General features: G+C 49.9%; 13 protein-coding genes across 53 annotated transcripts in view; 4 read left to right on the top strand and 9 right to left on the bottom strand.

Annotated features, from left to right (window-relative positions):
* The window catches only part of SLC4A1 (solute carrier family 4 member 1 (Diego blood group)), a 27,055-nt gene extending 9,967 nt beyond the window's left edge, over positions 1-17,088 (bottom strand). Inside the window, exon 1 of one of the 2 annotated variants that reach the window (XM_058675564.1) lies at positions 17,073-17,088. The gene's annotated coding sequence lies outside the window, so the exon portion shown is untranslated. Of the gene's footprint in view, positions 1-3,655; positions 3,773-17,072 lie in introns of those variants that run through there. The other variant, XM_058675563.1, reaches the window with a different exon arrangement.
* Positions 17,089-22,737: 5,649 nt separating this feature from the next.
* Positions 22,738-30,991, top strand: RUNDC3A (RUN domain containing 3A). 6 transcript variants are annotated; one of them, XM_004597303.2, is made up of 11 exons: positions 22,738-23,112; positions 26,092-26,207; positions 26,522-26,670; positions 26,878-26,963; positions 27,874-27,963; positions 28,076-28,156; positions 28,240-28,405; positions 28,515-28,672; positions 29,263-29,400; positions 29,492-29,598; positions 30,471-30,991. In XM_004597303.2, the coding sequence occupies exons 1-11, from the start codon at positions 23,006-23,008 to the stop codon at positions 30,611-30,613; spliced, it is 1,341 nt and encodes a 446-aa protein (XP_004597360.2). In that variant the 5' UTR covers positions 22,738-23,005; the 3' UTR covers positions 30,614-30,991. The 6 variants fall into 6 exon arrangements, with proteins under 6 accessions (XP_004597360.2, XP_004597363.2, XP_004597362.2 ...); XM_004597306.3 differs by lacking the exon at positions 30,471-30,991 and adding an exon at positions 29,863-30,252 and having other exon boundaries at positions 22,759-23,112; positions 26,537-26,670; XM_004597305.3 differs by lacking the exon at positions 30,471-30,991 and adding an exon at positions 29,863-30,252 and having other exon boundaries at positions 22,777-23,112.
* A 479-nt stretch (positions 30,992-31,470) lies between these two features.
* On the bottom strand, positions 31,471-35,145 carry SLC25A39 (solute carrier family 25 member 39). Of its 2 annotated transcripts, none has more exons than XM_058675295.1 (12): positions 35,054-35,145; positions 34,107-34,206; positions 33,915-33,974; positions 33,774-33,818; positions 33,493-33,602; positions 33,210-33,277; positions 32,978-33,102; positions 32,674-32,847; positions 32,383-32,492; positions 32,146-32,227; positions 31,984-32,064; positions 31,471-31,909 (listed from the first exon to the last, which is right to left on the bottom strand). In XM_058675295.1, the coding sequence occupies exons 2-12, from the start codon at positions 34,189-34,191 to the stop codon at positions 31,794-31,796; spliced, it is 1,056 nt and encodes a 351-aa protein (XP_058531278.1). In that variant the 5' UTR covers positions 34,192-34,206; positions 35,054-35,145; the 3' UTR covers positions 31,471-31,793. The 2 variants fall into 2 exon arrangements, with proteins under 2 accessions (XP_058531278.1, XP_058531277.1); XM_058675294.1 differs by lacking the exon at positions 35,054-35,145 and adding an exon at positions 34,730-34,862.
* Positions 35,146-47,502: 12,357 nt separating this feature from the next.
* On the top strand, positions 47,503-53,787 carry GRN (granulin precursor). The gene is made up of 13 exons (XM_004597302.3): positions 47,503-47,605; positions 50,081-50,228; positions 50,307-50,432; positions 50,554-50,638; positions 50,928-51,040; positions 51,128-51,263; positions 51,345-51,463; positions 51,702-51,825; positions 52,055-52,152; positions 52,243-52,494; positions 52,678-52,917; positions 53,006-53,236; positions 53,327-53,787. The coding sequence occupies exons 1-13, from the start codon at positions 47,517-47,519 to the stop codon at positions 53,462-53,464; spliced, it is 1,899 nt and encodes a 632-aa protein (XP_004597359.3). The 5' UTR covers positions 47,503-47,516; the 3' UTR covers positions 53,465-53,787.
* A 502-nt stretch (positions 53,788-54,289) lies between these two features.
* Positions 54,290-63,027, bottom strand: FAM171A2 (family with sequence similarity 171 member A2). Its single transcript, XM_058675801.1, has 8 exons — positions 62,774-63,027; positions 59,609-59,836; positions 59,296-59,388; positions 57,038-57,196; positions 56,765-56,944; positions 56,561-56,677; positions 56,343-56,469; positions 54,290-55,790 (listed from the first exon to the last, which is right to left on the bottom strand). Exons 1-8 carry the CDS (start codon positions 62,889-62,891, stop codon positions 54,320-54,322), a joined length of 2,493 nt encoding a protein of 830 aa, XP_058531784.1. The 5' UTR covers positions 62,892-63,027; the 3' UTR covers positions 54,290-54,319.
* A 2,488-nt stretch (positions 63,028-65,515) lies between these two features.
* ITGA2B (integrin subunit alpha 2b) lies at positions 65,516-79,779 on the bottom strand. Its single transcript, XM_004597384.4, has 30 exons — positions 79,237-79,779; positions 76,794-76,915; positions 76,606-76,703; positions 76,327-76,492; positions 76,084-76,133; positions 75,951-75,996; positions 75,722-75,850; positions 75,561-75,608; positions 75,404-75,447; positions 75,229-75,282; positions 75,072-75,124; positions 74,736-74,947; positions 72,048-72,230; positions 71,750-71,795; positions 71,552-71,656; positions 71,410-71,465; positions 71,155-71,306; positions 70,835-70,960; positions 69,738-69,805; positions 69,478-69,625; positions 68,383-68,475; positions 68,104-68,183; positions 67,659-67,739; positions 67,479-67,566; positions 67,226-67,378; positions 67,022-67,138; positions 66,814-66,927; positions 66,588-66,689; positions 66,358-66,474; positions 65,516-65,727 (listed from the first exon to the last, which is right to left on the bottom strand). The coding sequence occupies exons 1-30, from the start codon at positions 79,422-79,424 to the stop codon at positions 65,674-65,676; spliced, it is 3,093 nt and encodes a 1,030-aa protein (XP_004597441.4). The 5' UTR covers positions 79,425-79,779; the 3' UTR covers positions 65,516-65,673.
* A 6,279-nt stretch (positions 79,780-86,058) lies between these two features.
* Positions 86,059-162,181, bottom strand: GPATCH8 (G-patch domain containing 8). Of its 5 annotated transcripts, XM_058676662.1 has the most exons (10): positions 162,038-162,092; positions 149,201-149,275; positions 141,892-141,909; positions 139,508-139,580; positions 116,377-116,421; positions 114,297-114,364; positions 113,621-113,707; positions 106,903-107,046; positions 95,529-95,659; positions 86,060-91,135 (listed from the first exon to the last, which is right to left on the bottom strand). In XM_058676662.1, exons 6-10 carry the CDS (start codon positions 114,321-114,323, stop codon positions 87,253-87,255), a joined length of 4,272 nt encoding a protein of 1,423 aa, XP_058532645.1. In that variant the 5' UTR covers positions 114,324-114,364; positions 116,377-116,421; positions 139,508-139,580; positions 141,892-141,909; positions 149,201-149,275; positions 162,038-162,092; the 3' UTR covers positions 86,060-87,252. The 5 variants fall into 5 exon arrangements, with proteins under 5 accessions (XP_058532646.1, XP_058532645.1, XP_058532643.1 ...); XM_058676660.1 differs by lacking the exon at positions 116,377-116,421; XM_058676661.1 differs by lacking the exons at positions 116,377-116,421; positions 162,038-162,092 and adding an exon at positions 148,114-148,148 and having other exon boundaries at positions 149,201-149,264.
* Positions 162,182-162,788: 607 nt separating this feature from the next.
* On the bottom strand, positions 162,789-163,519 carry LOC101521589 (procathepsin L-like). The gene is given in 2 exon segments (XM_058675891.1): positions 162,789-163,014; positions 163,016-163,519. Coding segments are annotated over 2 exon segments (474 nt in total). The 5' UTR covers positions 163,459-163,519; the 3' UTR covers positions 162,789-162,983.
* Positions 163,520-193,495: 29,976 nt separating this feature from the next.
* FZD2 (frizzled class receptor 2) lies at positions 193,496-195,867 on the top strand. Its single transcript, XM_004597383.3, has one exon. The coding sequence runs from the start codon at positions 193,727-193,729 to the stop codon at positions 195,458-195,460; it is 1,734 nt and encodes a 577-aa protein (XP_004597440.2). The 5' UTR covers positions 193,496-193,726; the 3' UTR covers positions 195,461-195,867.
* Positions 195,868-252,285: 56,418 nt separating this feature from the next.
* KANSL1 (KAT8 regulatory NSL complex subunit 1) lies at positions 252,286-429,160 on the top strand. 8 transcript variants are annotated; one of them, XM_058675336.1, is made up of 16 exons: positions 252,286-252,297; positions 270,295-270,331; positions 321,121-322,492; positions 380,179-380,320; positions 390,666-390,764; positions 400,973-401,085; positions 401,835-402,030; positions 412,134-412,305; positions 421,809-421,991; positions 422,392-422,580; positions 422,917-423,065; positions 426,578-426,699; positions 427,195-427,252; positions 427,464-427,576; positions 428,322-428,574; positions 428,873-429,160. In XM_058675336.1, the coding sequence occupies exons 3-16, from the start codon at positions 321,204-321,206 to the stop codon at positions 429,098-429,100; spliced, it is 3,306 nt and encodes a 1,101-aa protein (XP_058531319.1). In that variant the 5' UTR covers positions 252,286-252,297; positions 270,295-270,331; positions 321,121-321,203; the 3' UTR covers positions 429,101-429,160. The 8 variants fall into 8 exon arrangements, with proteins under 8 accessions (XP_058531319.1, XP_058531321.1, XP_058531315.1 ...); XM_058675338.1 differs by lacking the exon at positions 252,286-252,297 and adding an exon at positions 268,655-268,673 and having other exon boundaries at positions 270,214-270,331; positions 426,581-426,699; XM_058675332.1 differs by lacking the exon at positions 252,286-252,297 and adding an exon at positions 268,656-268,673 and having other exon boundaries at positions 270,214-270,331.
* Positions 429,161-434,343: 5,183 nt separating this feature from the next.
* On the bottom strand, positions 434,344-507,376 carry MAPT (microtubule associated protein tau). Of its 23 annotated transcripts, none has more exons than XM_058675621.1 (15): positions 507,177-507,375; positions 469,354-469,470; positions 463,801-463,887; positions 461,964-462,050; positions 459,597-459,662; positions 455,287-456,282; positions 453,391-453,446; positions 451,112-451,309; positions 450,137-450,269; positions 449,152-449,208; positions 447,417-447,682; positions 441,192-441,284; positions 438,668-438,749; positions 437,450-437,562; positions 434,344-434,954 (listed from the first exon to the last, which is right to left on the bottom strand). In XM_058675621.1, the coding sequence occupies exons 2-15, from the start codon at positions 469,451-469,453 to the stop codon at positions 434,739-434,741; spliced, it is 2,550 nt and encodes an 849-aa protein (XP_058531604.1). In that variant the 5' UTR covers positions 469,454-469,470; positions 507,177-507,375; the 3' UTR covers positions 434,344-434,738. The 23 variants fall into 23 exon arrangements, with proteins under 23 accessions (XP_058531604.1, XP_058531609.1, XP_058531607.1 ...); XM_058675626.1 differs by having other exon boundaries at positions 455,287-456,090; positions 507,177-507,374; XM_058675624.1 differs by lacking the exon at positions 441,192-441,284 and having other exon boundaries at positions 507,177-507,376.
* Positions 507,377-526,787: 19,411 nt separating this feature from the next.
* SPPL2C (signal peptide peptidase like 2C) lies at positions 526,788-528,987 on the bottom strand. Its single transcript, XM_004597295.3, has one exon. It carries the CDS (start codon positions 528,900-528,902, stop codon positions 526,833-526,835), a length of 2,070 nt encoding a protein of 689 aa, XP_004597352.2. The 5' UTR covers positions 528,903-528,987; the 3' UTR covers positions 526,788-526,832.
* A 5,850-nt stretch (positions 528,988-534,837) lies between these two features.
* On the bottom strand, positions 534,838-565,214 carry CRHR1 (corticotropin releasing hormone receptor 1). The gene is made up of 13 exons (XM_004597292.4): positions 565,076-565,214; positions 549,035-549,122; positions 545,344-545,463; positions 543,244-543,329; positions 539,263-539,369; positions 538,512-538,632; positions 538,277-538,430; positions 538,083-538,143; positions 536,186-536,258; positions 535,856-535,941; positions 535,637-535,772; positions 535,494-535,535; positions 534,838-535,191 (listed from the first exon to the last, which is right to left on the bottom strand). Exons 1-13 carry the CDS (start codon positions 565,106-565,108, stop codon positions 535,051-535,053), a joined length of 1,248 nt encoding a protein of 415 aa, XP_004597349.1. The 5' UTR covers positions 565,109-565,214; the 3' UTR covers positions 534,838-535,050.
* Positions 565,215-565,422: the final 208 nt, after the last annotated feature.

Raw genomic sequence — 565,422 nt, 5'->3', positions numbered from 1 at the left:
AGGGTGTCTGGTGGAGGGACCCCAGGAGCAGGACCTGTCCCCTCTTCAGATCCCCCAAGGATGGCCACAACTCTCCTTCACTCTGAGATGGTGGCTTCCCTTGGGAGTGGCCCCAGGCCCAGGAGGATGTAACCCACTCCTCTCCTCAACTCATCCTGAACCTTGCCTCCTTCATTCTCTCCTCCCCAGCTACAGCCTCCTTGGGGTTCCTGGAGCTCACCAAGCCCTTTCCTGCCCCAGAGCGTTTGCACATCTTGCTGTCCCTACCCCAAAGAACTGCCCATAGCACCTCAGCCTGTTTCAAGTCTCAGCTCGAACACCTTAAGGGCAGAGGCCTTCCCTGACTGCCTTGATGCACAGCAACCCCATCTGTCAGCTTCTGGATTGAGCCGAGTAAAGTCTGGCAGTGCCTCTGGGAGGGAAGCCACATGGGCACAAAGACCCCGTGTGTCTCCATCCCCAGGAAACACCCTCCTCTGGTAAGGTGGTAGCCATGCAGTAGGTGTTGGGCAAGCATTTCTTCAGTGGCAATAGCCTGGGGCTCAGAGGCTGAGGTGTCAGCTGAGCAGGACCCTGGCTGGAAGCCTCTGAGCCCTGAGCCTCCCTTTGCTTGGGCAGATCACTAACAGCAAGGTGGGTGTGTCCATCTCGGGAAAACATGGACAGGATCAAGGAAGAGTGCGTATGGAGGGGCTCTCTCCCCCTTCTCCCCAACAGGGGCAACAGGAGGCTGTGCTGGCATCCTGTTGAGAGCTGGGAGAGGCACCAGTCCACCCGTTATCTCCGCAGCGCCCAGCTCTGCCAGGATAACAGAAATGCAGGCAGCCTATGCGGTTCCTGAGACATCCCCCCAGAGAGCTGGGCCAGAGCAATGGGCTCTGAGGAATAACAGAATCTGGAGAGTGAGGGGGTGGCACTGCTGGGTGGGGTGACCCTAAAGCAAGGGGCCCCAAAGCTAGGCTGGCAGCTCGGGTGGGACTGGGAGAGTTGAGGTGGGTGCAGGTATAGGAATGGCAGAGCCAAGCTGAGCCAAAGGAGTCGCAATGAGAACTTTCTTTCTAAGAAATGGAAATTCCTGGACCCAGTATGGTAGCCTAGTGGCTAAAGTCCTTGCCTGGCATGCACCAGGATCCCAAATGGGCACTGATCCATATCCTGGCTTCTCCACTTCTCATCCAGCTCCCTGGTTGTAGCCTAGGAAAGCAGTTGAGGATGGCCCAAGGCCTTGGGACTTTGCACCCACATGGGAGACCTGGAAAAGCTCCTAGCTCCTGACTTCAGATCAGATCAGCGGTTACTTAGGGAGTGAACCAGCAAATGGAAGATCTTTCTCTCTGTCTCTCCTTCTCCCTATAAACCTGACTTCCCAATAAATACTAAATAAGTCTTTAAAAAAAGAGAAAGAAAAAGAAGTGGGAGCTCCTATGTCTTGAGAGAGGGAGCAGAGCTGACTGTGTGCCTCCCCCTAAACTGAGACAAGGGGGGAACCCTGCCTGGTGAGGTGGAGGGGGGTCAGTAGCAGCCCGGGGAAGGGTGAGGCTGACGATGGCACAGCCCCTCCCCCGAGGACCCCCCGCCACACATCTGCTTCCCTCCCTACCTTCCCTCTTCTCCCATCATTTTTTTTCCTTTTCATTTGTTCCAAAGGCAGCAAGACACAGAGAGTGCACATTAGTCACTCCATGTCCCAGTGGCCAGAAATGAGCCCCACTGAACTTGGCTGGAACTAAGGGACAGAAGCCGAGGACCAACCGACTGATGCGTCATCACTTGCCACCTCTCATGAGCAGGAGTTGGGACTCAGACCCCGCCCTCCTTAGTGGGACGTCCTAACCCAGGGCTTATCCAATGCGGCAGATACCTGTCCTTGCTTCTGCTACCTTTATTTTCCTTCCTTCTCAGGGCCATCCTGTGCACCCTGCCAGGGCTCAGGACTGCCATCTTGGTGCCCCATCCAGAGGGTGGGAAGCTCAGAGCCAGAGAATCCGGAGAACTAGGCTGCCTCTCCATCTCTGGAGAGCTGCTCTCCACCTCTGTCTGGCCTCAGGCTTCTCCCTCTGGGCTCAGTGCCCCCATCTGTGCAGGGGGAGAGTCTTCCCACTGGGTTACTGAGAATTCAGCGAAAGAGGAGGGGAGGATAGCAGAGGGGCTTCAGAGAAGGTGCCCAAACCCAGATTGCTGGCCCAGCCTGGCCCAGCTGCTCCTAGCTTGTTCTGCATGGCACTGATAAAGTCAGGTCCCCAGTCACCACCTGCATGTAGAAGCCACCCAACAGCTGGCTGGCCAGCATAGGGCCAGGCCAGATAAGGGCGGGTGGGGCAGCTGGCACCCAGGAGACAGACAAGGGCTGGGAGGAGGCAGGAGTGACAGGCTCCCAATGACATCGGGCATTGGTGAAGTGGACTGTCACCAGCTTGTCTCCTGGATAAGAACATTAAGGTTTGAAGAAGCATGCCTCCTTGTGTGGCTCTGTGGGCAGATGGCAGAGGTAGGATGGCAGCCTCTGCCTTCCAGCCCTGTCTCCAACCATGATGCTGAGAAATGCCATGCAGGAGGCTTACGTCTCCCGCTCAAGTGCCTTCCAGTCCCAACTCTGTTTCCTGCACACACACATGCTGGGAGACATCAGGTGATGGCTTGGGCAGGGGATGACTCCCTGCCATGTGGGAGACTTGGACGGAGTTCTGGGGCCCTGTATTCAACCTGGCCCAGTCCCAGCTATTGCAGGCATTTGGGGAGTGAACTAGTGGATGGAAGAGTACACATGCTCACTCTCTCTCTCTCTCTCTCTGCTTTTCAAATAAATGAAAATAAATTCAAGGAAAAAAATAGAACATGAACTCTACATTTAGAAGAGCTGGGTTGGAATCCCAGCCCTGCCATTTGCTAACTGTGTTACCCAGGATAAAAGCTTCACTGCTCTGTGCCTGAGACCTCTCGTGTGTCAGATGGGGCTGAGGATCATGGCACCTGCTGTAAGCACTGAGTCAGAGCCGACACAGGAAAGCTTAGAACCCTGCCTGACACATGAAGAGCTCTGTGTGCATGCTTGCCCTCCTCACCCTTGCCACTGGGATCAAGTTCAGACTTTGCCATCTCTATCCTCCTCCAATTTGCCTTCAGTTCCCAGGGATTAACTGCCCTAAGTGTTTTCAGCTTGTTAGGGTGGTGGTGGTGGTAGGGTCCTCCTTTCCCTCCAGACCAGGGACAGCATCAGGTACCCCCAGGTAGACTTCTGGAAGTGTCTCAGATGAGGAGCAGGGTCAGCTGCCATTTTGCCTCCTGGGTGGGAGATGGCATGGGGAGGAGAGGGGATGAGTGATTTGAGGCTGGGTGTGCCAGGGGGGCTGGGCAGTAGGAGCCTGACACAGACCCACATCTGAAGGGCTCAGGGTTATCCCCCCATACACACACATGCCAGCCCCACACCCGTCTTTCACCTGAGCCACCTGCTGCCCCACTCCCTTGGCTGCAGATGCCATGGGCCTGTGCCTGGAGCCAACGCTCACATGGTCACATTCTCACCCCACCCACCTGCACCCCCGGCGAGCTCAGGGGCCTGTGCCTATCCTGGCACAGATTCAGTCTGACCACCTGCAAAAGCCCTCAGAGCAGGTGCTGAAGGCCCCCTCCAGCCCCTCCCTGTGCCACTCACCTGCTTCCAACCTCGGGGTCTCTCAGCAAGCTCCTGCAGCCGTCCTTGCCCTCTGCGACCAGCTGAGCTCACGCTGGCACTGACAGCATCAGGTCCTGGCTCCCGCGCCCGGGGGCAACTTGCAAACCCCTGACTCATGCTCCCGCCTCCTAATCTGCCCGCCCCGTGGACCTGGGAGCCCCTTCCAAGCCCCCGCCCCGATCCTGCCTGTGTGCCTCATAAACAGAGCTATCTCTTACCCACATCTGGACAGCTGTGACCCACCCCACCCCAGCCTGGCCAGCCCCCACAGCCTCCCGAATCTTCCTGCCCAGCCTCCCCATGGCAGGCTCTGTCCTGCCTCCATTCATCCTCTGTGGGACTACCACCTGCCATGGTGTGCCTTCTTCACTCCCCTGGCTTGGGGTCCTGGCCAGGACCTGCTGTTCCTCCACAGCCTTCACACTGGAACCTGCACAGTGTGCTCCCAGGGCCCAGGCTAGGGAGCCCTGGCCACTCTCTCCCCAAGACCCTGGCTGCCTCTGAGAGCCGATCCCTGGGCACTCAGGTGCTGACAGTCAACTTGAAACAATGTCAGGTCAACGAAACAGCCCAAGCTGGAAACTGACAAAGCCCCAATGTCTGGGCACACTGGCTCCTCTGTGGCAGCTGGCCCCAGGCCCCTGGGCCAGAGCAGCTGCATTCTCAGCCTCCTCTTACCCCCCGCCCCCCCAGTGGGCCCATCTCTCTGCTCCTGGGGGGTGGCCAGGGCCTGGGCTGTTAGTGAAACCAAGGCTGAAAAGACAAGTTCAAGCAAGTCAGCAAGAAAGAAGAGTTTTATTTATTTGCTTGTTTGTTTTTAACTTATTTACTTTATTTTAATGACTTATTTTATTCATTTATTTTATTTATTTATTTACAGGGCTACAGAGACAGAAGGAGAGACAGAGAAAGATCTTCCATCTGCTGGTTCACTCCCCAAATGGCCGCCACAGCCAAGGGACCAGGCCAGAAGGAAGCCAGGAGCCAAGAGCTTTTTCCAGGGCTCCCACATGAGCGCAGGAGCCCAAGCACTTAGTCTGTCCACCACTGCTTTTTGCAGGTACATTAGCAGGAAGCTGGCTGGGAAGTGGAGCAGAAGGGATTTGAACTGGTGCTCGTATGGAATGTTGATGTTGCAGGTATGGCTTTACTTGCTATGTAAAGCCACTAACCCCTGAAGAGAGGTGGGAGTCTGTGGATAGGGGTCCCAATCCAGCCCAGCCCATCCCAGCCCAGCCGGGGCACTGGCTAGCTGCCCCTCATCTTCCCTGGGCTCCATTTGCTCCTTTATCAAGTGAGACTGTGGGGTTTTGTGATCACCAGCCTGAAGATAGCAACTTGAGGAGGGACAAAGGTGGGTCTGGCTGGCCAGGCCACACACCTGCAGAAGGCTTGCTCTCAGCTTGCATCGGGCTGGGTCCTGGCAGAGAGGAAAGGGCAGAGGTTTGTCCCCCGAGTCAGAGCCCTGCAAGTGGGGAACCAGGGTTTCCTCTTGACTGTGTGTCATTCCCTCCTCTTGACAAGAGGAGGGAATGACAGTGCTGAAGCAGCTTCCCCTTGAGGCCTCAGGCTGTGGACCGTACCTATGCACATGGCATCCCGTGGGTCTTCCCAGGTGGTCCCTCTGCACTCTCCCAGCCTGCAGAGGCTGCCTGTTTACCACTGCCCCCCTGTCTGTTGCACATAAGAACAGTGACAGTGGAGAGGTGGGTGAGCGAGCCTAGTGCTCAGGAGCTTCCCACCACAGGCCTTCACACCACCCAGGAGTGGGGCAGGCTTGGGCAAAGGGGGACCGGGCCATGCCATGTCCCTTCCTGTACTGGCGCACATCCTCTCTGCTGTGGACCTGTCTCAAGCCCTGGGCACCCACTGGGTGATTTCCTGTGATCAGAGGAATTGAATGCCAAGGGAAGATCCCTCTGCCTGCCCCAGGAGCCCACAGGGCAGGGGGGTCAAGTGCAACGTTGGGGAGTCAGAAAGCACTGAGGGGCCCGGCGGTGTGGCCTAGCGACTAAAGTCCTCGCCTTGAAAGCCCCGGGATCCCATATGGGCGCCAGTTCTAATCCCGGCAGCTCCACTTCCCATCCAGCTCCCTGCTTGTGGCCTGGGAAAGCAGTCAAGGATGGCCCAATGCATTGGGACCCTGCACCCGTGTGGGAGGCCTGGAAGAGGTTCCAGGTTCCCGGCTTCAGATCGGCGCGCAACGGCCTGCTGCGGCTCACTTGGGGAGTGAATCATGGGACGGAAGATCTTCCTCTCTGTCTCTCCTCCTCTCTGTATATCTGACTGTAATAAAGTGAATAAATCTTTAGAAAAAAAAAAAAGAAAGCACTGAGGGCTGGCTGGGGGTGACAGTAAGCACGGCAGCTAGCCAAGCATGAGGCAGTGGCCTAGCTGTGCTGGGGGCAGTCCTCGGCAGCTGTCCTCTGTGCTCACACCACGTGCCCCTGCATATCATCAGGGATGGCTATCCCTGTCTGACCACCATCCCACTCACATCTGGCTTATGCTTTTCCAACAGGAAGAGGTGGCTCCTGGTTCTCATTTTGCTCCCATCTGGAGTTGACTCAGGACACTTGCAGGTCCAGCACAGGCTGGGCACTGGAGAAGCAGCACTAAGATTCCCTGGAGCCATGCCCCAGGCTGGATGGACAGGTCCGACACCCATCATTTGGGGGCCCTTCTGGGTCACCTGCTCTATACCCATCACCCTGGCCCTTAGTGCCTCTCCTGCCCTCCTCCCCTCACCCCTCCTGTAGCACTGGGAAGAAGCCTACCAGGTTCCTCTGTCACATCCACATTCATGATCCAGGAGGCCAGAAGCCAGGCATAATGTCAGCAGCAATGATGTAGGTCAAGGAGGAGCCCCCATATGATGTGGCCCGGGAGGTGCGAGGAGGGCATTGGGGGGTGTTCTTCCATGCTTCTTGTGTGCAGAATATCATCAGCCCTGGAGTGGGAGCAAAACTCAGCATGGGTGGTGGAAGGGTTCCCCCCAACTACGGCCTGTGGGTCAGAAGCTGACTCGGCAGGAGAGGGCCTGGACTACAGGTTAGCCAAGTTGCCTGGTGCAGTGGACTTGACACTCAGGTGCCCACAAGGGCCTGTGACTGCCGAGGGCAGACCCAGCTGGTGACCTCACACCTGCTTCTGGACAGCCCTGGGCGGTCTTCAGCTGCTATCCTCAGGCCCCTTATGGAGCCTCACTGGCCAGGACAATGGCCTCAGGAGGGCAGGAGCCCTGCTCAGTGAGCCCTGGCTTGCAGGGGCGGCTATGACGAGTGGGGTGGGGGACCCACTGAAAGTGGAGTCCAGGTCAACAGGGGTAGGGCTTGGTCAGGGTGGTGCCGGGGGAGTCATGGCCATTCCTAGGGCTAGGATATTGGGCTCCTGTGGGATTGCTGGGGCTGTGTGAACTAGAGCTGGTCACATCCTCTCTCCGGTCTTCCCTTTCCTCCTTGGGCTGTTGTGACCCAACAAGAAGACAAAGTGGGAAGGAGCCAAGATGCATTCTCCTCCCTGGATGTAGATAAGGGCCAACTTGTGAACAATGAGAAGGAGCCACAGGGACAGGTGTCTCCCATGTGCCTGGCAGCTCAGCCTAGGACCAGTACAGAGTCCATCTTCAAAGAGTTCATGGCCAGAGAGAACAGGCAGTACTCCCTCACTGCCGTGTGCAGTGCTGAGCTGCAAGTGACTTGGGAGGTGAGAACAGATGCCAAGCTGAGTCTTGAGCTCCTGAGGGGCAGGGGAAGTAAGGCCTGCAGTGGGGGTACCGGGGAGGAGATGCAGCTGCAGAGCCGTCTTGGGCTGACCAGAAGGAGGACTGGGACCATCACAGCCCTGTGGAGGCAGTAGGTGGCAAGGGAGGTGGAGTGCCAAGGAGAAGGAGGAAGGAGGGCAGGACTGGAAGGGCCAGCAGGGCTCACTCCTCTAAGCCTCCTCTTCGGAAACCTGCACCCCATAGCCTGCAGCACCAGCCTTTTCCTCCGGGAGGAAGTGGGTGTTCCCTGACCTACCAGGGACTCTGCACTTGAGGGGAGGAAAAGAGAACGGGAGGGGTCCCAAGAGGGCGCAGAGGGGCTGGGGAAGCAGAAGGGACGTCCAAGGACAGGTCTGGGGAGGCAGGAGGTCAGGCGGCTCCCTGGAGACCTTGGCCTGGGATGCAGGACTGTTCCAGCGTTCAGGCAGGGCTGTGGTACTGCCTTTGCCTGAATGTCGGCTGTTCTCTTGGCTTTCCGAGTTTTCCAGGTGACACTCTTCCTCTCCCAGCCTGCCCCACAGAAGCTTTGACCTCTGACCTCAGCGCTGGCATTTCCCCTCCCCCAACCCTGCCCCTACAGATCTGGGGACTGCTCAGCCAGGAGTCTGTTTGTCTCACTGCCTGGGTTCCCTGCCCTGCTGTCCTCTCTCTGCCCCTCGTGTGGCATTTCCCAAGGCCAGGCTCCATGGCTCCCAGCCCTTGAATTTGACCCAGGGCTTAGCCTCAGTGAATGGTTCCTACGTGCTTGTTGACTCAAATGGAATCAACCTAAAACTTGGTCCTCATCCCTACTGCCTAAGCAGCAAGCAACCCTGAGAACAGCCATGGGAACAGATCAATTCGAATGTCCCTCACACAAAGTGGCAGAGAACCAAGCCATAGTCCCTGCACCCCACACCCAGCTGCCTCATTGGTCCTACCCTCTCCCTTGCCTTGCATCTGGTCAAGGCCCACACTGTCCAGTCTACTGCTGTGCGGCTGTTATCTCTCTGCTCTTCCATTGATCAGAAGCAGAGTAGCCTGGACTTGAACCAGACACTAAAATGAGATGTGAGCTCCCAAATGACAGTTTCACCCATGGCAGCACATGCCTACCCCTGGGCAATGCAATGTTTATTCTGCAAAGTCGTGGATCCAGAGTTCTATTTCCATAGAGTGAGAGGAGGAGAGTATGAAATTGGACAACCAGGCTCAGTGTGGTAACCTAGCAGCTAAAGTCCTTACCTTGAATGCGCCAGGATCCCATATGGGCCCCGCTTCCCATCCAGCTCCCTGTTTGTAGCCTGGGAAAGCAGTCGAGGATGGCCCAAGGCTTTGGGATCCTGTACCTGTGTGGGAGACCTGGAAGAGGCTCCTGGCTTCAGACTGGCGCAGTTCTGGCCATTGTGGTCACTTGGGGAGTGAATCATCGGACTGAAGATCTTCCTCTCTGTCTCTCCTCCTCTCTGTGTTAAAGAAAGAAAGAAAGACAAGAAATTGGACAACCAACAGTCTCAGCCAGCATTTCTTCCCTACCCCGCCCTTGGCCCGCTGGCTGTGTGATAGTTCTTGCTGAATTGTTCGTTGATTGCATCTGGGCCCTGAGCCCCACAAGGTCAGGTCCTCAGCACTGGTGGCCATTGTACCTACAGCCCCTGGCAAAAGGCAGACTCCGAATGTTCACAGCATGAAAGAGTGGATGTTGCCCTGTCCTGATGAGAGAGGCATTCTCATTCCATTCTAGGAAGGGGTAAACTGAGGCTCAGGGAGAGCACTGAGGTAGAGAGTCCTCAGCGATGAAACTTCTAAGGTCACACAGTTGGCAGCAGGGTCAGACTGCAGCCCTGCTGGACCTCTACCCCAGCCCACTTCACAGGCTGGCTCCTTGGACCTCTCAGCCGCACCCTGCCCAGAGTCAGAGGCCAGGGGTCATGCTGGGGTATCTGTGAACACCACCTCCTCCGGGAAGTTCAGTCCTGGTTCTCACTGCATTGTGCCACAGCCTCTAATGGGATCCAAAGAATACCCAGTTGTCTGGGGAAAGTTTCTGTAGTCTTCTTATTCACTGATGGGTGAGGATGTCACACAGAATCCATGAATTCTTCCTGGAACCAAGTTCTACACAAGGGCTGGAATGCCACAGGACTCAGAGGCAACCTTGTCTCATGACGGAGAACCGCCCAACTAGCTTTCCTTCTTCACCGTGGCTATTAGGAAACTGACTTTAAAAATGTTTCATTTATTTGAAAGACAGAGTTACAGATCTAGAAAGAGAGGGAGAGACACCAGGGGCTGGGCCAGGAGCCATGAGTTTCTTCCAAGTCTTCCAGATTGGTACGGTGGTCTCAGGCACATTAACAGGAAGCTGGATCAGAAATGGAGCGCTGGGAAACCCAACCGGTGCCCATATGGAACACCAGCATTGTAAGCCACAGCTTAACCAGCTGGACCATAGCCCTGACTCCGTCTTTAAAAAAAAAAAAAAAAGATTATTTATTTGAAAGGCAGAGTTAGGACCTGGCACAATGGCTTAATTGGCTAATCCTCCCCCTTGTAAGCACCAGGATCCCACATGGGTGTTGGTTTGGGTCCCAGATGCTCTAGTTCCCATACAGCTCTCTGCTTGTGGCCAGGGAAAGCAGTAGGTCATGGGCCAAAGCCTTGGGACCCTCCACTAGTGCTGGAAACCAGGAAGAAGCTTCTGGCTCCTGGCTTTGGATTGGCTCAGCTCTGGCCATTGTGGGCACTTGGAAACTGAACTAGTGGACGGAAGATCTTTCTCTCTGTCTTTCTCTATATAAATCTGTCTTTCCAATAAGAATAAATAAACCTTGAAAAAAAAATAAGGCTTGTTCATGTGGCTACAGAGCCGGAGCAGAGCCAGGAGTTTCATTCAAGTCTCCCACATGAGTGGCATAAGCCCAAGCACTTGGCCATCCTTCAGAGCCTTCCTCAGGCCATTGGTGAAGAGATGGACGGGAAGCTGAGCAGCCAAAACTGGAACCCGTATCCAGACGGGATGCTAGCAAAATTGGCAGCAGCCTTCCCAGCTGCCCCAGAGCCCCAGCCCCAGGACACTGGCTCTGGATTAAGCACCCACAGACAGCGCCACCCAGGGGAATGTATGTGATTTGGAACCAGAGTGCCTGGGATTGAGCCAATGATCAGACATCCCCAACCTCCAAGTTGCGGGGAGCCTAGCATGCTGCCCTGCCGGGGCTGTCAAGAGGATTAACTTGCTGAAAACCTGCACACACAGGCCGCCCTCGTCTCCTGCAGGAGCAGGCATGGCTGAGTGGCAGCTTTTCCTCCCTCAGGAATTCTCACATAAGCCAGGAAAGTGGTCAGGGTAGGCCTCTAGGAAGAGGCATTTGGAAGGGCTGATGGGCACTGTGGTGTGCAGAACATGTGTGGCAACCCTGCCGAGCCCTGAGGTCACCTTCACTTTGCAGCTGGGCCTCTTCTCCCCATTCTTTTTGTACCATCTCATCCTCCCCTCATCCAACAAGGTCATCTTTGTACCCAGGGGAGTGGCACCTGTCCACAATGCTAGCATGGCTCCCAAGTCCCCAAGGACCACAAAATGACCGGTCAGCCAGTGCTCAGCTGCTCAGTCCCCACTGGGTGCAGGGTGCATTGAAATAACCCTCTCTGGGCCTGGTGCAGTAGCCTAGCAGCTAAAATCCTTGCCTGGCATGCACCGGGATCCCATGTGGGTGCCGGTTCTAATCCTGGCAGCCCCGTGTCTCATCCAGCTCCCTGCTTGTGGCCTGGGAAAGCAGTCGAGGACGGCCCAAAGCCTTGGGACCCTGCACCCGCATGGGAGACCCGGAAGAGGTTCCTGGCTTCAGATCAGCTCAGCTCTGACCATTGCGGCTGCTTGGGGAGTGAATCAGTGGGCAGAAGATTTTTCTGTCTCTCCTCTTCTCTATATATCTGACTTTCCAACAAAACAAAACAAAAAAAGAAATAATCCTCCCTTTGTGAACTCACACTGGGATGTTGGAAGGGACTTAGCTCTTAGAAACAGCCCCTGCCCAGGGCAAGAAGCCAAAATCTAGCTCCCTCCTTGCCAAAGACCCTCCTTGGGGCCTCAGTTTCCTCATCTGTACCAAAAGCTTCATCATGGGGTGGTGAACAGACCCATCTCATAGGACGAGTTGTCCTGGTTTAGGCAGCCCAGCTGTTTGGGATACCCACCTGCCCCCACAGAGGGGAACTGGCCCCTCTCAGGCTGTGGCTCCACTCCTGTGAATGCACACCCTTGGGGCCCCAGGTCATGGCCTCAGTGCTAGGGCCAGGGCCACCCATATGGGAGATTCGGCTGCGATTTGGGCTCCTGGCTTCTTGGGATCATCTGGAAAGTGAATCAGAATGGAAGATCTCTCTGTCACTCCTTCAAATAAGTAAATCAATCTAAAAAGAAAAACATGGTTTGTCTTCCCTTGTAAACTTGTTCTCCATTCATCCTTACAATATGTGAAAGTGGACGACCAGAGGCAAGGCCACTTCCCCCGGGGCCACACAGCTCTCCAGCACTGGTGGCCGCAGCTGAATGTACTCTCAGGCAGCGCCAGGAGATCAAAGTGGGTGTGGGAACAGCAAGCACAAACCCTCCAGGACATGGTTCCGCTCTCTGCAGTCCCCGGAGGTCAAGGTTAAGCTGATCCAATGGAGTCAGGCACTCTGGGACACCCAGCTCGGGCGGGGCTGCAGCTGCTCGGAAACCACAGCCCACTGCACTGACCTTGGCTCTCAAGGTTGGCTGGGCAGGAAGGGGACTGCCTCTTGGCTCCCAGCACAGATTTGCTGAGGCCAAGCCCAGACACTGAGGAGCTAGGTGGTACTAGGGGATCCTGAACCAGGGTTGGGGACTTAGGCAGGTACAGGGAGGAGGCACCTTGGGGAGGGCAGCTCCTAGGGACCACACAAGGGGCCCCACACAGCTAGCTTCCCTGTCCCTAACGCACCCTGCGGTCCCTGCCAGACTCATTCCAGGTTGGCCCCTGCTTCCTGGCGATGAACTTGCTCTTGGTCCCTGCCCTGTCAGCCCTTTTCTCTTTGCTCACCATTCTGCTGGTTCATTTTTTATGATTTTTTAAAATGTATTTGAAAGACACAGGGGGTTGGGGGAGAGAGAGAAGAAAGAATTGTCCACCCACTGGTTTGCTCCTTCAATGGCCACAACGGCCGAGACTGGGCTGGAAGCCAGGAGATTCTTGCAGATTTCCCATGCAGGTACAGGGGCCCGAGCAGCCGTGCTGTCCGTTGCTGGTTTCCCAGTCCATTGTCAGGAAGCCAAATGGGAAGTGGAGGAGCCGGGACATGAATCGATGCCCATACGGAATGGCAATGTTTCAGGTGATAACTTGCTGTACCACAACACTGGCACCACCTGGTTCATTTTAAAACTGAGTTCAGGACTGGTGTTTGGCACACCGGCTAAAATACCCCTGGGATGCCCGCATCCCGCCTGGGAGGGCCTGGGTTTGCGTGCTATCTCAACCCCACCCCTATTCCAGCTTCCTACGCACGTGCTTGTTGGGAAAGAACAGCAATGGCTCAAGGACTTGGGTTCCTGCCCCCTAAAGCCTGTGGAGTCCCATAAGCATATTCTTCCCTTCTTGAGGATCCAGTTGCCTGCCACTCAGCCACCTGAGGTGCACATGGTAGGAGCTCAGGACTAGTATGTGTGGGGATGCTGGGTTACCCAGGTGGCTGGCCTAGCCGCCTCATGCTGGGTGACTGGGGCTCCTCCTCACAGTCCCCCTTTGAAACAATGGGAGTCCCCTCCTCTGCTGGGGCAGCGTGAGCCTTAGGGCAGCATCGTCCTTCAATGTCTGCAGCCAGAGGTTAGAAGGACTGGGATCACACAGGCACACCCCGGCCCCTGGGCAACACCTGCTGTGTGTCGGGACCCCTGGCATTGAAGGGAGCCCCGCCACTGTGCTGAGCTCTTCACTAGCAGTGTGCTCAGTGTAGCTGTGACTGCGCGAGGCCAGGCCACCCTCACACCCTGACCAGGCCTTAGTTGGGCTGTGTGCAGGGTACAGGGAGGGGGTGATGGTGGCGGTGAAGGGATGATCTACGGAGGATTTGTGCCCACTTGGCTGTGTGTCCTCGTGGGCCAACAGGAAGGCCCTGCAGCCCATACCTGCCCTGCCCCTCTCACCAGGGCCCTGGGTCCTCTCTCTGTGACTGACTCACACCTTTCCCCCCACCCCTGCCTCCTCACCACCCCTGCTGCCTGTCGCACAAGAGGAGAAGGAGGGTTCCCCTATAAAGGAACATTTTGGCTTGGTGAGACAGCCCTCCTGGGCCCTTCCTATCTGCTGAACCAGATGTTGGAGCTCTGCCTGACAGCTGATGGCAGGGGCCAAGGCTGGTGGGTGTGGTTCCCACTGCGTGTGTGTGTGTGTGTGTGTGTGTTTACGGGGCGCGGGGGTCGGGCAGGGGCTCAGCTAATGGTGCGGAAGTTCAGCCTGCCATCAACTGTGTGCCCTAGAGGAAGTCCCCAGAGGACCCCCGAAGAATCCAGTTCTCCATCAGGAGGGGCTGCTTGGGCAGAGCAAGGCAGCACAATGAGCCAGGGCGCAGCTCAGCAGAGGGGCAAGAGGAAGGGAGGCTGAGAAAGAAAAGTTTTGGGGGCCGGGACGGTGGCTCAACACGGTAATCTTCTGCCTGCATGTGCCAGTATCCCCACAAGGTCACTGGTTCATGTCCCGGCTGCTCCACTTCCCATCCAGCTTTCTGCTTGTGGCCTGGGAATGCAGTAGAGGATGGCCTAAAGCCTTCAGCCCCTGTGCCTGTGTGGGAGATCTGGAAGAAGCTCCTGGCTTCAGATCTGGCTGTTACCCTTTGGGGAGTGAACCAGCAGATAGAAAATTTTTCTCTGTCTCTCCTCTCGTATAATCTGCTTTTGCTGGATCTGGGGCAGTAGTCTAGTGGCTAAAGTCCTTGCCTTGCATGTGCCAGGATCCCATATGGGTGCCGTTTCATATCCCAGCTACTCCACTTCCCATTCAGCTTCCTGCTTGTGGCCTGAGAAAGCAGTTGAGAACTGCCCAAAGCCTTGGGACCCTTCACCTGCATGGAAAACCTGGAAGAGGCTCCTGGCTCCTGGCTTCAGATCAGTTCAGCTAAAGTCATTGCAGCCACCTGGGGGTGAACCAGCAGACAGAAGATTTTCCTCTCTGTCTCTCCTCTCTGTAAATCTGATTTTCCTATAAGTAAGTAAGTAAATAAATAAATAAATAAATGATTTTTTAAAACCTGCCTTTCCGAAACAACAACAAAAAAGCAGCTCTGGGTGGTGGTGGAGAAGAGAGGGGAGAGGGTGAGTGAACCCTGATCCCAGCTTTAGTACCTTTGCAGACTTGAGCAGACTGGGGACCTTAAGCAGCGACAGCCACTTGTCAGTCCCCTGCAGGCCTTGGTCTCCTTGTGGGAGACGGTGGCCCAGCAAACTCAGCCAGGGCCTCTCCAAATGCCTGGTGGAGGGCAGGGACCTCTAACAGACCTCAGCTCCATCTTTTCATGCCAGCTCGTGTTTCTTTTTAAACAGAACTTGAGGCAGCCATTCAGGACGCAGAGCATCAGTCTGTCTGTGCACTGGTTAATTTCAGCTGGCTCCTGCCCAACATTGCTGAAGGGGCCTGGATGGGGTGGGGTGGGGTGGGGTGCAGTGGGGTGGGGTGCAGTGAGTAGGACCGTGGGGTGTTTGCACAAGCCTGGGCCCCTATCTTGGGACCCAGAGCTGTCAGCTGGGAGCCGTGGGAGGGGGTGGCGTTAACCTGTCCTGCCTTGAAGAAAAATGACTGGATCTGCTGTCAGTCTGGGGAGGGGCTGCAGTCTGTGCTTCAGTTTGTCTTTTGAAAACAGGAAAAATGGACTTTGTAGCCTACCCTTTAAGATGATGGGGGTTGGCCTGTGTGCTGTCGTCCCTGCCACCCACAGTGAAAGACCCAAATGGAGTTTCAGGTTCCTGGCTTCCTCCTGGCCCAGCTCCGGCCTTTGTGGCCATCTGGGGAGTGAAGCAGTGGTAGAAGAGCTTGCTCTGTCTCTCTTCTGTGTGTTTTTCCTTATGACCAGCCAACACCAGGGCTGAACGGGGATTCTCTCCTTGGCACCAGAAGCTGTTGCAGCCACTTGGGGAGTGAACCAGTGGATGAAAGATCTTTCTGTCTTCCCCATAAATCTGCCTTTAAAAATATTTTTAAAAATAAATAAATCTGGGCCCAGTGCGGTGGCCTAGCAACTAAAATCCTTACCTTGAATGCACCGGGATCCCATATGGATGTCAGTTCTAATCCTGGCAGCTCCACTTCCCATCCAGCTCCCTGCTTGTGGCCTGGAAAAGCAGTCGAGGACGGCCCAAACCCTTGAGACCCTGCACCCGCATGGGAGACCTGGAGGAAGTTCCTGGCTCCTGGCTTCGGATCAGCTCAGCATCGGCCGTTGCGATCACTTGGGGGGTGAATCATTGGACAGAAGATCTTCCTCTCTCTCCGTCTCTCCTCATCTCTGTATATCTGCCTTTACAATAAAAATAAAATAAATCTTAAAACACACACACAAGCACAGCAGCCAAGTATGAAACAAAGACAAAAAATGGACTAGGACAAAATGGCTGTCACCCATGGGGGCTTCCAGGTCCCCACCGTGGCCTGTACTTCCCAAGGAACTTGATGTCATCAGAAATCAGACAGCCTTCTGGGGGCCAGGAGCATCCCCTGTCACAGGGTCGGGGTCAATCCCACCATACCCTGGGAGGCAGGAGGTGACGACTCAGCCTCTGGGTCCCTGCCGCCCAAGGTGGAGCTCAGGGTTGAGAGAGCCTGGGCCAGCCTGGCCAGCTGCAGGCACTGAGGGCACTTGAACAGGGAATCAAGGATAGGTGATTTCTGCGTCTCCTCTCTCTCTGCCTCTCCCTCTCCCTCTCTCTGCCTTTGAAATAAATAAATAAGTAGGTAAAATTTGGAAAGGAAATTAGCCACCCCAGGGGAGGGATCCGTTTACCTGATCACGGGAAATAATGTTTCCCCACAGAATGCCCCAAGTGTGTTGCCAGCTGTGCCGCCACAATTTCATTACAGGGTCTAATTGTGGCCGCCTCCAGGGCCTTAGAACCCAGCTCCCTCCAGCACCCACCAGGCAAGCCATCTGAGGCAAGGCTCCATTCCTCCCAAGCCCGAGCCTCAGGCTGCACAGCTGCAGGCTGGGACGTGGGTAGTCCCGGCAAACACAGTATGCCCAGGTGGCTGTCTTCATTGTTGGCTGGTGGGGAGTCGGAGGGGGGACGGTTTGTGTTGAAAACGCTTGGTCATTTTTAACTGGCCGAGTTCTTGCGTGTTAGCCTGTACTTGGGTGAACAAGAGAGCGATGTGGAATGTTTAGGGAGACATCAGTTGTTCAATCCCAGCACCAAGTTCATTACCTGGGGGACTTCCTGCCCCTCCCCCAGATCCTGTTGCCGTGGCTGTAGTAGCACCCCCTGTCCTGCAGGGGGCTCCTGACAGAGCGACTTCTTGGCTCCTCTGAACTGACCCCAACGCCCACCTGCTCCTGTGTTTCCTCCCTGCTGCATCTCCTCCTCCTTCAGAACCACCCACCCTGCTTCCTCCTTCCCACAACCTACCGAGAGCCCACATCCACCCCATTCCAACCTTGGCGTGTTGTGATGGCTCAGTTGGCTAATCCTCCCTTTGTGAGAGCCAGGATCCCATGTGGGCGCAGGTTAGTGTCTTGGTTGCTCCACTTCCCATTCAGCTCCCTGTTTATGGAGGATGGCCCTAGTCCTTGGGCACGTGTACCCAGGTGGGAGATCCAGAAGAACCTCTTGGCTCCTGGCTTATGATTGACTCAGCTCTGGCCATTGTGGCCACTCTGTATCTGCTTCTCTCTCTATAAATCTGCCTTTCCAATAAAAATAAATAAACCTTAAAAACAAAACAAAACAAAAACTCGAATCTTCCCTGGACCCCAGAGCCATTGCCTCACCCTTTCCCCTCCCACCCACCCGTCTTCCTTTCCCACGGACACCCTGGGCAATGGCTCCTTCTCAGCCTTGTTGGCCTGGGACAAACCCGCTCTCCAGTCCCTGCCTGTCAACCTGGTGGTTCCTCTCTCCTCTTCCTTCTTTTTAAAATTTTTTTATTTTATATCATTTTATGACACAGTTTCATCGGCTCTGGGATTCCCCCAGCCCCTCCCCAAATCCTCCCCCCTTATTGAATTCCTCCATATTGTTACAGTAATATCCTCTTCCTTCTAACTCCTCCTGCGCTGGCGGTGCTCCTCAGCTTGCCTGCCTGAGCTAGCTTTGCATCTGCTTGCACACTCCCTTGGCCCTCTGCGAAGGCGCCCTGTCTCTAAGACCAACACTCTGCAGTTCAGCGCTGCCTCAAGCCAGCAACCAGAAGTCTCTGCAAAACCTGTGCCTCACCTGGCCAGTGAACCAGAAGCCCTCCTCTGGCTGCCCCATCCCCAGCTAGGAGCCCTCCTCTGTCTGTCCCATCCCCAACTGGCCTACAGAAGCCGCAGCTTCCTGCCAAGGTTCTGATCCCAGAGCATCTGGGTTTCCTCCCTTCGCCTCCATTTCTTTTCTGCATCAAACTCCCAGGAGACCCTGGTGGTCCCTTCAGGTGTGCAACAGGTGATGGATGAGTGTTGGAGACAAAGTGCAAGGGAGAAGACAAATTCTCCGTACAGCTCTCAAAAGTCATAGCTATGGGCCCGGCACAGTGGCCTAGCAGCTAAAGTCCTCACCTTGAATGCACTGGGATCCCATGTGGGTACCAGTTCTAATCTCGGAGGCCCCGCGTCCCATCCAGCTCCCTGCTAGTGACCTGAGAAATCAGTCGAGGACAGCCTGGGGCCTTGGGTTCCTGCACTTGTATGAGGGAGACCTGGATGAAGCTGCTGGCTCCTGGTTTCAGATCAATTGCTCCAGCCATTGCAGTCATTGGGGAATGAATCATCAGACAGAGGATCTTCCTCTCTGTATATCTGACTTTGTATAAAAAATAAAAAATCTTGGGGCCCGGCACGATGGCCTAGCGGCTAAAGTCCTCGCCTTGAATGCACAGGGATCCCATATGGGTGCCGGTTCTAGTCCTGCCAGCCCTGCTTCACATCCAGCTCCCTGCTTGTGGCCTGGGAAAGCAGTTGAGGATGGCCTAAAGCTTTGGGACCCTGCATCCGCATGGGAGACCTGGAAGAGGTTCCTGGTTCCCGGCTTCAGATCAACTCAGCACTGGCCATTGTGGTCACTTGGGGAGTGAATCATTGGGCAGAAGATCTTCCTCTCTGTCTCTCCTCCTCTCTGTATATCTGACTTTGTAATAAAAATAAATAAATCTTGAAACTGTCACATAATGCAAAATAATCAATAAAATATATATATAAAATATATATAAATAAATCTTTAAAAACAAAAAAATAAATAAATCTTAAAAAAAAAATAAAAAATCTTAAAAAAAAAAAGTCACAGCCATGGCACTGTGTCCAGCTGAAGCCCAGGACTGTCCAAGGTCACAGTTACAATGAAGTTTGAAGATCTCAGTGGGTTCTGTTGCTAGGACGTTCTTGTCTTCAATCATGAGACCGAGTCGTGCCAAGTGAGGCAGCAAAGTTTAACAAACAGACACACAGCTGAGAGGCCAGGCAGGCAGCTCAGAAAGGACCTGAGCGTGCAGTCGGCATCCAGATTGTAGGCTTTTTGGATGAGTGTGGGTCTCCTTGCACTCTGCCCTGTGTTTCTCTTCCCTCTCTTCTTCAGGGACACTATGGGGTGGAGAGCTTTCTTGGTGCAGAATTCCCCCAAATCTTCCCAGCACCATATCAGTACACATCCCTGGACCAAGATGCCAGGCAGGGGAGCCTCTCCCAAACTGCCCTGAAGGTAAAGGCCGGAACCCACCTAAAAGCATCGCCTGCAGTGCCCACATCCCACATGGACATCAGATCAATTTCCCAGCAACTCCACTTTTTTCTTTTTAGATTTATTTATTTTTATTGGAAAGTCAAATAATACAGAAAGAAGGAGAGATAAAGATCTTCTATCTACTGATTGATTCCCTAAGTGGCCACAATGGCTGGAGCTGAGCTGATCCAAAGCCAAGAGCCAGGAGTTTCTTCCAGGTGTCTTACACAGGTGCAGGATCCCATGGCTTTGAGCCATTCTTCCACGCCTTTCCAGGCCATAAGCAGGGAGCTGGATGGGAACTGAAGCAGCCAGTACACAAACCAGCACTCATCGGGAGTGCCAGCACAAACAAGGTGAAGATTTGGCCACTACGCTACCATGCCAGGCCCCTACAGTTCCACTTCTGATCCAGTTCCCTGTTAAGACAGAGGATGGCATGCGAGAACAGCGTAGTACGGCCCAAGTGTTTTGGCCTATGCATCCATGTGGGAAGCCAGACTCAGCTTCTGGTTCCTGGCTTTAGTTTCTGGTCATGGCTGCCATTCGGAGAGTGAACCAATGGATAGAAGATATATCTCTCTTTCAAATAAAATAAGTATATCTTTTTAAAGGTGTGATTGAACAAGGACAGTTTTCTACCTAACCATTTTATATCTTCAATTCCAGAAGCAAGCAACACTATTCCATGGACTACAGTGACTGTCCCAATGGGGTGAGCCCAGGAGGTTGGTTTAGGGTGGAGCAAAGCTGAAGGTAGCAGGGAGAACCAAAGCTGATTTGGGTGTCTGTGTTACTTCGTAAGCAGGAGACAGAGCAATAGAAGAATTTATTCATTAACAGATCACTTCTGGTTCCTTTTTTACATTATTATCTAAAAGGCAGGGAGACATAAAGAGTGTTAGGGACTCGTGACCCACTGTTAACCTCAGGGTACCTGGAGGAAAGCCATATCACGCAGCCAAAGATCTCCAGCCACAAGCTCAATCCCCAGCACTTCACTGAAGGGAGTACTGCTGACCTTACAGTTAATATGCCTATATTGGGGTCAGTGCTGTAGTGTAGGTTAAGCCACTGCCTGCAATGCCATTATTCCAGATGGGTGCTGGTTCATAACAATTCCACTTTCATCCAGCTCCCTGCTTGTGGACTGAGAGAGCAGTTTAGGGTAGTCCAAATTCTTGGGATCCTGCACTCATGTGGGAGACCCAGAAGAAGCTCCTGGTTCCTGGCTTCAGATCAACTCAATTCTGGCTATTGTGGCCATTTGGCAAGTGAACCTGTAGATGGAAGATATTTTTGTCCTAAGAATCTGACTTTCCAATGAAAATAAATAAATCGGGCCCAGCGGCATGGCCTAGCGGCTAAAGTCCTCGCCTTGAACACGCCAGGATCCCATATGGGTGCCGGTTCTAATCCCGGCAGCTCCACTTCCCATCCAGCTCCCTGCTTGTGGCCTGGGAAAGCGGTGAACTGTGGTCCAGAACCTTGGGACCCTGCATCCATGTGGGAGACCCAGAAGAAGCTCCCGGCTCCTGGCTTCAGATTGGCTCAGCTCAGGCTGTTGCAGGCACTTGGGGAATAAACCAGTGGGTGGAAGATCTTTGTCTCTCCTTCTCTCTGTAAATCTGCCTTTCCAATTAAAAAAGAGAGAGAGAGAGAAAGCTTGGAAATAGACTCTGCTTTCAAAGTTAGGGTGGGGGAATATATTGTGCACAAACCATGTATGGTTGTCAAAATGCTTGCATGAAAACCAACTGATCTTCTAACTCCATTTTGCATGACTGTTCTGAAGAATCCTGGCATTATCCAGCGAGCTTTACTGAGCATGCCAAGTTCATGCTCCACAGAAAGGACTGCATTTTGAGCAAGTGGTACTGGGGACACTGACAGTCCTCCTGCAACAAGATGAAACTGGGTGCCCTGGTCACTTTCTAGGAGCTATGCCAACTCACCCTGCCCAGCCCAAGCCATGGTGTGACCCTGGCCCAGCCCTAGCCATGTGTGACTTTGGCTCAGTCCTAGTCATGACCAGTGGACATGGCCCAGGCCACTTGCCAGCTGGCAGCCGTCTTTCACAAGGACTCCTGCAGGCAGCATGACAGAGCATCCTTGGGAAGAAAAAGCTGGGGGAGCTAGTCCAGCAGGAGCTGACCACTGGCTGCAGCATGCTGAGAGCACCAGGCTGGTGGCAACCTGACCACAGTGCAGAGCAAGTAACTTCCTAAAGTACAGCATTGCCTTCTGGGGTCCTTTGGGCTGGTGAATGGGTGTATGGTGCCCTCAGGAGGGACACACCTTCCTGAGAGGCTGTCTGAGTCAGACCCAGTGATAGGCAATTGTAACATAAATGTGTAACTTTTTGTAAATAAATTTTAAAAAGAAACTGGACCCTTATCTGATACTGTCCAAAAACTAACTCCAAATGGATCAAGGGCTTTACAAGGATTCTATAATTGCATGCATCTCAAGAGGAAAGCAACAGAGTAAAAGACAATCCACAGACTAAGAGAGAATATTTACAATAAGGGATTGGAATCCAGAATATGTAGAGAACTTATGCTCAACAACAACCAAAAGTAACACTCCACTCCAGCCTGGGCCGGGGCTGGACCCTGGAGCAGGTTGAACAACAACAGCAGGTTGGAGCAGGTAGGAGCCTGGAGGAGAGAGGCCAAGGGCGGCAGGGAAGCCAGTTCAGGCCTTCTCTGCCCATCCCCCAGGACTTGCCTGGCCTCTGGACAGATGATCCATGCAGAAGGGGTTAATGGCATCATGCAGCAGTGCTGGCAGCCAAGGAGTTAACTCTCAGGCCGGTTGGGGCCATGAGGGCTTGACTGCCAGCCCCTCCAGTCACCCTGGTGCTAGCAGCTGGGGCCTTGGGCTCCCAGTCTTTCCGTCTCTGTCCCTGGTGGCTTCCAGGCGCTGGGTTGCTGGCTGTTAATCGGTATGCCCATCCTCCACTCCACGGGAAGTTGGCTGTGCGGGGCCCTGCAGTCAGGTCCAGCCTGGGTACAGACAGGCCGGGAGAAGCGCGTTCCCTCGGGCTCCGTGGCCTTCAAGCTAGCAACGTCGGGTCATTCGCGTTCTCAGAACGCAGCCCAGCCGCGTTGAGGGCAGCCAGTGGGGTCGGGATGGGGGACCCGGGAAGGAACTGGGAAGGAACTGGGGATCACGGATGGACATCAACACCAGTCACAGGCCCCAGAGGGCCGAGCCGAGGAGCGTGGGGGTGCAGGACAGGACCCCCATCCCGCCCTCGGACCCCGCCTCTCCTAGGCACCCCTTCCGCCCTCCCTGGGGCTCCGGACCTTCCCCCGCCCCTCAAACCCTGCACCCTCTGCAGATTGGTCTGCGACCTGCTGGGGGGCGGGGCCCGAGGGCCCTGACGTCAGCGGCCGAGGGGGGCGGGCTGCTGGGGGAGGGGGTGACCGGCCCGGCTCAGCACCTCGGAGAGCTCCCTCCCCGGCCTTGTTTTGCTTCGGCGTCGCCGCCGGGGGAGGGAGCGAGGGGGCCGGGCACTTGGCGCAGGGGCCGAGGGATGGCCCTGGAGGGGTCGCGGGGCTCCGGCGGGCAGAGTGCCCAGCCGTGATCCGGCGAGGGGGCCGGGGCCCCGGGAGGGGTGGAGGGCAGCGGGCAGCGGCATCAGCGGCCGCACATCTGGATGGAAGCAAGCTTTGTCCAGGCCACCATGGCTCTGGGGCTGTCCTCCAAGAAAGCATCTTCTCGTAACGTGGCCGTGGAACGCCGGAACCTGATCACCGTGTGCAGGTGGGCTCCGCCGGTCGGGGCAGGGGCCAGGCGGGTTGCGGAGCCTGAGCTGAGCAGGGCCGCCGCAGAAGGGAGGGGACAAGGGGTAGGAGGAGCGCGTGCATGGCCTCCCCCACACCCTCAGGGTCAGAACCGGGAGGGGATGGTAGTCTGTCCTTTTTCTTCCCGGCCAAGCCAGGCCTTTGCCTGGTCCAGGGCCTGGGGGTGAGGGGCTTAATTGGCACTGCAGCTTCCTGTGAGCACCAGGAAGTGACATTGCGCCTAGGGGAAGGCGTGGGGATGGCCGGCTCCCTTGCTGGGGGCGAGGGCGGATGGGCACAGAGACTTACTGGCTGGGAAGGAGTGCCCTCACCGCCATCCCCAGCTCGCCTGACCTCGCCCCAATGGGGCTTCCGGGGGAGAAGGCCTGGCAAATGCTGCAGCACTGGTCAGTGTCACCTCTGTGGTCAGGCAGTAACCTGAGGTGAGGTCACCCTGGGCATGCGGGCAAAGCCCCCAGACCCAGTCGGTGAAGGGTGAAGGGCATTCCCCACGCTGGCTACAGATGCCTGGGTCTCCAGGTGCCAGGTGAGGAGAATGCCAGGGCAGGGCCCCAGCCCCTGAGGGTGGGGCTGTGGCAGGATTGGGAGATTTGGCCCCTTTCTAAGGGCCTGGGAAGTGGTCCTTCCTATAGCAGCTGTGACTCACACTGCTGTCTGAGGGAGGCCAGGACATGGCCAGGCTCGCAGCTGCTCTTCAGCAGCGCAGCCCCACCCCACAGCCCTCTCCCTTTGGGACCCTCGTCCAGGAGGCCTTCTTCACCTGTCATTCAGCTGCTATTCTACCAGAGCAGGGCACTCATTTGTCTCCCTTTGCTAGCACCTCCAGCCTGCACCTCCGGGGAACCTGTGCCCACCTGGTGCCCCAGCTCCTGGCTTCCACGTCTCCTTCCAGGCTCCTGGGCACAAACCCAAGCGTACTGTGTCTGCTTCTCACCCAGTGCCTGGCATACAGCTGTATGCAGCAGGCCTCTGGGAAAATGCCTGGGCTGTGATGGGAGGAGTGAGAGCAGCCGTGGCTGCCACCTTCAGCCCCACAGACCGTGGCAGGGTGCGGCCAGGCTGTCCTCAGTTCAAGCTCTTTCCTGTTGGCTGTGTGGCCTTGGGTGGTCTCTTAGCCTTTCTGGGCCTTGGGGACCTCATCGTCCCCCTTGAATATAGAAGAGGCACCCCAGAGGGCAGCGGCAGTGGCACACAGCAGAGGAGCCTCCCAGTACCCTGCCCCAGCCCTGTCCTGGTGATGTCTCTCCTGTCTCCCCTTTGCTCTTGATCCCTCAGCTTTCCTTCCTTTCTCTTGCTTGCCTGGAGGACTGGGCCTCTTGATTGTGTGGGGGAAGGAGGGTGTTCTGGGCCCAGGCTGGAGGGCGAGAAGCACTGAGCCGCGGAGGGGCATATAATTGGGGGAAAAAGGATAGAGTTTTGGGGGAATGAGACCCTGACAAAGGTTCAGAACCCCCCTCAGGCCCCACTGCCTCATTGCTGTCACACAGTTTGCCTCCAGCTCCCAGTGCAGTTCCCTGTAGCAGGCCACAGCCTCCCCTGGGCCCTGGCCTCCTCGTCTCCATGGTAACCCGCAGCCACCACTGCACCTCCTACCAGGGCACACACCGCACAACACTGTGGGACTCCCAGGTGGTGACCCACTCTGCAGTAACCCTCAGGAGCTGTGGCCGCCAGCAGCCATGCCAAACCCAGCATGGGGTTGGGGGGCTAACCCAGATGGCCAGAAGGAATCAACAAGAAGAGGTGCCCAATGAAGCCCAGAAAATGCCCTAAGCACTGGCAGCCTTCTGGCAAGGCCAGCCTTCCCATTGTGGTCTAGTTCCCTGCCCACCCCCAGGACACCTGCGCCCAGCCATGCCTGGGCTCCAAACTGATACCTAGCATCTAGCAAGGCAAACCGAGCATTCTCAGCTGCACCCAAGGACACAGAGTACAATAGGCTCCCTCCCCCAGTGCAGCCTAACCCTGACCTCAGAGAGCCCACAGCTCAGCTGTGCCTCGGGAGCCAGTGTTCACGGGCTGGCACCTTGCCGAGCAGAGGATGGAGGAAAGCAGGAGTGATGGCAGCAGGCGGCAGGAGGCCACAAGATGTGGTGGCAGGTGCACAGGTTTTGGTATCAGGCCTGCCACCTGACTGCCTATAAGCTGCCCTCCGTTTCCTTATTTGTAAAATGGGGGTGAAGGGGATCAGAGGGTGGGCACAAGGGAGGATGAGGCAATGTATGCACCGTGCAGCGCTTGGCGTATTCCACAGCTCCCCTATTCTTGGCCCTGCTATCCCTGGCCCTGCTCTGCCACCCACAACAGGGAAACGGGGGTGGGGCAGACAAAGCATGGTGTTCCCCCTCCCGGAACCCCTTCAGCATTTACTGCCCATGCCCCTCCCACCCAGCCAGTGTGTCAGGCTCACACCCATACCTCCCCCCTCCCCACCCAGCCTTGTGATATCTGGTTCTGGGCAGCTGGTGTGTGGGTGGCTGAGCCAGGAAGAGAAAGGGGGAAGGGGGTAACCGGGTGCTGAGGGCCCACCTGGCCACCCGTGCATGCCCACGTACCATGTGCTGTGTGCCAACTCACATGCCTGGGCACAGGGGACCCCCATTTGCCCAGGAAGGACTGAAAATTGATTCCAATTTAGGCATCGAACTCCTGGCTGAGCCCGGCTCTCACACACATAGTTGGTGCCACTCAGAAAGGGCTCTGGCACCTCCTCTTTCGACCCACTGTTTTGTCCTCACTCCTGATGCGTTCTTGCTCTGGCTGTCACTTTCCCTGCCATCCACTTTGTCAGCCAGCTCCCCCCCTGGAACCGCCCTCCCCACCTGGCATCTCTGCAGTCATTGTGGTGTTGCCTGTTCCCCACATTTCCCCCGTGTCTGACCCCCTTCCTCTGCCTTCTCACTTGACATCCACTACCCTCCTCCCAACCCTTCTGCAGGTTCTCAGTGAAAACCCTGCTGGAGAAGTACACGGCGGAGCCCATCGACGACTCCTCGGAGGAGTTTGTGAACTTCGCGGCCATTTTGGAGCAGATCCTCAGCCACCGCTTCAAGGGTGCGTCCTCATCCCCACCCCGCCCCAGCACTCAACCTCAGGCTACCCCTCTCCGATGGACACTGTGGGCCTCTGAACCCTAGCTCTGCGCCATGCAGAGAAGCACATGGGGAAGATGGCCGGGGGGCTTCTGCCACAAACCTCACCAATGTGTATGCGGCTCTAGCTGGTGTGTCCTTTGCACACATGTGGGTGTGGCACATGGGTTTTGGGGGGAGATACCATGTATGTGCTTGGCTGCTCCTATCTATGCATGTGGGTGCCCCTTGACCTGGACCCTGGCTTTGCTGAGCCCCCTCCCTGCCCTGGCTCAGCCTGTGCCCCAGCAGGTCCAGTGAGCTGGTTTAGCTCCGATGGGCAGCGGGGCTTCTGGGACTACATCCGGCTGGCCTGCAGCAAAGTGCCCAACAACTGCGTGAGCAGCATCGAGAACATGGAGAACATCAGTACGGCCCGAGCCAAGGTGAGGACCTGCAGAGCAAGGGACGGGGCAGCTGCTTCAGGCACACAGCACGGGGCGCGGGGTGGGAGGGGGCTCCTGCACATGCAGGAGCATAGTGTGGGGTGGGCAGGGGTGAGGGCTGCCTGCTCCTTGGCTCTCGCCTCCTGTCCTGGCCACAGGAAGGCCACACCCAGGCTGGGGCAGCAGATGCAGCGCCTGTGCTTCCAGGGTCGCGCATGGATCCGGGTGGCACTGATGGAGAAGCGTATGTCGGAATACATCACCACAGCGCTGCGGGACACCCGGACCACCAGGTCAGGCTTCTCACAGCTCGGACCACAGGTCCCAATGTGTATGATAGCAGCCCAGACACACCCCAGGCTCAAGTTGCTGCAGTAACCTCAGACCCTGGACTACAAGTCCCAGAATACACGGCCAGCCTCCTGGTTCCCTGCTGTCCACTGGGCAACCTGACGCATCACTTCCATGCCAAATCCTAGGGCCTAAACCCTCATTGTCCATTGTCCACTACTCATTGTCCACTACTGTTCCCAGCAGGCACAGCTATACTCAGGGACATATCTCTGGACAAGCCTCAGCCTCATGTTATTTGACTTGCTGGCCTTGAGTCACGGCTGCCTGTAGGGCACAGCCCCACAGACTCCCAAAACAGTGGTAGGAGTTGCATATGCAGCGTCCCCAGCTGAGGTCATGTGCAGTCCCGTTGGGGAGGTGGGTCTGATGCTGTCTAGGCAGGCATCTCCCAATCCGAGTGGCCATACCCAGCCTGACACTTCCACTGCACTCATTAACTGGTCCCTCTATTTCAAAGCTCACCTCAGCATAGCTTTTCAGTATCTACCATGCAAAGGCACTTTTATTTTGATGTAAAACATTTTGAAATCCATGTGCCATTTTTCATGATACTCATTTTACATAAGTTTTTGCAAGACCCCAGGCACTGATAATTAAGACTTGTTGACAGACTTGAAGGAACTGGCTGACCCTGAATTTGGGGGGCAGGGGACATGCAGAGGAGGGACACCCAGTCCACTGGGAGGGAGAAGAGGAGCCCCAGGGGGAGCTGGGGTCCACAGCTGAGTGACCAGCAGGCCAACCCCGTCCTCTAGAACACAGTAGGTCCGCCAAGTCCTGCTGGGGGTGGGGCGGAGGCTCCTGAGGGAAGCTGCACATCCGCAGCCAGGCCCCTCCGGCTGCCTGCAGGCGGTTCTACGACTCCGGCGCCATCATGCTGCGGGAGGAAGCCACTGTCCTCACCGGGATGCTGATCGGCTTGAGCGCCATAGACTTCAGGTGGGGTCGGTTCCCTGCAGGCGGCTGTCCCCGCCCCCACCCCTTTGCCCCGCAATGTCCTCACGCCCGACCCCCTCAAACTGGCCCGCAACCTGTGGCTCCTTTGCCCCAGTTTCTGTCTGAAGGGTGAAGTCCTGGACGGGAAGACGCCCGTGGTCATCGACTACACACCCTACCTAAAGTTCACCCAGAGGTGAGCAGCCCCAGCGGGACGGTGGGGGCGGCCACGGAAGAGCCGGGGGCACGGCCACCATGCTCACGGCATCCTCCCGCCAGCTACGACTACCTGACAGACGAGGAGGAGCGCCACAGTGCCGAGAGCAGCACGAGCGAGGACAACTCGCCCGAGCACCCCTACCTGCCGCTCGTCACCGACGAGGACAGCTGGTACAGCAAGTGGCACAAAATGGAGCAGAAATTCCGCATCGTCTATGCGCAGAAGGTGCGCGGCACAGCGGGGAACCCAGGAGGGCTGGGCGAGGGGTGGGGACCGGGGTCAGGCTGCAGCGGCGCCCCCTTCCTCCGGCCCAGCTGAGCTGGTGCGCCTGCAGGGCTACCTGGAAGAGCTGGTGCGCCTGCGTGAGTCGCAGCTGAAGGACCTGGAGGCGGAGAACCGGCGGCTGCAGCTGCAGCTGGAGGAAGCAGCAGCGCAGAACCAGCGCGAGAAGCGGGAGCTGGAAGGCGTGATCCTGGAGCTACAGGAGCAGCTGTGAGTGCGCCATCTGCCCGGACCCGCAGCCGCCCCAGCTTCCATCTCCTCCCATTGTTCCCCCCCCCCTCCCGCGCAAGACCCAGAGGCTTCCTCCAACAGGCTCCCCGGTTCCCACGGTGACTCCACAGCAGCTGGTAGCAAGCACCGGCAGGCATCTCTCCCACAGGGTCCCCCACATTGCGTCCGAAGTCTCGGGTGTTACTCCTCACCCTCCCACACTACCGCCCTGCTTCTGCTGTCTCAAGCTTCTCTGGTCTGAACCGCAGACGCTCCAGCTCCACCGTCTTCCACGGTGACCCCGCCACTCACCACCAGGGGTTCCTGGAGCACTTCCTCCCTAAACGCTTCATACCCAGATCTTCCAGAACAATCCCCCAGGCCTCCCCATTGCTCTTCAGAGCACCCCTCCAGAGGACTTCAGGGTCCCCACCCCCTCTACTGCCAGCAATCGCCTGCTTCTCCATCTGGACATCTTGCCCCAACAATGCGCCCCCTCCCGCTGCTCAGGCCTCACCCCCAGTTCCCCTCAGCTGCACCTGCTGAGTCCCCCTCCTCCCAGCCAGGCCTGATCCCTCTCCCCCTCCCAGGACAGGTCTTATCCCTGGTGACCACGCCCCCCTGGCCCAAGGGTCCAAGGAGCTCACCATGCCCCTGGTCAACCAGTGGCCCTCGCTGGGAACGCTCAGCAGGGCTGAGGGCACCAGCAACTCCAAGCTATATCGAAGGTAAGGCCCCCCGCCAGGCTTAGCCCTGGTGGGGGGAGGGTGGCCGGGTTGCAGACCCCTGTCCAAACCCCAGCTCCTCACTCTGCCTCAGGCACAGCTTCATGAGCACGGAGCCGCTGTCGGCCGAAGCCAGCCTGAGCTCCGACTCACAGCGCCTGGGAGAGGGCAAGCGCGATGAGGAACCCTGGGGCCCCATGGGTGAGCTCTCCTCACCCCCACACCCAGCATTCCCCCAGGAAGGGCCTTGCCTTGCTTTACCCTTCCCTCCTCAGCAACTTCCTGGGAGCTTGGTTTGGAGTTGCCCAACGCCCACCACCTTGCCCAGGCTGTGAGCTGGGTTCCCTGGGATCACAATGCCCTCCAGGGGTACACAGACCCGGGGAGTCCTTCAGGTTCATTTATCTCCTGCGCACTGTGAACAGCTTGCCTGACCACTGTTCCCCCTTTTTCTTTGGCTGCCAGGAAGCTCAGAGCCAAATTAGTGGCTCCCTTCGAGTGAATGCCCAGGACTTCAACGCATGCATTTTGTGTTGACCTCACTCACCCCTGGCTTCAGCTTGTTTTTTCCTATCCTAGTGCCCGCCCCTCCCCCGTGCCTGGATACCCTGCCTTTTTCCTTTCTTTCTTCTTTTTTTAAATAACCACACTGTATTGGACAGCCACAGGTCTTGAGACAAGGCAGGCTTATGGACTTGTGACCCCACCAACGCTGTGTGTGGTTGTCTGTGTCCCCCACCCCCAGACTGTGAGCTCCATGCGGGCAGGGACCGTGTCTCGTCCGTTCTCTGTACCCCCACTGCTTGGAACAGAACAAGCGCTCCCTGCGTGATTAATAAACAGGCAGAGGATGAACCTCGGGGGGAGACCAAGCTGAGCTGACAGTTCCAACACAGTGTCCCGGGCACTGTGGGGGCCACTGGCATGTGTCTCATCAAGCTTTAGTGAACAGGGTGCCTGCCCAGTAGACTGAACCCCCTGGGGGGTGCCCACAGGCTGCCTTCAGCGCCCTCCCGGCTCCCACGCAAGCAGGCTGCTCACTCAGCCACGCCTCATCCACGCTCTCTCCCCAGGGAAGGACCCCACGCCCTCCATGCTGGGTCTCTGCGGCTCCCTGGCCTCCATTCCCAGCTGCAAGTCCCTGGCGAGCTTCAAATCCAGCGAGTGCCTGGTGAGCGACAGTCCTGAGGGCAGCCCCACCCTGAGCCCCAGCTGAGGAGCAGTGTGGGCAGGGCTACGGCCACCTGTCACCTTTCCTCAAGTCCCCTCACCTGGACACCCAGACAGTGCTGCCACCCGGTTAAGGGCCCTGCACCTGTTTTGGCTTCCTGCAAGGGAAGCTGGCTGGGCCCAGGCGCAGTGGCACAGAAGCCCCAGGGAGCCCCTCAGTCACTCATTTGGCCACTCAGTCACTCACTTGGGTGACCCTGCCACCTGGCCAGCTCCCTGCTGGACTCTCATCACTCAGAACCCCACCTCAGCACCCCCGCCCCTGTGCCCCACCTAACCCTGTTTGTGCTCTGGAGTTGCGCCCTCCTCAGCCCACAAGGCAGGGCTCTGAGGTGAAGCAGGCAAATAAAAAGCCGAGGACCGAGGGTGACCCCATCTGTGTGGTGTGGCAGGAGACGTGGGGGGGGCACAGGGCTGTGTGCCCTGGCAGCAGTCCAGCTGCAGCCTGTCATGTCAGAGAGGGGTGCCTTCAGAATTCATATGGTGAGGCCTCCTCAGATGGGGCGCTCTACAACCTGCTGGTCTTGAGCCTGCCCAGGCCAGGCAAGGGTTGGTTCTGTGAAATCAGACCTTGCTCTTGAAACAGAAGCTCCTGCTTTGGGCAGGACTCCATGGCCTGGCAGTAATACAGCAGGCTCACCCAGAACGGCCCACACCCCGCTGCCGGGGCTCATTTCCCTCTTGCACAAGGTCCCGTGGCTGAGTGGGGAGGTCCCCTCGTGGGTGCTGCCCTGGGCAGCCAAAACTAGTTCCAGGGGCCCCAGGCCCTCTCAAATACTTTCTTCAACATTCACCTTCCCTACCCCACCCCCCAACTCCTGGTCCCCAGTCACAGACACTGAGTGTGAGTTCATCATCTTTACACTTCAGGGGTTCACAGGGGCAAGGCTGGGCTGGGGCAGGGCTCCCTAGCTCCAAGAGGCAGCCCAGCACCGGAGAACACAAAGGCAAACATGGCAGGGGAGTGGATTTGGTCTTGAACTTGGGGTGAAGGGAAGGGATGATCTTTGGGGCAGGAGAAGGGCTGTGACTGACAAAGGCCTTGGAGGCCCAGAGGGGCAGCCTACCCTGGGGGCTCGTGTTGGGAGGACAGGGGAGCATGCCCTGCCCCACCCACCCCTGGGAGCTAAGAAAAGGCACTTGGCTAGCTGCCTCTTGCCCAGTCCTCAGGGGTGTTGAGGCCGGTCCTGGTTGAGCCTCTGGAAGAAGCTTTTGCCAAACTCGTAAGTGCTGATCATGATGGCGCAAGATGGGGCGGCCTTGATGATCCTGGGGAGGAAGCCTGCAGGGTAGGGAGGCTGGGTCAGGAGTCAGGGGTCAGGGGCTGGGCACTGCCCCTAACACCAGCCAACTCACCTGCAAAGAGGCCCCGGGTGCCAGACTCGGCCTGGATCTTCCGCAGCAGCAGCCACGTGGAGATGGTGTGCCGGGGCGACACTACAAGTGCAAGGCCACTCAGTTGGACACCTAAGGTCCCTGGTTGGCCCCCGGGCCGCCCCATGTCACCCGGCCCCTGACCTCGCATGGCTCCCACGGTTCCCAATGCCACCTGGCGTTGAGTCTTCACCACGTCGAAGGGGAGGGTCAGAGTGGCAGCTACCTGGGGATAGAGAGAGTGCCCAGCCCTGAGTCCCCCAGCCCAGCAGCCACAGACCCCCTCTAGGAGGGAAGAGGGCAGCACAGGATGGACCAGCAACTGGCAACCGGCCTGTGGCAACTGGGGCACCTCTCAGCCCCCTGGCCCAGCCAACTCACCATCCCCGAGACACCGCCAGCCACAAAGCTGATACCCACAGATGTCTGGTCCTTTGGCCGGAGACCGCTCAGCCAGTCCTTCAACAGCTCATAGTTGAACCAGTATAGGGCTGGGACGGGGAGGGACACCATCAGAGACAGGCAGGCCCAAGACGGGATTCCAGACCCCCTGACAATGACGCCCACTGTGCCAAGCTCAATGACAGGATCCCGGCAGGGCTCAGCTCCTGAAGGCCTGGCACACTCCTCCCAGCTAGACAGACCCCACCTGTGGTATGCCAGGCACCCTACCTGAGAAGGGCACGTCTCGAAGGGCTGTGGGTCCCCAGCCCAGCCACAGGGAGCGCCAGCCACCCTGAGCCACGGCAGAGCGCACACAGGTGCCCAGCTCCCGGTAAGACACGTGCCGCGCCTGCAGCTTGGTCCGCACCAGCTCAAGGGGGCTGAGCACAGTCACGGTGCCCACTGCAGGGAGGCAGGGATAGGCCCATCAGAAATGCAGCTGGGGCTGCCTCAGGGGACCAGGAAGGGCTCTCCACCCCTGGCTGGCAGACACTCGGGCACCCGTAGGGACAGAGGGACAGGCTGTGCTCACGGCGAGCCAGTGCGCCGGCCACCATGGGCACATAGAGGTCTGAAGTCAGGGTTCGGGTACACAGGAAAGCCTTGAGCTGGTCATAGGCGGTGAAGTAGATGGCAGTCGCTGGCACGGTCATCACCCTAGGTGTGGACACAGCTCAGCATCCCCCACAACCTTCCAAGAGCCCCTCCCCTCTCCTGCCCACACAGACAGCAAGGGCCAGCAGCCACGGCAGCCAGCTACTCACAGCGTGGCTGGGAGGCCGCTCCACAGCCTTCGGGTGCCCTCATGCCTCACAATCTTCACGAAGGCATCCTGGCAGAGCGGGCACAGCCCGGGACAGAAGGGTGGACCTGAGCCTGGCCGCTGCCCAGCTCCAACACACGCCATGTCCCTCATTCCCTCAAAGTGGATTCCTATTCGTGGGGACACCACTTCCCCTTGCTAAGCCGCCTCCCCCAACTTGCCCTGTACCTATGCAAGTGCCACCCCCCACCTGGATTGCTCAGAATGGCCTTGCCATCCCTCACCATGGTGCCAGTAAAACGGGTAGGATCCTGAAACCAGGTGGCACAGCGGGCGCCATTCGGGCACAAGTACAGCGGCTCCAGGACACCACTGCAGTACAGCAGGCACTTCCCTGCAGTCGGGAGCAAAGGGGACTCTGGGGAAGCGGTCCCCCATCCCTGGAGGGCCAGTGAAGCCCACCTGGAGTCCCCGCTTGGACCACTAAGGGTTGGCTAGCAGTTCGTGGAGGACACTCCCTCCCCAGGTGCACCACACACACACACACACACACACACACACTCACAGTTGGCATAGGAGAGGCTCCAGAGTCGTGAGGGAGGCGCCAGCCCTGAAACACAGGGGTCCCCCTGCCGCGTGAGGAGAGCCCCTCTGGTGAAGAGAGCCCCTGGCCTCCTTCCCCCACCGGGCAGGCGCAGGGCCTCACCTCCGGCCACCGAAGGGCGCTGCGCCTGCAGGCGGACCTTCACCACATCCAGTGGCGTCACTGCGGGAGGGACAGGTCCGAAGGCACCTCAGGACTCACCCTGCCCCTCCCCAGGGCCTAGGCCAGCGTGCCCCATCCCCTCCGTGCCCCCATCCCCTCCCGCTGCTCGGGTCCCACCTCCCCAGGTCTTACTGAAGAGGGAGGTGACCACAGCGCCAGCGCCGGAGGCCATCATCTGCTGAAGGGGGCTAATGCCCCCGGGGTCCTGCTCAGCCATCTTGCACCTTCAGTCCTAAGAAGGAAACTCGAGTTAGCAGAACTCCCACTCCCACGAGGGATCCTCCTGGGGGGGATGCACCTGATCCGCCCCTCGGGCCCCAGCACTGCAATTTCCTCAGCCACCCGCAGGGCAACCTTGTAAAACAGCTCCTGTCGGTGCCCTTGGCGCCACCGGGGAAACCGAGGCCCAAGGTCGCTCCAACGACGGCGTCGAAGGAGGCTGGAACGGTCGGCCCTTCGGTCCCCACAATACCGGCCAGTGCCATGTCCTGCGCCACGCCACGCGCGCCCAAGCCGTCTGGACTCCCGGGTCCCAAACACCTGCGCCCCGCGAGGCCGGAGTCGGCCAGCGAGGGCAAACGGCGAGCGGCGCTCCCGGGCCCGCAAGGGCCAGGCCCGGGGCCTCGGAAGCAAGCAGCCTTCGTGCTCGCGCCCACGACACGGGCCGGGACACCGGTTCCACGCGCCCGGGGCCGCAATCCCCTCCAAGCCGACTCGGTCGCCCTCCCTCCCGTTCCGGGCCCCGGCCCGCCCACCTAGCTCCAACCCGGCTCTCGTGCGGCGCGGCGGCCCGGGCCCGGCGGGCCCATAGCGGATCCGCGGCCGGTGCAGGCTCAGCGAACCCTCGCCAAGCGCCCGCGGCCGACCGGGAGGGCGGCGGAGCCGGCCCCGCCCCCTGCGGGCCGACCGACTGCGAACCCGGCGTACCGTCGGCCCCGCCCACGCTCCCCACCCCGCGCTCCCGGAAGCTTTCGGGGCGCGTTCTCTCGGCCCCACCGCTGCCACACCCCGAGGCTCCCGACGCTGGCAGAGCTTCCCCAGCGGCGTGGGTTGCGCGCCGTCCGCTCGGGTGTTCCCACCTTCCACTGCCTTCCCAAGCCATGAGCAGTGCGCTGGAAGTGCAGCGGCCGGGCCTCCAACCGGCGACTTCCGGCACCGAGGACCACCCCGTCCACCTTGCCTTTAACATTCGTTATTATTTGTCCTAACACAGAAAACCCACATGGGCGACGAGCTTTGCGTCTTTAAGAGAGTGGGCGGTGACCTTGACGTCACTACCTTCCCCGCCCTTTAGGTTCCCATTGGCCGTCGCCGGCGCTGGAGCCGCCCCGCCAGCCGGTTGCTGCCGGCTTCTGCACGTGGATGCCGAGAGGCCGACCGTTTGCCTTCCCTGGGAAAGAAGCCTAGGGGCTTCCCGGGGCCTTCCCTAGCCAGTCCGGAGTTCACCAGCGTGTCCGAGAGCGTCCGCGACCGCGAGAGCGTGGCTCACCCGAAAGGCCCTTTGCCACCTCAGAAGTTAGGGTCTGCCAGTGAGACCCCGGCGTCACGCCCACCCTGTCCGACTGACCCCTGCATCCGAAACCGGGCTCCACGTGCAGCCGCAGCACCCCTCCTCGGAGCCCGGGAAGCTTCACCGGCCGCCTGAGACTCAGTTTCCCCGTTTATAAACCGAGCCGCGGTGTCGCCGTCTAAGCTGTGACATGCTGAGGGCCCGAGCTGGCGGTCACCAGCCCCTGGGGGCTCCTGCAGCAAGCTGCCATGGTCATTATCGCTTGTTCCCCCACTCCTACATGCCTCCCCCCCAGATCTGGTCCATGGATAACAAAACTTCCACCCAGGGCAAAGGGCACGATCTTTCTGCTTGCCCGTCTGAAAATGAAGGCTCTTGCGGCACCTGCTCCCCCTGGCACAGACTCTGAGCTGCATCAGGGACCTGGGGTCGGGGGAGAGAGAGTGGCCCTGGCACAGGGAGGGCCCCTGGGCGGGGCAAGTCCTTTCCTTGCAGGGGTGTGGGTGTGTGTGTGAGAGCCTGGCAGCTGCAGGGTGGCTCTGAGGAGGTGGCCACTGACTCCGCTGAACACCAGTGGTCTCACGGTCAGCATGTGGCCATCGCAGACTCCTGGTACACGTGGGAAAACAGACACTCCTTTCAACTGTAATGTTTTTGATATTTTGAAGGGTAGACACAAGAAGAGAGACACACACTCCCATCCAATGATTTACCCTCCAAATGTCCACAACAGCTAGGGCTGAGCCAGGCTGTGGCCAACAGGCCTGTAGCTCCGATGGGTCTCTGGGATTGAGGGATGGGGGGCAATAGCCCCGCTCCTGAGCGTCGCCTGTCGCTTCCCCAGGATGTGTTGGCAGCAGCTAGGATAGGAAGCAGAGCTGGCGCCTGAACCCAGGCCCTCTGACACGGGATGTGGGCACTGTGAGCAGGACTGAGACCTCGTCTCCCCCGCCCCCGGGGTCTAGGAAGACAGGCATGGGGCAGAAGGAGGGATTCAGGGGAAAGAGGGGAGAGAACTCAGCAGTGTCTGTGAGCCTAGAGCAAGACTCCCAGGCCCAGGCTACTCTGTGGTCGGGGCGTGAGGATGAGAAGGGGGTCACAGAGGACAAGTGGGGCACCTGGCAGGAGCTCTGGGTGGTAGATGTTGCCTTCCCCAAGGGGGGGGTTTCCTGCTGTTGGACCTTGTCCCCTCTCGGGCAGTGGAGCAGCACGCTGCAGGCCCTGAGGATGCATGAAGCTGGAGGCAGGACCAGGCCAAAACCTGGAATCCATTCAGGTCCTCGAAGTGGGTGCAGTGCCCAAGAACTCGGGCCATCTTCCACTGCTTTCTCAGGCACATGAGCAGGGGGCTGGTCGGAAAGGGGAGCTGCCTGGACAGGAACTGGTGCTCATAAGGGATACCACGTAAGCTGCTGAACCTGTTTGTTGCACCACAATGCCAGAATGGAAGAATGAAATAGCGATGACCTTCCCAGCTGGGGAAGGGCCTCCCTGCCTCCTCCCTGCCCCTCAGAAGGCCAGCTGGAAGGTTCTGGACACCCAAGGGGGCCTGGCTGAGGTCTCCAGAGCAAGGGGCCTGGCTCAGACACCTAGGCAGGGGCATGTTGACCGGGTTTCCTTTGCAGCAGTCTGTAGGAGCAGCAAATCCCTCCAAGGGCCCTGCAAAGTGCGCGGCAGGATCCTGCAGCCCTAGGGAACCCCTCTTCAGGCAGAGGTCCCTGGCGGCTCCCTCAGGTCTGCCAGCGCCCCCTAGGGGGCGTTCTTGACACCGGCATGCCTGAGGATGGCAGGTGGCCCCGCGCTGTGTCCCTGGAGGGCAGTGGGATGAGGCAAGGACACCTGGGCCAGCACTCGTCTGTCTTTCCCCAAGTCACACGCACGAGAAACCAGCAAGCTGGCGCTGCTTCACCCACATTTGTTGGGAACAGTTGTAATCAAATTCCACCATGCAATACGGCTGAGAGGGTTTTGTTCCTATTAAAACTAACAAGTTTTGGGCCCGGTGGCGTGGCCTAGCAGCTAAAGTCCTCGCCTTGAACACGCTGAGATCCCATATGGGCACCGGTTCTAATCCTGGCAGCTCCACTTCCCATCAAGCTCCCTGCTTGTGGCCTGGGAAAGCAGTCGAGGACGGCCCAATGCATTGGGACCCTGCACCCGCGTGGGAGATCCGGAAGAGGTTCCTGGTTCCCGGCATCGGATCGGCGCGCACCAGCCGTTGCGGCTCACTTGGGGAGTGAATCATCGGACAGAAGATCTTCCTCTCTGTCTCTCCTCCTCTCTGTATATCTGACTTTGTAATAAAATAAATAAACCTTTAACAAAAAAAAAAACCTCAAAGTTTTAAATAAGATTATCTTGAGAATTTATTTGAAAGGCAGAATGAGAGAGAGAGAGATCCTATATCCGCTGGTTCACTCCCCGCCATTGCAGCTGGGGCCATGCCAAGCAGATGCCAGGAACCTGGGATTCCATCTGGGTCCCCACACTGGTACAGGGGGGCCCAATGACTTGAACCACCTTCAGCTGCTTTTCTCAGGTGCATTAGCAGGGGGCTGAATCATCAGAGAGCAGCGGGACCTTGAACTGGCTCGTGAACTGGCACTTATATGTATGAGATGCCAGTGTTGAAGGTGATGGCTTAACTCAAAGCACCACAACACAGGCATCTACAATTCAATTTTTAAAAAGATTCATTAATTTTTATTGGAAAGGCAGATATACAGAAAGGAGGAGAGACAGAAAGGAAGATCTTCCATCCAATGGTTCACTCCCCAAGCGGCTGCAATGACTGGAGCTGAGCCAATCCGAAACCAAGAAGCCAGGAACTTCTTCCATGTGTCCCACACGGGTGCAGGATCCCAAAGCATTGGGCCATCCTCGACTGCTTTCCCAGGCCACAAGCAGGGAGCTGGATGGGAAGCAGGGTTGTCAGGATTAGAACCGGTGCCCATATGGGATCCCAGCACTTGCAAAGGGGGGATTTAGCCATGGAGCCATCATGCCAGGCCCTACAGTTCAAACTTTATATATATATGTATATGTGTGTGTGTATATATATGTATATATATATGTATGTATATATATGTATATATCTGTATGTATGTATATATATATACATATTTAATATATATATATACATATTTAATTTTCCCAGCTGTAAGCAAGTGCCCTGGTTGCCTTGTAGCTAGGCAAGTGTTACACTGCTGGGGGAAAAGCAGCTAGTGGTTAATGCAAAATTTGTGTTAACTGTATCAGTATGCTAGCATAGTTGCCTATTTTATTTTTTTAAAAAGATATTAGGGGCAAATGCTGGCACAGCAGCAGACAGGATCAGGGGACCCAACCCACATATGAGCATAAATGGGCCCTTTGCAGGTGGGCAAGGCCTCAGACTGGCATGCCACACTGCCAGAAGATTGGGCTTGGGGTCCCATGTGCTTGAGCACATAGAAGTTGTTGGTTGCTCGGGGAAGGGAATATGGGCATATGTGAGATGGAGGACTGCTGGAGAATGGTACAGGTGAGGAGTGACTCCTGGGGAACTTCTGCTCAACAGGCTACCATACTTGCAGGTAAAGGAGGCAGCCGAGGCCAGGTGGTTTGGAGGAGGGACCTGGAGGACCTTTCTGGGTCAGATCAATGCACCTGTTCACAGGGGAGACCGTACCTGGGCTAGTTGGTACTGACCACCACCCACCAGAGCTGGGGGCCTGCCTGGCAAAGTTAAACCACAGTGCCTGCAAGTGTTGGGGCAGGGGGTGGGCCTGGACACTAACTGACATCCAAGAGAACTGGGTCTGAGTGCAGGCTCTGTGGGCGATTTGTGTACTTAGCCCTATGGAACTCAATACCCACTGGTTTGCTCGTGAGCTAGGGGTGACGATGGGCTGAACTAGGCATGACCACAGCACTCACCAAAACTCATGGAAACTAAGGTTGGAACAGGCCAAACTGCTCCAGGCTACAGCATCATCCATGGGCGCACCCAGAAATTGAGTGTGAGGCAGGCTGGGCCACAACATCCACCAGCACACATAAAGGCCGAGACTGGAGGGCCAGACTATACTGGGTAGGGGCCTGGCACTACTGACATGTGTGAGCTCCAGGCCTGAATCTGGTAGAGGAATTTGGAGAACTCCCCTCCTAGGCCGTAGCTTCCACTGGTGAGTACGAGAGTCAGGGCTGGGTGTAGGCAGGCGTGAGGGGTGGACCAGGCAGGACCAGGCCAAACCATAGCATATACTGGCATATACAGGAGCCAGGAAGGGGTATGGGACATGTCAGGCCAGGCTATCACACCCACCATTTTGCCTGAGAGCCAGGGATGGGGGCAGGCCGGGCGGGACCAGGCTGTAGCACCCAATGGCAAGGACCGAGGGTGTTTAGGCCATGCCTGGCTGGGTCAGAACAGCCATTGGCATTTACAAATTCTGTGGCTGGAGTGGGTCTGGCAGGGGAGCTAAGGGCATGTGACTACTGAGTTCCTGTTCCCACTGGTGAACATGAGAGCAGGAAAGGGGGTGGGGCTGGGCTGAAAATGGCTATGACATTCATCAGCATGTGTGGGCTAGGCCTGGGCATGTGCCAGGCTGGGATAAGGTCCAAAATTCACTGGCACTCGCGAGAGCAGTGAGTGTGGGACAGACTGAGTTAGGTTGCAGCACCTGCTGATCTACATGAGAGGCCAGGTCTGGGGACGGGCCAGGCTGTAGCACCCAGCAATGCAAGCCAGAGAAGGTGTGGGTTGATCTTACAAGGCTGTAGTACCCACTGGTGAAGATCAAGACTGGAGGTGGGCCAAGTTAGATCGAGCCAAACACCCACGTGTGTGCAAGACCCACAACTGGGAGTTGGTCTGATAGGGGAGCTTATTAAGACACAGCCCTGGGGCTCGGCAGCGTGGCCTAGTGGCTAAGGTCCTCGCCTTGATCCCATATGGTTGCTGGTTCTTATCCCGGCAGCTCCACTTCCTCTCTATCTCTCATCCTCTCAGTATATCTGACTTTGTAGTAAAAATAAAATAAATCTTAAAAAAAAAAAAAAAGACACAGCCCTGCCTAGTGAGTATGAGAACCAAGGCTGAGGGCAGGCCATGCCAGGCTACAGTACCCAGTCAGCATACACATGGGTCAGGTCTGTGGGCAGGCCAGGCTGGCCTAGTCTGCAACACCCATTGGCAGGTGTGGGAATCAAGATGAGGTTCAGGCCAGGCCAGGTTGGGATGCAACACTTGTCAGTTCACATTAGGGACAGAACTGGTGGTTGGCTGGGCTGGGCTAGGCTGCAGCACCCACCAGCATGAGCTGGGACTGGGGGCAGGCCAAGTGGAGTTAGCCTAAGCACCTGCTGGCAAATGCTGAGGTAAAATGGGCCATGCTAGACTGGGCCATAGCATCCACCAGCATGTTGGACCCCCAAGCCAGGAGCAAACCTGGTGAGGTTGGCTAAGATGATATCAAGTGGACATTCCCATCCCTGGGTACTAATGTAAGTTTGGCAGCTGGAGCAGACTCCTCCCCGTCCCTCCTCCCCCCACTCAGGTACAGGAGAAAATGGGGAAAAAATTAGAAGCATTTGCCCAACACACCTTCCCCTATGCCTTGACCCTCCCCACCTTATTTGATGGTCCTCCTGGGCCTGCATTCTTGTCAACCATGGAAACAACAGCAAAAATTTAAAAAAGATAATAAAAAAAGATTTGTTTATTTTACTTGAAAGGCAGAGTTACACAGAGAGAAAGAGAGATATCTTCTACCCACTGGGTCACTCCCCAGATGGTTGCATTGGCCAGAGGCCAGAGCTGGGCCAGTCCAAAGCTAGGAGCTTCCTCCTGGTCTCCCACATGGGATGCCAGTATGGCAGATGGTGTTTTTATCCCCTACCTCACAATGACAGTCCAGCATAACAGATTTCTAAGAACGCTTTGTGTAGGAAAATTGGATCATGTCAGAATTTTACTCCTGACTGTAAAAGGAGAGCTACAAAGCATCCATTACCAGAAGCAGATTTGGGGTTGGTTTTTGGTAAGAGCCCCATAAAGGAACATGGTTCACCAAACCCCACCCAGTCCCACACAGCCACATCCCTGCCAGACACCAGATGGTGGCTGCAATGGCTGACCAGCTTGGCCAGACCCTGTTCAACCCCTGTGTCAAAAGAGGAAGGAGCTGTGCCAAAAGAGGATGGAGCCTTTCTGTCTTGTTCTTCTGAACTGTTCTGAGGGCTTGCTGCTATAACCCATTGCAGGCAAATACTAAACCTCACTGCTCACAATCGTACTGCGGGAGGCAATGAGACAGGGTCATGTGGGAGGGTTCCTGGGATGGGCTGGAGTCAACCTCAGGTTCCCCTCCCCCGCGCCTTCAGCCCTCTGATCTCAGAAAGGCTGCTGGCCATGCCTGACTCACCCTCTCATTGTAAAATGGATCTAACAATGGTCCTGACCTCAAAGATGAAAGCAGAGGGGTAGGTGCTTGGCCTGGTGTCTGAGATGCCCCTGACCCCAGCCTCCTGCCAGCATGTTGCCCAGAAGGCAGCAGGTGACCACTCAAGGTCTTGGGTCTTGGCCACTCATGAGGGAGAGCTGCATGGAGTTCCTGGCTGCAGGCATCTGAAGAATGACCCAGCAATACTGCTCCTCCCTGCCCCCACCCCGTCCTGTCCCAGCTACAGCAGCTGACTCCTGGACCTGCCCGTCAGTCAGCCTGCCCCAGGAGGTGGTTTCCTCCCCTCGGCCTGGGCAGGTTGCTGCAGAGCCAGGTCACAAGCTTGACCACAGGAGTGCCTTTGATGTCCTCAGTGGAGTTTCCCAGCGTTCTGTGTGCCAGTTTACAGGATTGCTTCACACCCAGCATCCCATCTGGGCCTCATGTGACTGCGTATGGTGGTGGAAGGTGGGTTGGCACCCAAGCTAAGGGGTGCCCATTCTTTAAAGCACAGAAAAGGAAATGACAGTTTCCTGAGAAACAATGTACCTGGCTTTTAAAAAAAGCAGATCTATCTATCTATCTATCTATCTATCTATCTATCTATCTATCATCTACCTATCTAATTATGTATTTCTTTGAAAGGCAGAGTGACTGAGAGAATGAGAGAGAGATCTCCCATCATCACCTAGTTCACTCCCCGGTTAGCTGCTGCAGGGTTGGGCCAGACCAAGAGCAGAGGCCAAGACCTCCATCTGGATCTCCATGTGGACAGCAGGGGCCCAGGTACTTGGGCCACCTCATGCCTTGCCAGGCATGTGGGCAGGAAGCTGGGTCAGAAGCGGAGGAGCTGGGACTCCTGGCTCTCAGATGTGGCATGCCAGCAGGGCTGCCCCATGAGTTTTTCTTCTGTAATTATCCTATGGCACCAGTGTCAGCCAATGGGAGAGCCCCTGGTGTGGCCAGAGGCCGCGGCAGCTACTGGGCAATTTGTTCCCCAGGAAGGTCAGTACTGCCAACTCTAATCTCACCCAAACCACCAACCCAGCACATGCCTCAAGGCAGCCCTCTGGCTTCCCTTCACTAGTTTTCCTCCTGTGTGTGTTTGCTTATTGAACCCTCAGGGCAGTTTATATATTGTGGTCACTGTGTACACCGCAAATACTTCGACCCTGCCTGTCTCGTGTGGGGTTGTTAAAGTCGTGGAAAAGCTATGGCTCAATCTTGCCTTAGTGGTTTCTGCTGTTGTTTCCTTTTCCCTTGCTTCAGACATTGTCAATACATCCTTCCTGCTCTGGTTCTATTCCTGCTGAGCCTCAGCAGGGCTGGGTCCCTGATAGCCACCCTGGATTGAGCTGCCAGGAATGCCAGCAGATGCAGTCCAGAGCTTGGCTGGGGAGGCCCTTGGGCTCTATTCCACCCCACAGGAGGCCACAGCTTCCCCGCAGCAGGCACATGCATCCCTAGGAGCTTGAGTCACCAGATAAAATACAGAATACCCAATTATACTTGAACGTCAAGTGAAAGACAGATTTGGAGGGACAAACGTTTAGCTTAGTGGTTTAAACACCAGCATCCCACATCAGATAAACCTGGGTTTGAATCTCAGCTTGGTTACTGAACCCAGCATTCCTGCTAATGTAACCCTGGGAGGCAGCAGGAGGGACAGGGTGCCGGCCACTGCTGTGGGAGTCCTGGATGGAGTTCCCAGCTGCAGGCCCAGGTCGCCGCAGGCATCTGAGGAGTGAGCAGCAGGTGGGTGCTCTCTGTTTCTGTGTGCCTTGCAAATAAATATATTTTTCAAGTGAAAAATTTTTTAGCAAAAACATTATCCTTGGAGCAGAATTTCCCTGTGGGCTACACAGTGAGCAAAGCAAGGTTTGCATAAGGCAGAGGCCTTCTGTCACAGCCGCCAGAAGGGCTCCCAGAGAGGCAGAAACAGGGATGGGGCCAAGGGAGGTGGTTTTTGTTTTTTGTTTTTTGTTTTTTTTTTTTTTTGTCCAGTATGGCAGACACAAGGGGAAAGAATCCCAGCTTGGTGGTGGGGAGAAGGGCACAAAGGTGTGGTGGGGTGGAAGGGCCAAGGGAGTCTTTTAAGAACAATGTTAGGGAAGGGAAAAAAAAGAACAGCAGGGCCTGGCGCGGTAGCCCAGCGACTTAAGTCCTCAGCTTTAGTCACTGTGGCTACTTGGGGAGTGAACCAGCAGATGAAAGATCTTTCTGTCTCTCCTTCTCTCCATAAATATGACCTGCCTTCCCAATAAAAATAAATCTTAAAAAAAAAAAAATGGGGGCCTGGCATGGTAGCCTAGTGGCCAAAGTCCTTGCCTTGAACGCACCAGGATCCCATATACATACCAGTTCTAATTCTGGCACCCCACTTCCCATCCAGTTCCCTGCTATGGCCTAGGAAAGCAGCTGAGGCTAGCCCAAAGCCTTGGGACCCTGCACATGGGAGACCCCAAGGAGGCTCCTGGCTTCCTGGCTTCAAATTGGTTCAGCTCCAGCCATTGTGGCCACTTGAGAATGGTGGAGATAAAACTCATCCTAGGATGAGGATTACAATCGAAACAAAAAGCCATTAGAAGGGTGGCCTTCCTTCCTTCCTCAAAAAAAAAAAAAAAAAATTTTTTTTTAAATTGAAAAGGCAAATTTACAGAGTAGGAGAAACAGAGTTTCCATTTGCTGGTTTTCTTCTCAAATGGCAGTAATGACCAGAGCTGAGCCAATATGAAACCAGATGTCAGTAGCTTCTTCCAGGTCTCCCACACAGGTGCAGCGTCCCAAGGCTTTGGGCCGTCCTATACTGCTTTCCCAGGCCACGAGCAGGGAGCTGGATCAGAAGTAGAGCAGCCAGGATATGAACCAGCACCTGGTGCTTATCACCGGAGGATTAGCCTATGGAGCCACTGCCATGGCCCCTGGTCACTTCTTTTATCCTCATGATAACTGCAAACTTTGAAGGGTGGAATCGCTGCCCACTTGTTATTCTCATGACACAACCAGAAACTCGGGAGTGAGTTCTAAAGGCAGCTTCGCAGCGCAGCATCTTGTACACTTCTGATAGGGTCCTGACTCTGCCCATCTGTGAGCCCGGTGCCCTGTCACATAAAAGGCCCTTATAGTATCTGACATACTTGCATGTTTCAACTGTTCATCCTGTGAAGTTCAGCCGAAACAGTGCATCTTGTTATTTGCTAAATCCTGGCAATCCTGGAAGGCAGGGGCTGCAGAGCGGACACAAACACAGCTGCCTGCCCTGCCCCCACCTCCTCCTGCCCCTTCCTGCCTGAGTCAGCTCGTGGTGAGCCATTGTTGCCACAGTTCCCGAGGCGCCTGCCCTGGTCACCAGGTGCTGGACGGCTGTGGCTGGGCTGGCCAAGGAAGCATAAGGGGTTGGGTGAGTCACACGGATGGAGAGGCCCTGGTTTGGGAGAGATCTGAGCCCATGGCTGGAGCCAGCGTGCCCAGGCACCACCCTTCTTACACTTCCGGAAGTCAGGAGGATAGGGGCTCAGACCCAGTGGCCAGGCTAGGAGCAGGGTTTGAAAGGAGGGTCCTGAGGTGGAATGGGAACTTTTTGCTACTCTACAGCAGGCCCCAGAACCCAAGACCAGACTGGCATTCAGGGCCCTACACTGCCCAACCCTGCTTTTATTATTGGGGCTAAAGTGCCCTTGAGGGTCATGGGCACAGGGCCCACCTTGGAGTCAGGCTGAAGGCCAGGACATCCAGGGAAGAGGATGAGGCTGCATCCTAGGCAGAGGTGCCTCATGGGCTGCAGAAAGCATCAGGTGGCGGGTAGGCAGCACTGGCTTGGCTGGGCACCACAGACACTGGGGAGCAGAGGTGGGGATGTGAGAAAACAGATCTCTGGGGATTTCAGGCAGTGTTTAATGTCCTTGTAAGCATGTCTGAAAGGGACAGAGGTCAGGGAAGTTCCTGCCAGGTGGGACTGGGTGAGGATCTCACAGGTCTGGCGGGGGGGGGGGGGGCGGCGCTGGAAGCCTTGGGGAGGGGGCACATTGTCCTGATCTCCTGGTGACAAATGTCTCTCTGACCGCAGACATGTACCCGTGTTGTCTTCCAATTCCCGATGGGATGTTCCATCCGGGAAAAGCAAGGGCGGTGGAACAGCCCCCGGAGTTGGAGGCTCCCAGTATGCCGGGAAGATCAGGCCAAACATAGCAGGTGTGGGCCTGACCTGCAGGCCGAGGTGCCACAAGCTCCCTGCCACCACAGGGCAAGCTTCAGCTCTTGGTAAACCAATTGCACATTTCCTACCCCAGCAATCACAGTGAGCTCATGGCTTAGACCTTGCGATTGCTCAGCCTCACCGCTGCTCTTGCTAAATTCCCAGCCTTGCACAGTGACGCCTTAGGGCACCGAGCACCTTTGGCCTCTACCACCGATGCTCACCCATGCACGCATGCACGCACGCTGCTCTTCTATGTTCTGGGAAAAGCCTGCTCTTTGCCATTTTTCCTATGGAATGTTTTTAATCTTTGCTAAACCCAAAACGGCTGCTTCTAAAAACTTTCACGTACACAGCCCCAGGTCTTTTTCAAATTTTTCTCATTACTGGGAAATGAGGTAACATTTACCAAAAGTGTGTGTGGAATAAGACAAGAGTTCGCTGTGAGGCCAGCATCAACAAGGCTGTTTCCCCAGGATGCTGACTCTATGCCCCAGGTGCAGATGTCAAGTTGTGACACCCAGAATGTCTCCCAGACACTGTCATAAATAGTCCTCATGGGCAACACGACCACTTTCCTGCGGCCCAGCCTCACCTCCCACCCCTGGCTGCCCACTTAGGCTGGGAGGGCGACCAGAACCCTTCTGCCAGGGCCCAGCGCCAGGCTCCCCATTCCCCAGCTCCATCTGCCATGCCCCTTTGGCAGGCAGCGGCCTGTCCCTGGAAGGCAGGACTGAGCAGCTTGCCCTGGCCGGGCCTCCCAAGTTCTGACCCTCACCCCTGCTTCTCCAGCTTCTCCCCGCCGGCCCCTCCCCCTGCCAGTGAAGGTGGCCAGCGCTTCCAGGGAAGGTTTCAATCACTCCTGCCCGGGCTTGAGCCAGCCCAGCGTATCTTCCTCACGCATCTGGCGCCCCCGCCAAAGTACAAGTAGCCTCGACTTCTCTCCCCAGCTCACAAACCCCAGCAACTCGGGGAGGATCTAGGGTCTGCTCATTTTTGTTTCCCTCATCTTACGTTGGGGCTTGGATGCTTGGCGTTTAATTCGAGGTCGCTTCAAGAACAGAATGGCGAAGGGCAACCCGCGGAGGGCCGCAACCCCGCGTCCGCGGACGCCCTTGAACCCGCCGCCGAGGGTCACTAGTCCCCGGTCTCTCGGGCTCCGCCTTCAGCCAACTCCCTCAGGCGCCTGCTGCACGGGGCCCAGGGCGAGGTTAGCAGCGGCCTCCCGGGCCCGAGGCGTCATATGATTCCCCAATCACATGATCCCGAGAAAATGGGGTGTGGGGAGAAAGAGAAGCAGGGGAGGAGGAGACGAAACCGAGTAGGAAAGAAACACAGCCTTCCAGGCTAGCCCCGCCTTTACGTCGACAAGTAACCAATAGGACTGCGGCACCTCGCCCCCCTGGCCAATGGAAACCGAGGTGGGCGGGCCGGCGTGCAGAAGGGTCGTAGTCCGCGAGCCGACCTGCGGCTGCTACCCCGAGGAGCGCGGACGCAGGTAGGAGGACGGCGGTGCAAACTTCTCTCCCTTCTTAAAGGCCCTGCCGGGGATGTAGGCTGAAGGCTCCTCAGGCGTCTCAGCCCCGGGACGGGAGAGGACCCGCTTGTAGAAACTCCTGTAGGGGTTTCCCATGCAGGGGAGGGGATGCGGGGTTGGGGGAGGTGCAAGCAATCGCTGCGGACGTCCCCGCTTCTAGAAGGGGTTTGTCTGCCTCCTCAGAATCCCGGGAAGCTGCAGCCCTCGTTCTTCTCCCAGGCCCGATTCTCGAGGCTGCCCCACCCTCTGTTGGCAGGTGTCGGCTCTTGCCCCCTGTGGTGGCGGTGATAGCTGGTCCCTGCGGCGACCTGGTGGGTAGAACACCTGTCTGCCCCTGGTCCCGGAGCCCAGAGGGATTGGGAACGGGACTGGGTACAGGTGACTGAGCCCCTAGCCCTTCCTTAACTTCCGCTTCTGGGGGCTTGGGCACCAGCCAACTTCTGCCACTCCCCACCACTTTGTCCTGCGCCTTCTGTGCTAAGGGTACTCATCTTTTTGGGGGGGGGGGATTTTCTGCCCCCTTGACACTCGGAGTTGGAGGTGCCACCTAGCGGAAGATGTTAGGGGCTTGTGGAGGCTCCTGTCTTGTAGAGCTGTTGGGCAGTGTAGGGCGAGGTGAAACGCCACCCCCGGGGCCGTCTGGCATTTCTGGGGCTTTGCCAGTGTGCACTAGGTATGTACCCTGCGCCCCCCCACCTTGGGCTAGGCAGCGAGGACGATGCAGCAGACACTTCTCAGCTGCAAGGAACCTTTCCTAGAAGCCTGCGCAGCACTGTGGTTGGAGGGGAAGAAGCAGGTGCAGGGGGTGGGGGCGCAGGGATTGGGCCTCCGAGCTCCAGGGTGGGGGCCAAGTGCAGGGGCATGGGCTAGGGGATGGCCTCTGGGGGTGTCCTAGGTATATGTGAGGGGCAGGGAAGCATTGAGGAGAGGCTTATAGAATTGGAGTGACTGGGCCCTGGGATTTCCTGCCCCCCCCCCATTATGGCCACCCAGACGGGCAGGGACATCTGAGGCCTTCACAGTGGGTGCAAATATAGGCATAGGAGCCACATACAAGTGCAAGTTCCACCTCTGTCCATCCTGGCCAGAAATACTTTGGGTCCCTGCCTTTGCCTGGACCTCAGGCCTCTGCGTGCCTGCAGCTTGAGGTCTGCTCCTGGGCAGGGCCGGCCCACCCTTAGGCCCACCTGACACAGGACATGCATGCTAGGCTTTGTGTCTCAGAGCTTCAGTGTGCTCCTGAGGCTAAAGGTCATTATCACCAATTGGGAAGATTATCACAAAGGAATATGCCAGGGAGAATGAAGTCCCTGGCTTCTGGCAGACAGGAAGGCAAGCTGACGGGCAGTCAGCTTGGGGCAGGGCAGCACCTGTGGGGTTGACCCACTCGGACTGAACAGGGTGGGTAAGCAAGAGGTGACTTCCCCCCATGGGCTCATCTTGGGGTTGGGAGGGGGAACTGATCAGGGTGGGCTGTGAGAGTGACTTCCCCCCAGGGGCTTGCCCGAGGGTACTGGAGCAGGGTGGGCAATGAGAGGTGGCTTTCCCCAGGGGCTCCCCTGGTGTGTGTGTGTGGGGACTGCTGGGGTGGGCTGTGAGAGGCAGCTTCCCCTGGGGGCTCAAGGCTCAGTTCCTCCTGCTGACTCAGGCAGTGCTGGATGCACGCACAAGGCTTGTGGCTGTTTCATTTTCAAGAGAGAAGGCGAGGTGGGGTGTCAGCTGGCGTGTTTGGGGAGCCTGCAGGTGTCCTTGGTGGTGTTGGAGGGGGTTGTGCTCAGAGCACAGGGTTCTCAAAGGCTGACCCAGGGGTGTCTGTGGCTCATCTGGGATGGGGGAGGGCGAGTCTCTGTTGTGGGTGGGATGTGGTGGACCCCTGGGGCAGACACCCTAATCTCAACAGGTTACTACTTCCTTTTACACCACTTTCTCAACCCTGTGTGGTTTCCTTGGGGGGCGGTGACCACTCCCTCCCTACAGGACCTTAGCAGGGTGCAAGTGTGGTTCTGGGATTGAACCAAGAGGTACAGGGGTGGGGGATAAAAAGGGGGAACCCTGGCTCTTCCCAGAGGAGAACTGCTTCCTGTAACCCAGGCCTGTCTTCCTCTCCAGCTCTTGAACTTCCCCAAATCGCGAGGTGGCCCATGTCCCCCCAACCCCTGTCAGACCCACAAAACTCACACTGAATCTCATGAACCACAGAGATGCACCTCGTGCTCATGTCCAGGGGTTATCATACTTGGCACATGTGTGATACATACGTGTTGGATACATGCAAGAAGTGGACTCTCCACCACCAATTTGCCTCTGTGGACAGAGTTACTAGGGAGGCTTAAGGTGTCCCAGGCCTGGACTCTGACCTGGGGCTGATCGAGTGAGTTGCAGGAGAAACATCACGGACTTCAACCAGCTGACAACTGCCCCCTTGGTGTTTCACAGGCATATCATGTGGGCCCTGGTGAGTTGGGTGGCCTTGTTGGCAGGGCTGGTAGCTGGAACCCGGTGCCCAGATGGTCAGCACTGTCCTGTGGCCTGCTGTCTGGACCCAGGAGGAAGAGCCAACTACAGCTGCTGCAGCCCCGTGCCTGTGAGTAAGAATGGGCGGCCCGGGCTTTCCTGAGGCAAGCAGGAGTTCTCTGGCTTACATGCTTCTCGCCTTTCCCAGGACACATCAGCCAGGATGCTGAGTGAGCGTCTGGGCAGACATTGCCAGATTGGTGCCCACTGTGCCTACGGCCACTCCTGTGTCCTCACTATCTCAGGCACTTCCAGTTGCTGCCCGTTCCCAGAGGTGAGGGGGACGTGAACTTAGTGGAGGGGCTTTGAGCTGCATGTCCACTTGCCCATGTGGCCTCTCCTTCCCCTGGGTCCATCCAAGGGCTGGACCAACGCGGGATCTCTGTTCCATACAGGCTGTGTCATGTGGGGATGGCCGCCACTGCTGTCCCCGGGGCTTCCACTGCAGTGCTGACGGGCAGGCTTGCTTCCAACAGTCAGGTACGGCCGGGGAGGGGCGGGTGAGGCAAGGGCAGGTGAGCAGGTGGGCTGGCAGCATGCAGAGCCCAAGGTGCCCTCACAATATGGCATCTGTGCTAGGCAGGCCTTGGGCTCTGGGCAGCAGATCATGGGGCTCCTGGCAGGGTGGGGAGAGGCAGAGCTGTGGCAGCTGCTCTCAGTAGATGCCCCCACCCCATGTCATTTTGCTGGTGATCACTGGGCCTGCACCTGCTTGTCACTGATGGGGAGGCCCCTTTACTGACGGGCCTGGTGGAATCCCCGCCCACAGAGACCACCTCCGTGGGTGCCGTCCAGTGCCCTGGGAGCCAGTTCGAATGTCCCGACTCCTCCACGTGCTGCGTCATGGTGGACGGGTCCTGGGGGTGCTGCCCCATGCCAGAGGTACAGGGCTGGGAGGTGGGGGCGGGTGCAGGTGGTGGTGGGCGGGGGGGCAGACACAAATCAGGACACCGTCCCTCCCCCCCGCAGGCTTCTTGCTGCGAGGACAGAGTGCACTGCTGTCCCCATGGTGCCATCTGCGACCTGGTCCACACCCGCTGCATCATGGCCACCGGCACCCAGCCTCTGGCCAAGAAGATACCTGCGCGGAGGACTAACAGGCCAGGTGAGAGGCAGTGGGAGCACAGCGTGGGGCCCTGCTGGAACAGGCACCCCTCCCTCACACCTCCTCCTTCTCTTTCTCCAGTGGCATTAATGGCTCTGCCCACCTCTGTCACATGCCCTGATGGGCACTCCCTATGCCCTGATAACTCCACCTGCTGTGAGCTGCCCAGTGGAAAGTACGGCTGCTGCCCAATGCCCAATGTGAGTGAGGGGCTGGGGCCTGCGTGCTGGCTTTGTGTGCCCACAGCCACCTGGCTGCACAGGCAACCTACTGGGGTCTCTACCACAGCTGGAGCTGGGCTGGCTGGTTCCAAGGGATGCAGGACTCGTGCTGCCTCCTAGTGGGGGACTGAGGGCAGTGCCAGCCCTCAGCTTGGCAGCTCGCTGTGCTCAGTTCCAGCTGGCAGCCTTGAAGTCACACCCCCCCATCTCCACCCAGGCCATCTGCTGCTCCGATCACCAGCACTGCTGTCCCCAGGACACCACTTGCGACCTGATCCGGAGTAAGTGCATTTCCAAGGAGAACACTACAGACCTCCTCACCAAGCTGCCAGCACACACAGGTACCAGAGGCCCACCCAGGCCCCAGGCCCCAGGCCCCTGCACTTGGGAGCAGAGAAGGGGGTGGGATGCTGTGGTGGCACAGAGGCCAGGCAGGTGTAATCCCCTTAGCTCCACACCGGGCTTTGCCTGAGGACCACTGTGGGATGATGTTATCTGTGCTGCTGGCAAGGGTGGGCACTGTAAGGGTCCCCAGAGTCACTGCTAACCTGCCCTGGGCCTGCTACACAGTGCAGGACGTGAAGTGTGATATGGAGGTGAGCTGCCCAGATGGCTACACCTGCTGCCGTCTAGCCTCAGGAGCCTGGGGCTGCTGTCCTTTCTCGCAGGTACCTGGGTGTGCCCGAGGGGCTGGACTGGGCTGGGGGGCACAGTCACCTCGGTGCCCGTCATTGCTGGCCCTTCCCCATTCACTACAGGCGGTGTGCTGTGAGGACCACATACACTGCTGCCCGGAGGGGTTTAAGTGTCATACAGAGAAGGGCACCTGTGAACTGGGGCTCCAGCAGGTGCCATGGATGGAGAAGGTGCCAGCTTCCTTGAGCCTGCCAGCCCCACGAGCCCTGAGCAGTGAAGTCAAAGTCACCTGTGACCCCCTCACCAGCTGCCCCACCTCCAGCACCTGCTGCCCACGTGCATCTGGGCAGTGGGGCTGCTGTCCTGTCCCAGAGGTAACATGATCTCCCAGCATGGGCATAGGGCAGGGCCAGGGAAGGGACAAGCTCTTGGCCTGGGCGAGGCGGTGACACCCAGCTCTGCGAGTGTCCCCCAACTGGACGGGCTGTGAGTGGCACAGGAGGGCTGGGGGTAGACAGGGAAGCAACCCTGGATTACCCTTTCTGCCCACTCTGCAGGCAGTTTGCTGCCAGGACCAGCACCACTGCTGCCCGCGGGGCCACACGTGCACGGCCGATGGGCGGTGTCAGTGGCAGAATGCCACTACAGCAGCCACCCTGCCAAAAACACCTGCCCGCCAGGCTCCCCCAGCCCACCGGCCCAGGGACATTGGCTGTGACCAGCACACCAGCTGCCCGGTGGGCCAGACCTGCTGCCCAAGCCTTGGTGGAGGCTGGGCCTGCTGTCAGCTGCCCCATGTGAGTGTCCACCTGCCCATCCCAGGATGGGGAAGCCATGGTGCCTGGAGGAGGGGGACAGGAATGTTAATGCCACTGTTGCGACCAGGCCGTTTGCTGTGAGGACCACCAGCACTGTTGCCCTGCTGGCTACACGTGCAACGTGAAGGCCCGCTCCTGTGAGAAGGAAGTGGACTCCATCCAACCAGCGGCCCACCTGTTGGCCGGTCCCCGTGAGGGTGCCGGGGATGTGGAGTGTGGTGCAGGACGCTACTGCCACAATAACCAGACCTGCTGCCGAGACAGCCTAGGGGGCTGGGCCTGCTGCCCCTACCGCCAGGTCAGTGCCACGTCCACGCTGGGGCTGGCTGTGTGGGCACCAGCCAGCTCCAGCTGCCTCTAACCCTCTCACTCTCCTCCACCCATCCAGGGCTCCTGCTGTGCAGACCGGCGCCACTGCTGTCCTGCCGGCTACCGCTGCTCAAGCAAGGGCACCAAGTGTTTGCGCAGGGAGTCCCCACGCTGGGACATGCACCTGAGGGACCCGACTCCCAAGCAGCTGCTGTGAAGTGGGGCCGAAGTCAGGAAAGACACAGCATTCCCCAGGGCCCTTCCAGAGGGTGCCCACCGCTCAGGCTCCCCTCCCCACCATCCAGTGCCCATCACCCTGGCACTGGAGAGAGACCTCTAGCTCAGACCTTCCCCAGCAGAAGGGGTATAGGGAGGAAAGGGGCTGGGGCAGAAGCCACCTTACAAGCTGCCATGCTCCCCACTCCCAGTTTCTGTCCACCCTGTGGTCAGGTGCTGTCCCTTATCCACAGGGGTGTGTGTGCGTGTGTGTGTGTGTAGATGTGTGTGCTTCAATAAAGTTTGTACACTTTCTTACCAGCATCCGAATGGGTCACCCTGCCTAGCTCCTTGGCAAGGGTCTTGTCAGCCCCCACCCTCCTTTCCCTCCTCCCCCACCTGGCAGAGAGAGACACGAGCTAACCTCACCAGTTTTGTATTTGCGGTCCCCTGTGGCGGCCCCATCAACATTAACCCCAAGTCCCCAGAGCTCACCCACACAGCAGCCCTGGGGGCAGCCAAGCCCAGAGGTGGGCTGGTCTTGAGCGAGCAGCACCCTCCCCTCCCAGGGGTCCACAGAGGACGCCCCCTCCCTTCCTAGCCCTCACAAGAGCAGCTGAGGCCCAGGCCGCCCCACCTGCTGTTCCCCACAGAGCCTGCTATGTACAGCCCCCAGTGGAGAGGCACTGCACCCCCACCCAGCCCTCCGCCCACACCTCCAGTGCAGGTGTCAGCCCTCCCACCTCCCTGGGGCTCCTGGAAGCCGCCCCGGGCCCCATCCCGAGACACATACCACAGAACAGCTCCACCGGCTGGGGAGGCAGCTACCCCGGTGGCGGTGGGGGTGGGCCCGGCGCTACTTGACGTTGAACACCATGAGCGGCCGCTCCTCGCGCCGCTGCCACGGGCTCTTCTTGTCGCCCGCTTCGTCACCCGCCTCGGCCCCCAGCTCGTCCTCCGGGCTGGTGAGCGAGTCACGCCGCAGTTCGCTGGCGCTGCTGCGGGAACTGTCCCCACGGCTGCGGCCCCGGCCCCGCGGCACGGTGGCCGCGCGACCCTCGGGCGCCGCCACCTCGTCCAGCAGCGGCGTCAGGGAGTTGTCCTCCGGGGAGCAGAGGCCCGTGCGGCTCTCGCTGCTGCTCGGCTCCGTGTCCTCACTGAGCGCCAGGCGCGGAGGCGCGGGCGGCAGGGACGGCGGTGGCGCGGCAGCGGCCTGCCCACGCTCCCGCTCCTCCCGCGGGGCTCGCCGGCGCGCGGGCCGGGCTTCGTGCACATCGACGCCCGAGTCCAGGCTGGCGTCGGTGCTGCGGCCGCCGCCACCGCCCGCCTGCAGGTCGATGTAGGAGTGGCGCACTTGTGAATTGGAGCGCCCGTCCAGGGACACGAACCAGGCGCGCGGATGCGGCTTCACGCCCAATTCCAGCAGCTTCTTCTCGGTCAGCGCTTGCAGCTCGCCGTTGAGCTGCGCCATGGTGGACTCGTTGAACAGCACCGGGATGGTGACAGAGCCACTGACGGGCGCTGAGCGCCCGCCCCCCCAGCCCTCGCCGCCGCCCGCCCCGCTGCCCTCGGCCCCCGCGCCCACGTGGCCTTGCAGTGGAGGGCGCTGCGGGTCGGGCTGAGGAAAGGGGCGCGCGGGGCCCGGAACCGTGCCCTCGGGTGGCGCGGCCTCGTCGCCCACCCCCGCGGCGCCCGCTTCGGCGCCGAGGCGCACATAGTGCGCGGGGATCACCAGCGTGGGCATAACGTTGCGGTAGACGTTGTCCTTGAGGTGGTCGATGGAACCGCAGAAAATGAGCTGCCCAGCCTGGCTGAGCGACGGCGGCCGCGCCAGCTGGTCTACCGACTGGGACAGCAGGAAGTCGGGCGTCTTGCTCTCCGCCGCTCCCTTGTGGCTCAGGTAGTGATCAAAGGGAGGTGGCGGTGGCGAGGGCGGCTCGTGCAGGAAGGCGGCGGCTCCCGCCGGCCCGCGCCGGTACTCCTCCAGCCCTGGAGGCTCCAGCCCCTCGACTGAGCGGGCGCCCTTAAGGCCTGCGCCCTCGGCCCCACGTGCCCCCGCGGGCTCGGCGGCTGGGCGGCTGGCCGAGCGCGGCTTGGCGCGGAAGAAGTCGTCCCGAGAAGCGGTCAGGTCCCGGGAGCTGGAGAAGGCCGAGTGGAGGGGCCCCGGGGGCGGAGCCTCGGGATCCCCCGAAGAGGCGGGCTCTAGGGGTCCCCCACAGATGAGATGTAGCTGGGACATCGAGGTGGCCTGGTCTCGTTTGTTAGCGTCGGAGGGCCCGGACAGCTGCAGCTTGCGGTGCTGCTGCCTGGGCTTCAGGCAGCGCCTCCTGGGGAGCAGGGAACAGAAGGGGTCACCCCCAGAAGAATGAGGGCTGGAGTGGCTCATCCCGCAGCTGCAGGGAGAGGTCAGACAGCAGGAGAAGAGGCAGGGAAGGGCAGGAGCCTGGGCTGGGGAGTTGGGAGGGGTGAGGAGAGAGCAGCTAGGGGAGCCTCTCCTGCTAAGAGTTTGGGCGTTGTGGGACCCTCCACCCACAGCTTCCCTGTGGTATACTCCGCCGTTCTTTGCACTTGGATGGAAACCTGGAAGGGGCCCCCAAGTGCCCAGAGGTGTGAATGGCTTGGGGGCACCTGGAGTGGGAGCTGACTTGGTGATCTTGGTTGGGAGGATTGGGACCTAGCTAGCAGGTGCTGCTTCCTGCACCCCGCCCCCTCAATCTCAGACCATGTACATCAATGCCCTAAAGACTAGCCTGGTGTCTTGGGTACATTTGGGTCCGGGGACAACCTGGGAGTGGACTGTGATGTTTAAGAGGACATATGTCTGTCAGAGGCGGGGGGGGCGGGCTCAGGGGGCAGGCCGGTGGGCAGGGCACACTCACCGGCAGTAGTAGATGAGAAGACATAGCAGAATAAGCACCAGCAGGGCCAGGGCCGCCAGGATGGTGAGCAGGAAGATGGTGTGGTAGGTGCCAATGTCCTGGATGCCTGACGTAATGGTGACCAGGCCTGTGCCAGGCAAAGGCTTAGTGTTCACTTGCAGGTATCCCTCCCGCCTGCCCTTGCCCCACTGGCCCCTAGCCCAGTCCACTACTCTCACCCGCCGTAGGGGAGGCCATGGCAGCCACCCAGTACCCCAGCTGGGGGGAGACAAAAGTCCAGTAGAGCTGCCGGCCTTCCTTCCGGATCACCCCAGTGCCGTTGCGCACCCACAGACCTGTGAGAAGGAGGGATTTCATCCAACTAAGTGCCACTTCCTTTTCCCCACCTCAAGCACTGCAACCACTCCCAACCCGATACTTACCACTCTTGGGATCGAACCTCCAGGCTGGAATGCTGGTGCCCACGGTGAGGGTACGTGTCTCTGAGGGCACAGGCAGAGACAGGTGAATGGGGCCTGACAGTGGCACCTCCGTCCCATTGCCTGTCAGCAGGTGCACACTCACAGCAGCCAAGGGCATCAGCTCCAGCCAGGAGCCATTGCCTGATAGGAGAGGACACATGAGCTGAGGGCTAAATCCTAGGGAGGGGACCCACACTGTGCCCAGAGTCCCCCTACCCCACCCCATCACCGTACCTGAACCGGAGGCCTCTGTGCCCAGGAAGGCAGGGAAAGCGCGCATTTCCTGCGGGGTGATGGCAGGTGTCAGTGAGGCCCAGAGCTGGCTGTAGGTGGAGCTGACAGGCAGACGGGCAGCCCGGCGCTGGAACTGCACCCAGGGCTGGGAGCGGGCACCTGGGTAGAGAGAGGGGGACTGCAGTGGCCTGGCTGAGGGTGAGGGTTGCTGGGGAACACAGCAGAAGGCAAGTGTGTGAAGAAGCAGAGCACCGGGTCAGGAAGGAGGGGCGGTGACTTGGCCAGAGAACTGGGCAGTACACAGGATGCTGACTCGAACAGTCTTGACAGTGTGACGCTCGGAACACGGTTTCCTTACAAGCCATTCCAACAAGAAGGCACAGGGCCTGCAGTCATCAGCGAGGGTTGCTGGGTGAGGCTCTGGGGGTGCAGAGGTCAGTAAGACCTGAGCCCCTTCCTTCAAAGTCACAGTCTAGTACGCTGTTGTCCTTTATAGTCCGCATTCCAACTCTCCATGGTGACAGAAATGTCCCTTGCCTGCACTGTCCGCTAGGCTAACCGGCTGGTTGTCATGGGAGAGGCAGTGAGTGTGATTGGGGAACTGGATGTGTATTTAATAACTAAGAACTTGATGGATTTTGAATAATTCAAAGTTCTGTGTGTGTGTATGTGTGTAGGAGGGGACAGACATATAAACAGAATTCCAGTACAGTATGGTCATAGCTGACATTTAAGAAGCTTTAAATACGCTGGGCATTATCAGGGTATTAAGCTCTATCGTTGGCAGGCCAGCCCTGAAGCAGATGTCTAGACATCAACCCCATTTTACAGATGCACAATGGGATGCAGGAACAATTTAGTACATTTGCCAAGGTCACCATTCTTAAGCCAGGGTTGGCATCCAGGCCTTCTGGCTCTAGACCCCTGCTCTCACACTGCATCCCCCATTCTGACCATAACATCTGGCCAGAAGTGCACCGTGGTGTCACACGGGCTGCGCACAATGCAGCCAGCACAGATACTGGAAGGGGACTCCAGAAGGACTGGCAGGGGAGAACCTGAGGCTTGAGGCCGTAATGCCTTTGCCCTTGGGAAGGGCTTGCAGCTCTGCCTGGGGCCTGGGCTTTCCATGGCAAGCAGGGGAGATCCATTGGAGGGGGGCCGGGGCTCTAAGCTAGGGGCCAACAGAGACTACCTGGTCTTTTAGAGACCGCCAGGGACTTTCAGGAGCCTTTCTTCACAGTGGGTTGCATTCCCACTTGGGACATCACCATCCTACATCAGTACAGGGTCAACTCTCGGATACTCTGTTAAGGCACCAGGTAAAGTGAAGGATGGTGGCTCAAGAGGGAAACCTGGATGGAGCTCCTGGCTCCTGTGGCCTGGCTCATCCCTGACAGCTGTGGCTGTTTACACAGTGAGCCAGTGGATGGAAGAATCTTTCTCCCTTGGTTCAGGATCAGAGTGAGGGAGACCACAAGGGCTCCGTCTGAGAATGTAAACTGAAGGGTCTCCCTCACCTCACTTCGACCTGTGACCCTTGAGAATTAGCACATGGTGTTTATCTGCCCTTCTCTCCAATAAAGGTGGCATTGCTCCCCGTTAGCTGCTAGGGCTCTGGGATCCTACTGCTGTCTTCTCAAGTCCTCTGCCCAGGCGGGCTGTGCTCGCACACTGCAGATGCCCACGCCCTGGCAGCAGCAACCCTCTACTCTCTGCCTGTGGCAGCATCTGCAGTGAGCTGTTTGTCTTCCTGCTTGTCCATGGATGCCACCAGGCAGGCTGTTGGTCTGCTTCTCCCCTACTGCCCAGCATCTGTCACACTGCCTGGCGCAGCGCAGGTGCTGAAGAGTGTGAGCAGTGGGACTGGGAGTTTGTGGGTGGACAAGAGCCACTGTGGGCTGCTCTGGGCCTCGCAGTTGACAGGTGGAAAGATCTGCTCATGGCCTTCCAACAAACAGCCAGGCACCTAGTGGGTGCACGCACAGACTCGCAGATCCACAGAGGAGAACAGGTGGCAGGAGTTCAGAACACACAGCACGGAAAGCCCCAAGGATGATACACCTTAACCTGAACACCTGCTAGGGAATCCTCACTTTGACATGATGACGTAGCTCCTATCCTTCCACATCTTACGGATGTGCACAGAGAGGTCAAGTGATTTGGCCAAGGGCACCCAACTGAAGAGCAAAGGTCTCCAGAACCAGGGAGGGGCGAGGGCCTGGCATGGGGTGGTGGGGTGAGGCGGGGTGTCTTACCAGGTGAGCCCAGGAGGATGTGCACGAGGTCCTCATAGAGGATGAGGGTGGCCGGCCGCTCCGGGAGCAGGTAGAGGCTGACGGCGGCATATACTGCAGAAGGGGTGGCTGCTCAGCCCCACAGAAGCAGAAGCACTACCCACGCCTACCCTGCCCCCTGCCTCAGAATCCCAGTGTCTTCCCCTCCCTCTGCATACCCCAGCCCAGGCAGCAGCTGCTGGAAGGCCTGCCCCCTCCACCCCCAAGACCTATTTTGGGAAGGGGCTGGTGGAAGGTCAGCTGCTATCCCCTCTCCCCCCGTCCCTGCACTCACAAGGCAACTTGTCCACACGCCAGGGCACAGAGTTGGTAAGGAAGCCGGGACGGGCAGCGGTGACCAGCACCCAGGTCCCCAAGCGGTAACTGAGCGGCAGTGTGGCCACGCCCTCAGAGTCCGTGGTACCAGCAGCTAGCAGGGTCCGGTTCCCAAACACGTCCACTGAGGCCCGGGCCAGGGGTACCAGCTCTCCGCTCACATACACCTGCACTTTGATCAGGATCTCTATGGGCAAGACAGGAGGGGAAGGGGTAAGAAGGGAAAGAGGGAGGGGGCAATGGGTGGGGAACCCGAGGTCGGAAGACACGCTGTTGGCTGGGAAAGGTTTTGGGGCTAAGACTAGAGTTATGCAGGGCAGCCTGTGGGATGTGGTACCAGCACTGTACATCCAGTCTGACCCATGTGCATGCTCCCACTTGAACGCTTGTGAATGCAGACCACTTCTATGATGGATGAAGTTGCAATTACAACTGGTAACATTTCTTCTACTCTTAGTGGTGCATGAAACAATGGTGTGTCTAACAGTGATTGGTGCCCTACATGTTCAGCCAGCCCACTTGACAGACAAGGAAACGGAGGTGCAAAGGCATTTTGATGCCTGCAGACCGGAGGGCTGAGATCCAAACCTTGTAATTTGCTGCTAGAACATCAGTTCTTCACCAGGTGACCAGGACAGGACAGGGGTGGAGGGCTGGGGAGGAGGCCTGCAGGTGCAGTGGAGAGATTTGGGAGGATGGAGGCAGGGCTCGAACTTGAGCTCTCAGAGGGACGTGCAGAGAAGGACGCTGGAATGTGGCCTCTGTCATCATCCAAGCTCTTCCCAGGAGCACTGGCACAAGCCTGTACCCCTGCAAGCTGAGACTGCCCCAGCCCCTATCCCGTGACCCTCCCCTCCCCTTGCCTGCCAGCCCCCTCCCAGCTGGTCAGCTCTGGTCACCATGGCAACGCCCTCATTCCTCCCAGGAGGCCTAGGAGCTGGGGCCCTGACAAGGGGAAGGAGATGGGGGGCGGGGGCAACCCAGGCCCAAGGCAAACCAGGATGGGAAGCCCCAAGTCTGTCTTTGGCCAGGGCTACCTCTGGCCACAAGCCCTGAGGATAGTCCAGCCAGCCTGGGTTGTGGTGTTCTGGTATGGAATGGAGTGGTGAGGGGAGGGACAAACCTTCAGCTGTTCCCAGGCTTCCCCAGTAGCCTCTGACCCATGGCGCTGTTGACCCCTGCCCACGTACTCTACTGCCTGGCCGCCAGTTGTGGGTGTCACGCCTGGCAGAGTACTGAGGCCCCGGGTGTGCAGCCCAGGAGGCAAGCAGGGGGAGAAGGTTGACAAGGTGTTGGATGCCAGCCAAGTAGTAGGGCACTAACAGTGGGGCAGAGGGACCACAGGGACCTTAGGGTGGCCTTTCTGGGAGTGGAGGCGGATGTTCAGCTGTGACAGGTGCCTCAGCTCGGGTTTCCCATGTCAAGGCCAGTGCCATGCCTGTCCCTGGCATCTCCTCCAGCTGTTGGCCAGGGCGCACCCTGCAGGTGGGCGCACACCCTGGACCAGCTCTGACATGGGTTCTCCACAGCCCTGCCCCTCCCCCACCCAGCAGGAATTCTGAGAAGCGGCATGGGCCTGGCCGCACCCCAGCTCCACTCAGGGCTAGAGCAGCTGGATAGAGCAGCTGGCATGGGGGCCCCCGGGAAGGGTCTGAATGTGCTCCTCTGAGGAAATGCCTTAGGTTCAAGCCCCAGAACAGGGGCTGGGTGAGCCCAGCAGGTGAATCCCAGAGCAGTCTCAGGCCCCTGCCCCAGGCGACATGGGTGCCCACAGGCAGCATGGGTGCCTAGTGAACTCCCTTCCTCATTGCCCAAAGCCTGGGCTCTCAGCCAGCTGCCTGAGGAAGCCCCTTGGCGCTGTGCCAGCCAATTCCCTGGGCGCCCCCTCCTTCCTGGGGTGCAGGGCCTCTTCCTCCAGAGAGGGAAGGAGACTGAGACAGAGGGACCCGTCCTTTGTCAATCAGCTGAACCCTGCCCCATTCCAGGGGGCAACCCTTCCTTCATCCAGACCCCACCTCCCCAGCCAGACCCGACCCCCCAGCCTTTCCTGCCAGCTCTTTGGAAGTGGTTGTGATGTTTCCTGTCACAGGCAGGAGAGGGGACAGCGGCGTGGGCTGAGAGGTTGGTGCAGGGTTGTGGTGTGCAGAGGAGCCGTGGGTGCCGGGCTTGGGGGGCAGTGCTGTCAGGGGCTCCCTCAGTCACCCTCTCTGGCTGCAGCAGCCAGCCCCACCCCCATCTCACACACCCACCTGGACCCAAGGAGGTACTGGGAGGTGAGAGAGGCTGGGATGATCTGGAGGCCCGGCAGGGGACAGGAGTGGCTGGCTGTGGACCCAGGCACCAGCCCTGAGAGCTGGCACTGCCCTCAGCCTGCCAGCAGTTCCGCATGGCTCTGCGACCACAGCCCTGCCCCAGCACCCTGAGCTGAGAAACACAATGAACCCCTTTTCCCGGAGTCTTCCCGGCTGTACCCCCTCCTCCATCACCAGTCAGTTAGCCTTGATTTGCGTGCACCCCAATTCTCCACCTGGGGGGCGGGCTGGGAACTGTCGGGCTCCAGGGCTAAGAACCCCGTTAGAGCGAGCAGTCAATCCCGCCCACTGCCTCACCCACTCCCCTTCTCCCCTCCCCCCTGCACATCCAGCTCGAGGCGCCCAGCCCCCGATCGGGCCCAGGGTGGCAGCCGATGCTTGCGCCCCCACCCAGCCGGGGGTCCAGAGTGAGGGCCCCGTGGGGCGCTGCGAACCCGGCGCCCGCCCCAGCAGGCACCTGGGCGGGTGTCTTCGGTAGACAATGGCTCAGACTGCAGCGCCTCGCGGACCAGGAGGGAGAAAAACAAGTCGCGAGGGGGCGGCGGCGCGGAGCCTGGAGACCCCCGCCCTCCCCATTGTGTCTCCCTGAGACCCCCGCCCTTGGCTGTTTCCCTCTCTCCCCTCCCCACCTCCGCGTCTTCCCCCGCCCCCCGCACCGGCAGCAGCGACCCCAGGTCGCCTGGCTCCCCTCACCCACATCCAGGCAACCCTCGATTCATCAGCTCCGCGAAAAGAGGCTGGCGGGTGGGGGGGTCCGATCGAGGGCGGGGGACGCAGGCCCGCGATCGCGGCCCCTCCGGACCGACACTCACCCTGCGGGCTGGGGGGCTCCGGCGGTGACTTGCCGGGCGCCCGGGAGGCGCCGCCGAGCAGCAGCCCCAGCAGCGGCAGCAGCCGCGCGAGGACGCTGGGGCCACTCGGCGGCGGCATCGCGGGGCTCGGGCGGGCTCTAGCGGTCCATAGCTCCCGCACGGCCCCGCTCGGCCGGCCCCGCGCGCAGCCCCAGCTCTGCGCGGTGCGGCTCGGGCTCCCGCTCCGGCTGCGGCGCCTGCTCCGCGCGATTGTCTCCGCCCGGAGCCGGCCGCCAGCGCCCCCTGCAGGCGACGCCCCCACACCGCGGACCCGCGGCGCCGCCCCCTCCTCCGGCCCCCTGGGCTCTGCCCGCCCTCTGCCCACCCTGTAGCCGCCCATCCCCCGTTCCCAGACTCCTTGTTGCCAAACGGTGTGGCTGTCGCGGGGGTCCCTGGGGCTCGAAACGAACCCTGAAATTTGGTGCAGAAATTGGGAGGGGGCAAGGAAAGACTTGCTTACAACATAACTTGGGAAGTGTCAAAAGTTCCAGACACCCTGCTCGCCTGTTGCGGTGGGCGCAGTCCTCATGCAGCCGGAAGGGAGCGGGCAGCTCCTTGGCCGTCAGTGGGATCTAGGCTCGGCTCTAGCTTCTGCCTCTCCCAACCCGGGAAGAGTTACTTAGCCTCTGGTGCTCAACTTACCTCTAAAGGGGTGTGGGGTGGCAGTCGGAGTATGATCAGGGTAAAGAGGTGTGATGACTCACAGGTGCAGGGGCACAAACCACGGCCACACATGTTGGGGGCCACTGGTCTGGCTTCAGAATTTACACACTGGGTCTTTTCTCGCGCGCCCTCCCTTACATTGGAAGACCACCATTGGCTGCTGCTGACCCCAGCCCAGCTGTCTCCCTTTCAGTCTGATAATCTCATCATTCAGTTTCTGGGTGACCAAATTCTCTTCTAAACTGGTGGTGTGTTCCTTTTTGGGTTCCCTTGGTTTGCCCTCCTCCACATCCTTTTCTCATAGCCACAATGGCTGGAGCTGAGCTGATCCAAAACCAGGAACCAGAAGCGTCTTCTAGGTCTCCCACATAAGTGCAATGTCTCAAGGCATTGGGCCATCCTCCCCTGCTTTCCCAGGCCACAAGCAAGGAATTGGCTGGGAAGTGGAGCAGCCGGGGCTTGAACTGGCACCCACATGGAATGCTGTCGTTGCAGGTAGAGGATTAGCTTGCTACATCACTGCACCAGGCCCCATCAGCTCTCTTTGTCACTATGCCCAGGAGGGGACTGCCTACCTGGAGTAAACACAGCCCCAGAGGGCAGCACATACTGACAAAGAGAGGTTGGACGCCCTGGTTGGGTCTTCTGATTTAAGGTGACCTCATGTGTGATCTTGTGGACAAAATCAAGATTATTTCTTCCTTACCTTGATTTCCTCTCTTCTTCCCTCTCTTTCTGTCCTTGCTTCCATATTTTTTTCCTTCCTTCTACCTTTCTCTTGCTTTTTTTTAAACAGAAAATTTTCCTTTAACCAGACTTCTTAGCCCTGCCCCTTACATCATCACCAAGTTTTTGTAAGTTCAGCACAGGATTTAGCACTCGTGCCTGGTGAGTTTTGCCTTCTTGGTTTCAACCCAACTTTTACAATCTGTTGTGTCGGCTTCAGCCGGCCCTGGCATCCAGCTCCCCACCAGCCAGCTGCTGTCTGCCGAGAAGAGTGACTTCCGCTGCCAGTTCACGGGACTCGGACAGTGCCGGCCAGCCGTGGGCTGGAAGGGACTCAGGCCTGCACCCTGGCCTCAGGGGGTTGGCTCACCCTTCGGTCTCATCTCCACGGGCAAATGCCAAGTGCTCTACTGGCTGAAGATAAGTTGTCTGGGGCCATCCAGTGGTGATGACGGTGCAAGAGAGGGAATTTGGCTGGCATTCAAAGATCACAGTCGAATCTTCTTACAATTAGCTGTTCTGGAACTTGCCATGTATGATACCAAATTGTTTGGTCCATTCACCAAGCCCTTTAGCTAAAACCCTAGTAGCTCTTTGGAGGGAGGAGCACTGTGTTCACCAATGACATCCCCCAACTCTACAGTTAGCATTTCTTTTTAAAGATTATCTTACTTATTTGAAAGGTGATAGGGAGGGAGGGTGGGAGAGAGAGGAAAAGAAAAAGAAAGAGATGTCTTCCACCTGCTGGTTCTTTCCTCAGATGCCTACAACAGCCAAGCAGGCTGAGCCAGGCTCATGCTAGGAGCTAGGGACTCCATTCTAAGTCCCGCGCGTGACGAGACTCCGGGTTGTTGAGACCTGCTGACCCCAGGGTGTGTGGACATCAGCAGGGAGCTGCAGCAGGTGCTTTGTTACAGGGTGTGGCTGTCCCAGTAGCAGCTTAGGAGCTGTGCCACAGTGCCCACCCCAGCACTCCTCTGCTAAAGGCTGGGGCAGGAGGCAGGGAGGCTTCCTGTTTCCCTGGGCCCCAGGGCACTTGGAGATGTATCCCTCCTAGAGCAGCCAAGACACTGTGTTTAAAGTTCCCCCCCCGCACCCCATAGGGGGCCTGCCTTTTCTACCACGCAGCCCACTGCCTTGCTCAGGCACCTGTCAGTGCTGCCAAGCCACTGCTTTTCCATCCTTTCTCTCCCACCTGCCACCCACGGGCTCAATACTACGCCTCAATGCTCCCCACAATGAGCTGTTGCCAGTACCCAAACAAGAGCCCTTGCGCCCAGCCCATCTGCTTGGGTTCCTTCTCCTTGTCTGGGCTCATGAGAAGGTAGCACGTTCATGACTCTTTATTAGGCAGCAGGGGCCCTTACAGAACCATTCCAGCCAGTGGGCATCAGGGCCAGCAGCAGGAGTTGGGGATGGAGCACAGTTGGCAGGCCCCACCTTCCCGCAGGCACTAAGTGTGGATTGTCCAGTCATTCCTCATCTTCATCATCCAGGGGTGGCCGATTCCGCTTGAAGAAGCCAGCCTGAGGGTGAGAGCATCAGTGGGGAAGGACGTTGCTGCAGCATCCTCTGCCTGCACCTGCTCGGGACGCAGAGCCCATGGGGCATCTCCATGCAGCCCTGGTCCCATTTGGGCTCCTGGCTCGGGACACATGGTGGGCTTGACCATCATTTCTGTTTTTTCTTACACACACTGAAGTTTGTGTCTCTCTTTGACTCAAGAAGAGGACAACATTGCTCTAATCCTTGTGAGCCCAGCCTGGAGCTGCCATCTCCTTCTTTTCGGGATTTGGCCCGTGCTCTCCTCTCCGGGCAGGGGCAGAGAAACTGGCAGGAGGTTCTAGATCTGCCCCTGGCTCTCCTGTCTCACTCAGCGGGAAGGACAGAGCCAAGGTAGGGGACAGTTGTGCTACCAGCAAATCCAGAAATCAGGACTCATACCCTGTGGTCCCTTGCAGGTTCATTGGGGGCGGGGGGGGGGGGGGAGACAGTGTCCTTAAGGCCTTAGGAATCCAGGCGGGGCCGCTTGGAGGGGCACACTGGGACAGTGACCAGGTGGATCTCTCGCCCTTTAGGGTCTCTCTACCTCCCTGTGAGGTAGAACCTAGTCCAGACTGTGCCCAGCAGAGACTCTGCCAATGCACACCCCTCACCTTCCACATGGCCAGGACCAGGAGGGTGAACAGCAGGAGGCCGCCCAGCACGCCCAGCAGTACCCACCAGATTGGGACAGCCCGCTCCTCCAGGATGCGCTGCAGTTGAGTTTGCACCTGTTGGCAAATGTGGAGTCTCCTGCCTGCAGGCCACAGCTCAGCCCCAGGAGGTCCCAGTACACACACACACACACACACACACACACGCGCGCGCGCGCGCACACACTGACCAGAGCTTCCCCACTGGGCAGGCTGAGCGCAGGCACCGCGTAGGGGAGGGAGGAGACGTTGAACCAAGCATGCGACTGCAGCACGAACTGATCCAGCGGCCTCTGGAGAGGGAAGGAGCGAGGGTCACACACACTAGGACCCGCCATAGCCGGCCTGCGCCCCTAGTCAGTGGCTCCCTCGCTCCGGTCCCGCCCAAAGCCCCGCCCCCAGAGGCCCTGCCCCTACCTCGCGGAGGCGGGGCAGCCCCAGCAAGGCCAGCACGGTGACCATGGCTCGCTGGCCGCGCTCCATCTCCTGCAGCTCACATTGGACCACGGTGCAGGGCCCGGAATCACAGCTCTGGGTGGGGAGGGGGGCATTTGAGCGGTCCCCACCTCTCCTGGCCCCGCACTCTCCACTCCTTCCCTGCGAGCGCCCCCCCCCCTCCTCTCACCACTAGGACAGGATCCTGAGGCTGCAGGGGCTCGGGCAGCAGGGCGTGCCTGCGCTCTCGTTTGTGCTGGATCGGGAGCGAGGGAGAAGGGCTGGCAGTGGGCAGCTTCCAGCTCAGCTGCGGAGGTCAAAGAGCAGTCAGGGCTCCCAGAGGTGCCCCGACTGTGGGGCTGGGGACCGCCCTCCTCCCCTAGTGTCCTCTTACCATGAGAGGGTTGGGGGAGGGCTGTGAGGAGCACTGGAGGCCCCCCTGCGGCTCTATGCCCAGGATATAGAGCAGGTCGGAGGGCTGGGAATGGCCTGGCAGATGGATGCTTAGGTGGAGACCCTGCACGGTGCCTGGTCCATTGTTGTGGAGCTGGGGGGGGGGGGGGGCGGGGGTGAGGGACAGGCAGCAAGTGGCTCAGCAGCAGCATGGGCCTTCTGGCCTCAGCCAGCACCCTGGGGCTCCTGCCTACCTCGTAGGTGTGCTCCACTTTGAGGTCCAAGTTGTTCTGTTCCTGGTCACCTTCCTCTGCCACCACCAGGGAGGCTGGGAAGGAGTTCCTGCAAATGCCCAAGGTGCACCAGGTGGATGAGCGCGGAACTCGAATCCCAGAGACCCCTGACCTCTCCCCTTACCACCTTTGCCCTCTCACCCCCGCAGCTCCACTTGGGCCTCTGCCCGGACAGGCACATCCAGTGGTAGGACCTCACTGTTGGGATTCTGGCTGTTCTTGCTGGGAGAGTGGGGGGATAAAGGGGGAGGAGAAGTGGGTTGCATACACCAACTCCAGCCCCAATCCCTAGGCACTAGACCCAGCCCTTAGCCCCCAGCCCTAATCCCTAGCCCCCAGCCCCTAGTCTCTAGCTTCCAGCCCCAATCCCCAGCCTCAGCCCCAGGCCCTGGCTCCTCCCCACTCCTTCCCAGGGAGGGCTACATGCAGGCTGCATTGACAACTGGGAAAGAACTCCTTGGAGTCATAAATGAGTGCCTAATGTGAGGAAGGCTCTTGGAGGACCCATCTGCAGGCAGTGAGGGTCCCGGCCTCTGGGCCCCATAGGGGGGGCCATGGCTAGGGTGCTCCCAAGCCAGCTCAGTACCTCCTGATCTGGAGCAGGAAGGACACGCTGTTCCCGGCCTCTTCCAGCTGCCCCACACTCACCAGCACCGTTATCCCTATCTGCGAGCCAGACAGGGCCAAAGTCAGTGTGCACAAGTCCCCTGTGAGCAGCACTGCCTTGAAAGTGGTCCTTGGGCCTCTCTTCCCAGATCACCATCCCCATTTTGCCCAGGGACACACAGTAGCCAGGGGTGTGAGGGCTAACCCTGAGTCATGTGACTCTAGCCCCTGGCAGTGTCGAACCCGGCCCTGGCCTTACCCTTGCTGCCTTCTTCATGGGGTTGCCCAGCTCACATAGCACCACCTTGCTCTCCTTCTCCTTCCGCTGGTTACAGATGAGCCTCTCCAAGCCCTGTGCGGAGGAGGCGCCCAGGAAGACGCTGTGGCAGCAGTGGGCCACGTAGGAACGGAGTTGGGGAAGATTTGCATGCCTGGGTGCGCAGGGCCATTTTGGGAGGTGGGATTCTGCTTTTACGTTGTTGTTGCCCTTTGTCATTTTTTTTTATTGTCTTTTTTTTTTTTTGTCATTTTTTTTAAATAAATTTTCATTTTGGGAAATAACAACCAAGAGGTGGGGAGAAACAAAGCATTAGGCAAGGGTGTGACCCCCTTTTATTATAAATAAGAAAAATTAATATGCGAGGGTGCTGCAAAAAATTTGTGGACATTAGAATTAAAAAGAGAAGTCATTTATGCTCAAAAACATTTGAAATCTATTCGTAGGTTTTTTTTTTCAGATTGCACATTTTCCATGCACTTTTTTGCAGCACCCTCATATACCCATGTAAGTATTAGGGTATATTTTCATCATACTTTTATTATATTTGGAGGGAAAAACTGGACAGAGGTTCTAGTTAGCACTGGGTTTGAGAAACATTTGAGGGATTTTGTCAGTAGAGTTCTTAAATTCTTGGGCCCGGCGGCGTGGCCTAGTGCCTAAAGTCCTCGCCTTGAATGCACCCCGGGACCCCCTGTGGGTGCCGGTTCTAATCCCGGCAGCTCCACTTTCCATCCAGCTCCCTGCTTGTGGCCTGGGAAAGCAGTGGAGGACAGCCCAATGCCTTGAGACATTGCACCCGCGTGGGAGACCTGGAAGAGGTTTCTGGTTCCTGGCTTCGGATCAGCACAGCACCGGCCGTTGTGCTCAGAAGATCTTCCTCTCTGTCTCTCCTCCTCTCTGTTTATCTGATTTTGTAGTAGAAATAAAACAAATCTTTAAAAAAAAATTCTGTGCTATTAGCAGGGTTTCTTCAAGGCAGGCAAGCAAGCAAGCAATTCACCTTTGAGAGCAAAGCCTGCAAGGGAATGCGAGATCAGAATCGGGGTTCCTGTGTGGTACCCAGGGGATGCTCACCTCCAGGTTGCTTAGGGCCCGCATGTAGTGTGCTCCCGGAGGCAGGTGCATGGCCAGCTCAGCCTCGTAGGCCCCCTCACCCTCGTTGGCTGCGACCAGCTGCAGCTCCAGCACATTATCAGCCCCAACCAGGAGTGGGGAGCCTGTCCTGCAGGGAGAGGGAAGAGAGGGCTGCGAGGGGTGGGGGGCTGCTTCGGAGGGGAGCAGGTCTCTTGGGGTAGAGAGGGTTGGGCAGGGGGTGGGGTGGGAGGTCCCCTTACACGTTAGCAGTGAGCTGCAGCTGGGGCACACAGAGGTCATCTTCCCCACAGTCCAGGATGATGCGGGTCTAGGGGGCACCGTAGAGTGTGGAGGTAGTAAGCAAGGGCCCCACTGGGGTTAGGAAAACAGCAGAGGGTTTGGGATTCTTTTTTTTTCTTTTAGCCCCCTCGTGGGGAACCCCCATGAGGGGAGCCTGGGGTTCTTGTCAGGGCCTAGGGAATAAGAAGCTGGGGCTAGCATTGTGGCATAGTGAGTTAAGCTGTCACTGGGATGCCAGCTGCTTCACTTCTGCTGCAGCCCCCTGCTGATGTGCCAGGGGAGCTGCAGTAGAAGACAGCCAGGATGGAGTTCCAGGCTCCTGGCTTCAACCTGGCCCCAACCTGGCCCAGCCCCGGGTTTTGTGGAAATTTGGGGAGTGAACCAGTGGGTAGAAGATCCTTCCTCTTCCTATTTCTCCCTTTCTCTTTCCCTCTCTCTGTAATTCTGCCTTTCAAATTAAATCTTAAAAAAAGAAAAACAAGAACTGAAGCAGAAAAAGACTTTGGAGGCAACATTAGGGTGTTGGGGCTTATGTGAAGGTTTGAGATGCTGGTGGGTTCTGTTGGTGATACTAGGGTTTCTGAGTTTAGATCAAAGTTTGGGGACATTGAGATTTGGGATATATATATATATATATATATATATATATATATATATATATATTACATATACACCCCACAAACACTGAATTATCTGAGAGGCAAAGAGGAAGAAGTAGGCAGTGCCACTGGCTCACTCGCCATATGCCCCTAAGCCAAACCTGGGAACTCAACCTGAGTCACCCATGTGGGTGGCAGCGAGACACCATCACCACCTCCCAAAATCTGTCACCAGCCAGAGACTGGAGTCAGGCACTGGCCTAGACCCACACACCCTGATAGGGATGCAGGCATCCCGGTAGGCCAAACACCTGCCGCCCATTAGGATCTGGAGGAACAGCAGACGTTACAGGAAACAGCAAGGTTTGGGAGGCATATTATGACTTGGACACTATCCCAATGCAGAATTTCTGTCAGGGGTTCTGCCCTTGCCCCTGCCTGTCCCTATCTGTGCCCACCTGTTCCTGGACATGGGTGTCTCCATGCAGGACAACGTCAGGAGCCACCCCAGCTCCCTTGGGCTGTAAGGACACGTTGAAGCTAAGCACGATGGGGCTCAGCTTGTCTCGGAAGTCAGCCTCATCCTAGAAGAGGCATGAGAGTCAGGCCATCCAGTCACCATGCATATTCCCTCTTCTGGGCTGTTAGGAATACATGCTATTGACCTATAGCAGCCAGCCTGGTGCTCCAGGTTGTGCACCCCTAGCCCAGCCCCACCCAAGCCCTGTTCCAGCCCTGCTCCAGCCCTGTTCCAGCCCTGCTCCAGCCCGGGGCATACGCGAAGGAAGGCTGTAGTGTTGTAACACATGGGACTCTGCTTCCCTCTCAGGTCAATGCTGAAGATGGTGCTGGCCTGCTGGGAGTCCAGCAGAAGCACTCGGCGGCCCTGGCGTGGCTTCTGCCGGTCCAACTGTAGCTCGGCGGAGAGGGCTGGCAGAGCGAGCCAGAAGTGGGCTCAAGATCTTCAGCGGGGAAGCAGGGGGTCTAGGTCATCCCTGCATCCCCCAAATCCCGGGTGTTCTTGGTTACTCACATAGCTGCTGGGGAATGTTGTGCCCAGTGACTCCCACGCACATCTGGATGTTGAAGCTGTGAGGACATGAGTGGGTTCAGGGACCAGGGCGTGGAGACCAGGGACTCCAGATCCTCACTGCTCCCCACCCTGGTCTTCTCACCAGCTCACGGGGGTGTTGGTCTGGTGCAGGATACAATTCTTCACAGCAGGATTCAATGAATCTTGCACCTGCAGCCGGATGCTGGCCATGACCACGGGCCGGGCTCTAATGAGACGGAGGCGGGCTTGTCTTTGTGGCCCTTTAGTGTTGGCTTCCTTTCATATCCCTCCCCCTGCCCCACCTGGCACCAGTACTGACCTGTACACAACCACCTTGTTGACTCCGTAAGCTCCCACCAGCAGGTCTGAGCTCAGTGGAGGATGGATGGGAATTGGCAATTAGAAAGGGCATGGGAGGCTGGGGGTAGGGCATCATCTCATCTTCCCGGGGATTCCGCGCATCCCTGCCCTGTGGGAAGTTTTCCCTGCCCTCTCCCCTAGGCTTCCCAGCCATGTCCAGGTGTTGAAGTCCCCACGTCATGTCTGGGCTTCCTTTCCTGTCTGGGCACTTGGCAGCCAGGGCCTGCCTGCTCTGTCTGGAGCTAGTCCTGAGGTACCTGGGTATCCATTGTCATCGATGTCTGTGGCACCTCGCAGGGAGAAACCGAAGCCAGAGCCCATGTGGAAGGGGCTGTCCAGGACCTGGGACGGACGTGAGCTCAGCCCCTCGCTCTGGCCCAGGAACACCAGCACTTGGCCCCGACCACTTGGACCACCATAGGGCGCAGCCACTGCCACATCTGGAAAGAGTGACAGAGAGGGAGCAATTGTCTATGATTCCCTCTCCTCCCACTGCATCATGAGAGGGATGAGTTTCTGAGTCCAGGGCGTGGCTGCCCGCCATCCTTGAGTTTACAGTCAGGTGGGAGAGAGATGTGTCAAGCCAGATTGTTTAAAAAAAAAAAAGAAGGGCCCGGCGGCGTGGCCTAGCGGCTAAAGTCCTCGCCTTGAACACCCCGGGATCCCATATGGGCGCCGGTTCTAATCCCGGCAGCTCCACTTCCCATCCAGCTCCCTGCTTGTGGCCTGGGAAAGCAGTTGAGGACGGCCCAATGCATTGGGACACTGCACCCGCGTGGGAGACCTGGAAGAGATTCCAGGTTCCCGGCTTCGGATCGGCGCGCATCGGCCCGTTGCGGCTCACTTGGGGAGTGAATCATCGGACGGAAGATCTTCCTCTCTGTCTCTCCTCCTCTGTGTATATCTGACTTTGTAATAAAATGAATAAATCTTAAAAAAAAAAAAGAAAAGAAAAGAAACGAACCAACCAACCAAACAAACAAACAAACAACAAAAAAAAAAAACACAAGAGGCTTCCTCTCTGTCGAGAAAAATTCATGGACAAGATTTCATTTCATCCTGAAAATTAGACATTATTGTCCCAATGTTAGTTAAGACAGCATGAGGTCCAGCATATTAAGCAGCTAAGGTCTGTTCAAATCAGGCAGACCCCAACTTGCCCTAGGGTCCTTCACATTCCCCTGTGCAAACTTAGATCCACGCTACAGTCCGTAATTAATACTTTTTATGATCATCTTTGAAAATGAGAGTGCTTGGTTCTGACAGCAAGTCTTTGATATGCACATTGCAAATGTTTTACCACTGCCTTCCAACTTCGCTGATGGCACGTTTGCTACGCAGCTTTGTAAAAATGTCTATCTGCGCTGATTGTTCTGCCTTTGCCATGTCCTCAGCTTTCTTGTGCCATTGCTAGGCCTGGGGAAGCCCAGCCAGACCTCAGCTTGGGCAAACTCTACCCAGTGTTGCTGGACAGTTCAGCCAGGGGCTCTGGGAATCCCCGAAGCACCAGCAGTGCCCCCTGGCGGCTGCTGGGGTCCAGTCACTTCTCTCAGTTGGCTCAGCACCGTATATCTGGCTGTCTCCATCTATCCAGCGCTCCATGCTTCACATCTGTGGGCTCTCATCTCTGACCTCTCAGGTACAAGCAGTCCCACCCTAGTGCTGAGAATCCACACCTGCTTCCCTCCTCCTGTACACAGTTGACACTGGAACAGGTGTCTCTCCTTTGACCTGAAACTGGGCTGAGCATGCCCCACGTTGGGCGTTCCGAGGACCTTCCTGTTCAGCCCTCTATGTCCCCACAAAGTGCATTTTCTCCACATTTGAGTTGCTCCGTTTTCTTGCAAACAAAACTAATCTTTCCTTGGGCCCAGCGCCATGGCCTGGTGACTAAAGTCCTCGCTTTGAACGCGCTGGGATCCTATATGGGCACCGTTTCTAATCCCGGCTGCCACACTTCCCATCCAGCTCCCTGCTTGTGGCCTGGGAAAGCAGTGGAGGATGGCCCGAGGCCTTGGGACCCTGCACCCGCATGTGAGACCTGGAGGAGGTTCCCGGCTCCTGGCTTCGGATCGGCTCAGCGCTGGTCATTGTGGCCACTTGGGGAGTGATCTTCCTCACTGTCTCTCCTCCTCTCTGTAAACCTGACTTTGCAATAAAATCAATCAATCAATCAATAAAAACTAATCCTTCCTTGACCCACATCTTTCCATAATGTCCCTTCTTTTTCCCCCACCCAGAGCCAAACCAGGTGGACATGTGTCTTCAACGACGGCTCCTTCTTGACCTCTGTGTACTGTGCCAGTGGCATGCTGCCTTCTGGGTGAGCACGTTGCACAACCCCGGATCAGTTCTTCTCACTGGCCCCTGCTGGAGTCCATGGCTACTTCTGCGGTTCCATCTCCTTGGGTCCAGCAGCCCTGGGAGTACTGGCGCCCACTTCTCCCTGGCCGGGGTGCTCTCCTCCTTCCCGGCCAGTGGGGTTCTAGTCTTTCCCTGAGCAGGCTTCAGTCTGTTGCCTTGATCCACCTCCTTGGGAGTCTCCTAATGCCCTGGGCCTCTTCTCCTCCCTCTTCCTTCCCCAGGGTTCCTGTCCCACAAAGACCACGCTCGTGGAAATGAGGGAAGCCACACCCAGCTGCAGCCTCCTACCCTCTGTGCCCAAGGCCCTAGGGCTCGGCAGGTCTGCAGTGGACCCAGGACAGGGCCTGAATTCTCTGAAGGGCTTCCCCTCCATCGAAGCCCTATGTCCCTGCCCTAAATGTCAGGGGACTCCCCTCCCCTCACACCCTGCTGCAGCTGCCAGTGTCCACAGCCACGCCCTCTCCACTCAGCTGCTCTTACAGAAGAAAGCCCTGCCCTCCGTCCAGTCCGGGCCTCTTGCTGTGGCTGCTCACCACTCCACCCTCTGCCGTTAGTCCCCTTCGGCTTCTCCATTCCCTCACCATTGTAGCCATCCCGGTTGAGGTCGCCCAGGGGTGCGATGGCAGAGCCGAACCGCCCATAGAGCTCAGTGCCGGTCAGCAGGAGGCTGGGGTCGCCCAGCAGGTGGGGACCCCGCGGCTGCAGGAACAGGTACACGCGCCCCACCTCGGCCAGCTTGCGGTCCGCGCGGCTCACCATGAACAGCGGGGCGCCCACCAGCAGGTCGTGCCTCCTGGAGAGTTCGCCCATTCCTGGGGTTGGCTCTAGAGTTCAGGGCCCAGACTGGCCAGCTCTGCTTCTCCGCCCTCTGGTAACGGGGAACCCACCCGGTAGGGGTGGGGCATCTCCCTCCTCACCCGTCTCCGTTTACGTCAGTGACAGCTACCGAGTGCCCGAAATACGAAGCCATCTGCAAGAAGATGCCCGGCACCTGAGCTCGCACCTGCGTCGGACCCAGAACCCCGACTGCCCTTGCGGGCCTCTATTCTGGGTTCTCACAGGTCCGGCCCCCACCTGTTCTCCCAGAAGCCGGTATAGAGTCTGGCCGTAGGAATCCAAGATATCCACCTGCAGGGAGAGCGTGGTGGAGGGCACGCCACTTGTGCTCCCCTTAGAATAGCGGGGCGGGGCTCTGGAGGTGGGGACAGGACTTTGGGGGGGCCGGCGGGGCTGTGGGGGGGGCGCTCACCGCTCCCCTGGTCCAGCTCCAAGTGGGGGCACTGACGACATATTCTGGGGGAAGAGGCGGGCTCAGTCAATGGGGTCCCCGGGACCTCCTCCCTACCCTCCATTCCACGCTCACAGGAAAGGTTTTGAGATGCTTCTCCCCAAAACCCATTTCTTGCCTGTGGTGCTGAAGTCGCCGTCGAACTCGCCTACGGCCACCGAGTACCCTAAGAGTCAATTAACGACGCATGAGGCAGGAGGGAAAGAGGGGTTGCAGGCCAAGAGGGGTCCTCCAGGAAGCCTCCGGGCCTGGATGCCCAGGCGGGAGGCGCCCGCTTACCTCGGTAGCCGTCGAAGTACTTGGGGTTGCTGTAGTCGGAGGTGAAGCTCTGGGTGAGCACGTTCCACAAGAGTTTTCCGGGCCGGTAACTCGAGAGGATGTCGTCGATCGAAACCCGGATCAGGAACCCTAGGACGCGGGGGAGGTAGGAGACGTGTGGGGGCCCAGGCGCCAGGGGCCGCCCGGGGCCTCCGGATCAGGTAGGCAGATGGGCTTGCCCTGCACGTACCCAAGAAAAAATAGCCGCCCGGGGCTCCAAGCACCAGCTCCCCGGCCTGGAAGGGACACCGGGCGGGTCAGAGGCGGGCTGGGGTCCCGTTTGGGAGCCGCCCCATCAGGTTTTGGCCCCTGCGCCAACTTGCCTGGGTGACCGCGGAGCTGAAGCCCGCTTCGCAGTAGCGTTTGTCATTTTCTAGGAGAGAGGGCTGGGTCAAGTGACGGACAACGGACGCAAGTCTGGATGCGGGGCGCACCGCGAGGCGCAGGACCCCGGGGTGACCGGGTGATGGGGGCGTGACCGGAGTCGTGAGGCGTGGCCGGGGTCGGAGGGGCGGGGCCGCCCGATGGACCGGGCTAGGTAGGGCAGGGTGGGGCATGGCACCTACGGAAGTCATTGGCTTTGTAGGTGCCGCTCATGATCTTGTCCCGGCAGGGCGAGTACTCTGCGCGGCTCCCGCTTTGCAAGTGAGCCAAGAAGCATCCACCCACGGGCGTCTTCTCGGCCTCATTGGACTTTTCTAGCACGTTCCAGTGTTGCCAGGGGGCGCAGGCCTAGAACAGAGCCACGGGAGAGTGGGACAGGGATTGAGGCTTGGATTCCCTAGTCCCCAGCTTGTCCCTGTCCCCCAACCCCGGCTGCTGCGTCCCGAGGGCAGGTCGCCCACCACAATCATGTCTTTCCAGCTGACGACTGATGCCCCCAGGCCTTGCCGGGCCTTGAAGATCTGGAAGGTTTGGGAGCTTGTGTTGCTGGTCTCATCGCCTGGAGGGCACAAGAAGGGGTGGAGCATTGAGTCCCTGCTGTCCAGGCCCTCTTCTGCTTCCCCCGCCTCCATCCTTGCCTGGGACTCACGTAGGTCGAAGGTCAGTGGGCTGCACTGGCTGCCCTCAGCCCTCCAGGGGCACAGGAACACGCCACCCGTCTCCTCCTGGCCACGGCCTAGGGTCCGCGGGGCGCCCACCACGATGGCCACGCTGCGCAGGAAAGGCCGGTGAGCGCGGCGCAGGAACTGGCCTACCCTGCTGCCCCCCCAGCTCCTGGGACCCCCTCCCCGCAGCGGTGCAGCAGGGGACCTGGACATTCTTCCTCAGTGGGACCTCGGCTTTATTTTGTGGGCAGTGAAACCGACTTTCAGGGAGGGACATCGCATGCCTAGAATAACCTAGTGAGTTTGACAACCTGGGACTGATCCTTTGGTCTGATTTGAACAGGAAGGGCCTGGTATCCTTGAGAACAATTTCTTCTGAGGTCTATTACCATCTCCACCTCCTACTGCCATTACCCACCAGGGGCTGGCAGGCTCCCAGCCCTCCCGGAGGGCAGGTTTTCCTGGTCAAGGATGAGGAACACTGAGGTGGGCATCAGCTTGCTGTTAGAGTTGAGGACTTCAGCAACTGTAATCTCCCCTCTCAGTTCTGCCATTTGTAAATGAGGGATGCCACTAACCAATGTCACCACGAATCAGTGCACTAAATGCTTAAGGACATCCAACATGGTCCCAAAATCACTCACACTCACACTAACGCACACTCACACACCCACGCTCACATACACTCACACTCATACCCACTCTTACACACACTACACACACTCGTGCTCATACTCATACACACACTCATACACTGACACTCATACACTCACTCAAACACACATATATACACACACACACACACATATATATATATATACATATGCCTTGTTTTGCAGGGTGTCTACTAAGCAGCACTCATGAGACAGCTGACTTTCAGGAAGGGGAAGGAAGCAGTGATGGGGAAAGCAAGGATCTGAGCTGAGATCCAGGCACGGTGTTAGATGTGGGTCAGCACCCCAGGAAACCTAGAGCTAGAACGACTTCTAAATTGTCTATTGCAGTTGAGACCAGCTGTGATGCCAGCATCCTACGTCAGAGTGCCATTCGAGTCCTTGGAAGGGCAGCGGAAGATGGCTCAAATCCCTGGGCCTCTGCCATCCACTTGGGAGACTCGGGTGAAGTTCTGAGCTCTTGGCCAAGGCCCAACTCTGATTGTTGCAGCCATTTGGGGAGTAAACAAGCAGGTAGAAGGTCTGTCTCTAGCCCTCTCTTGTTGGAATCTATTTCAAATAAATACAGTTTTTAAAGGGTTGAGTTGAGGCAAGAAGGCAGACCCATTTGCTCCCTAAACATTTCTCACTGTTCACTGACTATAGACTCCCTTGGGAAAGGGAATTGCCTTGGAGTAATGTGGTTATCTTCAGCAGAGAAAATCCTCTGAGTGGCTGACAATTGAAGTCCCCATTCCATTAAAATGATTGGCTTAGGGTGACACAGATATAAGGAGGAGGACCTGGGGGAGGAGGGATTGTTGCTGTGGCAAAACACATGAAGCCACTGCCTGTGACACCAGCATCTCATATGACTGTGGGTTTGAGTCCTACCTGCTCCATTTCTTTTCTTTTAGATTTACTTGAAAGGCAGAAAGAAAGAAGATAGATAGATAGATAGATAGATAGATAGATAGATAGATAGATAGATAAAATATATCTGCCTCTGGTTTACTTCCCAAAAAGCTACAATGACCAGAGCTGGGCTGGTCTGAAGCCAGGAACCAGGAGCTGCCATGGGTCTCACACATAAGTGCAGGGGCCCAAGCATTCTTCACTACTCTCCTAGGTGCATTAGCAGGGAGCTGGATTGGAAGTGGAGCAACTGCGAACCAATTTGGAGTCCCTATAGGATACTAGCAGTGCAGGCAGCAGCTTAGCCCACTGCAAACCAATGGATAGATTTGTCTCTCCCTCTCTTTCTGTAACTCGTTCAAATAAATGCATTTTCAAAAGGAGGAGTCAGGATTCTAGTCTTGGCAGTCTGATTCCAAAGCCTGATCAATATCAACCACTAATGACTGTTTCTTTTCGAATTGCTAACAATTTTGATGTGGATGGAAGAAAATGCAGTAGAAAGGCAACATGGGACAGATATTTTTACATTTTGGCAAATCAGTTGGGACATCATTCTCATCCATTCCCTTTTATGGAAGGCTCTTTTCTGTATTCCACCAGAATGATCCTTGGGGTGAAAAACAAGGCATGAAGTCTTGCCTTCCCTTTGTGTCTGCTGGGACTTCCATGCCCATCTCCTCTCTGGTGTTTCTGCCTGACACCTCCCCGGAGCATTCAGCATGGCAGCTCAATCCACAAGGACCTCAGAATTCATCTTGTTCTACTGCTCTCATCCACAGGGAACATGAGAAGTATTCATGTGGGGGAGGAGGGTGGCCTTCTCTTTCCCAGTGTCCAGTTTTCCCCCAGGACTCACCTTCCATGGCTGTCCTTGTAGAAGTCCAGAGCAAACCCAAAGTAGCTGCCATTAGGGCCTGCATAGAAGGTGAGTTGCATTGGGTCCAGGTTCAAGGCCCAGGCAGGAGGGCCAGCACCAGGCCCCAAGAGCAGCAGGGCCAACTGCAGAAAACACAGGGCAGGTGGTGGGCACCAAGTTCCAGCCATCTTCCTTCGGCCACAGCCTCCTAGGCAGGAATGGGTCAGCTCCTTCTCCTTCCCCTCAGTTCCCACCACAGGAAATCTTTCCTTATCAACCCAGAGGCACCTGCTGAGCAGTAGGCAAAGGGCTACAGCCTGGACTCATATGGTGTTTAGCTCCGCCAGCAAGGGGGCAGTGGCCACCCTGGAGGTGGAGGCTCATGGCTAAGACTCCTCCCTTTCCCTGGGCAGCGCTGATTACTGAGTCCTGCTGGCTCTGCCTCTTCATTCGTCTCTTCAATCTTCACAACTCCATCACCACCATGCTAGTCTAGGCCATCACCTCTTTCTTCTTGTGCAGTTGTGAACTGTTAATTCCATTCTAGCCCACAAGTATACAGCTCCTTTCTCAACCCATGGAGTTGGCTGCACCACTGTGGTGCTCTGTAACTCGGTCCGAGATGGGGGCAGGAATAAGGAAGCTGTTGCTGCTTGATAAGACCCCAGGCTGCCCTATCTTTCTAGATAAAGCACTTACCCTCTTCCTCCTTCCAGGACTTTTCGGCAGCCTGTCGTGCATTTTGACAGTCACTCTTCCCTCTTCAACCTAGGGTCAAGTCTTAAGGTAGCCACAGTCGTGCACCCTGTGCTGGTTCAGGGTGGGGAATATGTTTGGCAGAATGGGCAAGGAGTCGGGGATAAGTGGAACCGTTCCAGGTTATTCTGGCTCATGGCTCTGAGAGGTTTTGCATGAACCATTCAGTTGAAGGCAGGTCCTCATTCCTCGCATGATGGGCATCTTGTCCAACTAATCCAAACCTGATTCTGGTGGGGGTTCTGCCTCTGGGAAGCCTCTGACTCCTCGGGCTGATGTACACAGGCAGAGTAGTGAGCATGCTGGTTGGTCAAGGTCTGCCCACTGGACTGTGTGAAGGACTCCCTGAGAGCAAGGTCGCTTTGTGTAGCACCACAGCCTAGTGGGAAGCCTGGCTGCTGGAACTTGGAGTGGAAGCATGTGCCAAGGATGAAAATGCAAACACAGGTGGCACAGAGGGAACAATTGCATTGAGAATACAAGGCAAGGCCACCTTCTGAGGAACAGGAGTGCCAAGTCTTCTGGCACTGCAAGTCTTCCCTGAAGCACATTTCTCAGGAAGGTTGTTTCACAGGTCCACTGGGGATCAAGGAATATAGCCACAATGCTTCTTTATCAGCCTTAACTAGTGCCTTTTTCTGCTTGACCATCCTGTGCTATTCTGGAGTCCCCTAAGCTCTTTCCTTCTCATACATCACCACCTCAGTGCCCAGTTAAAAATCCTATCCAGGCCCGGCGGCATGGCCTAGTGGCTGAAGTCCTCGCCCCGAATGCGCCGGGATCCCACAGGGGCACCAGTTCTAATCCTGGCAGCTCCACTTCCCATCCAGCTCCCTGCTTGTGGCCTGGGAAAGCAGTTGAGGATGGCCCAAAGCCTTGGGTTCCTGCACCCATGTGGGAGACCTGGAGGAGGTTTCTGGCTCCTGGCTTTGGATCAGCGCAGCACCGCTGCTGTGGTCACCTGGGGAGTGAATCATCAGACGGATCTTCCTCTCTGTTTCTCCTCCTCTCTATATATCTGCCTTTCCAATAAAAATAAAATAAATCTCAAAAGCCCATTTGGTGTAGGTCATAAGATAGTACTTGCTAGAAGATTCAGTTGGCGGGTCCGGCGGCGTGGCCTAGTGGCTAAAGTCCTCGCCTTGAATGCCCCAGGATCCCATATGGGCGCCGGTACTAATCCCGGCAGCTCCACTTCCCATCCAGCTCCCTGCTTGTGACGTGGGAAAGCAGTTGAGGACGGCCCAATGCATTGGGACCCTGCACCCACGTGGGAGACCCAGAAAAGGTTCCTGGTTCCTGGCATCGGATCGGCGCGCATCGGCCTGTTGCGGCTCACTTGGGGAGTGAATCATCGGACGGAAGATCTTCCTCTCTGTCTCTCTTCCTCTATGTATATCTGGCTGTAATAAAATGAATAAATCTTTAAAAAAAAAAAAGATTCAGTTGGCGAGATACAAGATGACCATCAAGGATTCTTAGCAAACTTAGTCGACATGAACACAGATCAACACAGCAAAGGGATGGTGATGCATGTCTCATAAATAAGATCTATAAAAATCATTTGTATCAATTCACCTAAAAATCTTATGAAGGACATACTATTATGTCTATTGTATAATCACAAAAAATGTGGTGCAAGAGTTCCAAGAAATTACAAAACCATGATTCAAACATAGGTTACATGTGAACCCATGCTGAAGTTCTGTCTTGTCAAAGAAGCGGTCTTAGGTATAGGGAGCAACTTCAATGAAGACCAACAAAAACCGCAGAGAGGTAAATTATATATAAGGAAGATAAGCAGTTGACTCAGTGCAGAATGCTTAAAGAGAGAAACTAGGATGTAATGGTGGAAATGAGCGCTTGGGTCAAACCATTGGCTGTCCTTGACTTTCATCTGGAGGGATCTGAAGGAGAATCAAAGATTTTTGAAGTCAGAGAATAAGGGAATCAAGGACCAACTGTGCTCCAATTGGGAAGACTGCACTGGCTGTGTGTGGACAGTGACTGCCAACCCTGAGTTCAAGTTGATGAGGTGCACCTGAGGATTTGAAGGCAAGAATAAGAGCAGGCAAAGATTACAGGGAGGTGTCAAAGATAATCAGAAACTTCAGTGCCTGGCTCATCCGTAACCGACACTGGGGAACACGGGTGAAGGGAGGTTCAGAATTGGGACGGGGGAGGAGTTTGACATCAGTTCTTCGACTTCAAGCTGCAGTGACCACCCTTCGGCAGTGCTGATGCACAGTTCCTAACACTCCCAGCTCATCAGCCAGAATCCTGGATTCCTTCAGTGAATTCCGTTCTGTTAATGCTTCTACTATGTGCTAGGCACTGAGCTAGTGATGCAGAGGTTACAAAATTGAAAGTAATTGAACACTTCCTTCCTCCATCCGGAGGTACACCCCTCAGCAAATATTTAGTTTGTATATTTTTCTTGAATGTGTAATTCAAAGGTTTACTATATACTCTCCTCTAAGATACCGCAAGGGGTGAAAGGAAAAGGAAACACAAGCCTGGGGCCTCTAGGAGGTCATGATTTCACTGGGAGGCAGTGAATGCAAAATGGATTGCATGGATCCTGGGAATTCAGTAAAATTATGTGAGACCAGGAACTAAAACCTGGTTAGAGATGCCAGCCAGGAAAGAGCTGGCATCATTCAGACACAAGTTAGTAAGTCTCTAGCCAATAAGCATGAATGTGGTTGTCAAGGCCCAAGGTGGTCCTCAAGGGAGAAGGCGTGAGGTTTTCAAGGCTCAAAACAAGGCAGCTGGGCCTGGTGCTGTGGCCTAGTGCCTAAAGTCCTCGCCCTGAATGCGCCGGGATCCCATAGGGGCGCCAGTTCCAATCCTGGCAGCTCCACTTCCCATCCAGCTCCCTGCTTGTGGCCTGGGAAAGCAGTTGGGGACGCCCAAGGCCTTGGGACCCTGAATCTGCATGGGAGACCCAGAGGAGGATCTGGACTCCTGGCTTTGGATCAGTGCAGCATCGGCCGTTGCGGTCACTTGAGGAGTGAATCTCCATATATCTGACTTTACAATAAAAATAAATCTTTTTGGGCTTGGCGGTGTGGCCTAGTGGCTAAGGTCCTCGCCTAGATCCCATGTGGCCGCTGGTTCTAATCCCGGCAGCTCCACTTCCTCTCTGTCTCTCCTCCTCTCAATATATCTGACTTTGTAATAAAAATAAATCTTAAAAAAAAAAAGACAATTAAAAAAAATAAATCTTTTTTTGGATTTATTTATTTTATTACAAAGTCAGATATACAGAGAGGAGGAGAGACAGAGAGGAAGATCTTCTGTCTGATGATTCACTCCCCAAGTGAGCCGCAACTGGCCGATGTGCGCCAATCCGAAGCCGGGAACCTGGAACCTCTTCCGCGTCTCCCACGCGGGTGCAGGGTCCCAATGCATTGGGCTGTCCTCGACTGCTTTCCCAGGGATCCCGGGGCTTTCAAGGCGAGGACTTTAGCCACTAGGCCACGCCGCTGGGCCCAAAAATAAATCTTAAAAACAAACAACAAGAAAAAAACAAGGCAGCTGTACCCATCTGCACCTGGCATGCACCGTGCAAAGACACTCCACCTGTCCTCTTCCCTGCTCTCAGAAAATCATTTTTCATTTTCCTAGAACCCTTTCTTTCTGGTCAGATTTGCTATTTAAAAAAAAACGGATCTGAGCAGTCACTGCTGTGTTCAGGCTCAACAGCCTCCCTCTAGGCGAGGCGTGAACGTAGCTGCATCAGAGCAGGGAAGACACTGTTCTTTGACAGGTGGGGACAGACTTGCCATGGAACAGCAGGTTCCCATGCTAACTTGTCCCTGTATCTTTTGATTGAGAAGGAAGGGTAGGATTAAAAAAAAAAAAACTCCAATTGGGGTGTATGAGTGTATATATGTATCTTAAAGGTTTATCTTATTGGAACGGCAAATCTATAGAGAAAAGGAAAGATTTTCCATCTGCTGGTTCATTCCCCAAGTGGTTGCAATAGCTGGAGCTGAGCCAATTAGAAGTCAGGAGCCAGGAACCTCCTCCAGGTCTCCCACATGGGTGCAGGGTCCCAAGGCTTTGGGTCATACTCCACTGCTTTCCCAGGGCACAAGCAGGGAGCTGGACGGCGAAGCGGAGCAGCCCGGAAATGAACCGGCGCCCTTTTGGGATCCTGGTGGATACAAGGAGAGGACTTAGCCATGAGGCTATTATGTGAGGCCCCAGGATAGATTTCTGATGAAGTGTGGGTGCTCAGACCCCACAGTGACATTAACAGAGCTGGAATACAGTAATCCAAGCCTGGTCACACACAACTCCACTCAGAAGGCGGAACTCAGGTGGTGGATTTTGTAACTTCACTGCTCTTAAACAAATCCAAAATCCCAAAAAGTGAAGCCAAGATTTCCAAACTCATGTAGTGAGCACCCACATGCCATGTCTTCTACTATATATTAAGATGGGGGGAAAAAAAGGACACAGAAGAAAAATCTTGTGATAAAGACTCCAAGACATGTAAAAATGACAAAAACCTAGCTACTGTTACTTCTTGCCAGCATCTATAATCTTTCTCCTCTTCTTGGGCAGTCTGAACTTTCAAAGTTATAATTCCATCATGAGTCTTTAAATGTTATTTGTGGAATGGGCATTTAGTGTAGTGGTTAAAGGTGCCTGTGTTCCACATCAAACTATAGGGTTGGTTCTTAAATCTGGCCCCGACCCTGGCTTCCTGCTAATGAGGACCTTGGGAGGCAACCACGGTACCTCCCGTAATTGGTTCCTGCCCCCCATGTGGGAAACCTGGATAGAGTCCCTGGCTCCTGACTTTTGCCCTGGCCCATCCTGGGGAGTAAAGCAGCAAATATGAACTCCCTGTCTCTACCTCCCCCAACCTCTCCAAAAAAAAAGTTACTTGTAACCCACAACTCCACAACCCTTCCCAAACTTGGGTGGATGGGTAACAATCATGACAGACTCTGCTAAGTTTCCACAAATCATTGGTTTATTAGAAAGCTCCTTTCCCTCATTTTACAGCATATATATATCTCTATCATAGGTGATAAAGTTAAATACAATCTATTATGCTTGTAAGTAAGGATAGGTTACTTTGTTTTTTAAATCACTATTCTTCAAGTTAAACAAAACTGCCTCCAGGAAAGAGAGGTGGCAGGAGTATGGCTCCATCTACAAGCTAAGGGGAAGCAGCATGAAAATGTTAATACTGTTTCATTTAAATATTTACATGGGCTGAAAGAAAAATGAGTCCCTTCACTCCAAACAGATGATTTTATTTCCCCAGTCCTACTTATCTGAAAGGCGCTGCTTCTGAAATCAGATGAGGAGCACTCAACAGAGAGGGGGCTCAGTCAAAAGCCTTGTTCGCTCAGTGCTTGCTTCTCATAAATTCTAAACCTTTTTCTTTTGGATATCTGAGAAGGCAGGCACGCAGACCTGTGGCGTAGGAAGTTTTGTTTGTCCTGTCAGTTGACCACCCCACATAGTGTATGCAGCCCCAAGAGCAGGCAGGGAAATGCCAAAGAGGGAAGTATAACAAAGGATATGGGAACTGCCAGACAAGCAACTTGGTCAGTACTCATTAGGGCTGAGCTTGGCTGAGAGGCAAGAAGAGAGGCTTAGATGATAGTTTCTCTGGTCAGCGTTAGAGAAACGGGGAAAAAAACAAAAACAAAAACAACAAACAAAAAAAAAAAAAGAGGAAGAAGCTTATGCTGCTCACACTGAGCTGGGCAGAGGGAATGGAACCATGAAGTGAAAGAATCTGAAGTCCACCATGTGCTCGCTTCCCAACAAGAATGTTCCACTGTCCTCCGGGCTATTCCTACTGGTTTCTGGCCAACTCAAAAGGCACGTTTTAAAAAGTCATCAGAAGGGCCAAGTCCTAGGAAGGCAAATGCACTGCCTGGACAAGGCCCCCCGTGGAGCCCCAGGAGTCCTCACGGACAAACCCAGAACCTCACTGCTACCAGAATCACACCATCTGCTTTCCTCCCCTCTCCAGTGGAGTCCACCTGGTCCACCTGTCTGTACTACGAAGCACAAGAGAGACTGTCTCACCCAAGCACCCTCTGACACCCTCAGCTGACTGTTGACTGTTAGTTTGAAATCCTAGGACTGGGGGCACCACTTACCACAAACGATACTTAACATTTTGCCCCAGCCAAAAAACCTTTTAATATTTTTATAGTTTGTAACTTCAAAAATACATGAGCTTGATAAAATATACATGCTTAGTCATTTTTGCATCTAGCAGAAAACAAATACTTTATTTTTGTTTTCACTTTATAACCTTTAAAGTTTCTTAATTCAACTAGGGCAAACATATTTACACAAAGCCACCAGAACAAGGATCACTTAAAGAGCTGAATGTAAAAAATATTATTGCAGTATACTACAAATATGGAACCTTTTTTGTATGAGCTACAAAAAGCAGCATTTATGTTTATAGAGTTCAGTGCAATTTTTACATTAAAAAAAATCCTATAAATTAAGAAGGAAACATCAACACAACAGAAGAAAATACACCCTTCGGACACATGCGCCCCCCTGGAGGACGCAGGCGGGTGACTATGTTCCGCATAGCTTCTATTCATGATAGGCTCTTCTTTCTGGGATATGCAGAAACCTCTTGTGGGATGAGGGACAGGAGGACAGCAGGGCCCAGTGCTCGGCTCTCTCCTGGGGGATGGAGAGTAGACTGCAGCCCAAACTGCATCTGGATCCAGGACGGATGTCCTTTTCATCTCACCTGCGACAACGATGCTGCCCAAAGTGGCGCTGCTCTTTCTGTCAGGGGAGCAGCGTGGTCTTCCTTGCGGCTCTGAGAAAGTGAGACCAGATGGACCCATGCAAGTGCTTTGGTGACAACCACCAGACAAAAAAGGAGGGAAGATGTTTTTAAAAATTTATAGGAGGGAAGAGTAGAGAATAAAAAGTAGATGGAGGAGGGGACTATCTAAATTTGACAGTCTGGGGATACTGTGGAGGGGTGAGGAGCACTCACTTGTGCTCCCTTGCTCAGAAACACAGGAAGAACGAAGGACATATAGAAAGAAAGGAAAAAAAAAATCCCTGATAGTAAACCCAAAGCAAACCTTAAATCTAAACCCATCCCTGCAAGCCAAAAACTCGATTCTTTGGCTCTCAGACACTGCCTGTTCCAGCCTCTACTTGCTGGTATGAATGGCTCAACACCCCCAAAGGCCGATTTATCAATCACTTTCCCTAACCCTATCTAGGCTTCCACCCTCCAACTCACGTGCCATGGCTTGGGGGGTGTTGCAGGTCCTGCCCTGAGAAGATGGGGTGAAGCAGTGGGTGGAGGTGGAGGGCAGTGGCAGCCGCTGCAGCAGGTCGTGGGGCAAGGAGAGTAGGGTAGAGGGCAGCATGTGGTACAGGATGGAAGGTGAAGGGCCCAGGATGGATGGCTGAGGCAGGAATGATGTGGATGGGATGGCTAGCCAGAAAGGTGGCAGGGTGACCAGGGATGATCGAGTGAGTAAGGTGGGACAAGGAAATGGGGGTCAGATGGGGCTGGGGAATATGATGCACTTGGGCAAGTGGCTGGGGGTGGGGGTGGGGGTGGATGCCAATGGCTGCAGCAGCTGCTGCAGCGTGATGCTGTAGGATGGCGTGCTGCACAGTTGTGATGGAGGTGGCGGAGGCGGTGGCTGGCTGCTGAATGTGGATGGGCTGTAGGGCCGGGGCGGCCGGGGCCAGGGCTGCTGAGGCTGGAAAGGCCTTTACTTGCTTGGCCAGAAGCTGTTGTTGGATGTGCTGCTGAGCAGCCTGCTGGAGCTTGCTGTACTTCTCCATCTCCTCAGGAGTAAAGGTGATGGGTTGACTCTCCAGGGGGGCCAGGGACGCATCCTCAGCCCCATCTGTGGACTCAATACTAGGCTCCCCACTGGGAAGGGCATAACCAGGTAAGTGGTCAAGGTCTGGTGCCAGAGGCAGCAAGCTCGATTCCACAGGGCCTGGCTGACTACTGCTCTCCAGGGACTCGAGAGTGTCCCCATCGCTGGGGTCAGGGAGGTAGTTATGGGAAATGGTTGTGTTCCCAGTATAGCAGTCAGAGGGTGGGGGGGTACCGAGCAGAGCCACAGGGTGAGCAGCAGCAGCTTCTTGGGACTTTGGCTCTTCTAGGGGTTGGTCTGATAAGGGAGCAGCTCTTTCCTCTGCTGGGAACTCATGCCCAAATGTGGCATCACTATTCCCTGGGGGCCCCTCTTCTGTCTCTGACTGTTCTTGTTCTTCCCCCCTTTCCAAACCAGACTCTTCACATTTCTTGTTGTTGGGCTTTCGGTTGGCTGGCAGCTTCCCTATCAGTGGAAGGACAGGCTTACTGCCAAGAGATGGGGGTAGTTTGGGTCCAAAATAACCTTGTGGGGGGTCCTTGAGTTTAAGCCCGGCTTTGTTAGAGGTGGCCAGCACCTCCTCACTCACACTGGGCTTCCTCTCTACCCTCCTCGACTGGATCTTCTCTAGGAGCAGTCTGGCAGTGACCGAGTTTTTGTCTTCAGGGCTACAGTCGCTTTCTGATCCCCTTCCTGGGTCAGGGATGCTGTTTGGAGAGGGGGGGCCTATCCCTTTACTGTCGTCTCCTCTGCCATCATCTTTCTTCCCAGCACCTTCTCCTCGGCCTGAGCGGAAATAGTGGGGGGACTGAGAACGGTAGATCTTGGAGCGAATGAAGTCCCGCCGCCCAGAACGCCTCTCCTCGGGGCTCTCATGACCCCATGATCCCTTTCTGGAGCCGGATCTCTGGGAAGGGCTCCTGGTGCTCCGGCTCCGGTCCCGGCTGTAGCTCCGGCTCCGCTGCCAGCTATGAGCTGTAGTGCTGCGGCTTCTTCGCTTGCTCCGACTACGACTACAACTGCTGCTGCAGCTGCGGTCACGGGACCTTGATCGCTCCCTGGTATGACTCCGAGAGCGGCTTCGGGACTGGCTGCAGCTGAGGCTGTAGTCATCATCAGAGGATGAATACTTGTGTCGTTTGGACCGATGCTTGGAGCAGGCATAGTCTGAATCCTCCGAGTCATGGGAGCGCTTGGAGTGCCTTCGCGAACGATCGCTGTAGTCACTGTAGCTGTCATCCGAGTAACTGTGCTGCCTGCTATAGCAGCTCTGGTCAGAAGAGGCAGCCGAGCTACTGGAGTAAGAACGCCGAGAGGATCGGTGCGATGAGTGGTGCCGGCCAGATCGGGAGCGGCTCCGGGAATGCTCACTGCCCGAATCCTCCTCTTCCTCGTCCTCCTCACTGTACTGGGATGGAGACTTCTGCAGCTGGTGTGATGAGGCACCATCACTCTCCTCATCTCCACTGCTTGGCCGGCTCCGATGGCTAGACCGGCTGTTCCGTTGGGTGCCAGTTCTTCGCTGGCAGGAGGCAGCTGGAGGCTCACCCTTGTGTTTCCTCCCGTGCTCTTGGGAGCTGCTACCACCTCCGCCTTCGTCCTTCTTGCCAGTGGTTCCTTCTTCAGCCGGAAGGGAGCGCCGCTGGGAGTCATCCAGAGCGCGCCGCCGTCTTCTGGGCGGGGCAGGGCTGCCACTGCCAGGGGGTTCTGGCTTAGGGCCTCGCTCGGAATCTGCTGTGGCTGAAGACTTATTCTTCTTTCGTTTTCGCTTCTTGCGTTTCTTAGACTTTTCCCCAGACTCTGCCTTGGAGCTTTTCTCCTCCGTGTCAGTCTTGTGTTTCCGTTTGTGTTTGCTGGATTTTTTGTGTTTCTTTTTCTTTTTGTGTTGGTGCGACTTCCCAGACCGTTCTTTCTTGTTAGGAGGGCCTCTCCCTGTGTCTTCTGGCTCTGAGCCATGGCTGCCCCCGGGCTCCTGCTTGCTCAGGCTGCTACAGGCAGATCCTGTCACAGGCGTTTCCATTTTGCTTCCTGAGGAATGGACCACATTCTCCTCCTCTTCCTTGCTTCTATTTGACTCACTAGGATCAAGGCCTTGGAGATGGTCTTTAGAGCAGCCTCCAACATCTTTTGGTTTTTCTGTCCCTTTAGCCTTGGTATCTTTGTTCCGTGAAAGCTTAAAGTCAAAGTACAAAGGATTACAGCTGTAGGAGATGGATGGCTCTGCCTTGGTGAAAATTAACAGTTCTGATGGCCACTGGAGGGCAGTGCTTTCATCTTTGCTCAAAACAGGGAAGAAAGGACCTGTGGGATGCTTGGGTCCCTCCTGACTTTCTTTCACTGCATGGGCAGCCTGAGAGGTTTCTTTGGAAGGGTTAGACTCACACAGTTGGTTCTCTGAAGTCTTCTGACCCTGGTTCTGCCCGCTCTGCTCACTCCCATCGCCTCCTGAGGCTGCCTTTGTCTCAGCTTTGCCTCCAGACTCCGAGGGGACAGTCGTACCAGTTTCCTTCTGTTGCTCAGAGACTTCGCTAACCACCTTTTCCGCTCCTTGGCCTGCTGCAGCCTTGACACAGCCTTTGGGCTTGGGAGAACTGCTTTTTTTGCTCTCCAGGGTGTTCTTCAGGTGTGAACTACTATCGCCTTCCATTTGCTCACTTGCTCTCATAAACAGCAGGAAGGGAAAATTGGGCTTCACTTTGCAGTGTGCTGGGGGGATATAGTGGTAGTACTCTGGCTCAGGAGCCCCTGCTCCCTCTTCTCGCTTCATCTTTTTCAACTTGGATAGCGTGGAGGCCAGGGAACCTCCATCCTGAGCCTCTTCGTCCTCTCTCTTGCCGTCAGGATTGCTGGCGCTCTCAGAGTCGCCCACCTTCTGCAGCCCTTGGTCAGATCCCTTTTCATCTGGTTTGGCTCCTTCTTCAGAGGCTCCCTCCTCTGCATGGTCCTTGAAAACAGATGCTATTGATTCAAGTTTGACAGGCGCTTTCTTGGCAAAAGAAAAGGACACTCCTAATTTTTGTAATGGGGTACCCAGATTGTTCTTAATACCAAAGCTGATGCCTTGTGAGGCTAACCCAGAAGCCTGGGCCAGTCCAGTGGTGTTACTGGTTTGTACGGCAGTGAAAGGGCCTCCTTTATCTGTGGAGAATTCGGATCCTGGGCCACAAGACGCAGTGGCGCTTGTGCCACTGTTTGCAGCTGATTCATCTTTATCATCATCTCCTCCTTCTTCATCTACAGCCACTGTGGTGGGTCTGAACATGGGACCACTGCCAGGTGCACTACATAATGATTTAGAAAAATGAAAAAAAAGTTTTAGGAGTACATTTCATGTATCTTACATTTATCTTTTAGCTTCTATCATTTGTGAAGATAGTCATGCTCTAGCCCTGTGCTAATGGACAGACCTTTCTCACTCTGACAGCTGCGTTCCTAGAGCTAGCCAGCCATTGCTGTTTCCTCACAAGCTATCTCACAGCTCATCCTTATCCCATCATTACCACCTGGGAGTCCACTGGAACTGCTTCCAATCTCATTTCTTTTATTTTAAAGTCAGGGACAAGTAGAAACAGAAAGACAAAAGGATCTTCCATCCACTGGTTTACTGCCCAAATGCCAGGGTTGGGCCAGCCCGAAGCCAGGGGCCTGGAGCTCCATCTGGGTCTTCCGAGTACTTACAAGTACTTAGGTGAGTACCTGCTGCCAGCCCCAGATGTCTGCCCACTAGCAGGAAGCTGGATGGGAAGTGGAGTAGTTAGGATTCACAACTAGTCCTCCAATAAGGGATGCAGGTATGTCAAGCAGTGGTTTAACCCACTGCTCCCCACCCCCAATCTCATTTATTATTATATCATCCTATCTAGCAGTACGTTATCAAAATTTACAAAATAAAAATTTACAAAATTTACATTTCATTCTGCTAAAGAAAAAAAAAATCGTTGCATTCATGTTGCCAGTTTGGCTTTGCCAACTGGTAACTGTGGTGTCAAGGAAGGCAGACATTGGCTGCTGTGCAGCCTCAAGACTTGGTGTCTCCTATGTGGAACCTACACAACCAACAGGTTCTTACATAAATAAGTAAATAAATAAGGAAGAAAAAACTCCCCATTTTTCCTTGTTCTTTCAAATTTCCTTTTTGAAAAAATGTGTTGTTTTAGGGTCAGCATAATAGCTCAACTGGCCAATTCTTTGCCTATAAGTATAGGCAACCCATACGTGTTGGTTCATGTCCTGGCTGTTCTGCTTTCCATCAGCTCCCTGCTTGTAGTCTGGGAAAGCAGCAGAGAACGGGTCATGTCTTGGGTCTCTGCCAAGCAGACCCAGGAGACCCAGAAGAAACTACTGGCCCTTGGCTTTGCATCAGCTCAGCTTTGGTCATCTGTGGTCATCTTGGGAGTGAACCAGTGGGTGAAAGATCTTTCTGTAATTCCTTCACTCAGTAAATTTACCTTTCCAGTTAAAAAACAATCTTCAAGCAAACAAAAGTGGTATTTCCGAATTAAATGCCAAAAACTTCTACGTGCCACTTTGGCAACCTATGGACAGTCAATGGTGTTTTAGATAGTAAAAATCTCTGGGGCTAGTGTTGCAGTGTGGGGAGTAAAGCCACCCACTACAACACTGACATCCCATGTCCTGGCTGTTTCACTTGTGATGTTACTAACTAACCTGGGAAAGGCAGCAGAGATGACCCAAGTGCTTGAGCTCTTGTCACCAACGTGAAAGACTTGCACGAAGCTCTTGGATTTGACCTGGCAAAACTACTTTCTTTGTAACCTTGATTTTCAAGTATATAAAATAAGTCATAATGGCCCAGCATGGTAGCCTAGTGGCTAGACACACTGCCTTGCACGTAACAGGATTCCCATACGCAGGCCGATTCTAATCCTGACTACTCACTTTCCATCCAGCTCCCTGCCTGTGGCCTGGGAAAGCAGTTGAGGACACCCTAAAGCCTTGGGACCCTGCACCTGCGGGGGAGACCTAAAGATGCTCCTGGCTCTGAATTGGCTCAGCTCCAGCCATTGCAGTCGCTTGGGGAGAGAACCAGCAGACAGAAGATATTTCTCACTCTCTCCTCCTCTGTATATATGACTTTCCAATAAAATATAAATAAATCTTACAAAAAAAGCCACAATTAAGCCTTTAAAAATTGTGTTATTCTACTTAGTTCACAATGCCTTAAAAAAAGGAAATAAGGGAGAAAGGAAGGAAAGAAAGAAGGAAGGTAGGAAAGAACAATCTGGGACCAGCATTATGGTGCAATGGGTTAAGCTGCTGCCATATTGGCATCCCACGGGGCACTGGTTTGAGTCCAGACTGCTACTCTCCTGATCTAATTCCCTGCTAATATGCCTGGGAAAGTAGCGGAAGATGGTCCAAGTGCTTGGGTCTCTACACTCCTGTGGGAGGCATGGATAAAACTCCTAATGTCAACCCAACTTGACCCAAACAACTGCAGCCATCTGGGGAGTCAATCAGCAGATCAAACATCCTGTCCCTCTCTCTGTAACTCTTTCATTCTCCTGAGAGCATCTGGTCATTTTAACTGTTCATATATACATTTGAGATCAACAGTCCCTTCTGAAGAAAAGCATATACTAAACTGGGTCCTGAACTAGAAAGCAGTCTGGTATAAGCAGTTTTTTTTTTTTTTTGAAGATGCATTTATTTTTATTAGAAAGGCAGATCAGATTTACGGAAAGAAGGAAAGACAGAGAGAAAGATGCTCCATCTGATGGTTCACTCCCCAAATGGCAGCAACAGCTAGAGCTGGATGGATCTAAACCCGGGAGCCAGGAGCTCTTCCGGGTCTCCCACATGGGTGCAGGGTCCCAAGGCTTTGGGCCGTCCTCGACTGCTTTCCCAGGCCACAAGCAGGGAGCTGGATGAGAAGTGGAGCAGCCACGATGCGGACTGGGGTCCATATGGGATCCTGATGTTTGCAATGTGAGGATTTAGTCATTGAGGCATTGTGCTGGGTCCTTGTGTACATAGTTTTGAGAAGACAGCCTTGTAATAGCTCCAGGAAGAATGAATTGACTATAGGAAGACTTGTCAAGAAAGGAATCAGATCCGATAGATGTAATTTAAATAAATTCAGAGTTCATGGATCAATTGTTTTTTCAAAAACAACTGTATGTGGTTTTTCCTCTCTTCCTTCTTCCTCCAAAATACACGTAAGTAAAAAAGGAAAGGCAAAATAAACTAGCATATATAAGAACTTGAACTCTGACATCGACGTATCTATAAACTTTTGAAAAAATTTGTTAATATTGGAAAGGCAGATCTACACAGAGAAAAACCTCCATCCGCTGGCTCATTCCCCAAATAGCCTCAATGGCTGGAACTGAGCTGATAAAAAGCCAGGAGCCCAGAGCCTCTTCCGGTTGTCCCATGCCCTTTCCCCCTGATTTTTTTTTAAAAACCACAAGCATAGTTTCTCTTCCTACTATAACCAGTTCCTCCCTTTGGTCCTGACAGCAAACAACAACAAACGGATCTAAGTCTCTCTGATTAAGACATATACTGTATTGGGCCCGGCGGCATGGCCTAGCAGCTAGTCCTCGCCTTGAAAGCACCGGGATCCCATATGGGCGCTAGTTCTAATCCTGACAGCTCCACTTCCCATCCAGCTCCCTGTTTTTGGCCTGGGAAAGCAGTTGAGGATGGCCCAAAGCTTTGGGACCCTGCACCCGCGTGGGAGACCCGGAGGAGGTTCCTGGTTCCCGGCTTCGGATCGCCGCAGCACCGGCCATTGCAGTCACTTGGGGAGTAAATCATCGGACGGAAAATCTTCCTCTCTGTCTCTCCTCCTCTCTATATATCTGACTTTGTAATAAAATAAATAAATCTTTAAAAAAATATATATATAAAAAGACATACACTGTATAGCAGCTGCCAATGCCTTAGGATTGGGTCTGCCAACTAATAATTCCTTAGAATTTCAGCCGAAGGTGAGGGCAAATTCCACTTAAAGCTAAATACTAGCCAAAAAATTAAAGAAATCAGCAAGAAAATAACAGAATGCTATAGATTTTCAAGTAGAAAAGGCAGTTATAATACTTGAACCTGTGCTCCAGTACATTTATGTTATCAAAGAGAATTTGTGTTTTTCTACATAAGATGAATGTTGGAGAAAGGTGACTCTAGTTAACAGCAGTATCATTCACTTACTGAAGCACTGAGCCAACTTCCACATTCTAGGCACACTTTTAAGTGTTTCTGATATAACAACTGACTCACTTCTCACAACTATAATACTAATTATCTTCACCTGATAGATAACAAAGCTGAGGAACTGAGAGCTAAGATACAACTTGATGGACTAGGTATGACGGCTCCGTGGCTAAATCCTTGCCTTTGCACATGCTAGGCTCCTACATGGGCACTGCTCAATTTCCCTGCTTGTGTCCTAAGAAAGCAGTAGAGGACGGTCCAAAGCCTTGGGACCTTGTACCCATGTGGAAGATCTGGAAGAAACACCTGACTCCTGGCTTTGGATCAGCTCATTTCTGGCTATTTGGGAAGTAAACTATATATATTCTCCTCTCTGTGTAAAATCCGCCTTTCAAATGAAATACATAAATCTCAAAAACAAAAAAAAAATCTTTAACTGTTATAACTGAAGGATTCTACTGATTTATAGAAACTTCTGAGAAAAAACATCCTCACCATTCTGCTTGTTTCCTTTGCTCTGCCAATTCGTGCAGTCTCCGCAGGGCCTTTTCCTGTTTCTTCTCATCCTTGCGGGATCTTGAGGAGACATTTCGAGCAAACTCTCTCTGTTTGAGATCTTTTAATCTCTAGGGTAACAGAAAGAAAGGAAGAGAGGGTAGGTGATTTAGGATAACTCGGGTATCTGGAAGTAAAGCGTTCAGAATATTTACCGTTTACCAATGATTATTGTACTAGTGGAAACATGAGTTACACTTTCTTACAGTAACTGAAAACACAACAGCTGATTACTTTGAGTGTAATACTTAGGAGTATCTGCACTTCTAATTAGGAAGCATATCATCTGCTTTATTAGGCAAAATAAAATGATTTCAGAAGGAACAAGCAAATTTGAGAACATTGGGAAGAAAGAAAAGGGACTTTCTCATCACCTGCACTTCTAGGATGCAAACTAGACAAACAGACCATGAGATACATTGTAATAACACAGGCCAAACTGAACAGAAAGGGGTTAGGCTAATATGGAAAATTACCCAGGTATAACATCTTAAAAAGCAATGTACAGCTTACATGGGGAGTTCATTGAGTCAGATCAACAGAGAACATATTCTCATTTCACCATAAAAAGGTGTTCTTTTCAGCATCAACAGAAGTTTCCTGTAACTATTACATGAACCCAGCTGAGGTCGCCCAATGCTGGCGTGTTCAGAACTCACCAGCCTGAGCACTTTCCTCTGCTCAGGATGCTAAAATTACAGAGGAATATGTTTAGGTTTCCATTCTTTAACAGTGCTGAGAGGAACATCCTGGAGATATGGGGGGAAGAATAGAAACAAACTAAAGATTTTTAAATTTAAAATCCAGGTAACAGAATGGGTCTTTAATTCTCAGAAATGATTGTAAAATTTTCCTTCAAAGAAAAACAAAAAAACAACCACTTAAAAAGAAAAATGGCAGGAGACACATTAGTGACAGAGTCCAGAGGTATCTTATCTGTGGTGAGAGAAATACAATTACTTGAACACACTGGATAAAAAACAAACAAAACAAACAAACAAACAAAAAACAAATAAAACAAAACATATATATTAGCCTATGTTTTCACAACAGCATCAGGGAAGGAATCTGATCCAATATAAAGTGGACATTGCTTTGTGGAAGGGCCTCATGTTTGACAGACAGAGGAATTCTCTTACCTAATATTTATGAAATGTGCTTTGAATCTGTTTGAACTGGGAGTGGGGAAGGGCAGGAGGACACACACACACACACACACACACAAAGATATACAGCTTAAGACACTAGTAGAAAACTCACTCTTGTGATCTGGGCTCCCAAATTAGAAGGATTTGCTTTCAACAGATCAGCTGAAAATGTCACATCACAAAGCAAAAAAAAGTAAAAAATAAAACAATAGTGGAAGAGAAAAAAAATAAAGCAAGCATTACTACTTAAGCTCTCTTAGTGAATCTGCAAACTGTTATACTGAACAATTAGGACAAAGCCATGAGCTCTAAAACGTCTGGCCAAAGGGAAGCACCTGTACAACACACACGTACACACACACACAAACCGACACAGTAATCCCACCGAGAGAAAGGGACCTGCCAATGCACATTTCAAGGAAAAAGCAATAGAACTCTGGACAAGCCACTGCTATCTAAAAGCACACTTTCTCATTTTCATTTATCTTTGTTTTGGGAAAGTTCAAGCAACCAACAGCCGGCAAAACTGCTACTGAGATTGGCAGGCCAAAAAATAAACATTTTTGTAAAACTGCCTCAAGAGGAATGATCAACAATTTAGAGTAAATATAAATTGTAGCAGCTTCCTTCTGAGCATGGGGACCCAGAGAGGAGCCTATCAGGCCTATTGCTACATACCTAGCTTTCCCCGCTCTAAACACCTCAAAGGTTTCTTAGCCAAGATTTCAACAGAATGTGTCTTTCTTCCATCTTCTTCCTAGCCACCTGTTAAGCCTGGAAAAAGTCCCCTACATCCAATTTCCTCTCCTCTTACAAATATTTCATCATTTTCATGAAGCATTTCTCAAAGTACAGGACAATGTCCAACAGAGCAATCCTATTTTCCAAGTCTGGAGAACAGCCAGAATCCGACAGAACTGTCACTCAGTACATCCTTAGAAGTAGAAGGAATAGGACCACATCCACACCAGCCCAAGACACTCTGCTCCAAACAGCCACCTCGGGGATACAGTTGCAGGGAAGGACAAAGAAAAGGAGATGTCAATGAGAAAAAAAGAAACTTTTGCTTCCCCTTACCTGCCATGTAGCTTTACCTCTGCATTCTACAAGGTACAGTAGGCACTCCCATACACTTTCACAAAATTGGAAATCAAATCTGGAGTCTCAAACATAGAACTAGGGAACCCAGAATTCCATTTTTTCTTTTAAATAATTATTTATTTTTATTGGAAAGGCAAATTTACAGAGAAATGGACAGAGAAAGATCTTATGTCTGCCAGCTGACTTCCCAAGTGGCTATAATGGTCGGAGTTGCGCCGATCTGAAGCAGGGAGTCAAGAATCTTGTCTGGGTCTCCCACAGGGATGCAGAGTCTGAAGGTCTTGGATCACCCTCTACTGCTTTCCCAGGCCACAAGCAGGGAGCTTGGATGTGGGCCGAGCAGCCAGAACATGAATTGGCACCTATATGGGATTCCAGTGCATGCAAAGTGAGGACTGAGCCACTAAGCTATTGTGGCTCAGAATTCTAACCTTACCTTTACAGATGGGACTCAGGCACCTCTCCCAAACCCAATTGAACATCTGAAGTCGCTTAAAAAATTCTTAAGATAAAAATGACAACACAAGGCCAAGGTTTCTCTTCACCTAGAATGATGCCTAAATCCAAGCCTCCTGGGGCTGATACCATGGCATAGCATGTTGAGCCTCCCCCCCTGGTGCCGGCATTCCAGATGAGTACCAGTTTTACTCCCAGATACTCCACTTTTGAGCTAGCTCCCTGCTAATGGTCTGGGAAAAGGCAGCAGAAGATGGGCAACTGGCCCAACTCCAACTATTGCAGCGATCTGGGGTGTGACTCAGTGGAAGGAAGATTTCTGTGTATCTTTTTCTCTCTCTCAAGCTCTGCTTTTCAAACACAAAATAAAACAAAATAAATTTTAAAAAGAAATTCTAAATAATAATAATAAACCTTCAAGTCTTTTCTTTGCAGCTAAATTTCCTTCATGAAGTCGCTGGTAATTTTCCTGAGAAGCACTATTGAGTCTCAGGTATCTAACAGTGCCATAGCTCACCCAACAACCATAGCATTTTGCTCTGACTACAACTTTCCAGATTTTTGAAGCACATGGGGTTTCCAGTTTAGTCAAAAATATCCTAGATTTGGTTTCAATAATTACTTGTCAAGTGATTTTACCTTACTGAATTCTAGTTCTCACATTAGAAAATCAGGGATAGCTATCAGATTTGGGCTCAGCACAGTGGCCTGGCAGCTGAAGTCCTCGCCTTGAATGTGCCGGGATCCCATATGGATGCCTGTTCTAATCCTGGCAGCTCCACTTCCCATCCAGCTCCCTGCTTGTGGCCTGGGAAAGCAGTTGAGGACAGCCCAAAGCCTTGGGACCCTGGAACTGTGTGGGAAACCTGGAGTAAGTTCCTGTCTCCTGGCTCCGGATTGGCTCAGCTTCTGCTTCTGAATGAACCACTCACGACATCATACAAGGTAACGGAAAGTCCAGGAGAGCACACACCTGGGTATATTATTTAATAATATAGAAGTGACTGCTTTCATTGTTTGGTCTAGCTTCAATAAACATTTAAGATTTAAAAAAAAGTGACTGTTTTAAGGTATTTTTGTATATGTACATGTATATATAAACACATGATATACACAAATGTGTATCAAAACACAAACACAAGTATATAGCACATATTTTCATCATTACAACTATGAAGATTTAGGTTTTATTTATTTAACATATCCTCAGGGTTCATATATGTTATATATACTGGTAAATCACTCTTTTTTATTGTGAAGCGTATTTCATCGTGTGGACATGCCTATTTTATCCATGTACCAACTGCTGTACACTGGATTATTTCTGCTTTTTTGGTTATTATGACTAATGTTATGAACATTCTTGCACAATTCTTTTGTGGCCAGCCATTTACTTTCATTTCTCTTGGCTGTATGCTAGTCATATATCTCTATATATAAGCTTGAGAAGAAGTCTCAAACCATTTTTCAGGAGTTTTGTCATTGTACTATATCATAAGCTGCATGGCAGGGTTTTAACTCCACCGCACCCTCTCCAATATTACTCTCCAATATTGTGTGTTCATTTCTTCCACTCTAGTAGGAATATGACTGACAAAGCTGCTACAACCTACAGCAAACTGAGCAGCAGCATCTCAGCCCAGAGGTCTGAGACACAGATGGAGTTTCAGGTTCTCAGCTCTGGCCCGAAGCAGTGCCCACTACTGTGGCCATCTGGGGCTGAGGCACCAGAAGAGACATTTCTTTCTCTAAATCTACCTTTCAAATAAACAAATCTTAAAAAAATATATTGAAAAATTTAAACCGAAAATTACTTCAGTCACTTTTTTTTAAAAAAAGATATATACATTTAACTGGTAAGGCAAATAGACAGGAGAAACATCTTCTATCTGCTGGTTCACTCCCGAAGTGGCTGCAACAGCCAGAGCTGAGCCGATCCGAAGCTGGGAGTCAGGAGATTCTCTCAGGTCTCCCATGCAGGTGCAGGGTCCCAAAGCTTTGGGCCATCCTCAATTGCTTTCTCAGGCCACAGGCAGGGAGCTGGATGGGAAGCAAAGTGGGGTTGCCGGGACATGAACAGGGACACGAACTGACGGAAGATCTTCCTCTGTCTCTCCTCCTCTCTGTATATTTGCCTTACGAATAAAAAAAAAAAAAAAAAGGCAACCAGACTTAGTAGAGTTACAATTCTTTTTTAAAAGATTTCCATAGGTATGTAACCTTTTTCTTAAAAAGATTTATTTACTTATTTTTATTGGAAAGGCAGATATACAGAGAGGAGAGACAGAGAGGAAGATCTTCCGTCCGATGATTCACTCCCCAAGTGAGCCGCAATGGCCGGTACTGTGCTGATCTGAAGCCAGGAGCCAGGAGCCAGGAACTTCCTCCAGGTCTCCCACACGGGTGCAGAGTCCCAAGGCTTTGGGTTGTCCTTGACCGCTTTCCCAGGCCACAAGCAGGGAGCTGGATGGGAAGTGGAGCTGCAGGGATTAGAACCCGCATCCATATGGGATCCCAGTGCATTCAAGGCGAGGACTTTAGCTGCTAGGCCACACCGCCAGGCCTAAGTTCCAATTTTGAAGTATAAATGTCCTAGGGCCATGTATTTTCAGCACATCACATGCTATGTGTACTACCCTGAACACAATCAGTAAATGGCAAAACCTCCAGTGGGGAGTGATCATGCCACACTTCAATGAAGTCCTTGCAAAGCTGAAACAGGATCATTCCCTCGATCATCATGAAATTTTCGGGAAACACTTCAATCCAGATGGGCTTCATTTTTTTTTTTTTTTATTTTATTTTTACTGGAAAGTCAGATATAAAGAGAGGAGGAGAAGATCCTCTGTCCAATGACTCACACCCCAAGTGGCCTCAATGGCCAGAGACGTGTCGAACCAAGCCAGGAGCCAGGAGCCTCTTGGTCTCCCATGCGGGTGCAGGGTCCCAAGGCTTTGGGCCATCCTCGACTACTTTCCCAGGCCACTGTGCCGCGCCCATCATTTTTGAGTAATGAGAAAAGGTCTAAAACTTCTATTCCTTACTAATGCTACTGATTGAAATAATCAACTAAGAAAAAGTAACACTATCAAATAGCAGGTTTTTTTTCTTTCTTAAAGATTTATTTATTTATTTATTTATTTATTTATTTATTTATTTATTTTTTTAAAGATTTATTCATTTTATTACAGCCAGATATATACAGAGGAGAGACAGAGGAAGATCCTCCGTCCGATGATTCACTCCCCAAGTGAGCCGCAACGGGCCGATGCGCGCCGATCCGAAGCCGGGAACCTGGAACCTCCTCCGGGTCTCCCACGCGGGTGCAGTGTCCCAATGCTTTGGGCCGTCCTCAACTGCTTTCCCAGGCCACAAGCAGGGAGCTGGATGGGAAGTGGAGCTGCCGGGATTAGAACCGGCGCCCATATGGGATCCCGGGGCTTTCAAGGCGAGGACTTTAGCCGCTAGGCCACGCCGCCGGGCCCGATTTATTTATTTTTAATCACAAAGTCAGATACATACAGAGAAGAGGAGAGACAGAGGAAGATCTTTTGTCCGATGATTCACTCCCCAAGTGACTGCAACGGCTGGTGCGCGCCGATCCGACGCGGGTGCAGGGACCTAAAGCTTTGGGCCATCCTCGACTGCTTTCCCATGCCACAAGCAGGGAGCTGGATGGGAAGTGGAACTGCCGGGATTAGAACCGGCGCCCATATGGGATCCTGGTGCATTCAAGGCGAGGACTTTAGCTGGTAGGCCACGCCGCCGGGCCCCTCAAATAGCAGTTTATAAACAGTTTAGACAAGGCTAACTAAATCATGCCATTATATTCCATTTTGTACAATTTAGATGAAAAGTCATGAATAACTGCTATAGGTTTCATCTGTTCTAATGCATCTATTTAATGCTCAGAAGGTGTTTCTGTACAGTATGTTATGTCACTGCCTGGAATCCCACACCCCATAAAGTCATAAGGTTCCAGCTATTCCGCACTTTCAATTCAAATTCTTGGTGGTGCATCTGAAAGGCAGCACCAAGGTGGCTCAGTACTTGGTTCCTGCCATCAAAGTGGGAAACCTGGGTGGAGTTCCCGGCTCCCATCTCAGCCTGGTCCAGATCGGGATGTTGTGGTCACATCTGGGGAGTGAACCAGTAGACAGATAGTCTGTAGCTCTATTTCCCACTTCTTTCACTTTACCTTTCAAATAAACAAACTGATCTTTAGTTCAGAAAACAGTTTTATTCATTGCTAAAACAGACCTTAATATTCCACAAAACATCAGTCTTTTTAAAAAATGTAAAATTACAAAGGTTTTTGAAATACTAAGGCTATTTTAGAAAAAGAAGAGTCTAAAAGCATTTCCTCCAAAACACAGATCCTTTAGTAAATTGAGGGAATTGCTGAAGCTGCATCACAGCACTAGAAAGCGATGGCTGGATTACACGACCCCAGCCAGGCAGAAAATCACAAGCAAGCTGGTTCCAACAGTAGCAGTAAGGAGGCAGCTTTTCAGATGCTATGCCCCAGTGTTAGAACTGACAGGACCCTGTGTGGAGAGGTAGGAAAGCTAGAGGTCTGGGCTACAAACTATGATATTTAGAGGTGTTTGGCATGTGGCACGTAGGAAAAGACGAAGTGAAAATCACTGCGAAACGGAGAGTGAGCAAAGAGACAGCCATTGTTAGTTTGAAATGCAGGCCCCAATATAGTCAGACACTTTAAATTTTTCAAGACAGGCCAAATACTGATTTATGCAAAATCTCCCAATTAAAAAAAAAAAAAGCTGGAAACTAAGTGACATTAAAGAGGGGAAAAGACATCACTGTGACCACCAGGCAAAATATATCTCTGAAACACCTGTGTTAACCTTGATTTATGTAATAGAAGGACCCCTAGGAGCACAAAGAGGAAAAGATTTGCAGAATCTGGTGTAGTGACAAGATTCCAAGCAAGAAAACAGCAGAGACAAGGAGAGGGGGAGGGAGACTGATTCTTAAATGTGGTGCTACAAATTTGCTGCGGGTGGAGGGAAGGCAGAATATTCTTCGGAACTGAATTTTAAGCACTTTGAAAATCTAAGGACAACAGTTTTCATTGCCATGAGCTTTAAAAATATACCTGAAGCCTTACAAAGACCAGAAGGTAGGAATAGAAAAGTTTTAGTTTCAAGCTTGACAAGTTGTAACAAAGCTAAGAGGGTAGATAATCAGCACTTATGTTTATCCAGCACTGAGGCCCATCAGAACTAATTTATACATACAGAAATCATACATTGGGTGACTCTCTAGAGGAATGGCAAGGTTTGCCGTTGGAGATTTAAAAATGTACTTAAATCGTCCATGTGAAAACCAGGGTTAGATTATTCCAAAGAGTCAAAATGTCTCATTACCGTTTTCATTTTTGAAGATTAAGCTAAGTCTTAATACTTTTGTTAATGACTTCCTAAAATCTTAGTAAGTTTTTGAAAAATGCCAGTGAATAGGGAGCACAAAATCACTATGAATCTGTTTAATAAAGGTAAGGGTATGCTCAGAACCCTGCCTACATTAGTAGTTTACCACTAACATGACATTATTTCTGAGAAATTTTAATGGTGAAAATTTGAAAAGTATGTAAACTAGGGATTACTAACATAGGTCAGAGTACTTACCTATTATCTCAGATTCATAATAATCCTGTGTGCCTTCCTGGAAGACAAGACAGGGTGTCTTTATGTCTTTAGCACAAGAATTTGGAGAAGTGGAAGGGCCACTGGTATGATAAATTTATGTCCGTAAAGAAGAACAAAAAATATGCCCAACCTCCAGCTAGAGCAGGCTGTGTAAGGACTGTGAAATCATGTGGTCTGGCAAAGCAACTGCAATGAGACTTGAAATTCAATACATCCAGAGCACGATAGGTTTGGATTTTGTAGGGGCCGCAGAAGCTTTCTATTTACCCAGACAGAAGGCCCTTAACAGAAACGCTGTTCCCCACATCTCTGTTAGAGATTATTTAGTTGTGTTGTACCAAGGTCAATTAAGGGTTCCTTGGAAGTTAAAATGCAGAGATTTGAATTATTAAAAAAAAAAAATTAGCATTGTGCTTTTGTTTATATTTTATATCAATCTAGAGTCTAGCGTTAGCACAAGACAGAAATGTGAAGATGAAAAGGCCTTTATTTCAATCAAATGAAAAACATTCTATCAAAAACTAAAAAGAATCTATTCGTTTTTAATACCTAAGATGAGCTTTTGCTTAAGGTGAAGAAATAAACTCATTTTTCATTAATCCTACCTGTTAAAACATTTTCCCCAAGCCAGAGATCACAGCTACATTCTATATTAGTGGACAGACAGTCCATGAGTTTTCCACAAGAAACCAATCTTTTTTCACATTGATGAGAATCTAAAAAAGTTGCAAGTGAATATTCTGGATTATTTAGATGAGCATTTACTACAAGTTCATAACATGAGTAGGACAGTAAAATGATTATGATGTCTATGTAACAAGCAAAGGTAGATGATGTCACAGTTTCACATGTATTTATAAGTTTTCCAGTAATTCTGATGGGACAGTTTATCCACCTAAGCGGTACTGATTGCCATTCGGGTTGAGCTAGTCTTTGTTTCTACAGACACTCCTTAGCACTGTAGGATGTCCAGCAGCAAACTGTCCTGTGCTTACCAGATGCTTGCAGCACTGCACTTCTAACTATGACGGCTAAAAATGCCTGCAAACACTGCTAAGTACCCTCAAGGAATAAAATCTCCCTAGACTGGAAAACCATTGCAATTGAGAAAAGGAGGGAGAGAACTGATCAACATAAGGTACACATAATAAACATGCAGATTCAAATGACCCAAACATTTCTCCTTCACTCATGCTGACAGCACCATCACTAAAACATTATCATCATCTAAAAATGTAAACTTTTTTAAATGTTTTTTTTTTTTTTTTGGCCTAAATTATCAGATACTTTCAATGTAGGAAAATTTCAAGAGCCCAAAAAGGTGAGTATGTACTTAGATGCTAAATGTCTGTTGTTAATCTATTAAAAATAAGCTGAAAAATTATAGATACACTGAAGAACTAGAAAAGTCAATAATAGGTGATATTCACTGTAGTATTTGTTTTTTCTTGAAAGATGACTCTTCAAAGGAATAAGGTTATCACCAACATCCAATCCATTTATATTTTCTCTAAATTTCTCTTTGAATTAAGTGCAGCTGACAGTGTATTAAAACAATGCCCACATGTACATAATAATCTTGAAAAACTATCTTGAAAACAACTTTTTAAGTGGAAGAATCTTAAATTGGTTGCTGTGGTTCAACACAGACAAGACTGTTACAGACAATGTAACACATTCAGCTCAGAAGCACTCCCAGCAGCAGGAAGGGTAAAACAGGTCAAAGTTTGCCTTTTACCTGTGCACTGAAATCTCACAGCCGATTTGAAAGATGAGATACACATTAAAAAAAAAAATAAGTCTTGGTTCAATGAGAACAGGTAATTATTCCAGCAATGCTTATAAATTTTTTTAGCATATAATTACCATAGCCCACAAAGACCTAGTAAGTTAGGAAAAGTGACCCAAAATCAAGTGGACCAAAACTATCAATAAAAGGCAGAGTTCTACAAATTTCAAGATTCATTTCTCCCTTCTCGAATCTCTCAGAATTATTACCAGCTTCTGTAACCCAGTAATCAGGTACAAATTTCTTTCCCAGCCCAATGAAGAGAAAAGACTGCAAAGTGTGATTAGCTTTTCAGTTTTTCAGCAAGCAGCAGGAGTTTTCTGTTTAAGACACCATCTAATTTTATTTCCTTCACAAGATTTATCTATTTTCAAAGCACATTGAATAATGAAATGACTTACTGATAAGAAATAGCTGCAAAGTACAAACTTTTACAGAAATTGAAAACATAACAGGTTTCCAAAACTTTTGAAAATCTACCATGTTTAGAATAAAGCAGAAATAGAAATAAACCTCCCAGGCCCGCCATGGTGGCCTAGCAGCTAAAGTCTTTGCCTTGAATGCGCCGGGATCCCATAGGGGCGCCGGTTCTAATCCCGACAGCTCCACTTCCCATCCAGCTCCCTGCTTGTGGCCTGGGAAAGCAGTTGAGGACGGCCCAAAGCCTTGGGACTCTGCACCCACACGGGAGACCCGAAGAGGTTCCCGGCTTCGGATTGGCAACAGCATTGGCTGCTGCGGCTCACTTGGGGAGTGAATCATCGGACGGAAGATCTTCTTCTCTGTCCCTCCTCTCTTTCTAATAAAAATAAATAAATCTTTAAAAAAAAAAAATCTCCCAGTAAACCTCACCTAAAGTATCAAATTAAATAAAACTCAAGTCATTCAAAACAAAAAAAAAATTATGTATCTGATTTATGGAACTCACAATTGTTTCTAATTAAAATAGGTGGAGACAGCAAGGAGGAAAACGGGTGTCTATGTTGGGATTTTGCCACTAGCAAGGATTAACTATGCCAGATGATCTTTAATGAAGACTCACAGACGTAAGAAACATGCAGTCCAAGTTTTTTGAAGGTATTTATAAAATTCAATAGTTACCACAAGAGAAAAAGAATCTTCCTGTTTGTCAGCAAGGAACTACCCACCTGCTTATGCGCATGATCATAGGAGTTGATATGGTTGTCAAATTCCTGATGCTTTTGATATTGCTTATCACAGAGTTCACAGTAAAAGTTGGCTCTTAGGTCTTCCAAGGCTTTGGCAATTGCTTTCTCTTTGTCAACATAATCCTGTAAGAACCACAAAATGCAAACAAATGAACTTGATAGAATTGAAGGTATCATAAATAGCCTTTGCTAAGGATCAATGCAGACTTCATAAAAATTAGTGTATTTATTAGTAATATCCAGATGAAATCCAAGTGGCAATCTGATAGGTTAATATTACTACTAACATTTGTTTCCTTCAAATTAACAAAATTTTCAGAGTTTAATTTCAAGATAAAGTGCAGCAGCTCATGACATCAGCATCCCAACATCATAATGTTTTTTCTTTTTTAAGATTTATTTATCTTTATTACAAAGTCAGATATACAGAGAGGAGGAGAGACAGAGAGGAAGATCTTCCATCCGATGATTCACTCCCCAAGTGACCGCAACGGGCTGGTGCTACGCCGATCCGAAGCCGGGAACTAGAAACATCTTCAGGGTCTCCCACGGGGGTGCAGGGTCCCAAGGCTTTGGGCCGTCCTCAACTGCTTTCCCATGCCACAAGCAGGGAGCTGGATGGGAAGTGGAGCTGTCGGGATTAGAACCGGCGCCCATATGTGATCCCGGCATGTTCAAGGCGAGGACTTTAGCTGGTAGGCCACCACAGCGGGCTCCATCATAGTGTTTTAATTCTGGCTGCTCTGTTTCTGATCCAGCTTCCTGCCAATGTGCCTAGGGAAGCAGTGGAGGATTGTCTAAGGACTTGAGAGACACGTGAGAGACCTGAATGGAATTCCTGCCTTCTGGCTCCAGTCTACCTGAGCCCAAACTATGGTGGCCAGTTGGAGAATCAGTGGATGATTGCTCTCTCTCTCTATCCACTTCTCTTCTCTGACACTCTGCCTTTCAAATAAATAAAATAAGTATTAAAGATAAAGAAGTTCAATTGCTCATCTCTTTTGCCAATACGGTAGGATCAGATGCTCTAGAACTTCTCTTCCTACCCTTGCGCAAAAATTATACATATTACATATAATACACAATTTTTGACTGCATTGCTCAAACCACAGGAGGATGTGCAACAGAAAACACTGGAGTTTGGTAAGTGAGCAGGGTGAGCTGTAGAGATTTCAGAATCTCTTGACCTTGGCAGAAAGAAATAAGAAGCCTCTCTGAAAGCACCTTCAATTTTGACCCTAAAACTTTCCCAAGTTTGAGACCAACTAAAGATGAGTTACAGGAAAGATGACTACACACAAAGGAAATTCATTAATTGACAGTAAAAAAAAATAAGCAAAATATGTATGCCCCAAGATCAGATATTAGAATAGTCTGTCACAAAATACAGATTAACTATAAAACTATACAATGAAATTATAAAATCAATCAAGCATAAAACACCATAAAATAATTATGTGGAATAGACAGAACCAACAGAGACTTGTATAACTAAAAACATACTCATAAAAAAAATAAACCAACAAAACAGAATGCTCTAAAACAGATTAGATACATGTCAAAGACTGTGGAACAATGAGAACGTTCTGGAATTAGATTACAACAATGCCTCCAAAGCCTCATGGACTAAAACAAAATCACTCAGCTGGAGGCTTTACATGGGTGAACATTATGGCACATGATTGTATTGTAGTTAAAAGGTATAGTTAGGGCCCAGTGTAGTAGCCTACTGCCTAAGGTCTCACCTTCCATGTGCCAGGATCACATATGGGTGCCGGTTCTAATCCCGGCAGCTCTGCTTCCAATCCAGCTCCCTGCTTGTGGCTTGGGAAAGCAGTAGAGGACGGCCTACCCACTAAATAGCTTAATATCTTTGTTTTTCTCTGCTTCCTCTATCCATTACTGAAATGACATATTTAAAGCTTCCCTTAATGCTGGATATCACATTTCTCCTTACAGTTCTGTCATTTTTTTATTTGTATATTTTTGGGCAGCGATGTAAGTACTTACAAATCTAATACTGCTTATTTTGCTTATAAAGTGAATGCTAAAACTTAATTTTTATTTTATTTGACAAAACTACAATGTTTTGTTTAGACCACCTGGTGTGTAGTTTTTTGGTTTTTAACCTTCTGTAATCTTACGTATCAGGTATATTACCAGTACCTGGGCCATCTTCTGCTGCTTTTTCAGGCATATTATCAGGGAGCTGGATTGGAAGTAGAATAGCCAGGACCTTAACTGGCACTCACGTGAGATACCAGCATTATAAGTAATAGTTTTACACCACATGTCATGCTAGTTCCCCTTCTCAACTTCTGTAAGAAATTTTTACACAATGCTTTACATTTACTTAATCTTTATTTCCTATCTTCTTTTTATTCTACTGCCTCAAACCTTATTTCTGTGATCATTTTCTCTCTGAAGTACATCCTTTGTTATTCTCTCAGTAAATTCTCATAGTTCCCATTTGTGTGGAGTTGTCTTTATTAGCCTTCATTCTGCAAAAACCGCTGTACATGTAAATTAGCCCTAGGCTTGCAAATACTCTGCCTGTATCATTCCACTGCATTCTGGCTTCCAGAAGGCAGCTTTTGAGAAGCAAGCAAGCTGTATTTCTATTACAGAAAATCACTTTCAATGGAGTGCTTTTAAGACGTCTGTGATTTAAATATTCTGTTACAAAAGAATGCGTCTACAAAAGCATGTCTATTTCACCAGTTTGAGACTCTAGGTTCTCATACTGTAGTATTTTAGTCTCTTTTATAAGTGCTGAAAAAAATCTTAGCTATTACCTCCTCAAATACTGCTTTTGCCTCATTTCTTCCTTCTAGTATTCTAATCTTTTTTAAGATTTATTTATTTTTATTACAAAGTCAGATATACAGAGAGGAGGAGAGACAGAGAGGAAGATCTTCCGTCTGATGATTCATTCCCCAAATGATCGCAACGGCCGGTGCTGCGCTGATCCAAAGCCAGGAACCAGGAACCTCTTCCAGGTCTCCCACGTGGATGCAGGGTCCCAAAGGTTTGAGCCATCCTCGACTGCTTTCCCAGGCCACAAGCAGGGAGCTGGATGGGAAGTGGAGCTGTCGGGACTAGAACTGGTGCCCATATGGGATCCCGGCGCGTTCAAGGCTGGGATTTTAGCCACTAGACCATGCCGCCGGGCCCTCTAGTATTCTAATCTTTATGACTGTTCACTTTACATTCCATGTACCCTAAGTTTCTTTTAATAATTCCAGTTGTTTCTATCAAGCACTTGTAACAGCCCCAGTCTGGGTCACTTTAAAATCTCACCTTCAGGTATGTGTAAACTCTCCAGGAAACCTGCATCTCAAATCCCAAGTGGGAAGTGCTTTATGATTCTGAAGTGCTAAGATACAGGTGGGTGGTTAGTGTAGCAAGTGAGTTGCCACTTAAGACACCTGCTTCCCCTATTGGTGTGCCTGGATTAAGTTCTAATTATTCTACTTTCTGCTCATGCGCTTAGGGAAGCAGGCTTACTGTCACCTATGCAGGAAATACAATTGGAAGTCATAGCAGGCATTGTATCTCTTTCTTAAGCAAGCAAGCAAACAAATAAATCTAACATGTACACAATCTTAACAAAACTAACAAATCCTTGATTTCCAAGACTGACAATACTGATTCTTTCATGGCCTCAGGTTGGTATATCACTATATCACTCCTTTCTTATAGGAAAAAAAAAGGAACAATGATTTTTTAATTTGAATAGTAGTGTGACAGAGAGGGAAGGGCGGGTTAGGGGGAGTGACAGAGAAAGTGAGCCCCTCCATCTGTTGGTTCATTCTCCAAATAACCACAATAACCAGAGATGGGATAAGGGCTTAAGCACTTGGGCTACAGTCTACTGCCTCCCAGGCACATTAGCAAAAGCTAGATCAGAAGTAGAGAAGCTGGGACTTGAACCTGGCTCAACTCACTGTGCTACACTGTGCTACATAGGGTATTATTTCATTGTCTTCAAAAATATTATTATTATTGTCTTCATTTCTTAAAAAGATCTATTTGTTTGTTTGCTTATTTATTTATTTTATTGGAAAGTCAGATTTATAGGCAGAAAGATTTTCCATCTGCTGGCTCACTCCCCAAGTGGCTGCAATGGCCAGAACAACCTGAAGCCAGGAGTCAGGAATCATTTCCCGGTCTTCCACATGGGTGCAGGGTCCCAAGACTTTGGGCCATCCCTATACTGCTTTCCCAGGCCATAAGCAGTGAGCTGAACGGAAAGTGGAACAGCCAGGACAAGAACCGGCACCCATATCGGATCCTGGCGCGTGCAAGGTAAGGACTTTAGCCACTAGGCCATGGCGCTAGGCCCTGTCTTCACCAATTTAGAGAAATCAAAATATACAGACCAAATTTATAAGCAATTCAAAACAGTCTGAGACTTTTAAAATTTAAATTATTTTAAAAGATGTATTTATTTATTTTATCTATTTATTTGAAGGGTAGAGTTACAGAGAGAGAAGACAGATCTTCCATCTGCCGTTCACTTCATAAACGGGGGCTGGCACGATGATTCAGTCTAATCCTCAGGCTACAAGCGCCAATGATCCCATATGGGTGCTGGTTCATGTCCCAGCTATTCCATTTCCCATCTAGCTCCCTGCTTGAGGTTTGGGAAAGCAGCGGAGGATGGCCTAGAAGAAGCTACTGGTTCCCAGCTTCAGATGGAGCTCAGCTCCAGCCATTACAACCATGTGAGGAGTCAATCAGCAGGCTGAAGATCTTTCTTAGTCTGACCAGTAAAACCAAATAAATCTTTAAAAAAGAAAAAAGACTCCAATGGTTAGATCAGAGCTGGTACAAATCAGGAGCTTCTTCCAGGTCTTCAGCGTTGGTACAGGGATGCAAGGACCTTAGCCACCCTCTGCTCTTTTCTGAGGCACATTAACAAGGAGCTGGAGGGCCCGGTGCCATGGCCTAGCAGCTGAAGTCCTCACCTTGAACACGCAACCCCTTCCCATCCAGCTCCCTGCTTGTGGCCTGGGAAAGCAGTCGAGGATGGCCCAAAGCCTCAGGAACCTGCACCTGCATGGGAGACCTGGAGGAAGTTCCTGGCTTCGGATCAGCGTAGCACTGGCCATTGCAGTCACTTGGGGAGTGAATCATTGGATGGAAGATCTTCCTCTCTGTATATCTGACTTTACAACAAGAATAAAAATAAATCTTAAAAAACAAAAACAAAACCTGGAATGGAAGTGGAGCAGCCAGGACTTGAATTGGTGTTTGTTTTGGATGCTGGCACTGGCCCCAAGCTGTGGGACAAGGTCATGTATAGCTCCCTGTGTGAATCACAACTGTGAAGGATGGCTTTACCTCTTGTTATGGATTTTAAAAACTAAAACCCTTTTCTTTCTTCCCAGCTTTAAATACTACAATTAAGTAAGTTTCCATATAATACTCTCAAAGAAGCCTATTTTTAATATTCTACTTTACATATTGATAGTACAAATTGGGCACATTCCACATCTTGAAAGGCACGTTTCTTGATGCGGCTCTTTGAAAGCTAACTTATTAAAACATGTTCTTAAAAACAACAAGCAACCACAAAAGCCAGGGTAGGCATCTGACAAAGTGGTAGGCTACTGCTTGGGAGATCCACATGCCGTATGGGAGTGCCTGGGCTCAAGACGGGGCTTTGCTTCCATGCTAGCTTCCTGTTCATGCACATCCTGGGGAACAGAGCAGGCAGAGGCTTCAGAATTTGGACCTCTGCCAATCACATGGATTGAGTTTTTGGCTCCTGGCTTTGGCCTGGTCCAATCCTATCGAATGCAGGTATTTATTATTATTATTATTATTATTATTATTATTGTTATTGTTATTATTACAAAGTCAGATATACAGAGAGGAAGATCTCCCGTCCGATGATTCATTCTCAAGTGAGCGCAACAGCCGGTGCTGTGCCAATCCCAAGCCAGGAGCCAGGAACTTCCTCCATGTCTCCCACACGGGTGCAGTGTCCCAATGCATTGGGCCGTCATCCTAGACTGCTTTTCCAGGCCACAAGCAGGGAGCTGGATGGGAAGTGGAGCTGCCGGGATTAGAACCGGCACCCATATGGGATCCCGGCGCATTCAAGACCTGGACTTTAGCTGCTAGGCCACGCCACCGGGCCCAAATGCAGGTATCTTTGAAATAAATCAGCACTTCAGTCTTTTTCAAATAATATGAAAGCAGACAAAAGTTTTAAAAAAGAAAAATATTAGAAGAATAACTTTAATACTCCCATTGGCTAAGACAAACCTTGCTTTAAAATTGAATTTAAATGATAATGAACAAAAAAAGTTCTTAAAAAATTTTTTTTCAAAAAAATACTTCATGTTTTAAAAAAAACAAAAAAAGGAAAACTTATCAATTGGCACCACACTCTAACAGCCTCTTAAGCGACCAATTTTTTCTGGTACTACGACTTGACTGTAGCAGGAGGCACTGGGTTTCCAATGGACTTTTCAGCACATTTATAAGGTAGTTATTAATATCTCTACATTTTGTACAGAGGCAAGATATAGAAAAGGAATAGAAATCGGAAACTTACTACGAACCACACAAAAGTTTAAGCCAACACTAACAGGAACAGAGTTCCTCTTTCCCACCAGGCAGTCTATCTCCTCTGTACTCTGCACACCGCCCCCAGCAAGGCTAAGCACCAAGGCTGAGCTGGTACCTTGTACTTCTGCCTCAGCTCCTCTGTGTCTTCCTTCTCTACTTCTAGGACACGCCGTCGCTCAGTAGCATCTTCGGCATAATCAAGCTGGACAAAAAATGCTACGGTTAGTCTTCATTCCTAAAGCATCCAAGATCAGTTACCAGAAAAGTCACTGCAAAACCACAGTATCGCTCAGAAACAAAGAAACAATAAAAACAGTCTTGCTCAGCTACTTCTTGTTTTATTATCACTTGCAGAGAAAACAGCACACAAAATAGTTCATTCCTCCATATTGGCAGTTCCTTATAGGCCATCTGTTGATAACAGATTTTAATACTCACTGCCAAAAAACTGATAATAAATGGAGAAAGTATTTTAGGGCATAAAATGTAGGTATCACAGGTGATCCCCACATATACTGTTTAAGGGCAAACCTTTAACCACAGCAAATATTTTAACATTGCTGATTGAAACCAGCATCAGTGAAACCGAGACATTACCCACAGCCCATATGCCGTAAAGGTAGCAATAATTGAGAATTTTTTGTATATTCTTAACTATCCAAGGAAAAACATTCAAGCTTCATGTGATCTGATAAATATTCCTGCATTTTATTTTCTTGCACTGACATATCAATTTGGAATTAGTATTAATTTTTAATATCCCACAAAATAGACAAACGAGACCAACCTACCTCCATTTCCATACGACCCATGCCCATGACATCATACTTGACGACAATTGGGATGGGATCTGTCCTCCCTGTAACAGGAACACAGAATCAAGGTAAATGCAAAGCCAACCCAACACCTCACTTTACACATGGGTTTGGGTGGTTAGAGATCTTGCCTTGGAGTGCAGAGACCAGAAAGCTACAGTGAACCAAACACAAGTCATTCTCACAGCTTACACCAGAACCTTATGTTTCTAGTCAAAACCCAACTGATCTAATTCTTTGACCTTCCATTTGGGGATAATTGCAGATTATTACAGCAAAGCTAAGTAAATAAATGATGCAAAGCACTTCTAAACAATGGAACCATGAGGTTTGCAAAGAAAAACTTCAGAAGTTTTTTTCTTAAAAAAAAAAAAAGATTCCCCAATTAACTTCCCACCATGAATTACTTTGTTCTCGGATAACCTCCCACATATACTTTAAAAATGGTAATAAATCTCAACTGCCATGTTTAAATAGAAAAACATTTTCAAGCATGATATAGTAAAATTGTATAATTACAACTCCAAGTGCTTAGTTTTTTTTGGGGGGAGGAAGTGTTTTCAAAAGCTGTTTACAATTAAATGGGGTTGTGAAAATTTTACATAGAAAGCAACAGTTATGTGCCCTCAGGGACAAAGGATACTCTGAAGTCCCATTCCTGGAGTGACTGCCTTAAATGGTAAGCTGTGAAAAGGACTAGTTGCGAAGAAAATTGACTTTAAACTATTGATCTATGCTGGAGATTTTTTAAATAAATGTATATTTAATCCACTCATAACCAGCCAAACAAAGCAAAATGGGGCAGACAAGCACTTTACTACCACAGCTGTTTTACATCACAACGGGCGCTGTTTATTGTGATGTAAGCCCACTGAAAAGAGGACTTACCTTATCCGTTGTACACCTTTAGTGAAAAAACACAATGTTTACTTCCCTCAACATTTTCACTCAGGCTGGTATAAACAATAGTTTTTGTTTTTATTGTTGTTATAATACACACACATATATATTATACCTTTGGGCTAAAAATTAAGTTTTTGTCAAGCTAAATTTGAAGTTAAAAAAAAATTTTTAAAGCAAATGTCACAATCATGACAGTTTTAGTACCATGGAAGAATGAAGGAATCATTTTCCAAGAGAGCAGCAACCACTGCATCCACAGTTGCTCTCCATTTGTTGGGATTAAGGTTTTGCTTTTAAAACACAATGAAAAATTCAAAAGTTTACCTTATCACCAACATCTCATTGCCTTTTTCAACAATAGAGATAACTGGAAATTATTATCCAGACAAAAAAAAAACCTGTTTAAGTAAAAAAGAACATCTTATGTTAGAAAAAAATATAACCCCTCAAGAATACAGCCTTCTTTTAATACTATCAAAGACTGCCTGTAAAACAAAATGAAAGCACATTACTACCTTATGCCCAATGGTATAATAAATAAGCAGTGACTGCAATCTTTAGCAAAAGGACCAAATTAAAGACAGGTTATAAAAATGACTTCCTAGGTGCAATATCACTTTCATAACGTCTCAGTCAGGGATTTACTGGTAAAAAACAAATGGTCCAATAAAAATTGAGACACATCAAAAGAATTTATTTTGGTTCTTTTTTGGATCTGGCAGAATTTGTTTTACAAGAATCAATAAAGTTTTGGCACAAATTCATTACCTCTGTAAACCCCTGTTTGTAAACTCTGCATTAGTACTTTTGCCTTCTAAGGCAGTCAAAGTTTGTTTCAACTTATTTATAATAAATTGCAGTAGCAAGTGCTAGTGCCCATAACATTGGGGGGGAGGGGAATCAAGTTTTGACAATATTAGAATTTAATGCTGTAACTGATTTTTTTTTTTTTTTGGCAGTTCTAACACAAACAGAAACATCCCTTCTTAACATTACCCTTTAATGAACAAGGATCAGACAAGTTGCGTAAGGAAAGGAAAGGAAAATGAAAAAGACCAAGCAGAAGGATGAAGGCTACGACAGAGAAAGGAAGCCTAACATATTGGTGCACTGATGACAAAAGGAGTAATTCAGTCTGAAAATTAAAAATTACCACTGCTAAGTTTACCATCACCACAACAAGTCCAGGATCATAACGCTGTAAAAAAGAAACACCATTTGTTAGGCAGCAACCGTCAGGGTGGGAAACAGGCCTTCTAAGAGGCAGACAGGATGGGGTCAAGTAACAATTGGGCTTTGTCCCTCCCCCAACTTCAGCTGAGGGCAGAGGAAGGACATTTTGTGCCACAGCAGCTGTTTTCAAACTGATCACCACCAGGCTGTGAAATTGTTGTACTGCTACTTGAGAACAGGAGTAAACTCCTCTTCCATAATGCAGGGGTGGTTGCGGATGTAAATTAGTTTAAAGGGGGAGAACCAGCTGTAACTTCCAATCTTTCATTAAACCTTCTTCTCAATAAGTCAGTACTCAGGGCCAAGGTGGGATTTTCCCTCAAATCACCTCAAAGACACAAGCAGATCAACTGGACAGAGATCAAGTCGTTTGCTTCATTAAAAAATAGTTAAGAGGGGGAGGAGTGGGGGGAATCACAGTGCCTATAAAACCGTGTCACATAATGCAATGTAATCAATAAAAAAAATTATTTAAAAAAATAGTTAAGGGAAAGATCTTAAGATCTCCAAAGAAGTAATATTTAAGAGGCTTGGAAAATAACCTTAAAACATCAGTGCCTATACTTTGTACATTTGAGTTCTGTCATGAGTGCAGAAAGTGCTATGTGGACCTCCTTACAATTTTGTTTCTGTTAAAGAAAAGGTTCCAGGCCCAAGAGCATCTATCCTGATACACACAACAAAGTCAACTTTTTAAGGAGCACTCCAGAGAAAAAGCCACTTACAATGAGGCATTCAAGAGTTAATTCACGGAAAAATAAACAGTGACATTTCTGCCTGGGCTAAGTAATGATATCTTAACTTTATTAATCAAACCACAAAACAAGACAAAAATCCAAGTGTGTAAAGATATCAAACAATACATAGGAGAGGCTACATTAAAAGAAAAAAATCCCCTTAATCTATTCATTTGCTCTGGATGATAAATCTCATTGTACAAAGTAACAATGTAATGACTTACTTTTCTTTACAAGATTTATTTTATTTTTACTGGAAAGTCAGATATAGAGAGGAGGAGAGACAGACAGAAAGATCTTCCGTCCGATGATTCATTCCCCAAATGAGCACAACGGCCGGTGCTATGCCGATCCAAAGCCAGGAGCCAGGAACTTCTTCCAGGTTTCCCACGCGGGTGCAGAGTCCCAAAGCTTTGGGCCATCCTCGACTGCTTTCCCAGGCCACAAGCAGGGAGCTGGATGGGAAGTGGATGGAAGTGGATCCCATATGGGATCCTGGCGCGTGCAAGATGAGGACTTTAGCAGCTAGGCCACTATGCCGGGCCCAATGTGATGACTTTTAATAAAGCAAATAGCAACAGAGTGTCAGCTAATACAAACAAGCTTTCTCCAAAAAACTCAATTTCTTTAAAAAAAATAAAATGAGCTAAATCCAAGTACCTTACTTCTTGATTTATTGTAAGGAGGGAAAAATACTATTTAAAATCTGCTTAATTACTAAGAGTATCTTAAAGAAAGATTTATTTATTTTTATTGCAAAGTCAGATATATAGAGAGGAGGAGAGACAGAGAGGAAGATCTTCCGCCCAACGATTCACTCCCCAAGTAACTGCCAACGGCTGTAGCTGTGCTACAGCCAGGAGTCTCTTCCAGGCCTCCCACATGGGTGCAGGATCCCAAGACTTTGGGCTGTCCTTAATGCGTCCTCCCCACCCCGCCCCCAGGCCACAAGCAGGGAGTTGGATGGGAAGCTGGGTGGCCAGGATTAGAACCAGCACCCATATGGGATCCTGGTGCGTTGAAAGTTCAAAGAGAGGATTTTTCACCACTAGGCCACCCCGCAGGACCCCTAAGGCCCCTAAGATCATTTCTGTTATTTAAATTCACTCCAAAGGAGGTACCTTCAACCAGAGCACTACTCTCCTTAAAAAAAAATTTTCCTGGGGCCAAAATCATGACTTAACAGGTTAATCTTTCCCTGCAGATGCCAGAACCACTTGTGGAGCCCATTCAAGTTCCAGATGCTCCACTTGTGATCCAGCTCCTGGCTTGTGGCTTGGAAAAGCAGTGGAAGATAACCCAGGTCCTTGGGCCCTGGCACCCATGTGGGAGACCTGGATGAAGTTCTTGGCGCCTAGCTTTGGATCACCTCACCTCTGGCTGTTGCAGTAATTTGGGGAAGTGAAACAGCAGATGGAAGATATTTCTCTTTGTAAATCTGTCTTTCAAATAAAAATGATTAATATTCGGAGAAAAAAAGTCTTCCTTCACCAAATATAAACACAGTGGCTGTATCAGGCCAACTGGAGAAGAGAAAGAAGAAAGAATACACAACAAATCGACAATGTGCCATATTGGTGGAAAACGCTGATATTTGTATTTTCTAAATCAAAATCTTAAGTGATATTCCAATAATCAATTTGAACTTTACTGTATTTTAAAAGATAGTTTTCCTTCTAAAGACATTTCTAACTGCTTTTACAAGGGCAACAGCCTAACCTCCCACCTTCAAACACATATGGGCCACAGCCCAAATGCTTGGCACCCTGCATCTGCATGAAGGCCTGGAAGAGGCTCCTGGCTTCAAATCGCTCGGCTCTGGCCTCTCCTCTATGGCCATTTGGAAACTGAAGGCAGATGAAAAATCTCTCTCTCTCTCTCCTTCTGTGTGAATCTGTCTTCCCAGTTTAAAAAAAAAAAAAAAAAAAAAATCTTGGCCCAGCATGGTGACCTAGCAGCTGAAGGCTTTGCCTTGAATGTACCTGGATCCCATATGGGCTGATTCTAATCCCAGCAGCTCCCATGGGAGCTTCCCATCCAGCTCCCTGCTTGTGGCCTGGGAAAGCAGATGAGGACGGCCCAAAGCCTTGGGACCCTGCACCCACATGGGAGACCTGAAAGAAGTTCTCGGCTCCTGCACAGTTCTGGCCGTTGCGGACACTTGGGGAGTGAATCACTGGACAAAAGATCATCCTCCATCTCTTCTCCTCTCTGTATATCTTTCTAATAAAAATACACAAATCTTAAAAAAAAATTGAAATGCTCTTACATAAATACATATCTTCTTAAGGTGAAGGTATATGACTTATAACTGAAGAGACAAAAGGTCAAATATGTAAGTCCATTGAACACTTACAGCCATCCAACTCAGAAGGAGCCTTCCAGAATACGTTTTGTTCAATGTTAAGGATATATTAGCTTATAAAATGACTCAAATACTGCATTGTAGAGAAAAGCTTCTTTTATTTAGAAAAAAGTGTGTTTATGAGGCCAGTGTTGTAGTGTAGCCTCTTCAGTCACTGTCTGCGATGCTAGCATGCCACACAGTCACCGGTTGAGTACTCCACTGACAATCCAGCTCCCTGCTCATGGCTTGGGAAAACAGTGGAAGGAAGATGACACAAGTACGTGGGCTCCTGCCACCTATTTGGGAGATCCATCAGTTCCTGGCTCCTGGGGTCAGCCTGGTACAGTCTGTGCTGTTGCAACCAACTCTCCCTATAACTCTGACTTTAAAACAAGTAAATAAGAGTTGGAAGAAAGCTTCTAGCAAGCTGCCAGATGATAAGTGCCCTCCATCCCCTAGAATTCATTTCTGTGGAAGTCACGGTTTTACTCAGATACATGTTGAAAACACTAGTGGCTAAAGTCCTCACTTTGCATGCACTGGCATCCCATGAGGGTACTGGTGCATATCCCAGCTGCTCCACTTTCCATCCAGCTCCCTGCTTGTGGTCTGGGAAAGCAATGGAGCATGGCCTGAAGCCTTGCGACTCTGCACTCATGTGGGAGACCTGGAAGAAGATCCTGGCTCCTGGCTTCGGATTGGCTCAGGTCCAGCCGTTGCAGCCACTTGGGGAGTGAACCAACGGATCTTTCTCTGTCTCTCCTTCTCTAAATCTTTCCAATACAAACAAATAAGTCTCTCAAATAATATGTTATAAATGAAAGGAGCTGGCAATGTGGCAGAGCAGGTAAAGCAGTTGCCTGCAATGTTGTCATCCAATATGGATGCTGGTCCAAGACTGGCTAGCTCTACTTTTGATCCAGTTCTCTGCTAATGTGACTGGGAAAGCAGCAGGAAATGACCAAAGGGTCTGGGCCTTGCACCTGTGTGGGTGTACAGTGAGCCTCCATAGGAAGCTCCTGACTCTTGGCTTTGGCCTGGCCCAGGCCTGGTCATGAGAACATTTGGGGAGTGAACCAGTGATGGAAAACCTCTTTCTCTGCCTATTCATTTCTCTGTGTAACTTCAAAATAAACAAATAAATCTTTTTATAAAATCAGAAATGAAATTACAGCAGATTGGAATATCAACAGATGTACACCACCATTTATCTCTAAGTCTCTTCCTCTTACAGACATCCACTCAACACAGATATTTTTATGGGAATTGGACACCCAGCAGCAATGGGGAGTCAGGGGAAGGAAGAGAGGTGGCAGCAAGCAACTAGCCTAAGGGTCCAGACGGTTAAGATGCTCACATCAGTGTATCGGGGGTTTGAGTCTTAGCTCTGGCTCCAATAACTGGGCTCAAATAACTGGGTTCCTGCAACCCACATGGGAGACGTGAGGAGATTTAAGTTCCTTGTCTTTGGCTTCAGCCCAATCCAGCCCAGGGATTTTCTGTACATCAGAAGTGAACCAGCAAATGGGAACTCTAGCTTTTTTTTTTTTTTAACCAGATTTATAGAGAGAAGGAAAGACAAAGATCTTCCATCCACTGGTTCACTACCCAACACTCTCCAAGTGGTCACAACGATCAGAACTGAGCCATTAAGAAGCCAGGAACCATGGAATTCTTCTGGTCTTGCACAGGGGAGCAGGTTCCGAAAGCTTTGGGCCATCATCCACAGCTTTCCTAGGTCATAAGCATGGAGATGGATGGGAAGTGGAATAACTGGGACACATGTGAGATCCTGGCACATTCAAGGTGAGGATTTAGACAGCCATCGTGCTGGGCCCAGTTCTCTTTCTTTCTAGTTGTTATACACATTCTGTGTGTCTTTCTAATAAACAAACACATTTTCTAAGTCTCATGCTCTATAAATTATCTATAATTAGGTAAAATAATCTTATGAACTTCATGTATAAAACAGGGACAAAACATTTGCAGTGCTAATATATAATCAGTTCAAAAAACTTAAAAATGAATTCATTTTAAAGATTGACCCTATTTAGAATATAAGTATACAAAAGCCATCAAAAGTCAAAAAATTCACTTATGTAAGACCTAAACTAATAAATGCCAAAGAATCTGCCCTGACATTTTTGAAAACTATCTCTTTCTTACTTTAAGCAACCCATGTATGTCATGTCAAGAGTAAGACAAAGGCTGGCACTATGGCATAATAGATTAAGCCTCTGTCTGTAATGCCAGCATCCCATATGGATGGCAGCTTGTGTCCTGGATTCTCCACTTCTATCCAGCTCCCTGCTAATACTACTACTACTAGGAAAGCAACAGAAGATAGTTCAATTACTTGGGCCCTGTACACACATAGGAGATCCAAAGGAAGCTTCTGGCTTCTGCCGCACCTACAACTACTGCAGCGATATGGGCAGCGAACCAGTAGATCGGAAGATCTCTGGGTATATCTTCTCTCTGTTTCTATAATTCTGCCTTTAAAATAAAAACAAAAAATCTTAAAAAAAAAAAAAAATGACAACCCCAGAGGGAGGGTATCTGGCATACTTGTTTGCTTTGGATGCTCACACAGAATGTCAAAGAATGCCTATTTCAAGCCCTGGCTCTTCTGATTTCAGCTTCCTGCTAATGCACACACTGAAAGGCAGGAGCGGACAGTTCAAGTACTTGGGTTCCTGTCACACCCAAGGGAATTCTGGATAGAACTGTTAGCTCCTGACTGTGGCCTGGACAAGCCTTTAGCACTGCAGGCATTTGGGAAGCCAACTAGTAAGCTGGGAGTTCTCTTTTGTCTTATTTTTTTTTTTCATTTGAAAAAGATGATGGACCTAGATATGGCCTATTAGCTAAATCCTTGCCTTGCACACACCGGGATCCCATAGGGGCACCAGTTTGTGCCTTAGCTGCTCCACTTCCCATCCAGCTTCCTGCTTGTGGCCTGGGAAAACAGTAGAAGACGGCCCAAAGCCTTGGGAACCTGTATGGTAGAGCTGAAAGAAGCTCCTGGTTCCTGGTTTCAGACGGGCTCAGCTCTGGCTATTGCAGCCATTTAAGAAGTAAACCAGGAAACAGATCTGTCTCTATCTCTTCTCTGTAAATCTATCCAATAAAAATACACCTTAAAAAAAAGGTTTATGACAAAATTAGGAAAGTCACTCTGCTTTACAAAAGTTCTGTTAGTGTATTTAAAAATCATTTCCTTTCCGGGCCCAGCATAGTGGCCTAGCAGCTAAAGTCCTCGCCTTGAAAGCCCCGGGATCCATATGGGCGCCGGTTCTAATCCCGGTAGCTCCATTTCCCATCCAGCTCCCTGCTTGTGGCCTGGGAAGGCAGTCGAGGACGGCCCAAGGATTTGGGACACTGCACCCGTGTGGGAGACCCAGAAGAGGTTCCAGGTTCCCAGCATCGGATCGACGCACACTGGCCGTTGCAGTCACTTGGGGAGTGAATCATCGGACGGAAGATCTTCCTCTCTGTCTCTCCTCCTCTCTGTATATCTGACTTTGTAATAAAATAAATAAATCTTTAAAAAAAAATCATTTCCTTTCTTAGAACACTGACTACATAGAAGTTTCAGAAACAATAAAAAAAATGGTACATTTCCAAAGGTTTCACTTTCAAAATAATTAAATTTGGCATCAGATAATTTTTTGGGATGGGTATTTGGCCGAGCAGTTAAGAAGTCCATGTGCTATATCAGCCTGCCCCTGGTTCAATTCCTGGCTCCAGCTTCTGACTCCAGCTACCTGATAATGCAGACCCTGGGAGGCAGCCGTGGTGTGATGGATCAGGTAAATCGGTTCTGCCACTCTGTGGGAGACCCAGGTTGATAACTGAATGCTTTATTTTTTCTTTTTAAAGATATTATTTATTTTTATTGGCAAGTCAGATATACAGAGAGGAGGAGAGACAAAGAGTAAGGTCTTCAGGCCGATGGTTCACTCTCCAAGTGGCCGCAACAGCTGGAGCTGATTGAATCTCGAGCCAGGAGCTATTCTTGGTCTCCCATGCGGGTGCAGGGTCCCAAAGTCTTGGGCTGTCCTCAACTGTTGTCCTAGGCCACAAGCAGAGAGCTGGATGGGAAGCAGGGCTGCCAGGATTAGAACTGGCGACCATATGGGATCTGGGGCGCGTGCAAGGCAAGGACTTTAACCACTATGCTATCGCTCCAGGCCCGATAACTGAATGCTTTCTTAAGAGTTGTGGTCTCTTCCTACTGCTTCAGCTTTCTATAATTCCACTGAGAACATTTTACTGTTTCAGTATCACTATAAGCCGTAAAGACTTCCCAGCTTTACCAAAACTGTTCTTCCTTTGCTTTACACAGTAACCTCTACTTTTTTTTTTTAAAGATTTACTTATCTTTTCTAAGGTAGGTACAGAAAGAAGGAAAGGTAAATCTTCTATTAACTAGTCTACTCCCCACATGGTCAGCAATAGCTGGTTAGGCTACCCTGAAGGCAGGAGCCAGAAGCTTTATTGGGTCTTACATGAGTTTAGCAGGGATCCAATAATTTGGGCCACTGTTTTCCCAGATGTATCAGCAGGGAGCTAGATAGAAGATGGAATAGCTGGGACTCAATCTGTACTTATATGGGATGCCAGTATCCATGAGATATCAATCTAATAGACATGGCTTAATTTGCTATGGCACTGTGCCAGTCCTTCTCTCTCCCAGTTTTATTTTTCCCCCCACTGCCTCCAATCCCCTCTCCCTGTTTTTAAATCAATTTCTTTCTTCCTTTTTTTTTTTTTTAAGATTTATTTTATTTTTATTGGAAAGGCAGATATACAGAGAGGAGGAGAGACAAAGAGTAAGGTCTTCTGGCCGATGGTTCACTCCCCAAGTGACTGCAACAGCTGGTGCTGTGCCAATCCGAAGCCAGCAGCCAGGAACTTCCTCCAGGTCTTCCACGTAAGTGCAGCGTCCCAAGGCTTTGGGCTGTCCTCGACTGCTTTCCCAGGCTACAAGCAAGGATCATGGTGCGTTCAAGGTGAGAACTTTAGCGGCTAGACTATCTTGCTGGCCCTAAATCAATTTTTTTCTACACTTTTCTGAGTAGTCCCTAAAAAAGACTGGGCTACCCAAACCCAATTTTCCAGAGAAAAAATACCTAAACTCATGAGTGACTCCTTACAATCAGAATTTTAATCTCAATTTCAGCAGCCTAACCTGCAAAATGAAGATATTCTGCCCATTTTCAGAACTTGCAGAGACAAAATAAATAACAAATGAAAAATGTTATGGAAGTTATAAGTCCCTATGTAGAATGCTCTTAAACTCTAACAGAGCCATCTCAAAGCTTTATAAAATTAAAACCTTAGCTTTATTTCCAATTTTGAAAATACACACCATTATAAAAGTAACTATAAATTTAGCAGTCTGAGTAAAACAGAGTAAATCAGCCTTATTCAACTATTTATTATTTCATTATTACTATTACCTACAAGAAGAAATAGCATATCTTTGTGTATGCCACACAGGAAAGATATTAATTCATCATTATCTGCCAAATTTTAAGAATTGAAATCCATGTAAATTTTATTGGTAAATTCAGAAAACCAAAACAGGTAGGAATTACTTCTAAAAATCTCCTTTGTGAGGTGGCATTTTGGTGCAATGGGTTAGGGTGCCAACTCTGATACCAGGATCCCATATGGTCATGAGTGCCAGTTCAAACCTCGACTGTTAAACTTCCAATCCAGCCCCCTAATGTGCATGGAAAAGGAGAATAACGTGGTCTAATTACTCGGAGACCTGCTCCCACCTGAGAAACTTGGGAGAGTTCCTGGCTTCTGGCTTTGGCCTGGCGTAGTCCTGGCACTGTGGCAATTAGGGGAGCAAACTAGTGGACAGATCTTACTCTCCTGTTCTCTTAACTCTGCCTTTCAAATGAACTGATTTTCAAAAACTCTCTTTCCTTTTGGCATCTCTGCTAAAAGTCTGGACACTGCAAATCATCCCTAGTTTTCATAAACCATCTTTAGATATCTCTTTTTCTAGTCCTAAAGTTCTTATGGTTCCACATGGCTTTGAATATACATGTGTCGCAACTTAACTTTTTCTTAGGATTTATTTATTTATATTGGAAAGGCAGACCAGATTTACAGAGAGAAAGATAGCCAGAGAGAAAGATCTTCCATTTGCCAATTCACTCCTCCAAATGGCCACAATCGCCAGAGTTGAGCTGATTCAAAGGCAGGAGCCCCTTCCAGGTCTCCCACATGGGATGCAGACTCCCATGGCCCTGGCCCATCCTTTACCTTCCTAGGTCACAAGCAGGGAACTGGAAGGGAAGTGGAGCAGCTGGGATCCAAACCTACATATGCCAGGCAAGGACCTTAGACACTAGGCTACTGCACTGTGCCCTTTTATTCATTTTAAAGACAGAGAGGAAGAGAGGAGAGAAAAGGCGGAGGGTAAGAGGAACAGGGAGAGAAAGGGAAGGAAGGAAGATGGGAGAAAGTGAGAGAGGGAGCAGGAGACAGGGAGAAAAGGGAAAAGAACGAAACGAAGGGAAGTGGAAGACGGAGAGAAACGAAGAGAGGGAGTGAGGCAGAAGCAGAGAGAAAACTCTCATCTGCTGGTTAACTCCACAAAAGCCCACAACACCAAGGACTGGGCCAAGCTGAAGCCAGGCAACCAAGAACTCAATCCGGCTCTCCCACGTGGACAGGCAGGGATATAACTACTAGAGCCATCATCTGCTGCCTTTGACAGTGTGAATAAGAAGCTGGGATCTGGTATGAAGCCAGACCTCAATCACAGGCACTGCAACGCGAGATGAGCTGGGAGCGCAATTTGAGTTCATAGCATGGATGGTAGGAACTGAATCTTCTGTCTCATCAACCTTCAGTAATGGGACAATAAAATTGCAAACTGCAGCCTGACGTCATAGCGTAGAGTTAAAGTCCTCACATTGGCCCGGCGGCATGGCCTAGCAGCTAAGGTCCTCGCTTTGAATGTGCCGGGATCCCATATGGGTGCCAGTTCTAATCCCGGCAGCCCTGCTTCCCATCCAGCTACCTGCTTGTGGCCTGGGAAAAATTAAATTAAATTAAAAAAAAAAGTCTTAAAAAAAAAAAGTACAAACTGAAGCCAGGCACTGAAAACAGGTACTCCAATATGAGATGCAACATAATTTTTTAAGTTTTAAAGATTTATTTTATTTACTTGAAAGGCAGTGTTACAGATAAATCTATCTTTCATCTGCTGGTTCACTCCCCAAATGGCTGAAACAGCTGGGACTGAACAAACTTAAGACAGGAGCCAGAAGCTTTATCCAGTCTTTTTCTTTCTTGTTTTAAAGATTTACTTCAACTGAACTTGAACTATGGTTATGCAACAAGGTGGAGGAATCCACCATGGTGGGAGGGTTTGGGGAGGGGTGGGGAGAATCCAAGTACCTATGAAACTGTGTCACATAATACAATGTAATTAATGAATTAATAATAAATTAAAAAAAAGATTTACTTATTTTTATTGGAAAGTCAGATATACGGAGAGGAGAGACAGAGAGGAAGATGTTCTGTCTGATATTTAACTGCCAAAGCAGCCTGCAACGGCCAGAACGGTGCTTATCCGAAGCCAGGAGTCACGAACTTCTTACAGTCTCCCACACAGGTGCAGGATCCCTAGGCTTTGGGCCGTCCTCGACTGCTTTCCCAGGCCACAAGCAGGGAGCTGGATGGGAAGTGGAGCTGCCGGGATTAGAACCGCCACCCATATGGGATCCCAGCACGTTCAAGATGAGAACTTCAGCTCCTTGGCTATGCATCAGCAAGCTTTATTTAGTCTTCTATGTGGGTTCAGCAGCTGAAGCACTTGGGTCATTTTCCAATGCTTTTCCCAGACATGCTGGCAGAAAGCTGTATTGGAAGTAGGGCAGCTGGGACTCAAATCAGTGCCCATATGAGATTCAATGTTATAAGCAGCTACTTAACCCATTACTTTATAATGCCAGGATACAACATCTTAACTACTGGGCCAAATGTCCCCTAAAGCCTCAAATCTACTCATGAAGCAATAACCTACAGGTCAAATGTTATTTTTGCTAATTACAGTATCTTTTTCTTAACTGACTGGGCTACAGTACCAGCCCCTATCCATTGAAATCAATGTGGCCACACTAGGCCTTGGCATCCAATGGTGTGCATGAGGACCAGGCCTGTGGCAGGCTGGGCTGGTGCTGCACCTATCGATTCCTGTGAAAGATATAACTGGGGTCAGAAATGATCAGGCAGTTGCATCCAAAGGAATATGTGTTGGCTGGGCCAGGTGATGAACCAACTGTGACTCTGCAATAGGATGTACACAAGAGTCAAATCTGAGGTCATTCAGGATGAGGACCTTTGGGAACTCCCCAACTAGACTGCTGGACTCAAATCCTGGCCACAGGGAAAGTCACAGGATGTGGGTTTTGACCGTGGGATGCATGCACTGGAACTGAGCCTCCTCAGTTACTGATTCCTGTGCAGTGCACAACAGGGCCAGACACACATGGGGGATAAGACGGCAAGCTCATTCATCTAGGCCAGCAGAGGATGTCAAATGCCTCATCAAAGGATGGAAAGCAGAATAGTTTAGACCACTCACGTGGCCAGGCTTTGCAGCCAGTGTCTGGGTCTGAGGATGCACTGAAGTGGACTTGGTCAGCTAACAGACCTGGGAGATTTTTCTCAACCCTGGTGCAATCAAGCTGACAACGTGTCATAACTATCAAATCACTCAACTTGGAACATTCTTCTCTACATCAGGGTCTGCAAGTGTCATCAAACGACTGTCCCCTGATCCCTGGGTGCTGATGCAGTTTGACAGCAAGGAGAATCCCTTTTCTTTTCACACCAGCAGAGCAAAAAAAAAAAAGTACTGAAATGTGTGTCCCTCCATATTTCACTGTACCTCAATTTTACCCATCCTAACTGCAGGACCAGATAGGCATGCATTGCTCTAAATTATGTAAACAATATTAAAAATAAAATTAAAACAACAACAAAAGAAACTGGCAGATCAATGTTACAGCATAGCAGGCCTCCACATGCATGGCACACCATATGAGCACTGGTTCATGTCCAAGCTGCTTCACTTCCCATCCAGCTGCCTGCCTATACCTTAGGAAAGCAGTGGAGGACAGCTCAAGTCATGGGCCCCTGCACCTGAAGAAGCATCTTGCTCATAGCTCTGGATTGATTAGTTCCGGTCTTTCTGGCCATTTGGGCAGTGAATTAGCAAATGGAAGATCTTTTTCTATTTCTCCAATAAATAAATAAATAAATCTAGGAAAGGAAAGAAAAGGAGAGAGGGGGAGGGGAGTGGCAGGAGGAAAGTGGAGGGGTGGAGAAGGGAAAGGAAGGGAAGCAAAGGGAGAGAAGGAAAGATCTGGCTCAGCATTAAGATGCTGTGTGGGATACCAGCATCCCATCTGAGTGTTTCGGTTTGAGTTCCAGCTCTGCTCCAGATTCCAGCTTGCTGCTAATGCATACCCCAGGAGGCAGCAGGTAGTGGCTCAAATGTTTAGACCTCTGCCAGTCAACATGGGAGACCAAGACACGCTTCCTGGCTGCTGGCTTACATTTGACCCAGTCATGGTTATTACAGGAGTGAAGAGTGTTTTTTTTTTTTTAAATGACACCTGCTATTCATAACTATATAAAGACTTTAAGTCTTGTTCAGCCAGTAGGGAGCGTGAGCCAATACCACTGCTTACTACTCTAGCTCTGTGTCTAACCAACCCTCTCTAGGAAGGCACACTTTATCACTTAGAAGCTACATATTTCCTATCCACACTTTATCTGCTCTTTTTGTTCACAGGCAGCGTTTTCCAAAAGAAGGAAAAACTGTCAGGGCAGGAGCATAGGTTTCAAATTCAGGGTTATACCTGTAGGACAGACTTAGTAGCCGTATGAGATTTCTGAAATGGTTGCACTTTATAAAATCAACATTCTAATCTCTTCTCATTAGAGAGCATTTATATTCTAGATGAATATTTGGCATTTGTAATGTTTCCCAAGAGTACTCTTGTTAAAAGTTTAGACAGCATTGTGATGTTTAAAGATGGTGGAATATGATTTTTTAAAAGATGTATGTAAGTATGTATATACGTATTTGAAAGGACAGAGTGACAGAGAAAGGAACAAACGGGGCCCGGTGGAAGGAACAAACGGGACCCAGTGGCGTGGTGGCCTAGTGGCTAAAGTCCTCGCCTTGAAAGCCCCGGGATCCCATATGGGCGCCGGTTCTGATCCCGGCAGCAACACTTCCCATCCAGCTCCCTGCTTGTGGCCCGGGAAAGCAGTTGAGGACGGCCCAATGCATTGGGACCCTGCACCCGCGCGGGAGACCCGGAAGAGGTTCCTGGTTCCCGGCATCGGATCGGCATAGCACCAGCCTTTGCGGCTCATTTGGGGAGTGAATCATCAGACAGAAGATCTTCCTCTCTGTCTCTCCTCCTCTCTGTATATCTGACTTTGTAATAAAAATAAATAAATCTTATAAAAAAAAAAGAAACAAACAAACGGTATGAGGAAAAAGAGATTTTCCACTCTTTGGCTCACTCCTACAAGAAAGTTGCAACAACCAGGTCTGGCCCAAGTCACAGATAGCAGCCAGGGATGTTATCCTGGTCTGCAACATGCATGCCAGGGACCCAAGTTCTAAGGCTATCATCCACTGCCTTCCCAGATGCACTCACTGGAATCTGGAGTGGAGGCAGGCCAATAGGGACTCAAAACTGGCACTGCAGTATGCGGCTCTAACAGCAGTTAGGCTGAAGTGTCAAAATATCATCCTCAGGACGAATTCATAGGAAGTTAGTGAAATTTTGGGCCCCCGTTCTAATCCCGGCAGCTCCACTTCCCATCCAGCTCTCTGCTTGTGACCTGGGAAAGCAGCCCACAGCCTCAGGACCCTGTACCCTCATGGCAGACCCAGAAGCTCCTGGCTTCGGATTGGCACAGCTCTGGCCGTTGCGGCTGCTTTGGGAGTGAATCATTGGATGGAAGATCATCCTCTCTGTCTCTCCTCTTCTCTGTGTATCTGACTTTCTAATAAAAATAAAATAAATTGAAAAAAAAAGTTAGTACATTTTTAAAATTACAATTCTAATTTAACAATAAAATCTAAATTTCTACACTACATGAAAAGATTTATGTATTTACTTATTTGAAAGAAGGAGTTACTGACAAAGAGAGATCTCCTATCTGCTGGTTCAATCCCTAAAGGTTCCACAGGAGCTAGAACTCTATTCAGGTCTCCCATAGGTGTCCAAATAGCTAGGATATCTTCTACTGTTTTCTCAGGAGCAAGAGCAGAGAGCTGGATAGAAGCCCAGAGCAGTCAAGACTTGGACCAGCACTCATGTGGAAAATTGGCACCACAGGCAGTGGCTTAACCTGAGCCACAATGCCGGGTATAGAAAATGTTAACCAACATGCTACCTATTTCTATTTTCTTTCAAGTAATTCAAGCCTAATTTTCCTTCAGTTCTAAAATGTAGAATAAACATTCTTGGGACTCATCTATAACAGACCACTCTGTTAGAATAAGTATTTTTCAGGGCTTAGCACAGCAGCCTAACAGCTGAAGTCCTTGCCTTGAACACACTGGTTCTATTCCCGGCAGCTCCCTGCCTGTGGCCTGGGAAATCAGTAGAGGACGGTCTAAAAGCCTTGGGACCCTGCACCCACATGGGAGACCTGGAAGAAGCTCCTGGCTTCAATTAGCTCAGCTCTGGCCGTAGCGGTCACGTGGGCTTGAACCAGCGGGTGGAAGCTCTTCCTTTCTGTATCTCCTCCTCTCTGTATATCTGACTTTCCAATAAAAATAAATAAATCTTAAAAAAAAAAGAAAGAAAAAAGCACTCTTCACTCTGTTTCTCCAAGAGAATATGCTTTGTATGAAAACAATTATTTCCTGTATTTTTTTGAGCAGTAATACAAGTACACGGAATGAAATTCAAAACGACTATAAATTCAACTCAATTTCCCCTCACAGAATCTGCCTGTAAAAGAATTGTTCTCTGCATCCTCAAGCAATCATAAATATCCAAGCACACAATTCTTTTACATCACAGAATGTATTTTTTTTAAAGATTTATTTATTTTTATAAGAAAGGCAGATTTTACAGAGAAGGAGAGACAAAGATCTTCCATCTGCTGATTCACTCCCCAAGTGACCATAACGCTAACAGCTGAGCTGTTCTGAGGCCAGGAGTCAGAAGCTTCTTTGGGGTCTCCTAACCAGGTGCAGGGTCCCGTAGGCCTTGGGCTATCTCTGCTGCCTTCCCTGGCAACAAGCAGGGAGCTGGATGAGAAGTGGAGCAGTCAGGACATGAACTGGCGTCCATGCAAGACGTCAGTGTTTGCAGGGAGGAGGATCAGCCAATTGAGCCACTGCAGCGGGCCCAGAATTTATTTTTTTAATGCTCCACACTAGAATGCTGTTTTAGAGGCTTTGTGGCATACGGGTTAGATCACTCTCTGCAACAATCCTGGCATCCCATAAGAGCTCTAATTTGAGCCCCAGTTGTTCCTCTTCTGTTCCAGCTCCTGATAATGGGGCCAGGAAAGCAGTAGGAGATGTTTCAATGCTTGGGTCCCTTCCACCCATGTGGAAGACCAACAAGTTTCAGCCTCCTGGCTTTGCTGTCATCCAGCCCCAACCGTTGTTATCATCTGTGGAATGAAGCTGTGTATAGATGATCTCTCTCTCTCTGCCTTTGAAACAAATAAATCTCTTTCAAAAATGTTGTTTTAATACTTTACTAAAAATAATCTCTCTCAAAAAACCACTTTGGTAATGATTTCCACATTGAAAAAGCTTATTTTTGAGGGAGGCATGGGCTGCAGAAATTTAGTCAATTGGGGATGCTCTCGTCCCATTTTGGAGTACCTGATTCAATTCCTGTCTTCTCCCATACACATCCTGGGTGCCAGCAGATGACAAACTGAGTCTTGGGTCCCCTGACACTGATGGAAAACAAATTGAATTCCAAGTTCCTATCAGCCTGGCCCAGCTAGGATAAGTAAATCAGCAGACAAGGGTATTACGTTAAAATGTACGTAAAAATCTTAAAAACCAGTTCAGGCTATTTCTATATATTTAAGATTATCTGGGCCAAGCATAGTAGCCTAGTGGCTAAAGTCCTTACCTTGTACGTGCTGGGATCCCATATGGGCGCCGGATCAAATCCCGGCAGCTCCACTTCCCATCCAGCTCCCTGCTTGTGGCCTGGGAAAGCAGTAGAGGATAGGCCAAAGCCTTGGGACCCTGCACCCATGTGGGAGACACTGAAGAAGCTCTGGCTCCTGGCTCTGACCATTGTGGTCACTTTGGGAGTGAATCATCAGACAGAAGATCTTCCTCTCTGTCTCTCCTCCTCTCTGCATATCTGCCTTTCCAATGAAAATAAATAAATCTTAAAAAAAATTGTTCCAGCTGCTCCACTTACAATTCAGCTCCCTAGTAATGTGCCTGGAAAAACAGTGGAAGATGGACCCGGCGGCATGGCCTAGTGGCTAAAGTCCTCGCCTTGAACCCCCCAGGATCCCATATGGGCGCCGGTTCTAATCCCAGTAGCTCCACTTCCCATCAAGCTCCCTGCTTGTGGCCTGGGAAAGCAGTCGAGAACGGCCCAATGCAGTGGGACCCTGCACCCACGTGGGAGACCCGGAGGAGGCTCCTGGTTCCTGGCTTCGGATAGGCGCGCACAGGCCCATTGCAGCTCACTTGGGGAGTGAAATATCAGACAGAAGATCTTCCTCTCTGTCTCTCCTCCTCTCTGTATATCTGACTTTGTAATAAAATAAATAAATCTTTACAAAACAAAAAACAAAAAAAAACAGTGGAAGATGACTTGTGCTTACATGCCGTACCCATATGGGAGACCAGGAAGAAGCTCCCAGCTTCTGGGGCTGGACCAGCCCTGCTCTGATATTTTTTTTGTATTCTTGCAGGCATTGGGAATGGCCAGTAAAGACCCCTCTCTCTATGACTGCCTTTTAAATAAGTAAAAAAAAAAAAAAGTGTGAACGTTGTTATGATTTATTTCATTTTGGGCCCGGTGGCGTGGCCTAGCAGCTAAAGTTCTCACCTTGAACGCCCCGGGATCCCATATGGGCGCCAGTTCTGATCCCGGCAGCTCCACTTCCCATCAAGCTCCCTGCTTGTGGCCTGGGAAAGCAGTTGAGGACGGCCCAATGCATTGGGACCCTGCACCTGCGTGGGAGACCTGGAAGAGGTTCCTGGTTCCCGGCTTCAGATCGGCGCAGCATCAGCCCGTTGCGGCTCATTTGGGGAGTGAATCATCAGACGGAAGATCTTCCTCTCTGTCTCTCCTCCTCTGTGTATATCTGGCTGTAATAAAATGAATAAATCTTTAAAAAAAAAAAAAAGATTTATTTTATTTTTACTTAAAAGGCAGATTTTATGGAGAGTCACAGAGGTATTCCACACATATGCCTCCAAAGCCAAGAACCAGGAGCTTCTTGAGGGTCTCCCAGGTATGTATAGGAGCCCAAGCACTTGGGCCATCCTCTACTGCCTTCCTAGGTCATGACAGAGAGCTGGATCCGAAATGAAGCAGCTGGAACAGGAACCAGTACTCATATGGAATGCCACCAGCACTGCAGGATGGAGAGGATTAACAAGCTGTGCAACCATCCAGACCTGCAAATAAATGTTGAAAAATTATACTGGAAACAAAAATACACACACAACCCAGAGAAAAAGCTTTCTTATTCAAAGATTATTTTTTAAAGATTTATTTGGGGGCCAGTGTGATGGCTTACTAGCTAATCCTTTTACTGCAACTGCAAGTGCCAGCATCGCATATGGGCAGTAGTTTGTGTCCCAGCTGCTCCACTTCCCATCCACCTCCATGATTATAGTCTGGAAAAGCAGTGCATGTTGGTTCAAAGCTTTGGGATCCCACTCTGGAAGACACAGAAGAAGATCCTGACTCCTGACTTTGGATCGGCTCAGCTCTGGCTGTTGTGGCCACTTGGGGAGTGAGCCACCTGAGGGATGATATCTCATTTCTCCTTCTCTCTCTCTGTAATTCTGCCTTTTAAATAAAAATAAATGAATCTTTAAGAAGATCTATCTTTTCTTCTCTCTGTAAAATCTGACTTTCCAAGAAAAATACATAAATGTTTAATTAACAAATTGACTCTCAAGTAGAGAAGGAATACAGTTAGTGAAATACACACTGAAATTATGAATGATTTGCTCTCAAATACATGTAACATAAAGCACAAATCCTGGAGCATGACATCTAGCACATATAAATTATATTGTCCAATATTGTTAATTCTGGAAAACAGAGTTACGAACTAGAAGCTTACAATATTTCTTTTTTAGAACATTTAGGATTCTGATTAAAAGCTAAAGGATAATCTGTAAATATCTAAATTTGTACTATACAATAGGGGTATTAGTAACAAAACATAAGTTACTTTGCATTTTTATAAAATGACTTTATTAACACGAACTTACTCTGTCCTCTTAAGCACACTGTGAAAATGGGCAAAGATTTTCATTCCCATTGTTGCTGAAGAAAGTAACTCAGAGGGCCTGGTGGCGTGGCCTAGCAGCTAAAGTCCTTGCCTTGAACACACCGGGATCCCATATGGGTGGCGGTTCTAATCCTGGCAGCTCCACTTCCCATCCAGCTCCCTGCTTGTGGCCTGGGAAAGCAGTCAAGGACGACCCAATGCTTTGAGATCCTGCACCTGCGTGGGAGACCTGGAGGAGGTTTCTGGCTCCTGGCTGCAGATCGACACAGCACCGGCCGTTGCGCTCACTTGGGGAGTAAATCATCAGACGGAAGATCTTTCTATCTGTATCTCCTCCTCTCTGTATATCTCTTTGTAATAAAAATAAATAAATCTTGGGCCAGGCGGCGTGGCCTAGCGGCTGGGGTCCTCACCTTGAAAGCCCCGGGATCTCATGTGGGAACCGGTTCTAATCCCGGCGGCTCCACTTCCTGTCCAGCTCCCTGCTTGTGGCCTGGGAAGGCGGTTGGGGACGGCCCAATGCATTGGGACACTGCACCCGCGTGGGAGACCTGGAAGAGGTTCCTGGTTCCCGGCTTCAGATCGGCGCGCATTGGCCCGTTGCGGCTCGCTTGGGGAGTGGGTCATCGGACGGGGGAATCTTCCTCTCTGTCTCTCCTCCTCTGTGTATATCTGGCTGCAATAAAATGAATAAATCTTAAAAAATAAATAAATAAATAAATAAATCTTAAAAAAAAAAACAGACTTATGGTGTGGTTCATGTGAATACTCCATAACACACAGGTTTATGTTTTTAATACATTATTTAGATCTTCCATCGCTGTTTCACTTCCTAAATAGCTACAATGGCCGGAGCTGAACTGATCCAAAGCCAGCAGCCAGAAGCTTCTTTCAGGTCTCCCACGTGGGCATGGGTCCCACGGCTTTGGGACATCCTCCACTGCTCTTCCAGGCCACTAGCAGGGAGCTAGATGGGAAATGGAGCAGCCAGAACACAAACTGGAATCCATCTGGGATCCGGCTGTTACGGCCACTTGGGGAGTGAACCAGCAGATGGAAGATCTTTCTGTCTTTTCTTATCTCTATATATTCTGCCTTTCCAATAATAATAAATAAATCTTCTTTAAAAGAGAAAAGAAATAAATCTTAAAAATAAACAAAAACTGGTTTTATACCACTGTAAAAAAGCAAAATGTGGGAGACTACCAGAAAAATCCTGTCTTGTCTACTCTATCCACATCTTATGCTCCTTTACAGCCAGTACAACACATCATCAACCGACTAAATATTTGCTGGTCGCCTGAACTTTTAGAAGGATGAGATATAAAATAAGATCAGATTCCATTCGTTTTTTTTAAGGGTTGAACTTTTGTTCATTATGGAAGAGCCAGCTAAGCCATCAAGCAGTTCTTAGACAACGCATCAAAGGACCATTTTTGGACTACACCTACTGACTGAACACACTCCAAAATAAAAAGTTATAGCTACATCCCATTACATTTGAAAGCTGTCAAAAGATTATAAAACAATTTCTGGAACTGAATTCAATCCAACTGCTGCAAAATACAGCTATGATTCTGTGTTGTTTCTTTCCAAATTAAACACATCTTTTGTCTCTGCAATAGTCACTGTTTATCTCTTACCAACAGAGCTTCCTTTGTGTTATTTGCCTCAGGTGATAATTTTTGGGTATCTTTCCTATAGATCTTTTAGTAGTAACAACCAGTTATCTGCCACATACCCTAAAAATTCCTTTCTAAACTGTCAAAATACTGCAATAAGTTCTAAGTGAGAATAAAAGGGGACTCCCACCAAAATTCAGGCATCAAGTAAACCCAGTTTACAAAATACAATTTTATATCTGGCCACAAATAACTTAATTTGTCAATAGGTCCTATTCTTTAATCTAAGCCTTGACAAGATACTCCCATAAGCAACAGCAGAATAAAAGTGCTGTGTAGAATCGAAATAATTTTAAAACTACCGATCTATCCCCCAAAAAACCTGATATCAAACAGTTAAAATTTTAGTAGATGGTCATATATAAGGTCTGTTATCCAGTTCTAAATACAAATAAAAGAACTAAATCTTGACAATAAACTAGTAAGTGCAAAGAACTTAGTAAGTTTGAACCTAGAAAAAGTATATGCAGCGACCAATCTATATGACACTGATGCGACACTATCACTTCCACTATTCCAAGAGGTGTTTCTTTAGTGGTTATTTATAGCAAAGGTTTGGTACACGGGGAAAAAAATCTCCCTCAATAGATCATAAATGTAGTTATGTACAATGTACCCAGGTGGGTGGATAAATCAGCACGATGCCTATACAGTAAAATCAGACACTAGAAATAAGGAGGCATTTATAAAATTTAACTTGGCTCTTAATATTGAAAACAGAGTAAGAGCTATTCTTTCCAAACAGTGGACAGAGGGGATCAGTCATTCAGAATAGACTTTCTACCAACAATATGAACTTACTTAAAATTACTAAAAAACGCAACAAAAAACTGGTTAAGATGGCAGACTTTGTGCAGTTTTAACCACAATTAGAAAGAAAAAAACTTAAAATGTGCTTCAAATTTCCCTTATACTTTTTAAATGAATAACAGATTTATGAATTACTGAATGCTTCCTATATGCCTACTACCATGGAAGTGGAGATAACCTAATTCTTCGTTTCAAGTAACTTTAAAGAAATTCTAACTGTTCTAAAAACAGAATAATAGTAATTTTGGATCATCCAAAGCAGGTGAGCATTTTATATCTATTTATTTTTGAACACATATAACACACATACTTTTTTTTTTCCTCTCTCTCCCTCCTTTCCACAGGTTTGTCGTACTTTTAAGTTTCTGATGCTTAGTATACAGTATTCTGGAATACACACAGATTTGTTAGCCTCCATGAAATACATCCTCCTTGCTTTAATAACAAAGAGCAATGTTCAACAATGCTCTGGGTCCTGGTGGAATAGTAAGATACATTGGAAACTGGTGGAAAAGAGCAAATCCAACCTTTGGACCTTATTCTAAACAATCACCTCCACTCAATTCATCCCAACACCTACAAATCTGGAAATCACTTGCTATGCTATGACATAAGAAGAAGACCTGACTCAGGTGCTAGTGCCTCACTGTCAGATTTTCAACTTCTACGGCCATGAGCTAAATAAATCTCTATTCTTTATCAAACTAGGGAAGGGGAGAAGACATCTCTATTTAATTCCTGATCATGCTATTCCTTCTGGATTCTTAAAGTTTCCTCGATATATGATGATTTTAATCCTAACAGTCTTTGTACTATTAGTGAAAGGTTCTTATACCACAACAGTAATCAAATCTATTTCCCTCCCATCCACCCCCAAATAGGTTAATGTTTAGTAACAAATACGTAATCAAAATATGCTTCTTGAGTATCTCCTACAGACCACAACTGAATACAATTTATAGAAGAATTTTAAACGAAAAGGTTTTATTTAGTGACTGTGAAATTCTACTTCATGACCTGTCTTCTTGTTCCTTTAACAACTTGAACTGTTGAGAGTCCTGCATTCAAATTATGACAATTCATTCTCACAATCCATAGAATTACTAGCCAATAGCAGCACACAGCTCCCCAAAGATCCCTGTACACAACGAATCCCTCCAGGAGCAGAGGTCAATGCACAATGCTTTCTCACTTTTAAAGTAGATGCACACTATATCTGTAAAGACACAGCAGCTCTTGAACCTGAGAACTAAAGTCAATGCAGCTGGCTGCCTTCCAACCAGCAGGAACTCAGAAGAAGAAACACCAACATTTCATTTTCAATAATTACTACTGTTAAAAGGAAGCAAAAATGCAATGGAAAACATCAAGTTACAGACTCTCTAGAGTCTGACAGGAACCTGAGAAATGGCCTCTCTGCTTGGAGCACCCGAGGAAGCTTCATGAGTCTCGATCACTACATATTCTGGTATTAGAGGAAAAGAGCTACGGCAATCATTAGCTGTCAGGGAGAATCTGGAAGGGCAAAAGTTAAACTCTGCGGTTGGATGGTTCTCTTAGTAATACTGAAGCCACAACCCAGCATCGCCAAACAGCACCAAGAAAGCCACCCTGGCACGGGGTGTTGCTCTCACTCCAGCCACCCACTGCCTCCACCAAAAACTGCACACAGTTCAGCCACACGCAGTACATCCGACCTACAATTTTAGTAACATAGCAGTTTACTCCTGCGAATTACTGGCAAATATCAAAGATCAACTGTTAAAATACAGCCATATGAAACAAACAAACAAACAAAAAAACCAGACTATTCTAGGAGTAGGGGAAAATGAGGAGGAAACACCAAACATTTTCTTAAAAAAGACAACACACAGGTTTTCAGGTACCAGATGAGCAGCAGAAGTGCTGCTCACTTTCTTCCAGTGATTTCTTGAAACTTACCCTGAAGTGATTTTCCCAATCCCTGGCCCAGCTTCCACCCATGTTTCTGGAGTAAGCGGTGTCCAATATTATCCTGACAGACAGAACAGAGAGACAAACCAAAAATATTCCAATAATATATTCTTCCCTTCCTAGTGACATTTAAACAGGTGATGAGCAAGAGGTCATTCTACATACATGCATGCAAAAAGGTGCTAATAATAGGGTAAATGTGCCCAATCAAAGGGACATCAGTGTAAAAAGAAATTCTGGCTGGTATTTTCTATGGGAAGGGTATAGGGTATGGGGTCTTTTCTGATGGTGTGCGGGGCAACTCTTTTACATGACATTTCCAAAAGGAGATAAAGGGCAAAGGGAGAAGGAGGGGAATACATTTATGAAGTTTTAAAACTAACATTAAAAAGCATAAAAATCAAGGTATTTATACAATCATATCCACCACCTAGACAGCACCACTTAAAGATTTTTTTTTCTTTTTAAGAAAATCTACATTGTGTTTAGTTATTCTATTTCTGTGTCAGGCTTCCATGATACAAAGTAAGTTGTAAGTGTAAGACTGTCCCACCACTAGAAATGAAAAAAACAAACAACAAAAAAAAAACAATCAGAGCAAAATCCAGGCTAGACTTGATTGGTTTTTAATACATATATATATAAATATATAAATATTTAACTAGCATGCAGCCAATATTAAACTGAAAAAACAGTGAGGTTAGTAAAACAATAAATTAAATTGATTAAACAGAAAAATAAAATGAGCTCAAGCACAGACTGAGTGATGCATTTCAACATGTAATCTAACAAAAATGCTAAGATGTTAGAATGAAACAGGCCTAGCAGTAAGTTAACAGTAAAGAACCATTAGTGCATGTAGGGGAAAAACAATATACATAATGTCTCATCTTCCTAGAAGTGCACTGCAAAAGGAATCTCAAAAGTCAGTTACATGAAAAGACACCAGAAACAACAATTAAGTGTCAGCTTTTGTGGAAGGCTCAAGATACCACAAACTTTCGTGTATTTTGTCCAGTTCTCAGTCTTTAATAGTACATATTGAACTACTTGTCATCTAGTCCCATATTCAACGATCAAATGCACTTTGAAGTCACAGAGGAAAGAAAAACATTTTGTCCTTATCTTCCTTGACAGAAAGTCAGAAGAGAGATTAAGCCTTCCCAGTGTTCTTCAGAGTTCTGCACTTGTATAAAGGAAATTTTCTCCTACAAGTTTATGTATGACAGCATACAAACTGAACACTGGGCTGAGGAGCTGATTATTTCATTGATGGGGTGGAGAGAGAAGGGAAAAATCAAAATACTTTTTTAAAAAACAAAATGACATAATACTGGTGTTCCGGCATGGTGAGCTAAGCCTCACACCTGTAAGACAGGTAACCTGGGAGTGCTGGTCTGAGTCCCAGCTGCTCTGCTTCTGATTCATTTTCCTGTTCATTTGGTATGTGAAATCCCCAGTAATAACCTCCACGTAAGCCATAACAGAAACTGACTCCAATACTGTTGCCCTTCCCTTAAACTGCCATGAAAAAGTACTCCTTACTCAATACTGAATTTGTGTACTTAGTTTTATAACTTAAAAAAAAAAAAAAAAAAAAAAAGACTAGGCGCCAGCACTGTGCCAAAACAGGCTACGCCTCTGACCGTGGTGGTAGCATTCCATGAGTGCACCAGTTTAAGGCCCAGATACTCCACTTCCAATGCTGACGTGCCTAAGAAGGCAGCAGACAAGAGTCCAAGTGTTCGGGCGCCCGCACCCATGTGGGACAACCTGAAGAAGCCCCTGCCTCCTAACTTCAGATTGGCCTACATCCATGTGTTGTGGTCATTTAGGGGGTAAACCAGTGAATGGAAGATATCTCTCTCTGACTGTCCCCCACTCTCTGTAACGTAGCCTTTCAAATAAAAATCAATAAATCTTCAAAAAATGCTATTAAAAAAGGTCTCAATATAAGTAATTACACTATTTATATAATTGGAAAAGAAATCTTTGTTTTTCTGCTATGAAATAAACTTACCTGTACACAAAACCTTTTTTTAATAATTCTTACGACTGACTAACCCTGGAAACGACAAGAATAGCAAAGGGAAAACTAAGAATAGAAGAATAGAAGCTAACAGTATGCATTTGTTAAGTTATTGCTTAAACTCTTCACAAATTAACACTACAACTTACATATTAAACAATGCTGACAAAAATTGTTGTGCTCCCCCCATATTTTTTTAAGGAAATGCAATCTTTGGCTAAGTGGAGATGAGACATTATGTTGACTGTGTCATATTACGAATGCACTAAAAATAAACAGACAGATGAAGCAGTATGCTATTTCCAAAGCGGTGCAAGTGGAGTGAAAGCATTTCCATACGAACCTGGCTTTAAAAACTGGGCTGTCAAAAGAACAGTTAAATGTAACACAAAGTAAGAAACTGTCCGATCACTAATGGTCGTTTTTTTTTTTTTTTGTCTTGTTTTCAATTCACTGCTTGCAAGTAATGTATTTATTAAAGAAGAGTGAAAGCATTAAGTAAATTCACGAGTCAAGACCAGCTGAGAGATTCAAGAGCAGCGTGTTGTGACTGACAACAGTGAAAGGAAAAGCAAATGTTACAGGGAGAGGGGGGAAAAAGAAAAACTATACACATTAGCACCACTTTTACAAAACCACTCAAGAGAATGGCTGTCACCTTCTCAAAAAAACCTATGGATACCACAGCACAGCCTTTCTCTTCTACATCTCTAAGCTAAAATTTATTCTTTAATTAAAGCTGCTTTCCTGGATTTAATACAGAATGAAATGCTGCAGGCCACATTGAAATATTAAAGTGCCACTCTGAGTCCCTCCAAGCATACAGAACAAAGGCAGCAGGGACAGTAGATGACTCCCAGAACCTGTGTTCCTCTCTAGCCTCCTAGAGTTAAGGAATGCCTGAAACACAGAATCTGAACACTCCTTCGCCTTAAATTACCTAATTTGGGAGTGAATGTAGAAAAGGTTAATATTCAGTACGGATCTTACAAAAAACAAAACAAAACAAAACAAAACAGATTTTATAACCACTTGTCAAAAATCAGCGTAAAGGGCTGGCACTGCATATGGGAGCCAGTTCGTATCTCGGCTACTCCACTTCCCATCCAGCTTTACTGGAAAAGCAGTGGAGGTTGGCCCAGGTCCTTGGGATCCTGCACCTGTGTGGGAGACCCAGAAAAAGTTCCTGGCTTCAGATCAGCCTCACTCTGGCCACTGCAGCCATTTGGGAGGTGAACCAGTGCATAGAAAGATCTCTCTATCTTTAACTCTCACTTCCAAGTTAAAAAACAAAAAACAAAAACAAAAACAAAAAAAAACAGCATAAGGATGACAGTCAATCAAAGCAGGCAAGGCAGGCATATGAGAACATCTTCCAACAAAGTGGCCTTGTCTACCACTGGAATTATTATCTGGAATCTGTTTAGGGTTGTCATTCTGCCAGTTGTTTCCATGGATGTTATTTATAATAGCAAGTTGGCACAACTAACATACAGTTCAAACAGGGAATGAAGTCAGAATAGGGGCAATGAGTACTAAAATTTACCTCTAAAATAATTAACTATTGGGGGAAAAATTTAGTCACATAGTGACTAAAGTCTTTATTTTTGTTTCAAGTAAAATAGTTTAAGGTTTAATTACAATCTCATAGAACCAAAAATAAATTCAAAAAATTTTAAAAATCAATCTGGTTTACAATGAGCAAGACAACTGATACTAGTAGGCTACCTACAATTTAAATGTACATAGAAGGCAGGCAATAAAATCCTAATTTTATGTTAATAAGATAACCAAATTTTGTGCAATGATGGTAAGCAAAAACAATTGTTTTCCCAGGATAAGGATTTGTGGTGTTTCAGGCTAAGCTGCAATCTGCAACTCCAACAACCCATATGGGCACCCAGTTTGAGTTCCAGATGCTCCACTTCTGAACTAGCTCCCTGCTAATGTACCTGGGAAAGCAGATGACACAAGTGCTTGGGACCCTGCACCTCATGGAGATGCAGAGGAAGGAATCTCTTGGTTCCTGCTGTGGCTTGGTCCAGCACTAGCCATTGCAGCCATGGTGGGGTGGGATGGGGTGGGGTGGGGGAGGCTGCAGAGCAGCAGATGGAAGCCCTCTATTTCTGTCTCTCTCCTCTCTGTAACTCTGCCTTTCAAGTAAATAAATGGATTGTTTTAAAAAAAAAAAAAAGTTGGTTTTCCACATAATTCTTAAGAATTCCCACAAACAGGGCCCAGCGGCGTGGCCTAGCGGCTGAGGTCCTCGCCTTGAAAGCCCCGGGATCCCATATGGGCGCCGGTTCTGCTCCCGGCAGCTCCACTTCCCATCCAGCTCCCTGCTTGTGGCCTGGGAAAGCAGTTGAGGACGGCCCAAAGCTTTGGGACCCTGCAACCCGTGGGAGACCCGGAAGAGGTTCCTGGTTCCCGGCTTTGGATCGGCGCGCACCGGCCCGTTACGGCTCACTTGGGGAGTGAATCATCGGACGGAAGATCTTCCTCTCTGTCTCTCCTCCTCTGTGTATATCTGGCTGTAATAAAATGAATAAATCTTTAAAAAAAAAAAAAAGAATTCCCACAAACAACCTCATTTATTACACTTTGGTGGCAGTGAGGAATATTCTTCAGTTGGAAATGAAGTTCTAACTTCAGGTAAACCACAGAGTTTATCTGAGAACCCCAATTGTTTTCCCAACTAGATTAACTGTGGGCCTTTATTTTTTCTTCCTATGTCTAAATTTAAAAGGTATAGATAAAATGTCATCCCTTTAATATCTGTTCCTCTCTATTATGTGGGAAAAGAGAAGCATACTTTTAAAATAGGAAGATATTTGAAAATAAGAAATGTCTATTATAAAAACTAACAACATATTGAACAACTACAAAACAAAAACAAAACCTCACTGTTTTAGTCATTTCTCAAAATTTTTATCTTTTTTTTTTTTTAAAGATTTATTTTCATTGGAAAGCCAGATATACAAAGAGAGACAGAGAGGAAGGTCTTCCATCTGCTGAGTTACTTTCCAAAGGGCCACAAGGGCTGGAGCTGAGCCAATCTGAAGCCAGGAGCCAGGAGTTTCTTCCAGATCTCCCATATGGGTGCAGGATCCCACGGCCTCAGGCCATCCTCAACTGCTTTCTCAGGGCATAAGCAGGGAGCTGGATGGGAAGTGGGGCCGCCAGGACACAAACCAGCACCCATACGGGAACCAGGTGAGTGCAAAGTGAGGACTTTAGCTGCTAGGCTACCACACCAGACCCAAAATATTTATTTCTTAATTAGAATCAAGTAGAAAACTTTTCCCAGGAACTTGTCTCTGCCCCAATGAAACTGTACACCATTAAGTGACAATGATCGTGCTGGCAAGGGCTTCAACGTGTAATGATAGGAGCCCACCAAAATACAGATAAAATGTACCTTGTTGAATAGGGTTCTTTGAAAAATAATAATAATAAAATCACATCTTAAAAAACATTATATTCAGAATTTACCAATGAGTGGATTAATATTAATTCCTCCCTGAATTTCTTTTAGCTGACAGCCAAATTCAACTTACAATCATTTGGCCCATTTTCAACAGTGATAAAAACGATGTCTCTTGAGTGGATTGTAAGCTGTGCTGATTGTATATTGAAGATTCTGTAAGCAAGAACCAAATGCTACTAAGTGAACCCATGCAAACAAGTAGTAAAAATTCCCAAAACAAAAAATCTATAACTCACTACAGATGACACAATGAAGACTAGAGAGAAAAAAAGCATATAGTAATGCTACACCATTCAGCTCCAAGAAGCACGTTATTTATAGTGCAGGCCACAAATGGTCACTGCTAAATGTCAAATCAGCAGTCTATTATAGAGTTACAGTTTGGAACTAGTGGAGTCCACAGATCTAAACAGATATGCAACATGACATACAACCAATTATACGTATACTTCTAAACCCCTACGTAAGCAACTAAACATCAGCAACTGGAGTTTTGAAACTTAAACCAATTTTTTACACCTACCCTAAATCGAACTGACTAGGAAGACAGCCATGAAGACAGAATTTTATTAATTAGTCAGGTAGAGTTGAGACCAACTAACAGCTGACACGTGGGTGCACTTCCAAGTGCAAGAATAACAGCACATTTGGAGTCTATGATGCAAGCATTCTGCTTTCTGCATAGGTTAAAATCATCCGTTCTCTCATCAGATTCCTCAGCCTTTATGATAAAGGTCATAAAGGACCACATATCCTAAATCACACCAAGCAACTCTCCTACAAGGGAATCCTAGACAGGCTTAGGATTTTATAACAAATTCTGTTTTCTAAATATTTTATCTACAATAGCTAAATATTTTATTTATAATGGCTGGAACTTAATCTCATAAAGCAACAAAGATTTTCAAACTTTTACAATAAGGATAAAACATTAATCCTTTCCGCCTCCTCTTCAAATTTAGATACAAGCTATCTAGCAACTCTTTCATATTTTTCTTAGCAAAGTGCTTTGTTCTTGACAATAAATTTCACTGAAAGATATTGGGTTGGTTGAAATGAAGAATGGAAAATAAAACTTTATAGCAAATATCATTAAATTACTTTGTAAATGCTCGATTTTGATGTATTTTTAATATTTGCCTACTGAAATTACTTATATCATCCCTCTAGCAAATCTAGGTTTCAGAAGCTCATTAAACACATACTGCACTACTGCATTTTTGAATCTCATTTCCCAACTTGCTGGACTGCATCAAATTTGCGCTATTACAAAACAAAAAGACCTCAATCCTATACTCACAATAAACTTTCACACAGGCATGTTCTTGACACAAACCTGTGCAGACTTCCAAGGTTACCAGCTGCATAGATTACCTTTGTTAAAAAAAACAAATGACTAGACCTTTAGCTCCTGCCGTGATCTGTAGACTCCCAAAGCTGCATATTTCCAGCCACTTTTGAGTTGCATGCTGTAGCAAAACAGTCAGCACCTCTCAACAGATATTGCTGCAGAGAAAGATTTTGATCCAACAGACTGTGTTATAAACAACACTTCCCCTAAGAACAAAATAGTTCAAGACAGCCAGCCAGCCGTATGACTCAAAGTAGACTTATGTGGTGGGCATTCTGTAAGTGATGGGGGACCTGTGTTCAGGAGGGGAAAGGTTAGAACACTGTCATCATTGATGCCAACCACTATAATAGTTCCTTTAAAATTAAGATTGTATTCCCAAATGATTAGCTAGCAGAAATAAAATCCCTCCTATTTTGTGTCCTACTTCTAATTATCTCCTCCTACTACCTTCAGTATCACATCACAAATAACACATACACTTAATGTGCTTTAGGAGCAAATTTTCATTAGGAACATAATCTACTAATATAATGTATATTTCTGAACAAATGCTTACTAAAAAAATTTCCCAATGAGTACTACACTATTTGTTATTTAAGGAGAAGCACTACTTAATAAATAAAACATGTTCAATCTGCTTCTATGTATTGATATTTCTCTACAAAAAGCAATTATACTATCTTCTAACACTTCTCCCTATGACATATGGTGGAAAAAAGATCCTGGTCATTTTGGAAGGTACAACAGTCTTAGCCTCACATGCCACAGGAATGAAGAGGTTTTAAAAATATTAACTATGGGGCCCAACATGGTAGCCCAGTGGCTGAAGTCCTTCATGCACCGGGATCCCATATGGGCACTGGTTCATATTCTGGCTGCTTCACTTCCGTTCCAGCTACCTGCTTATGGGAAAGTAGTCAAGAACAGCCCAAGTCCTTCAGAACCTGTACCCACATTGTGATATTTGAAAGTAGCTCCTGGCTCCTGGCTCCTGGCTTCATATCAACTCAGCTCCAGCCATTGTGATCATTTAAGGAATGAACCAGCAGACAGAAGATTTTTCTGTCTTCCCTTCTCTCTATAAATCTGAACTTCCTTAACAATAAAAACAAAATCTTCAAAAAAAAATTTTATTGAGTATAGCAATAATGAATATTAGATTGCAAATTCAGTCTAATTCAATGTCCTGTTACAGTTCAGTTGAAGTACTCAGAATTACAGCTAGCTTAAGAGTACTATCAACCATGTACTTGCAGAATGTTACTGGGGACTTGCTTCTGATGGTTCTCAGTTTTTCAATTTTGGATACCACTGCCCAATATTCACATTAAAATAGAAAAAAACTAAACTATTTTTAAGTGCAGGATATTTGCAGCTTTAAAGGTTTCATATAAAACTGTCTTGGGATAATTCCCAAGATTGTAAGAACAAATCACAAATTTCACTGTTTTTTAACTTAGCAAAGAGGGCTTGGCATTTTACCCTTTTGTCAAAACACAAGACTGGACTTTCAGCACATCAGATGCGAATTCTCCCTCTGCAGCATTATCACATGCGCCATCAATTACTGCCATGCCTAAGTCTAGCATCATGCCAGCACATTAAGACAGAAGGTACTATATGCAGTGTTCACTGGACCAGAAGGACAGAAATAAGAAGGGAAGGTGGGGGAGAAAGAAACCCTAGATAAGAAATTAAAAAAAGGCAGACCGTGCAATACAAACCAGATCATGGCTGCTTAGCTAATATGGGCCAACTGCTGTGGAAGAAAAATGTCGAACACCCCAAGTTGTGTAAATTTCTGTAAACATCTAAACACACACACAAACACACACAACACCAACCTATTTAGGAACATAAATATATGTTGATCCTTTACCATATTACAGTTTTGAAAATACAAGCTAAAGTTAAAACACCTGTTCTCTAAACAGCCTTATTTTCCCAAGAGAAAAGGCCCTAGCACTTCTGCATGGAGCAGGGGTGGGTGGTGGCTCTCATCCTGAATAGCATAATGACTAAGTTTTCCTCTTGGCTACTTTTCCCCACTCAAATTTTCCTAGTTGCTGAGATGTTTAGGTACACTTAGGTACAAATATTAAATGCTGACAGTAACAACAAATTCAGACTTTTTAACAATAGACCCAGGTATTTTAAGTAACATATTCTTTAAAGTGGAAATAATGTTAGAGTTGAGAAGGTCTTTTAAAAATTAAGAGCCATCTCTTCTTGGACTTTTAGCTTAGATCAAGTGTAAAAATTAAGAGCCAGGATAAAGAAATCTTATTTCATTGCTTTGTATCTTTAATGTCCCAAAGTAGCATGAAAAGACAGAAAGAATCCATTTTTTTAAAAGCTAGACATTTCTTAAGCTACATATATGAGTTTATTTTGTTTCACAAGGGTCTATTAAGTAAAACTTACCACTCTAATTATTTCTAGTGGAACACTGCATATATAAGTATATTGTCCAGGAAAGGTGACCCCACCAAAGGATCAAAATACATTTTACTCCTTTATTCAATTTACAAAAAACACTGAACTTTAACTTGCTATCTTTAACAGACTATCAGTATGGATCAAAATAGTATTTTTTGATCATAATTCTGATTTTCTTCTAGATTTTTTTTGGACTCTTTCCCCAACACACTAGGTATTACACTGTACCCCAAACTCTGATTACTGTAGAACATGCAAGAAAACAGCTCTAAACTGCACTATCAGTGAGTTTAACTTCATTCACATCAAATGTCACACGAACACTACCTAACTAACTGGCTAAGATCCCAAATTAAGCGTTGATCAGCTTACCGATTCTATAGGCTTGTCGAGTGATGCCTGCTCGATTTCCAAGTGTCCTTCCTCATACTGATCAAAGTGATTTCCCTGAAAAAGACAATTTCAGTTATTTTTCAGAAATATTAATAACCTATCCAAACCAGGAATTATTTTATATTACATTCTTTCTAGTAAGCAATTAAAACTGCATGACAAATTCAAACTTTTCTAAAAAATATATATATAAAAACTTAAAAGTCTAAACCTGGGGCTATTCTGCTGCATAGAAGTGTAAGCTTCCACCTCCACTTGTGCTGTGGATTCAAGTCACAAGTGCTCCACTTCCCATCCAGCTCCCTGCTACTGGCCTGGGACAGCAGGGCAGGATGGCCCAAGTGCTGGGGACCCTACATCCACATGGGAGACCCAGAAGAAATTCCTGGCTCCAAGTCTCAGACCAGCACAGCTACAGCCATTGTGGCCAATTAAGCAGTGACCCAGTGGATTCAAAATCCATCCTGTATCCCACCCTCTCTCACTCTTATTTCAAGTAAAATAAATAAATCTTTAGGAAAAAAAAAGTAAGTCTAGCACTAAAATTATGAACACTTTTTCCCTAACAACTATAAAAATTGTAAGAGCCAGTGCAATAGTGCAGAAACGCTAATCCTCCACCTGCAGTGCCAGTATCCCATATGAGCACTGATTCAAGTCTCAGCTGTTCTACTTTGCATCCAGGCTTCTGTTTGCAACCTAGGAAAATAGTGGAGGATGATCCAAAACTTTGAGGCCCTGCCCCCACGTGGGAGACCTGGAAGAAGCTCCTGGCTCCTGGCTTAGGAACGGCTCAGCTCTAGCTGTGGCAGCCATTTGGGGCAGTGAACCAGCAGATGAAAGATTTTCTGTTTCTCCCCCCTCTCTGTAACTTGGATTTGTAAGTAAAAATAAGTGACTTTAAAAAATTATTTATTTTCACTGAAAAGGCAGATTTACCAAGAGAAAAAAAGATCTTCCTTGCTTTGGTTCACTCTCCAAAAGGTTGCCAACATGGGTCCAGTGCTATAGCATAGCGGTTAAAGTTCTTGTCTCACACACGCCAGGATCCCATATGGTTGCTGGTCCTAATCCCGACAGCCCCTTCCCATCCAGCTCCCTGCTTGTGGCCTGGGAAAGCAGTAAAGGATGGCCCAAAGCCTAGGGATCCTGTATCTGCATGGGAGACCTGGAGGAGGTTCCTGGCTCCTGACTTTGGATTGGCTCAGCTCCAGCCGTTGCAGCCACTTGGGGAGTGAATCAGCAGACAGAAGATCTTCTCCTCTGTCTCTCCTCCTCTCTGTATATATGCCTTTCCAATGAAAATAAATAAATCTTTAAAAAAAAAAAAGGTTGTCAACCTATGGAACTGAACTGATCTGAAGTGAGGAGCAAGAAGCTCCCTCCAGGTCTCCCATGTGAGTGCAGGTTTCCAAGGACTTGAGCCATCCTCTGCTGCTTTCCCAGACCACAGCAGGGAGCTGGAAGGGAAGCAGAGCAGGTGGGACACAAACCAGCACCCAAATGGAATATTGAACCCCTGCACCCACACAGAGGACCCAGAGGAAGCTCCTGACTCCTGGTTTCAGCCTGACCCAGCCATGGGCATTACTGTCATTTACAGAGTGAATCAGCACATGAAGATTTCACTCTCTCTGTAACTCAGATAAATAAATTTTTTTCAAAGATATATTTATTTTGATCAGAAAGACAGATCAGATTTCTGCAAAGAAGGAGAGACAAAGAGAGCTCCATCTGCTAGTATCCCCAGTAGCCCCAACAGCTGGAGCCAAGTCAATCTAAAGCCAAGAGCTCCTTCCAGGCTGCATGCAGGTGCAGGGTCCCAAGGCTCTGGGCCGTCCCCCACTGCTTTCCCAGACCACAAGCAGGGAGCTGGATGGGAAGCAGAGCAGACGCGACACAAACCGGCACCCACATGGGATCCAGGTGCTTACAAGGTTAAGGATTTATCCATTGAATCACTGCATCAGGCCAGATAAATAAATCTTGAAAAAAAAATTTCAATAATTTTGCTTTCCAACAAAAAATAAGTTATTTCAATTTAGAAAGTACACAAAAATTCCATTGTTTTAAATTCCTCATTAATTCCAATTCATCACTGTTACTTCTGTAATCATAGTACAATACACAACAATTTCTAGTGAATTATTATGAAAGCAAAAATTCTTTGAAGTTAGAGAAACTAGAAATCTTAATACACCACCAATTTGCTAACTGTATAACCTTGGGCAAATCACCAAGCCTCTCCCTAGGCCTGTTTCTGCAGCTATAATGCCCAAATGATCATACTACAGTATTACCACACAGATTATGAGATACAGATTAATGGATATTAAAACACTGCTGGAGACAGTGAATAACTAAAAGAATAAACTTCACTTATTAAGTACATCCAATTCTATGTACTCTGGAAGGAACTAATTGGCTAGCAGCTTCAACAAACAACTGAAGAAGCCAAAAACACACGGCACTGGGTCAAAGCTAGGAACACATCACAGACTCATCTAAAAACACATTTCAAACTTTCTGGATAATCTGAATATGACAAGAACTGGTTCTCTTAAACAGCTCCACACTGAAAAATTACTAACTTAAACACTCCCATAGGGGTCAACCTTTTTTTCACAAATACCTGGAAATACAGCAAACAAAACTCTTGAGGCATTCAAAATGGCAGAGAAATAATTGTTAAGAATTCCTCTTGGACCCAGCTTGGTAATCTAGTGGTTAAATCCTAGCCTTGCATTCTCCAGGATGTTGTATGGGCACCGAGTCATGTCCTGGTCGTTCCACTTTCCTTCCAACTCCCTGCTCATGGCATGGAAAAGCAGGGGAGAATAGACCAACGTTTTGGGACTCTGTACTCACATGGGAGACTTACAAGAAGCTTCTGGCTCCTGGCTTCAGAATGGCTCAGCTCGGGTCATTGCAGCCACTTGGGGAGTGTACCAACAGAAAAAAGAATTCTTCTGGGACGCACTGGGATGTATTACTTCTTTAACAACTAGCTGATAATAGACTCTTATCTCTTCACATTTTGAAAAACTGAGTAATCCATAGAAAAGTACACATGAAAGGACACTCAAATAAGAGGCAATCACTATAATTATATATAATAATGCAACATTATTACTCTCTAGAACACAACATTCATTCATGAACGTCCCTTAACTCACTTTACAGGAAATTACAGAAACTAATAGGTGGTCTAGGTAATCCACAACCCACCAGAAGGTTAAATTCTAAAGCCTGGATATTTACACTCTACTAAGCCTCTCCTTGCTACCTGCCTTCATTCAACCACTAATTCAAATATCTGAGTGGCTTCTTTGTATCAAATCCTGACTCAATATTAGAAAAATACATAAAACAGGCAAAGATTTTGCATTCAAGGAGTTCTAAGTCCAGTGAGATAAAATAAATTATAAGAAGGAAGTATACAGAGGTTAAAGGCTGAGACTAATCCAAACTATCTGGAAGCTAGGTCTTTAATTAAGTTTCACTTGTAAAATGGGATCATAGAGTCCATTTGGGGGCTCCCACTGTGGTGCAGCACATTAAGTCACCACATACGACACACCAATAGTAGCACCCAATGTGAGGGCTGGTTCAAATACTGTCTGCTGTGCTTCTGAACCAACTTCCTGTTAAGATGTTCACGAAAGTAGCTGAAGACGGCCTAAGTGCCACCCATGTGGAAGACCCAGATGGAGTCCCTGACTCCTGGCTTCAGCCTGATCCAGCCCTCTCACCACTGCAGCAACTTATGGGGTGAACTAATGGATGAAAGATAGTGGTCTCGGGCCCAGCGGCGTGACCTAGCAGCTAAAGTCCTCGCCTTGAACACACCGGGATCCCATATGGGCGCCGGTTCTAATCCCGGCAGCTCCACTTCCCATCCAGCTCCCTGCTTGTGGCCTGGGAAAGCAGTCGAGAACGGCCCAATGCATTGGGACCCTGCACCCGCGTGGGAGACCCGGAAGAGGTTCCAGGTTCCCGGCTTTGGATCGGCGCGCATCGCCCCGTTGCGGCTCACTTGGGGAGTGAATCATCGGACAGAAGATCTTCCTCTCTGTCTCTCTCCTCTCTGCATATATCTGACTTTGTAATAATAGTTTAAGAAAAAATATAGTTTAAGAAAAAAAAGATAGTGGTCTCTCCCTATCTATCTGTAACTGTCTTCCAAACAACATAAAAAGCTTTTAAAAAAGGAGAGAACATACACCTATACTATGGGCTTACCACAAAAGCACATGAGGTAACAGTGCAAAACATGCTAACAGAATCCTATGCTCTGTCAGTTGCTACTATTCCTACACAAGTGCTACTACTGAAATACGAGCTACTAGTGAAATATGACCAAAGTGCCACGGTAGCACAGAAAGTGAAGCAATTAACCCTCCCAAGGGAAAACATGAGAGGTGGCATCAAACTGATCTTGAGGCAGTAAGGAATTTGCTGAAGAGAAGAGCATTCTAGATAAGTAAGAGCATATTCAAAAAGAAGAATAATGAAAGAATCTGTCATGTATGGGCCCAGTGCGGTGGCCTAGCAGCTAAAGTTCACACCTTGAATGTACCATAATCTCATATTGCCACTGGTTCTAATCCCAGCCACCCCACTTCCCATCCAGCTCCCTGCTTGTGGCCTGGGAAAGCAGTCGAGGACAGCCCAATGCTTTGGGACCCTGCACCCGCGTGGAAGACCTGGAGGAGGTTCCTAGTTCCTAGCTTCAGATTGGCGCAGCACCGGCCACTGCAGTCACTTGGCAGTGAATCATCAGACGGAAGATCTTCCTCTCTGTTTCTCCTCCTTTCTGTACATCTGACTTTGTAATAAAAAAAATAAAACAAATCTTAAAAAAAAAAAACTGTCATGTGCAGCTAACAGAAACAGCATGATGGCAGGACAAGTGAAAAAGAAAAAAAACACAAGAGCTGTTAAAATGAAAAAAGATGTTTAAGAGTAATATACCAAGTTAAAGAGCCTAGGCTTGAGAGATCAAAGTTTAGATCTTAGCTTACTAACTATATGATTTCAATTTCTCTAAGCCTCAGCCTCTTCGTCTGTAAGATTAGATATCACCACAATCTAGTTGGGAAAATGACTTGGATGAAACATGCCTGGAATTTTTTTTTCTAAAGATTTATTTTTATCGTATAGTCAGCTATACAGAGAGAAAGAGAGACAGAAAGAAAGATCTTCCGTCCTCTGGTTCACTCCCCAAGTAGCCACAATGGCTAGAGCTGAGCCAATCCAAAGCCAAGAGCCTCTTCCGGGTCTCCCATGCAGGTGCAGGGTCCCAAGGCTTTGGGCCATCCTTGACTGCTTTCCCAGGCCACAAGCAGGGAACTGGAAGGTAAGTAGAGGAGCCAGGATGCAAGACAAGGACTTTAGCCACTAGGCTACCACACCAGGCCTGAAATAAAAAAAATTTAAAAGATATTTTATAATTTTACTCATAGCTTTATTTACCACAACAAAGGAAAATCCTAATACTGCAGCACATAATGACTTCACAAGCATCAATTCTAGCTTCTATAGTTAAAACCTAGAGTGCAAACTTTTTCATTTTTTTTTTTTTAAGATTTATTCATTTTATTACAGCCAGATATATACAGAGGAGAGACAGAGAGGAAGATCTTCCGTCCGATGATTCACTCCCCAAGTGAGCTGCAACGGGCCGATGCGCGCCGATCCGAAGCCGGGAACCTGGAACCTCTTCCGGGTCTCCCACGCGGGTGCAGGGTCCCAATGCATTGGGCCGTCCTCAACTGCCTTCCCAGGCCACAAGCAGGGAGCTGGATGGGAAGTGGAGCTGCCGGGATTAGAACCGGCGCCCATATGGGATCCCGGGGCTTTCAAGGCGAGGACTTTAGCCGCTAGGCCACGCCGCCGGGCCCAAACTTTTTCATTTTTATCAGCACTGCCTAAAAAAGTAAACTTTTTTCCCTTATTAACTTTAGAAAAATGTTTTTCTTTTCCAAAATCTCTATTAAAATGTCAGTGAGAAAACATGATCAGTTTTTCTATTATAATTTTAAACCAGGCAAGCCATTTCATGTATCTTAAGATGAATTGTAATTCCATTTTTAAATTAATGATATTACCAGAGTGGAAAGGATAACAACAAACAATTGGATGCTCACGAGATGAGACCAGATGTATTAATACTAAAATGCTTTTTTGTTGTTTGCATGACATACAACGGAGAACTTAAGATGATCATAAAAAATAATTTAGGCAAATAATAGGAAACTGTTTTGTTCCACAATGACTTTAATTGCTGCCTTACAATCTTTTTTTATTTTTTAATAATCTTCCTTAATTGATTAGGGCACAAAGGGTCAAGGGCTACAGGGTGAAAGTGGTTAATACCATTGTTTCCACACTAATATTATCACTTTTTCCCTGTATCTGGGGTCAAGGGAGAAACAAAGGGAAAAGCCCCACCCAACCTCCCACCCATCCCAGATCCCGAACGGGAGGCGTGCTCCGAGGGTCCTGCTCAAACAGTTTTGATAGTTCATCATTTCTGGATTGCTGCCAATCTTGCAGCTCCAATCACAATGAAACCTACTGAGAGTCCACTGGCTGACAGTCTCTTCATGGTTGGGGTTCTAAGATCAGCAGTTCAGTTGGAGGGATCTCCAAAGAAACTTCATCTGAGGTGATCCCCGACCTTATTCTTGTGTGTGCTTGCCAGTACAGGGTTCAGCACAGTCTGTCACCCCAAACAGCTTATGCACATGCTGGGTCTGTTCTGTTTCCAGCCCTGTCTTCCTCGTGGACCAACGGGTATTGTAGTCCAGTTCAATCCTGCCCATTTCATACTCGGTCCTCAGGCAAACCAGTTGGAGCTGAAGCCTAGTTGGGGTGACTCCCCATAACCCCCACCAGTTCTGCCCCCTACCCTGGTTCCCATGCTTGCCAGTATGTACCGCAGGCTTGTCCAGTCTGTCCCACATCCCATTTAGCTCTCGCACATGTCAACGGGCATTGAAGCCTAATTCAACCCAACCAACCTACTATCCAGCCCATACACCTACTGGCAGGTGCCTTTCTGTCTAGCCACCCCTCCCCCTATCCTGGTTTTCGTGCCGTCCAGTGAGAGTGGTAACCCCGAGGGAGGTGCCCACTATTTCCCTTCTAGCTGCCTTACAGCACTTACTGAAACCTTGTCTAACACTAAGCTATTTAACCTATGTGCAATGTCAAGAGTGACTTTAGCTACTTTTTCTTTCTTTTTTTTTTTTTTAGATTTATTTATTTTATTATAGTCAAATATACAGAGAGGAGGAGAGACAGAGAGGAAGATCTTCCGTCCGATGATTCACTCCCCAAGTGAGCCACAACAGGCCGGTGCTGCGCTGATCCGAAGCCGGGAACCAGGAACCTCTTGCAGGTCTCCCACACGGGTGCAGGGTCCCAATGCATTGGGCCGTCCTCGACTGCCTTCCCAGGCCACAAGCAGGGAGCTGGATGGGAAGTGGAGCCGCTGGGATTAGAACCGGCGCCCATAAGGGATCCCGGGGCGTTCAAGGCGAGGACTTTAGCTGCTAGGCCACGGTGCCGGGCCCTACTTTTTCTTTCATACATTCCTAAGCCAGGTACACTAAACATATTTGTCTGAATCCCATATAAATCAGTGTAAAGCCTGACAATCAGTCTATTCTTTCTTTTAGTCTGGGCATACTTACCCTTTTGGGTTTAACTAATACTCTATGCACTGAGCACATTTGGCCAGAATTCCAATGTTAAATGGACAATTCACTTTTTTATAACTGGAAATCATTACAACATCTTCTGGTATTCACTGCAGCATCACATCAATGCCTTCTTTCAGAATTTGTGGTGGTCACTTGTAATTTCTTTAGTAATTACCATGAATTTGCTTTCACTTATGGCTGAATGGCAATGCTAATATGAAATGAGAATTAATGCCAGGCATACAAGCACAAGTACAAGTTGTTTGGGGGAAGGAATTTTAATATAATTCAACTGGATATCTAAACTAAATCCATTTTTATTAATAACATATTAGAAGCTGATTAAGTCCCAAGAACAAAAATGAAACCTCTCTACAGGTTTCAGATTCATAATTTAAGAAATTCGGGCCTGGGGCCCGGCGGCGTGGCCTAGCGGCTAAAGTCCTCGCCTTGAACGCCCCAGGATCCCATATGGGCGCCGGTTCTAATCCCGGCAGCTCCACTTCCCATCCAGCTCCCTGCTTGTGGCCTGGGAAAGCAGTCGAGGACACCCAAAGCCTTGGGACCCTGCACCTGTATGGGAGACCTGGAAGAGGTTCCTGGTTCCCGGCTTCAGATCAGCGCATCACTGGCCATCGCAGTCACTTGGGGAGTGAATTATAGGACAGAAGATCTTCCTCTCTGTCTTTCCTCCTCTCTGTATATCTGACTTTGTAATAAAAATAAATAAATCTTACACCATCCATTCATTTCCCAAATGCCTGCAACAGCCAGGGCTAAGCCAGATCGAAGTCAGGAGCCAGGAACTCCACCCAGACCTCCCATGTGAGTGGCAGGAACTCTGGTATTTGGGTCATCATTTGCTGCCTTACAGCCAGATTAGCAGGAAAAGCAGTACAGTAGCAGGACTCACACAAAGTACTCAGATGCATATGTGGGAGTCCCAAATGAGGCTTAACTTGCTTCTGCATTATACTTGCTCAAAATTTTATTATGTCCTTTAAGATACCTCTGTATATCATCGCCTTATCACACACATCTACCAGTGAAGCTCTTTTTTCATCAGAAATTCTCTAATGCAGGAACATTCAAAACCAGAACCATCAATCCTCTGAAGGTACGTATACTAAGAACATTTCCTCACTAGCAGTCAGCAAGCAGCAGCGACGTCGTCCTGACAGAATACTAAGCACTGCATCCCAACAGCACCTTACAGCAGCACATCAGTGGAGAAATGAAATCTTCATTCATTAACACCTCCAACCCAAGGTATTAAATATATGTGTATCTCTGGGCCCGGCGCCATGGCCTAGCAGCTAAAGTCCTCGCCTTGAAAGCCCCGGGATCCCATATGGGCGCTGGTTCTAATCCCGGCAGCTCCACTTCCCATCCAGCTCCCTGCTTGTGGCCTGGGAAAGCAGTCGAGGACAGCCCAATGCATTGGGACACTGAACCCGTGTGGGAGACCTGCAAGAGGTTCCTGGTTCCCAGCTTCGGATCGGCGCAGCACCGGCCGTTGCAGCTCACTTGGGGAGTGAATCATCGGACAGAAGATCTTCCTCTCTGTCTCTCCTCCTCTCTGTATATCTGACTTTGTAATAAAATAAATAAATCTTTAAAAATATATATATATGTGTATCTCAAATTATGCATTTTCCATTCATTTGTGTAGAACTCTAATCTTTGAACAGTTGTGTTAATCTGCTAAGTGCCAAGCAGCAGTAACATCTCACAAAAGGAGGTCAGGTTCTTAAAAGCAGTAGTCTTGAGACATTTTTAAAAATGCATGGACCTAGATCACAGAAATTTCAAAATGTAAAACAGCCAAAAAGGCTAGACAAAAGGTTGTCTAAACTGATTCAATCAAGTAACACACCATGTTCTCTATGAAAGAAACAGTGTGACTTACCACTGTCAGAAACCTCCCTGGAAGCCCTGGGGAACCAAGACACGAATCAGGACAGAACACAACAGCAAAGGGGAGGAAAAATGATTGTATCACCTTTCTAAAAGTTCTTACTCTTCGTAACCTATAAATTTACAGTCCACATTGGATAACTCAATTACAGCCACATAAAACATAAAACACAGACAGGTCCAAGGAGTCAATCTGAACAAAAGTTCTTCCATTTGATGGTTACTTAACTCTTCTGTACCTCATTTGGAAAGGCTAATAACAGCACCCACCTCACAGGTTTATTCTGAAGATTACAAGATACACCACTTGGGTTCCCCATCCTATATCCCAGTGCCCGGCACCTCCTCTAAGGCACAACCTAGGAAGCAGGAGGTGATGGCTTAAAGAGCTGGGTCCCTGCCGCCCCCATGAGAACGCCAGACTGAGTTCTCAGCTTCTAGCTTTAGGCTGGCTCTTAACCCTGTCTTTTGTGTCTTCAAAGCAGACATAGGGTTCCAGGGTTGGGGCATCTTCTACTGTTTTCCCAGGCCACAAGCAGGGAAGGAGTTAGATAGGAAGTGGAGAAGTCAGGACACAAACCAGTGCCTATATGGGATCCTGGCAGATGCAAGAAGAGGATTTAGCCACTGAGCCATCACACTGACTCTGCACCCGCATGAGAGACCCAGAAGGAGCTCCGGGCTCCTGGCTTCAGATCAGCTCAGCTCTGGCCACTGCAGCCACTTGGGGAGTGAACCAGCGGATGGAAGATCTTTCTGTTTCTCTTCTCTGTAAATCTGACTTTCTAATAATAATAAAAAAAAAAAAACTTGAAGAAAAAAAAGCAATTCTACAAATCTACCAAATAAATGGCAAAGAAAATGACAGCTATCTAGCTAACTTATCTCAGAAAATAGAAATTCCCAGTGCTGCAAGATCTGTTTACAGCAATAAACAGGATCTGCCCACTATTAGGAATCTACTGTGGATTACTTTTTTCTTTTCTTTTTTTTTTTTTTAAAGATTTATTCCATTTTTATTACAAAGTCAGACATACTGAGAGGAGGACAGAGAGAGGAAGTAGAGCTGCCGGGATTAGAACCAGCGGCCATATGGGATCAAGGCAAGGACCTTTACCACTAGGCCACGCTGCCGAGCCCGTGGATTACTTTTTTCAAGTTCAGACAGTGGCTTAGCCTTTTTTAAAATCATTTGAAGCCTTTTAGAGGAGGCCAATTTAATTTAGAATATGTCAACTTGAAAAATGATTCAGATTATTTCCAGAATTATCCTACTACATTACACACTGTAATAATTTTAAATCCATGGGCATCATCAATGAAAGCTAGACTATTTTTATTAAATCATCCAGAAAAAAACTTAAAAAGGTATTTTTGAGAAATAATAGAAAAAGCAACTTACAAAAGTTTTTAACAACTTATCATTGTCTAAAAGATTATCAATTCCAATACTCTATTTACCCAAAATGGCAGGAACTCTTTAATTTTAAAAATTAACATTTTCCTCAGTGATTCAATGCAGCAGGAGTTGGTTATTTCAACATAAAAATAGGAAACAAAGTTAAAATCTATGTGGTATTGTCAAGAGACTAACAAGCAACCAAAATCAGGCTTTTCACTAAACCCACGAAAGCTTCAGGAGAGGCCCTATTACTAAGAATGTGTGGAAGGTACCTGTCTCAGTTTTTTCAGGTGACAGCATTTTGCCCTGCAATCCACGGTTTCCAAAATCTCCTTTCAAGATGCTGTATATCGTTTCTGAAGCCTACTGCAATTTTGTGGTTACCACTCATTCTTCCCCAAAACCCAATTATCTCTGTCCATTTTCAATTTTATTAGGTCACCTTGAAATTCTCTCCTCCAAAACCTATTTGGAGGTTTGTGTCAATGCATGTGTGTTTCTTAAACCAAGAAAGCTTATGTGTGATCTTCCTCCAACTTCGGTGACCCTGTCTCAAACCCGGACAACACCGGGCAATTCTGTTCTGTGCCACAGCTATCCAGCAGAGCCCTGATCACAAGGCTTCACCACTGAGCTCCGTCCCCCATGGCTGCAAAACTTCTGCTGCCACTAGCTAGTAGTAGAGTCGGCTCAGAAGCCCCACACACCCTGACCAATGCAGCCAGCTGGTCATCCGAGAGTGTGCAAACCCCTCTGCTAGACAAGGGCTGAGCTTCTGCAAGGCAGGACTGCAGCGTCAGGAAACTTCATCCCTTGACCCAAATCATCGCTGCCAGGATATGCGGCGGTAATGCGGTGGTTTTCCTGGGAATCTCTGGGCCCTCTAACTGACATGGACTGACCCCATCTTGGCTAAGTCTCTCCGAGTCTCCTCACAGGCGCATTTCGGCGGAAATAAGGCTCAACAGCCCAAAAATGAGTTGTTCCAATTTTACCTCCTCTCACCTCAGGCTCAGTATTGCTTGCCCTCACAAGGACATTTTCCCATATCAACACTGGCAACGGGAGGAAGAAAACGCACGCCTTGGGCACCAGTTATCACACGCTGGGCAAGCCCGAGAACAGTAAGCTGCTTTAAGATCTTTCTAGCTAAGCCTTGGGAGGTTAATCTGACATCGGAACCACGGCCCTCTAAAGTTACTGGTTTCCCAGCCCAACGAACAGGCCGGGAACAGCTACATTTATACGCAGGGAAACTGCAAGGCTGGACCGACCACACAGGCGTCTGGATAACCCAAGGACCCAGGTGAGGAGGGGGAAAACCAGATAACAAAAGGGATAAGGGTATCACAGGAAGGGAAGGGGGGAGGACCCCGAGAGCCACCCGTGTGAGCAAAACCGAGGGGCTGGGAAGCCCCGGGCTCGGCGACACTCGCCCCCAAGCCTGCCTCAGCCCTCCTGTCCCCCCTCGGAGCATCAGGCCGGCCCCCCTACCCCCACCCCAACACACACACACGGCGACCAGGCTGGGGTCTCGACACCCAGAGCCCAGCAGACCCAATCCCTGAGCCCCGCCGGCCGGAGCTGAGGGACAGAATGCCGGCGGGGAGGATACGCGGCCTCGCCGCAAGCTCAGAGGCCCCTGGAGAGAAATCAGACGCCAAACAGCGGGCCGCTTCCCAAGCCGCTGCAGGGCCTGAAAGGCAAGAGGGCTGTGGAGCCAGGATGAAGGCGGCTCCGGCCTCGGCCGGCGCCCTCCTCACCACCCGCGGCGACGCCCGTGTTTACCTGAAAGTCTCTGTCCTCGTTGAAGCGGGAGAAGCGGTCCGCCATTTTGCCGCCTTCACTGCTCTCAGGACGACGCTCTCCGGTTCGCTCCTCCCGGCAACACCCAGCCCCTCCCCGGCTCCCCGCCTCCTCCCACGCCCCCCGGGCGCGCGCAGCCGGCAGAGCCAGACGGAGGGAGGGCGCGTCCTGGCGGAAGCGCCGTCTGCGCAGGCGCCGCCCGGCCCCGAGGGCGGGGCCTCCCCGGGTGCCAGGCTCCGTGGACGGCCCACTGCGACCCCGCCCCCACCCCTGCGGCCGCGCGTGCGCACTCGGGCCCGGGCCCGGCCAACGCTTCCGGAAGGGAAGGCGTGAGGTGGGGGGTCTGGTATGGCTGGCGCTCCCTCTCTTTCATCTGCTCGCCTCCCGGGGTTCAGTGTTCACCGTTGCGTCTCGATAAACATGAAAGTTCGTTCTCTTTTCCTCAAGTAGCAACCTAATGCGGCGGTTCACCCTAAGAATTACATGGTTAAGGAGATTAGGATACCTTCTTGCTTAGGACTTACGGTCCCGTGGAGGGATGACAGATAACGAATAAAATAGTTCATGGTGTAAATTATTAATTAATTTTTTTAAAGCTGGCTACGGTGGTGAGGGAGCCCACCTCTTTCTTTTTTTTTTTTTTACTGAGTTAAGATTTATTTTAAAAAGGTAAATAAAACTTTATACATCCTTTTAAAAAATGAGAATTTAAAAGTCTTAGAATTAAACAATGAATGTTCAATATCATAAAGCTGTCTATAACAGTAGTTGAAGTAGTGGTAACATTTTACCCTTGTAAAAATGTCATAGAATGCAAATCGTAACTTGGATCCTTCATGATTCAAGTGTTTTGCACAAAAATGGCTTGTCAGTTTTGTGATAAAAATCCCTCCAGATCCTCAAGCCCTCCATAGTGTCACGCATCAGCTCACACGGTGGGGTACCTGGGTGCCGAGGCAACCTCAGTGGTTGTCTTTGTCTCTGATCATTTTCACGTAGCCATCAATGCTCCATTCTGGACCCCAGCTGTTCTTCACAAGCCAGTATTTAGTGATGTTTGGATGTGTTCCTTCAAAGCCATAGGCAACCACCAGAACACTGTGATCAAGCTCCTTGCTGCTGCATTCTTTGTCGTAGTAAATGCCCGATCTGTAGAACTGGAAGGATGGGTATCCTGCATTAATAGCAGCAGAGATGGGCCCCACGGTGGCCACAGCTTTCAAGAGAGCCTTCTCATGCTGCAGGATGTCCACGAAGCCCGTGTCATTGGCTGCAGAGCATTGGGGCCTGTACTTACACGTTTCGTCAACAGCTTGATATGGGTAGGATTCCTCAGAGTCCAGGCCCCCATTCTCTTTCACATATTCAAAGACGTTGTCTATGAGGCCACCATTACAACCCATATTGCCCTGGGATTTAGAACAGTCCACAGGGTTCTACTCACTTGGGGACTCCAGTTTGCCAGTTTTCTGAAACATCTGGCCTTCCAGGATGTCAGTTGCACTGAATGCCCAACAGGGACCACACTGACCCTGATTCTTCACGGGAGTCACATAGCCTTTCTCACGTCAATCCACAGATGTGGAGGTCTGAAGCAGCAGAGGTTCATGAACCATTTTCCCCTGCATGGGTTTCTGGTGCTGTTAGCCATTCATCACTTGTCTGAATTCTTCATTGGTCATGCCGCCATAGACATTCATGGCCATGGTAAAGCCATACTTGCCTGGCTGTATTCCCCATTGTGAAGGTCAGTCATCTTGTTCTTCTCCCACACAGCTCTTCTCCATCCTTCTTCATTCAAGTCGTAGAGTCTCTTGTGTGTTGCTTTCCACTGGTACCATTGTGTATCTAAATTCTGATCAAAGTTTGGAATAGCGAAGGCTATTCCCCAGCAAAGGGCAACCAGGAGAAATAAAGGATTCATGGTTCAAAAACCTGGTGGTGGTGGGCGCAGGCGCACTCTGCACCCACTTGGCACCCCAGAGGTCGCTGCAGGGCCGGGGATCTCGGGTCCCACCTCTAAAGTGAGTAAGTGGTTCGCAGCCTTGGGCAGAGGGAGCAGCTTTTTTGAGGAATCCTTGGAAAGAGAGCGTTCCAACTCAAGCAAAGCTCCCTGAGCACCAGGACCCTTTTTAAAAAATTAGGAAATTGAGTTTACTGCAGCCTGAAACTGGAGACTTTAGTCTGCTACAGCTTGGCTCCGCCCTGAATTTACTTATCTTTACTGCTCCTATCTCTAGCTGACTTTGTGGCTCAAAAATCATGATTTTTTTTTCTGTCCATGGCCTTCCTGAGGGCCTCACCCGGCATTCCAGGACTCTCAGCCAAAATACATAAAGCACAGAGGAAGGGTGGCCAAGACTACGCTGCTGGCCAAGTGGTTGGCAGAAATCAGACAATGGGAAAATGGTGATATAAGCTGCATGCTGAGGAGGTCACAGGGGCTTCCAGTCCTGGGAAGGAATGTGGCCTCCATTCCCTTTATGCCGACTTATTCTACCTGGCCCCCAGCCTGAACCCCAGATCTCTAAGGACAGGGAGGTAAACACCCAGAATTGAAACGTTGGTAAGAAAACGTTAGCATAAAGTAGCAGATTGAATCTTATACATAACACATAACCATCTTTACCTCCTCTCTCCACCAAAATGGTCTTAAAATGATGGTAAAGGGGCCCAGCACAATGGTTCAACTGCCTAATCCTCTTCCTGTAAATTCCAGGATGCTGGCCAGGTGCGATAGCATAGTGGTAAGGCCTGGCGCAAAAACATAGTGGTTAAGGCCCTCGCCTTGAAAGCCCCGGGATCCCATATGGGCGCCGGTTCTAATCCCAGCGGCCCCACTTCCCATCCAGCTCCCTGCCTGTGGCCTGGGAAAGCAGTCAAGGACGGTGCAAGACTTTGGGATCCTGCACCCGCGTGGGAGACCTGGAGGAGTCTCCTGGCTTTGGATTGGCTCAGCTCCAGTCATTGCGCTCGCTTGGAGAGTGAACCATCAAATGGAGGATCTTGCTCTATGTCTCTCCTCTCTGTATATCTGCCTTGCCAATACAAATAAATGAATATTTAAAAAAATATATAATAAATTCCAGGATCCCAAATGGGTTCCAGTTCGTGTTCCAACTGCTTCATTTCCCATCTCACTCTCTGCTAGTGGCCTGGAAAGACAGTGGAGGATGTCCCAAAGCCTTGGGACCCATACCCACATGAGAGATTTGCATGCGCCAGGATCCCATATGGGCACCGGTTCATGTCCTGGCTGTTCCACTTCCCTTCCAGCTCCTTGCTTGTGGCCTGGAAAAATAGTTGAGGACAGCCCAAAACCTTGGGACCCTGCAACCCAAGTGGGAGACCCAGAAGACGCTTCTGCCTCCTGACTTTGGATCGGCTCAGCTCCGACCATTGTGGCTGCTTGAGGAATGAATCATTCGGTATCTTCTTCTCACTGTAAAACTGATTTTTCAATAAAAATAAGTTTTAAAAAAGGAGAGAGAAATGGATATAATACAGTAGAGATCAAAGAATGAGAAGCTCCCAGTACCATGGATTATGAGGGTGTGGGTGGGGGCTGACAGCAGGTCACAAGGTGACTTAGGGGACAGTTGGTTTCCAGATCCTTTTACCCACTCAAGAAGCAAACTGGAGGACTGCCTTTTGGGAAGATGGATCCGGAGCCTGGCTTGCTAACAATGGGAGGATTTGGTGAACCCCGACCTTCTGGTCTCTCAGCAAGAGGCTACAACACTGGGGAACAGGGGAGAAAAACCTTCATGGGGGCTTGTCACGGTAGCCTAGTGGCTGAAGTCCTTGTCTTGCTTGCGCCAGAATCCCATATGGGTGCCAGTTTATATCCCAGCTGCTCCACTTCCCATCCAGTTCCCTGTTTATAGCCTGGAAAAGGTGGTCCGAAGTCTTGGGATCCTGCAACTATGTGAGAGACCTGGAAGAAACTCCTGGTTCCTGGCTTCAGATCAGGTAGCTCCAGGCATTGCAGCCATATGGGAAATGAACCAGCAGATGGAAGATCAATCTCTCTGTCTCTCCTACTGTGTAAGTCTGCCTTTCCAATTAAAAAAAAATAAATCTTAAAGAGAGAGAAATAAGTTGGATTCTAGTGGTCTTCCTAAGGCTCAAGCAGCTCATATTAGACCCCCGTTGCTCTCTGGCCTTCCCTGTCATTCAGACACAGAAGATCCCTTGTCACTGGCTCCCCTCCCAGGCCGGTCCTTTCTCTCTGGCCACATTAGCCTCCTGGCTGTACTTTGAGCCCATCAGGCTTGCCCCTGCCGCAGCCTGCCCCACCTGCGGAATTAGGTATTTCCTGTGCTCAGATTTTTTTCCCAGACATTAACGGAGAGGAAGTTGGGGGTAATGAAATCAAGGCCTGTCTCTGGGGGACACAAGGGTACAAAGCCGGGCGGGAGGCTTCTGTCGGCCACCTGAGGGCTTGTCTAGGTCCTGTTCATGCTCCCTCCTGCTGCTTTTCCAGAGAGAGAGGATAAAGGAACTCACACCTCCGTCTTGAGCTTCCTGAGATTATACCAGCAATTCTTTGAAATATGTCGCTGTCATGACAGTGGTTTTGTGAAAGGGCACCTGGAGTCACAGGCAGGTTGAGTCACACACAGGCAAGGCCATGCGGGCAGCTGAAGAGCTACAACAGAGCCCTGTGCCCATTCCATGCCACCTCTGCTGCTCCGAAACTGCTATGAGCTGCCTGAGTCGCACACCGCTGCATTGATATGCTGTTTATACGTGAAACAAACAGCTGGTAGCATAATCATCCTTCTTGGGCAGATAGACAGCCAAAGCTCAGAGGGGTCGGATCACTTGTTTATGGTCACACAGCTAACGAGAACCAAACCTGACCTGCCTCACTGCAAACCCAGAGGCAAGGGGAGAGGTGTAAGCGGGTGCCCTGAGATGGAAGGAACGTCCTACAAGGAAAGAATCATCTTCCAAAGGGAAGAAACAAAATAGATTCAGGGGCTGGTACTTGGGTGTGCTGTGCCAGATTTTGCAATCTCCAGAAAATCATCAGGAGTCTGAAGTCAATGCAAACGCATAAAGATGGTTTATTCAGAACTAACTTAGGCTCCCAGTCCAGCAGGACGGGGGAGCAGTAGCAGCCACCCCGGCGGTGGCCACTGCCGCCGCCGAAGCAGGAAAATCTACAACAGCAGGGGCAGAAGAAGGTCCAAAAAAAGAGCATGAGGTTCAACAGCACAGGGTTCTTATACATTTCCGGCCAATTCCATACAATTATACAGTCATGATTGGTCAGTTAACTTTCAAAAAGAGCAAATTGGCAGGCTTCTGTTGGTGGGTTTGAAGTAAGCAACTTTCAAAAAGTACAAACTGGGGGGCTACAGGGCAATGAATCTTATCAAACACCAGGGACCTCCTTCCTGAGGAGTGGTCTGCCTATGTGACCTGCCAGGTGTCCTGCCGGGTGTCACGTAGGCTGCCAGGCCTGGAGCTCACACAGTCCCCAGACAAGCAATTAAGGCAGAATCACAAAAGCAGAAAGCATCTAGGTTCTTCAGGTGCATGGGCCCTTGCACCAGTGAGGGAGACCAGATGACGCTCCTGGCTCCTGACATCAGACAAACCCAGTGTTGGTCATTTGTCACTTGGGGAGGGAACTAGCAGGTGGAAGATCTCTCTTCTGTCCTTCTCTCTCTTTCTTCTTCTATGTCTAATTCTGTCTTTCCAACAAATAAATAAATCTTAGAAAGCAAAAGAAGAGAGAAAGAAAGAAGGAAGGAAAGAAAGAAAGAAAGAAGAAAGGAAGGAAGGAAGGAAGAAAATGCTGGCCATGCAGGCCCCACCCCCACCAGTGCTAGATTGGTTTCCCAGAAGGCAGTCTTGGGCACATTTGTTCCTTTATTCATCAAATATTTATCACATGGCCATTGTGACTCAGCCCTGCTCTATGTGCCAGAGACACTACAGCAAATGTGGCAAGAAAGGTCCTTGTTCTCATCAAATACAAGTCCTTGGTCAGTCCTGGTGAGGAAACAGCCAATATGCAAGAAAACAAGTGAGGTAATTTCAGGCAGGCTGTGGCAAAGATAACAGCCACGGACGATGGGAAAGGGAGGAACCGGAAGCGCCTTCTTTACTTTCACAGCCACCAGAACCTCAGCACGCTGGGACATCCAAGCTGAGCCTGGGTGTCACGGACTGGGGCACGGAGCTCCGAACAGAGGCTCAGCCAGTGCTGGAGGCAAGTGGGTACCCCAGGGCTCTGCACTCAAAAGAGACCGCACACAAGAAGTCCAGGGCTTGGGCTTAAAGCTTCACCTTGGCTGCAACTTAAAAAAAAAAAAAAAGTATTTATTTTATTTATCTGAGAAACGGACACAGACAGAGCTTCTATCCTTGGGTTCAGCTCCCCCGAAATGCTCACAACAGCTGGGGCTGCTGGGCCAGGCCAAAGCTAGAAGACAGATTTATTCCAGATCTCATGGCTTCACTCCAGGATCCTGGCTCCAGCCTGGCTCAGCCTTAGCTATGCGGGCCTTTAGGAGAGTGAGCCAGTGGATGGAAGATTTCGCCCTCTCTCTCACACACACAGGTGGCAGGGACCCAGTTCCTGCAGGCATCACCTGCTGCCTTGGGCAGAGGGCATTAGCAGCAAGTTGGAATTGGGAATGCAGCCCAGACTGGAACACAAACCCTGCGAAATGGGATGTGGCATCCCAAGCATGGGCTCCTGCTGCACCCATTACTTGCCCCAGAATTCTCAATATTCTCAGTCATTTTCGAACCAGTGCCCATTTTCAGTTCTCTCTCTCTCTCTCTCTCTCTCTCTCTCTCTCAAGATTTATTTATTTTTACTAGGAAGGCAGATCAGATTTATGGAGCAAAGGAAAGACAAAGATCTTCCAGTCACTGGTTCACTCCCCAAATGGCTGCAACAGCCAGAGCTGAACTGATCCTAAGCCAGGAACCAGGAGCTTCTTTCTGGTCTCCCATACAGGTATAGGGTCCCAAGGACTTGGGCCATCCTCCACTACTTCCCCAGACTACACACAGGGAGCTAGAAGGGAAGTGGGGCAGCCAGGACACAAACCAGCCCCCATATGGGATCCTGGAGTGTGCAAGGTGAGGATTTAGTTATTCAGCCATTGCACTGGGTCCCATTTTTAGTTTTCACTGGCACCTCATATTATGTAGCCAGTCACGATCCACAGCAGTGCATGATGGAAGAGGAGTCAGAGATTAAACAGGAAGGGAAGTAGGACAACGGAAACAAGCAGGTCCCTTTGGTTTCTTCAAGAGCCCCATTCAAGGGCTGTATTCAGTGACAGTTTTAAGCAGGGTCAATGGAAGTGGGGAGACCAGAGCAGTGCTGATGAGAGAATGAACACGGTGGCCTAGAGAAGGTGTGCATTTACACAGATGGTCACATTGGATGTTGGGGACCTTGGGTGAGAAGCCAGATAGCAGGTGGATTGGGAAGGTTGGGTGTGTGGAAACACTTTGGGAGGATATCAAAAAGTTGCACTGCTGAGCTTGCCATGTCTTTGAATTTCTGCAGTGTTGGAAACATCTGCCGGCTGTATGGGGCTTGTGTTTAGAAGAGATGCTCAGGGCCCAGTGCAGTAGCCTAGTGGCTAAAGTCCTTACCTCGTGTGCCCCGGTATCCCATATGGGTGCCGGCCCGTGTCTTGGCGGCCCAGCTTCCCATCCAGCTCCCTGCTTGTGGCCTGGAAAAAGCATTTGAGGATGGCCCAAAGCCTCGGGACTCTGCACCTGTATGGGAGGCCCGGAAGAAGCTCCTGGCTTTTGGCTCCTGGCTTTGGCTCAGCTCAGCTTTGGCTGTTATGACCACTTGGAAAGTGGATCAACGCACAGAAGATCTTCCTCTCTGTCTCTCCTTCTCTCTGTAAACCTGACTTTCCGGGCCCAGCATAGTGGCCTAGCGGCTAAAGTCCTCGCCTTGAACGCCCCAGGATCCCATATGGGCACTGGTTCTAATCCCGGCGGCTCCACTTCCCATCCAGCTCCCTGCTTGTGGCCTGGGAAAGCAGTCGAGGACGGCCCAAAGCCTAGGGACCCTGCACCTGCGTGGGAGACCTGGAGGAAGTTCCTGGCTCCTGGCTCCCGGCTTTGGATCAGCAGCACCAGCCCGTTGTGGCTCACTTGGGGAGTGAATCATCAGACGGAAGATCTTCCTCTCTGTCTCTCCTCCTGTCTGTATATCTGACTTTGTAATAAAATAAATAAATCTTTACCAAAAAAAAAATCTGACTTTCCGATAAAAATAAATAAATCTTTCGAAAATGATAAAAAAAAGAGATGCTCAATGTGGGGCAGAAGAGTGTGGGCGTGTTATGGAAAATGCAGATCCCCATACCCCACTCCAGCACTGCTGAATGGGGAGCTCCCACCCAAGACGTGTGTACATGCATACACACACACACACACACACACACACACACTCACCAGATCCTGATTCATGAGCCCAGGGAAATGCCAGGCCATGCCTTGGACCCGCTGGGTGGCTGGCTGGGAAATGTGTTCTTCACCTTCCCTCTGCAGGTACTCTGGGCTGGTCAGAGAGCCACCATGTCCAGAGCTTCCTGAACGCTCTCTGTGGCCATCCTGAGCTGGGACAGCAGTAGTAAGAGCTTCCCAGACTGCTGGCTGCACCCAGCCTTCGGTGAGACACAAAGTCACAAATTCACAGAGGTTGCCTAGCAGGGGACACCTGTGGGGACAGAAAGGAAGCTGCAGCAGACACAGTGTGGGCTCAGAGTGACTCCAGAGAGGCCAGTCCCCATGACAGGGCAAGATTTAAAAGGAGCTGGGGGTCTGAAATAGAACTTTTTATTAAATATATACATGTGTGTGTATATTTTTTATTTGTGCTGGCATTCACCAGAGCTGGGTTAGGCTGAAGCTTGGAGCCAGGTCTCCCAAGGGGGTAGAGGGGGTAACACCCAAGTTCATGAGCCATCCATGGCTGCCTCCTGAAGTCTACATGACCAAGAAGCTGGCATGAGCAGCCTGGGCCCAGAATCAAACCAGACATGTGGCTCTGACGTGGCATATACATCACCAACAACAGGCCAAATGCCTACCCCCTGCTTTATCCCGTCCCACCTCCTTTTTTTAAATTAAGAGGGTTAAGAAAGGTTTGGAAATTCTTTTTATATATATATAATTTATTTTTATTTGAAAGACAAAGTTATAGGTACAAGAGAAACCAAAAGAGAGCTCTTCCATCCTCTGGTCGTAAGGGCCGCAGCACGGCCCATCTGAAACCAGGAGCCAGGAGCTTCTTCTGGGTCACCTCCACGGGTTCAGGGCCCAAGAACGTGACCTTCCCAGCACATTTTAAGGAAGCAGGACTGGATGGTGCATTCAAATATGGGATGCAGATGAGGGTGTCTCCACTGGTTAGCTGAACCGGCTACACCATAACGCCCCACTTATAAAGTAGCTTCGCTTTAACTAATTCAGAGAACAACAGTTATCTATTTTTGCACTAGAGACGGGCAAGAAAGTAGATTAACAGGGCCTTTAGAAGGTGCCAGGCACAGAAGTAGGTGGGTGCCAGGGTATCTTGGAATCCGTCTTAGGTGGCAGGGAATTGGAGTCCTGCTTGCGCAATCGCACTGCTTCCTGGAGGCCCAGGGCGGCTACAGCAGTGAGTGTGCTGCCATCTACGGGCGGGCTGGAGGCAATGCAGCCGCCTGGGCGCCTCCTGGCTCTCTGGGGAGGAAGGTGGCTGACCGGCCAGGGGTTTAAAACATGCTTGCTTCTCTCCTAGGAATATATCCAGAACACTTGTTTTATGAAAAACCAACATGCACTCCTATGTTCATAGCAGCACAATCAGTAATTGCAAAAACATGGAAGCAGCCAAAATGCCCATCAGCAGAGGATTGGATAAGAAAGCTATGGTTCATCTACTCCATGGAATACTACTCAGCTATTAAAAAAAACAAAATGCAGTTCTTTGTGGCCAAATGGGCCAAACCGGAAACCATAATGCTAAGGGAAATGAGCCAATCCCAAAAGGTTAAATACCACATGTTTGCCTTAATTTAAGATGATATGATGTTATGTATAACATGTTACGTTATGTATGTTATATGTTGTGTATAAACTAAAATTGAAATGTCAATGAGGTGGTCACAGAAGGTGATTAAGAACTCGCATTTACTTTTAACATATTGGTTACTCATTACTATGTCAATTACTTCCATAATGATGTAAATTTTTGCTGATGGTATGTTGGAGCTTTTAATTGATCGGGATGATACTCTGCTGGCTCTGTCTTCAGACCAGAAAGGGTATACCTAAGAAGCCGTTGAATTTGACTTGACAATAAGATGCTGGACTCTATGTTTGGTATATGCTTGCAATGGGGGAATCTCAACTGAACTTGAACTGTGGTTATGCAACAAGGTGGAGGAATCCACCATGGTGGGAGGGTTTGGGGAGGGGTGGGGAGAATCCAAGTACCTATGAAACTGTGTCACATAATACAATGTAATTAATGAATTAAAGATAATAAATAAATTTAAAAAAATGCTTGCTTGACCAGCAGGCTCTAAGGCAGCATTGTGGGGACGCAGGAGCCAGTCTACACCGAAAACGGCTTCAAACCGACTGAGATCCTTTGCAAGACCCCAACCTTCATTTGCCAAGATTTTGATCCACTGGCCTGGGGGCCTTTCTGCCTTCTCTGCGCTGATGATCAGCTGAAGGAGACAGCGAACCCCAAAAGCATGTGGGTCTGATGCCTGGGATGGTAGTCCTTGAAACCACTAATCATGTTTTTTTTTAAAGATTTACTTATTTTTATTGCAAAGTCAGACATACAGAGAAGAGGAAAGACACAGAGGAAAATCTTCCATTAGGTGATTCACTCCCCAAGTGAGCTTTGGGACCCTGCACCTGTGTGGGAGACCCAGCAGAAGCTGCTGGCTCCTGGCTTCAGATCAGCTCCGTTGCAGTCATTTGGGGAGTGAAGCAGCAGATGGAAGATCTTTATCTCTCCTCTGTAAATCTGTCTTTCCAACAAAAATTAATAAATATTTTAAAAAGACAGTTTACTAAAAATAAATAAATGTCCATGTTGTTCCTAATCTAGGCTGCAGACAGGTATGCGGGGTGCTTTTGGAAAGCCCCAAGGCTCACATTGGTCAAGTCATCATGTCCATCCGCACCAAGCTACAGAACAAGGAACATGTAGTTGAGGCCCTACACAGGGCCAAGTTCAAGTTCTCTGGTCGCCAGAAGATCCACATCTCAAATAAATGGGGCTTTACTAAATCCAATGTGGATGAATTTGGAGACTTGGTGGCTGAGAAACAGCTCATCCCTGATGGCTCTGGGGTCAAATACATCCCCAACTGTGACCCCTTGGACAAGCAGCATGCCCTCCGCTCATGAGGCCTCTGCTGTTCTGTGCTCTTTAATCTGACCAATAATAAACCCTGATTGCTGTTGAAATAAATAAAGGAGTGCTGTTTTAAGCTGGCCAGTTTGTGGCGTTTTGTTGTGCAGGATCAGGTGAACACACTTCACCATCTGTAGAAGGAAGAAGATGGTGGCCGTCACCCCGTGCATCCGCAGCCCACTGTGGCATCCACGTGCATTCTCCCGCAGAGGCCGCCGTGTACGAGCAGGACTCAGCATCACAGGAGACCTCTCCCATCCACCTCCCCTGAAGGCAGGTCACAGGACTTGCGTGTGTTCAGGTGTCCTGCCCCATACCTGGAGTGCAAGGCCTGAGGCTGAAAGATCCCTGATAGAGGAAGACCCCACTCTGCCATCCACTCCCACCCTCCTCTGTCATCCTGTCCTCCCTCCCACTGTCCACCTGTGCTGGCATCACACATATGGACAGTTTCCCCAGGTCTTTGTGTCTTTGTGCCTGCAGCCTGCAAAACATTCGTTGGATAACCATACCATGCTTCTATTTTGTTCATTTGTCTTCTGTTGCTTTCCTAAGAACACAACATACCAGTCAATGGTAAGTGTAATTTTTTTTTAAAGATTTACCTATTTTTATTACAAAGTCAGATATACACAGAGGAGGAGAGACAGAGAGGAAGATCTTCTGTCTGTTGATTCACTTCCCAAGTGACCGCAACAGCTAGAGCTGATCCAAAGCCAGGAGCCAGGAACCTCTTCCAGGTCTCACGTGCGAGTGCAGGGTCCCAAGGCCTTGGGCCGTTCTCAACTGCTTTCCCAGGCCACAAGCAGGGAGCTGGATGGGAAGTGGAGCTGCTGGGATTAGAACCGGCACCCATATGGGATCCTGGCATGTTCAAGGTGAGGTCTTTAGCCACTAGGTCACACCGCCGGGCCGGTAAGTATAATTTAAAAAATGATTTATTTGAGCCCAGTGCAGTTGCCTAGTGGCTTAAGTCCTCACCTTCCACCTGCTGGGATCCAATATGGGCACTGGTTCTAATCCTGGTGGCTCCGCTTCCCACCCAGCTCTCTGCTTGTGGCCTGGGAAGGCAGTTGAGGACAGCCCAAAGCCTTGAGATCCTGTGCCCATGTGGGAGACCCGGAGAAGGCTCCTGGCTTCAGATTGGCTCAGCACTGGCTGTTGTGGCCACTTGGGGAGTCAATCAGTGGATGGAAGATCTTCCTCTCTGTCTCTCCTCTCTTTATATCTGACTTTCCAATAAAAATGAATAGAAAAATATTTTTAAAATATATATTTATTCATTATTTGAAAGGGGGGTGATGGAGGGAGAAACAGGTAGAGCTGAGCCAGGCGTGGCCCTCCACTGGGGTCTCCCACATGTGTGGCTCAGACCCAACCACTGGCTCCATATCCTTCTGTTTTCCAAGGTAAGCTGGCCCAGAAGCAGAGCAGTTGGACTTGAACCAGTGTCACAAGCAGTGGCTGAATCCACTGTGCCACCACACCAGCCATGAGTTTGTTAAAGATTAGTTAGCTTTGGCCAGAAGACCAGAAACAGGACGTGGAGAGTCTGGATTCCTGGTGTCCTGCTTCCCATCCAGCTCCCTGCTTGTGGCCTGGGAAAGCAGCCAAGACTGCCTAAAACCTTGGACTCTGCACCTGCGTGGGAGACCCAGAAGAAGCTCCTGAGTGCTCCTGGCTTCGGATAGGTTTAGCTCAGGCTGCTGCTTGGGGAGTGAATCAGCGGATGGAAGATCTTCCTGTTTGTCTCTCCTCTCTGCATATCTGACTTTCCAATAACAAAATAAAATAAATCTTAGATTTAAAAAAAAGGAACCAACAGGCAGTCTGACATGGGGAGAGGCAGGTGGGATTCTTGTTTTGCGTAAGTGTCCTGTGTTCCTGCTAAGGGATTCTGATTGTGTGACCTCGCAGTTGTTTCTGGAGAGTGGGGAGACCAGAGCCAGCACAAAACTCCCCTCCCCGGGACCCCATCCCCGGGACCCCTCCTTCTTAAGGGACCCCTCCTTCTTACGGCTGAGCTCAGGCTCTCTAGGTCCAGCAGAGGGTGCTGTGGCCTCACAATGCAGCACCCATATGGTCCTGTGCAAAGGGACCCCACTTTGCTTGCTCGGTGCAATGTGCCCCCATTACCTCCCTTCTCTCAACACAACTCATCCAGACCTAGGCTGCTGTAAACCCCTGGAAGCCCAGCTGTGCGCTTTGGTTTCCCCCTCCACCCACCTCTTCCTTGGTCGCCTTCCAACATCTCTCCCACCATGAGCCGGCTAAAGACTCATGGGCCTGGCAGCTAAAGTCCTGGCCCTGAACACCACGGGATCCCATATGGGCGCCAGTTCTAATCCCAGCAGCTCCACTTCCCATCCAGCTCTCTGCTTGTGGCCTGGGAAGGCAGTCGAGGACGGCCCAATGCATTGGGACCCTGCACCCGTGTGGGAGACCTGGAAGAGGTTCCTGGTTCCCGGCTTTGGATCGGCGCGCACTGGCCGTTGAGGCTCACTTGGGGACGGAAGATCTTCCTCTCTGTCTCTCCTCGTCTCTGTATATCTGACTTTGCAATAAAATGAATAAATCTTAAAAAAAAAAAAAAGACTCAGACTCTCAATCAGCAAGCTGATGGGAGGGGTGGCAAGCACCTACTGTGTGCAGGCATAGCTCCAAGCCCTTCATATACAGTCTTCACAACCAGGGTCAACAGGTCCATTTCACAGATGGAACAATTAAGGGACATGGCCAAAGTCTCACAGCCAGTGGTCACACCCAGCTGTTCAGTTCCAGAATGTCAAGACTTTGGGCCATTCTCTACTGCTTTCCCAGGCCCCAAGCTGGATGGGAAGTGGAGCAGTAGGAACAGGAATCAGCGCCCAGATGGAATGCCAGTGCTTGCAGGCAGAGGATTAGCTAATAGAGCCATCACGCTGGCCCATTCTTAGTGTTCTAGAGTCCAGAAAGCCCATTCTCCAGCACTAGGAGAAACTTCCATCCTGACCTATACCCTCCCTCTGAGGGTTGTGTCTGAAGCAGAATTGTTGTGGGCTAAGGAGTTGATTAGCACTCCTGAAGCTGAGCAGTAACAGGAAATGAGCTTGCAGCTAAAACCACCTGGTCTAATCAGACTCATTGGCATCCTATTGTTTGGTTAAAGAGCTTGGGGGTAAGAGTATATAAGGAGTAATAAAGGGAGGTTTGGGGAGACTTTCACCATCACTGGTCAGACCCTCTCCGTGTTCACATTACTGGCTCTACTGGCCGGAGCACAGAATACATTTCTAACACTTTTAAAATATATACATATATTTTAAAGATTTATTTATTTTTGTTGGAAAAGTAGATATACAGAGACGAGAAGAGAGAGAGGAAAATCTTCCATCAGGTGATTCACTCCCCAAGCAACCACAACAGCTAAAGCTGAGCCAATCCGAAGCCAAGAGCCAGGAGCTCTTCTGGGTCTCCCACATGCGTGCAGGGTCCCAAGGCATTAAGCCATCCTTGACTGGTTTCCCAGGCCACAAGCAGGGAGCTGGATGGAAAGTGGAGCTACTGGGATTAGAACTGGCGCCCATATGGGATCCTGGCGCGTTCAAGGCAAGGACTTTAGCCACTAGGCCACGCCCAGTGGCCCTCTGCTAGTGTTTTTAATGGCATAGGGGAAACACAGGATCTAGTTCCAGGGGGCACAGTTGCTGTTTGCGCTTTTGCGTCAAGGACAAGTAGAATCGATGTGCCAGGGAAGCCATGGGCTGTGTGCTCTGAGACTGAAGGGGCAGGAGTCCAGAGGTAGAGTGACCCCCTAGGGCACCTGCTGGGGATGCAGGTTCCAGCCAGAGTCCCAAAGGGTTGTGCAAGTTCTGCCCAAGCGCCTGAGCAGCAAGTAGGTCTAACAAAGACCGAGGCAGGTAAGGAGCAGGACCCAGGAAAACGCCAACAGAGAGGCTAGACCCTGGAGGGGGGCCAAGGCCTGCGCGGGGGGTGCGGTCCTGATTCTGCGATCAGAGTGGGCAGGCTTCATGTTTGGGGGTGCTCCTGCAGGAATGGGGGTTGCACAATGCACAGCTGAGGCCCTACCTTCTTCTTGAGCTACCCTGGAGACCTCTCCCAAAAGTCCCCCATCACAGTTGTGGGGGGAGCAAACCACTCAAGACGCAGACAGTGGGCGGCATTTCTGTCCCTCTCCCCACCCAAGCTGCCTTTCTCCATGACACTCCCTCCGCTCCTGCTCTGGGCACACACAGACGTCCTGGTTATTGGCAGCCAGGACTCAGTCCAAGGCCTCATTTGCTTTGAGCCGCTCACCTCTCTGGCCCCTCACCTCTGCCAGGGGCCTCATGTCCCTCTGGTTTTTATGGGGTACCTTTTCTTCCACAAGCAAAGGTCGGGAATTACTGCCGGGAAGTGGGGGGAGGGGAACTCCTGTGGCCCTGAGTACAATGTCCCCTCTCCAAGACTCTAAGAAAAGTCAGACCGGGCTCCTGCACCTTCAAAAACAAAGGAGGGGGGGGCCCAGCAGTATGGCCTAGCAGCTAAAGTCCTCGCCTTGAACGCCCCGGGATCCCATATGGGCGCCAGTTCTAATCCCAGCAGCTCCACTTCCCATCCAGCTCCCTGCTTGTGGCCTGGGAAAGCAGTCGAGGACACCCAAAGCTTTGGGACCCTGCACCTGTATGGGAGACCTGGAAGAGGTTCCTGGTTCCCGGCTTTGGATCGGCGCACCGGCCCGTTGAGGCTTACTTGGGGAGTGAATCATTGGACGGAAGATTTTCCTCTCTGTCTCTCCTCGTCTCTGTATATCTGACTTTGTAATAAAATAAATAAATCTTAAACAAAAAAAACAAAGGGGGGGTCTCACCTTTCCTTCTTATTATTCTCTAAGCGAAGGCCACGCCCCTCAGCACAGTTCACAAGTTAGGGAAACAGCTGTGTACTTAAAATGGAATGAGGCTCCCCCAAAGAACCCAGCTATCCACAGATCACCTGTGCTGTGCCTCTAAGTCCAGGGCAGAATTCCCATGGAGGATGGGGTCTCCTCTTCTGGGATGTACAGCCCCTGCCCCAGGAGAAGGGAAGGTGCCAGGGATGTAGGGAAGTTGATTTAACAGACTCTCCACATCATTACTCCCCTTGGGTAGACAGGGTGGACCTGGAGGAGATCCATGCAGGTCAAGGGCTCAGTGTCTCTAGGTTCCTCCCTCCTCCTCACACCCCCAGGACTTGTGTACCAGGTTCTTGTTCCCCAGACAAAGCTGAGGGGTGTCAGGTGCAGGGGCCGCCTCCAGCCAGCCTTCTCCACACCCAGGCTTTTAAGCTGATGGGTGCCACTGGTGGCAGGAGTTACACCTGGGCTCCAGCAGTCCCCTTGCTGCACTGTGGGGAAAAAAAAACACGCACAAAGAAGGGGACTGGCCTTGCAGAGGTGGGAGATGGACCCAGGGCAGCTTGGATCCAGGGGTGCCTTGCCATGGAAGTGCCCAGAGCTGGGAGCCCTGCTCGCCAGTGGCTGTACGGTCTGCTAGAGACACTGGGCCTTCAGACATCTCCCAAAGTACCCTGACCTTTTGTACCTGGGTGAGGGGGTAGGGGGAGACTTGAGCCACTCAGCTGGTTTCCTAACCAGCCTTTCCAGAGGGAGGAGAGGAGAATCAACTGGGGAGAAATCCTTGCTCTCTTCTAATATAGGGATGCCCAATGAATGATGTTTCAGGATTCAGGGGCCACACAAGTTTTAAAGACCTCTGACCGGGCCTGGCATAGTGACCTAGTGGCTAAAGTCCTTGCTTGAACGCGCCAGGATCCCATATGGGCGCCAGTTCTAATGCCAGGAGCTCTACTTCCCATCCAGCTCCCTACTTATGACCTGGGAAACCAGTCGAAGACGGCCCAAAGCCTTGGGACCATGTACTGGCACATGAGACCTGGAGGAGATTCCTGGCTCCTGCCTTCGGATCGGCACAGCACCAGCCATTGCGGTAGTCACTTGAAGAGTGAATCACCTGATGGAAGATTTTCCTCTGTCTCTCCTCCTCTCTGTATATTTGACTTTGTAATAAAAATAATAAATAAATCTTTTTTTTAAAGACCTCTGACCATCATCTTACTTTCTCCATGTTAATAAACTTCTGTACACTCAGGCAAATTAAGCAACAATTGAACCTCTCAACTTTCCCATCTGTAAAATGGGGACAAAACCATGTTAAAATCCTGTGAACACATAGAGACATGCATGCAAAAGGCTCCACACAACAGCCCTGGTTTGTGGAAAGCATACAAACACACACAGAGGGGTCTTCATGGGGAGTGGGGAGGCATGGGGGTGACATCTGAAAGGCTGCTGCTGCCTGTCTTGCTGCTGTCCCATTCGGAAGCCCTAGTTCAATTCTTGGCTGCTCCACTTCCAGTCCAGCTCCCTGCTGATATGCCTGGGAAAGCAGCAGAGGATTGTCCAAGTGCCACATGGAAGACCCGGGAAGAAGCTCCTGGCTCAGCTCTGGCCATTTTGGCCACTTGGGGAGTGAGCCAGCTGGTGGAAGATCTTTCTCCTGTGTCCCCTTCTCTTTACATCTGCCTTTCTAACAAAAAGAAATCTTAAAAAAAAAAAAAATGAGATTGCAAGAGGACACAACAGAATCCCTGACCTCTCCTTCAGTGCTGGTTCAATTCTGCAGCCTCACCCCACAGAACAGAGGGGGAACCCTGGGCCAGACTGAGACCAGCACTGGCAGAGCTCAAGGCCTGGCTGGCAGGAGGGTAGAAGGACTTCTCCCCGTCCCCATTCCGCCCCCAAACCTTCACTCTCAAGACTGGGGGTGGGAGTGGGGCGGCCAGCAGACACAGGTGTAACAGCAAGGTCAGGCTCCTTTCTGTCTGCCTCCTCCTGCGGGGGTGTGGGGGAAGGCACCCCCTCCTTCTCCCCTCTATTTTGGGAGCCCCACGGGCCCTATCCTCCCATTCCCTGAGTCAGGCGGAGGACACTAACCCCCGCCGGCCGGCCAGATCCGCAGGGGTTCCGGCTCCCAGAGGCTTTAGGCCGCCAGGCTCCAGCTTCGGCAACGAGCCAGCGCTGCCTCTCGCGCCCGGCTCCCTCCCCATGGGCCCTTAATCCATCTCACCCAGCAGGAAGCCCTTAAGCTGCCTTTTCAGCTGCCTCCTCCGACCCGCTGTGGACACCGGGCCTTTCTATGCCACCCTGGGCAGGAGCTGTATCGGACAAGTTGCAGAAGGCCACCCCGCCAAGAGGTCACCCCTGCCCACGGGCTCCGGCCGCCTCGCCTCCCCGGGGCCCAGCGCGTGGGCATCCCCCACACCCCGGCTGGGTCCAGGCAGCAGGGGGACAGCGGGCAGGAGGCCAGGGCCTGGGGAAGCGTGGCTGGCAGGAGGGGGTCCCTGGCTCTCTCCAGCGCTCGGAATCCGGCCCTGCCCCCACCTCCTCGTCGCCTGGCCGACTGCGGGCCGGCGGGGAGGGGCGGCCGCTCCGGAGCGTTGCAGACAGGAAGAGACGCGGGCCAAGGAGAGGGGAAGGGGGGCTGCTGTGGGGCACTTTTTTTCCCTCTCACTCTCCTTCTAGGTTGTGGCCAGAAAAGATGGGAGGGGGGGAATTGCTTGACCCTCCTGGGCTTGGATTCTCCCATTCCCGGGCTCCAGGGTGCTGGAAAGTATAGTCTTACAGGTTCTGATTTAAAGTCTGGAACACAAGGGTGTCTTATGGGGCGCTACAGTGCCCTCTACCTTTCCTCTCCCTCCTCCTCCAGCCAAAAGGGCCCCTATTGGGGCCCCCTGCCCCGCAGCCCAAATCCCAGGCCTGCCTCCCAGCCTCCGCTCCAGGAAGCCGGGGCCGCCGGCGCTGGCGAGGAGGAGCGGCGGCTGGGGAGAGGAGCCGGGGGTGCCGCTGGGAGGTCTGTTTGTACTTGAGATTCTTCTCATTCCTGGCACAGCAGGCTCTCGCCGGGAAGGGCTGAGGCAGGGAGGATCCCGGGGCCACAGCTGCGGGCGGAGGAGCTGCGCCTGACCCCCAGCCGCCTGCGGGGACCTTTGGGGCCACCTGCGCTCCTCCTCCCCAAGCTGCCTCAGCAGGACGGCCTCTCCAAACCCTAGGAGAGGCTGTCCTCTTTGGACTCCTGCAGAGCCGGTGTCTGTCCTTTTGGGGTGCTCAGGGACCTAAGGACGGGGTAGGGGAAGCCAGCGCCTCAGTCTCAGCTCCAGAGGGGGCCAAATCCGTGTACTGAGATTTTTGACCTGCACTTCCCTCTTGTAGGCCTCTTTTTCTGCACAGCCCTGCCCTGGGCCCCAAGGTTCCTCAAGAGTTAAGCAGAATGTGTGACCCAGTAACCTGAGACCCCATGGGGTGGGCCGGAGAGGTCTGACACCTGCCCCTATAGCTCTGGACCCACTTCCTGCTCCGACGCCCCTCCCTATCCGGCCCAGGACAGACTCCTGCTGGGCCTCCAGCCATCCCTCAACCCTTCCAGAAGATTAATATCCCCTTCTCAGAGAAATCTAACTTCACAAAACTCCGGGTGCCAGTCCAAAGGAACGCAAAGAGGAAGCCAAACTGAATCCCAGCCCCATTACTCTCCCAACTCCTCCCCATCCCCGGCACACCACCCCTCCTTCCGGGCACACCACCCAGTGCCCCCGGGCTGCCTGAGCTGGGGTCCTCATGGTGGCCCCTGCCTGATGGGCTGCTGCCAGGCCACGGGGCAGTAGGCACCTCCCCAAGCAAGGATGCCTGCGAATGCATCCTTCTCATGGGATCCTTTCTTCAGGGGCCAGGACACACATATGATGCCCATTCTGCAAATGGAGCAACCAGGACTCAGACCCTGGTGCTCAAGGTGCTACTGAGCACCAGGGCCAGCACTCAAGCATGAGGTGGCCCAGGTCTGCGGGCCCCTTCCCCTTCTCCTTAGGCCAGAACACACTTGCAGTTGTATGTGCTCCAGGGCAGGCAGAGGGCCTGGGTTGGTGGCATCCTGGGCAGTTGCTGATGACTCCAGTAGCTGGGTCCCTGCCACCTCCAGGGAACCCCACCCAGGGGTCCCTGCCACCCCTCCCCCCAGGGAACCACGAGCTGCTAGTGTACGAGGAGGTAGACAGGACAGTAGGCAGCCAGGATTTTCCTGGTCCGGAGTTAACTTTTTCTAAAATATAAAAATTGTATGGAGCTGCTGGCTCTTGGTTGCAACCCGGTCGGTCCAGCCTCTGTGGTGGTCAGTATTTGGGGCAGATCTCTAACTTTCAAATAAATGGAAGAAAAATGAAGTGTAGTTTCAATAGAAAATCTTGTCAAAACAGGAGGTTGTAGAGCTGAAACCTTAGACAACAGACTCATTTCTCAGCTTCTCCACCCAAAAAGGGTGGAGTCCAGGGGTTGGCAGGACACATGCTCCAGGGGTTATGGGGTCAACTTGGCTGTTTAGGGTCTGAGAAGGGAGAGCTGAGTGTCCAACCTTGGTTGTTTTCTAGACCTTGGTTTGCTTCTGAGAACACTAATTTGGTTCCATTTTCAATGAGTTCCTGCTGGATGCCAAACACCTGTATGTGCGCAAATGCCAAGGCCTGCCTCCACCATCCAGACCATCCAGAGATGACCTCTTTAGGGAGTCAGCGCAGGGGAGGGGAAGACACCCATCTAATGAGTCAGTAAGGTATGCAAGCTGCTCAGCACCCCAAGAGTATGGCAGGCAGACACCTTAGCGCACATGGTTAAGTCTCTGATTGTGATATGGGCTTTTCATCCTGAGTGCCAGTGCTTGGCTGTTCCATTTCCTATCCAGCTCCCTGCTCATGCACCCAGGAAGGCAGCAAAGGATGACAAAAGTCCCTGGGCCCCTGTGCCCATGTGGGAGAACTGGACGCAGTTCCAGCGTGGCCAATACAGCCACCTCCTCTCACCATTTGGGGACTGAACCGGTGGGTAAAAGATCTCTCTCTATCTCTCTCTGCCACTCTGCCTTTCAAAGAAATAAATCCTTTAACCAAATCACAACATTTAGAAAAAAAAAAAAAAAACAAAATCAAAGAAAGGATGGGAATGGTGTTATTAGGGAAGCATTTTTTTTAAGATTAATTTTTTTTTTTTTGTAAAGTCAGATATACAGAGAGGAGGAGAGATAGAAAGGAAGATCTTCCATCAGGTGATTCACTCCCCAAGTGACTGCAACGGCCGGTGCTGCGCTGATCCGAAGCTAGGAGCCAGGACCCCCCCTCCAGGTCTCCCATGCGGGTGCAGGGCTTTGGGCCATCCTCCACTGCTTTCCCAGGCCACAAGCAGGGAGCTGGATGGGAAGTGGAGCTGCTGGGATTAGAACCAGTGCCCATATGGGATCCTGGTGCTTTCAGGGTGAGGACTTTAGCTGCTAGGCCATGGCTGCAGGGCCCAATTAGGGAAGCTTTAAAGGCTAAATGGTGGGGAGGGCCACCCCACAGGGACTACCTGGGAGAATGAAATTGCCAAGAAGTGACCTGCTGTTCCTGGGGGAAGTCAGGATTTGGAATAAAGGGGGGCGTAGTCTGAGGGTGTCTTAAGCAAAAGGTTATAACACAGGTTCACAGGGCCCATTGTGTCCCTAGAGAATTCCTGTGTTGAAAACCAACCCACAAAAGTGACTGGGGAGAGGGCTGTTAGGTCCCATGAGACCCTCAGAGCAGGTTCTAATCCTGTAGGACTGTTGGCCTTGCAAAGAAATCTCTGTGTGTCTCTGTCTCCATAGGGATAATCTTCTATATCATCTGTAACCACATGTAGATCCATATATACCTGAAGATACTGAAGGAGAACAGCCAGGATTCCAGCTGGCACTCTCTAGGTTACATCATTGGAAGCAGTGGTTTAACCCACTGTGCCATGTCACTGCCCCCCCGCCCCGACAGTTTTTTTTTTTTTTTTTTTTGGAAAGGCAGATTTATAGAGGAGAGACAAAAATCTTCCATCCACTGGTTCTACTCACCAAATGGCCAGCCAAGGGCCAGGAGCTTCTTCCTGGTTTCCCAGGCGGGTACAGAGTCCCAAGGCTTTGGGCTGTCCTCTGCTGCATTCCCAGGCCACAAGCAGGGAACTGGAAGGGAAGTGGAGCAGCTGGGATAATTAAGGGATCCCAGTGCATTCAAGGCAAGGATTTAGCCACTAGGCCACAGCACCGGGCCCCTGCCTATTTAAGAGAGAGTCACAGACATGATTTCCCAAGAGGGGCTGACAGGCCCATGGTCAAGGACACAGGCTCAGAGCTGCCTCAAGGATTCTCTGCTACCACTGCTATGGGATGGACACCAGGGCTGCTATAGGAAATATCCTATGGCTGGAGCCTTGCCTACCAGCAGAAAGAGTCAGAGCAGCAAGACAGCAGCCTCGTTTTCCTGTCATTACAGGTGCGTTGGTAGAGTTAGATTGGAAATGGTGCGGCTAGGCCTAACACTGACACTTTGATAGTGATCGGGCATTCCAAATAGTTGAGTCCAAGTGCAGGCTCCTAAACCTGCATCTTTCAATTCCATTTGTCCATGAACATCTTAAAGGGCCTAGTGGTTCCAGAGCCCAAGGGAGCATCACATGGGGATTAGAATTTCCCAGCAACTGGGCAGGGCCCAAGGCAACAGCATTCCCAACAAGTGTAACCCACTGCTCATGTGATCTGGCATTCTGGTGCCTATGGACTCTAGGCTTTCAGATGCTTCCTGCTGGGGCTGCAGCCTTACAGCAGAGGCTGGGGCTGCCTTGGGTCTAGGGTCCAGGGGTTTGAGCCCCAGCCGTGCCCTGCCACAAGGATGAGAGCCCACTTTCTGTAAGGTCTCAGGACTTTCTGTGCGCTGCTTCACCTCCCTCTTGGTACTCACTCTGACTCTGGAGTTTCGAGCCTTTGAGATCCTGTTTCTATCACAGGGTTTGTTTAGAGAACATCTTAGTCCTTGAGGAGATCAAGGATTTTAAAAAAATGTTTATTTTTTAAAAATTTTATTTCTTTTTATTGAAAAGGCAGATTTGTAGAGAGGAGGAGAGAAAGAGAGAAAGACCTTCCATCTGCTGGTTCACTCCCTAAGTGGCCGCAGCACCCAGAGCTGAGCTAATCCAAAGCCAGGAGCTTCTTCTGGGTCTCCCATGCAGGTGCAGGGTCCCAAGGCTTTGGGCCATCCTCTACAGCTTTCCTAGGCTGCTAGCAGGGACCTGGATGAGAAGTGGAACAGCCAGGACAAAAACTGTCACCCATATGGAATGCTAACCTTAGAGGTGTAGGATTAGCAAGTTGAGTCATTGCTGATCCATAGATCAAGGATTTGACAGAGAATAAGAAAAGTGAGACAAGAGGGGACCAGGAAGGAAGGGTGAGTGGACTCATGTGGAAGTTCCTTTTTTTTCTGAATATTTTATTTTTATTGCAAAGTCAGATATACAGAGAGGAGAAGAGACAGAGAGGAAAATCTTCCGTCTGATGATTCATTCCCCAAGTGACCACCACAACGGGCCGGTGCTGTGCTGATCCGAAGCCAGGAGCCAGGAACCTCCTCCAGATTTCCCATGTGGGTGCAGGGTCCCAAGGCCATCCTCAACTGCCTTCCCAGGACACAGGAAGGGAGCTGGATGGGAAGTGGAGCTGCCGGGATTAGAACTGGCGCCCATATGGGATCCCAGTGCGTTCAAGGCGAGGACTTTAGCTGCTAGGCCATGGCAGTTCCTTTTGAAACAGCCCTGGGCCCCCAAGGAAGCCCGACACTATCCACCCTGAATTTCCACACCAAAGAATCTATTAAAGCTTTGCCTACTCCTTCTCAGCTGGCTTCTTTTCCAGGCTCCACTGCTCACCCCTAAGGGTCCCCAGTTCTAAGGGAAAGGCTCAGAACTTCCTGGATTTCTCCCCTTGGGAGTCCCAGCCCAGGGAAGGGTTCAGCCCAAGCAAGAGCCACTGACAGTAATGCCCTCCTTCTCAGGGGTCCACCCAACCCAGGCCTGAGGCATTGAGTTCTCCCTGAAGCCTGACGCAGCCAGGGTCCCAGGCCTTGCTCTGGGTGGCAGGCTGGGCTTCACAGAACAAGAGCAGGTTTTGGGTTTGGGGGGAGGGGATATCCAGGGAAGGAGTTGGGAGGATGGGGTGAGCGCTACAGTGGGGGTGGGTAGAGAGCCAGTCAGGTCCTCGCCAATAAATCAGAGTTGCTTTCCCAGATGGAGTTCAGGCGCTTTGATTTCTCCTCATCCCCTCCCCCTCTGCGGCCTCCCCTCACCCCTGGCTCCACGGCTTCAATTCCTCCCTGAAAAGCAGCGGGGCCTCCTTTCAAACCAGCCAGGCTCCTCCAGCCCCCAACAACAGCTTAAGTTACAGGAAAGAGAAAGGGGAGGGGTGGCCCAGCCTGGAGGGAAAAAGGGAGAGATTCTGGGAGAAGCAGAGGAGGGAAGCGGGGAGCAAAGACAGGTCTGGGGGAAACAGAGAAAACAGATGGAGTTAGGAGTTGGGGTGCAGCCTGGAGGGGAGGAGGGGCTCTGCTGTTGCCAGAAGGAAGCCCTGCAGCCTGCCTTGGTGCCTTCCTCCCCAGCCCGCACCCACGCTCTGCCCTCTTCAGGATCCTAGCACATCTACAGGTCTGATTCAGCCTCTCCTATTCCTCTCTTCTGGGCCTCAAGTTCCAGAAGGTTCTGGCAGCCAGACGCTCTGACCCTTTCATTCCCAGGGATGTGCTGTTTCTCAGGAAGGCAGAGTCAGCCAAGAGTGTCACCAAGCAAAGCCAGCACCTCCTTTTGCCCAGGTTACTCTGGGCCTTCCACACCTGGCTCTTGTTCGGTCTGTGCCTGGGCTAAGGAAAAGTCCTTATTCACAAATCACTGGTGCTGTCTGCTGTGGCCCCCTGTTCATGGTGCTGTGCTGTTCATGGCCCCCTGTTATCTTCTGGAGGCCTTGGAGAAAGATGAAGGGAAGATGAAGGCAAAACCAGTTATCCTCTTCCCCCAAAAGCCTGGGGTGGCCTGGGTGCCCCTCAGAGCTGATGTGAGGTGCCCCTGGAGGATCCCTGTGTGGGACCCTGTCCGGAGAGAGAGCTAACTGGAGGATCTGGAAAGGAAATGGATATGTTGCCTATGTGTGGTCTGTGCGGGTGACAAGGACAGGGAAATGGGCCTGGCCCATGGCTCCCATCTACCCTCTGAGGCTCAGCCCCCTCCCCTTAGAGTTAGTGTTTTTACTTAGAGAATAGAACTTGGAGGATCTCAGTCCTCCTGTTCTCTGTCTCTCAATCAGGTGCACACAGTCCTTCACCATCCTTTGGAGGACTGCCCAGGATGCCCCCTCTGCCCCTCCAGTCTCAGGCCTTGCCCTGGCGACCAACCATGGGTGCTAGCATGCGTCCTGTCCCCTTCCAGAGACACCCTGGGCAGTCCTCCAAAGGATTGTGTGGTTGGGAGCAAGTGTCCTTCCGACATGTCTGGAGGTGTGGGAAACTGCTGCCAACGATAGGTGCAATGGGTGGTTCCTTCACTCATCTGTGACACACAGCCTTGCATCTGGCTTGGGTGTGAGTAAGCAAGGACAATTTTCTTCTTTTTCTTTGTTAATTAAAGATCTGTTTATTTATTTGAAAGACAGGGCAACAGGAAGGAAGGAGAAGGAGAGAGAGAGAGCAGGAGTGAACCCTAGAGTTTTTTTCATCCATGGGTTCACTCCCCAGATGGACCAGGTTGGAGCCAGGTGCACCATATGAGTAGCCCCATGGATGACAGGGGCCCACTACTTGGGCCATCCTCCACTACTTTTCCCACTGCATGGGAGACCCAGAAGAAGCTTCTGGCTTTGGAACAACTCAGCTCTGGGTGCTGCGGCTACTTGGGGAGCGAACCAGAGGATGGAAAATCTTTCTCTCCTTCTTTCTGTAAATGTGCCTTTCCAGTGAAAATAAATAAATGTTAAAAAAAAAACCCAATAATTCATGTTTATGGGACATGCAGTGATAATTCAACACACATGTGTAATGCAATGATCAAATCAGGATACAAAGCATCTCCACCTCCTTCAGCATGTGTCATTTTTTGGTGCTGTGGACCTCAAACCCCTCCCTTCTGGTTTGGTATAAGACATGTAGCTGGAGCCCAGCGGCGTGGCCTAGCGGCTAAAGTCCTGGCCTTGAATGCCCCAGGATCCCATATGGGTTCCAGTTCTGATCCTAGCAGCTCCACTTTCCATCCAGCTCCCTGCTTGTGGCCTGGGAAAGCAGTCGAGGACTGCCCAATGCTTTGGGATCCTGCATCCACATTGGAGACCTGGAGGAAGTTCCTGGCTCCTGGCTCCGGTTCGGCGCAGCACCGGCCATTGCGTTCACTTGGGGAATGAATCATTGGACGGAAGATCTTCCTCTCTGTCTCTCCTGCTCTCTGTATATCTGACTTTGTAATAAAAATAAATAAATCTTAAGAAAAAAAAAAGACATGTAGCCGATTACTATGAATCGGAGTCCCCCGAACTGCTGTGGCTAGCCCCTATCAGAACGTACACCGGTGCCCAAGAACCAACCTCCCTTCATGTCCCCTTTCCTTTCCTCTGGACTATGACTTGTAGGAAGTCGAGTGAGAATATACACTGTGTGCCTCTGCCTTTTGGCCTGCTTGCTCCAGATGTCTTCCTGGGACTCCTCCAAACTGTCTACCAGTGCTGGCTGAAACCCTTAAGCCTGCAGCGCAGTGCCTTCTCCAGGAAACCAGACAGTGTGCACAGCATCCATGCTTACTGGCAGCCTCTGGTTGGCACTCCCAAAAACCCGCAGGGTTCTAACCAGGCCAAAGGACTGTGCTCCCGCAGGCTGCATCCACCACACTCCCACTGCACCCTGGTGCACTCCACCCGCCCACTCAGTCTGCTTCTCCAGCCCCTGATTCCTGCAGCTCAATCCCACCCTACACAAGCAGTCCCAAGCACCTACATGACTGATCCCTTGCTAGCTTATTTCATTCCCACCTCACTCCTTGACTCAGCCAGATCCCCCACCCACTTAAATATTCCCTCCACAACCCCGAGGCCACCAAAACATAGCTGGTACTCAACAGGTTCGTGCTAAGTGAATGAAGGCACACAGCTTCAGGTAAGACTGAACTTGGGCCACCTGCAGCCTTTATAGGAGCAGGGCCTCTGACTTTGTTTCTGATTGCAACTTCCTGCTGGAGGTACATTTATTTATTATTTATTTCCTGTGCATTCCTGGGCACCTCCTGGAGGTGATCTGAAATCAGAAACTTCAACAGAAGAGTCCTAAAGACCAAGGGACTGAAAGAAAGGGCCTTATTTCCATTTCTGCTGGCTCTGGCTCCCCATCTGCATTGGGGTGGACAGAGTAGGGATAACTGTGGTGGGCAGCAAAAGCAGGTTTGTTCTGGAAGGAAAGTGAAGATACTGTGTTTACATTGGAGATTTGCTCTCAATTTCCTATCAGGCCAGTGAGTTTCCTGAATGGGGTGTAGGCACCTGTCATCTTCCTTTGTGGCACAGCAGGATGTTGGCATCCCCGGTAGAGTGGTGCTCTATTCTCCACTCCCACTTCCTGCCGCTGGGCACCCCGGGAGGTAGCAGTCTCCAGTCAGTTAGATCCTGAGCACCCTTGTGGGGAGCTGAGTGGTGTTTCCAGTTCCCTGTTGAGAGCATTTGGGAAGTAAATCCGTGGACAGGAGATCTCTCTGCCTTTCAAATAAATAAAATAAACACGAAATACATAATTATAAAAGACACCCTGGGCCGCCCCCCCCTCCCGCGGCTTGGCCTAGTGGCTAAAGTCCTCACCTTGAACACCGCGGGATCCCATATGGGCGCCACTTCATGTCCCAGCAGCTCCACTTCCCATCCAGCTCCCTGCTTGTGGTCTGGGAAAGCAGTGGAGGATGGCCCAAGGCTTTGGGACCCTGCACCCGTGTGGGACACCAGGAAGAAGTTCCTGGTTCCCGGCTTTGGATTGGCACGCACCGGCCGTTGCGGCTCACTTGGGGAATGAATCATCGGAGGGAAGATCTTCCTGTCTGTTTCTCCTCCTCTCTGTATATCTGACTTTGTAATAAAAATAAATAAATAAATCTTAAAAAAAAAAGACACCCTGGGGACTGAGTGGGAAAGGGCAGTGGCAGCACAGCTCAGGGTGGGTAGGTCCTTGGGGACCACTCCTGGACTGCTGTGGGACATGGAAATGGGAGCAATGCAGGAAAAAAAATTTTTAGTGTCTGGTTGCGGAGGCCTAGCGGCTAAAGTCCTTGCCTTGAATGCACCGGGATCCCATATGGGTGCCCTTTCTAGTCCCTCTGGCTCCGCTTCTCATCCAGCTCCCTGCTTGTGCTCTGGGAAGGCAGTTGAGGATGGCCCAAAGCCTTGGGATCCTGCACCCGTGTGGGAGACCCGGAAGAGGATCTGGGTTCCTGCTTTGGATCAGCTCAGCTCTGGCCATTGTGGCCACTTGGGGTGGGGGGGTGAATCACCGGATGGAAGATCTTCCTCTCTGTCCTCCTCTCTGTATATCTGACTTTGCAGTGAAAATAAATATTAAAAAAAAAATGTTTTAAAACACTTTGGCTACATGGCTAAATCCTTACCTTCCAAGTGCTGGGATCCCATATTGGCACCAGTTTGAATTCTGGCTGCTTCACTTCCCATCCAGCTCTTTGCTTGTAGCCTGGGAAAGCAATAGAAGTTTGCCTGAAGCCTTGGAACCCTGCATCCATGTAGGAGACCCAGGAAAAGCTCCTGGCTTCAGCTCAGCTCTGGCAGTTGTGGCCATTGGTGGAAGATCTTTCTTTCTATCCTTAGATCTGATCTGCCTTTCCAATAAAAACAAATAAGTCTTTTAAAAATTACATTAAACATTGAAAAAAGCAAATGGGTTTGATTTTAGAGGAAAGAGTAGGAAAAAGGCAACTTTTCCAGTCAGTGAGGAGCAGCTGCAAGTTGTAAAGAATTGGAAATCTTTTTTTTTAAGATTTATTTATTTTTATTACAAAGTCAGATATACAGAGAGGAGGAGAGACAGAGAGGAAGATCTTCTCTCCGATGATTCAGTCCCCAAGTGAGCCGCAATGGCCGGTGCTGCACCAATCCGAAGCCAGGAACCTGGAACCTCCTCCGGGTCTCCCACACGGGTGCAGGGTCCCCAAATCCCACACGGGTGCAGGGTCCCAAAGCTTTGGGCCATCCTCAACTGCTTTCCCAGGCCACAAGCAGGGAGCTGGATGGGAAGTGGAGCTGCTGGGATTAGAACCGGCGCCCATATGGGATCCTGGGGCGTTCAAGGCGAGGACTTTAGCCACTAGGCCAAGCCGCTGGGCCCAAGAATTGGACATCTTGACGCCATTCATTTGGTCGGGAAGAACACCAAACTTGGCAAAGCTGACAAACTCGATCCCAGGGACCAGTCCTCGAGGTTCCTAGTCTTCTTCCTGCCTCCTCCCAGTTCTTTCCAAGCTCTTTTTATTTTTAAAAGCAATCCAGGGGCATAAGAGGATGGCTGGCAGCTGGGCGGGGAGTAGATCAGGTTCCCGCAAAGAAGCAAAAGAACTTTTTAAACTCAAGTTTCCTTCCTAGTTTTAAATCCCCCCCTCCCCAGGAATAAATGATCCACTATCCAGTATCTGGCTCATGGAGATTTGCATGCAAATCCTCCCTACTCCCTAGCACCAACCCTCTCCTTCACAGCTCCCTCCCCACCCCAGTTTAAAAATCCTGGAAAGGAAAAGAAAATATTTTTAAATAAGCAGGACTCTGCAGGCCACCCCTCAGCCAGGTGAGAGAGGAGCAGAGGGAACAACACCCCCACCCCTTTCTGGTGTGGAACCACTTACGGTTTAGGTTAAAACTCCCTTCTCGCCCCAGAGAAGAGATCTGGAAGCTTTTAGGGGGTGGAGCAGGGGTGGGAAATGAGAAGGAAAATCCCCCCACCTCCCCAACGCTCGCCTGCTGGAGAGACGGGTCTGGCCTCAAAACTGCCCATCACCCCACCACCACCAGCCATTAAGTTTCGATTAAGACCTCGGGTTCTCCGCAACTATACTTTACTTTGCATAATTAAAGTTTGCCTGGGAAGAAGGGGGAGATGGAAATCGCGGCTCGGGGCCGTCCGGCTTCACCACGCCCCCACCCTGGCCCCCATCCCCAGCTCCGGGCCTCCTAGTTCCCGAGTTTTCTCACTTTGAGGTGCCACCGAACACAAAGAACCATAATGGGCTCCTTTGTGTTTAGCTACGGGACAATTACGCCCGGGAGTCGGGGCCCCTTTAAGAGTTTCTTAAAGAAACAGACTCATGGTGCCCCCGCCCCTCGCACGCCCCGAGGGTTATTTAAGGGTGTGTGTAGGGGGAGGGGCGAGGAGAGCTCCTGGGAGTTTCTTCTCTGTGCCACGTGCAAACTTTGGTGTGGACCGCACGAGGAGCAAAGTCTGTGCGAACTCCTCCACTTTGACGAAATCTCTTGAACCTAATTTCTAAACTTGAGATTTTTTTTCACTGGAGTTGCAAAACTGGGTTGGAGTAGTTCGGGCTGGAGAAGCGAGGGGGGCGAGAAGGGCAAGACGTAGAATGCTCCTGCCGGGCTAGGGCGCAGGGCCCCCGGGATCAAGGATGAGCTCGGCTCGCGTGGGACTGAGTCTGCCGCGGCTCCGGGACGCGGGTGTCTCAGGATCCCGCCGCGGCGGCTCCTAGGCAATCCCCGGCGGGGCCGACGGCTCTAAATATAATAATAGCTGTCTCTTTAAAAAGCCCAGAGGTGGCGGTGTGTGTGGGGGGGCGCAGTTTTGTTGGCATCTGGTTTCTGATCTCATTATGTTGCGGTCGACCAATCCGGCCCTCGAGGCTGGTCCTTGGGTTTAAATCTGATTGGCCGAGGGCAGATTTTGGGATGGTACTTAGAGCTCGACGGGGCGGTTTCAAGGATCCCTTTTTTAGGGGGCGAAGGAGAGGGCGGGGCCGCCAGTGGGGCCCCCTTGAAACCGACTAATTGGGATCGGAGGGGCTGGGGTGAGGGCTGGAGGAGGCACAAAGGAGTCGCCGGGTGGAGGAAGGAGAGAGGGAGGGGAGAAAGGAGGCGAGAGGAGGAGGAGGAGAGGGCAGCAGCGCTCCGCGGCCGGGGTGGTTCAGTTGGAGCGCGGCGAGCTAGCCGGCAGGCGCGCCGCCCCCTCCCCCGGTCGGCCTCCCCAACTCTGCAGTCGCGAGCAAAGTTTGCTAAGCGGCGCGCGAGGCGGCGGCCGCGGGCAGGCGGCCGCGGGGAAGGCGCGTGGTCCCGGGGTTGGGGGCGGGGGCGGGCGGGGGGGCGGTGGCGGCCAGCATGCTGCCCCGCAGCGCCCTGCCCCGCCTGCTGCTGCTGCTGCTGAGGCCGCCGCCACAGCTGCTACTGCTGTTGCTGCTGCCCGCTGTCGGGCCGGCCCAGTTCCACGGCGAGAAGGGCATCTCGGTGCCGGACCACGGCTTCTGCCAGCCCATCTCCATCCCGCTGTGCACGGACATCGCCTACAACCAGACCATCATGCCCAACCTGCTGGGCCACACGAACCAGGAGGACGCGGGCCTCGAGGTGCACCAGTTCTACCCGCTGGTGAAGGTGCAATGTTCGCCCGAGCTGCGGTTCTTCCTGTGCTCCATGTACGCGCCCGTGTGCACCGTGCTGGAGCAGGCCATCCCGCCGTGCCGCTCTATCTGTGAACGCGCCCGCCAGGGCTGCGAGGCGCTCATGAACAAGTTCGGCTTCCAGTGGCCCGAGCGGCTGCGATGCGAGCACTTTCCGCGCCACGGAGCCGAGCAGATCTGCGTGGGGCAGAACCATTCGGAGGACGGGGCGCCGGCGCTGCTCACCACTGCGCCACCACCGGGGCTACAGCCGGGCGGCGGTGGCACCCCCGGAGGCCCGGGAGGTGGAGGCGGCGGGACGCCCCCGCGCTACGCCACGCTGGAGCATCCGTTCCACTGCCCGCGCGTCCTCAAGGTGCCGTCATATCTGAGCTACAAGTTCCTGGGTGAGCGCGATTGCGCAGCACCCTGCGAACCTGCGCGGCCTGACGGCTCCATGTTCTTCTCGCAGGAGGAGACGCGCTTCGCGCGCCTCTGGATACTCACCTGGTCTGTGTTGTGCTGTGCTTCCACCTTTTTCACCGTCACCACTTACCTGGTGGACATGCAGCGTTTCCGCTACCCGGAGCGGCCCATCATCTTCTTGTCCGGCTGCTACACCATGGTGTCGGTGGCTTACATCGCCGGCTTCGTGCTGCAGGAGCGCGTGGTGTGCAACGAGCGCTTCTCTGACGACGGCTACCGCACCGTGGTACAGGGCACCAAGAAGGAGGGCTGCACCATCCTCTTCATGATGCTGTACTTCTTCAGCATGGCCAGCTCCATCTGGTGGGTGATCCTCTCGCTCACCTGGTTCCTGGCGGCTGGCATGAAGTGGGGCCACGAGGCCATCGAGGCCAACTCGCAGTACTTCCACCTGGCCGCCTGGGCCGTGCCTGCCGTCAAGACCATCACCATCCTGGCTATGGGCCAGATCGACGGCGACCTGCTGAGCGGCGTGTGCTTCGTGGGCCTCAACAGCCTGGACCCGCTGCGGGGCTTCGTGCTGGCGCCGTTATTCGTCTACCTGTTCATTGGCACCTCCTTCCTGCTGGCGGGCTTCGTGTCGCTCTTCCGCATCCGTACCATCATGAAGCACGACGGCACCAAGACCGAGAAGCTGGAGCGGCTCATGGTGCGCATCGGCGTGTTCAGCGTGCTCTACACCGTGCCCGCCACCATCGTTATCGCCTGCTACTTCTACGAGCAGGCCTTCCGCGAGCACTGGGAGCGCTCCTGGGTCAGCCAGCACTGCCGGAGCCTGGCCATCCCATGCCCCGCTCACTACACGCCGCGCATGTCGCCCGACTTCACCGTCTACATGATCAAATACCTCATGACGCTCATCGTGGGCATCACCTCCGGCTTCTGGATCTGGTCCGGCAAGACGCTGCACTCATGGCGCAAATTCTACACGCGCCTCACCAACAGCCGGCACGGCGAGACCACCGTGTGAGCAGGACAGGGGCCTGGGATGCTTGGCTTCCCTTTTTTTTTTTTTTTAAGTAATAATAAAGGACGGTCGAACCGTTTCTTTCCTTTTTTTTTTAAGTCGCTTTTTTTATATTAGGAAAACAACCTCCCCACCCCCCGCGCCCCAGGTTTGTAACTAAAACTGTAAATAATCTTTGTAAATTGAATTACATATTTTCTATTTAAAAGGAAAAAAACAGCAGCCAGGGCGGCCAGGGTAGAAGGCTTGTGGTGGCAGGTGGGGGTTGGGAGACGGCGGCTTTCTTTCTGCTGAGGGGCTGGGGTCCTCTTGCTTCAGTACCCTTTTCACAAGCGGCACATCGGGTTCGGGTCTGGGTGATTTGGGCGCAGGGCTGGGGGACGGGTTTGTTTCTTTGTGATTGGGCAGGGGCGCAGGGAGGGGGCCGGGGAGAAGCTGCGCCACCTCCTCTCATTTTTTCTCTCAAAGCCAACTTTGCGAGCCTCCTGGTTGCCACGGGGCGGTGGGTATTCCTGAACGGAGGCCTTATGTTTGGTTTACCTCTGCTTCCTTTCTCTCCCAACTCACGCGTCCTGGCTCCCTCGCGCCTCTCACTCCCCCATCTCCCCTGCGTCCATCTTTGGAAAGCTCTCAACGGAGGGAAGCCTGAAAAATAAAAATCCATCGCGACAGCCCGTGGGGAGAGGGAGGCCTCTGGGAAGCTTTTCTCCTCAAGCTCTTCTGCTTTTCACTGGTTGCCTAGACCCTGGGTGCAGAACGCCTTGGGCAAGCGCCTGTTGAAACCGGCCTCTTGCCGCCCTGGCCCACACAGACTCCGCGGATCTCTGAGAAGAGCGCTGACCGAGTCTGGCACAGCGTAGCAGATCTGGGAGGGTGGTGACCTTGCCCCTCGCTCCCTTGCTTTGCGAACCGGTTTTGCTCTTCCTCCAGGGTAGGCTTTGCATTCAGGCTAGTAGTTTGCAAGCCCGTTCTGTGTGTTTTGACGTGGGTTTTTGTTATTGTTGGGGGCTTTTTCTTTAAAAAATAATAATTAGAAAAAGATGGGTTAGCGGGAGGGGGACTGGTAGACTGGTAGGATTTTTAGTTGGACAGAATATTGGTTTCTTTATACTTAATGAGCACACACACATGCACACACGTGTACACGGTAGAGACAGAGAACACCAAAGGGTTTTGAGCCGGATCTTTGTGGCTGTGGGGGTGGGTGAGTGTTTACATGACATTCTATAGGGCCAGATTGATAGAATGTTTACAACAGATGTTTCTTATCTTCCCCACAAATACAAGTCCAGACTCCATTCTGAAGTTAGCTAGCTGCCTGAGCAATGATGCAGCGGTACTGTTGCAAGAACTCCAGTTTCCAATGCATCACTGCCCTCAACCATTTGGGAGTGTTTTAGGATTTTTCATTCCCAAAGATTGATTTGGGGACCGATCTGCCTCACAACTTGATTTTCACCCTCTCCTGTTTTTTTTTTTAATAATATCATAAATTAAAAGCTAATAATCATTATAATAAAGTGCATTTAATTTTCTGAGAAATCTAGCCGTTTATTGTATTTAACTGGGTTGTAACATTTTATTAGTTTAACCAAACCACACCTCCTCCTCCTTCCACTCCTCTCCCTCTCCCCCCCTTTCCTGCTTGTTTGGGGGTGGGGAGTTGATCCACAACTGGAGACCTTGCTCTTTTAGTTAAAATGCTGGTGGGACGAGTGGGACCTTCCCACCCACCCTCTTGGGGTCCAGGCAGTTTGTGTTGGGGGAGGGTAACTGGGCTGTTGGGTGTTAATGGAAATCACCTGCAGGCTTGGTTGGGCAAAGCCTTCCCACCCCCAGTCATTTATGCCAGAGTCTAAGTCCAGCCCCCTGTGTATCAAATGGTGCTGAATATGCAGCCTCAACAGAGTTCCCCCAGCTATCACAGAGGCTGGGGGGGGCAAGTGTCCCTGGTCCTGCTGGCCCACAGCTCCATTTGTTCCAAGCTCCTGACTGAAGGCCCAAAGGGGCTGCAGGAAAGAGCTAAATTACGAGCAAATTGGGAGTGCCTTGGAATGGGGTGGGATTTTCCGGAACTTGGGACTGAGCCCAGTGGGAAGAGGAATGTTGGCCTCCCACTGCAGATCTGGGGAGGAACTCCTCCTGTGAGTCCAGCTCTTGTGTGTTCTGGGTGCAAATGTCCCTGGCCCTCCTGGCAGAGGGGAGGGCACCGCTGCTGCAGTGCTACCCCTCCCACTCCAGCGGAAGAGGAGAGCACCTGAGAAAACTTGGAGCAGATGGAACATGGCTGCTGGAGGAAGAGGATGAACTCGGTGCCTCTTTGGACTTGACACCCTCCCCTTCCCTAAGGGCAGAAAGGTAGAGCGGGGACCAGCCCCCACCCAATTCCCCTTTCCCTAACGAAACAACTCAGAGGAAGGTGGGAAAGGTAGCCTGCAGATGGACTCTGGGCAAGAAGGGTTTACACTGTGGGCTGAGGGGTGGGGATGGCCCCTCCCTCAGGGAGAGTGAGGGTTTGTGATTGGTGGAGGGTCAGGGACCAGAAGGAAATCCCTTACCTTGGTCCATCCTGCGAATCGGCTGCAGGTTCTCTTTGTGCCCCTGGCTTATATCTGTGCAGCTGTTCAGGTGGGCTCTGGCCATGGTCACCTCTCACCCTATGCTGTCTGCTCAGGGTAGCAGCCTGCTCTCCTGCTCTAACTCCCTCACCCTCATCCCTTTTCATTTCCAGGAGCCACATGACCAGCATCATCATGGCTTGGGAGGTTTCCAAACTGTCTCTGCCCTTTCCACAAACTCAGGACCCAATCAGATTCCCAATTCCAGGTCTACCTGGCCGTTGGTCTTAAGTGTTTGACTGTGTTCACTTCTCCCAGGGCAGTTGTGACCTCCCTAGACTCCACCATCCCTTGACTGTTAATCACGCTGGGTACTGGAAGGGAGCAGGAGGGCAAGCTTCCTACAAAACCTGGAGCCCCTCCCTATCACAGGTGAGTCATGCTGTACCATGTGCTCCTAACACAGCAATGGCAAGATGCTACATGACAGAATTGGGGCGGGGGCGGAGAGGGGTAGAAGGCTATTGCAGTTGGGGGAGAAAAACAGAGATGGAAGGACCTCATGGGGAGAACACGAGTGTGAGATACCTTAGGGGAGTCTTTAGCAAGTTTGTGGATGAGGGGCTGGGTAAAACCCACCACCTGTGTCACCTGCATTCCATTAAAGATTTGGTTGAAATCCTGGCTGCTCTGCTTCTGATGCAGCTCTCTAATGACCTGGAAAAACAGTAAAGATGGCTCAGGTGTTGGGACTCCTGTCACCTACTTGGAAGACACAGATGAAACTCCTGGGTTTTGACTTCAACTGGACCCAGTCCTGGCCGTTGCAATAAACTGGGGGAGTGAAGCAGCAGATGGAAGAGCTCTTTTTCTCTGCTCTCTCTCTCTCTCTCTCTCTCTCTCTCTCTCTCTCTCTCTCTCTCTCTCTCTCTCTCTCTCTCCTCTCTCTCTCTGTCTCTCGTAAGATTTATTTTATTGGAAAGGCCAGATGTACAGAGAGGAAGATCTTCTGTCCGATGATTCACTCCCCAAGCAGCCATAACAGCTAGAGTTGAGCCAATTGAAGCCAGGAGCCAGGAACCTCTTCCAGGTCTCCCACACAGGTGCAGGGTCCCAAGGCTTTGAGATGTCCTCGACTGCTTTCCCAGGCCATAAGCAGGGCGCTGGATGGGAAGTGGAGCTGCTGGGATTAGAACTGGCGCCCATATGGGATCCTGGTGCGTTCAAGGCAAGGACCTTAACCATTATGCTATGGTGCTGGATGATAAATCTCTCTTTCAAATTGAAAAAAAAAAAAAAACCAAAACTTTTTAGAAAGTTAAGGGTGGAAGTAGGCAAGTATGCATAGAGTTTGAAGTTTTTGCACCAAAGCAAGCTTCTCTTTGTCAACTCCTCTGAGTGCCCTCTGTCCTGGCAGTTGAACCCTTGGTGGGGAGTGTTTCTCCTCCTCTGAGCCTGGCATGCCAGTGTCTGTGGAAAGATGGGGGCCATCTCTGTGGCAGGGACCCCATGGATGGCCTCAGATGGCATCTACACAGAGCCAGTGCTGGAAATCAAAGCACTTTTCTGATGAATTTGGACAGATACCTCAGGATGGGTTCTCTGGCTCAGAGCCTGCGCTTGCTTTGAGGACTCTGTAACCAGTCCTTGGTGATGCCGGGCTGCAGCCGCGCGCCCTGTCCAGTGCTCCCAGCATTGCCACCTGATGCCCGGTGTCAGCCAGTGCCTGGAAGCTCCTGAGGGTGACTGGTGGCGGGCCGTGTTTCTTCCGTTCTTGCACTCGCGCTCTCCCCTGATTAGGACAGCAGTGTCGTGCTCGCCTGAGTGAGCAGGGCACACATGCGGGCGCGGGTGGCCTCTCTAGCTGGCTTTGAAGCCGGCTAATTAGGGCTGTGGCTGTCACAGCTGGCTTCCCCAGCACACTTGTGGCTCCTCTAAGCCATCTGGGAAGACCCCGGAACCGGAGGCCTGGAAAAACCTGAGGCCTGAGAGAGGATAAAATGGGACTTGGGGCATGTCACAAGTTGTGTTTCAGGCTGCCAGGCTCAGGGGGAACAGCCAATATATGGTGGGATTGCTTCTCATTCTCTGGGGTAGCCTGCAGAGGAGTCTGAGCCCCTAGCCCTTTGTTTGAAAGCCAAAGCTTGTGAAGGCTCCAGACTCCCAACCAGGCCCTTGTAATTAGCCCCAATCAGAGTGTTTATGTTGGGCCCTATGGAATTCACAGCCCTGTGACTTCATTCCAAACCTAGGGGCAGGCGTGGGCAAGGGGGAAGGGATTTGTGTAGAGGGTGGTGAAGGCAGGCAGTTGGGGTGGGAAGGAATGGAGGTGGTGGGGGACCTCTGAGGGGGAAGACTGCTACCTTCTAGCCTTGGTAAGGGTCAGGAAACTCACTCCCCCTCAAAACAACATACAAACACCAGAGTAGCTGATAGCCCAGCATCCTGACCCTAGGCCAAGTAAGCTCTGTGGGTGGGTGGGCTGGTGCCAATCGGAAATGGCTTGCAGATAATTAACTCCACTAATCACCAGCTTCAACAGCCACATGCTGGGAAGGCGAAGGCTGGAGTCTCCGCTCCCCCAGGGAGTGCCCACTTGGCTCCCCATTCTCCTTCCCCTGCTAGGGCCTGGGGTGAGCTGGTCCTCTGCAGCTGCCTGGGGTGTTGGAGCCCAGCAGGGGTGGGGGCACAGGTTGGGATGAGGGAAGCAGAAAAGAGACAGGAGGGAGGGAGTGTGTCTGCCTGCTGGGGACAGCAAGAGTTGGGATCAAGGGGCACAGAAGAACCCCTTCCCAGCCCTGGATGTATTCCACATTGAGTCAGCATTTTCCTCCTGTCTGGGCCTCCTAGGGGAACTCTGGAGTGGATGTGGCTTATAGGGAATTCTGGGAACAGAGCTGACAGTGTCCTGGGTTGGGAGGTCTGGAGCCAGGAGCTAGGAGATTCCTTTGTCTCCCCCACGGCTACAGGGGCCCAAGCACTTGAGCTGCTTTCTAGGCCATGGGCAAGGAACTGTGAGAAGTGAAGCAACCAGGACTTAACTCGGTTACCCATGATCGACACAGGATGACAGCACTTGCAGGTAGAGGATTAGTATGTTACACCACCATACTGGCCCCCACTGAAAGGCCGGAAGAGAGCCCAGTGCCTTCCAGAGGCAGCTGGAAATCCTCTAGAATACCACAGCCTTTGCCCATGCATTCATCCCCACCCCTGACACCCGGGCTCCTCTCACTTGTCCTCCTCTTTCACCCTAGCTCCCTGTTCACACCCGTTCCAATCCTTAGCCAGCAGATATACAGACAGGAGAGACAGAGAGAAAAGATCTTTCATCCTCTAATTCACTCCCTAAATGGCTGCAACAGCCACAGCTGAGCTGATCCAAAGCCAGGAGCCAGGAGTTTCTTCTGGGTCTCCCACACGGATGCAGGGTTCCAAGGCTTTGGGCTGTCCTCGACTGTTTTCCCAGACTACAAGCATGAAGCTGGATGGAAAGTGGTGCCCATATGGGATCCTGGTGTGTGCAAGGTGAGGCTTTTAGCTGCTGGGCTACCTCACCAGGGCCCGCTGACAGCTTGCTGTGTTGCTGATAGCGACTTCTCTTAAGGCCTGAGCTCCCTCTGTGTGCATGGGCTCAGTTGCTCAGCTCTTTGGTAGGCAGAGTGCCGGCTCCCATTGCCTCCTGGCCCTCTGTCACCTGGGAACTTGTTCAAAAACAGGATCTCTGAAGTAGCTACATTCTAACAACAGCCCCAGAGCGGGGAGTTGCTTACATAGTAAGAGTAAGGAGAACTGGTCTTGGGGATTGGTGGCTACTTCCCCCCATAGCACCTGCCTTGCACAGTTCAGCTGCCAGCCTCACCTGCTTCCAAGGAGGGGCTACTTCTGCCCAGGTCGAGATCTTCCCACCAGATCCTCCTGCTTGACCCAGCTGGAGCAGGTGTGTTTATGGGTTACTTCAACTGAGGCATGAAGACTTTAAGACACCCTCCCCTTCACTGCAAAAAAACCTTGCAGGACTCTGGCTCTGGAGCCTACTGGTTAAACCCCTGCAGCTCAGCACTACCACATCCTTCCTGTTTGGGGAGGTGGCAGTCTCTCTGGGGTCTCAAGAATCCAACCCAGACTCTTCTACTCTGGCCTTGGAGACCCTTGCCCCATCATTCTCAACTTGGCTAGAATTCAACAGTGCAGAGACACAGAGGAGAAATGAATCGCTTTTGGATCTGGCAGCAGAAGCTGTTCATTGACTTGCTAGTTCAGCCCGAGTTTGTTGAACCCATGCTGCACCAGATACCAGCGTTAACAGCATTGAATGGAGTAGGATCCCTGCCCTTGAGGGAAGCAGACAGCTAAATACAGCCTTACTGACCAATTAGATTAGGTGGAAGTGAGACTGTAGGACATCACAGTCTGGGTCACCAAAGCTTTATTTCATGTAATCTCTCCCTTTGAATTGCTTCAGCTGCCACGTAAAAAGGCAGACCAAGTTAGAGAAACCCTCTGCGGGTGTTCTGGATCTTGGTTCCAGCTGATCCCAGATTTTCCATCCTTCTCACTCATACCAGACTATCCTGAATCCTTCAGACCAGCCTTCCATCTGCTGAGTTTTACAGAGTGTTCTCAATAAAGTCACTAAGAACAGAAGAATCACCCAGCCATGTCCTGCCTCAAATGCCAACTCAGATAATTGTGCAATAAAATAATTGAACATGATTATTGTGGGGGCCCAGCCTGATGGCTCAACAGCTAAATCCTCACCTTGCAAGCACCAGGATCCCATATATGCATTGATTTGTGTCCCAGCTGCTCCACTTCCCATCCAGCTCCCTGCTGATGACCCAAAAGCCTTGGGACCCTATATCCACTTGGGAGACCCGGAAGAAACTCCTGGCTCCTGGCTTTGGATAGGCTCAACTCTGGTCAATGTGGCCTTTAGGAGAGTGAACCATTGGATGGAAGATCTTTCTCTTTCCTCCTCTCTGTGGGTCTGCCTTTCCAATAAAAAGCAATCCTTAAAAAAAAAAAAAAAGAGGGCCTGGCGGCATGGCCTAGCGGCTAAAGTCCTTGCCTTGAATGCGCCAGGATCCCATGTGGGCGCCAGTTCTAATCCTAGCAGCTCCACTTTCCATCCAGCTCCCTGCTTGTGGCCTGGGAAAGCAGTCGAGGACTGCCCAAAGCTTTGGGACCCTGCACCCACATGGGAGACATGAAGGAAGTTCCTGCCTCCAGGCTTCGGATCAGCACAGCATCGGCGATTGTGACCACTTGGGGAGTGAATCATCGGACAGAAGATCTTCCTCTCTGTCTCTCCTCCTCTCTGTATATCTGACTTTGTAATAAAAATAAATAAATCTAAAAAAAAAAAAAAAAGACAGAAAAAAAGACAGTGTTAAGCACTGTCAGCATCTATTTTGAGCGCTGGTTTACATCCCAACCACTTCATTTCCTATCTAGCTCCCTGTCAGTGTGCCTGGGAAAACACCAAAAGATTTCTCAACTCATTGGGGCCCTACCACTCACATGGGAAACCCAAATGAAGCTCCAAGCTCTTGGCTTTGTCTTGGCCCAGCTGTGGATGTCTGGGCCATCTGGACAGTGAACCAGAGGATGGGAGATTTCTGTCTCTTCCTTTTTCCTTCTCTTCCTCTCTTTCTGTAACTCTTTTTTATTTTGTAAGATTTATTTATTTATTTATTTATTTAGAAAGGCAGATATACAAAGAGAAGAGGAGACAAAAAGGAAGATACTGGATTCATTGGTTTACTCCCCAAGTGGCCTCAACAGATAGAGCTCAGCGGATCTGAAGCCAGGAGCCAGGAACTTCCTCACGGGTAGCAGGGTCCCCAGGCCTTGGGCTGTCCTCGACTGCTTTCCCAGGCCACAAGCAGGGAGCTGGATGGGAAGCGCGGCTGCTGAGACATGAACCAGCGCCCATATGGGATCTGGGTTCATACTAGGTGAGAATTTGAGCTGCTAGGCTACCGCACTGGACCTAACTCTGCTTTTTTTTTTTTTTTTTAAATAAAAAATAAAAAAGAATTCCAGAGGCAGTCTCAAGGGTGTGAGAGAAAACAGGCTGTAGCCATGGAGAGCAGGTGGGATGCTATGTCTGATCCAAGAGAAGGTGGTGGGGCCTCAGGCAAGCACTATCTATCAGAATGGAGAAGAAGTGAGGATGGAAGGAGCTTGACACAGATTCTCAGCTGGGATGGCTGAGTGGACTAACCATTCACCAACAGTGAGGATGGTGTGGTACAGAATCCATTAGATCACACTCCAGGAACAACCTCAGCATCCCTGTGGCTTACTGAAGACTTGCTCTGTCTTCTCATTCATACACAGGTGCTCAGGAGCAGTCTGTATTCCATGTGCTCAGGAACCTAAGTTGACAGAGGCTCCATCGCTCCCTGCACACCTGGAACACTTGGCTTCCTGGGGTGAGAGATATAGGTGCTCCTCCACTTATGAAGGTAATACTCCCAGTGAGTCATCAGGTATTGAAAATATCGCTGGTCTGACATGCATTTAAGGGGCCCTGGAATTGTGGTGCAGTAGATTAAACTGCCACTGTAACATCCATCCCATATGGGAGGGCCAGTTTGAGTCCTGGCTGTTCCGCTTCTGATCCAGCTTCTTGTCAAGGTACCTGAGAAGTAGTGATTGACAGTTTGAGAGCTTGGGTTCCTGCTCCCCAGTTAGACCAGTGAAGTCCCTGGGGCGTGAACAAGCACATGGAAGATTTCTCTTTCTTTCTCTATCACTCTGTCATTTGAGTAAATACCCGTCCTTTTTTCTTAAGATTTCTTTTTATTGGAAAGGCAGATTTACAGAAAAAAGAGATAAAGAGAAAGATCTTCCATATGCTGTTTCACTTCCAAAGTGACTGCAATGGCCAGAGCTGAGCTGATCCAAAGCCAGGAGCCAGGAGTTTCTTTTGGGTCTCCCATGCAGCTATAGGATCCCAAGGCTTTGGGGCGTCCTCTGTTGCTTTCTCAGACTACAAACAGGGAATAGAAAGGGAAGTGGAGCAGCTGGGATATGAACTGATGCCCATATGGGTTGCCAGTGTGGCAACCTGTGGCTAAAGTCCTTGCCTTGCATGTGCCCAGATCCCATATGGGCGCTGGTTCTAATCCCAGAAGCCCCACTTCCCATCCAGCTCTCTGCTTGTGGCCTGGGAAAGCAGTCAAGGATGGCCCAAAGCCTGGGGACCCTACACCCATGTAGGAAACCTGAAAGAGACTCCAGGCTCCTGGCTTCGGATCCACTCGGTTCCAGCTGTTGAGGCCACTTGGGAAGTGAACCAATGAATCCAATATCTTCCTCTTTGTCTGCTCTTCTCTCTGTATATCTGCCTTTCCAACAAAAATAAATAAATCTTAAAAAAATAAAAGAGAAAAAGAAAAATATATTTAATGGGCCAACATTCTTGTGTAGCAAAATAAGCTGCCACTTGGGATGCCTGTATGCCATGGCGGAGGACTGGTTTAAGTCTCAGCTGCTCTACTTCTGATCTAGTCTTTTTAATACACCTGAGAAGACAGTGGGTAATAACAGGAATGTTTGGACCCTTGTTCCCTATGTGCAAGAAATGAATGTTGCTCATGGCTGTTAGTTTCAACCTGGCCCAGCCCTGGCTATTGTGGGCATTTGAAGACTGAACCAGTAGGTGGAAGACTTTTCTCTCTCATTGCCTCTTCGCTTTTCAAATAAATAAACAAATTTAAAGGCAAAAAGGAGCATAAAAGGACACTACTTCATCTCTTTCTCGAGGAACTTGCATCCCAAGTTTTTTTTTTTTCTTAAGACTTATTTATCTATTTTGAAAGGCAGATTTACAGTGAGAGGAGAGACAGAAATATCTTCCCGCCACTGGTTCATTCCCCAAATGGCTGTAAAGGCCAGAGCTGAGCTGATCTGAAGCCAAGTGCCTGGAGCTTCTTCTGGGTCTCCCACATGGCTGCAGGGACTGAAGCACCTGGGCTGTCTTCCTCTGCTTTCCTAGGCAGATTAGCAGGGAGCTGGATTGGCTGTGGAACAACCAGTTGCTTCAGCTTTTAAGCCAATTGGCTTCTCTTCCACTCTTGTCCTCTTTCTTTGCTCCATGAGTTCGCAGGGAGTATCTGTGCCCAGGGGCTGGGAGCGGGCGTGGGTCCTGCAGCCTGGGCTCCAGCCCTGTGGGAAGTAAGTGCTCCTGGGGCAGCATACAGGGCACAGTACCAGCCATGTCCGGGGCGCTGTGAAGTTTTGCACAAGAGATGTTAAACCGCTGACTTTAGGGGACCAAGGAAGACTTCCTGGGGGAAATGCTGGCTGAGACCTGCAGGATAAACAGGGGTGTTGTGAGCAGTGGCCTGTGCAAGGGGGGAGGCAGGGAGGGAAGGAGAGAAAGGGTGAAGGGCTCCGTAGGAAGAGGCGGGGTGGGGGTGGGGCAGTTACCAGGGAGATCAGGGAAACCAAGCACACCACAGGAAGCAACTGCCACCTCATCAGGTGCTCCCTCCGGGGGGCCTCCACAAGCCACGCACTCTTCACCTCGTCTCAGCCCACCGTATCCCCTGGCTGGCTGTTCCTGGGGTCAACAGCTTGAAAGAGCCAGAGGTGGTGAACCCCCCTTCGCCCAACTACTTATTCCTCCCCGAGTGGGTAGTGCCTGTCCCGGAGCGGCTAACGGGAGACGGGAAGGGCGTGAAAACATCACTTTTCTTCCCGCTCCCGCTGCCTTTGGCACCCCGGCCCAGTTCTCAGCTCCCATGGAAACCAGGGGAGACAGCGCTGGTCACCTTCAGCCACCAAGTGGGCTGCTTCCTCCCTGGCTCCCGCAGCCAAGGACTGCGTGGTGGAGATCGCCTGGCCGCTGCGTTGTGCCCGCCGGAGCGGGCCTCGCCGAGCCAGGCGGGGCGGGACAGCGAAGGCGGGCGCTGACATCCCACCCCAGGGCGTGCCTCTCTTCCCGTCCCCACCCCCCCACCTCACTACTCACACCCCACCCCCAGGGCCAGCCGCCCGAGGGCCCCCACCTCTGGAAAAGCCGAATTGGGATTCGATCCCCAGCCAGTTGCCCCAGTTCCGGAGCAGCTGTCTCAAGACTTGGGGGAGGATGGAAGGGGGATGGGGAGGGGCCCGGAATGCTGGGGCTGAGGCCTGGACCGCCCCAGACAGAGCCGGCTCTGAATTCTGGGAATGTTTGTGCAGCTGGAGCCCATTAGGCTGGGGAGCCTGGCCACTTATTAATTCCAGCCTTGTTCCCGGGAGGGGCCAGGGCCCATGCACATCAGAGGAGGGAGTGGAGGCTCTGCTAAGGGAACCCAGCCCCCTATCTTCAGACCCCTGCTCCTTGGAGTCTCAGATGGCAGCTTTGCTCAACTGGTGCACACATGTGTATGGGCCGTGTGCCCACATATGGGCATGCAGGCAGCCCATGGGGCCATGGGGGTGTTAGTCAGAAGGGCTCTCACCTGGGGAGACTGCCCATGCTGTGTGCTCCATCCTCCCAGCATATTCATAGGCCTTGGGGGAGGAGGGAGGAGGAGGAGAAGGGAATGGAGACTCCTTGCCCCAAAAGTTTGGATGGGAGCCTGAACGGAGCTGAGCTGCAGGTGTGGTGGCACCCCAGGGCCTCATCCTGCAGCCAGTGGAGGCCAGGCCAGGTGTAGGTCCAGTCCTGGCAGCACCAGGCCCACCTCTGAGGGCTGTGCAGTACACAATTGGCTCAGCCACACCCTAGGCTCCTGGGGAGCTTTGGGGAGGAGTCTTCTGCCTTCACCTTGGCCCACCGATGGAGAAAGGCTCTGTCTCTTTGTTTTATGAGACTCAGACATACAGAGCACCTCCATCTCATGGTTCATTCCCCAAATGCCTGCTATAGCCTGGACTGAGCCACAATGAAGCCAGGAGCTAGGATCTCCACCTGGGTCTCTCACATGGGCAGCAGGGACTAAGTTTTGGAGCAACCACTTGCAGCCTTCCGGGGTACGCATGCTCAGGAAGTGGGACTTTATAGCCAGGCCAGGACTTGGGCATGGTAATGACATCAAGGTTGCCTTAACCCCTGAGCCAAATGCCCTCCCCAACGTCTCTTTTCTTGCCCTGTTTCCTTGCGACTTGCTAATTCAGATGGTCCTCAGCATAGGCAGGGTGAGGGCCAGCAGACAGGAAGCTGGCAGCTAGGGCAAAAACAAGAGTCCTTGGGATGAGCAAGGACTGGATCCGGCTGCCTGACAATCTTGGTCATATCCCAAGGTGTGGGTGGGATGGCTCCAAACGCTACTGGCTGCCTCAGGCAGTGTCACTGCCCATTGTCCAGGGGCCTCCTGCTCTGGGCTCCAGGGCACACGGCAAGGGACCAACAACAGGCTGTCTTGGAACCAATCATGAGAGCGAAAATGTGTCCCCGCTACATTCTCAAGGCAAACCCAGTCTAAGGGAGTGGCCTGGGTCCCTGGGAAGCTCTCAGCTGAACTGGGAGGTCATTTGTCTTCTACGAAAACCCAGGGTGATAGTGGGGGCATAGTGGCTGTCCTTGCTGCCCTCTAGTCTGATGGCGGAGGCAAGAAATATACCCAAACACACACACCAAGAGATGTAAGCATTGGGTGACTATGAGACAAGCCTATGAGCCGGCTGCCAATTGTAGGAAGTCAGGAGTAGGGCCAGGAGTGACAGACAGAATGGGGGAGGCAGGGAGGAGCACCCTATGTACTGGAATGGGCTATGGCAGAGAAGAAGATTGCCCTTGAAAGTCAGAATTACACACAAAGGGAGAAAGATCTTCTATCTGGTGGTTTATTCTCCAAATGGCCACAATGGCTGGAGCTGAACTTATCCAAAGCCAGGAGCCAGCAGCCTCCTCTGGGTCTCCTATGTGGATACAGGGTCCTGAGGCTTTGGGCCATCCTCTGTTGCTTTCCCAGGCCACAGGCTTGAAACTGGATGGGAAATGGAGCAGCGGGACATGAACTCGTGCCCATATGGGCTGCTGGTGCTACAGGCAGAGCATCCCCCTTCAAGGAGCACCCTTTTCTAGGTGCGACATCCTGGCTTAGCTCTGTCTGCCAAGGGAGGGCTGTGGCAAGAGTTTTGCCTGGGGATGTTCAATCTGTGTTGGGTTCTGACATGTTTTGCTGTGTGACATTGTCTAAGACAGAGCCTCGTGCAGGTTATAGAACGTCAACACTGTATTAAGTGATCCCTCCAGTTCTAGTGTCCAGGACTTCCTGGCCCCTACCCCCTCACGCGTTAACGCTCCCTGGGCGCCTCCCCTTTTCTGCCCTTTCTCTTGGTCTTCTGTGGCAGGTGGTCTGGCCAGCTGCTTGGCCTGTGTGGGGATGGGATCCCACACACAGAGTTGGGTGGGGTGGCGTGGCTAGTGGCTGAAGCCCTGGCAGAAACTTGGGGGGTGAGGGCGTGAAGCTCTCACCGGCTCCTCTGGGAGGCTGGGAAAGGTCCAGGAGAGGTCAGGGCTGTGGAGGGGCCGTCCTGGAAGAACAGGTTGAACTCCAATTCTCCTGAGCTTGGGGACCCTGGGGTTGCTGTTGGGTCAGGCTGGGTGGGTCCCACAGCTGCTGGGAGTGCTCCTTGAGAGGTGGGGGAGGTCTGGAGGAAGGAACAGCTGGGTCTGCCTGCTAGCCTGGCCTGTCACCGCTTCCCTGACCCTGTGGGGCGGGCAAGGAGGAGGAAGAAGAGGAGGAGGGTCTTCCCCAACCACCTGGTCTTGCAGGGTCCTAGGGAGCCAACTCATTTCCAGCCCTGCCTTCTCTCCCCCAGAGAAAGGCTTTCTGGAAGAGTGCGTGGATGACAGGGATTGAGCACAAGTGACCCGGTGATGGCATGACTTGGTTTCGTTGATTCAGCCAGCGGCATCTCTGTAGCAACCTTTTGCACATTAGCAGGTGCCACCCCAGGCTCACCGTGTGGGTTTGGTGAGACACACAGCCCTGACCCTGGCCTCCCCTTGCAGATTCCTGAGGTCTCAGGTGAGAGTCGATTTCTGCCTTGTCCCTTTCACACTTAGCTGTCTCGCCTGCTCCAGCTCCAGCCTGTCTGGCTCCTACCCCTTCCCAGGCACAGGGTACCTCAGCTGTTGGACTAAGCCCTCGCCTGTGGCTGAGAACCGGAATCAGAGCTGAGAGGGGGAGCTGGGCTCAGTCTGGCTTTTTCCTCTGACTCAGGCCCCCGCTACACAAGGGTGGTTGGGATTCTCTCTTCCCTGGCACGATGATCTGCAGCCTACAGGCCTCAGGCGATTCCTAAGTGGATGCAGCATCAGCTGTCCACCACCCTTTTCCCACCGTCCCTAGATCGGTCCCTTCTCCTTGTTCTGGCAGAGAATGAGAAATCAAAGGTTGTAGCAAGATATAGACACAGCTCAAAAATCTTACAGTCTCTTAGCTTCTGTCAAGGGATGAATACATCACACCGACAGAACAGTGTCTCCAGCCAAGGCCTTGGTTACCATGCACACCTTGCTTCCACCTACTGCCCCTGATTGTGCAGGCCTCATGGCAATGATACCAGTGGACCTGGGCGCTCCGGCCTCAGGGCCTTGTCACAGGCTGTTCCCTGTCTCCTTTATACCTACCCACTCCACTTCTTAACTGTTCTGTGGACTGGCTGATCACTTTCTGCTGGACTCTTTCCCATCCTATATTAATTCCTCCATTACAGGTGCTCACAGATATATGAAGCTGCTTCAGAAAGTTAATGGAGGGTTCGGCGCAATAGTGTAGTGGTTAAAGTCCTCGCCCTGCACGCATCGAGATCCCATATGGTCGCCGGTTCTAATCCCGGCAGCCCTGCTTCCCATCCAGCTCCCTGCTTGTGGCCAGGAAAAAGCATTTGAGGATGACCCAAATCCTTGGGACCCTGCACCTGCATGGGAGACCCAGAAGAGCTCCTGCTCCTGGCTTCGGATTGGCTTAGCTCCAGCTGTTGCACTCACTTTGGGAGTGAACCATCGGACGGAAGATCTTCCTCTCTGTCTTTCCTCTTCTGTGTATATCTACCTTTTCAAAAAAAAAAAAAAATATATATATATATATATATCTTAAAAAAAGAAAGTAAATGGAAAAATGAAACTATTTTGGGGCAAGAAAACCCTTGAAAATTCATTCATTAAAAAATTATTTCAGGGCCCGGCGGCGTGGCCTAGCAGCTAAAATCCTCGCCTTGAGAGCCCCGGGATCCCATATGGGTGCCGGTTCTAATCCCGGCAGCTCCACTTCCCATCCAGCTCCCTGCTTGTGGCCTGGGAAAGCAGTTGAGGATGGCCCAATGCATTGGGACACTGCACCCATGTGGGAGACCCGGAAGAGGTTCCAGGTTCCCGGCATCGGATCGGCGTGCATCGGCCCGTTGCAGCTCACTTGGGGAGTGAATCATCGGATGGAAGATCTTCCTCTCTGTATCTCCTCCTCTGTGTATATCTGGCTGTAATAAAATGAATAAATCTTTAAAAAAAAAATTATTTGAAAGGTTAAGTTAGGGCCTGGCAGCATGGCCTGGCAGCTAAGGTCCTCGCCTTAAACGCCCCAGTATCCCATATGGGCACCGGTTCTAATCCTGGCGGCCCCGCTTCCAGTCCAGCTCCCTGCTTGTGGCCTGGGAAAGCAGTCGAGGACGGCCCAAAGCTTTGGTACCCTGCACCCGCGTGGGAGACCAGAAGGAGGCTCCTGGCTCCTGGCAGTGGATCAGTGCAGCACCGGCCGTTGCAGTTGCTTGCGGGGTGAATCATCGGATGGAGGATCTTCCTCTCTGTCTCTCCTCCTCTCTGTATATCTAACTTTGTAATAAAAATAAATAAATCTTAAAAAGAAAAAAGAACAAGGCCAAATACCCTGCTTGGTTTAAAAAAAAAAAAGGTTAAGTTACATAGAAAGAGAGAAAGATCTTCCATCTGTCAATTAATTCCCTAAATGGCTGCAACAGCCAGGATGGAGCCAGGCAGAAGCCAAGAGCTGGGAGCTTGCTCTGGGTCTCCCACATAGGTTCAAGGTCCCAAGGACTTGAGCTGTCCTCTGATGCCTTCCCAGGTACCTTAGCAGGGAGCTGGATTGGAAGTGAACAGCCAGGGTTCCAACTGGCACTCATATGGGATGTTGGTGTTGAAGACAGTGGCTATACCTGCTATGTGACAGCGCCTGCCCCACATACTTCTTTCATAGTGTACCTTTTCTAGGTACTTTTTGAGGACCTCTTCATATTTCTCTATCTGTTGTCCTTTTTTCAAGTTTTGAAAAAGTACTTTATTCATTTGAAAGGTGGAGTTACAGAGATAGACAGGAGGAGAAACAAGGGAAGGGATTAGAAGAGAGTGAGAAGCTAGCTAGATAGAAAGGGACAGAACTTTCTTTTTTTTTTTTTAAAGATTTATTTTTATTTTTATTACAAAGTCAGATATACTGAGAGGAGGAGAGATAGAGAGGAAGTGGAGCTGCAGGGATTAGAACCAGAGGCCATATGGGATCAAGGCAAGGACCTTAGCCACTAGGCCACACTGCCAAGCCCAAAGGGACAGAACTTTCATCTGCTTTTTTTTATTTCCCAAAAGGGACACAATGGCTAGGGCTGGGCCAGGTCCAAACCAGGAGCTTGAAACTCCATCCGGGTATCCTACATGGGGGCAGAGCCCCAAGTACTTGGGTCATCTTCTGCTCTTTCCCAGGTACATTGGCAGGTAGCTGGATCTGAAATGGAGCAACCAGGGCTTCCCATATGGTCTATGGGTGGTGCTGTAAGTGGTGGCTTACCCTATGGCATCACAATGCCAGCTCCTTTACGTGATATTGTTTTAGCTTTGCCCTTATGCATGTGATTCTGATCCATCTCTCTCTTAAAGATTTATTTATTTTTGTTGGAAAGGCAGATGTATAGAGAGAAGGAGGGAGAGATACAGGGAGAGAGAGAGAAAGAATGAGAATCTTCTGTCTGCTGATTTACTCCCCAAGTGACCGCAATGGCTGGAGCTGAGCCGTTCTGAAGCCAGGAACTTCCTCCAGGTCTGCCACACTGGTACAAGTTCTCAAGGCTTTGGGCTGTCCTAAACTGATTTTCCAGGCCACAGGCAGGGAACTAAACGGGAAACAGGCATCCTCAGCAGAGCAGGGCAGGTTGGAGAGGAGTTGCATCTGGGGGAACTGCATAAGCCCTTCACACCAACCCTGGACCAAGGGCAATGGCATGTGCAGCTCAGTCCACACTCAGTGGGATCAAGGAGGAGCCAGGGCCCACCAGCCTTGGAAATAGGCTGAGGTCTCTTGGAAGGGCAACTTAGGCTCAAGAGAGGGTGAGGAGCAGGTGAGACTCCTATCTCCAGGGCACAGTCTAAGGGTCACTCAAAGCTCAGACTAAACTGGGGGGTAACTGAGGGCTCCCAGAACAGGGGACCTCATGCCTGAAGCCCGAGGGATGGTGATAACAGAGACTTCCACCTGGTGCCCCGGAGGCCCGCAACAAGCAGGAATCTACCAGCATTCTAGCACACTCACTGCCCACATGGCCAGCCCCAGGGGCACTGCAGTAGCAGGGCCAGGAGCTTATGAGGGGAGCAGAGAGAGGGATGGGCCAGGACCTAGGGGAGGCTGAGCTGGGATGCTGTAACAGCAGAGGCCTCAGGAACTGGGGGGTGTGGGGCAGAAGGAAGAGAGAAGACAGGGAAAGCAGGATTCTGGCGGGTGAGGGTAGGGAGATCTGGTGCCAGGGTGGACCTGGGGAAGAGCCAGAGTGAGAAACCTAAAGGGACTTGTGGAGGCCCAGAGATCTGGGAGACGTGAGCAGCTGCACATCGCTTCGGTGGGAGGAGGCCTGGAGGAGGGGGAGCCAGGTTCTGAGCAGAGACCCCCAAAGCCAGGAACAGGTCAGTTCCTCCAGAAAAGTCCTCAGCTGCCTCACCCCACTCGGGTTACACATGAGTGTTTCCTCTTTGAGGCAGGAGCCTTGGCCCTGCCTTCTGCCCCCACCCTCCCCAGGGAGGGACAAACACTCTTGATAAATGAAGTGTCCCCACCTCCACGTCGTCAGATGCTCGGAATTCCACAAAGGCTCCACTGTGCATCCACTCTGCCCCTCCTCCCCTTCCTCCTCCTGTCTGGGGGTCTAGGAGTGCCTCCTTTTCCGGGGGTGTCACACGGGAGGCTGGAGCAGGGGGGTGTAAACAAGCAGGGTGACTCCTTGGCTTCCCAGAGGTTGTGGTGCTCATCTCCCACCTGCTGCACAGCCCTTCCTACTGGTCCAGGAGACAGCTGGCTGGCATCGTAAGAGATCATTTCATGAAAGTCTCCATAGTTTTCCTTCCTGGAATCATCAAGGCAGGCGCTTTCACCTGCCAGTGGGGTGAGGCCAATGAAGCCATGGAGGCATGGGAGCTCAGGACCATGTGCTACAGGCGGTTGGAGGGAGGGCAGGTGGACCCAAGGCTTGGAAGGCTGTAAGGTGTGCCCCAGGGATGCCCAGGCAGTGAGGACACTGGGCTGCATGCACGGGAGTTGGTGCTGCTGCCACCTCTGCCTCTCTCCCACAGGAGGGTGGAGATGTTCCCAAGTGCTCCGCACCAGCGCTCTGGGCCCTGCTGGGAGGGCTGATCTTAGGCCTGGAATAGGCCTGGGACAGGCCCTGCCCTCTCCCAGGAGCCCATCTGAAAGTACAGATGCAGATGTGTTTTAGCCTGACGGGGGAGGAGGATGGAGGACACAGCCACCTCCCACTCACGGGCCATGTGGAGGTCCCATCCAGCACAGTGGGTGGTCACCCTGGCTCAGTGGCTCTTCCTGTGACTCTTAGAGGGATGCTGCAGCTGACCCTGGCCACAGCCACCACTCATATCGTCCCACAACATGCATCCACTACTCCGTCAGCAGTCCGGGAACACACAGTGAACACTGGCAGGCTGCTGGAACCATGCCTCTTGTGTGAATGAGAGAACTGACTGGCTGATGCCTGTGTTATTCCACATATGTGGGCATCCTGTGGGCACACGCGTCTGTGCTCCCATGAACACTGACACCTCTGGAGTCCCTGAGTGCGCAGTTTTGCATGTGCTGCGACCTTGCCATGTGTCCACACACATGACTTCCTGGCGTGGAGACTGCGGTGAGGTCTGAGTCACCTATGTGACAGGAGAATCAGGCTCCTGGGGCTCTGGGGGTGGGGACCAGGGCTGGGCAAGGAGAGGAGTGAGGATGCAGTGACCCGCACACGGGAATCTGACCTCTGCAGATTTGCTTCTTCTGGCCGTGTCCTGTCCGGGAGGCTCTGTCCTTATCCTCCTCTTCAGATTTGCTTCCCTTTTCTCTCCTCTCAGTTTCTCTCTCCTCCACCCTGCCCTGGCTGGGGTCATCTCTGTCTTCTCACTCTCTTCCTCTGTATAGGAGCCAGAGCCAGCACCACCTCTGAGAACAGGTGATCAGAACGGTCCCGCTTGCTTTCATCTCCAGAGCCGACTAGACCTTAGTCCCTGAGTGTTGCCTCCACTGGTCTTCACTCCTCTGGGGTGGCCGGAAGGTGGGGCTAGGGCGGCCAGAGGTGGGAGTAGCGCCACTGTTCTAGCACAGAAGCCCAGCATGTGAATGCATGTGTATTTGTCAAAGTAAGAGTGTGGGAGTCTACTTTATTGAGCAATCTCTTAGCTTAACTTAAATTTTTATATATTTAAAAACTTGTTTGTGGCCTTCCATTTGCACTGGTCAGGCCCGCTTATATAGGTGCGTCAGGCCGCAGCTCCATCTGCTGCTGAGCTGGCCAGTCCTCTCCAGTGGTTCCCCTGCTCCAACCCATCCTGGAGTGCGTGATCAGGAGGACACACAGAGCAGAGAGGGTTGGGAACAGGAGAGGACTGGATCCCAGCTCTCGGGACCACCCACCCTGTCTCCTCCACTGTGATGATTAAAAACAGATTTCTAAGGGATTAGCAACTATGCCAGGGATGCTGATCACTAACCTTTAGTCCAACCAATGGTTTCAATCACCAGCTGCAGCCACATTAACAAGGTGGCCATGGAGCCCAGGCCACAGGGAGGCACCTGCCAGAAGACTGGCAGATCAGCTACTTGGGGCATTAGTGAGGTTGGTTTGCAGACAAGGAGCCCATGTCCAGAATTTCTGTGGCCTGGGAGAGCCACCTGCTCCTGGCCAAGTTCCCAGTGGGGGCTTCCTCTGAAGGTCTTGGTCTGGGCTCACAGGTGTACACAGAAGTGCAGGAGACTCAGAGACTGTCTTGCTCAGTGATCCAGGCATGGAGTTCACTCCTCGTCCAGGGCCCACCTATCCTGGCTTTAGGCTACTACTATTTTTATTTTATGTATTTATGTTTAAAGATTTATTTATTCTTACTTGAAGGCAGAGTTACAGAGAGAAGGAGAGAAAGAGAGAATGAATCTTCCATTCTCTGTTTTACTCCTCAAATGTCTGTAATGGTCAGGGCTGGGCCGGGCCGAGGCCAGGAGGCAGGAATAAGTTCTAGACTTCATGTGGATTCAGGGGTTCAAGCACTTGGATCATATTCTGTTGCTTTCTCAGGAAAATCGGGGAAATTGGAAAGTGAGGCAGGTAGAACTGGAGCCAGCACCTTGATGTGGGATGCAGGCATTGGTTAGCCTGCTGTACCTAATGCTGGCTTCTTGGTTCCCTTATTTAGTTAACAACTCTGAAGTATTTTTCTATGAAAGAAGTTCAAAGGTACCCATGGCTACACACTAGAACTTATTTAGGTGAGAAAGACAAAGAGAGATAGGAAAAGAGTGAGCAAGCTCCCATCTGCCAGTTCACTCCCCAAATGTCAACAATGACAGGCTGTGTGGAGTTGAGGCTGGGAGCTGGGAACTCAGCTTGGATCTTCCACGTGAGTGACAGAGACCAGCCACTGGACCATCACTGCTTCTTCTCATGGGTTTGCATCAGCAGGAAGCTGAAGTCAGCAGCAGAGTCAGGATCTGAACCCAGGCTCTTTGATGTATTACTTAATCATTAGGCTAAATTTATTTATTTTTAAAGGTTTATTTATTTTTTATTGGGAAGGCAGATTTACAGAGAAAAGGAGAGACAGAAAAAAATCTTCCGTCTGCTGGCTCACTACTCAAGTGGCCACAACAGCCAGAGCCGAAGCCAGGAGCCCGGAGCTCCTTCTGGATCACCCACGTGGGTGCAGGGCCTCAAGGTTTTGGGCCATAAGCAGGGAACTGGATGGGAAGTGGAGCAGTTGGAACACAAACGAGCTCACATATGGGATTCCACTGCAAGCAAGGTGAGGATTTAACCACTGAGTCATCGTGTTCTTGCCAAATTGATTTGATTAGAGAGAAGATGAGACAGAAAGATCTGTCTGTCCTGCTAGCACCAAGGACTTCTGTCTGAACAAATTGGAAACAATTTAGACTGGGAAGGCTGTGGGCTGGGCTGCAGTGGCTGCACTGGGCTGTGGGCTGGGCTGCAGTGGCTGCACTGGGCTGTGGGCTGGGCTGCAGTGGCTGCACTGGGCTGTGGGCTGGGCTGCAGTGGCTGCACTGGGCTGTGGGCTAGGCAGCAGCCAAGAGTGAATAGAGAACCCTACTGTCACCACCCCTGCCAGTGGCCTGCACTCCTCGCTCAGCAGTCCTGCTGCCCTCCTTACTCCTTCCGGAGGGGCCCAGCCACCCCAGAACACCATGTCCTCACAGTCATGACTGAGTTATGGGGCAGATGGGTGGCGATCAGACCACTGCTGTGTCCTCTCCTCCTGTCCACTCTCAACACCCCCAGGCACACACCCACTGCCCTCTCCTGCTGCTGCCTTCCTCCTCATCATCCAATTCCCTGCTGGTTTCTTATAGGAAGGCCTGGGCTGGGGGAAGGAAGCTTGGCCCAGGCAACCCACAGTGCCTTCTCCATTCTGGCATTGGGAAAGGCACGGAGAACTCAAAGAGAAAGCTCCCCAGAGAGTGGACTCTGCAAGGACAGAAACTGTGAAGTGCTGCCTCCCACGTTCCCTGTGCCCAAGGCGGATGGGCATCCAACACGCGTTTGCTAAACGCACAAATGAGTTGTCGCCTCCACAGATCCCAGAAAGGCAGGCCACTGCTCTTGTTTCCTCTGTAAAGAGGTGACCGCAGGACGAGGTGTTTGGCTGCGTCCCTATCAGAGTGCCTGGGATCAAGTCTCTCTTCCTCCCATCCAGCTCCCTGCTTTTGTGCACCCTGGGTGCCTGTCACCCTTTTGGGAGACCTGGTTTGATCCTGGACCAACACCGACTGGTGGGGGCATTTGGGGAGTGAAAGAGCAGAAGGAATCTATCTCTCTTTGTCTCTATTTTTCAAGGAAAAGTAAATACATTAAATTTTTTTTTATTGGAAAGGAAGATTTACAGAGAGAATTTACAGAGAGACAAAGATGTTCCATCCACTGGTTTACTCCCCTAATGGTCCAATGGCTGTTTTGGTCACTGAGCCATCACACTAAGCCCAATATATTTCAACATTTATTAACTACTCAGGGACCTGGTGTGGTAGCCTAATGGGTCAAGTCTTCACCTTGCATGCACCAGGATCCCATATGGGTACTGGTTCTAATACTGGAGGTTTGGCTTCAGATCCAGCTCCCTGCTTGTAGCCTGAGAAAGCAGTTGAGGACAGCCCAAAGCCTTGGGACCCTGCACCCGCATGGGAGACCTGAAGGAGCTCCTGGCTCCTGGCAGTGGATCAGCTCAGCTCTGGCCATTGCGGCCACTTGGGCAGTGAATCAGAGGATGGAAGATCTTCCTTTCTGTCTCTCCTTCTCTATGTATATCTATCTGCCTTTCCAATAAAAATGAATAAGTCTTAAACAAAAATAACTACCCAGCTCATGTGGTTTATATGGATAAGGGTACACATATGTACACACACACACACACACACACACACACACACACACTGTTGATATGGGAGTTTGTGGCTCAGACTGTGCAGGCAGTGAACTAACTAGCCATTAACTGTTAGCAATTTAGGCTACTTTCCAATTGGTCTTTCAGGAAAATTCATGCGGGAGAATGTGCGTGGAGGGCCTTAACCGAGAGGACTTGAGCTTCCTTCTGCAGGGGAGACTCAGGCAAGAAGGCTGCAAGCACTCTGCCCAGCACTCCAAGTGCACCCAAGGCTACCACCCTCAGCAGGGTGTGCGGTGTCGTCCCTGCATCTCCCCCGAGGCCTTTGCCTGTGTCCCCTAAAAGAGCCTCTCTGCACTGTCCAAAGGTCCCTTAGCCACGTGTTGCCTCTCCCCGAAGGCCGTCTGCCTTCCTCCTTTTCCCAGTCTTAATGATTGCTTTATGATTGAATCACAAAGTCAAGAGTACTGAAAGTCCTAAAGGGGCTGGTGGGGCTCCCTAAGCTGGGTCTCATAGGGCAAACAAACAAAATGAAACATGGAAGCCTCTTCAGAGGCTCAAACACATGCTCCCACACAAAGAGGTATGAGGGCCACAGGCATGCCACACAAACCACCCCCCACCAGCTACACAAACACATGCCGTCTCAAACACAAGTGTCCACAATTACACAGACACAGACATGCGTGTTTACACAGAAACCCCAACAAAGCAGTGCACGTGTGCTCACACACACGCACAGATTCACAGGAGGCCTGGTGACTGTTTTTCAAGCTTCACCTCCCAGCCCAAGCTCCAAATCTGTCTCCAATTATCTGGCCCGTGTTGGGAGCAACAGGAAATAAAGAGCTGTCTCTGTCTTCTGTGGGACCCGCCGGGATCCCTGCCATTTCTCCGTGGCTGGAAAACAAAAGCCTTCTGGCCTTGCCCTCTCCTGCTGCCTCTGAGTCAGGCAGCCTGGGAGGGTGAGGGGAGGTGGGAGCAGCGGAGGGGGGAAGGGAAGAGTCAATTGAAACCATAGCCAATCCCATTCCAAACCTCCTTCCCAGCCAGCATCCTGCTAATACACCTGGGAGGCAGTGAAGTGATGGCCCAGGTATTTGGGTTCCTGCTACCCATGTGCCCCTGGCTTGGGCCAGACCCAGCCCTAGCCATGGCAAGCACTTGGGGAATGAAACAATGGATGGAAGATCTCTCTGGCTCTGCCTTTCAAACAAGTTCATTAAAAAGAAAAGAAGACCTAGGCTTGCACCCCAAGTGTACAGTGAGTCAGTTGCCAGTGACTTTATCTACGGAAAGTGCATTAAAGAATGGGAGAGGGTCCAGCATGGTGGCCTAGTGTCTAAAGTCCTCGCCTTGAACGCACCGGGATCCCATATGGGCACCGGTTCTAATCCTGGCAGTCCTGCTTCCCATCCAGCTCCTTGCTTGTGGCCTGAGAACGCAGTTGAGGATGGCCCAAAGCCTTAGGACCCTGCACCTGTGTGGGAGACCCGGAAGAAGTTCCTGGCTCCTGGCGGTGGAAGTTGGTCTGGCTGTTGCAGTCACTTCGGAAGTGAATCAGAGGACAGAAGATCTTTCTCTCTGTCTCTGTTCCTCTCTGTATATCTGACTTTTAAATAAATATAAAATAAATCTTTTTTAAAAATGGTAGAAACAGTAGCAGGTGCTTACAGCAGGGATGGGGGTGGTGCCCTATAGCTGAACCTGGCTGGGCCCAAAGCAGAGGAAAACATTATGTCAGGAAACTTGAGTTGGCATCTTTATTCCTCAGCCCTTAAGATGGAGTAGCCATAACTGTACCCAAAGATTTCTTCCTTTTTTTTATAAGATTTATTCATTTTTTATTACAGCCAGATATACACAGAGGAGGAGAGACAGAGCGGAAGATCTTCCATCCGATGATTCACTCCCCAAGTGAGCCGCAACGGGCCGATGCGCGCCGATCCGAAGCCAGGAACCAGGAACCTCTTCCAGGTCTCCCATGCGGGTGCAGGGTTCAATGCATTGGGCTGTCCTCGACTGCTTTCCCAGACTGCCAGAAGCAGGAAGCTGGCTGGCAAGTGTAGCTGCCGGGATTAGAACCGGCGCCCATACGGGATCCCGGGGCTTTCAAGGCGAGGACTTTAGCCGCTAGGCCATGCCACTGGGCCCACCCAAAGCTTTCTTACTAGCCCTTACCATCCCTGCCCACTCCCAGTATTCCTCACACTGCCTGAGATCGAAGTAGGGGTTTTGGGGGTGGTACCAGTTTAGGGGTTTCTCTTGTTCTAAAAGTCACTTGACCCAGGACCAGCTTGCTCTAATGCAGCCCAATCTGAATTTTCCTAGATGACTTCCCTGGACAATGGCTACCCTCTGCGCTGACTTTGGTGAGGAGATTCAAACATTGTAACCATGTACACACGAGGGCTCCCACCAGGGGCTTTAGGGAAGGACATCTGGGGGTCCTGGGTTCAGTTCTGGCTTCTGGATGGCCTCACCACGTTGCTCCCTGGAGGATGTGCAAAAGGGAGTATGCAAAGTGGGTACAGGAGTGTTGACTGTTTAAGTTCTCTCATCAGACCAGACTCTGTTCCTCCATCACCCCAAGACTGGGGTTCTGGGTCACCCCTTTCCTACTCTGGAGAGCCACGTCCTGGCCCAGAACATGTAAATGGAGCGGGCGAGAGTTGACCCAGTATCTGAGTGAGCACTGAGCCCTCCCTGAGCCAGTAGTATGGGAAATCTTGGCAATCTGCACCCCAGGAGGCCCCCAAAATAGAGGGAATTCAAGGCCAAGACAGCAAGATGGAAAAGAAAGGGAGACTTACTCCTAAACCCTGCTTTGTCCAATGGAAGCAGCAGGTGAGCAGGAGAAATCAGTGGGGCCAGAGGAGTGGGGAGGATGAGAGGAAAGGAATGTGTGAGCACCTCATGGTCAAACAGCACCTGCCACAGAGAAGCAGAGGCAGAGAGAGCCCCTCACTTCCCTGACCTGAGTGCTGCTTACAGCAGAGCTAGGGGCAGGGTCCCTCCTGAGAGTTCCAGAGCCCCAACTGCTAAACCTTGAAGCCCCAGTGGTCCCCTGTGCCCCTAAGCAAGCACAGAGAGACCAAGTTTGCTGTTTTTGTTTTATTAGGGTGGCGGGGGGAGAGAGAGAGAGAGAGAGAGAGAGAGAGAGAGAGTCTTCCAGCCTCTGGCTCACTCCCCAAATGTTCACAATGGCTGAAACTGGACCTGTGCAAAACCTGGAGCCAGGAGCTTCTTTCTGGTCTCCTACCTGGGTATAGAGGTCCAAGCTCTTGAGGCCATCATCTTTCACTGCTCTCCTGGCAAACAATGGGCTTGAATCAGTAGCCGCTGTGGGATGCCAGTGCCACAGGCAGAGGCTTCACATGAAGGCATTCTGAATGTGAGGCAGAGGGATGTGAAATGTCCCAGCTCAGAAATGAGCATCCCGACATTGCTTGGCTGTCCTGGACCTAGGAGGGGAAGAGCGGCTCTCCTTTGAAGGTCATGCTGGGGGAGTCAGCCCTGCAGACTTAGGCAGGAGTGAGTCACAGTCTAACAATGTTATCTGTCAGGTGCTGCAGCTCCCTGGGCTGCTCTGCCCTAGGCCTTCTGCATTCTCCCTGGGCTCAGAGCATGCGGTGGTCATGCTTGGCCCTCTGCCCATGCCCCAGCGGCCAGTTCTGGCATTACTTTCAGGATGCTCTACCAAGGGGAGCACAGCCAAAGAGATGGGGATGAAGCAGAAAATGCCAGAAATAAACAGGTAACTTTTCCAAAGTTTAAGTCTGGAGCTCTTTTTTTTTCTTTAATATTTAAGCCTTGTTTTTTTTTTTTTTTTTTTTTTTAAGATTTACTTATTTTTATTGGAAAGGCAGATATATAGGGAGGAGGAGATCCAGAGAGAGCAAGATCTTCCAACTGTTGGTTCACTCCCCAAGTGGCCACAACAGCTGGAGCTGAGCCGATCCACTGCCAGGTGCCAGAAGCTTCTGCTGGGTCTCCCACATAGGTGCAGGGCTTTCCCAGGCCACAGGCAGGGAGCTGGGTTTGAACTGGAGCAGCTGGGATACGAACCGGTGCCCATATGGGATCCCGGCATGTGCAAGGTGAGGACTTTGGTCATTAGGCTACTGTGCTGGGCCAAGGTCCTGAACTTTTTTTTTTTTTTAAAGATTTATTCATTTTATTACAGCCAGATATACACAGAGGAGGAGAGACAGAGAGGAAGATTTTCCGTCCAATGTTATAGTCCCCAAGTGAGCCACAACGGGTCGATGCGCGCCGATCCGAAGCCGGGAACCAGGAACCTCTTCCGGGTCTCCCACGCGGGTGCAGGGTCCCAATGCATTGGGCCGTCCTCAACTGCTTTCCCAGGCCACAAGCAGGGAGCTGGATGGAAAGTGGAGCTGCCGGGATTAGAACCGGCGCCCATATGGGATCCTGGGGCTTTCAAGGCGAGGACTTTAGCCGCTAGGCCATGCCGCCGGCCCAAAGCCCTGAACTTTTAAGGACTTTTAAATAATTTTTAAGAATTAAGAGAGCAGAGGCTAGTACTGTGGCTCAGTAGTGAAACCACTGCCTATCTGATGAACTTGTATCAGAGCTGGTTCAAAGCCGAGCTGTACTGCTTCTGACCCAGCTCCCCAATGCAACCCCTGACTCGTGCCTGGGAAGGCAGTGGGAGGTGGTCTACAGGCTTGACTCCTGACCCCCACACATGAAAGACCCCGGTGGGGTTCAGGACTCCTGACTGGGGCTTGGCCTAGCTCTGGAGGTTGTAGTTATTTGAGGAGTATATCAGCAGGTGGAAGATATTTCTGTCTCAGTCTCTGTCTCTCTCTATGTCCAATGGAGACATACCCCTTTTAAATAAATAAATTAGAAGGTTAGGATAGAGCAAAGAAAAAAGAATTGAAGAGGTCTGTGTGGCAAGGAAGGCCAGTTTACAACAATGTTTAACACAGAGGGTGAAGAGTGTTTATATATTTACTAAAACCACAGAAGTGTACACTTCGAAAGGGTAAACAGGACGGCTGTTGTGATATGACAAATTAAGCTGGCACTTGCAATACATGCATCCCTTATCCTGCTTACGGGTGCTTGAGCCCCGGCTGCTCCAGTTCTGAATCAACTCCCTGCTAATGTGCCTGGAAAAGCAGGAGAGGATGGCCCAAGTTCTTGGGTCACTGCTCCATGTGGGAGACTCAGAAGAATCTTCTGGCTTCTGGAATCAGTCTGGCCTAGCGCCAGAAACTGTGGCTATTTGGGAAGTGAACCAGTGGATGAAAGATCTCTCTAACTCTGCCTTTCAAAAAAAGAGGGTCTGGCATGGTAGCCTAGTGGCAAAAACCCTTACCTTGCATGCACCGGGATCCCATATTGGTGCTGGTTCATATGTCAGGTGTTCTTCTTCCTTTCCAGCTCCCTGCCTGTGGCTTGGGAAGGCAGTCAAAGATGGTCCAATGCCTTGGGACCCTGCACCTGCATGGGAGATGCGAAGAAGCTCCTGGTTTTAAATCAACTCAGCTCCGGCAATTGCAGCCACTTGGGGAGTGAACCAGTTGATGGAAGGTCTTCCTCTCTGTAACTCCTTCTCTTTGTGTATCTGTCTTTCCCATAAAAATAAATGGATTTTAGAAAAAAAAAAGAAAGGAAGGAAGTGGGGGGTAAACTGGCAGATAAAAGACATACAATAGGTTCTTCAAAAATTTATGGATAAAGAGAATTAAAAGATAAGTTTAGGAGGTGAATATTTGATCCAGCAGTTAAGACACAGGTTAAGATGCCTGTTTTCCAGGACATTGAAGGGTTTGGGTTTGAATCTCATTCCAGCTTCCAGTTCTTGTTGCCTGTTTTGTAAAGATTTAATTTTTTTTTTTTAATTGGAAAGACAGGGGCCTGGTGCGGTTACCTAGCAGCTAAAGTCCTCATCTTGAAAGCACTGGGATCCCATATGGGCACTGGTTCTAATCCCGGCAGCCCCACTTCCCAGCCAGCTCCCTGCTTATGGCCTGGTAGGGCAGTCAAGGACAGTTCAGAGCCTTGGGACCCTGTACTCGTGTGGGAGACCTGGAGGAGTCTCCTGGCTTCGGATTGGCATAGCTCCGGTCATTGCAGTACTTGGAGAGTGAATCATCAGACGGAGGATGTTCCTCTCTGTCTCTCCTCCTCTCTATATATAATGTCTTACTTTGCAATAAAAATTAAAATCTTTTAAAAAAATGGAAAGACATATCAAATTTATGAACAGAATGAGGGACAGAGAGAAAGATTGTCAGGTGCAGGGTCCCAAGGCCTTATACCATTCTCTACTGCTCTCCCAGGCCATAAGCAAGCAACTGGATGGGAAGTGGAGCAGCTGGGACATGAACTGGCACCCTATGAGATCCTGGCACTGGCAAGATGAGGATTTAGCCTTTGTGTGGGATCCATCATGCAGATATTTGTATTTGTATGTTTAGGCTGAGAGAGGTTAAGGTCATCTGTTTGCTGAATGGCCAGCTGAGAAGGAAGAGCTAAGACTCTGGTAACTTACCTCCAATGTCCCACTTTTTCCTCTGCAGAAGGCACCAGAAATGAGCCCTGGGGAAGCACCCGGTTGTCTTCCTCTGTTCGTGCTGGCACTGGCACCAGCATGGACAATGGGCTTGAACTTAGCATGTGTGCTGTCTGCTCACTGGGGGAGATGAGGCCTGTAAAGCAAGAGTCGGCGTTCTGTCTGGTTGTTTCCTTTTTCAGTACACCATGTGGACCCATCCTCCCCTCACAGGATTCTCACCTACAGCAAGCAGCACCTTCCCAGGACAGCTTTCTCCCATGTCTGCAGTACTGGATCCAACGCTGTCCGCCAGGGGATAGGGGTTGAGTCGCTGGCTGATATGACCTTCACTCTCTACAGGTGTGTCAAGAGATGTCCCCTCCCACCCCTCTTTTAAAAATATTTATTTTTATTGAAAAGGCAGATCTATAGTCAGAAGGAGAGAGAAAGATCTTCCATCTGCTGGTTTACTCCCCAGATGGCTGCAATGGCTGGAGCTGAGCTTACCCGACGCCATGAGCTTCCTCTGGCTCACCTACAGGTACAGGGCTGTCTTCTACTCTTTCTCAGACCATAAGCAGGGAACTGGATGAAAAGTGGAGCAGCTGGGACACAAACTATCACCCACATGGGATGCTGGTGCCTGGGGTGGAGGATTAGCTGGTCCAAGCATTAGGCCGGCCCCAGGAGATGCCCACTTAGAGAAGGTTCTAAAGGGGTCCATTGCAACAATAGTGGTGGTGACAGGCCCTAATTGCTTCCTGTGTGTCATTTTCAAAAATTGCTTCCTGTGTGTCATTTTCAAAGTGTAAGTGGGACATGGCGTCTCCGGAAGGACCTTCAGTGTCAGGGCCACTCACTATCCAACACTGATGCAGTTGGTAACCTCAAGACAAGCTGCCCATCTCTGCTCTCGGCACTCAACCAGAGCTGTGGCGGGATACAGTACCCTGGCGAACAAGACACGTGCAGGCATAGCTGGCTGGGGAGCCAGACTCAGCGGGTGTTTTGGTGAGGGATTGGAACAGGTGTGGGCAGGGACAGTCTATTACGTTTGAGAAGAAGTGAAGAATATTTACAACATATACTGCTTTTTTTTTTGTAGATTATTTTTATTGGAAAGGCAGATATACAGACAGAAGGAGATCCAGACCCAGAGAAGACCCAGAGATCTTCCATCCACTGGTTCTCACCCCAAGTGGCTGCAACAGCCAGAGCTAGGCCAATCCAAAGCCAGGAGCCAGGAGCTTCTTCTGGGTCTCCCACACAGGTGCAGGGTCCCAAGGCTTTGGGCCATGCTCAACTGCTTTCCCAGCTGGATGGGAAGTAGTGTAGCCAGGACAGGAACCGGCACCCATATGGAATCCTGGCGTGTGCAAGGTGAGGCCTATAGCTGCTAGGCTATGATACTGGGCCCCATAACTGGCATCACCCTTACATTCTTTTTATGCATTTATTTGCAAGGTACACACACATACATGCAGATCTTTCATCAGCTGGTTCATTCCCCAAATGCCCCCAACAGTCAGGACTGGGCTAAAATGAAGCCAGAAGCCAAAAACTCAGTTTCCCATGTGGGCAGTAGATACCTAAGTAGTTGAAGCAGAGTGTACGCTAACATGAAGCTGGATTGGGAACAGAGTCAGGAGTTGAACCTAGGGCTCTGATAGCATAGCATGCAGCATCCCAAGTAGCATCTTAAGAGCTGTTCAGGAGGCCTCCGGCAAGGGCATGTGCTGGGGGACAGGTGGGAACACTGGCACGCCTGAGAAACACTGAGTAACTCAGTTGCACTGGAGCATGAGGTAGTGGGGAAAAAGGACTGGAAAGGCAGGCTGCAGTCATATCGCAGAGGCCCTTACAGTCCAAGCTAAGGAATTTGTGCCTCATTTAGGAGGCCACAGTGAAGCTCCCCAGCAACTGCACTCGAAGTGTGCTTTAGGAGGGAGACCCCAGCAATCACATGTGCATGCAGGGTGAACTGTAAGGCCACAGTAGTTCAGTGGCTAGAGGATGAAGCAGGCATTTGAGGAAATTTCTTCTGATACACTAGGAGTTGAGTTCCAAAGCCCACAGGCATTTCTGGATGCTGAGCTGAGACTTTCAGCCGTGGTGGAGATGGAAGGGTGACGTGAAGGGTCTCCAGGGGTTCCGCTGGAGATTCCCGTCCTGTTGGAAATGGCTCTGTCTCCTTGGGGGAAGCTGCAGTCTCATCCACGGCCTCTGGCTCAGCTGCAGAAGGTAAGGCTGGGTAAGGCTCAACCTCTGAAGGTGAAGTGAAGGTGACCTCAAGATGGGCGGGTCTCTCTATAGTGTGGGCAATGTAAGATGGTGACCTCTGGACAGGACTGTCAGGTCAAGTGGTGAAAGTGTCGTTGAGGTCTCTGGCAGCAGAACTGGGGCTTCCTGCTGGGCTGGAGACAATCTGATTTCCTCAGATGAGGGTCCCTCTTCCTGAGGTACTTCTGGTGAAGGCATAGACTCAACCTCTTCCAAAGCTTTTGGAGGCGCAGCTGAGGCCTCAAGCTGAGCTTCAGCATTGTGCTTTCTTGCCAAGTCATCTTCCGTAATTTTTTCCATTGTTCTGGAATTCTGCAAATGTGCAGGTTTAGCAGCCATACTGGGCAAGTCCGTGTGTTGTTGCCAGTGGTGGCGAGCTGAAGGTAAAAATGTTTTCTCCTGGTGCTCTGGAGGCTGAACTGCGTCTTCCTCAGGCTGGCTTTTGGAAGATTCACCAGGTCCAATGGACTCGGATGGCTGAGCAGACTGTTCCTGCTGGCCTGGAGAAGGTTCTGCCTCCACTGAAGGCTCAGCATCCTGAGTTGGCTGCTCCAGCTGGGTGGGAGGAGATGTGATCTCCACATAAGGACGTGGAGTCTGAGCTGGGGTCACCTGGTGGCCTGCAAAAGATTCTGTCCCCACAGCTGGGCCTGGAGCTGGAGGAATTGGGGCCACCTGCTGGCCTAGAGAAGGTTCCTCCTCCACTGAAGGCTCAGCATATTGAGCAGACTCCTCTTGCTTACTGGGAAAAGGCTCTGTATGCACAGAAGGGTCTGGAGTCTGAGCTGGAGCCTCTTGTGGGATTGAGCAAGAGGATTCCCCTTCCAAGATCCCCGCAGGCTGAACTGGGGCCTGCAGCTGGCCCAGAATACTTTGAGCTTCACCGCCTGGCTGTAGCGTGATCTTCAGTGTCACATCTGTAGGTCTCCCTGTGATGCTGGACAAGGGTGAAGGCAGCGGTGGAGGTCGAATGTTGATCTTGTTCTGCCCTAGGTGCCGGACAGCTTCTTCAGCAGCAGCAGACCCCTGCAGCACTGGAGAAGGTGTAGTCTCCTTGAGAGGCTGTGGAACCTGGCCTAGGCCTTCTTTCAGAAGCAAAGAGGGCTGGCCCTCCTCAAAAGTCTCGAGGCTTTGAGGTATGTCCTCTGGCTGCAGTTCAGATAGTTCTGCCCCATCAAAGGGCTCCAGGAGCTCACCTGGGTGCTCCTCCAATTCCACAGATAAGGCATCAGGATAGACAATAGTCATTTACAATATTCGTGAATTGTTCTGGAGTCTCAACAGCGAGATGTGCAAATTTTTCATGTTGAGCAATTCCCTGCTCCAGGTTGGGAGGTGAAACAAATTTGCTTGACCTTAAACTCTGAGGCTCCAAAGGTGGCACAAGTTCTGGAAATCACTGGAGATGCTCACTTTCCAATTGATTGTAGAAAAACATCCTCATCCCCATCCAGCTCATGTGGCTGTGGGAGAAGCTCTTGAGCAGAATTTGCTTCTTGACATTGGTTCATATGGAGAAGATTATTGAGCTTGGGCCAACATCCTTTCTTCAAGGACAGGAGGCTAACCCACCTTCCAGAGTAGAGGACCCCAGGTCACCAAAGCTGCCAGGCTCTGCTGGGGTTGTGAGTGCTCTGGGCGGCTCACATGACATATTAAGGCAGTGGGAAGACCAGGACTCAGGAGTCAGCTAGATGAGGTCCTGAGCCCACTCCTAAGAAGAAGTTATCTGCACTGTCAAGTGTAAGAGTTGCCATACAAGGAAAATATGTTTATCATTTTGGGGACTTGGGGGGGCTTTTGGGACCCAATTAGTTAAACCACAAAGAGAAACATGAAATGCACCCTGATAAAGAGCCAAAGCTTTCTCACAGTCCCTTTGTACCTGTTCCTCAGTAACCCTGCCTTCTGCCCCGTCCTTATGACACCTTCATTTACACAGAAGAGGCGACTTGGCTTCATGTTCCTCTGTAAATGGGGGCTCTGGGTGGAAGGAGTTGCCCACCAGCTGCCAGGGCCTCTTGGCCACATGAAGGTCCTCCTGCTCCCTGGTTCCTGCGCTTCCCAGCCGGCATTGCACGGTGCCCTCCACAAGGGGGAGTGAGTTCTGTCTCCTGCTGCTGCTTTTTCCTTAGGCCTTTTAGCCTCTTGAAGACTTTTTTCATATTATGTAATCTTTGCCTTGTGCTTGGGGTGGGCGCCAGGTTGATCTGCTGTGATCGGGCACTGACTAGCTTCCTTTAGATGTAAAGTAAAAGGGAAAATCTTCTTAACAGAGGCTGCATCAACATGGCAGCTTTTTTCTTTTTTTAACCTCATCCGATTTTTCTTGAATTTTTGCATTTAACATACTTTCTAGAAAGTGGATCTTCCTCAATTTTCTTTTGTAAGGTTTTATAGAGAAGTCCCTTGGATTGCTTTTTAAGTATCCAAGAATCTATCTCCTTGTAGATTTGAAAAAGAGTTTAATGAAGGATAATAACGTTGAGTCTTCTAGATTGCTCCCTGAGAATTAAGGCAGTGGTTAACTTAGTGCACTGATAACATCGCTTTTCTCATTCAAGTCTAGCTGCTCAGTCATAGAGTCTGGAAGGTCGAGGTTCCATTTCTCTGAAATGCCCATCTCTGGATCATAATTAATTGTGTGCTGATGTTCCACTTGTGGGCCTGCAACATCTCAGGAATGTCCCCTTGGGATTTCATATAGATGCTTCTTTAACTGTCAGAAAGGAAGAGAATGCTTTTGTTAACAGGAAACTGATAATCTCTGTACAATCATGTATTGCCAGCAGTTAAGTTATGAGTCACCAATATATGGGTACCATATAGGAAAAAAAACTAACCCAGACTTAAGCTTATGAAATGACAGCAGCACCCCCACCACCACCAAATAGAATAGATAGAGACCAATAAGGAAAGCTTAAAACACAGACAAGAAATGGTCAGCCTGGAGTCACATATACCTTACTAGGTAGGACACAAAGATTAGTTACTCTTCACTAAGGTATTGAAGATTTCTCTGCACACCCCACCTAAAACTGTTTTGCACCTCAATTGTTAATATATGCCTTGTTGGAGGTATAAGCCTGTTTGGATTATCCTAAAATTCACCAAGTTCAGTTAAATCATGCTTCAATACTATAAACTGCTAAATATAAAAATGAAAATAGACACGAGACAGCTGAATAGTATCCTATAACCATTTTAAAGTGTATAGCAGCCGGTTGTGTATAAACTAAAATTGAAATGTCAATGAAGTAGTCACAGGATGTAGTTAAGAATTTGCATTTTCTAACATATTGGTCACTGAATATGATGTCAATTAACGGTGGGTGTGGAAGACGCGAAGCTGGGAAGAGTATTGTTCCATTGCAGGCAGGGCCGCAAGGAATTTCCTGCTGCAGGGATGGCTCTGCATCCACCTGAAGGCATTTCCACCTCTCTATGCATAGATCCCCAGAGAATCTCCACTGGGAATTCTGTAGTCTATTTAGGCATTGTCTGCCACTGTGGAGTTGGTGTTTACTACCAATGTGAGCTTGGAAGTTCATGTTGCTGATGACGTCTTGGCAAAAGGGCCTTTTACATCCAACAACATCTGTGTGGGCTGGATAGTGGAGCTGGTTAGATGGAGCTAGGGTATTGTGGGTCGCTCTGACTAGGCTTCAGGTCCCACTGGTTTATATGAGGGCCAAGATTGTGCTGGGCACCAATGGGTGTTGCAGTCCTGATGGAAGGCAGGGCTAGAAACAGAACCAACCCAGCAATTGCAAACACCAGCTGATTGGGGCGATGGACTGTGCAGGGCCTGGTTCTTGCCAGTGCATGCAAGAATCTGGTCTGGGAACACCTCAGAGAAAGTTTCTTTGGGGATCTCCCCAATCGAACTGCCAGACTCAACCCTAACCATGAAAAGACAGAGGACAGAACAAGTCAATCAACCACCTCAGTCATTATGTTGGCAATGAAAAGCTGGCCAAATGGAGACTCTAAGATGGACTATGTCAATCAGTGGATTCTTCAACGACCTCATTGTGCTTGGAGTGGCGAGACTGGTAGCAACTCATAACTGTTGAACTATCAAAACCACTTGAGGGCTTGGCAGCGTGGCCTAGTGGCTAAGGTCCTCGCCTTGATCCCATATGGCTGCTGGTTCTAATCCCGGCAGCTCTACTTCCTCTCTATCTCTCCTCCTCTCAGTATGTCTGACTTTGTAATAAAAATAAAAAAAAACAAATAAATCTTAAAAAAAAAAAACCACTTGAACAAGACCCTTGGAGCATGCCCCACATCAGGGATCTGGGGTAGGTGGGAGACTGGGTGGGGCTTCTCCCTTAATATCTCTTTACCTCAGATACATGAAGGAAACAATATGAAAATAATAGTCTTACCCACTTTCCTGTAGTCCTTGAACCTTTTTAACTACGTAACGATTATCAAAACTATAATTAAAAAATTTTTAAAAAATCAAATGCAATGACCTGGGGGGGGGGGAGGAATAAATGAATTTCTCCAAAAAAAAGGGCCTTTTAACAGTTCATGCTGTCTCTGTCTCTGCTGCCCCCACTGACCATCCTTGATCTTTAGCTCCCCCCTTCTGTGATGCATTTCCTCCCTTAACTGATTCAAGATTTAGTCATAGAATGAGGATTGTAGTAGGAATGTTACTGATTGATATGCACCATCTATTGAGAACTACCTGAACACAGGGTCAGGATGGATAACATCCTGCTTTAAGGTGAAACAAATGGCAGAATTATTCGTGGGAACACGCACTTGACCATGACGTAAAAAGTCTGAGCCAGAGTTTGACAGCTTCTGTATAAATAAAGTGGACAGCTTTCTCGCATTGTCCATTATGATTATGGAATCCTAGTGGTCCGTCTATTTTCTCTATGCCTATTCCACGCACCCTTCTAGAGTTCTGAATTCAGTTGGAGCTGGACTCCGGCAAGTGGCGTCCAACGTGAATGCTCGATGAAGGTAGGGCTTTTCTTTCTCTTTGCGGCTTGGATAGGACTTCACCCAGGGTGCTGCAGGCCCCCTGACAGAAGGTCTGGTTAGAAGGGGTGAATAGTCAGAACTCATATTGAGAAGTTGTGTACCCTCTGCACTGTAAAAATGGGCCAGAGTGATTCTAGTGAAAGAAGTTTATATGCTGATATTATTATGTAATATTGTATAATATACATTATTGATATTATATATTATATATATTATATAAGGTATTTACATAGGAAGGGCATTAAAGTTAGCAACAAGCAAGTATTAGAATGTTTACAGTTTGCATAAAACGTTAGCCCGTGGCTTATTGAGCAGGGCACTTTAGACTTACACACATGGAATCAGGTAAGGAATGATATGAAAAGGTGGTATTGGAGTAATGGATGAATGGGCATGCCATCTTCTGCATATGCCATTTGGAATGTTTTGCGGCAAGCACTAAGATGTGGGACCTGAGCCTTATCCCACACCTTCAGCCCTGCTGAGAGAACATAGTCCCCTTCTTGATCCTGAGAGGGGAGGCTTAGGCCTTAATTATCGCTCTAGGGAAAATGTCCTTCCTGAAAATAATGTAAAATTTCATAAAACTGATTTGGAAGGTTTAACAGATGAGGAAGTAGATTTTTTTTTTTAAGATTTATTCTTTTGGGCCCGCCGCCGTGGCTTAGCGGCTAAAGTCCTTGCCCTGAACCCACCAGGATCCCATATGGGCGCCGGTTCTAATCCCAGCAGCTCCACTTCCCATCCAGCTCCCTGCTTGTGGCCTGGGAAAGCAGTGGAGGACGGCCCAAATCCTTGGGACCCTGCACATGTGTGGGAGACCTGGAAGAGGTTCCAGGTTCCTGGCTTCGGATGGGCGCAGCACCGGCCGTTGCACTCACTTGGGAAGTGAATCATGGGACGGAAGATCTTCCTCTCTCTCTCTCCTCCTCTGTATATCTGACTTTGTAATAAAATAAATAAATCTTAAAAAAAAATACATAGTAAGTTACAAAATGGAAAATATCATGGACAACTTCCACACAATTTCCACATTAGTTTCTTCACAAAATAATTTTACTGTCTTAGAGGCCTGCAAAGGCTAGGAGGTTATTTCCTGTGTGGCAGAAAACTTTCCAATATGTTGTCAACTTTTTCTTCATTAACCTGACTCCATTCTCATGGTGTTCCCCTCCCTTGTAACACTGTTCCAGGTCGTGACCAATTGCGACTGGAAGAGCTGAGACCCCTGCCCCACTTTCATCTGCTTGCTGCTCACCTGTGGTGCCTGGCTGCGCCGAGGTCCGGGAAGCCCCGCCTACTCGCGGCTCACCTGCCAGGCTGTGCTGCTGTCTCGGAAGCCCTGCTTGCTCGCTCACCTGCTCACCTGCTCACCCGCTCACCCGCTTGCCAGCCAGCGGTTAGCGCTGTCTGGGGGATTGTGAATCCATCCAGCTACCTTGACTCCGGTGCCAGCACAACACAGGCCCAGGAAACTGCCGCTCCTGCACGGCCCTCCTCGCTCCCGGAGCCCTGAGGGGAGCAGGCACAAGAGCAGGGAGCACTTTCAGCCTTGGGTGGTCCTCGCCTCCCAACTGACGCCCTCGGTGCCTAACGGCCCAAGAAACCCGAGCCGCCAACGGCTCTCCCTGCCCAACTCCAGGAAGTAGGTGAGCGGAACTGGGGCGCGAGACCTGGGGATTCGGCCAAGGCGCCCTTCCTCGCTCGCATCGCCCCTCGCGCGCAGGGTCCAGAGAAGGGTCCCGGGAGAGGAAGCTTGAGGCCGCGGCCCGCCCCGTTGCATCCCACCCACCGCGTGCCCTCCCCTCCCCGCTGGCTGCGGGAAAAGCAGCCGCGGGCACCTCTGCTCACTGTGGGGCGGGCAGTGGAGACGCGAGCGCAGGCGCAGCCCCGACCGCTCTGGACCGCGGTGCTGGCGCTGGGGGAGCTGGAGGCGCTGGGGGCGAGGGCGGGCATCGGCGTCGAAGGTGAGTGAGGATCCAGCCGGCCCCGGAGCCGCTCTGCTGCCAGCTCTGCGTCCTGGGAACGGGGAACCCGGAGCGGGTGGGTTCTGCGCGGCTGCGTCTGGAGGGCGCGGCCCGGGCTGGGACCGCACGGGTCACAGGGTTGAGAGGCGCCGGAGGCCGAGGGCGGACCGTCTGGGATGTCGCAGCTTTCGTCCTAAGGGAGCACTTTCCCCGGGCAGCCGGAGGTGCGCGGTGGGGAGGGCGCGCGGGTTCAGTCCGGGCTGCGCGCATGGCAGAGCGTCAGGGCGAGGCAAGTCCACAGGACCCGGGGCGGCCAAGGCAAGCTGTGACTTCTGGGTGAGAGCGCACTCACACGGGTCCCTTGGGTACCCTACAGTTCCTTTTGTCTCTATCATTTCACTTGTTGGCCTTTGCGGGAGCGTTTTGGAGTAGCGTGGTGTGGTGGTGGGGCTCTTTCCAGTGTTCCTGGGGTAGCAGCGGTGCTTCTGTGTCAGGCGCAGACCCTGCACAGTGAGCCACAATGAGGGCTGGCGTGGACCCCCAGCTGCGCTTGCCTTCGCAGTTACCAGGGCACTCAACATTTGATTTCCTGGATGTATGTGTGTGTGTGTGTGTAGGCGGTGGGGCGGAGGGGTAGAGTGAGCCCAGCCCAGGGATGCCGCCCGTTGTCCCTCCGGATGCCTTGCCGGTCTTTCGTAATTGGTGGTGGGGGATGAAGGGAATGCGGGCTCCGGCCCCTGCTCCTGCTCCTGCTCCTGGAGGCCGCCTGCTTCTGCAGAGATGTGCGTACCTGTGCTTGGAATGAAGTAAAGCAACTGAGGTCCTGAGAGAGGATTGTGTTTACAAGCATAAGACTTATTTTAAAGGCGAGTTATTCAGAAATATTTTGATGACAGCCCTCAAGCCTTCTGTGTAGGAATAAAGGGCCCGCGGACAGGGAAAGGATGTCCTGATGGAGGCGTTGGGGGGCTTCTGTAGTTTTAATGGGAGAGAGAGGGTCGTTACAATTGTTGCTGCTGAAGCTTCCCCTGTGAAAGAGACAAGCACAGGTCAGCTCAGAGCAGCTGGTGGGTGTTAGCCCAGAAATAATGAGCCTCCTGCATCCTGCCTGGGAGATCATCGCCTGGGGCAGGTGTCTCTGGCTGTTGATGCAGAGCTTGGAGTCCAGCACAGCTCAGCTGTCTACTGCAGGCCAAGGTGCCTGCCGCCATGAGCTGAAAAACTTCATGATTTCATGTTTTCATTCAGAACATGTTTTCATGCACAGCTTTGCAAACAATGAGTGTGAGCCTTGTTTTCTGACACTTGGAAGAAAGTGTGCAGTAGGGCAGGACTGTGCCTGATGTGGCCCTTGGCTGGATGCTGTGCAGATAAAGAGGGTGATGGCTCTGTGCTGTCTCTTCTTCGCCTTTCCCACTTTGCAGTGTAGCTTGTGTTGGTCTGACTCACTCAGTGGTCAGGACCCCTGGAGGAGTCCACTGCATCAGTACAGCCAGGTGTGTTCACAAGAGCCCGTAAGAACTCTGCTCAAGGAGTCATTGTGCTATTGAGGTGATTCCAGGAGCGGTGGTGCTGGGGCAACCTGACTGACTCTGAGGGCCAGGGATCTCTGGAATCAGGAGAAAGAGGGCCCCAGTAAAAGCAGCTTCTGTTATATTTATGTTCCCTATCCTAGTGTGAGTGCAGGGTTATAGGTGTTGTCACATTTCCATAGAGGCATGGGTGGGATGAGTGTAGGAAAGTTGTGTAGGGGCTGCACATGGTGGAGGGGCCACACCAAGAGCTGCAAGGGGGTGGCGGTGGCACAGAAAGGTTGTCCTGGGGTAGGGGAGTCTGGTACAGGGATAAGAGGTTTGAGAATAGAACCTGAGTTTTGAGATTATGTGCCAAGTTTACCTTTTTAGGTTCACCAAAAAAGTATTGGATTTTGTGGCTTATTCCTGTTTAGGTGTCAACTGCAACCTGATTAGCTGGGGGGAGGAGGTGCTTATTTCTCTGTTGGAGTTTGTGTCTTGGAATCTCTCCAGCTGAAGCATTCTGTGGGAATTGGGGGATCTGAAGAGACCTGGGAGAAGGAATTTGTTGACTGGGTAAGTGTCGCCTCCCAGCAGCAACACTAAAAAGATGAGGCACACTCTTGAGGGTCTGGGAAAAGCCGGGACCGCAACTGGACCCATCACTGCCAAAAGCGGCCGCGTTTAAACCCTTTTCTCCGCTGCCCCTTTCCCCATTGGCCTTAGCTTTCCTCTGCCGCTTTTCCAGCCCTCTCTCCGCCACCCTTCTTCGTTCTTGTCCCTGTTTTCTGCTGCATTCCTCCGTTCTTGTCCCCAAACTTAGGTCTTACTACTTCTCTACTGCTTTTCCAGCCCTCTCTCCGCCACCCTTCTTCCTGCCTGTTCCATCTTTCTCTGTCGTAGTCTCTCTGTCTTTCTCCTCGTCATCTGGCCATCCGTCCATCTGTCCCAGCTTTTACAAGGGCTACTTTTATATCGTTCTCCACCTATCACTTCTGCCCGTGAGTCCACTTGGCGCTACATGATAGGCCAGTAGCAATGACATAATCACAGTGAGGGCATTAGCCTATCCCTGTGACTTCCTGTTTACCTGCTGGCGAGACCAACTCCACCTCCTGGCCCTGGGCCAGCCGCCATCTTACAACGGCCTTCCCAATCCCAGGAGTGGCTTTAGCATCCCGCTCTCCACAGGTAAGGGGTCATGACTTAAAGCCAGTAGGACGCAGGTTTGAATCCTGGCTTTGCCTTTTAGTGGCTGTGTGATCTTAGATAAATTACCTAATCTCTTGAATCCCAAGTTTCGTCATCTGTGAAATGGAGAAAGCAGTCCCTCTGTGGTCCCGGGATTTAGTGTGGCATGTGGCACAGTGGTTAAGGTGGTGTTTGGGACACCCGCATCTGCTATTGGAGTGCCTGGCTTCAAGTCCTGGCTCTGCTTTCCCTTCCTACTCATGTGTACCCTGGGAGGCAGCATCGCTACCCACATGGACAAGTTGAGTTCTGGGCTCCAGGTATCAGCCTGGCCCAGCTCTGGCTTTTTTACAGGGCTCTGATGTGGGAGTGAACCTGCTTGGAAAGTCAGATATACAGAGAGGAGGAGAGATAGAAAGGAAGACCTTCTATCTGATGATTCACTCCCCAATTGGCCGCAATGGCCAGAGCTGAGCTGATCCAGAGCCAGGAGCCTCTTCCAGATCTCCCACGCGGGTGCAGTGTCCCAAGGCTTTGGGCCATCCTTGACTGCTTTCCCAGGCCACAAGCAGGGAGCTGGATGGGAAGTGGGGCTATCGGGATTAGAACCAGCACCCATATGGGATCCTGGTGCATGCAAGGCGAGGACTTCAGCTGCTAGGCCATGGGGAAAATATTTTCAAAACATTCTTCACTTGCCAGAGCATCTACACATGACAAGCATCTTCACTTTTTTTTTTTAAATTTTATTTATTTTCATTACAAAGTCAGATATACAGAGAGGAGGAGAGACAGAGAGGAAGATCTTCCATCCAATGATTCACTCCCCAAGTGACTGCAACAGCTGGTGCTGTGCCGATCTGAAGCTGGGAACCAGGAACCTCTTCCAGGTCTCCCACATGGGTGCAGAGTCCCAGTGCTCTGGGCCATCGTCGACTGCTTTCCCAGGCCACAAGCAGGGAGCTGGATGGGAAATGGAGCTGCCGGGATTAGAACCGGCGCCCATATGGGATCCCAGTGTGTTCAAGGCGAGGACTTTAGCTGCTAGGCCACGCCGCTGGGCCCGAGACCACTATCTTTCATCCATTAGTTCACCCCATAAGTTGCTGCAGTGGTGAGAGGGCTGGATCAGGCTGAAGCCAGGAGTCAGGGACTCCATCTGGGTCTTCCACATGGGTGGCACTTAGGCCATCTTCAGCTACTTTCGTGAACATCTTAACAGGAAGTTGGTTCAGAAGCACAGCAAGCATCTTCACTTGACAGAGCTACAGAGCCTCTAAACCCAGCCGCACCAGAATCGGATTTATATAACATTTCGGGGACACGATATCTGAGGAAGGCCGGGAGAAAATCACATGGGTTCTATTCTCTTGCCAACATCATCTAACTGCAGGGTGCAGGGAAGCTGAGAAAATAGCCAAAGAAACAAAAACCGAGTATCTTTTTCAAAAGGAAGAGTTGGAAAGGTAGTGGGCCAGTCTTGGAGCTGCGGTTGATCTCTTTAAGTCTTTATTTTGCTCATCAAACAAATAGAGATAGTGATAATTCCTTAAAGGATCGTTACAAAGAATAAAAATAGGGCCCGGCGGCGTGGCCTAGTATTTCACTGCCAACATATAGCTGAGGTGGTTGATTGACTTGTTCTGTCTTCCGTCTTTTCTTGGTTAGGGTTCTGAGTCCACCATTTTGATTGAGGAGATCCCCAAAGAAATTTTGAGGTGTTCCCAGACCAGATTCTTTTTTTTTTCAAAGATTTATTATTGTTGGAAAGCCGGATATACAGAGAGGAGGAGAGACAGAGAGGAAGATCTTCCATCCGATGTTACACTCCCCAAGTGAGCCGCAACGGGCTGGTGCACGCCGATCCGATGCCGGGACCAGGAACCTCTTCCGGGTCTCCCACGTGGGTGCAGGGTCCCAAAGCTTTGGGCCGTCCTCAACTGCTTTCCCAGGCCACAAGCAGGGAGCTGGATGGAAAGTGGGGCTACAGGGATTAGAACTGGCGCCCATATGGGATCCCGGCACGTTCAAGGCGAGGACTTTAGCTGCTAGACCACACCGCCGGGCCCCCTAGACCAGATTCTTGCATGCACTGGCAAGCAAAGGGCCCAGTGTAGTCCATCGCCCCAATCAGCTGGTGGTTGCAATTGCTGGGTTGGTTCTGTTTACTAGCCCTGACTTCCACTGGTATCAATGGGTGTTGCAGTCCAGCCTGGTTCTGCCCAGCACATACTTGGCCCTCACATAAACCAGTGGGAGCTGCAACCCAGTCAGAGCGACCCACAATAACCCCCACTAAGCCTGCCCCCTACCCTGGTTTGCCAGGATGTTTGGCAGACTAGTTCAGTCTGTCCCACATCCCATTTGGCTCTCGTACATGTCGATGGGTATTGAAGCTTAGTTCCATATAACCAGCTCAACTATCCAGCCTTCACGGATGTTGTTGGGTGCCTCTCTGTCTAGCCACCCCAGCCCCTGTCCTAGTTGTTTGTGCCCTCCTGTGGGAGTGATAACCCAAAAGGGAGGAGCCCACTGTTTCCCTCCCTGGTCTCTCTCACTCCCGGATTATGCACTCTCCAGGTGATTCTGTGGTTTGACTTGACAGAATTAGCTCCCAGTGCCAGCTTCTGCCAGCTGATGCTGCTGCTAAGCCCAAACAACCCTCACCCACTCTAATTTTGTTTGCACCAGTAGGAATAATCTGCTCAGCCTGGCTTTTCCCTGATGTAGTCCACATGAGGCGCACAGGTGTTGCAGCCCTACTTAGTCTGGTCTGCTCCCATCCCAGCTCACGCTCTCCAGTGGGAGGAGTGTCCAGCAGGAGAACCATCCCTTATTCCCCTGCCTACTCTGCCCCCTCCCTTCCTGGTTCTCCCGTGTGCTGGATGGGCGCTGCAGTCACATCCGGTACAGGCAATATCACCCTGGCATTCCGTATTGTGGCCTGGTTTTTGTCGCGATCGAACCTGGCTCGACCCACACTCTGTTCTGGTGCTCTGATTCGCCAGTGGATGATGTGAACTGATTCATCCTGATCTGCCCCCAACCCATGCCAAATGTATGCCAGTGAGAAACTTTCCATGGCCTATTCTGGGATGTTTCCTATCATGCTTCTTGCACTTACCTGCAGGGACTGTGTCTTGCCAGAGGAGTTGCCCAGGCTCCTCCATCAGAACCCCTCCCAATGCCAGATTTTGTGCATACCAGGGGGTCCATGAGCCAGCCCTACTCCGTTCACCTCCTGTCCTAGTAGGAACAGTGGCTTTTCCTGACTGGCCTTCAACCCAAGCTGGTTCTTGCTGTTGGATGTTTCAGCCCAGCCACGTCTCGTCCAGACCCACATACAGCTCACATATGGTTCAGTAGGGGTTGAGACCTAGCCTAGTCTGTCCCACATCTACCCTGGCCCTCCAGGACACCAGACGGTGTTGGGGTCTGTCCCGGATTGGTGCATCCAGTCCCAGTCCATACTTGTGCCAAGGGAGATTAACTGTTTCCTGGTCAGAACGCAGCCCCCATTCCAGCCCACGCGCCCATTGGTGGGAACCTCAACCCAGTTAGGGTGTCCCCTTAGCTCCCCAACCGGGCCTGTTCCCAGCCATAGATCACACACATGCCAGTGGTTGCTCTGACTCAGCTTGATTCAGCCCCTCACCTGTCCTGGCCTCTGCCTTAAACACTGTGGCTTAGTGTCCCGGGTTCCCGCAGACCAGTAGGTGCAAGAGCCTAGCTCGGCATGACCTATGCTCCATCCTGGCTTCTAGTTTTGCTTGTAGGCTAAGGTTTGCTCAGTCCTGCCCAGTACATCCCATTCCATTACCAATTCACACATTAGCCAGCTGTTGGAGCTACTTTGCCCAGCTTGTCCGAACCCCAGGTCTGGACCACATGTTCACCAGCGGGAGCTATGACTCTCCAGGGGAGTTTCCCAAGTTCTTCCACTTGATCCACTCCCAGACCCAGTTCCCATACATGCCCTTGGGTTTTAGGCCAGTTCCCGGCGCAGTCTGGCCTTCCATTTGGCCTTGTATGAGCTGGTGAGTGTTGCAGCCTGGCCCACCCCACCCCCTATTCAGGATGCACATTTGGGTGCTGCTGCCTTGACCAGTCCAGACTGCTGTGGGTTCCTTTACCTGTGAGTGATGGCAAGCTCCTTGGTCATACCTAGCTTAATCCATCACCACCCCAACTCAAGCTAACCAGAGGGGCTAGAATTTCCACAGGGTTTGGCCTACACATCCCCCACAGAATCTACCCCCGGATATGGTTCTCAAATGCTAGTTAATGTCATGGCCCTGCCTACTGTGACCTCTCTGCTGATCCATCATCATGTCAGGTAATAGGATATTCCGCTGGACAAGCCCTGAGCCTTAGCTTTTGCATGAACTGGTGTTCGGTGCTCAGCATTGTTAAGTAAAAGTTCTTCAGAGGAAGAGTTACTATCACTGGGAATCTTTAGGATTGATTCACATCCCCAAAGCACTGTGGGTTCAGCCTGGAGCTACCTAAGCAGTGATTCAAAGAACCAAAACCCCAGAGCTCCCCGGCCAGAGCTCTGAAGCCAGGAGCCATGAGCCTCTTCCAGGGTCCCAGGGCTTTGGGCCGTCCTCAACTGATTTCCCAGGCCACTAGCAGGGAGCTGGATGGGTAGTGAAGCAGCCAAGATACAAAGCATTGCCTAAATGAGATGCTTTTATTATATGCAAGGCAAGAACTTTAGTCACTAGATGATTGCTCTGGCGCTATAGATTATTAGTTTGAAAAAAAGGGGGGGATTGTTACTAATGATGTGGAGGAATTGGAACTCAAAGATTAGATGGAGGTCTTGATCTGTTTCCCTCTGTGTTTATCTCTCTCTCAAAAAAAAAAAAAAAAGCAAATAAAACTATGGGGGTGGGACATTTATCCCAGCAGTTAAAATGCTGGCTGAGATGCCCACTTCCCATGTTCAAGTGCCTGGTTTCAATGCCCAGCTCTGCTCCTGAATCTAGCTGCTTGCTAATGTAGACCCTTGGAGGTAGAGGTGAGAACTTGAGTTGTTGGGTTTCTGCCACCTACATGGAAAACCTGGATTGAGTTTGTGGCTCCTGGCTTAGCAGGACCTTGTGTCAGCCACAGTGGGCATGTGGAAACTGAGCCAATGAATGAGAGCTCTCTCTTCCTCCCAAATAAATAGTATTTTAAATTTCAAAAGAGAAAATGATTTGGAAATCATTATGTGTTAAACCACATGCTTGGCATTGGAGGAAGATATGAAGCCCCCACCCTGGAGGTTCTGTGCTAGGGGCTGTGCCAGACAATAAACAGTGTATGCCATTATGTGGGGGGGGGAGCCTCTGGAAGAAGTCAGTGGGTCCTCATCTACCAGAATTTTAAGAAACTTCTTAAACTTGCTGATTTAACACCGCAGGTGTCTTCTCTGGGTGTCACATGAGCTAGGCCTCTGAAAAGTGGTACTTTTTCAGGGTGGGATGGGGCAAGTGCTCCTAAGCCAATTGAAAGGGTAAATCATTTAAACTCTCTCCTCTACATTGCCTATTCATCCCAAATCCCTCCTACAAAAATCTTGGAGTCATCCCTGATTTTATGGTAATTCCTACCAAATAAAGTGAATGAATGATCAAACGTGGACATAAAAAATACTGAGGCTGTAGAGGAAGTGGACACAGTTTTAAATAAGTAGCCATAAGAAGCATTCTGCCCCTTCCCTAGCTGGCTCTGGTGAGAGGAAGAACATCTCTTGGATTTCAACTCAAGGGGAGGCAGAGTTCTGGCTACCAGATTCAGACTAGCCATTCTGAATGCCCCAAGAAGCCAGGCCTTGTGATTTCCTTGGGACTTCCTTGGGAAGCCCTGCCTCCCTTCCCCCCACTACAATGGTCTGCTAGTGTCCTGGGGCCACCTGGACTTGTGAACCACAGCCTGCCTTGCCATGGGGATAGGGGGATATAGTGGGAACAACTGTCTTTCCTTCAGGAGAAGGACAGCAGTGACTATAAGAAAAAGGCGCCCAAGTTCAAAGCAGCAGAGGCCAACAAAGGCTGTGTAGTGATGATGTCATAAGTAAAGGGCGGGGCAGAAGGCAAGGTTACTAAGGAACAGGTGCCAAGGGACTGCCATATTGCTTTGCACCCTTTAACAAGGTGGATTGCGTTTCCCTTGGTAATTTGATTTACTACTTCCAAAAAACTCAACCTCCCCTCCCCGCCCCCCGCCAAAATGAGTCTATGGCTCTATTTTGTGTTGGCATCAGTACAGGCAACTCCTCAGGAGTGGGACCAGGACTCGGTCCAGCTGACTACTGAGGCCTGGTCTACCCAATCCATGGGTCGACCAGATGAGTTGCTCAGTGCGCTGACACCCCAAACAGACCCCAGTGGCTTTGACAACCTATGATGGCCTTTGACGGTCTACGAATATTCAGGATGACAAAGTCACCTGTTCTGGTGTCTTCCGCATGGAATGGGAGGAGCACCCAGGTGAGCTCCTGGAGACCTTTGATATGGCAAAATTGTCTGAACTGCAGCCAGAGGACATACCTCAAAGCCTCGAGACTTTTGAGGAGGGCCAGCCCTCTTTGCTTCTGAAAGAAGGCCTAGGCCAGGTTCCACAGCCTCTCAAGGAGACTACACCTTCTCCAGCGCTGCAGGGGTCTGCTGCTGAAGAAGCTGTCCGGCACTTAGGGCCAAAAAGATCAACATTCGACCTCCACCTCTGGTTGAATCATCTCCAGCCCTGCAGGAGACCTCAGCTGAGCCTCCATTGGAGGTTGTAGCTCCAACTCAGCATATAGTGCCAGTCAGTGTCACAGTTCAAGCTGTGAAGACAGAAATTTTCAGAATCCCAGAACCCACCACACTGGCTGAACAGTCTACAGCCCTGGACACTACATCAGCAGCACCTCCAAAGCATTCTGAGGTGCCACCTACATATACAGACCAGAGCCATACTCAGCAAGTCACAGGCAATCCTCTCAATTTGTCTACAGAGGTCAACCCTACAACTATTCTGGTTACTCTAACTCAGCCACCGGAGCCAACTAGTGAAACTGTAACTGTAGCAACATCACCCTGAGTCACGGGTCAGCCTTCAGAGGTGGAGCCTATCAAAGCTCCAGTCCCTGCTCCAGAGGTTGACCCTTCTAAAATCCTGAAGACTACAGCTCTAGGGCAGTTTCAGACTTCATATCCTGAAGTCAATGCTGCTGAATATGATACCCGGCTAACGGCTTTCATTGAGCTAAAAGAAAGCACCCCCAACAGTACGGATCTCTGCGAGCTCTGTACCTACAAAAATAAGACGCTGTCATGTACCAATCTCAGCCCGTGGCAGAAGCTCCACCAAGTGCCTGTGCCAGGATCCTTCAGTGCCCACAATGACACCACCTTCACCATCTTGTAAGAACTACCCTTCCTCAGAATTCTCTAGATCTTGTCTGTCACGGTAGCCTTTTGCTCAAACCTTGCTGGGCCTTCCTCCTGACTCAACCTGTATTTCCTGACTTCCTATTGTGACATTTTTCTTGTCAACTTTCCTTCTCCTTCTCTTAAGAAAAAATATTAGAAAGGCAGAGTTACAGCAAGAAGAAAAAGTGATCTTTCTTCTGCTGCTTTACTCCTCATGTTGTCACAATGGCTGGGGCTGGGCCGGGCCAAAGGTAAGGAGCAAGAGCTTCTTCTGGGTCTCCTGTGTGGGGTCAGGGGCCCAAGCACTTGAGTCATTTCCCACTATTCCCAGGCACATTAGCAGGGAGCTGGATGGGAAGTGGAGAAGCTAGTAATCAAACCAGTATCCATATGTATGAGATGCCAGCATCCTGATGGCCCAGCCTGTTACACTTGACTGTTGGAATCAGCAAGAGTTAGTAGACAGTCTGGCTGCAAACAACTGATTTACAAAGGAAAGATATTAAATGAACAACCTTGAATATCAGCTACGGGGGGTTTCAAAGTTATACCGCGAGCTGCAGAGAACCCTGAACGTTTTCAAGCAAGAGAGAGGTGATCAAAACAGAAAGATTATTTTTTTAAAAAATTTTTTAAAGAAATTGATCATTGTCTTAGTTTTTTTCTATGCATTTACTTGAAAGGCAGAGAGACAGATTCAGAGAGAGTTTCCATCTGCTAGTTCATTCTCTAAATGCCTGAACAACAGGCACTGGGTTGGTCAAAGTGGGCTAAGAACCCAATCCAGGTCTGCCATGAGGGTGACAGGAGGACAACTATTTGAGCCAGCTCCACCACCTTCTGGGTGTGTGTGGGCAGAAAGCTGAAGTCAGTAACTGGAGCCGGGTAGAGAGCCCAGGCACTCTGATGTGAGATGTGTTTTAGTAACCAGGCCAAATGCCTGTTCCAGAAATATGATTTTAGACACTCTATGGAGAATCGTTCAGAGAGGAAAGCTTACTTCAAGGACATTAAAAAAAAAAAGACCTCTAGTAAAATCAAGGAATAAAATGACAATGAGACCAAGTCACAAGCTATGATAGGAATGAAAAGAAGGAGATGACAAAGGACGGACGGACCTAGAGACTGATCATAGGCTGGTGGTGGATGTTTGCACGGAAGAATGAGTACAAGATTTGTCCTGGATGCTGGTGAGAATGATTGGCCTCACAGGTGCAGACAGCGATCAGAAAGGAGAGGCAGTCTTAGGGAGGTGTGTTCAATTTTAATACTTTATGTTGATGAACATAGAGCAAACAAAGCCTTCTGGTTAAGTGAAATGTCCACCAGGCAGAAGAACACAGAGGTACAACCGTGTACATAAGCCATGCAGGTGCACTGTTGATGATGGAGTGCAGACAGACGCACAGGTAAAGACTCCAAGTTACTCAGACTTGAAACTCACAGTATTTCAGACTGCTTTGGAACGTGCATCATTCATGGGTACATTCTCACTTTGCCAAAGGGTCATGGAACATAGAGAAAAATATCAATCTGCACCTCCACACCCTTTATCATCCTATCCTCTCTATTATCCATAGGACACTCCCGTTCCCATCGCGATATGTGTCCCGCCTTCCAGTTTCTCTCCTTTGCACTTTTCCCCTGAGGGAGGTGATGTTTTGCTCCTGGCTCAGTCATTTGTGTTTTCCATCCCTCACCATGGGTATTGCCAGTGACCCATTCGTGTCAACACATTAGTCCATCTGATTTTTCATTGTCCATGTCCATTCACGTAGGTAGAATAATTTCAGTAGAAGGTACTTGGCCAAAGTGTTAAAATTACTGTATGTTGGAGTTTCTCTATTCTTACTTACTGATAAAGATAAATTGGTCCCTTGTTCTCAGTTGAATTATTTTCTTACTGATTTGCAAAAGGAGTCAGTTTAGATACCTAGGGAATTTTGGAGACAGTATGTGCCTCAAATGCAACTGATTGGCATTATCTGTCAACGAGATTGCACAAACAGGAAGTTAAGCTTCTGAAGTGACACCGCAACGTTTGTGCCAGGGCCCCATGTTCTTTCGTAATTGTGCCTGCCCCAGGTGAAGCTCTAGAAACTAGAAAACTGGTAGTAATAGCCATATTCGATATCCCCATGAAGTTGCTATGATTGTTTTTCCTTGTTCTGTTCATGTGTTCCTATCTATTCAAGGATATGAACTGTGCTTCTTTACAGAAATCTCCAAGGAAACGCTATATCCTACATTGACAAAAATGTATGGAAAGCATATCGCTGGGTTGAGACTCTGTGAGTATATTCTCTCTAAATATGGATACAAAACAAAAAGTAACTGCATCTTAAACTCTTTGGTCCAGTATTTAGAGGTCAGAATGTCTCAGAAAAGGTATTTACCCCTTCGTGTTAACAAATCAACCTCTACTTATTAAAGTTCTAAAACACAGTATTTGCAATGAGACCACTGAAGTTTATTTTTCATCTTGTAAGTAATACATGATTGTATTTTTTTATTTTAAGATTTCTTTGTTTTGTTGGACAGATTATTCTTACAAAGAGGAGAGACAGAAAGATCCTGTATCTGTTGGCTCACTTCCGAAGTGGCCTCAACAGGCAGAGCTCAGCCAAGGTGAAACCAGGAGCCAAGAGCCTCTCTGGCTCTCTCTTATGGGTTCAGGGTCCTAAGGCTTTAGGCCATCTTCTACTGCTCTTCCAGGCCCTAAGGTAGGGAGCTGGATGGAAAGTGGAGCAGCCGGCACATGCACTGGTGCCCACATTGGATCCCAGCTCTTGCAAGGTGAGGATTTAGCCATTGAGCTTTCATGCTGGGCTCCATGATTATGTTCTTAAGAGACTAAAAACTGATACAGTAAAAATCTTGTTGTAGTGTAACATTCCATCCCTGAGGTAAACTTCTGTGACTGTGATATACATCGCTCCAGACCTTCTCTGATGTTTTTCTGTACAGAATTTAGATACAGGAAAACTAGTGTGATATGTGGGCTTTTGAAAAAAAAAAAGATGTATTTGTTTTACTTGAAATTCAGAGTTACAGAGAAAGGGAGAAAGATCTAACCTGCATTTAGTGGCACCCTACTGAGGTTTCATCCACATCAGAGTTATTCCTGAATAAAAATTGTTGTTATTCTTCATTTTGATCCAGGATTCTCAGCGAAAATTATTTGACTGAATTACGTAAGGATTCATTTGAAGGCCTGCTATCCCTGAAGCACTTGTAAGTTAGTTAAGCACATTTATTTCTGGGATTTTAGTTGTTTTCTTTTTTTTTTTTTTAAGATTTATTATTATTGGAAAGCCGGATATACACAGAGGAGGAGAGACAGAGAGGAAGATCTTCCATCCGATGTTATAGTCCCCAAGTGAGCCGCAATGGCCGGTGCTGTGCCCATCTGATGCTGGGAACCAGGAACCTCTTCCGGGTCTCCCATGCGGGTGCAGGGTACCAAAGCTTTGGGCTGTACTCTACAGCTTTCCCAGGCCACAAGCAGGGAGCTGGATGGAAAGTGGAGCTGCCGAGATTAGAACCAGTGCCCATATGGGATCCCGGGGCATTCAAGGCGAGGACTTTAGCCGCTAGGCCACACTGCCGGGCCCCTCCCTTTTTTTCTTAAGATTTACTTATTTTTATTGGAAACTCAAATTTACAGCGAGAAAAGGAGACAGAGAGAAAAAAAAAAACTTCTATCCACTGGATCACTCGCCAAGTGGAAGCCATGGCCAGAACTGAGTTGATCTGAAGCCAGGAGCCATGAGTGTCTTCTAGTCTCCCACATGGGTACAGGGTCCCAAGGGTTTGGACTATCCCTGATTACTTTCCCAGGCAACAAGCAGGGAGCGAAAGGAGAAGTGGAACACCTGGGATATGAGCTGGTGCCCATGTGGGATCCCGGTACATACTGGGTGAGGACTTTAGCCACTAGGCTACCACTCCAGGGCTCCAGCGTCTTTCCCTTTTGCATTTTAGGGCATTGAGCAACATTTACCCAGACACTGCTACCACCCCAGAGAGCTCACAGAACAATCTGTGCATGCATACCACCTAGCAACCTACACATCACTCCACCTACATCCCAGACCTGCCCAGATTGAAAGAACCAGGGTGGATGTGGTGGTTTTCTGTATGAGGAACCTTCTGTGATAAGGGCTAGGAAACATTGAGCAGGGACCAAGTAACCATTGCCTCAATGGAAAAGGACACATCCAATGAGGAGCAGGCTCCTGTTTTAGCATCTGTGCCTTCGCTCCCCTCATGTGAATGCATTTGGCCATGTTCACCTGTTGACAGCAGCCAGAAGACAAGGTTGCTGGAGAGGGAGTCAGAGGAAGCCTTGTGCTCCCTGGGTGTCTGAGGCAGGATGGTGCAGCATGTGCCCGTGAGGCGGGCACTTCCACACTGGGCAGCTGCACGGAGACCGTCTCCCAGCCTTGGGCTTTTACTGGGTGCTGGGCAGTTGACCACTGGGGAGCCAAGGAACAATCCTAAACAGTGACTGCTTTTCATACTCGGGACTCCTCTGAGGACACTCTTTTTAAAAAATCACGTTTTTCTTCTTTTCTGTTGCTGCCATGTCATAGACTTAAGCTTGGGTTAATTTTTCTTCCTATGTGGTAACCAAATCTTGGTGACTCCGAGCCTAAACTGCTGGGGATCTATGACTGTGCACTGACATGCAATTTCCTGTTAACGAAAGCATTCTCTTCCTCTCTGACAGTACCAGAACCATCGACAGGGAATCCCAAAGGGGAATTCCTGAAGATACTGCAAGCCCGGAAGAGGAACACTAGCACAGAAATAATTATTTAGAGACGGATAATTCGGAAAAACATACACTAGACTCTACAAATGAGCAGCTAGACTTGAATGAAAAAGGTGACGTTATCACTGCACTAAATTACGTACTGCTTTATTTCTCAGGCAGCAATCTAGAAGACGTAGAGTCAGTGTTACTACCCTTCATTAAATTGCTCTTTTCAAGTCCGCAAGAAGAAGATAGATCTGTGGATCACTTGAAAAACAATCCATGAGACTTCTCTTTAAAACCTAATGAACGGGCTCGGCAGCATGGCCTGGTGGCTAAGGTCCTCGCCTTGATCCCATATGGCCGCTGGTTCTGGTCCCGGCAGCTCCACTTCCTCTCTATCTCTCCTCCTCTCAGTATATCTGACTGTAATAAAAATAAAATAAATCTTAAAAAAAAAAAAAAAAAACCTAATGAACGTGGGCCCAGCGGCATGGCCTAGCGGCTAAAATCCTCACCTTGAAAGCCCAGGGATCCCATATGGGCGCCGGTTCTAATCCCGGCAGCTCCACTTCCCATCCAGCTCCCTGCTTGTGGCCTGGGAGAGCACTCAAAGACAGCCCAGTGCTTTGGGACCCTGCACCCGCTTGGGAGACCCGGAAGAGGTTCCTGGTTCCTGGCTTTGGATCGGCGCGCACCGGCCTGTTGCAGCTCACTTGGGGAGTGAATCATTGGACAGAAGATCTTCCTCTCTGTCTCTCCTCCTCTGTATATCTGACTTTGTAATAAAATGAATAAATCTTTAAAAAAAAACCTAATGAATGTAAATTGAGGAAGATCCACTTTCTGGAAAATTTGATAAACTCTGTAATTGAACAAAAAATAGATGAGGTTAAAAACCCAGAAAAAGCTGCCATGCTAATGCAGCCTCCGTTAGATGTGAAAGAAAAATGACGATTTTTCTAAGGAAGTTAGAAAGGACCCGATCACAGCAGATCAGCCTGGTGCCCACCCCAAGCACAAGGCAAAGATTACACAGACAGAAAAAAGTCATCACGGTGTCAAAGGGCCTGAGGAAAGGGCAGCAGCGGGAGGCAATCAGGAGGAGGAGAGAGAACGCGCGCCCCCTTGTGGAGGGCACTGTGCAAGGCGAGCTGGGAAGTTCAGGAGCCAAGGAGCAGGAGGAGCTTCATGTGGCCCAGAGGCCCTGGCACCTGGTGGCCCACTCCTTCCTCCCAGAGCCCCCACTCACAGAGGAGCACAATGCCAGGGCCGCCTCTTCCCTGAAGAGGTACATCGTGGGCAGACCATCTGCTGCACCCCTTGCAAAGTCCCTCTCTGTAAAGAGGCCTCCGTTCCTTGCCCTACAAAGTCTCATCAATTCCCCACCCCCTAACATGGACAGGGACATCCCCTTCATGCCCACAGGCATTACTTACCCCTTGCTGTCATCCCCAGGGGACCAGTTGGAAAGTCAACTGAACCAGCAGCTACGGTCCCTCATCCCCAACAATGATGTGAGAAAGCTCATTTTGCAAGTGAAAACGGACTGTGTGGACCCCAAGGTGCAGCTGTCCTGCGCCAAGCTCATCTCCAGCATGGGCCTCCTCATGAAGCTCCTCAGTGAGCGGCAGCCAGTAACGGCGGCCAAGGCGGAAAGGGACACAGACCGATGGGAAGAAGAGAACTACATCAGCGAGAGCCCGGGAGGCCAGAGTGATGCGGGCATGATCAAGTCAACTGAGGTGAGGACGGCCACGAGACAGGAGACCTGCTGTTTCCTGTCGTTTAGGAAGTGTCATTAAAGCACCAAGGAGGAGGAACAGGGGCTCCCAGTCCATATCTTGTATTGGGCACATAACTTTGGCCAAGGTGGCAATTTCCCACCTTGTTCCTTTAGAGAATGAAGCAGACCTGACAAGCTAGATGAACTGTAGAGTACCTGTGTGATCATTAAATCATGTAACATTGGATCTTATGTGGCCTTGAAGATCCTATAAGTCCAGGCAGCAGCACCAGGACGTGCATCCTAAAACAGGATGTGAGGCGGGTTGGGCTCATACAAAGGCCAAGATGGAGTGCCAGGCTATGCTGGGCAAGAGCCTAGCACCTGCTGGGGCTTGTGAGATCTGGGTCGGTGAGTGGGCCAAGTGGGAGAACCTGGGAACTCCCCTATTGGGGTCAGCTGCCACTGGTGAGCACAAATTCCAGGCCTGGCTGTTGGGCAGTCTGCATAGGGAAACTCCAACTGTTGGCTAATGTGTGGGTTGGTTTTGGAGTGGGGCGGACTGGGCAGGATCAAGCCAACCTTACCTGACAAGAGCAGAAACCAGGCTGGAGCACAGGTCAAGTTCAGCTAGGCTGTCACACCTAACAGGTTGCATGAGCCTGGGATGGGAGCAGATGGAGCAGAGCCAGGTTCCAGCACCTGCCAGCAATGGTGGGACTTGGGGTAGGCTGGGTCAGGTCATGCTACAGCATCCAAACAAAGGTCATAACAGGTGAGGGACTAGGCCAACCACTGCCACGTGCAAGATCTATAGGTGGGAATAGACTTGGTTGAGGGACTAAAGGGATACACTGGCTGGGTTGTGGTTCCCACTGGTAAGCGTGGGGTTGGAATGGGAGCCGCATTCTGGTCTGGACATGGCTGCAGCGTACCTTGGCACAAGTGTGGACTGGGGCTGAGAATGCCAGACTGGGCCAGACCCCAGCACCCACTGGTGCTTGTGAGGACCAGGATAGGTGTAGGATGGGCTAGGCTAGGTTTTTGCTCTTGCTGAGCCAGGTGTGAACTGTGTCTACGTGTGGACCAGGCTAGACTGGGCTGTGATACCCAACAATAATAACTGGAATGGTTATCCTCCCCCACCTGTCTCTCCATTCTGCTTTTCTGTGATGGCTTTGATCTTGGGAGGATTCATGTCCCTTGTCTGCAATGATGAGCATTGAAACTCAACACTGATGGAGAGGAGACACCTCTGAGAAAAGGCAGACCTCTAAGGTCTCCTCATTGTACCTCATGGACATAGGTCAAAGATGAAGAGACTCTGGCCAGTCAAGGTCACGTGCACATCTTGGGATGGGAAAGTTTAATCAACAGCTTGACCCCGGGAGACTTATATGAAATAGAGGAGGCACATCCCAATAGTAAAACAAGAGGGACGTGCTAATACTGGAAGCCAAGGGAGTGAGATGAGCCAGAGAGCATCAGAGCTGGATGCCAGATTGACATAACCCTTCAGCCTTAGCCTCAAAGCAGTTCACATGTTTGCAGAGGCCAGAACCATCAGGATACCTTTCAGGTTCCCCTTTCTGGTCCCAGAGCAATTGGCCAGGGCCGTTACTGTTCAAGTGGTAACATGAGCCTTCCTTTCCATCTGGTCTCCCTGGTGGGCTCAGGGTCCTGATATGAGACACTTAGTGAAAATGTGCCCCTGGGTGTGCATTTCCTTCTCACCCATCTCCCAGCCCCTCCCAGCACCTGGGCTGTTATGTGGCTTCACAAGTACCTGCAGTGTGCAATGAGAAGAGAGACAAGCCTGCAGATCTATTTTGACAAGGTCGAAGGTCTGGGAAAGAAGACCAAGAAACTCCTGAAGAACAGACAAGATTACTTCAAGGGGTCCCCCACAGCACCAGCAGATGGCGGCTGTGCACAAAGCACGTAAGTACATTGTTTGCTCCCGTGCTAAACCACCAATGCTTTTGCTGAGCCAATTTGGGTGAGAAATACTCTTTTTAGCCACAGTAACTGGCAACTTGAAGTGAATAATGTGTCTCCATGTCCTTATTTTAAAGCCATAGTGCTCAACCATTAAGTATACTGGACACCCACATGGCTTTTAACTGTGGATTTAATTGAAGTAGTGGTAGGATCTCACTTGTGGGAGGGGAGTTATTAAATGCCAGTCCCAGCCCCAACTGCGAGAGCCAGTTCTATAAATGGAAGCACGGCCTGGGGCCACAACCTTTCTGCACATTAGAGACAGTAGTGAGGAAACACAGGACCCTAGAACAAGATGAGGGGCACTTGGTTCTGAAACTGACCTATACCCAAACTGCCCAGGTGCCCTCTTGGCATTTGCACCTGGCAGCTTCCCTGACATCCCTCACCCTCCTCAGGTCCAAGATTTCTACTTGGCTAAAGCCTGTAAGTAAAGTATCCAGAACACTGCCCTTGCTGGCTGCCTGCACTGCCCCTCACTGATTGTGGTCACTATTTGGGACATTTTGTGCTGAATCCATTTGAGAGTGATAGATGGTACAACCAGAATGTGAGAAAACTGGATCTGAGGTCACATTCTGTAGGAGAATTGTAGGCATTCTTTTTTTTTTTTAAGATTTATTTATTTTATTACAAAGTCAGATATACAGAGGAGGAGAGACAGAGGGGAAGATCCGTCCGATGATTCACTCCCCAAGTGAGCCGCAATGGGCCAGTGCGCGCCGATCCGAAGCCGGGAACCAGGAACCTCTTCCGGGTCTCCCATGCGGGTGCAAGGTCCCAATGCATTGGGCCGTCCTCCACTGCTTTCCCAGGCCACAAGCAGGGAGCTGGATGGGAAGTGGAGCTGCTGGGATTAGAACTGGCGCCCATATGGGATCCCAGGGCGTTCAGGGCGAGGACTTTAGCCGCTAGGCCACGCCGCCGGGCCCAATTGTAGGCATTCTTCTGTGGAACTGTAACACTGGTTTATGCAGAGAGCTGGGGATGGTGATGGGCTGACCCAGGCTGGACCACAGAACTCACCTAACATGAACCCACCTGATACTCTTGGGAACTGAAGCCCGGATAAGGCTGGGTGGTGCCAGGATACAGCACTCACAAACACATGCAAGGACCAAGCCTGGCAACACACCATGCAAAACAGGGCCGCTGACCCCACTGGCATATGTGATATCTGAGGTTGGAAGCAGACCTGGTAGGGGAACTTGAGGAACTTCCTACTAAGCCCCAGCTCCTGCTGGCGAGCATAAGAGCCAAGGAGGGGGGTGTGCCAGGCCAAGGTGTGGGCCTTGCCCAACTGGGCTAGGCTGCAACACCTGCCAATAAGAGCTGAGACTGCAGGTGGGCCATGTCAGGCTGGATTGATGGCACTCACCAGCATGCGCAAGATCTAGGGCTGGGAACAGGCATGGTAGAGAAACTCCAGGCTGCAGTTCCTACTAAGTGATTGTGAAAGCTGTAGGTGGGCCATTCTGGGCAAGACTGCAGCACCCATCAGCGTGTGTGTGGGCTGGGTCTGGGCCAGACTGGGTTAGTTTCTAGCAGCCCCCCCCCCAGGGATCATGAGAGCCCAAATGGGTGTGAACAGGCCAAGCTAGGTCACAGCATCTACCACATCACATGAGAACTGGGTCATCTTAGCTTGGGCCACAGCACCTGCTGGCACACACAAGACTCAGGGCTTGGAATGAGACTGCTAGGGGAATCTTAGGGACTCCCTTACTGGGCTACTGCTTTCACTATGAGCATTAGAGTTGGTAATAGGGCAGACCAGCCTGAGGGCAGACCACGCTGGGTTAAGTTGCTGTACCCACTGGCAGGCATGAGAAACAGAATGGGTGTGGGCCAGATGTGCTGGGCCATAATACCAGCTGGCAAGTATCAGGACTGGATGCTAGCCATGTGAGGTTGGACTGCAGTAGCCCCTGGCAAGAACAAGTTGTGGGACTGGGAAAGTGCTGTGGGCACTCCCTTGCTGGGTACTACCTATTGCTGGTGAGCACAAGAGCTAGGGCTGGGGATGGGTCAGGCTGGACAAGGGGGCGGCACCTGTCAGCATATGTGAATGTTGGGTCTGAGAGTGGATTGGGCTGAGGTAAGCCCCAGCACCCACAGGTGTGCACAAGAACTGGATGGGTGCTGGGCTGGGCTAGACTAGGCTGCAGCAGAGGTTGGCACCCAAAAACTAGAGCTGGGGGGGGTGCTGGTACGGATTATTGGGTGTCTTCTTTACTAGGCCATGGTACTCACTAGTACGTGTGAGGGATGGTTCTGCGGTGGGCTGGATAGGCTGGGCCACAGCAGCCATTGATTCGTACAAGAGATGGAGCTGGGAGGGAACTGACCAGGAAGCTGCATCTACCAGCATGTGCATTGGCTGCTGCAGATTACAAACTGAACCTGACCCTGTACTGAGTCAAATCCGAGGTCGCCCCAGGTGAGGTTCCTTGGGCTGCTCTCATATTAGTCTGCTGCACTCAGACCCCAGCCACAGTGAAAATCACGGGATGTGTGGTCCAACGTTGGAGTGCGTGTATCAAGATTGGGCTTTCTCAGCCAGGGCACACTGGTAAGGACACAGGGAGAAAGGAGTGCCTAACTCACTTTGGTGGAAAGGGACATTTGCACTCCTGTGTGCCCAGCGAAATGCTGTCATCTGCAGCCACAAGGAGGTCATGGCATTAAGTAAGCCAGGCAGAGAGACAAAGCGCCACTTAGTGTGGAAACTGGAAAAGATGAGAACAGAAATTAAGAAATTAAGAGAAGGACAGTGATTCTTGGGGGCTGGGAAGGGCGGGGAGGGGTGGAGAACCAAGCTCCAGGTAGACCAGAATGAGGAGTCCCAATGTCCTATTGCACAGCACAGGAACATGGGATCATGGGAATGCGCTACATACTCACACATTCTTTTTTTTTTTTTTAAGATTTTTTTTATTATTATTATTGGAAAGCCGGATATACACAGAGGAGGAGAGACAGAGAGAAAGATCATCCATCCGATGTTACACTCCCCAAGTGAGCCGCAACGGGCCAGTGCGCGCCCATCCGATGCCGGGAACCAGGAACCTCTTCCGGGTCTCCCAAAAGTGTGCAGGGTCCCAAAGCTTTGGGCCGTCCTCGACTGCTTTCCCAGGCCACAAGCAGGGAGCTGGATGGGAAGTGTAGCTGCCAGGACTAGAACTGGCGCCCATATGGGATCCCGGGGCTTTCAAGGCGAGGACTTTAGCCGCTAGGCCATGCTGCCGGGCCCAATACTCACACATTCTTGAAAAAAGCTGCAAAAGTACTGGTGTCTACCATATCCAGATGTGGGGATATAACGCAACATGCTTCCTTGCTTCCAGACGAAAGATGGATTCCCAGTGAAACTGTTGGAAATGTGTAGACAATGGAATGCTGGACTATTTGACATTGTAGGGGTACACTTAAATAAGAGACTGATGGAATTATGATTCCTTACGAAGGACTACACTATTGTAGCAAAATGGGGAAAATCTGTCGGGGGGTGGGAGTTTGGGGGGATTCCAGTCTATTTGAAATTGTGCCACATAATTCAAAAATTCAAAATAAATAAATATATAGATTTAAAAAGCTGCAAAAAAAAAAAGATTGGGCTTTCTCAATTGCTAATGCCTGTGCAGTGGACAACATGTCCAGATGTACATAAAGAACATGACAACCAGTTCATCTAGACCAGCAGTGGACATCAGCAGCTTCATCACAGGATGGAAAGCAGAACAGCCTAGAAAATTCTCCTAGCCAAGCTTTGCAGCACGTTTCTGGGTTTGTGGACCCAAGAGATCTTGGAAAGATTTTCTCAACCCTGGAACAATGAAACCAATGACTTCACAGAACTATCAAAATCGCTCAAGTGACACCCTTGGAATACTCTTCCCCACACTGGGATCTCTAAGGTGTCATCAAATGACTGTCTCCTATGCCTGGCTGGTGATGTAGTTTGACAGTAAGGAGCAGCCCCTTTGCTGCTCCTCTATGGAAACCTGAACAAAAACCCTGCAATGTATGTCCCACTGGGTCCTGTGAAGTTGTCCTGAGCCGAGGTCCTGGACCATGGTGTGTGCACTACATACAATGGGCTGTGCCCTGAAGAAAGTGACCTTGGCCGAGGTGGTTCTACATTTCTGTAAAGGTATATTCAAAGTACCCAAAATATGTGATCAACATGTAATCAATAAAATGCTAATGAACCGTTATAAATGTTTTCATGTCATGCCTCTGGAACCTGGTGTGTGCTGACTGCGTACTTATGGCACATCTCAGCTTGGACTAGCCACAGTGCTAGTGCTCATGGCTACCAGCTTCAAAAGCTCAGCACTAGTCCATTGTGGTCTCTGTTTTAAGATATTCTTTGAGAGACAGAACTGGGCTGAGAGTGGATCTAGGGACCAGGAACTCCACCGAGGTCTGCTGGGGAAGGGGGAGGGGGCACAGGAGCAGGGATCTGACTACTTGAGCCATCACATCTGCTCCCCAGGGACTGCACTGGCCTGAAGCTGAAGTCAGGAATCAAAACCCGATACTCTGAGGTGTGTTACCACTAGACTCAACAGCGACTCATGCTTACTTATATGCGCAGGATCTGCAACATGTTCCTTATAGAAAACTTTTTAAAATGCCTGAGAGCCTTTTTCAAAGATTTACTTTATTGTTGTTGGAAATGCAGATATATACAGAGAGAAGATAGAAAGATCTTCCATCCACTGACTCACTTTCCAAGTAGCCGCAGCAGCCAGAGCAGAGCCAATACAAACGCAGGAGCCAGGAGCTTCCTCCTTTTCTCACACTGGTGCAGGGTCCCAAGTAAGTGTCTGAAATGCTAATCCTGGCTTAATCCATTTGTGCTGCTGAAACAAAATGCCACAGGCAAAACTGATGAACGATTGACTCTTATTTCTCATGGTTGTGAAGGCTGAGAAGTCTACGACCAAAGTGCCAGAAGAGGAGAAGCTACAGTGTTGAGCAGTGGCAAAGGGCCTCTCCTGCTGATGCTTACACTGGCGTCCATGCTGGCCACACCAGTGTTCTCTTTATAACTAGTTGTTACCCTACACATGCACATGTAATACCTCTCCTTACAGGTATTTCCAAAAACTCTTGACAAAAGAAGAAAGCACTCTTGGAGGAAAAAGAATCCTAACATAATCATCCTATTACTAAAATATTTTGAGGAGTTGGCAGCCTGGGTAAAGCAAGAATTGATTTCAACTTTAATGGGGGAGAAAGGAAAGGGAATCTGGTAAATGATCATTGGGTTTATGGGCAGTCAGTTCCTTAGCTATGTGGACTAGGCCTTTGTGGACGGCGAGAGCTGTCTCTGGCATTCCGGAGCTGGCTCATGCTCTTCCTCATCCCCAGGTTCCCCTAAACCCAGCAAGATCCCTCTGTAACAGCCTGGCTTGGTCCACTCTGTTGTTCCCACTCCATGCGCACTAATAGATGGAACCCCATCTTCTTTTTTTTTTTTTTTTAAAGAATCATTCTTTTTATTGGAAAGCCAGATTTAGAGAAAAGCAGATACAGAAATATCTTCCATCTGTAGACTCACTCCCCAGGTGGCCATAACAACCAAAGCTGAGCTGATCCAACGGCACGAGCCAGGAACGTCTCCCATGCAGATGCAGAGTCCCAAGACTTTATGCCATCCTCCAGTGCTTTCCCAGGCCACAAGCAGGGAGCTGGATGGGAAGTGGAGCAACCAGGACATGGGATCTTGGTGCATGCAAAGTGAGAATTTAGCCACTGAGCCATTGCACCAGGGGCCCCATCTTATTAATCCTCACATTTCAGGACCTTGACAGTACCTAACACACAGTAGAGAAATTCATATTTTAAAATTCTTTTAAAGATGTATTTATTTCTTTTAAAGGCTTGGAAAGAGAAAGAGAATTACAGAAACAGAATTTCAATTTCTGGTTCAGTTTTCAAATAGCCACAACAACTGGGGATGGGCTTGGCCAAAACCAGAATCCAGAAACCCCACTTGGGTCTCCCACATGGGTGGCAGGAACAAAAGTGCTTTGTCTAGAACCTGCTGTGTTCCCAGAAGCATTAGAAGTAAGCTGGATCAGAAACAGAGCACCCGGGACACAAACTGGGACTCAAAAAAATGTAGGCATTGCAAACAACAGCTTGACCTGTTGTGGCATGCCTGTTCCAATATTTCATTTTCTTTTTTTTTTTTTTTTTTAAGATTTATTTTTTATTTTTATTACAAAGTCAGACACACTGAGAGGAGGAGAGATAGAGAGGAAGTGGAGCCGCCGGGATTAGAACCAGTGGCCATATGGGATCGAGGCAAGGACCTTAGCCGCCAGGCCACACCGCCAAGCCCTCCAATATGTCATTTTCAAAACATCACTATCTTCGGGTCCAGCATGAAGGTGTAACAGGATAAACTGCCATCTGCAACATTAGCATCTCCCAGGCTTTGGGCCATCCTCCAATGCTTTCCCAGACCATAAGCCAGGAAGCTGGATGGGAAGTAGAGCAGCTGGACATGAACTGGTGCCCATATGGGATCCCGGTACATGCCAGGTGGGGATTTCGTCCCTGAACCACCGTGCCAGGTTCAATACATAAATGTTTTTAAAATATATCATTTTAATGGAATATATTTTTATGATGGTCATTTGGTACATGTATTCAATTATAATGATCTAATCAGATTATCCGATACTTCTATCTCCTTAAAAATTTTGAAAATAAGTGTTTTATTTTTAAAGATATATTTTTAAAAAGAGGGATCTTTCATGTAGTGTTTCACTCTCCAAATAGCTGCAACATCAGGATCCAGGAACTTCCTCCTGCTCTTCCACGTGGTTACAGGGACCAGGAGCCACCCTCCATTGCATTCCCGGTCCATAAGCAGGGAGCTGGATTGCAAGTGGATCAGATGGAACCAGAACTGGTGCCCACATGGAATGCCAGTGCTGTAGGTGGAGGTGTAGCCTCTTGTGCTACTGTGCTAAGTTTTTTGGAGTCCCAGTAACCCCTGCTCACCTGTTACAGGAGCACAGGAGTCGCCTCTCGGCCTTTTGGCTAAGATTAAGTGTGAAGGAACGCAGATCATTTTCCCTTGTCCTTGCACAGACCTGTTGCTAAAACCTGAAGCATAGTTCTGTTTGTGAAGCTATTTGTCTCGTTTCATTTAAGTGTGTTAGAATGTAAAACCTTTATGATCCAGTTTTTAGAAAGACTGGTCTAATACCATATTTGCCTTGTCTTATACACTGTATTTTAATCTATAATTAAAATTCTTTGTTCTATGAAAAAAAAGTTTTGACTAATGAGTAGCTGTCCCTGACTATGGGGTGCAGGTAGCATTTCCACAAGCATGTGCCATGTGTGCTGATCATGTCAGATGGCTCTCATCTCCCCCTCGTTGTCACTACTATAGGTCCGGGGACCTTTGAATCCCTCTCTTCTATAAGCATCACTGAAATTCAGATGGACAGCAACTGAGTTTCTGAAAGCCAGTATTTAGTTAACTCACTTTCTTGAGGTGGAGGAACTCAGGATTCTGTGCTGTCACTTAGAAATAGAGCCACTGTGTATCAGCCTACATTTCACTCCAGCCCAGCTGAATTCTTCTGCCCAATGACCTAATGACCACAGAAATTAAAAAAGAGGATATTGGGGCCCAGCGCGATAGCATAATGGTTAAGGTCCTCGCCTTGAACGTGCTGGGATCCTATTTGGGCTCCGGCTCTAATCCCGGCAGCTCCACTTCCCATCCAGCTCCCTGCTTGTGGCCTGGGAAAGCAGTTGAGGACGGCTTTGGGACCCTGAACCCACGTGGGAGACCCGGAAAGAAGTTCCTGGCTCCTGGCTTCGGATTGGCGCAGCACCGGCCATTGTAGCCACTTGGTGAGTTAATCATCGGATGGAAGATCTTCCTCTCTCTCTCCTCCTCTCTGCACATCTGCCTTTCCAATAAAATAAATAAATATTAAAAAAATGAAAAATAAAAAAAGGAAATTGGAGGCAAAGCGAATAAAAGGAAATGATACGTGATAGTGTAAGAGATGGAAACACAAATGAATGAACATGGGAACATCTCTCATCTTGGGCTGAGATCTTTTCTCCCAGGAGGAGAAACAGCCTAAGATCTGAAAACAGCATTAGCTGTGGCACACACACTATGTGAAGTCCCCGGTTTGGTCTTTAGAATTCAGGGAGAGGATAATATTGCTGACAGAGCTGAAAGAGGCCTGAGATACTGGCCTGAGAGTCATTCTACAGCTGCAGTATGATCAAAGCTCTCCTCTTGGAACTTCCTGACAGAGGAGTTACGAGACCCGGACTGTAGTGCCACCCTGCCATTCCCAGACGACTTGGCCACAGGGAGGCTCAGTGTCACAGGCAAGCTGATCCACTAAACCTAAGAACAGGTGTGTTTCTTGGACCTGATGTGATGGCTCAATGGCTTCACATCAGCTCAGCTTCAGCCACTGTGATCATGTGGCGGGTGAACCAGAAGATGAAAGATCTTTCTCTCTGTAAATCTGATCTGCCTTTCCAATAAAAATAAAACAAATCTTTAAAAAAAGGAAGGAAGGCAGACAGACAGACGGAGAAAGACAGACAAAGGAAGAAAGTAAGAGGTCTTTTTTTTTTTTTTAGATTTATTTTATTTTTATTACAAAGTCAGATATACTGAGAGGAGGAGAGATAGAGAGGAAGTGGAGCTGCCGGGATTAGAACCGGCGCCCATATGGGATCCCGGCGCATTCAAGGTGAGGATTTTAGCTACTATGCTATCTCTCCGGGCTCAATATGCTTTTCTATTATACAATACACTTAAATAGTGTTTAACTCGTGTCTTTTTTTAAAAAAGATTTATTTATTTTTTATTACAAAGTCAGATATACAGAGAGGAGGAGAGACAGAGAGGAAGATCTTCCGTCCGATGATTCACTCCCCAAGTGAGCCGCAACGGCTGGTGCTGCGCCGATCTGAAGCCGAGATCCAGGAACCTCTTCTGGGTCTCCCACTCGGGTACAGGGTCCCAAAGCACTGGGCTGTCTTTGAGTGCTCTCCCAGGCCACAAGCAGGGAGCTGGATGGGAAGTGGAGCTGCCGGGATTAGAACCGGCGCCCATATGGGATCCCGGGGCGTTCAAAGTGAGGACTTTAGCCACTATGCTATCGCTCCTTGCCCAATATGCTTTTCTATTGTACAATACACTTAAACAGTGCTTAACTCGTGTCTTGAATCACTGAAATTACACAGATTGATCTTAGCAGCTTCACCTGCAGATGCATGTCTTTCCCCCCACAGAACGGTGGGAATGTTGTATAAAGAGAACTCAGCGGTTCTGACTTTGCTTCTTGGTCCCTGCACTTGCCACCAACTCTCTGTGCCCTTCACTGACTCTGAAGTGGGCAAGGCTGAAAGGACAAAGAGCCACCGGTGGCCTTAGTTTCCCTCCCTTGCATGCCACCATGTCAGAGAAAACATGGTAAAGTTTTTTTTTAAGATTTATTTATTATTGAAAATAGCAGAGTTATAGAAAGGAGACAAAGATCTTCCATCCACTGGTTCACTCTCCCAAATGGCCTCAACGGCCAGAGCTGAGCCAATCCCAAGCGAGGAGCTTCTTCCAAGTCTCCCATGCAGGAGCAGGATCCCAAGGTTTGGGCTTTCCTTGGACACTGTTGCAGGCCATTAACAGGGAGCTGAATGGAAAGCGGAGCAGTCGGGACTTGAACCAGTGCCCATATGGGAAGCCAGTGCTTGCAGGCACAGGATTGATCAGTTGAGCCATTGTGCCAGTCCCATGGTACAGTCTTGTTTGTTAGGATGCTACTGCCTTCTTTCTGAGTTTGGCGCAAGCTCTGGTGCTATGCAAAGAGAAGCCTCTTGGGGCTGTGGGTGTAGAGTCTGCTCAATCATGCACATAATGTACTTATCTTGCGCTTGCTCTGGGTGACAGTCAGACATCACAAGGCCACCAGAATTGACACGCCCTAGCTGTGTATGAATGGGGGTAAGAGAGGCTGATATCTAACTGCAGATGACTTCTGCTCAGGCAATGGCCTCATTGTTCCTCTGCACTTCACTTGGGAAACTCACATTCTAAAATGAAGTTATGCAGAATTTCAGGCCAGCAAGAGCCGAGCACAGCACCCATCTCAATTTACTTACCCAGCTCCTATTAGATGTGTGTAAGGCTTTGTTTCCCCTCATCTTTTGCTTGTATAAACTATGTTTAGTTAAGAACACATAAACTATGTATATAGAGGATACCAAAAAATGTGGGAGCAGAGAAAATATTTACTACACTTTTTTCACTCTAGTTAAGATGCTTTAATATAATTTTAATTATTGCCTCTGGTTGAGATTCTAACATCATTCTTTGAACAACTGCATGATAACAATGAGATAAAACAGCTCCATGCTTCTTTTCTTCTTTTTTTGGGGGGGGCGGTGGGGTAGAAACTATATCAAGGAGATAGACCTTAGGCAGGGCCCAGCACAATAGCTAATGGCCAAATCCTCAGCCTTGCACACCTGAGATCCCATATAGGTGGCAGTTCATGACCTGGCTGCTCCACTTCCCATCCAGCTCCCTGCTTGTGGCCTGGGAAAGTAATAGAGGATAGCCCAAAGCCTTGGGGCCCTGCACCCTTGTGGGAGACCCAGAAGAAGCTCCTGGTTCCTAGCTTAAGATTGGCATAGCTCTGGCTGTTGCATCTGCTTGGGGAGTGAATCAATGGATGGAAGATCTTCCTCTCTGTCTCTCTTCTCTGTATATCTGACTTTACAATAAAAATAAAATAAATCTTTTTAAAAAAGTGCCTGCCACATAAAAGTGCACAATTGATGTTTTAAAGAATGAATGAAGAAATTTCTGAATGTGGAATGGTTGAATGAAAGGCACAGACATTTGTAATTTTGATGTCTTTTGCCTATTCTGTGCAGATATTAGAATGATTTGTTTTCACTAGTGACGTATAACAATGGCTATTTCCCCATTCTGTTACCAGTGCTCTGATAGCAAACTGGTTTTTTTTTTTTTTAATCTCTGTGTTATCCTTTCGATGAAAATATTTCAGGGGCATGTTAAGTGAAAATGTTTTGGTGAAATTGAGCAACTTTTCAATTACAGTCCATTTTTTCTATAGAATTTTTCTTAAAGTATTTATGGTAAACTGTGGACATATAGGAAAGTACATAAAACTTTTTTGAGATATTTTAACAAATAGTTACAGAGAAAATTGTTGTATGTGTGTGACTTGGTCAGCCTGCTGGAACCACAATTCAGCCATTGCAGGGTTTTCCTGTCTGGGGAAACAAGGACCAGTTCTGCTGTGGCTGTTTTCGTATAGCATCCTGCTATCTAACTTGCTGCATTTCCTCATAAAGTAGCCAGTGGTGGCACTGCTGGGGTACAGACAATGCACATCTAAGTTTTACTAGGTTGTAGCAATCTTTTCCAAAGTGGCACGACCAGCTCATGCCTCCACCTGCAGATGGCGAAGCCTGTCAGTTTTTATTGATTGATTTCGTAGGAGGCTTTTTTACATGGCTTTGGAGAAGTTTGCTCTTTGTATTATGGGCAGCAAAAAAAATATTCTTTCCTTTTCCTTTTTTTTTTTTTTTTAAGAGTTACTTCTTTGAAAGGCAGAGTTACACAGAGAAGGAAAGAGACACAGAGAAATCTTGCACTCACTGGTTCACTCCCCGGGTGGATACAGCAACCACAGCTAGGTGAGACTGAAGCCAGGGACATGATCCAGGTCTCCCACATGGGTACAGGTGCCCAAGCACCTGGGCCATCTTCTGCTGCTTTCCTAGGTGCGTTAGCAGGGAGCTGCAATGGAAATAGAGTTGTTGGCAGTTGAATTGGTGCCCATATTGGATGCCTGTGCTGCAGTTGGTGGTTTAACCTGATATACCACAACACCAGCTCCTGTATATCTGACTTTGCAATAAAAATAAAATAAATCTTTTTAAAAAGTAACAAATCACAAATGTTATTTAGAGTTTTTGTAAATATCTTAAAATGATATTTGTTCTCCTTTGTGTCCTCATAATTATGCTGGTCAACAGGTCTGCCATTAGATTATTATTATTATTATTTATTTTACAGATTTATTTATTTTATTACAAAGTCAGATATACAGAGAGGAGGAGAGACAGAGAGGAAGATCCTCTGTCCAATGATTCATTCCCCAAGTGAGCCGCAACGGCCGGTGCTGTGCTGATCCGAAGCCGGGAACCAGGAACCTCTTCCAGGTCTCCCACGCGGGTGCAGGGTCCCAAAGCTTTGGGCCGTCCTCGACTGCTTTCCCAGACTGCCAGAAGCAGGGAGCTGGATGGGAAGTGGAGCTGCCGGGATCAGAACCGGCGCCCATATGGGATCCCGGGGCTTTCAAGGCGAGGACTTTAGCCGCTAGGCCACACCACGGGGCCCAGACTATTATTATTTTTTAAAGATTTTTTTATTTTTATTACAAAGTCAGATATACAGAGAGGAGGAGAGACAGAGAGGAAGATCTTCCGTCCGATGATTCACTCTCCAAGTGACCGCCATGGTCGGTGCTGCACCGATCCAAAACCAGGTGCCAGGAACTTCTTTCCCAATCTCCCACACAGTGTAGGTTCCCAAGGCTTTGGGCTGTCCTCAGCTGCTCTCCCAGGCCACAAGCAGGGAGCTGGATGGGAAATAGAGCTGCCGGGATTAGAACTGGCGCCCATATAGAATCCCGGCACATCTAAAGTGAGGACTTTAGCCACTAGGCCACGGCGCTGGGCCCAGGTCTGCCATTAGATTATTTGATGCACTAATAAAAATCACATGTATTGGGCCCCGTGTGGGGGCCTAGTGGCTAAAGTCCTCACGTTTCATCCACTGGGATCCCATATGGGTGCTGGTTCTAATCTTGGCAGTTCCATGTCCCATCCAGTCCTCTTTTGTGATCTGGGAAAGCAATCAAGGATGGCCCAAAGCCTTGGGACCCTGCAGCCAAGTGGGAGACCTGGAGGAAGTTTCTGGCTCCTGGCTTCGGATCGGCGCAGCACTGGCCATTGTAGTCACTTGGGGAGTGAATCATCGGACAGAAGATCTTCCTCTCCGTCTCTCCTCCTCTCTGTATATCTCATTTGCCAATGAAAGTTAAAAATATGGGCCCGGCGGTATGGCCTAGCGGCTAAAGTCCTCACCTTGAATGCGCCTCAGGATCTCATATGGGCGCCGGTTCTAATCCTGGCAGTTCCCCTTCCCATCCAGCTCCCTGCTTGTGGCCTGGGAGAGCAGTCGAGGATGGTCCAAAGCTTTGTTATCCTGCATTCGTGTGGAAGACCCGGAAGAAGTTCCTGGTTCCTGGCTTCGGATTGGCGCAGCACCAGCCATTGCACTTACTTGGGGAGTGAATCATCGGACGGAAGATCTTCCTCTCTGTCTCTCCTCCTCTCTGTATATCTGACTTTGTAATAAAAATAAATAAATCTTTAAAAAAAGTTAAAAATATATCTTAAAAAAAAATCACATGTATTGGGCCTTATACGATAGCCTAGTTTCTAATTCCTTGCCTTGCACTCTCCGGGTTCCCATATGGGTGCCAGTTTGTGTCCAAGTTATTCCACTTTCCCATCCAGGGCCCTGCCTGTGGCCTGGGAAAACATTTGAAAATAGCACAAAACCTTGGGACCCTGCACATTCGTGTGAGACCTGGAAGAAGCTCCTGCCTCATGGCTTCAGATCAGCTCAGCTCTGGCTGTTTTGGCCAGTTGGGAAGTGAACCAGTGGACGGAATAGTTTCCTCTCTCCTTTCTGTAAATCTGTCTTTTTAATAAAAATAAATCTTTTTTAAAAAAATCAGGTGTATTACAGTTACATTTGAAAGATATTCAAAACCATATTTTATTATAGTTTCCTTTAAATCCCTATGTATGTTCTTTATACATTGAAAAACATTCGAAGGAGTGGGCATTTTACATAAGAGTTGAGGTTGGCCACTTCAAAAGTGTTCCAGAGTAAAATGCTGGCTTTGGGTTCTGGCTGCACGTCAAATCCCTCTTCCTATCCAGCTTCCTACTCATGTGCCCCTTGTGTGATGGCTTAGACTTGGCCACCCCCATGGGCGAGCTGGATGGAGTTCCAGGCTGGCTTAGCCCTGGGTGTTGCCGGGGCCAGGGGGACAACTGCAGTGTGAAGATATCTCTGTGTGTGTGTCTTTCAAAAGTAAATAAATAAATATTTGAAGGAGAACAAACAAAACCGTTCTGAGAAGGGTCCTGCCAAGAGTCTGTGGTGTGCTAAGCTGAGAACACTATGGGTATTTTCAAGCCTACAGAGTGCCCCTGAAGTGATCCTAAAAATCAGAGGCTCTTAGTTTCATTGCTTGATTTTTTTCCCAGAGATTAACTCCCCTTACTTTCTCACCTCTTCAACATTCTGCTTCTCTCAGCTCTCTCACCTTCTTCCTCATCCTCCTGACTTTAGCTGGGGGTGTTTTTTGACATGGAGAGGGATTTGCTCTTTTCTCAAGTCAGATGCAGGGAGTCCTGAAGCTTCTCTGAGCCAGGGACCCCATGTTCTCTGCGTCCATGACTGTAGTCCCGGGACACCTTCTTCACGCATTGAAATTCTGGTATGAATAATTGAACACATCAAAAACCAAGATTCTGCTCCAAATTGTGTTCTCAGTTTTTTTTTTAGATTTACAACCTCACATTACTTAATGTGTTAAATCAATTAACATTTTTTTAAATCGGTTAATCCTGAATGATTTGAACAATATTATACGACACAAAAGATAGACGTCTTCCTCCAACCTGGTCACTTAGGCACTCAGCTACCAGGAAGTGACCACTGTGACCAGCCTGGGGTGATTTCTGTTTCTGTCCTAACATGGGTTTTATCAAGCCCTGCCCTTTTGGGAACAGATGTGTGTCCTTTCCTCTCCAGGCCCTGGTGACTGTGTAGCAGGTTGGCTTTATACATATTTGTATGTCTGTATTTGATATTCATCTATAAAATCTCCCCCTATGGCCTTCTGGCCTTGAGTTTTCATCACGTGGCTTCCTGGATGGAGAACCCAGAGGGGTGAGGGGGCAGGGGTTGGGGGTGATGGAAAAGAGAACCCAAAGGGGACTTTAGGGGGTTCAGAGAGGCCTACTGGTGAGAAGCACTGCTGGCATTCCCAATCGTAGTGCCCCACGTCTCAGGGCCCCGGCCAGTCCTCTTGTTTCAAAGCGTCTCACTTCCAAGGGCCCAGACCGAGACAGAGACAGCGAGATAGAGAGACAGAGACGCCGAAGCACCAGCATCCCTCTCCCCTCTGTCCCGCCCCATTGCCCAGACGGACATCCTCCCTCAGCCAATGGCGTCCACGAAGAGTCCCTGAAGAGCCAATGAGAGGCAGAGGAGGGCGGAAGATTTCCCCGCCCTCACTCTAGGCTTGGTTGAGCCGTGCAGGTAGGTCTGGGGCTGGGGGAGCCGCCTTTGGCACTGGTGCCCTGGGGCGTGGGGGGCACAAGGAGGTCGGGGTGATGGTAGGGAAAGGAAGGCGGCTACTACCGGGAGCCTGTGAGGAGCCTGCCCGGCCTGGGTCGGGGAGTCGAGGGGCCCGCCGAGCGGGCTCCGCCGAGGGCCCTGGAAGCGGCTGGGCTTGGGGGAGCGGGGATGCGTGTGGGGTACTGGGAGCCCCCGGCCCGTGCCTCGCAGCTGGTCCGGGCCGCAGGTTATGGGGCCTAGTGGCCAGCGAGCCTGGCTGCCCGGTCGGGGGCCGGGGCCGGCGGCAGCGAGCGGAGCCCTGGACGCCAGGCCGAGGTGGGACGGACCGACGCCGAGAGGAAGGGAAGCGGCATCCCGTGGGCCGCCCCCTCCCGAAGCCCTCCGGGGTCGGGGCCACGGCCGCGGGCACCGCTGGACTGGAGTCCACTCCCCCGTCCACCCCTCGCCAGCCTGGGGCACGGGCCGGAGGGGTCTCCCCGCTGCGGGAAGGTGCGGAGTAGGTTTGGGACTCGGGTCCGAGGTGGGGGAGGGGTGAGAACTCGGGCTCTCCCCCTTTCTCTTCAGCAGCTGTCTTGGAGGTGGGATTCGTTGGAGGGGCCTTGAAACCCACCACAGACTTGGGTCCAGGGTCAAACTCCTCGCACCCCACGTCCCCCCACCCCCACCCCCAAATCTGATGGGCGGGGAGGAAAGAGATGACAAGTCCCAAGTCTTTGGAGCCGGAGTGCAAAGGCATAGCAGGAACAAACCCACTCCAAGGAGTTTGATTTTGTAATTTAAATGATAGTACTTTAGTCCTTTATCCCCCCGTTTTTTTTTGTTTTTGTTTTTTTTTTGGAGGTTTGTGCAGTTATTTTTGTCCCTCCTCGGGCAAGCCTCCATTTTAAGGGAAGCAGTAACTGGTTAAGCTGGAGTTCCATTCTGGTCCAGGACTTGAATTATGGGGTCCTAGCAGAGGTCATTTAGTCCCTCTGCCGGGCCCCTGTGGAATCGACCACCCTCCCATCCTCAGAATTAACTTGTTTGGGTTTCCTTTTAGGGATCTCTTGGGGGGGGGGGGGAGTGTCTTTTTATTTGCTTGTAGCACTTTGTTAGTAGATTTTAGTGTTTTATGTAGAGTTGACTCTGAAACAATTTAATAAAATTTAGATCAAAATTATCAGGATTTCTAATTTGCCAAGTAAAATTATGGCAGAGTCTAGTTTTAGATGGTTAGTTAAAAAAAATCTTTCCATAATTTTTGTGAAGTACTCTAGATATTTTTTTTTCCTTTTTTGGGATTTTGATTTTTTGCTTCTTTGTTGTATTATCTAAAGTATTACACACGTATCTTTTCATAGGAAATAGCTTCACATATATGCATTTGCGTTTTTCCAGAGAGTACTCTGTTTTGCTTGTCATTTTAGGATGAAGAGCCAAAAAAAAGCTGAGATATCTTAAACTGTTTGCAGATTCTGAATTTTTTTGGGGGGAGGATCTAAATGAAAGCTCTTTCTTTCAGATACCACCTGAAAACCTGCTGGCACCTGGTGACTAGCGGTCAGATTCCCTAATCACTCCTCTCTGAGTCTGGTGTGAACCCCCCTGACACTATGCTTGCTATTTGGATGCCTCTTAAGGTAAGATGTGTGTGGATTTTTTTTTTTTTAATTTAAATTGGCTTTATTTTGTTTAGAATTGAGAATATTCTGGTTTTTTGAATTTGCTGTCTTCGGTCGCCTTGAGCTGTCCCTTCTTCCCAGGATTGGTTGTTACTCCTTACCTGATAGTAGTGAAGTCCCCATGTTTGCTTTTTATTATAATGGTGTGTTCAGTTATTTATTTTTTAGCTTTAAGTTACGACTACTTACCTAGTTACAAAATTTTGTTCTAGTCCTCACAGAGTGGTTCCACTTTCAGCTTCCTTTGAAATAAGTACTTTAAAGTCACAGGTACCAGGGTGTGTCCTGGTCTTGCAAATCAGTGGCTGATTCATGGGTTACAAAAGATGTGTCATTAACTATTTGTTTACTCTGAAACTTGGCTTGGTCTGTCAGAGCATTAGGAAGCTAAGGGGTTAGGTGTCCACCTCCTGGGAGAGTCCTGCTGCTCCTGCTCTTCTGAGGAGATCTGACTCGCTTTTTTCTCAACAGGTGGCACTTGGGCCAAGTCTCATCTCCCGGTATAGACCTTATTTGGGCAGAGTGGAGAGATACCCTGTAGATGCAGAAGCTCCCAAGAGTGTGTTAGTTCTCTTGGGACTCTTCTAATCTCCCTTCTACACGCGGCCAGTGCTGTCTCCCCTGGGATGAGGTAGAGGGCACAGCTGAAGACAGGAGTATGTGTAAGAGGAAATGGAGGAAACACCCAGAGACGGGCGTGATGGAAACCCACCACTGGCTTCGCTTGTCTTTGGAGTTGTGTGCCAGTCTAGTTTGTCATGTGGCAGTCTGCCCTGTGGAATTCCAGATGAATGCAGGGGAGAATTGAAGGATTTGGCAGTTTCTGCAAACTAAATATTTGGATTCGGGTGAAGTCTTTAGTTGATAGAGTCTGCTGTGTTGAATGGAGAGTGGTTACCTGGGGGTAGAGGAGGTCAGAATGGCAGGTTTTCCAGCTGTTCCCTGGGAACATTGGAAGGCTGGCATGGGGAGCACAGACGGGCCGGAATAGGCAGCTTCTGCTTAGCAAGTGACTCCACCTGGACCCAGCAAGGGACTGAAAATGTAGGATTTAAAGAAAATCAATGTATTGTTTTTTTTTTTTTTTTTTGGCAGGCAGAGTTAGGTACGGACAGAGAAATCTTGCATCTACTGGTTTACTCCCTAAATGTGCATAACAGCCAGTAACGGGCCAGACTGAAGTCTGGAGCCTGGAATTCCCTCCAGATCTCCCACACGGGTAGCAGGGTCCATCTTCTGCTGCTTTGCCCGGGCGCACTGGTAGGGAGCTGGATCAGAATTAAAGCAGACAGGACCTGAACTGGCACTCACATGAGATGTCGAAATTGTAGCCAGTGGCTTAATGTGCACCACACTGGATTCTGTGTTAGTTCCCTTGGTTTTATTTAATGGATAGGATCCATAGAAGCTTGTTTTTAAAGATATTTATGATGTTTACAGTTTCACTTCCAAAGCCCTCAGTAACCTTTGAGGTTGTGTTGAAGGCCTCTGGCATGGCAGGAAAACACAACCGAAGCTGGTCTGTGTGAGTTGCCACCTGTTACCTCCTGGAGAATACAGTTATGTGGCTGCCTTAGTTTTATATTCCTTCACAAATATTTTACTCAATGGAAAACATCTGCTAAGTTTCAACACATTTTTATTTGTAAACATTTTCCTTCTGTTTTTATTACTTTTAAAAAATGTAAAAACTGTGGTGCTTTGGTTTTTGCATGAAAAAACTTTTTTTTTTTTTTAAGAGATTTATGTATTTGAAAGAGTTACACAGAGAGAGAGGGATAGTGACAGAAGTCTTCCACCTGCTGGTTCATACCCCAGATGGTCGCAGTGGCTGGAGCTGGGCCAGGCTGAAGCCAGAAACCAGGAGCACCATTTGGGTCTCCCATGTGGTGGGAGGAGTCCAAGCACTTGGGCTGTCTTCCCGTGCTTTCCCGGTGCATTAGCAGGGTTCTAGGTTGGAAGTGGAATGTGTAGGACTTTAAATGACACCCATATGGGATGCTGGTGTCACACGCGAAAAAGCTTAACCCACTATGTTACAATGCTGGCCCCAGCAGCTACACATATGCATATATATTTTAATAATATGTAAATATAATATTCATATACTATCAAACATATTATATATTATATATGATATATGAGCTATATAATATATAAGTAAATACCTAAATGAAAATAAATAAACACCATATATATATATATCTAAAATATATGTATGTACATTTTAGGTATTTACTTATTTTCATTGGCAAGTCAGATTTACAGAGAGGAGGAGAGACAGAGGGAAATATCTTCCATCTGCTAGTACATTCCCCAAGTGGCCGCAGTGATTGGAGCTGAGCCAGTCTGAAGCCAGAAGCCAGGAGATTCTTCCTGGTCTCCCACACAGGTACAGGGTCCCAAGGCTTTGGGCTGTGTTTGACTGCTTCCCCAGGCCTCAAGCAGGGAGCCAGATGGGAAGTGGAGCAGCTGGGACTGGAAGCAGCACCGTTATGGGATTCTGGTGGTTGCAAGGCGAGGCTCCTATGCAAGGCCCATATATATATACTTTTAAACAAGAAGCCCAATCATGTTGGATCTTCAGAGCCATTTATTTGTTTAAAAAGATTTATCATGACTTAAAGGAGCAGTTATTTTTTGAATTTTTTTTGTTTTTTTAAATTTATTTGAAAGGCAGGTGGAGGGGAACGAGAAAAAAAAGGGGGAAGAATAGAGATATTCTAAATGGCAGTGATGGTTGGGGCAGCGTCCCACTGAAGTCTGAAGCCCAAGTACTTGGGCCATCCATCAGTGCCTTTCCAGGCACAAAGTGGGGGTGGATGGAACTTGAACCAGTGCTCACATGGGACATCCATGCTGCAGACAGTGACCCAACTTGTGCTACAGCATTTTTGTGGGGCTTTCACGGTGGCATAGCAGATAAAAGATTTTTTGGATACCAATACCAGTTGAGTCCCCGCTACTCGACTTCTAATCTAGCTCCCTGCCAGTGTGCATGGGAAAGCAGCACAAGATGGCCCAAGTACTTGGGCCCCTGAACACATGTTGGAGATTTGGACAAAGCTCTTGGTTCCTGACTTTGGATTGGCCCAGCTCCTGCAGTTTAGGGAGTGAATCAGTACATAGAGGATCTCTCTTTGTTTCTCCTCAGATCTTTAACTCTGCTTTTTAAATTAACAAATCTTTAAAGGGACACTTTTTACCTATTTGAAAGGCAGAGAAAGGATTTTTGTTTTTTAAAGATTTATTATTTTTATTACAAAGTCAGATATACAGAGAGGAGGAGAGACAGAGAGGAAGATCATCCATCCGATGTTACACTCCCCAAGTGAGCCGCAACGGGCCGGTGCGCGCCGATCCGAAGCTGGGAACCAGGAACCTCCTCCAGGTCTCCGATGTGGGTGCAGGGTCCCAATGCATTGGGCTGTCCTCAACTGCTTTCCCAGGCCACAAGCAGGGAGCTGGATGGAAAGTGGAGCTGCCGGGATTAGAACCGGCGCCCATATGGGATCCTGGGGCGTTCAAGGCGAGAACTTTAGCCGCTAGGCCACGCCGCCGGGCCCCAGAGAAAGGATTTTGTATCTATTGGTTCACTCCTAGAATGTGAGACTGACTGATCTGGGTAGCCCTCTGCTTCTTTGCCTTTAAAGTGAAGTGTAAGTTTTCTTACATATTGGAACAAGTGTTTGGCACAGTGGTTAACATCCTGAGTACAATGTCCAATCCCACATCAGAGTCACTGGGTGCTATTCCCAGCTCTGATGCCTGATTCCAGCTTCCTGCCAGTGGAGATCCTGGGAGGCAGCAAGTATTCCTGCCCCTGGACTGAGGTCCTTGCTCCCAGCCCTGACCTATGCCCAGCTCTAGCTGTTGCAGGCATTTGGGGAGCGGACCAGAAGGTCAGGGTGCTCCCTGTCTCTTTCTGCCTCTCAAATATAAACCAACAAAATCTTTGACATAGAATATAGGTCTCTGGGCCCAGCATCATGGCTCAGTCTCTAAATTCTTGCCTTGCAAGCTCCACGATCCCATAGGGGCTCCAGTTCGTGTCCCTGCTGCTCCACTTGCCATCCAGCTCCCTGCCTGTGGCCTGGGAAAGCAGTCAAGGATGGCCTGAAGCCTTGGGACTCACACCCACGTGGGAGACCCTGAAGAAGCTCCTGCGCAGTTCAGCTCAAGCTGTTGCGGCCATTTAGGGAGTAAACCAGCGGACAGAAAATCTCTCTGTCTCTTCTCCCTGTATATCTGTCTTTCCAATAAAAATAAATAAATCTTAAAAAGAAAAAACAAAGAAGAATAAGAAAAAGAATGTAGGCCTCCGTGATCTGGCTGCTGCTGACTTTTCTGTTTTATATTTAAACTTTCATCCTTGACTATTGCCTGTATACAACTTTGATAGTTTCCTGAAAATTCCAGGGTTCAGACTTTGTCATCTAGAAGACTCTTTCTAAAAGGTATTGTATCTTTCACTTTTTAAAGAAAATGCCCTGCACAAAGTTTTACCTTTTGATGACAATCCAGTATCATTGAAGATGTGCAGTATCTGTTGGGTAGGTGTGGTTGCTGTGCGGTACTGAACAGTCCCCTCTGCTGAGCTGGGGCGCACCAAGCCTTTGGGGACTAGTGTGGGCTGTCCTCCTGCCGGGGTCCACGGCACCTGTTGCATACTGCTGGGAAGTTCTTTGTGTTCTTTGCCTGCTATCATCTATGTCAACCTCTCTTACTTTAGAATCAGGCTATTCTCTCCTTCCAGCAACTCTCCCTTCTATTTATTTATTCATTCCCTTCCCCCTCTCTTCCTTTGTTCTGATTAGAGAGACCGAGAGAAATCTTATATCTGCTGGTGCTCTCCCCAAATGCCTGCCACAGTTTGGGCCAGGCACTAGCTAGGATCCTGGTCTCAATCCAGGTCGCACACGTGGGTGGCAGGGACCCAGATAGCTGAGTCATCATCTCCTACCTCCTAGGTATGCATTAGCAGGAAGGCAAACCAGAACTGGAGCCTGGCCTTGATGTGGAATGTGAACATCCCAAGCGGCATCTTTTTTGTGTTTTTTTTTTTTTTTTTTAAGATGTATTCATTTTATTACAGCCAGATATACACAGAGGAGGAGAGATAGAGAGGAAGATCTTCCGTCCGATGATTCACTTCCCAAGTGAGCCGCAACGGGCCGATGCGCGCCGATCCGAAGCCAGGAACCTGGAACCTCTTCCAGGTCTCCCACGCGGGTGCAGGGTCCCAAAGCATTGGGCCGTCCTCAACTGCTTTCCCAGGCCACAAGCAGGGAGCTGGATGGGAAGTGGAGCTGCCGGGATTAGAACTGGCGCCCATATGGGATCCCGGGGCGTTCAAGGCAAGGACTTTAGCCGCTAGGCCACGCCGCCGGGCCCCTTTTTTGTTTTTTTTTTTAAGATTTATTTATTTTATTGGAAAGGCAGATGTACAGAGGGGAGGAGAGACAGAGAGGAAGATCATCCATCCAATGATTCATTCCCCAAGTGAGCGCAGTGGCCGGTGCTGTGCCAATCCGAAGCCAGGAGCCGGGAATTTTCTTTCCAGGTCTCCCACGCAGGTGCAGGATCCCAAGGCTTTCGGCCGTCCCCGACTGCTTTGCCAGGCCACAAGCATGGAGCTGGATGGGAAGTGGAGCTGCCAGGATTAGAACCGGCGCCCATATGGGATCCCAGTGCATTCAAGGCAAGGACTTTATCCATTACGCTATCGTGCCGGGCCCCTAAGCGGCATCTTCACCCAGGCGGACACTCTGATATGGGACACAGGTGCCCCAAGCACCATAGTAACCACTGACCTGAGCACTTGCTCACTTCACTGCTCTCTGCACCCTGCCCCGCTTTAAAAAAAATGATTTATTTGTTTGAAAGGCAGAGTGACAGAGAGAGCTTCTATCCATGTGTTTACTTCCCGAATGGCTGTACTGCTGGGCTGGACTAGGCTGAAGCCCGGAGACGGAACTTCAGCAGGTTGCCTAGGTGGGTGGTAGGTACTTGAGTCCTCACCTACTACCTTCCCAGGTTTACTTGTTTGAAAGGAGGAGTTACAGAGAGAAGACATCTTCCATGTGCTGATTTCGCTCTACAAATAGCTGGGTCATCTGAAGCCAAGAGATTCCTCCGGGTCTGCGCATGGGTGCAGGGACCCAAGTACTTGAAGCATCCTCCGCTGCTTTCCCAGACACATTAGCAGGAAGCTGAATCAGAGGTGGAGCAATCAGGACTCAGACTGGCACCACAAACAGAGGCCTACTATGCTATGCCATGGCACCAGCCCCACCCAGACTTAGTAGCAGGAAGTGAGATTGGAAGTGGAACGGTCAGGACTTAGACTGGCACTCCCCAATGGGATGCGTGTGTCAGGCAGCATGCTAGCGTACTATGCCACAGTACCCACCCTCTTAAGATTCTTAGTGAACTGAGAACGCTGTGGATTGTTATCCAGGCTAGCTCCTAAATTCCTTCCATCTCCCTATCCAGTGCAGGAATTGGTAGTGTAGGGTCACTGGGTGGAGGAGGAAGGGCCCTTCAGGTAGGCTAGGAGAGTGCTGAGCAGGCTGAGGCCAACTGCTGATAGACAGGCCAGGGGCTGGCTGATGCCCTGCCAGCTCCAGTGGGAAGCGGTAGTAGTGCCAGTAAGTTCTGGAGTCTCAGAGAATATATTCAGGTATTTGATTTCAAGAAATTTTTTTTAAAGATTTATTTATTTTTATTGGAAAGTTAGATATACGGAGAGGAGGAGAGACAGAGAGGAAGATCTTCCATCCGATGATTCACTCCCCAAGTGAGCGCAGTGGCTGGTGCTGTGCCGATCCGGAGCCAGGAGCCAAGAACTTCCTCTAGGTCTCCCACACGGGTGCAGGGTCCCAAAGCATTGGGCCGTTCTTGACTGCTTACCCAGGCCACAAGCAGGGAAGTGGAGCTGCCGGGATTAGAACCAGCGCCCATATGAGATCCTGGGGCGTTCAAGGCGAGGACTTTAGCTGCTAGGCCATCACGCCGGGCCCAGATTTTTAGAAATTTTAGAAGGTTTTTTTAAATTTAAGATTTATTTATTTTTATTTGAAAGGCACAGTTACTGAGAGGAAACACACACACCCCCACACACACAGCAAGAGAAAGAGTCAGAGACGGGTATTCACATGCTGGTTCACTCTCCAAATGATTGCAATGGCCAGAGCTGGGTCGACATGAAGCCAGGAGCTTCTTCTGGATCTCCCACGTGGGTGCAGGATCCCAAGGACTTGAGCCGTCTGCTGCTGCTTTCCCAGGCCATAAGCAGGGGATTGATTTGGAAATGGAAAAGCTGGGATATGAGATGTTGGTGTATAGGCAGAGGCTTATTCTACCATGCCATGGTGCCAGCCTCAGAAAAGATGGGCTTTGAAAAAATTATCTTCTTGGGGCCAATGCTGTGGTGTAGCATGTTAAGTCTTTGCGGTATTGACATCCCATATGGACACCAGTTTGAGTTCCATGTGCTCCATTTGGAATCCAGCTCCCTGCTGGTGACCTGGGAAAGCAGTGGAGGATGGCCCAGTCACAGACCCCTGCAGCCACATGGAAGACCTGGAAGGAGCTCGTGGCTGCTGGCTGCACACTGGCTGAGCTCCAGCTGTTGCAGGCATTTGGGGAGTGAGCTACCAGATGGAGGATCTCTCTCTGCCTCTCTGCTCTTTCTGTTGTAACTTTGCCTTTCAAATGAAAATAAATAAATCTTTTTAAAAAGTTATATTCTGAACAGTTTTATTTTAAAGACTTATTTATTTTTATTACACAGTCAGATATACAGAGAGGAGGAGAGACAGAGAGGATGATCTTCTGTCCGATGGTTCACTCCCCAATTGGCCGCAACGGCCGGAGCTGAGCCAATCCGAAGCCAGGAGCCAGGAGCTCCTCCAGGTCTCCCACGCGGGTGCAGGGTCCCAAGACCTTGGGCTGTCCTCGACTGCTTTCCCAGACCACAAGCAGGGAGCTGGATGGGAAGTGGAGCTGCTGGGATTAGAACCGGCGCCCATATGGGATCCTGGCACGTTCAAGGCGAGGACCTTAACCACTACACTATCGCGCCGGGCCCAGTCAATGGTTTTAGTTTTTACTGATTTTAGCTTTCTTAGAAATGATCCTGTGAAATGTTTCTAATGTAGATCCTAATAATTTAAAAAGCTGAGTAAGGGGCCCGGCTCGGTAGCCTAATAGCTAAGGACTCACCTAGCATGCACAGGGATCCAATGTGGGTGCCAGTCCATATCCTGGCTGCTCCACTTCCCATCCAGCTCCCTGCTTGTGGCCTGGAAAAGTAGTAGAGGATGGCCTACTGTATGGCATGTTGTACCTCTGTGGGAGGCCCTGAAGTTCCAGCCTGAAGAAGTTCCAGCCATTGTGGCCGCTTGGGAGGTAGCCAGCGGATAGAAGATCTGTCTCTCTCTGTTTCATTGTTTGATTTCCCATTCCCTGTTGGCTCTTACTACTCAGTATGCTCACACTTTTTTTTTCTTCCCCTGCCTGCCTCCCTCCCCCCTTCCTCCCTACCTTCCTGCCTCCTCTCCACTCCCCTGTCTCTTTCTTCCTGTTTCTCCTTCTCTCCCTTCCTTCCTCCCTTCTCTCTCTTACTTCCTTTCTTCCCTCTCCTCCCTTGTTTTTCTCTTGTCACCTGCCCTCCCTCCCTTCCCTCCCTCTTCCCTCCCTCCCTTTCTTCCTTTATTTAAAAGGTAGCAATGCATACAGATATAGATAAAATCACAGATACACAAAGAACTCTTTCATCTGGTGGTTCAGTCCTCAACTGCCTGCAGCAGCTGGGGCTGGGCCAGCCTAAAGCCAGGAGGGTGGAACTCCATCCAGATCTCCCACGTGGGTTACAGAAACCCAGTTTCTTGAGCCATGAACTGCTGCCTCAGAATGCAGATGGACAGGAAGCTAGAACTGAGTCAGGAGTGGACGTGGGATGCAAATCTAGGCACTGCATGCAGTGTGTGATTGCTCTAAGCCGTGTCTTAGCTGCTGTGCTGTAAACCCACCCATGTAGATTCTTGTCTATCTCCAGATTCAGAGGGCTCTTTCTGCCTTATCTTATGAGGTTTCCTGGTCATCCCTGATATACCAGGACATTCTTCTGTTTCCTGTTTTCCTCCCCTTGCTGTGGGAAGTTTCTGGCTCCCTGTCTTCATTTCTGAGAGGTGTTGTAGCATAGTTACCAAAAACATGGACCCTGGAGGCAAACTCCTGATTCACTTTTTTTTTTTTTTAATTTTTTTTAAAAGATTTTATTATTATTGGAAAGCCGGATATACAGAGAGGAGGAGAGACAGAGAGGAAGATCTTCCATCCGATGTTTCACTCCCCAAGTGAGCCGCAACGGGCCGGTGCGCGCCAATCCGAAGCCAGGAACCTGGAACCTCTTCCAGGTCTCCCACGCGGGTGCAGTGTCCCAATGCATTGGGCCGTCCTCAACTGCTTTCCCAGGCCACAAGCAGGGAGCTGGATGGGAAGTGGAGCTGCCGGGATAAGAACCGGCACCCATATGGGATCCCGGGGCGTTCAAGGCGAGGACTTTAGCTGCTAGGCCACGCCGCCGGGCCCTCCTGATTCACTTTTACCTCTGCCACTTACTGTGTAACCTTGGGAAAATCATTTCAACCTCTGTATTCTAGTTACCTCATCAAAAAAAAAAAAAAAAAAAAAAAAAATGGAAAGGGGCTCGGCAGCGTGGCCTAGTGGCTAAGGTCCTCGCCTTGATCCCGAATGGCTGCTGGTTCTAATCCCGGCAGCTCCACTTCCTCTCTATCTCTCCTCCTCTCAGTATATCCGACTTTGTAATGAAAATAAAATAAATCTTTAAAAAAAAAAGGAAAGATAATAGCATTTACCTCATAGGAATGTTGTGGGCAAAAAGTGACTTAGTACATGAAAGGCACATAGAAGCGCTTAGCGTGGGGAGTGATGGCTAATCTTCATTGTCTTTTCTGTATCCTGGTATTTTCTTTGCAGACATTTTTACCCTTTTAAACATTCACGTTTGCCTTTCCTTCTCTCTCCTCATCTGTGAGGTTCCTGAGGGATAGCTTAGAGCAGTTTTGTCCTCCCTGCCATCACTTGCAATTGTGTTCTTTTTCCAGCTCTGATTTAGTTCTGTCTCCAGTCACATACGGACAGCTGCCTCCTGGACATCTCCTCATGTAATCCTGGGAGCATTTCATCATCTCCTTCCATGTGTCCAGGTTTTTTTTTTTTAATTCTTTATTATTATTTTTGGAAAGGCAGCTCTGCTGAGAGGAGAGACAGAAAGGTCTTCATTTGATGATTTGTTCCCCAAATGGCTGCAATGAGAGAAGGAGAGACAGAGTTGAGCTGATCTGAAACCAGAAGCCAGGAGCTTCTTCTGAGTGTCCGCCTTGGATGCAGGGTCCTAAAGCTTTAGACCATTCTACATTGCTTTCCCAGGCCACAAGTAGGGAACTGGATGGGAAGTGGAGCAGCCAGGACCCGAACCAGCATGCATATGCCTGTACTTGAAAGGGGAGGATTAGCCACTGAGCCATTGTGCTGGGCCCATTTAATTCTTTATTTTTAACATTGTTTACGTAGCTGAGAGGGGTGCACACCGATATAGGTCTCTGACTAGGGTTGGGAGGGTCAGGGAGTAGAGGAAGGTGGATAGAACAAATGTTTGGATTTTTTTTTTCTTCTGATCAGCAGGGTTAAGGGACGGGGCCATTCCTTGCTGTCAAAGTCAGCACAAGGGGGTTGGGGAACAGCCATTTGATGATGCCTTAGAGACCCCTATGTAGGGAAGAGTGTTGTCAGGGTGTTTTGAGTGGTTTTGATAGTTCTGAGAAGTTGTTGGTTTCACTGCTCCAGGGTTGAGAAAATCTTTCCAAGGTCTGTTGGCTGACTAAGTCCACAGTAGTGCATCCACAGATCCAGAAACATGCTGCGACTTGTTGGGAGAGTGGTCCAACCTGTTCGGCTTTTCATCCTCTGGTGAGGCAGTTGATGTCCCCTGCCGGCCTAGATGGACTGGCTACCATGTCCTCTCTGTGCATCTGGACATACTGTCTACTGCACAGGTACCAGCAGCTGAGAAGGCCCAGTCCGGACACATGCACTCCAAAGTTGGACCACGAATATTGTGATTCTCCCTGTGGCTGGGGTTTGAATCCAGGCATCTTGTTGGGGAGTGCCACAAGAAACCTCACCTGGGGCAACCTCAGACTTGACTCTTGCATATACCAGATAGTGCAGGGTCAGGTTCAGTCTGTCACCTGCAGCAGCCAGTGCACATACTGGTAGATGCAGCTGCCTGGACAGTTCTGCCCCCAGCCCCATCTCTCATGTGAGCTGATACATGCTTCAGCCTGGTCCAACCCAGCCCATCAAGGGCCTGGTCTTTATGCACACCAGTGGATGCAGTGACCTAGTCCTGGCAACCCCCAAAACTCCTAACAGATCCACTTTGTGTGTGCCAGCATGTACTGTATCCTAGCCTGGTCCGTTTGGCATTTCATCTTGCTTTTGTGCACACTAATGGTCCTGGCCCACCCTGCTAGCTCTTTGTGGATTCCAAGTGAGCAAGTGGCCCACCCTGCTAGCTGTTTCTGGTGCTTAGCTCAGTCTGACCTGTCCCCAGATGTGGTTCACACATGTGCTGACAGGTGCTGTTGCCTTGACTGGTCTGGCTTGACCGCAGCCCTGGCTCTCATGCTCACCAGCGGGAGCTGCAGCCCAGCAGGAAAGAACCCGTTGTTTTCCTGCCAGGCCTGCTCCAAGGCCAGGATCTTGCATCTACCGGGGCACTGTTGTCGAGCCTGACATGACTCACACTCAGTCTGACACTTGCCACCTGCACCCATTCTGGCTCTCATGCAAAGCAGTAGGTACAGCAGCCTGGCCCTGCCTGGCCCATCCTTAGACCTGCTTGCCCCAGTCTCAGCTCTCATGATCACCAGTAGAAACTATGGCCCAGCAAGGGAGTCCCTGAAATCCCTCTTTAGACCCACTCCAATCTCGGATCTTGTGTGTGGCAGCAGTGATGCAGTCCAGTCTGAGACGGCCTGCCCGCAGTCAGCAGTCTCCATGGGCTCTATAGCCTGGCTCGGCCCAGCTTGCTGCTAGTCCCAGATCTTGCTGATATTTGCAGCAGCCTAGCCCAGCCTGGCCCACCGCCAGCCTTCATGTGAACCGGCAGATGTTGCAGACCAATCTTGCATGGCTTAACACCCTGTCCTGTGCCTTGCTCGTGCCAGTGTGTACTGTGGACTGACTCAGCTTAGCCTGCCCCAAGAGGCAGCTCACGCATGTCAACAGGTGCTGCAGCCCTGGCTGGTTCTCGCATTCACCAGCTGAGTTGTAGCATTGCAGGGCAGTTCTCCAGATCTCTCCATTGTGCTCAGCCCCTGCTGTGACACTCATGGCCCTGGCGGTCATGCCCCCCCAGCCTCAGCTGTTATGTGTGCTAATGGGCCACCTTTGATGCTATTTAACCCTGTCCAGGTTTCCCTACAAGGCAGCCTATGCAGTTGCCTACAGTGGGAGAACCGGTGGTGGTGGTGGTGTGTCTGCCCTTTTTTTTCCTTCCTTTCCTTCCCAGCATATGAAGTCACTCAGGTCAGGGACTAGAGCGATCTTAGAATTCCTTTCTGTGCCATCTCGGTGAGGGCTGTTTTGGAATTCCAGCTCAGCTTGTTTCCTGGTCACCCCGTTTTCTCTTCTGGGTTCAGACCTTCCTCATCTTTTGCTGGTGTGACCTTTGGTGGCCATCTTACCATTTTTGGCTGCCTTCCATCTCCCAAGTGGCTGCCAGAGTGATCTTTTAATGCAGGTTTCATCATTCAATCATATCCTTCCTTCTCCACAACTCTTCTAGCATTCAAGTAAAGTGCAAAGGCCTGTGCCAAGTACCCCAGCCCTCGGTGTTCTGGCCTGTGCCCATTTGTCTCCTCCATAGCGTCCTGAGATCTTCACTCGACTTGACAGTGGAGATCTGCTTGCAGCTCCTTCTGTATACCCTGCTGTTCCTCGCTACAGCAGCCTCTGCTGAAAACAGCTTCCACCCTGTTTTGGAAATGTATTCCCTGTAGCTCTTTTTTAAAATTAATTAATGTGAGAAGCTGAGGCATAGAGATCCCATTCTCTGGTCCAATTGCCAAATACTTGTAATGGCTGGGATTGGGCCAAAGCTGGGAGCTAGGAACTAGCTCTTTCATGTGGGTGGCAGGAACCCAATGATTTGTGCCCTCACCATTGCCTCCCTGGGTCTGCATTAGCAGAATGCTGGAAGAGTCAGGAGATACAGCTAGGTATTAAACCTACGTATGTTAGTGTGGGACGCAGGGTCTCCCTCCCTCCCTTCCTTCCTTCCTTCCTTCATTTATCCTTTGTTGTTGTTATTGTTTTAAAGTTTTATTTATATGAAAGGCAGAGTGACACAGTGAAGAAGAAGCAGGGGGAGTGTGCGGCTCGGGGACTTCCATCTGCTGATTCATCCCCTTGATAGTTGCATAGTCAGGGCTGGGCTAAGCAGAGGCCAGCACTAGGAACAAATCTAGGTCCTGCATGTGAGTTCCATCACCTGCTGCCTTCCAGGATGTGCGTCCGCAGAGGTCAGAGTCTGAAGCAGAGCTGGGATTTGGACGTAGGCCCTCTGGTTTGGGATGCAGATGTCCCGTGACTTTTTATCTGCTGTGCCAGACGCCTGCCCCTAAATTATTTTCCACTCAGTGCTGAAGGGCATAAGGTATTTTTGGTTTCTTAATTTTTCTTTTGGAAAGAAAACCAGTCTACTGACAACCCCATGCTATCTGATAACAAGAGTGCTTTCACACTGTAAAGTATGAGGAAGGACATATGATGAAGCCAGTAACGTCACAACCAGGCATTGTATTTGGTAGGAAACGGATTACGTTAGCATTCCTTGGGACAATAATTCCTTCATGTGGGTAAGCATTCTTTCTCTTTCCTTTCTCCACAACAGCTCTGTTGAGTATGAATTAGATGTGCAAAATTTTGTCTGTTATCACTGTGTATCAGTTATGTTTGTAGCACCATTCCAGAAAATGAGCAATTTAAAATTGATTTTAGCCTACTGTTAAAATTAATCTAGTATTTGATCATGGCAGCAATTTTTTTGGCCAGCAGGGGGAGCCAAAATCACTGATAAATTGCATCTCGGCTGGCTTTGAAAAAAACTTGTCAGGTAGGACAAAGTCAAGAAAAATGTCACTGTCAGAGAACACAATTGGGAATCACAAATAGGAAATATAAATGGCTAAGAGCTGTACAATGTTCATTCTTATTCTGATAAATAATCAAAGGAATATTAACAGAATTAAGCCATACTTTAAATTTTTATTTATTTTTAAAAGGATTTATTTATTTCAAAAGCAGAATGACACAGAGATAGAGGCAGACAGAAAAATAGACTTCTTCTACTTCCCAAAAGGTTGCAGCAGCTGGGGCTGGGGCTGGGCCAGGCAGAAGCTAGTAGCCAGGAATTTCATCTGGGTCTCCCACCTGGGTAGTGGACAGCATCACCTTCTGCTTCCTAAATGCGTCGATAGGAAGCTGGAATGAATGTAGAACAGCCAAGGCTTGAACCAGAACTGCAATATGCGACGTAGGCATCCCAGACAGCAGCTTAATCCACTGTGCTACAATACCTGGCCCTTAGAAAAACTTTTAAAAATTCATTTGTAATTATTTGAGAGAGAGAGCGAGACAGAGAGACACAGAGAGACAGAGAGACACAGAGAGCTTTCCCATGCAGCTGGTTTGATATCCAAATTCCCATAAGAGCTAAACCAGAAGCCAGGAACCCAGTCTGGGTCTCCCACATGGCTGGCAGGGACTGAGAACTTGGAATCATCAGCTGCCACCTTCTGGGTGTGCATTAGCTGGATGCTGGAATTGAAAGCAAAACTGGAATAAACCCTGGTGCTCCAATATGGAATGTGGGTGTCTCAAGCAGTATACTAACTGCTTTGAAAAACAGTGCTTTAAGATGTTAAGTATGTGATAAATGAAAAATTTGAGGTACAGAGTCAAATAAGAAGGCTCCTTAATATATAAAACGAGTGATAACTGTAAGGATACTTCCAACAAGTTTGTAGAAAATGGAATTAAGGGCCCGGCAGCGTGGCCTAGTGGCTAAAGTCCTCGCCTTGAACGCGCCAGGATCCCATATGGGCACCGGTTCTAATCCTGGCCGCTCTACTTCCCATCCAGCTCCCTGCTTGTGGCCTGGGAAAGCAGTCCAGGATGGTCCAAAGCTTTGGGACCCTGTACCCACGTGGGAGACCCAGAAGAGCTCCTGGCTCCTGGATCGACACAGTACCGGCCCGTTGCGGCTCACTTGGGGAGTGAATCATCGGACGGAAGATCTTCCTCTCTGTCTCTCCTCCTCTCTGTATATCTGACTTTGTAATAAAAATAAATAAATCTTTTTTTTTTTTTTTTTTAAAAGAAAAAGCTGGTCTGAAGCCAGGAGTCAGGAACTTGTGGATCTCCCACATGGGTGCAGGGCCTAAAGCGCTGGACCAGTTTCTCCTGCTTTCAGCACATCAGCAGGGAGCTCGGTGGGAAGTGGAGCAGCTGGGTGGGAAGTGGAGCAGCTGGGTGGGAAGTGGAGGAGCTGGGTGGGAAGTGGAGCAGCTGGGTGGGAAGTGGAGGAGGGTGGGAAGTGGAGGAGCTGGGTGGGAAGTGGAGCAGCTGGGACTTGAACTTTTATGCATATGGGATGCCAAAGCACAAACTTGCCCATTACACCACTGTGATGGCTCCTGAAATTGTTTAAAAACTGAAGAAAGGTGACTTAGCCTGCTGTGACCCAATGTCTGCCCAAGGGATTTTTTAAAAGATTTATTTATTTTTATTGGAAAAGCAGATATGCGGAGAGAAGGAGAAACTGAGAGAAAGATCTTCTGTCTATTGGTTCACTCCCCTAGTGGCTGCAGTGGCTGGAGCTGAGCCAGTCCGAATCCAGACAGGAGCTTCTTCCTGGTCTCCCACTTGGGCACAGGGTCCCAAGGTTTTGACCCATCCTCTACTGCCAGGCTAAAGCCAGGAATCAAGACCTCCAAGTAGGTGGGTCGTCCTGGAGCCCCGAGAGCTGGGCCGTCCTCTGCCACCTTCAGGTGCAGTAGCACGGAGTGAAGCAGCAGTGCCGAACTGACCAGCCTAACAAGCAGTAACTTTTCCCCCTATGCCATAATGCTGCTTCTCCCATGTCCTAAAAGTTTGCTGATTTTATTTTTATTGATTTAAGAAGCAGAGAGAGGAAGGGAAAGAGAGATCTTCCATCCACTAGTTCACTCCCCAAATGCCCTCAACAGCCAAGGCTGGGCCAGACCAAAACCTGGAGCCAGGAATTCTCTTGACAGTCCCCCATGTGGGTGAGGGTCCCAAATACTGAAGTCATTATCTGCTGGCTCCTGAAATGGAACTCAGACTTAACTTAGTGTGCCACAATGCCAGCTTCTCATGTCATTTTGACGGCATGACACCCTAGAATGGTGTAATGTTCGCAGATTTCTCTGAACACTGTTCGAATCCATTTCTTACTAAATGCCTCTTGTCTATAACATGTTTCACAAGTTCCTTTTATTGGTTATGTAGAAAGTCTGAATTTCCAAGCTTAAAATACTGTGTTGAGATCTAGGAATATTAGTCTGTATTGATCAGTGCATTTTCTGATTTCAGTCCTGTTGCCCCTTGGCTTTCACAGTGCTCGGCGGAAGATGCTTGGTTTTTGCATTTCATCTCCTGTGGTGCCTCCCACTCACATGTCTCAGTGTCTCTCTCCCTTTGTGACTGTGTGGTAGCCACTCAGAACTGTGCTTCAGATGCAACCAAACTGTGGTTTAGTAGAAGCGTAAGGAAAGATGTTGTATTTATATTCTTTTGTTACTAATAGATTTTGGTCTTTTTTTTTTTTGCATTATATTGTGTTTTGGGTGCATTGTATAGTTACTTAATTCCTTCTTTTGGGGCAAGCTTTTGCATACTATGTAAGACTGTTTTAAACAGTCTTATGTTTGCATACTGTTTAATGCCCACATTCCCTACCAGGGTGCTTGGATTTGAGGTCCAAGACTGCACCTCCAGTCCCAGCTTTCTGCTAGTGTGCACCCTGGAAGACAGCTGGTGATGGCTCACGTATTTGGATTTCTGGTACTGATGCAGGAGACGAGCGTGTGCAGGGCTCCTCGCGTGGCCTGGCCCAGGTCTGACCTCATGGATGTTGAGGTGGAGTGAACCAGCAGATGGGAGAGCCCTGCCTCTGTGTTTCTGTACCTTTCAGATAAATAAAAGCACTGTAAAGTAATGAAGCAAACAAGACATTCTTAGGGTTGGAAGGCATAAGTCCTTTGAATGTAGCTTGGATTCTCACCTCCCTCCTAAAATGTCCATGCTGTAGAAATGTCCATGTTTTCCTACTGCAATATTTTGTCTCTTTTAGCTTAGTGGGCTGTTAGTGGGAGTTCAGGGTACAAAACCACCTCTTTGGTTATGTTTGATGATTTGGAAACTTGAGTTGAAATGTGCCTCTCTGGTATTTCCACTTTGGGCCTAATTTTGTCTGTAACAGGAACTGCCTAGGGCAAGTCTAGTTTCTCTTCTCCTGGACCATCCTTCAGAAGATATTTAGACAGCTTTCGTGCTTGCCAGAATATTCTCTAAACTGAAAATAAATCCTAACTTTTGGAAAGGTTTCTCATTTGATACACTTAGAAATCCTTTCTATCTTTCAGTTCCCTTATTTTTCCAACTCAGTGTGGGATTTGATTATTAGGAAGCTTGTCATTCTACCTGTAAAATGGGAATGTCTCTGAATTCCTATCTTGCATACGTTTAAACAATGTTTAATATAGCATTCCCAAGCATTCCTTTATATTTCTTCATTTGGGGAAGTGTTTCATCACCTACCATAAATGTCTTGTTTCCTTTAAGATTTATTTTATTTTTATTTGAAAGGCAAAACTAACACAAGGAGGAAAGCCAGAGAGGTGAAAGAGATCTTCCATCTATGGGTTCTCTTCCCAAATGACTGCAATGGCTGGAGCTGAGCTAAATCCAAGCCAGAAGCCAAGTGTTTCTTCTGGGTCTCGCACTTGGGTGAAGGGACCCAAGTCCTTGGGCCGCCCTCCACTGCTTTCTTTTTCTTTTTTTTTTTTTTTAAAGATTTATTTATTTTATTACAAAGTCAGATATACAGAGAGGAGGAGAGACAGAGAGGAAGATCTTCCGTCCGATGATTCACTCCCCAAGTGAGCCGCAATGGGCCGGTGCTGCGCCGATCTGAAGCCAGGAACCAGGAACCTCTTCCAGGTCTCCCACGTGGGTACAGGGTCCCAATGCATTGGGTCGTCCTCTCCTGCTTTCCCAGGCCACAAGCAGGTAGCTGGATGGGAAGTGGAGCTGCTGGGATTAGAACCAGCGCCCATATGGGATCCCGGGGCGTTCAAGGCGAGGACTTTAGCTGCTAGGCCACCCGCCAGGCCCTTGTTGTATTCTTGTGAGAAGGTTACTGTATTCATTTATGTTCTGATCCAAGCGTTTATTAGAGATTTGCCACTTGGGGTAATTTGACGTTTGTAGCTAGAGCTTCTCTCTTGAGTAGATAACATTATATTGATTGTGGTTTTGTTTTATTTTTGTTCAGCAAATATTTGAGTGCCTAAATATGTGAGTAGTGAAGCAAGGGCTAGAGAAATGTGGATAAACAAAACAGATCCAGATCCTGTCTTCCTGGGATGGAACAAGTCACGCCTCTCACTGTATCATCAGCTAGTATGTTCTCTGGAGTTTTACATTTATTTATTTGAGGCCGAGTGCCAGCATGAGACATACACAGCCATCCACTCATTCACTTTCCAGTTGTCCTCAGCCGTCAGGGCTGCACTCCTCGGGCGACAGTTGGGGGCCAGGACCTCAGTCCACATCTCCCATGTAGGAGGCAGGATGGCTGTGACTTGAGCCTCCTTAGGGTCTGCAGCAGGAGGCTGGAGGTGAGGGTTAACCCGGGGAGATGCAGGAATTTTAACTTCCAACACCTGCCCCCAGCTCTAATATTTTCTCCAACACCATGAATACTTTTCTCTAATTTTTTTAGAGAGCATTTATTGTAACATCTAAAATTTTATATCATTTATATCCCACAGTTCTGTATTGCGAACACAGTGTGATTCTTTGAACCCAATTTTATGGTTATTATTGTATCTCCCATGTTTCTAAGTCATTGACCTTTAGTGCTGGAAAAAAAAAACACCCCTGCTTTACGTTAGTCAAGCAGTCTTGTTTTAAACTGAGACATTGAGAGCAGTGAAGTCATTTGTGCAAAAGTCAAATAGATGTCTAGTGGTAGAGCTCGACCAAAATGCCAGCCCAGCATTAATTATCTCAGACTGAGGATGGCTGGGAAATGGACTTTGCATTAATTCATATGCAAACAAGGAAGATTGTTGATTCACAGAGGAAAAAAAATAAATAAAATGATCTGTCTGGCTTGAAATGAATTCACTGATCAGCATACTGTCTTCCTGGCAGCTTAGGTTCTGTCAACTGCTCGCACTTGGTCGTTAGGGCATCCTCTGTGGTCCTCCGGGAGTCCTGGGGTGACTACGCCAAATACTTTGTCTTTGAACTACTGTTTTATAGAAGCCTTGCCAGCCGTCTGTTATAATATTCTTCAGGCCGAGTAAAACACTATTGCTTTTGTTTAAGCTTTAAAAACAGTAGTCCATTGCAGCCTTCAGGTATTCCAGCTGTAGGATTTTGCATTCCTCTATCTCTTAACTCACTTTCTGACGTCTTAGCATTTCTGATTTCTGTTAGGTGACTGACAGTATCAGTGACACGTCAGGTCTTCCTCATTTCATTTTCACATTGAATAATGTAGAGTCATGTGAGTTTAGAGGGAAGCTGTTTTTGCAACTGGACTGTTGACTGTGAGCTTCCAGGTACAGCAGGAAGGCATTTCAGGGCACACAGACACTGTCTCAAGGGGAATCCGTGGCTTAATCATGGCTTGCCTCAATTTTCACAAGTGGTTGACTTTTGGTAGAGTGAAATTGGTTAGAGATTAAATGCTATTTTGGTTTCACCTTTTGTTTTAAAAAAAGATGGCTTTATTGAGATACATTTCATATAACAAATTCACTCATTTTTTTTTAAGATTATTTTTATTACAAAGTCAGATACACAGAGAGGAGGAAAGACAGAGAGGAAGATCTTCCGTTCGATGATTCACTCCCCACGTGACCACAATGGCCGGTACTGTGTCTATCAGAAGCCAGGAGCCAGGAGCCAGGAGCTTCTTCCGAGTCTCCCACGTGGGTGCAGGGTCTCAAGGCTTTGGGCCGTCCTCTCCTGCATTCCCAGGCTCAGGCAGGGAGCTGGATGGGAAGTGGAGCTGCCGGGATTAGAACCGGCGCCCATATGGGATCCTGACGTGTTCAAGGTGAGGATTTTAGCCGCTAGGCCATCACGCCGGGCCCAAATTTACTCATTTAAACATCTTTTTTTTTTCTTAAAGGTTTATTTGTTTTTATTGGAAAGATTTACAGAAAGAAGGAAAAACAGAGAAAGATTTTCCATTCACTTGTTCACTTCCCAGGTGGTCACAATGGCTGGAGCTGAGCTGATCTGAAGCCAGGAGCTTCTTCCAGGTCTCCTACATGGGTGCCGGGTCCCAAGGCTTTGGGCTGTCCTTGACTACCTTCCCAGGCCACAGCAGGGAGCTGGATGGGAAGCGGGACCAAAGGGATACGAACTGGTGCCCATATGGGATCCTGGCGGTTGCAAGGCAAGGACTTTAGCCACTAGGTTACAGTGCCGTGCCTCACAATCTAATTTTAGAACATTTTCAGCTAATAATGCCCCCTTCAACCCTGCTACCTATTAAAAGTTGATATCTGTTCCTTTTTTTTCTCCCAGTCCTTTGCAATCACTAATCTATTTATTTTTATGGATTTGTCTATTCTGGTCATAAGTGGAATCATATAATAAGTGGTCTTTTTTGACTGACTTCTTTACCTAGCATATTTTCAAGCTTATTTATATTGTAGCATATATCGGTACTTTAATAAGTCATTTTTTAATGACTGCATAACCCATCTTATGGATAGATAGTGCTCTGATCCATAAGTTAGTTAATGGACACTTGATTGGTTTCTATTTTGGGGCTTTTAAGATTAATGCTGCTATGAACATTCTTGTACATGTTTTCTTTGGACACTAGTGTTTAATTTTCTTGGAGATATGCATTAGAGTACAACTGCTAGGAGATGTGATAAATCTGTGTGGCATTTCGAGGAACATTTAATATTTTAGCTGGCAGTGTAAGAAGTTGCTAGCTTTGCCACATCCTTGCTAAAACTAGTAGTTGTCTAACTTTAAAATTTTTTTTCTTGAAAATTTCTTTTATTGGAACCAGCACTGTGGTTCAGTCCGTTTAACTTTTACCTGTAGCACTGGCATGCCACAAAGGCATTCATTCGAGTTCTCGCTGCTCCACTTGTGCTGCAGCTCTCTGCTAATGCACCCGAGAAAGCAGCAGAGGACGGCCCAAGTCCTTTGGCCCCTGTGCCCTTGAGGGAGACCTGGAAGAAGCTCCTGTCTCTGGTTTGGCCCAGTTCTAGCCATTGTGGCCATTTGGGGAGTGAACCAGTAGATGGAAGAACTCCTAATCTCTTTGTCTCTCCCTCTCCCTATAACTCTACCTTGTAAATAAATAATTTTTTTAAAAAAAATTTTATTTGAAGAAAGACATTACAGAGAGGAGGGGAAGGGGAGATCTTGCATCCTATGGTTCACTGCCAGGCCTGGGCCAGGCCAGGAGCTGTATACAGGAGCTGTATCAGGTCTCCCACATGGGTGGATGGGCCCCAGCACTTGGCCTGTCCTCTGCTGCTCACCCAGGTCCATTAGCAGGGGACTGGATGGGAAGTGGAGCAGCTGGGTCTCAAACCAGTGCCCAGTGGGATGCTGGCATTGTAGGCAGCAGCCTTACCTGTTCATACCACAACATGGCCTCCATTTTTAAGTTTTTGCCTGTAGTCATCTTAGTGTGAAATGCTGTCACTGTGGTTTGAATTCAATTTTTTTGATGAATCGTGATGTTTTCTTGATGAAGTTTGAATTCCATGTGATGAAGTGTTTTCCTGTGTGTCCCCCCCCCCCAATTTGGATAAATTTATATTCAGATTGTTTGCTCACTTTGAAATTGGATTGCCCCTCCCTAATCCCTCCCCCCGTATTGAATTCCTCCATATTGTTACAGTAGTACAGATCACATCCAGGCATGATTCCTCATTGCGGCTATAGACCATGAGGAGAGTCCAGCATCTATTGTCCAGATAAATTCAACAGTTTCATTGGGAGACCATCCTTGGTCTGAAAGTAGAGCTGGTAGAAAATCATCTCCTCTAATCAGATGTCACTGCATAACTTCAACAACAGGAAGAAACATCGAAATGAACATCATGAAGTTAATTAACATGGTATTGAGTGACCAATATGTTAGAAAATGCAAGTTCTTAACCACATCCTGTAACTACTTCCTTGACATCTCAAATTTAGTATATACACAACCAGCTGCTATAAACTTTTTTTTTTTCTCCCAAGCTAACATGTTTTTGAGTTTAACCTAAGTCAGAGTGGTACAGGAACAGTGGAAGCATCAACGTTACCATCCATCATATATATAACAGCTGAGTACAGACTTTGCATCAAAGTTTCTATGCAGTTACATCTTGTTTAGCATTAATAGTCATAAATTGATAAAGTTTTTTGGGGGAGAAAATTAAGCCACAATTTGAATTTTGCAGTATATAGTGATTAAGCATGGTTTTACAGAACTTTGCATTTTAACAATTGAAGAATAGAAAAGTTTTAGGCCGGTGAGCAGGGAAATCCCCAACAGTCCAGTGAGTAAGACTTTTTGTACTCTGAAAACAAATTCTTTATTAGTTATATGATTTCTTAATATTTTATCTCCTGTGAGTTGTGTTTTCAGCTTTTGGTGGTCACAAAAATTTATGATTTCGATCAGGTCCAATTTAACTATGTTTAAAAGATTTGTTTATTTTTGTTAGAAAGGCAGAGGTGCAGAGAGGAAAGAAGAGAAGACTCTTCTGTTCACTGGTTCACTCCCTAAGTGGCCGCAATGGCCAGAAATGAGCTGATTGGAAGCCAGGAGCCGGGAGCTCCTGTTGGGTCTCCCACGTGGATGTCAGAATCCAAGGCTTTGGGCCATCCTCTACTGCCTTCCCAGGCCCTGTTTTTTCCTTTTGTTACTTGTGCTTTTGTGCCATAGCCAAGATCCAATGGACTGACTGAAGGTCATGAAGATTTACTTATGTTTCTTTCTAGGAACTGTTGTCTTCGCACCTTTGGCAATAATCGGTTGTCTTCACTATGATGGTTTATTTCTGCACTTTCAATTTCCTTCCAGTGATCTACGTGCTTATCCTCATGCCATTGCCTCATTCTTGGTTCTGTAGCTTTGAAGTGAGGAAGTGTGAATTTTACAGTAATTTTTACAGGGAGTTATGTATTTGAAAGGCAGAGTGGCAAGTGAGCAAGGGGAGAGGGAAAGAGGTTCAGAGAGATCAGGAGATCTTGAATCCTTTGGTTCACTCCCGCAGTAGCTGTGGCTGGTGAGGGAGAAATGAGGAGCCCAGAGCTCCATCCAAGACTCCTAGATGAATGCAGGGATCCATGCACTTGTGCTATCTCCCACTGCCTGTCAGGCACATTAACGGGGCTGAATTGGTGGTGGAGCAGTTGGGACTCAAACAGGCCCTGTGATGTGGAATGCAGGCATTGCAGATGGTAGGTTAACGTGCGACACCACCACCACCACTTCAGGCCCTGAGTCTGCCAGTTTTGTTCTTCGCTTTCAAGACTGGTTTATGTCTTTGGTATCGAATCTATAGATCAGTTTAGGGGCAGTGTTGACATTTAATGATGCTACACCTCGGTGCATGAATAGAGGATCTTCCCATTTAATTTTAGTTTCTTTACAGCAATTTCTGTAGATTTTGGAAGTTTTCCACCTCTGTTAAACTTCTTAATATTTTAGTGCTATTTTGAATAAATTTTTCTTAATTTCATACTCAGGTTTATTGCTAGTGCTGAGAAACATAATTGCTGTTTGCTTTTTGATCTTGTGTCCTATAGCCTTGTTCAAGGTTTATCACCTCTAATCATTTATTTGTGGTTGGAGAGGATTTTCTGTATATGAGAATATGTCATCTGCAAAAGGAAGTAATTTTACTTCTTTCTAGTCTGAATGTTTTAAATTTCTTTTTCTTGCTTATTTGCTCTGCTAGAACCTTCAATACAGTGTTGCCTAGATAACAGTGGTGATCTTGGTTTGTTCTTGATCTTATGAAGAAAGCGCTGTATGTGTATATACCTTTATTTCTCCTGAAGATTTACATATTCAGAAAGTCAGAGTTAGAGAGAGAGAGAAAGAGAGAGAGAGAGAGAGAGAGGCAGACAGAGTCAAAGTCAGAGAGAGATTTGGTCTGCTGGTTTACTCCCCAGATGGACACAACAGGCAGTGCTGGAGCCAGCAGCCTGAAGCTTCTTTGCCGAACCTCCTACATGGGTGGCAGGGGCCCAGGTACTTGGGCCATCAGCAGGAAGCTGGATCAGAAGTGAAGCAGCCAGTACTCAAACCAGTGCCCGTGTCTATGTCAGCACTGCAGGTGCTGGCTTAACCGGCTGTGCCTTAGTGCTGGCCCCAGGCATACCTTTTATCAAGCTGAGAAAATTTCTCTAATTTTCTTGTTTTTTTGTTGTTGTTGAGACTGTTTATGATTAAAGAGCATTAGATTTTTCTTTCTCTGCTTCTGTTGGGAAGCAGATGCTTATGCTTATGCTTTTTCTGCGTCTATTGGGATAATCAAGTTTTTATCCTTTTATTAGTATTGCATATTCCATTAGTTGATTTTCAGATCTTAAACCAACCTTGAATTCCAGAAATAAATTGTTAATGGTGTGTTACTCTTTTTATGCATTATTAGATTTGTTTTATCTTGTTGAGGATTCTTAGATTTGTATTCGTTCTCTTGTGATATCTTTGGTTGAGGTGTCAGATTAATAATAGCCATATAAAATAGAGATGTGTTCTTGGTTTCATCTTGAAATAAATTTGATTTTAGTTGAAACCATAATTTGTCAGTACTGTTTTTTTTTTGGATAATAAGTGCATTGAAGATAATAATATAACCAGTGTTTTAAAAACAATTTGGTCTGGCCAGTGGCTCCAGCATCCGGTATTTTAAAATGGGATGGTTCAAGTCCCAGTTACTTTTCTTCTGATCCAGCTTCCTGCTGATGCACCTGGGAAGCTGGCAGAAGATGATCCCAATGCCCTCACATGGGAGACCCTGCTGGGCTTCCTGGATCCTGACTTTCAGCTGCTGTGGCCATTTGGGAAGTGAACTAGTGAAAGGATCTCTCTAGTCTTTTATTTTAGTCATTCTGACTTTCAGATATACCAGTTAATGTTTAAAAAACAAACAAAAACAGTCTCTTGGAGTAGGCATTTGGCTTAGAGGTTAAGATATAGGTTAAGTCACAAGTATTCCACATAGGAAGGATTGGAGCTCTCTCCTTATCTGGCTTTCTTAAAACATCCATACACACGCACACACAAAGAAACAAAAAAACCTATCACTTGTTGCAGTTAGAAGAAACTTTTAAGCCTTGCTCAGGCAATATCCAGTGTTTGAGAATGAAAGATGGATGTAGAATTCATACAGTTGGATTAATTCTCAAAATCTCCTTTCCTGGACCTTTACCTGCTTGGAAATGTTCACGGTAGACTGTAAGTCCTGCACTTGAGATCCTTGCTGCCTACTTGTTTCCTTAAATTTGTTAATTTTTAAAGGTTTATTTATTTATTTATTTAGGAGAGTCCGATTTACAGAGAGAAGGAAGAGAGAAAGATCTTCCTACTGCTGGTTCACTCCCCAAGTGGCCGTGATGGTCAGAGCTGAGCCAGTCCAAAGCCAGGAGGCAGGAGCTTCTTCCAGTTTCCCACGCAGGTGCAGAGTCCCAAGGCTTTGGGCTGTCCTCCACTGCTTTCCCAGGCCACGAGCAGGGAGCTGGATGGGAAATGGGGCAGCTGGGATACGAATCGGTGCCCAAATGGGTTCCTGGCGGTACATGCAAGGCAAGGACTTCAGCTACAAAATTTATATATATACATATGTATATGTATATATATGTGTGTGTGTAAGACAGACTTGGAGAAAGAGGGTGGAAAGGCAAGACAGAGAATTTTCCATCTGCTGGTTTACTTTCCAATTAGCTGCAATAGTTAGGGCTAATTTGATCAGGAGACAGGGGCTTCCCTGGGTCTCCCAAGTGGGTGCAGGAGCCAAACACTGCCTTCCTAGGCAAATTAGCAGGGAGTTGGATAGGAAATGGAGCAGCAGCCAGGACTTGAATTATCACCCATATAGAATGATGGATTTTACCCATTAAGCCACAGTAGCTTCGAGAAAACTTCCATCGCTGATTGACTTCCCAAATGGCCATGCTCGCCAGGCTAGGACCAGGTCAAAGCCAGAAGCCAAGAACTTCCCCTGGGTCTGCTCGTGTGAGATGCCAGTGCTGCATATGGCAGCTTTACTCGTATCTATAGCACTGTCCCTGCACTAATCACTCCTTAGCTTCGGCTTTAAAATTTTTAATATGTATTTTTATTGGAAAAATAAAAATACATATTAAAAAAGTAAAGATGGAAGGATGTTCTGTCTTCTGGTTCACTTTTCACATGACCACAACAACCAGGGCTGGGCCAGGCAGAAGTCAGGAGCCGGGTGCTCCATCTGCATCTCAGTCATGATCAGCAGGAAAGCAGGTAGCTGAGTCTGATCTTCTGACTTTTAGGGCAGGTGTTAGGAATCTGAATCTGAAGGAGAGGTGTTGGGATTTAAACCCCCGGCCTCAGAGTGGGAGGGGCATATGCTAGGCAGCAACTTCACTACTGCATCAAGTGCTTGCCTGGTTTGGAGTTTTACCCAGGCTGCTACGGTGCACCCTGGGAAGCAGCAGGCGAAGACCCAGGTTCCTGCCATCCACCTGCGAGACCCAGATTGAATTCTGGGCTCTTGCCTTTGGCCTGGCGCAGCCATGGCTATTGCAGGCATTTTGGGAGAGTGAGCCTGCATTGGAATGTATTTCTTTGGCCTTCAACTAACAGTAGTTAGGAGAACAAGTCTGAATGGAAGCTTTTCTATCCCTAGGTAAGCATGGTAACAGTATTTCTCAGAGTTACTGCGGAGGTTAGTGGGCACTCTGTGTTTGCAAATGATTGGGAGTTAGTGGTAGGGCTTTAAGGGTTTGTCTTTTTTCATTGAACATTAAACAAATCCAAGACAAGTATTGCTATTGTCCGGTTTAAAAGATCTAATGCTTTGGCCTAAATATTGCCATCAAGGTCATGTTTGATATTGCCACCATCAGGTATTCTGGGAAGTCTGAGTGGGTTTTCCTCCCACTTTTGCACAGAAGGATTTTTTTAAAAAAAACCTCCTCTATACAATAGAAAATATAATTTCATTTAGCTATTTATGTTCTGTTTTGTTGGCTTTTGGTAGTTGATTTGGAATACATCTTCCTAGATAAATTTATGTCTAATTGTGATTATGGTACATCATTTCAAATGTGGTTGAAAATACACAAAACTATCTTCTTCAGAATATTAGAATGTGTAATTTTTGTTGGTCTTGAGTCAGAAATGAAAAAAAGATTGAGAAAATTACCTGTGTTTTCTTTTTTTTTAATTTATTTTATTTTTATTTACAAAGTCAGACATACTGAAGGAGGAGAGACAGAGAGGAAGTGGAGCTGCTGGGATTAGAACCAGCGACCATATGGGATCAAGGTGAGGACCTTAGCCACTAGGCCATGCTGCCGAGCCCACCTGTGTTTTCTTAGTGAATGAATGGCAGAGATAAGTTAGGGACTTTAGCATTTCCTGACTTCCAGTTATGCTCTCAATAACTTAAGGTTTCTGTTACAACATTGCACCCAGGCAGTTTGTGTGTTAGGTATTTGAGGGTTGCAGCATCTGTGTTGAAGCACTATGTTGGGCATGGGGGTTGACCATGATTATGTATTCTAAAGGATCTAGACCAGTATTGACTTTATATATTTTATTTTATTTTTTAATATTGTTTACATAGTTGAGAGGAATGCATGCCCATGTGGGCTTCCAATTAGGTTGTCTTAGCAACCCCCGTGTGGGAAGAATGTTCCGAGAGCGCCACTTGAGTGGTCTCGATAACTCTTGAGCTGTTGTTGGTTTTGTTACACCAGGGTTGAGGAGATCCCACCAGTCTGTCTGTTGGCTGACCAAGTCCACCTCAGTGCCTCCACAGACCCCGACAGACGCTTGCTGCAAAGCTTGGCCAGATTTGTCAAACCTGCCCAGTATGTCTACAGTCTCCCCTTTACAGTGTTCTAAACGTCTGGGACTATCTGGAATAGCGTGTCACAAAATGTAGTTTTTTTGTTTTTGTGTTTTTAAGGCTTATTTCTTTATTAGAAAAGTAGAGTTACGGAGCGAAGGAGAGAGAGATCTTCCTTCCACTGGTTTACTCCTCAAATGACTGCAGTGGCTGGTACTGGGACAAGCCAAAGCCAGGAGCCTGGAACTCCAGCAGCATCTCCTCAGTGGGTGGCAGGAGCCATGCATCTGGGCCATCCTCTGCTGCCTTCCCAGACTGAAATGCATCTGATTTTACTGTTTATAATTCTTTATTAAATTGAGATGATAGCAAGATTTCTTTTTTATTTAATGGCTTCAATGATTGCTTCATATGTTCTTGAGTATATTTAGAACCTAGTTCAAGAATACAGAAGTTAGATTTAAAAAGGAATGTTTCTTTCCAACAATGATGGTGCTTCTCCATTGGTGGGAACAGGTGTGCTAGCTTGCAAAATCCTTAGTTTGAGCCATCAGAGCAAGATTTTACAAGCAGCATCATAGCTCTGAAATTAGCAACTGACTTAAACAACTCTGTTTTTTAAATGCCTTTTGTTGGGGCTGGAGTTAACTTTCCACATGCGGCACCAGCATTCTGTATGAACACCAGTTCAAATCCTGCCAGCCCCACTTCTGAGCCAGATCCCTGCTTATGATCTGGAAAGAGGCAGAGGATGGCTGGAGTTCTTGGGGGCCTGTGCCCATGTGGGAGACCCAGAGGAAGCTCTTGGCTTCAGACTGGCCCGTCCCTGGCTGTTGTGGCTATTTGGAGAGTGAACCAGCAGATGAAGGTCTCTTTCCTCTTTCTCACCTTCTCTCTGCAACTCTGTCTTTCAAATAAAAATGAAATAAATCTTTAAAACCATGTCTTTTGCTTTGTTACTCCTTTTCTCTCTGAACATTTGTTTTTCCTCAGACTCGATTTTATTAGGCCTTCCTTTACAACTCAGTTGCTCAAACCTGCCTTCAGAGGTCTTTGTATATTTATGTTTGTTTTATTTGGGGAAGATGGTTTGTGTTAAATTGTGGGAAAATTCTTACATTAAAGCTTATTACCTGATGCAGTTTTCAGGTGGAAATATTGCTTCGACACTGCCTCTCCTGGAAATTAATATTTTGTACACACTTCTGATGTTTGGTCGATGAACCTTTTTGGTTTATAACACATTCTAATTATTTGAGAATTTTGAAATATTCTAAAGTGTAGAGCATTAGGATACATTATAATCTACCTAAGTTATCAATATATTTTTGTTTATCCAATTCCTTGATGAATTTAATTAAAAGTTATATGACGTTCTGGTGAAACTTCATGCTATCCTTGCTGTTGTCGCTACTTTCAGGTCTGGAGCTGCAGGAGTAGGCATTTCATGTAGTGGATAGGTGAGCATACCTGCACTCTCCCTGGGAGTGTGTGGGCTGGCTTCCCAGTGCTATCTTCTCATTCCAGCTTCCTGCTAATGCAAACCCCGAGAGGGTTCCTGGTTCCTGACTTTAGCAGGTGGCAGGGCCCAAGCACTTGGGCCATTTTCCACTGCTTTGCTGGGCCGTTAGCAGGTAGCTGGGTTAGAAATGAGCAGCTGGGATTCACTGGCATTCAGTTTGAATGGATTGTCAGTGTTGCTGCCAGTAGCATGATCTGTTGTGACACAATGCTAGCCTTAGAAAATTCCTAGGGAGCTCACAGTATTTTTATGTATAGTGTGATCTGAGAAAATAAATGAAAATTTTGTTTGCTGGTGACTGTAGATAAGCCTTTTATTTATGTGTTTATTTGAAAGAGTTAACAGAAAAATACCTAGAAAGATCTTCCATTGCTGGTTCATTCCCCAATAGCCTGCAGCTAGTGCTGGGCTAGGGTGATGCCAGGATCCAGGAGCTTCCTCCAGGTCTCCTACAGTGCTACGGGGCCATCTTACACTGTTTTCTCAGGTGCAGTTGAGGGTGATGGATTGGAGGTCTTGCAGCGGGATGCTAACTGGCGCCCATAGTGGATGCCTGTGTTGCAGGCAGTGGCTTAACCCACTGTTCTACAGTGTTGACCCCTTTAGATAAACATTTAAAGTTTAAGGAAGAGGTGCTGATCTTTGTTTAACTCATATTTTTTTTAAAGATTTATTTATTTTTATTGGAAAGAAAGATATACAGAGAGGAGGAGCAACAGAGAGGAAGATCTTCTGATGATTCACTCCCCAAGTGAAGTGACCGCAACGGCTGGTGTTGTGCCAATCCGAAGCCAGGAACCAGGAACTTCTTTCCGGGTCTCCCGCATGGCTGCAGGGTCCCAAGGCCTTGGGCTGTCCTCGACTGCTTTCCCAGGCCACAAGCAGGGAGCTGGATGGGAAGTGGAGCAGCTGGGATTCGAACCGGTGCCCATATAGGATCCCGGGGCGTTAAAGGCGAGGACTTTAGCCGCTAGGCCACGCCGCCGGGCCCTGCCTAACTCATATTTAACCTTCCAACTTTAGGATTATGAGAACCACCTGTAGCTTCATTCAGTAATAGTCATAATAATAATAAAAGTTAAGAAGTAGATACTGTTACCTTCATTTTGGACAGCAGAATAAGTACTTTGCCGAAAGGAACAAGGGCTGGTGTGATGGAGGCAGAATTAAAATGTCAGGCTACCCCTGCATCCAATGTTGTTGATTGCCCTGTTACACCTTTTTCATGTATTCAGCAAATTCTCATGAAATGTGTCCTTTGTTCCAGACTCTGGGTTAGGCTCCAGAAATGCAATGACATGGAGCAAAAAGTGGGTTCCTGTCCCTCTAGAATTTCAATGTACTTTGTTCTGAGTTACTGTAATTTTTTTTTAAGTACAGAAATAATTTTCAGTTCCTTCTTCTGAGATCAGCTTGGAAATAGTACTCTCCTTGTGATAAAATATTCTGTTTGGGAATTTCTGGCATGTTAGAAGACCTTTTGTAGGATAGTTGGAGAGTGCCTTTTTGGAATATGTTTGTTGTATACATGAGAGCGATTGATTTTAAATTGGAATCACTGTAATTCTTGCGTTCAAGGGTTTTGCAGACTGGCTTGCAGAGCTGAGTTGGTATATGCACACAATCTGAGAGAAATTATTCTACCTAACTGTGGGCAATAAAGTGCCAACTGTTGACATTAATAAATAAAGTGAACAGTAACATGCACAGGTGTGGTTCTATATATAAATGAGCTTGAGGTGGAGATGTGGGGAGGAGTGACAGTGAGCAGGGACGGTCCTTTTCTAGCAGAGAAAATATAGATGAAGATGTAGGTGGATATAGAGTTGTATGGGAACAGGAAGGGGTCAGGAAATTTGTTAAGTTAAGTGAATAATCATGAAATAAAATGCACGTTTTTGCTAAAAGATGGGAAATTAATCATTATACTTTAGGCTTCAGGTCTAAGAAAGCTAATGTAAATTGGTTTCAATAATCAAGAATGTTTATTGCTGCATTGTTCTAAGGTAGCAGGATGTCCAGCAGTTGCTGAGCGGTCAGGATCGGTAGAGGTAGTTTAATGCTTTAAAGTGCAGGGACTCTTGATCATGTGCCTTCTGCTCCCTTGGATGGAGGTGGCGTCTGCAGGCCTGCTGCAGGGGGACTGTGGCAGGATATCTCTGAGGGAGAGGATTTTTTTTTCTCCATCTCACTTTTAGAAAGAAATGGAGTTCAGTGTTGGGGAACTTCCTGGGGACTCCTCATATCTAACCAGTTCCTAACCCATCACCGGCAAAAAGGATGGGCTTAAAACAATCAAATAGGCTCAGCTCTGGCTGATGGGGCCATTTGGGGAATGAGCCAGCAGATGTAAGATTCTCTTCGTTCTCTCTGTAACTCTGCCTTTCAAATAAAAACAAATAAATATTAAAAAAACCCCAACAGATCATGTGTATGGGATTTTAAGCAGCATTGCTATCATCTGTTTTTTCTAGGGGAATTTTAAGAACTGCATTTTTCTAAGGTTTTTCTATCTATAATGGCTCACCTTTGAGTGCCTTTATTTGTAAACATTACTGCCTGAGCACAGAGGTGCCTGGTTTCAGATAAGAATATAATACAGGCTGGCTGATTTAAGTTCCATGAATGTTGTGAACTCCTAACTGTTGGGAGAAAATTGATAGTTATTTTTATTCCAAGTGCATGCTTTTTAAGATGAACACTTCCCATCTTTCTCCTAATCCACTACGAACAGTGCATGTCATTATTTTTGTTTATTCAGGACCTAATTAAAACTGACAGTTGATTTTAAGGGTTGCAAAAGTGGTAAGATTAATTATTTTGTTCTGGGTTTCTTTGAGTGTAATGTGCACTGCAGTATACACTGGAAAGGGCTTTGCCTTATTTGGCGTTTTTCGTTCTGTTAATTTAGATTTCAGAATCCTGAGCTCAGAACTCTAGCTCGCCATCTATTGGTCTTGGATTGTGCGCTAACACTGTTTCGTGGAATTGCCATTTATGTGGAATTGTGTGTGTATGCTTCTTAAACATCAGTTGATTTTTCCCCCCCTAAGATTATAGATTAAAAACTCAGATTGAAAGATCATTTCTCTGAGTGTTAGTTTATTCTTTGTGTAATTTGGTCCATTTTTGAGGAACCGTGACTGTGCTCAAGGGTGTGATTTTTAAGAGAACAAATGGACTGACAGCAGTATAGGTGCAGATGCTGTAGGAGCTGGTGAGTTAGTGTAACTTTGTGGGTAGACTAAAAGTGTTCTGAAACTATGGTGAGGGTGTTTTTTTGATGAGCAGAAGTGACGCATAACACCGGATATTGGTTCTGGCAAACCACAAAAAAGTAGTGAGCATTTTACATCTTTCTGGTAGTATAGCATACCTTGAATGCTGAATTTCATGACTTAATTGTTGGAACTACCTTTTTTCTTTAACCACTTTTATTCTTGAAGAGATTATCTGTATATGAGAGGCAGAGGGTCATTCAGACAGAGCACCTGCAGCCGGTTCTCGCACGTGAGGAGCCTCGCCTTCTGCTGAGGCTGACTGATTCGCCATGCAAGCCTCCCAAAAGTGATGCTTAGGGCCTGGTGGCGTGGCCTAGTGGGTAAGGTCCTCGCGTTAAACTTGCCAGGATCCCGTATGGGCACTGGTTCTAATCCCGGCAGCTCCACTTCCTCTCTCTCTCTCCTTCTCTGTATATCTGACTTTGTAATAAAAATAAAATTAACTTTAAAAGTGATGCTTAAACAGGAGACCAACGCACCTGCCTTTGCCCCTCAGCTAATCTGGATAAATCTCAGGGCATTGAACCCATCGTTTGGCAACTTTAGCTTTACTTGGATGGTGGAATTACACTTCGTAGTTAAATTTTTTAAATCTAGAAGAAGCAGCATTATGTTAAGGCCCTATTTTGGGAAAGGATTAAAGTAATGAACTGATTGACTGGTCTAGAAACATGGTAAGATACTGTAACTCTAAACCAGCTCCGGTATCAAACTGGGAAGTTTGCTTTCCGTTGTGAGATTCGGGTTTCTCCGTGGAGTTCTTTGTTAAACTTTAGCATGGCAGTGAACTTCCTTTTGGTGGCGGCAGAAAGCATAAATACTGATTGTGTGTTCGGGCGGATCTGCCAAGTCCTGACACCCCAAACAAGACGTGTGTTTCTTCATGAAAACTACAGTTCCCAGCGGGCCCGGCGCTGGTGGGCCAGCACTTCCCCTCCGCCTCCCACCGCCCCTTCCCGGGCTGGCCTGGCGCGGGCCGCAGCTCGCGCCTGCGCAGCGGCGACGTGCTCCCCCGCCCGCGGCGGCTGCGGAGCGCGGTGCTGGGGCGAGTACCCGGCGGTGCGGCAGTGCTCGGCCGGCTGCCGGCACAAAGGGCGGGCGGCGGGGCGCCCCGCTGGCCGGGGAGCCTCGTGCCGGCGGAGGGCACTGCCGACCCTGGAGTAACGTGGCCCCGTCCTCAAACAGTGCACAGTTCCCCCCTCACGTCCCCCGGCGCGCAGTCCGCCTCGCCCCTCAGAGCTGGCGCGCGGCGCCGAGAGACGGTCACGGCGTCAGTGCCTCAGGTTAGCCTCACCCCGGGCGGGCGGGCGCCCGTCCCGCCTGCCGCCCTGCCGCGTGAGGCGCGTCCGGGGCGCCGGGGATCTGGAGCGCAGAGCGGCTGGCGCGGGGAGCCATGACTGAGGCGTCGGCGGCCGCGCCTCCTGACGGCCCGCGGGGGCGGCGCGGCGGGCTCCCCCTGGCGGCGCGCCGGGGCGGCGCGGTTGTTCGCAGCCGCAGCCGCAGCCGGCGGAGGCGCTGCTGTCCCTCCTCCCGTGTCTCCGGCGCTCGCCCGCTCGCTCGCTCGCTCCATTCTCCCTCCGCTTCAGATTAAAGGGGGGGAGGGAAAAGGAGCTCGGCCGCCATTTTCCCAGTGCCGCCGCCACCGCCGCCACCGCTCGCCGAGCCGGCGGGAGAACCGAGCGCCGTAGCGAAGCCGACTGGTCTCGCCGCGGCGGCGCGGGGGGGCGGCCGGAGCGCGCTCCCCGGCCGGGAAGAGGCGGCCTGGGGTGGCGGCCGGGGTGCGGGCTCGGGCTGCAGCCGGCGGCGCTTGTTTGTGCGGGGCGGGGGGGGCGGCTTCACCCTCTGCCCCCGCCCGTCCGTTCTCCCGGCGGGGCTGCGGTCCCCGGCCGCGCCCGGGCTCCGCCGGAGCGGAGCAAGGCCGGAGGAAGGGCTCGGAAGAGAAGAAAAAGCGGCCGCTCCCGGTCGCCTTCCCTTCCCCCTCCGCCTCGCCCCCCGCCCGGAAAGTCGGGGCGGCTCCGGGCGCCGGGGGGGGGGAGGAGAGCGGCGGGCCGGCCCGAGCTGCCGCCGCGCCCCCGCCCGCCCCGGCCCTCGGCGCCCAGGCCGGGTGCTGTTTGCAAACTGCGCCCATTTTGTGGGGCTGAATCCGCCCGGGCTACGCTCCTCCATCACGTGGTAGGTGCTGCTGCTGCTCCTCTCCTCCTCCTCCCGCTGCCCTTTCTCCTTCTCCTCGCTCTCCCTGTGGCTCCCATTTCTCCCTCTCTTTGTTAGTTGTAACTAGAAAGGCAGGGCAGGGGAGGAAAAAATCCCCAGAACTTTAAATGGCCTCGCCGGGCTTCCCCGCTGCGGGTCCGGGCTGGGAGTCGCCCCAAGGGCGGGGGTGTGCGGGGCCCTTCCCCGCCAGCTGCCGCCTCGTTCGCTAGCTTTGGCTTTGGCGTTCTATTTAAAAAGGCGGCCCTTGGAACATAGTTTATTCCCGTAAAAATTCCCACAACAAACTCTGCCTCTCGCCTTTAACTTCTCTGGACTGCGAAAGGCCTTTCTTTGCTGAAACACATCTTGCGCGTTTCACGGTTTGTATCCCAACTCTGATTGTTTCATTTATTATTTTGTTGCCTGTAAATTGAGGTCACTTAGGTTTTCAGATCTAGTCTGCTTCAGGCGAGCGTGTTTGAGGTATTTGAGAGTGTGTGTTTAAAGAGGAAGGGAAATTTATTTTTGTGAGTTGGACTCCTTAACAGCTTTATTTGAGGGGGGACCTCTTTTCCGGCTGACGGTCTTTTGATTTTTTGGAAAATAGCTTATTTTCCATATGCGAAATACCGCTCCTCCCATGTGTTACTTAAAAATCCTTTTGTTTTTCAGTGTTGGAATTCTGATTTCGGGTTTTGGAGAAACTTGTTACTGAACTATTGGTTATTGATTGCCTTAGGGGAGAAGGGGTGACGTGATGGCGCCACTTTGAATTGCTCTCTTTCCTCCTGCGTTTCTCCCCGTTGATCCTGGAGGTGACCGGAGCATTCTCCGTGCCCTAGCAGTAAAAACTGCACTTGAGGGTGTTGGCGGCACGCTCGTGGGGGGCTAGACTTTGGTACCTCGAGGGTCGGCGCCCCGAGTCCCGCGGTCCCCAAAGTTCCCCAGAAGTGTCCTTAGCTCCAGCCTCGCCTCCCTCCCCTCCATTCACAGGCCTGATGTTGCCATCGCCTTTGTCACGTGGCTAGCAATCATTGTGGGTTTTGTTTGTTTGTTTGGGAGTGTATACTTATGTTTTTAAATTATGGCCCGAGAAATATTCTCCCTCCCCATTGGCGAGATCAAAATATCTTAGTGGTTTTAGTTTTTAGAATCGGAGAACATTTTAAAATAAACGATAAAATTACATAATCTTTGACTTGCATAATCATGATATAGTTGTAGATTGTTACCGAACTTCGTGTGGAAAGCACTTTCAAGTATGGAAAGTAGTGCATTAGGACGTGTTTTCCATTTCTCAGGATGGCACGAAGTCTTATTTTCCCTGCCTTTGGGTCATTTAAAGTATCACTATTTGCAAAGGCTTAAGTGGGTGTGTTTTCCCCTCCCCCTCTTTTATAGGCTGCACTCAGTTCCTTTTCTAACTCACTGACCAATTGAGAAAATTTCATTGTGTGCATGCCTGTCAATTTAAACTATGTTTCTTTTTTCTCCTAACAACAGTGAATACTTGTAAGTAATAACTGTTTCTTACCTTTGGGTGTTTTATTAGCATTTCTGTTGCAGTTTTAATCCAGAGAAAATTGGCCTTTAATCCTGCAGCTTTTAGAAGAAAGTTATCTGTTGCTTCTTGTCAGTTTCCCCAATGATTGGATATATTTATTGTAAAATACGTAGTACATTTCTCTGTTGTTTTTAATGTAATCTGATGGACATTTTTTCCAATGAAAAAGCCTATGGTATGTTAAATTGTACTTTTTAAAAAAGTAAACATGAAACGTTGTGAAGCATGCACTGATACGTTTCTTGGGAGTATTTTCAATGGTTTGAGCCGTTTTCTTTGCTAGCAGTTACATCATGTCATGTGATATGTGCAGTGTGATGTGTAGTTCTAAAAATAAGGCAAGGTAAAAAATGCTTATCCCTTGAGAACTTAAAAAATGTATTATAAATGCTGGATAATTACCTCCAATCATAAACTTCTTAGTTGGATTTCCAGTGAAATATGCAGTACTTTTGGCCTTTAGTTTATTTGATGTGCTTGTTAGTGACCTCATGATTTGAGGTGGTTGACTGCGTTTCTCAAGTGTGAACTACTTGGTGGACACATCAGATGACATAGGTGTTCTTAATCTTTCTCTGTATTGTGTTGACGATGGTGGTCTCTGATGACTGCCTCCTTTAAGTGGTTACACGATCGGTATTTGTGAGTTGTGGCTGTTAACAGCTGAGCGATCACTTAACCCTAGGGCTTTTTGGTCCAGTGAGGCTTTGGTCTTTCCCTAGTGGAAGTGAGATGTTTAGAATTGTTCCCGCATCTTGCCCGGAAGCCTGATTCATACCATCAGTATTTATTTATTCATTTATTTTTGTTTTTTGGTGCCTTTACCTCAGTGAGATGCTAAATTTTTGTTTGGTTTTCTTTCTTATTGCTTATACGTTATTTCTAACGTTGAACCTACAGAGCACTTTTTTGATTGTTAGGTGACTTATCAGTATCCTATTGAGGAAGTTCTTGAAGCTAGAAAATGAGTAAGCCTAATTCACTTGTGAACTTTTACCAAGGTGAGAAGGGAGGAAAATAATTATCTTACCTTTTTGTTTTCCTTCAAGCACTCTTTGGGTTCCTAGTAGCAAATGCTGCGTTGCAGCCAGTGTCTCTACATTCCCTGGATTTAAGGGGTTGACTCCAGATTTTACTTGTATTTTAAACTGAACGATAAACAGGTTTTAACTGTGTTCCATTTGATAGGACCTGCTTCATGTAGTCAGTAAACCTTGTGCCGCTGTAGTTGATGATACTTTTTGAGAGCTTTGGCCCATTTTTGATGAAGGCTTAGTTATTAGAAATCAGTTTTTAAAATACTCTAACAAAACACATTGGAGTTACTAAACAGTAGTAATAGGAAACCATGCCTTGCAAGAGTGATGCATGTTCCTTTCATGTTTATTCAGCTTCCTGGAGGCTTTACTGCTAGTGACTGTTAGGTATTTTTGCTTTTGGTGAGATGGTTAAAGAACAGCAATTAAGTGACCTATTGTGGATTTTTGTGAGGGCAATTCAGAAAGTTCATGGAAAAGTGGAATTAAAAGGAATACATTTTAAGATTTATTTATTTTTATTGGAAAGTCAACTATACATGGAGGAAGAGCTTCCGTTTGCTGATTCACTCCCCAAGTGGCTGCAACGACAGGAGCTGAGCCAATCTGGAGCCAGGAACCTTTTCTGGGTCTCCATGTGGGTGCAAGCTCCCAAGGCTTTGGGCTGTCCTTGACTGGGTAAGGCCACAAGCAGGAAACTGAATGGGAAGCAGGACTGGTGGGATTAAAACCAGTGGCCACATGGGATCCTGCCGTGTGTAAGGGGAGGACCTTAGCCATTATGCTACTGTGATGGGCCCAAGAAATACATTTGATATCACAAAACTTGAAGCCCATGCACAACTTTTCGTGTTTATTTAAAGACTTAGAGAAACAAAGATCTTCCATTGCTGATTCACTCCCCAAAAGGCCTTATCGACTGTAGGTGAATTGATCCAAAGCCAGGAGTCAGAAGACTCTTCTGAGTCTCCCACGTGTGTGCAGGGTCCCAAGGCCTTGGGCCATCCTTTGCTGCTTTCCTAGGTTGTAAGAGGGAGCTGGATAGGAAGTGAAGCAGTCGGGACAGGAACTGGTGTCCATGTGAGGTGCGCATGCCGCACGTGGAGGGTTTGCACATTGTGCCACTGCAGCGGGCCCAACACATCTTTTTTCATAACATACATTTCCGTGAGTTTACTGAAGATCCTGCATAGGCATACATTTAAAAAATTGTTCACGCCAAAATTAATATTTTCATTTCGCCTTCCACAAATTTTGAAGTACCCTTTATAGATATAATTTGGGCCCGGCGCATTGGCCGAGCAGCTAAAGTCCTCGCCTTGAATGTGCCATAATCCCATATGGTTGCCGGTTCTAATCCTGACAGCTCCACCTCCCATCCAGCTCCCTGCTTGTGGTCTGGGAGAGTGGTCGAGGACGGCCCAAGGCCTTGGGACACTGCACCCGCGTGGGAGACCCGGAGGAGGTTCCAGGCTCCTGGCTTTGGATCGGCATGGCACCGGCCATTGCACTCACTTGGGGAGTGAACCATCGGACAGAAGATCTTCCTGTCGGTCTCTCTTCCTCTCTGTATATCTGACTTTCCAATAAAAATAAATAAAAATAAAAATGTTTTAATTTACAGGGTCTAGCACAATGGCTCAGTTGGCTAATCCTTCCCCTTCAAGTGCCATACTCCCATATGTGCTTTGGTTCCTGTCCCGGCTGTCCCACTTCCCATCTAGCTCCCTGCTGTCACCTGGGGAAGCATCAGAGGCCGGCCCAAGGCCTTGACCCTGCCACCAAAAGAGTTACTGGTCCTCCCTCTAACAGGAAATAGGCCTACCATTCCCTTACATTTTGAGAGGAGAGAAGAGTTTAAATTACTCACTGCCTCATGGAGATTACATGATTTAGTGTGTTAGAGTTATATAGTGCCTTTTTTTTTTTTTAAGATTTTTATTTATTTTATTACAAAGTCAGATATACAGAGAGAAGGAGAGACAGAGAGGAAGATCTTCTGTCCGATGATTCACTCCCCAAGTGAGCCGCAACAGGCCAATGCTGTGCCTATCTGAAGCCGGGAACCAGGAACCTCTTCTGGGTCTCCCACGCGGGTGCAGGGTCCCAAAGCATTGGGCTGTCCTCGACTGCTTTCCCAGGCCACAAGCAGGAAGCTGGATGGGAAGTGGAGCAGCCGGGATTAGAACCGGCGCCCATATGGGATCCCGGGGCGTTCAAGGACCTAAGCCGCTAGGCCACACCACCGGGCCTGGAGCTGAGGCTTTGAACCCAGGAACCAGGAGCTTCCTCCGGGTCTTCCATGCAGGAGCAGCATCCCAAGGACTTGGACCATCATCCTTCACTTCCTTTCCAGGCCATCCACAGAGCTGAATTGGAAGTGGGGCAGCTTGGACACCGGGGATGTAATGACATGGGATGTTGACACTTGATGCAGAGGATTAGCCTCTTGAGCCTCCGGGTTTCAAAGTGCCTTTCTCTCTTTTCTCCATGTAGTAAGTCCCACTTTGAATACATTATTCTGGTTGTATTTTATATAATGGTGCTCTGCTTTCTCACTTCAGGAAGAACTACAGCACTGGTGTCTCAGATAAAACGACCCCAGACACCTGGTCTGCCTACTGTGACAGTGCAGTCCTTTTCCTAAAATAGAACTTCTTTTTCTTGGAAATCTATATTAAGCCTGGTTTTTGAGTCCTCATTTTGCTTCTGAAGATGTATGTTTAAATTGTAGTTTCTACTTTAATAAATTGTATGTTAGCTTCCAGGTGCGCTAGAAGTTGTGCAGGTATTTTTGCCAGAGTGTAACAGTCCGTAACACAAAACTAAATAAGACTGTCTCACAAGTATTTTGGAACGTGAGCTCCCAGTATAGTTGGAAAAGACAAATATCCCACATCTACAGTTGTTGAAGGCTACCAAAAGAGATAGTAGCTAAGTGGTATCTTTGAGTGTCACTTGCAGATCATAGGAAAGGACCAGTTAATGGTCCCTGCTAGATACCGTTTGTGTTTTGGACAAAGAGCCTAGACTCCCAAAGAGGCTGCAGTGAGTGTTTTTCCTTTATGTGTTGAGCTGCTGCTTGAATTTTATGGGTAAATAATGGTAAAGAGTTGGAGGAAAGTGGTTTCTACAACGTAGAGAGCACAGCTCATGAGTGAAACATTTCTTTAGGAAGTCTAAAAGAAAAAATGTAAAAGATTGTAAACTTTTATGTGAATAGGCTCTTCAAGATGAAGAAAACATTTAAAATTTTTGATTTGACTTTGGGCAGCAAGTGTAGCAAATAATACTTGTTTAGTAAAGGTTGCTTTATGAAAAAAGATGAGTAACAATTTTATTGTTAGGATGATAAATCAAAAATTGCTAAGAATTATTACCCAGGCTTCCTCTTGGCCCTTGCTCTTTGACCTTTGGAACTGCGTGTTAGCACCTCCGCCAGAGGGTGTGAACGGAGAGCGGCTACAGCTGATGAGGTCCTTGTCCCTGAGTGGAGAGGCTTTGCAGAAATGCCAATCTTGTAGTTGAATTGTCATAGCTCTCACTGAGCTGTTTGGTTGGACATCTTAAGTGTACCAACTGCTTTTTTTTTGCAGTTAGCTGCTCACTGCTTGATTTGGCCTCTTGAAGACCCAAAAATATTAGTGTTAACTTCTAAATCTCCCGATATTGGAAAAGTTAATGTTCAGGGAGATAACTGGAATTTGGCCATTGTCTCCCAAGAATAACTTTTTGCTTGAAATTTTAAGCAGTTTCTACTTTCACAGTTGTTCAGAAGCACTTGCATCATTAAAGTTTGTTATAGATAGAAGTATATTTTTCCTCCTTGCCTTAGAAGATCTTAATTCAGTAACAAGAAATAAATATTAACTATAGTTTGATATAGTCATTATTTTTGCTAAATGTGATTCTGCTTGCTAATTATTTTGATCTTTTTTAAATTTAGTCTTTTTTTTTTGCAGAGGGGGATGAATTACATTTCTGAAGTGAAAGAATCATAAATACATCGTTTTGTACCCATGAGAATATTTCTGTTGGGTAGATTCTTGATACAGTTGCTGAGTACAAGTTTGGATAATTGGCATTTAAAATTGATAGGTTGTGCCTTCAAAATACTATGTAACCAAATTTAGTTGTTTAAAAAGAACAGTTAAGTTTTCCAGTCTGGGTACAGGGGCTTTTGGTAGGTGAAGTCTGTTCCAGATTAAGTTAATGCCTGCTTCTTATTGAGGTTGATGTCACGTCATAGTTATACAGTTTTCAAAAAAAAGATTTATTTATTTTTATTGGAAAGTCTGAGAAGGAGAGACAGAAAGATCTTTCATCTGCTGGTTTACTCTCCAAATGACTGGAGCTGAGCCGATGCAAACCAGGAGCCAGGAGCTTCTTTCAGCTGTCCCCTGTGGGTGTGGGGGCCCAAGTACCTAGGCTGTTATCTACTGCTTTCCCATGCCAACACATAGAGCTGGATGGAAGTGAGTCAACCAGGACAGAAACCAGGGCCCACTTGGGATCCTGGTGCATGCAGGGTGAGGATTTAGCCATCATACTGCCCAAGTTCCCTAGTTTTTAAAAACCTATTAAAAACCTGTTTGAAAGAGAGGATAAACAAATAGATCTCATCTGCTGATTCACTCCCAGGAAGCCTGCATTATCCAGGCTGGGCCAGGCCAGTTCCCCGATTTCAGGAACCTACAGATCTTCCATATGGGTGGCAGGGATCCAACTGCTTGAGGCATTACCCACTGACTCCCCTGATGTGTATCACCAGGAAGCTAGAATTGGGAGCAGAGTTGGAATCCGAGCCTAGGAATTTGGTATGGGATGTGGGTGTTCCAGGTGGTGCCTCAGCTGCCAAGCCAAGTGCCTGCTCCCAAGGAGGGGCAGGTGATCTGGGTTCATGCTATACTTTGAGCGATGGCTCAGGGTGTTACAGCAGTGCAGAGCAGAGCAGAGCCTGGAAGGAGAGGCCCTTTACACAACCAAGAAAGAATGAAGAATGCTTGAAAGAACATGTCATTTTAGAACTGAGCTTTGATAAAGTAACAAGGGCATGGAAAAGGCCGGAGCTGTGTCTGAGGTTCAGGTCAGGCTGATGTTGAGGTTCAGTGTGAAAAGTAGGTAGATATTTGCTCTGTATTGAGTTTGGATTTGTCCTTACTCTTAGTGCCAGGATGTGGCCAGATTTTTACATTCCCTTCTCGCTCTGTAATACAGTCCCCTCCCACATTTGATAAACATTTTGTTAGTGACCTCTAGACTGAAGTTTTGCTGAAACAGGAAGAAGGAAGAATCATTGGGGAATTAATGCTGCCTGAATTACTGCAGGTACATAATGAGTGTGAATATAGACAGTAGCACTGACATAGGATGAGTGAGTGTGCCCTTCATTCTGTCCAGTTCACCCTTTGGATGCTTTGGCACATGAGCCCTCTCTGGAGGCCTGCCTTGATCTCCTGGGTCAGACAGTGCATAGATCTAGGCTGTCTTTATTATATTACTATTTTTGGCAACAATGAAAGTTACAATAAAAAAATTGATTTGAAAGGCAGAGGGAGAGAGCTTCCAGCTATTGGTTCATTCCCCAAATGGCCTCAGCAGTCAAGGCTATGCTAGGAGCCAGGAGTTCCATGTGGGTGGCAGGGATCCTAAGATTTGAGCCATCGTCTGCCACTTTCCTGGGTTTTAGGAGGGAACTGGATTGAAAGTAGCATTCTAGGATTGGAGCCTCCGACTGGCATTCCAATCTGGGATGTGGGCGTCTCAAGCAGAGGCTTGCTGTGCCACAAGACCCTTCCTGTGAAACATTACAGTTTTTGCTGTCCCCTATGCTATGCCTTGGGCTCCTGATGTTTAGTTTTTGTTTTGTAATTGTTGAGTTATTTATTCATTCACAGAGGGATTGTGGAGCAGGAAGTGGTTTTAAACTTGGTGTTGGGCAGAGAAATGATTTGGACTGTGGGATTCTTAGCAGATACTTACTGATACTTCTGTTTTCAGCTTAGATACTGTTTCTGCTGGGAAGGCCTCTGCATCTTATCAACTGCTTAACATGTGTGAGGGTCTCCTGATGTGTAGGCTTCCCTGGTCATCCTTGTCCTTGCCCTCTTTTATAGGTACTTACTGTGGTGATTTGAAAGCTGTAGACCGTGTATGTGTTTTAGATTTATTTATTTTGATTTGAAAGACAAGTTTAGGGGAAGAGAGAGATCTTCTGTCTGCTGGTTCGCTTACCAAATGGCTGCAGAGGCCAGAGCTGAGCTGATCTGAAGGTGGGAGCTGAGAGCCTCTTCCTAGTCTCCCCTGTGGGTGCAGGGTCCCAAGGCTTTGGGCCATGCTCGACTGCTTTCCTAGGCCACAAGCAGGTTGCTGGAAGGGAACTGCAGCCCTGGGACAAGAACTGATGCCCATATTGGATGCTGGCACCGCAGGATGGAGGATTAGCATGTTAAACCACAGCACTGGCCCCAGACATCTTAATATCAGAGATACACAGTAGGACGTGTTCCCACTGATTTTCCTGTAAAGACCAAAACAATCAAACTCTAGTGTTTAGTGCCAGTTATACCTAGCTCTAAACTGAGAGATCCTGTCCACTGGTTTACTCCCCAAATGCCCTCAGCAGTTGGATGATTGTGTCCTGAGAGCCAGAACGCAGCCCAGCTCTCCCCAAGTGGATGGCAGAAACTCAAGTTACTTGAGCCACCGTGAGTTAGGGATTTTGCCTCTGTCACTTAGCAGTTGTATAGTCATATACTAATTAACTTCTGAAGTCAAGTTTCCTCACCTGTGTAATGAGGACAGTGGTGATATTTACCTTGCAATGTTACTGTGAAGATTGAGAGAATGTAAACTAGTCAGTGGCTGACATTAACAGTCATAACCTATAATGATCTATACTTTAGTAATTATAAACCTTTTCCAGTTATAAAGCCTACTAAGCGTTATGGACTTGGAGAGGCCCACTTGTGAGTGTGTGTTTAAGATTTATTTTATTTATTTAAAAGACAGATTTATAGAGAGGGAGAGAGCTTTCATCCACTGATTTCTTTCCCCAGATGACCACAAAGGCTAAGGGTGGTGGGAAGGGGCATGGGCTCAAAGCCAGGAACGCATCTGAGTTAGGAATCGCTCTCCAAATCCTTTCTGTTTAATATGTTTAATTATTCTCTTAATTAGAATGTACTCTTTTTGACTGTTAGCAAAATCTACACTCACCAATCCCTGCCCCCATCCTGTTAATAGTGTTTCCATCCAGTCTGTGCTTATGATTATCAAGCTCTGGATGAAGTTGGTGGATATGTGAAAGAAGGGTGACATTAAGAACTTTGGTTGTTTGGGAAAGTAATTAATAAGTTGACAAGTAAACTCTTTGGTAACTTGAATGATGGTGACTTGAAATGCCTTATGCAGTTTGAACAGGAAGGCAGTGATAAGAACCTTATGAATGAAGAGTTGTTTTGGATTTAGCTTTGAAGAAATCTGCCTTTTTTCCATTGCAGCCTATCTGGATTATTGCAGTGGCTTCTTCAGTAGTCTTTGCTGTCTGGATGCCTTTTTACGTTATCTTAATCTGTCCTGTCCAACTGGTCTTTCTAGAGCACAGCTCTGATGTGTCACTCCCATATGAAAAGCTTTGAATGATACTCTGATTTCTTTTAGTAAAGCCTGGTTATTCAAGATTGTCTCCTAGTGAGTGGCTGGGCTTCCAGCTGCCTTTCCACCTTTTTTCTATACTGTTCTGCTGGTTATTTTACCAATCTGCTGGTTTGTATTTACCAGTCTGCTTTACGTTTCAAGCAGATTGTTCCTTTCTTTTACCTGTCCGATTAGATTATCCCATCTTTTCCTGTAGTTTTACATTTTCTCTTGACATTGACTCTCATGAGAATGCCATGTTAACCATTCTCTCTAGTAGTGAAGTTTAGGGTTATTTCCAAATTTCAGGTGAAATTTGGCAGCTTCGCTGGACTCTTCTTCCACAATTGTTGCTTCAGTACTCAGTGCAGGTGTGACTTTTGGCTTCTTGGCCAGCCAGATGGCCTAAACCCTCATTTTGCATGGTTGGAGTGAAACATTTTTGCAAGGTCACTACTTCCAGGTTATTTTGTATACCTGGAGTTCTATCTTTGGACTTCATAAGAAAGATCCGTTTTCATTTGTATACGTGGAGTTAATCCTGATGTGGAATGTTTGAAACAGCTGGATATGATTTTTGGTAAGCACACAAAGGGGTACATCAAGAGTTCATGGAAAGATGGAATTAAAAGATGATTTGGGTGCAAAAAATGTTTAATCTCTGCCCGATTTCATAATACACCTTTTCCACCAATTTTTGGGAAACTGTGAACTCTTCCTGTAGTGTTCTCACTTGGCAGGTCTGATTGGAGCACTTCCTGCTCACCCTTTTGACTTGTGAGGAGGCATTTTTGTTGGCATTGTTGAAGATGGATACTCATGGCATCTAATGAGCTGGGTCCAGGGGTGCTGTTGAGCAGCCTGGAATGGACACAGTAGTTCCGTCTGTCAGAAAGCTGTTGGACCCAGGATGTGAACTGCTGAACCTGAGAAGCTCTGTCCTAGAGATACTCCAGGAACTCTGTCCTGGAGTTCCACTTGGATTAGATGAAACAGTGTGGGAAGGAACTGTAGAGGCATGCTAGCTTTACCCGTTATCTTCCAGAGTCTTGTTCTGAGTATTGAGCATGGAGAGAGAAATCATGACTCTCAAGAGTTTTTTTTAAAGATATTTAGTGAGTACAGTTGACATTATCTCCCTAACATTATTCCTTAGGGCCTAGCACAATGGCCTAGTGGAAAAATCCTCCTCTTGCATGTGCTGGAATCCCTTATGGGAGCCACTTCATGTCCTGGCAGCTCCGTTTCCCATCCAGCTTCCTGCTTGTGGCCTGGGAAAGCAGTCGAGGACGGCCCAAGGCCTTGGGACCCAGTACCCATGTGACAGACTAGGAAGAAACCCCTGGCTCCTGTCTTTGGATTGGCTCAGCTCTGGCCGTTGTGGCCACTTGGGGACAGCAGACGGAAGAGCTTCCTGTTTCTGTCTCCCTGTAAATCTGCCTTTCCAATAAGAATAAATCCTAAGAATAGATAGGTCTTATTTTTCATTGGCCATGTGGGATGTTGGTGCTGCAGGCATAGGCTTAGTCTACTACATCGTGATGCTGGCCCCAGTGTATGATTTTTGGTTTTCTTCTTCTTTTTTTTTTTTTTTTAAAGATTTATTCATTATATACACAGAGGAGGAGAGACAGAGAGGAAGATCTTCCGTCCAATGATTCACTCCCCAAGTGAGCCGCAATGGACCAATGCGCGCCGATCCGAAGCTGGGAACCTGGAACCTCTTCCGGGTCTCCCATGCGGGTGCAGGGTCCCAAAGCATTGGGCCATCCTTGACTGCTTTCCCAGGCCACAAGCAGGGAGCTGGATGGGAAGTGGAGCTGCCGGGATTAGAACCAGAGCCCTTATGGGATCCCGGGGCTTTCAAGGCGAGGACTTTAGCCGCTAGGCCACGCCGCCGGGCCCGATTTTTGGTTTTCTATGTTTGTTTTTGGTAGTAGTGTTGATTTAGGGGACATAGAAACATTAAGATTTAATCATTAGAAATAGGAGTTTCTTCAGTAGGCACTTTTTTCCTTCTCTTTCCCCTCTACCTCTGATGCTTACAGTGATACTTTTGAAAGTTCATGGAAAATGTGTCTCATGCACAAACCATGGAATGATTTCAGTGTTCTCTTTGCACCCAAATAAACCCAAATTTTTAATTTTCACAAAGTTTTTGGGGTCCCTGTCAATAAGTAGTAACCACCCTTGGCTGTGCATTCTCTGGGGTTATTGAGACCAAACAGAAAGAAAATGAAATGTATATGAGTAATGTTTGTAGAGTTTCAAAGAGTTAATGGTCAGAGATGTGTTTTTTTTTTTTTGTATTCGACAGATTTGCAGAGTAAAGGAGGGACAGGGAGAAAAATCTTCTGTCTGCCAGTTCACTCCCCAAGTGCTGCAAGGTCCAAAGCCAGGAGCCAGGAGCTGCTTCCTGGTCTTCCACACCGGTGCAGAGTTTCAAGGCTTTGGTCCGTCCTCTGCTGCTTTCCCAGGCCATAAGCAGGGAGCTGGATGGGAAGTAGAGCAGCCGGGACACAAGAAAGTGCCCATATGGGATCCCGGCACATGCAAGGCGAGGACTTTAGCCACTGGGCTACTGTGTCAGTCCTCCTCATGTTTTTTAAGTTGTGAACTTTAAAAAAAGAATTGAATACTGCTTGTCCATTTTGTGTTGTTAGTTTGACCCTCTTTTTATGTATGCTGAGCTGCCTCTGGGTTTTCCTAGGGTTAGTGTAAGTTGTGTAACATCTTTGTCCTTGCCTGAGTTCTCAGAGCTAGGCTATTTCCTGCCGTTGCTGAGGCAGTGGGGTACAACTACTCTTTTCATGTGTTGAATTAATTCGTCCTCTGGAACAGATAATGTGTTTCCTTGCGTTACTAGTATCAACTGTGTACTGATGTTAATTCAAACATGAGGAGATTGAATTAATGGGAGAGGTCTGATCATGATTTGTGTTGATGGAGAAAATGAAATGGACTCAATGTTTTATGACCAGTTACCTTGCATTGAATCTCTATCACTTGGTCTACAAGTAACTGTATTAGCAGTTAGCATTAAATTCAAAATTAAAGATGGGTAAAGCTAATATTACAATTTAGGTCACACAGAATAACATATGCTAAAAGTCCGTAAGAGTAAATATAAGCCTTCAAGATCTAGCTCTTTTATAGAATGTTCGCAGATAGTATTTGTATGTAAATGTTTTATGAAATTGGTCATTTGAGTATTTTTACATTAATGATTTGAATGGCCATAAAGAATCTTGATTTAAAGAGCTTATAGAAATGTTTGACAAGTTGACAGTGCTATCTTTGGGGGAAAGACAGTCTCAACTTGGGGATGCACGTCCCCTTTTCACTCTTAGAAATTGTTGGAACAAAAAAAGCTTTTGTGGGTTATTAATTTGTCAGTAGTGCTATTTTATAAACAGAAATTAAACATTTTTTTGAAGTAAACCTGTAACATATTGTAAAAAGTAGCAATAATTTAATAAATGGCATTGGCATGTTTATTATGATTTAATAGAAAAGTTATGTTTCATATCTGCCACATTTAATTCTATTGTGATATTGTGACATGTTGTTTTAATTCAAGTATATAAAGACAATCCAGCCTCACAGATAATATTAATCATGTTTGCAGAGAAGGGTGTATATCCTTTGACACAAACCGAAATTCAACAGATGAGGGTTAGTTGTAATTTAGAATCTAAAACTGCATCAGTAAATTTTTTATTCTCTTGTTACATTGAAATGATTAGGGTCTTGCACTTGATGGTGCCCAGGAATTTTTTTTTAAGGATTTACTCATTTAATTTTTTGAAAGATTTATTTATTTGTATTAGAAAGATTTACAGAGAGAAAGATAAAAAGGTCTTCATGCACTGGTTCACTCCCCAAATGGCCATAATGGCCAGAGTTGAGCAGATCTAAAGCTAAGGAAAAGAAGCTCTTTCGAGTCTCCCATGCAAGTGCAGAGTCCCAAGGCTTTGGGCTGTCTGCTACTGCTTCTCCAGGGCACGAGCAGGGAGCTGGATGGGAAGTGGAGCAACGAGGACTCAAACTGGCACCCATTTTGGATGGCAGTGTCCCTGGTGGTGGTTTTACACCATGCCATAATGCCTGTCCTTATGAATGATTTTCTAGCAAACATTGATCATTTGGTCACACACAGGGTTATACAGATCCTTCAAATGCTAACACAGTGTATTACACAGTACCAAAAAATCACATCCATTAATGATACCACTAAATAATTAATTAGTTGGGGGTGGGGCTCGGTGTGGTGGCATAGCAAGCTAATCCTTTTCCTGCGATGTGGACATCCCATATGGGTGCCAGGTCATGTTCCAGCTGCTCCGTTTCCAATCCTTCTCCCTGCTTATGACCTGGGAAAAGCAGTATACGATGGCTTGGTTCCTTGGGCCTCTGTACACATGTTGGAGACCCTGAAAAAGTCCCTGGCTCCTGATTTTGGGTTGTCTTAGCTCTGGCTGTTGCAGCCATTTGGGGAGTGAACTAGTGGGTGGAAGAGTGTTTGTTCTGTCTCTCTCTGTCTCTCTGTCTCAACTCTCTGTATATCTTTGGGAAAAAAATCTTTACAAAACTAATTTGCTTTTTAGTATTAGGTGCATGTTCATGAAAATAAAATTGATGGAGCAAAGTGGTACTGCAAGTATTATCTCACAGTTGCTTTGTGAGCAGTTGGTGGAAGTTGGGTTTTCTAGCCAGAAAAATGCAGCCATAGGCATTTGACATACAATTTTTTTGTGAGCCTAAGAAATTTTTTGCTAACATTTTATGCAGTTGTTGGATTTTTGTTTTAATATGGGCTTTAAGTTCGCCAGTGTCAAGAAGCTCAAAGCAGTCTGTAATTCTCTAAGAATGGAAATGTTTGGGCAGCTTTCAGTTTTTGATCACGTATGCTACAAGAAAAGATCCAGTGTTCTTGTGCAGGGATTGTGTCCTCCTGCTCTGAGTTTGATCTGAAGAGTGGCTGCAGAACAGTCTCAAATAGAGCCTGTATTAGAAAAATGTATTGTTTATGAATGTGCCTGTGTTTCTAACTTCCTTTTCTTTTTCTTCTAGTTTGCTCTCAGGGGAGGCAGAAAGGGGCCGAGGAGCTGGCCTCGGCTCCGGGAGAGGCTGGACTTCCTGTCTCTGTGTGCTGAATGGCTGCGATGGCGCCCGCTCTCACTGACGCAGCAGCTGAAGCACACCACATCCGGTTCAAACTGGCTCCCCCATCCTCCACCTTGTCCCCTGGCGGTGCCGAAAATAACGGCAACGCCAACATCCTTATTGCTGCCAACGGAACCAAAAGAAAAGCTATTGCTGCAGAGGATCCCAGTCTAGATTTCCGGAATAATCCTACCAAGGAAGACTTGGGAAAGCTGCAGCCGCTGGTGGCATCTTATCTTTGCTCCGATGTAACACCTGTTTCCTCAAAGGAATCTTTGAAATTGCAAGGAGTCTTCAGCAAGCAGACAGTCCTTAAATCTCATCCTCTCTTATCACAATCGTATGAACTCCGAGCTGAGCTGTTGGGGAGACAACCCGTTTTGGAATTTTCCTTAGAAAATCTTAGAACCATGAATGCCAGCAGTCAGACAGCTTTGCCACAAGCTCCTGTAAATGGGTTGGCTAAGAAATTGACTAAAAGTTCAGCACATTCTGATCATGACAATTCCACTTCCCTCAATGGGGGAAAACAAGCTCTCGCTGCATCTGTTCTTCATGGGAGTGAAGTGGAGGGATCTGAGTCTGGGGACTTGAAGGGGGGTATGACTGATTGCACTCTTCCACACAGAAGCCTTGATGTAGAACACACAACTACACATAGCAATAATAGCACTGCAAACAAATCTTCTGTCAATTCCACGGAACAGCCGGCACTTCAAGGAAACAGTAGATTATCACCTGGTACAAACTCCAGCTCTAACTCGGGGGGCGTCAAAGTAGAGGGTAAAAACTCTCCCTTGTCTTCCATTCTTTTCAGTGCTTTGGATTCTGATACGAGGATAACAGCTTTATTGCGGCGGCAGGCTGATATTGAGAGCCGTGCCCGCCGATTACAAAAGCGCTTACAGGTTGTACAAGCCAAGCAGGTGGAGAGGCATTTGCAGCACCAGCTAGGTGGATTTTTGGAGAAGACTTTGAGCAAATTGCCAAACTTGGAATCCTTGAGACCCAGGAACCAGTTGATGTTGACTCGAAAGGCTGAAGCTGCCTTGAGAAAAGCTGCCAATGAGACTACCACTTCAGAGGGACTTAGCAACTTCTTGAAAAGTGGCTCAATTTCAGAAGAATTGGAAAGATTTACAGCTAGTGGCATATCCAACTTGAGGTGCAGCGAACAAGCCTTTGATTCCGATGTCACTGACAGTAGTTCAGGAGGGGAGTCTGACATAGAAGAGGAAGAACTGACCAGAGCGGATCCTGAGCAGCGTCACGTGCCCCTGTGAGTAGAACCCGTGCCGGTTGTCCTTGTGGATTGTGGGGAAAGGAGGAAAGGCTGAAGGAATCCTCCTGGTGCAGAGAGAGATTCTGCATAGGTGTTCTAGGTTCCATTTGTCTGTTTCCTAATCTTAGGTAGGCTGTTATGTTTAGGTTCTAGTGAAAACTGGAAGATACTTGCGTAGTGTGTGTGTTATAGGCTAAAAGGCCTTGATTTCCTTTCAAATCTTACTTACTAAGAAAAAAGCAAGATAACTGATTTGCAGAATTGTACCAATACTTTCACAGTGAACAATTTAACTTTCTTTTGAAGCTTTAGGACATCTTGGTTAAGTGTTTGTGGCTTGACTATTCAGATTTTGTTATTTCTAGTAAGTGGAGACAAAGGTTTAGTTGACCTGATTATACTGGAATTTGTAGTTGGTTAAAATTGAACTTTCATCAGAGCGCAAAACTGGTTTTTAGCTTTTTCTAGCACTTGGATTTTCTTTATGTTGTAAGGACAGACAAAAGATGTTTGAGAGTATTTTCTTGGTTGCCTTGCAGTCCACTTTCACAGCTTGTTGATTTTCCTAAAAGAGCCTGCGTTATCAGATTCATGTTTTTATTTTCTCTTGGCTAAGTGTATTGGCACAGCTTGGATAAATCGTTCCTGGTTTTTCCGCATTTGTTGGGGGAACTGGGGGAACTTTTAAGCAGCTCTTCATGAGTGGCACTGCAGATTAGCATGATGGAGCCCAAAGAGCCTCATCTTATTCTTGCCTACCAGTCCCACCTTTATGTACTTCAAATACACTGAGAGGTCAGTGGATCTGTACTAACAGGCATTATGAGAAGGGACACAAGAAGTTACAGAACAGGAGCAGGATAGTTTGGGTAGAGATACTGCTCTCTGGATTGTGAGAGAAGGTTGGAATGTGCGTGTTAGAAACATTAAGTTTTCCTTATCTGGTGATTGGGTGACTGAAAAGGGTTACTGAATTTTTCTCTGGAGGTCTTGATTAAACAGCTGTGTTTTTAAGCAGACTACTTAGTTTCTTAATTTTATTTATATTGCTCACATGGATTACATTGTGTCATTTTTATTTTGAGAAAAGTCTGGATCATTTTTGCTGAATTTCTTGTAACTCCAGTTCTATAATGATTTGTTGGCTTATTGTACTCATGTCTACTTCCATCTTCACGTTCAAAGCAGCTGCGTTTCAGAGGTTTGCTGCTGTCTCCCTTTAAATGGTTTATTAGCTGAAGAAAGCTTGCCAGTAGCTCTGACATCATACTCGGTGACTGTACTGCCCAGGTGAAAAATACCTTGGTGAAGATTGTTTTTAATGTATAACAGACATTATGGTTGAAGCATTTTAAATTGTTACGTTCTTATTTTGTATATTTAGAACTGCAAAGTTAACTGTTTTCAAAAGATACATTATATTGAAAACATTTCTGAGTTTTGGTAATGTTATTGGATGAGTGTTCCAGTCTGATGAAGTGAAAATAGAGTGCTTTTCTTACTGTAAAAAAAATAGGATAATGACTTGATTTTCTAGAACTAGTCCATTCATTCATCACTTCGTTTGGAGCTGTCTTTTCACGGAAGTGTGTGGTGCTTGGAAGAGTGTGAAGTATAGGGACAGCCAAGGTGAAGGTGTCATTTTGAGAAATTTTGGGACTCTTTTTAAGTCAGTGAAGTAGTGTTTTTAAAAAGTGAATTTTCATGTTTCAAACATGTTTAAGTAAAGACATTTGAGCACTAAAATTACTATCAAGTAAATGTACTTTTTGCACATTATAATGTGTTTAAAGCCATCAGAATGTATTTGCAACCTTAAACTTCTCATTGAGCAGGTGTTTATTGATGTCTGCACTCACATTTGGCCAGGTAGTATGCCTAGAAGCATTGCTTTCGTTAAAACAAAAAAATAAGAGAAAAAGGGAAGTTGTTCCTTGGATGTTGAGAAGTTTTCCTTTTGTTTTATAACACTACCTCCCAAATCTGCTTACATTGGTAACAGTTGAGTCCTAGAATGAGAAGTTGGTTAATCTTTTGGGATCCTAACTGATAAGTTTCTGCTTCCTTGGTGCCCTTAATCCATTCATTTGCAAGGGACACATTGGGCTAAATTTTCGCTGGGTAACTAGGAAATTATGTTGAACAGGAGACTATTGAGTAGTTGTTTTTAAATGATGTTTTTAAATTACAAATGGATCATTTCTCTGAAAATTACAAGCTCTTCTCATAGAATTGTGGCTTTTTTCTTTTTTCCTGCCTCCAAGAGGGAAAACAGTGAACCTTTAAAAGTCCTTGACTCTTCTAGCAGTTGTAAGAATTGTTTCTTATAGTTGAAATTTTGGCAAATATTATATATTTGTGTATTGCTGAAAGAAACCAGTTTGAAAAAAATTTCCCACCTTATTTGTCTAATTATTTTCAGTTGACTGATTTCATGTTTGCTTTGACTCTTCCTAAGGTGTTCCATTTATCTTTCTTTTGTGGTACAGTGGACATATATAATTGTTTATTTGAAAATTCTGCATTATCTCAGATTTGTTGTGACCAGTTATGTCGTTGTTTACTAATGTCACCTTGGAAGGCATGGGGATTTAGAGATCATCTCCTTGGTTGAAATTAAGGAAACTCTGTATGTGTGTGTGGTGTTTTGTTTTAAACCTGTGTGTTTTAATAAACATTTCAATGCTTGGTTTTGGTCGTAGAAGTAGAGGTATTACATATGTGAGCTTGTTGGTTAGTATATGCTCATGTGTTTGCTTTCTTTCACTTAGGGTTTTTATATTGCTCTGCTTTCCTCTCTGAGTTTTGGGTTTCTTTTTCTTCCTGCTATTTTTTGTTTTTAAAGATTTATTAGACAGTCAGATACAGAGAGGAAGAGCTTCCATCTGCTGATTCACTCCCCAATGGCCAAGTTGAGCCAACCCTAAGCCAGCAGCTTGGAGCCTCTTCCAGGTCTCCCATGTGGGTTCAGGGTCCCAAAGCTTTGGGCCATCCTTGACTGCTTTCCAGTCAGGGAGCTGGATGGGAAGTGGAGCTGCTAGGATTAGAATCAGTGCCTGTATGGCATCCCAGTGTGTGTAAGGCGAGGACATTAGCCACTGATCTAAAGTACCGGGCCCTCTTCTGCTGTTTTGTTATGAATTTTAGGATCTGTTTTTCATTTTGCTTCAATTTGTTTTTTTTTTTTCTGGGCCTGTGCTGTAGTAAGTGCTTGCTGTTGAAGTAATTTTTCCAAACAGTGTCTCAAGTGTGGTGTTAGATCAGTAAGGTACCTGAACCACATATGTAGACTTTTCTTCCCTAAGTATCTTTGTAAGAACCTCAGGGAAACAAATGTGCTATCAACAATACTTGTATTTTTTTTGTTGTTTGTTTGTTTGTTTTTTAAGATTTGTTCATTTTATTACAGCCAGATATACACAGAGGAGGAGAGACAGAGAGGAAGATCTTCCGTCCGATGATTCACTCCCCAAGTGAGCCGCAACGGGCCGGTGCTGCGCCGATCTGAAGCTGGGAACCAGGAACCTCTTCCGGGTCTCCCACGCAGGTGCAGGGTCCCAATGCATTGGGCCGTCCTCAACTGCTTTCCCAGGCCACAAGCAGGGAGCTGGATGGGAAGTGGAGCTGCCGGGATTAGCACTGGCACCCATATGGGATCCCGGGGCTTTCAAGGCGAGGACTTTAGCCGCTAGGCCACACCGCTGGGCCCACTTGTATTTTTTCTTAAGCTTTTAGTCTGTTTTAACCTGGATACTGTAATCTGTGTTCAGTAGGTTTCTGCTTCTGTTTAAAATTTATGTCTGTTTGAATGATGGAGACATAGAGGGGTTTACTGCTTCACTCCATTAGTGGCTTAGCGGCTGAGGCTGGGCCACGGAAGACAGGAGCCAGGAGCCTGGGACTCTAGGACTCTTGGTGTGTCCCAGGTGGGGAAAAGGACTTGAGAACTTTGGCTGTCTTTCATCACTTTCCCTGAGGGCTGTACGGGAAGTGAAGCAGCTGAGACTTGATGCTCTTGTGAGATGCTGGTGTCGTAGCAGCAATGCAGCTGCACAGCGCGCCATCCTGGAGGTTTTTGTTTTCTTGTTGGTTTTTGGAAGTTTACTGTCAAGCTTATAGGTCTTCCTGTTGGGCATTGTTATTAATTTTCTTTTTAATTTATATTCATCTTCATTTTATTTTAAAGGTGTAAAGACAGAGACCCACCATCTGCTGGTCACTCCAAATGCCAGTAGCAGTCAGGACTAGGCCACACTGAAGCCAGGAACCTGGGGGTGTTTGTGCATCTCCCACATGGGCGATGGGGCCCAACTGCTTTAGCTTATCATGTTCTCTGTCCCAGGACGTACATTAATGATAGCGGAACTGGAAGCAGATGAGCTGGTACTCAGACCTGCACTTCAACGTGGGATGCAGGTGTTCCAAGGAACGTCTACACAACTGCACCAAATGCCTTCTTTTGTTGGATCTGAACTTGTGCTGTATTTGCCTAATAGCCTCCTGAAAGATCTGTTCCGGATCAGAGTTGAGTAAAAAATAAGCTAGGTGCTCCATTTAGAGACTCTGAGCACTTAAATTTTGGACATTTTTTTTTCTTTTTTTTACTAGAAAGTCAGATAAACGAGAGGAAGGAAGATCTTCTGTCCAAAGATTCACTCCCCAAGCGGCTGCAACGACCAGAGCTGACCCAATCCGAAACCAGGAGCCCCGAGGCTCTTCTGGGTCTCCTATGCCGGGTGCAGGGTCCCAAGGCTTTGGCTGTCCTGACTACTTTCCCTGGACACAAGCCAGGGAGCTATGGCAAGCGGGGCTGCCAGGATTAGAACCAGTGCCTGTATGAGATCTCGGCACTTGCAAGGCAAGGACTTTAGCCACTAAGCAACAATGTCAGGCCCTCTGTACAGTCTTGATTGCAATGACTTTTCTGTACTTCAGGTGTTTGTTTTTTTTCTTTGTTTGTGTGTTTTTTAAGATTGATTTACTTGTACTGAAAGGTGGATTTACTGAAAGGAGGGACAGAAAGATCTTTGACCTGCTGGTTCACTCCCCAAAATGTTGCAACAGGTGGTGCTAAACCGATCTGAAGCCAGGAGCCTCTTACAGGTCTCCCGCCCAGGTACTGGGTCTCAAAGCATCCTTCTGCTGCTTTTGCAGACTATAGTAGGGAACTGGGACAGGGAGCAGGTAGCATCCAGGATACAGACCAATGCCCGCTTGGGATGCAGGTGCTTGCAGGCCTGAGAGTTAGCCAGTTGAGCCATCGCGCCTGCCCCTTTACTGGGGAATTTTACTTCACAGTTAGTAAAGCTCTCTAAGTATAAATTTCTAGTGTTTGGAGGTTTTGCTGTTTAGACAGTTTAGAATATTGTATGTATTTAACTACTATTTGTGTATATATTTTAACTCCTCCTGATGTTGCCAAAGTTGCGATTAATTTTCCATTCTCCTAGTCTTCCTGTTGCAGAACTGTGGGTAGGGGAAGGTATTAGGCAAGTGACCCAAATCATTTTCTCCACTAAACCCTTTTAAGTTAAAAACTGGCAGTAGATGATAAATCATAACCTTTTCTAATTAAACAGAGGGAATTGAATGAAAAATGCCTCTCGGGAGCAGATTATTTCGAAATGTGTGTCTTTAGATTTTTTTTTTTTATCTGAAAGAAAGAATTACAGAACTGGAAAGAGAGAGATCTAAAGTTTCTGGTTCAGTCCCCAAATGGATATAACAAGCAGTGGTGGGCCAGGCAGAAACCAGGAACCAGGAGCTTCTTCAGAGTTTCCCATATACGTAAGAGGACCCAAGCTCTTGAGCCATCCTCTGCTCTTTTCCAAGGCACTTTATCAGGAGTTCAGGGTTGGTTGACAGGAATTTAAAGAAAGGATATTACAAATGAGCCTCAGAGGGTGGCCAGGATTTGGATAGTTTCTTTTGGTGATGGCCTGTTGATATAAATAAGTGTAGGCAGAAGGCGAAGTACAGACAAGGAAGACAGAGACCAAACAGTTGGAGTGTTCTGTGACTGTGGTATAGGGAAGAGTGAATAAAAAGGTAATTCAGGAGTGCTGGGCCAGGCTGAAATCAGGATCCCTGAACTTCTGTGTTGCCCATGTGATTGGCAGGAATCCAAGACTTGGGCAGTCATCTGCTTCCCTGGCACATTGGCAGGAATGTGGATCAGAAATGCAAGTTGCTGGGACTGTATGTGTCACAATCCTTGCCCCTCCCTACCCAGTTTGCAAAGTAACTGTAACAGCTCTTGAGGGTCCAGGTTTTTTTTGTCTTCAAGATGGAGGTCCCCATATTCCTTACAAGTTCCAGCAAGTGTTACAAGTCAGTGACTGAGGGCCCGGCGTGATAGCATAGTAGTTAAAGTCCTCATCTTGAATGGGCCGGGATCCCATATGTGTGCTGGTTCTAATCCTGGCAGGCCTACTTCCCATTCAGCTCCCTGAATGGGCCAAAGCCTTGGGACCCTGCACCCACATGGGAGACCCGGAAGAGCTCCTGGCTGCTGGCTTTGGATTAGCTCAGCTCTAGCCATTGCGGCCACTTGGGGAGTGAACATATGGATGGGAGATCTTCCTCTCTGTCTCTTCTCTTTGTATATCTGCCTTTCCAATTAAAATAAATAAATCTTAAAAAATAAAACAAATCAGTTAATGAACTTTCAAGAGATCTTCTGTAAATAGACCATGTATGAGGAGACCTCACCTCCTTAACTGGCATTATCTGGAGTAGGAGTTTGAATGCCCTGTATCTCTTGTTGATCATTGGCGCTGGCTCCTGACTCCAGCTTCCTGCTGATGTAGATGTTGGATAGGGGTGTAGGGGAGAGGTCAACAGTGAAGGCTCAAGTAATTGGTCCCCTCCTAGGTGGGAGATCTAGATAAGTTTCCAGCCATTGTGGACAGTTCAGAAGTCAGTCAGTGGATAGGAACTGTTGCTTTCTGCTTTTAAGATAAAGAAATACAAAGCATTTTTTTGGAGGGTATTGGGACTTGATTGATGCAGTTTAGGTCTCTGTGGAATGCTCACTATATGTTGGCGTAATAGTAGACTAGGAGAGAGAATGACTTGCCTGTTTTCATGGGGAATAGGGTAGAGAGGTAGTCACTTAAGCATATTATATGCATCATAGAATTACAACTGTGGGTGCCACAGGGAGGCAAGGTGAGAGTGCTCAGAGGGTGTATGTCAGTGTCAGCGTGTGGTGAGGATGAGACTACTCACGAAGTGACGTGTAATCTGAGATTTCAGCGATGAGAAGGAATAGGCAGGAATGGAGAGTTTGCTGATTATTGAAGAACCAGCATATGCTAAGCCTCTGTAGATGGAGAGTTCTTGACAGCTTTCAGAAAACAGAGCAAAGTGTGGCCTGTTTAATGGAGTAATGAGAGATGAGGCCTGAGAGGTAATTGGATGCAGATATCCAGGTGCATTGTTGCTCTTTCTTTCTTTTTTTTTTTTTTTAAGATTTATTTATTTTTATTGCAAAGTCAGATATGCAGAGAGAGGAGGAGAGACAGAGAGGAAGATCTTCAATCTGATGATTCACTCCCCAAGTGGCCGCAACGGCCAGAGCTGAGCCAATCCGAAGCCAGGTTCCAGGAGCTCTTCCGGCTCTTCCAGGCAGGTGCAGGGTCCCAAGGCTTTGGGCCGTCCTCGTCCTTGACTGCTTTCCCAGGCCACAAGCAGGGAGCTGGATGGGAAGTGGAGCAGCTGGGATTAGAACCGGCGCCCATATGGGATCCTAGCACATTCAAGGTGAGGACTTTAGCTGCTAGGCCATCACACCGGGCCCCTGTTACTATTTCAAATTTAAAATTTTACTGTGATGGTGCCGGTGCAGTGGTTCAGTTGGCTAATCCTCCAGCTGCTCCGCTTTCCACCCAGCTCCCAGCTTGTGGCCTGGGAAAGCACTGGAGGATGGCCAAGTCCTTGGAACCCTGACTCATGTGGGAGACCCAGAAGAGGCTCCTGGCTTGAGATTAGCTCAGCGCTGGCCATTGCGGCCATTTGGGAAGTGAACCAGTGGGTGAAAGATCTTTCTCTGTCTCTCCTTCTCTCAATCTGTGTATGTCCCCTTCTCTCTGCAAATCCGCCTTTTTCATAAGAATAAAAATATACATTTTAAATTTTATTGTGAAGCCACTGACAGGGTTTTGCAACTGGATATTTGAAGAAGACTGTGAAAGGATTGAAGGTGGATTTAGGCTGTAATGATCTCTGGGATAAGTCGTGGTGAAGAAGGGCATGCATTTGATTGGAAGTAACGGGTAGGTTGGTGTTCAGAGAGGGAAGATTTTTCTGATGATGTTAACTAGATTGAATAAGTTGGTGGTGAAAGATGCTATTGGATGGTGTGGGTGTTCTGTAAATGTCATTCAAACGGTTTCGTTTGTGGGCTATACCCAGAGTTCCCATCTCCTTTTCAAGACACCCTGGTATGTTCTGTCAGCATAATAAAATACATTGTACCTAGACAAAAGGAAAGTGTGTGGCCACATTCTATTATTGAATAGTGTTTTAATTAATTTTCATTTCTTACTCTCTGCCTCAGTATTGGCCAAAATGGGTTATTTTGCAAGCTGGGCAGAAATCCATAATCTTTTATGTTTATATAGTGAGTTTTCTACCATGTTCCTAGGAAAATTATGCTCATAAGCTAAATGTAAAGAAAGGTTCAAATTTCATTTTAAAAAATTCATTTATTTTTTTATTGGAAAGATAGGAAGATCTTCTATCCTCTGATTCAACTTCCTAAGTGGCCACAGCAGCCAGAGCTGAGCTGAGCTGAGCTGATTGGAAGCCAGGAGCTTCTTCTAGGTCTCCCGTTCAGGTGCAGGGTCCCAAGGCTTCAGCCATCCTCAACTGCTTTCCCAGGCCACAGGCAGGGAGCTAGATGGGAAATGGAGCAACTGAGAATACCAGCTGGCATCCATATTGAATCCTGGTGGATGCAAGATGAGAATTTAGCCAGTAGGCTATTGTGCAGGGCCCAGAAACTTCTAAGTTCTTTTTTTTTTTTTTTTTTTTTTTTTTAAAGATTTATTATTATTTCATTACAGCCAGATATACAGAGAGGAGGAGAGACAGAGAGGAAGATCTTCCATCCGATGTTTCACTCCCCAAGTGAGCCGCAACGGGCCGGCACGCGCCGATCCGAAGCCGGGAACCTGGAACCTCTTCCAGGTCTCCCACGCGGGTGCAGAGTCCCAAAGCTTTGGGCCGTCCTCAACTGCTTTCCCAGGCCACAAGGAGGGAGCTGGATGGGAAGTGGAGCTGCCGGGATTAGAACCGGCGCCCATATGGGATCCCGGCGCGTTCAAGGCGAGGACCTTAGCCGCTAAGCCACGCCGCCGGGCCCACTTCTAAGTTCTATAAAGTCAAAGAGCTCAATATGCAATAAGCAGAAGCAGAAAATTTACCAATTCTTTTTTAAAGATTTATTTATTTTAGTTAGTGATTCATCTGCTGCTTTAGTCCTTAAATAGCTACAAAGGCCAGGCTGGGCCAGGCTAGATCCAGGAGTGAGGATGTTCTTCCCAGTTTCTCATGTGGACTGCACGAGCCCAGGTCCTTGGGCCATCTCTCGCCGCTTACTTTTTTTTTTTTTTTTTCAGTCAAAAAAGGCTTTGTTAGGTTGTATAGTCACTCTTTCCTCAAACAGATGATAATACCTATTTTACCAATTCATGATTTATACTCTTTAATTAATAAGAATATAAATAAATTGGATTAATTGCAAACGTAAATGAAATATGACATGTATTCCTGTGTTTACCACTTGCACAATTACACTGTAGAGATGAAAATAAATGTGAAAGGATGTGTCTGTCACTAGGATGTGTATCATTCTCAAAACAATCACGCTACACCTTTCCAAAGTACCTGGCAGGTTACAACATGCTCATATTTGATCATCAGAAGAAGACAGCAACATCAAGCATTTATACCAGTCTTCGGTAAGAAAATATCTAGTGGTTTCTGAAGTATCATAGCCTGCCAAAGATGTTTGATGTATCACTAACAATCCAACTGGAAGCCTAAAGGAGATAGGAAGGATGGCACTCTATAATGAAGACTGCAAGAAGAAATCTATAATGGCTGTGCATATCCCAGGCCTGTTCCGGGGTGCAGTTCTAACGGGTAAGGAATGAGATGCTGGAAACCCTGAAAGTCTGGTTTCGGCTCCATCACAGGGAGCTATTACCGTGCCTACCATTCCTCTGGGCTGTATTGATTGATGTAGCTACCTCAAGGTAGCAACGGCTTGGGGACTCGGTGCAGGTCCTGGGAGAATCCTGGGGCCTTGAGCAGCCCTTCTGTCCTCGCATTTGGGTCAGGCCAGCCCGGAGCTCCTCCTTCTGTCTCATGCTTCCTGCTGCTGTTTCCTTGTTTCTCAACACTGTGTCACAGCCAATCCGCTGCTCCTCTCTCGCTCACATCACTTCACGGTGTGACGCCTTCCACAGGTGAACATGCTGCTAGTGGACCCCATCCTCGGGCAGCCCCGCAGTCCTGGACTCCCACCTCCAGAACTGAGTCGGATTGTGCCTGTGTATAATGCACCCAGAATGTGTGGTATTGTGGACTGCAGAAAGCAGATTGAAACAGGGAGGTTTCCTGGTCTTGATTTCACAGGTGAGAAGCCTGGGGTCAGGAGAGGCCACCTGTTGAAGCTGGCTTGCCAGGAGCCAGGCCTATCCCAGAGTGGCTGCAAGGCCCTGGGCTCCCTCCAGTGGACCCCAGCCCTGTCCAGCCTGAGTGCCGGCCTGAGTGCTGGCCGCTGCCCCCATGGGGCTCTCCTCAGGGCGAAGGCCTTGTCACTCACTGGCCCTTCAAAGGACCGTTGCCACTTCCCAGGAGAACTGCAGAGAGGTGACCAAGGCCTGCGTTTTGGGGAGGATCTGCCGGATGTGTTCATGAGACACAGTGTGGGTTTGATCCAGAAACTGCGCTCCAGGCTCCTTCGCACCGGCCAGGACTGGGCTTCTGGAACCACCTGCGACTTCCCGGGCCACCTGGAGTCTGACCCAGCCCTCCTCTGGTGCTGGAAGCACAGCCATCCTCTTGTGGGGAGGACTCCGCCCACGGCCCCCACACCCTCTTTGCCCCCCCCCCCCACCCTCTTTGCCCCGCGGTGGCGGCTGAGGGGGGCTGTATTTGGGATACTCTGGACCCGTCTTTTCTCTTGCTGCTTTCTTATGCCATTAGCAGGAAGCTGGATTGGAGTAGTCAGGGTAGGAACTAGGCCCATTTGGAATGTCTGCATCACAGAGAGGCTTAACTTGCTATACCACAGTGCAGGCCTCAGTCTTGGTAATTGTGATTCCCATTAATTAAGGCTTGTGACAACTTGCTAGTTTGATTTTTTATTTTATTTTATTATTTTTTTAAAGATTTATTCAGTTTATTGCTAAGTCAGGTATACAGAGAGGAGGAGAGACAGAGAGGAAGATCTTCCATCCGATGATTCACTCCCCAAGTGAGCCGCAACGGGCCGGTGTGCGCCAAGAACCAGGAACCTCTTCCGGGTCTCCCACGCGGGTGCAGGGTCCCAACGCATTGGGCCATCCTCGACTACCTTCCCAGGCCACAAGCAGGGAACTGGATGGGAAGTGGAGCTGCCGGGATTAGAACCGGCGCCCATATGGGATCCTAGCACATTCAAGGCGAGGACTTTAGCCGCTAGGCCATGCCACCGGGGCCCCACAACTTTTTTTTTTTTTTTTTAAGTAACTTTGTTAATGTCACTTAGTTAATAATAGACCAGCATATTATTGTAAGCAGCTTATCCATAGCCTGGCATAAACACTGACTGTATTAATGTAAATGGGATCAAGTTGTCGTTTAGATTGGGTTGATGAAAAGAGATCTACTACCTCCTGTGAACTCTCACTTGTAACTGTATTCAGGAAACTAATGTCATTTGGTAATGTGTATTTTAAGGAAACATGGTTCCAAGTGGGTGTAGGGGCACTAGGACTTGGATTGGCTTTTGCTGCTTCCCTGGCTCCTTAAAAGGGAGCTGAATAAGAAGTGGTACAGCTAGGACTTGAATTGATATAACACAGTAGAGGGTTAACTTGCTACACTCCACTGTCAGTCCCAAGAAGTAAGTTTTGTAGCTGTGTTTTCCCCTGCACCTTCACATTGAAAAAGAAGTATTAGAGTTAGACATTATATACTCAGTTTTAGGTGTAGATATCGGCATTAAATGCTGATATCTTAGGAAGGAGCAGTTCCTATGGGATTAATTGGTCAGAATATCTGAGAAGAGATGAAACTTGTTTTGGATCCACAAGGAAATAAGTAGGATATGTTGTCAAAGGATGAAAAAGGTCTAAGTGAGGATATTGTATTGGGAATTGGTGAAAAGAAGTATCTACCGAAGATAAAAGGTTCAGAAAATTGGAAGGGTAGGTTGGGCTCACATGGTTTTTGAATGCTAATCCATAATGTATTCTTGGTAATATTTGTAAGATATAGTTTGCCATAACTTAAAATGTTTGATAAGAAAACTCCAATCTCCTAATACTACAAATTGAATATTTGCTCACTTTTATCTCCCCTGAGTTTAGAATCAATTTATCAGCCTACTTAAATCATGTTAGGGTTTGAATGATGATTGCTATTGATATGTCTATTGATTGGTAGGTATGACGTCTTGACTTTAGGTCTTCCAGAGGTGTCCTATTTTTCTTAGGTTTTTGATGCTCAGAGTAAAGTTCAGATTCTAAGGTTTGCTTATTCTTTGTATCTTACAGATTTCAATACTGTTAATAATAAGGTTGATATCTTGTAGGAAAGTATTGCTTTTGGGGAACATTGTTGTGGAGCAGTTGATTAAATTGCCAGTTGGGATGCCAGCATTCTGTATCATCGGAACACTGATTCAAATCCTGGGTGTTCTGCTTCCAGTGTAACTCCCTAATAATATGGCTGGGAAGGCAGAGAATGACCCACATACTCAGGCCCCTGCTGTCCCCATGGAAGACCTGGATGAGGTTCTCAGCTGCTTATTTCAGTGTGGACCCAGTCCTAGGTGTTGGAACCATTTGGAGAGTGAACCAGTCTCTCTCATTGCCTGCCATCCTCCATCTTCCCTCCAACCCTTATTCTTAAGATTTATTTAATTATTTGAAAGGTGGTTACAAAGAATGGAGACTCACTTCTGCATCAGTTGGTTAACTCCCCAAATGACTGCAATGGCTGGAGCTAGTCAGGTCCAAAGCCAGGAACTTCTCTGTGCGTCACATAGGTGCAGGGACTCATATACTTCGGTCATCCTGCACTACTTTCTCAGGTACTAAATGAAGGAGCAGCAGGGAGTTGAACCAGTGCCCATAAGGAAGGTTAGCACTGCAGTCTGGCTTTTTTTTTTTTTTTTAAGAGTGTGAAAGAGTACTGATTTACCTGTCTTCTGAAATTACATGATTTGGTTACGTGAGCCATTCATGTAGCCACAGTTATGTTCCTTTCCACTTTTTCAGTACAAGAGACAAGTGCTCTCATTTACCAGTTTACACCCCTCCACCCGCCAATTTCCCCAGCTGTTACCTGTCCTGGAGCTGGGAACTCAAGCAGCTCTCCCAGCTGGATAGCTGGGACCAGTCAGTGAAGTCATAAGTGAAGACTTGAAGCGCTTGGATAGGGTGCATGGCTGTCTTCACTTCCAGGCCACATGTTTAGACCCACTTAAGTGGGTCTTTGCTTGTATTTTACATTTTCTGTAATGAATCTTTTTTTTTTTTTTTTTAATTCCCTTGATGAATCAGTTTAGATCAGGGATCTGGGTGATTTAACTGTTTTCTTAACCACTAGGCCAAGCAACCATCCCAGAACTATTGTTTGCAGAGTACCTTTGTAAAAGATTTGTTACAGGTTGTGGGAACTGCATAGATTCATTTCCCTCTTCTTCCATACTTGTGTGGTATTCCATAAATGACTTTGTTTAGGCAGGATTTTTTAATAGAGACATTGTTGATGTTTTGGGCTGGTAATTCTGAGCAGCTGGTGTCTGCACTTTAGTATGGTTAGTAGCATGTGAGACCAAACTCATTAAATACCAGCAATACCCTCCCTTCTACTTGTGATGACAGAATGTGTTTCCAGACATTGCCCAATGTGTTCTGTGGGGCAAAATCACCACTCTTGGTTAGGTTCCCAACCACTGGACTTGAGTCTTCTGTCATATCAAGGAGAAGGTTCCTGGTGTTCACTTGTTACATCAGATGCCAAGAATGTATGTAGCAATGTTTTGGGTTACGTTTTTAGAATTTTCATTTTATTCAAGTGGCTGACAACACAGAAAACAGAGATCCCTCTCATCTGCTTCCCGAATGCTAGCAACAGCAAGGCCAGCCAGTCTGCAGTCAGGAACCTGGGACCCAGTGCAGATCTGCTGTGTGGATGGCCATCATCAGCTGCCTCCCAGAAGGCAGAGGAGCAGGAGTAGGAGCAGCCGCTTTCTTATAGGATGCAGGTATCCCAAGTGGTGATGTAACCACTGTTCCAAAAGTCTGCCCCCTCAGGCCAGTTTTGTACCATCCTCCAGTTACGTAGAAGGCTTTGTGCTGGTTTTGTAGACTGAGAAGCTAAGTTTGAGATGGCATTATTGCAAACCATGAAGTAATGGATTATTTTTGTTCTGATTGTTCTTCTCCCACCACACCCTCATACTGTTAACCATCCTTAAGAATTTTAATTCATACAAGTTTCATTCTTAGGATTAACTATCATTGCTATACAAACAGCAAGTCCAGCTGGTAAGACTGCATTAAAAAAAAAGAAACAAAAAAAAACACAGAACTGTTGCTTAAGGCCTGACAGGATGACTCAGTGGCTGAATCTTGTCTTTGCAAGCACCGGAATGCCATATTGGTGCCGGTTTGGGTCCTAGGTATTCCACTTCCACCCAGTTCGCTGCTTATGGCTTGAGAAAGCCTTGGGACCCTGCAGCCCTATGAAAGACTCAGAAGAAGCTCCTGGCTCCTGGCTTCGGATCTGCTCAGCTACAATCCTTGCAGCCACTTGTCAAATGAACCAACAGATTGAAGATCTTTCTCTCTCTCTCTCGTTCTCTCTGTAAATCTACCTTTCTAATAAAAATAAATCCATTCTTAAAAAAATGTTGCTTAAGGGCCCGGCGGCAGAAGATCTTCCTCTGTCTCTCCTCCTCTATGTATATCCGCCTTTCCAATAAAAGCAAATAAATCTTTAAAAAAAAAAAATGTTGCTTAAAGTTTCTGACTTATCTTATGTGCTTGCACCCTGTTACTTCTCTCATTTGTTAGCTCTCCACAGTCCAGGATTTAGAAGGAATGGGTTCTTAGTGATTCTGATTATCTGAATAATAGTAAAATAATAATAATAAGTGCCACTGTGGACTTTAGCATCTCTGGATTGACTTATTCAACAAATAATTAGCATTCTAACTTATATTTTACATTTTGCCAGTCCCCTCTTTTTTCTTTTTAATTCATTTACTTTTCTTGCAAAGTCAGATATACAGAAAGATCTTCTGTCCATTGATTCACTCCCCAAGTGGCCACAATGGGCTGGAGCTGTGCCAAACTGAAGCCAGGAGGCAGGAATTTCTTCCGGGGGTCCCATGCGGGTGCATGGTCCCAAGGCTTTGGACTGTCCTTGACTGCTTTCCCAGGCCACAAGCAGGGAGATGGATGGGAAGCGGGGATGTTGGGGCTGCTGGGATTAGAACCGGTGCCCTAATTTCCTCTTTTTAAAGTCTACCTTAGTGAGTATGTAAAAAGTAATTTTTCACTTACATATTAAAGAAATGGAAGAGGAAAGAGTGTTTTATTGCTCACTTTTCCTGATGGCTGTCATGCCAGAAGTCGAGCTGTGACTAAAGTCAAAATTTAAGCTGGAAACCTCATGTCAGGAACCCAATTGCTTGAGCCATCACTGTTGCTGCCAGGGTCTGGATTATCAGGAGGTTTGAAAATGGAACTGGGGCAGTGAGATGGGAGATAGCAGGAGTCTTAACCGCTGGACTAAACACCCGCCTCAGGCCTATTTTCTTGAAAGTACTGTTATGTAAAGAATTTTAATTGTAGAAGTATTTTCTTTGAAGCAATAACACCTGTTTCTTATCAGTAGAGCTTAAAGTGCTATAGGGAATGAAGGAATTATTCAAATAGATTCTGTCCAGAGACCAGGAAGAGGTGATACTGCACAATTCATTGTGATATGAAATACAGAAGGATCAAACATTGTCATAAAGTATGTAAATAAAATGCCATGCATGATTCTGTTTAGGAAGTTTCTTGTTTTCTATTTTAGATCAGTTTGAAAGGCAAAGACAGAGAGACAAGGTCTTTCACCTGCTCTTTCAGGGCTGGACTAGGCTGAATCCAGGAACCAGGAACTCCATCTGGAGCTTCCCTGTGCATTAGCAAGGAGCTGGATTGGAAAATAGAGGACTGGTGCACTCGTGTTCATATATAGGGTGTCAGCAACATGGGCGGTAGCTTACTGTGCACCATGCCAGCTGAGGTAGAGCGACTCTTTTTGGTGAATATATGGGAGTGAGTTTTACATTAGATGTCAGAGAAAAAAGGAAAGTATAAATGTTTGGAAGGAAAAAGGAGGGAATGACATTCCGTGTCTATGTTAAGCAAAAACTTAGAATTGGGACAGTGTAGGGAAACCACAGTCGAGGAGTTTGGAATATGGGGCTGAGAGAAGGGAAATAATCACAGGTAATGATGATTAGACCTTGAACATGACTGTCAGAGTGTTGAACTCTGTTTTATGAGGAAAGAGATTTTTTTAGAAATCACTGATTTTATGAGGGAGTTTAGGAAGGTTATTTGTTGGTTGAAATAGCAGAGCTAGCAACTCATGCCCTCCTAGGCCAACTGCAGCCTGAGGCTGATTTTATTGGAGCACAACCATGCTCATTTACTCACATGCTTTGTTACTGTCGGTTAGAATTGAGTAGCTGAGACTAAGATTTTTATAGCCTGCCCCCCCAAAAAACCCTGAAATATTTAACTTCTGGTCATTTGCAGAAAAAGTTTGCCAGCCTCTGATTTAGAGAGATGAAGGTAGACTTCTGTCCAGATTCCTGGTTGGGTCTTCAGTTCCTTCTGTACCTTGTAAACACAGGTTTCACAGGACGTAGCTGCGGGCTCTAGGAACAGGAAGCATGTGACAGAATGTTATGAAGATAGTGTGCATTGGGATTTTCATAACTATAAACCTGTGTATTTATGTCAGATGAAATAAAGGTTAGAGTTTCAGTTCTAGTAAAAAATGAGGAAAAAGAAATGAGATTTTATGGAATCTGAAAGTTGATTCGATTCATGAGTCTAGGAAAAGGGGTTAGTTTGTTGTTTCAGTGTAAGTATTTGAGAATGATGGCTTCAGATACAAAAGGCTTAATGATAAATCATTGTGTGTTTCATTTGTGCACTGTTTAGCAGGGCTTTATGTGGTTCATGTTTGGAACAGTGGTTACGATGCCACCTTGAACTTGTCCACATCCCATATCAGAGTTCCTGATTTGAGTCCCATGTCCTCTACTTCTGTCCAGATAACTTCTAATGCACACTTGGGGTGGCAGCGAGTGATGGATCAGATCCTTGAGGCCCTGCTGCCCACCTGACAGCTTGGGGTGGCAGCTTCAGTCTGCTTCAGCCTGGGCTGTTAGAGGTTTTTGGAAAGCAAGTAAGTGGATAGAAGAACTGCCCTTTCCACACAAATAAAAATAAATAATATAAAGTAAAAAGACCTATGTGAAGCATTAGTCAGTCCTCTGACTTGAGAGTGTGGATTTTTTGTGCTTTTCCTAAAGAATATGTTAAATATTTCCCTCTTGCTTATGATAAGGGGTGGATTTTTCAGTGGTCTAACCACATAGGAATAGTATGGGGAATATACGAAAAATGTATGTGATACTAAATACATGTGAAAAAGTCAGTTGTCCTTTTTTATGTTTATTTTTATCACTTGAAAGAGAGAGAGGGAAAGAGATCTTTTCAGCTAGTGGTCTATTCCTGAAATGCTTGCAACAGCCAAGCTGGGCTGCGCTAGAGCCAGGAACCTGAAACTCTATCCAGGTCTCGGATACTAATATCAGAGACTCGATACTTGAGCCTTAATCTGCTGCTTCCCAAGATACTTTATTAGGAAGCCAGGTGAGAAGTAAATTAGCTAGGACTTGAAGTGGTACTCTACTATGGGATCCAGATATCCCAAATGATACCTTAATCCAATTAGAACTTCAAAAAACCGGAGCCCAACACAATAGCCTAGTAACTAAATCCTCACTTTGCACCCATCATGATCCCATGTGGGCGCTGATTCCTGTCTCAACTGCTCCACTTCCTACCCAACTCACTGCTTGTGGCCTGGAAAAGCAGTAGAGGATGGCCCAAAGCCTTGGGACACTCCACGTGGGAGACCTGGAAGAAGCTCCTGGCTTGGAATCAGCTCAGCTCCAGCCCCAGCCATTGCAGCCATTTAGGGAGTGAACCAGAGGACAGAAGATCTTTCTTTGTATCTCCTTCTGTGTATAACAATAATAATATATATTTTTAAAGAAAGTTGAAGACTGTTAACTCATGCCTCTTCTAGTGTTGATGTTAAAAAATACAGAAAATTTCAACCATAGTAGCTGTTACTTATTGCTTGTATGGTCAGATCTGTGTGCTAAGCACTTTAGGGCATTTCTGCGAAGTAGGTACATTATGTTCCTACTGCACTTGTGTTGCTATTGGGAAAGCCGGGGTTTAGAGTAATTGCTTATGTTCACAGCTGCCAAGGCCAAGGTTACTTCTACTCAAAATTCATGTTTTCAGTTTATATTCATTAAAAATGCCACAGTGTTTTCATTTTATTTTTATTAGTAATTACATTGCATATGTGACACAGTTTTATAGGTACTGGGATTCCCCCTACCCCTCCCCAAACCCTCCCCCATGGTGGATTCCTCCACCTGTTGCATTACCACAGTTAAAGTTCACATGAGATTCTTTCATTGCAAGCATATACCAAGCATAGAGTCCAGCATCTTATTGTCCAGATAAGTTCAACAGCTTGTTGGGGAGACCATCTCTGGTCTGAAAGTAGAGCCAGCAGAGTATTATCCCGGTCATTTAAAAGCCCCAACATAACATCAGCAACAATTTATAACATTATGGAATTAATTGACATAGTATTGAGTAACCAACATGTTGGACAAAAAATGCAAGTTCTTTAACACAATCTGCGACTCCTTCATTGACATTTCAATTTTAGTTTATATGCAACCGGGTTCTATACACCTTAAAATGGCTATAGATTGCTATTCAGATGTCTCGTGTGTATTTTCATTATAGTATTTAGTATTTTATAGCGTTGAAGCATAATTTTGCTTAACCTGGCTTTTTTTTGGGTAGTCTAGACTGGCTTGTAACTGTAACAGGACATATGTCAACAGTTTAGGTGCAGAACAGTTTTAGGAGGGGTGTGCAGAGAAATCCTCAGTAACCTGGTGAGGAGTAACTAATCCTTGTGTCCCACCTAGTAAGGTATAAGTGAATCCACACTGACCGTTTCCTGTCTAATTCTAAGCTTTCCTTGTTGTTCTCTATCTATTCTTGAGTTTTTGTTTGTTTGTTTGTTTTGAGGGGTTTCCAGAGCGATCCTGATGGTCATTGCGAGAAAGAGGGTGGGGAACCAAAGTAGGAACCAAGCAAGGACCCGAGAAAGCTCTCCTTCCTAGTCCCCAAGGAAGTTTACTGTTCTGTTTCTGCGGACTGCTCAGGGCTCCTGGCTGTTGTTCTGAAGCCCTTGGATCCTGTGAGGAAGGATTTGGTCTTCTTTCATCCCGTGTGGTAGATCCAGATGGGAGTGGATGACCTCAGAGTTCTTGGCCTCCGAAGGCACTCCAATTCCCTGTGGTCTCCTTGGCAGTTGGGATGTAGTCCTTGGTGCTCGTACTGATAGTCCTTGGTGAGAATCCGGGAGTCTTCAGGGTTGGGATACAAGCCTCCTCTTGTCCCCCTGCTCTGCTCTGGGGTACCCCCTGCTCTGTGTATATGACCTCCTGCTAAGAGGTTGTCAGGATCGCTCTTAGTTCCCCCTATATGTCTTTGTAGTTTAACTATTGTCTAATGCTGATTCGAGTCTGTTGTCTATGAGTTACCAGTTATGATCCTGGTAGGTTATATTTCACGTCTTTTTTTTTTAATATATATTTTATTATATTATTTATGTATCTGAGGTGAAGGGGGATATTGAGGGAGAATCCCCACCCAGTCTCCCACCCACCCAAGGTCCCAGATGTGGGGCATGCTGAGATACTTGCTCAAGTGGTCTTAATTATTTCACGTCGTCTTTACACATTCTAGGGAGATGGAAGATTTCTCTGCTCTCCCGCCCCATTATGGAATAACATAGGGTATTAAAAGTATATTAGGTTTTATAGTTCTTTGATGTAGTTCATAAGCAGTCTGACTCACATTGATTGGTACGTTGGTTACTTCACAATATCTGATTGCATGTGAGATAGGCTGTTTGAGGTTGAGATAATATTACATTTTACAGGTACTGTTTTCCATATTGACATCTTATCATCTTAAATTAAGGCAAACATGTAGAAAAATACCACAGTATTTTAAAAATATACACATTCCTGGGACTTTGTGTGGTAGATTAAAATGCCTTTTGGTTCTGATTTTTTTTTCAGTGTGCAAAGTAAGATTTACTTAGAATATTAAATATGAAAACCTGCACATCATCTGTCGGGGGTTGAGGGACTCCAAGAGAGGAAATACTCCGATTCTGAATATTTTTTCAACTTCATATTTTGGATTAGTATTAAGAGCTGTGTACTGTCATAAGACTGGATGCCCCTTTAATGATGCTTACTGAGCAGTGTAGCCTTTTTCCTGTGAGTCTTGCTGTCTGTAAACCAGAGTTGTACATGGTTTGATGACTCGCTTGGTTTCCTATGGTTTATGTAGTGGATCAAATGAGTGTGTGAAAGTTCCTATTAAAACTTAAAAGGCTATTCAGAAACTTATGCATGAGTGGTGTGTTAATTTTTGAGCTTTTCACAATTCAGTTTCATGATGATGAGTACTTAAATGGGTTATGTTTTTTAGCTGTCCTTACGAGAGAACAGAGTGAGGTAAAGGGTTTAGAGAGGACAGACTGCAGTAGCCTAGCGGTTAAAGTACCTCGCCTTGCATGCACAGGGATCCCATATGGGCTTGATTTGTGTCCTGGCCACCCCGCTTCGCATCCAGCTCCCTGCTTGTGGCCTGGGGAAGCAATCACGACCAAAAGCCTTGGGACCCTGTGCCTGTGTGGGAGACTGAGAAGAGGCTCCTAGTTTTGGATCAGCTCAGTTGCGGTCACCTGGGGAGTGAATCATTGGACTGAAGATATTTCTATCTCTTTCCTCCTCTCTGTATGTCTGACTTTCCAAAAAATAAAAGTTTAGACAAGCTAATATGGATGGAGTACTTGATGCTCATTTTACTTAGAACTGCTGTTTTAGATTTACTTTGTCACATTTTTATTTTAGTTCAAAGAACAGATTTTGTAAACATTGTATCTTGAACATTTATGCTTTTTAGATGTTTAAGTGAAAGTATTTAGCACATGGAAATTCATACCTAACTCGCTGCTTAGCTCTAGGAAAGGCTATTTGAGCAGAGCTGTTCAGTGTTCTTCAGGGAGGTAGCTTACCTCTTCAAAATGCTTCGTGAGGAAGGTTTGGGGAATTTGGTGTTATCTCAAGATGTTACGTTATGTTGTTGGTTAAGTAAAAATAGAAAGCTTGCTGTATAAATCAGTACATTTGTCTTCCGAAGAATTTTAGGAAATAGAACCAGGTATTGGTATCTATATTTGAAATAAGGAATGAACTACTAGAGGGGGAGTTGAAACATGACAGTAGATGATTGAACTTGTGAAGTTTTCCAGCACTTTTGAGGCATAAGCAATCATGCAAAACCAATCCCATTGGTTCTCACCATGTGGAGTAGTTATAAAGCGTAACATATGAAGGTGACTTTGAGGTGAGATGATGGAATTTGTGTGACATTTGTTCCTCAGTCCTGAAAGAACTGCTTTTTGTCTAACTCTGTTTTTGTTATCGCCTAAGGAGTTTGACCTTCTTTCTGCTAGTAAGAATCAGAATAGAATGTCCAGCTATGATGGACTTTAAACATGTTATCAAATGCTGAATGACACCTAGATAACATGAAACAGTGTGGGAATTTAGATGAAGTGCCATATATTTTCTGTGGGGAAGGTAGCAGTTAGTTTGGCCTTGTAGGATTAATGTTTGCAGTGTCACTAATCACTACACTTCCTTTGCAGGGAGGGGACTACGAAAGAAAACATCACTAGCTACTCTAATGGGTTTTAATTTTGTTCCATTCTTGGGACATCTCTTTTGCTGTGTAGTGTCCCCTGGTTATAAATTTACCCAGAGCAGGGGGTGAGGAGGCTGTTTAAAATTTCCAGATGCGGTTTCCATGAACAAATTGTCATACACCTTGTCAACATACACCTGCATCTGAAACCAAGAAATGGGTTCTCTTGGGGAAAGATTAAGATTTACTGGTGTAGTTGAAATGTAGAGTGACAGAGAGTAAGGTCAGCCACCCCCTGGTTCACTTCCCAGTGCTCAAAGCAGGCAAGGTATCTGTAGTAGGTGAAAGCTAGGAACTCAGAACTGAATCTGGGTATGATCCAGATTCCTGAGCCATTACTTGCTGTGCACCCACCCTTATTACCTGTTGTACATTAGTGGTCTTTCTGTTTTAAGATTTTTCTTTCTTTCTTTCTTTTTTTTTTTTTTTTTTTGAAAAGGCAGATTTACAGAGAGGAGAGACGGACAGAAAGATCTTCCATCCGCTGAATCACTCCCCAAGTGGCTGCAGCAGCCAGAGCTGAGCTGGTCCCCAGCCAGAGCAAGGATCTTCTTCCTGGTCCCTCACACGGGGTCCCAAGGCTTTGGGCCGTCCTCGACTGCTTTCCCAGGCCACAAGCAGGGAGCTGATGGGAAGTGGGGCACCGGGACATGAACTGGAACCCATATGAGGAGATCATGGTGTGTGCAAGATGAGGACTTTAGCCACTAGGATTCCGTGCTGGGCTCTCAACCAATTATTTGTTAATTATGTGCTACTGCTTTGAACACACCATAAGAAGTTTGGAAGTTTGCAGTTTGCCCTTACTGTTGCAAATGGACATTTTGAAAGTGTGCAGACGTAGAAAAAAAAATTCATTGCTTTTTTTCTTCTCCTGATGAATAGCAATTCCTTGTTAAAAACAAAAACGAACCACTTGTGTAAAAAAATTTTTTTTACTCCTGCTACATGAACGTATTCCCTTCTTTTTGAGGTGGTTGAATAAGCTCTTGGTATCCTCAGATTTAACCAGTCATAAGCAGAATAATACATGGGGGGGGGGGAAATATGGTTAAACTGAATGTAACAGTTTCTTTTTATTATTATTTTTCCTTAAACAATGTAGTAATGCAGCTATTTACTTAGCATTTATCTTGTATATTAGGTCTAATTAGAGATGAATTAAAATGTGCGTAGGTGATATGCAAACACGGTACTTGAGCATCTGTGAAGTTTGGTAACATTTTGGGTTTGGAACGCTCCATGGATTTTGAGGTCTGCATTAAATGTTGTGGTTTGGAATAAAAATTCTGCCTCTGTTGTGGCACTAGGGAGATCATTCAACCTGTGTTGACCTCAGATTTTTTCATCTTCTGTTTTGGGAAGGTACTAACCTCACAGAATTGCTGAGAAGCTTAGCATGTGAACACTTATAAGTAGGATATGTGATCTATAGTTCTTAATGTTCTTAACTTGCTTTGCTTTCCCCATTCATTTTGCATGAAGTTCATGGATTTAGTTGGTCTCTTAGCTTTTGAGGACTTTTTAGTTTGCATGTATGTATCAGTTATATGTCCTTTCGTTCTTGCAGTGTGCTGTGGAGCTGGGTTTTTTACAAGGTTGCTATTTTTAGAAATGCATTACTTTGAACATATTATGAAAAGTAAGACGAAATGATTTTTTTTACTATAAATTTGGATTTTATGGTGAATTTTTGTAATCTTTGCTATTAGCACACACAGATCTTGTGTATGGTAGTGCTAATTTAGATTATAAAATGTAAGAATAAAAGGGATATGTCTTGCTAGCTTTCCAAAAAGTCTAATACCAAGAATATATCTGGATAGTTACTACACCACATTCCAGTCCAGTTAGTATGAAGAATGATCCTTGGATGTGTTTCCTACATAGGTAAAAAATATTTTTACTTAAATTCACACTTATAAATTATTAGTGAAGTTGACATTTTCATGTTTAAAAAACTGTATATTGTCTGATCACCTTAGTCAGTCCCCAAATGATTTACTGTTGAAAAAGCATTTTTATAATTATTTGAAGCAGGTATGAGTCTTTTGTTAAAAGGATTTGAGTTGAAGGTAAGATACAAAAGATACAAATTATTTGTTTTTGAGTTTCCTCCCAACCCCCCCTTGAGCTTGCTTTCTCAGTGTAACATAGTGGAATGCAGACCTTAATAGAATTTGTTAGCCTTTTAATCCACCAAAGCATTTTGTGTTTTATGATGTGAGAAACTAAATAACTCTCCCCAATAATAATAATAAACTGTTACCAAAATAGCTTATTGCTAGATTTATCTACTTTTATTGGAAGGCAGATCAGATTTACAGAGGGAAGGAGAGACAGATTAAGATCTTGTACCCACTGGTTTACTTCCCAGATGGCTGCAGTGGCTGGAGCTGGGCCGATCCAAAGCCAGGAGCTTCTTTAGGGTCTCCCATGCTGCAAGTAGGGAACTACATGGAAAGTGGAGCAGCAGGGACATTTTTATATTTTGTTCTTCGTAACAAAGTTCTGAAGTAGCATTAAACTTACATACCAGTTCTCGAAGAATATCTTTTGAATCGTTTCCAATACATTTGTCCCAGTTTGTGTATTACTCTATTTTGTCAGGGTTTTTTTTTTTTTTTTTTTTTGAGCATTTTATACCTTTTAAAAAATTGCTTTTATTAATATAGTACCTAATATCTTTGCTGCTGGGCAGCAGCAAAGGCACTAATTTATATCTTGCATCTGTTCTCTTTTCTGCTTTAAAAATCAAGAATAATAGAAAATAACTTTTGCTAAACAATTCATAAGTGCACATGACTGCATATATGTGTGTGCCTTTTCATGTCCCCAATAAATTGAAAAAACAGTGCCAAGACCAATATTTTTTATTAAAACTATCCTGATAATTCAGCTGCTGAAGTATTTTTTAAGATGTATTTATTTTTTATTAGAAAAGCAGATTTACAAAGACAGGAAGATCTTTCATCAGCTGTCTCAGAAGAAGCTCCTGGCTGGCTTTGGAATGGCTCAGAACCGGCCATTGCGGCCACTTGGAGAGTGAACCAGTGGACAGAAGATCTTCTAGCTCCTCTCTGTATATCTGTCTTTCCAAAGAACTGTCTGTTGTTCCCTCCGTAAAGTGGCTGTAATGTAATGTTTTTGTAATGGATTAGTTACTTAATATTTTATTAAGAACATCTTCATATTCTCAGAAGAAGGTGAAACTGTGAGGATTGTTTATTTCAAATTTCAATTTAGTTGCAAGAAATGAGTGTAGTTTGTTTTGTAGTAGAGTTAGAAAATTTGTGCTGGTGCCCCATTTCAGAGTGCCAGTTGTGAGTCCTGGCTGTTCTGCTTCCAGTTCAGCCTTCTGCTAATGCTCATGGAGAGGCAGCAGGGATGACCCAAGAGTTTGGGACACTGCCACCCTTGTTATGGAAGATCATAATGCAATTTCTTTCAAACAACTTTTGAGGGAATATGTGTGTGTGTGTGTGTGTTTGAAATAAAGAGTTACAAATATAGACAGATGCAGGGGGAGCGAGAGGGAGACAGGGATCTTGTGTTTGTTGGTTCACTCCCCAGATGGCCACAGCAGCCTCTGTATGCTCTCCCATGTGAGCATTTGGGCCATCTTTCACAGCTTTTCCAGGCACATGAGCAGGGAACTTGATCCAAAGTGGAGCAATTGGGACTTGAACTGCACCCATATGGCTTGAAGATTGAGGGGCCATTGTTCTGTCACAGAAGAAAGGGAAAATAAAATGTGGCCTACAGTGGTCAGCTCTTACCAGTTTGTCTTACAACTTCTATTACCAACAGCCAGATAATCCTCTGAATGTGCTTCCCAGAGGGAAGTGGTGCCTTATGCTGGGTGTCGGGACCCACCCCGTTTCCCTCAGTCTCCTCCTCTGGGCATTGTATCATCTCGGATCATAAGATTTGTGAGCACAGTACAATACGATACAAAGAGAAATCCACTTAATAGTGCATGTTATTGTTTTTTAAGTCTTCTTTTTCTTATGGAGGGGGCAATAGAGTGTTTTCTAAGAATGCTTTCTGTTGCTTTTGGGTTAGTTATCAATGTCAAAGTGCTGCTATGGGAATGGGAGGGAAGAAAACTGATTTAGTGCACCCCCCCTTTGTTTTTCAACTTTTTGTGTATACATTAATCCTTGATATTTTTACAGGTAGGAAAAATGTGTGATAGCCATGAGAGACTTTAGAAGATCACATGGCTTAGCGATTAGTTAAAAGGAAGAAGTAGGATATGATTGTATTGTTCTGAAATCTGTATTTTGTGTTTTCTTCTTCATGCTAGTACATAGTAAGCAACTCTGAATCGTTGGGTGGGTTAGCATGTGCATCAATGGGTTGGTGACTGACCCAGTGAGTGGAGGAATCCTAGTGAAGGAACTAATGATCAAGGGAAAAGATAATAGTGGAAATTATAAGATAAATTGAACTGGAGGAAACTAGTAATTGTGAGTTCAAGTATTTGGCATGGTATTCAAAGCATTTTAGGAATTAGGCATTTATTTGCTTTGGAAGGATTTCAACTATGGTTCCAGAAATTTCACCAAATGCAGTAAAATGACCTAATAAGAAAAGTAGCAGTGTAGCCATCCTTCACTTCCTTGTGGGATTGGTTTCAGGATTTTCCTGTGTACCCAAACCTGAGGATGCTAAAGGCCTTTTGATAAAATGGCATATGATTTGTATGTTACTTGTGCCAGAGTGAAAAACTATGTTATGTTGTTCAGGGGATGATGGCAAAAGATTTTTTTTTTTACATATGTAGTCAGATCTTTTTATTCCTTGAATAATTGTATCTGTTCTTAGGTCAGTCTATGCATGTGAAACCCATGGATACTGAGTACATAGTCACTTTAATAGTTTCTTTTTAAAACATGGTGTTTAGAAATTGATTTCCTGTGGTGTCCTAGGCATTGCTCTAGATTTGGGAGATAGCACAGTAAACACAGACCTGCAGTTTTTCTTTGTGTACATTTTTAGTGGCTGGGCATCAGTTTCTTTGCTAAAGTTTAAGACTTCATAGTTTAAAAGATTTTTTTTACTGATTTAAAAGAATGATAAAGAGAAAAGTAGAGATGGATCTTCTCCCTGCTGGCTCACTCCCCAAATGGCCGCAGAGACTCAAGTCAGGAGTAGACACTCTGTCGGGCTCTCCCACATGTACCATATGCCATCTGCTGCTGCTTTCCTAGGTGCATTAGCAAGGAACCGAATCAGGAGAGCAGTTGGGGCTCAACTCTTTACTCCCCTATGGGATGTCTGTTATAGGCTGTGATTTAACTTTCTGTACTGCAGTGTCAGCTTTGCAGATTAGCTGTGTGTGTGTGATACTAGTTTATATACAGTGTCCTTGTGGTTGATTCTTAAGCTGCTAGAAGTATTTGAACAATGATACATTTAATAAGTTCTATCACATAATTCTTGTTAGAGGAAAGGTTTTTTTGCCCATATATGTCACTTCATGACTTCTCCCAGTATTGTGAGTTTTACCTTTGTGGATGGTTTTCTGTGGTGAAGTCGTGACTCCAGTTTGTTGCTGTTGGCCTCTTTGGATTGCTACCTCATGTTAGTACACTTACGTAGTCAACCACCTCTGCTCTGCATTTGTGAAACTGATAGGTGAGATTCACTTTGCGTGTATGAGAGCAGTGTTGTGAAGTCATGGAAGGAAATCAGCAACTGTGGCTTCTGTTGTTCAAGATTGACCAACTTGGGCATTTCACTCTTTCAGCTTTAGCTGCATTTTGCTACTTTGATTTCTGAGTACATCTAGAGACGCTTGAGCTGATTGTAACAGGCATTGCCCAGCTCTTCGTTGCAGGCTTTCACTGAGGGATGAGTCATTCCTGTGAAGCAGTTTTCAGAACAGGAAGATGTCGCATTGTTGAAGTGCACCACTGGAAATGTTTATGACAATTGTATGAATTAAGGGAGATGATTTCACCTTTTTTTTCCATAACTGTTGCCTCCTGTAGAAAATGTGTGTGTGGCTCTGAGGATTATGTGTTATATAGTTTAACTGAAGAGGCTGAGTCAAACCAGTATCCCTGCTTGTATGTGATAGAGAACAAAAATAGGTAAATACTCCAAAAGATGTTATAGTAAGCCACTTTGGTTAAGAGAAGGAGACGAGGACACGTCTGAAAATAGGAAAATATTTTAGCATGAAGTATTTATCAGTTTTTAGGTTGAAAAAAGTGAATACAGTAAAAAGGAAAAGGAGGGCCTACAGACAAAATTAAGCTGGTGTGGTAGTGGCACAGTAAGCTAGTCCTCTGTGGTTCTGGCACTCTGTATGGGTGCCAGTCCTTGTCCCAATTGCTCCACTTCCCTTCCAGCTCCCTGCTTATGGCCTGGGAAAGCAGTGAAGGATGGGCTCAAGTTTTGGGGCTCTTATACCCACATGGGAGACCAAGAAGAAATTCCTGACTCTTGACTCCAGATCAGCCTGACTCGGGCCCCTGTGGCCGCTTGAAGAATGACCACCAGTTGGAAGACCTCGCTCTGGCTCTCTTTCTCTCTTTAAAATCTGCCTTTCAAATGTAAAATAAACTGAGGCAAAGCTGGGAGCCAAGAGCCGCTTCCCAATATTCCCCAAGGGTTCAGGGTAGCCCAGACTTGAAACCTCCTCCACTGCTGTATCAGAGATCTGACTTGGAAGTGGAACAGTCAGGATATGAACCAGCGTTCAGTGGGATGTAAGCGCTAAGGACGGAGTATTGTCCTTATATACTAGTGTACCACCCTCGATTTTATTTCTTTTCATTTTATTGTAAAGACAGACACACATACACGTATCTCTTCCACCCTTTAGTTCTCTCCCGAATGTCTCCAGCTGCCAGGGGTAGGCCAGACTGAGACCAGGAGCCTGGAACTTCATCTTCCATGTAGGGGACAGAGACTCAAGTAATTGACTTGCTGCTTCCCAAGGCACACATTAGCTGTTTGAATTGGAAGCAGAGTAGTGGAAACTTCAACCAGTCACTCAGTGTGGTATTTGGGGCACTTCACTACTGCACTACACACTTGTCCCGTGATGCCTTCTTTCTTGATTTTTTATCAAGGTAACTTTTCTCAGTTGTTTTTTCCTTTTTCCTGGTGTATAAAGTGTAATAATTATGTTATTATTTATTTCACTGTTTTTGTCTTAGCCAATAGGATGTGAGTTCCATTATTGTACTGACTGTACAGCTCAGTACTGTAAAAGGTTGCCAAATGGGATATATGAATGAGGACAGTAGAGAAGGTAGACATTAATGATGAGTTAATACAGAAGGGCTGCCACGTAGCCTTAAATTGCTTTGGGGCTAAAGAGTGAAAAAGGATTGCCTGACATATTCCTGTAAGTTTTTTAAGAATTAAAAAAGTTTTACAATGAATGTGTTATCATTGAGCTTTTCTAAATAAGCCTAGCACCACTTTAGTGGGTTAGTATCTGTTGGATATAAAATTACTCTAAAATAAGGGAAAAGGAAGATTAAACTGCACAGTGTGTTTTTTTAAGCTCATGAGTGGCTACGATATTTCCAGTCTTTCTTCATGCCTTAACTTGTGCTTCTTCCTGTCTCATCTGTTTTGGTGACAAAGTGATCATTCTTTTTAAAATGAGTATTTACCATTTTGAAAAGAATTTACCATCTTTAAGCATTCCTTGGTGGTCATTTCTGATTATACTTGTAGTTAAAATGATCATAGTTAAGATGTGTGGTAGAGTGAAAATACTAATGCCTAGAACTAGAAAGTCTTGGGATATCTTCACTACAGTTTTGTTATCATGTTTCCAGTCATGATTCCAGTAAGAGTTTGAGGGTCATATATTTGGTTTTTTTTTTTTTAAAGATTTACTTATTTTATTACAAAGTCAGTTATACAGAGAGGAGGAGAGACAGAGAGGAAGATCTTCCATCCGATGATTCACTCCCCAAGTGAGCCGCAACGGGCCGGTGCGCGCCAATCCGAAGCCAGGAACCAGGAACCTCTTCCAGGTCTCCCACACGGGTGCAGGGTCCCAATGCATTGGGCTGTCCTCGACTGCTTTCCCAGGCCACAAGCAGGGAGCTGGATGGGAAGTGAAGCTGCCGGGATTAGAACCGGCGCCCATATGGGATCCTGGGGCTTTCAAGGTGAGGACTTTAGCCGCTAGGCCACACTGCCGGGCCCATATATTTGGTTTTGAATGTTGACTTTACCGAGTAATAATTCAGCAGCTTAGCAAATTTTGATAAACAATCTGCTCTAACTTCACTTTTTCAGGGCTTGACTGGGCTGTTCAGTGAGTTCCTAAGATTAAAAACGATTTACTAAAAAGGGCCGGCATGGGGCCTGGTGTGGTAGCCTAGTGGCTAAATCCTTACTTTGCCCACACTTGAGTCCCATGTGGGTATACTGGCTCATGTCCAAATGCTCCACTTCCAGTCCAGCTCCCTGTTTATGGCTTGGGAGGACAGTCGAGGACAGCCCAAAAGCCTTGGGACCCTGTACCCATGTGGGAGACCCACAAGAAGCTCATGGCTCCTGGCTTCGAGTCAGGTCAGCTCCAGCTTTTGCTGCCACTTGGGGAGTGAACCAGTGGACAGATCTTTCTGTCTGTCCTTCTCTCTGTGAATCTGCCTTTCCAGTAAAAAAAAAAAAGAAAAAAAAATTTAAATGACCAACATGGAACCCATCATAAGTTGACTTCATACAAATAGTTTCTCTGATTTTGCTTTGGGTATATCAATCTTTTCCAAGTCCATTTGTTTGTATGTAAAATTAGGATACTTGGCTAGAGCAGTATTTCTCTAACATGCTTTATTATTGCTGTGGCTTTGGAAGACTGAGCATGAATTTCAGTTTGTTAACTGGGGTGGAGCCCCAGAGTGTTCCAACAAATTTCAAGGTGAGCCTGATGCTTCTGTTCCAGGAGTTAGCCTGGATAATCAGATAGTTAGGCTTTTATTATTATCTAGCACTAATGGTATAGCCAGTGTTGAGTGTGTGCTAGACATTGTACAAGGTGCTTTGTGTACATATCATGGTCATTTGCAGCTGTGATCCTTGTTCATAGTAGTAGATAAATGGTTGAAGGTCACACAGCTCAGCAAATGGCAAATCTGATGTTGCCTTGCTTTTTTAGCCAAATGAATGGCTTCCTACTTTGGTTTCACGTTTTTAGGACTTACACATACTATTTACTTGTTTCTTTGACTTACCAACGCTTCTTGTTACTACCTGTGTCTTGAGATTTCAAGCTGGGAACCGATGTTGAAGCTTCACTTTTACCACCTTCATACATCCCGCCTGGATGTAAGCAGTGTCACTGTCTTGCTCTCAACTTTAAATTTTCAGATTTACTTCAAGATACATCTTTTGACTGTTGTTTAATGCTCAGAATATTGTTCACCTGGTTCAGAAGGTGATAATGAATTGTGATTATTTTGGCAAGCAGGTTCATTTTAGGCTCTCAGGTTTAATGTATAGGGGTGTGCTAGTTAGTTTTGAACATTGATATATACTTTTGGATGTTTAAAATAACACAAGTAGTAATTTAGTGGTTTTTATGGAGGTAATATTTAATTGATCAGCTGATCATTAAATTTGAATATAAAATGAAGATAGCTTATGTTCTGGCTTCAGATTTTCAGAGAAAGTAGATTATTCCAGGCTAGTAGTATGAAGTAAAAGGCTACTTATATTTTATTTGTATTCTCATCCACCTATCAGATTGAAAAATCATTTGATTTGTGTTAGAGTGTCAAAATCACTTTAAAGGGTAAGGGCCCATGCTACACATACTGGCAAATGAGGGCGGGGTGAGCCTGGGTGGGGTTATTGGGGGCCGCTCTCAAAAGGCTGCAGCTCCCACTGGTTGATGTGATGGCCAAGTATGTGATGAGCAGAACCAGGACGGACTGCAACGCCCATTGGCCCCAGTGGAAGTTGAGGCTCAAGACGGAACCAACCCAGCAATTGCAACCACCAGCTGAGTGGGCAGACGGCCTGTGCTGAGTCCTGTGCTTGCTGGTACATATAGGATTCTGGTCTGGGAACACCTCAAGGTTTCTTTGGGGACCCTCTCAATTAAAATAGCAGACTTAGAACCTTAACCAAGAAGGGACAGAAGATAGAGCAGGACAGTCAACCACCACAGCTATACGTTGGCAGTGAAACACTGGACAGGGGAGACTCTATGATGGACTATGTCAATCAGTGGATTATTCAACAGTCTCATCGTGTCTGGAGTGGCGAGATTGGCAGCAATGCATAACTGGTGAACTACCGGGACCACTTGAGCAAGTATCCCAGAGCATGCCCTGCATCCAGGACCTAGGGTGGGTGGGAGACTGGGTGGGGCTTCTTCTCAATATTCCCTTTAGTCCTTGTAACTTTTTACCCTAATTAAAAAAAAAAAAAAAAAAAAAGGGTAAGGGCCCAGCACAGTGACTCAGTGGCTCAATCTTCACTTTGCATACACCAAGATCTCATATGGGTGCCGATTCGTATCCCAGCAACCCTGCTTCCCATCCAGCTTCCTCCTTTTGGCCTGGGAAAGCAGTCGAAGATGGCCCAAGGTCTTGGGACCCTGTACCCATGTGGGAGTGGGAAACCCAGAAGAAGCTCCTGGCTCTGGTTTTGGATTGGATCAGCTCCAGCCCTGGCTGTTGTTTTGCCTTCTCTCTGAAAATCTGAATTTCAAATAAAAATAAATAAATCTTAAAACACTATAAAACCTGAAATAAATTTTCTTTCATAATGCAGCCTTAATTATAGAAGTCACATCTGTGATAAATAAAAATTGGTTACAGTTTGAAAATGTATTCCGAGTTTAGAACAGCTTGCACTTTAAAAGCAAGATGGAAAATCTTGACAGTAGTTGCATAAGAAATGGTGGGAGCCCCCTTGATATGTTGGGAAAATGGAGGCTTGTCAGTTTACTAAAGCTTAATTCTTGTGTGTTCTAAAGAATTTTTAAAATTTGTTTTGCAGCAGAGGAGTCGGACTTTCATTGCTCTGTATTCCTGTCAATGATCTTATGCAAATATAGTTGTTCCGAGTTAGCTGTTTGAGTGAGTAGGAGGAGGAGGGACAAGCTATGGTGTTATTTTCTAGGTGAAATTTCTCTGACTTGAAATATGTTTGGGAGCAGTTGCTGTTCTGGAGAGGTCTAAGGTAACATACAGGAAGAAAACATCTGGAATTTACTGTATAGGTTTGCTGCTTTGTAGTGTTATATTTGTGAAGTGCAGTCTATGGGGTGAGAAGAGAAGAGAAGGGGAGAGAGATTGTATTGAAATTCTGTTCTGTCCTAGTCTGATCTAATCCACTGTGTGTGAAGTAGCCTTTTACAGTTCCAAGCCAAGTCTTATATATGTTCCAAAATGCCTGTAAGAACAACATGTTACCAGTCCAGAGCTATGGCCTAGTGGCTAAATCCTTGCCTCTTATCTGCTGGGCTTCCATATGGGCACTGGTTTATATCTTGCTGTTCCACTTCCCATCCAGCTCCCTCCCTGTGGCCTAGGAAAGCAGTAGAGAATGGCCTAAGGCCTTGGGACCCTGCGCCCATGTTGGAGATCCACAAGAAACTCATGGCTTCTGACTTCAGGTTGGTTTAGTTCCAGCCATTACGGCCATTTGGGAGTTTACCAGTGGACGGAAAACTTTTATGTCTCTCTGTATATCTTCCTTTCCAATAAAAATAAGTAAATGTTAAAAAGAAAAAGAGGTTTGTACTTAAATCTGCTGTTATATTAGAATCAACCTAAAAGCATTTAGGGAAAAACTTGTGGACCCATCTCCAGTTAAATTTGCAGCATTCAAAATTTAAAATTTTCCTACTATTTTATATGAATGAATTTGACATCTTTTCTATTGATTATTATTTATAGCCCTTGCCTGTTGTTCCTGCTGAGCTATGATCTTTCCAGTTTTATTTGTTGAAGTCATTAGTAGATATGAAGACCTCAGCTATTATGGAAGTTAAAATATAAAGCATATCACCACGCGTATTAAAGAATAGTGGGTAGCAGTGTTGCAGCAGGTGAGGTTGCCATTTGGGTTACCTTGCATCCCCAGTGGGAGTGCTCAGGGTCAAATTTTCTGCCTCTGGTGTGAACCAGCTTCCTCCTAATGCACCTGGCACATAGCATATGCCATCCCAAATTATTTGGGTATCTGTCACCTGTATGGGAGACCCAGATGGAATTCTAGATTTCTGTTTTCTAGCTGGCCCAGTCCAAATGGCCGGCAGATGGAAGTGACTCTGTTACCCTGCCTTACATGTATGTAAGCGGTCCACATTCTTTTGTTTATGACTGGTTTACTGGATTCTTGATAAGGTAGATCTCCAAAGACCTCTTGCTGTAGTTGGTGGAGGTATAAATCCATTAATTTAAGTAATCCTGTCAGATAGCATAGCCAATCTTGTAAGTCATCACAAAGCATTGTTGCTCGGAGATTGAGGTGTTTTTAGACATGAGCAAATTTTACATACACGTTTTCTGTCTTCAGATAGGTAGTATCTTTGAGTAGAATCCCCAAGTACCATATTTTTTAAATTTAGAACACTTGTATTTAAGGTGCTTCATTTCCATGCCTGAATCTGTGCTGTATTTTTGCCAGCCCAAGTAAAAACCAGTACTTTTAACATTGTTGGGAATGAAATAGGCAGTTTATTAATTCAGCTAGGACATATTGGGTTACAGTGGTGTTCCGGGACACATGGCCCCTGTTTAATGGCTGTCAAGGGGAGGAGGGAGGCAAGCTGACAGGGTTTCTCTTCTACCTAGTTTCTTTTCATTGGCAAATCTTACTCCACCTTCCTGTTCCATTTTTAATACAGGCAGCACAATTGACTGTCTTTTGCCATGACAGCCTCAGAAGCCTCTGTGTCTCACTGCTGCTATTTATTGATGATCTAAAGTGTGTTCACACCACTGCCAGAGCCCCTTCCATGTATAAGTAGTCGGCTCAGGTTTCACCCAAGATTTCCTGTTGAAGTTAGCTTAAAATTCAGATTATTGTGAGCTCAAGATCTGCACATGGCCTCTCCAAGTCCTCTGACTGCTGGTTAAGCCTGCTTGTGAATCTGTAGGGAACCCTTTAGAAATGATCCTCCACCCCCGCTGGGCTAATGATTCATTTTCTTATTTAAGCCCATTTCAATTTATTTGTATGCTAAAATATTTCACTAATAGTATTCCTTGGTGATGTCCACAACCCAATATACTTTAAATGTCTATTATAGAGACCTCAGTTATGATTAATAAAAGCAATGTGAGTGAATGGAAAGCATGAGGGCTTAAAAACAAGCAAATAGCTGAGATATTTTAGAATGCATACTGTAGAGTCAAACATTAAAGTCCTACTGACACTGATTAGTTGTGTAACTTTGTTCAAATTACTCAATCTGTGATAACTAGTAACTTGCAATAATAGTATTTAGCTTTGTTGGGTTATTTCAAACACTAGAAGTGTACGCAAGTCAAATACCAGACCCTTCATTTCTAGTATTACTAACACTAGTAGACTGACTGTAGTAGGTTCCATCCTTTTGAGATTTTAAATCCAGAGAACCGATGTGATATAGGGGTAATGATTGAGTCTACTACTGTCAAACATAAATGTACCAGTTGAACTGAAAGCTTGACATTTTGGTTGAACTACTTTTTTTCCTTCTATTTATTTCTATTGGAAAGTCAGATTTCCAGAGAGAAGGACAGACAGACAAAACTTCCATCTGCTGGTTCACTTCCCCAGTGACCACAACGGCCGGAACTGAGCCTATCCAAAGTCAGAAGCCTCTTCCCTGTCTCCCATGCAGGTGCAGGGTCCCAAGGCTTTGGGTCATCCTCCACTGCTTTCCCAGGCTCCGACAGGGAGCTGGATGGAAAGTGGAGCAGCCAGGACAGGAACTGGCGTCCCTATGGGATTCTGGTTCTTCAATATACAGGGTTAGCTTGTTGGGACACAGTGCCACCTCCGATGGAGGAATTTTTTAAAGCTTCAAAGTACAAATGAACTTGATTTCATGATTCCTGAACCAGTAACTGAGTTGCTGAGAACTGGGAGCTTTGTCTGTTTGGGCTGAAGCTGTTAGATTCTGTTTTCATTTTCCTGTGATTTTTCAATTACGTCACCTTCAGGGCCCATTTGTTCATTAAAAAAATAATTACGGGAGACTGTTGATGGCCAGCCTTTTATAGTTGCTGCAGAGAATGGAAGAGATAGAAATCCCTACTTTCTTTTTCACATTGGAAGTCAGGACAGTAATATATGTAGCGTATATATTATGTTAGATGAGAGCAAATATTTGGAGAAAAATGCTTTGAGGAAGGATAAAGGAACGCAGAAGGGGGAAAAAGGTTGCAGTGCTATATAGGATTGTCAGGGAAGACATAGTCAAAATTATGTTCAAGCAGATAAGTAGTCAACTGTGAAACTATTTGGAAGGCAGTTGTGCTCACCACTATACCACCAACACCACTATCTGTGGAAGTATTTGAAGACATTTTGAGCAGAAGAAATGGCAGGTGCAGAAAGTTGTATGAGAGAGCGTGACTGCAGTCCTCACAGCAAGCAAGCCAGTGGAGACTTAGCAGTGAGTAGGGATTAGGTTGGTGGAAGACCTACAGAGAAGTGACATGACCTGTCAAGAAGTGGAGAAATAGGTTCAGTCGTGTGGTGGTTGTGATGCTAGAGTGCGTGAGAAGTGATTCAGGATTTACAAGGGTACTTGACAAAGTTTGTTGATAAAGGCAATGGAAAGGTAGGTTTGTTTTGGTATAGAAGGTTTGAAATGATGCACAATTCTTTCACAGTACACATTCTCCATGGTCATTTTGAAGATTGCCTGTATTTTGATGGAAGAGCAAGTAGTATTTGCTGGTTGGCTGGATGTATGGGTTGTAAAAGAGAGAAAAGGTTTTAATTTGAGCAAGTGAATGGAATGTGTTGCTCTGCACTACTTCGAGAAGATAGGAGAAAGTGGATGGGGGCAGGCAGAGTAAAAGGATGAATTCCATTCATATTACCATAAAGATACTGAGATGCTGGAATAGCATTAGTCATTTTGAATATAGCTCTGTTTTTGGTATGTGGTATTCAGTCCTGGCTTCCGCTCGGATGGTAGGAATGAAATCCAAATTAGAGAGATAGCTCTTATATCTGTTCACTCATTCCACAAATTGCCATAACTGCCAGGGTTGGGTCAGGCTGAAGCCAGCAGCCAGGAACCTCCATCTAGGCCTCCCACGTGGGTGATAGAGGGCCATCCTGTGCTGCCTTCCTGGGCAGTTAGAAGGAATTGGGTTAGAAGTGGAGCAGCCAGGACTCAAACCTATGCCTGTATGGGATGGTGCTACAGGCACTGTACCACACAGTGCTTGTCCCTTTGAATACAGAAGCTTAAAAGTTGCTTTTGTTATGAGAGGTGGAATTTATGGTAATAGCAGAAGGATGTTAAGAAACAAAACACAAGATTGGATTTGTTTAAGTATATATAATTTTATAATTTTCACAGTAAATTTTTTATGATTTGTTTATTTTATTTGAAAGAATTACAGGAGAGAGATGGTGAGGGAGACTAGTATCTTTGATCTGCTGATTGACTCCCCAAAATGACCACCATAGCCAGAGCTGGGCCACTCCAAAGCTGGAAGTCAGGAGCTTCTCTTTGGTCACTGGTGTGGATGCAGGAGCCCACACACTTATGTCATCCCCCGCTGCTTTCCCAAGCCATTAGCAGAGAGCTGAATGGGAAGTGGAGCAGCTGGGGCCACAGGCAAATATTAACTATTGTTAATAGTCCCATTATCCAATAAGTGCAAGCATTTTTAGTGATTTTTCCATGTCCTTTCCTTGAAGTTTTTTATGATTTTTGACAAAGAGAGATCTTTCATCCTCTGATTCAACACGCAAATGGCCACAATGGCTAGAGCTGATCTGAAGCCTTTGGCCTTCTCCTTCCTGCCTCCCAGGCCATAAGCAGGGAACTAGATGGGAAGTAAATGGAGGAGCTGGCACACAAACTGGTGGTACCTGTATGGGCTGCCAGTGCCAAAGGTGCAGGATTAGCCTGTTTCCACTGTTGCACCCTCTCTAGTATTTGTTGTTGTTGCTGTTTTTAAAAGATTTATTTATTGGGATTGATGCTTTGGTGTGGTATGTTAAGCCACTGCTTGCTGTGCCTATATCCTCATGTAGGTGCTGGTTTAAGCCTCAGCTGCTCTGCTTCTGATCTGGCTCTGTGCTGGCCTGTCTGAGAAAGCAATGGATGATAGCCCAAGTCCTTGGGGCCCTAAACCCTTGTGAAAGCAAGAAAATACTTGCATTTTATGGCCATTTGAACCAATGGCTAGAAGACCCCCCCATCTTTATATCTCCACTATAGATAAACATAAAAATACCTCATTGATTTTTAAAGTCAAGAGTTACAGAGATAGGGAAAGTCAGAAGTAGGTTCCATCCACCAATTCACTCCCCAAATGGCTGGAATGGAACTAACTGGACCAGGCTGACGCCAGGACAGGCTGCTGCTGCTTTTTTATAATTGAAATCTCAAAAATCTTTATTTGTGACTCTTAAACACAGCAGTGGGAACTACAGCTTAGTTGGGGCAACTCCCAATAACCCCCACCAAATCCGCCCCAGCCCCAATTCCTGCGCTTGCCAGTATGTGCAGCAGACCAGTTGGGTCTGTGCTGCATCCCAGTTGGGCTCTGCTATACACACACCTATGTGTGTTGCAGCTTAGCTCAGCCCACCCTACCACACTAACCAGTCCATACGTGTGCTGACAAGTGCTGCCGCCTTGTCTGTCCCTGTCTACCTTTAGCCCTGACTATTGTGCACACCAGTGGAAGCTGCAGCCAAGCAGGGGAGTGCCCAGTTTCCCTACAAAGCCTAGTTCCCATCCCAGATCTTGCTGCTTCCAGGGAGTATCGTAGTCCAGTCTGATACTACTTGCACTTAGCCTGTCCCTTCCCCAAACCCAGTTATGCAGGCTGACAGTTCTTGCAGTTGCCCAAGGTCTGTTGCAGCCCAGACTGCCCTTAGTTCCAGCATACAGGCTCATTAGTTGGAACAGTGGCCCAGCAGGGAAGCCCCTGAAGCACCCCCAACAGGCTTTTCCTGTCCCCAGGCCTTGAGTGTGCTGGTGGCCTAGTCTTGCATGACCTGCCTCACATAGGCATTTGCCAGCAGGTACTACAGCCTGGTTCTGCCCAGACTGCTCCAGTCCCAGCTCATGCTGGAGGGTGCTGCTTTCTGGCCTGCACCCTGTCCTGACTTTCTCACCTGCCAGTGGGTGTTGCAAACTAACCTGCCTGGACTGAAATGCCCCCAGCCTTGGTTCTCAGGCTCACCAGCCGGGGCTGCATCTTTTAACAGTGAGGTTCCCCAAGTTCCCCTGTGAGAACACTCCCAGTCCTGCACACACATTGTTGCTGAGCTCAGCCTGACTTAGCCCACTTTCAGTCCCTACCTTCACTGGCAGGTACTATCACCTTGCCAGAGCAACCTGCACCCATTCTATCTCTTCACTGGTGGGGTACCACTGCCCAGCCCTGCCTAGCCCACCCTTAGACCCAGCTCTGATGTGGATCAGTGGGTGCTTGGACCCAGTTTAGCTCATCCCACATCCTTTTGCTCTCTCGAACAGCAGGTGCTGGAGCCTAGCCAAGTATGACACATTCCAAGACCCAAGCCACACACTTGTAGACAGACATTGTAGCCATGTTCAGCCCTTTCCGCCCACATTCCCGGCACTTGGGTTTACCAGTGGGGGTGGTGTTGTGTGGGGGGGTGTTTCTCCTCATTTCCTGACCAGGCTAGTTCCCAGCGGCAGATCCTGTGTGTGCTTATGGCTGCCCTGATATAGCCTAGGCCTGGCCTGACATGGCCCACATCCTATCCCGACTACTGTGTATACTACTGTGCTACAGTTTGGACCATCCTTGCCTGGTCTGGCCCACAACCACCCAAACTCTTGTGCTCACCAGTGGGAGCTACAGCCCAGTAGTGGGGAAGTTCCCCAGGCTCCCCCACCAGGCCCCTGGGAAAGTACTGGAAAGTAGTGGAAGATGCCCCAAGTGCTTGCACCCTTGCACCCTTGTTGGAGACCTGGATAAAAGTCACTGATCATTGCAGCCATTTGGACAGGGAAGCAACAGATGGAAGATACTCTCTCTTTCTCTTCCTCTGTCACACACATAAAAAAAAAAATCTTTAAAGTGGCATTTTAAAAGTTATCACATAATCACCATTGATTGATGAGATCATTTAAGCATTTCAAGTGTATCTTTAAACACTTTCAGAAGCTATAGACTAGGGATTTCCTACATATGAACACATGAATCTATGAATGTGGAAAATTGCAACTTTTATGCTGCGTAAGAAGAGTTTTTGAACTGTATTGGGAGGCTGAAAAACTGAAGGGCTATCAAGACTTGGCTGTGGTTGAAGTTGAGACTGCTTTAAACTTAAGAGTAAGTCCTAGGAGCCCCCTGGTACCGGGAGCCCCCTGGTAGCAGTTCAACAGAAGAGTCACCTGGAGAAAATGAACTGACTTACTGTTCTTTATAATCTGCCTTCATGCTTGATGTTGTAACCGGACATTCTGTTGTTAGTAAGGGACTTTGTTTGTTTTTTGAACTGTTATCTCTATTTCCCTTGAATACCTACCAGACTATCTCTAGTAGAATTAGCTTTTAAATGTTTTATATGGTAGAAAAATAATTTTTTTTAAGATTTATTTATTTTTATTAGAAAGGTTTACAGAGAGGAGAGACAGCTGTTGTGAGGACAGCTCAGTCACAGTATTTCTGCGGCATTTGCCTGGTGTCCATAAGCACTTTCTGTGATAGTCCTAGGGGTCACCAGGGAGACTTTAAAAACTCCTTCTGTCTTACTTGGAATTGCTTAAGCTTCATCTGTGTCAACAACACATGCATCTGTGGGCTTCCACAGAGCAGTTTGGATGGTTTTCACATACTTTTTGAGGGTAGTAGGTGTATGGCATAGTGAAGTTTCTGTTTTTAATTTTATTTGAAATCATATACAGATCTCTGGAGAGTTGTTTGTTCCATCATGTAATAAACTTGCACAATTATCTTTTTCTAAACTGTAGACTTTTCATGCAATTTTTGTTTAGCTTTAAATGGTAAGTACAGTTGGCAGGGCAAGTTGATATAAAACTTGTCGCTTTATATAGCCTGGTCATATTTTCTCGTCTATAGTAAGATTGAAAAAGCACTAATGTACTTTAGCTTTTTAAAAGTCATTTTAAAGGTAGGTAAGTTTGTGAAAGAAAAATTTCAAAATTTCAGTACATGATGCCAATGTGGTGGACTTAGGCCTAGACAAATCCTTAGAGATTATCTAAATATACAACAAAACCTTTGCAAGAAAAATTATTCTGGAGTTCAGCAAAGTAGCCTAGTGGCTAAAGTACTCGCCTTGCAAACACTGGGATCCCACATGGGTGCCAGTTCCTGTCCTGGCAGCCCCATTTCCCATCCAGCTCCCTGCTTGTGACTTGGGAAAGCAGCAGAGGATGGCCCAAAGTTTTGGGACCCTGCACCCAAGTGGAAGACCTGGAAGAAGCTCCTGGCTCCTGACTTTGGATTGGCTCAGCTCCGGCCGTTGCAGCCACTTGGGGAGTGAATCATCAGACAGAAGATCTTTCTGTCTTCCTCTCTGTATATCTGCCTTTCAAATAAAAATAAATCTTTAAAAAAATTATTCTGAATTTCATCTGATCAGAATTTTTCTGTGTGGTATAAAGCATGACCTCCTTCTGTGAGAAATGCACATATTTGTTAAATTACTGCTCCAGTAGGCTGATGAACTATAACAGGATTAAGGTTTCGGCTGGGAACTAGTTGCGTATTCATCAACTGAGTTGACGGTCAGCTACTAGTGAAGTATAATGACTTTTGACCAGACTTTACATTTATTTTGTTATCTAATTTTAAAACTAGTTCCAATTAGTTCCAACTGGGCATTTCCTCTTTCTGTAAATATACTATCTGTAGTGCATCTTTAAATTTATTAGACTCCTTATCCCTTGCTTACAAGATTATAGTAAAATAATGACATGTGATCCTACCTAAACTGTCTAAGAAAAATCTGGTCTCAGTAAAGTACAATTCCCATGGTGGAGCTTGATACTCTGTTGAAGAACCTTGGAATTGGGCCCAGTGTGGCAGCCTGGACATAGTTCCTCACCTTACCTGTACCCAGATCCCGTATAGGCGCCAATTTGTTTCCCAGCTGCCACATTCCTATGCAGCTCCTTGCTTGCTGCCTGAGAAGGCAGCAGAGGACAACCTAAGGTCTGGGAACCCTGCACCCAAGTTGGAGACCTGGGAGAGGCTCTGGCTTCAGATTGGCTCAGATCCAGCTGTTATGGCCACTTGGGGAGTGAAACAGTGGATGGAGAATCTTTCTGTATCCTCTCTGTAAATCTGACTTTACAATAAGAATAAATAAACCTTAAAAAAAAACTTGGAGTAATGGTTTCTTAGTTTCTTTTAGATCTGAAAATTAAGAAGTCTGTCTGCCTTCCATTTTTAGAATATTTAATAATTAAGCTCATTTTGATACTTATCCACTCTGACTTTAAAATAGTGATTTTCCTTTTTCTTTGAGTTAGAGACACAACTCCCATTTGCTGGCACACTCCGCACATGCCAGGGCTAAAGCTAAGAGGCAGGGGTCAACCCAGCTTTCCCACGTAGGTGGTAGGAATCCAGTTACTTGACCCATCCCTGCTGCCTTCCAGGTCCATACTAGCAGAAAGCTGGAGTCAAGAGCAGGGGAGATGTCAAACTCAGCACCCAGTGTGGGACGTACACATAACTGTTACTCCAAACACCTGTCCCTTATTTCTTGCCCCCTTCCCTGCCGTGTTGTTAATTTCTTCAGACAGTGATTTGGCAATGATTTTCCAAATTTGAATACTTCAGTTGTTAAGAATAGGAACTCTAGACCAGAGTATGTGCTTTGGGTCAAGATGGTATGACCTTGTCTTAGTTAACGTAGTAATGGTAGTAGTAGCTGTCCTACAGGATTACTTGGGGGGATTGTGTTAGTTAATATGTATACTGTATAAAGAGTTTTGCAGAGTAAGTACTTTATTTATGAGTCTTATATATATTTTTATATGTAATTCTCAAAAAGAAGCATCAGAAAATGAAATTCATCTGTTATTACATGACCTCTGTGGTTCTTCACATTAGTACTAGAAATCTAAGTTTTTGATGTAACTATACTGCTCTTATTCTTGGAACTGTTTAATTATTTGTAGCTAGGATTTTTTTTTTTTATCAGTATGTTAGAACACATCATTAGTGATTTAAAGAGAAAGATTTAATTACTTAAAGAGTTAACGGAGATGTGAGAGGCAGAGAGTACTCGAGCAGTTAGCTCCATCCACTAGTTATCTGTAAATGACTGCAACTGCCAGGGCTGGGTCAAGCCAAGTCCAGGAACTGGGGTCTTCATTTGGGTCTCTCACACAGATGCAGGGGTCTGGGTTCTTGGCCATCTTCCCTGCTGCTTTTCCCGGGCCATCAGCAGGTCATCGGAATAGTAATGAACAGCCGGGAGAGATGCTGACACTGTGGGTGATCCTTTCTTACTTGTCAAAGGTGCCTAGTATATTACTATCACTACATTTTCACTTTAAGACAGTGAAGCTTACTTTACCCTGAATGTTGGAAGTTAATTTAGAAGAATCTTTTTTTTTTTTAATCGAATTTACAGAAAGAAATATCACCTGTCTGCGGGTTCACAACTAAGTGGTAGTGATTAGCCGAAGCTGAGCTGATCCAAAGCCAGGAGCTTGTTCCGGGTCTCCCACATGGGTTCAGGGTTACAAGGCTTTGGGCAATCCTCTCGTGCTTTCAAAAGACACAAGCAGGGAACTGGGTGGGAAGTCGGGCAGCTGGGACACAAACTGGCATCCATGTGGGATACCAGTATGTGCAGGATGAGGATTTAGCCACTAGGCTACCATGCTATGCCCTGTGTCTGTCTTTAAGTTCTCATTTCTTAAGTGTGTTTGAAGATGTTTATGAAAAAAGATCTTGTGGTAACTAAGTACAGTCAGATATGATAGAAGTTGGTGATGGCAACTACTTTCATTTATTGAGTATATACAGTTATGTGAGATGTTGTGTTTGGCACTTTAAAAAGTGTTACATCTGGGGCTCAATGCCGTGGCCTGGCGGATAAAGTCCTCGCCTTTAATATGGGTGCTGGTTCTAATCCCGGCAGCTCCACTTCCCATCATGCTCCCTGCTTGTGGCCTGGGAAAGCAGTAAAGGATGGCCCAATGCACTGGGACCCTGCACCCACATGGGAGACCCAGAGGAGCTCCTAGCACCTGGCTTCAGATCGGCGCAGCATTGGCCGTTGTGGTCACTTGGGGAGTGACTCATCTGATGGAAGATATTCCTCTCTGTCTCTCCTCCTGCATATGTATATGTTGCATAGGACTAGCATTGTGATTCCTCAGGTTAAGCCACTGCTTACAGCACTGCTGTCTCATGTTAGAATGCCAGATTAACAGCTGTTCTTCCAGTCCAGCTTCCTACTAATGCACCTGGGAAAGCAGTGGAAGATGACTTATGTAGTTGGTCTCGTGGCTTCTGCCTTGACCAACTCTTGACTGTTAATGGCCATCTGCAGAGTAAGCCAGCAGATGGAAGCTCTCTGTCCTTTAGCTCTGCCTTTGAAATAAAATAAATATTTAATCTTTTAATCTTTATTTTTAAAATATTGTTTACATAGTTGAGGCGGATGTACATCCATATGGACCTGTGATAGCGTGAATTGGATAAAAAAGGTTTTTTTCCTTCCTCCGTGCTCAGAGGGGAGGGGACCACCCCTTTCTGTCAAACCACATCGGCACTCAGGCATAGGGCACAGTCATTTGATCACTCTTCAGAGACCCCAATGTAGGGAACGGTGTTCTGAGGGTTTTACTTGAGTGATTTTGATAGTTCTGGGAAGTTACTGGTTTCATTGTTCCAGGGTTGAGAAAATCCTTCCAAAGTCTGTTGGCTGACAAGTCGCTCTAGTTAACTCACAGATCTAGGGACATGTTGCAAAGCTTGGCAAGGAGAAATGTCTAATCTTCTGCTTTCTGTCCTCCGACGAGGCAGTTGACGTCACCTGTTGACCTAGATTAGCTCACTGTCATGTCCCTCATGCATTTGGATGTGCTGTCCACCTCTTGGACATCAGCAACTGAGGAGGCTCAGTCCTGATAAATGCATTCCAAGGACAGACCACGCATTCAGTGACTTTCCCTGTGACCAGAGTCTGAGTTCAGCTGTCTAGTTTGGAAGTCTGAAAAGAAACCTCTCCTTGTGTGGGGTGGTCTCAAGACTTGACTCTTGTGTACACCATCCAGTGAAGGGTCAGGTTTGGTTTGTCACCTGCAGTAGTCAGCCTACTTACTGGAGGATGCAGCTTAGTTAGTTCCAGCCCAGTCCAGCCTATCCAGACTGCTATAGCCAGTCCTCACTCATGCCAGCAGGTACCACTGCCTTATCCAGTCTATACCCATCAGCAATAGATACAACCTAGCAGGGGAGTGCGCAAAGTTCTCCCTGCCAGTCATGTTCCCAACCCCAAATCTTGCACTTGCTGGGGGTACTGTGATCCAGCTTGACATGACTTGCACCCATTCTGGCTCTCATATACCTCAGCAGATTGGGCAGCCTAGACCAGCCTGGCCCACCCCAAGATCTAGCTCTCAGGCTCACCATTGGAAACAGCAGCCCAGCAAGGTAGTCCCCAAAGTTACCCAACAGGCCTGCTCCAGCCCTGGGTCTTGAGTCTGCCTGTGGGTGCTATGTCCTGGTCTGAGATGACCTACACGGAGTCTCAGCATTCAGCAGCAAATGCTGCAGCCTATCCCTAGTCCCAGCTCTTGCCAGGGAGTACAGCAGCCTAACCCAGCCCACCCCCAGCCCTCATGTGAACTGGTGAGTGTTGCAGACTAACCCAACGTGGCCTGTATGCTGTCCTGACTCTCATTCATGTCAGCGTGTGCTGTGGACTGACCCTGCCCAGCCTGCCCCCACACCCATCATATACATGCTCCAGTGGGTACTGCAGTCTAGCTTGGTCTATATTAAATCTTTATCCTTTTGATAAAGACTTGAGTGTATTATCTTTCATTGGCTGGGGGAGTGCAGGAGGGATGACTTTGTTACTGTATCCTAAGATTCAAATGCTTAGGGGCCTATCCTGGAGGGGTAAATAGATTAAGCTTCCACCTGCAGTGCTTTTTTTTTTTTTTTTCTCTGCGTATGATTTGTGTCCCAGCTGCTCCACTTCTGATTCAGCTCTCTGCTAATGTGCCTGGGAAGACAGAGGATGGCTGGCCCAACTCTTTGGCTCCCTGAACCCATGTGGGAAACCTAAAAGAAGCTCCAGGCCCCTGGCTTAGAATCAGCCCAAATCCACTGCTGCAGCCATTGGGGGAATGAACCAGTGGGTGGGAGATCTCCGTTTTTTTCTGTCTCTGTAAATCTGCCTTTGATGTTCAACTAAATATTTAAAATACACCATTTCAGATGCATTTCAATCCAGGTAGAGACGAACCAGCAAAGTAATTTTTAAGTTCATATGGAGCCAGATTCAAAATTTGACAGGAAAACTTTGAAATGGAACATGAGTATCACATGATTCAAGATTCTGTTAGAAAACACTTCATATGAAAATTAAGGCGCTGTGGGCCCGGCGGCGTGGCCTAGCGGCTAAAGTCCTTGCCTTGAAAGCCCCGGGATCCCATATGGGCGCCGGTTCTAGTCCCGGCAGCTCCACTTTGCATCCAGCTCCCTGCTTGTGGCCTGGGAAAGCAGTTGAGGACAGCCCAAAGCTTTGGGACCCTGCACCCATGTGGGTGACCCGGAAGAGGTTCCTGGTCCCGGCATCGGATTGGCGTGTACCGGGCCCGTTGCGGCTCACTTGGGGAGTGAAACATCGGATGGAAGATCTTCCTCTCTGTCTCTCATCCTCTCTGTACATCCAGCTTTCCAATAATAATAATAATAAAATCTTTTAAAAAAAAAAGAAAATTAAGGCGCTGTGGAAATGTTTTATGTTTAAAAGTTGGAACATAATTTCGGAGATCTGTGGTACTCTAATTAAGCTCCATTGATGTGAGTTTGTTGGGTTTTTTTAAGATTTTTTTTTTTTAATTTGCTTAAAAAGGAAGAGAGCAAGACCAAGAGAGACTCTTCCATCTGCTGGTTCACTTCCCAGAAGTCCAGAGTGGCTCGGTTTGGGATGTAGGAACCCACACTTCATCTTCATTCTTTCCCTGGCACATCAGCCAAGAGCTGGGTTGGAAGTGGAGCAGCTAAACCTGCTACACCATGACATCTGCTCCTTCACTTTCTTCACTTTTAATAAAAATATGGGCACCTAGTATTGGCAAAGTATTGAAAGTATACAAAGTAAACAAAACACAGCAGTGAATCACAAGTTTAAAATCCCTGCTATACAGCGATGGCTTTTAGTGTTGGAAATAGCTGATAGTAAGATACATAGCTAAAAATATTTTTCATGAAGGTTTTGTTACAAAAGCAGGGGGGAAGAATGATACATATACATGGAGTGGAGGGAGCTTTGACAAGAGTCAGGAGAAAGCTTCAGTGAAGTAAGTTTTGAGGAAATGGTTTGACAGAAGTGATGATATCTGCCTTGGGAATAGTAGATGAAAGGTTCTGTGGTTCACTGGCCTCAAATGTTCAGTTTACAGTGGAGACTGGAATGGAATGAGCCTGGCAGAGAATAGGAAATGAGGTCAGGGAAGTGTGGGGCTTTGTTGCAGAAGTGTGGTGGAGTGGCTGCTGCCTTTTGGAAGTCTTACAGGTGTATTGCATGGAAATGGGTTTTTACTCAAACTGGAAACAGCTGGACGGAGTAGAAAAGTAATATTATCTAAACTACCCTGTTACGCAATGCCAGTCATAGGGCTATGTTGAAGTTTATTGTTACCTGACTGCCTGGCCCTTGATCTTGCTGCAGGATTACTTAGATATAGTGGGCATTCCTTCCCTCTTAGAATGAGTTTCTCTGGGCCACTTTTGATCACACTCTTGGAAATGAGAAAACGGCAGGATTGAGTTGCCCTCCTGTGTTGATGGGATTTGTAAGATGCCTTGTCATCGTGCTGCTCCTCTGCCCCAGGGTACTTAAACCAGCCTTCCTCTTTCTTTCAGAAGTTTTGCTTTGGGGGGGCTTTGTTGCTGTCCTTTATGTTATTTGTAGGGTTTGTGTTTGTGTTTATAACAGGGATAAAATGGGAGAGAGGCATGTATATTCTCTTACCTGCGACAAATTAATTTTTGGTCCCTAAACTCCAGTGTCTTTTGAGTGGTATTTCTGAAACATGATATTCCATGTTTTATGTGTAACAACTATATAAGAAGTATATTTTAATGCAGGTTTTAAGAGTTAAGACGCATGTTTCAGGGAGACTTATTTCTATTTTATTTGAAAGCTGAGAGATTTTCCATCTGCTGGTTCACTCCTCAGATATCTGCAAAAGCTCCCGCCGAGTCAGGTCAAAACCAAGTACTTGGGCATCACCTGCTGTCTGCCAGAGGATGCATTAGCAAGAAGGAGTTAATTTGAAAATAAGTAATTGGGCCACAAATCAGGCCCTCCAATATAGAGCGTGGGGGCAGTCTCAGGTGGGAGCTTAATCTCTGTGCCAAACTCCCATCCCATGCTTTAAAGAAAGGAAGAGGAATCTTTTTTCTATCAGGAGCCACTTGGAAATTTATAGCATCATCCATGGCCCAGTCAAAATTATTGACTTAAAAATTAGCCTGCTATGAATTTACTGGAAAAGTTCTTTGGTTTTTTTGTTTGGGTTTTTAAGATGTATTTACCTGAAAGTTACAGTGAGAGATAAAGAGACATTTACTGGTTTACTCTCCATGTGACGTGTTGCCAGGATCAGGCAAGGGCAGAGCCAAGAAGCTGGAGCTTTTTCAAGATTTTCCTCTTGGGCTGCATGGGCCCAAGGACTTGAGCCATATGCTTCTGTCTTTCCTGGGCCATCAGCAGGGAGGTGAATCAGAAGTGGAGCAGCTAGGACTCAAGCCAGAGTTCATATGAAATGTCCAGCATCACAGTTGTTGACAAGAATACTGTCAGCAGAAGCTGTAGCTGTATTTTTTTCTACAAATTAACAGAAAGACAAAGAGGAAGAGAAAAATTATTCGAAACTTAAAATGTAGGACTGGTGTGGTGGCGGTGGCTGAGCAAATTAACAATTCGTTACTGAGGAAACGATATATTGAAGAATAGTTTCAAAGTAGTCCATGAGGTTGAGGAATAGATACTACAAATGAGGGTAAGATAGACCAGAAGTTGATGGTCATGTGTGAGTTTATTATCCTATAGCTTGTATTGAAACTTCACTTAATGGAAATCTGAGATAAATGAGATAGGGAAAAGTCAGGATTGCTGTTGCTGTTACACAAAATAAATGTTGTGGAATTCTGGGTTATCTGGCCCTATTTACCTATGTCCATTGCCAACTTTGGTTTCTTCCCCTTGTCCACGTGTTGTTTATTTGCCCCGACCTCCCTGGTGTGTTCTGCCTGTTTGTTTATCCAAGTCTTCATTTAGGATTTCATGCCTGGTTTCTCAGTATCTTAATCTCCCAGAATAAATCTGATGTCATACTGAACGCTTTCTTACCTTAGATTTTTTGTAACTATTAACATGTCTCTTCCTCATTAAGTTCTAAATTTTTTGAGCCACAGTTCCTGCTTGTTACTGTGTACCCCCCTCCTAGTGTAATCCTTAATAAATAATAGTTACTTCAACGTTGTTAAATGGCAAGAAAGGAAAGGAGAGATGGGGAGCTCATGGTGGCTTGAATGGTTCCTTTAAATAATCTACTAAAATATTTTTTTTTAGTAGAGAAGAGGGAGTGTGCGCTTCTGCCTATAGTGTCTGCATCCCGTATGAGCACTGGATTAAGTCCCAGATGCTACAGTAGGGATCCAGCTTCCTGCTTGTGCACCTGGGAAAGCAGTGGAGAATGTCCCAGATGTTCAGAACCCTGCACACCTATGTTGGAGACCCAGAGGAAGCTCCAGGCTCCTGACTTTGGCCTGACTCACCTCTGGTCAGTGGGACCATTTCAGGAGTCCGTCAGTGGATGGGAAATGTCTCATTGTCTCTCCTTAGCTCTGTAACTCTGCCTTTCAAATTAAGATAAAACAAATCTTAACGAGAGAAGAAATAATGTTCCCATCTTGGTTCACTACCCATAATGGTGCAGTGATTGACCAGGCCAAAGTGGAACCAGCTGCTCAATCTATGCGGGAAGCAGGAACCAAACCAAGCATGTTATCACTGCTTCCTGTGAGTGCATTAGCAGGAAGCTGTAATGAGAAGCTGTAGTAGCCAGGAGTCTTAATTCACACACTTCATTGTGAGATATGAACATCCTTTTAAAACAAAATGTTTATTTTTGTTAAAAAGTGATACTAACAGAGAGAAGGAGAGATTGAAAGACCTTCTGTCCACTGGTTCACTCCCCAAGTGGCCGCAACAGCAAGAGCTGGAGCTGAGCTGATCCAAAGCCAGGAGCCAGGAGCTTCCTCCAGGTCCCACATGGATGCATGGTCCCAAATCTTTTTTGGGCCGTCCTCGACTGCTTTCCCAGGGCACAAGCAGGGAGCTGAATGGGAAGCAGGGCAGCCAGCATACCAACCAGTGCCCATATGGGATCCCTGGGCACGTAAGGCAAGGGTTTAGCTGCTAGGCCATCATGCTGGGCCCGGAGATATAAACATCCTAACTCACCCTTCCTCAAAATATGCAAATCTTATTTCAGTATCAGAAGTAAATCTGAGTTAAAATGTAAAAGCTTAAGCATTCAATTTGCAGAACCCATCTGGGGGTGAATTTTGAATAAGCTCCTCGAACTGGTGACAGAACAGAATAGGGTCCAAGAAAACTTGTAAAATTCGCCTCATCCCGTAACCCTGTGAAGCTTCAATGTAAGAGACATTATTGTTTCCAGAGGTGAATTTACAGACTTGTGTCTTTTCATGAAGGTCTGGCTTGGACCCTTGAAGTTTTGTTTTTGTTTTTGTTTAAATTTGTTTTCCTTTCAACTTAATAATTTGAAGATTTGATATTTCTATCCCACCATGCCCTTACCTCAGTCTGGATACTGTGAATCTGGCAAACTTTGTTCTGTGGGTGGTTTACTTTATTCAGTTGATTTTTATAAGTCATCTGTGTAAACTTGGAAAGTTCAAATTTAAATCTTTTAGGCTTTCTTAACACTCTTGAAAATACCACATAACTCTTTGTTAAGTTTATCAATTTTTGATTGAGCCTAGTTAACAGCCTGTGAACAGTCATTTTATTTTCAGTTTAGTAGAACTTTGGTTGCATTAGCGCATTTGAGGAGTGAAGCAGCAGATACAACGTTCTCTCTCTCCCTCTCTTTTGCTTCCCCCATAACTCTTTCAAATAAGTTTTTAAAAAAATCTTGAACAAAAGAACTGGAGATAATAATGAAATGTCAAAAATGAAATTACCACCATTCAGGGTTTTTTGGCCTATTTATTGTTGCTTTATGCAGCTTTATAAAAATGTATGCATGTGGGCAAAAAGGATAATTCTGTAGCCTCATTATACTAGATTTACATACCAATCTTCCATACTGGAATGGAGCTAGATGACTTAATTAGGGACAGCTGTCAGGAGGGCTCATGTTGATTTGATGTCTTATCCTTTCATTGCTACTGTTGGGTAAACTGATAGCTTTTGTTGTGGTTTGTGAGAAAAAGAAAATATTCACCTCTGCTGTTTGGCAGTGTGCTGGGTAGACATGGTAGACAAGAGTTGTTAAGGGATTTCATTTATTTATTTATTTGAAAGGCAGAGCAACGGAGCAATTATTCTTTCACCTGTAGTTTCACTTTCCAAAGGACTGCAACAGCTGGTTCTGAGCTAAACCATAGCCAGGAACCAGAAACTCTATCTGGGTCTCTCTTAGGATGGTGAAACCCCAAGTGCTTAACAGGAGCCACCATCTGCCACCTGGGTTTAAAGTAGAGTAGTCAAGACTTGATCCCAGGCACTTAAATGTGGGATGCTGGTGTTTAAAACAGGTGCTTAACCCACTGTACCACAGTGCCTGCGCCAGTTGTTTTGCTTTGTTTGGTGACTGATTCTACATTAAGTAATTAAATCATTACCTCTTGTAGTGCCCAAGAAAGATTATACGGTTGGTTAATGCCATAGCATAGTGGGTTAAGCTCCTGCCTGCAGTGTGACACCTTATATAGGCCTAGGTTCCAGTCCCAATGTTCTACTTGTGATTCAGTTCTCTGCTGATGCACCTGGGAAAGTAGCTAAAGATGACATAAGTGCTTGCACCCCTATAACCATGTGGGAGACCTTGAGTTTGTATTGCTTGTTGTACTTATTAAGAAAAAAAAGTGTGTTGTAGGCCAGCATGATTGCTGAACTTGCCCATTTTCTACCTCCATGTGTTGGCATCTCACATGGGTTCCAGTTTCTGTCCTTGCTACTTTCCCCAATCCAGCTCCCTGCTTGTGGCTTGGGAAAGCAAAAGAGAATGATCCCAGCTGTCTGGACCGTGCACCCAAGTGGGAGCCGGGAGAAGCTCCTGGTTCCTGGCTTTGGATCAGCTCAGCATTGCACCAGCTATTGTGACCACTTGGGGAGTGAAGCAGTAGAAATAAGATCTTTCTGTCTGGCCTTGTCTCTGTAAATCTAAATCTGCCTTTCCAATGAAAATGATTTTTTTAAGTGTTGCGCTCTGGCAGTTATGTAACATTTGTTCTGCCATGAAATTATAGTAGCATCTTCACAACTGACCCCAAATTACAACTACACGCTTACCATATTTTGAATATAAAGTATTTTGTGGACATTGGAGTTTGCATGATAGATAATCAGAGTTTAAGCAACCTTGTGAAGTGAAAACTCTGTGATAGCTATTTTGAAAATCACTTCCTGTTCTGAATCATCACGTAACAGATTATTTTTAGAAGAAGATTGATAGTAGTAATCCCTTAGTGTTGCCTTTCAGTAATTACTATGTTAACTGATCTCCCAAGAACTCTTTGGGAAGCTCGGTGTGTGTTGTATGAGGAATATTAGGACAGAAGGCTTTTTATTTTGTTGCTTTGTAAACCTATGGAAGATGGGTTTTCATTAACATCAAGGGACATTCATTTCTTACAAATTAAAATGTTTTCGGGCCCAGCACAGTAAGTAGCCTGGTGGCTAAAGTCCTAGCCTTAGACACACCAGGATCCCACATGGGCACTGGTTTGTGTCCTGGCTGCTCTGTTTCATTTCCAGCCCTGCTTGTGGCCTGTGAGAGCAGGGGAGGACTGCCCAAGGCCTTGGGACCCTGCACCCACATGGGAGACCCCAAGAAACTCCTGGCTCTAGCTTCAGATCAGCTTAGCTCTGGATTGCGGCCATTTGGGGCGTGAATCAGCGGATGGAAGATCTTTCTGTTTTTCCTCCTCTGTAAATGTAACTTTCCAGTTTGTATGTATAAACAAACATATAATGCATCTTTTAAAAAAATGTTTCTGATCATTTCCTTTCTAGTTTCTGAAAGATTATAAGTGTTCTGCTTTTTCACTCCAAATGGGTTCAATGGCTGTGGCTAGGCCAGGTGAACGGATGCCAGAGGCACAGAGCTCCATCCAGTTCTCGAGAGTGACAAGAAGCCAAGTACCTGCACCATCTTCTGCTTTTCCAGGCACGTGAGCAGGGAATCGGATCAGAAATGGAGGAGTGCTGAAACTAGTGCATCTAGTGCTGGTTATGGGATGCCACCTTCTCAGGCAACAGCCTAATCATAGTTAAGGTTAACCATAGCACCAGTCCTGATAAATAGAATTTCTTTTTTTTTTTTTTAAAGATTTTATTATTATTGGAAAGCCGGATATACAGAGAGGAGGAGAGACAGAGAGGAAGATCTTCCATCCAATGTTTCACTCCCCACGTGAGCCGCAACGGGCCGGTACACGCCAATCCAGTGCTGGGACCAGAAACCTCTTCCGGGTCTCCCACGCGGGTGCAGGGTCCCAAAGCTTTAGGCTGTCCTCTTCTGCTTTCCCAGGCCACAAGCAGGGAGCTGGATGGGAAGTGGAGCTGCCGGGATTAGAACCGGCGCCCATATGGGATCCCGGGGCTTTCAAGGTGAGGACTTTAGCCGCTAGGCCACACCGCCGCTGGGCCCGTGATAAATAGAATTTCATTAAAACCCCTTAGTACATTTCTGTGCATTTTTAATAGTACCTATTCTTGGTTTGTTTTTTCTTTTTATGTTTTCCATTCAACTTCACCCTCTGATATTGTCATTAATAACATACAGGGTAAATCAATGTTAAGAATTCATTTTTGGATAAATTAGTTTATTTACCTGCTTTACCAAAATTACATTATAATTAATTTTGCTGAATGCAGATTACTGCAGTGAAACCTGTTTTCTTAATGAACAGCTAATGTTCTTCAGGAATAGAATCTTATGATGCATAGGTTGACATTTTCTAGCTAGCAGAGTATTTCCAAATTATTCTTCAAAAGGCACTATTGTTAGTTTTTATGGTTATGAGTGGAGTATGAATTGCAGACTTTTTTGAGTTTTTGCAATTTTGGTTCAAAGTGACATACTTATCTAATAATACTTTAACCAGATTCTAATAAGCCAGATTAAATATATTTGCAGTTAATTAGAGTTTTCTATGAATTTCTTGTGTCTGTTAAGATTATCTTTTGCAAGTGAGAGAGAGTGCGAGTATTTGGTGCAGAGATTAAGGTAACACTACTCCAGCGTCCCTTATCAGAGTGCCTGGCTTCAGCCCTGGCCTCTGGTTTATGACTCAAGCTTCCTGCTAATCTGTACTCTGGCAGGCAACAAGTGATGGATCACTACCTCCCCTGAAGGGGTCCTGCATTGAGCTCTTGGTATTGGCCTGGCTGGGTCTCAGCTTTTGTAGGCACCTCTGGAGTCATCTAGCAAGTGGAAAGTCTCTCCCACTGTCAGTCTGCCTTTCAAATGAAATAAAATGAAAGCTTTTGAACATTTTCATTTGAACTTATAGATTATAGCGGAATTTTTGGAATTCTGCTATTATATTTTGGCACTTAATTTTCAATTATATGTTACAGATACCTTTTGTTAATCAGTGACTGTTCATTAGATCTTTAATTTTTTCTAAGATTTATTTGGCTGGTTTTTTTTTTTTTTAAGATCTATGTATTTTTATTGGAAAGTGAGATATACAGAGAGGAGGAGAGACTGAGAGGAAGATCTTAGCAGCTACAACAGCCAGAGTTGAGCCTATCCAAAGCCAGGAGCCGAGAGCTTCCTTCAGTTCTCCCAAGCAGGTGCAAGGTCCCAAGGTTTTTGGCCATCATCTACTGCTTTCCCAGGCCACAAGCAGGGAGCTGGATGGGAAGTGGGGCTGCCGGGATTAGAACCAGCACCCATTTGGGATCCTGGCATATACAGGGCAAGGACTTTAACCACTAGGCTACCGCGAAGGGCCCGTAGTTTGTTTATTTATTTATTTTTTATTGGAAAGGCAGCATTACAGAGAGTCAGAGATACAGAGCGGGAAATATCTTCCATCTGCTGATTCACTCCCCAGATGGCTGCAGGGGTTGGAGCTGAGCCAATCTAAAACCAAAGCCAGGAGCTTCTTCTGGCTTTCCCACTGCGTGCAGGGTTACAAGACTTTGGACTATTCTCCTCTACTTTCCCAGGCCATAAGCAAGGAGCTGGATAGGGGGAAGTAGAGCAACCAGGACAGGAACTGGTGCCTGTATGGCATGCCAGTACCTGCAGGTAGAGGATTATTCAGTTGAGTCATAATGCCCTTAGTCCTTTCATTTTATGATAGGAAATTTGATGATAATTTTGTGACTTATTTAGCAAAATGTACCCTTTTTGAAGTCCCAGAAATATTGTTCTTTTTGTTCCAATTTAAAAACTTGAAAACCCAAAATTATGCAATAATATTGTGGGGAAAGGAACTAATTTTACTTTTTTCGTATAATGATAGGACCATTTGATACAGTCTTTCCTTGTTGAATTGAAGGCCATGTCTTTCAGCTATCCAATTCTGTTTTGAGGCTCTGGATTATGTTGCATTTGTTTTTTGTTTTTTCTCCATCTTATACCTGAATTAGCATGGCTTTCCCAAAAGTCTTGGTATGTGATGGTATAAGTTCATGTCATGGTTTTCTTTATCCTTCCTTTGGTGTCGTCTCCCCCAGCAGCACCATGTTTAATGGATTTATTTCTTAGCTTATGTTAAAAACCTGTAAGTAATTTGGGGGAAAAAAAGAAATTTGATTGGAATTTGAATTTATACAGGTGTGAAATTGCTGTCCTAAAAGATGTATCCTACTATGTATTTCAGGCTTTAATTTTTTCCTATAAAGATTTTTATGTGTAATATTAGTTTTATTGATATTACAAAGAAATGAGCATTTTCTCATTTTCTGTTTTTTTCCTTCAGTTTTTTGTTTATTCATTTTTATTGAACTCCTCTGAATTCTTGGTTGGTTTTAACGGTTCTTGTTGCCTCTTAGATTTCCTGTAGGGATTGTTCTATGTGCCTTGCTTTTTTTTTTTTAAGCTTTATTTTTATTGGAAAGTCAGATATACAAAAAGAAGGAAGGACAGAGAGGAATATCCTCCGTCCGATGGTTCACTCCCTAAGTGGCCACAATGGCCGAAGCTGAGCATATCTGAAGTCAGGAGCCAGGAGCCTCTTCCAGGTCTCCCATGTGGGTGCAGGGTCCAAGGCCTTGACTGCTTTCCCAAGCCACAAGCAGGGAGCTGGATGGGAAATGGGGTCGCAGGATTAGAACTAGCACCCTTATGGGATCCTGGCACGTGCAATGTGAGGACTGTAGTCATTAGGCTACCATGCTAGGCCTGCCCTTATTTTATATAGAAAACACTTGTGTCTGCTGAGGACTCTGTGGCTTCAGCAAAATGTTACACAAAATAAGGGTATCAAAGGCAGTTTTGCTTAGTTATTTTGGGGAGTATCTATTCATTTTTATCTATATGCGTTGTTAGTATTTGTTTCAGATTTTTCTTGATGCTATAGTTGGTCTTGATGCTATAGAAGGTAAATCCCAGCAACCCCACCCATTGCCTCATTGGATATTATGCTGCTAGTCTTGTATTTCATTCCGTCTGTTTCCTTTCAGGAGACGCAGGTCAGAATGGAGATGGGCTGCAGATCGTGCAGCTATCGTCAGCCGCTGGAACTGGCTTCAGGCTCATGTTTCCGACTTGGAATATCGAATTCGGCAGCAAACAGATATTTACAAACAGATACGTGCTAATAAGGTAAGCAATAAATATCTGGTGTTTCTCAACTCGACTATGAACTACCATTATCCCTTTCCTCTGATGCTTTCCTACCCTTTCAAAAACACCTGACTTCATCAAGATAAGTGACTTAATGATATAATACAGTGGTCTAATCTGTTTAAGAGCCTAATGTTGCTTAGTATAGTACAGAAAATGTTGTCACAATATGTTTAATGGAACACCTGTTTCTGACAGAACCAGTATACTTCTAGGTAACAGGGAACACGAGAGATGCTAGTGTAAACAAGCCATTGACTGTAACTGTCACAATTGTAAAATTTATGAAAAAAGTGATAATGACTACTGAGGATTTTCAGTCTGCTTGTTTTGCTTAGATGCATTCCTATTGTACTTCTGAGCTTGCTGTGCTTTTTCTAAAAGGTTATTTAGTCAAATAAGATGTTGGTGATGAAGATTTTTACTGTGTTCTGTCTACAGAGAAGTGATTGTTCTAGCTTTTGCTTTTGATAGTGACCTATATGAATTTTCTTTCTGAAAAATTAACTTTTAAAAGGTCCTGCTCAGTTTGGGTTTGACTCAAAAGATAAATTTATGTGGAAAATCAGTGCATTCCACAAGTACTGAATTGAGTGTATTCTGTGGACTTGCACTTTTCTTCACAGTGCTATTACACTTGTAAACAAAAATTCATAATCTTCATGGAATTAAATTATTTTTAATTTTTTAAATTCTTTTTAAAGTATGTTTTTATTAACTTAAGATTTCAAGTTCCGTAACTGACAGTAACTCTAGATAAAGTCTAAAAGAGAAGTGTCAGGTGCCTTTATTGTCATTACCTCTATACTTCGCTGTGAACAGTATACATCAATCAGTAGTCTGAAAGTGGAAGGTCATCAAAATAATCAAGGTTTAGAGTTAAAATTCTGTGGTTATATCATTTAAACCTTTTATTTCTAAAATTCCACTGGAGAATTCTTCAGCTTCTTTTCAGCTTCTATTTGAGTTGAATAAATTGTAATTGTGGACATGGTCAAGAGGTTTGTGTTTTGCATAAATATATACTCACATACATATTTCTTGAAACATTGGGGTGCGGGCAGTTGACGGTGATTAAGTCCCGGCCCAGATCAGAGTGCCTGCTTTGTGTTATTGCTGTTCTGGTTCCTGGTACACCTCTTTGCAATGGAAGCAGCAGGTGTTTATAATCTAGGGAAACTGTGTGTCTGAGAATTAGTGACAACAGAGTTTAGAACAAGAGGCATCAGTTTGGTACTCATCTACTTTATATGCATTCTTAAATACATGTGTATGTATTGGTTTACAAATGTGTTCTGCTGATACTCCCATTATTCAATACCATATTTTATACAGTCTAAGGTGCTGATGATGAGCTAAGCGTTACTACTTTTATGTATCACAAAGGGTTGATTTCTGTTCAGTTAGGGCATAAGGGCAGTTGTGAGGTGCATCTAGATTTAAAAGATGCTTACGTATAACATAACATTTAAGAATAATCATGTTATCTATGAACCCCGTAAATTTCCTTGTTTTCTTTTATTGGTTTTATCCTGTTATCTTTTCTTGTTGACTATTTAAATTATGCTTTTTATTAAAGTTATATAGCATACCATGATAAACCTCTTTACCAGATTCAAAAGTATGATTAGGTTTGTTCTTTATACATAATTCAGAGAAATATTTCGTCAATGTGTGCCAGTTCACAGGCTCACCAGCTGTGTATGCAAAGGTAACATAGATTTAACGCTTGTCTGCTCCTTTAGTTCATCACTCGGTGGTAGTGACGGAGAAGTTTTACAGCCTTCCAGAAGTCTTACATATTTTATTCAGGGTATTATGTCTGTTATAAAAGAAAGAGATTCTTGGTAGTCTTTGGTAAAACATCTTTTCTGTCTGTAATCTGATTATATGATATCTGTTCAAGGGTTCTGACAGCAAGAATACAATTAGAACGATAATTCAGATAATAAAACTAACACATCAAGAAACCTTAAAACTTTATCAAGTATTTTTTTTTTTCCAACAAATCCATTAGTTTCGCAGGCTTCCAGGACAAAACACTGTAGGATGCGAGACTTAACAGAATTGTACCATAAAATTCAAAATTTAAAATAAAAATTACAAAAGGAGAAGAAACACATTGTTACAGTTCTAGCAGCCAGGAATCTAAAATCAAGCAGAGTCATGTACCTCGGAAAGCTCTGGAGAAGAATCCTTGCTTGTCTCCTCCTAAGGTCTGGCAAATCTTAATCTTTTTTGGCGTGTAGCTGCACCATTCTGTTGCTGCCTCTGTCATATTGTACCAGTGTGTCTGTGTTCATATTTTTCTTTTATAAGGACAACAATCATTTATATTCCACCTGATTAAATTATGAACAGTGACTGCTGCTTGAGTCAAATAAGGTTGCTATTTTTTTTTTTTAGTTTGAATATTCCTGAGGGGTGGGGGTCATAGACCCCCCCCATGAGCCTTCTGTTAAAATGGGAAGGGTCCAGTTGTGACTGATCCAGCGGGGGGGGGGGTGAGATAAATGTTTAAGTTCTCCCACCTGTGTTTGGGGGGCATGGCAAGCTCCACTCCTTGCCATCAGTCTGTATCAGCTGATGGTCCAGAGATGAGTTGAAGGGAAGAGTGTTCTGAGATTATTGAATGGTCTTGATTGTTCTGAGACGCAGTCAGCTGTTTTGTGCCAGTCGTGAGAAATTCTAACATGAGTTGTCCATGTCTATATGAGTGTGTCCACAGACCTAGATGCTGTAATGGTCAGCCTGTCCTTTACATCTGTTGAAGAGGTACGTACTTGAGGTCCTCTGTTGGCTTAGATGAGCTGGTTACCTTGTCTGTTGTGTGCTCTCTGGGTATGCTTTCCGTTGCATGGGCATCAGCAACTGAGCTGGCCCGGTCCTGTAACATGTGCTCCAGGATTTTACCACATGCCTCACATTTCCCTGAGAACAGAGATGGAACATTGTGATCCAATTTGGAGTTCCCTAAAAATACCTCACTTGGGAGGTCCTCAGACCGAGTACTCATGTACACCAGCTGTGCAGGATCAGGCTTATCCACTGCCTGCATCAGCCAATGCACATACCAGCAGGTGCAACTGACTGGCCAGTCCCATCCCCTGGCTCCAACGTAAGTGGACCAGTGGGCATTACTGCCCACCCCCAGGTGTGGCTCTTGGACACACCTCTGGGTATTGCAACCTATTTGGGGTGATCTGAGCATCCCACATCAGGCCTACCCTCAGCCCTGGTTTTTGCATGTTCTGGGTGGTGCTGTAGCCTAGATCTTACACAAGATAGTAGATACTCTGACCCAGCCTGATAGTCCCTGCCCTCAACTCTTGTGAACTGGTGGGTGCTGTGTACTAGTAACAGCAACACCAAATAAACTATCAGACTCACCTCCAATCCTGCTTCTCACATACTGACATGACCTACTCCTAGTCCCAGGTCTTGTTCGTAGGAGCTATAATCTGGCCCGCCATCCTCCAACCCCTTTTATGTGTATGCCAGTAGAGATCCATCCCCACAGTTCTTGTGAGCTCCAGGAGGTGCTGCAATCTAACTCTTCCTGACTTCTGTGCCCATCAGCAGCATGTTCATTGACCTGACCTAAGGGGATACGTTGACCCATCAGTCCACCCCATCACATCTGCCGCAGTTACCTGCTGATACAGTAGTCTTGTTCATAGAATCCCTCAGAAATCACCCTATACATGTTGAAGAAGCCCTCAGAGGCACTCATTCCAGTTTGTTGGCCCCAGACCCCTCCCTAAGCAATGTGTGCCTCTGTTTGATGGATTCTGGAAAACATAAATTTTGAAGATACTGTTCAATTCATTGTAACAAGGAAGCCACGGAATTAATATGTGTTTGCCTTTATGTAATAAAGTCTTTGAGCAACAAGCAGAGGGATAAGCATTTTATTGTTGTGCACAATTTAAAGGTTAAGGAAATGAGGTAGTTTGTGATTATGTATCCAAAGTGAATGCCTAGCTGAGATTGAACATATGGAGCCTGAGCTGCTGTTCAGGTTAGCACTCTGTTTAAATGATGGATTATTGAAGTTACTGGAATATTATTTACTATGTTTTAGTAATGGTATTTGGAGTGTCTATTTCCCATCTTAGATTTGCCAGAAATGCTTAGATTATACAGATCTCATGACTTGAATCTGGGTTTGGTGACAAGTTCTGCTCAGTTTCAGATTGGTTTTCTTCAAGTAGCAGAATGGATGGATCTTAGGGCTTTAGTTTTTTCTTTCTTTTTTTTTTAAGATTTATTTATTTTTATTACAAAGTCAGATATACACAGAGGAGGAGAGACAGAGAGGAAGATCTTCAATCCGATGATTCACTCCCCAAGTGAGCCACAACGGCCGGTGCTGCGCCGATCCGAAGCCAGGAACCAGGAACCTCCTCCGGGTCTCCCACGCGGGTGCAGGGTCCCAAAGCCTTGGGCTGTCCTCGACTGCTTTCCCAGGCCACAAGCAGGGAGCTGGATGGGAAGTGGAGCTGCCGGGACTAGAACCGGCGCCCATATGGGATCCCGGGGCGTTCAAGGCAAGGACTTTAGCTGCTCGGCCACGCTGCTGGACCCATTTAGTTTTTTCTTTTTAAAAGTTTGTTTTGTTTTTAATTAGAGAGATAGAGTACTCCTATCCTCTTGATTTCATTGCTCAAATACCTGCATTGTCCAGGGGTAGGCTAAGCTGTGCCTGGGAGCTGAACTCAAGCCAGGTCTCCTTCCTGGGTGACAGGAGCCTGGTAACTTGATCCATTAGCTGCTGATTCTTAGGATCACACTGGTGGGAAACTGGAATCAGTGGCCAAAGCCTGAGCCGAGAATCAAATCCAAGTGCTTGAGTGTGGGAGACAGCCGCCCTAACCTCCAGGCTGTTCCCGGGTTCTCTTTTTCATTTTAAAGATTTAGTGCATCATCATGAGTCAACTTTCCAAAAATGGTACTTCAGGGCCCAGCATGGTAGCCCTGTGGCTAAATCCTTGCAGGTGCCAGGATCCCATTTGCGCACCAGTTCATGTCCCAGTGACCCAACTTCCATCCACCTCCCTGCTTGTGGCTTGGGAAAGCCGTGGAGGAACGGCCCAGAGCCTTGGTACACTGCTCCCACATCTGGGATCTGGAAGAAGCTCCAGGCTTGGGGTTGGCTCAGCTCCAGCTATTGCAACCACTTGGGAAATTCCTCTCTGTCTCTCTTCCTTTCTGTATATCTTACTTTCCAATAAAAAGTTTTTAAATAAAAAATAAGACCGTTTTCCCAAAATGCTACCTTTAGAAAATATGGTACTTGAGAAACCTTGTCATAGATTATAAGACTCAGATAAAAGTTTGCTTTGTCAGAAGTTTAGGTTTTCTCTTGCGGATAAGTAATTAGTGTTCCCTTTGGGAATAATAATTCCTTTTTCTCTCTCTAGAGAAAGAATAGTTTCTTGATATTCCACTATATTCTTCTCCAAACAATTGTGTGTATTGGTTTAATTTTCCTATTTGGTTAACTTAGATCATGCTAAAGCTGATGCTATGCTTTACAAGAAGGAAAAGAAAATAACATATTTTCTTTAAAAAAAAAAATTGCCTTGGGTCAAGTTTGGTGTGGTTTCAAGCTGTTCCTCTTCTATGGTGCTAGCATCTCATGTGGTCACTGGTTCGTGTCTCCACTGCTCCACTTCCATTTCATCTCCCTGTTTATGGCCTGGAAGATAGCAGTGGATGGCGTGGGACCCTACATTGACATGAGAAATAATAAGAAGCTCATGGATCCTGGCTTCAAATCTCTGCTCTGGCTGTTATGGCCATTTGAGGAGTGAACCAGTAGATGGAAGGAAGATCTTTCTCTTTGTCTCTCCTTCTCTGTAAATCTGCCCTACTAATAAAAATTAAAGCAATCTTTAAAGTTTTTATCTATTCAAAAAGGAGAGTTACACAGAGAAAGGGATAAAGAAATAAAAGATCTTCCATCCCACCTAATTCATTCCCGAAATGTCCTCAGCAGCCAGAACTGGGCTGGTCAAAAGCCAGGTGCCCAGAGCTGCTTCTATTTCTCCCAAATGGGTGTGGGTGTTAGACGGGTACAGTTGCCAGGCTGAAACCTGAAGCCTCTTCCAGATCTTCTACATGGGTAGCAGAAGGCCAAATACTTGGGCTACCTGCCACTGCTTTCCAGACCATCGGTAGTGAGCAGGGTTGGAGGTGGAGCAGCCAGGACTTGAACAGACACCCATGTGGAATGTTGACATCATGAGTGGTAGCTTTAGCCACAATGTTGGTCCTCTCTCTGAGCCTTCAAACTGATGGGGAGTAGAGACTAGCACCATGGTGTAGTGAACTAAGCCTCTGTCTGCAGCCCTGTACCCACATGGGAGACTCATAGCAAGCTTCTGGCTGCAGATCGGCCCAGCATTGACTGTTACAGCTATTTGGGGTGTGAACCAGAGGATGGAAGATCTAGCTAGCACTCACCCTTGCTCTCTCTCTGTTTGTAACTTTGCCTTTTAAAATAAAAAATTTAAGATGAGTCTTTTAAAAATGGTGGAGAAAAGATAATTCTTAATAAGTTTTACAATGCTTTTTTGGCAAGATGTTTGCATAATTTTTCTGAGCTGTGTTTTTAGAAATTACTCTGTAGTTGAAGAGAAGATACTTTTTTTTGGAGAATACTGGCTTTTTTTTTTTTTTTAAGATTTATTCATTTTTATTGGAAAGTCAGGTATACAGAGAGAAGGAAAGACAGAGAAGGAAGATCTTCCATCCGATGATTCACTCCCCAAGTGACTGCAACGGCCGGAGCTGAGCTGATCCCAAGCCAGGAACCTCTTCCGGGTCTCCCATGCGGGTACAGGGTCCCAAGGACTTGGGCCGTCCTTGACTGCTTTCCCAAGCCATAAGCAGGGAGCTGGATGGGAAGCAGGGTCACTGGGACACAAACTGGTGCCCAAATGGGATCCCGGCACCTGCAAGGATTTAGCCACAAGAAAGTGGGGCTGCCTGGATTAGAACCGATGCCTGTATGGGATCCTGGCATGTGTAAGACGAGGTCTTTAACCACCAGGGGTGGTTGTTGTATCTCTCTCTCTGTCTTTCTTCAAGATTTATTCATTTTTATTGGAAACTCAGATTTACAGAGACAAGAAGAGACAGAAAGATCTTCCATCCACTGGAGCCTGTTCCAGGTCTCCTACAAGGGTGGGTGCAAGGTCCCAAGGCTCCAGGCAATCCTCCACTGCCCTCCCAGGCCACATGCAGAGCGCTGGATGGGAGGCAAGGACTTAAGCTGCTAGGCTACCACACCAGGCCTGAATACTAGCTTTTATATGCTTTGAAAGTTGTGTGTGTGGTGAGTGGGGGGGTTAATCAGTAATTTTATACTTAATAGTTGAGTTCATTTAGACTGGCTGTTATAGTTGCTAAGAGCGAAATGTTTCGCTGTTAAGCCAAAGCTTTTAACATAAAACTCAACAAATGTTAGATGTTTCTTTTCTTGGTATGTCGCTGATAGTGGAATTAGAGAATTCACTTATATCTGTGTCCATGCATTCAAGGAGCTTACCGTTAATTAACATCTGAACAACAACAAGCTCTGAAGCGTGAAGTTTGCTCTGGAAAGGAAGTGGAAATTCCCTGAGGGTAAGAGAATTGACAGAAACCTGACAGAATGGATAAAACAAGTACCAGGGCTGGTGCAGTGCTGGCTAATCTCTGCTCTGTGGCACTGGTGTCCCATATCGGCACCGGTTCATGTCCTGGCTGCTTCACTTCCCATTCAGCTTCCTGCTGTGGCCTGGGAAAGCAACGGAGGTTAGCCCAGACTTTGGACCTTGTACCCACATGGGAGAGGCTCCTGGCATTATAGCAGCTCAGCTCTGGTTATGCTGACCATTTGGGAAGTAAGCCAGTGGGCGAAAGATATCTGTCTCTCTGTAAAACCGGCATTTTAGGTAAAAAATGTAATACTACTTCAGTGGTCAGGGGTGTTTTAGAAGAAAGTGAGACTTGGACTTGAAAAAGTCTTCTTAGTAGGGTTTTTTATTGTTTTTTGTTGGTGGTGGTTTTTTTTTTTTTTTTTTTTTTTTTTGAAAGGCCGACATACAGAGAGGAGATAGAAGATAAAATAGATAAAGATCTTCTGTCTGCTGGTTTATTCCCCAAGTGGCTGCAATGGGTTTGGGCCGTCCTCTACTGTTTTCCCAGGCCGCGAGCAGGATGCTGAGTGGAAAATGGAGCAGCCAGGACAGGAACTGGTGCCCAAATGGGATCCCAGTGCATGCGAGGTGAGGATTTTACCACTAGACTATTGGATCAGGCCCTGAGAGGCTCTTTAAGACTCTCAGTTCTGCCAGCTTCATTCTTCGTGGTCCTGGTTTTCAGATTTTCCTTGAAGCATTGCCCTCTCTTCATCCCCTCCTCAAAGAAAGAAACCAAGACTGTTCCTACCCCAGAGGATGGCAAACACATCAGCTTTTCAGGGTTTGTTGAAGAGAGTGAAAGAAGCAGTTGAACATATTGATAAGTACAAAATGGCATTGACTTAGTGAACAAGCCAGTGAGAAGATTTGGACAATTGAACAGAAATTAATCTGCCAGTCTTTTTTTTTTTTTTCCCCAAAAGAGGTCGGAATTGATTACCAAAATCACAAATTTCAGGGGAATATTTGTCAACCATCTGAACAGGTATTGCATCATCTGACCAGTAGAATTTAAAACAAAATAAATCAGGTTACAGAACTGAAGTAAAATTTCTCACCAAGTAATTTCATCTGAGTTAGAGTGGTTATCTATCTGTAAAGTCGCTGAGATGAAATGCTTGATCTGGATAGGATCTGGCCAAACATTCAAGTCAGATGCACAGCAAAGCCAGCCAAAGGAGCAGCGTGAGGGAGCAGAGAGGTGCTTTACCTGGGTTACTGACCAAAGTTCTGCTGCGGGTGCCGGTGAGTTAGGAGAAATCTTCATAATGATATTGGTGAAACTGATGGACTCCAACCTGGGCACTTGTCCCTGGGATTATCCCAGTACATGGGCACAAATTACCATTGTGTGTGTGTGTGTGTGTGTGTGTGTGTGTTTCTCTTTTTAATTCAGTTTTCTCCCTCTTTTGAGGTCTTTCTCTACACCATGGTTCTCACCATATTGTGGGGAAACTAGCTTAAGCAGAATACAATGAGAAAGGAATTTGTACCCTTTTCTGTTCCTCATTTATTTTTTCCCTTTCTTGTGTGCACAGAAACTCTATGGGGTCATCTTTGCTGTTCTTTGTGGAGAAAAGATACTCTGCTGCTAGGCCTCCATGTATGAAGCCAATAGTTTTGGCTCTTTTTCCCTTTTCTGCATATTGGAGTCAGAGATTACACCGTGTATCTATGTGAATACTCACCATTTGTGTCTTTCTCTTAAAAAAAAACTTGAAATGTGGTTGCACAAGGTCCACAAAAGGTGATTTTGAGACTTTTGGGTGGACTAAGTGGGCATTCGACAACATGACTTCTTGTTTGGCATGCTTAATTGTAATATTTCACAGACATCCTTACAGTTTGACAGTTTTATTTATCTATTTTAAAGATTTATTGATTTGATTTGATTTCTTTTGGTTTTGTTTGTTCAAGATTTATTTATTTGAAAGGCAGAGTGACAGAAAAAGGATTCCATCTCCTTGTTCTCTCCCCAGATGGGCACTGTGGGAAGGGCTTGACCAGATCAAAGGCGGGAGCTCCATTTTCATTGTAGTTCCCCTACAGTGAGAGAAGAGAGACTGCAAGCTGACACTTGGGTCATCCACTGCCTTCACATGCACAGCATTAGCAGGGAGTTGAATGGAGAGCAGAGCAAGGCAATCAGTATTGGAACTTACACTTCAGTGTGGGATGCCAGCATTAGCAGCAACAGCTTGTCCAGATAGTTAGCACATCCAGCTTTTAGTAATATTTAACGCACATTTGTAATCAACTAAAAAAATTAACTAATTAACTAAAAAAACTGTATTGTTTCGGTGTCTGATTAGTAATACAGGATAAAATAGCATAGGTTGATTATGGTTCCAGATCTAGAAGATCAGAATAAATGATGCTAAATGGCCAACAGGCCATGCAGGTTGGAAGAGAGGGGCTGCAGGGTGTGAGTCTTGTGTCTTACTGAGTGTACCGGTAGTGCCAGGCTTCTCGTTAAACCATCTCTGAAAATGAAAGCTGATGTGCTGTGTGGATTGTTTCCAAACTGGAGGATACGGGAAAAAAGGTAGCAGATGAAGCTACTTTAGAGATTAACTCCTAAATAAATTTGCACTTGACTTTGCTCATGTGAGTTGTTTCTCTCTTTCATGCAGGGGTTGATAGTTCTTGGGGAGGCACCTTCCCCTGAGCATACAACAGCAGACTTACTTCTTAGCTCTGAGGTGAAAACAGATCCCGGGACTGACAAGTTGGTGAGTATAAAAGGTAGAAAATGGGAGGTTAAGAATACGGAGTTTAGCTTTAATGCACAATTTTTATCTGTAAGTAGAATCCTTGTGCTAACTGAAGGAAGGGAACTGTATCCCCTTTTATCACTCTTGCCCTATTCAGGAATTCAGATCTTGAAATGCCAACATAAGGCCTCCCTTGCTTCTTCATAGCTGGCTTAGAATTTAAAAGCAGCTGCCAGCTGAAGACTCCACAGCCAAAGAATTAGCAGAGAAAAGTTAACTGACACCTTTTTGAAGTAAAATCACTTTTCTGGGCATTCATAATAAAGTTAGTGGAAAATATATATTTTCCAGGTTTTTCCTTTTTAAATGTATTTCAGGTTTTTTTGTGTGTCAAGATACTTTTAGTTACCTTTTCTATGACCTTTTTCATGTGTGCTCATATATGTAACATTTTTATCAACAGACAAGTTAGAGCCAACATTCCTCATGAAACACTTTGCACAAAAGGCTTCAGGAGGCTCTGTGTGTGATTTCATCTTACTGTGTAATGATGACAATGTTCGTTTTTGCTGTTTTTTTGTATCCTTAGCACCTAGCTCAAATTTTCCACTTGTGTGATTCCTTTCTTAAATCCCGGTTGACTTAGGCACTCTAGGTCCCATGTCAGAATCTTACCATTTTGATTATGCTCTAGGGGACCTGGTGTTGGCTCTTTAAACCTGGTGCCTGTCTTGGCTGCTCCAACTTCCCATCCAGCTCCCTGATTGTGGCCTGGGAAAGCAGTCGAGGATGGCCCAAAGCCTTGGGACCTGCACCCATGGGAGACCTGGAAGAAGCTCCTGGCTCCTGGCTTCAGATTGTTCAGATCGGGCACAGCTCCGATCTGATTGGGGCCGCTTGGGGAGTGAACCAGAGGAAGAAAGGTCTTTCTCTTTGTCTCTTCTTCTCTCTGTAAATCTGACTTTCCAATTAAATTTTTTTTTATTTTTATTTTAAATAATTTTGACATTTTAGAAATTACTTATTAAACTATTTTAGTGATTTCTGCAGCCAGGGTAAAATTTATTAAGTGAGAGAAAGCATATGTTGGGTTGGTTGGAAGGTCAGCTGCTGATGTTCAAGTACAGGAAGCATATGTGATTAGGAGTATGTTCTGTATACACATTCAAGTGTTTGTATATGGGCTTTAGGGATGCAAATGTCTAGCAATTAGGAAATCTCTTTAAGATTTATTTTTCTTGGAAAGGCAGATTTACGGAGAGGCGAGTGAAATCTATCCATTTGTTCACTCCCCAAGTGGACACAACAGTTAGAGCTGAGCCAATCCGTAGCTAGGAGCAAAGAGTCTCTTCAAAGTCTCCCACTTGAGTGCAGGGGCCCAAGACTTTGCACCGTCTTCCTCCACTCTCACCAGAGAACTGGATGGGAATTCGAGCAGCTTTGACATGAACCTTTGCTCATTTGGAATCTTGGTGCCTGGAAGTGCAGGATTAGCCAGTTGAGCTGTCTTGCCAGCTCCTTGTATGTTAATGTTGTGAGGGTTTTTTTTGTTGTTGTTGTTGTTGTTTGTTTGTTTGTTTTTTAAGATTTATTTCTTTATGTTGGAAAGTCAGATACATACAGAGGACGAGAGGCATAGAGGAGGATATTACGTCCACTGATTTCACTCCTCAGGTGGTCACAGGAGCCAAGAGCTTCTTCCAGGAGTCCCACATGGGTGCAGGGTCCCAAGGCTTCGGGCCGTCCTCTGCTTCTTTTTCTAGGCCACAATTAGGGAGCTGGATGGGAAATGGAGCAGCCAGGACATGAACCAGTGCATGCAAGAGGTTCCTGCACCAGGCCCCTGACCATTATTTATGTGACAAATATGTGCCTAATGGGTTAATTACTAAACAAAACTTTATTGTAGGAAGGCAGTATTTGATTCTGCCTTTTTTGTTATTTAGCTTTTTTAAAAACAAAATTATCTTCTTATTTTTACTTTAAAAATATCTTAAGTCACACATGGCAAAGGGCAGTTGTGAATTTTCATACTCTCATTTAACCAGTTGATTCTCATTTTGTTACCAGCTTCTACCTGCTACATATAGTTATTTATTGCCCTTTTATATTATTTTGAAAGAAAGTACATTTTAAAATTTCAGACTTAAAAAATGTTAGAGATGTATTTTGCTCTGTTTATTTTGTACTTCCTGAGACAGGAATTAATGACAAAGGTGAGAATTTTTTTATAATTTCAAAATGCTTTTGTTCTCATTTTATTTGAAAGGAAGTGTTATGGAGGAGATAAAAATCTTCCATTTGTGTTTCCCTCCCCAAATGTCTGCAGTGGCTGGAGCTAGGCTGCTCAAAAGCCATGAACCTTCTTCAGGTCTCCCACATGGGTGCGGGGGGCCCAAGCACTTGGGCTGTCGTCTTCTTCTTCTATCCCAGGTGTGTTACCTGGAATTTGGGTTAGAAATGAAGCAAGCAGGACTCTCATGAGATACTGAAAGTTCAGACATAATTGTCAGTGATAAGCTGTAGGTCAAAGAAAAATAAGTAGTTTTTGGAAAATAAATGACTCTTAGATGGGCTTGTTAGCATTCTGTTGTTCACACTTAAAGGCGACTATCTTTTTGCCTGATTTCCAAATTGAGTGATTATTTTTTGACATTTCAGTACATATCTGTATGTTGTTCCTGTTAGGCACTGCAGACTGAGACTATTTGTTTTCTTTAGATTTCTTAAGTTAGAAGAGAAAGACTGGGGCCCGGCCCAGTATCCCAGCGGCTCAAGTCCTTGCCTTGATTGCACCGGGATCCCGTATGGTTGCTGTTTCCAATCCTGGCTGCTCCACTTCCCTTCCAGCTCCCAGTAGAGAACGGCCCAAAGCCTTGGGACCCTGCACCTATGTGACAGACCTGGAAGAGGCTCGTGGCTCCTGGTTTCAGATCAGCTTAGCTCTAACCATTGTGTCCACTTAGTGAGGCAGCGGGTGGAAGATCTTTCTCTGTATCTCCTTCTGTCTATATATCTGCCTTTCCAATTAAAAATAAATGAATCTAGAATAGTTTTTGGCAGATGTATGTTTTGAAGGCAGTAAAACCAGTTGAAAACAGATCAGTGAGCAGGGAAAGTTAGCCTTATGAACAATAAGTATAAGAAAGCTTTTGTGAATATAATAGTATTAGCAAAAATAGTCCAAATTATTAATAGATAGAGCCTTTACACAGTAATAAAGGGGTCATTTATCAAAAAGTTAAGATTCACAAATTCACATGTTTTCAGTGTATAAACCATAAAATTATACAAGTAAGAAATAGATAAGTATACTGCCTTACTTAGAATCTCCCCTCTTGGTGGAATGAGAAAGCAAAACGAAATTGGAGAGACTGCCAAAAAATCCAAACAGTACCACCAACTACCCTGACATAGAAGTATAATAGGAATATTTATCTTATTACTGTAGACCTGTGGGTCTGAGAGCTATGAGTTAGTGAAGTTTTTCACATTTGTTTCTATATACACAGAATTATCTGCAGAAGCTCCAAAATGTGAAAAGAAGTGCATTAACTGATCAAAGAAGAAATAATGTTTTAAATTAGAAAACCAAATGAGAGGAAGAAATATTAAAATCTGTGGAATGCATTTAAGGAGAGACTTAGATGGAAATTTATAAACTGTAAGGGAATGTCTCATCAGTGGCCTCAAACTAAATCAAAATAAAGTGAAAATAAGTATAATGAATAGAAGAAATTATTAAAAGAGAAACCAGTGAATTGAGAAATTTAAGAAAACAAATTTCTTTTGAAAAGATTAGTGAAGTTAATAACCACTAGCATAACTAATAAAGAGAGAAGGAAAAAAAGTGGGAATTCACAGTATAAGGAACAGGAAGGGCCTAGCATGACAGGCCCTACACATTTTTAAGTGACTTAAGGAAATTTTTGATAAACAGTGTCAGTCTGGTAGTATGGACAAAATGTTCGGAAGTACGATCATTTCTTAGTATCTAGATTCAAAACAATTTTAGATGCTCAAGGATCTTCCATGAAATACAGTATTTAGGTTAAATTAACTGTGTTCCTAAATACTGGTATTACTTTAGTATCAGCTACCATGAAACTCATTGTGCTATATTACTGAGATTATAATAATGCTAAAGAAAATCTCAGCACATCTTCAGTACAATACAATTTGTTTATCTGTTGCTGGTTTAATTCTTGGAGGCACAAATTCTGGACACAGTCAACTGTAAATAGCTGAATAGCTTTATACATAATAAGTTGGGTGCATAATTGCAAGCCTTTATACAAAGGAAATCTCTAGATTCAATAGACACCAGTAGTGAAGAGAAAAATAGCAGGCCTGTCCAAACTCAGTAAAATAAGAGGAAAAGACATCACTTCTTAACTAATTTTATAAGTCTAGCATAAACCTAATACAAAAATTTGTTAAAGAAGCTGGAAGGAAAAATTTACAGCTGATACCCATCTTAAATATGGACGCAGTAATCTTAAGTAAAATGCTGGCGGTCTGGACCAATATTGGAATGCTGTGGGTTAAACTGCCGCTTGAGGTGCCCACATCCCTTCTTAAAGATTGTGTCATGACTCCACCTCCCATCCCGCTTTATGCTGATACACACCCTGTGGGGGCAGCATATGACTCAGGCACCTGGCTTCAAACTAATCCAGGCCTAGCTGTTGCAGCATTTGGAAAATGAACCAATAGATGGAAAATAACACCTCTCTTGCTCTTTCACTCAAATTAACAAACTAACTTTAAAGATAGTAGCAAACTGAATCACAACCAGTAATGTAAATAGGATAATCTGTCATCAACAAATAAGTCTTCATTATTTCAGAAGTAACTTGTTAAACATGAGAGTAAGACAGCAGGTATCATCCCAATAAGTGCAGAGAAGGCACTGGACAAAATGTATCACCCGCACTTTGTAATAAAAATCGACAGGGAATTGCCATAAACCACATCTAACATCACATTACCTCATAATAACATGATTTTTTTTCCTATAAGCAAATAACCAGAAACAGAATATTGCAAAAATCATTGTATTCTACCAGTGTAACTCGCAAGAAAAGGAAACAAGACATAAACTACTTTATTTGAAAGCAAGACAACATTGAAAATTCCTTGAGATCTCAAATAAACCATTAAAACCATTAGGTTAACTTAACCAGTTTCTCATGTTATAAAGTCAATATTTAAAAATCATTTTCTGTTAACAAATGAGCAAATAAAGAAAACCATAAGAAACAGCTCCATATATAGTAGCGCCAAGGAACAAAATACTTATTAATAAATCAGAGGCTTACAGTTTTTGCCACAAAGTATTTCTGAAAAATTAAAAAATAGCAAATGGAGAGAAAGTCTGTATTTAAGATCCTGCTGGCATTTCATGATCCTCCCAGTTCACATACAGCTTCAGTGCAGCCCCAGTCAGGATCCTAACATGCTGCTGACACAGATTTTTGGTTTTTGAATTGGTTGTACATTGTATTGCTTTAAGAAAACGTAGGGCTAGGGCCCAGCGGCGTGGCCTAGTGGCTAAAGTCCTTGCCTTGAACGCCCCAGGATCCCATATGGGCGCCGGTTCTAATCCCGGCAGCTCCACTTCCCATCCAGCTCCCTGCTTGTGGCCTGGGAAAGCAGTCGAGGACGGCCCAAAGCCTTGGGACCCTGCACCCGCGTGGGAGACCTGGAGGAGGTTCCTGGTTCCCGGCATCGGATTGGCGCACACCGGCCCGTTGCGGCTCACTTGGGGAGTGAATCATTGGACGGCCCAGCTGAACCCTGACCATTGCAGAAACTTGGGGAGTGAGCCAGTGGATGGAAGACTTTTCTCTTATTCTCTTTTTCAAATAAAAGATGGAGGGTGGGGAATAGATAATTGAGGAAGTGCTTAAGGTCCTCGCCTTGAACGCTCTGGGATCCTATATGGGCACCGATTCTAATCCCGGCAACTCCACTTCCCATCCAGCTGCCTGGCCTGGGAAAGCAGTCGAGGATGGCCCAAAGCCTTGGGACCCTGCACCCATGTGGGAGACCCAGAAAGAAGTTCCTGGCTCCTGGCTTGGGATCGGTGCAGCACTGGCCATTGTGGTCATTTGGGGAGTGAATCATTGGACCGAAGATCTTCGTCTCTGTTTCTCCTCCTCTCTCTGCATCTGCCTTTCCAATAAAAATAAATAAGTCTTTAAAATATATATATATATTATAGATATATATAGATGTATATATATACACACACACATTTCTAGGAATGAAAATAAAAACAGGCTGTTTCACCGTAGTTAACTATGGGTCCTGAGAATACTGGTGATTTTCTTTTTTAATTTGTTTATTTTATTGGAAAGGCAGATATTAAGTGAGAAGAGAAGACAGAGAAAGATCTTCTGTCTGCTGGTTCACTCTCCAGATGGCTACAATGGCTGGAGATGAGCCAATCCAAAGCCAGGTTCCTGGAGCTTTTTTAGCTCCTCTATGGGTGCAGGGTTCCAGGCCACAATTAGGGAGCTGGATGGGAATTGGAGCAGCTGGAACATGAACTGGTGCCTGTGTGGGATCCTGGCACGAGCAAGGTGAGGCCGTTAGCCACTAGACTTACCACGCTGGCCCCACTGGTGATTTTTACATTATTGTTCTTTAGCCTTTATAGTAAAGATGTTTGTTTTTGAAATTAGATTTTTTTTTTAAGATTGGCATCATTTTGTATTCACAGGTGTCCTTGTACTTAAATCTCTTAAATTACTACCCAGAGAATATTTTTGAAACGTGTACTGTATAAATCAATCACTATCGTAATTTTATGCTAAAAGGTAAAAATTTAATGTGAATGTGAAATTGGTAGAAATTTTTAAGATTGATATCCCAGTACAATGTTCAGTTATATTTGTGTGTTAAAAGGAAATTTCATCATCTAAACCAAAACTTCTGAAATCTAGGAAAACATGTGTATGAGGTCACATATTGCTGGCTGATTCCCACCTGAACCTTACGTTGTTTTTGTTTGTTTATTTCTAGTGTTTTTTCACACCATCATAGCTGTTTAGCCTTTTGAGGTTTCCTGAGTAGTAAATCTCACTGAAATTTAGAAAAATGGTTGGCATTATCTGGGTCTTTTTGCTTGTTTGCTTATTTGTTTTGAGGTTCACTTATTTTTATCTGAAAGGCAGATTTACAGAGAAAGAAGGAGAAAGATGTGGTGATTCATCCCCTAAATGGGTGCAATATGCAGAGCTGGATCCAAAGCCTGATCCTTCTTCTAGGTCTCCTACATGGTTGCAGGGGCCTAAGGACATAAGCCACCCTCTGCAAGCAGGGAGCTGAATTAGAAGTGGAGCATTAGGACTCAAATCAGCACCCATATGGGAATGATGCCCACCCTTGTTCGTGTTTTTAATGAAAAATATTACCCAAAAATTTTGAAATATCGACACTTTTCTTATTATGTATGTACATTTTTTTCATCATCTGAGTTGTTAGAAACGTTTTGAATTTACCCATTTTTCTTAAGTACATCCTGTGAATTTCTATATAAATAACTATATGACTCCCCCCACAACAGCTGTGGGTTAAAGCCAGGAGCCTCTTGATGGATCCCATGTAGAAAAAATAACTTTTTTTTTTTTAGTTATTAGTTTTATTATTAGTTATTTTATTTAGTCAGTTTTTATTGGAAAGGTAGGTAACAGAGAGAAAGATGTTCTGTCTGCTGGTTCATTCCCCAAGTGACCACATCTGCTAGAGCTGAACCAATCCAAACTCAGGAGCTGCTTCTTCCAGGTGTCCCACGTGGGTACAAGGATCCCAAGGCTTTGGGCCATCTTATCTTCCCTTGCTTTCCCAGGCCACAAGCAGGAAGTTGAATGGGAAATGAAGCAGATGGGACATGAACCAGCATTCATATGGGATCCCGGCATGTAAGGCAAGGATTTAGTCCACTGGGCTACTGTGCCAGACCCAAATTTTTTTTAATCTATTTTTGTTGAAAAGGCATTTACAGGGGGAGCAGGAGAGACGGATCTTCCATCTGCTGGTTTACTCCCCAAATGGCTGCAGTAGCTGAAATTGGGCCATTCCTAAACTGAGAGCAAGGATCGTATTCTTTTCCATGCTGATTTTTCTCACCAAATGTCTACAAGTTCACAGCTGGGCGATGCTGGATTGGAAATGAAATAGCCAACACTCAAACTGGTACCTGTGTGGAATGCCTGTGCCACAGGAAGAGGCTTAGCTTACTGTGCCGGTCACTGACCCTATGGAAAATCTTTTTAAAAAGAAAAATCCTGGTTCTTTTAATATTCTGATTTGGTTATCATAGTTTATATCTACGTATTAAATGTTGAACATTTTTAGGTTATTACTTGGTGTTGCATGGATTATCTTTTTGATCATAATTTTTGAAGTAATATTGAGTTGTCCCTGAAGAGTAGATGTTCAAGAGTGATTAAAATATTTTCACAGAAGATACAAATAGTCGTATAGCCATTGCTAGCAAGGGCAATTCTTAGGGATTCTGAGGCAGTTGAGTCTGCTCCCTAATTGCTTCTACAGCACTGACTGATGTAATTGTCGTAAAAGTGTTTGTGATGCCTTACACATTATGTACTAGAGTATCTAGTGGATCCTGCAACGTTCTCTGGTGCTCCCTCATTCAGAGCACCTGTCTGTGTTCTTTGTTCTGGTCTTGGGCAGCTTGATCCCTTCTTGGTACTTGTCCAGGATGTCTGCTGGTTGTTTGTTTTCTGCTTAGGAGAGTGAAGGTCAAAAAAGAATCTACTAATAATTAGAAGTGAAATTTCAAGATCGAAATATTGACCCTGCAGCAAATCAGTAGGCATTACAGGAAGCAGAACTTTAAAACATCCCAGGGTCATGTGAAGAGTAAGGACACAAAGACTAGAACCAATGAATAACCACACCCATATTTTATGGCTGATAGCTCAGGAAATGCCCCTGTGGAAGCTTTTAAATAAATGCTGTGTCTTTAATTCTGATGTTCAAACTTTGTCATACTTCCCATCTCTTATTTCATTATGTATTTTAAATGTGTTTTAGTCTAAGTAATTTTCACTGTGTAATTAGATGCATTGAGATTTCCTCTTACAAAGATACTTCAAAAAGTTTGCAGGAAAATGGTGTTAAAAAATAAGATTGTTGGGACTAGCACTGCAAAAGCAACTTAAGCTGATGCCTTTCTGTGGTGGTATCCCATACATACTGTCACCTTGTACTAGCTGCCTCACTTCTGATCCAACTCCCTGCTCAGGCAGTGTCTAGGAAAGCAGCTGAGAATGTTTGAAGTGCTCGGACTCCTATCTCCACATAGAAGACCCAGAAGCAGCTTCTTGCTTCAGACCAACCCAGCTCTAGCCTTTGCATCCATTTGGGAAGTGAACAGTAGATTGAAGCTCTCTTTTTCTCTCTGATCTTTCCTTCACACTGTTAACACTGCCTTTTTTTTTTTTTTTTTAAGATTTTATTGTTTATTGGAAAGCCAGATATACAGAGAGGAGGAGAGACAGAGAGGAAGATCTTCCGTCCGATGTTTCACTCCCCAAGTGAGCCACAACGGGCCGGTACGCGCCGATCCGAAGCCGGGACCAGGAACCTCTTCCAGGTCTCCCACGCGGGTGCAGGGTCCCAATGCATTGGGCCGTCCTCAACTGCTTTCCCAGGCCACAAGCAGGGAGCTGGATGGGAAGTGGAGCTGCCGGGATTAGAACCGGCGCCCATATGGGATCCCGGGGCTTTCAAGGCGAGGACTTTAGCCGCTAGGACACGCCACCGGGCCCAACACTGCCTTTTAATCAGAAATAAATAAATCTTCTTTTAAATTTATTTTGGTGGGAAAATTTTGAAATCCATTCAGTTTTGTGATACATGAATGCATGTTTTCCAACAATTTTTTGAGACCATATAATTGTTTTGGCCCTTAGTTGATGGTCAATGTTACTGTTTAATTTTTTTCTCTAAATTTTTGTTCCATAGAGTGACTGAAATCATTTCCCTGAAGTAGACATTTTTTCTTTTAAAAGATGAATATTTAGAATCCCCACCCCTGCTACTCTCTACACAAAAGCCTACTTCTCTTATTGATTTACCTTTTCCTCAGTTATCTAAGTTTGTATTTTCAAGTTGGTCATCAAAAATTTTAGGTGCTTCATTGTGAATTGTTGGGGGATGTTGATGTGTATTTTACTTCTCTTATTACTCAGGTTGACTCTCAGCCACTAGAAACCCATGGTGCCTCTGCTGTTGGTCACATTTCAGAATCATCATCTACCAAGCCATGTGGCACACTGAGACCTGTCAATGGAGTTATTAACACGTGAGTTTTATCCCTTCCACTCCCTATGCTTAGTGGACTTGTCAAAGGTGACTGGAACTCTATTACTTCCAGCTAGGACTGACTCTGGCTTCAGTAATTAGAAGCATTATAATTTATTGGTATTTTATATGCCTTCTGTTATAGCAAATATGTTTTAATTGATACGTTCTTGTATTTCCCTTTTACTTAACAGGACCTAATTTGGCCTGGGCATGGAGAATGATACAAGGTTACTATTATCCTAAATCATCTCTGTTAGCCCAGGTCTTGGAAGAATTGATTAGTAAAGATTACATAAAACTACTCTGCTTGAGAACAAATGAGATCCCTAAGGATTATATTGTGATTGTATATTTATGAAGGCTCAAAAATTGTAGTAAAATACATAATCTTATCCATCCCTGAAATTGAAGTGTCAGTAGAAAACTAAAGTGTGTCCTTAACATTTGAAAAATTATTCTGTCGTTAATTGCAACTTTCTCTCACAAGCAGAACTTGTTTCCTAGAACTTGGGTTTACTTACTGACTTGAGCACTTTATGAATGTGGTGGCATTCGTATATACCAAGAACTACTTAAACACGTAGCACCCACTCTTAGGTCATCAGCTGTCTTTATCAAGTGATGACCCACTTCTGCTGTGAAGTATTTATGTTCTTGAACATTTGCAAATGTAAGAGGTTGAACCAAGGTTATACACTTTATTTTGTGGTGTTTTCTGAGAAGTGAATCTTTTTTCATCCTCTGTAGTCTCCAGCCTGTCTTGGCCGACCACTTACCAGGTGAGAGTTCTGATGCTGAAGAACAATTGCATAAAAAGCAGCGACTGAATCTGGTTTCTTCATCATCGGATGGCACCTGTGTGGCAGCCCGAACACGTCCTGTACTGAGCTGTAAGAAGCGGAGGCTTGTTCGACCCAGCAGCATTGTTCCTCTGTCTAAGAAGGTTAGTATCAGTGAGCCTTGGTCATGGCCAAACCACGGGCCTCATGGTTTGATAGAGGGATGAGTCTCCTACCTCTCTTGGTTCATTTAACAAGTATTTTTTCCAGCTCGTCTAACCACCAAGGTTTTATGGGGCGCTTAAAAAAAAAGCTAGGTTACTGGATCCTCTTTAGTAGAGATTCTGATCAGGTACTTTGGGGCAAAGCTCCTAAGTGACTCTTCAGCCATGTGTGGAAAGAATTGGATGAATTTTTTTTTTTTTTTTTTTTTTTTTTTTTTTTAAGAAATGCAAGGAATTGAAAGGATTAATACTGCTGTCAACACTTTGGAGAAAAGCATGCCTTCTCACCTATGCTGAATATGGTAATATGGAATGTTTTGCCACAGCAAGGAACTTCCATTAAAATTTCTGTTGTCTACTCCTCATGTACCAAAGTTGGATTTATTCTAAAACTAAGGAAGTAATAATCAGTTGAATTGGTACCATTCAGTAGTTACCAGCATTAACTTTGAAGCTTATAAATGTTACTGCTCACATGCACACACAGGGATCTCTGAGGAGCCTCAGAGTTTGTGGAAGGTGAAATGAAATGTGACCTAATATTCCTTGTACAGAGTGGCTGCTGTTAGCAGTTTGATTTTCTTCACTTACTCAACAAATGTTTGTTAAGCTTCTATAATTAGCCAGATCTCTCCTAAGGCATTGATAATGCCCCAAAACAGACAAAAATCTTTACCTTCAAAGACGAAAATGTGTAAACAGTGGTCTTTCCCCTGATCCTTGACCCTTCTCACCCTGATCAACTATGTAAACTATGTAAACATCATAAAAATTACAAAGTTAAAAATATATTTTAAATAAAGAATCTTTACCTTCGTGGAATTTTCTAGTTGGGACAGAGAAAAAATAAATTAATAAATGAACTAGTTAGTACGTCTTAAAACTTTATATACTGGAGCAAAAAATTCAGCACAAGGACATCTTGGGAGCTCAAATAACAAATTGTTAGGAATCAGGCCCTGAGCTAAACTTACAGGTGTGAACTATGAGGGAAGGAGTGACTCAAGGTGAAAGAGAACTCAAAACAGCAAGGCATGTGCAAAACAATGGAAACAAGTGCATTAGAAAGGTTTGTTCATCTGTCAGATGCTGCAGACAGGTCAAGTAAAACCAAGTCTGAGAATTGAAGCAGCTGGATTTGATAGAACTAAGGCTGTTTGAAACCTTCCGTAGGCAGTTTTATTTTTATTTTTAAAGGTAGGGTTACAGAGAGAAAGAGGGAGTCCGAAACTTTCTATCCGCTGACTCACTCCCCGGATGACTGCAAAGCTAAGCTGGAGCCATCCAGAGCCAGCAGCTTCTTCCAGATCACCTTTGTGCAGGGGTCCAAGCACTTGAGCCATCTCTGCACATTAGCAGGAACCTGGATCAAAAGTAGTACAGCTGGGATATGAACTGGCACACATCAGCTTTATCCAGTATGCTGCAGCACCAGCCCTATAGGCTAACTAGTTTTAACGGATGGGGAAAAGGGGTTTGAGTGGATTCAAGTGGGTTCAGTATAGGACAGAAGAAATTGTGGGACCTGTTCGAAATGAAGGGGCCATATTGTTCTTTCCAAACTTTTTATTACTTGAAAAAAAAAAAAAATGGTAGTCAACTATGTTGTTTTCCCAGAATTGACATTAAAAACTACCACAAATTGGATGGTTTAAAACAGCAATTTACTCTCTCACAGTTCTGGGCTGGAAGTCTGAAGCCAAGATGTGGGCAGTGCGTTTCTTTACGTAAAGCCTTTAGGAAAGAACCCAGACGTTGTGGTATTGAACTGCTAAGATCCTCACCTTAACTGCAGGGGTAAACTCCCCAAGTACGTACACTGCTGAGTCTTGACTACCAGGAAAGAGGATCTCGTGAAGGTTTCTGCGGTTCCTTTTTTTCATAACTTTCTCCTCTTTGGAAAAATTTGCCCTATAGTTTCCAGTCATCCTGGCCTCTCCGTTCTGATCTCTGACAGGTTTTGTTTTTTGGTGTTTGTTTGTTTGTTTGTTTGTTTGTTTGTTTGTTTGTTTGTTTTAGAAATACAGTGAATCCTTTGTTCTTCAGAATTCTCCCTACACTCTAGGTTGTTCTTCAAAGCAATTGTAAAGACCACCCCATTTTGTTTTAGTCTCAGAGTAGCTTCTTTGGGAAAGGGAAGCTTTATTTCTGCTTACAGAGGAGGTTGCAAGATCAGGTGGCCCTGTAGTCCAGCAGCTGGTGAAGTATAGATACGGCAGTACTGATGAGTCAGAAGAGAGAGAAGCAGGCAAAACTAAACGAAAATAGACCTCTCACAAAAGGAACCCTCTGAGGGCACACCCAAGTGACAGAGAAACTATCCACCTGTGAGACACAACTGTTAGATCAAGTCTCCCTCCTTAATTAATCATTCACATTAAGCTACCTGAGTTGAAATACCTGCATGAGTTTTACGGCAACAGGAGTCCTACTTGACCCATAACAGGTTTCTAGTATAACTAGAAAGTAATGGAGTCGCTTACTCCCACTATAGCCAAAAATATAAATCCTGTGGTATTGTTTACTTTTCCAAGCTATGCTATGAAATTGTTGAAATATTCAGCGGAGTTGAGCAAACTTTATAGCAAACACTTGACCCTGCTCCTGTTTTTGAACATTAAAATTTTATGCTGTAGCCATTCATTTTAGTGCACTTAAGAGTAAGTGATCATCTCTCCCCTGCATCCTCTGAAAACTGGCAGTTAAATTTAAACTTGAACGTAGATCCATATGATGCAGTAATAGGTTCAAATGTTTAAAGACATTGCTTGGGGCACTCACATCTAATATTGTAGAGCCCAAACTTGCATCCTAGTTCCACTACCCATCCCACTTTTGCAGGTGTATTCCAGGGAAGCAACAAGTGATGACTCAAATGCTTGAATCTCTGGATCCAACTAGAGACCTTGAGTTGAGTTTCATTCTCCTGGCTTTGGCCTACCTCAACCCCAACCGTTGGTAGATATTTGAGGAATGAACCAATGAATGGAAGGGCTCTCGGTGTGTCTCTCTCATCCTTACAAATAATTAAAAGTTTATTTTAAAAGTGGGCCATTCTTTTTATGTTCACCATTGGTGATTGTATCCTTGAACCCAATATTTCATTAAGAGTTGAAGAATGATGATATTCTGCTTGTACTGTTTCTTTTATTTTTTAGCTAGAATATATCTATAAGGGCAAATTTGTTAACAGTTACATGTTTATACTTTGAAGAACCTGAATATCATTTACTTGCCAATTTTTCAAATAATTAGGTTTCTGCTGTCATGCAGTAACTGGATTGTATGATTAATAATAAGTCATTGATTTAAACCTATTTAGGGGGGCATTTCAAGTCATAGTATTCATTCTTAAGCAGTCTTGTGTCTGCCTAGTGACAGCCTACTCAGGCTTGTTCTTGCCTTGACTACAGTAATCTTTGAAGTCAGCTCTTAAGAAATATCTGAGGCAGGCTTCCTTGATAAAGCGAGAGGTTTATTTCGGCTCCAAATTTATGGTGGCTCATAGTCTGGGATCAGGTAGGCCCCATTGTTTGGCCTCTGGTAATGCCATTTGTTGCTGGCAGAGTCCTGGAATGGCACAGTGTATCACCCAACAAAGCATATACTTGCTCTCTCTCCCTCTCCTCCATTCCTCCTTCCCCTGGCAAAGCCCTTAGTGATTTTTTTTTTAAGTGGGAAAAAAAAACATGGATTTTTAATAGCAGCATTATAGAGCGAGATTTTATATCTTACATCTGCTGGTTAACTCCCCAAATGGCCACAATAATTGGGCTGGTCCAGAGCCAGGAGCTACTTTGGATCTCCCACGTGGGTACAAGGGATCATGCGCTGGGCCATCCTCTGATGCTTTCCCAAGCGCTTTAGCAGGGAGCTGGATAGAATGTGAAACAGCAGGGACTCGAACCAATGCCCACATGAATGTTGGTGCTGTAGACAGCTTTACTAGCCATGCCACAGTGCTAACCCCTCTGATTTTTGTTCGTTTTTAGCTTATTTGAAAGAACAACAAGTAGAGGGGGAAAGACAAAAAAAGAATGTCATCTACTGGCTCATTCCCTAAATGCTTGCAATAGCCAGAATTGGGGCAGGCTGATGCCAGGAACTTGGAACTCCATGCAGGCTTGCCGAATGAGTAGCAAGGGCCCAGGCACTTGGTCTGTCCTCTGCTGCCCTGAGAGCATCAGCAGAATCCTGGATTGGAAGTGGAGCAGCCAGGACGTGAACTGGCATTCTGATGTGGGATGCATGCCTGGGAATCGGTGGCTTAACGCACTGTGCCACAACCCTGGCCCCCACTATTTTAATTAATGGAGATCTGTTCTTTAACATTTTTGAGGTCCTCATTGAAAAAACAGGCTAGGGCCCAATGTGATACCTCTGTGGCTAAATCCTTGCCTTACACACACTGTGGTCTCATGTGAGCATTTGTGTCCCATTTGCTCCACTTCCCATCCAGCTCCCTGCTTGTAACCTGGAAAAGCAGTACAGGATGGCCCAAAGCCTTGGGACCCTGCACCCAAGTGGAAGACCTGGAAGACGCTCCTGGCTCCTGACGTTGGATCTCTTCAGCTCCACTGTTGTGGCCTCTTGGGGAGTGAACCAGTAGATGGAAGATGTTTCTCTCTGTATCTCCTTCTCTGTAAAAATCTGCCTTTCCTATAAAAATAAACCTTTAAAAAGACTAATCTTAAACTCCTTTTTAAGCATACATGTTGACTTTACTGATTCAATGTCATTCAGACATGTACAGCATTTGAACATCATAGTTTTTTTTTCCCTAGGATTTATTTATTTATTTTTATTGCAAAGTCAGATATACAAAGAGGAAGACAGACAGACAGGAACATCTTCTGTCCAATGATTCACTCCCCAAGTGACCGCAACGGCCGGTGCTGTGCCAATCTGAAGCCAGAAGCCAGGAACCTCCTCCATGCCTCCCACACAGGTGCAGGGTCCCAAGGCTTTCTTTGGGCCATCCTCAACTGCTTTCCCAGGCTGCAAGCAGGGACCTGGATGGGAAGTGGAGCTGCTGAGATTAGAATCGGCGCCCATATGGGATCCTGGTGCATTAAAGGCTAGGACTTTAGCCACTAGGCTACTGAACCAGGCCCCATGGTTCTATATATAATGTAACCGTTCCACTAAAAATTCACATCTGTGCTTTTGTATATGCCTCTCTTTGCATTTTGTCAGTGCTTTACTATAACGATTTTATTTTAACCTCAATGTCTTGGACATTTATCTAAGGTAGCTTTAGAAACTGACATATGGTTGCAATATAATGTTTCACTTACAAATAGATTTAGACAACTAGTTTTTCACCTTACCAGTGCTTGTTTTTGTTTTTTTTGTGTGTGTTTTTTTTAAGGTCTTAAACAACATTTGCCATGTGCAGACATAGAACTCCAGCCCTTTTCTCTTTATTAGGCTGTTCTTACAGCTTATCCAGTTAATTGGCCTAGGGCCCCTGAAGTGGATATCAAATAAAGTTGAACTCCAAAAGGGCAAGTCTTAAATTTGTTTTTGTAATTTTGTTTTGTTTTTGTATTTACTTAAAAGCAATACAGAGAGAGGAGGAGATTTTCCACCTACTGATTCATTCCCAAAATGGACAGAACAACTAGGTCTGGGCCCAGCCGCTGCCAGGTGTCAGGAGATTTTACCAGCTCTTGCATATAGGTTCAGGGGCCCAAAGCTTGGATCCGAAGAGAGTGGCACTTAAACCGGCACCCATTTGGGATGCCATTGCCACATTCCAAGGGTTAGCCTGCTACACCATTGCAGTGTCCCCCCATTGCCGTTATCTTTTTAATCTCTGCTAAATCCACTTGTTTTTCACTTGAAGAATATAGTCATCGTGGGTTTTTTTTTTACACGATTTATTTATTTTTTGTTACAAAGTCAGATATACAGAGGAAGATCTTCCGTCCGATGATTCACTCCCCAAGTGAGCTGCAATGGCCGGTTCTGTGCCAATCCGAAGCCGGGAACCAGGAGCTTCTTCCAGGTCTCTGACACGGGTGCAGTGTCCCAAAGCATTGGGCTGTCCTTGACTGCTTTCCCAGGCCACAGGCAGGAGCTGGATGGGAAGTATGCTGCCACGATTAGAACCAGTGTTCATATGGGATCCCGGGGCGTTCAAGGCAAGGACTTTAGCCGCTAGACCACACTGCCGGGCCCTTTAAGATTTATTTATTTTTATTGGAAAGTCAGATTTACAGAGGGAAGCAGATATGGAGTTACAGATTTTCTGTCTGCTGGTTCACTCCCAAAGTAGCTGCACAGCCTGAGCTGATCCAATCCAGTGCCAGGAGCTTCTTCCAGGTCTCTGACACGGGTGCAGGGTCCCAAGGCTTTGGGCTGTCCTCTGCTGCTTTCCCCGGGCCACAAGCAGGGAGCTAGAGGGAAGTGGAGTAGCCAGGATATAAACTGGCACCCATATGGGATCCCAATGCATGCTACCCTAGGGTTCTATGCCAGGCCCAAGGAATGCAGTCTTTTACATAAAATGGAATGTTGTTGATGTTCTGGGGCAATATATAAGAGGAAAAAATGTTTCCTTTTTAGGGCTTCTTGTTTTGATTTCTTCAAAACCTTTTTCTAGCTCTTAATATTCAACGTTTTGGTGCAGTTTTTAGATTTTAACTTGTTTTCCTAAGCCTTCCCATTCATCTAGTACATGATGTGATTTTCATCCCTGTTGGTTTAGTCCTGTCTCCTTACAGAATGCTGCTTTCCCCAAAAAGTACAAGATTATGTCTGTGCAGGAACGTCACCTTTATGGTTAATATCTTTTCCTTTCAGTAGCATCAACAAATTGCCTCTTACTGGAACTTTTGCTTTCAGAATAGACAATTTGCACTGTGGTTGGGATGCTGCTTGGTATACTCGTGTCTATTATTGGAGTGCTGGCTCCATTTCCATTTGCAGCTTCTTGCTCGTAGACACTGGGCAGCTGTGGGTACTTGGATCCCTGTCATTCTTCTGTTGTTGAAGACCTAGACCTCAATGCAAATTCTTGCTTCCTGCTCCTGCCCTGATTGTTGTATCTGAGGAGTGAGATAGTGGGTGTAAGATTCACTCATTTCTACCTGCCTTTCAAACTGATTAGATGAAGTATTTTTTTTTTAAAGAGTTATTGCTTGTTGTGGCCGGCTGGGTCAGTAACGTGGGCACGCTGAAGGATCTGGGGATGAGACACCAACACGCAGACCAGAGATGGTGGAAAATGTCTCTCCCTGGCCTCTCTCGAGGCCTGCTTTTATTGCCTCCACTCTTGACCTCTCACCTAGTTCTTGTTTACGCTTTAACCCACACTCTCAATATTGGATACAGCTGAGTTCCATTAGACCAGGTGCTTTCAACCCCAAGCCCATTGCCTGTAGTGCTCAGCTTACCGAGTGCTAACCAACTCCTTAGCCCACAACAGATCCCCCTGTTTTTGTTTTAAAGCAGACTTGAATGTGCCTGACTTAGGTTGTGGACTCGCAGGTTATCAGCCTTACCCGTCATCGGGAATCTCCGTAGCATGACAGAGAACCTGTCTTAGGTTGGTCAGTGCCCGGTCCATCTTACCTATCACTGGCTGCCGTTCAACACATTGCCTGCTACAGATGCACAAACCATACTTGGGGAGGCTGGTAACCCTGTTCCATGGCTAGGAGTGTCTTTACCTTGGTAGCAATGAGCTAACAGCAGTTCCTGGGCTTGGGGAAGCGCATAGCACTACACAGGTGAAACATACATAAAGCATATGATGGGGAACAAGAGGCCCTGACCATAGGAGTATCTTTAGTTCGGTAGCAACGAGCAGACAGCAGTACCAGGGCTTGGGAAAACATTTTGTACTTGCATAGGTGATACACACAAAAAGGCATACAATGGGGTACAAAAGGTCTAGGCCAAATCTCACAGCATCTGCTGTTCCTCTGACAACAAATCAACCCGCAGTTACAGCGCAAGCATGCCCACCCGCTCATGTTCATCAGTAAAGTCCTGTTGTCCACAACTCTGGCAGTCTGTTCCGCGACCTTGTTCACTGTCACCACGGTAGCTGGTGGCGGCGGCTGCTGATGTACTGGCTACGATGGTCGCCGTTATGCCAAAGTCTTTTATTCTTTATCAGGCTAACAAAGGTCTCTCCATCAGTCCCAACAGGAGCTGGTGGGATTCAGGGCAGCTGCAGGATAACAGCAGAATCACAATTGCCATTCCAGCATGCTGTCGGTGCACTGGAACTCGGTGTCATTCACTTCAGAGGCGTTGTTTGCTTGTCCCGTCGATCTTCCGATTGAAATGCCATCATCTTGCCATTGCCGGACAAGCCTCTCAGGAATCCACCTGGGACCATGTTCGTCCTTTCCATCCTTTTCCTCTTCATCCTCCTCAGAAGAGGACTGCGAATCTTCTTTGCGCACTTTCTCCCAACTTTGTCTGGTTTGAGGTTCCTTCTTCTTTTTTACCCTGGTTTGCAGCTCTCTCCTCCTTCTAATGGACCATTTTTTCCGGCAGGGTTGCCCCACTGCTTGAGGGGATGGCAAAGCACTTTTTGCCAAGTGCCAGAGAAGGAAGGTGTCTACAATGAGAGCCAACCATGGGAATACATCGCAGACAGTTTCAAAAAAACTCTGCGAGGCCTTAAGCTTAGTGTCGGTGCCTTGTGACTAGAGCAGATCTCTGATTCCTTTAATTACCTGCACTTTAGCGAGTTCTTGCCCCATGAAAATTTTACTTATGCCCCTGTAAAAATTTCTAAACCTGCCTCTAGATTTCCGGGGTCCCTCAGATTGTCCCTCATGCCCCTGAACGGGGAGAAGGTCTGGGGATGAAATCAGTTATGCCCCTCCAGAGTTCCAGGGGTCCCTCAGATTGTCCCTCGTGCCCTAGCACAGGGAGAGGGTCTGGGGATGAAATCAGTTATGCCCCTGCAGAATTCCTAAATTCTAAACTTACTATCATAGATCCAGGGGTCCCTCAGATGTCGTTCGTGCTGTGCTCCACGTTGGGCGCCATTTGTTGTGGCCGGCTGGGTCAGTAACGTGGGCATGCTGAAGGATCTGGGGATGAGACACCAACACGCAGACCAGAGATGGTGGAAAATGTCTCTCCCTGGCCTCTCTCGAGGCCTGCTTTTATTGCCTCCACTCTTGACCTCTCACCTAGTTCTTGTTTACGCTTTAACCCACACTCTCAATATTGGATACAGCTGAGTTCCATTAGACCAGGTGCTTTCAGCCCCAAGCCCATTGCCTGTAGTGCTCAGCTTACTGAGTGCTAACCAACTCCTTAGCCCACAACAATTGCTGAAGTATAATTTGTCCAATCTGACCTTCAGAAAACCTTTTCTGACATTCATCTATACGGTTGCTAGAAGGAAGCAGTTGGGTAATGTTGATAAAGAACACATTGTTCTTGTGTTTGTTTTTCTTATACATGTCCACAAAGCAGAGCCATTTTCAAGAGATGTGTCTGATTGAAATAAAAGCAGCTCTCGCAGGTTTTACAGAATTGGGATGTTTTCTCTTGGCTTTCCTTGTAGAACCTGGCTTCTAGAATCCTGTCTCATTTTTCTAACACAAAAACTTTCTTGTTTTTGTTCTACAAATCATTTCCATAATTGATGCATGAGTTTTGTAGTAGTGGGTTTCAGACTAGTTTAAAGAGTAGTTTGTGTGTTCCTGGTAGCCTGAGTATTCTGCCCTCTTGTTTGATACAGAAGTGTGATTGGTTACTGAAAGCTCATGAATGAAGTTACTAAAAAAGACAAGTCAATTCCCATCTCACTGTTGAGGACCAGCTCTTCATCTTAGAAGATAGTTGAAGACCGTCAAGGGGGTGAAAACACAGGTTTTGTGAAGTGTTCTCAACAAGGCATAGTTAGCATCTTTTAAGGTGACACAAGGCTGATACCTGAGTCAGCTTTCATTATCACTGTCACATAGGTATCTTAAAAGGTTTTCTGATTTTTCAGGATAATTAACAAGGGAGCTGGCTTTTATCTAGTGCTGAATTATCTCTGAGTTTGGTTTTGCTTTTCACAGGTTCACCGGAACAACACACTCCGTTCTGGCTGTGATGTGAATCCCTTCTGTGCGCTGTGTGGTTCGGGCAGTGTCACCACCGTCCCTCCTGAAATCCACTACGAAGCCCCTCTGTTGGAACGTCTTTCCCAGTTGGACGCTTGTGTTCATCCTGTTCTAGCGTTTCCGGATGGTAAGCAACACTACAGAATATGAAGTTCACTAAATTAATTGTAAGTACAAGAAATCAGCTATGGTCCTGGTGCAGTTCAGGTAGTCTCCGGGTCACACTGTCTGTCAACAAACTCATCTTTTAAAATTTTGCATGGGAGATCCACCAAAGCAGATTTCCCCTGAATCCAGCTTATTCAGATTTCACTTTGGATCTTTGAGTGGTCAGTAGAGACCTAGAGTCAGTTGCCTCCAAGTACAGAAAAAAATCTGGTCCATGTATATCTCTTAATGTGTTGTCTGCAGTCTTCAGAATCATAAGAGACAAATGTATTTTCTGTATAAATTACCCAGTCGGTGGTATTCTACTATAGCAATGCAATACAAAACAAAGACAATGGGTAAGTAAATAAATTTCTTCAACAAATGCAAATTTAAAAAGATGTGTTGACTATATTCCATAATGTACAACAAAATGGGCATTCCTGTCTGGGAGTGTCCTCTTATTGAGGTAGCTGGTTTTGTGATGACTTTCCAGGGTATACATAAGCGTGGGTGCTCAGTTAGCATACAATAATTTTCTACCAGTTGCCTGCATGACAAGCCTGTTTCTGCTGGTCCTCCTTTTCCACCCATTTCCCCACCTCTGTGTTTTGTTTTGTTTTGTTTTGTTTTGTATTAAGAGCTGTTTGTTTGTTTGTTTGTTCGAAAGGCTGTGTGGCAAAGAGAAGAAGAGAGATCTCCTACCTGCTGGTTCTCTCCACCAAATGGCTGCAACAGCCAGAGTTAGGTTGAAGCCAGGAGCCAGGAATTCAGTCTGAGTCTCCCACATGAGTGGCAGGGGTCAGAGTATTTGTGTGTCTTTGTTTATCCAAGCACATTAGTGAGGAGCTAGATGGGAAGCAGAGAAGCCAGGACTCAAACTGATGCTTCAGTATTGGTTAGTGGTGTTACAAGCACAGCTTACTGCATTATGCCATGAAACCCCACTTGGAGCATTTGCGGCTTCTTCCCAACAACTGGCAGATAGCTGGATTGGAACTGAAGTAGCTGGGATACAAACTGGCACCCATATGGGGATGGCAGCATTACAGTTGGTGGCTTTACCTAAGACACATCAGCTCTCCCACCAAAAAAAAATTAAAAAAAAAATTTTTTTTTTTAAAGATTTTATTGTTATTGGAAAGCAGGATATACAGAGAGGAGGAGAGATAGAGAGGAAGATCTTCCATCCGATGTTTCACTCCCCAAGTGAGCCGCAACGGGCCGGTACGCGCCAATCCGATGCCAGGACCTGGAACCTCTTCCGGGTCTCCCACGCGGGTGCAGGGTCCCAAAGCTTTGGGCCGTCCTCGACTGCTTTCCCAGGCCACAAGCAGGGAGCTGGATGGGAAGTGGAGCTGCCGGGATTAGAACCGGCGCCCATATGGGATCCCGGGGCTTTCAAGGCGAGGACTTTAGCCGCTAGGCCACGCCGCCGGGCCCTAAAAATTATTTTTAAACCTACATCCCAGAGAATGCTCCTGCAGAGTATGTATGAATTCTTAGAAATGGTGCCTTTGCTCGGTGTCCTTGGCATTCAAAATTTCACTTTGGTATATGATTCACACAACATTTATTACGGTAAGAAGGAACACCCTTTTCTTGTGTAGAAGAGAATTAACAAGAGGTGGGAGAGGCTGATTTCATGGTGTAATGCAGTAAGCTATGCCACGCGCATCGGAGACCTAGAGGGAGCTCCAGGCTTAGCCCTGGCCTCCACGAGCCTGGCCGTTGCAACCACTTGGGAGTCAACCATTGGATGTCTCTCCATCTCTCTCCCTCTGTAACTCTTAGTTTCAAATTGATAGTTAATCTTTTTAAAAACTCAATTTTTTTATTTAAAATAAAATGAAGGTAGTACTTAATTTTGTGTAAACTATAATTCATGACAAGATTATGTGCCTTATCTGTCATACAGTAAAGGTTAATGAAATTAATAACTGAAGTTAGGAGAGGTGTTTGGCCTAGTAACTAACAGGAGTACCTTCGTTCTACATTCAAGTGTCTGGTTCCAAATCCCATCTCTGGCTCCAGTTTCCTACCAATACAGACCCGGGAGGCCCTGATGATGCTTTGACTAATTATGTCCTGCCACTATCTGTAGTTCACTTTGTCTAAAATCCACGTGGACTTAAAAGGAAGATATTTCCTTCAGTTATTGAAGCTAAACGCATTTACATCCCAAAGTTGGATAAAAAAATATTTTCTGGACTCCGGCACTGGTTTTTAACTGAACCATAATATTTTTTTTTTAAGATTTATTTATTTTATTACAAAGTCAGATATACAGAGAGGAGAGACAGAGAGGAAGATCCTCCGTCCGATGTTTCACTCCCCAAGTGAGCTGCAACGGGCCGGTGCGTGCCGATCCGAAGCCGGGAACCTGGAACCTCCTCTGGGTCTCCCACGCGAGTGCAGGGTCCCAAAGCCTTGGGCCGTCCTCAACTGCCTTCCCAGGCCACAAGCAGGGAGCTGGATGGGAAGTGGAGCTGCCGGGATTAGAACCGGCACCCATATGGGATCCCGTTCAGGGCGAGGACTTTAGCCACTAGGCCACGCTGCCGGGCCCTGAACCATAATATTAACATTTTCTTTTATTTGAAAGGAAGGGTAGGTTGAAAAGGTGAAAGTTGGAGATCTTCCATCTGCTAGTTCACGAGAACATGATCAAAAATACAGCCAGTGCTCTGTTAGGGGTTGCTGGCTTTACAGGTGGTGGGTGACTTAACGCATTGTGCCATGACACCATCCAGTGTGCCATAGTACCATGCAATGTTTATTTTCATTCCCCAGAATACTGCTTTTCCTTCTCATACACACACACACACACACTTTCTAACAACAGCCTTGATATATATATATATATATATATATTTTTTTTTTTTTTTTTTTTTTTTTTTAATGCAAAGTCAGATACACAGAGAAGGAAGACTTTCCGTGCACCAATTGACTCCCCAAGTGGCCACAACGGCCAGGGGTGAGCCAATCCAAAGCCAGGAAGCAGGAGCTTCTCCTGGGTCTCCCAAAGGGTACAGGGTCCCAAGGCTTTGGGCCATCCTCCACTGCTTTCCCAGGCCACAAGCAGGGAGCTGGATGGGGAACAAGCAAACCGGTGCCCAAATTGGATCCCAACACATGGTTGGCGAGGACTTGAACCACTAGGCTACCATGACAAGCCCCCAAACATTGTTTGATGTCTGCTAGCTGCTTTGTATAGTTTTAGAATTAAGTCCAACGGTTTCTATTCATCCTAAATTCTGTCTGCTGCCTGCCATGCCTCACTAAATGTGTCTAGATGGGATAGAAATGCAATGAATGTGTCATTATGGGCAGCTTTGTGCCTGGCTGTGAAAGATGGAGGTGTTAGGGTGTAATCTCTCCAGACTGCAGCATGAAGGGCTTTGCTTCCTTATCACTCACCTAATCAGTTAAGTATGTACAATCCTGAGAATGTGAACTTTGTGTAAACAGCTTAATAAGCACGCCACCTGCTGGTGCTGAGTATCTGTGCTCTTTAGGGACCAGGCCACAGTACTGATTAGGCTCCCATAACTGTCCTGCAGGAGGAGGAAGTGAGCAATACAAACACCCTGATAAAGTGTGCTTGAGAAAATGGTGGGAAGTAGCAGGTAAACAGCCAAGTGAATCATGGGATGTCAGTCTGTGGTGGGCCTAAGCCGAGGTTTTCTCATAAAGCTTTTGTTTGCAGAAATAGTAACTTGAGATACAATATATATTAATCAGTTTTATTTTCCTGTTAACTGCCTCATAAGGAACTGTAGTATCTTCTTTGGTACTAACAGTTGAATCCCACTGCCTATGCAGGTAATGGAATTTAGGAAATTCTTTGAATGGATCACTCTCGAGTGTACTTCTGTATCCTATTCTGTATTTTACTTTGAGATCCTGTGTTTGTTTCAGATTTCTAATTCTCTACATATTTCATGTGTTAACTACTATTCTCTAAGAGTGGGCGTGCACACCTGTAGTACCTGTGAGATCAGTCTTGTTCACTGATTAGTGAATGTAAACAGGTTCCTGGTCCTCCTTTTTTTCCCCCTCCCTAAACATTTATTTATCTGAAAACAGTTACAGAGCAAGAGAGAGAATCTTCCATCCATTGGTTCATTCCCCATATGGCCAAACCAGCCAGAGATGAGCTAATCCAAAGCAAGGAGCTTCTGGGCCTTTCATGTGGGTGCCAGGGCCCAAGGTATTGGGCCATCCTCTACTGCTTTCCCAGATCATCAGCGTGAAGCTGAATTGGAACTGGAGCAGCAAGAATTTGAACCAGCACTCTCTTGGGATACAGTGCTGCATGAGGAGGATTGGTGTGCTATACCACCAACCCATCCCCATTCCTGTTTGTTTTTAAGTGGGAACAGTTAAAAGAAAACATAGACTTATAGCATCCTGAGTCCCTCAAACAGTTTTATCCCTCAGTGCTTATTCAGACAGTTTAGAGGGGAAGTTACTATTGCTTCTGCTTAGTGCCTCAACTCTAGGACAAAGGAGGTGTTCTACAATCATGCCAGTTTCCATTTAAGTAAGGGGAGAGGGGATTTCCATTGAGTCATTAATTCAGCCTGCCAAAATCTAGAGATTCAGCAGTTGTCTAACAATAACAAGAAGATGTCCTTTCTTTTCCCTTGTGCCTACTGAGACTGATGGATAGTAACTATCTGTAGTTGCCCTCTAGGAATGATGTGTTAGCTGTGTCGATCGCAGACAGAGTGAAGAAAGCTCAAATATACTAGAGTGCAACCAGCTCTTCCTCACCCTGCTGCCGGATTTTAATTATGAACTCCACTTAAGTGTTACTTGTTCTTGCTGTTTCCTTCTTTTCAGTGATGGCACCTAGATTTGAGACAGACCTGTTTCCGATTACTGACTGTTTTCAGCATATCCAAATCTCTTGTGTCTCTTCTCTGGTTTTCCCCTCATTTTGTTGTAGCTTGGGAGAACAATAGGAAATACAAAAAGGAAAAAATAAAATTACTCTGCTTTTGGAGTCCTTTTACATGAGGATAATTGAGCTGACAGGGCTATAGGAAATGTTCCTATTTCTTGAGCCATCTACAAATTTGGCTCAGCCTCCCCTTTCAGGTTATTCTGAATGACAGACTTCTAGGCAGTGCTGTATTCCAACACGTTCCCTGTCCCCTCTGAATTAGAGCAGAGAATCTTTACCATCAGTACCACTGCACTATTTTAGATTATTAATTGATGGGATGGTTTTGTGGTTCTTTTTTTTTTTTTTTCCACATAGCTGTTTTAGAAATGGGAATTAATGGATTTTCTTATCTGTTGTTTGAGAGGTAGAACGAGGTCTCATCCATGGGTTCACTGTGCAAATGCCCAGTCTGGATCCAGAGGACAGGAGCTGGGATTGCAATCCTTGTGGTCGTAGGACTCCAGCTCTAGAGTCACAACCCAGAAGCAGATCTTAAACCCAAGTGTGAGAATGTGGGTTTCTTAACTGTCATTCTAAGTACCTGGCTAAATGCCTATTCCTCCAGAATTTGTTTTTAATGTATGTTTTATGTTTTTATTTTTATTTGAAGGACAGATTTACAGAGAGAAGGTGAGACAAAGATCCTCCATCCACTGATTAATTCCTCAGAGGGCTGCAGTGGCTGGAGCTGAACCAAATCAAGCACAATAGCCAGACTCTCCCATGCAGGTGCACGGTTCCATGGACTTGGGCCATCCTCTGCTGCTTTCCCTGAAAGTAAGCAGGGAGCTGATTGGAAATGGAGCAGCCAGGACATGAACAGACACCCATATGGGATGCAAGTTCCTGCAGATGAAAGATTAACTTTTTGAATCACCTTAAGCTACAGTAGTTACTCTCAGAGAGGTCTTTCAGGTTGGGGATAAAATCCCTGAGGATGTTGGCTATTTAATTTGCTTGTTCTTGTTCCTGTCCTGGGAAGCCCCATAATTCAAACTTGTTCTTTAGCATATCATGAAACCCATTGTATATATTACGAAAGAGTGTTTAATGTGTTCTGTGACTGGAACCAGGATGAGCTGTCGGTCCCTGGGATGACCTGCATCTCCTGTCAGAAAGCCAGGCTGAGTCTCGGTTCTGCCTTTCTGGCATTGTTCTGAGGAGGCAGCAGCTAAGGGCCTGAGTGGAGCTCCTGTCCTCCACCTGGCCTGGCACTGACTGTTGGGCAAGGGAATTTGTGGAGGGAATCCTGTGGTGTAGCATGTCTACCACCCTGTCTCACCCCTCTCATTCCGCCTTTCAATTGATGATTTTAATGCTGCACAACTCTGTATCCTTTCATCTTCCTTGGGAATAAATCTGACAAATGTCAGGCTTTGCCATGAATTAAGCCTCTATATCCTTTTAGTCCGTGAGAGTGTGTAGGCATTGAGAATGTAATCAACCCATATTTGAATGTTAGATCTTAATTCAATTAAACTGTGTAACCTTGGACATAGTTAATCACCCCCTCTAAGGTTGTTTGCTATCTTGAACGTAAACATCATATTGCTTACCTCATGAAATTACTGTGTAGATTAAATGATACAGGCATGAAGAATAAACATAGTGCCTATCACATAAGACTGAGTTTGATGAAGTAAATTTATTCCTCCCTCCAAACTGTAAATATTCAGAAACTTGAGAGTCCAGTGCCATGGCATAGTAGGCTAAGCCTCTGCCTGTGGTGCCAGTTTGTGTCCCAGCTGCTGCTTCCAATTCAGCTTCCTGTTTATGGCCTTGGAAAGCAGCAGAGGAGGCCCAAGGCCTTGGGCATGTGCACCCATGTGGGGAGACCTGAAGGAGAATTTTAGCTCCTGGCTTCAGATAGGGGAGTGAATCAGTGGATGGAAGGACCTCCTCTGTACTCTGCTTCTCAAATTGAACTTATCTTTAGAAATCTTTTTAAAAAGAAAAGTCTAGTTTTCGTAGAATGAGTATTAATAGCTTTGGAGAAGAAAGAACACATACTCTCAGTGGTGAGATATATAGTTGGTTTTTTTTTTCCCCAGCATTTGTTGGAAAGCCAGAGTAGAAAGTGAGAAGAGATGGATTATGAGTATTTTTCTTCATTGCTGGTTCACTTCCCAAGTGGACAAAACAGCCAGGTCAAAGCCAGGAATCAGGTCTTTCTGCATCTCCCAAGTGGCTGACATGGGCCCAAGTCTTTGGGCTATCATTGGCTGATTTCCCAGCAGCATTAGCAAGAAACTGGATCAGACACCGAGCAGACAAGACTCTTGCTGACATTCTGGTGTCAGCGTGGATGCCAACATGAGGAGGCAGCTTAATCTGATGTACCGCAGTCCTGGCCCCTGCAGTGATTTTTGAAAGATGGAAAACAGAATAAAATCTCAAAGTACATGCATGAAAGCTATTTAGAAGAAGTGGTTTGTCTAGAGTTGAAGTGGACAGAGTAGAAATTAGGACCCTGATGTTTGTCTTGATGATTAATTTGGATGCATCTTGAAGTAGCCAAGTGACGTTTCCTTCCTTTGTTCTTGCTTATGCCACTCCACCAGTGCCTTCTAAGCAGTGTTGGGAGTTTCACTGCATGGTGAAGCAGTGGTGCACATTCAGGCTGGGGGTGGGACGATGTCCCTGGTGCTCAATTACTGCTTAAGGAACTGAGAGCTTGAGTCCGTGTGCTGCTTTTACACTAAAATGACCTGGAAAGCTTCGCAGAACTCAAGAAAGACTCGCATCTTGCTGTCGGTGATGAAGTATCAAATATTAAAAGCATGAGTCATTGTTGCAGGCCCTACTCAAACTAACTGATAGATCAAGAAATAAGTTATCGGGCCTGGTGTGGTAACTCAGTGGCTAAAGTCCTCATTTTACATACGCCCAGATCCCATTTGGGAACTGGTTCATGTCCCGGCCGCCCCGCTTCCCCTCCAGTTCCCTGCTTGTGACCCAGGAAAGCAGTCCAGGACAGCCCAAGTCCTTGGGACCCTGCAGCCAAGTGAGAAACCTGAAAGAAGCCTCCTGGTGCGTAGCTTCTTATCGGTTTAGCTCCAGCCCGTGAGGAGTGAACCAGCGGATGGAAGATCTTTCCTCTCTGTCTCTCCTGTCTGTAAATCTGACTTTTCAGTTTAAAAAAATTTAAATAAATCTTGAAGAGAGGAGGTGGCCCGGCCTGATAGCTTAGTTGTTAAAGTCCTCACCTTGCACGCGCCAGGATCCCATATGGTCGTCAGTTCTAATCCTGGGGCCCCACTTCCCATCCAGCTCCCTGCTTGTGGCCTGAGAAAGCAGGAGAGGACGGCCCAAAGCCTTGGGACCCTCATCTGCGTGGAAGACCCAGAAGAGGCTCCTGGCTCCTGGCTTCAGATCTGCTCAGCTGTAGCTGTCACAGCTGCTTGGGGAGTGAATCATTGGACGGAAAATCTTCCTCTGTTTCTCCTCTGTGTGTATCTGACTTTCCAATAAAAAATAAAAATAATCTTTTTAAAAAGAAAGAGAAATATTATCCAGATAAGAAAGATATAGCACAATCTCTGATAAGCAGATGGCATTTACACACACAAAATCATGTGAAGGTTTAAGATTATCAGATACAAGATTGCCATTTTAAAATTCAATTAATATCTATAAAATTAATTTTAATATTTATGTGCTAGTACAAATACAGATAAGTGGAGATGTTGCATTTGTGAAATGAAGGCAGATTAATGTCAGATCTTCTCCCATTAGTTTACAGTGTCATTGCCATGCCAACAGCAAGACACTTGAAGACATTTGTTGTTCTTTTTGTCTAGTTTACAAAAGACAAAAACCAGACCACCTAGAGTCAAATCCCCTTGTTTGTACAGCACTGAATATTAGAAGACCATGGAAGATTAGCTTTAAAGATGGATAAGGAAAACAGTTCTAAATATAGAAATCTCTTTTCTGAAGAAATTACTCAAGATCATAATCTTGGAAAAATATTCTAAGAAACAGTGTTCAAAATAAAGGTAATGAAATTTAAAAGAATTTTTTAAAGATTTAGTCAGATACAAAATCTAGATAATCTCCAGGTAGGAGGTAGTGAGAAAAAAGAAAAATAGCATTTGAGGGAATGGGCAGAATGTGGTACTCGTATAGTACCTGGCAACATTGTAGACACCTCATAAATATATGTTCAGTGAATACATCAGATTAGTGCTACATTAGTGGAAATAGTTTTCAAGTGTTTTTGAGATCTCTAGAAAATTAGAAAAGGGCATTTTTCAAACCAATGAAGTCAGTGAGCTTAGAGGAATATAGAAACAATGAAACTTCATTTAACTAAAGGTGTTTTGGGTCCCCCATCTTCCCTTGGAACTGTAAAGGCAAACGTAAGTAAAAGAATGACCTTCAGTAAATTTCATGCAAGTGGATCTTGCACAAATAGAGGAGATGATGTAAATCTTGACCACTGGCAAGGTGGTGAGTGCAGCTGTGTGAGGAGGAGAGCCCTGAGGCCAAGTGTTGGGACTGACATGTGGTGCTTGTGTTTCTTGCAGATGTTCCCACAAGCCTGCACTTCCAGAGCATGCTGAAATCTCAGTGGCATAACAAACCTTTTGACAAAATCAAACCTCCTAAAAAGTTTTCACTTAAGCACAGAGCACCAGTGCCAGGCAGCCTGCCAGATCCAGCTCGTAAAGACAGGCACAAGTTGGTCAACTCCTTCCTGACAACTGCCAGTAAGTTTTACTGAATCAGGAAGTCCTGGTGTCCCAGTCATTCCTCATTGCTTTTACATTCCCATAGTGTCAGTTTGCTGTACTAGTATGTTGCGGTTGAAAAATCCAGTTGACTAATAACAAATTCAGCTCAGTCTACCACTCTGTGGGCCTTGCTCTTGGGTGAACATTGAAAACTATTCCAGACGCCATGGTTTGGGGGATGTAACATTGGCTCCACTCAAGAGCAGAGGCTGAAGGCTGCTGTCATGTCTCTTGGATTGTGGGCTTCTTGTGCTTGTCCTAGCCATTGTGCTATTGACTAGAAGCTTCGGTCCCAAAGGACTATCCTGCTGCCATGGATGTAAGAAAAGATTTGAGGGGAGGTATTTCACAGCTCTTTTTCTGTTCCCCTCTTCAGAGCTGTCCCATCACCAAACTCGGCCTGACAGGACCCACAGGCAGCACTTAGACGATATGGGGGCCGTGCCCATGGTGGAGCGAGTGACTGCACCAAAAGCAGAGCGCTTGCTCACCCCACCGCTACCTGTGCATGACCCAAACCACAGCAAAATGAGATTGCGAGACCATTCATCTGAGAGAAGTGAAGGTAGGGTCAGGCCCAGCACTGCTACCTACCTGCATTTGCACTTGCTCAGTGCTTTTGGGTGCAGCCCAAGCTTATCTGAACTGCCGCCAGCTTTGCCCTTCACCTTCTAGGAAGGCAGAGTAGTTGGACACACTGCTGCTTCTAAATGCAGGTCACTTCTTTGGCTTTAGCAACCTCTACCCAGCCCCTTACGCCCATCAACCAGTTTGCTTCACCTTTAGGCTAAACGCTATAATGTTTGCCTTTAGTGTATATTGCTGGCATTCCTAGCTTCTCTTAGAAGTAGAGCTGGTTAAGATAGCTGTGTATTCCTCCCTTTTCTGTTGACTTCCACAGTGTTGAAGCATCACACAGATATTAGCAGTTCAAGCTACTTGGCAGCTGCCCACCATCAGCCACACAGTCCGTTGGTGCGACAACTCTCCACTTCATCAGACTCCTCAGCACCCACCACCTCCAGTGCACAGGTTACAGCCAGCACATCTGTAAGTACCTGTGTGCAGTTGGCCACATGGGCCCTCCTGAAGTTAAACCCCATGCTGACGGACACTAGGTGTGGTGGGCATGTGCGGGGACTCGGCTCATCCTTGTGTGCAGCATTTTAAAATCAGAAGTGGTGTAGTACCTGACATTCTCTGAGGTTGTTTTTTATTGTAGCGAAGGATCTTTGTTGAGCCATCCATAGAAGGCATGGTAGAGACATTTTTAAGGTGGTTTATGACTGTTCAAAATATTTGAGGTTAAGTTTCATACAGATCTCAGTGGCATGGCCCCTTATCTGTTGGCCCCAAAAGGTGACCATGAGCGGGAAGAACAGCGAAGAGATAGAGGCCTATAGACATTGGAAACATTTGATTCCCTCGTCTGTACTCTCCTGCTGGGTCTAAATGTAATACTAAGAGTAAATCGTGGATATTTGTGTTCTAGAAGGGAGAGAACTAGATGAGTCCGTGTTTTTATGCACACACAGAGTGACAGATCCACAGCAGCAGGCCCTTTCTTCTTCTTTTTTTTTCTTTTTCCATTTTTTTTATTGTTGAGAATCTTTACATAGTTAATTAGGGTAAAAAGGTTCAAGGGCTACAGGAAAGTGGGTAAGACTATTATTTCCACATTGTTTCCTTCATGTATCTGAGGAAAAGGGGGTTTTAAGGGAGAAGCCCAACCCAGTTTCCCACCCACCCCAGGTCCCTGTTGTGGGGCATGCTCCGAGGGTCTTACTCAAGTGGTTTTAACAGTTCAACAGCTATGAATTGAGCAGCAGGCCCTTTCAGGAACATTTCTCACCAGTGGGCTTTTACAGTAGTCCCACACTCTATCCACAGAGCAGTTCGTGCAGCCACTCTGCACACAGTCCCATTGATTTTATTCTAATGTGGTAAATCCCTCAAGATGTGCCCTCTCACACAATACACTCATAGCTGCTCTATACCCAGCGAAGGTCCTTTCTGTAATGGTGAGAATAAGAGTAATTATAGAACTCTCACCTGTAGTGTTTATTGGACTGTACCATATTCCCGTGATAAGTGCTTTATGTGTGTTATCCCATTTCATCCTGTGAAATACAGGTGGTATTAGGAATTTCCATTTGTGGGCATAAAAAACTGAGGCTTTCCAAGATGAAGTATATGGCATGGGATGAGGCAGTTTGTGAGGGTTTTCATTGTGATTCAAGCCCAGGCAGTCTAATTGCAGAGGCAGCTCCCTTACTAGTGTACCCATGCTAGTGGAGGCAGGGTTGGGGCCTTGCACAGGCACTTCATGAAGCTCTACAGCATGCACTCAGTAGGCTCCAGCGACCAGGTAGGAATTTGCGTTGTTTTCTCCTTTGCTCTTACAAATCAGACCTGGACTCCCCTCTGTACCTTTGCTACATACCAAGGTCATCTGTGCAGGTGTCTGATGTCCCTCAGACTTACAGTTACATTCCAACAGAAGATTTAACATAATCAAAGAGTATTAAGATTATCTGATTCTGGTTTTTAAAAAATTAACCCTGAATCTAGCACATAGTTAAAATTTTTCTGACATGCCAGTCCTCTGGAGAAGGTCAGTTGAGACCTGAATCATTTGGAATTTTTGTTTTCCTTTTCATTGAGTATAAATTCTGTACAGCACTTAAGGTTTGTACTGTCAAGTTTTTAACAAGGAATTTGGATTTATTTAGTAATAGCATGAGAGGCCAGCTAATTGGAGGCACAAAGAGAAGCCAGAGGATGGGTGGGACAGTCACAGCAGTACTTCACAAGAGTGAGTGGCTGTATCAGCCACCTGAGCACCTTAGGGAAACGGCACTGAGATCAGAGGAAGGATGGGAGATTGCTACAACTGTTTCTTCTTTTTCTTTTTTTTTTTTTTTTAAGTACCGAATCTGATGTACAGCCAGGCTTGGGACACACTTTCCATTCTCTTGACCTGCTCTTTACCTCCAGCTGTAAATGTGAAAGAATAGTTAAACTTCACCAGATGAATAGCTGACAGCATTTCAAGAGTCCAAGTAGAGGATGAGGGGCAGTCCCTCAACCTGCGCCTTCCAGTCATTCTCCCCTGGAAGCACTAACAGCAGCCTGGAAAATTGGAGGAGGGGGGTGGCAATACAACAAAGATGCAGAGAAAGGTATCTTAAAGCTTCCTGTAGTGAGACATCCACTTCCGTGGCAGAGGCCTCTGGATGTAACTCAGCCAGGTCAGGCTAGTGTAAGCCTCTTCAACCAATTAGGTTATACAGTTAACCTACTTGGTGAGATCAGTAGCAGATAAGCTTCATTTTCTTGAGAAAGAAATAAATGCCAGCTGAAACCCTAGCCAGGAATAGCTGATTTTTAGTGTTCTCTGAGGGTATCCTGGGTTGCTGAATAAATCCTCTGTCACCCTCTGGGAACAGAGGATTGAGGGCTGAGTTGTAGAGCAGGAGCTCTTTCTTCACTAAACCCTGCCCCGTAAGCTAACTACAGCTAGTGGTTTGCATGTAAGGGCAGCCTCCTAGGGGTTTTCAGCTGTATCGTTGCCATGGCAGCTTGTTTGTCATCCCACTGTTTGCCTCAAGCCTCTCACAGCTCACTTAACAGTCTGTCTCCGTGTAGATAGGCTGTTTGCTGTCTGGGGAGGAAGCAGCTGGTAGACCTTTTCTTACGTCTGAGAGACCCAACATTTGGTTCCTTACTTTATTCCCCCCCCCCCCCCCTTGATCTACCAGTTACTAGAAATGCCCACCTCCACTTCTGGTACTGGGTCAGTTGAAAGTCCTGTTTCCCCCAAGGGTCTGATGTTATCCACTTCCTATAGAAGTAGATTTCTTTTCTCCTGAAGCGTGAACTGTGTTTCCATCCATTCATCTCTGTTGTACAGCTGGAAGGCTCTTTGCTGTTTCCTCAAATATAGGAGCACAAGGGAAGTGCCCTAAGGGTTGAGCAGACGGCAGGTACAGATTCAGCTGAAAAGTTCAGCTCACCAAGGAAGAATCATTTCCACCGTATCCAGGGTTCGACAGTCTACTGAAATGGGCTCATCCTTTGGGCAGTTTTCAGGATAAGGCAGTTCAGCATTGAAATTGGAAGAGTCAACCACAGGCTTAATTAAAGCATTGCTCTTGGGACCCATGTAAGTCTTAAGTGATGGAGATAAGAGAAAAACAGAAAGATCTGAAAGGAGAGCTATTGATGGAGGAATAGGAACCCCAGCTCTTAGCTTAAGACCTGGGGATGCTCACTGCTGTAAAATTGAAAAGTCTCTTTCTCACATGAGTGCCTGAAGGAAGAGCACATCCTGGGTTTGTGGAAATGGGGAATTATTCTTTGGGACCACCCACTTACGCCTCTGAGAGATTTGCTGTTGAAAATCACTTCCTAGGTTTGAGCAACTGCCACATTGACAGCTGGGTACTCAGAAACCCAAGTGCCTGAGGAATGGTGGTCTTGGCTTGCTTAAATCTTGGATGGATGAATGATGTGATGTTTGTAGAGTTGTGCCTTCCTTTAAACTTAGCTTTGTCTTACAGCAGCCAGTAAGGAGGAGAAGGGGAGAGAGCTCATTCGATATTAACAACATTGTCATCCCAATGTCTGTTGCTGCAACAACCCGGGTAGAGAAGCTGCAATACAAGGAGATCCTTACTCCCAGGTAGTAACCTTAAAATCATGCCTTCTCCTTCCTGTCATTGCCCCATGTCCCAGACCAAGCATGGGCCCCAGCCCTCTTTGGCCTACCTCCTGTTTTTAGGAAAGGAGTGACCTAATAGTGGAATTGTTTTGATATATTACTGTCTTTCTGTCCTGTATGTGGCTGCACCAACCAAAGATCACAACCTGATAGTCCAGTGACTATTAATTGGTCTAAAATGTGTATGCTAACACATATATATTGTATCTGAGCTATATGTCGCTCCTGAATCTTTCCATTGCTTAAGCCTGTCCCAGTCTCCCAACCCAACTGCCACCCAGATTTTTCTGTTATGAGTCGTTATGGACATTTGGGTGCGGGACTCTGATAAAGGTAAGGAAGCAGTGCTCACCCAAAGGCTCAGGCCTGTGTACTTGACACTGCAGAGACACTGTAGATCCTACCCCATGCTGTAACCTGCATGGGTCTCATCATTGTTCCTTCTTTATTTTGCAGCTGGCGGGAGGTTGATCTTCAGTCTCTGAAGGGGAGTCCTGATGAGGAGAATGAGGAGGTAAGGGCATGGTCTTTCCTCTTTTAGAAGAATATACACAGGTGCACATACTTCACGTGTCTCCAGACCTGGGAGTTTCAGATGCCATTTCTATAGTCCTGTCCTGCAGGGAAGAGCCTGCAGTGGTAGGGGCTGGTTTTAGAGTCAGTCTGCCCATACTTAACACGCTTGCTAGAGAAATGAGGATATCATTGAAGTTGCTCTGTTGCAGATCGAGGATCTCTCTGATGCAGCCTTTGCCGCCCTACATGCCAAATGTGAGGAAATGGAGAGGGCACGGTGGCTGTGGACTACAAGTGTACCACCCCAGCGACGTGGCAGCAGGTGATGAGCAAGGCACAGGCACCCAAGACCTGTAGGGAGGGAGGGTGGATAGGGATATAGGAGCTTCTTTGTCTACAGAACTGCCACTTCCCAAGTTGCTCTTAATGTTCCTCTGTGGACAGTGGAACGTCCTTACAACTAGTGGGAATATAAATAGTCAAAAGCTAGATCCTTTTCCGAGTGACCATTGTCTAATGTCGACAAAGTGTAATGATCACCTGTGGAGTTTGGGGCTGGTAGGAGTGGCGATGAACGAGTCACAGGAGCTTTGAAGACCTCCCCCCTCTGGACAGTGCACTGGAGTTATAGAACTACCTGTTCCCATCTACTGCCTGTAGTGGCAGAAGCTCTAAGATTGTCAAGGAGAAAGTTTTAGGACTCTGGATTTTACCTTTACTATTACTACTACAGTTTCCTAGGTCTGGACCTGTTTCTTTACTCCCACAAAATCACTAGGTGCTTTGGCAAGGGCTTGTGTTTGGCATCATTCAGCCCTGCTTAACTCTTGGGATGAGAAGGTACAACAATTCTTTGGCATCATCTGTGCACCCATCCCTCCAGATAGCAGTGGGGAGGACTAGGTTGTTGAATCCTAGGAAAGAACTGTGCTGTCAGCCTCAGCCCCCTTGGGGGGGGAGGGGGCTGGCTTTTTTCATGCCTTCTCCCTAACCCCTACCCCCAGTAATGAACGGGTCAGAAATCCCTTATTACCCAGGTACTCAGATCTGCATTCCTTGCTACACAGATCTTACAGATCATCAGATGGCCGGACCACCCCCCAGCTGGGCAGTGCCAACCCTTCCACCCCCCAGCCCGCCTCGCCCGATGTCAGCAGTGGCCATTCTTTGTCGGAATTTTCCCATGGTCAGTCCCCCAGGAGCCCCATTAGCCCAGAACTGCACTCAGCACCTCTCACCCCTGTGGCTCGGGACACTCTGCGACACTTAACCAGTGAAGACACCCGCTGTTCCACACCAGAGCTGGGATTGGATGAACAGGTGAGAGATGCCATCTTTGCATGGAGTGAGCCAGGTAGAGGTTGGGTTTGGGGAGGGATAGCACTACAGACTTTACCTCCCGGTTTTGACCAAAGGATTGCTCTAGAAATTAGCTGTCAAAAGATAGGATGGAACTGTATCTGCCATTATTAAAAGGGTGCTCACTATGTAAGGGTACTTCTTGGACAGCCCCAGAAACTCTAGGTGGGACTGGTGATGGACCCCCATTCACAGGTTCAGGGGCAGGGCCTAGCAGGTTTGGATTGGGTCCTCATTAAGGCACCTTGTCTGCCCACAGTCCGTGCAGCCATGGGAACGGCGGACTTTCCCCCTGGCGTACAGTCCCCTGGCAGAGTGTGAGGACCAGCCGGATGCACAGGAACGGGCCTCCCGCTGCACTCGGCGCACCTCAGGCAGCAAGACTGGCCGGGAAGCGGAGGTGGCACCCACCTCCCCTCCCGTGGTTCCCCTCAAGAGTCGGCATCTGGCAGCGATGGTCACAGCTCAGCGCCCAACGCACAGATGAGCGGGAGATAAGCATCTAAACAGACTACGTAACTATTGGCATTAAAGCTTCAGAAATCTCTGCGTTTGATATTCAAACATCATATGCCAGAAATTTTCACAGTTTTTAGTGAATTTAAGGAATTTAGATCCTACTTTGATATTTTTTCTCGTTTTGATTTTTGTTTTGTTTTTGTTTCCATGTTTTCTTGTCACACACCTGAGCACTTCTCCAGTTGGCAAACAGAATTTCAGGATAAGACCCTGCTTGCCTGGTCCTGGGCGTATCCTCTGCACTGTTGAATCACTGGATTTATGAAGTTAGCTGATCACCCTTCTCTGTCACCCATGTGGTCAGGGTAGAATGCCAAATGCGCCTAGGGAAGGGAAAGCTCCAGTTCAGCATGGCTTTTTTAGGTTAGGGTGGGACAGCAAGGCACTCTGCCTGGGCTGTTCTCCCCATCACGAGTGGCCCAGCTCAGCTTTGGCCCGGGTCCCCATTCCCCCATACCATTGCCTCTTCACCTCTGCTGCTGGTTGTGCTCATGAGCCCTCAGCAAGCAGATATCCCCTTTCGCTCTGTTCCTCCACCCTTATTCCTCAGCTGTAGTAAGCTGCTCAGGTTGCCCCTGGCCTGTCCCTTGTGCCCTTCCCTCATGGGTCCCCCTTCCACACACACCCAGTCCTTCCATTCAGAACATACTTACCACCTATCCTGGGCTATGAAGGTAGTTAGGAATATATAACCTCTGACCCTGTGCCCTGGGTTTGGGCAGTGAGTGTTGGTCTCTGCTGTGTGGTCTTGGTTTTACTCACTGGTCCACTTTGTTGTGTTTCCTTCCCTGCTTCCTGTCAGCCTCGAGGACTCCTTGTTTACACACCCCCTGCCTGTGGAACATTGTCTGATCCTGGCTGTGGTTTCCATCCCTCACGTCACCTTCCTTTGTTAACCTTGTGCCTGTTTCATGTATAATCACATCACCAAAGGGGGTGGGGGGAAGGACTTTTTTTTTTCCTGCCATTTTGTAATCGTATAAAAACAGTAGACAAACTGCTAATGGTTGGGGTTTTTTCACAATTTTCAACATTAGTGGGTTTTTTTTGTGTGTTTTTTGTTGTTGTTGTTCTGTTTGCAAATTAAAGGGTTTGTCATTGTTTCTTTCAAAAACAATAATGCACCATATCCCTATGCATAAAGTGCTTCTTCTATTTATAAGGTTGAAAATTCTGAATAACCCTTTTAGCATTGTAAAAAAATTGAAAAAAAACTGTATTTTGTAAATATTTTCTTTTCCTGCTTTGAGCTGTGTAATGGCAGCGAAACATGTAGCTGTCTTTGTTCTATAGAAGTGCTTTTCTTCAGAGAAGCTGATCTTTGTTAATGTCTTGATTCTGTTCGCAAAGCACAGACTTGTGCTTTAAAAAAAAAAGGAAGAAAAAATGGAAAAAAATAATAAAAAAAAAGAGTTACAGAATGTTGTGAGCCAGGTGTTTCTTGGCATGTTGGGCTGTGGTAGCTGTGACTGCTGGAGCTGTGTGCTGAGGTAGGCAGTCTGCATCCTGGTGTCGCTGCTCGTCACCAGAGAGGGGGGCATCCTCAACAAGGCTGCCGAGAACAGAGGGTGTCTGCGTGAACCCTCTGCCTCTTTTCATTGAGTGAAGTGGTCTCTTGCCTCTCAGTGGTTCTTTTCCTCTCATGAGGCCAACTCTGTGCCGCTAAGTTGTTTATTCATAGAAACTGCCACTCTCCGTCAGATTTGTGTAGGGTTGAGTTAATGAGATCAGTAGCTAGTCTGCAGAGCCTGGACAGGTGCTCACCTGCTGCTGCCTGGCGTTACAGCATCTCCAGAGGAAGGGATGTGCCTTGTTCTACGCCCCGCCCTCCTCTCCCCTCTCCTCAGGGCAGCCTCCAGCAGAGGGGCTCTATTGGGTCTCCCAGAGTGGGGCCCTGTGAGGCAGCATTTCTGAGACTGCCTCCTGCTGCTGGGCTGGTTGCAGCTCAGACTTGCTCTCCATTACCCCTGCCTGCAGTGGTCAGCCCATCAGAAAAAGGGGGTCCCTTGGGGTTCAGGTGTGAATCTGAAAAACCTAAGATGTCAGTGTCATGACCTTGACATAATTAGGAATAATCAGATGATAGGTCACTTTTAAGATTTTTTTTTTTTATCTAAAGGAGTTACAGAGAAAAGGAGTTGGATCTTCCATTTCCTGTGACATTATCTTATCCTTAGAATCCATGAATGCAGAGCTTATTTAATCAGTCATAACTTTATTTCCAAATTCACTTGTACAGCAACAGTGTAAATCGTTCTTAAAATGCACAGTACACTATGTGGACATTCACAGACAGGAAGCTAAGCTAAGATGATTTCGTGTCCCTCCCCTCCCCCCACCCTCAAAATTATCAAAGAAGCCATGGGACTTGCAGGTGCCAGAAATTGTTCTGCCCGGCATGGCAGCCTCATGGGGCAAAGTCCATTAGGAGGTGAGACTCTGGGTCAGGACCCAGGATAATCCTTTTCAGAGCTGAAATCGGAATCACGAAGCCACAGACAGTGAACGGGACAAACTGATGACCACCTCTGCCCTGGTCCCCACTCTTGACGTTGCATGGGAGATTACAGAGATAAGGAACGCATCCTGCCAGCTCCTGGGAGTGGGCCATGTAGCCAAGCCAGCAGGAGAGAAGCTGTTGAGGTACCAGTGCTAGGAGGGACATTTGCCAGGGCTTTGGAGGCAGTGCGATTATGAAAGTGGAGCTCTATGAAAGGGCACTGGCCTAGGCCATCAGATCTCAGGTTCTTTCCTACATGGCCTGGACCTGGCTGGCTCCTGCCACAGCAAGGCAAGCCCCTCCAAAGACTTGTCACAGCAGTGGCATGGCATCTCCCTGTGGCAAATGTGGCTGAGGTGATGAAGAAAGCCGTTACCAGGGGAGTGTGCTGCACTCTGACTTTTCTCCTGCCCATGCTAACTTGTGCACAGTTCTCCCCCTCCCCCAGAAGCACAGTAAGCAGTGGCAAACGGAACAGTCTTCACCAATGAAGTCCATTTGCATGGAACTAGTGATAAAGTGAATTGGAAACTTCAAGGAACCAGGTATATAGTATGTTCCAGCTAACCCACCCCTGGGGGCCCTGGCTCTGGTGGGAGGGAACAAATGCCCAGCCTGGGAGGGGTCTATCCTTATTTACAGTCCCAAGCTCACCATCTTTCTGCAATCCTCCTGCCAGCACTAACCCTGCTCTTCTGACCCAGGACTTGCAAGAAGAGGACATGGAAGAGGTGTAAGAATTGGGACCTGGCCCAAGTAGCAGCAATGGTGAGGGAGGGGTCACATATCCAACCACCACCCCATTTTGAAGCCACCTGTCTTTGTTTCTTCATCATGTCCTCTTCAGAGAATAGCTGGGACTCAAGGACACTGGGGAGCCTCTCAATGGAAAGCTCTGGGCCCAGACAGTTGGTGTGGCATGGAGATCTCTACCCAGCCGCTGAGTTGCCTGTAACTAAACCCAAACCAAAGGTGATGAAACAAGGCCCAAGGCTGTGCCCCTTGGCCAGGCACTAGGTAGGGTTGTACAGGGTTGTTGGGCCGGCTGCCCTGGCCAAGACTGAGGACACAGTCTCCTAACTGCCACCCTTCCTTGGTCAGGCAGCCTGGGCCCCAAGAGCACATCCAGCCAGCCACCTGGATCCCTGCTGTGACCTCAAGACCCCTCCCTGGGGAGGCTGCTGCCAGAGCTTCTGGGGCTGCCGCTGTGTTCCCAGGAGCACTTGGCCTCCTTAGCTGTCTGCGGCTGTGGCAAGAGCTGTAACTCCCTGTCGGGGCTGCTGTGGGACTCCAGGCTGTGCCCCCATGGGAGCAGCTGCCAGCCAGCCACGTGTTCACTGTTCTCCGCCCGGAAGCAGGGAGTCCTGCACATGCCAGGGAAAACACCCTGGCTCGTATCCCAATCTTGCAGCCTAGAACTGTCCTTAGGGCCAGCGTCTGGTCTCTGCTGGTGTAAACTCTCAGCTCAGCCACCAGGACCCTGGTGAGGGTGGGTTGGAAACCCCTTCAAAAGCATTTCAAGATACATGCTTTTTTTTTCTTTTTTTTTCTTTCTTTTTTTTTTTCTTTTTTTTTTTTTTTCCACTACCATAATCACTCTGATGAATCCAAGCATAAACAGACGAATCCAACTACAGCACGATAGGTACAGGAGGGAGGGAAGGGCAGGTCTATGTATATGTTCAGCTGCTCCAGCAGAAAGGTGGGATTCAGGGAAGAGCTTCCTGGGGACGTAGTTCCCTTCAGGGGGCATGGCAGCTGGTTACATGCACGTGGAATTCAACAGCGGCTGGGCCATCCACAAGGCCAGTGGTCACAAGCTGGGGTGGCAGTAGGAGACAGATGGAGTGTGGTGTTGCCTTACAAACCCTGCCTGCCCATCTCAGTGTCATCTCTGGCAGGCCAAGGCTCTCTTCAGGTGAGCCAGTCATGGCCCAGCCCCAACCTGGCTCACCCATGCATGGTCAACAGGGTGGTTGTGGGAGGCACCTCGGGATCCATGGGATGGGAGAGGGGTGTGTGTGTGTGTGTGTGTGTGTGTGGGTGTGTGGCTTGGGAGAGGGTGACATCATGAGGGGTTACAGGCAGTGACTGGGCTCTCACAGCAGACACACAGGCAAGATGGGGCAGCCAGGGGCTGCAGCTGCTCTGAGCAGTGAGACTCAGGACCCATACTCCAGAGTTCCGCACCCTCCAGAGGCACCTGCACCCCAGGTTGGGGTCCCCCCAAGAGGCACGAGTCCTTACAAAGAACTGGTTAGCCCTAAAGTCCCAGGTCTATGAGGTGACCAGAATCGTGGCTGCAATTCCAACCTTCAGAAGAACTCGGGTAAAACAGTTTTTGTGGGGCAGGGGGGAGGATGAAAGCCCTTCCTCTCCAGACCCCTGCCCTGCAGGGCCAGAGGAGGTGACCAGCACACTAGAATAGGAAACCAAACTCAGTCTTCTGTAAGGGGGTGATCGATAGGGCACCATCCTCCCTTCACCCATGGCCACACTGAGCCATTGCAGACCCCAGGCCACCAATGACTGGAGGCCACACAGTCAGACGTGGGTAGCTCCCTGGGCCTTTGCCTTACCCATGGCACCCGGCAGGGGGTAGTGTCTGCTTCTCCTCCCATCTTGCTCTTCCCCAGCCCCTTGCCACCCCCATCGTCCCATCACACACACACAAGGTCAGCAGCCTCTGCCTGTGGCTCCATGAACACCCCCAAAGTTTCAAATGCTTTATTGCCCACTGCCCCTGCGTGCTCCCAAGATGGGAACAGAGGCAGCTTGCAGAGCCGCTCCTTCTCCCTCTTCCACTCTGGGGGAAAACAAAAGTAATTGCCCAAGGAAATGTTGGGAGTGGCCAGGTTCCCACGTGTGTTTGCAAACTGTTTTATTACAAGCCCCTGTTAATTTGGAAAACAGCTGTCTCTCCCATCATGGTTTTGAAGACGAGCCCAAGCCAAGTGACAAAAGCAGGGCAGGTGATGACCCAATTAACCCATCTGTGAGGAGCAGCCGAGGAGGGAGAAGGCGGAAGGCCAGATCATTACGCTTTTTCCCCACACTCTCACTCTCTCTTCTCTCCACGACTGTGACCGCCCCAGAGGAGGCCTGATCACAAACCCTGCTTGGCGAGGGAGGCAGACACTTCATCGGCTAGCGTGGCAAGCTGGGGTGAGTCCACCATGTCGATACTGCCGGTGGAGGATACGTTGCTGAGGTGCCGCGGAGATGTGTCCCCAGACACCACTGGTGACTTGTATACAATTTCCGCCCCGTGGTCAGTCTTGGCTTTGGCGTTCTCACGGAAGGTCAGCTTGTGAGTCTCGATCTGCAGAGAGAAGGGGTGGGAGCAGGAGGACCAGGTGAGGAGCAGGCGGTGCCACCACCTCCCCCAGAGATACTCCACTCTGTTAGGTCAGAAGGTGTGTGTTCTTTACTTCAGGGAATCCTGTCAGACTGCAAAGAAAAGCATGGAAGGAGAAGCTGTGGGGTTGGCCATACACACATGTGCCCCTGCAGACACACTGGCCCCTCCAAGGATACTGGAGATGTGGCAGACAGGAAGATCTGGCTGGAGGGTGCAAAACAAGTGTTCACCTTGTGGCCCCCAAGGTGGTGGATACAGTGCTTCTCCACTCAGCGGCAAACATGGGCTCTGTGTTCTTGGGCTTGCCCAAATTCCAGGGCTCTGTGGACCCTCCAAGCCTCCTTTGCAGGGGGCCTGGCTGAGGACAAATAGGAAAGCCGGTCCTGGTGAAGCTACACAGGCAGTTTTGTTCATTTGGGGTCAGGGCTTTCCTATTATCCTATTGGAAAGGCCACTTGCTACAAACTTTGGCAAGAATGTTATGTATTTCCTTTACAGCTTCATTTCTTGAATGGGAGTTGTAGCACAAAGAGTTACATTACTGCTTGAAACACTAATTATTCCAGAGGGGAGCTTCTGGGATTGAGTCTCATCACTGCTTCCAATCCACCTTCCTGCTAATGTGCTCCTCGGGAGGCTCAAGTGGATGGGCTCAGGAGACCTGGATGCAGTCTGTGGCTCCTGGCTTGGGCCTGGCCACCCTGGCTGTTGTAGGCATTCAATGCATGGATCAACAGATAGGAGATCCCACTCTGTGTTTTCAAAGATTTTTATTCAGAAGACAAGAGAGAGACTGTCTCCAGCCACTGGAATCACTCAAATGGCCATAAGAGTCAAACCTTAGCTGATGTGAAGCCAGGAGTCGGGAGCTTCGGTAAGGGTCTCCCACCTGGGTAAATAAACCCAAGCACTTGGGCTATGCTCCGCTGCCTTCCCAGGTAAACTAGCAGGCAACTAGATGGGAAATGGAGCAACTGGGACTTGAACCAGTGCCTATGATGGTACTGGCACCATCAGCTTTACCCATTATGCTTCAGTGCTGGCCCTATGTCTGTGGTTCTGACTTTACATTCTTAATTACAGTACATTAGGGATCTTCCAGAACATTGTCGTAGTCCCACAACCAACCCAGGATGCGGCTGTTTCCATCCAGTGTTACTGAAGGAGAAACGCTGGGACCAGGCAGGGAGGGGTTGCAGATCTTACTGAAGTGACCCTTCTAGCAGTGGCAAGCCCAGTGCTCCCTTGGGGCCATAGAGGCGTACAGGCAATGGCTGAGCCCTTCCTTCACCCAGACCCTCAGGCCCAGTCCAGAGCCACTAAGTCAGACTCAGTCTGGGGCCAGACCTGGACATCCCTAATCAACCTAGGGCAGGTGATTAAACAACAGAACCTTGGGCTCTGGCCCCTCTGCATCCCTGCAGCTGTGTCTGCAGAAGCACCATGGAAACTCGGGGGCTAGGAGAGGGCAGCTGCCATGGGGAGCTAAAGAATGTAGGCCTTCTTCCCCATCAGCATACCAGCACTCCATAAAAGTACAGAGGGACACCCACCACACACCCAGGATGGGAACTCCTACCCCTCCAGAACCACAGGGAGAGATGAGAAGACTGGGCCAGGGCAAGTGTGGGAGATCCCAGTTACCTCTGCCACTCTCAGAACTTTCTGGCTGGCAGGGAACCACAGTGGACACCAGGGCTCTGCAGAAGAGGAACTCCAAGCCACCAGCCCACTTTCTCAGAGCCACACACCCCCAAAGACCCCAGCAGCCTCCTCGTGAACACTGCCACGACAGAGCCCTGCCCAAACCTGGATTTGTTAACACTGTCTGCTTAGTTACCCATTTAGAAAAATGCATTATGCTCTCTGGACTTGGCACCTCAGAGCTGGCTTGGGGCATGCCAACTTGCCTCCATGGGTTGCTGCTCGTTCCTCCCAAGAGTTTCCAACCTCCAATAAGCTCAAGGAGTAAATAACACTGAATACCAGGTCTGGCATCATGGCACAGCAAGTTCATCCGCTACTTGTAACATCCCCTGTTGGAGTGCTGGTTCGAGTCCCAGCTGCTACATTTCTGCCCCAGTTCCCTGCTCCAGTTCCCCTCCAGTTCCTCTGGGAAAGCAGTGAAAGTGGCCCAGGTACTTTGAGCTCCACCTATTTGTGTGGGAGACGTGACTTGATTGCCGGCTTACACCTTGCCCAGCCCCAGCTGTGGCAGTCCACTGGAAAAATGGACCAACAGCTAGAAAACCTTTATCCCATCATAAGACCAAGCAGTAGCTGCATATGGGGCACAGACCCCAAGCAGCTAAACAACGAGGGCCAAACCCTGGTGGCCCAGATGTTGCCGAGGTGGTGCACCGAGCAGGCACTACAGGAACCCCCCTCTTTCCTCTGGAGCACTACGTGGCCTGATGAACACGCCACACGTAGTCTCCCCTGCCCCACCCCCTCACCTTTTTATTTCCTCCACCAGGGACATGGGTGATGTTATCCAGGGACCCAATCTTTGACTGGACTCTGTCCTTGAAATCCAGCTTCTCAGATTTCACCTCCACCTGGCCGCCTCCTGGAACAAAGCACACGCAAGAGCCACTTGCCACCTCTCCTGGGACTTGGAGGACCCAGCACACCAGCGGCTCTGGGGGAGAGCAGGTGACAATGGAGCCCGTGACTTGAACAGGGGCGGCCTAAACAACTGCAGAGAGCAGCCCTGGAGAGCGTGCGAGCAAGTCTCCCCTCAACATACAACGTGGTCGGACCAAATCCTTGCAGAAGGCCTCAAGACCGTTCGCCTCATCTGTCCAGTCAAACTCTTCCTTCTTAGCAGTGCAAAGATAAATGGCAGTCCGGTCCAGGAGAAATGATTATAAATTCACCACTTGGCTACGTCTCTCCCCACCCCCATCCAGTCAACCACAGCCCCTGGAGGAGATAGGGAGGGATGCCCAATACCCAAGTGCACGCTAGGGAAAGGGCCAGACGCTCTCCTCCTCGACCTTGAGCCACACCCACATGTGGGCGCCACGTAAGAGGCAGGGCTGTCTGGCAGAACTTCCTGGAGAAACAGCTCCTGGTGCACTGGGGCGACTGCCCAGAGGGGGGCCAGTTTTCACTGAAAGGGAGCAGCTCCCAACCACGCCCGGAAGGCAGCTTCTCTCCTCTCTCCCCTACTGGGCCCCACACTACACTCATGGCAGCAGTCTTAACGGCAGCCTCCACCCACTTAGACTCCTCACATCACTTCCCCCCGCCCCGCCGCCGTCTGCCCCAGTTCAGGGGCTCCGTGGCACCTGAGGTGGGTTGCAAGCCCATGGCACAGCACAGGCAGGCAGGGAACGCTGGCCTCGGGGAGCTCAGGCTGCCCATTCCTGTTTCAGCCACGTTACAGAATGGGCATGGCAGTGGCTAGCCTGGAGATCTCGTGTTCTAGTTGGTGCAACTGGCAAGGTATTCCCTGATGGCTGAGCACCAAGCAGGGACCAAGTTATGTCCACAGCCGGCTTCCCTCCTCCTGAGTTTGGTCCAGTGAGGGCGGTCATGCCTCCCAGGCCCATTCAAGCCTCACACTCTGCTCTCCGGTTGTCTTCCCCCACCGTTTGGGAAGGTACCCCCTCGATCCCGCCCCGCACCGTGCACCCAGCCCTTTGGCCTTTGCTACCCTCCAGGACTACCTGGCTTATGATGGATGTTTCCCAGTGAGCCACATTTGGAGGTCACCTTGCTCAGGTCCACGGGTTTATAGACTATTTGCACCTGGTGATGAGAGCATATGCCGGGAGAGAGAGAAAAAAAACAGGATTATTTCATTATGGGTGCGACGCAACGAGAAGCAGCTGTGCAAGCCAGGCCCCTGTGTCGGGGACACGCCCATGTCCGGCTGGAAAATATGTGTTGGTGTTGAAATCCTGCCAGCCCCACCCAGGGTAGCCATGGGACCGGACTTTTCATCACCACCACCACCACCCCTGCACCACACAGCCTGAGACTCGGGAGAGCCCGGGTATGACCCAGGCCTTTAGTGTGTGGGAAAGTCACTCCCTTCCCTGACACAGCTCGCTCAGCAGGGGTGCGTTTCTGAACTCCTACAACAAGCAGCAGGGAGCAGTGCAACCACTGGGCCTCCAATAGGACCGCAGGGTAGGGTTTGTTCCAGAAGCTATCCCAACCCAGAACCTCACAAGAGCAGCATCGGCAGCAAGCAGCACTCTAGGCACCTGGGCTCCCAAGACATTTTAGTTCTTGCCAAGAGATCAAAGCAATAGGTGACAGAGTTAGTGTCAGCAAGCTGAGCAGGCCTGCCCCTGAGGCAGCCCTGCAGGAAATGATGCCTCCAAACTGGCCCCCAGGAGGATCCCACAGTGGGCGGGTTGAGGAGCCAGTGCTCAGGGACACTCGCATGGGCCACAATGCAAAAGGCCTAGCTCCCCTAGCCACTGGCCCCTGCTCCCTGTCCTGGGGTTGCCAGGGAGAGCTGTGGCTGGGAACAGTAGAGAACAGCAGGGAGCTTCCACGTGGGTCGGAACTGGGACCACTCCAGAGCATCCAAGTTGGTGAGCACCACAGCGGCTTTGGCTGTTTGCATATGGTCTCTGCATTGGGAGTATGGAGAAGGCACATGGGTGTCAGGGGACGGGGTCCCAGGATGGCCGCAAGGGAAAGGAGAGGGAGGAGGTGGGCACCAGAGCCATGCTCAGGCAGACAGGAGCTCAGAGGGGCATGAACAGGCTCTGGACGGGCAGAAGCAGAGCAAGGCAGGGCCCGCCCACTGAGCAGTCCCGTCCCAGCCGGGGAGGGGTAGAGAGCAGGCCATGGGACTGGCAGAAATGCCAGCAGGAGCGCCTCCTGTAAGGTTCCAGTGGAAGGGTCAGCCTGGGCTTTCCTGCTGTCATCTACAGTCACAGGCTGACAACAGCAGGGTACGTGGGAGTGGCCGTTCTGCCCTCCGCGCTGCAGCTGCACTGGACAGGAGCCTCCATCCCCAGCTTCTGCCCTCAGGAGCATCACAGCCCCCACCCAGCCCTGAAGCAGGACCTCCCTACCCCTGCCCTGCTACCCACCTCCCCCATCACCGCTGGCCTCAGCATACAGCCACCCCCATGTCTGCGGGGAAGGCAGAGAACAGGAGGTGAACTAAAACCACATAGCAGGTGCACTGGGAGCGAAAAAGAGCAGGGGGAGGGCTCCCTCAGGACAGACGACACGGTGAAGTGGATAGGAGGTGAAGTGGGTGACAAGGAGATGCGTAGCGGACGGGGTGGGAGGCAGTGTAGGAAGCCCCATGCAGCAGCCACAGGGCAAGTGCAGAGGCGCCCAGGAAGCCAGGAGCCCGCGGGGGCAGCAGCACAGTCATTGCAAGAGTCAACCCTCTGGGTGGGGCCCAGGCCCAGCAGTGCCAACTGCCGGTCTGGGGTGTGGTGGAAGAACTCATACTCACATCAGCCCCTCCCGGGGTTGGGGAGAAGGGGGAGAACTCCAGCACTGACTGAGAGAGCTGGGAAAGGGAGGGGAGCAGGGAGCCCAGAAGGAACCAGGGGATGCTGCCATCAGGAGGGCAGGTGGCAAGTAAGGGCCCCGCCCCATCCCTGGTCTCACTGACAACATATGGCAGGAGATCCTCAGGAGATCTGGCTAGAGAAGCCGAATTTAAACGCAACCTCAGCAGCCTGTCCACACACCACCACCACCCCCACCCCCAGGGCAACAGGACCACTGTCTCCTGCTTGGCTCTGGGCTTCAGGAGCCTCTACTCAGGGGTCTAGGTGTCAATTCCTCCTTGACAGGTGCAGAAGGCACCAAGCAGAGGCGGGACCCCTCTTCCTTGCCATGGGCCAGGCAGGGTACCAGGTCCACCCAGGGGTGGGCCCGTGGGCTGGCTGTCCACAAGGAACCTCCCCCTCCAAATGACCCCACCCCAGGTGACAGCCAGGAAGTGACAAAGCTCATACCTGAGTTCAGAAGGGCCAGGGAAGCTCCTGAGCAGGTGTACAGCAGTGATGGGTGGGCCCCCTGATGAGTGTTGACCCTGCCCTGCCTGCATAGCCTCAGGGACCCCAGAGCATGGGAGGGGTTTCTGGGAGCTGAGCCCCCAGGGCTGATGCTGAGCCCAGAATGCCTTATTCTTTCCATCTCTTGCAAGTGCAGGTGTGCCTGGCTCAAGCCACTGGCCGGGAGCGGGGACCGTGTGGCGGTACTCACACTGCCGCCTCCTGGGACGTGTTTGATATTATCCTTTGAGCCACACTTGGACTGGACGTTGCTAAGATCCAGCTTCTTATTAATTATCTGCACCTTTGACAGCCAGAAAAAATGATGAGTGACACAGCAGCCGCGAGCCGTCCCCAGCGCTCTGCGCAATGCCTCCCCACGTGCAGGGCCTCAGGAGCGGGGAGAGGCCCCACAGGGGACAGACGCCAACAAGTCACACATCTGGGGCAAAGGGCAGGGTCTTCAGGAGAAGGGAGAGAGGCTGTCCCCAAAGGCATTCCCACCCTGGGATACCCCACAGACCCTGGAGCTAATTCCACATCACTGATGAATGCGCCCAGGGGTGTCTCAGCACCCCAAGGTCTGTAAGGAGGAGGCAAGGGCCTGGCAGGGGTGGCAAAAGTGTCTGATGGCCTGAATGAGTACCAGTCTGATCACAGTGTGTCCACAGCCTTAGAGACACCTGTGGAGTTGAGGGATCTCAGGCCGTGCATGGATGGGGGACAGGATGGGCTGGCTCCTCCAAGCAGATGTCCCAGCAGATGTCCCTTCTCTCTGCAGGAGGACGGGGCAGGGTGGGCGCCACAGGTCCCACAGGACTGTTTCTGAGAGGTTCATCCTCCTCTTGGCACCCAGTAGAATGGCTGGGGACAGGGCTGGCCAAAGGTCCCAGGGCCAGCCAAATGTGGAACTGTAATGATCTTCAATGAGCATAGAAACTGCAGAGCAGATGGACAAGCCCTGGAGCCCTGGAAGTGGCTGCCCAATGGGTCAGCGGCTTCCAGGAGGTGTGCTGGCAGGCAGGGTGCCTAGGTTTTGGTGGGCCCAGGGTAAACGTCCAGCCACACCCAGCAGTGCTAGTGGGCGAGCTCAGCTGCCACCAGGCCGATCTATGGCCCTTCCGCTCCCAGAGCCCCCGTGGTCAGGAGCCATCAGCACTGGGGACCTGTGCTCCCACCCGCCTCCAGCTCTGGCCATGTTTTACTTAAGTTGCAGGATCTGAATCTTAAAACCTGGAATCACCAATGCCTGTTATACTCCCTTCGCAGTAGGATGTACATTTCTCAAGAGAAAACAGAACTTGGGATCTTCAAACTAGAGAGTAACAGGCAAGGGTAAAGCAACTTTCTCAGTACCCAGCTTTCTCAGTACCCAGGCTACCCAGACGTAGCCTGCTGCACGTCCCGCAAGTCGCTCCGACAGGGACCCATCAAGCGCCATGACTACCCAACGCCTTCCCCACGCTGCCGCCAACATCACACCCCACACATTCTTTATGCTCTAGGCTCTCCAGAAGCTGCCATTTTAAAATTATTCATTTCTGTCTACTTCAAAAGCAGAGAAAAAGAGGTAAGTCTTCCATTTGCTGGTCCCATCCCCTCAGATGCCCACAACACAGCTGGGGCTGGGCCAGGCAGAAGTCAGGAGCCAGGAGCTTCCTCCAGGTCTCCCCTGTGCATGTGGGGGCCCAAGCCCCTGGGCCATCTGCCACTGCCTCCCAGGACACATACTGGCAGGAGGCTGGAATTAGATGTGGACCTGGGACTCAGATACGGGAGTGTGCACCCTGCAGAGTTTCAACCACTGTGTGTATTCTTAACAATGTCCTCAAGCCCATTTCACAGATTCTCTGGCTGCTGTGTCAAGCACTTGCATAATTCTATTTCAGATAAAACAGATTCTTATTACAGTATGGACTCACAGAAACAGAATGTAAGGCTCAAAAATCCTCAGGGGTAGATGACTGGCCCAGTGGGCCACAGCAAGTGTCACGAGCCTGGGCTAGCCTGACTCCAGCTTTCCCACGGATGGGTCCCCTGTGAGGCACACAATGGTTTCAGTGGTTGGGATCTTGGCACCCAGGCACAAGATCTGGTTTAAGGTCCTGGCTCCATTGTGGTCCCCTGGCTCTGGCAGGCAAGTGGGGAGGAAACCCCTAAGTGGGAGTGCTGGCTGCCTTCCCCTCCGCCTCTCGAACGCTTTTGTTTTAAAAAATTGTGAGATCTGGCACTGTGGTATAGTGCACCAAGCTGCCAGCTACAGCACTGGAGGCCCATAGGAGTGCTGGTTCGTGTCCTGGCTGCTCCAGTTCCCAATCCAGCTCCCAGCTAATGGGTTAGGAAAACAGTAGAAGAGAAAAATGATCCGAGTCCTTGGGTCTCTGTACCCATGCCAGAGACCCAGAAGAGGCTGCTGCTTTCTGGCTTCAGCCTGTTCTGGCCCCAGCCATTGTAGCCATCTAGTCAGCGAACCAAAGCATGGAAGCACACTTTCCAACTTTGCATTTCAAGCACATAAAATAATTCTTCAAACAGTTCTCGGTGTCTCTCTGTAACTGGCCCTGGACAAGGTGGTCCAGCCCGCCCTGAGCAGTGCCGGCCCGACCGAATGCCAGCCTCGCCGCTGCTGTCTCCTGACACCTGGCTGGCCAGGGCATTTTCTCCCTTCTCTGTTTCCAACTCCATCCCTGGGATTTCAGAATAGACAACTCCCTTACTTCTTGAACTTGGGGCACAAACGCCAGTCCACATCACTTTCTGAGTCAGAAGCCACTTGTTTACACACAAGGAGGCCACAGGACTCAGCCAGCCTTCCCGAGACGGGAGCAGACGCCACGCCAGCACCTGCTCGGATCTCAGATCCCGTTCCTACTGCCTGGTTTGTCCTTGGAGTCCTGAAAACAACATTTGTGGTTGACAGTGATGTCAACACTGACCTCTACCCTGTGGGGAAGAGCTTCTGGGGTCTGGGCTGGGGCAGGTGGGGGGCAACGGGGATGCCTCTCTCCTCTCCTCTCAGGAGTAAACCTTCACATATCAAGGGGTCCCCCATGACCTCCTCCTTTGGAGGTTATTATCTTAATTCACCATTTTTTGGTTGGCTAAGTTCCAGAAGCAGGTTTGCCTGCTTTCCAAAAAGAACAGAAACAGTTAAAAATAATAATAATAATAAAAAAACCCACCCACACACACACAATAATTCAACAAAGTTAGTGATAATGTTCTATGATGGCAAGGTCATCAAGATTGACCATTACAAACCGGTCACTACACTTCACTCTGAACTCCCCGGGAGCCAAGGCCAAGAGGAAATGGCACAGGTTGCAAAACGCTCCTTGTCCGATGAAGAAAACGGACCTGTTTTTCAAGGATGACAACCTACTTTTTTCGGTGCAAATGCATAAAAGAAACAAAGCAAATCAATCAAACGGCGTGAGGCAACAACACAGTCAGCCACAAGCGCACCAGTGGCTTCTTTCACTCCAATCCCACAAGAAAGGCAGGGGCTGGCAGTGGATCTGAGGTCGGCTGCAAGGCTGACCCGCTTAGCTGCACCACGGGCAGAGCATGACTGGCAGTGGGCAGCGCAAGGCGGGAATCTCACCCTTGCAAAAGCTGTTGTGGGGACACAGCAAGGGGTGGGTGGTTTCACCCATTTCCTGAAAGACCCAAACCCACCCTGGGCTTGGATTTGGCGCCCCAGCCTCCGCCCGGCAGGGCCTGGTGTTGCGGGGGGGTGGGGGCAGGTTTCACGCCTCTCAACCTTAACAGCACCCTGGTCCCGCATGGGGCTCTGACAGCAGCCAAGAGATTAGCCCAGGGACTGATGCCAAAGAACCTGCCCCAGTCCACCGGCCACTCAGAAGGCCACAGGGCCAGGGGGAGGGGTCACCTTTGGACCAATCACCTGCATTGCTGACCAGCGCCCTCACCACCCCACTCCACGCAGGCTCAGGGTGTGCCCAGCTGTCCCCAGCGAGGGGCCCCGAACCTCTGCCCTTGCTCGCTGGAGGGCTGGGTCCTGCTGCCAGGTGCAGCGGGACTCTGCTAACAGACGGCCCTAAAAGTCCTCTACTCTGGGCTAGCTGAGCAGTCAAGAAGGGTGAAGTCGGAATCCTAGCTGGGAGGGAAGAGGGGCAGGGGTGGGGGTGGAGGGCAGGCCAATGCAAGACCCGGAGCCACAGAGCCATCTGGTGGCCACCTGGAGTATTGCCGCCGGCCGTGCTGGTCCCTGGACCTCCAAATAAATGGGAGACCAGGAAGAAGCTCCCGGCTCCTGTCTCCTGGCTTCGGACCTGCTCAGCTCTGGCCGTTGCGGTCATTTGGGGAGTGAATCAATGAAGATAAAATTCTCTCCTCTCTCTGTGCATGTCTGCCTTTCAAGTTAAAATAAATGTTAATATATAATACATAATTATATAATATATAACATAAATAAATGTTAATATATAATACATATAATATAGATAAAATATATATAAACATGTGCCTGGGAGAAGAACGGGCTGCCATCTCCCTGTTCTTCAAACCCTCACAGCTTTGTCTCTTTGTAGCTAAACATTTATTGAGCACTGGCTGTATGTGGGGCCACAGGGTCCTGAGCATGGCTCTGTGAAGCCTACAGTCCCATCCAGAGGGACACTGGGAGGCCACTGTGGGGCCCTCTCACCCCCATGCCCGGTGCTCTTCCTCCCCCATGGGGGTGGCGCTGTGGCCCCGGCCTGCCTCTCTGCTCTGGACTGTCCTGTCCCCTCCACCACTTCATACTTCCCCACCCCACTCAGTGAGGCCAGCTCCTGTGCCACTGTCTCATTTAACCCCACAAGGTGCAAGGAACAGGTCTAGCAGGGGCCTGGGTCAGACCTCTCACCACTGCCCCGGGTGGAGCTGCAGGGCCTGAGCCATGCAACACCTCCATCTTCCAGGCCAACCTCAGGGGACCCAGGGCTTGCAGGAAGCTCCTGGCACCAGGAGTGAATCAAGGTCTCTGCCCCCAGCCACTTGACTCATTCACTCAGGTGGACAGATACTGAGCTAACAAACAAATGGCAAGGAAGTCCAAGACGAGTTCTACCCTCAATAACAGCCCAGACCCTGTGCCCAGAGTGGTCAGGGGTCTGGGGGCTTTGAGAAGAGGGGACGAGATAGTAGGAGGAAGGCATTCCAGGCCAGTGGGGGGAACAAGCAGGCGGTGAGTCCCAGGAGCAACAAGGTGGACTCAGAGGTGACTGGGGGTGGGAAAGAAGCAGTGCATCCCCACACCCCCAGGCCACAGCACCAAGGCAGGGGACTCGGGAGGTGACCTCTGGAGCACACAGCCCCAGGGGTCCTAGACTGGGGCTGCAAGCCCACCCCCCAAACCTGGCCCCCGACCCAGAGCACTGTGGGGATGAAGGGAGACAGTGGGTCCCTCAGTGCCGCTGAAGGTGGAAGGAATCACAGAGAAGGTCTCTCCCCTGTCCCAGGTCCATGTCCTTGACCTCATGGTCCCATGAATGTTGCTGTCCCCCTTTGTTTGATGGGGCAGGTGGAGATGCCAGGCTGGCCATGGTCCCTCCAGCTCCCAGCCATATACAGGCTGTGCCGAGTGTTTGGGGAGGACATGGGCCCCCAGGGACACTGCTGCAGCAACCTGGACATGTCATAGAGGGGCCAGTGCTCACACAGGTGACCCTGGAGTGGGCAGGGACAGGCCTGGGCCCAACCTGGCATCCTAAGATCCAGGTCCCCTCTGAGATCTGGCACATGGCCTCCACCAGCCCCCAGCCTGGAGGAGGCAGGCTCCACAGTGCCCATGGGCCCTGATGCTGCTCAGGTCTTCCCACCAGGCAGCAGCCTCGCAGCTACACGGATGCAAAAAGCCAGCCAAGGCCTGACATCCCCAGAAGGTAGGCACAGGGCACCCACACCTGGCCCCCAGGCTGCCCAGTCCCTGAAGGTGCACTCGTGGCTTCAGGAGCCAGTCCAGGACGTTGTACCCACATGTGCCTCTAGTCCTTCTGCCCTACCGCTACCCCCAATGTGGGGAGTGTCCACCCCAAGTTCCTCTGTTCAGGCCCCATCCCCAGAAGCCTAGGGTGGGGCACACAGAGGGCAGGAGGGTTGTGCCAAGGTGTGTGAGGCTCCAGAAGAAACTGTCACCCACAAGCTAAAGGGAGAGGGGCGGAGGCGGCCCAGCTAGCACGTGGCCGACCACCTGTAGCTCTGAACCTAGGAGTCCCTTCCCGCCCCCAGAACGGCCCCTCAAGCCAGCCCCAACAGCTCAGCACCAGGGATGCGGGGACAAGTGTCCCACCTTGCTCCACTTCCCACCCCGAAGGGGCGCGGCCTCCCCTGGGGAGATTATTTGCTGTTATGGAGAAGGACAGAACCGGGCAGTAACAGCCCGGGCCTGGAGAGGGTGGCGGGAACACCGGGGTCTCGCCCGAGCTCCTACCTTTCCGCCTCCCGGCTGGTGCTTCAGATTTTCAGTGGAGCCAATCTTGGACTTGACGTTCTTCAGGTCTGGCATGGGCACGGGCGCCGTCTGCAGGCGGCTTTTGGCGGACGACGGCGACTTGGGCGGGGTGCGGACCACCGCCACTTTCTTGGGCTCCCGGGTGGGCGGGGTTGGCAGGGACGGGGTGCGGGAGCGGCTGCCGGGGGTGCCCGGGGAGCCAGGGCTGCTGTAGCCGCTGCGGTCCCCGGATTTCCCAGAGTCACCTGCAAGGACACGGGGAGGAAGACAGGGAGGTCATTGAGGCCCCAGAGGTGGCCCCTGGCAGGGGCGAGGCTGGGCAGGCCCCAGCGGCCGCCCCCTTGCCCTTTTCCACAGGGCAGAGGCTGCCAGCCCCCCACTTGGAGCCCCAAACAGCGGGTATGCTCCAGCCAGAGGGCCGCCCCTTCATGCCGCTCCCTCAACTACAGCTACACACACCCCGCCCAGCTCCTGCGCCTCCATTCACCAAAACACAAGATAGCCCAGGCAGGCTGAAGGACCTGCTTCTGCTTGACTCTCCTCTGGGTACCCTGTAACCCCAAAAGGTCTCTGTGCCCCCCTCCATCCATTCCTCCTACACTACACTTCCGGAGCCAACTGCTCAGGCTTTCTCCAAGTGTGGGCCACGGCCCCTTGGTCCCAGAGTCTCAGGAGCTCTGGGGGCTGGTACTGTTGGTACAGCTCAGTAAGCTGCTGCTTGGGATGCTGCAGACAAAGCGTTTGGAGTGGGGTCTGCAGGACTGGTTTGTGGGCTAGGAGCCATGGTGAAGCCTGGCCCTGCCAGCCCTGCCAGCCCTGCCAGCCCGGCTCCGCGCCGCGCAGACTCCTGCAGGAAGAACAGGCACTGAGCTCTGTCACACCTCCCTGTCCTTGCAACCCTTGCACGTGGACACTCGAGGCCTGTCCCCCACTGGCACACAGGAGGCGCCCCCTGGTGGACGCTCAAATCCCATAACGCCACTTGGCCATCTCTGGGAGGACCTGGACCCTCCCCAAGCCTGGGGGTGTCCTTGAGGACGGGGCAGAGTGCAGGACTGCGTCTTGGAGACAGAAGGCAGGACGTGCTTGTGGAGTGGGCATGCCTGAGATGCCAGTGGGGCAGGGAGAGGGAGGCTGGCGTTGTCCACCAGCATTTGTTATGAGTACCGGTTCAAGTTCTGGCTTCTCCACTTCCATCCAGCTCCCTGCTAATGTGCCTAGGAAAAGCAGCAAAGGTTGGCCCAAGGGTTTGGGCCCCTGCCCCCACGTGGGACACCCAGATGGAATTCCTGGCTCCTGGCTTTGACCCGGCCCAGTCATGGCCATTGCAGTCATTTAGGGGGGTGAACCAACAGATGGAAGATCTCTTTCTCTGTCACTCTGCCTTTCATAAAATTAAATCTTAAAAGAAAAAGAAGGAAGAGGATGTGGGAAAGGAGAAATAGGAGGAAGAGAAGCAAGAGGAGAAAGGAGGAGGAGATGCCAAAACCCTGGGTAGGGACAGCCAGTTGAGACTTGCAGAACCCGGGGATGTCTTGAGACAGTGCCTCCTCCCCGATCCCTGCCCTGGAAGCGAATCAGAAGGACAGCACCAGCTTGCCTCAACACCTCCGCACAGCCCACGCAGTGTGGGGACACTGGGCTCAGCGCTGGCCCTTCCAGAGCTGCGGACACAAGCCAGGGTCTGCCCCCTGCAAAGCGGGTTCCCAGTTACCTGGCTCCAGTTTGGGCCTTGCAGGGAGCAGTTTTCTCTGCACTTGTTTGGTAACTTCTAAAGAAAAACCCACAGAAAGCCTCACAAGCATCCACGGCGGGGGGTGGGGACAAAGGCACCACATGCAACACGTGTCTGACGGCGGGGCCCCAGGGAAGCACAAAGCACCCCCTCCCACTTCCCACACTTCAAGTGGTGGACTGGCATAAGGTTAAGAGAAAGCAGCAGGACCAAAGTCATCCATGACACCCACTCAGCACCACCCGTGACCCTGAGCCACACGCACATGAGGAAACCCCAGACAAAGGAAACCAAGCCCACTGGCCGGCAGACACCACCCCATGGCACATGGCGGCGCGGCAACAACACACTGCAGGCAAAGACAGGCTGGTGAGGCCACCCTCGCTCCCCGAGCCCAGGGCCAGCAAAGGCCACAGGGGCTGGCCCAGCTCCCATCACAGCTGGCATTCATGGCCACAGGCTACCTGAGCCCAGCCCCAACAGCAACCCCAGACCAGACTCTTGCTAAGGCCAAGGGAGAGAAAAACATCCGGCCAGGCAATGGGGCGACAGAGCCCACAATGGACACTGACAGAGCCCACAGCTGCCCGGCCACACCTTCCAAGTTAGTGCCTGCTGTGGCGGGGACACTGAGCCCTGCTACCCATTGTGCCTCACCGGGGGCTGTCTCCTCAGAAGCCCTCATTTAGGGTGGTGGCAGTTCACAGAAAAGCCTCCCTCCGACCTGCCCCTTATCAGAGCACACCGCATTCCCTCATGCTGCAGGTGGGCTGCTTAGAGTCTCTTCAAAACCTCCGCGAGCAAAATGTGGGGCCTGCAGAGCTCCCCAAGTCACCATCAGGGTTAATGCTGCAGGGCCAAGGGAGCTGCAGGGTGCAGGGCAGCAGCTCCCAGGGGTTACTGAGAGCCAGGGGCCCAGCGCTGGGAGCTCCCACACCAGCATTGGGGGGAGCATCCTCCTCACCAGAGCCGGGTGGGGTCTTGGGGGAGGGCGTGGTTTTCGCAGGAATCCTGGTGGCATTGGCAGCGCCTTTCTGGCCAGGTGGGGCCGCTCCCCGGGGTGCGGCGATCTTCGATCCAGCTTTCCCATCAGCCCCCTGTGAACCGAATCAGGGAAGAAGGGTTTTTACTGTGGGGCAGTGGAGTGTCCCCAGCATCAGTGCCAGCCAGGTTCTGCATCCCTGGGTCCACTGGATGGCACAGTGTCCTCCACCGACACAAGGGCCTGCTGGGCACACAGCTCCATTGCCCCACACAAGTGCCAACTGTCCTGAAGACCTCCTGCTCCCTGAGAAGCCCCCTGTGTGGTTGTGGGCAGCCTTCTTGCCAAGGCAAGGACCAATGCTGACCTCTGCAGACCTCGCCTGCTGGCTGGTCTTGAGGGTTTGTCTGACAGGTGTCAGCTGCTTCGTCAGCCGCCCCTGCAGTCAGTTTGTGGAAGCTGACCCCAGGATGTTCCAGAGAGCGAGGTCATTCTGATGCTCACCCAAGTGACACTTAGGGCTCAGGAGTGCTCAGGCTGAACCACAAGAGCCAGCACAGGTGCAGCACGTGCCCGTGGACAGCTGAGGGCATGGCTACTCAGAGACAACTGAGACACACATGACAGATTCCTGTGAGGGACACTGATGTGTCCTGATCCAGAGCAGGGCCATCTGCAGCTGCTTCCTGTTACCAAAATCAGAAGGAGCCCCAGCTGGAGTGGCAATTCTCAAGCCAGGGTGCCAGCAGCTGTCTGAGGGGCTGTGGCCATGACAGGGTAGGAGGGACTCATGGAGGCGGCCTCCAGCCCTCTTGGCCACCTCCCGCAGCCTCTCCTCTATCCTGCCCAGGGTTGTGAGGGCCAGAGCTCATCTGCAGGAGGGTGTCTCGGTGTAGAGGCCCGGGCCTCGGCGCCCTGCACTCAGCAGCCTGGCTCCGGCAGAGGGCGACTCCTTACCTTGAATTTCATCTCCTTCGCTCCACAACTGCCGTGGCGGGGAGTGGCAGAAGAGACGTGTTTGGGAGAGGAGTCTGGCTCTGTGCACACAGCAAGGCTGGAGGGTTTGATCAAAGGGTCTGAGCTACCAGGAGGGGGACGTGGGGGGCTAAGGCAAGGCCTAGTTCTCAGGCTCGTGGCAAAGGAAGGTGTGGATGTCTTAAACATAAACATAAATAAAATCAAAGACAAAGTCAGCACATGGGAAAAAACAAAGACAAATGGAAAACAAGGACAGCAACTGCAGATGAGTAAGGCAGGTCAGCGCCTGGCTTGGTGCCCTGCAAGCGGTTCGCAGCCTGGCTTGGTGCCCTGCAAGCGGTTCGCAGCCTGGCCTCTCCGGGGATGGGCTGGAGCTGAAAGGGAGCACCCCCGATCACCCAGCATTGCTGAGCCATGTGTACCCACCATATAGGCCCCCACAGCAAAGATGAAAAGTAGGCACAATGGCTATTGCATCTTCCAGACCCACAGGTGCTTCCCACGTGCTAAGCAGAAGTCGTGGCCAGGAAAGCACTCCAACCTGCTAGGGGTTACCCGTACCCCACTCTCTGCTCGCCTGCCCACTGGCTGGCCCTTGGCCAGCTTCCCACACAGATGGAGCCCTGGGCCTGCCCTGAGGCATGAAGAGGCCATGTGGCACCACTGAGCTCATGCACACACACACACACACACACGCATGCACACACATAGATATTCTAATTGACGTCTCCAAAAAAAAAAAAAAACAAAACCTGTCTTCACACCACCTGGTGGTGAATCCTAGTCTGGCCAAAGTGAGCCCTGGAACTTGGGCTAAATTTCTAGTTTGGATGGAGTGGGTGGCCAATGGGACTGGTGTCCATGTGACTTGTGGTCCCTGGAGAGGGAGGGAGCTGCCCTGTGGGGCCAGCCACCTGCTGAGTGGTGGCTGACACTACAGTGTGTCCCAGCTCCCTCTGCCAAAGTTTGACCAGGAAGCAGGGCCCCAGGAGAGGGAGGCAGGGGGGACTTCCTCCTCCTCCTTCAGGAATCACAGTGGCTAAGCTAGAGCATTCCAAGGAGGAGCAGGTGCAGAGCTGTCCCTGGGCTTCCTGGGGTCTTTCCATCACCCCTGAAGTGACTGAGCCTTTCAGAGGCATGTGCCAAGTTAGAGAAGCTGGCATGAGCACTGGTAACCAGTGCTTCTGCCCCAGCCACGGAGGGCCCCTCTTGGCATGGCCAAGGTCTGCTTAGGGGGGAGCAAAGCCAGGGCAGATGAACGAATGAACTGAACATGAATGACTGAACAGGTGCCTGCCCTTGACAGGTGGGGAGAAGCATCAGTTGAGTCCCAGGGCGGGCCTCATCTGGGCCCTGGGGCCCCTGCCAACCGTCCTCCCCAGCAAGCCCTAACTGCCCAGGGCAGCCAGAGTCTCTGCATGGCACATTCTGCTCTGATCAAAGGCCCTGATGTGTCAGGCAGGATTCCTGCCAGACATGTTAGATTCCTTTAGGGGCAGCAGGATTCTGCACAAATGCACCACTCTGCAGCTACCTCCTCCAAGACACAGAGTCACTAGCAAGGACCACCTAGGGGGAGCGAGCTGCTGGGTGACCACCGAGGGCTGGATGAACAGGCTGTGTCACCCACTGCTCCCGCTGGATGGTGCAGGATGACTAGGGCAGCCCCAGATGCCTGCTGTGCTAAGACCTCCACCCTGCTGGCAGCCCAGGCTTACGCTGCAGGACTCTGGTGTCCATCCAGCTCTCACCAGCCTGCACCTCTTCCCTGCAGGGTCTGCCTAGCACCCCCTGCTTGAGTTGAAGGGCTGAGCCCTTGGCCTAACTCCTATACAGCTGAGAGGACTTCAAACAGTTCTCTCAAAAATGGGATTTCAAAATTATTGCTAGTGCAAAAAGAAAGAAAGAAAGAAAGAAAAAAGTGAATGGAAAGCATGGTTGTTTTCATCCTACACCTTTCCCATGAACTTGTCACACACCCCCTATGTGCCTGGCTCATGTCTGTGGTGCAGGACATGTCGAAGCCAGCTGTATTGCAGTGACTCCAAGCAGGCCTGCATCTGCTGTCACCGCCACACCTCAACCAAGCTGAGGAAATGACAACGAGAGGCAGTGGCACTGGAATTGCCCTTCTCTGGAGGAAGTCACCACTAGGGGTAAACACGGGCATTTAAACACCTGCCGAAGTCCTGGCCCCAAGGCACAGCATCTCCTCACCCTTGACTGGCATCACACGGCTTCCAGGAGCATGTGCTTACCTTTGCCTTTTTGTCGTCGCTTCCAGCCCCATCTCTGCCTTTACTGACCATGCGAGCTGACAAGACAGAAAATGAGAACACACATTACACCTGCTCCACGCCCCATGGACAGTGCCAGGCTGTCTCCTGCTTCACCCCCCTGAGTGAGTCTGGCAGAAGGCAGGTCAACCTCCTCCCCTTGAAGCCCATGAGGTCCCTCACTGTTAGTATCCACACAGCACACTGGGGACATTGCTTGGAGCAGCCTGGCAAGAAGGGGTGGTAGGCTGGCCAGAGAGGGGAGGGGCATGCAGAAGGGACGCAGCAGATGTGTTAGGGGCACGTGTTAACACAGGGCTGGCTGTCCAGGGAGGCGGATGGTGCAGCTGACCCACCCCACGAACCAATGGCTCCTTCCTGGTCTGTGCGCAGAGCCAGCCGCACTCCGTAGAGGAGTGGTTCAGGACCACGGACAGGGCAGGGGCCGCTCAGCCAGGCCTCAGGCTCCCACAGCATTCCAAGTTCAAGGTGTGGGTGGTCTCCCCCTGGTGGCCTTGCCAGGCTTTGGTTCGCTACTCCCCCTTAGACCCTTGGGCCCTGGCTCCCCTACCCCATGCTGCCCACTGTGCTGTGTTCCCGGTTGTCTTCCATGGTCACACAACAACATAACAGATGAGCCTGGCAGGCACGGTTACATCCTCCCACATCTGGCTGTAGCCCCAAAGGCTGCCTCTTAGCAATGGGGGGGGGGGGGTCTCAAATACTACCCTGGCTGCTGTCATGCATGCCCAGCTCTCCCCCAGCCAGGGTGACTTAGCCTGGGTGTTGTGTTCCCAACCCAGGAGACTACGCCTTGAACTCCCCCAAAGGAGCTCTGAGCCAGGTCCCATCAAACATCCTACCCATTGCCTCTGCACTCTGGCACCACATGCTGGGGGTCCTCATTCAGGTGGCCTTGCCCCTCGGTGGGCGTGAGCCACCACCCCAAGTACCCATGTCAGGGGGACCTTCTCCCTATACACTGACTTCTGACTGTGCCCACTGGCTTTGGGCATTACATCCTAGGCCCCAGGGTCTGCGGACCTCTCGCAGCTCCTTATCAGCTGCTGGAGCATGGATTTCCTGGCTCCAAAGGGAGAGGTGGCCAGAACAGATTCTCTCAGAGGGGCAGCCAAGAGCCCCAGGTGGACAGGATTCCCGGGTGCTTTCTTCACTCATGAGACAACTCAGGCATCCGCTAGCTCTGCCCTTCCCAACTAGGGCAGAGCCCAGCCTGTACCCTCCACGAGGCGGGGGCAGATGAATCTGGGCATTGCTACTGGTACAACCTGGCCAGAGAGTCTGGTGGGCCCTGGTAAAACCTGTGGCCACAAAGCCATTTAACTTGGGTTGCATTGTTGTTTCCAAACTCATGGAGCCGTGGCAATTCCATGCCACCTCCCCTGGCCCAGACAATAGAATACTGACTGCAATACTTGCTCGGTGTGTGCCGCGAGACAGCTGTCTGCCCCTGCTGAGCGGGATCCAGCACTGGTTTCTGCTACTGTGTGACCTCAGGCCCCTCTGAGCCTTGGTTTCCTCATCTGTGCAGTGGCCATGTGCGTAATGCCTGCTTGGGAGACCAGAGGATGTGTCCTGGTGCAGGCGGCTGCCCCACTCTATGTGGAACAGGCGACTGGCTGGGGCAGAGGGCAGGGCAGAAAGCACTGGGCAGGAGTCGGTGACATGCGTGTTGGCAGCCAAGCATGAGAGCACTGTGTGTTACCAGAGCCTGGGCTGGGGGGCAAGTAAGAGGCAGCTGAGGACTGCAAAGGGGTTTGTGGTCGTCCCCACAGTTCCAGCAGTGCAGCGGCAGTGTCCACAGCCCGGGTGGCCACACGGGGCACCAGGGAAGGAGCAGGCACTTAAAACACAGACCTTTGAGCTGAGGGACCCGGCTGATGGGCCTGGCTGGCCGACCGGCCACGGGGTGCTTTCCAGATGGTGCCAGAAGGTCGGTTTCTTGGGTGCCCTGTCCCAAAGAGGGATCCTGGGCTTCTTGCTTCTCTGCAGGGTCCCCCGAAAGCACAGTCCCTTCCAAGTCCGACTCTGAGCATGCCTGCTGCTGCTGCTGGGTGCCAGCCCTGGCCTCCACATGGAGGGTGGGCTCCAGGGGCACCACTGCCATCAGCCCCGTGGAGGCTGCGACCTTGGTCTCTGTGGTCACTTCAGTGAGAAGGTCAACAGGGAGTGGGGACCCCAGGGTGCCGGCTGAAGCTTCTCGGGCAGACCTCTTAGAGGGTGACCTGCCTTGGTCTGGGGAGGCCTGGGACGACTCATCGATGTCACGGTCTTTATCTGCCTCCCCCTGGGACCCCAGCCTCTCTTTGCCATGATGCCCATTCAGAGCCGGCCCCTCCTGGCTTCCTTCAGCGCCCCCAGGCCCCGGCCCCAAGAGCTGCAGTGCAGCTTCTCCGGAAGGGCCTTCAGGCCCAAGAGGAGCCCCCCACATGTCAGACACACTCTGATGGGGCAGCCCCAGGGTCTCTGTGCCTGAGGCCTGGCTTGCTTGGAGCCCTGGCTCCCCGAGCAGGCTTTCCCGGGCCTTCATGATCTCAGGTTCCTTCTGCAGAGATCCAGGGAAGGCAGGCTTCTGGAATTCCAGGCCCTCCCTGGCCAGGTCCCCATGTTTCAGCTCCGACTCTTGTGGGGACTCCAGAGGGCCTCCTGGTGGTGGAAGCTCTGGGAAGACAGGATGCTGCAGTGGAAGGTGGTCCAGCAACCCAGCTATGGCTTCCGGCTCTTTCTGGCCAACGGGTGGCACTGAGATACCAGGCACTCCTCCACCATGGCCAGGCTGAATGTGAGCGCTATGCTCCTTGGCCAGGGGCCTCACAGGTACTTCCCTCTGCCAGCTGGGAACGGTTGCCTCCTCTGGGTTTGAAGAGGCAGCGATGGCACAGATTAGCGAGGGTATTCTGCTTGTTGAAGAGGGAACCAGGCTCTTGACATAGGGAAGGACTTTTGTAAACGAGGTGGCCTGACAAGGCCACAGGGGTCCCACTCTGTGCTTCTCCAGCTGCTGCTTGCTTGGACAGAGAGCACCAAGGAGTGGTATGGCTGCCACCACCTCCCTAGGCAACCCTGCCTGAGCACTGCCCCTTTCTGCGCTCCACCTTGGCCCTGGAGACCACCAACGCTCCTCCTGGCATGGGTGTCACTCCTGTGCCAACCAGGCCCCTACAGGGTACCAAGGACATCAGCTACTCAGAGGCTGCCTTGGACTGAGTCCCTAGTACCACAGGAGCTGCTCCCTGGCCTGGAGCATCTGCATCCCTGGAGGAGGCGGGGGCCTATGTGGGGCTCAGCTGGGGTACATGGAGGGCTCTTCACCTCACTCCCTCTTTCTCACTGCTTGCCTTTGAGGCAGATGAAACCAGAAGAGGCCCATGAAGCCACTCTGCCTGAGGCCTACTCCAGAAGGCTGGCAACACCAAGCAGCAAGGACCACCACTGACAGACCCGCTGCAGGGTCCTTCCGGCAGGGCCACATTCAGGGGGCCGGCGCAGTATGGGGGGTAGACCCCAGCACCAGCTGGCACTGGTTGTGTAATTGCTGCATGCCCACCCATCCGACTTTTGCATTCACACCAGCATGGCCCGTGTGTGTGAGAGAGGGCTCTTCTGCCCAGCACGTCTTCTACCTCCTGGTACTGGAACATGTCTGCTGGTCCCAAGAACAAAACCACCCTCCTCCCCAGCCTGCTGGAAACCAAACTCATGACCCCAAAGGACTCAGGTACTTGTAAGGCAGGGACTCAATTGAGGGGGAGAAGGTAGACAAACACAGGGGGTGTGTCCACACTAGTACAGCCGTGGACACATGGCTGATGGCTGGCCCCTGGCCCCAGGGGAGTTGGCAGGGCTGGGGGCTGGCTTGGCCTCATCTGGCTCTGGCCTGAGGCTCAGCTCTCAAGCTCATTCATGTTCTGCTTCTAATATCACATATTGCTCCTGTCACACAGCGGCTGATCACAAAACACGCCCTGTGGGGTTCAGCCCGTGGCAGGAACACTCTAACAGCAGCTCTGTAGGGATCTGGAGGCCTTATTGGGGCCCTCAGTCAATCTCCAGAGGAACAAGACACATGGACAGCTGTAGGAGAGCAACCCATGCCAGGCCGTGCCACCCGCAGCCACTCCTAGACCCGCAGCAAGGGCAGCTGCAGTGGGACACCACCTTCTGAAGAAGGCCTTCCTGGGAATTTTCTTCCTGGGGTGCTCCTGTTCTCTCACAACCCACGCACCTCCACAGCCTCCCAGGGGGTCACCTGTCATCTTGGGATGCTTCCTGCTCCAGTCCCAGCTACTCCACGCTTCCAATCCAGCTTTCTGCTGGTGCACCTGGGACGCAGTTACTGATGACCTAGGTGCTTGGATTCCAACCAGTCATGTGGGAGAATGGAACAGAGTTTCTGGCTGCTGGCTTCAGCCTGGCCTAGCTTGAGCTGGTGCAGTGTTTGGGAGCGGGGGAGTCGACCTGTGGTAGACACGCTCTCTCACTGCCTCACAAATATATACAACTTTCAAAAGTGTGTTCTATTTCTACAACAGATTGAAAAAAATAGAGAGACAAGGTCCCAAAACACAAATAGCAAGTAGACCTTAAAAAATCAGTATAGGATTGTATGCAGCGTGCGTGTGTGTGTGTGTGTGTGTGTGTGTATGTGTGTGTGAGACCAGTGACGGGCAGCTGGAGTTCCGTGCTTCCTAAGTTTGTCTCCACCCAGAGCAGAACCCAGGCCTCTGGCAAGCACATGGACAGCCATGTCCACATCCAGGGAGAGTTCCCCACAGGGACCCAGCAGCTCAGCTGCATGTGGCCCCTGCTGCCACTGCAGGGACTGTGACAGGGCCAGCACAAAAGTGGCCTGACTCTCTTTCCAGAGTAGGTTTTGGGGGACAAAGTCTGCACCCAACACATGTGAAGGGTATTTGCTAGAGTGGCCTGGATGCTGCATGGGGTGTGTGCACCCCATATGTCAGGAGCCCCTGGATGGAAGTTCCAGCCCTGTCCCCAACTCCAGCTTCCTGTTACTATGGGCTTTGGGAGACAGCAGCCACACCTCAAGGCCCGGCCCTGCCACCTGTTCGGAGCACCTGACATCAGTTCCCATCTACTTTCGAAAAGCTGGTTCAGATAACCAGCTCTAGAGGTTGTGCCCAGAAGCGCTGGGTGCTCCAGCTTGGCACAGAGATGGGTCCCATGGTGCATATCCTCTTCCTGACACTTTCAAAGCTCTTGGCTTCCCACCCCCTGCCCCCATGAGGCAAACAGGAGTCATGGGGCAGGGACGCCCCTCCAGCTCTGCAAGAACAGGGGTAGGGGATAAGCCTCACAACACCTCCCCGAGACCCCTCTTTGGGCACAGGGTCTCCTCGAGGCAGACAGCCCCAAGGGCAATCCCAGAAGACCTGGCAAATCCCTTGGCACTTTCTGGAGATAAAGAACAGGTCCTCCTCTCAGCTCTTCTGCCTTCTAGAAGCTTTCATCTTAGCTCTAGGCTGTTAAGTTCACCTGAGATAAGACACAAAATAAACCCTGCCCCAGGGCATCTGTACCCAATATGTCCATTGCCTATACCCGGGGACTGCTGGGAGTGTTAGGTGTGAAAATATGTGTGACCAATGATTGCACAAGACTGTTTTTCTAGAACACAGCCATCTGTGTAGGGCTGCCCAGGAGCGAGTTCCACTAAGGGGATGCCTGAGGGCAGCCTGTAGGCTGTGTCATTCACCCCAGCCACTCTCAGCTCCCTGCCTGGCAGGGCCAGCTTCCTGCAAGGCACTGACCACTTTTTTCAAAAGGGAAAACAAAAATGCCAGGGCGCTTTCTCTGAAGGCATTTCAACACATTTGTGGGCAGGATGGCATGAGTTTGCTTGGGTGAAAAATACTTTTCAATCCATGCATAGGTTTTTCTCAATCCACGTTTCCCGGGGACCTTGCAAACACCCCTCTAATTCTCGTTTTTCAAAATGTTCTGCCCCAAGATTTATTTATCTTTGAAGTTCACTTTCCACGAACTCTTGAAACGGCCTGCATAGACCTGTATGGCCGATCTTCTCCAAGACTGACACCCCCAGACAAGACACCAAGACACATCTTCTCCAAGACTGACACCCCCTGCCTGAAGGCTCCCTGCCTTCCTGCCAGCCTCCCCCAATGCCGCGCCTGCAGCACACTGACCTTGAGTCACGTGTCCCGCAGCTTGGTCTTCCAGATTGGGGGTGTCTCCAACGCCGGCTTCTTCAGCTAGGGCCCGCGTTGGCAGGTGAGGAGGACGAAAGCAGACACAGTTACTGACGGGAGACACGGGGCTCTGGGGCCTCGGGCCTCTCCTAAAGTACACCACAAGGGAAGGGCCGCCCACAAGCACTGCGGGGCCCAGTCGGGCTCCACGGCAAACGATGCCACTGGGGGCGGCGAGGACAGAGGTTCCATTGGACAGAAGCCACAACACCTGCACATTTTGTGATCCAGAAGAGCAGACCTGCCCCGCAATCCCAGCCCCACTCTTCTAGGATGCACGCTTCTAGGACGCACGCTCGGTCACACCCCACAGCATACTGGAAGGATGGAGGGGTCAGGGGAGGCATAGTTGGCAGTGGAGTCACACAGCCAGGCTCAGGCCTGGGCACCCGGATCCATGGGCCTCGCAGGGCCTCCGCGGACTTGTTCAGAACCCCAAGGGAAGAAGCTGGTTTGTGCTATGAAAGGATGGTGAGGCCATTGAGTTTGAGTGAAAGAGGTTAGCAGGTGCCTGCAACATAGCAGGTGCCTCAAGGCTGTCAAACTCCTGCCCTCCACCCCACTGCGCAACCTGCTGATGGTGTGTGCAGAACACATGCCACCTGGCTGCAGCTTATGGGGTGTCCTGGGCTCCCATTCGGGGTGTCACAACTGGCTCCAAACAAAGAATATTGAGAAATGTTCCCACTTCATCAGGAGTCCTTGAAGCCACTTGCTCTAAAGCCTGAATCCCAATTCCTCCATCACAGAACAGTAGGAGTTCCTCCTACCCCGCCCCTGCAGGGCGAGGATGGCAGGTGTCCAATGGCCAGTGGCCATGCACCTAGTTCCTGGCACAGAAGCAAGCTGCAGGATGGGACAGTGCCCGATGGGAGACGGCTCTCAGAGTGCCCATGAGGGACTGGCTGGGACCCAGACTTGCTATCACCCCAGCATGTGAAAATTCAGGAGCCGGGACTGCCACGGCGGCCCAGGCCTGTACAGAGAACACAGGGGAGGCCAAAGCAAGGAGCTCTGAGGCACAGTGTCCCCAGAGACACTCAGTGTGGTGGCTGTTCTGGAATAGCTGCTGTGGGGGCTCCGGCAGCGTAAACTGTGCTGGCTGCAAGGTGACAGTGAGAAAAGGGCAGACGAAAGCTGGGTCAACTTTCCAGGAGCACAGCACCTGGGGTTGGTCCTCCGCGTCTCCGACCAGGTTACAAAAACAAGAGACAGGTGCAGTCAATGACAGCAAGGCCAGTTGAATGGCCATGGGGTCCTGGTAACAGAGGACAGGAAGGGGCATTCCTGGGTCATTGCCAAGCCTTGGTAACAGCAGGGGCCATGGCCTGGGCTGGTGCGAGCCAGAGACCCAAGGCTGTCACCCTGTGTGACCCTGGCAGGGTAGAGAGGTGGCTACACAGGAGGCTGTAGCTTAGACAGCTCAGGGCAGGTGCAGCCAGTTCCGAACCCCTGCAGGTGCAACCTGGACGGCACCCCCCAGGTGCAGCCGCTTCTGCGACTGCAGACTCAGGCCCTTCTAACCACCTCAGAGTGACAGAATCAGCTATACTCCCATCCCAGAGTCAGGCTAATTGCCCACGCAAGACTGTGCCAGACAGCAGGACACAGAGCCAGGGTCCCCACCACCTGGCCAGGGGCTTGCTCCACAGTCCTCACGTGCCCTGGGAGGATGCCCCTTCCTCCCAGCCAGGAAAGCCTCCCCATGGATTAACTGGAAAAACAAGCGCAAGGATGACACTGATGTCCCTGTACAGGCGCATCTTGGACACATTAGCCCTGGAGATACTGCTGGCCTCCACAGTGGGCGCAAGGACTGTGGCCTGGGCACACTTGGGCAGCAGAGCTGTTTGTGTTGGAGTCTCAGCTTGAGCCCCAATGGGAAGTCAGCAGTGGCTGCGGGAAGTGCTGTCCTGTCCTGGCGACCCTAGGCGGCAGGTGGCAGTCTGTGTGATGCTCTGTGGGTGCCGCAGGCAAGTGCCACACCTGCCCTGAGCAGGTAGGCCTGGAGCCCACACTACCTCGAACATCCTCTCAAGGCCTGGTCAGCTGCGCCCAGTGCTGGCGGCGTGGGGCAGGCAGAAAGCTGCGCGCGGGTGTGAAGAGCGCCCCAGACTGCGCTCCGGAGCGACCAGGGCGGCCACACAGGCAGGGACCTGACGCAGAGCTCCCGTCGCCCCAGATGCTCCGAAGCCGGTGTGTGTTCACTGCCCTGCCTCCCCGGGGTGGGGGAACCTCCACGCCAGGCTTGTCTGGGCAGCAGGCAGCCCGGCCCGCGGCGGGGGCCTGCGGAGCCGCCCTCACCTGTGGTTCCTTCGGGGATGTCGGCGTCGGGCTGGGCGGCGGCCTGCTCGCCGGGAGCTCTCTCGTCCACTAGGGGCGCTGTCATGTCTGGAAACCACCGAGAGCGGCCTCAGCGGCGCGAGGCGCGCAGCCCCGGTGCCCGGAACGAGGCTCGTGCGGGAGCGGCAGCAGGCGCACCCCCGCCACATGCAAGGAAAGCAACCGCCGCTGCCGGGCACCCCCACCCTCGGAGACGCCGGCAGCCCAGCGCGCGCGCGCGCGCACACACACACCGCGGCCGAACAGCTTGCAGGGGCGTCGCCGCGTGCCGAAGCAGGTGTGCTGGGGTCCAGAGGACCCTTCCCGGGAGGACAGAATGGGGCTCTAGGATGCGTCTAGGGCTTTATGGGAAGGCGCTGAGCTTCATTCTCCTCTTCCACAAAATGGAAGCGCTGCGGTGTCCTCCTGTGCCAACAGCCTACCCTCCCACGCCCTAACCACAGGTCTCCGTCTGGTGCGGGGCAGGTGCAAGCTGTTCAGGGGAGGCTGCGTGACCGCGGGCGGGACAGAGCTAACACCTCGGAGCCGGCAGTCCTCCCTGGCCGGCCGGGTGAGCCCAAGGAACCGCCCACGGCAGCCGAGCCGTGCACTCCCGCCCCTTCCCTGCGAGGGGAGCGCACGCACATGCAGGGTAGAGACCTTTCCCGAAGGGTTAGGCCCAGCCTAGTGCTGCAGATGACGAAACTGCCCTAACAGGACAAGCAGGAAATGGTTCCAGTTACTGGTGCTAAGGAGGAGAGCGTAGGAGATGTAGCAGCGGAGAGCACCATGCCGGCCCTTTCAGGGGGCACCTGCGTGCCAAGCCACCTGCGATACATGATAGCCATGTATGTAGACACTGGTTCCAGCGCCCAGAGCAAGGCCCACAGCCCCCGCACCACCAGGGGAGCATGGGGCAGATTCGGTGAACCCATCACCCAAAGGCCACCTGCACACCCACCCAGCTTGATTGCCTCTTTCTCAAAGCGCTTGTTGCCCCCGCCTCCCTTGCAGCAAGAAGGGGTGGTCATGACACTCTGTTTGGACCAGTGACACGGAGTCTTCTGGCAAGAGAAATCTGCTTTCCTAGTGCATCGGAAACACACTGGGTTTCAGGGGCTGCGGAGGGCATATGCAACGGGCAGAAGTGCAGCAGGTGTCTGGCAGGCAGGAGGCAGCCATGCACCCACTTGGGAAGAGCGAGGCAAAGACAAGCACACTGTAGAGTTGTGGCCCGGGGCCGGCGTCTCACCACGGGACTCTCCACCGTGCGATGTGGTCCGTAACCCAGGTCTGCCCACCCCCCCACCACATGACATGAAAGGGTGGTCAGTCAGGACCCAGTACCCCTGACACCGGATGTCTGCAGAGCACGGGTGAGGAGTGTGGCCCACACCGAAGCCCCCCTACATGAAGCCCACTAAATCAAGACCAGATATAAACTGGGACCTGCTCTTTCCCTCGGCCAGGGCCAAACAGCTGCTCTGGGCTCTGGTGGTCCCAGAGGGCAGAATGAGGGTGGCTGTGTGTTGGGGGGGTGGTTCCTGGGAGCTCATGGGAGGGTGACTGCTGTGGTACAGGGAACCCATGAGGCTGCCCTGGCGCACAGCCCCGCGATGCACATGTGTTCCAGCGATGTCTTGCAGCCCCATCCTGCAAAGCACCCCAAGTGGATGTGGCTCACAGCCCGCAAGAGTGGAAGCAGCAGAGGAAGCAGGAGGGGAGGCGCGAACATGGCCAAGCGTAGGCTGCAGTGCGCATGGAGATGGGGGCAGGGGTGCCTGTCTGAAGGGAGAAGCCACGAGAGGAGGGGCCCCACCTTCGGCTGTCGGCGTGCTCTTAGCATCAGAGGTCTCAGAACCTGGTTCCTCAGATCCATCATCAGCGGGGCTCTGCAGGGCAGACTCTGGAACATACACAAGGAGCCCTTCAGAGCGGCTGCCTCAGCCCGATGGCCCCCTCGGCCCTGCGCGTGGAACCCAGGGAGCAGGAACACGGCCGCATGATGGACCCAAGGAGGGCTGTCTCCCCCCCGCCCCCCCCCCCCCCCGCACACACCAGGACCAAGACGAAACTGCTGTGTGTCAGCTCTTGGTGGGTGGAGAAACTGCTTTCATTACTGAGCGGCCACAGGGACGTTGACATGCCGGCCAACCCCGCTGCGAGAGAACAATGCCCCACTCATTGCTGTGCTGAGTGAGCCCAGGTTGTACAACACAGATGGTCATGACCTGCCTGGAGCCTGACCTGCAGGAGCTGTGCGTGAGGTCCCCGGGATAAAAAGGCTAGCCGACCTAGCGTGACCTGCAGGGCCCACTGTTCAGAGAAGGGCAAGTCTTGGGCCCAAGCAGCCAGGCTGCCATGGCAGCTAGAGCCCAGGTGGGCTGGGCTGGGCTGACGCTTGGATGAACCTGTCCTGTTCCATCTCTCCCCAGGCATGTGGGTTGGGACTCCATCTCAGGACCTCAGTTTGTACAAGATGGGTGCGAGGACGGCAGCTCCACCTGCCTCCTCCCAGAGCTATTGGAAGGACCGCAAGAGTGAGCAGGGGTGAAGGCACTTGGCTGGCAGGAAGAGGCTACCCGTGGGGACCAGCTCTCCCCCTGTGAAGGATCCAGGGATCTGGAACGGGGAGGGGGACAATTTGGGGCTTCCACTAGGGCTGACACCCCGTGGACCATGCTCACAGCCATCACAGTCACGGTGCGCACTGGGATAGCAGACAATTGGGTGGCAGGCACAGGACTGGATGGATCCAGATTATGATGGGTCAGAGGGACAGGTGACCAGATGTGGGATTCCTCAGCCTCAGCCTATGGAAATTCAGGTGGCACACTCCTCCCCACCCCACCCCCCTGCCTTGGATGGCTAATGGGGTTTCAGCTGCTGCCTAGCTATCCCATTCACAGTGTAGATTGGAGCGTGGAGGGCACATGGGGCCCCCATCATGCGCCCACCACACAGCTGCCAGGAATGTGCTCCCGACAACTTCCCCAACCTGCCTCTCTGCCTCAGTTTCCTTGTGTAAAATGGTCATAGATCCAGCGCCACCCATTGGTGAGCAGGAAATGGCTTAAAGCTTATCTGAAGCTACATGTGTCGGACCTTGTTGTGGGCTAAGAAGTTAATAGGGCTCATTAAGCTGAGCAGTAACAGGAACTGGGCTTGCCACTACAGCAGAAGTAGAGGCTGAAACAGACTAACTGGACTCAGTTGTATCCAGTTGCTTGGCTAAAGGACTTTGGAGGAAGGGTATATAAGGAGAGGTGAAGGAGTAATAAAGAAGAGACTTTGGAGAGACTTCTACATTCACTGGTCTCCTGTTGGTGCTTCATCCCCAGACCCTCTCCCTGTCCACGTTACTGGCTCCGCTGGCCGGAGCAGTGCCTGGCTTGTGAGAAACCCCTGCAGGGGGCATGGTATTGGCCAGACCTGGGTGAACCAACAGCAACCTGGGTACTGCTTCTAGGGTGCCGATCATGACATCCTACTGCACCGAAGAGACAGATGGTCTCTGGCGAGACAAGGAAATCAAGTCACTGGACAGAACATTCTGGAAAATATCTGAATGGGAGGAACTCAGTTGGAAGGACTCTGCAGTGTCCATCTTCCCCTCTTGTTTTTCTAGCCACTTTTCTGAAGTGTGACACCTGGAAGATGGAAAACCCATGCAAGGAGGACAGAACTGCTTCCACCTCGTGAAAGGTAAAACCTGCTTTCAGCTCCCAAAGCTGGGGCCAGGCCTGGCTCACTGAGCGCTGCCCTCAGGAGAGGCTGCTGGCCCTCGGTGGATGGCAGGAGGTGATAAGCCATGGGTGAGGTATCCAAGGTTCTATGAAGGCTGTAGTGGGACTGGCCAGGGTCATGATGGCAGGATCACCAACAACAGAAATACCGGGGGTGGCCTGGGATGGGGACACGGCCTGGACTGGTGCAGTTGCAGGTGCACCTGGGGCATTCAGTGGCGAGTTCTCTTGGGTCATGGGAGGCATAGTGGAACTCTGAGTAAGTCTTGGGGGATGGGGAGCAGTCCCAGAGCCAGTCTGGGGCTAGTTCTGAGTGTAAACAAGGAGAAGGTGAAAAAAAAAAGGCATATGTGGAGTTGAAGTGCACCTTGAAATCAGACTCTCCACATCCCTGGTCCAGAGGCCAGCTCTGGACACCTGGCTGTGGCCACGGCCACTCAAAGGCGCCCCGCCCCCCACACACACAGCAGCTCCTCCTGAAGCCAGCAGGGGTGTCCTGGGAGGCAGCACCTTGCTCCAGAACACAGGACCATACAGGAGACATTTGCTGGAACTCCCAGTTGAACGCTTCCCCAGAGGTATCCCAAGATTATTCCTCAATAGCTCGATTCACTAGAGTGCATCATTCTACCAACTAACTGATCTTTCCTAAGGAAGCCCTCTTCTGCTTTCACCCGTCTCATCCTCCACGTTTCATTTTTATTTGTCCTGGTGTTTCTCATCAATATTCAAAACAGTCTTTTTTCACTTAAGTGTTGTTAGTAAGGCGACACCTTCTGTGAAGTCAAATCATCACTCCCTTATAGAAATAGCTCACTTCCCACCCTCAGTGGCAAGAAATTAATTTGATGAGAACTCTGAAAATCACTTGCTTTCTTGGGAAACAATCTTTGGATAAGCAAAGTATCTTCACATGCATTCCTTTGTTGGGCGTTTCTAAGTGTTGAGTCACTTAAAATTTTGCATTATATATGTTTGAGCACAGAACTTCTGATTGTGTTTTTTGACTTTGTTTTTTCCATCATCTTTGAAAGGCAGACATATTTGTTCACACACACACACACACACACACACATACACATCTTTCATCCACCAGTTCACTCCCCAAACGCCAGGAACCCATGTGGATGGCAGGGCTTCAGCTATCATCCTCTGTCCCCCAGGACCCACAATTTAGAAGCTGGGATTAGGAGAGGAGCCAGAACTTGAACCAAGGCACTTGGCCAGGAAATAAGAAGTGCCTCAGCCACTGTGTCAAACTCCCAGCCCTGATTTCATGTACAAACTTCCCTTTAAAGTTGGTTTATCTGAAGGACAGAGAGGGAGAGAAGTCCCATCTGCTGATGCGCTCCTGACATGTCTGCGGTGGCCAGGACTGAGGGCAGGAGCTGGGAATTCAACACAGCTGTCCCGTGTGGGTAGCAGGAATCCTATTACCTGAGCCATGGTCACTGCCTCCCAGGGTCTGCACTGGCAGGAAGTGGAGCCGGAAGCCCGAGCTGGGATCACACCTGGCACGGCACTCCAGGCGTCTTATACTCCAGCCTCCTGGGTATGATGTTTCAGGTTAAGGAAGGGAAGTGGCTCAGACAAGCACACTATGAGCAGCTTGGAGGCCCAAGTAACTGAGTGAGTTTGTTCTTTCTTCTTCACAAAAATGGCTGCAACGGCCAGACAGGGCTGAGTTGATCCAAAGCCAGGAGTCAGAAGCTTCATCCGGGCCTTCCTCATGGTTGCAGGGTCCCAAGGCTTTGGCCCATCATCTACTGCTTTCCCAGGTCATAAGCAGAGAGCTGAATGGGAACTGGAGCAGCTGGGACATGAACCAGTGCCCATTTGGGATCCCAGTGCTTACAAGGTGAGGGTTAAGCCACTGAGCCATCATGCCAGGACCAAGGGAAGCATTCTTTTAAGTGAATTTGCTAGTCTAGAATAGTTTTAGATTTGCAGAAAGACTGTGAAGTTAGTATATAAGAGAACATTCCATGTCCAGTCTACTGGAAACTCCTAGAATGATTCTGGTGAATTTGTCTCAGCATATAACACACTTAAAGTCCCTTTTTAATCAGATTGTCCTGCCTCTAAATTTTTTTTAGGGTGTAGAATTTGGTATTTTGCATTGGAACCCGGATTCTATCTGTGAGAGCCAAGTGACAGGGAAGAGTGGAGGTCTGCCTTAGAGTGCCACAAGCCAGCCAGGTCCTCTACCATTGTGAGCCTGGGGAACCTTGGCGGTGATAACCCCTGGCCGCCAGCCAAGTGCTCCCAGCTGCTGCCTTTTCAAGCAGGGTGCTTTTAGCTTTGTTCCCCAGGTCCGGACACCCGCAGGGGGGGAGAGGCTCCCCCTCAGCTCATTGCACATAGGCTTAGAGGGAACTCCTTGATCTCCCTGCCCACCCCAACCCAGCAGCAATGAGCTTCTGGGGAGGGCAGCAGCTGAGAGCAGTCATGGGGGCCAGTTCCCTTCACCTAACACCCTGGGTGCCAGGGAAAGGAAAAGAGAGGGGACTGTGGCAGTCAGGGCTGGGGTGGGAGGTGGGCAAAGGAGGTGGGAAAATGGAGGTCACGAATTGCCTAGCTCAGGTAGCCCCGCTGTGGGGAGTGTGGCTCAACCCAAAAGAGGCCAAAGCCCTCTCCCTCCTGCCCCAACCCTCCAACCTCCCACTCTGGAACTGAACACTGCCACAGGCAGAGAGCTTGGCTGGAAGCTGCACCTACACCTCCTGTGCCCTGCCCTCATGAAGACTGCCTTCCCTGCCCCAAATCGGAAAGCTGATTTTACCCCAGCACCTTTGTGTTTCCACAGACTGGCACAGGTTCCCCGCCAAGACCTGAGATATCTCCTGCCGAAATGTAGCTGGGGGCCCCTACTTCCCACACCCAGGAGTCACTGGGGACCACACATGTTGCAGGGACCCTCCCAGGTTGATGCCTCCAGCAGAGGTCACCTCCCACATGGAGTCCCTGCAGCCCCCAGCCCCAGGCTGTGAGGTGCTTCGCTATCTCAAGTGGAAAGAAGAGCAAGGAAATTAGTCCCTGTACCTCTCCTTAGAGGAGGAAGCCTGGGGCAGTGCAGGGAGGGATGAGTGCCTTGTGGTGCCATCCAGCACTCCAGACCAACTGTGAGTCCAGACCTCTGAACATGGGGGTCAGAGCGGGAGTGCTGGTAGCACAATGGCCTTCCAACCAGGCCCAGCGTTGGCACAGTATGTATAGGTAGCAGGGCTGGGCATCCCAGAGCCCATGGCCTTTTCCCAATAGGGGCAGATAAGCCTGGTGGAGGATGAGATAAAAGCACTGGAGCTGTGTGCAGGTCATGCTGGGGAGCACCGGAGCTGTGACTAAGGACTCGGGGCACTCCATGCAGAGGGACCAGACCCTGCCACCCTGGCTATGGGGCAGACTTCCAGCCATGATGATGTCACATCACCTCCTGTGCGGAGTGACCTCAGCCCCTTTCAATTCAGGGAGCCTCACTTTTTTGGCAACCAGACTTGGTGACATGGAAAACTCCTGGACACACACACCTGGATAGGACCCTTCCCGCCAGTCCTTGCCAGAGGGGCACTCGGCTGTGCCCCCTGTGCTTCTTGGCCCTCTGTGTGTGTGTGTGGCCATCCACTAACCTTTCAGGCCGGGGTCCGTGTCGCCCTCCTGGTCCTGGTGTAGGGCGTAGCCTCCAGCCTGGTCTTCTGTCATGTCCAACTCCTGGCGGGGCTCAGCCATGCTGATTCACCGGTCACCTGGAGAAAGAGGATGGTGATGAAGGCCCGGCTTCTGAGGAGCAAGGGGTCGGGAAGCAGGTGGCGCTGCTATGGGCTCCAGAACACCCTTGATGGGGCTGGGCCTAACGCCATGGAGATGGGCAATACATGGGAGAACTGTTTTCCTGGCCATATATGATCCCCTTGGTGGGAAACCCTGCTGCCGTGGGCAGTTCAAGTCTCAGGAGGGGCCATCCCACTCCGGCTCAACCCCTGAGGTTGGTTTGCCCCCAGTCCGACAGGGACCTGTGTTTCAAAGTCTTGGGTTTGGGAGAGAGCGGTGTACCCCAAGGAGGCTGGGAGCAGGTGTGGGAAGCCAGAGACCCATGCATGCCACCGCTCTCCAGGCTCTGCTCACCTTGGGGTGTCCCAAGACCCCCACTATAGGGATATGTTGAAGCTTGTGCTGGGGAGGGTCCCTATCATGCCCACCGCAAGCCACTGTACACACACCCCGTCAGCCGTCCACGGCAGGAGAGGGTCAAACGCGCCCAATGACAGGCCAGGCTCAGTACCAGCCTGATGATGCTCAGTGCCCGCTGGGCTCAAATGTGTCTCAATGGCAGCAAACAGGCGTGAGCCGAAGTCAGAGGTGGCATTGTGCAGACGGTGCCATCTTTCCTTCGGACTCACACTGTTCCCACTAGCCCTGTTGCACCTGCCAGCACTGCCTACCCCCTGCCCATCCTGTGACCAATGGGGAGCATCATGGGCCAGGCACCCGGCTGGGACTTTGCCCATGAGCTGGAGAACCCTCACAGAGGTGCCCAAGGCTAGTTTGGCAGCAGGCAGGCAGGGTCAGCTAGAAGGGAAGTGACTGCCATGTCCTGGCCGGGACAAGAGGTGACAGGAGCAGTTAGACTGGAGAAGCAGATTTGAGAAAAATGTCAGAATAGACATTAAAATTGGGTTGGGGTCAGTAGGAGGGAGGGAGCTGGGCCACACCCTCCTGCTTGTAGAGGATCTTTGCTTCTTTTAAATATTATTTTCTGCTGCCAACCTTAATTTGCATTACTTTTAAAGATTTATTTATTTTTATTGAAAAGCCAGACATACAGAGAAGAGGACAGAGAGGAAGATCTTCCATCCATTGATTTACTCCCCAAGTGGCCGCAATGGCCAGAGCTGAGCCAAACCGAAGCCAGGAGTCTGAAGCTTCTTCCGGGTCTCCCACATGGGTGCAGGGTCCCAAGGCTTTGGGCTGTCCTCGACTGCTTTCCCAGGCCACAAGCAGGGACCTGGATGGGAAGCAGGGCCGCTGGGATTAGAACCAGCACCCATAAGGGACCCCAGCGCATTCAAGGCGAGGACTTTAGCTGCTAGGCTACTGTACTGGGCCCAAAAGACTTATTTATTTGAAAGGAGAGAGATTTTCCATCTGCTGGTTCACTCCCTAGATGATCATAGTGGCTGGGGCTGAGTTGGGCCAAAGCCAGGAAACAGGAGCTTCCTCTGAGTCTCCCACATGTGTGACAGGAACCCAAGTACCCAGGCCATCTCTGCTGCTTTCCCAGGTGCATTAGCAACGAGCTGGGTTGGAAGTGGAATAGCTGGGACTTGAACCGTTGCAGGCAGCAGCTTTACTTGCTTTGCCCCAACACCACCTCCTGGTACTGTATTTTGATAACTGTGAGTTTGCTTCAGGCAAGAGGCTCTGGAAAACTTACTCTACTGTCTTGTCAGACTTCCACCGGGATTTTAAACCACAGCATGTGGTGCAGTGTGCTCCCTGCCCAGAGAGGGAGAATTTTCACACTGAGGGAAACCAGATCACATCACCCCCAAATAATGCTGTTTTAGATTTGTGTAAAACTGATTTTTCTTTTATTTGAAAGGCAAAGAGGGGGAGAAAGTGAGAGAAAGAGATCTTCCACCTGCTTACTCACTCCCCAAATGCCCGCGAGAGCCAGGGATGGGCGCAGGTCTGGGTGCAGAGGGAGGAGCTTTGTGACCACCCAAATCTCACCTGCAGGTCCCTGGCTACAATGTTGACATCCTATGCTCAGTGGACCCACTTGGCCTGTGTCGTGGCACAGCAGGGAGTCTGCAGCCCAGGCCCAGGAGTGTATGTGTGTGGAGGGGGAATCAGGTAGCTATGGCGTGCAGCCAGGGTCACCTCCTCCCTCGCTGAACACCTCCTCCTGCTCCTCCTGTGCTCTCTGGAGAAGTGGACTAAGGGCACCTGAAGCACAGCTGCACACCTGACCCCTGCAGGAGGTGGGCTGAATAAAAACACAGCCTGGGCCACATGTGGGATGGTCGCTCCTCCCTGAGTCCTTGGAGAGGGCCAGCAGGGACACACGCAGCAAAGTGAACCTCACCTCACTTGTCCCACCTCCCCAGAACTCCCCTCCTCCCAATGCAGGGCTCCAAGGTGGCCACCTAGGAACCCAGGGCCAGGCTTGGACTTCCTTGGGAACAACGAGAGGCCAGGAGCAGAGGCACCCAGGGTCTGTGCCTTCCCTCTCACGCCCAGGAGGGGGAGGGGCTTGCCGAGTGCCTCAGGGGGCCCCACCCTAGTCACACCTGAGGCTGGGCAAGGGCGAGGAGTAGACAAACATGCCTGGAGGAGAGAGTAAAAGAGAGAGTTGGGGGAACCAGAGACTGTGACAGAAGGAAAGCATGCGAGACAAGGTCAGATATTTTACCTGCTTGTTCACTCCCCCAAGGGCCCTTACAGCTAGGGCTGGACAGGCCAAAGCTAGGAGTCAGGAGCTCCAGTAGGGTCTCCCCACATGGTTGAAGGGCTCAAGCACTTAGGCCATCCCCGGCTGCTTTCCCAGGAACATCACCAGGGGTTGGAATGGAAGCGGAGCAGCAGCCAGGACTCACATGGGATGTTGCAGGCGGTGGTGTAGCTCACCATACCACAACATTATACTCTCATTTTTATGCCTTGGAGTTAAATTCACACAACATAAAATGGAAGTGAGTTACTGAGCTGGCGCCTGCACAGTGTTGGGCCCAAAGCAATATCCTGACCTCAGCAAGATGCCCTAAGCCCCTAAGGCTCATTTCTCCGGCTCCCATGCACTGGCTTCCTCTGTGCCTAGCTGGGACCTGGCCACACTGCACCCGAGCCTGAGTCTGAAGACAGAGTTCACCAGGCTTGGTTTCTGAGAGCGCTGACCCTGGGGTGAATGCAGAAGGAGCACTGGGCACGGACAGGGGTGTCCAGGGAAGAGGCTGCAGGGTCCAGGAAGCCCTTAGCTGCTTTTCTATTCTGCCAAGGCCGGGACTGGGGCCTCCAGACCCACAAAGGCCAGTGTCCTCCCTGGGTGCAAGGTGAGCCTGTGGTTCCCAGGGAGGCCTCCAGCTTCCAGGCGTTGGATGGATGGGCTGATGGTCCCACTGAGCCCTGGGCCTCTAGCCCACCCTGGAGGTAGCCACTGCCTGTCTGGGGAGGGGGAGTTGCTTGCTGTCTGGCTCACTGTGGGCCTGTGAGGTGGGCAGGACAGGACCCCAGGCAGTACCTGAGGGGCTCAGCAGAGCCTCTCTCCTTCTGGCCTTGCTGCCCACCTGGGCTCGTCACATACCACCCAGTGTCAGCTGAGCATCCCACTTCACTGCCCTGCTGACTCCTGAGGGAACACCCCGGCCTCCGCTGTGTCCCCAAACAGAACCAAGGGCCGTTCTCCACTGCCACCTTCCCCCACCTTCTCACTTTCTGACTCAGGCAGTAAGCAGTTCAGAAGATTCTCTTGGGGGGAGGGGGAAGGGGATTAACAGTGTCTGCTGAGTTGATCCCTGACAAGGTCATTTTGAGTTAGAGGCTTCCCAGAGGGAATCCCTAGAACACCATCACCATGGGACAGGGCATTATTGTCCCCACTTTCTGGATGAGGAAAACCAAGGCTACCACAGCTTCCCTCACGGCCAATTAGGGAAAACCGGGTCACACTGCCACCCTCGTAACGGATCATGGACTTTCCACAATGAGTGGAAAGTCAGGCCGTGCCCAGGCCGGACCTGGGTTGGCCTGCTGGGACCAGTGGGGTCAGTGGGGTCGCCTCAGGACCGCCCGAGCTCGGCGTTCTAGGGCTGTGAGGGCCGACCCCCCGCTAGGGGGCGCCAGACGCCCGCCCAAGTGTCCCAGGCCGCGCCTGAGGAAACCTGGCTGCCAAACCAGCCTGACCATGAACTCTGCACCGGCATGCCAAGGCGGCTTGGGGAAGGGGAGCGCTGCCAGCACCGTGGGGTGGCAAGCAAGTCTCCCCGCAAGGCCAGAGGCCGCGCGCCAGGCACCCCCAGGCTCTGACTCTGAATTCTCGCCACAGCTGATGACCCCTGCTTTCTCAGGCGGTAAACTGAGAGACCAGTTGGGAAGGCCGCTCAAGGTCACACCAGGGGAGGGTAATGGCGACAAGGCTGACGGTCCGGGAGGCCTGGCAGCTGGCCATGTTTTGTGGCAGGGGCCTCAGGCGCCAAAGGCCGTGCTGGGTGTTGAGTAAAGCCTTGTACTCTACACCCCTCCCCCTCCACGGGGTGTTCCTACAGGGCGGGGGAGGGGATCCGAGGAGGAAATGCTCCTCCCACCCCCCACGCCCCACAGGTGGCACCCAGTTCTGAGGGAGACATGGCAGCCCACCACAGAATGTTCTAGAACCTGGTTGGACCCAGCTTTCAATCAGAATGGCAGCAGATGAGGTGAAGAGATGAGGCACCAAAAATGGACACTGTTGAGAAGAAATTAGAATAATCCAGACAGGACCACCAGCATCCTGCCAACAGTGAGAATGGAAGCAGTTTATGCATGGAAGCTGCTGGCTAGGCACACACATGGGTGTGGTGGCCCACCCTCCTCCCCCCCGGGAGACACTCCACCAGCTGTGAATGGGCACAGTTCTGGGGTTCAGTGCAGGTTCTGGTTTTCTGTTTGTCTAAAAGCTTCTCCCTAGCTGCTGACAAGGCCACCCAGCGCTCAGACATGGACACACCTGATGCCTTGCTGTTCAGATGCGTCCTTCTCCAGCCAGTCCTGTGGTGCTAAGTTTTTGCCCGCGGCTGCTGTGCCAGCCCTGCGACGGTGCAGGAGGTGGGCTACTGGGCCTCTGTCATACCCCTGGACACTACTGTCCTTCCCAAAACAGACCCCAACCTCGGAGCCACTGGTGCACATGAAGGGGCCACCTCCCAAGGACCCAGCAAGCCAAGATGCTGGGTTTGGCCAAGTTTTCTTACTCTGTAAGCAGAGAATGAAAGCCGTTCTAGTAAAGCGACTCCAAGGAGAAGGCAGAGAGCCTCTGGGGGTGCTACGAAGACCGTCCAGTGGACCCGGCTCCCACACACCCAGCTCCCACAGGACAGTCTGCAGACCCAGCTCTCGTGGGACACCCCCCACACCTAGCTCCCATGGGACACTCCCACAACGCTGGCCCCCAGCAGTAAGCATTCCTAGTGCCAGGCCCTGTTGACATGTTTTCTCTCATCTAGTCTCACAGCTACCTGGTACAGCTGGGACCACCACTGTCCTGTCATCCCACACACACTGAGCAAAGGTACAGCAAAGGCCTTGCTGTCCCCACTTCAGTCTGGCACCAAGGCACAGGGCAGCCAGCAAAGAGCTGGGGCTGGAGCCTGGTGGTGGCTGACTGGCTGGAAAGCTGAGCTTAGGTTGTGGAAGTCTGCTGGCATGCGAGCTGGCTCAGATCATGTGGGTCCACTGAAGAGCCGGCCACCGTCGGGCTTCAGGTCTCTCAGGGACTTCCATGGGTGACCTGCCAAGGAACATCATGGGTTCCTGGAAGCACCTGCTCCTCCATTAGCCACCTAGGGGCTGACTGAGAGCTCCTGAAGGCACCTGGCTCATGTGGCACAGGGCAGGAGGAGGGGTGGTGGGGTGAGCCTGGTGTGGCTTCCCCTGGGACTGGGGGCTTTGCCATGGAAGCCAGGCCTCATGCCTGGAGATGCTCCGGGAGTCCCGCCTACCCATCCGGGCTCCTCTCAGGAATGTGCCTGGCCCAGCCCTGTTAGTGGCACAAATGGCAAGCCGGGGCTCCTCACCTTCGTGCGACTCAACTCTCTCTGTGATTTAGGTAGATAAAGAGTCAAAAGTTCTGGGTTCGAGGCTTTGTGGGAGGTGGGTGATATTTCCTTCCTCATCTTTCTCTGAACTGCTGTCTCCACCTGCAACATGGGCCCTTGAGAGCGCATGTGTAGGGGCAGCACACGAGCAAACTGTGATGCCTGAGTGACGAGACTGATGAAAATAGAGGTGAAAAGGGATGAGGTGAACAGGGGAGATGAGGGGCCAAGATGGCGTCTTTGCTGGGGACACCTGGCAGGGGAGCTGGAAGTCAGAAGGCCAGAGAGCCTGCGTGTTCCACGGCAAACGGGCAGGCTCACAGGAGATGGGGCAGGTAATGGAGGAGAGAGAGAGAGAGCCTGGAACTTTCCATGCCCAGGAGTAGGGGGAGGGAAAGGCCCCAGGGAAGGAGCAGCCATGGGTTCTCTAGCCAGGACGTCTCATTAGCTGGGGACAACACAGAAGATGGGGAGTGAAGAGGAGAATTAGGCAGGAAGAGAGTAGATTTTAGGAGGTTTTCATTTCTATTTTTTGAGTCTGAGGACATCCTCCGAGACAGGGGAGTCTGTCACTAATCAGCAGTTACCCTCAGTAATGACTGCCCTGACCACAGCCCAGCCCGGCGGGTCAGAAAATAAACAGAGCATGAGGAGTGCACGTGGCCAAGTCCAGGGCCACACATGCCCGTCCCGAGTGCTCGCTCGCTCCCCCCCATTCACTCTGAAAGGCACAGAAACAAAGGCAGAGGTCTTCCGTTCGCTGTTTCCCTCCCCAAGGGCCCATAGCAGCCGGATGGGGTCGGGCTGAAACCAGGGGTCCAGAACAAAATCCAGCTCTTTCCCTGGGTCACAGGGCTAGCAGGCAGCTAAGGACTTCAGCCAGCACCTGCTGCCTCTGGGCTGCGCATCAGCAGGAAGCTGAAAGCAAAAGTCAGAGTTGGGAACTGAACCCAGGTTCTCCAATATGGACACGGGCATATGAAAGGTGTTTGGAGATTTATTTGAAAGGTGGGGAGAAAGAAAAAAGAGAGAGATCCTTCATCCCCTGGTTCACTCCCCAAATGGCCATGAGAGCCAGGGCTAGGAGCTTCATCTAGGTCTCCCATGCAGGTGCAGGGGCTCAAGCCCCATCTTCTGCTGCTTTCTCAGGCATATTAACAGGGAGCTAAATGGAAAGTGGAGTGGCTGGGACTCAAACTGGCACTCATTTGGGATGCTGATATTGCAGGTGGAAGTTTAACCCATGTTGCCACAATGTAGGCACCTTAGAAGGCATCCTAACAGCTGCATCCAATGCCAACCCTGAGTTCTCAGTGACAGAAGCAGCCAGACACTTCTGTGTGGCAGCTTCAGGGCCAGAGTTAGCACCAGTGCAGAGGGATTCAGCCCTTCAGCCTCAGCCTGCTCATCATAAAGCTCAGGCTTTAACGGGTTAAAAGGGCTGCCAGCTCCTAAATGTGCCAGCAGGTGGGTGCCAGCTGTGGCCACCCTCTGTGACAGGGAAGCCTGACCTCCACTCTGTTAGCAGAGCTCTTCAAGGGCCCTGTTTGTGTTTTCAGAGCAAGTGCCTTCTCATAGCTAAGAGCCCCACCCCCTGGTAGGCCCCTGGGTCTGCCTGAGGCTTGTATTAGACTGAAGTTCCACCCCAGGCTGCGTTTGGAGAGGTGCCTGGAGTGAGTCTTAGAATCCCTACTGTGCTCCAACAGAATCGCCTGGAAGCCAAAAAGAGACTGTGACAAGGGCAGCTCTGTGAGGGCTCTTGTTTAAAAGGACACGGCCACGTGGTACCCCCTGGCTCTCCCCGTGCAGCCTCAGGCCAGGCAGGACAGATGGCGGGGCCCCTGTGAGATCATCCCCCATCCCGTGATGCACTGGGGACGGGGCCAAAATTGTGTCCTGGTGCCCGCTGCGTGAAGCCAGCTGCTCTGAAAGAGGATGAGGGGGAAGTGTCCACACTGGCTAAAGAGGTCACCGCGATGTTGGAAGAAAGTTGTGTGAACAGAAAGCTGTGTATGCAGGAGACACATGCCTGCAGACGGCAGGATGGCCTTGGTGAGGGCTTTCCCCTGGGACTCACAGGGAGCAGCAGGAAGAGCCGGTGTGATGAATGCGAATTACATTTACAGTCGGAAGGCAGCAGTCAGCACTGCAGGGGGTCCCAGACATGGAGGGCCTAGGATCCTGACATGGACACAGGAGATCTGACTAGGGAGAGGGAGGAAGGCGAACCCAGGGTGCGTGGGAAGCTCTGGGTCCTGGAGCACTGTTTTTGGAGCAGCCTCTGCTCAGTGCAAAATGCTCATCATCCCTCATAGTGTCAAGAGACAGCCCAGACATGGTTTACATTCATGACAGAAGCAACAGCCAGATCTCTGGGAAGAAGGCAGCAGAGCAAACAGATGCAGGGAGCAGGCAGAGTGGAGGGGCTGGTGCCATAGCACAGCCAGTAAAGCTACCGTCCATATGGGTGCCAGCTCAAGTCCTGGCAGCTCCACTTCCAATCCAGCTCTTCGCTAATGTGCTGGAAAAGCAGCAGAGTTTGGGCCACTGCTGCACATACGGGAGACCCAGTTAAAGTTTTTGGCTTCAGCACTGTCCAGTGCTGGTAATTGCAAACCTTGGGGAGGCGAGACGGTGGAAGATTTCTCTCTCCGCCTCCAACTCTTAAAAAAAAAATCAGTGGGAAGAAGGCATTCTGCAATGGCTGTGTTGCTACCGGGAACACCTGCATCCCATAGCCTAGTGCAGGGTTCAAGTCCTACTCCCTGCTAATGCACTGGGAGGCAGGGGTGATGGCTCAAGTACTTAGATCCCCACCACTCTTGCTGGAAACCTGAATTGGACTCCAGACTCCTGGCTTTGGTCTGATCCAGCCCTGACTGTTGAGGGCATTTGGGGGAGTGACTCAATGGATGGAATGTATCTCTTCTGTGTCTCTCTCAAATAAAATTAAAAAAAAAAATTTTGGAAAAGGAGCAAACTTTAAAAAGTATGAAGACACACAATGGGAAATTAAATTCTACTTAAAAATGACACAGCACTGCACCCAACGGGTACATGCTGTGTGTGTGTGTGGGGGGGGGGTTGGTATCTGAGCACCTGACACTAACACAGAGACCCCCGAAGCATGTGGTATGATTCGGGGCTGTCCCTGTTGTCTGGAAAGGCCACAAAGGAATCCTAAGCGCACTGGGTTGGAACTGTGAGTGAAGCATTTTATGGTATGTGATTTATGGTATGGTATGTGATTTTATGGTATTGATTGAAAGAAGATGAGCTCTAAAAGTCGCAAACGAGGCCTGGAATCAAATTTACTTCCTTTTGCTAAATCCCAGTAGAGATGTCCCTTCCATATCCTGCACGGACCTGCGTGGCTCAGAAGGAATAATCAAGAATGAGGCATGACTCAGCGTGGTCCGGCTCCCCTCTGCAGGTCAATCCAGCTTTGGCTGGGAAGTGTTAAGACAAAGGTCCCTTTTGCTGCTTTAGGGCCCTGGGGCACCCTGCCAGATGGGCAAGCCAGAAGCTCACAAAGTCGCATGGAGACACAGAGTTGGACAGGGCAGTGAGAAGAGGGTGAATGAGTGAAGGGAGGCAGGTGCTGCCACAGGGAGGTTGCCAGGCAGTCTCAGTGGGTCCTCCCAGCAGGTGCCGGTGGTATTCAACACACCTCCTCCTAAGTTTCAGAGGCAGCTCGGGGCACCCGTCAGGGACCTCAGGGAACCAAAGGCTCGCATCCAAAGAAGTCACACACATCTCCTTGACCCCGCCCATTGGGCACAGCCCTTTTGGCACCAGGCTGGAAACCCGTGTCACCCAGAGACAGGGGCAGCTGTCACATGACCTTCCCCATGCGACATTTAGGTCATCACACTCCACAGGTCTCCGCAGCACACTGTAGGCTCCTGGGGGTGCAAACCCTTGGCCCACTTCCCCACCCACACAGGGCCTTGCCCAGTGCCTTGCACGGCATAGGTGCTCCATGAAAATACAGTAACAGCAACTTTCTGAGGCCACCCATGAAACCCAGGGTTCCCTGAGATGTGGCTGGGGACATCTGGGGAGTGGGGGTGCCTGCTCTGCCTCTTGGTCCTCAGTGGCTTAATATGAATGACATGTCACAACTTTCCTAAAGATCCACCCTCACACCTGACTTCTCAGCTCAAGAGGAAGAGCTGTGTGATCAGAACAGCCATGCATCCTGGTTGGCGCGTGGCCTGGGACCTGGCAGCAACTTTCAGGGAACCTAGAAACATATGTCCATTATTAGCAGCATCCAATGGATGAAACACTTCCAAACACTTGCGGCAAGGCTTGTTTTAGGTGAACAATTACATAAAATGGGACACAATGCTGTGCCTGGGCTGTCTGCAAAAGCAGCTGATTGGGGAGATCTGGTAGAGTTTGAGGAGTGATGTGGCCAAGGGCACAGCCAAGTCCAATCCACATTATTTGGAAACTATTCTGTGTGCTTATTCTACCCTTCCCAGACCTTGCTTTAAAAAATAAGTTAAGGGGGTTGGTGCGGTGAGCACAGGTTCATATCCTGGCTATCCCACTTCCAATCCTGCTTATGGCCTGCTTACAGCCTGGGAAAGCAGTAGAGGCTGATCAATGGCCTTGGGTCTTTGTACTCACATGGGAGACCTAGATGGAGTTCCTGGTTCCTGGCTTCAGCCTGGACCGGCACAGCTCTGGCTGCTACAGCCATTTAGGGAGTGAGTCAGGGCATGAAAATGCCTCTTTCTGTCTTCCTCTCTCTCTCCCTCCATCACATTGCCTTTCAAATAAATAAATCTTTAAAAACATCAGATTAATCATTAAATCTTCTATCATTTTCATGTCATGTGGCAGAGAGAATAATGACCTCTGAAATGTGTCCATGCCTCATTCCTGAGACCTGCAACTAAGTTATTCATGCAGAGAAGAGGAATTGGGGTGACTGATGGAATGATGATTGCTAACCTGAGAGTGGACAGGTCAGTCTGGGTGACCAGGGTGGGCCCAAGCTCATCACAGGAAAAGGAGGAGGAGAACTGGAGTTGGAGCAACACCATGCAAGCAAGATGTGACCTGTCACAGGGGCTTCTGGGACGGTGGAAGGGGCTGTGAGCCAATTAGTGTGCACAACCCTGAGGAGGTGGGAAGGCAAGGAAACAGATTGTTCCAGGGACCCTCCAGAAAGGAGCAAACCATGCCAACACCTTGACTGTAGCACCCCGGAGCCACAGCTGCCACAGCCCACTGCTTACACCATGCATCTGGGGCCACTTGTCAAAGCAACCAACAGGAACCAGCACTCTGGGGTGGCCCAGTTGGTGGAGAGGGGTGCACCTGTTGCGTGGCAGGCCCTGAGAAACCCTGTGCCCCTCTGCCTGTTTTTGCCCCTATCCCGGTTTTCCTCCAGAGGGGAAGGTACTGTGCTCACTGCTTTGCAGCTGATGGCTCCAAGTTAAGGTGATATGGCCTCAGTGAAATACTGGGCAGATAAAGACTCTATGATGGTCTATGACAATCAATGGATTCTTCAATGACCTCATCGAGCTGGAAGTGGCGAGATTGGCAGCGATTCACAACTGGAGAACTAGTACAACCACTTGAGCAGATGAATAAATGAAGATACAGAAAGGCAACTACAACCTTGTTAATAAGTGGCTGATTCTTAACAATCAGGCATTCAACAGATGAACTTATCTGGACAATATGATGCTGGACTTTATGCCTGGTAGATGCTTCCAATGAGAGAACCTCAGCTGAATTTGAACTGTGGTAACGCAGCGGGGTGGAGGAGTCCACCATGGGGAGGTTGGGGGGTTTGGGGGGTGGGGGGAATCCCACTGCCTATTAAACTATGTCACATAATGCAATGTAACCAATAATTAAAAAAAAAAAAGGTGATATGGCCTCAGCTGGCGAGGGGGAAGGGCCAGAGTTCAGACACAGCTTCAGTACAGGAGTTCTTTCCGATGCTAAAGGGACAGAAGCTCCCAGGGCCTGGGCTGTCGGGAGCACACAGAGGGATTTGAGGGATGGCCATCTGCTCCCCGCACACCTGCTGCTCCACGCCCCCCACTGCCACGCAAGCTTCTGGAAGGGAGCTGGATTCCTGGTGGAGTGAGAAGTTGGCTTCTCCCTTCACAGTCCTGGTACTGCGAGGACCCCTAAGAGGACACAGAGGCCTGTAGGAAGCGGTGACTCTCAACATGCCAGGTTCCAAACTCTGGTGAGTTGTGCCTGGAATCCCAGATGCCTGGGCCTTCCAGAGGCCAGCTGCCCAGGGCCCTCATGTCTGTCCAGCCAGAGAAGGGCACAGCAGGCCCAAGTACCTGATCCAAGTGCTCCATTTTGCTGTTCCCAATTATTAACCTGTGGCTGCTGAGCTCAGTGGGTCAGAGTCCTTTTAGAGGGGGGAATGGCCTTAGGTCTAGGATCCTTCTGCCTGGTGAGGGGAAGATGGCTCTACTTTGTAGAGGTGGCAACAGAGAGGTTGAGCAAGCTGTGCAACATCGCCCAGTGCATCAAGGGCACTGGAAGACAGAAACCTGCTGCTGGGAGGCTGGCTCCCTAGGCTCCGCACACTCAGGATTCAGTCTCTACAAAAAACGATGACTGAACAGCATCCTGGGTAGCTGCTCCCATCCATACCTGCTGGTCACCGCAGTCTCATCAGCCAGGAGCTGGCAGGAGGCATGGGGTCCTGGAATTGGCACCAGCGGGCTATGCATTTCCAGCTATGTGGCTCATAGCACCTGTGGGCTAGTGTCCAAGAAGAAATTGCCCCAAGTTTAGACTAAAACTCACAATGCAAATTACCCTCTGGAAAAAAGAGATAAATGTAAGCCTCACTTAGATGTTAACATGTCCTATTAAATGTCCCCATCAGCACATCATGATGCTGGTCATTCCATGACACAAACCAAGAGGGCCAAGTCTGAACAGTATACGGCAGCTTCGCGTTAGCTCAGGTCACTGATCACAGTGATTGGCATGTTGTCCTTCCAACTGGAAGGCAGCAAAAAAAAAAAAAAAATAGTTGTTTGTTTCAACCTTCTCTAATCTAACATTTTATGGCTTAAAGTAAATATAGGAACCAGCATGGAGCTGTATCAGATAAAGCCATGGACTGCAATGTTGTTAGCCCATGTGGGTGCTGGTTCAAGCCCTGGCCGCTTCATTTCCTAGGCAGCTGCCTGCTCAAGTGCCTGGGAAATCAGCAGAGGATAGTTCAACTGCTCAGGTCCCTGAACCCACGTGGGAGACCCAGGAGGAGCTCCTGGCTCCTGGCTTCATCCTGGCCCAGGCCTGGCTGTTGTGGTCATCTGGGGAATGAACCAGCAGATGGAAGACCTCTCATCTATTTCTCCCTCCATCTCTCTGTAAGTCTGCCTTTCAAATAAAATAAAATAAATCCTTTTAAAAAATAAATATAATAGCTAAAATCCACTAGAAGGCTTTTTATTTTTAAAAAATATTTATTTTTATTGGGAAGCAAGACATACAGAAAGGAGGAGAGACAGAGAGGAAGATCTTCCATCTGCTGATTCACTCCCCAGTGGCTGCAGTGGCCAGAGCTGAGCCGATCTAAAGCCAGGAGCCTGGAGATTCCTCCGGTCTCCCATGCGGTTGCAGGGTCCCAAGGCTTTAGGCTGTCCTCAACTGCTTTCCCAGGCCACAAGCAGGGAGCTGGATGGGAAGCAGGGCTGCCAGGATTACAACTGGTGCCCATATGGGATTCCAGCATGTGCAAGGCGAAGACTTCGGCCACTAGGCTACTGCGCTGGGCCCCAGCAGTAGACTTTCATGTTATAGATTGATTTTTTTTTTTTTTTAAGATTTTATTGTTATTGGAAAGCCGGATATACACAGAGGAGGAGAGACAGAGAGGAAGATCTTCCATCCGATGATTCACTCCCCAAGTGAGCCGCAACCGGCCGGTACGCGCCAGTCCAATGCCAGGAACCAGGAACCTCTTCCGGGTCTCCTACATGGGTGCAGGGTCCCAAAGCTTTGGGCCGTCCTCGACTGCTTTCCCAGGCCACAAGCAGGGAGCTGGATGGAAGTGGAGGTGCCGGGATTAGAACCGGCGCCCATATGTGATCCCGGGGCTTTCAAGGCGAGGACTTTAGCCACTAGGCCACGCCGCCGGGCCCTATAGATTGATTTTTAATTTGAGTCAGAGTTGCAAAGATAGGCAAAGACAGCAGCGATTTTCCATACACTCGTTCACTCCCCAGATGGTCCTAATGATTAGTGCTCAGCCAGATCAAAGTCGGAATCCAAGAGCTTCTTCCAGGTCTCCCACATGAGTTCAGGGGTCCAAGTACATTTCCCAGGGAGCTGAATCAGAAGTGCAGCAATTGGGACTCGAAGTGGTGTCCATATGGGATGCCAGCACCACAAACAGCAGCTTGACTAGTTATGCCACAGCATCACAATTCTGGTAGATGCTCTCTCCCTTTGGACTTTCTTAATGTGAAAACTCCTGCTGCTGTGCCAAGCACGGAGTTCAACAAACTCTGCAGGATCGGAGATGCCCTGCAGGCCTTCACCACCAACACTTCAGTTCATGGTTATGAATTTTTTTAAAGATTTATTTATTTTTATTGGAAAGGCAGATATACAGAAAGGAGGAGAGACAGAGAAAGATCTCCCGTCCGATGGTTCACTCCACAAGTGGCCGCAACAGCTGGAGCTGAGCCAATCTGAAGCCAGGAGCCCGAAGCTTCTTCCAGGTCTCCCATGCAGATGCAGGGTCCCAAGGCTTTGGACCGTCCTCGACTGCTTTCCCAGGCTATAAGCAGGGAGCTGAATGAGAAGCGGGGCTGCCGGGATTAGAACTGGCATCCATATGGGATCCTGGCACTTTAAAGGCGAGGACTTTAACCACTACTCTATTGCGCTGGGCCCCTAAATGTTGTTTTTTTTATCAGGAGGGTGGAAGAGAGGCCAGGTCTGAGTGTCACCAGGCCTCTACATGGCAGTGATCTGCACAGTGGCTCCCGACACCATCCCCTGGGCAGGAACCTGTCTCAGGTACCCATAGATCTGCCAGAAAATGAAGACGCCCTCCTCCTCAGACCAGCCACCAAGCCTTGGCTCCCCTCTCCCTGCACCGTGACAACAGTGGCCGTGTTGGCGCAGAGTTCTAGGAGGCAGCTATGTGAAGGCTGGCACCGGCAGCATGTGGAGGCAACCCGAGCAGGGAGGGCACAGGCAGTGTTGCCGGCTGGCTCCAGCCTGGCCCTTGCTCAGCCTGGGGGCGGAGGCAGTGACCTGAGTGTGTGGGCCCTGCCGCCGTGACCTACCTCTCGGTGCACTGGCAGGGGCCAGACAGCCATGACAAAGCAGAAATGTGAGGGTCAGGAGCGAGTGCACAGGCCAGACAAACTTGCAGATGGCAGCTGCCTTTGTCTGGGGACGGGAGGCAGGTGTCTTGGGTTAGAGAAGCGTCAGAAAAGCCACTAGAGAGTGCTGGCGAGACCAGTGGCTTTACAGGTCTGAGAGCCAAGTGCAGATGCTGGCTCTGTCATTTCCTGGCAGAAGAAGTAGCCTCCAAGTCCCGAGTTCCACAGCCCTACCTAGAGGCCGGCAGCCCAGCTCAGGTGGCAGCAGTGTTGTGGAAAGGAGGAACAGGGGACCATCTGTGCACCTCTCTCCCTTGGTTCCCAATAACACAAATTACTTCGGAGAAATGGGATCAGCACTTGGCCTTGGAGAAGGTGAGGGGATTGGGTCCTAGGAATGCAGACATCCTACAGCCCATGCAGGGAGGAGCTGGGGTGTGGGTGGTGGTAAAGGGGGTCCCTAGTGTCTGCCAGCTAACACAAGTGGTGCCAGGAGGAAGGGGCTGGGGCCAGCCAGGACCCAGGGGAGGAGGTGGGCATCTGAGAGAAAACACGGACTGAAGGTGTCCACAAAGTCTTGAAACCTTACTGGGAGGAGAGAGCCAAGCAGGATGACAAGTGGGGATGCTCTGTCTTTGCCCCAGAGCCAGGACTTATTTAAGCATCCTGTGTGTGGGCAGGAGCATAGAAACAGGAGAAGGGCAAACATCACAGCTCAGCAAGCTTCCTGAGGAGGCATCCCTCTGGGGCGGGGGGAGGAGCCCGGAGAGGACCTTGGCCGTGGACAGAACAGTGCTGACTTGGCCTCCCTGAAGCGCTGACATGAGGCCTCCCACGACACGGGTCAGCAGGGTGCACTGACGCCGGGCACCTGGACATGGGTTTGCTTCTCTTAAGACAACCACGCCTGACACCTCCCCACCTTCAACATTGCCACTGGCCACCAGGGAAAACAAATCAGTTCACTGAACTGTGTGTCTGGCTCCCGCAAGGAGGGCTCAGCAGCTGGCACATCCTCCTCTAATTCTTTGTTTCTGAAAATTTTCAAAATTCCTCAATGAACACAATATACTACCACTTGGACACACCCACTGATAAACTGGCAGCATGTGCATCTGTGGGGTGAGGCACAGTGGCTCTACATGAGCCGGGTTGGATGGTCATGGGCACAGCTAATTACACATCACAAATGTTCTAGAAGGGCCAGAGCAGGATAAGTCTCTGCCTACAGTGACAGCATCCCATATGGGCCTCAGTTTGAATCCCCACTGTCCCACTTCTGATCCAGCTCTCTGCTACTAACAGCCTGGGAAAGCAATGGAAGATGGCCTAAGTTTTTAGGCCCCTGCACTCATGTGGGAGACCTGGAAGAAGCTCCTGGCTCCCAGCTTTGGACTAGCCCAAACTCTGGCCATTACAGCCATTTGGGGAGTGAACCAGCAGATGGGAAATTCTCTCTCTCTGCCTGTTCTCTCTTTCTGTAACTCTGCCTTTCAAATTAAATAAATCTTTAATAAATGTTCTGGAAAAGAACTGCATCTGTATTGAACATGACCAACCTTTCTTCTTACCATCATTCCTTAAATAATAGAGTAACTGCCATTTATGTGGTATTTACATTGAAGTGTGTGTCAGGTGTAATCTAGCGAGTTCCATGCCAACATCACACTGTTATATGTGAGGTTCTTGACATACTTCGGCCTCGAGGAGCAGTGGGTTTGGGAACGAGTGCCCGCAGAACCCATGAGTGATCGCAAATCATTTTACATGCTGACACACACGTGTGTGGTCTTTGTATCTGATTCCTCCCGTGACATCTGAGAATTCACTGCAGACGTCCTGACATCCTGACGTCTTGACGCTTCACCCCCAAGAACTGCTGGGGAGAGGGGAAGAACATTCATGTGTGACCTCAGGCTGAGCCAAAGCTGGCCAGGCTGAAGGAAAGGTGTGCAGAGGAAAATGGCAAACAAGTCCACTTGGGGCCAGTGCTGTGACTGAACAAACGAATCCTCCTCCTTCAAGCACCAGCATCCCCTATGAGCACTGGTTCATGTCCCAGCTGCTCCATTTCTCATCCAGCTCCCTGCTTATGGCCTGGGAAAGCAGCAGAGGATGGTTCAAGTGCTTGGGCCCCTGCATCCTCGTTTGAGACCCAGAAGAGGCTCCTGGATCCTGATCCACTCAGCTCTGGCCTTTGCAGCCATTTGAGGAATGAGCCAGCAGATGAAGATCTTTCTCTCTGTAAATCTGTCTTATAAAAACAAATAAACCTTTAAAAAGTAAAAAAGAGTAAGTGCACTCCTGACAGAACCTCTGCCAACCTATGCTTGAAGTCTCTGCAAGCCATCTTCCTCTGGCCCTGACCATCCCTTGTGTCGTCAGGCTCCAGCTGCCCCCCGCGTCGCCTGCAGATTTTTGTCTTCTTTGGGGACTCGGTCAAGAGCTGAGTGGAGCTGTGACAGATCCTTTTTAAGAAGACTTTTTACCTCCAGTTTTAAACTTCAAATTGTTCTATCAAAAGCAACATACCAATTGTGTTATCAAACAGCAAAAGAGAAAGAGAAATAGTACCCTTGAATAAAAATAAATAAAAAGAAAAAAATAAGAAATATTACCCCTGAAGACATCACTAATCATTTTCTCTTTCTGTTTTGCTTCTTCCCGTCCATTTTAAAACACAGATTTAAGATGATAAGAAACACACAATGTATACCATGCTTTCCTGATGTCAGAAATGCTTTCTCGTGGTATTTACAACTCCACAGATGTAATTTTTCTTTTCTGTTCAATCATGCAGCATGTGTGTGTGTGTGTGTGTGAGAGAGAGAGAGAGACAGAGAGAGAGAGAGAGAAAGAGTGAGATTTTTACTTCCATTCTATTTGAAATGCAGACATACCTGTAACAGCCAGGTAGGTGGAAGAGACTCAAGTACATGAGCCATCACCCACTGCCCCCAGGAGCACACATGAGCAGGCAGCTGGACTGGAGACAGAGCCAGGACTCAAGCCAGGCCCTCTCACACAGGCCGTGGGTATCCTAAGCAGGACCTGCACCACTGCGTCCACCCCATCATGCCACACCTCGATGGACTGCACCACCAGGGTGTGTGTGCACATGGGAGTCTTCCCTTGCAAGATGCTGGGCTGCTCAAGGACTGGAACTGAGTGAGCTCGGGGCCTGGCACATGGCAGACATTCAGTGAGCACACTGGATGCTTGCAGGTTTCTAGGCCTAATGTGTCGGGACACGAGCTGGGCATCCGGACAGCAAATGCTTAGATAGAAGATGGCAAACAAAAAAAACATCAGACTATACGGCTCCTCAGAGAGCAAGAGGTGAGCACCTGGTCATGAGCCTCAGAATGGCACAGAGAGCCAGAGGCCCCAGGGAGAGTCATCACTCAAATGTACACCTGCTGGCGGTCCTGGCGTGGGCAGCCTGAGCCTCTTGCTTCTCATACCTGACCCAGGTGTTTGGGACAGCCCTAGAAACCCAACCCTTTGGTTCTTCACAGTCTCAAAATCATTTCTGTGGGAAGCTCTTCCCGTGGTCTAGTTTGAATTCCTCCAGATATAGCATAAACCAGGCAAATAGCCCATGAGCTATTACAGACCCCTGCAAAGTCTACATTCATCACCAGCACTGATCTCCAGTCTGTCTGGAGAAGTCAGATGATCCGGCCACACAAGCTTCTTGGGTCCATAAGACATGACCGCTAGCCGGAGGTCTCTCTAGAACCACTCTGCTTAAGGGGAGCCATCAGGTACCACCAGCCTTCACTGGGCTTTCTGCACACTGTCCCAGGAAATAGCAGGGGATCTGCTGTCACTCTTGGAGTAAACACTCCAGGAACCACCCTGCCTGTCTCTCTCTTGAAGCTGGGTGAGCCCTGGCCAGGCTACCTCACTCAATGAGCCAAGACCGGGAGAGGAGCGGTGGTGGCTCTCCAGCTCTCAGGGACACTGGTGTGTGGCCAGAATGCTGAGGGCCTCTGCACTCTGATCCTGTCTGTCCCTTGGGACACACTATGACCACTTCCGGGAGACAAGCATTCCAGCAGGCAGCTCTGCACTGAGTGTCACCCCACAGCAATATCAGGACCCACGGTGAGGCGAGGCACGGGTGTCCCTGGCTCATCACTTCCGGTCATGGGTCCTACAGCCAGGACAAGGCGGGCTGACTGCCTTGCCTTTCAGTTTCCATTTAATAGTCTCGGGTGGGAGCAGGCAGAAGCACCAGGCTCTGTGATCCAGTTTCCTGCACATTCACAGCCGCTTGCATTCTCTCTCAGGAACTTGCTCGCTGTACTAAAAAGATGTAAACACCCCAGGAACTGGCCTCCTCCAAGGTCATGATCAAGTCCATTATTATCCAGGATCTGCAGGCTGTCAGGTGCTGGACAGCAGTTATCTGGCCAGTGCCTTTGGAAGAGCTGTTCTATTGACACACTCGATTCTATTTATGTAACAATGAGTGAATTTGTTTTTAACAATACCAAGTAGACGTTTCTAACTACTTTCTGTATATCTTAGCTAGGTGACAAAAGTAGTTATTAAAAGTATGTTGTGGGCCCAGCAGCGTGGCCTAGCGGCTAAAGTCCTCGCCTTGAACATGCCGGGATCACATATGGGCGCCGGTTCTAATCCCGGCACCTCCACTTCCATCCAGCTCCCTGCTTGTGGCCTGGGAAAGCAGTCGAGGACGGCCCAAAGCTTTGGGACACTGCACCCATGTGGGAGACCCGGAGGAGGTTCCAGGTTCCTGGCATCGGATCGGCGCGTACCGGCCATTGCGGCTCACTTGGGGAGTAAAACATCGGATGGAAGATCTTCCTCTCTGTCTCTCCTCCTCTCTGTGTATCTGGCTTTCCAATAACAATAAAAAAAAAAAAAAGTATGTTGTGTGTCAGTTCCAGAGATGATAGTTTTACACCATTGTGCCAGCATCCTTTATGGGCCCTAGATGGAATCCCGGCTATAATACCTCCAATCCAGCTCCCTGCTAATGCACCTGGGAAAGCAGCGGAGAATGCACCAAGTTCTTGGGCTCTTGCATTGATGTGAGAGACCCGGAAGAACTTCTTCAGACCAGCTCAGTTCTGGCCATTGTGGCCATTTGGGGAGTGTAGTGTACAGAAGATTTTTCTCGCTCTCTCGTTATCTCTCATTCTCTAACTGCCTTTCAAATAAATAAGTAAATCTTAAAAAAAAACAAAAGTCTACCTGCGGGGGCCAATGTTGTGGGTTAAGCCACCACTTGAGATACTAGCAACCTATATGGACCCTGGTTCAAGTGCTGGCTGTTCCATTTCTGATCCACCCCCAAGCTAATGCACCTGAGAAAACAGTGAGATGGCCCAAGTCCTTGGGCCCGTACACCCATGTTGAAGCCCCACGAGATGCTTCAGCTTGGCTCGGTGAGTTTGTCGCATCATTTGGACAGGTTATCACTAACGGATGCTCTCTCTCTCTCTAATTGTGCCTTTCAAACAAACAAATAAATCCCTTTAAAAAAAAAAATCTACCTTTGGTGCTCAATGCAATGGCCTAGTGACTAAATTCCACACCTTGCATGCACCAGGACCCTAAATGGGTGCCAGGTCATGTCCTGGCAGGCCCACTTCCCAACCAGCTTCCTGCTTGTGGCCTGGGAAAGCAGTGGAGGATAGCCCAAAGCCTTGGGACCCTGCACCTGTGTGGGAGACCCGGAGGAGGCTCCTGGTTCCCAGCTTCAGATCAGCTCAGCTCCACAGCTGCAGTCACTTGGGGAGTAACTCAGCAGACAGAAGATCTTCCTCTCTGTCTCTCCTCCTCTCTGTATATCTTGTTTCCCAATAAAAATCTTTAAAAAGGAATCTTCCTTTAAGACAGCCCTTTGGCACAGGGGTTAAGATGCTACTTGGGACTCGTGCACCCCATACTGCAGTAGCTGATCTGAGTCCCGGATCTGCTTGCAACTTCAGCTTCTGGCCACTGCAGCCCTGGCAAGCAGCAGCAGACAGCTCAAGTCCTTGGGTACCTGCTGCTCACGTGACGGATCCACACTGAGCTCTTGGGGGAGCTCCGGGCTTGGGCCTGGCCCAGACCTGGCCATTGCGGGAATTTGAGGACAGTCTGTCTCTGTCTTTATGCCTTTTCCCCGTCCCCCAAAATAGCCAACCTTTCATTTAATAAAGACAGGCTGAAGGCCTCACATTCCCAATCTGAACTATCCTGCCTGTACCCAGAAGCTACTCCCTGGCAAGGGTACTCCCTTTATGAAAAGCTCGCTGTGGCTTTTCACAGGTATGCTTAATGACAGGTTATACATGGAGGTGATGTTATAACAGGTTATATACATGGAGGTGACGTCATGACAGGTTATATACACGGAGATGATGTCACAACAGATTATACATGACAGGTGCTAGGCAGCATCCCAGGGCCAGTCATTGCTGTGTTCTCATCACTGCTATTCCTGACCACAGCCACAGGCACCAAGATGCCAATTTTTCAGAGGAAGAGGGGGCTCAGAGAGAGATAAAGCCACCTGCCAGGGTCACACAGCCCGGCATCACCCCCCCACCCCTGCCCAGGGCCAATTAGTTCTCTTCCAAGGCCAGCTCCCACCCAGGCGCCAGCCCAGCAGGCAGAGGCAGGTCACTGACGCCGCACATCCATCTCTCCAGGGAAGCACAACAAGGAGACAGCGATGACACCCACAGCTGGGCTGAGAGTGGCCAGCGAGCTGCAGGGGGTGGGGGAGAGGGGACAGCCAGAGGGAGGGCAGGATGCTGCTGCGCCAGCCATGAGACAATCTAGGCAGGAGGGAAGGAAGCCGACAGCCAGAAGGAAAATGGCTGCAGAAGACAGAGGGACTCAGAAATCAGCCCCTCCAGGATCCCCTCCCACCAGGATTGGGGGACAGCTCTGTCTCTCTGGGAAAGACAAACCCGCATTTCCCTAACCAGCCAAGGCTGCTGCTGGTTACTGAAGCCCCTGACATTGTCAAAGCCCCACCCTGGGCAGTGCCCACGCCACCTCCAGGAATTCTGGGATAGTCCCAGGGAAATCAGCATGGATCATACTGAAGCAGGAATGAGGACAGCTCAGCCTGGCTGCTTGGAGGAAGGGGACACTGACCCCGACCCAGAGCCTTTCTCGGACAGCCTCATTTTTTACTTTTCTTTTGCTTTGCTCTGATTTAGTTTTCTCGGGGAGACCAAGTCCTGGTCACACTCCTTGCTCCTGCTCGGTTCCTATGGCAACGTGGCTGAGCGGTGTTCCCGAGCAGGGCTCACACTGTCTGCAGAGCCAGATGAGCAAGCAAGGCCAGTGCAATGCAACTGTCCATGGGGGAGGCCAGTGGGAGACAACCAAAGAGCCCCTCCCACTGAGTTCTAGAATGTCCTAGAAGCCTGCTGCACAGGAGCTACATCTGTCAATCAGACTAACTGCCCCATCAACCATCGTCTGTCTGAGAGGCCAAGCCTTCATTTCCTGGAATCTCAGATACTGGTAGTTCCTGGTCAAGCTCCCACCATGAGATGGCACCACTGCTAGGTAGGTCTGAGGCTCCTGCTGCAGGTGGCCATTGGAGGAGGGTGATGTGTGCCAGGGAGGCAGGAAGGAGACCTGTGCTGGCCCAGCCTTGAGGTCACTTTGCTTCTCTGGGTTCAGATTCCTCATTTCTCAGGAGGTCCTGATACCATGCCACATGTGTGGTCCTCAATACCTTGGGATACTGGGGGAGAGGGGGAGTTGTGGTGAGAAGGGAAAGGTGGTGGTTCAGTCTAGGGGTCCACACATCAGGAGCTGGCTGCTCCCAATACTCCCTTCTCTGCTAGCCCCTCCTTTATCTCCCTTACAGCCCTTGTTAATGCAGGTCTCCAGGGAGCAGAGGTGACCAGCAGGAGGCCACACAAAAGGTATATGCAATGGGTTGGAGGGGGTGCTCTCCCAACCCCATGGTTCTGAGGCTGAGGGTCCCATAGGCCAAGTAGGTGAGTCTTAATGCACAGAGTGGCAGATGCTCAGTCCTGTCACAGTTAAGCCGCCAACTTCTCTGCAGGGACATGAGCTCTGAGGTTCTGGGCACTCCTCTGGGTATGCAGATGTCTCCTGGAGAGCAGGGCCTTGGCCTGCAGGCTCCGTCCAGAGTGGCTTAGGGCCCATGTCCTCCCAGCCCACCCACCTCAGTCTGCTGCACAGACACTCTCAGCCCCCAGCAACTTGTTCTATTCCCACAGCTATCTGGAAAGTTCCTCTACCTAAGGCAGCCAAGGCCCCAGGTGATCAAAGCCCTGTGGCAGTGTGGCTAGGGCTAGACCCAGCTCAGGGTTCTGTGGCACAGGAGGCTGGGGGGCCCCAGGAGCACCTGTTAGAAGAAACTTCATTCAGATATTTTCATGCACTGAAGTGCCCTGTGCCTGAGCTCACATATGCATCTTTTTAAAACAAAGTAATGTATAGCTATGTTTTTTAAAAGCATGGTAAAATACAGTGAGAGGGTGGACTTGACTTCTCTCTCCCAGGGGCTGCCACTGGAACCCAATTTCTGTTGGGCTCTGCCCACAGGGACACACTTGTACACATCCCTTTTGTATGGGAGAGGGGTCCATGATCTGCACCTCGTTCCCTGCTTGCAACATTTTAGGCCCCTCATTTTCACCAGTCCTACTATTTTTTTCAGGTTTCTGCACAATGGATGATTCCCCAGCAGTGCCTTGGCTGTCACAAGGGCCTGAGGGATCGGGAGGGGGTTGCCACTCCCACTGAGCACACAGCAGGTGCACCGCCCTCACGCCTGGATCTCTGCTGTCTGATCCACCAGCAGGGGCCTCTTGCTGTGGCTTTAGCAGTAGTCTTGTTATTACGGGTGAGATCAAGCATGCTTTCACATGTAATCTCCTGGCTTCTGCTGTCCTTTTCCCTGTGAACTGTATGTTTTTCTCTTACCAGGCCTAGGTATCTGGGGAGCAGAGGCTGCTTAGAGCTCAGACACTGCGGGCATCAGTAAGGCCTCAGGTGCAGGGACTGTCCAGGCGTCAATCAACACGAAGTAAGAGAAACCCTCCCTCGTGGACGTGGCCTTGGGTTCCTCCCTCATGGACGTGGCCTTGGCGAGCCCACTGAGGTTGACATCGGGCATGGGAAAATGAGTCAGGTTTGCCTTTATCAACTGCCTCTTGTCCAGCTCATGAAGAGGGGACAGGAGACAACTGGACCACAGAACAGCATCCTGGGCACAATTGCACTACAACCGTAGCTTCCTACGACTATAACGGAGTTAACATTCCTACTGCCTGGAACATGGACTCCTCAGGTGTTGATGGTGGGCATCACCGCTGGCAAGTGTGCAATGGTGTGGAAGGGCAGTATGTCACATACTCCCCCAAGGATGATGATAAATAGTGTGTGCTCTCCGCATGTCTGGATTGAATGGCAAGACATTGGTGGGCACTGTCCCATGCCATTGGGTTTGTTTGAGTCCACACTGCTGTGTGCAGTGACAAAAACAACCAATGGGATTATGGATCTCCCCTCTGTGTCCTGGCTGTTAGGTGACACTTGACTGCACTTCCCTCCAAAGTCCTTCAGGAACTCTGAAGCCAGTGCTTTCCCTCTCTTCAACTCTCAGCTCCACCCCAAGATCAAAGCGTGGGAAGCCACAGGGTCAGGGTGTCGCTCAAGTAACAGCACTCAGACAGCTGAGAGGTCCTGGATTAGGGCTAAGCCCTCCACGTCCACGCAGGACTCCAGTAAGGGCTCAGGTGACTTGCTGCAGCTGCCTGATTACCCAGAGGCAGCAGTGACCTTCAAACCAGCTCAGGTGCTCACAGACTTCCATTCCCAACAACTGCCATCTAAGGAGCAGGAGGCCCTATGGAATTTGAATTTCAGGTAAGTGTCAGGCAGCCTGTTTAACATAAGTATGTTCCAAACATTACCCTGTACCCGCTATGACAGATTGCCACAAATGCATCCGCTCACAGCTTTGCAGACCAGTGACTGGGCATCACTGGGTCCCAAGTCAAAGTGCTGGCAGGGCCAAGGACCCTCAGGCAGTCCCAGGAAGCCCCAGGACAGAGTCCTGCTCTGCCCACCACTCCCCCTACCCCCAGCTTCCGATGGTTGCTGGCAACCCTTGGCTCAGGGCCACATCACTCTCACCTCCATCTCCATCTGTGTCTTTAATTTCCTTCCACTTCACTCTTACATGGATGCATGTCCAAATACCAGCAGGGGACTCCTGGTCTCAGCATCCTTCTTTACAGTCACACTTGCAGAGACTCTTTAGCCATGCGAGGTTACACTTAAGGGTTCTGGGCTTTGGGGCCTGATCTCCTGGGTGGATGTTAAGTAGCTCACCATGCTGCCACTGCAAACATGTTCTGTTGTTGATCTGACATCCAGACATGACCTCATGTACTGTGTTCTGATTCAACGATTGGGACAGCCCTACCTGGATCCTGGGGAGCAGGTGGGGTTCAGGGGACTCGTCCTGAAGCCCACCCCTACTCACGGAGGACTTTTGTCTATAAAGTGGGACTCACGGCTCCAGGTTCCAGAAGGATCTAAAGGCATCCAGCTCAACTTTATTAAAGATTACAGCCAACAGTACACATGGTTCTACTCTTGGCACCAAAAGCCCAAACACAGTCCTGTCCCCTCCACCTTCCAGGTGCCTCAGTAATGGCGTTCCAGTGACATGGGCTCTGAGTGTCTATGTGGCCACTGCCCTTGACCAAGGGGGTCCCTGCTTCTGAAAGCATGGATGGCATCAGCCTGTAGGCTGTGCCAGTGGTGACTGAGAGAGGGTTCCTTGCACACAGGAGCTCCTCTTTACAACTCCTTGGGACCCTGTGCTGCCCATGCTGTGCTTGGCTCACCAGGTGGCTCTGCCTTGCTGTGGGGCTGCTCACCCTTCACCTTGAACTCATGACATGAAATAACATGAACCCTGGCCTGACTCTTCCACAAACACACCCCACAAAGTAGCAACAGGGTGGGATTTCATGTGTCAGCTCTTGGCTTGCAGCTAAAATGGTTGGGCAGAATCGGGGGACAGAACAAGAGCAGAGGTGAGAGACAGGTCTTGTGGCTGGAGAGAAGTGGCTGTGGGAACTTGGTGTCAAAACCACGGACATGCCCAGGGTTGCAGCTCCCAGCAACGTGACAGGCATAGCTCCAGCCCTGTCTACGGGAGCCCCTCCCTTGCAGCTCCTTCCTTTGTAGGTCTCACAGCAGGAACTACACTGTGTTAAGAGGGAGGGGGCAGTGCTGGGTGCTGCAGTCTGGCCTAGGAGAAGCGAGCGCCCCCTCTGGGCTATACTTCCCCCTTTAGAGGTGGCTTGGTGGCTGGCTGGTCTCCCTCCCTGGACTGGGGCTCCATGGCCCCACCCCCTGGCCACGGGAACCCGTCTGTGGAAACGTGGCAAGGCTGGACATTCTGTGTGTTTTACGTGAGCTTCTCTATTTGATGAGTGCTGACCTGCCCACGGCACTAAAATTGGTTCTGCCGTCACTGGGGAAAGCAGGCTGCTTCTGAGGGTTGTTTCGGTTTAAAATACTTTCTCCCTGCTCGGGTTACACATGCCTGCTGCTCATGACGGACTGGCGGGCAAAGCCTCTAAGGCCTTAGCAGGGAGGTGGTCCAGGCAGGTGCAGGGGGCTCTCCCCTGCTGTGAGACCCCTGAGGCTCAGCTTGCCCCTAAGGACAATTCCTGCCTCCTAGGAGGTGGGAGTCGCCGTTCTTAGATGCCAGCTGCTGCCCTGGCCTGTGAATCTCAAAGCAGAGCAAGGCTGCAATTGCTATATTTTTAAAGGACACATGACTGTATGGTTCTCACACGTATTTGGAAGCAGACTAGTGGGTGGGAGCCTGTTGTTTTCACAGATTACAGCTCAGGTGACATCTGCCGGTTGGATGGACTAGCATCCAACTGCGTGGCCAAGGGCGGCTCGAGTTGTGTGGGTAGTCAGCTCTTGCCTGGGTGAGATAGGCAGGGAACAGGGGGCACATACCCTACGGGCAGATGAGACCTGTGCAGAACACAAAGACCTGAGCACAGACCACGGTGGTGGCAGGGAAGGTGAGAGGGCTGTGTGCAGAGCCGGCAGAGCAGTTCAGAGATGGGGAGGACGGGGCCCGCATGTGCATTAGAGGCACAAGCGTTTCGTGTCCTTGTACAGGAGCCAAGCGGCAGGCCAGTGGTACATGGGTAGGACCCAGTAGGGGACGTGAGGGCGAGGCTTGGCTCAACAGAGCCGATCCTGGACCTGTGTGAGTGGAGTTGGGCAGATGAAAGGGCTGCCCTTGGCAACAGTATGCAAAATAGCCTAGGTGTGAATGGTGGGCGGAGATTTCTGCTTCCCTAAAAATCTGAGGGTGTGAGAAGGACACACTGAGTGATTGCGTGCCAGGAGAAGCCGGCTGGGAAGAGGGGAGGAAACTGGCATTTTGCGCTGGGGACACACCCACCACCCATGCTGAGGGCAGCAAGGGGACCATCACAGGCTCACCATTCCGACCCAGGACTCAGGCCTGACCACATGGTGCTGCCAAGGACCCCTCATCGGGTAGGGCTGCACTCTGCCGACAGCCTTCCCACCAACCATGCACAAACAGACCTTCCTCTGACAGCATGCGGGAGTAAGCTCAGCCTGACCCATGACCGCTAGCTTGGCAGTTATGGCGCCTTCGGGCTACCAAGCAGTCACCAGAATCTGACACCGCACCCGGCTTGAACTTAATCACTTTCGCCTTCATCATTTCCGGATGCAAGCTAAGCGCTCTACATGCCAGGAGAGGCCGCTTGGCCTTGATAATCTGTCCCCAGGCCTTGTGTGCTCGGAAAGACAGGGAGACGCTCCCAGGAAATTCCATCAGAGGTTCCAAACAGCGCCAGAGAGGTCGGTGCTGTGAATCCAAGCCCTGCAGGGGTCACGCTCACCTGGACTGCCCCTTTGCGTCTCCTCTCCAGGGTGGACTTGGGCCCCATTGATGAAGCGCACACCCCAGGGATGAGCTCAAGTGTGGGGATGACCACTGCTCCCCGGAGGCCTCTGAGACCAGATTAAGCCCCTCACCACGGGGGGGCCCCCAATGTACTGGCTGGTATACAGGGATTCCCACAGGTGCTTCTCATTCAGCTCCGGGACTCCCCAGGGAGAGGAGGAGGCACAGTCCTCACCAGGCAGGCACAGGAAGTGATCCTGGCCTAAAATCTAAGGGTTGATAAATGGGAAGCCTGCAGTTCAACTCAGGGCCCCGACAGCTCAGGCAGCCCACATGAACAGAGGCCAGGCCAGCCTTGCTTGTAGCAAACAGCCAGGGCCTTTCAGGACCTTCTCCTTTCATCTCAAACTGTCAGCCTGCCATGTAAATCCTCCCGATTGAATTCCATCTGCGCAGCCTGCAGTGACACTCGCTGGGGAAAGACACAGTTCCCATGAGGAAGGGAGGGGCAGCAGAGGAGCTGAACTGCAAAGAGAAGGGGCGGGGCGGGGGAGGTGCTTCATCCTCCACCCTGGAGGATTGGGGGGTGGGCCCTCCCCCCAGAGTTCAGGTGAGTTTGACTCCAGCGAATTTAGGGATGGTAACAGAGGCAGTGCAGTCAGTGGGGGCTGGGTCCCATCTGTCTCACCCACAGGGCTGGCGACTCCCAGGCAGCTTTGAAGGGAGCAGTTCCTAGACTCTCTACACCACAGGGCTCATGTCCCCGGGGCGTGAGAGGCTGCAGACCATGGTCACTGACTACAAGCCCGGCGGTCTCCCTATGTATTGATTTAAATTTTGACATGTGATCAATGCCAGAGTTGGAAGTTGTTCAGCAAATTAAAAAAAAATCCAATCATACATCCTGAAGGCAGTGAACATTCACTCAACTTTCTATATAAGTATCCAAAGAAATTCTACAATTGAAGCCTCCCCTTAGGCCTCTGCCATTTGGCTCTTGATAATACAACACAGGCCTTTAATCAATCAATCAATCAATATAAACATATTTGAGAGAGTGTGCAAGAGAAAGCTGCCTCTTCTTCTTTAAGGATTTATTTGTTTTTATTGAAAAGGCAGATATACAGAGAGAAGAGACAGAAAGGAAGATCTTCCTTCTGCTGATTCACTCCCCAGGTGCCTGCAATGGCCGGAGCTGAGCCAGTTTGAAGTCAGAAGCCCAGAGCCTCTTCCCATGTGAGTGCAGGGTCCCCTCGACTGCTTTCCCAGGCCACAAGCAGGGAGTTGGATGGGATCAGAACTGGAGCCCATGAGGGATCTCAGCACCTTCAAGGCAAGGACTTAAGCCAGTAGGCTATTTTGCTGGGCCCAGCTTGCCTCTTCTGATGCACTCTCCTAACGTTGGCACCAGCTGGGGGTTGGTCTGAGGATAAACTACACACCTGGGAACTCAGTCAGGGTCTCTCGTGGGTGGCAGGACCCCAATCATTGGAGTCGTCATCACTGTCTCCCAGGGTCTGCCTGATGAGGAAGCTGGGGCCAAGAGTTAGAGCTGGGAATCGAACTGACACTTCAGTGTGGGACATGGCACACTAAACTCCTATTCCCTCGGGCCTCCACTCATGGACTCTGGAGGGGTGGGTGTGGTGACAGGCTAAGGCTGGCAACTATGGATTGGGAACAACAGGAAACAAGCATGCCATTGATGGTCAGTGGCAGTACTGGACCAGTCCAGGATACTTCTGCCTCCACACAACCTGGTCCAGTCCAGGGCAGAGTTGGCCTGCACGGTGGGAGGGCCTTCCAATGGTTCCAGGAACTGGCCCTTCCTAGCACCTCCTTCTGACGGAACACATGTGTGAAACGCAGGATGGATCTGCTATGCGTATGGACCTGAATGTTCTGGAAAGACTTCATATGGGTAAGAGCTGCCCTTGGGACGGTCACAGACTGTGAAATAGACCACTACCACCTTCAAGGGTCCCTGCACTTAGGTGGTACCACAGCATTCATCCAGAATTAGCCCCAACTCAGAAGGCCTAGATACATCAATGTAGGCAACCAGACTCCAGCCAGCTGCTGCAGATGCCAGGAGAAGGACTAGCCCTTGTCAGAAATGGGGGGGGGGGGATGGTGGTGCAGATGACAAATGCAAATTGATATGGCTTAAATTAAATGTCTAAACTACAGCTACCACTTTTTATGATTTTTGATACAGATATTTAAAGACTGGTATACTGATTTCATGGATAAGAAACTGCTGTTGTTTTTTAACGATTTATTTAAAAGGTAGAGAGGGAGAGACAGAAAGATAAAGAGGGAACTTTCATCTATTGGTTCACTGTAGGCCAGGCTGAAGCCAGGAGCTTGAGGCTCCATTTCAGTCTCACGCATAGCTGGCAGGGATCCAGGGACCTGGGCCATCATCCACGGCCTTCCCAGGTGCGTAACCACGGAGCTGGTTTGGAAATGGAACCGCTGGAATAGAACAAATGCTCTGACACAGGGTGCTGGCTTAAAACACTGCACCACACTGCCAGTCCCAGGGAGACTTTTTAAATTAATCAAAAAGATGTGCTTATATGGGCCCGGTGGCGTGGCCTAGCGGCTAAAGTCCTCGCCTTGAAAGCCCCGGGATCCCATATGGGCGCCGGTTCTAATCCTGGCAGCTCCACTTCCCATCCAGCTCCCTGCTTGTGGCCTGGGAAAGCAGTCGAGGACGGCCCAAAGCTTTGGGACCCTGCACCCGCGTGGGAGACCCGGAAGAGGTTCCTGGTCCCGGCATCGGATTGGTGCGTACCGGCCCGTTGCAGCTCAGTTGGGGAGTGAATCATTGGACGGAAGATCTTCCTCTCTGTCTCTCCTCCTCTCTGTATATCCGGCTTGCCAATAAAAATAAAAATCTTTAAAAAAAAAAGATGTGCTTATTTATTTGAAAGGCAGAGCTATATAGAGAGAAGGATAGAGAGGGAGGGAGGAGGAGTGTCCCATCTGCTAATTCACTCCCCTAGTAGCCACAACAGCTGGGACTGGGCTAGCCTGAAGCCAGAAGCTTCATCTGGGTCTCCCACATGGGTGCAGGGCCCCAGCAGTTCAGTTGTCCTTCAATACTTTTCCAGGCACATTAGCAAGGAGCAAAACTCAAACCAGTGCCCACATGAGATACAAGTGCTGCCGGTGGCAGCTTAACCTGATATACCACGGCACTTGCCCCAAGCTGATGAATTCTGGGATTCCCAAAATTCAGCAAGGGATAAGCCTGCTTCATTTAATAGCTCTACCCCACTCTCAGCCACCCACCAGGAGGCCACCTGCCAGTCATCAGCCTGAGGTTCTTGTACAGCACACGGTCGCCCTCTGAACCTAAGGCACAGGCAGCTCACCCCTGTTCGGGCAGTCCACCGGCAGGGCCAAGGGCTATTCCTAGCAAGGGGTGGAGTTCAGGAAGGAAGAGGAGTAGGACAACAGAAGACAAATCCCTCTGCCTGCCTGGGTCCATCTGAGCTGGGGGCTCTGCCTCCACCCAAACAGTGGGTGGCTGCCTGCATTTCCCGTCTGGGTCCCCACACAGTGTAGCCGTGGCTCTGTTACAACCAATGCCACCAGCGTTGCAGATGCCTCTGCCCACTCATATAATCACAAATGTCCACCCAGAGGACACTGCCCACGGTGCCACTACCTTAGCATTTTCTATGTGACTCATTTAACCCCAAGAGGCTACCACAGGCCAAGGTGCAGACCACAGAAGCTCCCCAAGAAGCTCAACAACGGCGAGCAAGGAAGCTGGGATCTGTACCTACCCTGGAGGTCAGATCCAGGCCCAGAGCTGCCACCCCCATGTGCAGAACACCCACCAGCATGGGCACCCATGTACAGCATCAGCCCTCACAGCACTCTCAGACCTTCTGGGAATGAACTCACTGGGTGTTCTGACTTCTACATGCTGACTTAGCACAGAAAGCAGTGAAACATCAGCATACCGAGACACGTGGATGTACCACCTGAGAGGGTTACGGGCTTATATTTCCTGAAGCCCCACCTATCTGCACACCTCCAGAGGCTTCCACCTCCCATCCCAGGGCAGCCTTCCGCCACCTCCCACACTCCAACAGGTGCCATCTGGGCAGAAAGGATGATGGCAGAGGTGGCCGGCTGGTGCGCGGCGCCTTACAAGGCACCTGGAGACAGGAAGGGAACTCTGGAAAGGCACTGAGGATGAGATGGGTGCATGAGACATGTCAGGTCACCCAGGTGAGTGTTGCCTGGGGGTGGGCAGGCTGTCCCCCAACAGGTGACCACGTGATGATGGAGCAGTAACTGCAGAGCCCGTGACCCAGGAAAGTAGCAGTGCCTCCAGGGCCCACCTCTGCCAAGGGAGACCTGGGGTTCTTGCACAAGGGCTTGCCCATGCCCAGCTGGCTCCATGCATACCCACAGGCTCAGAGCTGTGCCCTATTAGATGTGCCAGCGCTTCAAGCTCTGAGGGACAGAGCCCTAGGTGGAGATTGGAGGTCCCTACCACATTACCATCTTAACCCGGCCAGCTAAATCTGTCTGGACACCCCAGCCGTCTCTGAGCTGAGTGGACCCAGCTGCCCCTTCCTATGATGGGACGAGTTCAAGGGCCAGGGGAGACACTGTTCCTGTTTGTTTCACAACCAGCACACCAAGACAGAGGACCATCCCTGTTCTCCCTCTCCAGGCCATAGCTCTCTAACCCCATCCTAGGCCACACCCCAGCCACAGACACCGGCACATGTAAGTCTACAGAGTCAGCATATGTCACGGGGTCGATATTACAGATGGTGCGTGTAGGTTCCCAGGCTTGCCCTCACAGATTTGTAGATCCAGGCATGGCCGAAAGTGGGCAGGGGCAGTGCCAGACTCACAGCTTCAGCACTCATGGCTGTGTGCCCTTTAAGCAACCGCTAAGCTTCTCTATGCTTCATGTCATGGGGAGGTGACAGCAGCAGCTCCTGCCCAAGGGATGTTGAGAGGATGAACTCAGACTGGGCATCACAGGCAGACACTCGGAACAGGGCCTCCTGGAAGGCCCTCTGAGAGCCCTATCAGGGCAGCAGCGCTGGGGAGCTCCACCATCATCCACAAGGCATCACTACCCCTGCACAGCTGACCTCCAGGGCCTGGTCATTAGAGGTGGGGGACTCGTCTGACCCTGGCAGCAGCTCTGCTGTCTCTATAGGAGCCCCGGTGGCCACCACTGGAGAATCTGCCTTATATGGAGGCAGCTGAGGCCCATGGAGGCCCAGGGCACACTGGGGCTTCCCCCTGCCTGCTGCTGTCCAGCCCTGGGGCTGAGGTCTCCGCTTCCACTCACCCACTAAGGCACCCAGAAAGCATACTCCAGGTGGTCTTTGGAAATACCTAACTCCTGGTGATCAGATGGGCACTTTGGTGGGGGAGGGGCAGGTATGCAGAGGGGTGGTGGGGTCTTTAGAGTGGGTGATGATGAAGACAAGGGGCAGGGGGAGGGACAAAGAAGCAGAGTCAGGGGGGGGGGGGTTCCCCTGATGTCCCATGATGGCTCCCTGCTTCCTCACTCCTCACCTTTGGGCTAAGAAGGGGAGATGAGCCATGTGGGGCCCCGTTGCAGGGCCCTGGGGAAGGCGAAAGATGAAGGGCAGGGATGGAGGGTAAGCCAAAACACCAGGGCACAGGCAGCTTGCCAATCGGTCCCAGCTGCCCCCAGACCTTCCTGCAGAGGGCAGCCCCAATTCTGCCTTCTTGTCACTACCCTGTTGCCCTGCATTTTGCTCATTTACCTGTTGACTGGGCACAGGCCTAAACCTCCTCTATGCCTAGCTCTGTGTTGGGTTCTTAAAGGCCTGTTGATTGGTTTCTGTGTTGGGTTCTTAAAGGCCTGTTGATTGGTTTCTGTGTTGGGTTCTTAAAGGCCTGTTGATTGGTTTCTGTTTGTTTGGACAAGTGGAGGAAGATGCTGAGGCAAGGATGCTCCTGGCTGAAAAGAACCACATATCCAGCCGGAAAAGGAGCACGTTAGTACACACTGCCCTGGTAGCACAGCCCTGGTGCCATTCAAGCCACAGAGGTAGTGTTGTGGAAAGGGGGGGGGCAAATATAACTCCCTACACTCTTCAGAAAGCAAGCAGCCTGCACTGATGCCACGGCAGAGGAAGCGCCAGCCAGCACAAAGTGGACTCCCACCCTGCCACCTCAAATGGAGTCCTGGCTTCCTTCTAACCCCAGATGGGCATTCTTCCCTTTTGTTGCAGTCTGAGGAGCGGAACCTGACATAAGCCACGCCCTTCGGAGATGGGTGGGTACCTGCAGAGGCACAAGTCCTGACTGTCACTCTTCTGAAACCCAGCAAAGCCCCGCCCTCAAACCATCCAAAGTGAACCCCAGAGCCAAGCCGGGGCTACTGCCATAAACACGTCTGTTAGGGAGGCCCAATGTTTGAGCTTCCTGAGTGGCTGTAGGCCTGGCACTGTGGACTCCTCTTCTCCCTCTCCATCCCTCCACTCATTGCTGGGGGGGGGGGTTCAGCAACGAGGGACAGAAGGTAGAAGGTGAACACACACAGCATCCTAAGACAAAATGACAGCTCAGGTTCAGTCAGAGGGTGAGACCTTAGCACGTGGATGGAGGGGAGGCTGGGTCTCAGAGAACTGTAAGCTGGGAAAAGGATGACCAGGAGGGGCAGTGCGGCTGTCCCAGGCCCTCTGCATGAGTATGCCGAGGGGGAGCCAGCTGGGCACCAGGTCTTGGAGTTAGAGGTTCCTGAGTGCCAGGAGGTGGTGTGCGTATGTGGCAAGAGGAAAAGATGCCTCGTGTCGCTGCAGACATCAGAGGGGGGAGAATGAGGCTCCGGAGCTGGCTAATGCCAAGGTGCCCCTCTCGAGGTCCTGGGGCACGCCCACCAGGCCCCTGCAAAGTGGATCTACAGCCTGTGCTTTGCTACGGGAACCGAGCTAAAGGTGTCCGCCCCTCAGGACTCCCCTTCGCCCTCTTTCCCAGGCGGTTCCAGTCTCCCGGCTCCATTTGCAACGGAAATCCCGCACCCAGCGCTGTAGCAGCATGGGGCGGGGACATAGGGCAGACGCTGGAATAGATCTGGGAGCCGCTCCTGGAACCTGCCCGTAGCATCCGGACTCGCGGGAGCCACCTCTCTGCCATGCCACCGCCCCAAGGGTGTTCCCCGAGATGCCGCTCACACCTGGGCGGACTGTGTGGACGAGCTGGCCCTGAGACACTTCCTGCTCTCCGAACCGCGCGCCCATACCACGATGGAACCAACCAGAAACGCACAGCACATCACATAGAGAGGCGAGACAGCTCGTGACTCCTTGCCTGGGAGTTTGGCCGCACATCCCCGCCTCGTTTCCAAGCTCAGCGGCGAACTCAGACACTTATGTGAAAATCTTGCACTTAAGAGAATATTAATAAAGTGATATCAATTAGCACAGCCAAAATAATCAAGCACCTCAGGGACACCTCTCTGGGTAGCTGCGGCCACCAGGGACTAATTAGAAACAGCCCCAGGCCAGGGACTTCTCCCTGCTGGCCCACGCAGGGTGGCCCGCCCACATCTGCCCCGAAGCCCAGGGTCTCCAGTTTCTTCGAGGATGGGGCGGAGCAACACTTCCAGGATCCTCTGGCCGCGTGTGGTTCCCATGGCAACTCCCTACTCACGCTATCCCCTGTGGATTTGGAAAAACGGGTGTGGCTGTGGCGCCCAAGGGAACCTTACGCCCCCTTGTTGACATTCTCCTTGGGGTCGGGCGTAGTAGTAGGGCCGAGAGAGGCTCCACCAGCGCCCACTCACCACGCTGCAGCCACCGCCCCAGGCTGTGCAGCCGGCCAGGCGTGGCCCCCACTATGTCGGCAACCCTGGGAAGGACACACAGCGCGAGAACCTCGAATTCCAACCCCCTCTTGGGTTCCGAGGATACTTCCTGGCGCCGGGATGAACTGCGGGCGAGGTCTGTGCGGGGTCATGCCCCTTCTGAGAGGGCCCCGGAGGCTGTGACTGGGGCTCAAAGGCCCCAGCAAGCTTCACATCCAACAAAGAGTCAGAAACAGGGGCGAAGGCCTGGTATGGCTAAACACCATCAAGAAACACAAGCCCCCAACAGGGCTGGGAGCCCAGATCGTGCAACCTCTAGGAACAAAGCAGCCAGCCGTCGAAGAAAATTCTGGATGATCATTCCTTGTCCTCGTGCTCACTCCCGCAGTATCAAAATGCAGAGATTTCCTGGTTGATATCCCTCCCCTTTTATCCTCAGTCCGCGCCCCAATCCACAAGCCTGGCCACCAGCTCGGCTTGGTCACATAAAGACATGATAGCGGCAAAAAGATGGCACCTCGCGTTCGGCGGGGGAGAAAAACGGGGGAGGTGTAGGAGCGGGAGGAGGCACAGCTTGCCCCCCCCTTCTCGCCCACCCGGGTCCACACCCACTGCCGCAGTGAGGGGCGAGCCCTGCGCGAAGGCCCCGCGCCTCCGGCAGGGAGCGCACACGCCGAGCGCCAAGCAGAGCGCACAGCGCAGAGAAAGGAATCCGCCCTGAAATGCACCTGCAGTCCCCGCGCGCGTCTGTGCGGGGCTGCGGCGGGGCGCGCCCACCAGCAGGCCACGGATCCGGGCCAGGCTACGCCTGTCTTGGAGCGCTCCCACGTCGCCATCCGCGCGCCACCTTGTCTCGGGCACGGCGCGGCTCGTGTCTCCTGCCAGGCGCGCGCAGGGGGAAGGGCAGCTCCAAGGCCAGCGCCTGGACCCCTCCCCATCTCGCGTATCCCTCCCAGCCCCCAAACGTCCCCTGTGGCTTTCTGAAGGAGGAAAAGGGGAGGGAGCGAGCCACCGCCTTCAATCAGGGGCAGCGAAGGCCCGTGGGAATCGCTGTCAGGGACGTGTGCGGAGAGCGGTATGCCAGCAGTCATCTTTTCGAGAATCTGATCCATACCTTCTCTCGGCACAGACATCGTATTGCACGCCCGTCGTTGGGGAGAGGGGTCGTCATTGGACTCCTACACACACACACACACACACACACACACCCATTGCGGCAAAAGACTGCGGCTGAGAACGAGGGGCAGCCCCCTCCCCCAGGTCACCCATCGCGCCCCACCCTGTGGGCACAGCCTCCACCCAGGGTCCACAAGAGCGGATCGGCAGTCGCACACGCACATACACACGCACACGCGTGCGTGCATCCCTTGCACACTTCCCCCCTTCTTCCCACGCCGCCCTAGCTGCAGTCCCCGAGCGCAGAGGGTGCAGAGAGGGGTCCCCGCCGGTGCCCCCCGACCCATGCCCAGGAGGCGAGGGCAGTGGCGTGTGCGGGGGGGGGGAGGGCAGCGCTCGGGGAGGTAGATGTCCGAGTCCTGGCGCTTACCTGATAGTCGGCAGAGAGCGAGGACTGGAGAGGACAGCCGAGGAGGCGCTTGCCGGGGCGTCGGCGGCGGCAGAAGGTGGGCGGTGGCGGCGGTGCGGCTGCTAGTGCCGTCGCTGGTGGGTGGCGGGGACGGCGGGCGAGCGCGCTGGCGGGGCACGCGTTCCCGAGACCGAGCGGCGGCGCAGGCGCGAGCCGCGGGCGCACGCGCCTCCCCAGGGGCGGGGCGGGCGCCTTTCCCTTTGGCCGCCAGGGGGAGCGCGCGCGCCCGCCCGCGCCCCTCCCCCACGCGCACCGCCGCGCGCACGCGCACTCCCGGCGTTCCGCGGCCATGGCCTTTGTCTGCCTGAGGGGTCTCCTCCCCTTGGGCGGCTGGGGGTGTCCTCCTCCCCTCAGGCGGCAGGGGGTTCTCCTCCCCTCAGGCAGAAGCGGGGGTTCCTCCTCCCCTCGGGCGGCCGGGGGTCTCCTCAGGCGTCAGGCCGCCCGCGCCCCGACCTGGGCCGCTGCACCCCGCGGTCCCTCGTGGCGCGGACCCCGGGCAGGTTTCCACAGGACCCGCCCCGTGGTCCCTTACCGGCGGCCCAGTGGAGAAATCACCTACCCTTTCTGTTTGCGGCTTTTTACAGCCCCCCACCCTCCGTGTTTTTTGTTTGTTTGTTTGTTTTGGTCACTGGACTGGATGAATATTTCATAAATCCCTTTAAGACAGGCCGTTCCGTGGCAGGACTGTGGCCAAGGGTTGGTTTTTGAGCGAAGAGCTTCCAAATCGATTAGGAGTCTAATTGCGATCCTAGCAAAACCACCCAGCGTTTCCGCTTACGCAGGTGCCAGCGCACACCTGCTGGCTAAGCCTGACCACCTGGCTCCGTGGCGGAATTCCTCCTGTCCTTAACATCTGGCGGGAGCCTTGGAGGGGGGGCGATGAGGACAAGGCTTGCCTTGAGTCTTCTTTTCCACATTAACAAATTATTACAAAAAACATAGTGAAAACCCTTTCCTCACTGTAGTGACTATAGTATTGGGAGTCCTGGGTGGATGATGAAACTGGGTTTAAAATATATATATATATATAGGGCCCAGCAGCGTGGCCTAGCGGCTAAAGTCCTCGCCTTGAAAGCCCCGGGATCCCATATGGGCGCCGGTTCTAATCCTGGCAGCTCCACTTCCCATCCAGCTCCCTGCTTGTGGCCTGGGAAAGCAGTCGAGGACGACCCAAAGCTTTGGGACCCTGCACCCGCGTGGGAGACCCGGAAGAGGTTCCTGGTCCCGGCATTGGTTCGGCGCACACCGGCCCGTTGCGGCTCACTTGGGGAGTGAAACATCGGATGGAAGATCTTCCTCTCTGTCTCTCATCCTCTCTGTATATCTGGCTTTCCAATAATAATAAAATCTTTTTTAAAAATTATATATATATATATATATATATTTAAATTTTCATTTGAGGGCCTGGCATAATAGCCTAGTGACTGAAATCTTTTGTTTGTACACTTTAGGATTCCATATGGGCGCCGGTTCGTATCCCGGCAGCCCAATTTCCCATTCAGCTCCCTGCTTGGGGCCTGGGAAAACAGTCAAGGACAGCCCAAAGTCTTGGGACCCTGCACCTGCATGGGAAACCCAGAAGCTCCTGGCTCCTGGCTTCAGATCAGCTCAGCTCCAACTGTTGCAGCCATTTGGGGAGTAAACCAGAGGATGGGCGATTTTTCTTTGTCTTTCCTTCTCTCTGTAAATCTGCCTTTCCAATAAAAATAAATAAATCTTTAAAAAAAGACAGATAACATGAGCAAAAAAATAATCATGCATTATTTAAGCCACAGAGATTTGGGGAATGTTAGCCCATCAACGCTGGCTAGAACAGGAATTAAATGAAAGGAAATGTGTGTGTATAAGTATGTTAAACAAAGTTGTTGCATAGTGACTGGCAAACAGTGGACATTGACTTGGGTATTTCATTATCACCTTCATAATCAATGCTTTTTTTTTTTTACTATGTTTTGTGTTATTTTCATATGTAAAATCAATGGTCAGGGAGCCAGCACTGTGGTGCAGTGTGTTACATTGCCTCTTGCAGTGCTGGCATCTCAGGTGGGCGTTGAGTCAAGTCTTGTTTGCTCTGCTTCCCTTTCAACTGCCTGCTAACGTGCCTGGGAAAGCAGCCCATGACAGTCCAAGTGCTTGGCTCTCCACACCCAGATGAAGATTCTGACTCCTGGCTTCGTGTTAGCTCAGCTCTGGCCGTTGCGGTCACTTGAAGAATGAACCAGTGTCCGGAAGATCTCACTCTCCCTCCATCTCTGTGTAACTCAACCTTTGAAATGGATAAATAAATTTTTAAAAAATGGTTGTCCATTTTAAAATTTTCATTTTCTTTGCCTTAAGATACAGTATGTGGAAAAACAAAAAATAAGTTTTTTTTTAAATTTTAAAGTTCATGGAAAAATAAAGAAGAAAAAAGACCAAAGTAAAAAGTTCATGTAGATGCATTTTGTGAAAAAAATTTCTTCACCAAAATAAACTTCCTGTTTAATGCTGTTAACTGTGTTTTATTTTAAGTGCACTTACACTTCTTAGAGTTCCTACGTTGTTATATGCAGCTAATTCCTGCTGCCAAGTCCTCTTTTCAAGATTAGTTTACCACAAGCCAAAATCCCAGATGCAGCAAGGTGCTTAGTAGGACCTTTATTCCAGAACAGGAGCAGGGGTGAAGGGGGAGAGAACCGGAAGGGACACAGCTCCTGCCATGGTGGCAGGATGGGGGCTGCCAGGGCAGGGGAAGGGACAAGATGGAGGAGGACGGGGAAGAGCCAGGTAAGAAGGGAAGGGGAGGAGAGGGGGAGGGAGAAGGGAGGCCTGCGTGGGCTGTGTGCTGGCCCCAGGGACTGGGGACTGAGATTATCTGAGCCAGGAAAGGCGCCAGGTTACATCTGGTTGGTGGATAACCCGAACAGCTGTGGAGAAGAGCAAGCAGGGAACTGTGCAGGGTCCAAGCTGGAATGTTCGAATCACTCCTCACAATCTGTGCATGTAAAGTGTCCTTGCAGACCTGAGAATTAGTTGTCATCTGAAGGCTGTGTGGTCCCCTGACACTGGCTACATTTGCCTACATAAAATCACTTGGGGAACGAATCAGAAGGTCAGGAATTCCAGAAGCAATGAAGCAGACCTGTCATATAACTGGGTATGCTGTGGAGTTGAGTGTTCTTCTGGATGATTCAGTGCCCATGGGTAGCTAACAGCTCACTGGTTCAGGCAGAGGCCGCGCTGCTCTCTCCTGCTGCTCACGGTCAGGTTCAGTGCCACAAGCTGTATGTGCAGCCCTAGAGAAGGCATAACTGCAAAGGAGAAAGAAAACTGGATCAGGTGTCAGGAGAATTGGGACTGAGTACTACATTCTTCTTCTTTTTTTTAAAGCATACTTATTTGAAAGGCAGAGTAACAAACACAGAGAGGCAGAGAAACAGAAAGAGCTTCCATCTGCTGGTTCATTGCCCAGATGGCCAATACAGTAGAGGCTGGGCCAAAGCCAGGAACCAGAAATTCTATTCAGGTATCCCATGTGGTTGGCAGAGGCACAAACACTTGGATCATCTTTGCTGCATTCTGAGGTGCAGGGAGCTGGATTGCAAGCAGAGAAGTCAGTAAACAAGCACTCCAACACAGGGTGCTGATATCGTAAGCTGAGGTTTAGCTAGCTGTGCCACAATGCTGGTCCCAAATCTCACAGGTTGTACCACTTCAGACAAGTTCATTACCTTCTCTGGCCCTCAAACTCCTGATTTAACAGTGTTCCAGATGGGGTTAAGACAGGTCCATATATCTAGAATTTGGGAGCTCTGCCACACTGTTGACAAAGCAAGCTCAATGATGATAACATACAGATTCTGAAACAGAACTGCAGCCCCTCCACAGGCCAGGATGGGTGGTCCAGACATGAGGGTGGGAGAGGTGTGGTTCAGGGACAGGGACCACTCCTCTGGGCAGTGGCTCAGCTTCCCCCAGGGGCCTTGTTGCTTGGTTGAGACTCGGGGTGGGGGTGGCTTTGAGGGGTTGGTGAGCAGAAGGGGAGAGCACACAGGACAGAACACACTGGACCTCATAGAGGCTGGACATGCTGTCTGATCCCACTGGACTGTTAGGTCATGCAAGTTCCAAGCTCCCTGCTGGTCTTCATGGGAGACACGCACTGGACAGAGAACCAATATGTATTTTTTTAGAGTTATTTTTATTTATTTGAAAGTAACAGAGAAAGCAACAGACAGAGAGAGAGCAAGCGAGACAGAGCTTCATCTGCTGGTTTACCTTCCAGATGACTACAATGGCTGAGGCTGGGCCAAGCCAAAGCTGGGAGTCTGAAACTCCGTCCAGGTCTCCCACATGTGTGCAGGAGTTCAAACACTTGGGCCATATTTTGCTGCTTTCCTGAGTGCATCAGCAGGGAGCTGAATCAGAGGCAGAACAGCCAGAACTTGAACCTGGGCTCCCATATTGGATGCCAGCATCTCAGGAGGTACCTTAACCCCCTGTACCACACCAACCACACTCTGGTGAAGCCATTGAGATTTGGGCATCGGTGGTCATTGCGCCATCCGTGAACGTCTCCTGACAGCTGCATGCTGCCATGCAGAGGCATCCAGCCGGCTCAATCTCCAGCAGTCTATTCAAAGGCAGATACCACGGAAAAACTGGTGGTTAAATAATAAACACTTTATTGAGTAAAAGCAAGCAAGCAAGCAAACAAACAAAAAACCCCAAACAAGCAAAACCACCCACCAGCAAGCTACAGAAAACGGGTTTGTGTTGTGTTTCTGTTGTTTACAAATTCAGGAAAGGAGCAGAGAGCATGAGCACAGGGACACGGGCACTGGCCCACAGTCACAGAGCCGCTTTTGTGCCCAGTGGCAGCAGCTTGGGCGCACTAGCCTCGCTGCTTCGCCCACAATGATGTCTTTCTCTCTCAGTGGCTTTGACTTTGGGATGTGGAACCCAAAGTTGGGCTGAATACTGACAGTGATAGGGGACTAGCCCTGCCTGAGGAAGATGAGGATGAAAACCCGGAGTGGCACTCAGGTCCTCCACAGTGTTCTCCAGCGGGTCCCCAGCCACCCGAGACGGCGCACAGCTGGTGCCAGGGCTGCTGGACAGCAATGTGTATGTGGCACAAGAGAGAAGTGAGATTCAGTTCTCACTTGCATATCCATAGCTTCATTTCAAAAGAAGTGAAAAAAGTCCAGAAAAGGCCTCCTTTTACCGCTTCGTAGCATTTTTGCAAACAGGCAGGCGTCTGGTGTGGTGTGGTGGTTGAGACACTGTTTGGGACCTGCATGCTCCCCATGGGTGTGCTATGTTCCTGCATTTGGCTTCCCACTACCCTGCACTCTGGGAGCCAGCTAGTTGGGGGTCCCACCACCCCTGTGAGACCCGAACGAAGTTCTTGGTCATGGGCACCTAGGGGGTGGGAGTTCTTTCTCTTTGTCTCTCAAGTAAATAATTTTCTGAAGTTCCAAACCTCAGATGGAAACTCAGAGAGCTGATTCATTTGAGAAAATGCTCTGAGCTGGCTGGCACGACTAGGGAGACACGCTGTACCTGCTGTTTCGTGTTGAAGTGGAGGGGACGGAAAAGAAGGCCTGGAAAGGCCCGTTAGGGCTGACGAGTTATGCAATATTTGAAAAGCAGCTCTCTGGGCAGAAGAGCAAGCCCATCTTTTGTACACGAGGGATGCGTTTCCTGAGATAATGCCCCATCCCCACCCCCTACTCGGACATTTTCACAAGGAAAGCAACTTGATTGACAGGTGGTTGAAAGGAACCGCACCTTCCAGGCACAAGCCCTGATAGAGAGGTGATGGGTCCAGTCTGGACACCTGCTGGGTGGAGGAGATGGAGCAAGACAGCATCCAGGTCCTACCCATCTGCTTTAGACTTGACTCTGTGCATAGAATAAGGCTGGGTCATGGGCCGAGCCTGGGCAACCCAAACACGTGGTATAGCTTTGTTCCCTTTTCTGGGATACCAGTGGACTCTTCTTCAGGATACTCCTTCGACCCTTTGCACTAAGCAGCTCTGGCCAGGGTTTCCTGTTACAGGGCCTACCATACCGGTTTTGCCAACTTGTGAGCATGGAGAGTTTGCCCAGCCAGCCCAGGGTCAGCATCTTTCTTGCTGTAACACAAAGACTGAAGCTCAGACATTCATAGCCACACAGTGCTAGCAGCTCCAATACAGACTTGCTACCCATGTCCCCAAGTTTTTTCCTCAGTTCTTGATGGCTCTAAATGTCAATTTTCCATCCTGTTTGTGACCATCTGCATTGCTTTTGTGAAGTGTCTGTTCAAAGACTGCCTGGTTCTCGCTCTTGGACTGTTCATGGCTAATGCTTTGTAATGGTTTTTTAAAACTCCCACATTGTGGCTAGTGGCTAAACTCCTTGCCTTGTACCAGGATCCCGTATGGGCGCCGGTTCTAATCCCAGCAGCCCCGCTTCCCATCCAGCTCCCTGTTTGTGGCCTGGGAAAGCAGTTGAGGACGGCCCAAAGCCTTGGGACCCTCTACCCATGTGGGAGACCTGGAAGAAACTCCAGACTCCTGGCTTCGGATCAGCCCAGCTCTGGCTGTTGGGGAGTGAATCATCGGACAGAAGATCTTCCCCTCTCTGTCTTTCCTCCTCTCTGTATATCTGACTTCCGATAGAAATAGATAAATCTTAAAAAACAAACAAGCAAACAAAAACCCTCCCAGATCGCACGGCTAACAAGGAGGCTAGCTGAGACAGGAACCCGAATCCATGCCAACAACCTCTTTCCACCATGGATCCACGGGTACTGGGACCATGGCTTGCCCTGCTTCCCCGGTGGCCCAGGCACCACGGCCTCCTGTTGGTGGGGACCTTGTTTATTCTCCCATCAGCACTGGGGCGGGGCAGCTGGCCCCTCACTGCGTACAGTGCTGCCGAGCTAATGACATTAGAAGCTGGCGGGGATGGGCCTGGTGTGGGCCCAGCTTGCTTTCTGGAAAGTCTGCCCCGCTTGGCGCTGAGACAGTCTGTGCAGACCGCCGCTGCGAGGCCAACAGAGCACATTTGGCCCGTCCTCCACTCCTAATTGCTGTTCTGGCAGCCTGGGACCTCCTGCACTGGCAGAACGGAAGCTGCAGGAGGGAGTGTGGGGCCTTGTAATTCCCAGAGCTCCATCCAAGACACTCCAACTCCCCATTAGCTGCTCCTCCCAGCACAGCGCAGGAAGTGGACAGCGGGAGTGGGCAGGGACGAATGCAGCCGTCAATAGGAGTGCAGAAGTGGCACCCTTCTTTGCTGCTCTGGCTGAACCCACACACCGGTTTCTTATCTATCAAAAAGAGATGGAAATCAAGGGACCCCCATCTCTCTGGAAAGACCAAGGCCAGCAGCAGGCAGTGCAAACCCAACCTCATGTTGGCGATGAGCAGCCCAATGACTCGAACCATCACTGCACGGACGGGGATGGAGGGCAGAGGGGCGGGGCTGCTGGAGTACCTGTGTGAAGCAGGGATCTTGCCTTCAGTTCTTTCTTCTCTGCCTTTCAGGCTGCCGGGCCCTACCAGCTGCAGTCCCACGGCTCCCTCTCATTCCCTCCTCTGCGCTCAGGGGCTATGGCCGCTCCAGCAAGGCCCTCCTCTGGGCTTCAGGACTCTCCTCTGTTGCTTGAATTTGTATCAGACAATGGCTCGGTGATCCTTCCTGGGCATGTACATGGGGCAGGCAGGGTCCTGAGGTCTCGAATCTTCACCCGAGGTATCACCTTTCTCTTTTTGTCCTTCCCCATTTCCTGCCCTTGCTCGCAGCACCCTGCCACTGCAGCCTCTGGAGGGGATCGGGGGTGCACTGAAGCCCACTGGGCAGTAAGCAAGGGTCCCTGGAGAGCTTGCTGCCCCATTGCACCATGTGGGTTTCCAATGCAAAGTGTCTACCTCTGGACCAGGAAGTGATCTTGCTCTCACCCCACACCGGCCCCCAGCAGTGTGAGCACTGAAGCTTTGCTGTTCCTGAGCTGTCCAGCCTCTGGTGCTCCATTACGGCAGCTGGCATGGGCTCAGGCAAGGACATTTCATGGTCCTCTGTGGGGCTGGAGAGCCCACCTCACTGCTCCCCTGCCCATCTGGACTTTGAGTCTTGTGACTGAGCCAGGTCTCAGGCAGCAGGTCCTGTCTCAGCGCAAGATATAATTAAGGCCTATAAACATGGTGCCTTCAGTATCCACACTGATGCCACCTCCGATTATTGCCCAGGCAGCCATACTGGGGACAGGGCTGGGCTGCTCAGGGGACTCCCAAGGAAGTGGGTGGGGGTGAGAGTTGTCAGAGAAGTTGAAAAGAGATCAGAAGTCTGGAAAGAAGTCGGGCAAGATCGAACAGCAAATACCAGCGCCTAGGAAGGGCAGGAAACTGCCTGGGGCTGCCCCAGCCCTTACCTGGCCACTCGTGCATGCGTGAGCATCTTTCCACTTCTGTGTGGTCTGCTCTTGGTGCTGGGTTCTGAGCAGGAGCCGCCCAGTTAAACTCCCTTTACATTCCTGACCATAGAAACCTGGATATCAGCATCAAGTACTGTTTGTAGAGTGCTAGGTTCTGGGCTGGAGACAAACACCAGGCATGTGGGGAAAAGGAAATCGTCTGCCCCTGACGTCGGGGATTCCACAGTCAGAGCCTTTTGGTTATTCTTTTATCATCATCATCATCATTTGATCATAAGGGGCAGCAACACACACACACACACACACACACAAACTTCCATCCTCTGGTTCATTCCCCAGAGGCTGCAATAGCTGAAAATCTGAAGTCAGGATGCTGGAATTCCATCTGGGTCCCCCATGTGTGTGGTAGGGTCCCAAGCACTAGAGCCATCCTCTGCTACTTTCCCAAGTGCGTTAGTAGAAAAGTGGACCAAAAATGGAGCAGCTGGGATTCACTCGTATAGGATGCCAGCATTGCAGGTGGTGGGTTAGCCTGCAGCTCTGGAACCTGGGGCCTGGAGCCATCTGTGCTGCCTCCCCAGGTCTGGACTGGCAGGATGCTGGTGTTGGGAGCAGAGCTGGGGAGCAAGCCCAGGCCCTGTGAGACAGGCTTCCCAGCTGGTGTCGTAACCTCTGGGCCAAACACCCACCCCTGCTCTTTTGTTTTTGTAGACAAAATTTGGAATACACTTCACACATGGCTATTGGTCTTTCTGTTTTCCCAACTTAACCACACACCCCAGCATTGGCTCCATTTTCCGGTACATGGGCCAGCTGGTGGTTGCATGGCAGGCTGTAAACCACCTGATACCAAAGGGCTGGAAAAAAGAGATCCCTTTCCTGCCTCTCCCATGACAGAGGCTGTCGTGGCCCCAGGGGAGCCTCTCTGAGCCACACCCCTGCTTCCCCTGGAGCCACTGTCCCCCTGCCTTGCCCTCACATTCAAGTGGGGTCTAGGCATCCACCATGGCCTCTGGGGTCTACACACAGGGGAGTACAGGCACTTTGTGGCCCCCTCCAGCATGCTAGGAGCTGCTACAGGATCCCAGCCACACCGCCCAGGGTTTCTACTGGGGTAAACCCAGCCATCATCTCCCATCCTGTGTGGATCAGGCGGCTGTGCTAGCCTGGCTAGGGCCTCTGCCTGCAGGCCCTGCAGGCTGAAATCAAGGCGCCTGCTGGGGTGATGATTATGCCTGCAGCTCCAGAGCCCGTTTAGACTCCTTCTAGTCATCAGGAGAATTCAGTCCCTTGAGGTTGTGCCACGGAGGGCTCCGCTTACTGGGTACTGGCTGGGGGTCTGCTCTCCACGTGAAGCGGCAGTGGTTTCTCTCTTGCAGCCCAGGAGAGGAGTATCTCTGTCACACTAATGTATCTAACCCCAAGCCGGCTGGTTTCTTATTGATTTCTTAGTCTATTTTTATTTTGAAAGAGTTACAGAGAGGGAAAGACAGAAACATCTGCTGGTTTACTCTTCCAAATGACCACAATAGCCCAAGCTAGGCTAAGCCAAAGCCAGGAGCTAGGAGCTTCCTCTAGTTCCAAGTGCCAGCATCCCATATGGGTGCCAGTTTGTGTCCCATCACTTCCCATCTTGCTCCCTACCTGTGGCCTGGGAAAGCAGTAGAGGAAGTAGGAGACCCATAGGAGGCTCCTGGCCCCTGGCTTTGGATTGGTTCAGCTCCAGCTGTTGTGGCTATTTGGGGAGTGAACCAGTGGACAGAAGATATTTCTGCCTGTCTCTCCTTCTCTCTGTAAATCTGCCTTCCCAATGAAAACAAACATATATATTTTTTAAACAAAGTGGGGAAACCAGCACACAAGCTGACACCCACATTGGGTGCTGGTGCTGTGGGCAGTGGCTTTTTTCAACAAGCCACAGGCCAACCCCTTCAAACCCTTCTCTAAGAGCCTACCTGACTGAGTCAGGCCCATGTGAGGTAATCACTGCTTTGACTCAAAGCTACCTGATTCGGGCCTTTACCTGCTCCAGGAAAATGCCATTGCTTTGCCACATGGTGTCACTCCATCACAGGAGTGATGTTCCCAAATGTCACCAATTCTGCCTGTGCTCTGCTGGAAGGCAGACTATGCAAGGCACACATGGGGTGGCACAGGGAGAATTCTGCCTCCCCTGTGAACCTGTTCTTTGTAAAACTAATTGTATAAAAATACTGAGAGAGCGTCCATTGGCTCACTCCCCAAAGGCCTGCAACACCTGGGGCTGGGCTGCATAGCGGCAACCGGGAGTGGGGACTGAGGTTCAGGTCTCCCATGTGGGCAGGCAGGGACCAAGACACCAGAGCCATCATGGCGGCTTGCAGAGCTACCTGCAGAGGAAGTTGGAGCCACGGCAGAGGCAGGTGCCCTGACTGTCATGCGGAATGCACCCATTCTTTCCCTCTGGCTACAGTCACCTAGAGCTGCTCCCTGAATGCAGGTCTGAACGCTGGCCATCAGCTCCCCCAAAGCCAGTCACAGGCTGCAGGAAAATCCTGTCCACTCAACTTGGGGAGGGTCTCTCTCAGGGTTAGGAACAATGGTCGAAGAAGAGGCCTGTTGTCGGCACTGCTGATTCCAGGCATGGGGGCCAGTGACCAATAGCTGAGGCCGAGGGCAGAACATGTGTGCGTAGGATGCGGAGGCCTCAGGGGATGCAGCCTGGAGAGCCAGGCACTCTTCCGATTCCTGGTTCCTCAAGCCCTGCCTGGTTGCTGGTCCCTGGGTGCGGAGGGGTCCCTGTGTCCATTCATGAGGCATCTCCCTGAGCCTGGGCTGCTCTCAGAGGCTTCCTGGGCTCTGAAGTCACGCCTGGGTGTACCTGTGCTCCCCACCCCCTACTCTTGATGTGAATCCCCAAGGGGGTCAGCAAACTCAGGCTTGTTGGTGTCCATCCCAGGACCCTGGACAGGGGCTGGCACCATTGGGAGAAGGTAGAGGTGAGGTGTGAACAGGCCCAGTGGGAGGCAGTGTGAACTCATGCTTGGAGCCTCAGGCCCAGGTGGGGTTGACAGGCAACGAAGTACCTTGCGAGCCAGCAGCGCAAGGGACACAACAAAGTCATGATGACCTTTCCTTAACAAGGACCCTGATGGCTCAGGTGCCGAATGACATCTTTAAATCGGCTTTAAAGTGTTTTTTAATCGACAAGTCCAAATTGTGCACATTTGTGGGATCCAGGATGGAGCTTGGGTCCACAGAGGCAACAGGCAGTAGCAAATGGAGGAGTTAGCATTTCTGCCTTGCCAAGTCGTTATCACCTTGGAAAGCGTGTGACACATTACTATTCACTGCTAACACTAGCAGTTCCTCGGTGACTTTGTCCCCTGCTTCTCCTCCCACATTCCTCAGCACCTCTCCTCACCCTCCTCCGGCCAATCTTAAACAATGGAAAAGAGAAAACAGAGCCCAGAGATGTCCCTCCTGTAGGATCAACAGGAAATGACTGGACTTGGAGCTTGGCATGAATGTTCAGAGCGCAGGAAAAGCCAACCATGCACTTGTCAGAGACCAGCAAACTCGGCCGCATGCTATCTGCATCACCAGGCACCCATCGTAGTTAGGCTTGCCTTAGGACACCACAGAGCCCACTCAAAGTGAAGGTCCAAAGACTGTTCAGAGTAGTTTGAGAAAAATATCAAGTTGTTTATCCCGTTGGATCACAACTGGGCTAACAAAATGCAGAAACCTGTGCATGGAACTCTCCAAGGAAAACACTGAGGGGAAGACTCACAGCATTGGACTGAGTAGTGATCACTTGGCTACAACAGAGAAACACTGACAGGCCAGCATGGTGGCTCTGCGTACTAATCTTCTGTCTGGAGAGTGTCAACATCCCATGTGGGCACCAGTTCATGTCCCTGCTGCTCCACTTTCCATCCGTCTCCATGCTTGTGGCCTGGGAAAACAGCAGAGGATGGCCCAAAGCCATCTGGAAAGTGTACCAGCAGATGGAATATCTTTCTGTCTTTCCTTTTCTCCATAATCTTCCTTTCCAATAAAAATAAATAAAAAAGAGAAGAGCTCAGTGCAGTGGCTCAGTGACTAAATCCTCACCTTGAAAACACTGAGATCCCATATAGACATTGGTTCATGTTGTGGCCACTCCATTTCCCATCTAGCTCCCTGCCTTGGGACCCTGCATCCACATGGGAGACCAGAAAGAAGCTCCTGGCTTCAGATAGGCTCAGCTCTAGCTGTTTTGGTTACTTAGGGAGTGAACCAATAGATGGAAGATCTTTCTTCCTCTCCTTTGCTCTATTAATCTACCTTTTTAATAAAAATAAGTAAGCCTTTAGAAAGAAAGAGAGGAGAGAAAAAAGAAAGACGCAATTAACAGAGTGAAAGACTATCTTCTGAATGGGAGGAGATGCTTCCAAATTCTCTGATAAACGACTGCTGTCTAGAACCTGTGCAGAACCTACAAGCCAGCAAGCAAAAGGCAGCCTCATTCAAAGCGGGTGAGAAATTTGGAGACATTTCTCCAATAAGTGTTGCGGGATGTGAGAGAGATCACACTGGACCCAAGTGTGGGATGTTAGGAGGAGTCTTTATTGCCCAAGCTTGGTGACAGCACTCCAGCCACACTCCAGGAGCTACTTGAGCTGAGCAGGGAAAGTCAGGGATTTTTTAAGCTCTCATCCTCCAGTCAGATCGAGAACCTTGCAGTACAAAGTTTCAGGCAGGGAGGAAGTTACCAGAACCCAAAGTTTTCCCTGTAGTTAAACTAATCTAGTACAATAGGAGGCAGGAGGGACCCTGTGTGCAGAGCCTCCGGAGTCAGTTCTGAATGGTGGAAGGCAGGAGGCGCGGCGCTGTTTCCAGGCCTTTGGCTAACTCGAATGGCGCCAGAGGAGGTAGGAAAGGCAGGGTGCAGAAACTCTGTCTCCTCCCCTGTCTGCTGTCAATTAACCTGACACACGGGTGTGAGCCATCAATGGCCGCACCCTGTCACAAAACACACACACACACACACACACACACACGGCTGATGTCAGGCACAGGAAGATGCTCAGCGCTGTTAACTAGTGGGAAGACATAAATAAATTCTTCAATGAAAAACCACCTCGCACGTATGATGGCTGCTATCCACAAACTGGGTACCAGCAAGTCTTGATGAGACTGTAGCTGCTGGAATCCTGGTGTACCATGGGAGGAAGCGCGAAGTGGCAGGGAAAGCAGACTTCCACACAGATATGTACATTCCTTGGCGCCTCACATCGACTTGCACGTGCACTCTGATCCCAGCTCTGCAGTTGTTGCCATAACAGGTGTCTGGCACAGTGGCAAGGCTGCCCATGGGAGGATGGCACCGTGTAGCTAAGGGCCTGGTTGAGCCCGTCTCCAGCTTCCTGCGAGGCTGCAGGTGCTGCTCAAAGGCTGAGTCCCTGCCAGTGACCAGGCTCCTGGCTTCAACCTGGTCCAGCTGTTGCTGACATGTGAGGAGTGAACCTGGGGGTGGAAAATCTCTAACTCAAAAAAGAAACAAAAGAAGGCTTTTGATTTTTAAAAGGAGCAGAAATTCACACTCACACTGCCAACTTCCTCAAATCTGAAATTGACATTTGTTGTTTGGGGATCCAGAGGCTGAGGGCAGAGCTGAGTAGGGTGGGAGGGGAAGAGTTCATTGCAGCTTCTTGTGGGGGTCCTTGCCTGTGGCCCCATTACCCTGCGCTCTACCTGTCATCAGGCAACCTTCTTGTGCGTGTACACACATGCACTTGTATACATTTTGTGTTCATGTGTGCACACAATGTGTGTATGTATATGTGTTCATCTGTGTGTGTTTGCTTATGCCTGTGTGCGCATATCCCAAGCTGCCAGGATTGATGTAACAACGAGAAGATGCTTAATGAAGAAATGATTTTATTAAACTACACTGTGGCTATCATCTATGCTTTTAGGATGAAGTACCTTGTCTAAGAACATTCAGACTTTTATATCTTAAAAAGCCAGGGTGGCAAAGCTCTTGCTACAAAGGTCAGCATATGCAAGCTTTTCTTAATCACTATCTTGGGTGGAACTAACAGTCTCTAGGGATGGTTTTCCTGTTAATTATTGAAGAAAGTAAAAAAGGAAGAGCAGCATAGCCAACCTGAACAAAGGGAGAGAGTCTTGGGGTTGGAGGTCTTCTTCTGTCATTTATAACCCATTTACAAGCAGAGGAAGACATGAAGAGGAGATCGTATTGGGACTTGGTTACTCCAAGTTGCCAGGTGTTCTTGGTTTATGAGAAACCTCTCCAGTCCACACACACTCTCAGCTCCTTTACAAACTCTCCACCTCTTGCAGCCCAGGTTGTAAAGGTTTAACCCTGGGCACAGCAGAGACCTCAGAACACTGCTGAAGTTGCTGTGGATGGTCAATGTTGACTTTTGTGGTGAGTTCATTTATGGTGTATGCGTTTGCTGGCTCTTACCTCCTTGACCAGCAGATGGCAGCACTGGAACGCGTCAGGTGCAGGTTTACAGGCTCAAAGATACACGGAGCATTCTGAAGCTCAGTCAAGCTCAGTGACCTGTGCTCCTGGCCTCCCATACACACCCTGTCCCTCTGGGTGCCAGCTGAGGAGTCCAGGGAAAGAGTGGGACTCCATCTGGAAGTTCAGCTGGAAAAGATGGTGTTTGGGACACATTCAATGGTAAGCTGGAAACTTGAACTCTGTTCCTGGGCCCCCTGCCAGGGGGGTTACCTATTATAGATAGTAGGCCACTGTGAGCTGGTTCTACACATGTACACCTCATTTCATCCTTTTATTTCTTTTTAAAGAGTCCTTTATTTGAAAGGCAGAATTGAAGAGAGAGAGAAACAGAGACAAGAAAGATCTTTCACCCGTCAGTTCACTCCCCAGATGGTCACAGCTGCTAGAGTTAGGTCTTTACAAAACCAGAAGCCAGGATCTCCTTCAGGCTGTCTCACATAGGTGCAGGGACCCACAGGTCTGGGCTGTCATCTGCTGCTTTGGCAGGTGCATCAGCAGGGAGCTGGACCAGAAATGAAACAGCTGGGACTTGAACTAGTGCCTATAGGGAATGTCAGCACTGTAGGCAGAGGCTTAACCTGCTACGCCGCAGTACAGGTGCCTCTTACGTCATCCTTACAGAAAATCACAAGGTGTACCTCAGCAGCCAGTTTTACTGATGAGGAAACTGAGGCATGAGGGTGTGTCCTTGGCTGTCCCTCAGCACGTGGCAGGTGATGGCTGTGCTGGGCTTGGAGCCTGGCCTACTCCAGGGTCCAGCGCTGTCTCTCCAGCTGGGGAGGTGCTTGGTGCCAAGTCACATGTGGCACCCAGAAGAGGAGTGAGTGACTGTACCCACCGCGGGGGCACCAGGCAGGGGATGGGGGGTGGGACACAGCCTGGAGGATGGGGGCTTCTGCAGGGGGCGGGGCCAAGGTGAATGGTGAGCGTGTCTGACTGGTACTGTCTCAGGGCTGTGTGGCCTAGGGCAGCCCCGGCCTTCTCTGGGCCTCCCTTGCTCCATCTGTAAGCTGCAGCAAGCACCTCCCAGGTCTTACTGGCTCTCACGTTCCAAGCGCCCAGAGAATCTCTTGCCACATTCCATCAGGAACCAAGAATGCCAAAGCCCCATCCTTGGAGTGCCTGTGGGCAATGGACCATCTAGTACCAGGGGTGGCCCTATTCCTACCCACTCTTGTCTTAGCAGACCCTGCCACAGGACGGCTGTGCAAGGCACAGACCCTGTGGTGGCCAGGAGTACAGGGGAAGCTGGGGCAGGGGGGCAGGGTAGCAAGGAGAAACTGAGAGGAGGGGTGGAAGCCAGGATGACAGGATACAGCAGGGGGTAGTCACCTGCTCTGGCCTGGCCACCAGGGGCCATGCTGGTTGGGGACAGCCAGACCCTGGGTACCCTGTTGTACTCAGCCGTGAACTGGCCTCCTCTTGCTCCCTCTGACCCAGCATGTGACCAGGGCTGGGAGGCAGAGGCAGCGACCAGCTACTTTCCTCAGTGCAACCACACAGCAAGGGGGATCAGCTCTGGGTTCAGCCTGGGGACAGGGACCACTATCCCCTGCCACCTACTCCAGGTCCTGACTCAATCCCCGTCCTTGTCCCACTGCTGTTCCCAACCCCCACACAGCCATGTGCCATGTTGGGGTGGGAGGGTGGGGTAGGGTGGTCACAGCCACAGAGCCTGGCCCTGAGCCCCAACCTGCCCACGCCTTTCCAAGACTCCATGCCAGCCTGTCCAGGCTACCCCCCAGCCCGGGCCGTGGCAGGGTGGAGCTCAGTGACGCAGGGCTGCAGCGGGGAGGCTGCCCAGGCTGGAGCTGAGCCAGGGCCTGGGGCGGCCCCTCTGTCCGGGCCAGATGGCTGCTGGCTCGGGCAGGAGAGCCTGCCAACCCCTGTGGTTGGTGTCCGGGCCCGGGAGCCTCACTTGGTCCTCAGTTCTCAGCGCTGCTTGCTGAGGGCTGCGTGTCTTCCCCGAGAGCGAGGCTTTGGGGTACGCTCCCCTCCACCCACCCTTGCTCCGAGGAGCCCCAGACCCATGTGAACTGAGCCCAGGAATGAAGTCTGACTTGCACCACTTCCTTCTTCCCTCCCTCCCTCCTTCTGTCCTTCTTCCTTCCAACAAACACAGACTGAGGCCCTGAGCCTTTCAGGTGAACCTGACCCAGGCACTCCTGCGTGTGTGCTGCTGGCACTCCTGGGGGAGATGGGAGAGCCAAGCAGGGTCGTGCGGGAGGTGGCTGGGGTTCCCGGGAGATATGCCCCTGAAGAGGACCTGTGGTGGGGGTGAGAATCCAACGTGGCTCAATTCGGGGGGACATGGAAGGGAACAGGCAGAAAATTCTGGGAAAAAAAAGTTGCAGTAGGGAGTAGGATGGTCAAGGCTGGGGGAGGATGAGGAGGAGGGAGGCAGTCGGGTTGGAGCCTCCGGCCTCCCTTGTCAGAGCTGGACTTACCTGTGCGAGGCTTCCATGAGAGGAAGGAACGTGTAAGACATTGTGGCAGCTGTGCGACGAAAGAACACGCTCCACCCTCCACATAGGCTAGTGGAAGGGCCCGGTGGCCCAACTCACGGAGGAGCAGACTGCAGCGCCGAGGGGTGGGGTCACTGAGCTGTGACCGCAGCATTTCTGGTGGACAGCTTGGCCGCAGACGCCTAACCTCACGGCTTCTTGGGATGACCGCTCCTCCTCCAGGGAGCCTTGCCTTACTGTGGGCAGCGGCCGACCCCACATGGATGAGGGGCTTCAAGATGGCGGCTGGCCGGGTGCCAGGAGGCGGGACTTGTCCCGCCAGTTGCGCAGGCAGGAAGTCACAAGGATAGGCTAATTCTCCTTCGCTGCGATTGCTGGCCTATCAGATAGCGCCCCGTGGACCACGTGCAGAAGTGATTGGTGGAAGAACTATATTTAAGCAGCTCGCTTTCGGCAGTAAAGCCGCTTTTTTGGTTCGGCAAACGCTCTTTGGTTTGTGACATTCTGGTGGCTCTTACGTGGGGAATGGGGGGAATACAGAAACGGGAAGAATTGGGAAGAAGGGTGGTGGAAAACCGGAGGAAGGGTGGCAGAGAAGCGGGTAGGAAAGCTTAGACAGACGGGGACAGGAGCAGTGAAGAAAGGTTTTAAACGCAGCCGCTTTTGCCAGTTTTTCCCGGCCCTCCAAGAATATTCCTCGTCATTTAGTGTCGCTGCAGGGCGGCGACATCTTACCCGGCGTCTGTTGGCTTTGAGCGGCACACAACCACATGAAGTGGTCTATGCAGCTGTCTGTGCGCTTGCCACCAGGTGCACACGGTGCAGAGGAGCCTGCTGAGGCCCCAAGGCGCTTGTCCGATGGGCAGGGTTCATGAGGCAGCATGGCAGCTACGGCCACGGGCTCTTCCCCTCTCTGCTTCAAGACAGCTCTCAGCTGCCATTTTTTTTTTTTTAAAAGGACTTATTTGAAAGGCAGAGTGACACAAAGAGAGGGAGAGACTCAGAGAGAAAGATCTTCCATACGCTGCTTCACTGTGCAAATGACCACAAAAGCCAGGGCTGGGCCATGCTCAAGTCAGGAGCCTGGAACTCTACCCTGGTCTCCCACATGAGTAGAGGGGCCAAGCACTTGAACTTTCCTCTGCTGCTTTCCCAAGTGCATCCACAGGGGTCTGGATCTGAAATGTAGCAACCAGGACTTGAACAAGTGCTGATATAGGAAGCCATTGTCTCAGGTTGTGGCTTAACCTGCTTCATCACAACAGTAGCCCTTGACTTGTGACTTGTGAGTCCTTCATGTCTGCCTGCCCCCATCTGTATGTGGGATCTTACCCCGCTGCCCCGCTAGGTTCACCACATAGCAGGGGCACACTCCAAGTCTGAGAGCACAACGGGTGTGAACACATGAGTACCGGGTGCTGGCTGGGGCACTTTGAGCACAGCTGTTTAGCAGAAGGGATGTGAGGCTTGTGGAGCATTCCAGAGTGTTCTAGAAAACCAGGGAACTGGGTTGCAGCTTATCTGTCTGGGAAGGGAAGGGCATCCCAGCCAGAGGGAACAGCAGGTGCAAAGGGAGATGGGGAGGACAATGGGTGATAAAGACACAGCCGCTGCCCTGTGGGTCCAGGTGTGTACAAAGGCTGGGATACGGGTCTGGGATGGGGTAGCAGGGATGGGACGGGGCTGCCAAGGCGCTGTGGCCAGGAATTGGCCCTGAGCCTAGGGATGAAGATGCCATGCCCCACACTAGACTGAGTTCAAGTCCCCGTCCTGACTCAGCTTCCCGCTAGTGCCCTGTAGGGGGAAGCATGCTGGCTCAAGGAGACAGGCTCTGTGACTGAGTTGGGGGCCTTGGATGGAGCTGCTGGCTGCTGGCTTTGGCCTGGTCCAGCCCTGGCCATCATGGGCCTCTGGTGGGAGAACAAGCTCATGGGAGCCCTCCTATGACTCTCAAATCAAACCACTAAGTCAACGAATCAAAGATTACCTCAGGAGGTGGAACTCTGGCCTGGGGGGTGGGGTGCAGGCAGGCAAGGAGAACCTGCAGGGAGGGAACCCCTACAAGTCACATGGTCCCTTGGTGCTGTGGGTGCCTCCTCTGTGTGACTGAGACCTGCGGATCCCTGCCCAGATGCGCTGCGGTCAGTGCTGTCCCGCCATCATAACAACCCAAGAGGCTCCGCTGCACATGGAATCTCTTTAATGCCCCGCTGTCTTTCTGCCCAGGCTCACAAGGGTGCCTGAGATGACATGCTGTTTTTGACCTGCAAGCCCTTCCTCTGGTGCAGCCCAGTCCAGGACAGTCCAGCATCATGGGCCTGGGCCTGGGTGTGGCCCAGCTCCGAGGGTGGTGGCCTCAGTGGCATCAGAGGAATGAATACGGCCACGGGCAGCAGTGGCATCAGTCCCTCCGAGGCCCTGGGGGAGCCAGCAGGGGGCAGCTCGGTGGGATCCAGGTTGGCGTCGTTCCAACCCTTGGAGGTGTCACTGGGACGCTTGGTGCTGGTGACTTCGTCCTCAAATACGGGGACAACACAGGACGCCTCTTCCCAGATCTCATCCTCCAAGTCCCCTGCCCCTTGGTCAATGGCCCCTTCCCATTCGCCAGAGGTGTGAATGCCCGCGATGCCTTCTTGCTTCTGTTCCGAGCCACCCAGCTCTGCCACAGGCCAGGCAGGCATCCCACTTCTGCCCTGGCCGGTCCAGAAGAGGCTGAACTCCTGGCGGCAGGTGGCTACAGCCAGGCTGATGAGCAGAGTACTGGATACCAAGTAGAGCAGGGCGGGCTGGCCTACGCCCATGAGGACCATGGCCAGGAAGGTGGCCAACAGTCCCACAGCATAGGCGGCAATGCAGGCCATGAAGTAGAGCTGGCCGGAACGCATGTGCACGTCGAAGCGATGACAGTAGGCGACCAGGAAGCCAGGGACAACGATGTCTCCGAAGCCGAGAATGGAGAAGGACTGGTCACACAAGGTCAGGGCCGAGAAGCTCAGTCGGGGCACCTTGAGCACCATGGGCAGTCGCTCGTGGCTGGAGGAGTGCGTGGGGCCCGAGGCCACCTCCACCATGATGCTCTCACCAGTCCTGGTGAAGAGGGGTGTGATGAACACAAAGAAGACATCAAAGGCCAGCAGGGCTAGCAGAAAGGAGGCGCAGTTCCGGAGTGTGGGCAGCCGCACGCGCTGCAGGACCAAGAGGCAATAGGCCATGCCCAGCGAATCCTGCAGCAGCCACGCCCAGCGGTCCTCGTTGCGGTAGGCCACCCAGAGCAGGGTGATGGAGGTGCAGACTGCAAACAGCAGCAGTAGGGGCAGCTGCACGCCAGCCCGGTGGCCTGGCAGGGACCAGCGGGCCTGCTGTAGCGGCAGGCGACGCGCCAGGGGCTCCAGGCAGCTGTAGAGGCCCGTGCCAGCACCCAGGCCGAAGATCCCGATCATAACATAGACGAAGCGGTCATAGAAGAAGTAGAGCAGCAACATGATGGAGCAGGACATGACCACCACCGCACCTGTCATGATCGGTGTGAAGTCCACGGGTGCGTCTTCGTCCGCTTCCTGCTGGGTCCCCCAGGCTCTCAGGGCTGCTGCCAGCACCCCGGATGCTGGTGGCTGATGGGGTCCACCAAACCCCCCTCCCCCTCGGGCCCGGCGTCGCAGGAGCCGGTCGGCCTCAGTCATGCCAGCCCAGTAGCCACCCAGGGCCACGGTGCCCACGGCCAGGATGAAGATGACCACCATGTTGAGGTCGATGATGGGCTCTGGGGGTGCATACATGGCCACGTGGATCCCGCCGAGGCCGTGGGCGTGGTGGAGGATGTCAAGCATGTCGGCGTAGCGCAGCACAGCCACAGGAATGGTGAGGTCTGGCAGGGGCCGGCTGGTGTGTGTGGCTTCCGGGGTGGTGTCAGCACACTGCTGGTCGCTGACGTGGCTCACGATGAGCAGCCCGTGGGCACCCTGGCCTTGTGCCAACCAACCCTTGGCATAGAAGCTGCAGTTACCCCTCAAGACCATGGCGGTGGTCCGGTGCAGGGGTCGTGGTGAGCCAGGCAGGACCTGGTGGAAGGTGTCCTCACCTGGGCACCAGGGGGTAGTGGTGGCATCATACAGGGGCAGGAGCGGGGCGTGGAGCAGGTCCCGGGGGAGAGTGATGTAATCAGAGCTGAACAGGACGCAGTAGTCCTTGCTCCAGTTCTCTGACACCACGTGGACCACACCGTACTCCCCTCGGGCCACGGTGCTGAGGACAAGAAAGAGGAGGAGTGAGCCCATGGGGAGAAGAGCCAGGCGCGCCATCCTCCTCAGTATACCCACTGCGTCGTACCCAGTGCTGCTGCTGCCCACACGTCACCTGCTCTCCCAGGCTCGGGTGTGGCCCTTTGTCACAGAGTGATGTCCCATCCCCCACCTTCCGGGAAACCAGGGCCACACCTACCAAGTCACAAAGCTGGGTCAGGGTTGTGTTCCCCACCCTGGCCTTGGCTGGAGAGCTCACTGGCTCTGTGCACGGCCCTGCCCTGTTCCGAGGGGGCAGGGCCATCAGGCGGGATGATGCCCGTCATGGACCCTCTGGGCTCCTGACTTACACGCTGGCGCAGGGCAGTTCTCTGCTCTCAGGATCCTGGACCACAGCAGCCTGAGTCCCCACGCTCAGAGCTCAGTGAGCTCAAGCACTTGAATTGTGCTTACTCTGCCATTTGTGCTTGCTGAGGCCCTTCCTGGGAGCTGGAGCCGCAGGCTGCTCCTCAGTGCACGTCACTCCTGCCCTGCCAGGCAGTGGAATGGCCATGCAAGCCAGGTTTGCCAGTGGGAACAACTTTCAGGGGCCCGGCTCCTTGTCTGCTCTCCCTAACCTCCCTCCCAAGTCACGACAAGGGCTGGCCGGGGACCCAGCTGCGACTATGATGACGCTATGAGACACCATCCTGAGGACCAGGGAGGGAGAATGAGAGAAGAGTGGGGTGAGGGGCAGCAGTCCCTGGATGCTCACATGCACCCAGCGTCCAGGATGCTTGGCCTAAGCTGTCATGCAAGAGGAAGCGGCTGACTGTGTGTCTTGGCTCCCATGTTGTGGACAAGTGCAACTGAAGCTGGGAGATGCAGAGATGCAGGCAGGCTGGACTCGTGGCAGTCTGACCGCTGGATCTTGATGTCTGTGGAACATTCTGAGCTGGCATCTGTGCTGCCCTCTCTGCCCTGCCCCTGCAGCTGGCTGGGTGGACATCTCCTTAAGAGAACATGAGAACAGGGAGAGCTGGGCCAGCAGTCAGGAGCCCCCACCGCTCAGGCTCTGCAGGTGCCACTTCTAACTCTGCCTGTCCCCTCTCCCAGGCTCTGCAGGCTCTCTTCCCACAGGGAGCTGGAGAAGGGGCTTGGCTAGATGGGTGGTGTGTGAGGCAGCTACCTGCACCCTACAACCAGATGGGGGAGATTTGGGTTTCAGTGTTCTCATGTCATGATTGCCAACCTGGGACTATCCCCTGCCACCTCCCTGGCCAAACTCAGCTCCCTTCTTACGTTGTGACAATCGTCTCAGGCCAGGGTCCTTTCCCTCGGGCCCTGGCCCAGTCTCCAGGACATGGCTACAGAGCCTAAGCTTGGATTCGTGCCCCCATCTCTCCTTCCCGACCCCTGCTAGAATGGTCCTAGGCCTCAGCTCTCTCCCTGAGACCCGTGACAGCACAGCTCCTGACACTCGGGCCTCAGCTCCTGCCCAGCTTCGATACTGCTTCCAGAAAGACATGGCCCCTCCTTTCTTTTCTAGTATTTTAAAGGTAGCATGAAAGAGGGACAGTGATTCCATCCACTTGTTCCACAATGGCCAGGGGTGGGCCAGCCTGAAGCCAGGAGCCTGGAACCTCATCTGGGTCTCCCATGTGGATGCAGGAGCCCAAGCACTTGAGCCATCCTGTGCTGCTTTCCCAGGCACGTTAACAGGGAACTGGTTGGGAAGTGGAGCAGCCGGGATTCAAACCAACATCCAATAAGATGCCAGCATTGCAGGTGGCAGCTTTCCTTGCTGTACCATGGCATTAGCCATGGGAGCTACATGAATGGGTTTATCTTGACTTGATTGCGTGTGCACAGACCCTGTGTGACATAAGTTGCTGTTCACAGGTACCAAGGATAGGACGTCCACCTAGCTCAACCTGGAACACATGGGCTGTGTGCGCCTCCAGCGAGCGGGCAGCCCTCTGGTCTTTCCTGACATCCCTGCTTCTGCTAGGCCTCTGCCCCTGGCAACTCTGGGCTGCCCCATACGGACAGATGGACAAATGAGATGCCAGCTTCAGCCACTTCTGTAGCACCTGGAGAAAGAGGGGAACTTGCAAAGAGGTGGGTGGGCAGAACCCAGCCACCCACAGGAGCTGGCAGTCTCCCCACCCCCACTGTTGGCATCTGTCTCACCCACACCTAAATTGACAGCTCATTTCTGGTGACTCACATTGTGTCTTCGAAGCATTCAGCTTTCATGAGTATCCGCTCTCCTTGTTTGTACACTTCTGATTCACCCACCAATATAGCATTTAATTACATTATAAACAGTGATTACAGGGACAAGGGAACTGTCAGGAAAGCGAGTGACTGACAGGTGCCACAGCAGCAGTGGGAAGCGAGGGGGAGGGGTCTTGTACCAGGACTGTGTCCAGGAAGGAGGCTGCAAGCCCCACCCCCTCTAGGGTTCCCAGGGCCAAGTCAAGGGGTGACTGAGGGAGGAGACTCCCCGGCACAGAACGCAGCCACATCTGCACTGATCCAATCCCCCAAACCAGCCAGCACCACTGCTGTGCAGTCTGGAATCTTCTAGAGGCCATCCCATACCCCTGCTGGCATGACTGCGATGACCTCCTGTGATGGGGAGGGTGAGTGGAAACCACACCCCCTGTTCTGGGCAGCTGTGGGGGTGAGGGCGCTGGCTCACCAGCTTCTCTGTAAGCAAACAGTTCTTACTACCACACCACTCCTCCCTGAGTCCCAGAGAACTGAAGTCCAGGCATGAACAGAAACTTAAAAAAAATTTTTTTTAATTGAAAGGTGAAGAGAGTGAGAGCAACAGGGATCTTCTGTCTCTGACTCACTCTCCAAATGGCACCAACAGCCAGATCTGGGTCAGGGTGCAGCCAGGGGGCAGGAATTCCTTCTGAGTCTCTCAGGTGTGTGCAGGGGCCCAAGCACTTAGGCCACCTTCCACTGCTTTCCCCGGAGTCCTAGCAGGGAGCCGAATCTGCAGAGCCGACAGGCCTCAGCCTGGTGCAGTGACAAGGGACGCTGGCATCCCAAGCGGGGCTTAACCCACTGCCTGCCACACTACACTGGCCCCTCACACAGAGAGCTGATGGCTGCATCACATTGCTGCCGGTGGCTCTCATGGACACAGAAAAAAAACGTATGCACTTACATGTGTGAACACATTTAATGCTGTGGAACTGTATGCTTAAATGTAGTCAGAATAACAAGTGTGTCATGTGTATCTCATCACAGCACAAAAATAAAAGGGGGACCACTTCCAGTCCCTCCAGTGGCACTATTGCCACCTGCTACTTCTCCCGTACCCTGGAAAGGATGCTCCAAGAAGCAGGAGCCCTAGGCTGCCCCCTATGTGCCCACCCGGCCCAGTTGGACACCCACTGCACTTCTCATATGAGGTCCCTAAGAGGCCTCTTACCCCTGCTTCCGCCCAATGAGAGGTTGGGCACAGGGGTCTCCGGAGGGTGGCCTGGATGAGGGGACTGGATCATCTCCCATGACGTCATCCGTGTCACCAACTCAGAGAACTTGGAAGAACAGGCTTGGCCCAGGCCACTCTCCAGCCAGAACTGCCAGCAGGGCCTGTAGGCATAGGTTGGGGGAGGGAGGAGCGATGTTCCAAGGTGGGCAGGCATAGGCTGAGGATGCTGGTGGTGGGTCAAGTCACGAGGGGCGGGTCACATGAGGGCGAGACCCCTGCAGCTCTCTAAGGGCATTTACTCTGCAGAGAGGGGACATGGGAAGTGGTGGGCTGCAGAGGGCAGCATTGCCCAGAACGCCTGCAATGTTAAGGCTTGGGGGAGATGCCATAGAGGCTGGGAGGTCACCAGAGCTCTCATCCAGCCCTGCCCCTGCTGAGGGGGTGTGGGGAGGCCCATGCTGGGCTGTTTTCAGGTATCACTCCTAGGGAAAAGGGGTGGGGGATGTGAGGGAGCAGGTGTTGGACTCAGAGCTCCCATCGCTTCTGCCTAGTGGGGCTCAGCAGCAGACTTTGGCCGGTGCCTTCATCTTGGGCACAGGCCTGAGGTCACCCAGAAACCTGGGCACCCTCACCGCCCTCCTGTCCCCACAGCTGGCCCTGGCCTCTGCTAAGCTGAGCCCAGGAGCCTTTGGGCAGTGGGTGGGGAGGGAGGCACTGGATCTGGAGCTACAGGGGTGCAGGCTCAGCTGCGCAGTGGGCATGGGTCTGCTGACGTCAGACCAAGCGCATTAGGAAGGACTTGGGGTTGCAATTAGGGACAAGCATTCACAGTGAAGGTGTGGGTGTTGGGCTCCGAAACTGCCCCCTTCTATTCCCATAGATCTATAGATTTGACTCCCTCCCTGTCACTAATGAGTCCTCAAAGGAAAACTAATGTGCCTGGGACAGCGGCTGTGCTGTTCCACTCAGCAATAGAATCGTTGTCCTTTGTTCTGCACCCTGGGGTAGGGTCTGGGGGGACGCAGGTCCAGGTTGGGGCATTTTCAGGCATCACCTGCCCAGGTGGAGAAGAATTCTGGTTGAGGTGTCCAGCGATCTCTGGGGCTCAGGTCATCCTCCAGTTGTGCAGTCCCCTGCCCTCAGAAGCTCTGCATGGGAGGGGTCCCAGGTTCCCTTAGCCCCTCTGCTTCCCAGGGGCCCCCTAAACTCCCACCACACCCCTCAACCCCCCATCGCATCCCTCAGCTTGCTACCACTTCCAGCCTTGCCTCAGCATGGTGACTGCTGGTCCCTCCCCTCACTTGGAGCACAAGCAGCAAAGCGGGGCGCTGCCCAGCCCAGCCCCTCACAGCCCCTGGTCAGTGCAGCCCCTCACAGTCCTGCTGACCCAGTCCAAGGGGAGCCTCATCAGATGAAGGCAGAGGCAGGTAGGATGCCTCCTGGGGGTCCTTGACCTTTGGGGGTCACTTCTGATCCCTGAAGAGTGGCTTCTCTCCTTCCCCCAAACTCCCTCCAAGACCCCTCAGGAAGTTAATGACTCAACAGCATCCGACCTTGACTTTGTATTCTCAGCTCTGCTCCTGCCCTGGCGTGTGGACCCTACCCCTGGCTGCTGCCACTGCCTCCTTGACTCCAGCTGCCCTTGCACCCATGGTGGCCTCCCATGCCCAGTTGAGTCAGGGCCACCTCCTTACCAAGAACTGTCCCTTCTCACAGGGCCCTGGCAGAATGCCCACCACATGCCTGCTCTCTCAGGTGGGAGTGGTATAGTGTCCAGAGAGCCTGCAGGCAAGGACCCTCCCAACAGCCCTGGGGAAATACAGGCCCCAACAGATAATACTTGTGAAGATAAATATTATTATTTACAACAGTTGTCCCCTTGGAGCCAACATCTTTATCCCTTAAAGCCCCTCCCCCCTGCCCAGAGACCTGCTCGGGCTGCCCAACCCTGGACGCACAAGGGATAGGCAGAGGCTGGGCCATTCCACATGTTGTGAAAGAGTCACCCACCTGCTCCAGGGCTATGGGCAGGTAGGGACACTGAACCATCCCTTGTTCAGTTCACAGATCATTCTGCACCCCCCAACTTCTCACCCAAGGGGAGCCAGCAAGGCCAGGAGGTGACAGGGACCTAGAGTACCATGGCCTACAGGGCAGTAAGGACCCGAGGGGCCCAGGCAGCAGGGCAGGGCATTTCTGGAGAAAGGCAGATGTCAGTGATGGTGTTGGTGATGATCGAGTGGCCTGGCAGTGACCTCTGGCCATGGGGTCTGACCACATATTCCATTCCTAATGATGTCTCCAAGAGCTCCGGTCCTCATGGCTTTGGCACTCAGTGGTGTCCAGAAGGATCCCTAAGATCCACAGCTGGCGTCATCATGGTCACTGGATGCTGTCCCGAGAGTTTCCCATGATGCCCTGAGTGGCAGAGTTTCCCATGATGCCCTGCCACTCAGCTGCTGAGGACCCAGGGCTCCAGCAGGCAGGAGCAAATCTGTGCCATGGGAGGAGGAGCTTCACAGGGTCCTAGCATGGCTGCAGCATTCCAGCCTCCACCCCCCAGGGAGGATTGGGGCTCAGCCCAGTCTTCCAGGTCATTTTCCACTCCTGAACCTAGAGCTGCTGGCTGAGAGAAAGGTGGGCCTGGGCCCTTCCAGGCTTCCAGGGCCACGACTCTGGGGGCAGGGGTGTAGGGACTTGCTGGTGGCAGGCCGGACCACCGTCTTCCCAGCCGCAGACGTGGTGGGGGTGAGGGTCGTTCTGTGGCCTTGTGGCTCATACCGCCGTGGACTGCTTGATGCTGTGGAAGCTGATGCGGGTCGGGGAGGTGGGGATGGACATGGCGCGGGCCACGCGGGCACGGATCGAGTGCTTGTCCTGCCACCGGTGCCACCTCTTCCGGATGGCAGAGCGGACCTGTGGGTGTGGAAAAGGACATGACACCTGAGCCTGGAGCCCAGGACCCCCTCCTCCCTCCCCTGGGGGCCCACAGAGGGGGTACAATTGCTGATTTGCATATCTGTTGTGGTCCTGAGGAAGGGGCCTCTCTCTAACCCAATGACCTCAACCCGCATGTGTCCCCTGCTCCTGAATGAGACTGAAGCCCTAGCTTTCCACCCTCCCCACCCCACCCGGTCACCACACCTCTGAGAGCAACTGCAGGAGTGGAGTGGGCAGGTGGCAGGCACCTGGAGTGCAGCCCCAGCCCTGGGCCTTACCTCGCTGTTGAGGAAACAATAGAACACAGACACGAAGAAGCCCTGGGGAGGGGGAGATGACAAGGCTGGTCAGAGGCTCCTGGAAGCCCTTCCCCTTCCCCAGCAGCTGCAGGGGCCACCCTGAGTTAGGGGGTGCTGGGTACCTGGAAGGACTCCAGGAAGGAATTGAAATAGATGAAGACGACACGGGACACCTCATCCTCACCGGGGTGTACAAAGAACAGCATGTAGGTGATGCCCAGCAGCGGGAGCAGCACCAGCGTGGCCTTCACAGCCTTCCTGCAGTGGGCAGCAGAGGGGGACCAGTCACAGCACAGTCGGCAGCAGGAGAGGGGGCCAGGGGACCTTGGGGAGCCAGTCACCTGTACTGAATGGTCTCAGATGTAGTGGATGCCCGGAGCTTGGTCATGAGGATGCGAACGATGTTGAAGAGGAAGATGAAGTTGATCTGCAATGGCAGTGCATGGTGGGTCTGGGCTGTGTGCAGCAAGTGTAGCGGGGTGTGGTAGGCTAGGCTCTCTCAGCCTGCTCCCTCTGCCCTGGGCGCCCTGCGAGCTTGCCCTTGCACCCCCTCCTGGTACATTCCTCCAACTGCAGGCACAGAGGGTCCCCCCCTGCCCATGGGCAGCAGTGATGTCCCTGCCCTGCTCTGCTCTGTCTCCTGCCCTCCCTCCCCAGCCCCAGGCACTTACCAGCAGGACCAAGATCATGGGGCCTTGATAGATATAGTCGGTGTACACCCCAGGCCTTTTGCCAAACCAGCACCTGGAAGGTCGCAGAAGGATGGGGGCGGTGGCTGCCTAAGTCCACTTGGGTAGCAGGACTGGAGCCAAAAGCTTGGATGCGTGTGCTCCCATTCTAATCCCAGCAGCAGGTCAAGCCACCCGAGCCCCTGCAGAGCCTCCATGATCCCGTCCATTAGAATGGGCAACATCACCATGGCAGGGAAGCGAGGCCTAACCACCCCAGCTTGTTTAGCTCCACTGGACAGCCAGGGCTGTGGCTGAGCACACCTCCCGAGCAGAGGGGCTGCTGGGGAGGGGATGCCCACGGATCAGCCCTCTCTGCCTTTGAACAATACGCACCACCTGCTTTGCACTGTCCAGGGAGGCCTAGGGAGGGACAGGGATCGGGTCCACAGAAGTCCTGGATCCCTGTTGCATCCACACTTGGGGAACCGAGAATATTTTTGCAAGCCAGAAATGCAGACTATTTTTCATGCGAGCTCTTGGCTTCTTCCAAGTTGACCACAAAACTCAAGTTTCCAAAAAACCTCAGGTGGGCCACACGCAGTTGCCAATAGGCTGGGGTCTGCTCTGAGCAGATGCGCTGCAGATCCCTCCTGATGCAGTGTCTGCATCTCGCCACTAGGTGGGGCTTCAGAGCTGCTCAGACCACAGTGCAGACACACCCACACCTGCAGGCACTGGTGCCGCGGCCCCAGGCTGTTTCCTCCAGTTTGTGCCTAGGACCCCAGCTGAGTCCCCGCCCTACAAGCTGTGCAGGCATAGGGAGAGCTGAGACTGCCCCACAGGTGTCAGGCTCACAAATCTCACAGGCAACTCTAGTCCGTTTGTGGAGCCCCCCCTGCCCCCCCCCCCCCCCGTGAGGCGGTGCTGTGTTCTCTCTGCATCCCTGCGGGAAGCAGAGGAGGGGCCTCTGATGGAGGCCACACGGACAGTGGGGCAGCTTCTTTGGCAAAGATCCTGGCACCTGCCGGGCCGGCTCGCCGGCCTTGGCTGCCTATCCCTGTGGTTCTCAGTCTTGGCTGGGTACCAGAATCAGTTTCCCAAAAACCTCATTGCCCCATCCCCACCCCCACAATCAATTGCCTCTAACTCCCTGGGGGTGGAGCCCAGGCATAGACAGAGATCTGCCCAGTGGTTCACTCCCCAAATACCCACACAGCTGGAGCCAGGCACCTGGAACTCAATCCTGGTCTCCCATGTGAATGACAGGGACCCAACCACTTAACACATCACCTACTGCCCCTCACCCCCCAACCCAGGGAGTGCATCCATGGGAAGCAGGCACTCTGGTATGGGCTGCCTTCACCACTGCCCACCAGTGGATCTTCTATCAATCTGCCAGAGCGTCTGGAGTCCAGCTGCAGGGGCAAGGGGGACCCCAGAGTCTCCCTTGTGCAGAACTGCAGGGCTGCTGAGCTGGGAGAGGCCTCTGGAGCCATCTGGGTCCCTTTCTGTCAAATACCCGGACTCCAGGAAAGAAGGTCTTCATAGCAACAGGAACCATTTGCACAGCCACATCTGAGCACTGTTCTAAATGCTTTGCATATATTCACTAATGTCACCCACAACAACCCTTCCGGGTAGGTTCTATGGTTAGAAGGCCCACTTTACAGATATGGAAACCAAGGTGCGTGGCAGTTACTTGGCTATGTTACAACCTGACCCTGCCTTGGCAGTGCCCTGGGACCCTAAGAATGAGTCCAGTGCCCACTCTCTGCCTTGGTAGCTGCAGAAGTTGGGGTCCTGGTGGGAAAGCCAGCGCAGTACCACCCTACCCCCACCCCCGCCCTTGGGAGTCGGGTGGAGCCCAGGGCTCAGCAAAGGGTCAGCGGCAACTTACTTCTCATTGTCATAGTACAGCTTCCCGATGGCCCAGGCCACGATGATGGGGAAAGGCACACCTGGGAGAGACAGGCCGGGTCATCACGGAGCCTCCGTGGCCGGGGGAGGCAGGGGGAGGGAAGGGAGGAGGGCGGGAAGCCAGATGTGCCCACTGTCCCTGGAGAGAGGGCACAGCCCCCTGGGGAGGCTTACCCCAGCCAATGCAGACAAACATCCACTTGCGCAGGCGGTCAGTGGAGTAGGTGAGCACGATGGCCGTGTGCAGATAGCAGCCCTCACCGAACATCCAGAAGAAGTTGGTCACGTGGAAGTAGTTGTAGGCAGCTGTCACCAGCCTACACCAGCCCTGCCCCAGACAAGGGGGTGAGGAGGGGATGGGCAGGCAGTGCCCTGGGCTGCTACTCCTCACCCCCACTCCAGCACTTACCACGTTGCTCTGGTGAGCCTCGGGGCTCATGGTGAGCTGGACCACAAACCACGTGGCGTTGCGCAGGATGAAGGCCGAGATGAGGTTCCAATGAATGATGTTCCTCAGGCACCGGATACTCCTGGGTCAGCATCAGGGGAGGGAGGTTGAGGGCCTGGCCACCAGTCCAGGGCCTGCTGGGGAGCGTGAGGCTCTGGGCAGGGGGGTTGACCGGCCTAATTCCACAAGGAAGTGACCTCTAGGCTCCCTCTGGCCACGCAGATCAGACATAAGCTCCAGGAGGCGGAGCATGACATGTCCCAGGACAGGGGTTGCCTGTCCCAGCAGTGTCTGCTCTATGCCACTCCAGGAGTGACAATCACAGGTCTCCATCAGGAAGTCCTTCCCCCGACCACCCAGATTCCCCAGGCCTGCGCCCAGCTGCACCCATTCCTGGCTGGCTCTGTCACCCACACCCTTGGCAGCAGGGCTGAGACTTGGGCACATTCAAGCTGAAGAGGGCCCAGCCTCCAGAGTGCCACCTGCTTAGTTCCCCTTACCCACCTGGCCTAGGTATGGGTGACACAGGTGAGCCTAGGGCTTGTCCCTCCTGAAATCTCCCCTCCCCCGCAGCAGCCATGGCAGTGGGGGCAGGTACCGTCCTGTCCTGGGACAGGGCCCCTTTCCAGCAGCCTGTAGCCACCCCACCTCCTACTTGCCCACTCTGCTCAGAGACCCCAGCCAGCAGGAGGATGAGCCAGGGCCTCCTCACCTGAGCCGCAGAAAAAGGACGAAGGCCACCAGGAGGGCCGCCAGGGAGACACAGTGGCCCAGGTAGTTGATGATGACGGCCACATGATAGTGCACCTTGCTCTTCTTCTGAGGCAGGAGAGAGGGGCGCAGTGAGGCGCCATGCAGCACCGGAGGTGGGGGGGCGGCCGGGACAGAGCAGCCCATAGGGACGAGGGGCCTGGGGCAGCACTGCCCCAGTTATTCCTGGACCCTGGATCTTGTCCACCCTCTGGGCTGGTAAGTGGATGGGAAAGGGGCTGCGGCTCTGGGACTTCCATCCTCCACACACTCTGTATCCAGTTACCCAAGATCCTCCTGCCACAGCCCCCACCGTCCAGGACAGGGGACCCCAAGGCTGACAACAGATCCCACCCCCAGCTCTCTGCAGACACCTGTCCCCCAAAAGCAAAGCCACCACCCCCTTTCTAGAAGCTGGAAGGTGTAAAGGCAGTGGGTGGTGAGAAGGGGTGCCCATCGACTTCACGGGCTCAGGGTCAGGACAGGGACATCAGAGTGGATATCACAAAGAGGGTGCCTCCTATAGAGGCATCCCAGAGCACCTGCCCTCCACAGACCCACAGACATTTGAGCTGCTCCTGGGGGGTGGGACCCATCCCTTCCTATATTCCACAAGGGGAAACCGAGGCCCAAACTCATTCCAGAACCAGGGCAAAGCAGTAGAGTGTACAGGGTCCATTCCTGTGTGATTCCCTGAGTTGCCAGACCTGGGCTGGTTCCAGATCTGTCTCCTACTTGCCTGACAGGCTGAAAGCCCAAACAGACTGCCAGGGGTGGCACCCCCAGAGCGGGGCATGGCCAGGGCTTGACAGTGTCATCCAGTCCATGAGTTGGAAAGCTTATCCCTAACATGGAGGCATGGACAGGTGGGGCCGCTAGGACTGCTCGCTGGACCCATGCTGGTATCAGGGGAGTGGATGCCCATGGGAAGGTGTGTTCAGCTGCTCCTGCTCTCTTCTCTCTCCTTGTGCCCTGTGTGAGATGCTGCAGCTAGGAGGCCCTTGCCACATGCCAGTCCCTTGACCTGGCACCTCCTAACCCAGAGCTCTGAAGCAGCACATCTCTGATTGTCCCAAGTCACTCAGCATGCAGGATTTTGGTTACAACAGCCCCGACCAAAGGATATCCCAAGGGACAACAGTCAGTGACATTGGGAGACTCCCAAGGACAATGAGAGACCTGGCCTGTCTTGGAGAGAGGCGGCCGGGGCTGAGGACAAGCCAGGAACAGCCCGTGGGCAGCCAGGGACCCTCCAGGAGAAGCCCAGCACCCTGCCACAGGTGTTCTGTGCTTGCCACCAACACATGTGGAGCTGGTGGGGACATCTGAGGAATACACAAGAATAGCCAGGGCCTAGGCAGCACTTTATGGTTGTGCCGTGTGCAGAGCGAAACCCAGCAGGCACCTGAGGGAGGTAACACAGCCTGGGCTGGGGCCACCCTGCTCTGCTCTCAACAGACTCTAACTCAGGCTAATGTCTGCGCAGTTATATATACATATATATGTGTGTTTAATTTTAATATGTATTTCTATATACACAAAATACATGTATTTAATTTTTTTATTTGGAAGGCATTAAGACAGAAATCTCTCATCTGGCAGGTCATGCCTTCAACCCTAAATGCCTGCATTGCCTAGGATTGGGCCATGCTGAAGTCAGAAGCTGGAAACCCAACCCCTGCCACCCACATGGATGATGGCAACCTGATTCCTTGAGTCCTCAGTAGCCAGAGCCAGGGATCCAACCTGGGTATTCCAACATGGACAAGGGGATCTTACCACCTGCCCCACTGGTTTTGCCACACTCTGCAGGACAGAACCTTGTCCCATGGGACAGTGATGTCAAACCTATGCTGGTACCACACTGGGAGTGGGACTCTAAGACCTCCCCTGCCAGAGCCCCACCATAGCTCACCCCAAAGGGCTTCCTGAGCTGCTCCTCACCACATTGGGATCCAAGTGGGGCTCCTAAACCAGCAACATGGGCCCTAAGCAGCTCCTGGGTCCTGAGAAAAGTAGGTTTTGGGGGACTGGTGTTAGGCTGGTGTTAGCCTGGGAAGGCTGCCACTTGCTCCACTTTCCATCCAGCTCCCTGCTCATGGCCTGGGAAAGCAGAGAAGATGGCCCAAGTGTTTGGGACCCTATATCTGTGTGGGAGACCTGGGGGAAGCTTCTGGCTCCTGGCTTCAGATGGGCTCAGCTCCTGTCCTTGCAGCCATCTGGGGAGTGAACCAGCAGATGGAAAATCTCTTTCTCTCTCTGTAATTCTGCCTTTCCAACAAATAAGTGAATCTTTAAAATTAAAAAAAGAAAGAAAAGCAAGCAGGATAGGGCCCTGCAGGGTGGAAAACATCCTTGTTTCTGTCCCCCCATTCCAGTCTTGAACCCCGGCAATAGTCTGGAGCCCCAGTCTTCTCATGTCCCAACAATGTGTGCCTGCCCAGGATGTGCCAGGCCCAATCAGGTGCTCAGCAGAGCCTGGGGGACAGGAATAGGGTGTGGGTAGGGACTAAAGTGACCATAGACAATGTGTGTGCAAGATATGGAGGTTACTGCATGGCAGTGCCAGGCCTTGGTGCCATTCCCAAGCCGGGCAATGAGGGAATCAAGCTCCCCAGGTGATGGTCGCCTGGGGGCAGGACTCTGGGCACTGGCCTCTGGGTGCCCTCACACGTCCCATTTCACGGCTAACTGTCTGTGGCTCCTTGCTCTGTGATGCCCCAGGACACTGCTGCTTAATTAGGACTCAGCCTGGACCCAGAGCCGAGAAACCTGTACTTGTCAACTATAATTCCCAGCTCTGGGAGGGGGCGGGCAGCCAGGCATAAAGAGTGACCTTTTCAATGAAATGAGTCCGTTTCCCTGTGCGCTAGGCAACCAGGCCAGTGGGGGATGTGGGGGAAGGTGGGCAGATGGGGCTGGGTCCCAGCGCTGCTGGGTGGGAGATGGGCCTCAGTGCTACTCTCCTGTTTACCAGGGAAGCACAGATCTGAATCCCTGACAGCCACTGTAGGGACCTGGAGGTTCCATTACCTACTCAAGGTCACATGGCACCAAAGCACTGGGCCAGACTCCAATTCCAGACTGTCCCCAAAGCCACCGCTGTTCTCACTGCACCTCCCAAGATGGGCGGATGACAGTGACACCCCCAACCCTGCTTGCCCTGGCTCTGCTGGTGGCCAGGGGTCCAGGACCCTGTCCCCGAATCTTTGGAGGGTGAAGAGGGGAAATGGGGGGCCATGAGGGTCCCCGTCAGTCCTCTAGTGGGGAAGGTCTTAGGCGAGAGCAGGAGAAAGGAGGACCCCTCTGTGGCTGGCTCTGACGACCAGGAGACTGGGTACAGGGAGGGAGGCATGAAGAACTATGAGCTATTGTCACAGGAGGGGATGGACGCCTGCCTCTCTGGAGTGGGGGAGAGGGGTGTGGTCTGACCTTGAACTAGAGACCACTGTCCATCTGCCTCTGATCCTGGGCACCCAGCAGGGTTACCAAACACCAGGCAGGTGTGATGCAGGCTCAGGACTTGTGGCTGTAGCCGTGTCCCACCCTGGGGACAGGAGCCTCATTTCCTTTCTTCTACATTCCTCTCCTGTGTGCCAGGGAAGGAGCCCCCACCCTGCTGGGAGGCAGGGTTTCCTGCCAGACAGCCCTCCGGGTTCTGAGATGCCAGCAAGCCCCCATCCCTCTGGTGAAGGGAACCTGTTTGCGCCGCTAACCAGCTTGGGTGAAAAGGACCCCATCCTTCAGGTTCAGACTGGACCACTTTCTCAGCGCAATAACCTGAGGTTGTGGGACCGACTGGCCAGAGCCTGCCCAGCCTCTGTGCTGGACACCCCTTTTCAGGCCAGCCAAGGGCTCTGGTTCCACCTCCGCCTGCTGCAGGCTCACACTGGGGGCCCTGACCCACACCTCCCCCAGGGCAGCCTGGCGGGCTCAGACTCACCTCCTCGTTCAGAATCTCCTGGCACGCCGAGTAATTCACGCGGGCAGCCCAGCTGCCATTGGCCAAGCATTCCCGGTAGCCATTGTCTGCAAAAGGAAGAAAGGAGAGCAGTCAGTACCCCTCCGCCTGTGCCATCTCCGGGCTGCCTGGCCTGGGTCTCAGGAGTCAAGCTGGGGAAAGGGGCTGCCTCGCTCCCCATCTTCCTGCTCTTTCTGCTAACTGACCCCAATAGGGCTGCAACGGCCACAGCTCTGCCCCCATACCCCCCACCACAGCTGGCAGGTGCCTCTGGCTGTTTCTTGGCAAGCCTGTATGAAACAGAGGTCACATGGCAGGTATTCTAGAATCTCCAGAGAGCTGAGCAGGAGTCTAAACACTAAGACTAATACAGACCCCTGCTCCCGGCCTGGCTCCTTCACCGAGAGCTTCAGCCCCAAACATGCTTCTGGCAGCCGATTCTGGTTCCAACTGCAGGCCACGCTGGCTGGAGGATAAGAGGAGCCCAGAGGCACCTGTGTAGTTGACCTTGGCCACCACCTCTCCTTGGATAGGGTTCAGCCCTGGTTCCCAAGGGACCACCAGCTGGGACAGGGGACGCTCTGCTGGTGACACCAGGATCAGAGGGAGATGCTGGGTGGGGGTGGGAGGAATCCAGGTCTGGACCTCTCCCCACCCCAAACCTCCAAAGGGCCCACGGCCTGGCCTCCAGCTGAAGGTTCCTGGGCCTCTGCATGTAGAGCGCCTCTGCTTGCAGCTGGCCAGTGGGGACACGGGGCCAAGCTAATGTCCATCTGCCCCCAACCTGCCCCCTGCCTTGTCTGTGGCCTGATCTCAGGCAGGACTGAGCCCATGGGCCACAGCTGGCCAAGAGGTGGTGGAGTTGCTGACCTGCAAGAGAAGGGTGCAGCCCCTGAAGGGGAAGAGGCAGCTACAGGGCCAGAGGACCCCAGGGGTTCTGCCAGGTCCAGGAAGTGCCAGGACTAGGGCCTGGGTTCCAATCCTGGCATATCCTGAGGCACAGTTTCTGTGATGCACAGTTTGCCTCCCTGCCAGCTCTCTCCTCCCCAAGGCTGGGCCACCCCCATTGGTGATGGGGGACCAAGGGGCTGCAAGTGTCCAGGCTGGCAGGAGCAGCTGCCAGGAGGAAGCGACCTCTTTGTGTTCAGCTGCCCAGCGAGAAAAGGGGAAAAGGGTATTTTTGGAACGGCTTCCTCTCCCTTTGAAGAGGGAGGCAGCAGAAGAGGGAGGAGCCGGGAGTCCTGCAGCAGTGAGCGAGGGGTTCCCCACTCCATCCCGGGAAGGCAGACCCCACATGGAGGGACTCCCCCTGCCACACACACACACATACCCTGCCCAGCATGGGAGGGGACACTGGACTCCAGGGACAGCCTCAGGGGCCGCACACAGCCCGCACAGGGCTGGGGGCCTCCTCCTCCCTTGCTTGTGTGGGTGAGGGCCCCTGCTTGCAGCTGTTGCTCTCTCTGTAAGCTAGGGCCTGAGTCACTAACAGGGGTGAGTGAATGAAACCTGAGTGAGGCAGGTGGCATGGCAGGGAACTGCAAAGCCTGGCCATGGGGTTTGAGGCCTCAGGAGGGGCAGAGGTTGACGTGGGGACCAAGTATCAAAACAGACCCTTGGCCAGTCCTGTCCCCTCCCCTGGGCTGCAAGTCAAGCCTCTGGATCTAAAACCCCAGCCACTGGGTGGGGTGGTGGGGGACTGGGCTGGCCCTGGAACCTCTCTAAGTTTGGGGGTTTCAGTTGTGAGGCTGGGGCTATTCCAACAGCTCCTGTTATGCATCGCAGGGTTGTGCAGGCTCAGACAAACCAACCTGGCTTGCCGGCTGCAACAGGGATGCCAGCCAGGCCTGAGTGCAAATTCCAGCGTCACCACCAGTGACCTTGGCCAGCTCCCTCAGCTCTCCGAATTATGTAACGGTGACGCTGTCTTTTAGGGACGTGGTGGGAGCCAGCACACTCAGTGGAATGCAGAGCTGGTCCTGGCCAGGTGTGGGCTGCACCCACCCATGAGTGCTATCATTACTGCTCCTGTCATTTCCCACCTCGTCCCACCCTGACTGCCCCCCCCGACCCTGCCCTTACTTGTGGTGTTGTAGCGGACCCCGTAGAAAAAGGCAGGGCAGGGCCGCACCACCAGCTGCCCTGCAGGGCTCCGGGGCCAGCAGGTGCCAATGAGATCCACAGATGCGTTACACTGCAATCCTGGGAGCAGAGACAATAGGTGAGGCAGAGCAGGGTTCCCAGCCAAGGCCCCAGGCAGGCAAGGGACCCCCATCCCAAGGCCTGCCCACCACCCCAGTGGTCAACACGCATGGCTCAACTGGGGACAGGATGGCAGTAAGGATCCCAGCACAGGGAAGGTACTAGGGGGAGGAGTCTGCACTTGATGCTATGGCATCAGGGAGCCAGTGTGGGTTCCAGAGCAGAAGAGGGGAAGGCTGGAAGTTGTGGATGGCACATGGAACTAGGCCAAGCACGCTCCAGGCGCCTCTCTCAGTGGCAGACTGGCGCTGTGGAACTCTCCCAGAACGTTCTGGAACAGGCCCAGTCCCCTGTCTCTGCTGGAACCAAACCATATATGCCCTAGTCCTGTAGCAAGAGCCAGCTCATGTCGCAGGGAAGCTTCCAGTCAGTCCTGTAACAGTGGTAACTGAGCAAGCCTCGTTCATGCTCTGATCTAGGCTGGACCTTAAGAGAGGATAGACAGAGAAGGGGACAGCAGGGAGTTGGGGAGTGGGAAATCTCACAGGCTCTGCTACCAGAGTGCTGTGTGACACTAGGCAGCTGGTTTCCCTCTCTGGTCATTAGTGCTTCACCTATAGGTAAACAAAATGGAACCAGATCAGACATTCTTAATCCCAGTCCACTGGGAGCTTCATGAATTCACCAGGACCCAGGATGCAAGGGAAGACATGGCGTGTACCTGTGTCATAAAAGTCAGAAGGCCCATGGCTTTCATGAGTTCTGAAGGCTCACACCTGAGCAAGGACAAGGCCATGTCCAAACCTTCTCCCTTAGCAGAAGCACCTCTTGGTGTGGGACAAACCTAAGTTCATTGGAACTTCAGTTGTAGGGGGTGGGATGTGGTCCCCCAGACCTGGCTGAGCTGGCCAGCATGGTGCTTGGACCTCCCACATGTACCCCCTGACTTCCCTGCCTTCCTTGTATGGAGTACCGGGCTGCCCTGCTGTCACTGAGATGAGCCAGGTGGGAGGCCCATCCGCTCCTCTCCCCAGGACAGGAACCTGGCCAGGGCTGCTCACACAGGACGCAGCCAGAGGCCAGGGTCTCAGCTGCCCTGTATGCCAAGTGCTTCTGGGCTGAAGGGGTGGGAGCTACATCAGGCACAGGGAGGGTGGCACAGAAAGGATGGGCGGCCTTGTCTTTGCTTGGCTGGCTGGGATTGAGCCATAAGGTGGGTGATTCTTCAGGACAAGGGATGTGCCAGGCTCATAGCAGGTAGAAAGGAATGTTTGGAGCTCAAATTTGCCAACCCCTAGTGCATGTGGGACACTACAAGGATGGCTGGCCACCCTAGCTCTGGGCACCAGGCCTCTCTGGGTGGCCTTATAATGTGGCACTGACAGCATCAAGCCCATTGGGTCCAACCTTGGGGCCAGTGTCCAGCTGTATGTGCTTGGGCAAGCCTTCTCTCTGAGCCTCAGGTTCCCCTACTGTTAATGGAGAGCAACAGGACTTTCCGGTTGCATTGTTCCAATGATTTGGAAGCCTTGGCAAGTATTAGTGAGCAGGAATCACCATTCTCAGGCTCCACCTTCAGGTTAGGGACGGGAGTGGCTGCTGGCTGCTGGTCATGGCCAAGTCTCATTCCATCAGTCACCAGCCTTACCACTGCCCAGTGTGGTCCAGCTCATGCCTGAGCTGCCATATCCGGGCTCCGAGACAGGACAAGGCCTCTGCAGCAGGGGGACTCACATTCTCCTTGGCAGCCCCGAAGGTCTCAGCTCAATGCCAGCTACCCCGGCCAGACACCATCCATCTGCCCGGCCCCTCCGCCCATCCCACCATCTGTCTCTACCAATGCCTATCAGGGTAGGGCTTGGCATCAGAAGGCAAATGGCAGCCAACAGAGGTCGTTCTAGAAGGTGACGGAATGCCTGCCAGGCAGTTGGGTGGACCGGGGGCATGGATCGGGGCTCTGGGTATACATCACAGGGTACGAAGACCCTCAGCATTGCCTGTTGCCTCAAGGCGACACCTATGTGGGCTCAGGGAAACATTCTCCTGAAGCCCATCTGGCAGGAAGGCAGGCTGGGGAAGGGGCCTGTCAGCTCTCTCTGCTAGAACACCAGACTCTTCTAGAACTTCCCTCTGCAGCCCTCACAATTCAGCTCGGCCAGCTTTGCTGCCAGCTGCCTCAGGCTCAGAGCCTCCTCCCCACTCTCCGGCCCTTCCGCCAAACCCACCTACTGGTCTTCAATCAGCTCTTGCTTCGACCCACAGCACTGATCTTTGCTGCCAGTCCCTCTCAAGATGCACTGCAAAACCTCTTCTTTCAGGAAGGCTTCTGGGATTTACGTCCCTCCTGTCCTTACCTCCCCAGCACCTGCTGTGATGAGCACCTACCTTGCCTCTGTGCAGCCACACAGGAAACATTGCAAAAGCCCACTGATGTTACCGGGACCATGGCAGTTCTGCCCTCTACAGCTGGTGAAATCCTGCCCAGGACCCAGTACAGCTGGCCCCATAACAGACTCTTAAGACAGGTGTCACCCTCCTCACCCATCCCATTTACAGTGGGCGACCAGGCTCCAAGGAGTTCGGGACACATTCATTCCTGTGGCCCTTGGGTCCCCAGCTCCAAGACAGGGCAGACAAAGCACCTCCGAGGAGCTGGCACATCTGGAGAAGGAGCCTGCCGTCTCTAAGCCCCTGCTAGTTTCACCAGCCCCACTCCCTCTGCCCTGGAAGGAGCTGTAGTTTGACCAGGTGGCAGCCACACTGAGATGGGGGAACCGATTCTTGAATCTACCTCCAAGCACTTGCACTTGTGAACTTGACTCCTAGACCAGACTGTGGGCCCCTCTGTACTCCCCCTGTGCCTTACAGGGGGAGGGAGCTGATGCATAGCAGGTGCTCAGTAGACAAATCGAGTGGGGTGAACCAAGTCCTGAAGAGGAAAACGAATAGCAAGAGAGTAACGAGTCTCCCAGGGACCCCCTTCTGCTTCTGCCAGCAGCAGCCTTGACCAGGGCTACTGCCCCAAGCTAGGACCTTGCACCGGCTGTGCAGTACTGGCTGTGCAGTGCTGGGCTGCAGACAGTGCTGGCCTGCCCCGGCTTCCACAGCTGCATCGACACTCGGTGTTTGAGAATAAGAAAAAGCTCTACAAAAGCGTTCTGCAAACGGTTGGTGATCCAGGCATCTGCACCTGCAGCTGCACGGGTGTGGGAGACCTAGAATCGGGCACTGCGGAGTGACCCAGGAGCCCGTGGCTGCCTGAGCTGAGGCCGGGGCTCCTGTGGGCCTCAGCTGCACTGTATGCCAAGTGAGGATGGCAGCAGTTGCCTCAAAGGTCACTATACTAACTGGGCTAATCCACCTCGGATTCCTGGAACAGTGCCTGGTAAGGAGTTGGCACCACTTGGGGCATTTTTAACAGTAGGGAACAGCAGCCCTGCTACCCACAGCTGCCAGACAGCAGAGACTGGCACCTCCGCTGCAGGAGACAGTGTAACGTGCAGCTCCAGACCTGTGGCCAGTGCATGGGGGTAACCTGGGGTCTCTCAGGAGGAGGGGAGGGAGGACTCACCAGAGGTGTTGCCGGCCAGTGACAGGCTCTCACAGTGCTGGTCCTGCAGGAAGGTGGAGACAGGTTCCAGGCCCAGGAGCAGAAGGGCCTGTGGGCACAGGGAGGTGGGAGACGGAGTTAGGCCAGGTCAGGCCAGGCTGGGGCAAAAGGGTCAGAACACTGAAGTCCTGGAGCTGGCATTGTAGCACAGCAAGTCAAGCCATCTCCTAGGACATGAACATCTGATATGCATTCCAGGGTAGGTCCCAGCGACTCCACTTCAGAACCAGCTCCCGCTAATGAGACTGGGAAAGCAGCGGAGGAGGGTCCAAGGGCCTGAGCCCCGTCCCCCACATGGGACACCTGGATAAAGCCCCTGGCTTCCCCAGGCACTGGGAAGATAAGCAAGCAGATGGAAGCTCTCCCTCTCTTTCTGTAACTCTGCTTTTCAAATAAATGAAATGAATCTTTGAAAGACTTTAAAAAAAATCCTGAAGTCTTATTTATGATGCAGCTTGTCACGACACACTGGAGAAAAAGGCCTCACTGCCTGCCTCTGCTCCCCCTTTCCAATCAGGCCTCCATGCATCCCACCCCTCCCTGGACCCCAGGACCTCAGCAGTCCTGTGAAAGAATCTACCTTCCTGCTGATCCTGTCTCCCTGCGTTCCCCACCCCGTCTCTTCCATGGTGCCTTCCCCCTCTGCCACCTGCCTTCCCAGGTGCAGGGAGCTGTCCCCTCTCCTGGTCACAGCCTGTCCCCTGCACCTGCTGGTCCTTGCCTGCCTGGACCCCAATATCATCCACTCTGACCCTAGTACCTGTCTGAGCCCCTGTGGCTTGGCTTATCCAATCCCTGTCCTGTTGTGCTTTCTGCTCTCCCAGAGTAACCCCAGGCCTGCACTGCCCCCAGCCCAGTACTGAGCACCCAGGACCCTCCCAGCACCTCCCAGGTCGGGGCTGTGATGGGGCATCCGTCTCTTGGACCCCAAAGGACTCTCCCACACTTTATTCATCAGTAACGAAGCCCCACAGTCTCTAGAGGGATGAGGAAATGGCTTTCCTTTCAATTTCTATGGAAATGCAGGCATGGAGTGGGAGGAAGCCACGGGGCTCTGAGGCCTGGCACCACCGCAGCCTGCCCAGGGCCCATACCACGAGTCCAGCTCAGCTGCCTGCTGAGGGTCACCCTGGGTCACTGCGTGCCCATGTTTGGGAACATTTCAGAGGTGAAGCAGTGATGGGAGTTTGTGCTGTATTTGTCTTGTTTTCCAACCCTCAAATAAATAAAAACCCCAGCTGTAAAATGAAGCCTGCTGTGCTTCTGGCAACACAGGAACCTCCACCTTCTCTACCAGGCCTGCAGGTAGTGCTGGGCTCCAGCTGCCACGCACCTGTGTCCCGCTCAGATCTCATCTTTAAATGATCCCTGGGGATCATTTTTTAAAGAAGCATTTATTTGAGGGAAGCGTGGTGGCATAGCACGCTAGTCCCCCACCTATGGCGCCTGTGCCTTTAGTGCACCATGTGGGCTCCGGTTCCTTGGCTACTCTACTTCTGATCCAGTTCTTTGGTATGGCCTGGGAAAATAGTGGAGGATGGCCGAAGTCCTTGGGGTCCTGTAACCACATTCTATTCTGTCCCCAGAGGCAGGCAGCTCAGCTGCTGGGCCAGAGGTTTCTTCTAGAAGGACCAGGGAATCCCGCCCATGGGCCTCCTTGCTCCCACACTGACTCAATGGCAGCTCAGCCCAGGGGGCGGAGTCGGGCCCCACCCCGCCCACCACAACCAGACTCGGGTTTCTCGGGGGTCCGCCTCTCTGCTGGACCCTACCCCCGGGGGCAAGGCCACCCTCCACACCCCCGACCTCCAAGGCTGCCTCTCCTGCTCGCTGGCTCCTCCTGTGACCCCCACACCTCGGTCCCCTTGTTGCCCAGGAACTCTGCAGTTCCACAACCCCTACCCTTGGCTTCATCCCACCCTGCCCCCTCTGTCCCCCAAGACCAGATGGTCCCGTGAGCACTCCCCTGAGCACCTGTCCCAGATCACAGGCCCAGTCCTGGGCCCTGTGCCCTTGCAGTTCCCAGGAGTGGGTCTTGGTTGTGCCCTGCCTGAGGACACAGCACCCATGCGCCCTGGTTGGAGCAGACAGCAGGCACGCCAAAGTCCCGGTTCTTGCATCACAGCAGATCCACTCCCTGGAGAGCCCCAGTCCCAGCCTCAGGGTCAGGGGCCCAGCACCCTGACACTGCTCGTTGGGACACCTCCCAGCGCCACCATAGTCTTCTCCCAGCCGAGGCTGGCTGCTAGACTCGCAGCCAGCAGCACCTAGGCTAACACTGCCTCTCCCTCCGTGGAAGGTTTGCAGAATGTCATGTTTCTTTCTACAGGGAGCTCCGGCCTCTCCTGCCGGTTCCTCTCTATGTCTGCCTATTGCCCCTGCAGCGGTCATTGTGCTGTCCTTTCTCCAACGGCAAAGGCTGCCCCGAAGTCTCAGTTTGCTCCTAATTTCCTCTGCAAACAGACGCCTCTGAGTCACGCATGGGGTGAAGGGCAGGCCAGGCCACAGAAGCCCTGTCTTCCAGAGCACTCGCTAGCAGTTCGCTCCTTGGCAGACCCCGGCATGGATGGAGCGCTCTAGCTGACCATCCCTCTGCCAAACTGCACGCATTGCTGCGTTTTGAATCACATGGAAGTTCAAGTGTTTGTCTCCACCCCAGCCCATCTCCTTGCAGAGCTGGTGTTGAAACACCGAACTTTCAGGCAGATGGAAGTGGCACCACAAGTCTGAGGCTCGCAGAGCACCTGGTTCACTGCCAGCTACAGCCTTGCTTCTGTGCCCCAGCCCACCGGAAAGGCTCCACTTCCATTCTGTGCCTCGAGGGGGACGTTGCAGGTTAAGCCACTGATTGACACAGGTGTATTCTGCATTTGAGTGCCTGGGACCCAGCCCTGCCTTTGCCTCTGCTTCTGATCCGTCTCCCTGCTCCTGTACCTGGGAGGCAGCAGACAGCAGCCTAAATGAGTGGGTTCCACACATTAGGGAGACCTGAGCAGAGTTCCACGCTCCTGGTTTTGGTTTGGTTGAGCTCAGCTGTTGCAAACATTTAGTGGGTGAGTTTGCAGGTGGAAGATCTCTCTCTCGCCCTTTGCCTTTCAAATAAATGCATCTTTTTAAATATACATATTATATATTGTATTTGAAAGTAAGATTTGCAGAGAGAAGGAGAGACAGAGAGAAAGTCTTATATCCACTGGTTCACATCCCAAATGGACACAATGGTTGTAGCTGACCCAATCCAAAGTCAGATGCCAGGAACCTCCCCTGGATCTCCCATGTGGTTACAGGACCCCAAGGACTTGGGCCATCCTCCGCTGCTTTCCCAGGCCATACCAGAGAACTGGATCAGAAGTAGAGTAGCCAAGGAACCGGAACCCACATGGTGCACTAAAGGCACAGGCGCCATAGGTGGGGGACTAGCGTGCTATGCCACCACGCTTCCCTCAAATAAATGCTTCTTTAAAAAATGATCCCCAGGGATCATTTAAAGATGAGATCTGAGCGGGACACAGGTGCGTGGCAGCTGGAGCCCAGCACTACCTGCAGGCCTGGTAGAGAAGGTGGAGGTTCCTGTGTTGCCAGAAGCACAGCAGGCTTCATTTTACAGCTGGGGTGAAAGTCACATTCAAGGTCAGGAACTGTTTTGAGCAGCCAAGTGGGGACCAGGATCCGGTCCTCAGGGCGCCCGTGTCTAACCTTAAGGACACAGCAGGGGGTGGTGCCTGCAGTGTGGCCAGGCGCAGGCTAGGATAGGCGCAGACAGGAAAGATGGAAGAGGAAGTGGAGCAGTGCAGGTCTGGGGCAGGGGTGGAGCTGCCTGCTGCCTGTCCAGCTCCCCCTACCGCCCCCAGGCCAGCCAAGCTGCCATCCCAGTTCCCAGTGCAACTCCTGCATAAAGGTTAATCACACCCAGAAAATGCTTATTAGCAGCCATAAATAACTGCTTGGCTGAGGCTTGGGTGGGCTTTAAGGCACAAGAGTGCAATCCCTGAAGGGGGTGACGTGGTGATTAACCTTTCAGGAAGGTCACAAAGGGGGAGGCAGGGTGGCCTGGAAGCAGCTGGGCCTGGCCCCCAAGTATTCCAGAGGACCAGGAGAGGGGGCCAGCCTCCTGCCACAGTCCCCCACAATTTCCAAAGGTCAGGACTGGGGTGGCCCAACAAAGCCAGGCACCCAGTCGTGCCCCTGGCTGTGCCGCCCTGAGTGAGCCCCCGACTCTAATCTGTGAAGTGGACACACTGAGGTCACAGGGATGGGGACACAAACAAGTGCCAGCAGGGCTCCTCTAGACCCAGCAGGCTGCCCCTCCCCACAGCGCTGCTCTGGGCTGGCTAGAGAGGGCTGTAGCCTGTCCTGCCTCTTCCCACCCCTACCCAACCTTTCCATTAATGTCCCTATGTAAAGGGTGTTTTTAGCTTGAAAAGAAGCAGGTTTTTGGCTGACTGGGAAGGCCACCATATTTCATGATCTCCACAAACCCCTCGCTGGTACTCTGTACTCCAGGAGTACAGGGCTAAGTTCATGATCTTGGGGGAAAGACGGGGATTCGGAGGAGACCAAGAGGGTGGGCACACACAGCAGAATGGACCCAGGGCAGCATGCTGTGCCCACAGGGCAGGCTCCCACAGAGTCCTGAGCTGCCAGACAAGGGCAGGGTGGGACAGAATGCCATGAAGGGCTCAGAGGCTGGGCTTGGCAGATCCTCAGCCTTTTCCACACTGGCCAGTAACTTTGCCTGCAGGTGTGGAGACTCAGGCCTGGCAAGCAGAGGTAGGTGAGGGGACACCTGTTCTGAGTAGACCACTCTAGGCCGGGGTCGGCTTCTATGATCTTCCCTAACCTGGGGGAGGGTTGTGGGGCCTGACTCTCCCAGCAGCCCTGATTAGTGACCCCCATGCAAGGCCTCCAGCCAGCACTGCCTCCTGCTGGCCACCCCCCCATCTCCCACGGGCCCTCAGATGCAGAGCGCCCCAGAGCCTGACTGCACATCATTTCCCACCTCACTGTTGAGGTGCAGCCCACGTGAGGCAAAGCCAAGAGCAGGAAACTAAATGCAGAAACTGGGAAGGGTCACAGATTACAGCGCCAGATTTCTGGCTCCCTGGCTGCAGCTTGCAGGAATAAAGCACGCACAGAACCAGCTTCTCCAAAGTCTACTGTGCAGGCCTCCAGGCATCTGTGGCTGCGGGAATGAGAATGCCAGCAGTGGCACTCAGGGGGTCAAGCCAGGGTTCACGACACAAGCTGAGCATGGGGGGCCGAGACCCCCACTTCCTTGGGCACCACACAGGAAGTGCCTGACAGGCTGGCTAGGGTGAGACCAGGCGGGCACTGCACCCCCAGGACCTTCAGCCTTTTTTCCATCCCCACTCCCAGCCTGGTCCCCACTTAAGGCAAAGAGCCTGTGCTCAAACTAACCCCCCCTCAATTAAAACAGGGGAGCAGCAAGACCTTTAGTGCAGGCAGGGGAGAGAACATTTATTGTTACATCCAATTAGCTGAAATTGCTGCTGTGCATGGCAGGAGAAATGGAAGGAAAAAATCTCCTGCCTACCGAGGGGAGGGGCCGTCTGGGTAGCCCCGCCCCCAGGCCTCTGCTGGCCCCGCCCATGCTGAGACCCAGGTCACAGCAGGCTCATCCCCTTCTGCCCATCTTCCTCTTGCCCAGGGGCAGCTCGCTGCGGCCATCTCTCCTCTGCCCCGACCTTGGACACAGCAGTTATATTGAAGGAAGAGTGCACTGGGATGGGCAGTGCAGGGCTGGGAACCTGCTCTGACCCTCGCCCACTTGCTCTGTGTCGGTAGATGAGTCACACCCCCATGCCCTCCTTGCCTCTATTTTTTCCATCTGTGAAATGTGCAGAGCGTCATGATCTTTGTCCCCTTGGGTCTGAACCCGCTTGGGTCCTGGGGTCTTCCAGTGAGTGGAAGTGTGGATCTCTCTTTAGGGGACTAGGGAGCCCCATGTAGCCTTGGTCAGTCACCCAGTTCCTCCATGCCTCAGCTTCTCCATCTGTAAATGGGCCTGGCAGGGAGGTGGTGCCCTGCCAGCCTGGGCCCAGCATACACAGTACGCACCTTCTCTGCTGCTCCCTTCCCAACTCAGGCCAGGAGTGTGCCTGCACCCAGCTGCTCTGCTCCCGGCAACCGGAGATCCACGGCAAAAGCAGCCCCATGGACGCCTTGATTTGCAGACACAGAGGTAGGCACAGTGGGTGTCTGGAACCCTGCCACCCCCTACCCCACCTGCCCTCATGCACATCATTTCCCCCCTCTTGTCAGGAATTTCTCTCAGCTTCTGCCCACCGGGGCTGTGTTCCACCCTCCCTTCCTGGCCTAAGCTCCTGGCACTGGTGGAGAAAGTGACGCCCCAGGGTGTTATCTCAGTAACTGGCAGGGGCTGGGACAAAGGCTGCTTCTCTCCTGGCCTCCTGCCTGCCTTTGTTCCTCCTCACCCCAAGCCTGTATTCTCCAACAAGCCCTGTGGACAGGTTTCCTTTACCTTGGATTCTGGTGCCTGGTCTCAGCCTGGCTCCCCCAGAGCTGGCAGTGGGAAGGCAGGCTGACCTGGTGGTAGGGCAGAGGGTTGGGAAGCGGTTCAGCTTGGTTCTTAGGGAGGGAACCCCAGCCTGGGGCTCTGGTCTGCCCCACCCCATCCTGCTGGGAGCTGATGCACAGCCATGAGCCGGGCCTCCCAGACCTGGGAGGGAAGGTCCCGTGGGAATGGCAGGCAGAAGGAGGTGTTGGGACAGCTGCGGAGACACCAGTCACACAGGTGAGATCTCAGCTTGCTCTCCAAGAAGTGTGGAGGGGGGACTCCAGTGCCTGGGGAACAGTCGGCCCTGTAAGGAGCTGTGACTGCATCCTGGCCAAGGGCCGGGAGGGTAGAGTAGAAGAATGAACTGGCTCAAGGCTGGAAGTGGGTTCCTATTTTACCAACACAGGCTCAAGAGGGTGAGGCTGTTTGTGCTGCAGACGCAGCTGCCTCCTGTAAGAGGCCACATTAGGATGGCTGCTGGTCAGGAAGGGGGGTGGGTCAAAGATTAGGAACCCTAGCCCCCATTTCTGCACCCTTCAGGGAAGTGAATGGGGTGATGTTGGAAGTTTCTAGACAGAGGCTGGCACCTGACCTAGGGGAGAGAAACCCCCTTTTTCCAGCCTCACCCCAGCAATGGGGGTACTATGGGCCGACAGGGTGCCTATGTGTCCTCACGTGCTTGACTCCCACTCTCCAGGTGCCCCCCTTACTGTGGCATCAGAAGGACTCAGGGCCACCTAGTCCTGGCAGGGCACTCCTGGCAGTGTCTGCAGATCCATTCTCAACGACAGCCAGAGGTGTGCTAGTGGGGGAGCCAGGGATGGCCCTCAGCCTCCTGCAACGTCTGGCCAGTCCCCAGCCGCCATCGGGGTGCAGGGACCTGGCCTTGGCCGTCCTGGATCATTGGTTCGAGCCCTGGCTGCTCCATTTCCTGTCAGCTCCCTGCCAATGGCCTGAGAAAGCAGTAAAAGATGACCCAAGGTTTTGAGTCCCTGCCACCCATGTGGAAGGTCAGGGTGGAGTTCCTGGCTCCTGGCTTCAGCCTTGCCAGCCCTGGCTGTTGCAGGCATTTGAGAAGTGAACCAGTAGATTACAAATAAACATTAAAAAAAAAAGTAGATAGGGCCCGGCGCAGTAGCCTAGTGGCTAAAATTCTTGCCTTGCATGTGCCAGGATCCCATATGGGCACTGGTTCGTATCCCAGCTGCTGTGCTCCCCTATTTGTGGCCTGGGAAAGCTACACCCATGTGGGAAACAAGGCAGAAGCTCCTGGCTTCGGACTGGCTCAGCTTCAACCACTGTGGCCACTTGGAGAGTGAACCAGTAGATGAAAGATCTTTCTCTCTGTCTCTCCTCCTCTCTGTAAATCCGATTTCCAATAAAAATAGATAAGTCTTTTTAAAAAAAAGTAGATAAAGGAAGTTGAAAGAGGACCTACCAGGTCAGTAGATAAAGGAGAAGGACTGGTGTCTTTGAAGGGATCTACTTTATGATAGAGCAGGATGGCAGTTAGCCAGCACCACTGCCCTCCAGTGAGGCTGGGAGGGTAACCCAGGGAGGTGAAGCTGTAGCCCTCCCCACCCTGCCAGCCCTGCAGCTGCCTGTCCACAAGGACACCCCAAAGGCCAGGGGGAGAGCTGGGCCCTGCACCCCTGGGGAGCTGGAAGTGGGTGGAGCTAAAGTGCTGTGAACCCCTGAGGAGAAGGGGCCTCCCTTGGCTCAGGGGCCCCGCCACCCCCTGGGTGTCCCAAATCCTTTTCTCACCTGGAGGATAAGATGCCTGGTGACAGGCAAGATGACGGGGTGGGGGGAAGGTGTCCCCCCCAGTTCTGCCGCTTTCGTCAACCTAAACCCTGCTGCTGAAAGGAACGGTCATCCCACGGCCGACAACAGGTGCCAAGAGACAGCAAGTCAGCTAGCGTCTCCTGAGTGATCCAGGGGTCACGACCCTGAGTCATGACTCCAACGTGGGGTTTTCTCCCAGTATTGCTTCCAGGGTGGGAAGAGGGGCACCGGCAAGGTGTGCCACCTGCCAGCCGTGGGTGGAGAGTGTGGCCCCAAGAAGCCTGGAAGCTTCCACACAGACGTGTCCCAGCTGGGATGTCACACATACTGGTGACCCAGCTGTCTCCTGCGCAGCCTCCAGACCAAGTCACTGTCATTGGACTCACAGGGTGTCCGGTCACATCCCCTCCCCTATCCCCCATCTCCCACAGTCTGTTCCACCCACTGCAGCATCCTGCAGTGGCCAGCTCCCCTGGGAAGGCTTCCTATGGGAGTGACTCCAGCTGTGCCAGCAGCAGGCCCCACTCCCTGGGCCTTGGGCAGGCAGGGTCCTCACTGCTCAGCCCTTCCTCTTCTGTCCCCTACTACGGCCCTGTAAGAAGCCCAGAAAGGGCATGTGACTTGCCCAAGGTCACCCAGGCAGGAAGTGGCAGAGCTGGCTCCAAACCCAGGCTTCCTGCCCTGTCAGCTTCGGGTGCACTGTTCCTTGGGGTGGGAGGCACCCCAGCCCAGCCCTGTCTGAGCCTGTCAGCAACAGTACGGCACTTGGGCTATGTGGGTCCCCCAGCTGGGAGAAAGAAGCAGAGTGCTCCCAGCCCAGCAGTCACACAGGGGAGCCACAGATGCTGGGACTCCAGGCCACTCTGCCTCACATACAGCCCAGGCAGTGGCAGGGATAGAGCTCCAGGCTACCTGGAGACCTCGGCCAATTTCAGCCAGAAAAGAAAAGTGCCCTGGACCCACAGCCTGCAACCTTCCCGCCAGCCCCACCCAGAGCCCCAGGAAGCAGCACGCCATAAGCAGGGCTGTCAATGGAGCCCCGACAAGTCACTGGACCCTAAATCCCCACGTGAAGGCAGTGGGTCCTGCAGCTGGCTTCCCACTTCGATGTCTCCCATCACCACAACACCCCTTCCAGGTCAGGGGGTCATTCAGCAAGAGGCAGCCACCATGCACTGGTCATGTGTGTACAGCCCAGGAATCCTCCTGGCTCAGGCAGAGCTTAGAATCAAGGATGGGAATCAGGGCAAGGACACTATACCATGGGCATGGCAGAGAGCTAGCCTACTCCTAGAAGGACAAGGTAGAAAGCAAAGGCTTCCATGGAGGGCTTCCTGGAGGAGGCAGATACTACAGATGAGAATTAGTGCAGCGAGACAGGGCCACAGAAGCAGGAGAGGCAGCAGGGCAGCAAGAATGGAGACTCCATAGGTGAGTCGAAGGAGCCTGAGCAGATAGATAGTCAGAGGTGAGGAGGAAGGGTCTTCCACTTCTGAGGGTTACTTGTGGCTCTCTGGGGCCCTGGGTGCAGGCCCAGGCTTGGGACCAGCTGGGAGACGGATGCAGAGGGACTCGGTGGAATGGTGGGAGGGTGGGGGAAGGGCAAGGCAGGGTTCAGCCTAAGCCTGGGAACCAGCAGCAGGCACCCTGCAAGACCTACCAGGACAAGAGGCGTGGCCAAGCCCTCAGGTCCCAGGGCAGGCATAGTCAGAGAGTGACCATGGCGGCAGTCTCATCTGTTACTTCCTGGCACTGCCATCCCCGCAACTCCTGGAATACAGCTGCACCCCTGGGGGGTCAAGTCCTGCAGCCCTGGCCAGGAGCTGGCACCACAGTAACCTGGAGGGAGTGATGGGGGTGCAGGATGCAACACGATGCATTCCCCAAAGATCAGTGTGTGTATGAGACAGGGGAGGGGCGAGGAGCGAATGACTGCTAGGCAACAGTTAGACCATAATTCTAACTCCTGGTGGGGTTGTGATGGGGACAGCATGGGACAGGGAGGAGAGCCCCTTTCATCCAGACTCACACATGAGCACAGAGTTCTGGGAGACCAGCTCTAGTCCCAGAACCAGAGCCCATGTGCCATGGAGACAGTAAAAGCAAGGGTGGCCAAGAGGAGTCCACAAGTCGGTCACCTCTCTCGTGTGTCTCCTCCTCCCCAGAACCCACAGGCCCTTCCCCCTCTCAAGTTGACTTTCCCCAGCCAGCTCTATCTAGTTCAGCAGCACCAGAGGCTGTGTGTGTGTGTGCATGCACACATGTTTTCAAGCCTGCACCCATAGGTGCATGTCTCTGTGTGCGCATCTTCTGTAATAACCTCCACCTCCACCCTGCACTGGGCCAGGTCTGTGCTCCGAGGAGTCACACCTCCCAGTGCTGGGCGGCCTAGCCAGTGGACGACGGGGCCCCTAGCCCATCCTCAGGGAGCTCAAAACCACCTTCATGGCCCAGCCCCTCGCTGTTGCCCAACCTTGGGCCTGCGTTCACAGGCTGTTTCCCCAGTTCTGTCTCCACAGAGGGAGGGGCTGCTCCGGGAATGCCAGGAGCCTCTGGGTACCACTGAGCCAGTAAGGCCTCTGGTCACACCTGAGCCCCTCCTGAGGAGGCTGGAGAATTCTCATCACCCCTGAAACAACCTGCGGGAGCCTCCAGGCTGCAGCTACTCAGCCCAGAGAAAGCAGCTGGACCGGTCCAGCCAGTGTTTCGGCTGGGCTGTGACCTAAGTGCACTGGCGTAGGCCCAGAAGCTGGAGGTTGGAATGGAGTGGGAGAGGGCAGGAGGGCATGTACTGGCCATAAACTGCACCTTTAATGCACCTGTCTAGGAGAGGTGGCCATCAGGACCCAGCAGGGTCAGGATGTGCTAGTGACATGGCCAGCACGGATGGGGCAGAGGGAGCACCACTCAGATCTCCTTTTTCCCAGAACCTACTGTTTTTTTTTTTTTTTTTGGCTGCTGGGCAGACAGCTGCCCAACATGTCTGGCCAAAGATCTGGATTCAATCAATGGCTCTGTGTGCGAGGCATTTGCGTGATGGCGCTGGATCCCAATACGCCCATTTCACAGAGAAGAAGTGCTTGTCCTACTCGCTGGACTTGGCCTTCCCCTCCCTCCCTCCCTTGCTGTTTCTTCTCAGCTTCTCAACAAAGCAGCCACCATTTACAGCTAACCATTTACTGCCTGATAGAACCCAGCACGTCACTTTCAAAATGATCATTCGCATCAGCAAGTTGCCTACTGTCTTCCCCACAGGTCTCTATTGTATGTCAGGGGTGCAAGCGGACCATGGCGGGGCCCCATGCCCTGACCTCCGAGCTCAGCTGCTGGTCTCTATCTGACACAGGAGGAGAGACTGAGTGCCAAGCACTGTTGCCCAGCCCCTATTCCTTCACCACTCCACACTGGACAAGTTGGCGAGACTCCTTAAGCAGGCACAACTGCCAGCATTTGTTAAGTCCTTATGAGGACCTAACAGCACATGCAAGATGATGACTTTAACCGCTACACTACTGCGCTGGGCCCAGCTGCGGTTCTTAAAAGGAAAGAAGGCAGAGGCAGGTGTCACAGTGTAGCAAGCTAATCCTCTGAGTGCTGGCATCCCATATGGGTGCTGCTTCATATCCCAGCAGCTCCACTTCCCATCCAGCTCCCTGCTTGTGGCCTGGGAAAGCAGCAGAGGATGTTCCAAGTCCTTGGGCCCCTGCACACACATGGGAGACCCAGAAGAAGCTCTTGGTTCTGGACCAGCCTAGCTCTACTAATTACAGATATCTAGGGAGTAAACTAGCGAATGGAAGACCTCTCTCTCTCTGAATCTGCCTTTCAAATAAAAATAAATAAATTGAAACAAAAATAGAAAAGGAAGAAAGCCAAACCCTCACCTGGCCTTACTGCTCGCTCAGATTCATCCCTCCGGTTGCAGACACCAGGAAGGGTGAGGGCAGGGTCTGAGCTGGAGCCCCTGCTCTCCCGACTTCTGGAGAGGGGAACAAGACATGACCCCAGACCACCCGCTGTCCAGGGACCCCCCCTGCAGATTAGTGCAGGGCTGGACTTGCACCCCAAACCTCCCCACTCATTGCTGGCTGCTGCTGTGCCTGTGTGCTGTCTCCCCACCCCCTGCCTTTTTTTTTTTTTAATAACCACAGCGGGATTCAGGGGGACTGCTAGTCTTCCCAGCACTGTCTCCCCTCCCGCTCGGCTGTGACGCAACCTCTGCATCCTGTGCAAACAGCAGCAAGAGTCGCCCTGGTGACATGGCACTGGAGGAAACAACAGTGAGTGACCCACTCCATGCACAAACCTTTGCCAAACACCTACTGTGTGCCAGGGGTTGCTGGGCCCAGGGCTGTTAAGGATGAAAGACCTACACCTGCCAGACAGCAGCTCGCCTTTCCCCACTTCTCCAGTGGAGCAGCCACCTTGCAGCTGGGGAACCAGAGGCTGCTCCAGGCACTGTCCTGGGCCCAATCATGTCATTCTCACTGCGACCTCACAGCCTAGGTGCCCACCCATTTTGCACCCGGGACCTGGCATTCAGACAGAATAGGCACATCCAACCACCGAGAAGCAAGGTCCCTCAGCCACCCAGGGGTAGAGCTGGGAAGTGAATTGGCTACACTGTTTTGTCCCTGTGGAAACACAGACCTCCTGTGGAGACCCATGCCTAGGGGCCAACACTGCTGTGAGACAGGGCATCCCCAGGAAGAGGAAGTTGTGTAGCTGACTGCAGGTGGAGCAGGGGTCAGGGTCAGGTTCACCGCCTCCTAGGCTGATGGTCTTTCCACTCCAATGGCTGAAGGACCACAGGTGCTTGCAGCGGCAAGGAGCCTACCTTCTGCACTGCTGAGCTTGGGTGGCTGTCCAGGCTCTCTAAGGAAGAGGAGCAAAAACCAGAGTTTGCACCTGGACTCCAGGACAGGTATGCTTGGCTGTTCTCTGCATGTTCCTTGGTGCCTGGACGGGCCAGCCAGCCACGCCTCTGCTGTTCACATCAAGTCAGTGTGTGGCCTGCCTTTGCCGCCCCCTTCCCTACTTCGCCCTTGGTTTTGCAGCCAGGCCCCCAACTGCTCCGGCCCTACCCTGATCTCCCTGTTCCTGCCCTCCTCATCCTTCCTGCCAATGCTCCCCTCGAAAGCCTGGCTCTGAATGATCTAACCCAAGAAACAACCTGGAAAGGACCCAAGGCATAATCACGGAGGGAAGGCAAAGTTCTCGGGCTGCCAGGAAGACATGTCATTGAACTACCCTACTCCTGGGGTGGGGGACAGTAGGGTCCCACCCTGTGCATGATGCACAGGACAGGCCCTGGCACTGTGGTGCCCAGACCTCCTGAAGAAGACAGCTCAAGGGGCTATTCTTTCCCCCCTCCCGCCAGGGGCTATTCTTAAAAGACTATCAGTAGCTAGAGCTCTGGCTCCCCAACTCTACTTACTGCTACAGAATCTTTCCCAATCCTAACAGTAGCAATAAAGCCAGCCCCCTCCTTGCCACTCATCCTCTAGGCCTGACCCTCACCAGCCCTCAGGTCACTGCAGGGTCACACTGACACCTCCAGGGAGGCTGTGGCTGATGGGTGGCCACCCATCAGAGGGGCTCCGCCTCTGGGGTAGGATGAGTTGCGGGGGGTAACATCCCCCGCCCCTTGCCTGGGAACACTAATGCACACATCTCTCCTTGGTTCACTCCCTACTCCTGTTCCCTGAATTCCTTGTGGCTGTCACAGGTTCCTTCAGGGTTCTGCAAACAGGACAGTGAGAAGCCCCCCATGTCCGAGCTGCTAGGGGACAGAGAGTCCCTCAGCCCTGGCTGACCTTACAAACACAAAGCTGGGGGTTACCCGAACCCCAAGTTACACTTTCACTCTGGCAAAACCTCCTGAACTCCAGGATAAGATGAAAGTGGCTCAGAATCAGTGTTTTGGGGAAACCCTAGCAGAGCACAGCCCTAGCTCAGAGCATTCAGCTTTACATGCCAGCTGTACCCCTCGCTGGCCCTCAGACCTGGACCTTGAACTTGGCCTTAGGCATGACTGCAACTTCCTAGCAGGTTATGAGAAATGAATGACTTAATATTTGCAAAGCAGGCACAACAATGCCCAGCAAATTGTACCCATTCCATCAATACAAGTACAGGGGGAAAAAAAGCAAATTCTTTAATAGAAACCAGCACGAGATGTACATTCCATCCCTGACTTACTGGGTGTTTGCCGAATACCCACCAATTTACTGGGCTCCACAAAAAGGCACCCTGTGGGTGAACAGGAGCCGCACCACAACACAAGGAAAAGATTCATTATCTTTTAGAATAAACGCCATCCTCCTAAACAAAGATTCCCACACAATTCTGCGAAAGGCCAGGGGAGAAAGAACATGGGTATGTTGCCATATAAAGCTTGAAACAAAATGAAACCCGCAGTCCATTTGAAAGAATGAATTCCATCTAACCGTTTTGTAGTTAGACCAGGGCTGGCCACACACAAGCCTTGGGGAAACCATCTCCCTCGGCGACATTCACTCAGGCGCTGGGCATGGTTTTATTTCCACAACCTTCTCGTCACCCAGAAAATCGCCTCTAGGTTCACCTTGAGCCCTGGGATGGGCATGGGAGTGGGTGGGTGGGGATATGGTTGGAGAAAACCCTCCGACTCTTCCACAAACAACTCACACGTGCCGGCATGAGGATGGGGAGGAAGAGAATTAAGCAGCAGCGGTTGCCATGTTCAGTCTGGGTGGCTTAACTCAAACCACTTTGTGAGTGGGTTTATGCACAGCCGCTGTCATAACTGAGGGGGGATAAAATTCTGGCTGGCGATCTGAACCCTCCCCCAAATCCACTCGAGGCTTTCGAATGGAATTGTTTTAGAACGCCTAGGTGGACTCTCCGTGAGTGGCTTAGACTGTCCACGCCAGCCCTGAGGGACTCCTGAGACCCTTGGCCAAGCCCACCCCGCCCTCCAGCTGGACACACGGGCACCCAGCTACCCAGGGCGACCCGGGCTGGGGGTGTTTGGGGGCGGCGGCAATACCGACTACCTGGGCGCACAGCGCCTGCAGGCCAGCAGCCATCTCCGAATTCTACCTGGGAGTGCAGTCCAGTGACTTCCTAAACTCTGGGTGCCTAGCTGCGTCGCAGAGCTGGGGCAGGAGCGAGCGGGAGCGACCCTCCGGGGCCGAGGGTCAGGGAGCGGCTGCCACGAACCACGCGCTGGCCCGCCGCTCCGAGGAGCCGCCACCACTGCCTGGGGCACCCGCTTCTCCCCGGGCATAGTGCGGTGGAGCCAGGGCTCGCAGGCGAGGGCGGCGTTGACGTCCCGGGCAGAGGTTTCAGCGGAGGGGAAGGGACAGAACCAGGCCAGGAGCTGACCGCAGGGCGCCCTTTTTGGGCGCAATGGTTTGAAGGCAGCGATGGGGGTGAACCGAACTCACCGGGTGGGCGGACCCCTCCTCCCCAGCGTGCTGGCAGCTTCGCCGCACACTCGCCTCTTTTTTCCACCCGACTTCTCCCCTTACCCACCGAAGCCTGGCTCCAAAGGTCCAAAGCCAGGCTGTCCCCTACGTCTCCCACCCCCGGCGGCTCCTCTTGCACCCCTCCCCCGGCCTCGCAGCCCACGCCCGTCCCGCGCCGACCCGGGGCTGGGAAGACCTGCGCGCGCGGCTGGCCGGCTTGGCTCTTACCTGAACCAGCGAGAGCTGCGGGCGCAGTCCCATCCTCGGGCTCGCTAGGTCAAGATGCTGGCTCCCTGGGTCTCCCGGGCATCCCCGAGGGGCTGACCAGCGGTGGCAGGCTCGCGCGTCTCAGGGTGGGCGGCGGGGCTCCCGGCCCCGCAGCCCTGCCCGGCCCGGCGGGCTCTCCCTCGCCCCTTCCCCGGCGGGTGTGGAGGCCGTCTCCCGAGCGAGCCCGACCCGCGGCCGCTGCTAGCCCCAGCCGCCTGCCCGCCCCCTCCCGCGCCTCCCTCTCCTGCGGCCCCGCCTCCGCGCCCCGCCTCCCGGCCCCGGCCGGCCGCCTTTCTCTGCGCCCCGGT

This window comes from Ochotona princeps, chromosome 17, assembly GCF_030435755.1.
Source record: "Ochotona princeps isolate mOchPri1 chromosome 17, mOchPri1.hap1, whole genome shotgun sequence".
Classification (NCBI taxonomy): domain Eukaryota; kingdom Metazoa; phylum Chordata; class Mammalia; order Lagomorpha; family Ochotonidae; genus Ochotona; species Ochotona princeps.
The sequence above is the reverse complement of the archived record's forward strand: the minus strand, read 5'-3'. Positions and strand labels throughout refer to the sequence as shown.

What these genes read in the sequence shown, in the direction of transcription:
- RUNDC3A (XM_004597303.2), top strand. Translation starts at nt 23,006, where the DNA reads ATGGAAGCAAGCTTTGTCCAGGCCACCATGGCTCTGGGGCTGTCCTCC. An exon ending in CGGGACACCCGGACCACCAG is followed by an intron (nt 26,964 to 27,873) that starts GTCAGGCTTCTC and finishes GGCTGCCTGCAG; the next exon opens with GCGGTTCTACGACTCCGGCG. An exon ending in AACTCCAAGCTATATCGAAG is followed by an intron (nt 29,401 to 29,491) that starts GTAAGGCCCCCC and finishes ACTCTGCCTCAG; the next exon opens with GCACAGCTTCATGAGCACGG.
- SLC25A39 (XM_058675295.1), bottom strand. Translation starts at nt 34,191, where the DNA reads ATGGCTGAGCAGGACCCCGGGGGCATTAGCCCCCTTCAGCAGATGATG. An exon ending in GCGCCCTTCGGTGGCCGGAG is followed by an intron (nt 33,819 to 33,914) that starts GTGAGGCCCTGC and finishes CCTGTGTTTCAG; the next exon opens with GGCTGGCGCCTCCCTCACGA. An exon ending in TCGAGACGTGCCCTTCTCAG is followed by an intron (nt 32,493 to 32,673) that starts GTAGGGTGCCTG and finishes TCCCCGTCCCAG; the next exon opens with CCCTATACTGGTTCAACTAT.
- GRN (XM_004597302.3), top strand. Translation starts at nt 47,517, where the DNA reads ATGGAAACCGAGGTGGGCGGGCCGGCGTGCAGAAGGGTCGTAGTCCGC. An exon ending in GCTGCTGCAGCCCCGTGCCT is followed by an intron (nt 50,229 to 50,306) that starts GTGAGTAAGAAT and finishes CGCCTTTCCCAG; the next exon opens with GACACATCAGCCAGGATGCT. An exon ending in GCGGAGGACTAACAGGCCAG is followed by an intron (nt 51,264 to 51,344) that starts GTGAGAGGCAGT and finishes CTCTTTCTCCAG; the next exon opens with TGGCATTAATGGCTCTGCCC.
- FAM171A2 (XM_058675801.1), bottom strand. Translation starts at nt 62,891, where the DNA reads ATGCCGCCGCCGAGTGGCCCCAGCGTCCTCGCGCGGCTGCTGCCGCTG. An exon ending in GGAGCCCCCCAGCCCGCAGG is followed by an intron (nt 59,837 to 62,773) that starts GTGAGTGTCGGT and finishes TCTTGCCCATAG; the next exon opens with AGATCCTGATCAAAGTGCAG. An exon ending in CTTCTCATCTACTACTGCCG is followed by an intron (nt 55,791 to 56,342) that starts GTGAGTGTGCCC and finishes CCTGCTCCCCAG; the next exon opens with GAGGCGCTGCCTGAAGCCCA.
- ITGA2B (XM_004597384.4), bottom strand. Translation starts at nt 79,424, where the DNA reads ATGGCTGGAACTTGGTGCCCACCACCTGCCCTGTGTTTTCTGCAGTTG. An exon ending in CGGCGACTTCAGCACCACAG is followed by an intron (nt 75,448 to 75,560) that starts GCAAGAAATGGG and finishes CTCTTCCCCCAG; the next exon opens with AATATGTCGTCAGTGCCCCC. An exon ending in ACACTACAGCCTTCCTTCGC is followed by an intron (nt 70,961 to 71,154) that starts GTATGCCCCGGG and finishes TGCCTCTTCTAG; the next exon opens with GATGAGGCTGACTTCCGAGA.
- GPATCH8 (XM_058676659.1), bottom strand. Translation starts at nt 162,082, where the DNA reads ATGGCGGACCGCTTCTCCCGCTTCAACGAGGACAGAGACTTTCAG. An exon ending in ACGAGGACAGAGACTTTCAG is followed by an intron (nt 149,276 to 162,037) that starts GTAAACACGGGC and finishes TGTCTTTTTCAG; the next exon opens with GGAAATCACTTTGATCAGTA. An exon ending in AGCTGAGGCAGAAGTACAAG is followed by an intron (nt 107,047 to 113,620) that starts GTACCAGCTCAG and finishes TGGTTCTTACAG; the next exon opens with GATTATGTTGACAAAGAGAA.
- FZD2 (XM_004597383.3), top strand. Translation starts at nt 193,727, where the DNA reads ATGCTGCCCCGCAGCGCCCTGCCCCGCCTGCTGCTGCTGCTGCTGAGG.
- KANSL1 (XM_058675336.1), top strand. Translation starts at nt 321,204, where the DNA reads ATGGCTGCGATGGCGCCCGCTCTCACTGACGCAGCAGCTGAAGCACAC. An exon ending in GAGCAGCGTCACGTGCCCCT is followed by an intron (nt 322,493 to 380,178) that starts GTGAGTAGAACC and finishes GTTTCCTTTCAG; the next exon opens with GAGACGCAGGTCAGAATGGA. An exon ending in TTGTTCCTCTGTCTAAGAAG is followed by an intron (nt 402,031 to 412,133) that starts GTTAGTATCAGT and finishes TGCTTTTCACAG; the next exon opens with GTTCACCGGAACAACACACT.
- MAPT (XM_058675621.1), bottom strand. Translation starts at nt 469,453, where the DNA reads ATGGCTGAGCCCCGCCAGGAGTTGGACATGACAGAAGACCAGGCTGGA. An exon ending in GAGCACGCCGACAGCCGAAG is followed by an intron (nt 462,051 to 463,800) that starts GTGGGGCCCCTC and finishes GGTGGTTTCCAG; the next exon opens with ACATGACAGCGCCCCTAGTG. An exon ending in CGAAGGAGATGAAATTCAAG is followed by an intron (nt 450,270 to 451,111) that starts GTAAGGAGTCGC and finishes TTCGGTTCACAG; the next exon opens with GGGGCTGATGGGAAAGCTGG.
- SPPL2C (XM_004597295.3), bottom strand. Translation starts at nt 528,902, where the DNA reads ATGGCGCGCCTGGCTCTTCTCCCCATGGGCTCACTCCTCCTCTTTCTT.
- CRHR1 (XM_004597292.4), bottom strand. Translation starts at nt 565,108, where the DNA reads ATGGGACTGCGCCCGCAGCTCTCGCTGGTTCAG. An exon ending in GGTCCGCTACAACACCACAA is followed by an intron (nt 543,330 to 545,343) that starts GTAAGGGCAGGG and finishes TTCCTTTTGCAG; the next exon opens with ACAATGGCTACCGGGAATGC. An exon ending in GTTTGTCTGCATTGGCTGGG is followed by an intron (nt 538,144 to 538,276) that starts GTAAGCCTCCCC and finishes TGTCTCTCCCAG; the next exon opens with GTGTGCCTTTCCCCATCATC.